Source organism: Marmota flaviventris, chromosome 5 (assembly GCF_047511675.1).
Source record: "Marmota flaviventris isolate mMarFla1 chromosome 5, mMarFla1.hap1, whole genome shotgun sequence".
Classification (NCBI taxonomy): domain Eukaryota; kingdom Metazoa; phylum Chordata; class Mammalia; order Rodentia; family Sciuridae; genus Marmota; species Marmota flaviventris.
This window is the reverse complement of record NC_092502.1, coordinates 69195534-69772249: the sequence shown is the minus strand read 5'-3', so window position 1 is coordinate 69772249 and position 576716 is coordinate 69195534. Positions and strand designations below refer to the sequence as shown.

General features: G+C 40.3%; 26 protein-coding genes, 1 long non-coding RNA gene and 3 pseudogenes across 53 annotated transcripts; 23 read left to right on the top strand and 7 right to left on the bottom strand.

Moving 5' to 3' along the window:
* The first annotated feature begins 21203 nt into the window (after positions 1-21203).
* LOC114082283 (protocadherin beta-5-like) lies at positions 21204-24161 on the top strand (annotated as a pseudogene).
* Positions 24162-37170: 13009 nt separating this feature from the next.
* On the top strand, positions 37171-39697 carry LOC114086573 (protocadherin beta-4). Its single transcript, XM_027927882.2, has one exon. It carries the CDS (start codon positions 37330-37332, stop codon positions 39670-39672), a length of 2343 nt encoding a protein of 780 aa, XP_027783683.2. The 5' UTR covers positions 37171-37329; the 3' UTR covers positions 39673-39697.
* Positions 39698-51038: 11341 nt separating this feature from the next.
* On the top strand, positions 51039-54675 carry LOC139705691 (protocadherin beta-5-like). Its single transcript, XM_071611856.1, has one exon. The coding sequence runs from the start codon at positions 51212-51214 to the stop codon at positions 53597-53599; it is 2388 nt and encodes a 795-aa protein (XP_071467957.1). The 5' UTR covers positions 51039-51211; the 3' UTR covers positions 53600-54675.
* Positions 54676-62743: 8068 nt separating this feature from the next.
* LOC114084200 (protocadherin beta-5-like) lies at positions 62744-65293 on the top strand. The gene has a single exon (XM_027925353.2). It carries the CDS (start codon positions 62906-62908, stop codon positions 65291-65293), a length of 2388 nt encoding a protein of 795 aa, XP_027781154.2. The 5' UTR covers positions 62744-62905.
* A 16550-nt stretch (positions 65294-81843) lies between these two features.
* Positions 81844-85289, top strand: LOC114086574 (protocadherin beta-6-like). The gene has a single exon (XM_027927884.3). It carries the CDS (start codon positions 82034-82036, stop codon positions 84362-84364), a length of 2331 nt encoding a protein of 776 aa, XP_027783685.2. The 5' UTR covers positions 81844-82033; the 3' UTR covers positions 84365-85289.
* A 1608-nt stretch (positions 85290-86897) lies between these two features.
* LOC114086572 (protocadherin beta-17-like) lies at positions 86898-89714 on the top strand. The gene has a single exon (XM_027927881.2). The coding sequence runs from the start codon at positions 87059-87061 to the stop codon at positions 89447-89449; it is 2391 nt and encodes a 796-aa protein (XP_027783682.1). The 5' UTR covers positions 86898-87058; the 3' UTR covers positions 89450-89714.
* Positions 89715-103300: 13586 nt separating this feature from the next.
* On the top strand, positions 103301-108601 carry Pcdhb7 (protocadherin beta 7). The gene has a single exon (XM_027927748.2). The coding sequence runs from the start codon at positions 103461-103463 to the stop codon at positions 105852-105854; it is 2394 nt and encodes a 797-aa protein (XP_027783549.1). The 5' UTR covers positions 103301-103460; the 3' UTR covers positions 105855-108601.
* Positions 108602-108869: 268 nt separating this feature from the next.
* On the top strand, positions 108870-112138 carry Pcdhb8 (protocadherin beta 8). The gene is given in 2 exon segments (XM_027927727.2): positions 108870-110013; positions 110479-112138. Coding segments are annotated over 2 exon segments (2412 nt in total). The 5' UTR covers positions 108870-109261.
* A 5354-nt stretch (positions 112139-117492) lies between these two features.
* On the top strand, positions 117493-121172 carry Pcdhb16 (protocadherin beta 16). The gene has a single exon (XM_027927750.2). It carries the CDS (start codon positions 117664-117666, stop codon positions 120055-120057), a length of 2394 nt encoding a protein of 797 aa, XP_027783551.1. The 5' UTR covers positions 117493-117663; the 3' UTR covers positions 120058-121172.
* An 868-nt stretch (positions 121173-122040) lies between these two features.
* Positions 122041-124647, top strand: LOC114086257 (protocadherin beta-10-like). The gene has a single exon (XM_027927493.2). The coding sequence runs from the start codon at positions 122269-122271 to the stop codon at positions 124645-124647; it is 2379 nt and encodes a 792-aa protein (XP_027783294.2). The 5' UTR covers positions 122041-122268.
* A 5119-nt stretch (positions 124648-129766) lies between these two features.
* On the top strand, positions 129767-133407 carry LOC114086488 (protocadherin beta-12-like). The gene has a single exon (XM_027927755.2). It carries the CDS (start codon positions 130124-130126, stop codon positions 132518-132520), a length of 2397 nt encoding a protein of 798 aa, XP_027783556.2. The 5' UTR covers positions 129767-130123; the 3' UTR covers positions 132521-133407.
* Positions 133408-136964: 3557 nt separating this feature from the next.
* LOC114086258 (protocadherin beta-14-like) lies at positions 136965-139639 on the top strand. The gene has a single exon (XM_027927494.2). It carries the CDS (start codon positions 137126-137128, stop codon positions 139505-139507), a length of 2382 nt encoding a protein of 793 aa, XP_027783295.2. The 5' UTR covers positions 136965-137125; the 3' UTR covers positions 139508-139639.
* A 9671-nt stretch (positions 139640-149310) lies between these two features.
* On the top strand, positions 149311-151662 carry LOC114086485 (protocadherin beta-18-like). Its single transcript, XM_027927751.2, has one exon. It carries the CDS (start codon positions 149311-149313, stop codon positions 151660-151662), a length of 2352 nt encoding a protein of 783 aa, XP_027783552.2.
* A 2556-nt stretch (positions 151663-154218) lies between these two features.
* Positions 154219-182362, top strand: LOC114086486 (protocadherin beta-15-like). 2 transcript variants are annotated; one of them, XM_027927752.2, is made up of 2 exons: positions 154219-156751; positions 182277-182362. In XM_027927752.2, the coding sequence occupies exons 1-2, from the start codon at positions 154378-154380 to the stop codon at positions 182312-182314; spliced, it is 2412 nt and encodes an 803-aa protein (XP_027783553.2). In that variant the 5' UTR covers positions 154219-154377; the 3' UTR covers positions 182315-182362. The 2 variants fall into 2 exon arrangements, with proteins under 2 accessions (XP_027783553.2, XP_071468405.1); XM_071612304.1 differs by lacking the exon at positions 182277-182362 and adding an exon at positions 167398-167712.
* Positions 182363-196464: 14102 nt separating this feature from the next.
* Positions 196465-197370, bottom strand: LOC114086259 (mitochondrial ornithine transporter 2-like). Its single transcript, XM_027927496.1, has one exon. It carries the CDS (start codon positions 197368-197370, stop codon positions 196465-196467), a length of 906 nt encoding a protein of 301 aa, XP_027783297.1.
* A 14618-nt stretch (positions 197371-211988) lies between these two features.
* Taf7 (TATA-box binding protein associated factor 7) lies at positions 211989-214297 on the bottom strand. 2 transcript variants are annotated; one of them, XM_071612303.1, is made up of 2 exons: positions 214280-214297; positions 211989-213584 (listed from the first exon to the last, which is right to left on the bottom strand). In XM_071612303.1, the coding sequence occupies exon 2, from the start codon at positions 213512-213514 to the stop codon at positions 212465-212467; it is 1050 nt and encodes a 349-aa protein (XP_071468404.1). In that variant the 5' UTR covers positions 213515-213584; positions 214280-214297; the 3' UTR covers positions 211989-212464. The 2 variants fall into 2 exon arrangements, with proteins under 2 accessions (XP_071468404.1, XP_027783572.1); XM_027927771.2 differs by lacking the exon at positions 214280-214297 and adding an exon at positions 213992-214269.
* Positions 214298-223008: 8711 nt separating this feature from the next.
* On the top strand, positions 223009-389746 carry LOC114086611 (protocadherin gamma-C3). 18 transcript variants are annotated; one of them, XM_071612296.1, is made up of 4 exons: positions 223009-225640; positions 372368-372426; positions 382696-382784; positions 387735-389746. In XM_071612296.1, exons 1-4 carry the CDS (start codon positions 223220-223222, stop codon positions 387959-387961), a joined length of 2796 nt encoding a protein of 931 aa, XP_071468397.1. In that variant the 5' UTR covers positions 223009-223219; the 3' UTR covers positions 387962-389746. The 18 variants fall into 18 exon arrangements, with proteins under 18 accessions (XP_071468397.1, XP_071468391.1, XP_071468393.1 ...); XM_071612290.1 differs by lacking the exon at positions 223009-225640 and adding an exon at positions 230033-232776; XM_071612292.1 differs by lacking the exon at positions 223009-225640 and adding an exon at positions 235496-238102.
* On the top strand, positions 255789-258278 carry LOC114086262 (protocadherin gamma-A5-like). Its single transcript, XM_027927499.2, has one exon. It carries the CDS (start codon positions 255834-255836, stop codon positions 258276-258278), a length of 2445 nt encoding a protein of 814 aa, XP_027783300.1. The 5' UTR covers positions 255789-255833.
* Positions 263100-265404, top strand: LOC114086264 (protocadherin gamma-A6-like; annotated as a pseudogene).
* LOC114086612 (protocadherin gamma-A7-like) lies at positions 268221-271139 on the top strand. Its single transcript, XM_071612723.1, has 2 exons — positions 268221-270698; positions 271051-271139. The coding sequence occupies exons 1-2, from the start codon at positions 268310-268312 to the stop codon at positions 271137-271139; spliced, it is 2478 nt and encodes an 825-aa protein (XP_071468824.1). The 5' UTR covers positions 268221-268309.
* On the top strand, positions 278598-283679 carry LOC114084230 (protocadherin gamma-A8-like). Its single transcript, XM_027925375.2, has 2 exons — positions 278598-281015; positions 283488-283679. The coding sequence occupies exons 1-2, from the start codon at positions 278598-278600 to the stop codon at positions 283677-283679; spliced, it is 2610 nt and encodes an 869-aa protein (XP_027781176.2).
* Positions 291259-293966, top strand: LOC114084232 (protocadherin gamma-A9-like). The gene has a single exon (XM_027925377.2). The coding sequence runs from the start codon at positions 291450-291452 to the stop codon at positions 293904-293906; it is 2457 nt and encodes an 818-aa protein (XP_027781178.2). The 5' UTR covers positions 291259-291449; the 3' UTR covers positions 293907-293966.
* LOC114086651 (U4 spliceosomal RNA) lies at positions 322482-322608 on the top strand (annotated as a pseudogene).
* On the top strand, positions 367107-369674 carry LOC139705813 (protocadherin gamma-C5). Its single transcript, XM_071612722.1, has one exon. It carries the CDS (start codon positions 367107-367109, stop codon positions 369672-369674), a length of 2568 nt encoding a protein of 855 aa, XP_071468823.1.
* Positions 389747-389839: 93 nt separating the features above from the next.
* Positions 389840-390520, bottom strand: LOC114086625 (uncharacterized). Its single transcript, XR_003581649.2, has 2 exons — positions 390403-390520; positions 389840-390202 (listed from the first exon to the last, which is right to left on the bottom strand). It is a non-coding gene; the product is annotated as an uncharacterized lncRNA (long non-coding RNA).
* Positions 390521-392206: 1686 nt separating this feature from the next.
* On the bottom strand, positions 392207-486385 carry Diaph1 (diaphanous related formin 1). 2 transcript variants are annotated; one of them, XM_027927920.2, is made up of 28 exons: positions 486153-486385; positions 460929-460955; positions 459470-459625; positions 459123-459224; positions 458420-458550; positions 458153-458239; positions 457285-457348; positions 456500-456639; positions 454498-454606; positions 453964-454074; positions 453674-453792; positions 452944-453060; positions 452086-452201; positions 451502-451566; positions 450357-450536; positions 448889-449632; positions 446308-446422; positions 445800-445808; positions 408610-408708; positions 405931-406025; positions 405493-405594; positions 404884-405123; positions 404636-404765; positions 403793-403917; positions 402709-402873; positions 402486-402621; positions 400584-400670; positions 392207-394195 (listed from the first exon to the last, which is right to left on the bottom strand). In XM_027927920.2, exons 1-28 carry the CDS (start codon positions 486267-486269, stop codon positions 394038-394040), a joined length of 3846 nt encoding a protein of 1281 aa, XP_027783721.1. In that variant the 5' UTR covers positions 486270-486385; the 3' UTR covers positions 392207-394037. The 2 variants fall into 2 exon arrangements, with proteins under 2 accessions (XP_027783721.1, XP_027783720.1); XM_027927919.2 differs by lacking the exon at positions 460929-460955 and having other exon boundaries at positions 486153-486347.
* A 1817-nt stretch (positions 486386-488202) lies between these two features.
* On the bottom strand, positions 488203-504120 carry Hdac3 (histone deacetylase 3). The gene is made up of 15 exons (XM_027927602.2): positions 504005-504120; positions 503816-503898; positions 502316-502458; positions 496293-496374; positions 496111-496167; positions 495938-495993; positions 495433-495566; positions 494983-495063; positions 494545-494618; positions 494320-494384; positions 493049-493138; positions 492861-492919; positions 492502-492581; positions 492035-492192; positions 488203-488840 (listed from the first exon to the last, which is right to left on the bottom strand). The coding sequence occupies exons 1-15, from the start codon at positions 504057-504059 to the stop codon at positions 488771-488773; spliced, it is 1287 nt and encodes a 428-aa protein (XP_027783403.1). The 5' UTR covers positions 504060-504120; the 3' UTR covers positions 488203-488770.
* A 71-nt stretch (positions 504121-504191) lies between these two features.
* Rell2 (RELT like 2) lies at positions 504192-508397 on the top strand. 3 transcript variants are annotated; one of them, XM_071612289.1, is made up of 7 exons: positions 504192-505037; positions 505474-505713; positions 506103-506168; positions 506260-506326; positions 506761-506946; positions 507217-507598; positions 507713-508397. In XM_071612289.1, the coding sequence occupies exons 2-7, from the start codon at positions 505530-505532 to the stop codon at positions 507743-507745; spliced, it is 918 nt and encodes a 305-aa protein (XP_071468390.1). In that variant the 5' UTR covers positions 504192-505037; positions 505474-505529; the 3' UTR covers positions 507746-508397. The 3 variants fall into 3 exon arrangements, with proteins under 3 accessions (XP_071468390.1, XP_034491793.2, XP_027783309.2); XM_034635902.2 differs by having other exon boundaries at positions 504192-505044; XM_027927508.3 differs by lacking the exon at positions 504192-505037 and having other exon boundaries at positions 505069-505713; positions 507713-507746; positions 507989-508397.
* Fchsd1 (FCH and double SH3 domains 1) lies at positions 506608-518498 on the bottom strand. 2 transcript variants are annotated; one of them, XM_027927506.3, is made up of 20 exons: positions 518394-518498; positions 518065-518162; positions 517463-517508; positions 517000-517067; positions 516525-516660; positions 516302-516438; positions 516127-516190; positions 515180-515308; positions 514444-514566; positions 514163-514258; positions 513654-513773; positions 513152-513256; positions 512842-513030; positions 511780-511908; positions 511618-511701; positions 511334-511451; positions 510977-511197; positions 510125-510212; positions 509032-509087; positions 506608-508890 (listed from the first exon to the last, which is right to left on the bottom strand). In XM_027927506.3, the coding sequence occupies exons 1-20, from the start codon at positions 518412-518414 to the stop codon at positions 508825-508827; spliced, it is 2094 nt and encodes a 697-aa protein (XP_027783307.1). In that variant the 5' UTR covers positions 518415-518498; the 3' UTR covers positions 506608-508824. The 2 variants fall into 2 exon arrangements, with proteins under 2 accessions (XP_027783307.1, XP_027783308.1); XM_027927507.3 differs by having other exon boundaries at positions 512842-513003.
* A 1672-nt stretch (positions 518499-520170) lies between these two features.
* Positions 520171-545341, bottom strand: Arap3 (ArfGAP with RhoGAP domain, ankyrin repeat and PH domain 3). 4 transcript variants are annotated; one of them, XM_071612285.1, is made up of 33 exons: positions 545259-545341; positions 543093-543633; positions 542922-542983; positions 542700-542811; positions 538381-538584; positions 538170-538239; positions 537815-537935; positions 537540-537724; positions 537351-537457; positions 536906-537105; positions 536726-536811; positions 536399-536581; positions 536103-536238; positions 535360-535476; positions 534782-534929; positions 534591-534693; positions 532096-532315; positions 531365-531428; positions 530957-531120; positions 528156-528368; positions 527808-527913; positions 526601-526748; positions 526234-526302; positions 525090-525164; positions 524877-524991; positions 523288-523416; positions 523063-523196; positions 522751-522833; positions 522618-522653; positions 522414-522477; positions 522169-522339; positions 521904-521942; positions 520171-521201 (listed from the first exon to the last, which is right to left on the bottom strand). In XM_071612285.1, exons 2-33 carry the CDS (start codon positions 543614-543616, stop codon positions 520716-520718), a joined length of 4674 nt encoding a protein of 1557 aa, XP_071468386.1. In that variant the 5' UTR covers positions 543617-543633; positions 545259-545341; the 3' UTR covers positions 520171-520715. The 4 variants fall into 4 exon arrangements, with proteins under 4 accessions (XP_071468386.1, XP_071468387.1, XP_071468389.1 ...); XM_071612286.1 differs by having other exon boundaries at positions 522169-522306; XM_071612288.1 differs by having other exon boundaries at positions 543093-543601; positions 545259-545320.
* Between the last annotated feature and the right edge of the window lie 31375 nt (positions 545342-576716).

Here is a 576716-nt window from a genome sequence, read left to right as displayed (position 1 = left end):
GGGCACAGGGAGCAAGAGCCTGCGAGACTGTGCCTCCAGGTCAGGTCTAGATTTGGGCTCCCGGCAGTGGAAGAGCCAGCTCCCCGGCCAGGAGGCGGGGAAGGGCCAGTCGCAGCCACCTCTTGGAAAATCCTTGCTGCGCTGTGACCAGCTCGCGCATATGGCATCCGCGTGCGGATTTACGCACCCTCCGGTAACGAAAAGTATTTAGTAATAGCCTTTTGTTGCAACTTTTTTCCTGATAATCCTTCTTCTTCTGAACTTTCTTTTTCTTTCTGACTAGAGTTCCAGGGCTCTTATCAACACATGCCCTAACTATTCTTGGTTCCACTGGGGTGCCTCCTTCCCTTAGTAATTTACTTCTCACCCCTTCCATATTTTCATCACAAAGACAATACAATACACTGAGACAAAACAAGACACAAACATACTGTATCAATCTTTTCCATTTTCTCAAAATGGCCATTTTTCCTCTCGCCCTATCTGCCTAGGGATGAGCAGATTTGCTCCCGTCCTATCTATGGACTGGCAGATTTTTTTTTTTTTTTTTGTCACTTACCCCCGAGTGTCCCGGGGCTCCCCGTAACGGGCCACCATCTGCCGCAGTCCGGCTGCAGCAAAATAACCCGGGGGGGGGGGGGGGTGACGAACAACTTGTGTACGTTGATATAGCAGGAGTAGGAGCCGTTTATTGTAGGACAGGAGCGGTATTTATACATTCCACACAGCTTATCTAATTAACATAAACTAGATACAGCAGTCAACCCAATCAGGAATCTCCACACTTAATGGCTCGCTGGTGTTACTTCACAAACCACTCCCTCTGGCATTTTGCAAGGCGCCATACAGACTTGTTTACAGATTCTAACAGCTGAGGAAGATGGGAGGAAAAGGAATTCTTATTCAATGATGATGGATCAGGAAGGGTACAGCTGCTTTGGAAGACAGTTTGGCATCTTCTTGCAAAGTTGATACTCTTACAATTTATGCAGCAATTGTGCTTCTTAGTATTTATCCAAAGGAATTGAAAACTTAGATCCACACAAAAACATGCAAGGTGAGGTTTATAGTAGCTATGTTCATAACTGTCAAAATCAAAATATCCATCAATAAGTGAATTGATAAGTAAACAGTGATACACTCAGACTTTATATATTATCATTCAATACCAAAATACATAAATAAATAGCCATCAAATCATTAAAAGGCATGGAGAAAATTTAAATGCATATTGCTATGTGAAATAGTCATTCTCTAATGACTCTATAATGTACTACTCTGACTACAAGACATTTTGGAAAGGGCAAAACTGTGGAGATAGTACAAATATCTGAGGTTTCCAGTGTATTCAGGTAAGGAAGAGATAGGTGGAGCACAGATTTTTGGCCAGTTAAACTACCCTGTAAAAGTGGATACATGTCATTTACATTTGTAAAAACTCATACAATGTACAGTACCAGAAATGAACCTTATTTTAAACTTAAGAGTTAGTGACAAAGATGTGTTGATGTAGGTCCATAAATTGTAAGACATGTACAACTCTAATAGGGGATGTTGATAATGGAGAAGGTTGTGCACTTGCGGGGACAGGGGTATATAGAAAATCTCTTTGTCTTTTGATTTAATTTTTTGTGGGTCTAAAACTGCTCTTTAAAACAGTCTATTGATTTTTAAATGGAGGATTTACCTCTCATAACAAACTATGATAAAGCTATGGTAATCAATAAAATATGGTATTGCAGAATAAAAAAAATTGAACCCTTGAGCCAACATGTGGTTACCTGATTTAAGACAATGATGTCATTTCAGAAATAATGAGAATCATCTTCACAATCAATGGTTCAAAGACATTTGAATATTTACATGAAAAATGACCCTAACATTATTCACTTGAAGTAATTTAAAATTGATTATAGCTTTCAACATGCAAAATATAGTTATTAGTTTTTCAAAATGTATAACAATATCTTTATGCCTTGGAGTATGAAAAAGATTCAACTAGTATACACAAGCTGTTAACTATAAATAAAATATATTGATAAATCAGACCAAATTAAAGATTTCTTAATCAATGTCACCATAATAAATTTTAAATACAAGCATGGAACCCAACTTCTACGTGTAACCATTAAATTCTCAAAAATTATAAAAAATACAAGCATAGAGTGGGAAGACATATTTGCAATTCACGTATTTGAAAAAGATATTTCCAGAATATAGAATTTCCAGTATAATAAGGAAACAGGCAAACGTCCCAAATAGAAAAATATACAAAAGACTTTTATAAGCTCTTCATGATAATATAAACTAATGGCCAATAAACTTGTGAAAATGTGTATGATTTAATGAATTACCAGGGAAATGCTAATTAAAATCATAATATGCTATTACCACACACTGAGTAGAGTGGCTGAAACTGAAGAGACAACATCAAATGTTGACAAGGATATGAAGAAACTGGAACTCCCAAACTTTGCTGGCATTACTATAACTACTTTTAAAAAAATATTTCACAATATTTGAAGATCTAAATATATGTGCATGCATTAATGCACAACAATCCAAATCCTATGAACATATTCAACATACATAGTGATAGAACAAAAAAATCTCAAAACTGGAAAAATCCCAATTTTCAGTCACTGTAGAACGTATAAACTACATGGTATATTCATACATCTGAAAAATATAAACCAATGTGTACAAAACACATTAGAACAACATGACACAGATCAATTTCACTTAATATAATGTTAATTGAAGAACATCGACAAAATGCTAATACTGTATAGCTTTATTTGTATGAAAATTAAAAAAAAAAGCTGAGATAGCTATGATAATAGAAGTCAAGATAGTGCTTGCCTTTTAGGAGGGAAGATAAAAAACAAACAAAGAAGGGGAATTCTTGGGTTTTGGTAGACTTTCAATTTTTAATCTGGAAAATTCTTAAAATAGTATATACACTTTGTTAAAATTCACTGACTTGAGATTCACTGTATGTACATATGTATGTGTGGTCAGATTCATCCTATCCCTCCATTTTACTCTTGCCACTACTCTACTGATCTTTCCTCTGTTTTGATGGAATACCCCCAATGCCTCAACCATTTTGCCACTAGCTTTCACATATCAGAGAAAACATTTAAATTTTGACTTTTTTGAACCACTTTGGGATTGAATTAGAGAAATTATTTTGCATGCTTTTGAGATTGTCAAAGTGTATTCTAATGTTATGTCTAACTTTAGAAAATAATTATTAAATACACACACACACACACACACACACACACACACACACACAGAAATGGCATTAAATCTAAATTCCTGCCTTTAACAAACAGTATTTCACTGAGTTGTACAGTTATGCTTTGTGACTTTTTCTGGTGGAATGTTATATTTCAAAATTAAAGTAATTTTTTTAAAATCGAAATTTTGCCAATATACATTATTATTAATTTCATAAAAATAATAAATTATAAACACAAAGTTCCTCATGTACTCAAATGAAGATAAAAAAGATAAAGATAATATATCAGTTTACTTTGTTCTTAAAGGTATTCTTTTACTGAAAATTAACTCAGGTGATATTCATTTACAACTTCTAATAACTTGGAGATAAAATAAGGAACGCTTTTGTGGCTTAAAAGGGTATGGATACACACCAGATTTAAAATTTGGAATGAAATGGCAAATATTATGTGCAATAGTAAGAAAGGACACCTGGTGGCGCTGCAGGCTAAGAGTGTGAATAATGGGCTCTGGATGCCCAAGGACGCATTTGAGCTGGTAATCACTCTGAAAGCTCCCTACAACAATGAGGCGTTTTAGGTGAGCTCCAGGAGACAAATCTTCAGAAAGGTCTTCATTCCAAGCTCATAAAAACAGAAACATTTGACCAAATCGTCTGAGTGGATTGCATACAGAGTAAAAGGAACTTCACCTTCTGGACCCGTCTGAACAATGGAGGCAGAGCTAGATAAAACGCCACGGAAAAGGCAAGTCATTTTTCTTGCTATGCTGTTGTTTCTGTGGGAGGCTGACTCTGAGGCAATTAGATATTCCATGCCAGAAGAAACAGAAAGCGGCTACTCTGTGGCCAACCTGGAAAAAGATCTGGGGCTCAGGGTGGGAGAGCTGGCCACTCGGGGTGCGCGAATCCATCACAAAGGCAGCAAACAGCTCTTGCAGCTTGATGTAAAAACCGGCAATTTGCTTCTACAGGAAAAACTAGACCGGGAGGTGCTGTGTGGGGCTACAGAACCCTGCATATTGCATTTCAAACTGTTACTAGAAAACCCAGTGCAGTTGTTTAAAGTTGATGTGCAACTGACAGATATAAATGACCATTCTCCAGAGTTCCTAGACAGGGAAATGATCCTTAGAATCCCAGAGAGTGCACAGCAAGGGACGATGTTTCCTTTGAAATCAGCTCACGATTTTGATATAGGTAGCAACAGTGTTCAGAACTACACAATCAGCCCCAACTCCTATTTTCATGTTGCTACTCACAATCGCGGAGATGGCAGAAAATACCCAGAACTGGTGTTGGACACAGCCCTGGACCGGGAGGAAGAGTCTGAGCTCAGTTTAACCCTTACAGCGCTGGATGGTGGGGCTCCACCCAGGTCTGGGACCATCACAGTTCGCATTGAGGTGGTGGACATCAATGATAATGCCCCCGAATTTTTACAGTCTTTGTATAAGGTACAAGTTCCTGAGAACAGTCCCATAAACTCGTTAGTTCTCATTGTCTCTGCTAGAGATTTAGATGCAGGAACACACGGGAGTGTAGCCTATTCTTTATTTCAAGGTGATGAAGTTTTTCAACCATTTGTAATACATGAAAAATCAGGAGAAATTCGTCTCCAAAGGGCATTGGATTTTGAAGCAACCCAACATTATATTGTAGAAATTGCAGCCACAGATGGTGGAGGCCTTGTGGGAAAATGCACAGTGGCCATAGAAGTGGTGGATGTGAATGACAATGCTCCTGAACTAACCATGTCCACACTCAGCAGCTCTATCCCAGAAAACTCCCCAGAGACTGTAGTTGCCATTTTCAGTGTTTCTGATCCAGACTCTGGGGACAATGGTAGGATGGTTTGCTCCATAGAAAACGATCTCCCCTTCCTCTTGAAGCCAACATTTGAGAACTTTTACACCTTGGTGACAGAGAGGCCACTGGACAGAGAAAGCAGAGCAGAGTACAACATCACCATCACAGTCATTGACTTGGGGACACCCAGTTTGAAAACCGAGCACAGCATAAACCTCCTCATCTCAGATGTTAATGACAATGCCCCTGCTTTCACACAAATGTCCTACAGGCTGTTGGTGCATGAGAACAACCAGCCAGCTCTGCACATAGGCAGTGTCAGGGCCACAGATAGAGACTCAGGCACCAATGCCCAGATCACTTACTCGCTGCTGCCCACCGAGGATCCACACCTGCCCCTCGCCTCGCTGGTCTCAATCAACGCAGACAATGGGCAGCTGTTCGCGCTGAGGGCGCTGGACTTCGAGGCCCTGCAGGCGTTCCAGTTCCATGTGGGCGCCACAGACCAAGGCTCACCCGCGCTCAGCAGCCAGGCGCTGGTGCGAGTTGTGGTGCTGGACGACAACGACAACTCGCCCTTCGTGCTGTACCCAATGCAGAATGCCTCTGCGCCCTGCACTGAGCTGGTGCCCAGGGCAGCAGAGCAGGGCTACCTGGTTACCAAGGTGGTGGCGGTGGATGGAGACTCAGGCCAGAACGCCTGGCTGTCGTACCAGCTGCTCAAGGCCACGGAGCCAGGGCTGTTTGGCGTGTGGGCGCACAATGGCGAGGTGCGCACCGCCAGGCTGCTGAGCGAGCGCGACGCGGCCAGGCACAGGCTGGTGGTGCTGGTCAAGGACAATGGCGAGCCTCCGCTGTCTGCCAGCGTCACGCTGCAAGTGCTGCTGGTGGATGGCTTCTCCCAGCCCTACCTGCCGCTCCCGGAAGTGGCTCCCGAGCGCGAGCAGGGGGACTCGCTCACTGTCTATTTGGTTATCGCCTTGGCCTCTGTGTCGTCGCTCTTCCTCTTTTCTGTGTTGGTGTTTGTGGTGGTGAGGCTGTGCAGGAGGCGCAGGGCGGTGCCGCTGGGTGTCTGCTCTGCGCCTGAGGGCCACTTTCCCGGCCACCTGGTGGACGTCAGTGGCACTGGGACACTGTCTCAGAGCTACCAGTATGAGGTGTGTCTGGGTGGAAACTCTGGGACTGGTGAGTTCAAATTCCTGAAGCCCATATTCCCTAACCTTTTGGTTCAGGATGCTGGGAGAGAAGTTAAGGAAAATTCCAGCTGCAGAAATAGCTTTGTATTCAACTAATTGTTGTATTTCATTCTCACTATTTTGACAACTTTCTATTGCAATTTATTTCTTTAGGAATTCTAGTGCTGTTAAAGTATTCTAACCACTATTCCAAACCTATGTATATTCCTGGTAGCTCTAAGTGTGTTCTTGTTATTGGTATTAGCATTTTTAGGCATATGAAGTATGTATTTTCCTCATAATTGATCTAATCTTAATGGTTAGTTTTCCCCAATTGTAAATTTAGCAAGTAGTCAAAAACTTCTTATTTTAATGAACTTAATAAATTTCATAAACTATTTAAAGGCTTGTATGAAATCTTGAATTTCCATGTATTTGTGGCACACATCTTTAACACATAATTTCATATTTCAATACCAGAGTGTTCACCTTTAACTAAATTTGTGGTTCACTGTACTATCAGACTAAGCCCACTGAGTAGCTGTGAGCATAAAACCTAGTCCTACTTGTTTTTCTCAAATTGAATGTCAACATTACCTTCATTAAAATATTTATACACAAAAAGTGTGGCCCTTTCCTGTTGTGAGCACCACATATGTAAGGCAATGATATGTATTTAGTTGGTACTTAACCTAAAATATTGTAAGTGTTCCATAAATACTAGGATTTAAAATTTTTAAATAATTGTCATTTATGATAAACTATAGGGAAACTGATATAATTTGCCATCCACTTCACTAAACTAAAAACTAAACTAAAACTGTTAAATCACTTTTTTACATAATCATATTCAAAGAATAATCTTGGAGCCTGAATTATGCCCCAAATCTCTCCAAAGAATTTCAGGACTCTTGAGGGCCTCATATATCTCCTTGTCCTTTTGCTTTATAAATAGATGATAAAGTGGAATTTGCTGTTTTTCTGCAGTTTCTCCCTGCTTTTCAAAAATCAGGAAAATTCTTCTGCATTTTGGCTGTCCTGTTTATTTCTTTTTGGCTGATCATAGATTTTGCACTTTGTAGATGTGAACAGTCTTTATCAACAACATAATAACTTCTTTTTGATGTTTAATTATCTTCAGTTTTATTCTTTAATATTATTTAAATTTAATTTTTCAATGACATCAAAGTTACATTTGTATGAACTAAGTATTATTTTGATCTTAGGTAGCTTGAACAGTAATGAATTTATCTGAATTATAATAGTTCTAAGCTGTTAAATAAGCCTAGTTAATTGATTGTGTGATTCCAAACGGGTTAAATGTATATGGATATAAGACAATTTCATAGGACTTCTGGCTTAAGATGAACAGTTAAAAAGCTTATTTTATAATGTAATATTTATTTATAAATCTCAAATATTATTTTACTGGATATTAAATCTTGTGCTTTTCCCTGAATTAATAATTTTTCTGAGGACATAATAAAAAAAAGAAAATTACTGACATTTAAATCATTCTTGAAACAAAGTTTTTAGCCATCACTTAATTGAAAAGTTGAAGTGAGGAAGAGTTAAATGTGAGACCAGAATTAAATACAAACAAATATACAAGATATAAATATGGTAATTAACATTATTGATTTCTCCCTTATTTATTATCACTTATTTAAATGAATATTTTTCTATGAAAAGTAATAAGTCTTGTTTAAGTTTTCACCAGTCTATCTCAAGATCATGAAAATTTAATTTCACTTTTCAAGAATCTAATTTGACTGGACAGATGATCATACAGAACCCATCTCATTCGTGTGTGCATTCATAAAGTTTGGATCATTCCTTACTAGCTAGTTGATAGCTCCAGAATGTAGAAAAGATCAACATTTTAAAATTTAGTTCCTGGGATTTTGTAGTGAAAATGATCCAGATAATATTCACAACATGCATACCAAATGAAAATACACCAATTTTACTGTTATCAAACCAGGATAGAGAATGGAGGCTAATATTCTGATAATGACACACATTTCAATATGCTTTTTCTCAAATGCCTGTATTACAAATGCATCTTTTATAATTATTTTGCTGTTGTCTGTAATGCATTTAACATGTGCTATTTGAAGGGCAGAAATTCTACTGAAGTCAATATGGCCCATATCACATTAAAGTCTCCTTTTATGATAAAAAGTTACAAAATATATTTTAAAAGTGTGAAGTTAAAACATGCATGTATTTACTGGGGTTCTACTTTCAGGTTACATGCATTATCTGGAAGCATAAAACAACCTTTAAAACTGGCCATAAGACAAAAATCATCTCTGTGGAGCAGCAGAAAATATATGATATAATAATACCTGAATGGGCTAAGATTTTTGAGAAGGAATATTACTGGGGAGAAGAACTAAATCCTACAGTCAATTTTCCCCAAAAGAAATTGGGTAAATCTGAAAACAACCAACAGTTTTTTGTTAGGAACAGAGTAACTTCAGTATCCTTTGGAAGACTGGAGGATTCAAGCTCAGAACTAGTTTCCCCTCAGAGCATTTGTCAAACTCAGAGCAGCTCAGTGAACACTAAAAACTTAAGTGGAAAATTCTTGAAAAGCAGAGTAAAGTTTTTCTTGCTTATACAAATATTAGAGTTTGGGATTTCATAGGAAGGAATCATAGAGGATATACTAAATTCTCCACTGAAAACTCTGTAGAGCTAGATATCAGGACTTCAGAGAATCTTGATTGATCCCAGTGCCTGTTTTGATTAAAATGGTTTGTTTATGTAGGGCTCTGTCAAGGTACCAGAAGAAAGAGTGAGCTTTTCCTGTAGGAAGATAATATCATCTTGATCCTGAACAATGTTTTACATAAATATCCAACATTCAGTAAAAAATTAGTAGATGCATAAGCATGTATATGTGCACAGGGAAACACATAAACACACAACTGGATGGTACAGATAAAACGAGCAAAAAACCTAATCCAGATATTTGAATTAATTGACATACATGTTAAAATAAGTATGGCTAATGTGCTGAAAATAAGGAACAATAGAGAAAATAGATATAAAGAGAATTTCATCAAACAATTGAAATTTAAAAATGGAAATTTGTTTTATAACTAAGAAATATCATACAAAACTAAATGATTTAATATCATAGACATAAGGGAATACAGTATCAGTGTATGCAGTTAGGCTGATATAAAAAAATAAAAATACTAATAGAAAAATAATGAAAAATATAGAAAAGCATATTAGTAACATGTGGAATATAATGAAAAACTCATACATATCATAATCCTAGGATAAGAGAGAGTAAGAGTGTGTAATAAGCAATATTTAAACAAAAAATGACAAGACTGATGAAAGTGTTTCCCCTTCAATATATTAATAGAAACCTAATTAGGATAAATAAAAACAAAGTACACTAGGCATATTGTAGGAAAGTTGCTCATGACAAAATGAAAAAGATTTTAAAGCAACTACACAAAAGCGACATATTACTTCTAAAAAAGCATAAGTAAAATGAAGAACTTTTTAACATAAATCAATGAAACCAACAGGCAAAGAATTAATGTTTTAAGGACCCTGAAGGAAAATTTTACCAAAACTAGAATTCTATTATCAGAAAACATAACCATCAAACAGGGTATTCTAACATGTTTTTATACAAACAAATAAAAACTGAATCAGTCATATCTACACTAAAAGAAATACTTTTAGTATAAATCATTAAACAAAAGGAAAGAGTCCTAAACAGATCACAGAATTACAGGAAGAAATAGAAAGAGACAGGAAGAGTAAATATAAATAAGTATTGATCTAATGTTACTCTAGGCAATTGTGGCAGTTCCGCAGCCCGGCTGGCTGGGCAAAATAACTGGGGGGTGATGAACAACTTGTGTAGATTGATACAGCAGGAGTGGGAGCCATTTATTGTAGGACCAGAGGGGTATTTATACATTCCACACAGCTTATCTAAATTAACATAAACTAGATACAGCAGTCAACCAATAAGGAATCTCCACACTTAATGGCTTGCTGGCGCCACCTCACAAACCACTCCCTCTGGCAAAATGCCAGGCGCCATCCTGACTTGTTTACAGACTCTAACATGGCAATTTCTTAAAGGATATGACATTTAAATATATGACATTTAAATTCATAATTGCAAGAACATCAAGGTACAGGTGTAGAGTAGAGATTTCTAAAGTTCCAAGGATTATCTCATGAAAGTAGAAATAGTGTAGATAACAGTTATATCTTATAATAAATAACAACCAAAAAGTAACTGAAGGTGCATAAAAAAATAATAATAAAATCTAAAAGAAGAACAAAACCTTAGAAGCAAATGGAAGCATAGTTAGATAAGTGTGGATTGAAAGATATAATAATAATTGATTTAAGTAATTTAATTAAACAATCAAAATATTCAGACTATATTTAAGAACAACTCAAACACATACTACCAAATAAATGTGTGTGAGAGAGAAAGAGAGAAAACAAAGATTGAAAGTTAAGAATGGGATAGTGTGTTTAGTACTCTAGCCAAAATATATTTAATATAGCTATATTCATATAAAACAAAGGAGACTTTAAGATTCTTCACTAGTGATGAAGACAGCTGTTTCATAATAATAAAAAGGCAAAGAAATATACCAGAAATAAGTGGAATCCAAGACTGAATATTTCTCTAACTACAAACCACAACCATATTGTGAGAGTTCATATACCTTTGTCCATTCCTAACAGAATAAGAAGACAACACAGACACATGAACACTGAAGTGCTGCACACAAACATCATATTCAAATACACTGACATACATAACACACTAAAACACACATTCTTCTTACATGCAATTAAAATATGAAAATTGTCTATATTCTAGATCATAAAACAAGCCTCTCTGCTTTCTGACTGCAGCAGAACAATGCAGAAATTAAAATATGACAAGAAACCCCCAATGCTTCAAAATTAAATAATAACATCCATGAGTCAAAGAAGAAATCACAACAGATATTTCCAAATAGTTTGAACTGGGTAAAAAATTATCAAGAACTGACATATAAAAACACAACTAGGAAATGTAAAGCCTTAAATGCACATATTAGAAAAGAAAGTCTAAAAATCAATAATGAAAGATTTGATCTCAAGAAGATAGAAAAAAACAGCAATTCAAATGTGAATAATGAAGATAGTTATACATACAAAATACACATAAGGAAAAGAATAAAATAGATGAGAAAATTGGTGAAATTTAAAGTGGGTTATTCATAGTTATTAGTAAAATTAAAGATCTTTAGATTAATCAAGTAAACCAATAAAAATACAAATTATCATTATTAGGAGTAAAAAAAGAAACATCATTAAAAATCCTACAGACATTTTGGAAATAAAAAGTAGATTTTGTGAACAACTTTTGCCAACATGGTGTATCTTTGTACACTATGATCATTTTTTTCTGTGACTCTAAATCTGTTCTTTAAAATAGTCTATTTTTTTTTAAAAAAGGAAGCCTTACTTTCAAATAATAAAACCCATGACAAAGCTATATTAACTAAGGCAATGTGGTACTGCAGGACAAACAAACAGAAAAAATTGAATACTTGAGCAGATCTGAAATAATCTAATTTATAAGAGGAATGAGGATTCTGAAATAATTTTGAATGTATTAACTTTTCAATAAATGGTATAAAGGTATGTAGAAAATTTTTGGCTCTAACCAGATTCATTTGAAAAAATAGTTTGATTACAGCTTTAGAAGAAAAACAGTAATTAATATTTCAAAATATATAAGAATAAGACCTTTGTGCTGGGAGCCATTAGCCAAGTAGGTATGACAATTTCCTTGCCAGCGTACCCCATGTTGCTGACATGTTGCAGCGACATTGAATGTAGGTGACCTTGCTCAAGGACCAAGGCAGATTAGGGTGTTCCCGGTTTTAAGATAATCGTGTTTAGGGCGTTCCCAGTTTAGGTTCCAGGTTTAAGGTTTAAGATTATTCCTCCTGGGAATAGGGCGTATCCTGCTGCCTGAGTTCCCCTTGAGTTCTCACGTGATTCAGACAGTATATTTTGGAGATAGAAGCCCAGTGGAGGTGGATTTGGGCAGAGAACGTGGATTTGGGTAGAGAACGTGGATTTCCCCAGAACGTGATTGTAGACGGCTGGTGTGAGTTTGGGAATAAAGAGTTGCTGTTTGAATCTACAAGCTGTGTGGTGGCTCGTGATTGTGTGCCCAGCCAGACTGCGGCATTTGTGCCCAGCCAGACTGCGGCATTTGGTGGCCCCTACGGGGAACTTCTGAAGCTTAGAGGTAAGTGAAATTTCTCGCTCTTGAGGAAGAGAGAAAGAATGGGTGACCAATTCAAAAAATAATGTGTTATTGTTTTGATTTATCTTGTTTTTGTTTCAAGCTGCCTATCCCTAGAAATTTCTCAGGCAAACTGGAAAAAATGGTTGACTAAAGGTTTGAAGTTTGTCGGCCCTGAGGAAGAGAAAATTGATACAATGATTTTTTATTCCGTTTTTGTTTCATTCAGTTTCGGTTTTGTTTTGTGCTATCTTATTGGGTTGCGTTATCTTTATAGTAGATTAGAAATTAGTAAAAAACAAACCGAAAAGATGTTAAGTAAATTGTTAGAGGTTCAGACCATGGAGAAAGACATTTTAGATCAAGCAAAAGAGAAGGTCTCTCGAGCTAGTCAGACAGAGGAAGAAAATTTAAAGGAAAAGGGGTTGTTAGGAAAAAGGCCACAACAGGAGGCTGTTACTAACTCCGTTTTATCACAAGAGGGCGTAATTCAACCAACAGCCCCACCGATGGAGACAGCTGAGTGGCCCTCAAACCCCGTAGTTGATAAATGGGATCCTGAGACAGGACCTCAAAGATTAGCATGCCCTGTACTTGAACAGGCAGGAGGGCAGCGAATTCACCGTGCATTAGATTTTAAAACAGTGAAGCAGTTAAAGGAGGCTGTAACAACCTATGGTCCCCAAGCTCCCTTCACGGTAAGCATGGTTGAGTCCATTACTAACTTGGACATGACGCCAGCAGATTGGGCTAGCATGTGTAAATCTGTACTAAATGGAGGACAATATTTGTTATGGAAGGTTGCCAATGAGGAATTTTGCACGGAGACAGCTAGGCGAAATGCAGCAGCCGGTTACCCTCAAAGAAATCTAGATATGTTGTTAGGAAAAGGACCTTATGAGGGTCAACGGCAACAAATTGAATATGATCCTGCTATATATGCACAAATTGCTGCAGACGCAGTTAGGGCATGGAAGACTTTACAAGGACATGGAGATTTACAAGGTCAGCTATCTAAGGTAATACAGAGAGCTAATGAACCTTACGCTGACTTTGTAGATAGGCTAATTCAAACGGCTGCCAAAATTTTGGGGGATACAGAACAAGCAATGCCATTAATAAAACAGCTGGCTTATGACCAAGCAAATCGTTGCTGCAGAGAGGTTATTAGACCATGGAGACATGAAGATTTAAACACATATATTAAATTATGTAGAGATATTAATGAACAAGGGCAAGTCTTGGCAGCTGCAGTACAACAGGCTTTAGATGCCAGGCCAAAAACATGCTATGATTGTGAACAAACAGGACATTTTAAAAGGAATTGCCCCATAGGAGGAGGGTTTAACAAAAGTAGGTATCAAAGGAATAGAATACCGGGTATTTGCCCACGATGCCGTAGAGGGAGACATTGGGCTAATGAATGCCGTTCTCAAACCACCATAGAAGGTACTCCCTTATCAAAAAACGGACAAAGACCAGGTATTTATCCAAGATATCATGGAGAAAGGCATCAGGCTCCATTGCCAAAAAAACGGACAGGGGGGCCCAATGCTCCGGGGCCCACAACCACAAATATACGGGGCAGTGGAGGATCCCAGCAACACCATCAGGGTAGTGCCCAGGACACATTGTCCATTAAATCCCTCATCAGACAAACCCGAGGGAGCGCAGGGTTGGACATCTGCGCCTCTGCCAGAGCAGTATTAACTCCAGAGATGGGAGTTCAAATCATTCCCACAGGAGTAAAAGGACCTCTTCCCCAAGGAACAGTAGGCTTATTACTGGGACGTAGTTCATCTACATTAAAAGGACTTATGATAAGTCCTGGGGTAATTGATCCCGATTATGTAGGTGAAATAAAAATTATAGCTAGTTCTCCAAGAGGTATATCAGTAATTTCACCTGGAGATAGAATAGCACAGTTGTTAATAATACCCAGCCTACATAATAAATTTCCTAGTCATAGTGTAGAAAGAGGTTCCAGGGGATTAGGCTCCACAGGTGTAGATTGGGCTATGTTGTCTTTAAATTTAGATTCTCGCCCAATGCTAAAACTAAATATTCAAGGTCATGAGTTTAATGGGCTACTGGACACAGGAGCTGACCTTAGCATCATATCTCGTCAAGAATGGCCAAAACATTGGCCATTACAACAAGCCACTCAAACGCTTCGAGGCCTAGGAGTGGCGACTAATCCCCATAGAAGTTCTATGATATTAGATTGGAAGGATCCTGAAGGATGTGAAGGAACTATACAGCCATATGTATTGGATCATCTTCCTATAAATTTATGGGGACGAGATGTCCTAGATCAATTAGGTTTGACGTTAACAAATAACATCAATCCTAATGTGCCCACTACTAGGGCTAGACAAGGCTTTAGGAAAGAAAAAAGATTAGGAAAACAAGGGCAAGGTATAGCAGCACCAGTACAAATAGATCAAGGAACAGACAGACATGGGTTGGATTTTCAGAAAGGGCCACTGAGACAATCAAAATTACTTGGAAATCAGAAAGACCAGTGTGGGTTCCTCAGTGGCCCCTGACTAAAGAAAAGACACAAGTAGCCCATGATCTGGTCAAACAACAATTAGCGGAAGGACATATACAACCTTCCATATCTCCCCATAATACTCCCATTTTTGTCATCAAAAAGAAATCTGGTAAATGGAGATTATTGCAAGATTTAAGAGCCATTAATAATGAGATGGTTATTATGGGACCTGCTCAATCAGGGATTCCTCAATTGTCTGCTTTGCCAAAAACCTGGCATGTTTTAGCTATAGATATTAAAGATTGTTTTTTTTTCAATTCCAATTCATCCCGAGGATAGTCCACATTTTGCATTTACTATCCCTGCATTAAATCATGAAGGTCCTGATCAGAGATATGAATGGAAAGTACTCCCTCAAGGGATGGCTAACAGTCCAACTATGTGTCAAATATATGTTAACAAAGCAATCCAGCCACTTAGAAATCAAAATCCTGAACTACAAATATTTCACTATATGGATGATGTATTATTGGCACATAAAGATAAAAACATATTGCTGGAATGTTATGCCACACTTACAAACTTATTAAAAAATTATAATCTAGAGATAGCAATAGATAAAGTACAATTAAATTTTCCAATTAATTATTTAGGAGTTCTATTATCCTCAACCATGGTCCGTCCACCAAAAATTCAAATACGAGTAGATCAACTCAAATCACTTAACGACTTTCAAAAGTTATTGGGAGACATAAATTGGATAAGGCCTTATCTAGGTATACCAACAGGAGAGTTGGGACCTTTATTTGATATTCTAAAAGGTCCATCAGATCCAAATTCACCCCGCATGTTAACTCCTAAAGCAAGAAAGGCATTAAAAATTATTGAAACATATATGGAAAATATGCATTTGGATAGAATTGATATAAGTTTGCCTTTATTATTTATTGTACTACCAACAAAAAGTATTCCTACAGGAGTATTTTGGCAAGAAGGTCCATTATTATGGATACATTTATCTTATTCTCCTAACACTATTCTTACTAGGTATCCTGAGGCTGTAGGACAATTAATACTCAAAGGAATAAAAGCAGCAAAGGGAGTGTTTGGAATTTCTCCCAATAAAATTATTACTCCATATACTATGGATCAAATTGATGAGTTAGCTAATGAGTTAAATACTTGGGCAATAATCATGTGTAAATCTAATGTTTCATTTGATAATCACTTACCATCTAATCCTTTGTTGTCTTTTTGGTCTAAGCATCCTGTAGTTTTTCCTAAAATGACAAGAAAAACACCTATCATGAATGCTCCAAATATTTTCACTGATGGGTCAAATAATGGTACAGCAGCAGTAGTTACCCCTGATCAAACTTTTACATTTTTAGTACCCAAACAATCAGCTCAAAAGGTAGAGCTTAATGCAGTTTTACAAGCTTTTTTGATGTTTAAAGATTCTGTATTTAATTTATTTTCTGATAGTCAGTATGTAGTTAATGCTATAGTATCTCTTGAAGATGCTGGTAGTATTTCCCCTTCTTCTACTGTTTTCTCTTTGTTTTCCACTATACAAAGTCTAATCTGGGACAGAAAAGATCCATTCTTCATAGGACATATTAGGGCACATACAGGATTGCCTGGAGCCCTTAGTTTAGGCAATGATTTAGCAGATAAAACTACACATGACATACATATTTTCTCTACATTTGAAGAAGCTACAAATTTTCATAAAAGGTTTCATGTTAATGCTAATACTTTACAAAAGCGTTTTAAAATAACTAAGGAACAAGCCAGACATATAATAAAACAATGTCAAAATTGTGTGACATTTTTACCACAAGTTAATCTTGGAGTCAATCCTAGAGGACTGATACCTAACCATATTTGGCAGATGGACGTCACACACTTGCCAGAATTTGGAAAATTAAAATATTTACACGTTACAGTTGATACTTCTTCTGGATTTTTGATGGGCTCCCTTCATGCCGGAGAAAAAACTAAAGATGTTATAGCTCATTGCTTACAAAATTTTGCCACTGTGGGCGTTCCTAAACAGTTAAAAACCGATAATGGTCCTGGCTATACCTCTACCTCTTTTAAACAATTTTGCTCATCATTTGGTATTACTCATATAACAGGAATCCCATACAATCCACAGGGACAAGGCATAGTTGAAAGAGCTCATCAAACTATTAAAACATACTTATTAAAGCAAAAAGAGGGAATTGGAAAGGGGAATATATCCCCCAAAGATAAACTTAAAATAACGCTTTTTACTCTAAACTTTTTAAATTTGGATTCATCAGGACTTAGTGCTGCAGAAAGACATATGTATCCAAAAAATGTACATAAGCCTAAAGTACTTTGGAAAGATATTCTAACAGGACAATGGAAAGGTCCTGACCCAGTGATTGTCTGGAGTCGGGGGTCTGTTTGTGTTTTTCCACAGGGAGAACAGCAGCCCATTTGGATTCCAGAGAGATTAACTAAAACAGTCTCTACAGATCGAAAAGAAGATGATTTGACTCAAATCCATAACAGCTGATATCCAGAACTCCAGCTTGGCCATTCTTACATCTGCGACAGTGATTAACCAGGATGCTTTTTTCAATAGCTATTTTATTATTGCATTTTTCCACATCATAAGGTTCTATTTTTATTTTTTGAGCTCATACAAACCTAGGTTAATGTTTTTCTGATCAGTTTTATTTTTTGACTGTGGAGTTTTTAAACATTGCAATGGAGATTTCACCTAAAGCTACAAGGCCTTTACTATTTTCTTATGTGTTGTACGTTTGTGTACACTCTTGTGTTTTGTGTTGTATGTCTGTATGTGCGTATGTCCATATTTCTTATATGAGGAGCGCTCATGAAAAAATGGATCCGAATTATTATTATTTTTTTTTATTCACGTGATTTAAATGGTTTAATTTAAATTAGGTAAACAGCTGTTAAGGATTGTTTTTAAAGGTGGTTAACAGATCTGTTTGTTTACTAGTTTAAATTAGGTAAAAGGCTGTTAAGGATTGTTTTTAAAGTAGGTTAACAGATCTGTTTGTTTACTTTCACCTTTCCTTTTCATTATATTTAATAATTCTTTTCAGGATAATGTCTTTTTAGCATCATTGCCAGAATTCCCATCTCCATCCCAGTGCCGGTGAAGACAGCTTCTATGATAGCTATCACAGTAAGCTGTATAAACTGATGCATCAATGAATATAACTCAACAAGTAATGCTCAATCAAGGAGTCAACTTACTTTGGGAGGAAACGGATTTTGGGAGGAAATGGACATATTGATAGATTCCTCTGCTTTGAACTGCTTGCAGAACTTGCCTGGACTATGTAACTATCGTTTGGTGCAGCGAATTGTGGTAATGCTGGCATATCTTTGCTGATGGTGTCACCAGTGATGCAATTTTTTCCCAAGGAGCCGTCAATTGGCTTGGTGTCGTGGCATTTCTGTATCCTCCTCCCTTCTGCTAGTGATGGTCTAAAATTTGGGGGCCAATGGCTTATGCTGGACCGGTAGTCAGTGACGGGTATGATCCAATTGCAGTGGTATCAACCTAAGACAGGAGGCTGACGCCTAAAGGTCAGTTTTCCGATGACGGGTAAGAACCATATGTTGAATTGGACAACCTACCAGGCACGGTCCATAAGCCACATTAACCTCACTCCCCCACTGGCACCAAGGCCAAATTTGGGGGCCAACAGAGGTGAGGCAAAGAACCTCACCCCCCCACTGGTGCATAGACCTATCCACAAGTATGGCTGTATGCTGGACCGGTAGTCAGTGACGGGTATGATTCAATTGCAGTGGTATCAACCTAAGATAGGAGGCTGACGCCTAAAGGTCAGTTTTCCGATGACGGGTAAGAACCATATGTTGAATTGGACAACCTACCAGGCACGGTCCTTAAGCCACATTGCTTGTTGTTTAATTAATCAGAAGGGGGGAGATGCTGGGAGCCATTAGCCAAGTAGGTATGACAATTTCCTTGCCAGCGTACCCCATGTTGCTGACATGTTGCAGCGACATTGAATGTAGGTGACCTTGCTCAAGGACCAAGGCAGATTAGGGTGTTCCCGGTTTTAAGATAATCGTGTTTAGGGCGTTCCCAGTTTAGGTTCCAGGTTTAAAGTTTAAGATTATTCCTCCTGGGAATAGGGCGTATCCTGCTGCCTGAGTTCCCCTTGAGTTCTCACGGGATTCAGACAGTATATTTTGGAGAGAGAAGCCCAGTGGAGGTGGATTTGGGCAGAGAATGTGGATTTCCCCAGAACGTGTTTGTAGAGTGCCGGTGTGAGTTCGGGAATAAAGAGTTGCTGTTTGAATCTACAAGCTGTGTGGTGGCTCGTGATTGTGTGCCCAGCCAGACTGCGGCATTTGTGCCCAGCCAGACTGCGGCACCTTTGTGTATGCAAAGATTTAAACAGAACACAAAAATGCTAACCAAAAGTGAAAAGTATTTATAAATTAAACTAAATTAGTTTTTTTGATCAAAGACACCATTGATAGAAATTAAAATATAAAACATAGATTGGGAGAAGATATATAATATATTTGTAATATATTATATAAAAGGTTCTACACCCAGAATATCAAAGACACTTCTACACACCACAAAAGGAAAGATGCTAATGACCCAATAAGAAAAATGACAAAAGTCTTGAACAAGTACTTTACAAGAATATATCCTAATATAAATAAATATGTGAGAACATAAATAATTTTGTTAATCACCAGAGAAATACAAATCAGAATTACAAAATGATATCACCACACACTCAATAGAGTGGTTAGAACTGAAATGACAACATCGAATGTTGACAAGGATGTGGAGCAACTGGAACTCTCATACTTTATTGGTACTGGAAAAACTACCTATGAAAAATGTTACACAGTATTTGCTAATACTAAATAGATGTGTGCGTATGATGCACAGCAATACAACTAATATAAATATATTCAGAATAGTTACATTTACATGATCATTATAAGACAAGAATGTTCATAACAATACTACTGAAAAAAAGGCTCAAAACTGGATGGATGTTCATGAACTGAAGAATGCATAAAAATCACGATTATATTTATACACAAAACTATTGTAAAGTAGTGAGAATGAAATAAATCATAATGATATGCCACCTATTAATTTTATAAACATACGTTGAATGAAAGAAGACAGACATGAGAGTTACGCACTATAACTCCATTTGTATGAGTACAAAAAGCAAAAAGGAAAAAAAAAACTATGACAGGAGAATTCAGGATAGAGCTTATGATATGGGGAAATTTACTAATTAGACAGTGGCAGGAGAGAACTTGCTGAGTTTGGGCAGCACTCTATTTTTAATATACATTCTATTTATAGGAATGGATCCAACTTTAAATTCAGCGTGGTACACTTATATTTGTGCCTTTTCTTCAAGTATATTATGCCTCAAAATTAAAGTAATTTTGTAAAACTTTAGAATTTTTATGTGTCCACTACAAATTATTTTTTATTATAATCTATGAACCAAGAAAGTATCTTCTTGTACTCAAAAGTTACTATTACAGAGAATATTAACATCATTCCATCTATGTTTGTTTATTTTTGGTACCAGAGATGGACCAGAGGGGCACATAACCACTGAACGGTATACCTAGTTTTATTTTTTATTTTGAGACAGGGTCTCCCTAAGTTCCCAAAGATGACTTTAAATATACAATGTTTCTCCTTCAGCCACCCTAGCCACGGGGATTGGAGGCATATGTTAGTTTAAAAAGTATTCTTGAACTGAGCATTCACTCAGAAAATGTTTATTTAGAACTTCTAATAACTTGAAGATACAACAAAGGGAGATTTGTGATTAAAAGGATATTGATACAAGGCAGTATTAGAATTTAGAATAAAATAGCAAATATCATACGCAATAGTAAATAAGGACGCCTGGTGGCGCTGCAGGATAAGAATGTGATATTGGGCACTTGGATGCCTCAGACGCCATTGAACCAGGAATCAGAACTCTGAAAGCTCCCTAAAATAAGGAGGCATTGTAGGTGAGCTCCAGAGGACAGATCTTCAGAGAAGGGATCATTCTAAGTGCATGTCAGACAGAAATATTTAACTCAAGATTATTTAACAAAGTCGTTTGAGTGGACTGTATACCGAGTTGAAGGAACTGCACCTTCTGGACGGATTTGAACAATGCAGACTGCTCCAGCAAAATCCCCGCAGAAAAGGCAAGTCATTTTCTTTGCTATGCTGTTGTTTTTGTGGGAGACTGACTCTGAGGCAATTAGATATTCCATGCCAGAAGAAACAGAAAGTGGCTACTCAGTGGCCAACCTGGCAAAAGATCTGGGGCTCAGGGTGGGGGAGCTGGCCACTCGGGGTGCGAGAATCCATCACAAAGGCAGCAATCAGCTCTTGCAGCTCGATGAAAAAACCAGCAATTTGCTTCTACAGGAAAAACTAGACCGGGAGGTGCTGTGTGGGGCGACAGAACCCTGTATATTGCATTTCCAACTGTTACTAGAAAACCCGGTGCAATTGTTTCAAATTGATGTGCAACTCACAGATGTAAATGACCATTCTCCAGAGTTCCTAGAAAGGGAAATGATCCTTAGAATCCCAGAGAGTGCCCAGCCAGGGACTGTATTTCCCTTGAAATCAGCTCAGGACTTGGACATGGGTAGCAATAGCGTTCAGAACTACACAATCAGCCCCAACTTCAATTTTCGTGTTGTTACTCATAGTCATGGGGATGGCAGAAAATACCCAGAGCTGGTGTTGGAGAAAGCCCTGGACCGGGAGGAAGATTCTGAGCTCAGTTTAACCCTCACAGCACTGGATGGTGGGGTGACACCCAGATCTGGGATCATGACAGTATACATTGAAGTAGTAGACATCAATGATAATGCTCCCAAATTTTTACAGTCCCTGTATGAGGTACAGGTTCCTGAGAACAGTCCCATAAACTCGTTAGTTCTTGTTGTTTCTGCTCAAGATTTAGATGCAGGAACATATGGGAGTGTATCATACACACTATTCCAAGGCAATGAAGTTTCTCAACCATTTGTAATAGACCAAATAACAGGAGAAATTAGTCTGCAAAGAGCATTGGATTTCGAGGCAACATTATAACGTGGAAATTGTAGCTACAGACAGTGGGGGCTTTTCAGGAAAATGCACAGTGGCCATAGAAGTGGTGGATGTGAATGACAATGCTCCTGAACTAACCATGTCCACACTCAGCAGCTCTATCCCAGAAAACTCCCCAGAGACTGTAGTTGCCATTTTCAGCGTTTCTGATCCAGACTCTGGGGACAATGGTAGGATGGTTTGCTCCATAGAAAACGATCTCCCCTTCCTCTTGAAGCCCACATTTAAGAACTTTTATACCTTGGTGACAGAGGGGCCACTAGACAGAGAGAGCAGAGCAGAGTACAACATCACCATCACAGTCACTGACATGGGAATACCCAGGTTGGAAACGGAGCACAGCATAACTGTCTTTGTCTCTGATGTCAACGACAACGCCCCTGCTTTCTCCCAAACGTCTTACAAGCTGTTAGTTCATGAGAACAACAGCCCTGCCCTGCACATAGGCAGTGTCAGCGCCACAGACAGAGACTCAGGCACCAATGCCCAGATCACTTACTCGCTGCTGCCCACCGAGGACCCACACCTGCCCCTCGCCTCGCTGGTCTCCATCAACGCAGACAATGGGCAGCTGTTCGCGCTGAGGGCGCTGGACTTCGAGGCCCTGCAGGCGTTCCAGTTCCACGTGGGCGCCACAGACCAAGGCTCGCCAGCACTCAGCAGCCAGGCGCTCGTGCGCATGGTGGTGCTGGACGACAATGACAACTCGCCCTTCGTGCTGTACCCAATGCAGAACGCCTCTGCGCCCTGCACGGAGCTGGTGCCCAGGGCGGCAGAGCAGGGCTACCTGGTCACCAAGGTGGTGGCGGTGGATGGAGACTCGGGCCAGAACGCCTGGCTGTCATACCAGCTGCTCAAGGCCACGGAGCCCGGGCTATTTGGCGTGTGGGCGCACAATGGCGAGGTGCGCACCGCCAGGCTGCTGAGCGAGCGCGACGCGGCCAGGCACAGGCTGGTGGTGCTGGTCAAGGACAATGGCGAGCCTCAGCTGTCTGCCAGCGTCACGCTGCACGTGCTGCTGGTGGATGGCTTCTCCCAGCCCTACCTGCCACTCCCGGAAGTGGCGCCCGAGCGCGGGCAGGGGAACTCGCTCACTGTCTACTTGGTTATCGCCTTGGCCTCTGTGTCGTCGCTCTTCCTCTTCTCTGTGCTGGTGTTCTTGGTGGTGAGGCTGTGCAGGAGGCGCCGGGCAGGGGAACTCGCTCACTGTCTACTTGGTTATCGCCTTGGCCTCTGTGTCGTCGCTCTTCCTCTTCTCTGTGCTGGTGTTCTTGGTGGTGAGGCTGTGCAGGAGGCGCCGGGCAGGGGAACTCGCTCACTGTCTACTTGGTTATCGCCTTGGCCTCTGTGTCGTCGCTCTTCCTCTTCTCTGTGCTGGTGTTCTTGGTGGTGAGGCTGTGCAGGAGGCGCAGGGCGGCGCCGCTGGGTGTCTGCTCTGTGCGTGAGGGCCACTTTCCTGGCCACCTGGTGGATGTCAGTGGCACTGGGACACTGTCTCAGAGCTACCAGTATGAGGTTTGTTTGACCAGCGACTCTGGGACTAGCGACTTCAAGTTCCTGAAGCCCATATTCCACAACGTATCTCCCAAGAGTGCAAGAGAAGCAACCCATTAAAGTGGCACCTTCAGGAATAGTTTTGTATTCCATTAATCTGATTATATTGCAGTGTTTTCTACCCCTTATCTATAATTTTCCTGGATTAAGAGTTACAGTGTGTCATGGAGGAAAAGTCCCCCTTGAAGTATAGCTTTGATTTCCCTTCATAGTGGAGTTGTTCGCTGGTGTTGTCCAACTTTGGAAAACTCACTTTTACTTTATTGCATTTATGCACTGTCATTACAAATTCATGCTAAGGGTTGTTTTTTTTCCTTAAATTTTTAGTCTTTTGTATATTTGTCATGGTAACTGGCTTAATAAGTTCAACTGGAACTTTTCCTTATATGGTACTCATTCTGTTTCATCCCACTCAAGGATTTTAGGTGTTAAATTGAAAAAAAAAATCACTTCATTTTATTCTTTTTGTTTCCAAATGAATGCATATGATTACAAGTCCAGTATGTGAGAAACCATAATAAAATGCAACAACATCTACTCTTATTTTGCAACCTTAAGCCTCCTTGGCAAACATTTTTTGGAAAAACTTTTTAAATTGATATATAGCATGCAGAAAGCAAAGTGAATGTAATATTCAGCTGTATGTATTTTCACATAGCAAATGTAATTGCCACGAGCAACTTGAGAAAATGAAACATTTGCATTGCACTCAACACAAATTTCTCCTTAAAATCACTGGGAACCCAAGTATAACTGACATATGTCCTCACCATAGCATAGTTTATTTTTGCCCCTTTTGAATTTTATAAATGTAATAATAGACTGTGAACTGCCTTGTGTATAGTTGCTTTTGCTCAATATTTTATGAAATTTATTCATTATTCTGCTTAACTTTTTCATTCTCATTGCTGTATTACTCATTACTTCACTGTATTAGTCTTTTCATTCTCATTGCTGTATTGCTCATTACTTCACTGTATTAATCTATCAACGTTTATTAAAATTCATTGAATATCATCTAGCCACATATATGGGTTGGTGCATGGGTTGACTGTTATGAATCACACTACTCTGAACATTCTTGCAATGTCTTTGGACTTTCCAGTTTTGTTGGACACTAAGGGATGGAATTACTGCTTATTTTGTAGGTACATATTTACTCTTAGTAGACATTTCCAAATAGTTTTCCAAAGTGATTTTGCCATTTACACTATCCACAACATCTAGATGTACCCAGTCATTCACATGCTATTGTCTGGTTTTTAAAATTTTATCCCATTAGAAAGCATTTTAAAAACTTCCAAAAAAACTCTTACAACATTTATCCTTAATATTAGTTAATATTTTTATAATTGTTTTGGGTTGAATTGAACTCCCATCCCTTCCAGTTTCATATGACATCAGAAATCCCACTACCTCAGAATATGATCTTGCTTAGAGATAGGGCCTATGAAGAGGGAATTACATTAGTATTAGGTGGTTTGTGTAGGCCCTAAACCAATAAAACTGGTGTCATTATAAAAGGAAATTAGGCATGGAGAAAAGACATACCAGATACATGCATACACAGAGATGATCGTGTAAAGTCACCAGAATAAGATCATCATCTATGAGAGAGACTTCAGAATTTAAAAATCCTGACAACACCTTGACCTGAGACTTATATTCTCCACAACTGTGAGAAAATATATACCTGTGATTTAAGCCACCCATCTGTGGTATGTGGTTATGGCAATCCTACAAACAACATTAGTAATTTATCATGCATTTTTTTCTTTGACAATTTACTGTTATGATTGCTGGGTACTGCATTCAAAAATAACTTCAATTGTATGATCTTCACATAGAATATACTGCTATTTCAGGTACTTCTCTTGTCAAATTGAAAAGTCCATTTATTATCCATTAACAATAGTTTCATTGATTTTTGTATGGATAAAATGCAGACATTCTTATTCTTTCTTTCCTATTTCCCTTACATTTTCCAACCTCCTTCAGTGAACCTCTGTCTTTAACCACATCTTGTCTATAGATATGTTTTAGAAACTGAAAATATGAATTTGAATTTTGCTTTTTGTGACAATATAAATTATAATTCCCTACAACCAAAAATCACCAGGAACACACTTTATCAAAATAAAGTTGGGGTTATTGACTCTTTGTAACAATGGAAACTGTAGAAAATAAGAAACTGTGGATCACCTTAGTAACAGGGTAACTTTTGTACTATTATAAAGGAGTTCTAGGATTTGAGTTTGTGATAGGAAATTTGGAGAGGGTTTAAGGAAGTAAGGGTTAGCTCTGGATTAGACGCTTTAAGAAAATGGGAAAGAAATGTATGATTAGCTATTTCACTAAATTCCATTGAGGAATTGAGGAGAACAAGCTGAAATGAAAGTATAATTGGTGAAAAAGCAACATTCACTCATATTTGCAAGGAAGTGGAGGTCTTTGGTCATTGTCCTGGTTTGAACAATATTCTTATTTTGGCTTGTGCTCAACCATGAAGTAATTTTATTTTCATCTTGCTTAATTGCTGAGAGCCATAGCGGAGTCCAAATGACACAAGGCATTTTTGCCAGAATGGAGTGGTTGAGAGGTGATGCCAGCAAGGGATCCAGATGATAATGGTTATATTAAGCTGTGTATATTAGACCCCTGCTGTCCAACTCGGCCTGCTACTTTGGAGATTCCCGGAGAGTTCCCATTGGTTGGGGAAGTGCAGGAGGAGGGATTTCCCCAGGCGGGATTTCCGGTTGGTGTGTAGTGTGTCCAGAGAGAAGGCAGCTCGTGGGTGGTGGCGTTTGGCGAGTGGGAGAATAAAGGAGTTCCTGTTTTGAACCTACAAGGCTGTGTGGTGGCTGGGTTATTTTTGCCCAGCCAGACTGTGGCACTTAATCAGAATCACCAAGGTCTTTTTTGATATTGGTGTTGGGTGAGATGGTTCATGTTCTGTAGGAGATCTTGACCTACCTGAGAGTGTCAGGACAGTCCCTGGTTATCAGTGGCTGATTCTCTCTCTCAAAATATTGTCCCTTATGCAGCCATAGTACTTGGGATAAGTAATATCATACCTGCTCCTTGGATCTACCATTGTGCTTCCTATGCCATTGAAAAAAGAATGTCCCTAAAATCAAGATCAAATAGATTCACCTTTTCAACTTCACACTTTTTCAAAATCCCAATCATGAATTCAGCTTCCCATATTTTCTACCTGGAGCCTTCTATCTTTTTGCTTCTACAATAATTAAATGTTCTCTGCATCTGTACCAAAGTGCTCTCTGGTTTTCATTCTCTCCTATTTGATTTCATTGTGTGATGGGACCCTCATCCCCTTCTTTCCTTTTTCATTCCCTCCCTTTGCTATAGTAAATCCTCAAATGACATCCCCAAAGAGTATGTATAGAAAAAAACTTAATATCTTACATGCCTGAAAATGTATTTAGTTTTCCCTAATACTCTACTGATGATTCAGTGAGATAAAAAATTCTTGCTCTGCAATTTAAAATAGTTTATGAAGTGATTATTAATCTAAAATTTTTAATAAATCTTACCAAATCTGATTGTTGATCCTTTTTGTTCTCTCTTCTTTTACACACATATCATATATAAAATATATAAATTATATGTATATGCAATATAATATGTGTAATTTCTGTCTCCTTCCTTCCCTCTCAAATTTTAGAATTTTCTCTATTAGGAGATTTGAGTTTCACAATAATATTATGTTCTTTTTCATTTATTTTTTCTGGACGCTTGATGTATTTATACATTCCGATAATTCACATATTTTCATTTTTGAGATATTTCTCTCTATTACTATTCCCTTACCAATTGTATCCCTAACTTTATCTTGTTATTTCTGAGATTTGAGCTTATCAGTTATGGAACATTTATAATTAATTCTCTATTATATTAGGGTTTTACTTTGTTGTGTTTTTTTATTTTATATTCTGACATCTCTTAATTTGAGTTCCTTCTAGTGTATTATTAATTTTGGTGTCATATTTAAATCCATAAGAACTTTGTTATTGAGACTTTTCCAAAGTATCATTTCACATTTTCCACAACTCACTTCATATCCTGAATTATCTGTTTGCTACAGAGTCCATTTTTCTTTCTACTTTTCCTTTTTCTTTCATTTATTTCTTGCTCTTTTTTGTTAAATATTTCTCTTTTTTCTTATGTCTTGCACACCCTGGTTGTCTGTTTATATGTAAAAAAAGGACTAGATAGAGTATTTGAAGCAGCTGCTGCTTTTTATATATTCTCTGCCTTTATATTACAGGGTGGTTTCCACTAAGACCTCTATCCTGAATAGAAATTCTGACAAGGTGCTCTGTGAGAGGCAGTGCAGGGCCAGGTTTATAGTGTCAGATGTGACTTTATAGTGGGCTGAGATGATTGGGAAGGGAGCTCTTTTTAGGAAGTGATCCTTGATATGCCCAAATGCAAAAGACTCTACTCTGAGATTCCAAAACCTCCACTAAATGTCTTAGTGTTCTCTAGAAGATTCCTTTGATTTCTTTAGAAATAAATGACCCTTAAGATTTTTGAGGAAAGGTCTTGAGGAGAAATAATTATTAAACTTTATAACCTATTATATATAATGTATACTATATACTTTCTTTGTATTTATTTACAAATTCATTATACATATCTCATTTAATCCTTCAAATAATGGTATAATTTTTAATTGTATATTTTTTAAGAGATGAACAAACTGGACTATACAGAAGTAAATCAATTTGACAAACATCATTGTCTTCACCAATTCAGGCTTCTATAATGAAGTGCCATAGGCTGAGTGGTTCATAAATAGCTGAAATTTATTTTTCACAGTTCTGAATTTTTTCACTATGAACAATGGTGATACAAGTACATCTAGTTAGTACTACTTGGGTCATATCAAGAATCAGTAAGATATCAAATATAATAGACAATAGATTCCCTAATACTAAGATGATATAGATGTTAGAATTATCTGAAGAAAGTTTTCAAAACAGATTTAATAAAGTGCTTTAACAAGCAATTATGAACATAGTTGAAATAAATGAAAAATAGAGTTTCAGCAAAGTCTGAGCGCAGGGTGCCAGCATGGTTGTATTCTGTTGAGGGCCCTCTTCCAGATTATACAATGCCAATTTCTCATTATACCCTCACATGCCAGAATAAGTGTGAGAGTGCTTTCCAGGATCCCTTTTATAAGGGCAATAATACCATTCCTTAGAGATCTATTCTCAACACCCAATTACTTCCAAAGGCTCTCTTTCCTAATACTATCACATTGGGAGTCAGGATTTCATCAGCCACCCAGCTAGTAAGAAGTAGAAGAATAATTCAAATCCAAGAAGACTGACTGCAGAGAAATTGTTTTATTCTTTGTTATTTAAAAACTTTTCCTATTTTGAAATCTGTTAAAAGTTCACAAAAGTGTATATAATTGTATATATTCATTTTGAAATAAATAATATTAAAATGATCAGCCATACATCTGTTTAACAATTAGAACAATGCTACTGAAAGTACCTCTTGGCCTCCATCTTAACATCTTTCATCCCTGTGGGGAAAAAAACTCATGTCTTGTATTATTAAATCAATTATTTGTTCTTCTTCAGAGCTGCAATATATATGCATAAGTTCTTCAGTAATATGCTAGTTAGTTTTGCCTGTGTTTGTAATTTATATGAATGGGATTCACGTAGTCTGGATCATGTGTGGGTTTGCTTTTTAAAAATCATAATATTAAACCAAAATCCATGTTGATGATGTTGTTTTGTTGTATTCCATTTTGTGAGTACATTTTTACTTTTAAATTCATTTTACTCTTGATTGACTTTTTAGTTGCTCTGAATTTTGTCACTGTGAAAAATGGTGATACAAGTACATCAAGGAAGGTACAATTTGGGTCATGTCAAGAATCAGTAAGATATCAAAGTGAATATAATAGACAATTAATAGATATCCTAATGCCAAGATGATAGAGATGTTAGAATTATCTGAAAAAAGTTTTCAGAACAGAGTTCAGGAAGTACTTCAACAACCAATTATGAACATGGTTGAAATAAATGAAAAATAGAGTTTCAGCAAAGAAATGTATGGTCTTACAAAAAATGGAAGATGGAAAGGAATACCAGTGGAAATTTTAGAAATTAAATATACAATAATTAAAACAAGAAACCTCAATGGATAGGCTCAAGAGGGAAATGGATAGGACAAAGAATGAATCAGTGAACTAAAAGAACAATGGAATTTTTAAAAAAGTTTTTAATATGTATTTTTAGTTCTTTTACTAAAATAAACTTTATTTTATTCGTTTATTTATATATGGTACTGAGATTCAAACCCAGTGCTTCACACATACTAGGCGAGTGCTCTACCAGGAGCCACAACCCCAGCCCATGGAATTTATCTAATCTGAATAACAAAGAGAAAAGAGACTGTAAAACAAGGAACAGTCTAAGCAACCTGTGGGACAATAACAAAAGAGGCAACATTTGTGTCATTGAAATTCTGAGAGAGTGAAATTGAAAAGAAATAATGACTGAAAACTTTCCAAATTTGCAAAAGACAAACTCAAGAGAATCAAAACTCCAAATAAATCGTACACAGGAAAATCCCAAAGAAATCCACACCAAGATACTTCAAATATCTGAACCCCCCACCCACCCAAAAAAAGCAAAGGAAATACCTTGAAAACAGTGAGAGAAAATTGTCTTCATAAATTCAGGCTTCTATAATGAAGTACCATAGACTAAGTGGTTTATAAATAGCTGAAATTATTTTTCAATAAATAGAAAAGAGAGAAGTCTCAAATTAATTTCCCAGAATTTTGCCAGTTCCAGCTTCCATCACAGAATTCAGTAAAAGAAGAAAAAAAATAATAAAGCCAAAGCACACAGAAGGAAGAAAATAATGAAGGTAATAGAAATCAAGGAAATTCAATGCAAAAATAATAGAGAATAATGAAACCAAGTACTGGATCTTTGAAAAATATCAATAAAATTGATAACACTCTAGCAACACTGATTGAAAAGTCTTACCCAACCATTTGAGTTTTTAGGTGTGATTTTGCATCAAAATCTTTATATCTTCAAACTTTTCTACAATATGTTATATCAGTTGAGAAGTTTATTTATGTAATTGCTTACATGTTATGTTTTTCCTGAATTGATGTGTTTTTCTTTGTATGTAACTCAATTAAAGTTGTTAAAGATTCGGTTCATCCCTAAAGTTTAGTTTTTCACTTTTGATAAACCTGAAGAATATTTTAAAGTTATAATACAATTAAAGGAAAACAAATATTTGAAGTAAACAATGGAAATCAATTTGATAAACTGCCGCAGTCCAGCTGCAGCAGAATAATCAGGGGGTGACGAATAACTTGTGTGCATTGATACAGCAGGAGTGGGAGCCGTTTATTGCAGGACAGGAGCAGTATTTATACATTCCACACAGCTTATCTAATTAACATAAACTAGATACATCAGTCAACCAATAAGGAATCTCCACACTTAATGGCTCGCTTTTGTTACTTCTCAAACCACTCCCTCTGGCATTTTGCCAGGCACCATCCAGACTTGTTTATGAACTCTAACATTCCCCTGGCAAAATGCCAGGTGTTATTTTGACTTGTTTACAGACTCTAACATTTCCCCCTTTTGTTTAATTTAAATAACGACCATAGTGGTTTTTACAGAAACACCATAAATAACCTGCTACAAACAGAAAGGGAGGATACAAAATGCCACAATACCAAGCCAATTGATGGCTCCATGCAAGAAGCCCTTGGAAAAATTATACCAGCAATGGCACCATTTGCAAAGATACCGAGTTTTTGTTGTAGATTATAGTTTGTTGTCTCAGTCCTGGTAAAGCAGTGTCTCAATAGATTAACTCACAGTCCAGGTAAATCACAGTCCAGGTAAGTTCTGCAGGCAGCTAGCTTAAATCACAGTCCAGGTAAGTTCTGCAGGCAGCTAGCTTAAATCACAGTCCAGGTAAGTTCTGCAGGCAGCTAGCTTAAATCACAGTCCAGGTAAGTTCTGCAGGCAGCTAGCTTAAGTTGTAGCAGCAGAAACAGCAATAGCTCCGAAGTCTCCTCCAGTTTTCAGCAACACTGGAAATTCTTCCACCTTGGTCTTTACCGGCACTGGGACGAAGGCAGGAACTCCGGATGGCTAAAGAAAATCCTGTAGCATTCTACTAAGAAAACAACCTTCTGAACAATTTAGTACATTATCTCAAGGGTTTTGTTTTACATTTGAAATAAGCATTAATAGTGCTCATTACTCATTAGCTTCCAGGTGTGGGAGAACCATTGTAGCTTAGTTATTGGCATTGAAAATGACCAAACATCAGGGACACCAGTAGCATCTTCTGCTGGCTGTAGTGCCTGGGCAGCCCCAGATGGCCCTGGGGAGTGTCCCAGACTCAAACTGCTACTGGGCACAGGGAGCAAGAGCCTGCGAGACTGTGCCTCCAGGTCAGGTCTAGATTTGGGCTCGCGGCAGTGGAAGAGCCAGCTCCCTGGCCAGGAGGCGGGGAAGGGCCAGTCGCCGCCTCCTCTTGGAAAATCCTTGCTATGCTGTGACCGGCTTGCACACTCGGCAGCCGTCTCTCCGCTTCACGCACCCTCCGGTAACGAAAAGTATTTAGTAGTAGCCTTTTGCAATTTCTTTCTTGATAATCCTTCCTCCTCTGAACTTTTTTCTTCTTTCTGACTAGAGGTCTTGGGCTTTTATCAACACATGCCCTAACTATTCTTGGTTCCACTGGGGTGCCTTCTTCCCTTAGTAATTTACTTCTCACCCCTTCCATATTTTCATCACAAAGACAATACAACATTTCAAGACAAAACAAGACACAAACATACTGTATCAATCTTCTCCATTTTCTCAAAATGGCCATTTTTCCTCTCGCCCTATCTGTCTAGGGACGAGCAGATTTGCTCCCGTCCTATCTATGGACGGCAGCTTTTTTTTTCGCCACTTACCCCGAGTGTCCCGGGGCTCCCCGTATGGGCCACCATCTGCAGCAACCCCCCGGTTATTTTGCTGCAGCCGGACTGTGGCAATAAACTATGCAATAATTTTAAGTTAACTAAGTGAAATTTAGTTTAACATACTTCACAATGTCTCATCAGTTAAAGTATTATTGCTGGACATTGGTAACAATCCAATTAAATTATTCTTTAAAATATCTATCATTTCAGTTTGGTATATATAAGAATAAAGAGCATGGGGCATGGTGATTTTTTTTAAATGTTGTCTTCCTTTCCATTTTGTATAAAGAGAAGACCAAGGTTTTGCCACACAATTATTCAAAATAAATGCAAATATGATTTAAGATTATTCCCACTGAAAGAAGAAAATGTTCTACATCTTGAAAGAAGTGTGAGTTACACAGATGGATTCATAGTAAAATGGTAGTTAAGGGGTAGGAATGTAGTTTAGAGTCAGAGTGCTTGGCTAGTTTGCTCAAGGCCTTGGGTTTTATCCTCTGTACTGCCAAATAAATAAATAGTGTATTTTAATTATGTAAACATTATCTCAAGGAAAGAACTATACAAAAAAATATTTGGAGTAGGCAGAGTGGAGGGAAAGTTATAGATGAAACAATGATGTGAAAGTTGATGCTGTATGCATGGGGGTTTATTCTTTACTTTGTATGTGTTGGACATTTTCCATAATCAAAAATTATTTTATTCACTGTGAGAACATGTATATGGAAGCAGAATCAATTCAATTCTATACAAGTAAATCAAATAAAAGCAAAATAGAGAAAAATCAAAGAAGTCTTTTAGGGATCTAATATAATTCACTTTCTATTACAAGAAAGTTTCTTGACATATCCAACTGATATCTTTGGGAGAACATTGAGATACTGTCTTCTTTGTGCCATAACTATAGTTGTTCTCAAAGATATTTCAGCAATTTATATTGAATTTGATACATGCTGTACTGTTGATTACATTTGCTTTAAAATGAGAAATAGAATCAACAAGTTATATTTTAGGATGCCTGTTGGTGCTGCAGTCAGAATGAATGAAGAACTCTGGAAGACAAAGATACCATATTAAGCTGCAATCAGAACTCAGAAATGCCATCCAGAAAGAAAGATACATTTATAAATAGCTCTGTTTCAGATGATAAGCCAAATCCATCCAAGATCTTCATGACTGTTGGTTTTTAGTTCATCTCTACTCTTTGCTGTTTATATCCTCCATTCTAGTAACATTTATGAAGTGAATCCTGGAGGCTAGTCACATTGATGTTCTACCTTCTGGTTGCATAGATATTATGTTTAATTATAAAAATGATATCAGCTGTTCCGAGTTTACATTTATTGTACATAGAGTTGAAATTTTTTTAATTCCCCATTCGCCTTATTTTTCTCTTTAATGTGTAGGCCTAACTTCACAATGAAGTAAGACTTTTGGTGAGGCCATTTATGAGTCATGAGATTTAAAGTATTTATTTATTTTACCATTAGTGTTACTAACCATCTTTTATGTTTCATATAGTTTGTTGGTGTTTCACGAATTTTTTGGAGTCACACTGCTCATCAGAGATAAGTTGGACTCCTTAAGAAACACACACACACACACACACACACATAATATCTATTTCACCAATTTATTTCTCTTCCTTTCAATGATTAGTTTATTTTTTTAGATTTTTTTAATATTTACTTTTTAGTTTTTGGCGTACACAACATCTTTGTTTGTAGGTGGTGCTGAGGATCGAACCCAGGCCCACACATGCCAGGTGACCGCGCTACCGCTTGAGCCACATCCCCAGTCCTCAATGCTTAGTTTTGTTAGAGTCTGTAAACAAGTCAGGATGGCGCCTGGCATTTTGCCAGAGAAATGTTAGAGTCTGTAAACAAGCCTGGATGGCGCCTGGCAAAATGCCAGAGGGAGTGGTTTGTGAAGTAACACCAGCGAGCCATTAAGTGTGGAGATTTCTTATTGGTTGACTGATGTATCTAGTTTATGCTAATTAGATAAGCTGTGCAAAATGTATAAATACCTCTGTTATCCTGCAATAAACAGCTTCCACTCCTGCTGTATCAATGTACACAAGTTGTTCGTCACCCCCCCCACCCCCCACCCCCGTTATTTTGCTGCAGCCGGACTGCGGCATAGTTTAATCTCTACTTCTCCTCTTTAGTAACAAACAACAGCCTACCAGGCAAGGTGGCACACATCTGTAATCCCAGCAGGCTCTGGAGGCTGAGGCAGGAAGATCTGAAATTCAAAGCCAGCCTCAACACTGGTGAATTGCCAAGCAACTCAGTGAGATTCTGTTTCAAAATAAAATACAAAATAGGGTTTGGGGGCTGGGGATGTGGCTCAAGCGGTAGCGCGCTGCCTGGCATGCGTGCGGCCCGGGTTCGATCCTCAGCACCACATACAAAGATGTTGTGTCCGCCGAAAACTAAAAAATAAATAAATAAATATTAAAAAAAAAATAGGGTTTGGGATGTGGCTCAGTGGTCAAGTGCCCCTGAGTTCAATCCCTCCTGTTCCCTCACCCCCCACCAAAAGAACAAAATAACCCATAAGTCATTATGAAATTTTAAAACACTTGCATTTTTCAAAAATAGACTATTCAAAACTCACAATTATGGATTTAGTATTTTGAACTTTAGAAATACTTGTATTTAAATTTCTTTTAATAGACCTTATCTTTTCTTTAATGGTGTTTAAAGTTCTTGCAATATGTTACCAGAAAAGTATTAAAATATACTACTTAAGTTTCTGAGTACTATTTCATTTCTCTTTGTGTATTTAAAATGCAGAAGAAAAACACTAAATATCATGCTTTAGTTATGGCAATCAATTATGTAAATAGTCACAAGAATCTTCCAGAATAGATAATTCACCGTGCCTGACTGGGATGATCATTCTTTATATCATCAACTTTTCTCTCATGAAGATAAAAAAAATTATAGATTTTTTTTCCTGATAAGTTTCACAGTCTGCAGGGAATTATCCATGACAAAATATGCTGGGCCATACTTCTAGCCTCCATTCTTCATTGTAGCTTTAAAGCCTTTATAGGAACTGATAATATTTTTTAAAAATTGTTGATACGTATTTTATCCAATATTTAAGACTACAGGTAATTCATTAGATATGCCATTGTTATTTTTCTTACCTCATTAATAATCTCAGTGTGAACACTGAGTATCCATTTGCCTTCTAAATTCTAAGGGGGATAAGCATCTCTCTTTGCTGATAACTGCCTCTGAAGGGAAAGAAAACATTTCAAATGTTGAAAACTTGGATATATTTCACCTATCATATTTATGTGTCTAAGGCAAGGTTAAAGTTTGGATCTACTGTAAATTATCTGAAAGTTCATTGTTCACATGAAAAAGGAATAATACAGGGGCTGGGGTTGTTGCTAAGTGGTAGAGTGCTTGCCTAGGATGTGTGAGGCACTGGATTTGATTCTCAGCACCACACATAAATAAATAAAGGTCCATCAACAACTAATAAAATATTTTTAAAAAGGAATAATGCAAGATGGGATTCTGATCAAAATGTTAGAACAAAATATGACTCAGACATGTAAGAGAATGGATCCTGAAACCATAACTCTGGCTTCAAACTTTGGTTCTGCTATTTGGACAGATTCTTTAAACTCTTAATTTCTTTATATATATGGTGTGACTGATAAAAATCCCAGAAGAAACAGGTCCTGTATCCCTTGGGTTTCAATTTCCATATCTATAAAACTGCTTTCAATATCTCTTTAGTTTAAAGTCTGTGGCTCTGATACTCATTGCGTTACTTCTAGATTGACTGTAGTTTTACACTGTAAATGCATTAATAAAACAAAACGAGATTAGTCATTATTTAACTGTATTATTATTTGCATATCAGTGTGGGAAAATAGAACCTATTCTTTGTAAAATAGTTCCATTTTGGACCAGGTGATACACATGATTGTAAACTTTTGCATTACCATAAAATCTTCAATTCCTAAAAATAAACATATATAACTACAATGAACTAAATTGAAATAAGTTTTAAATTTAATTTCAGGTAAGTTTTATAAGATCTTATCTCCCTTGGATAAATTATGCAGAAGAGAAATAAAGTTCCACTGATGAGGGTGCATGAGGAGATTGAGATATCTTCTTGCTTACACCATTATTCTAGTTCATGCATTAGAATAATAAATTACAAAATTTAAGCAATAACAACGTTTATTTTAAAAATCTATAGACTTTTAAAATGATTTTCATTTGGAAATATCCCAGATGAGCTTTGGTTTCAAAATATTGTGTTAATTCATAACTTAAGACGCAGGGTGGCGCTGCAGGCTAAGATTGTGAATGTAGGTCCCTTAAAACCTCCCATACACTTTTGTTTCAAGACCTTATAAAAGACACGCGAGAAGCTGTGCAAATAATACGGAGTTGCCAACGGATTGGGGCAGCAATATACAATTTAAGCTCAAAATCAACTTTGTGAGGGTTCCTCCAAACAGGAAAACAAGTGTTCCACGTCTCCAGTCTTCTTTGGGGTTTCCTGAAGTACTTGGATATAAGCAAACCGACTACAACATGGGGAAACTACAGAGAGTTCAACCGAGCAGGCAAGTGATAGCCTTTATTTTTATGATGTTTTTGTCTCAGATTCGCCCAGAGTCTCTTCGTTATTCTGTAGAGGAGGAAACAGAGAGCGGCTCCTTTGTAGCCCATCTGACAAAGGACCTGGGCCTGGGAACTGGGGACCTGGCAGCCAGGTCTGTTCGGGTTATGTCTGATGATTATAAGCAGCGTTTGCTGTTGGATCCTCAGACTGGCGATTTGCTTCTGAAGGAGAAAATAGACCGGGAGGAACTGTGTGGCCCTATTGAACGGTGTGTACTGCATTTCCAGGTGTTTCTTGAAATGCCAGTGCAATTTTTTCAGGGAGAATTATGGATCCAGGACATAAATGACCACTCTCCAGCATTCACTGATAGGGAAATGCTCTTGAAAATACCAGAAAACAGCCAGCCAGGGACTCTATTTCCATTGAAAGTAGCCCAGGATTTGGATGTGGGTAGCAATGGGCTTCAAAAATACACCATCAGTCCCAATTCTCATTTTCACGTCCTTACACGAAATTACAGTGAGGGCAAGAAATACCCAGACCTGGTACAAGACAAAGCCCTGGATAGAGAGGAGCAGCCTGAATTCAGCTTAACCCTCATGGCTCTGGACGGTGGCTCTCCACCTAGATCTGGAACAATCACAGTTCAAATCCTGATCATGGACGTCAATGACAATGCTCCCGAGTTTGTGCATACCCCATATGAGGTGCAGGTCCTGGAGAACAGCCCCTTAGATTCCCCAATCCTCAGCGTCTTAGCTAGGGATGCAGATGCTGGAAACTTTGGGAGTGTTTCCTATGGCTTGTTCCAACCATCTGATGAGATTAAACAAACTTTCTCAATAAATGAAGTCACAGGGGAAATCCGACTGAGGAAGAAATTGGATTTTGAAAAAACTAAATCTTATCATGTGGAAATTGAAGCTATAGATGGAGGAGGCCTTTCTGGAAAAGGCACTGTGTTCATAGAGGTGGTGGACGTGAATGACAATGCCCCAGAACTTACCATATCGTCACTCACCAGCTCCATCCCAGAAAATGCTCCTGAGACCATAGTCTCTATATTCCGTGTTGGAGACAGAGATTCTGGAGACAATGGAAAGATGACTTGCTCTATTCCAGATAATGTGCCCTTCATTCTAAAACCGACATTCAAGAACTTTTACACCCTGGTGACAGAGAGCCCGCTGGACAGAGAGAGCAGAGCAGAATACAACATCACCATCACAGTCACCGACATGGGGACACCCAGGCTAAAAACCGAGCACACCATAACCATCCTCGTCTCTGACATCAACGACAACGCCCCTGCCTTCTCCCAAACGTCATACACGCTATTGGTGCGAGAGAACAACAGCCCCGCCCTGCACATAGGCAGTGTCAGCGCCACAGACAGAGACTCAGGCACCAATGCCCAGATCACCTACTCGCTTCTGCCAACCCAGGACCCGCACCTGCCCCTCGCCTCCCTGGTCTCCATCAACGCAAACAATGGGCAGCTGTTCGCGCTGAGGGCGCTGGACTTCGAGGCCCTGCAATCATTCGAGTTCCGCGTGGATGCCACAGACCAAGGCTCTCCCGCGCTCAGCAGTCAGGCGCTGGTGCGAGTGGTGGTGCTGGACGACAATGACAACTCGCCCTTCGTGTTGTACCCAATGCAGAACGTCTCTGCGCCCTGCACGGAGCTGGTGCCCAGGGCGGCAGAGCAGGGCTACCTGGTCACCAAGGTGGTGGCGGTGGATGAAGACTCGGGCCAGAACGCCTGGCTGTCATACCAGCTGCTCAAGGCCACGGAGCCAGGGCTGTTTGGCGTGTGGGCGCACAATGGCGAGGTGCGCACCGCCAGGCTGCTGAGCGAGCGCGACGCGGCCAGGCACAGGCTGGTGGTGCTGGTCAAGGACAATGGCGAGCCTCCGCTGTCTGCCAGCGTCACGCTGCACGTGCTGCTGGTGGATGGCTTCTCCCAGCCCTACCTGCCGCTCCCAGAAGTGGCGCCCGAGCGCTCGCAGGGGGACTCGCTCACTGTCTACTTGGTCATCGCCTTGGCGTCGCTGTCATCGCTCTTCCTCTTCTCTGTGCTGGTGTTCGTGGTGGTGAGGCTGTGCAGGAGGCGCAGAGCGGGGGCGCCTGGTGTTTGTTCTGTACCTGAGGGCCACTTTCCTGGTCACCTGGTGGATATCAGTGGAACTGGGACACTGTCTCAGAGCTACCAGTATGAGGTGTGTCTGGCTGGAGACTCTGGGTCTGGTGAGTTCAAATTCCTGAAACCAATATTCCCCAATCTCTTGATTCAGGACAGTGGAAATTAAAGAAAGCCCCCACCTGCACTTATAGCTTTGTATTCACTTAATTGTTTTATTTTGTTCAATTAATCTCCCATTAATTTGGGCAAACAACCGATTGCAAGGTCTTTTTATTAAGAAATTGTGTTTCTTGAACATTGATAGCATTATCCCAACCATATCCTCCTGATAGTGCTTAATTTGTTCTTTGTTATTGGTAGTTAATGTAATTAGCATTTAAATTACAGAATGTATTGAATGTGTTTTCTCCCGAATTTGACTTTATCTTGGTGAATAATATTTCTCTAAGTAGAAATTACTCAATAGTACTCAAATTTTAGCAACGTTTAAAATTAGTTAATATTAAAGCTTTTATGAAGTCTTGAATTCCTATTACTTGTGGTGCCTGTCTTTACCATATAATTTCATCTTTTCAACTCCAGAGTGTTTGAAATTCTATTTTATTTCATTGGTGCTGGGGATGGATCCCAGAATTTCTTGCATGCTAAGCAAGTATGCATTCCACTGAACTTCAAATCCGCATGAATTTCTTTGTATTTACATTGGCTTTTCTGTTGAGTATACTACTTATGTAAGCTTTCTGAATACATGTAAGCTTAATATTTAGCATACTTTTTCTCCCAAATTGTATATAAACTTGAACTTTGTTAAAATATCAGTACCTTAAAATTGTGACCCATTTGTGACACCACCTGATAGATTATCTTAAATATTTGGTTACTGTATACTTAGTATATTATATGGGTTTATAAATATGAATATTAAATTTAAAAATAATTCTAATCCACAAATAATAAAGAGGAAATCTTATATAATTTCTTATTTGTTTCAATAAATAAAACTGTTAAGTGGCAGATGGTGTGACTCTGTGGTAGAGCATGCATGCATACATGCAAGGCCTGGTTTCAATTCCTAGCACCAAAGCAAAACCAAAAATTTTGTAGAAATTCTGTTAAATAACATCTTGCTAATGAGCTTTAAAAAATAATCTTAGAATCTGAAATAAACCCTAAACTTCTCCAAAGAATTTGGGACATCTGATTTTGCCCTTCCTTTTGGCCTACAAATACAAGTGTAAGTGTAGGATCCTTTTGTTTTTCATTGTGACCACTGTGCTACATTCACAGCCCTAATTGTAGTATCATGTGTTTTTCTGCAGCTTCGCCCCACTCTTTCAAAAGTGTTAGGAAATTTCTCCTGAATTTCAGGAATTCTATTGAATTCTGATTATCAGTTGATCTCAGATTTTTCACTTTACATTACTTTGTGGATATGGAAGGTATTTATCAACAAAATAATGCATTCTTTTCTGTGTTTGATTATCTTCTGTTTGTTTGTTAATGTAACCTTTAGTTATTTTGATTTAGTTTAACTTTCAATCCTACTGAAGTTGCATGATAATATGTATATCATTTAAAGTTACACATTCACTATGTATAAATATTATTACAAATTATTAAATTATTTACAATTTGATATTAATATTTATGGAACACTACTCATGCACTAGGTATGCAGTAACCAAAAATTAATATAATCTCTAACATATCACATATCAAAATAAATAATATTTTGTCTCTGAATACATTGGAACAGTAATTAATTTACCTGAATTATAATTGTTTTATATTGTGTTCAGTAAGCCAATAGGTGGATAATATGATTTCTAACTAGTAAATTCATATGAATAAAACTCTATGAAGACATCATTGAACTTTTAGCAGAATATGAACAATTGAAAAGGTTACTTTATAATGTAACACATTATAAAGATTTATTTTTAAATCTCAAATATAATTCTATTGAAGTTTAAAGTATACACATTTTTTCACTGAGTTATTCTTTTTTCCTAAGTATATATTGAAATAAACAAAGGTAAATTGCTATTTGTTATTCTTCAAATATAATTTTTTGCTTTCCTTCCTTTTAAAAATTTAAGTGAGGCAGAGACAAAAATAAGAAAACACAAATATGTAAGACACAAATATAGAAGTAAACACTAATGACTTTTCAATTTATTAGCTATTTAAATGAAATAGTTTTATATATGACAATAAAAAATCAAATTGAAGGCTTTACCAATATATTTCAATACACAAATATCCAAGTTCACTTTTTTTTTTTGTTTATCCTAGGCTAGTCTAATTTGTATAATCACCTAAATAGACTGAACAAATAAACACCCAGAACCCACTTTATCCCTGGAAAAAGCATGAATTATTCCTTACCAGCAAGGAGCCACTACAAGACTATAGAGCAGATCAAATTTTGAAATTCAATTATTGGAATTTAGCAATAAACATTGTAAAATTTCACAGTATGCATACCTTATAAAAATGTGTCAGTTGATTGTCATAGGAAAAAATAGGAAATGGAGGCAAAATATCTTGATAATAACACCCATTTAAACATTTTGCCTCACTCAAATATACACAACTTTTGTAATTCCTTTGTTGTTTATAGGCACAGCATGTAGTGAGTTCAATGCATTTTTTTCTGGGGGCAAAATTCTATTGAAGGCAATATAGCACATATCACTCAGATTCCTACTTTCTTTATAATCAAAAGTTGCAAAAAAGGAATTTTTTTAAAGTGTGAAGTTAAATCTCATTCATATTTTTGGTGGAATTCTGCTTCCAGGTTAGATGGATTGTCTGGCAGCAGAAAGCAACCATGAAAATTGGCTAAATATCAGAAATTATTTCTCTACAGGAACAGAAGGCAGATTATATGATAAGAAATAAATGGTTTAAGATTTCTGAGAATACTTAGGCATGAGAACTGAGTCCTACAGTCAGTTTTCCCCCAAGGAAATTTGCTAAGTCAGAAAACTAACAACAGACTCTTAAACAGGGACAGACTAACTTCTATAGCCTTTAGTAGACTGGAAAATTCAAGCTCAGGATCAGTTTCCCTGCTCAGGTCACTTGTCAAACTCAGGATAGCCCAGGGCAGAAGTCTGAAAACCCAAGTAGAAAATTCTTAGAAAGCAGAATGAAGTTTTCTTTACTATTCAAATATTAGAGTTTGGGATCTGGCATAGGAAGGGGCATAGAAAATATACCAATTTTTCAACTGAAAATTCTGTAGGCAAGGTGCTTATCAGGATGTCAAGGAACCTTGACTGTTTCAGTAAACACAATTTGACTAGTGAGGGTTCTATCAGGCTGACAGAGGAAAAGGTAAACTCATCCTAGGGAAATACAATATCACTTTTATCCTGGACATCTTTTTACATAAATATACAGAATTGAGTGAAAAGTAATAGACCACTTATGCACAAAACTGGATGTCTGAGTAAAACCAAGAGAAAAAACATAATACAAATGACCTCCAGATAATCCAGATAGTATAATTAATGTTAAAATAAGCATGAATAATATGTCAAAAATAAGGAACAGTAGAGAAAATAGACATAAAGAGATTTTGACCTGACAACTGAAATCTTAAAATGAACATTCTATAATGGCAAAATTATAGTGTCTGACATAAAACTATTGAAATAGTTTAATGCCATAGATATAGAAGACTACAGGAATAGTGGATTGCAAGATAGGTTAATATAAAATATCCAAATAGGAGCACAAAAAATAATGAAAAATAACATTAATGACATGTGAAACATAATGAAAAACTCTAACATACATATGATTATAATTCTAGAAGGATAAGAGATAATTGAGTGGTAATAAGCAATATTTGAACAGTTAATGACCAAGAATTTTCCAAAACTGTCTTTAACTGTTCAAGATATTCACAGCAACCCAATCAGGATGTAAATTTTTAAAAAGTCCAAAATTCAAAATAAAAAAATCAAGATCCAAATTAAAGAGAAAAAAATCTCAAAATCAATCACATAAAACATCACATATTATTTTTAAGAAGCATTAATAAAGTTAATGTTAAACATAAATCCCAAAACCAAAAGAAAAAAGAATGCCCTTTAAAGATAAGAAAATTATTAGCAGACTAGAATTCTATCACCAGCAAACATTTCTCTCAGCAATGAAGTTGTCAGACAAACAAAAACTGAGAGACTTAATCACAGTCACACCTGCACTAATGGAAATACTTCCAGTGGAATTCATTAGGCAGAAGGAAAACAGTCCTAAAGGGATCACAGAATTGCAGGAAGAAACAAAAAAGACAGGAAGGGTAAATAAAAATGAGTATTGATTTAATGTTGATTATAATGGGCAGTGTCAGTAGTTTCTTGAAGGATTTAAAATATGCATTAAATTTAAGTTCATAACAACAACAACAATGTGAGAGGTAGAGGCATAGATTTGGAGAATTCTAATGTTTTAATTAAAATTATGGAGTTACTAAGATCAATATTTTTATTAGATTCTTATAGATCAAAGATGCATGCTGAGATTTCTTGAATAATCACTTAAAGGATAACCAAAATAAAACTATTTTAAGGGAAATTTAATATAACAATGATTTGAATGCCAAAAGAAGAACAAAATTTCAGGAGTATGTAAAAAATAATTGGATGTTAATTATAGATGGGCAGATATCAGATATTACATTAATAATGCAATTGAGCCAACAATATTGTACACTAAATTAAAGAAAACTCAACTATTGCTATAAAAAATATATGGGCTTGTGAGAGAAAGAATACAGAAATTTGAAAGTTTAAAATTGGAATAAGATTATAATACAAATGATAGCATTTTAGTGTAGCTATATTCACAAAAGACAAAGGAGACTTTTAGGAAAGATACATTGCTAGCAATAAAGAGAGATGTTTTACCATCTCTCTTTCACACCAGAAATATGTGAGTTTTAAGACTGAATATTTCCCTCTAAGATAACTACAGAATAAAAGAAAATATCAAATTGATGAAATACAAATTAAAAGTAGATAAACCACAATCCTCTCAATTTCTGATAGAATAAGAAGACAAAGCACATATGCATGCATCCATGTATGTGCACACATACACACATGCAAGAATACTGAAGTTCTAAACAACACAAACATATTCAAATACATCAACATCCATAGCACACTCATGCATACATATTATTATTACTTGTATATAAAATGTGCAAATGGCCCATATTCTGGGTTGTAAAACAAGCCTCATATTTAAATAAAAGATTTTGAGATGACTCAGTATACTTTTTGACTGCAGCAAAATAATGCAGAAATTAAAATATGACAAGAAATCCCCAAATACTTCAAAATTAATAATAAAACCCATGAGTCAAGAAGAAATCACAACAGAAATTTTCAAGTAATTTCAACTATGTGAAATGTAAGAACTGACATATCTATTTCATTGAACTTCTATTCTCCCCACCCATCTTATTGTGTGTTAGCTTCCATCTCAGAGAAAACATTTGACCTTTGGTTTGAAGGGGGGGGATTGGTTTATTTCACTTAGCATGAAAGTCTCCAGATTCACCCAGTTACTGGCCAATGTCATAAAGTCATTCTTTGTTTCTGTGTAATACTCTGAGATATATATATATATATATATATATATATATATATATATATATATATATATCATAAAATTTCTTTATCCATTCATCTGTTGAAAATGCTGCTATAAACATTGATGTGGCTGCACCACTGAAGTAAGCTGATTTTGAATCTGATGTAACATTCCTATGTACATATATAAATATACCACAATGAATCTCACCATTGGGTACATCCACAATAATTAATTTTAAAAAAACTATGGGTAAATGGCAGAAAGATCATTATAGGGTAGGCAGCAGGGGTGGGCAGAGGGAATGGGAAGGAGAGGTACTGGGTTCTGAATTAGAACAAGATATATTCCACACTTGTATAATAATGTCAAAATGGATTGTACTGTTATGTATGTCTAAAAGGAACCAATAAAAATAATTTTGCAATGAAGAAGTGATATGTGAAATTTTAAAAAATGAACTGACATATCACAACAGAACTTGGGAATTTAAAACCTTAAATGCACACATTAGAAAAGCAAGACTACAAAAACCAATACAAGCTCTCATATGAAGAAGCTAGAAAAACAACAGCAAATCAAATGTGAACAGAGAATGGAGGTATACATAGAACACACCCAAGCAAACATATATAAAAGAAAATGGCAAATATTCAACAGTGAAAAATCTGCAAACCCGTAAGTGGGTTTCTTTGTAATTTTTAATAAAATTAAAAACTTTTAGATGAAGAAAGATAAAAGAGAAAACACCAACTGACAATATTAGAAATGAAAAAGAAAAATAATTACCAATCCTACAGATATCTTTTTAAAAAATTGAAAGATTCTATTATGAATAACTTCATGCCAATAAATTTGACAACTCATATAAAATATCCTTTAAAAACCCAGTTTTCCATAAATGAAGCAAGAAGAAATAGAAAATCTGATTAGTCAGATCTATTAAATAAATATTGTATTAAAACTTTTCACCTCAGAGTGATAGGTTCTTTCAAATAATTATGTAAAAATTAATACCAATTTATAAAAACTTAGAAAAGAGAAATTAAAGACATTTCTGAAATCATTTAAGCTCCAGCAAAATTTGAGTAGTTATGACACCCAAACCTGAATTTGACAGATAAGAAAGAAAAATAACAAACCAATTTCTTTTATAAACGTATATAGAATTTTATTTTAAATATTAAGCAAATAAACTTCAGAGATATATAAGAGGAAAACAATAAATTAAGAGAAAATGGAATGCAATGCAGCTTAATATTTGAAATTTGATCTGTTATTTACAGATAAAAGAGAAAATAAAATGATCATCTCAGTGGGTAAATCAAATGTCATTTGATATAATTCAGAACAGATTAATGGTAAAATTGTTAGCAAATGAAAATGGAAGGGAACTATCAAAGTTTCTTTTAAAACCTATAGTGCACATCATTAGTGATAAATTATTGGAAACTTTCCTCTGGAGATCAAAAATGAGAATAGGATTCCCAACCTTACTACTTCGATTCAATAAGATTTACTATTGGCCCTAATCAGTGGAATAAGACAAAAAAGGAACAACAATTGGAAGGGAAGAAATCCTCTTTTTTAAAAAAAGATAATTATTTCATAAAAGCATGAAGAATCTACAATTTATTAGCAATTATTAAATAAAGTTAGCAATGTCACAGGATACAAGGTCAGTATACAAATCTGAATTGCCTTTATATACACCAACAATAACAAAAACTAAAAGTTGAAATATACATTACAATAGTTTTATCAAATACCTGGAAAGAAATCTAATAGAATATTCATAATAATCTTACACTGAAAACCACAAAACATTATGAGATAATCCAACTAAAATGAGGAATATACAATGTTCACTAATTGAAAGACTCAATAATGGGAATGATGAGAATGTTAGTTCTTCTCCAAACAATCTATAGATATAATAAAATCCTCAACAAAATTTTACTTAATTTCTTTTTGAAAACTAACACACTGAATATAAAGTTTGTATAGAAATACAACAGTACATTAAAATTAAAGCGATCTAGAAGAAAAAGAATAAAACTAGAGATATCACACCAAAGGCATGGTCCATAGAAGAAATAAGTTGGACTTCAGTACAATTAAAATTTTCTGCTCTGCCAAAGAGTCTACAAATGAAATGAAAAGACAGGTCACATATTAGAAAAATATTTGAAAAAGGCATATTACTAAGGACTATTATCCAAAATATATGGATACATGTCATTAAAACTCAACATAAGAAAACCAACATTCTCATTTAAAACTGGACAAAATAACAAACAAATTTACCAAAGAAAATAGATAGATGGTAAATAAGCATGTGAAAACATGCTGTATATCATATGTCATCAGGGAAATGCAAATTAAAATAACATTGGGATACCACTGCAAAACCATTAGAATGTACAAACTCTAGCTCACTGACAAAACGAAAAGCTGAGGAAGATTGGAGCAAAAAGAATTATCATCACTGCAGATGGGAATGAGAAATGGTACAACTGGCTTTGGAAGACAGTTTGGCATCTTTTTCAAAGCTCAATATACTCTTTTTTTATTGACATTTTTATTAGTGCATACATAATACAACCATATATATAAGAATATTTTGAACATCGGAAGATGGTGGCAAAGGGAGTGCATTACCCCCGTGTACCGCGTCACTGTGCAGGAGAATGACGAGTTAGAACGGCTAAAAGCTATCTTGTTAGGAATTTCCAGCAAAATTGGGGTGCTCCAAAACCTAGAGGAAGGATTTCCATCGACCCAAAAGGGTCTACAAAGAAACTATTAGAGCTAATAAATGAATTCAGCAAAGTGGCAGGATATAAAATCAACACGCATAAATCAAAGGCATTCCTGTATATCAGCGACAAATCCTCTGAAATGGAAATGAGGACAACCACTCCATTCACAATATCTTCAAAAAAAATAAAATACTTGGGAATCAACCTAACAAAAGAGGTGAAAGACTTATACAATGAAAACTACAGAACCCTAAAGAGAGAAATAGAAGATCTTAGACGATGGAAAAATATACCCTGTTCATGGATAGGCAGAACTAACATCATCAATATACTCTTACTATTTGATGCAGCGGTCTTGCTCCTTAGTATATATTCAAAAGAGGTGAAAATTTAGAACCACACAAAAACTTGCAAGGTGATGTTTATAGTAGCTATATTCATAGCTGTCAAAATCAAGATGTCCAACAATAATCAAATGGATAAGTGAACTGTGGTACAGCCAGACATTGAATATTATCATTCAACACCAAAAGAAATAAGTAAATATCCATCAAACCATTAAAAGTCATGGAGAAAAATCTCAAATGACTATTTCTAAATGAAATAGTCAATCTCAAATGACTCTATAATGTACTACTCTGACTACATGACATTTTGGAAAAGGCAAAACTGTGGAAACAGTAAAAATGTCTGTGGTTTACAGTGAGTTCAGGTGAAGGAGACTAGGTGATTTTTAGGGCAGTGAATTTACCTTGTATGATACTCTGAAGGTGAATACATGTCATTACACACTTGTCAAAACTCATACAATGTACATTACAAGTAATTAACCTTAATTTAAACAATAGACTTAGTGATGATGATGTGTTAATGTAGGGACAGCAATTGTAAGACATGTACAACTCTAATAGGGGATGTTGATAATAGGAAAGGTTGTGGATGTGTGGGGACAGGGATATATGGAAAATCTCTTTGCCTTCTGATTTATTTTCTGTTAGTCTAAAACTTCTCTTTAAAACAGTCCATTGATTTTTAAATGGAGGATTTACCTCTTATATACAAAATTCAATGATGAGGCTATGGTAATCAATAGAATGTGGTATTGTAGGATAAACAGAGAGAAAAATAAAATACTTAAGCCAATGTGTGGTCACCTGATTTAAGACAATAATGTCATTTCAGAAATAATGGGAATCATCTTCCCCATGGTTCAAAGTCATTTGGATATTTCCATGAAAAATGATCCTAACATTACTCACTTAAAGTAATTTAAAGTTGATTATAGTTTTCAACTGGTAAAATATAGTTATTAGTTTTTCAAAACATATAAGAATATAATATGCTTTGGAGTATGCAAAAGATTTAACTAGTACACACAAACTGCCAACTATAATGAAATGTATTGATAAATCAGACCAAATTAAAGACTGCTTGATCAATGTCACCATAATAAATTTTAAATAAAAGCATAGAACTCAACTTCTATGTGTAACCATTAAGATCTCAAAAATTATAAAAAAGCAAGCATAGTGGGAAGACATATTTGCAATTAATGTATCTGAAAAAGATATTTCAACAATATAGAAGACAGTCTAATAAGGAAACAGGCAAATGTCCCAATTAGAAAAATATACAAAAGACTTCAACAAGCACTTCATAAAAAATGTAAATTAATAGCCAACAAATTTGTGAAAATGTGCATGTTTCATAAAGCACCAGGGAAATGCTAATTAAAATCACAATATGATATTATCACACACTTAGTAGAATGGTGAAAACTGAAAAGACAACATCAAATGTTGACAAGAATATGAAGAAACTGGAACTCCCAAATTTTGCTGGCATTATTACTACTTTTGAAAAATATTTTACAATATTTAAAAATCTAAATATATATGCATGCATTAATGCACAAAAATCCAAATCTTATGAGCATATTCAACATGTATTGTGGTAGAACCAAAAAAAAAATCTTAAAGCTAGAAAAGCCCCAATTTTCAGCCACTTCACAATGTATAAACTACCATGGTATATACATACAAAACCAATGCATACAAAAAACATTAGAATAACATGACACAGATCAGTTTTATTTAATAGAATATTAACTGAAACAAGGTTGACATAATAGTAATACTCTATATCTTCATTTGTTTAAAAGTTCAAGAAAGGCAGAGATAGCTATGATAATAGAAGTCAGGATGGTGCTTGCCTTTTGGGGGCAAGTAAAAACAAACAATGAAAGAAGAATTCTTGCATTTTGGTATTGCTTCAATTTTTAATCTAGAATCCTTTTATATTAGTGTATGCACTTTAAAATTAATTGACTTAAGATTCACTGTGATATATTCATGTATGTACATATGAAAGCTTGCTTAGATTCATTCTACTGTTATTTCCCCTATTTGGTCCCTCCATCTTTCCCTTGGAATACTCTATTAATCTTTCCTATATTTTGATGGAATTCTCCCAATACCCCAGCCATCTTGCCATTAGTTTCCACATATCAGAGAAAACATTCAAACTTTGACTTTCTGGGACAGCTCAGAAGTGAATTATACAAAAATATTTTTCATGCATTTGATTATATAAAAGCATATTCTAATGTTGTATATAACTTTAAAATGAGCATAAAGTACACACATATGAAGAAAGATGACATTTAGCAAAAATCTCTACCTTTAATAAAAAATGAGTATACACTGAGTTGTACACATATGATTTGTGATTTTTTTTACTTTTTATGATGGAATGTTACACTTAGAAATCAAACTAATTTTTGTAAAATTGAAATTTTGTAATTATACATTATCATTAATTTTATAAATACAATAAATCGTAAACCCACAATAAAGGTTTCTTCATAAATTCAGAAGAACATGAAGTCTAATATATCAATTTATTTGATTCGTACAGGGTTTTTTTTACTGAAAATTAAATTAGAAAACGTTTATTTAGAAATTCTAATAACTTGAAGATAGTGCTTTTGCGATCAAAAGGGTATTGATACACAGAAGGTTTAGAATTTGGAATGAAATGGCAAATATTATATGCAATAGTAAGTAAAGACACCTGGTGGCGCTGCAGGATAAGCAAGTGAATAATGGGCTCTAAATGCCAGGGACGCCATTGAGCTGGGAATCAGAACTCGGAGAGCTCCCCCAAAGAAGGAGGCATTTTAAGCCAGCTCCAGAAGACAGATCTTCAGACAAGGCACCATTCTAAGTGCATGTCAGACAGAAACATATAACTCAGGATTATTTAACCAAATTGTCTGAGTGGATTGTATACCGAGTTGAAGGAACTGCACCTTCTGGACGGATTTGAACAATGCAGACTGCTCTAGCAAAATCCCTGCAGAAAAGGCAAGTCATTTTTCTTGCTATGCTGTTGTTTTTGTGGGACGTTGATTCTGAGGCAATTAGATATTCCATGCCAGAAGAAACAGAAAGTGGCTACTCAGTGGCCAACCTGGCAAAAGATTTGGGGCTCAGGGTGGGGGAACTGGCAACTCGGGGTGCGAGAATCCATCACAAAGGCAGCAAACAGCTCTTGCAGCTCAATGTAAAAACCGGCAATTTGCTTCTACAGGAAAAACTAGACCGAGAGGTGCTGTGTGGGGCTACAGAACCCTGCATTTTGCATTTCCAGTTGTTACTCAAAAACCCGATGCAGTTGTTTCAAATTGATGTGCAACTCACAGATGTAAATGACCATTCTCCAGAGTTCCTAGACAGGGAAATGTTCCTTAGAATCCCAGAGAGTGCCCAGCCAGGGACTGTGTTTCCTTTGAAATCAGCTCAGGACTCGGACATGGGTAGCAATAGTGTTCAGAACTACACAATCAGCCCCAATTCCAATTTTCGTGTTGCTACTCACAATCGTGGAGATGGCAGAAAATACCCAGAGCTGGTGTTGGACAAAGCTCTGGACCGGGAGGAAGAGTCTGAGCTCAGTTTAATCCTCACAGCGCTGGATGGTGGGATGCCACCCAGGTCTGGGACTGTCACAGTTCACATTGAAGTAGTAGATATGAATGATAATGCCCCTGAATTTTTACAATCCCTGTATGAAGTACAGGTTCCTGAGAACAGTCCCATAAACTCGTTAGTTCTCATTGTATCTGCTCGAGATTTAGATGTAGGAACATATGGGCGTGTAAACTACTCTCTACTCGAAGGTGATGAAGTTTCTCAACCATTTGTAATAGACAAACTAACAGGAGAAATTCGTTTGCAAAGGGCATTGGATTTTGAGGCAACCCAACATTATATCATAGAAATTGCAGCCACAGATGGTGGAGGCCTTGTAGGGAAGTGCACAGTGGCCATAGAAGTGGTGGATGTGAATGACAATGCTCCTGAACTAACCATGTCCACACTCAGCAGCTCTATCCCAGAAAACTCCCTGGAGAGTATAGTTGCTATTTTCAGCGTTTCTGATCCAGACTCTGGGGACAATGGTAGGATGGTTTGCTCCATAGAAAACGATCTCCCCTTCCTCTTGAAGCCCACATTTAAGAACTTTTACTCCTTGGTGACAGAGAGGCCATTGGACAGAGAGAGCAGAGCCCAGTACAACATCACTATCACAGTCACTGACTTGGGGTCACCTAGGTTGAAAACTGAACACAACATAACTATCCTTGTCTCTGACATCAACGACAATGCACCTGCTTTCACACAAACCACCTACAGGCTGTTGGTGCGCGAGAACAACAGCCCTGCCCTGAAAATAGGCAGCATCAGTGCCACAGACAGAGACTCAGGCACCAATGCCCAGATCACCTACTCGCTGCTGCCAACCCAGGACCCGCACCTGCCCCTCGCCTCGCTGGTCTCCATCAACGCAGACAATGGGCAGCTGTTCGCGCTGAGGGCGCTGGACTTCGAGGCCCTGCAGGCATTCGAGTTCCGCGTGGGCGCCACAGACCAAGGCTCGCCCGCGCTCAGCAGCCAGGCGCTGGTGCGCGTGGTGGTGCTGGACGACAATGACAACTCGCCCTTCGTGCTGTACCCAATGCAGAACGCCTCTGCGCCCTGCACGGAGCTGGTGCCCAGGGCGGCAGAGCAGGGCTACCTGGTCACCAAGGTGGTGGCGGTGGATGGAGACTCGGGCCAGAACGCCTGGCTGTCATACCAGCTGCTCAAGGCCACGGAGCCAGGGCTGTTTGGCGTGTGGGTGCACAATGGCGAGGTGCGCACCTCCAGGCTGCTGAGTGAGCGCGACGCGGCCAGGCACAGGCTGGTGGTGCTGGTCAAGGACAATGGCGAGCCTCCGCTGTCTGCCAGCGTCACGCTGCACGTGCTGCTGGTGGATGGCTTCTCCCAGCCCTACCTGCCACTCCCGGAAGTGGCGCCCGAGCGCGCGCAGGAGGACTCGCTCACTGTCTACTTGGTCATCGCCTTGGCCTCTGTGTCATCTCTCTTCCTCTTCTCTGTGCTGGTGTTCGTGGTTGTGAGGCTGTGCAGGAGGCGCAGGGCGGCGCCTCTGGGTGTCTGCTCTATGCCTGAGGGCCACTTTCCTGGACACCTGGTGGACGTCAGCGGTACTGGGACACTGTCCCAGAGCTACCAGTATGAGGTATGTCTGGCTGGAGACTCTGGAACTGGCGAGTTCAAGTTCCTGAAGCCCATATTCCCCAACCTCTTGGTTCCGGAGGCTGGGAGAGAAGTTAAAGAGAATTCCAACTGCAGAAATAGCTTTGTATTCAGCTAATTGTTGTAATTCTTTTCACTAATTTTGGCGAACTTGCTATTGCAACTTCTTTCTCTTAAATAATTCTAACGATGTTAAAGCACTCATAACCACTGTTCCATTCCTATGCACATTCCTGATAGCTCTAAGTTTCTTCCTTTAATGGCATTACTCATAGCATTTATAATCATATCAAATATGTATTTTCTCCATATTCAATCTTCTCTTGATGTTCAGCTTTTAATAAATGTAAATTAAGCAAGTAAAAACTTCTTATTTTAGTGAACTTAATGAATTTCATGTCCCATTTAAAGGTTTGTATGGATTCTTGAATTTTCATGTATTTGTGGCACCCATTGTTAACTTATAAGTTTATCTTCCAATACCAGAGTGTTGGCCTTGAACTAAATTTATGATTGGCTCTATGTACTACTAGGTTAAATCCACTGATCAGCCAAGAGCATAAAATCTAGTCTACTTGTTTTTCTCAAGCTGTATGTTAACTTTTCATTTAATGAATGTATTCATATACAAAAGTGTGGCCTTTTTCTTGTTGTGAACATCTCATATGCAAGACAATGATATTTTACTTGGTTAGGACTTACCTAAAATATCGTTTAAGTGTTTCATAAATACGAAGATTTAATTTTTTTAAAAAAAATCTCATTTAAGATAAACTAAAGGGAGACTATCATATAATTTGTCATCCTCCTTTACTAAGTAAAACTGTTAAATCACTGCTTCACATAATCATATTCAAAGAATAATCTCAGAGCCTGAATTATATCCTAAATACCTCCAATAAATTCAGAACTCTTGAGGTCCTCATATATCTCCTTGTCTGTTAGAGTCTGTAAACAAGTCAAAAATAACACCTGGCATTTTGCCAGGGGAATGTTAGAGTTAGTAAACAAGTCTGGATGGTGCCTGGCAAAATGCCAGAGGGAGTGGTTTGAGAAGTAACAAAAGCTAGCCATTAAGTGTGGAGATTCCTTATTGGTTGACTGATGTATCTAGTTTATGCTAATTAGATAAGCTGTGTGGAATGTATAAATACTGCTCCTGTCCTGCAATAAATGGCTCCCACTCCTGCTGTATCAACGTACACAAGTTATTCGTCACCCCCCCCCCCGGTTATTTTGCAGCCAGCCGGCCTTCTACACTTGTCCTTTTGCTCTACAGTAGATGATCAAGTGTAATTTACTGTATATATATATATCCTTTGGTCTATCTGCAGCTTCTGCCCCCTTTTCAATAATCCAGAAACATCTTCTGCATTTTGGCAATTTTGTTTAGTCCTTACTGGCTGATCAAAGATTTTGCACTTTGTAGATGTGAACAGTTTTTACCAACATCATAATGACTTCTTTTGATGTTTAATTCTTCAGTTTTGTTCTTTAATGTTATTTAATTTTTTCAATGACATCAAAGTTGCATTTGTATGAAGTATTTTGTCCTGAGTAGCTTTAACAGTAATGAATTCGTTTGAATTATAATAGTTCTCAATTGTGTTCAATAACCCTAGTGAGTTGATCGTGTGATTCCTAACTAGTTAAATTTATATTAATAGAAGACAACTTCCTTGAACTTCTGGCATAATACAAGAAGTTTAAAGGTTTATTTTATAATCTGATATTTTTAAGTCTCAAGTATTATCTTAGTGGAGATTAAGTACCTGTGCTTTTTCTGAATTACTATTTTTTTCTGATGATATAATAAAAAAGGGAAATTATTGACATTTAAGTCATTTTTGAAACAAAGTTTTTAGCCATCATTCAATTGAAAAATTGAAGTGAGGCAGAGATAAAATGAGAACAGAATTAAACATGAACTTTAATACAAGACATAAATATGGTGGTTAAATTTAATGATTTCTCCTTTATTTATTATCATCTATTTAAAAGAATACCTTTTATGTGTGACAAAAAAAATAAGTCTGGTTGAAGTTTCAAGTTCACAAAAAATTCCAGTTCACTTTTCAGAAGTCTAATTTGTATAATCCCACCAAGGAGACTGGACAAATGATCATCCAGAACTCACTTTGTTCCTGCCTATATTCACAAAGTTTGGATCATTTGGGTACCACCAGAATGTAGAAAAGATCAACATTTTGAAATTCAGTCGCTAGGATTTAGTAGTGAACATGATCAAAATCATATTCACAACATGTACCATATGAAAATATATCAATTTTACTGTTATTGAACCAAGATAGAGAATGGAGGTGAATATCTTGATAATTACACCCATTTCAATATGTTTTTTTTTCAAATGCTTCTACTACGTAAGCATATTTTATAATTCCTTTGCTGTACTTGTTAGGCTTTTGTCTTTAGTGAGTTTGACAAGTGTTATTATGAGGTAAGAATTTCTACTGAAGTTAATGTTACCCCGTATCATTTTAAGATTCCCTCTTATGATAAAAAGTAAAAAAAAAAACTTTTAAAGTATGAGGTTAAAACATGCATACATTTACTGGGATTCTGTTTCCAAGTTAGATGTATTATCAGGAAGCATAAAACATCCATTAAAACTGGTTATAAGTAAAATAGCAATAGAAAACAGGTGATTTAATAAGACCTGAATGGGCTAAGATTTTTGAGAAGGAACATTCTTGTGGAGGAGAACTAAATCCTACAGTCATTTTTTCCCAAAGAAATTGGGTAAATATGAAAACAAACCACAACCTTTTGTTAGGAACAGAATAACTTCAGTAGCCTTTGGAAGACTATAGGATTCAAGCTCAGGACCAGTTCCCCCCTCAGGGCACTGGTCAAACTCAGAGCATCTCAGAGAATACTAAAAACTTAAGTGGAAATTTCTTGAAAAGCAGAGTAAGTTTTTTTCTTGAAATACAAAGATTAGAGTTTGAGATTTCCATAAGAAGGGACCATAGAGGATATACTAAATTCTCAACTGAAAGTTCTATAGGGCTAGATGTTTATCAAGACTTCAAAGAATCTTGATTGAGCCCAGTGCCTGTTTTGATTAAGATAGTTTGTTTAGATAGGGCTCTGTCAAGCTACCAGAAGAAAAAGTGAGGTCTTCTGAAGGAAATAAATATAATTTTGATTCTGGACAATATTTTACATAAATATTCAAAGTTCAGTAAAAAAAAATTAGTAGGAACATATGCATGTTTATGTACCCATTGAGACACACAAACACACAACTGGATGGTACACGTAAAATAGAGTAAAAACATAACCCTCCAAAAATGCAGGGATGGTCCAGATATTATAATTAATTGATAAACACACTAAAATAAGTATGGTTAATGAAAATAGATACAAAGAAAATTTCACCCAACTATTCAAATTTTAAAATGGACATTAAATCTGTAAATAAAAATATAATGCCTGATTTAAAACTAAATGGTTTAATGTCATTGACATTAAGGAGTACAGTATCATGCATGCAGTTAGGCCAATATAAAATATAGAAATAAAATTGAAAATATAGAAAAGAAAGTTAGTGGGATATAATGAAAAACTCAAACATTAATTTTGTAATCCTAGGATAAGAAAGAGTAATCTAAAAGAAGGGTGCTGGGATTGTGACTCAGTGGTAGAGCGCTTGCCTAGTACCAGTGGGACTTAGGGTTCCATCCTCAGCACCACATAAAAATAAAGGCATTGTATTGTGTCCATCTACATCTAAAAAAAATAATATTTTTAAAAAATAAATAAAAGAACAAAATCTTTAACGCAAATGGAAAAATAATTAGATTTAAGTGTGGATTGAAATATTAGATAATACATTAATTATAATTGTGTTAAGTAATTCAACTTAACAATAAAAATATTCTTACTACATTTAAAAAAAAAACTAAAATATATGCTGTCAAATATATGTATGTGAGAGACAAAGAGAGAAAGCAAAGATTGAAATTAAAACTGGGATGATGTGTTTAGTACAATAGCCAAAATAAATTTAATGTACTATATTCACATAAAATCAAGGAGATTTTTAAGGATAGATTCATTGTTATTGATAAAGACAGCTGTTTCATAAGAATAAAAAAAACTAGAAATATGTGGAGTTAAAGACTGAATATTTCTTTATAGGCTAACTACTAAAATATAAAAAGTGAAGATGGCAGAATACAAATACAAAATAGACAAACCACAATCATATTGGGAGACTTCACATAACCCTGTCCATTCCTAAGAGAATAAGGAGACCAAACACACACAAACATGAACGTGGAAGTGCTGAACAACACATACATCATATTCAAATACACTGACATATATAATACACTAAAACACTCTTTTTTCTTTCATATAATTATTAAACTGTCAATATTCCAGATCATAAAACAAGCCTCATTTTTAATAAAAGGAATTAAAATTATTCAACATGCATTTTGACTGCAGCAGAATAATGCAGAGATTAAAATATGACAGGACATCCCCAAATGTTTCAAAATTAAATGACAAAACCCATGAGTCAAAGAATAAATCACAACAGAAATTTCCGAATAGTTTGAAAATATCAAGAACTGACATATCAAAACACAACTTGGAAATGTAAAGCCTTAAATGCACATATTAGAAAAGAAAGATTAAAAATCAGTAATGGAATATTTGATCTCAAGAAGCTAGAAAAAGAAAAGCAACTCATAAATGATTAATGCAGGTAATTACACATAGAAAATACACAACCAGAAATGAATAAAATAGACAACAAAGATTAAACAGAGCAAATTGGTAAACCTGAAAGTATGTCCTTCATAATTATTAGCAAAATTAAAACTCTTTAGATTAATCAAGTAAACCAACAAAAATACCAATTACCATTGTTAGGAGTAAAAAAAAGAAACATCACTATCAATCCTACAGGCATTTTAAAAATAAAAAATAGATCTTGTTGTTAGAGTCTGTAAACAAGTCAAAATAACACTTGGCATTTTGCCAGGGGAATGTTAGAGTTCGTAAACAAGTCTGGATGGTGCCTGGCAAAATGCCAGAGGGAGTGGTTTGAGAAGTAACAAAAGCGAGCCATTAAGTGTAGAGATTCCTGATTGGTTGACTGATGTGTCTAGTTTATGCTAATTAGATAAGCTGTGTGGAATGTATAAATACTGCTCCTGTCCTGCAATAAACGGCTCCTACTCCTGCTGTATCAACGTACACAAGTTATTCGTCACCCCCCGGTTATTTTGCTGCAGCCAGCTGGACTGCGGCAGATGGTGGCCCGTACGGGGAGCCCCGGGACACTCGGGGGTAAGTGACGAAAAAAGCTGCCCGTCCATAGATAGGACGGGAGCAAATCTGCTCGTCCCTAGGCAGATAGGGCGAGAGGAAAAATGGTCATTTCAAGAAAATGGAGAAGATTGATACAGTATGTTTGTGTCTTGTTTTGTCTCAGTGTATTGTATTGTCTTTGTGATGAAAATATGGAAGGGGTGAGAAATAAATTACTAAGGGAAGAAGGCACCCCAGTGGAATCAAGAATAGTTAGGGCATATGTTGATAAAAGCCCAGGAACTCTAGTCAGAAAGAAAAAGAAAGTTCAGAAGAAGAAGGATTATCAGGAAAAAAGTTGCAGCAAAAGGCTATTACTAAATACTTTTCGTTACCGGAGGGTGCGTGAAGCGGAGAGGCGGCTGCCGAGTGTGCAAGCCAGTCACAGTGCAGCAAGGATTTTCCAAGAGGCGGCGGCAACTGGCTCTTCCCGGCCTCCTGGCCGGGGAGCTGGCTCTTCCACTGCTGCGAGCCCAAATCTAGACCTGACCTGGAGGCACAGTCTCGCAGGCTCTTGCTCCCTGTGCCCAGTAGCAGTTTGAGTCCGGGACACTCCCCAGGGCGATCTGGGGCTACCCGGATGCTACAGCCAGCAGAAGATGCTACCAGCGTCCCTGATGTTTGCTCATTTTCAATGCCAATAACTAAGCTACAATGGTTCTCCCATACCTGGAAGCTAATGAGTAATGCGCACTATTAATGCTTATTTCAAATGCAAAAAAACCTTGAGATAATGTGCTAAATTGTTCAGAAGGTTGTTTTCTTAGTAGAATGCTACAGGATTTTCTTTAGCCATCCGGAGTTCCTGCCTTCGTGCCAGTAAAGACCAAGGTGGAAGAATTTCTAGTGTTGCTGAAAACCGGACAAGACTTCGGCTGAGAACCGGACGAGACTTCGGATCAAGCTAGTTGCCTGCAGAATTTACCTGGACTGTGATTTAAGCTAGCTGCCTGCAGAACTTACCTGGACTGTGATTTACCTGGACTGTGAGTTAATCTATTGAGACACTGCTTTACCTGGACTGAGACAACAAACTGTAATCTATAACAAATTGTAACTCGGTATCTTTGCTAACAGTGTCATTGCTGGTATAATTTTTCCAAGGGCTTCTTGCATGGAGCCATCAATTGGCTTGGTATTGTGGCATTTTGTATCCTCCCTTTCTGTTTGTAGCAGGTTATTTATGGTGTTTCTGTAAAAACCACTATGGTTGTTATTTAAATTAAACAAAAGGGGGAAATGTTAGAGTCTGTAAACAAGTCAAAATAACACCTGGCATTTTGCCAGGGGAATGTTAGAGTTCGTAAACAAGTCTGGATGGTGCCTGGCAAAATGCCAGAGGGAGTGGTTTGAGAAGTAACAAAAGCGAGCCATTAAGTGTAGAGATTCCTGATTGGTTGACTGATGTATCTAGTTTATGCTAATTAGATAAGCTGTGTGGAATGTATAAATACTGCTCCTGTCCTGCAATAAACGGCTCCTACTCCTGCTGTATCAACGTACACAAGTTATTCGTCACCCCCCGGTTATTTTGCTGCAGCCAGCCGGACTGCGGCATCTTGTGAACAATTTTCTGCCAACATGGTATATCTCTGTACCCTATGATCATTTTTTATGTGCTCTAATTTTTTTAAAAAATAATGTTTTAAAAGTGGAAGCCTTAATTTTTAATAACAATGACAGAGCTATATTAACTACTGCAGTATGGTATTGCAGGATAAACAGAAAAATTAAATACTTGAGAAGACCTAAAATCACCTGACTTATGACAGTAATGAGGCTTCTGAAACAATGGGGAATGGATTATCTTTTCAATAGATGGTATAAAGGCATATGTAAAACTTTTGAGACTAACCAGATTCATTTGAAAAAATTAGTTTGATTATAGCTTTAGATGGGAAAAGTATAGTAATTAATATTTCAAAATATACCTTTGTGTATATGAAGATTTAAACAGAACAGAAAAATTCAAGCCAAAAGTGATAACTATGTAAAATTCAAACTAAATTAAAGAAGTTTTTGATCAAAGATACCATAATAGAAATTAAAATACAAAACACAGATCAAGAGGAAATATTTGTAATATATTATATTAAAAGGACCTATACCCAGAATATAAAAAAATACTTCTACAAACCAAGAAAGCAAACATATTAATGCCCCAATAACAAAAATGACATAAGACTTGAACAAGTACTCCACAAGAATGTGTCCAAATGGTGAATAAACATGTGAAGATGTAAATAATTTTGTTAATCACCAGAAAAATACAAATCAGAATTACAAAATGATATCACCATACACTCAATAAAGTGGTTAGAACTGAAATGACAACATCAAATGTTGACAAGGATATGGAGCAACTGGAACTCTCATACTTTATTGGTACTGAAAACATTACTTTTGAAAAATGTTTTACAGTATTTGCTAAAACTAAATATATATGTACATATATATACTAAATACATTGCAGTATTTGATAAAACTGTCAGGGTTTTGCTAGAGCAGTCTGCCTTATTCAAATCTGTCCAGAAGGTGCAGTTCCTTCAACTTGGTATAGAGTCCCACTCAGACGATTTGGTTAAATAATCATAAGTTAAATATTTCTGTCTGACATGCACTTAGAATGATCCCTTCTCTGAAGATCTGTCTACTGGAGCTCTCTTAAAATTCCTCCTCCTTTGGGGGAGGTCTCAGAGTTATGATTCCCAGAAATATATATATATATATATATATATATATATATATATATATATATATATATATATATATATATATATATAAAAAACAATATATATATATTCGCTAAAACTAAATACATATATATGTGTGTATATACATATATATGTGTGTGTGTGTATGTATACATATACATAGCAAAATGATTAATCTAAATATATTCAGTATAAAAACAGACATGGTCACCAAAAGGCAAGTTCAGGAAGGTTTGTAACAATACTACTTTAAAAAAGGGGATGCTCAACTAGAAAAACACTAATTATCGTGAACTGGAGAATGCATAAACAAATCATGATATGTTCATACATAAAACTATTAGAAAGCAATGAGAATAAAACACATCAGAATGACATGCCAGCTATAATTTTTATGAATATAATGTTGAAGGAAAGAAGACAGAAATAAGAAAGTAATGCTCTATAACTCCATATATGTCAAAGTACAAAAAGCAAAAAAAGAAAGAAAACAACAACAACAACAAAAAAAAAACTATGACAGTATAATTAGGAAAGAGCTTATGTTTTGGGGGAAATTTAGTATTCAGACAATGGAAGGAGACTCAGACTTCCTGACTTTGGGCAGCACTTTATTTTTAATCTACATTATATTTATATGAGTGGATCTACCTCCAATTTTTGATGTAATCAAATTATGAACCAACAAAGAGAGTTCCTTTTTGTATGCAAAAGGTACTTTTATGGAGAAGATTAATATCATATTCTTTGTTTATTTATTTATTTATGGTACAAGATATTGACCACAGGGGCACTTAACCACTGAGAGAAATCCCCAGCCCGTTTTATTTTTTATTTTGAGACATGGTCTCCCTACCTTGCCTGGCCTGGCTTTGATTATGCAATGATCCTGCTTCAGGCTCCCAAGTCCCAAGAACTGGAGGCATGCATTAGTTAAACAAGTATTTTTCCACTGAAAATTCACTCAGAAAAGGTTTACTTATAACTTCTAATAACTTGGAGATACAATTAAGGGTGCTTTTGTGATTAAAAGGGTATTGATACACAGCAGGTTTAGAATTTGGAATGAAATGGCAAATATTATATGCAATAGTAAGTAAGGACGCCTGGTGGCGCTGCAGGATAAGCAAGTGAATGATGGGCTCTGGATGCCAGGGACGCCATTGAGCTGGGAATCAGAACTCGGAGAGCTCCCCCAAAGAAGGAGGCATTTTAAGCGAGCTCCAGAAGACAGATCTTCAGACAAGGCATCGTTCTAAGTGCATGTCAGACAGAAATATTTAACTCAAGATTATTTAACCAAATCCTCTGAGTGGATTGTATACAGAGTTGAAGGAACTGCACCTTCTGGACGGATTTGAACAATGCAGACTGCTCTAGCAAAATCCCTGCAGAAAAGGCAAGTCATTTTTCTTGCTATGCTGTTGTTTTTGTGGGAGGTTGACTCTGAGACAATTAGATATTCCATGCCAGAAGAAACAGAAAGTGGCTACTCTGTGGCCAACCTGGCAAAAGATCTGGGGCTCAGGGTGGGGGAACTGGCAACTCGGGGTGCGAGAATCCATCACAAAGGCAGCAAACAGCTCTTGCAGCTCAATGTAAAAACCGGCAATTTGCTTCTACAGGAAAAACTAGACCGAGAGGTGCTGTGTGGGGCTACAGAACCCTGCATTTTGCATTTCCAGTTGTTACTCAAAAACCCGATGCAGTTGTTTCAAATTGATGTGCAACTCACAGATGTAAATGACCATTCTCCAGAGTTCCTAGACAGGGAAATGTTCCTTAGAATCCCAGAGAGCGCCCAGCCAGGGTCTGTGTTTCCTTTGAAATCAGCTCAGGACTTGGACATGGGTAGCAACAGTGTTCAGAACTACACAATCAGCCCCAACTCCAATTTTCGTGTTGCTACTCACAATCGGGAAGATGGCAGAAAATACCCAGAGCTGGTGTTGGAGAAAGCTCTGGACCGGGAAGAAGAGTCTGAGCTCAGTTTAACCCTCACAGCGCTGGATGGTGGGATGCCACCCAGGTCTGGGACTGTCACAGTTCACATTGAGGTGGTAGACATCAATGATAATGCCCCTGAATTTTTACAATCCCGGTATGAGGTACAGGTTCCTGAGAACAGTCCCATAAACTCATTAGTTCTTGTTGTCTCTGCTCAAGATTTAGATTCAGGAAATTATGGTAGTGTTGTCTACTCCTTATTTGAAGGTGATGAAGTTTCGCAACCATTTGTTATAGAAAAAATATCAGGAGAAATTCGTCTGCAAAGGGCAGTGGATTTTGAGGCAACCCAACATTATATCATAGAAATTGCAGCCACAGATGGAGGAGGCCTTTCAGGAGAATGCACTGTGGCCATAGAAGTGGTGGATGTGAATGACAATGCTCCTGAACTAACCATGTCCACACTCAGCAGCTCTATCCCAGAAAACTCCCTGGAGAGTATAGTTGCTATTTTCAGCGTTTCTGATCCAGACTCTGGGGACAATGGTAGGATGGTTTGCTCCATAGAAAACGATCTCCCCTTCCTCTTGAAGCCCACATTTAAGAACTTTTACTCCTTGGTGACAGAGAGGCCATTGGACAGAGAGAGCAGAGCCCAGTACAACATCACTATCACAGTCACTGACTTGGGGTCACCTAGGTTGAAAACTGAACACAACATAACTATCCTTGTCTCTGACATCAACGACAATGCACCTGCTTTCACACAAACCACCTACAGGCTGTTGGTGCGCGAGAACAACAGCCCTGCCCTGAAAATAGGCAGCATCAGTGCCACAGACAGAGACTCAGGCACCAATGCCCAGATCACCTACTCGCTGCTGCCAACCCAGGACCCGCACCTGCCCCTCGCCTCGCTGGTCTCCATCAACGCAGACAATGGGCAGCTGTTCGCGCTGAGGGCGCTGGACTTCGAGGCCCTGCAGGCATTCGAGTTCCGCGTGGGCGCCACAGACCAAGGCTCGCCCGCGCTCAGCAGCCAGGCGCTGGTGCGCGTGGTGGTGCTGGACGACAATGACAACTCGCCCTTCGTGCTGTACCCAATGCAGAACGCCTCTGCGCCCTGCACGGAGCTGGTGCCCAGGGCGGCAGAGCAGGGCTACCTGGTCACCAAGGTGGTGGCGGTGGATGGAGACTCGGGCCAGAACGCCTGGCTGTCATACCAGCTGCTCAAGGCCACGGAGCCAGGGCTGTTTGGCGTGTGGGCGCACAATGGCGAGGTGCGCACCGCCAGGCTGCTGAGCGAGCGCGACGCGGCCAGGCACAGGCTGGTGGTGCTGGTCAAGGACAATGGCGAGCCTCCGCTGTCTGCCAGCGTCACGCTGCACGTGCTGCTGGTGGATGGCTTCTCCCAGCCCTACCTGCCGCTCCCGGAAGCGCCGCCTGAGCGCTCGCAGGGGGACTCGCTCACTGTCTACTTGGTCATCGCTTTGGCCTCGGTGTCATCTCTCTTTCTCTTTTCTGTGCTGGTGTTTGTGGCAGTGAGGCTTTGCAGGAGGAGCAGGGCGGCGCCGCTGGGTGTCTGCTCTGGTCCTGAGGGCCAACTTTCTGGCCACCTAGTGGATGTCCGTGGTACTGGGACACTGTCTCAGAGCTACCAGTATGAAGTGTGTCTCTCTGGTGGCTCAGGAACAAATGAGTTCAAATTCCTTAAACCGATATTCCCCAAATTGCCGCCTCAGGGGCCTAATGAAGATACAGTAGAAAATGCTACTTTAGGGAATATCCTTCGATTTCCATAGAGATTTAATTATGGGACAGTTTTTGTCATTTTATCCTAACTCATCTAGATACAGAAATTGAGTTTGTTATGGAGAATAACTTACTTTTGGAGATATTTTTCATTTTCCTGTTGTAATGAATTTGCCCATTTAACTTTATCTTAATTTGGAGAATTACTTTATTGCACTCATTTGCTTTACTGCACTCATTTACATATTGTCATTCCAAACCTATGTATATTGCTTTTCCTGAGGTTTGTTCTTTTTTTTTTTTTTTTACTTTTGTTGTGATGTGTATATGCATTTTTGTTACATCTATATACCTGGTTAGAATTGCTGCTCATTTAGTAAGTAGTCATACACTTTTTAGTAGAAATTTCAAAATGATTTCCCAAATTAGTTGTATCAGTTTACAGTACTGTTAGCAGTGTCTAGATATACAGATTCCTTAACATTCTTGCCCAAACCTGATATTGCCTGTTTCTTTTTAAGTTTTGCCTCTTTTGGTAAGCACTTTAAAACCTTTTTAAAAGATCTTTCATATTTATGTATCACTAAGGAGTACATTCGTAACTGTTAGGGATTGAATAGTGCTCCCCCAGATTCAAATATTGAAGCCCTAACCCCCACTACCTTAGAACTGGACTGAATTTAAAGATGGAGCATTTAAAGTTGTTATTACATTTAAAGGAAGTGGTTTGTATCTGCTCCAAGTCAATATCATTGATGTGTTTCATAAGATTAGCCCATAAGGGAGTGGGGTGGGGATCATACACAGGCACACAGAGATGTTCCTGTGAAGATTCCTGAAGATGCACAGTCATCTACTAGGCAAGGAGAGAAGGGAATCAGAATGTCAACTCCTTAGACCTCTAGCCTCCAGAATTGGGAAGAAATGAATTCCTTTTGTTTTATCCTCCCATTTTGTGGTATTTGCAGCTCTAGTAAACTCATACATTTTTAGACAATCTTCTTAAATTATTGCTGAGTAGCTAGTACACTTACATTACATCAGTGGAGCCAGGCACAATGGTACATGTGTATAATCCAAGGTATTTGGGAGGCTGGGGTAGGAAGAGAGGCTGAAGGAGGAGGATTGCATGTTTGAGGCCACACATAGCAATTTAGTGATATCCTGCCTCAAAGTAAAATTTAAAAAGGTTTGAAGATATAGGTCAGTGGTAGAGTGTCAGAGTACGGCTGGCTGCAGCAAAATAACCGGGGGGTGACGAACAACTTGCGTAGATTGATACAGCAGGAGTAGGAGCGGTTTATTGCAGGACAGGAGCAGTATTTATACATTCCACACAGCTTATCTAATTAGCATAAACTAGATACATCAGTCAACCAATCAGGAATCTCCACACTTAATGGCTTGCTTTTGTTACTTCTCAAACCACTCCCTCTGGCATTTTGCCAAGCACCATCCAGACTTGTTTACAGACTCTAACATTCCCCTGGCAAAATTCCAGGTGTTATTTTGACTTGTTTACAGACTCTAACAGTAGAGCACCACTGGCATCCCCAGAACTACAAAACAACAACAAAAGAAAACACATCAATGGAAAAACTGTCCATTCTTCACATATAACTATGTTACTATTTTTGAGTACTCCTCTGGTCCAACAGAAACTTTCATCTACTTTTCCATTAATGGCCATTAAGTTTGTTTTTCTTTATGAATGAAATGAACACTATTCTTATTCTTCCTTTTGTATCTGTTTCTTCTGGCAGTTTTCAACTTTCCTCAGCTGGACCTCTCTTTACAATAATCAAATATGATATTTTTACATTCATATATGTTTCTTTACATTGTCATTGCAACCATATCTAAGAATTCCTTGTCATAGCTATAGACAGGTTTTAGAGCCTGAAAATATATGCTAAAATATACCTGTAAAGACAGTATAGATTATAAATGCCCTGCAATCAGAGATTACTGGGAACACTATAAAAGCAAAGTTGGATTTACTGATTATTTGCATTGCGGGAGATTGCGCACAATAAGAAGCCCTGAGTCACCGTAGTAAAAGGGTTACTTTCTTATTCCTTACAAAGGAGTTCTAGAATTTGGGATTGTGATAGGAAATTTGGGAGAGGGTTTAAGTATGGGTTAGATCTGGATTAGATGCTTTAAGAAAATGGAATGATTCTACAATTATATAGTGAATTTTATTAAGGAAGTGAGAACAAAGTGAAATGAAAGTATAATTGGTGAAGAAGCAGCATTCACTCACATTTGCAAGGAAGTGGGGGTCTTTGGTCATTGTTTTGGTTTGAATAATATTCTTATTTTGGTCTCTGCTCAACCATGAAGTAATTTTATTTTGATCTTGCTCAATCAGAATCACCAAGGTCTTTTCTGATGCTGGTGTTGGGTAAGATTGTTCATGTTCAATAAGGGATCTTGACCTACCTTAGAGGATCAGGACAGTTCCTGGTTACTAGTTGATGATTCTATCTCAAAATATTGTTCATTATACATCCATAGTACTTGGCGTAAGAACTCTCATTCCTTCTCCTTGGATCTACAGTTGTGCTTTCTATGCCATTGAAAACAGAGTGTTCCTAAAATCAAGATCAATTCACCATTTAAACTCCATGAGTTGACATGACCCCATCTTTGCAGTTTATCAAAATATCAATTATGAATTCAACTTCCTATATTTCCCCTTTTTGTTTTCATGGAAACTACTGATACTCTACTAATTTATTGAATTAAAAAATTGAATCTCACACATTATAAAGGCTCTTTTACATAAAGCAAACTTCTAATTAATAGATTTGGGGATCAGTCTGAATCCGACATACTAATGATGCAACCCATTTCATACCACTGCCTTGACATGGATTTCATACCCTCCCTCAAAATAATCTTGTAAAAAATTGCTTTCAAGCCCCTTTGAAATTGCAATAGTTCAGCAAAACCACAAATAAACAATTGCCTGTTGAGCTATTATTTCAAATATAGACTGAAAAGCCAACAGGCATTTTTGTGTGCATTTTAAAATAAACAAACCATAAGTTGAAATATCAAATCTACACAGCACTGTTCCCTCACAGAAGGCAAGAAACTGCCCATGCATCATGTCAGAGACTGTGAAAGTGGGCCTCCTTCAACGTGTGGCTGATGTGGAAGCAAGGGCTTTGGTACAGTGCAGACTGCTCCGGAAGGGTGGAGGGGTGTTGGGGCTACATTTGGAGATGATCTGGCTTAAGCCACTCTCTGGCCCGCTGCCCTGTCTGGGCTGTTGATGCTGCTGCTCCCACCACTGTCACTGCTCCAGGACTCTGTGTCCCAGGAATCCTGAAAGACAAGGTTTCAGCTACTCCTTTTGGGTGGTGGTAGTGGAGCAGATGGTTACCTTCTTCACTGTCATTCCTTCTCCTTTTCCTGGGGCAGAGGTGCTAGATCATGGTAGCTGGTGAAGGGGGAGTGACAGGAAGATCCCACAGAGGAGATCGTGCTGCATCAGTCACCATGGCCCCCTGGAGCCTTGGCTCCAGCCGCTGCTGGTGGATGCTGTGGGCCGTGAGTCCCCCTCAGGTGATCAGTGGGCACCCCTCAGTCGGACAGTACCACTGTTACTTCCGGCGTCTGCTCTGCCCACCCCCCCCCCACCCCGACCCCATGGAGCCCACTATCTTTTTGCTTCCATTAGAATTAAAAGGTCTCTGAGTCGGTATGGAACTGCCACCTTGTCTTCATTCTCTCCTATTTGATTTCATTGTGTGATAGGATCCTTATTCCCTTTTTTCCTTTTTCATTCCCTCCCTTTGCTACAGTACAACCTCAAATGTCATCCTAAAAGAGTATGTACAGAAAAATCTGTGTCTTTATGTGCCTGAAAATATATTTAGTTTTTCCTCATGCTTGATTGATGATTCCACAAGATAAAGAATTCTTGCTCTGAAATTTAAAATCATTTATCTATTGATTATTTTTTCTTTTGGGTTTTCTGACTTTACTTTTTTATTAATTTTTAAAATTTGTTCTAGGGACAGATTTGTGGCTCAGTATGTGTGAGGCACTGGGTTCCATTGCTGGCACCACATAAAAATAAAAACAAATAAAATAAAGGTTATTATGTCCACCTGCAATTAAATTTTTTTTAAAATTTTTTGTTCTAATTAGTTACACATGACGGAATGCATTTATGCACTTTGATATATTGTACATAAATGGAGTATAATTTTCATTTTTCTTATTTTACATGTTGTAGAATCACATGGTTATTCAGTCATATATGTACATAAAGTAATAATGTCTGTTTCATTCTACTCTCCTTCCTACCCCAAAACCACCTCCCCTCCCTTTACTCTCCTCTACCTAAAGTAACTCTATTCTTCCCTAGCCCCAGTTAGCCTTTGGCTTTTTGGGATTCTCTTATTTTGCTTAGCATGATATTCTTCAACTCCATATATTTACTGACAAATTCCATACTTTCTTTCTTCTTTGAAGATGAATATTATTCCATTGTGTGTATGTCTCTGTGTGTGTGTCTCTGTGTGTATATATGTGTGTGTGTGTGTGTGTGTGTGTATCACATTTTTTTATCCATTCATCTGTTGAAGGACACCTAGATTGGTTCCATGGTTTAGCTATTGTGAATTGAGCTCCTATAAACATTGATGTGGTTGCAGCACTGAAATATGCTCATTTTAAGTCCTTTGGGTATAAACCAAGGAGTGGAATAGCTGGGTCAAATAGTGGTTCCATTCCAAGTTTTCTGAGGCCTCTCATATCAATTTACATGATGATTGCACCAATTTGCATTCCCACCAGCAAGGTAATAAAACAGAGACCCTGTGCCAAATAGAAGAAAAAGTAGGCCAAAATCTTCACCATATCATTCTAGGATATGACTTCCTTAAAAAAACCCAAAAGTGCAAGAAGTAAAATCAAGAATCAATAAATGGAATAGATTCAAACTAAAAAGCTTCTTATCAGCAAAAGAAACAATCAATATTGTGGAGACCCTACAGATTGGGATAAAATCTTTTACCACATTCACCTCAGATAAAGCATTGATCTCTAGGTTATATAAAGAACTCAAAAAAACTTAACACCAAAAAAATCAATAAATGGGCTAAGAAACTGAACAGACACTTCATAGAAGAAAAAATACAGTTGATCCACAAATATAAGTAAAAAATGTTCAACATCTTTAGCAATTAGAGAAATGAAAATCAAAAAGACTCTAAGATTTCATCTCACTCCAGTAAGAATGTCACTTATCAAGAGTACAAGCAAGAGTAAATGTTGGCAGAGATGTGAGGAAAAAGGTACACTCATATCTATTGATTATTAATCCATATTTTTAAATGTTACCAAATCTTATTCTTAATACTTCTTACCCTCTCTCTTCTCACATACACAATACATGTAATATATAAATTATATATATATATATATATATATATATATATATATATATATATATATGTGTGTGTGTATGTATGTGTGTGTGTGTATACTATCTATTTATGGATCTACATATGTTTTTTTTCCTTCCCTCTCAGATTTTATAATTTCTCTCTTAGATGATTTAAATTTCATAATGTTATGATATTTTTCATTCATTTTTCTGGACATCTATTGTACTTATATATTCTAACAATTCATATATTTTCATCTCTGGGATTATTTACCTCTGCCATTATTCCCTTATTAATTGTATCCCTAACTTTATTCTGTTATTACTTTCTGAAAATTTAGCTTATCAGATATTGAACATTCTCAATTCTGTTTCTTTATGTGTCATATATTTCTGTTTCATTTACATCTTTGTCTTTTACTCTTCATTCTAACATCTCTCACTTTATTTTGGATAATTTTCAATGAACTATTAATTTTAGTGGAATATTTAAATTCCTAAGAATTTTACCTTGTTGTTTGATAGTGCTCTTTCCATAGTATCACTTGGGAGTTTTCAAGATTCACTTTATTTTGGAAATTATGTTCCCTACTGCATCTCCTTTTCTTCTGTCTCTTCTTTCTTTCTCACTCATTAAATATTTCTGATTTTCATATGTCTGGTGAGTCTTGGTCATCTGTATAAAGGACAGCATCTGCTGAAATAATCTCTCAGTTCTTTTTTTATATATAAACACATAAGAGATTATTTGAAGCAGTTGCTGTTTTTTAAATATATTTTCTGCCTTCCTGTTACAGGGTGATCTCTACCCAGACCTCTGTCCTGAGTAGAAATTCTGACAGGGTGCTCTGTGAGAGGCAGTACAGGGCCAGGTTTATAGTGTCAGATTACAGCTCACCTATAAAGTGGTCTGACACTATAAACCTGGCCAGTACAGGGCCAGGTTTATAGTGTCAGACCACTTTATGGGTGAGCTGTAATTAATGGGCAGGGAGCTATTTTCAATTAAGTGCCCCTTGAAATGCCCAAATGTAAAAGGCTCTAATCTGGAATCCTAAAATCTCCACTAAATATTTTAGTGTTCTCCAGAATATTCCTTTAGAAATAAATGAGACTTCAGATTTTTGAGGGAAGGTCTTGAGAGGATATGATAATTATTAAACAACATTATGTATTATATACAATGAATCATTATATAATTACTATGTATTTTGTTATTTATTAATTATTCAAACATTTACTAAATTCTTAAAATAATGCTACAATTGCTATTCCCATTTTAAAGAGAACAAACTGGGACACACAGAGATATAACAATTATGCCAAGACCCTTGTCTTCATCAATTTGGGTTGCTATAACAAAGTACAATAGACTGAGTAGCTTATAAATAACCACAAGTTATTCCTCACAGTTCTGAAATTTGGAAGTCTGAGCTCAGGGTGCCAGCATGGTCATGTTCTGGTAAGGGCTCTCTTGCAGGTTATGAACTGTTGACTTTGTATTGTATCCTTGCATGCCAAAACAGGTGTGAAAGCATCCTCTAAGGTCCCTTTTATAAGGGTACTAATTCCATTCCTACATGCTCTATACTCATAACTTTATTATCTCTCAAAGTTACCTTCCCTCCTAATTCTATAACATGTAGAGTTAGGATTTCAACAGCTGTATAGCCAGTAAATAGTACAATGAGAATTCAAATCTAGACATACAAACTCCAGAGAAATTGCTTTCTTGTTTTTTGCCTTTTGTTCTACTTTGAAATCTATTTAAATTTTTTAAAAGTCTATAAAGATGTATATACACAATTGAAAATAAATAATAGAAAAATGATCACCCATGTGTCTGGTTATCAGATTCTAATGAAGACCCTAGAAATCCCTGTTTGCTTCCCTCATAACGTCTTTCATCCCTATGAAAAACATCTCATATGCTAAATTTTTAAATTATTTATTCTACACAGTTGTAACAGATATCCATAAGTTCTGAAATAATAGACTGTTCAGTTGTCTATGCAATTTATATAAGTATGTTCATATAAATTGGATCATCTGTGGGCTTGCTTCAATCATTGTGGTATTGAACTTCAATCATTGTGGTATTGAATTCATTCATGTTCATGCTTTTTATTCACTTATATTGCTCTGTAGTATCCCACTGTATAAATACATGTTTGCCTTTTAATTCATTAAACTGTTGATTGACTTTCTGGTGCTCTGAATTTTGTTACCATGAACAATAATGATGTAAGCATTACTGGACATATCCTCTCATGCACTTGAACAATAGTTCTTTTTCAGCATATCCACATTAAGGAAGGAACTATCTGGGTCATGCCAAGAACCAGGAAGATATCAAGGTGAGTGTAACAGACAATTAATAGATACCCCAACACCAAGAAGACAGAGATGTTAGAATTATCTGGAGAAGATTTTAAAGTAGACATCATAAAGTGCTTCAACAAGCAATTTTAAACACAATTCAATGAGCAATTATGAAACAAATGAAAATAGGGTTTCAGCAAAGAAATATTAAGTCTGTGCAAAAAAATAGAAAATACAATCACAATCAAGTGGAGTTCATCCCAGGGATGCAAGGTTGGTTCAACATATGGAAATCAATAAATGTAATTCATCACATCAATTTAAGAACCATATTATCTCAACAGATGCAGAAAAAGCATTTGACAAAATACAGCACCCCTTCATGCTCGAAATACTAGGGATGACAGGAACATATCTCAACATTGTAAAAGCTATCTAGCTAAGCCCAGGGCCAACATCATTCTAAATGGAGAAAAATTGAAAGCATTCCTTCTAAAAACTGGAACAAGACAGGGATGCCCTCTGTCACTACTTACATTTAACACAGTCATTGAAACTCTGGCAGAGCAATTAGACAGATGAAAGAAATTAAAAGGATATAGATAGGAAAAGAAGAACTCAAACTATCACTATTTGCTGACAATTATGATACTATACTTAGAGGATCTTAAAATTTCCACTAGAAAACTTCTAGAACTAATAAATGAATTCAGCAAAATGTCAGGATAGAATATCAATATCCATAAATCAAATGCATTTCTGTACATCGGTAACGAATCCTCTGAAAGACAAACTAGGACCACTGCCTCATTTACAATAGCCTCAAAAAAAAATACTTGGGAATCAACGAAAGAGGTGAAAGATCTCTACAATGAAAACTATAGAAAACTAAAGAAAGAAATTAAAGAAGACCTTAGAAGATGGAACGGTCTCTCTTGTTCTTGGATAGGCAGAATTAATACTGTCAAAATGACCATACCACCAAAAGCACTACACATATTTAATGCAATTCCAATCAAGATCCCAATGACATTCCTCATAGAAATAGAAAAAGAAATCATGAAATTCATCTGTAAAAATAAGAGACCCAGAATAATCAAAGACCCAGAATAATCCTTAGCAAGAAGAGTGAAGCAGGAGACAACACAATATAAGATGTTAAACTATACGACAGAGCAATAGTAAAAAAAGTGACATGATATTGGCACCAAAATAGACTTGTAGGCCAATGGTACAGAATAGAGGACACAGAGACAAACCCACAAAAATGCAGTTATACTAGGCAAAGGTGCCAAAAAATATATTGGAGAAAAGATAGCCTCTTCAATAAATGGTGCTGGGAAAACTGGAAATCCACATGTAGCAAAATGAAATTAACCTCTATATCTCACCATGCACAAAACTCAACTCAAAGTGGATCAAGAACCTAGGAATTAGACCAGAGGCCCTGCACCTAATAGAAGAAAAAGTAGGCCCAAATCTTAATCGTTTGGATTAGGCCCCAACTTCCTTAACAAGACCCCCAAAGTACAAGAAATAAAATCAAGAATCAATAAATGGGATACTTTCAAACTGAAAATTTCTTCTCAGCAAAAGAAACAATCAGTGAGGTGAATGAATGTTAGAGTCTGTAAACAAGTCAAAAATAACACCTGGCATTTTGCCAGGGGAATGTTAGAGTTCATAAACAAGTCTGGATGGTGCCTGGCAAAATGCCAGAGGGAGTGGTTTGAGAAGTAACAAAGGCGAGCCATTAAGTGTGGAGATTCCTGATTGGTTGACTGATGTATTTAGTTTATGTTAATTAGATAAGCTGTGTGGAATGTATAAATACTGCTCCTGTCCTGCAATAAACGGCTCCCACTCCTGCTGTATCAACGTACACAAGTTATTCGTCACCCCCCCGATTATTCTGCTGCAGCCGGACTGCGGCAAATGGGAGCAATTTTTTACCACATGTACATCAGAGCACTAATCTCCAGGATATATAAAGAACTCAAAAAACTTAATGCTAACAAAGCAAATAACCCAATCAATAAATGGGCCAAGGAACTGAACAGACACTTCTCAGAAGAAAATATATGATCAATCAACAAATATGTGAAAAAAATGTTCAACATCTTTAGCAATTAGAGAAATACAAATCAAAAGTACTCTAAGGTTTCATCTCACTCTGGTCAAAATGGCAGTTATTAAGAATACAAGCAACAACAAGTGTTGATGAGGATGTGGGGGAAAAGGCACACTCTTATAATGCTGGTGGGACTGCAAATTGGTGCAACCAATCTGGAAAGCAGTATGGAGATTCCTTAGAAAACTTGAAATGGAACCATCATTTGACCCAGCTATCCCACTCCTTGGTCTATACCCAAAGGATTTAAAAACAGCATTTGACAGTGACACAACCACAACAATGTTGATAGAGTATAAATCACAATAGCTAAATTGTGGAACAAAACTAGATGTCCTTCAATAAATTAATGGATAAAGAAACTGTGGTATATATATGAAGTGGAATATTACCCAGCATTAAAAAAAGAACAAAATCATGGCATTTGGGGGTAAATGGATGGAGCTGGAGAATATCATGCTAAGTGAAGTAAGCCAATACCCCCCCAAAAAAACAAAGTCTGAATGTTTTCTCTGATAAGTGGATGCTGATCCAGAATGGGGGTTGGGGGGAACATGGGAGGAATGGAGGGACTTTGGATAGGGCAAGGAGGAGGGAGGGGAAGGAAGGGGGACATGGGGGTAGGAAAAATGGTGGAATTAGATGGACATCATTACACTAGGTACATATATGAAGACATGAATGGTGTGACTCTAATTTGTGTACAACCAGAGAAATGAAAAATTGTGATCCATTTGTGCACTACGAACTGAAATGCATTCTGCTGACATGTATAACAAATTAGAACAAATAAATTAATTAATTTTAAAAATAAATATAAAATACACAGAAATGCCAATCAAAATTTGGGCAGTAATTGATACAAAAAAATCAATGGAGAAGCTCAAGAGCAGAATGGAGGAGACAAGTAATGAATCAGTTAACTAGAATATGGGACTTTAGAAATGGTCTAATCTGAACAACAGAGAGAAAGTAGACTGTTTAAAAATGAACAGAGCCCCAGGATCTTGTGGAACAGTAACAAAAGATCTACCATTTGTGTCATTGGATTCTCAAGAGGAAAGGAGTAAGAGGATGAAGTTGAAATGAAATAACAGGGGCTGGGGTTGTAGTTCAGTATTAGAACAGTTACCTAGCAGGTGGAAGACCCTGAGTTTGAAACCTGCCATTAAAAGGAGGAGGAGGAGGAGGAGGAGGAGGAGGAGGAGGAGGAGGAGGAGGAGGAGGAGGAAGAGGAAGAGGAGGGGGAGGAGGAGGGAGGAGGAGGATGAGGAGGAGGGAGGAGGAAAAGAAAGACAATAAAAGGAAAGACACATGGCTGAAAAGTTCCCTTATTTGGCAAAATGACATAAACTCAGATAATATAAAAGCCAAACAAATCCCAAACAGGATAAACCTAGAGAAACTATACAAAAAAATATTACAGTCAAGTATTGAAAAATAAACACAGGGAAATATCTTAAAAAGATAAATGACACCTTACCAATAGGAACAATAACAATTTAGATATTTCTCATTGGAAACCATGAAGCACAGAAAGCTGCACAATGTTTCTCAGGTGATAGAAGAAATGAACTGTCAAGACAGGATCCCATATCCATTGAAAATGACCTTCAGGAAAAGAATCTGTTGCCAAAAACAAGGCTAAAATAATTCTTTAAACACAAAGGAAACAATTTTTAAAAGGAATCTTAAGAATGTTGGGAAAGAATTAAGAACACAGGAAATAAATACATGTGTAAATAATAGAGATTTTCCTTCAACTCTTGAGTTTTCTAAACTACCTTTGATGGTCAAGTCCAAAATTATAACACTCTTTGATGTGGTTATGAGTGTATGTACAGAAAATATATAAGACAATTATGTTATAAAGGGAAGAAGGTAAAGAGAGGTAAGTTCTTTACACTTTACTTGAGCTGGTAAAATGATGACACTAGCATATTCCAAGTTATTTATAAATAATATCTTGAGCAACCACCAAAAAAGCTATAGAGCGATACACTAATAAACAATGTAGATGCATCAAGATGGAATTGTGAAGAAATGTCCCAGTAATTTACAGGAAGTTAGGGGAAAGAACAGTAGTTTTGTGGCAGAGCTTTCACTTGTCATGTATAAGTTCCTGGTTTCAATATCCAGCACCATCACAACAACAAGCAAATAAACAAACAAACAAAAAGAAACAAAAGGAAAATAAGAAAGAACAACAGAAAACAAAAAAAAAACCACATTAAGGCTCTAACATATCAACAAGTACATTAAATGTAAATGGCTTAAATACATCAATTATAACAAAGATTTGGGGAGAGTGGGTTTAAGAAATCACAACTCAACTATATATTGTCTACAAAAAAATTCTATGCAGATTGAAAATTAAAATAAAAAAATCATGTTAACATTAATAAAAGTAAAGCAGGAGTGGCTATATTAAGTCAGATAAAGTAACATCAGAGACAGAGTGGAATGTTATAGGAGAAAGAAGAAACATAATAATCCTAAATGTGTACATACCAAACAACAGAGCTGCAAAACATGTGAAAAGACTGATAGACTGAAAGAGAAATAGATGAATTTTCAAGTTGGAGGCTTCAAGGATCCTCTCAACAATTGATAGATGAACTAAAGAGAAAAATCAGCAGAGTTACAGAAGAGTTCAACAATATCATGAACTATTGGCATCTCAGCTGTATTTACAGAACAACCCACCTAACAACTCAATACACACTGTTGTCAAACACTCACAGAACATACACAATGTTGACCACATCCTGGCCCATTTCAAACAAACCTCAACCACTTTAAAAATGAAATTAGACAGAGTGGGTTCTCTAACCATAATGGAATACAATTAAAAATAAAATAAAAGGAAAGTCTTCAAACACTTGGAAACTTAACAAGGCACTTGTAAATAATCTAAGAATCAAAGAGGATGTCTCAAGTGAAATTTAAAGAATGGAGTCCTAATTAGAAAAAGATATATTCCATGATTGTATAATTACATCAAATGAATTCTATTGTATAACTAAAAGAACCAATGAACAACAAAATAAAATACCTGTAGTAATTTTTTAAATAAATAAAAATACATTGTGTTAGCCAAGCAAGGTGATACATGCCTATAATCCCAGCAACTCAGGAGTCTGAGGCAGGAGGATTGCAAGTTTGAGGCCAGTCTCAGCAATTTAGTGAGACCCATCTCCAAATAAAAGGGCTGGAGATGTGGCTCAATAGTAGAGTGCCTCTGGGTTTAATTCCCAGTACAATAACAACAAACGTTGAATGGAATGGAAAACAAAAATACAACATATCAGTATTTGGGAGAGGATAATTTACAGCACACTAAGTAAATATGTTAAAAAAGATAGAAAGTCTAAATCAATTACTCAACACTTTGGTAGTTACAACTTCCATCTTAAGACTCTAGAAAGAAGATGAGAAAAATAAAATGAAGGCATGCCAAAGGAAGAAAATTATGATGATGATAGAAGCCAAGGAAATTAAAAGCAAAAATAATAGAGAAAATATATGAAACCAAGAACTAGTTCTTTAAAAAAATCAATAAAACTGACAAACCTCTAGCAACAATGATCAAAAATCTTCTTACTCCACCACATCAGATTTCACATATAATTTAGCATCAAATTTTTTATGTTTTCTAATTTTCCTTCAGTGTACCTCCTATTATTTGGGATATTTCTTACATGATTGTTTACATATCATCTTTTTCCTACCCCTGAATTATTGTGCTTTTCTTTTCATATAATGAAATTACAGAGAATTGTGAGAAGTCCATTTCATCCTTGAAGGGTAGTCTTTACCTTTCAATTTGGCAAACATGAAGAATTTCTGAAAGATATAATGGAATTATAGGAAAACAAATATTTGAGACACAAAAGGGAAATCAACTTGATAAGGTATGCAATGATATAAGTTAACTAAATGAAATTAAATATAGTGTACTTTGCAAGTTTTCATAAAAGAACTTTTTCAGGACATTGGTAATAATCCAGCTAAATTAACCTTTAGAACATCTTTAATTTCAGTTCTGCACACATGAGCATAAAGAGAATAGGGCATTGTGATTTTTTTTACATTGTCTACCATTCCATGTCACTTAAAGCAAAGATTGAGATCTTGCTATTCAGATATTAAAAGAAGTTGGAGAATATGATTAAAATTATTCACAATGAAAGCATAAATGTTCTATATCTTGAAAAAGGTGTGTATTACATGGATCAATTCATTTGTTACAATGGTACCATTAAGTTTGGTACCTTTCAATTTATGTAAACATTACCTCCAGAAAAGGACAATACAAAAAGTAAATGTGTAGTGGAGGTAGAAACTGAAGAGAAAGTTACAGATAAGATAAGACAATGTTGTGAAACTGAATGATGCGTTTGCTTTGTATATGTTGGAAATTTTCCATAATAAAAATATTTTAAATAATTCCTTGTGAGAACATGTTTATGAAAGCCAAGTCAATTCAAAGTCATTCAAGCAAATCAAATTAAAGCAAAAAGGATAAAATCAGAGACACATTCTCCTGTATATATCTAATGTAATCAATCCACTTTCTGTAAAAAGGCAACTTCTTGACATACTCAACTGATATCTTTTGGGAGGATGTTCAGATACTTTCTTCTTTCTCTCTGCCATGATTATCACTGTCCTCAAATATATTTCACTGATATAAATTGAGTTTAACACATACTGTACTGCTGATAAAGGTTGCTTTTAAATGAGAAATAATTCAACAAGAAGTATTGAGGATACCTGATGTGCTGCAATCATACAGAGTGAGTACAGGACTTTGGAAGACAAGATTGCTGGAATCAGAACTTCAGTCCCCACTCAGAAGGATGCATTTAGAAGTGAGCCATAAATTGCCTTGTTTCAGAAAATAAACTAAATCCATCTGAGATTGTCATTATTGTTGGTTTTGTCTCATCAATTCCTTTTTCTTGTTCATATCCTCAAGGGATAATCCATTCTCAGTAATATTTAGTGAGTGAGTCCTGGAGGTGAGTCACATTGATATTCTATATCCTTATGGCTTTATATATCTTATTTACCCATAAAATGACCTTAGCTTTTCAGACCATTTTATTTAGTTTTATTTGTTTTACCTGGCATTGAAGTATTTGGAAAATATCTTCATTTTTAGTTTTGCATCATCTTGGCTCTTCTGTGAAGTAAATTTTTCTTGACCTCAGTGGATTTCACCTCTAAATAAATATGAAATCCACCATAAATAAATTATGCTTGGCATATTTCATGTTCTTATATTTTCACTTTTTCCATGTTTTCAGGATATTTAGAAAAACGTTGCCAGTTGTGGTGGTGCATGCCTATACTCCCAGCAGCTAGGGTGATTGAGGCAAGAGGATCACAAGTTCAAGGCCAGTCCCAACCACTTAGTGAGATCCTAAGCAACCCTGTCTGGGGATGTGGCTCAGAGGTTAACTCCTGGATTCAATCCCCAGTATCAGAGAGAGGACAGAAGAGAGAAGAGAGGAAAGGAAAGAGGAGGGGAGAGATGAATGAGGAGAGAAGAGAGGAGATGGAATAATTTTTCAATTTATCCGAGCAGAAACTGGTGGGATAAAGTGAGCATAGTCACAATGTTCTGTCATTGAATTCCATGGTTTTCACTCAAATGTTAAAACACCTTTTCACATCAACTTATTTGACCTATATTTATAGGACCTGGATAAGAAAATATGACAAAGGTAGTTCTTGAATGTCTTCTTTTGCATTGTGATATATTCTTAGGAAAAGGACTTTTAATCATTGTAACCAATATGAGGAGAATTTGAGAAAATGTTAGATCAAAATACACAAGACTCTTCAAACTATGACCAATTCTATTAATACAAAATGAAGATTAACACTAAGAAGCTTCTGACAAATATAATTGATTGTTCCTAATTCCTTTTCTGAAACATTTAACTTACGTTGATGCTTCTGTCATAAGTAACTCTTGGTTTCAACTTTTCTTCTAACAGCCTAATTGTTTTCTTTACTGTGCACACATCACCACATTACAAAGTAAGTAGGTTGTTCATGCCGTTTGAGTCATATAATTTAGAAAAATCATTGTCAGTTTTACAATTAGTGTGTTAAACATCTTTTACAATTTGGATAGTTTGTTGATGAGTTTGTTGGGACAGGTAAATAATATACTTTATGGACTGGGCATGTGGTTCAGTGGTATAGCCCTTGTCCAGCATGCACAAAGCCCTAGGCTCAATCCTCAACATTGCCAAAAAAAAAAAAAAAAATTTTTTTTTTACACTGCTTATCAAAGATAAATTGTACTTCTAAAGAATCAAAGTTGATTATAGGAGTTTGTTACCTAAGAGAGTGATTCTTAAACATTAATATGCATAAGAATCACTTAATGAGAATCACATAGGGGAAAAGATTGAAGTGTAGATTGCCCTTAGCACCAGACAGTTTGATTGAAATATCTGGAGGGAGCCAAGGAATTGACTTTAAAAACAAAAATTTTAAAACACGCACACAAACAAGCCTTCCAAACAACTCCTTATGCCTGTGCTTCACACACTCCATTTGAGTAACACTGATTCAAACTAAGCTCAGATTTCAGAAGCATTGTTAACTTGAAAATACCTCATGAAGTTAATAACTTGACCGCGTGGTGGCGGTGCAGGCTAAGAGAATGAATAAAAGCTCCAAAGATTTGGTGGACTCCCACTTCACCCAGAAACCAAAGAAAGAAAATACAGAACACAATTACAGCTAGAGCTAAGATAGATGTAATCGGTAAGGGAGTCGTAGCTGGATAAGCTATAAGGAGGAATTAAAAATCTATATACAACAAAGACATTTCAAAGGGTCTGTGGTCGATCTGGAATTGGGAGCTGAAAAGGATTTCCCCCTCCGGAATTGGAACCAGACATAACAATGGAGATGGTGAAAACAAAAATACAGCACAAGAAAAGGCAAGTGGCTACCTTTATTATACTGATGCTTTTGTGGGAGGTGGGTTCAGAATCGGTTCAGTATTCCATAATGGAGGAGACAGAAAGTGGCACGTTTGTGGCTAACTTGACAAAGGACCTGGGATTTAAGGTGGGAGAGCTGGCAGATCGGAGCGCCCGTGTTGTTTTCAAAGGAGATAGACAACATTTGCAGCTTGACCCACAAACCCATGATTTGCTGCTAAATGAAAAACTGGACCGGGAGGAACTCTGTGGCTCCACTGAGCCCTGTGTGCTACCTTTTCAGGTGTTACTGGAAAACCCCTTGCAGTTTTTTCAGGCTACCTTGCGAGTCAGAGATATAAATGACCATGCTCCAGAGTTTCCAGCCAGAAAAATGCTCCTGAAAATATCAGAAATTACTATGCCAGGAAAGATATTTCCTTTGAAAATGGCGCAGGATTTAGACGTTGGCAGCAACAGCCTTCAAAGCTACTCCATCAGCTCCAACCCTCACTTCCACGTTCTTACCAGCAATCGCAGCGACGGCAAGAAATTCCCAGAGCTAGTGCTTGACAAAGCATTGGATCGCGAGGAGCAGTCCCAATTCAGACTAACCCTGACCGCCCTGGATGGTGGGTCTCCGCCCCTATCGGGAACTTCAGACATTCAAATCCTGGTTTTGGACATCAATGACAATGTCCCTGAGTTTACTCAGGACCTCTATGAGGCGCACATCTCTGAGAACAAACACCCTGGCTCGCTGGTAATTACCGTTTCAGCCAGGGATTTAGATGCGGGATCATTTGGGGAGGTATCTTACACCTTATTTCAAGATGATGACATTAACCAACCCTTCGAAATAAATGCAATAAGTGGAGAGATTCGACTGAGAAAAACTTTGGATTTTGAAGAATTTCAGTCTTATCATGTGGATATTGAGGCCACAGATGGTGGGGGCCTAACAGGAAAATGCTCTTTAATCGTTCAGGTCCTGGACGTGAATGACAATGCTCCTGAATTGACTGTGTCCTCACTTAACAGCCCTATAGCTGAAAACTTGCCAGGAATAATAGTGGCAGTTTTCAGTGTTTCTGATGCAGATTCTGGACCTAACCAAGAAGTTATTTGTTCCATAGACGACAATCTCCCCTTTCTTCTAAGACCTTCAGTGGAAAATTTCTATGCTCTGGTAACAGATGGAGCTCTGGACAGAGAGACCAAAGCCAAGTACAACATCACCATCACGGTCACAGACTTGGGGACACCCCGGTTGAAAACCGAGCACAGCATAACCATCCACGTCTCTGACGTCAACGACAACGCCCCTGCCTTCACGCAAACATCCTACACACTATTGGTGCGTGAGAACAACCAACCCGCCCTGAACATAGGCAGTGTCAGCGCCACAGACAGAGACTCAGGCACCAACGCCCAGATCACCTACTCGCTGCTGCCAACCCAGGACCCGCACCTGCCCCTCGCCTCGCTGGTTTCCATCAACGCAGACAATGGGCAGCTGTTCGCGCTGAGGGCGCTGGACTTCGAGGCCCTGCAGGCATTTGAGTTCCGCGTGGGCGCCACAGACCAAGGCTCGCCCGCGCTCAGCAGCCAGGCGCTGGTGCGAGTGGTGGTGCTGGACGACAATGACAACTCGCCCTTCGTGCTGTACCCAATGCAGAACGCCTCTGCGCCCTGCACCGAACTGGTTCCCAGGGCGGCAGAGCAGGGCTACCTGGTCACCAAGGTGGTGGCAGTGGACAGAGACTCAGGCCAAAACGCCTGGCTGTCATACCAGCTGCTCAAGGCCACGGAGCCCGGAGTGTTTGGCGTGTGGGCGCACAATGGCGAGGTGCGCACCGCCAGGCTGCTGAGCGAGCGCGACGCGGCCAGGCACAGGCTGGTGGTACTGGTCAAGGACAATGGTGAGCCTCCGCTGTCTGCCAGCGTCACGCTGCACGTGCTGCTGGTGGATGGCTTCTCCCAGCCCTACTTGCCGCTCCCGGAAGTGGCGCCTGAGCGCGCGCAGGGGGACTCGCTCACTGTCTACTTGGTCATCGCCTTGGCGTCGGTGTCATCGCTTTTCCTCTTCTCTGTGCTGGTGTTTGTGGCGGTGAGGCTTTGCAGGAGGCGCAGGGCGGCGCCGCTGGGTGTCTGCTCTGTGCCTGAGGGCCACTTTCCTGGCCACCTGGTGGACTTTAGTGGCACTGGGACCCTGTCCCAGAGCTACCAGTATGAGGTGTGTCTGGCTGGAGACTCTGGGTCTGGTGAGTTCAAATTCTTGAAGCCTATTATCCCCATCTTACCTCCTTAGGGAACTGGAGGGAAATTGAGGAAAGTCCCACCCTTCAGAATAGCCTCCTATTCTGTGAAATATTGTATTACTATACTAAACCCTACTTAATTAAGTTTAGAAATGTTCTTTTTTTTGTAGTTGTAGATAGACATAATGCTTTTATTTTATTATTTGTTTATTTTTATGTGGTGCTGAGGATGGAACCCAGTGCCTCACCAATGCTAAGCAAGTGCTCTGCCAGTGGGGTACAGCAGCAGCTCCTGGAAATGTTCTTTAACTTAAATTCATGTTATTGATTCATGTTTTGATTCTCCAATTCTTTTATTACTATTCATTATGCTGAAATTTTAGAATAAAAGTCAGATACCAGAGATGTACCATATTTTATCCATTATCCATGTGCTTCATCTTTTTTATTACTCTCACCTACTTTTTAATTAATTAATTTTAATTGAGTATATATGACATCAGAATGCATTTTGATTGTACACAATTGCAATACAACTTTTCATTTATCTGGTTGTATATGATGTAGCAACTCTCACCTACTTTTGACAACTGAAATAAAAAGTAATTTTTTAGTAATTAAGACATTTAAAATTACCTATCCTTTCAAAAAACTATATTCCAAAATCCTTACAATTCTATTTCTAAGAATTGGTTACAGTCATTTCTCTACTACTTTGGAGAACTATTTTTAAATTGTATTTGAAAGTATTTAATCTCCCAAAGGAAGTCTCATTTTGAGATAACTCCACCAGTGTGTATATAACTCTAAATGCTAAGACAGATAAATGTAAAAATAGCCATTCATACTTATATGCATATCAGTACACCATAATGATTAATACTTTCTTTGGATATAGACTTTGCTGAACTGTCAACACATAAAATTGCAATTTGTAAACCTCATATAAAATTATGATGGTCTTTTTTCTTAACACTAAGCTAATTATAAATGATTAATAAATATTGGATTAATGTTATTAAAATTTCAGTAATGATGGTTTAAAATTGATTAATGTTAATATCTTCTTTACAATAAACTACCCTTGCCAATGAGTGAAGTTATTAAATATTTCTTATGTTCTTATTTTTGTTTAACAGTTTCAAAGTTCAAAAGTACTGTTTTGTAAAATCCAAATTATATTTTTAAATTTCTCTGGTTTTCAAGCTTTTATATATGATACTAGCCAAGAACTAAGTACTGTGTTAGACTGATTATTAAGGAATATCAGACTTTCCTTTCTACTGCTGTGTAAGCATCTTTTATCTCTATTAGCCACAAAACCATTTACATTCACAGGTTAACCTAACATTTCCTCTTTTTGTATCAGTTATGTTTGTGATTTTTTAATGAAAATTCTCATTTCAACTTGCTACAAAAGGCAGACAATTCACATTAAATGACAAGTGAACTTTTATTTTTATACTTAATTGAAACGAAAGTAGGTCTCACTGTATTTTGTAACCAAATAAGTCCAATTTTTATAGATGATTGCAAATTGGCTTGAAGAGTGTTGATAACATTTATTATTTGAAATTTTCAGATACTTATCCTTTCCTCTGTCAAATAAAATTATTTTTTGTTGAGAAGATTTTCCTCTTTCACTATTCACACTCCAACCACATGGCATTAGTTGGAACTTTGTTCTTTTTCTTTCTTTTTAAATTTTATTTTAAATTTTTTCTTGTTTTATTGTGTTTTGTAATTTTTTATTTGTTCTTCTTAGATATACATGACAGTAGAGTATATTTTGTAGTTTTTCAATTCCCAGGACTCCATAGGCCAGAAAATGTAATCCAGAATAGACTCCTGTCTAGTGCAAAAGGTCAAAACACTTCCCCCAGAAAGTATATTTTTTTACTTTTTTGTCTTTATTGTCTTTTTCAAGTTTGTAGAAAAGACATTGCCTGAAGTCTGAGATTACACTGTTTCAAGTAAAACGAGTGGGTATTTTCTCTTTAGTTCACTGGGCATTACATCCAGTGGGTTTATGAAGGGAAAAAAGCCCAGAACCTATTTAAGCCTAGGACTGAGAAGAAAACACATTTTAATTTTTTTCATGAGTTATAGTTACTTTGCAATTTAGGAACAGAAATCAGATTTTAAAAATCATAATTTTGCCTAATTAAATGTACAAATTAATATCTGTAATAGAAATAAACTCCACAAGACAAAAAAAATTGTTTCATTTACTGTTGATCCTTAGAAGCTAAAAGATTGCCCGCACAGGTAAATATTTGTTAAATGAATTTGCCTCAGCAGAGTTTGTTTACTGGATTTTATCTTACTTAGGACTATATATTACTTTTGTTTTTATAACTATTGTTAGCTACTTGAATAATACTGCAAAAGGGTTCAGGAAAGGGGATTGTATAAACACTATGACCTACAATTTATGGTAGCTCTTGCTATGTATAAAAAATTATCTGAATTTGTAAAGCAGAACGCTTGGTGGCGCTGCAGGCTAAGAGAGTGAAAAACTGCAGTCAGTGACTCCTTGAAAACTGAACAGTTTCCGGCAGTTTAAAAAGGAACCGTGTTACATTTCTAGGGGTAGAATATTTCAAAGAAGCAGCTCCCCATATGTCAATCGTGTTTTTTTTTAAAAAAAGATTAACTTGACATTATTAAGTCTAGATAGCGGAGTTGGATACAAATCAATTATTGTGTATTAAAATACTGCATCTTTTGGACCTGAAGGAACAATGGAGTCTCCGCTCTCCAAAGCGCCTCAGAAAAGGCAAGTGACCATCTTTATTTTCTTGTTTCTACTGTGGGAGGTGGGCAGTGTAACCGTTAAGTATTCCATTCTAGAAGAAAGAGACAGCGGTTCTTTTGTGTCCAACCTAGAAAACGATCTAGGGCTGGGCATAGGGGAGCTAGCCAAGAGGGGCGCCCAGATTCTTTCCCAAGGGAACAGACAGCACTTAGAGCTTGAACAAAAGAGTGGGAATTTGCTCCTAAAAGAAAAATTGGATCGAGAGGAGTTGTGCGGGGACACAGATCCATGTATACTGCATTTCCAGGTGTTAGTGAAAAACCCGGTGCAGTTTATTCAAGGTGAACTACACCTCCAAGATGTAAATGACCATGCCCCAGAATTCTTGGGAAAGGAAATCCTCCTTAAAATCGCGGAAAGCAGCCAACCAGGGACTCTGTTTCCTTTGGAAATAGCTCAAGATTTGGACGTTGGTAGCAACACAGTTCAGAACTACATAATTAGCAGCAACTCCCATTTTCACCTTCTCACTCGCAATCACAGCGACGGCAGGAAATATCCCGAGCTGGTGCTGGAGAAAGCCCTGGACCGAGAGGAGCAACCCGAGTTCAGGTTAACCCTCACAGCTCTGGATGGTGGGTCTCCGCCCAGAAATGGAACTTGCCAGGTTCTCATCCTGGTTCTGGACATCAATGACAATGCCCCTGAATTTGCTCAAGGACTCTACCAGGTGCAGGTCCCAGAGAACAGCCCTGTAGGTTCCCTTGTCATAATCGTCACCGCTAGAGATTTAGATGCTGGGATCTATGGGGAGCTCACCTACTCATTTTTCCAATCACCAAATCAAGTCATTCAGGCCTTTGAAATAAATAAAGCCTCAGGAGAAATTAGATTAAAAAAACTGTTGGATTTTGAAGAAATTGACTCTTACCACATAGAAATTGAGGCCTCAGATGGTGGAGGTCTTTCAGGAAAATGCACTGTCGACATAGAAGTGATGGATGTAAATGACAACGCCCCTGAACTGGCTATGTCATTACTTATCAATGATATCCCAGAAAATTCCCCAGAAACTGTAGTTGCTATTTTCAGAATTTCAGATCCAGACTCTAAAGATAACGGAAAAATGATGTGTTCCATTCAAGACCATCTACCCTTTATTCTGAAACCCACAGTAGAAAACTTCTACACTTTGGTCACAGAAGGAGCGCTGGACAGAGAAACCAGAGCCCAGTACAACATCGTCATCACCGTCACCGACTTGGGGACACCCAGGCTGAAAACCGAGCACAATATAACTGTCCTCATCTCCGACGTCAACGACAACGCCCCTGCCTTCTCCCAAACGTCATACACGCTGTTGGTGCGTGAGAACAATCAACTCGCCCTGCACATAGGCAGCATCAGTGCCACAGACAGAGACTCAGGCACCAACGCCCAGATCACTTACTCACTGCTGCCAACCCAGGACCCGCACCTGCCCCTCGCCTCGCTGGTCTCCATCAACGCAGACAATGGGCAGCTGTTCGCGCTGAGGGCGCTGGACTTCGAGGCCCTGCAGGCATTCGAGTTCCGCGTGGGCGCCACAGACCAAGGCTCGCCCGCGCTCAGCAGCCAGGCGCTGGTGCGCGTGGTGGTGCTGGACGAAAATGACAACTCGCCTTTTGTGCTGTACCCAATGCAGAACGCCTCTGCGCCCTGCACCGAACTGGTACCCAGGGCAGCAGAGCAGGGCTACCTGGTCACCAAGGTGGTGGCGGTAGACAGAGACTCAGGCCAGAACGCCTGGCTGTCATACCAGCTGCTCAAGGCCACGGAGCCAGGGCTGTTTGGCGTGTGGGCACACAATGGCGAGGTGCGCACCGCCAGGCTGCTGAGCGAGCGCGACGCGGCCAGGCACAGGCTGGTGGTGCTGGTCAAGGACAATGGTGAGCCTCCGCTGTCTGCCAGCGTCACGCTGCACGTGCTGCTGGTGGATGGCTTCTCCCAGCCCTACCTGCCGCTCCCGGAAGTGGCGCCCGAGCGCGCGCAGGGGGACTCGCTCACTGTCTACTTGGTCATCGCCTTGGCGTCGGTGTCATCGCTCTTCCTCTTCTCTGTGCTGGTGTTTGTGGCGGTGAAGCTGTGCAGGAGGCGCAGGGCGGAGCCCTTGGGTGTCTGCTCTGTGCCTGAGGGCCACTTTCCTGGCCACCTGGTAGATGTCAGTGGCACCGGGACCCTGTCTCAGAATTATCGATATGAAGTTTACCTGGCGGGAAGCTCTGAGACTAGTGAGTTCCAAGTTCTTAAACCAATGCTCCCCAACTTACTGGGTGAAGGTGCTGATAAGAATACCGAAGAAAACCGTAACTTGAGGAATCATTTTGGGTTCAATTAGGAATGTGATTTTGACAATATGAGATAAATTATTATATTCACTAGTCTTGTAAATTCTTTACCCTTTCATTCACGTAAAGAAAGTACTAAAGTGTGGTAGTAATTATTGTATATATAAGAATTTCAACCTGTAGTACTATTTTTTCATTGTTTCCATTTCTTAGGTATCTCACATAATGCAAGTGGACACAATAGCAGAGAAATCAAGTGGTGTTTTTTCTTTTGGTCCTGTTTTTGTAAGTCACATATATTTTCAGGTTTAATTTTCAACTTATTCGTTGGTACCTTTTTATGATTAATATAATCATTCTCCAAACTTACTGATTACCCACAGGATTTATTTGTAATTAATGTCTCTTAGTTTTAAAAAAAATAGTTTTCATTTATGCAATAAATTTAAGTGACTTTATAAATTGTGTTTCTGTTGTTTTGTTTCAAAAACATAATTGTCTTTCTCAAAGAAACCAATATTTTAATCTGGATGGTGTTTACTTAAATTGAGTAGTTTCTTTCAAAATTGATATCATTCAGTTAGGTGATCTATTATTTTATGGGATTTAATATCTATTACGTGAAAAATTTTAAAACAGTGGTAGACTTGTGACTACTTTTTCATTATAAATGGGTTTAGTACTGAATGATTCTTATTTTTCAAATTATATTTACTCACATCATTCAAACATATACAATAAGTACAAAAATAAGATTAACATAATAATTCCGCTATCCAGAAGTAATTTAAGTAACATTATTCTAAAATATTCTATTTGGACTGAGAGTGTAGCTCAGTGGTAGCTCACACAATGAGCAGTCAAGAAGCCGAGTTCCATACCCAAGACCATATAAAAAGAGTATAAATAAAATATACCTCTAAATATATATAAGAGTGAATTGTTGGTGGAGATAATTTATAAAACTGATAATAAACTGATAGTTTCTAATTAAAATTATTACATAAAATGTAATAAAATGAGAAATTATAAAACTTTCTTAGGCTTAGACAAATAATATCTATGAGATTTGAAAACAAGATTATGATGCATATGAAGAACAGCAAATGTATCTCAGTGGTTATTCAATCCCCAGCTCTGCCCAAAAATTGCTGCTGTGGTGCATACTAAGAAATTAGCATCATTTAACTGTTTTGTTTAAAAATGAGAAAATAGTGCTGGGTATGTAGCTTAGTGATAGAGTACTTACTTAGCATATGTGAGACCTTGAGTTTGATCTCCAGCACTGCAAAAACAAGTACATAATAATAAAGTAAAAATGAGCAAATAAACACTTTTAAATCTCCTCTCTCCTCATCAGGCTTATACTTTGTGTGATATATACCTATATATTACCTTATCAATATTTGTAACATTTACAATATATTTGAAAAGATAACTTCTATAATCAGCCATTTTATATTTTTAATTGAAATTCATATAATGATACATTTTTAAATTTCATTTGACTGCCCAGAGGTAATCACTTTTGATATTTGTATCTGTTCTTCCCTATTTATTTTTTTTTAATAAGACATGGTTTGTTTTGTTGTTGGCTTTAAATTTTTGCAATGCTGGGGATAGAAACCCAGGGCTCACATATTCTGGATGAGTGCTCTACAACTGAACTACCTCTCCAGCCACTACTTCTGTATTTCTAAATAATATGTTTATTAACTGCTTTTTTCCATTTTCAGTTTTAGATATCCTTTACTTCCTTTCTTAAACAGCACACACATTCACACATACACATATACTTTTACATTTTCTCTACTCCATCCTCCAAATTAGAAATATAATTGCTTATATTGTGTTTAAATGATTAATACTGTGCAAATATTGATTACATCTGAGCCTCAAGAGGAAAAAAGAAAAGCCACTTTGTTTAGCCTTAAATTAATAGTTGCCTCCTTTTTCATCTTATTTACTTTTCTATCTACATAGTTTTAAGGTATTCCCATGCTTTCTAAAATCTAAAGCTCACAATTTGATATTTAGTCTCAAAAAGATATCTATTAGTTTCATTCTTTTCTCTTCAAGCCACTCTAGAGCAAAACAAACTCCTGTTCAACAGTATACTATTTGCTCTCTAGACCTATTGCATAGCAAGTAGTTTGTATTACCCTCATAATGGGAATCTTATCTTCCTTTTGCATTTGATTTCATTTTCTGGATTTTCTACTTCTCTCTTATTATTTTCTTTGGAGTTCCTAGAGAATATTTGCTATTAATGTATTGAGAGATTGAATATCTTAAAATTCTAGATGTCAAAAGATTCAGTGTGAAGATTTTATTGTGTGCAAAGTTATAGGTGGAATTATTTGCTGCTAGTACTTTGAAGGCATTCTTCCTCTGTCTTTTAATCTCCAGTGTCGAATATGCATTAATATTCTGACCATCCATGTTTTTCTGAGAACCACTGTTTTCCCTCTAGGTCTCTGGATCTCAGCCAGAGCAATTTTACCACCCAGAGACATTTGGCAATGTCTGGAAACATTTTGATATTCACAACTGTAGGACATTCTTCTCCTTGGTAGATATGCTGTTAAATATTCCACAATCCATGGGTCAGCTTCCCACAAAGAATTAACTGACCTCAAATGCAAGTAGTGTTGAGGCTGAGAAACTTTATATGAATTTACCTTCTTATATATAGCACCAGCATTCTAGAATTTCATTATTGTGTTATAGTGGAAAAAATTTTTGTCACTCATTGTGCTAGGTACTCAGTGAGACCTGTCAATCTTGAGATGTACTCTTCAAACTAGGACATGTTTAAGAATTTTGTGGGTTTGTTTTGTCATTTAAAAAATTATTTCTTCCACTCAATGTTCTTTGTTTTCTATAACTCCTTTTAATTTATAGTGAGCTCCTGGGTTGATATTTAATGTTTCTTCTTTCTTTTCCCCTTTGTTTAAAAAAAATAACAATTTATGTTGAACTATCCTTGTTTCATTTGATCTGGTGAATAATCTTTGTGTGTATGTGTGTGGATGTGTGGAGGGGTGATGGTAGGGATGAACCCAGGGCCAAATGCATGCTATACAAGTGCTCTCTCACTAAGCCACACCCCCAGTCAGTGAATAATCTTTTAAATGTGCTATTAGATCCAGTTTGGCAGTATTTTGCTAGATCCAGTCTGCCAGTATTTTGTTCATTAAGGATATTGCCTTGCAGTTTCCTACTTTTTGTGTATATATGGTGCTAGGGATCTAACCCAAGACCTTGTGCATTTGAGGCAAGCATTCTACTAACTGAACTATATCTCCAGCCCTAGTTTCTTATTTTTGCTGTGTCCTTGTCCAGTTTTGGTATCAGAGTATATGTTGGGAAGAATTCCTTTCTCTTCCATTTTTTTGTGATAATTTAAGAAATTAGGTGTTATGTATTCTTTTAATGTTTGGTGGAATTCAGTAGTGAAGATGTCTAGTTCTGGGCTTTTCTTTGATGGGAGACTTTTTATTACTGATTCAATCTTATTAGTTGTTATGAGACTCTTTGGATTTTCACTATTTTTTCATGATTCAATCTGGGTAATGTTTTTATGTCCAGGAATTTTTGCATTTCTTCTAGATGATCAAATTTATTAGCCTATAACAAAGGTTCTCTAATGAACCTTTGTATTTATTTCCATGGCATCAGTTGTAATGTTTCCTTTTTAATCTCTGATTGTACTTGAGTCATCTATTTTTCTTAATCTAGGTAAGGTTTGTCAGTTTTATTTATATTTTTGAAGAACCAGCTTTTTATTTCATTGATATTTGGCATTGGTTTTTTTTAGTCTCTATTTCTCCTTGGATCTTTTATTTATTTTATTTTATTATTTTTTGTGATACTAGGGATAAAACCCATGTTTGTAGAGCAAACCCAGTCCTTTTTTAACATTTTGAGACAGGGATTGTTTTCAAGCCTGGCCTCAAACTTACATCCTCCTGCCTCAGCCTCCCAAGTAGCTGGGATTACAGGTATGCATCACTCCACCCAGCTGAATTACCCTTTGATCTTTAATATTTCTTTGCTTATACTAATATTGGGTTGAGTTTGTGTTTTTCTAATTCCTTAAAAGGCAGCAACAGGTTGTTTATATAAGATTGTTCTGCTTTTTTCACATAGGCACTATTGCTATGAACTTCCCTCTAAGTATGGCTATTGCAGTACCCCATAGTCTTTGGTATGTTGTGTCTCTATTTTCATTGGTTTGAAATATTTTTTAAATTTCCTTCTTGATTTCGTCCTTGATCTGTTGATTTAACAGTAAGTTGTTTAATATTCATTTTTTCTTATAGTTGTTATTATCCTTCGTATTTATTTTCCTGGATTCTAGCAAATATTCTCACTTATTTTTGCATGCTTCTGACTGAATTTTAAACTTTTGGTATCAGTTTTACTTTCAAAAGCTATTTTTTGTTCAATGAATTTTGACAGAAGCCTTCTGGTTTTAAATTCTTTGGTGAGCTATAATTCATATACCATAACAATAACCCTTAAAAATAGAATCCATTGGATTTTTAGTATATGCAAAATGTTGTACAGTTATTACCACTAATTCCAGAACATTTTCACTTGTTACCCCCAAAATCCAGTACCCATTAGCAACCACTTTCATAACCTCCTTCCTCTAACCTCTAGGAACCATTAATCAATTTTCTATCTCTTTGGTGTTCTGGACATTTCATATAAATGGAATCACACAATATGTAACTATTTGTGTCTAGATTCCTTTGCTTAGCATAATGTTTTCAAGGTTCATCTATGAATTAGTATGTATCAGTACTTCTTTCCTTTTTGTGGTTGAATAATATTTCATTGTATGAACGTGCTACATTTTGTCCATTCTTCAGTGATAGACATTTATTTGGGTTTATGTCTATTCTTGGTTATTATTAATAATACTGCTATGTACATTCATGTGTAAGTTTTTGTGTGGACATATGTTTTCAATTCTCTTGAAATTGAAGATTAAAATATTCTGAAAATTAGAATTGCTAGGTCATATAGTGGCTATGCATAACTTTTGAGTTATCATCAAAACTGTTTTCCAAATTGACTGAAGTATTTTATATTTCTATCCACAGTATATGAGGGATCCAGTTTCTACACATCCTCTTGTTATTTTTCTTTCTAACTCTTGCTATCCTAAAAAGTAGGAAATAGCATTATTGTGGTTTGATTTGTAGTTCCCAAATAAATAATGATGTTGTGCATTTTTTCAAATACTTATTGGTCATTTAAGTATCTTATTTGGAAAAATGTCAACTCAGATCCTTTGCTGATTTTATCATTGAATTTTTATTTTTTAATTATTTTTAGTGCCTTTATTTTATTTGTTTATTTTTATGTGGTCCTGAGGATTGAACCCAGTGCCTCACGCATGCTAGGCAAGCGCTCTACCACTAAGCTACAGGCCAGCCCAAATTTTTATTTTTTACTGTTGAATTGTAATAATTCTTTAAATATTATGGAGTAGACTCATCAGATATATTATTTTTAGATATTTCTCCATTCTCTATCATTTTACTTTACTATTTTCCTTTGAATCACAAAAGCTTTTTTAAAAAACTTATGTAGCCCAAATTATCTTTTTGTTGTTATTGCTGTTACAGAATGCATGAGAATTACAGACTACCACACTTATTAAGCCAAATTGAAAGGGAAAAAAAGCCTTTTAATGAGCATGCCAGGGAAGCGGTTGGGAGGCTAATGTTTCAAAGAACTCCCAGCACCTGAATTTTGGAAGTACAGAATTTATGAAGGCAAAAACCAAAACCCACAAGGATAATTGATGTACATGTGCCCAGAAAAGAACTTGTTGAGACATATTTTGATTATATGAGAATTGTTTTGATTAGTCATTTTTGTTATATATTAGAGCTATAGTCAAGAACATGGGAAGGTCCTACTGAAGTGTCAACATAGGCAGCTGTCAGGAGGCTGAAAGAAAACATTTTAAGCAAGCATACAGTGAAGTCAGGTCAGAACAAAATGGTGTTACTTTTGTTCTATTTCATTTCAATTGTTGCTTGTACTTCAGTTGTTATTATCTAAGAAATCATTGCCTTATGCAAGATCAAGAAGGTTTACACTTTTTCTTCTAAGGGTTTTATGGTTTTAGCCCTCACCTTTAGGTCTTTAATCCATCTGTGGTCTTTTATTTTATTACAGAAAGTGGGCATTTTTTGTTCTCTCAAAGTTTTAAAAATATTTCTTCTAATACTAGCACTTTATTTTTCTTCTAAGTTATTTTTCATTCTGTTTTTTTGGTCTCAACCTTCATGATAGAGACTTTTTATTTCACTGCTTGACTGTGTTTTTATTGTTTTAATGGGGCAGTGAAAAGTGGATTAGACATTAAATGTTTACATGGGACAAGTGGAGTGGTGGTCCTCACCTTAAGGTATTGAAATGGAATATATTGTTTGGGGACTAAAAGTCAATATTTTAAGTCTTTTATCTTGGACCCAGGTTATTCTCCAGAGACATGTTTAATAAGGGTGGGCATGGGTGGGATGAAAGGTATTAAAAAGTTGATACCAAGCACTTTGAGAGTTTCTTGGTTTAGGGGATGTAGTACTAATCAGTAAGTAGAAAACGTTTAACCTTCTTCTCATGAAGATCTCAGCCTCATCCCCAGCTGATTCTGTGTCCCTTTATTCACAGACTTTTCTATTTAATCTTTAGAGATACTTAATATCTCATTCTCTGTCACTATGAGAAAAGGGAATGTACCTTGCTTCACTGACTAGTAAAGGAATTCTCAGATTTAAGTACTCCTTATACAGATTTTTCAATCAATGTAGTCTTTTAGCCTCTTCCTGGACTCTCAACTTGAATCATTACTTTGGCTGAATTTTTCTTCTTAAATTTTTCCCCTTCTCTTTTGAAAGCAGAAAATAGTAAAATGTGTCAGTTACCAATTGTTTATATTTTTTTCATTTTCCATAATTTTGGTGGTCTCCAATTCTTGTCTTTAAAAGTTCATATGGGGCTGGGAATATAGCTCAGTTGGTAGAGTGCTTGTCTCACATGCGCAAAGCCCTGGGTTCAAACCTCAGAACCACAAACAAAATAAAAAGTTCATTTATTTAAAAGCCTTTGCTTTCTATCACCTTAACGAGGCTTAAGGAGGGAATTGTAAGGGAAACTGGTATGCTCAAAATGGAATGAAATGCATATTATCCCAACTTCTCCTTACCTGACTCATTTATGGTTTTTAACCTATTTATTTGCTTTATTTCATCAGATGTAGTCCTTTAAATAAGAGTTTAGGCTAGCACAGAGGTGCACACCTGTAATTTCAGTGACTTGGGTGGCTAATGCAGGAAGATCACAAGTTCCAGACCAGGCTGGGCAACTTAGTGAAACAAGTAAATTAAAAAAAAATAATAAAATAAAGTAAATACAAAGGGCTGGAATAGTTCAGTGGTAGAAAACCCCTGGGTTCAATCCTCAGTATCTTCCCTCCAACGAATTTATAGTTGCTGCACTTTTTGAATTCTAAGTTTCCTAAAAAGTACAATTTAGCTAGGTATAAAATATTTCAGTTGACTTTCTTTTCCTCAAAAATTCATTGACATCAAGTATTATATTAGTCCTTCTGTCAGTTTCTCCATTCATTTGTAAGTTGGCTGAATTTCATCCTTAGTTTTTCCAAAAGGCACTCATGAGTACTAATGTAATGTTTTATTAATTCTTTCCTCTTTGCTGCATTGTTATCTTTGTACTTGAGCAACATATTGACTGGTGTGAAATTACAAAGCCAAAATTTCTTTCCCTCAGAACTTTTTATTTATTTATTTTTAATTGGGCACAATATCTTTATTTATTTATTTTTATGTGGTGCTGAGGATTGAACCCAGGGCCTAGGCGCATGTGCTAGGTAAGCGCTCTACCACTGAAGCCACAACCCCAGCCCTCCCTCAAAACTTTACAGACATATTGTATATTAAATGTTTCTCAGAGGAAATTTGAAGTCTGTTTTCTTCCACTTTGGGTAATTTGTCCTCTATTCTTGATCATTATCATTATTAGGTTACATCTTGATTATTTTATATATTTTCCCCTGGAATTGAGTGTGCCCTTTCAATCTGGTCCATGCAGATATTTTCAGGCATTTCATTTATTTATTTATATATGATAAATTTAATTGATTTAAAATTCTGTCAGATAGTTCCAATATCTGAAGTTTATGTGGGCCTATTTCTTCTGTATTTGTTTCTGCAGCTTCTCTTTCATGTTGTCTTTGTTTCTTTGTATGCCTCATGATTTTTTCTCTTTTTATTTATTTATTTTTCTTTTTAGACATGACAGTAGAGTATATTTTGGCACATTATACATACATGGAGTATAACTTATTCTAATTAGGATACCACTCTTGTGGTTGTACATAATGTGGAGTTTCACTGGTCATGTATTCATATATGAATATAGGAAAGTTATGTCTGATTCATTCTACTATCTTTTCTATTATAGATTGAATTTTCGATTGAATTATAGATTGCATTTTCCAACTTCTCTGACAGCCAGATCTCCCCTTCCCTTCATTCCCCTTTCCCCCTTCCCTTCATTTCCCTTTGTCTAGTCCAATGAACTTCTGTTCTTTGTTTCTCACTCTTCATTGTGTGTTAGCATCCACATATCAGAAAGAACATTTGGCTTTTGGTTTTAGGGGATGGGCTTATTTCACTTAGCATGATTTACTCACATGATTGATTTCCCTTAAAATGGATTTGTGGGGTGTCCACAAAGCTTGTCTATAATTCTAAAAAGGGTTTTCATTTGCTTCAGTTGGGATATTGGAAACATGTATAGGGGACCACCACAAATCAAGATTCATCACAAACCAAGCTTATAACTTGAAGTTTCTTGCAATTTGACCTATGCATGTTCAAAAAACAATATACAAAAGAATCAATCAATAGCTACAACTTCTGAGGCATATTTTATTTCCCATTCTAAATTCCTTGGAACTAGAGGGAGGGCAAATTTTGATCTGTTGATGTTTAGATTGTGTTTACATTATAATATAACCTTGTACAATCCCTTTATATGGGTAATACTTTCCTATAATATGGTTGCAAATATGAACCAAAGCCTTGGTTTATATTTCTTTAATTGCACATAACTTCAGATCCAAGCCAAATATGAATGTTTAAAATTTCCCAAGGAAAGTTGGTTGTTCTTATATATTACTTACTCCTCTGTTGTAGGTTTAACTGTGTTTTCTACTGTTTTTAGTATATTATTCTACTAGGTTTTTAGCCTTCTTTAAAAAGTTATGTCCACCACTTTTTTTCCACAGGAAGGTCATCTGAATTGTCTACACCATAATTTTCAGAAATAAAAAGCTCTTGGGCCAGGGTTGTGGCTCAGTGGTAGAGCACTTGCCTAACCCTTGGTCCCAGTGGGTAGTTGAGGATATAGGTCAGGTCTGAGTTAGTATGATATACACTCTAACTTTACCCAAATATACATTATTCCTTTATTATGTTAAAATGAGACCTCCCACATTTTAGCTTCCCAAGTAGATATGTGAATTATAGATTGCATTTTCCAACTTCTCTGACAGCCAGATGTGATCTTGCAACTAAGTTATATCGATGTAGTACTTCATGGGAGTATTTTTTAAATGAAGGAACATCTCTCTTCCTTTTATTTGTTGGTATGACTAGAGATATAATAGCTAAGAAATAAAATCCATGGACTAAGAAATAAAAGCCATGTTCTGAATACATCAAGTCAATGATAAAATAAGACTGGATCCCAGGTATCATGGAGTTCATTTCAGCTACCAGATTCCTTTTATATGAGAGATTAATAAAACTTCATTTTAAAAAGCCATTGTTATGGCAGAAAGATCAATGGAAGGAAGAGAGTAGGGGGTGGGGGGAAAGAAGTGTAAGGAGAAGTACTAGGGACTGAATTAGAACAAGATACATTCCATGCTTTTATAATTATATAAAAATGGATTCTACTGTCATGTATAACTAAAAAGAACAACAAAAATGGGTAGAATAGTGTATGAGACAACATAGGAAAATCTTAGAAGCAGGAAAGCAGGTGGATACCTTAGTAGACCTGACAACCCAACACCAACCCTGCAATGGGGTAAGGTGAGAACCAATCCTGTTTAGACTGCAGACAGTTTAGAGGTATCAGCTAGATACTCTGGAAATAATGGTAGGGTGCTTTGTAAGGAGAACTGTGTTAAAGCTGCCTGAGAAGCAGTTAAATCTTTAGCAGTTGGATCACATTTCTCCACTTCAGTCACTGAGTAGCCTATCTCCCTGGCCCTAACAAGTCTAGAGTTTAAACTGTGATGAGTGTGAAAAGGCAAGGTCCATTATAAAAAAGGTTCTACTGGCAAAACTGAGGACAGTGGTAGTGAAAAGTAAGTAACCATTAATTATAATTTTGAATGTTGATTGTTAAAAAGATATGACAGTCATTAGAACCAATTACAAATACTTAAGCTCCCTTTTCAGACACATGATAGAATTTCAATTCTATTTTTTTAAGTTATGTATGGCCATGTAATTTCCTTTCTGAGCTGAAATTTTCAGATACAGTGAATAGCTCAACACATTTTTTCCCACCACGGTGATGATGAGCAAAACCTAGATTCCTAACTGACTGCTGTAAGGAGGGCCCTGTGATGAAATGTACAGGATATATAGCATGAGAAAGAAATCAACATTCTATGAATTGGCCCATTCAGATTAGTGAGTTGTTTGATAATGAACCTAGCTTATCCTGATGTCAACTTCCAATCCCCTTTCCCCACTCAATCCTTTACCTTTTTCAATCCTTACTTTTTCCTTTTGGGTAAACTATGGGGGAAGAGCTAATCATATTATCAGGGTTTCCTCAGTCATCAGTGCTCCCAGTTGGCCTTGGAATGAAGATCAAAATGGACCAGCACTAACAACTTGCTCAGAGCTGTGTGTATTATACCTCTTAATCTCCTGAAATGAATTAAGAACAATCACTTGGGATTGGGATGTAGCTCAGTGGCAAAGCACTTGCCTTGTGTAGGTGGGTTTGATCCCCAGTTCCAAAAAAGAAAGGAAAACAAAAAAGACCCAAACCAAAAAAAGAAAGAAAGAAAAAAAAGAACAATAACTTGAGGTTTCCAGAAAGAAATATAATAATCAAAACAAAGCAAAGGAAAGAGTAACTGGAGGAAAATAGAAGTTTGCAAAAGAACAACAGAAGGAAAATTATTATTAACATCATCAGATAAAAGAAGACATTAATGCATTTAAGAAATAAGTACACGGAGAGCTCTTGGAAAACATGAATATAATAAATTAAAATATCAGTAGAAGAGCTTGAAAATAAAGTTTTAGAAAATATCCTAGGAAATACTGCAAAATTGACAAACAGAAAAGAAAAAGAAGAAGGAAATTAGAACCATATCAGAGGTCCAACATTTGAATCACAAGAATTCCAAAAGGAGAGAGGAAGAGAAAGAAATTATCAATGAAGTGATTTAAGAATATTTTTTAACAGATGGAGGAAATTATAAAGATATCTTGTTACATTTATGATCACAACAAAATATCATTCTTATATATCCTCTGTAAATTACAGGAAGATGTGTATCAAAATGAGAAAGTAAAGAAGAAGACAAAACAAAAAATAAAAGATGCAAAATAAGACAAGTGAAATCAATCTCCAGATGATATTGAAGGTTGATCCCAGGATGACAACTGTGTCTCAAGCATAATGAACATAACAGTAGTCCAGTCTGGACTTGTGTGACTCAAGAGATAGCCATTTTGAAGATATTATCAGTGAGCCCCTTGATATTGTATCATCATTTCCATCAGATGACCCTATTGGAAAATGTGATCTATTAACACCATAGATAAAATGGGAAAATATGAAAATATAAACCAGAATAAAAGGCAAAGAGTATTCCAAGAATGACAGCAAAGGGAAGTTCCAAGATAGAACCTGAAAATAAATAGTTCTGCTGTGGTTGTAGTAAGCAGCCTCTCAATTTAAAGAAAAATTGATGTCTCAGGAAAGATGGTAATCACCATTTTGAAAGGCAACTGAAATTATTGAAAGCATAATACGAAATGAAAAAGCAAGGCAATTATTAACTTCAAGAATAAATAAATAAAATATAATTAGTACATAACAAGGTTCCCAATGTCACGAGTGAAAAAAAAAGTATGAAAGGGTTAAAATGTAATCCGGTGTATTAGGGAATCAATTGGTGATCTGTAAAATCAATCAAGATACATCAGAATAGAGACTAATGGAAAAAAATACCTAAGGAATTTTAAATGGCTGCCTCTTTATTTGGGGTGGGAATCAGGAAAAATGAGAAGGGAAATGGCAGAGAACCACTGTATTTTATTATAAGCCTCTCAGCACTATTTGGTTTTGAACAAAAGTCATATGTTATTTTGAAATAAAATACATTTTAAAATATCAGTAAAATAAAGCTTTTTTAAGCCTCAAAAACAGGAGATAAAATACTAAATGTTGTTATAATAATAGAGATACAACTAAAGGTAAGTAATACAATAAAATTTGAAAACTAGAAAAAAATGTTTTTAAATAAAATACAAGTTACTTAAAAAATCACTCAAAACATGAACAGATTTATAACCAAAGGTGAAATGGAAAAAATGGTCATGGATCTACCATCAGCAAAGTCACCATTCCAACCAGTTTACAAGGAAAGCTGTAATTAAGCTTGTAGAAACAAATAATAATAATAATATGCTTATAAAAAACTAGTCTGCCATACAAAAGTAGATGGAAGACTTCCTAACCCATTCTATGAGACCAGAATGATAGTTCAATACCAAAAACCATAGAAGTTAAACACACACAACCATGTGGGGCAGAAAAATCCTAAAATCATGTTGACACATCAAATCTATCTGTGCATCAAAACTATAAGACATCATGGTTAAATTTCATCCATATCAATGACTCAAGAATAAAAAAAATTAAGTATAAAGAGAAAATTTAAACAAACATAAAATTACCTTAATTGTGAAAGAATAAAGAAAAGAAGATTGATGTTTTTTAAAAGTATTTTTCTCAAATTGAGATCAACCACCAGTAGTTAAAGATGCAATACTAAAAATATAACTGCAAGATTGACTTAACTTGCTACTACAATTTTAGAGTATTCACTGGATGTTGGAGATCTTGGCCATTGAAATTGTTTATGAATAATAAATTATAAATAATACTTAAGGTAAGTGAAGGTTGAAGGCTGTGCAGCATAAAGTGTTCTAGAAAATACCATGGGTGAAGAGTGAAGACCTTGAAAATGTAAGTATTATATAATGCACAAGAAACTGATAAAGATCTGTTATTCTGCTTGTGTAGACTTCCTCATTGCTAAGTGACTTACAAATAAACAAAATATCCTGAACCAATATTTCTTGGCTTCTTGATTAAGGCTTCATTTTCTTTCATATTCTTTACTATCAATTTTTGGGATAGGAGAAGATTTTCTTCAGATTTTTAAAAGATTTTGATAGGGAGCTAGAGTTTAATTTATTGTCCCTAGATTTAAGAAAACAAGAGGTTCATTTTTTTCTACGAATTCAGATTATCACAGGGGGAAATGAGAACAAGCTATTACTAGCATTACTGCAACCACTTGAAGAAAAGAGGTGACATGAAACAGCAAGGACACGAAAAACTCAGTCCTGTTGCAGAATGCCTTCAATCCGCCATCTTTTTTTTTTTCTTCTTCTTCCCCTATTCTTGAGAATAGGAATAACAAGCACAAAACGCAAGGTGGCGCTGCTGGCTAAAAAGAGAAGGGGGAAAAATATCCTCACAAAGAATGTTACAGATTCCCAGCGTAAAGGGAAGTCTGGCCAGAAGGGAAGAGGAAAGGAAATCGCGGAGATAAGCGTTAGGGAAAAGTGGGGATCTCTCTCCACGAGAAATGCCCTTATCCCACCATCTCTAAGGATTTAGTTCCTGCCCTTTCTGAGAGCTGCTTGAGGCCCAGAGGTTCTGTTTTTGAAAGATTGACAAATAATGGAGACCAGTGGGGAGCACGCTGTACAGAAAAGGCAAGTCCTGTTTTTCTGTTTATTTCTGGGAGTGTTTGGGGCTGGCGCGGAACCGCTTCGGTATTTTGTGGCGGAGGAAACTGAGAGAGGAACTTTTCTGGCCAATTTGGCCAATGACTTGGGGTTGAGGGTGGGAGAACTCTCAGACCGACGGTCTAGAATTGTTTCAGACCAGAATATGCGATTTTTGCTGCTCAATTCGCTTACTGGTGATTTACTTCTAAATGAGAAATTGGACCGGGAAGAACTATGCGGCCCCACAGAGCCCTGTGTGCTTCCTTTCCAGTTGTTATTGGAAAAGCCTTTTCAGATTTTCCGTGCTGAACTACAAGTCAGAGACATCAATGATCATTCTCCAGTCTTTCTGGACAAAGAGATTCTCTTGAAAATATCAGAAAGTACAAATCCAGGTGCAGCATTTCCTTTAGAAAGTGCACAGGATTCAGATGTTGGAACCAATAGCCTGAGTAATTACACCATCAGCCCTAATGCCTATTTCCACGTTAATGTCCATGTTGGTGGGGAGGGGAATCTTCTTCCTGAATTGATACTTGATCAAGCGCTGGATCGAGAGGAGATACCTGAGCTCAGTTTAACCCTCACGGCCTTGGATGGCGGCTCTCCGGGCCGATCCGGAACCACGCTATTACGCATCCTGGTGGTAGATGTCAACGACAATGCCCCTGAATTTGTGCAGTCGCTCTACAAAGTGCAGGTACCTGAGAACAGCAGGGTTGGCTCGCTGGTCGTCACTGTGTCAGCTAGAGATTTAGATACAGGAAGTAATGGGGAAATAGTCTATGCATTTTTTTATGCCACTGAAAGAATTCTCAAAACATTTCAAATCAATTCAACATCTGGGTATCTTTATCTTAAAGCCAGATTGAACTATGAAGCAATTCAAACTTATACATTAACTATTCAGGCCAAAGATGGTGGAGGACTTTCTGGAAATTGCACAGTGATTGTTGAGGTAACAGATATAAATGATAATCCACCAGAAATTCTCATATCATCACTTACTAGTCCAATTGCAGAAAACTCACCAGAGACCGTGGTTGCTGTTTTTAGGATTAGAGACAGAGATTCAGGGAACAATGGGAAAATGGTGTGCTCCATCCAGGATGATCTCCCCTTTGTCCTGAAGCCATCTGTAGAAAATTTCTATACATTGGTAACAGAGAGATCTTTGGATCGAGAGCAGAACACTGAATACAGCATCACAATCACTGTCACTGACTTGGGGACACCAAGGCTGAAAACTGAACACAACATTACTGTCCTTGTCTCTGACGTCAACGACAATTCCCCTGCCTTCACACAAACATCCTACACGCTGCTAGTGCATGAGAACAACCAGCCCGCCTTGCACATCGGAAGCATCAGAGCCACAGACAGAGACTCAGGCACCAACGCCCAGATCACCTACTCGCTGCTGCCAACCCAGGACCCGCACCTGCCCCTCACCTCGCTGGTCTCCATCAACGCAGACAATGGGCAGCTGTTCGCGCTGAGAGCACTGGACTTCGAGGCCCTGCAGGCATTTGAGTTCCACGTGGGCGCCACAGACCAAGGCTCGCCTGCACTCAGCAGCCAGGCGCTGGTGCGAGTGGTGGTGCTGGACGAAAATGACAACTCGCCCTTCGTGTTGTACCCAATGCAGAACGCCTCTGCGCTCTGCACCGAACTGGTACCCAGGGCAGCAGAGCAGGGCTACCTGGTCACCAAGGTGGTGGCGGTGGATGGAGACTCGGGCCAGAACGCCTGGCTGTCATACCAGCTGCTCAAGGCCACGGAGCCAGGGCTGTTTGGCGTGTGGGCGCACAATGGCGAGGTGCGCACCGCCAGGCTGCTGAGCGAGCGCGACGCGGCCAGGCACAGGCTGGTGGTGCTGGTCAAGGACAATGGCGAGCCTCCGCTGTCTGCCAGCGTCACGCTGCAAGTGCTGCTGGTGGATGGCTTCTCCCAGCCCTACCTGCCGCTTCCGGAAGTGGCACCCGAGCGCGCGCAGGGGGACTCGCTCACTGTCTACTTGGTCATCGCCCTGGCGTCGGTGTCGTCTCTCTTCCTCTTCTCTGTGCTGGTGTTCTCGGCGGTGAGGCTGTGCAGGAGGCGCAGGGCAGCGCCGCTGGGTGTCTGTTCTGTGCCTCAGGGACATTTTCCTGGCCACTTGGTGGATGTCAGTGGCACCGGGACACTGTCTCAGAGCTACCAGTATGAGGTGTGTCTGAAAGGAGGTTCAGGGACCAACAGTGAGTTCAAGTTCCTAAAACCAATTTTCCCCAATATACTATCCCAGAGCATAGGGAGGGAAGTGGAGGAAAATCCCTCATTTCAGAATAATTTGTGTTTCTCATAAAGAATGATATATAAGCCCTTCTGTCTGAGGATGTATTCCTAGTTTGAAACTTACCCTGGATACCTGTAAAGAAGTGACTTTGCAGTATTTCAAGAACTCTTAAAGTCAAAGAAGGATCCAGCTTAATTCCCAAGAACCATCCACAAGCATGAAATATATATGTGTCATGTTTTATTCCAAACAATTATGCTTAATGTGCAGTTGGAGAAGTTTAAGGGCAGTTAAATTTATTTAGAGTTATTTTAAATTGCTCTCCATTGTCTTCATTCTTTATTGCTAGTTTTCATAGTTGACTGGGATTCTGTACAAGTGTACCTACTATAAGTTTGGGGAGCAGAGATTGTAGAGTATTTTCTAAAGATTTTTTTCAAAGCACATATGGTCTAGCATACACTATCTTAACACAATTAATCGCCAATGAAACCTATGAGAGGAGGTATTTCAGAAGTGAGCAAATATATGGTCATAGTGACTCAGTAAGGTCACCAACTAGTAAATAGCAGAACTGAGAATCTCCTAGTTATTTTTGTTGGTATCATGGCACCAATAGTTTTCTTTCATTAGATAGTACTTGGCATGTTTCTAAACAATAAAAGAGGTTTTTTTTTTTTTATCACACTGCTGGGTGTAATGATATTACTACCTACTACAGGTTGCTGGGAGCCATTAGCCAAGTAGGTATGACAATTTCCTTGCCAGCGTACCCCATGTTGCAGTGACATTGAATGTAGGTGACCTTGTTCAAGGACCAAGGTGGATTAGGGCGTTCCCGGTTTAGGTTCCAGGTTTAAGGTTTAAGATTATTCCTGCTGGGAATAGGGCGTATCCTGCTGCCTGAGTTCCCCTTGAGTTCTCACGGGATTCAGACAGTATGTTTTGGAGATAGAAGCCCAGTGGAGGTGGATTTGGGCAGAGAACGTGGATTTCCCCAGAACGTGATTGTAGACGGCTGGTGTGAGTTCGGGAATAAAGAGTTGCTGTTTGAATCTACAAGCGGTGTGGTGGCTCGTGATTGTGTGCCCAGCCAGACTGCGGCATTTGTGCCCAGCCAGACTGTGGCAACCGGTCTGTAGTTTTATTATTTTAATAAACCAACAAGCCATCTTTTATGAAACAGTTATTCAACTATTACTATTAAAGATCTGATCTAACCAAATATCAAGTAAAACAAATTGAAAGATCAACTAGTGCTTTTTCCTGAACATATGTTTTTCATTCAACAGAAAAGATTAATGGTCCTGAGTAGGGATATTACATAATTTTGTTGCTTCATTAGCTTATTATTTTCCTCACATTACAGTGTTTCTTCTGCAGTATTTCATAGCTACATTCATAATACTTTTTCCCAATTTAATTTAAAATTTTATTTTTAAGAATTTCCTACTAATTTAATGCAGTGCTTAGTCAGAAAAAAATAATAAAATGAATAATGTAGTATCAAATAGTATCAAAGAGAAACATAAACTGTTAATAAATTTTAGAAATTATGGTGCATTAAGGAGAAGCTTTGTATTTAAAAATTATCCAGAACTGGAGGTGTAGATCCGGGATACAGCACTTAGCATGCTTGAGTGCTCTCAAAATATTATATATTATTGCCAAAAGTAGTATTAGTATCAATGTACAGTACTAGTGGGATATAGTCTACAGATAAAATACAGTAATAAAATCTTAAAATGTTTTCAATAACTTCTCAACAAACAAATAGCATGGAAATTGAAAAAGGGAAGTTTACACAGTAAAAGAACTTGAGAGACTTTACAGCCAAATACAATGTGTGTATCTTGCTTGATATTGACTGATTTTGAATACACTAGAGAAATTTGAATATATATGAATCTTAATTAATATTAACAATTCCTTAGGTATGATAATGACATTGTAGTTTAGGTTTAAGTTTTTACAGTGAGAAATGCATAACAAAGTATTTGTGGATGAAAATTCACTTTTCCTAGAATGTGAAAATGTTGGATTGATGGGATAAAATATTATGGAAACATATTGATAACTTTTGAAATTAGTGATCAGTACATGGAGGGTTATAATATTATTCTTTTATGGGGTTTGAGAGTTTTTTTAAATGACAAGGTTATTAGAAGTTGATTCTGTGAGAAAAGAAATAGAGGTAATCAAAAAAGACATTCTTCCAAGATATATATTTACTACTGCTGTCACGGATTGTACTGAATTTATGCCTCTATTTAGACAAGCTTTTCAGTGTTTCCTTGTTTCATATTTGACGTAACTTCTTTCTTATTAGAGTCTGTAAACAAGTCAAAATAACACCTGGCATTTTGCCAGGGGAATGTTAGAGTTCGTAAATAAGTCTGGATGGTGCCTGGCAAAATGCCAGAGGGAGTGGTTTGAGAAGTAACAAAAGCGAGCCATTAAGTGTGGAGATTCCTTATTGGTTGACTGATGTATCTAGTTTATGCTAATTAGATAAGCTGTGTGGAATGTATAAATACTGCTCCTGTCCTGCAATAAACGGCTCCCACTCCTGCTGTATCAACGTACACAAGTTATTTGTCACCCCCCCTGATTATTTTGCTGCAGCCAGACTGCGGCACTTTCTGAGATAGTCCTGCTTATATCTACCATGTGAATTTTTAGGTGTTTTCTAGTCACAACAATGGATTCATGCAGATTCAGCTAGCTAGTGGCATCAAATCACTATATGTTGTTTATTTATAAAGTTAACTTTTCTCTACATTAGTTTCCTCATCTGTAAGGTGGGAAATTCATAATAGCCCTATGTGATAGTTGTTATTACTATTTCACTTTACATGTGTGTAAACTGAGGCAAAGAAAGATTAAATAATTTGCCTAAGGAAGTTTCATATGTAGTAATTGTTTCCATAATTCACAGCAATAAAAATGTTTAATTATGAAAGTTTTCTATGTTATTCCAATGTATGTAGTTTTTCTGATTAGATTATTACAATAATATGTACCTTTTGCCCCAAATTCAATTAGAATTATTGAAAATCTCTGCTAATGTCATTTCCTGTGTGCTTCAGGTAATTTTCCACCCAAAATTGTACAGTGATAGTTGATGTGGTGTTGTAACCTTATATAGCCCACTGGTACATAGAGGCAATGTTAGGAATATTGCATCCATTTTCATTCCACAAATTGTAAGAACCTATAAGGACGCTTGGTGGCGCTGCAGGATAAGAAGGTACAAACCGGAACCATAGCTGCGACTCCAATACGGGAAAATTTACCAGCAGAGGCTAGAAACCCAACCCAAGCTTGAATGCCACAGAAAGGAGGACTGGATCCTCTGAAAAGGACTCAAAAAAGAACTGGAATATTTCTCAGATATCTTGCGGAATACCACAGCATCAGATACTCGGGACTTTACAGTTCAGCAGACAATCTTGCAGTGGGCTGTACCAAACACAATGGAGGCCAGCGGGAAACGCATCTGCAGACAAAAGCAAGTCATTTTCTTTTTCCTATTGGGCTTATTTCAGGAGGGAGCGGGAGAGCCTAGGCGCTATTCTGTAGTGGAGGAAACTGAAGGCAATTCCTTTGTAACCAATCTAGCAAAGGATTTGAGTCTGGGACAAAGGGAATTCTCCAGGAGGGGGGTTAGAATCCTCTCCAAAGGGAATAAGCTACATTTGCAGCTCAATCAGGAGACGGGGGAATTGTTACTAAATGAAAAACTGGACAGGGAGGAATTGTGTGGGCACACAGAGCCCTGTGTGCTTCGTTTCCAGTTGATGCTAGAGAGTCCTTTAGAATTTTTTCAAGCTGAGCTACAAATAATAGACATAAATGACCACTCTCCAGAGTTCCTGGACAAAGAAATGTTGCTGAAAGTATCAGAGAGCAGTCCTTCTGGAACTACATTTCCTCTGAAGAATGCTCAGGACATGGATGTAGGCCAAAATAATATTGAGAACTATGTGATCAGTCCCAATCCCTATTTTCGGGTCCTTACCCGAAAACGCAGCGATGGCAGGAAATATCCCGAGCTGGTGCTGGAGAAAGCGCTGGATCCACAGGAGGAACCTGAGCTCAAGTTAACTCTCACAGCACAGGATGGCGGCTCTCCTCCACGGTCTGGCACAGCTCAGATCCACGTTGAAGTTGTGGACTTCAATGATAATGCCCCGGAATTCCAGCAGCTCATCTATAGGGTGCCACAGTCTGGCTGGGCACAAATGCCGCAGTCTGGCTGGGCACACAATCACGAGCCACCACACAGCTTGTAGATTCAAACAGCAACTCTTTATTCCCGAACTCACACCAGCCGTCTACAAACACGTTCTGGGGAAATCCACGTTCTCTACCCAAATCCACGTTCTCTCCCAAATCCCCCTCCACTGGGCTTCTATCTCCAAAATATACTGTCTGAATCCTGTGAGAACTCAAGGGGAACTCAGGCAGCAGGATACGCCCTATTCCCAGCAGGAATAATCTTAAACCTTAAACCTGGAACCTAAACTGGGAACGCCCTAAACACGATTATCTTAAAACCGGGAACACCCTAATCTGCCTTGGTCCTTGAGCAAGGTCACCTACATTCAATGTCGCTGCAACATGTCAGCAACATGGGGTACGCTGGCAAGGAAATTGTCATACCTACTTGGCTAATGGCTCCCAGCAATAGGGTGCAGATTCCTGAAGACAGTCCAATAGGTTTCCTGATTGTCACGGTCTCTGCAACGGATGTAGACCTTGGAGTCAATGGAGAGGTCTCTTATTCACTGTTCCAGGCTTCAGATGAGATTAGCAAAACATTTGCAATCAATCCCTTGACGGGAGAAATTCGACTGAGAGAACAACTTGATTTTGAAAGAGTTCAGTCCTATGAAGTCAATATAGAAGCGAGAGATGCTGGAAGCTTTACTGGAAAATGCGTGGTTCTGATCCAAGTCACTGATGTGAATGACCATGCCCCAGAAGTTACCATGTCTGCATTTACTAGTCCCATATCTGAGAACTCTCCTGAGATGGTGGTTGCAGTTTTCAGTGTGTTAGATCTTGATTCAGGAGAAAATGGGAAAATAAGTTGTTCCATTCAGGAGGATCTACCCTTTTTCCTGAAATCTTCAGTGGAAAACTTTTATACCCTATTAACAGAGAGACCACTGGACAGAGAGAACACAGCCGAGTACAACATCACCATCACTGTCACAGATTTGGGGACACCAATATTGAAAACACACCTTAACATAACAGTGCAGGTATCAGACGTCAATGATAACTCGCCAATCTTCACGCAAGCATCTTACACCCTATTGGTGCAAGAGAACAACAGCCCCGCCCTGCACATAGGCAGTGTCAACGCCACAGACAGAGACTCAGGCACCAACGCCCAGATCACCTACTCGCTGCTGCCAACCCAGGACTCGCACCTGCCCCTCACCTTGATGGTCTCAATCAACGCAGACAATGGGCAGCTGTTCGCGCTGAGGGCGCTGGACTTTGAGGCCCTGCAGTCATTTGAGTTCCACGTGGGCGCCACAGACCAAGGTTCGCCTGCGCTCAGCAGCCAGGCGCTGGTGCGAGTGGTGGTGCTGGACTACAATGACAACCCACCCTTCGTGCTGTACCCAATGCAGAACGCCTCTGCGCCCTGCACGGAGCTGGTGCCCAGGGCGGCAGAGCAGGGCTACCTGGTCACCAAGGTGGTGGCGGTGGATGAAGACTCGGGCCAGAACGCCTGGCTGTCATACCAGCTGCTCAAGGCCACGGAGCCAGGGCTGTTTGGCGTGTGGGCGCACAATGGCGAGGTGCGCACCGCCAGGCTGCTGAGCGAGCGCGATGCGGCCAGGCACAGGATGGTGGTGCTGATCAAGGACAATGGCGAGCCTCAGCTGTCTGCCAGCGTCACGCTGCACGTGCTGCTGGTGGATGGCTTCTCCCAGCCCTACCTGCCGCTCCCGGAAGTGGCGCCCGAGCGCGCGCAGGGGGACTCGCTCACTGTCTACTTGGTCATCGCCTTGGCCTCTGTGTCATCGCTCTTCCTGTTCTCTGTGCTGGTGTTCGTGGCGGTGAGGCTGTGCAGGAGGAGCAGGGCGGCGCCGCTGGGTGTCTGCTCTGTGCCTGGGGGGCATTTTTCTGGCCACCTAGTGGACGTCCGTGGCACTGGGACTCTGTCCCAGAGCTACCAGTATGAGGTATGCTTGACAGGAGGCTCAGGGACCAGTGAATTCAAGTTTCTGAAGCCTATTTTACCTACTTTCCAAGACCATTCCCTTGGGTCAGAAATGTAACAAAACTCCAACTATAGAAATAACTTAGGTTTCAATATTCAGCTAAAATAATCTTTTAAAATATATGATATTTTAATTTTTGTGACAAATTCAAAGAGATGTTTTTTCTGTCAGACTATTAATTTGCCTATAGTAGTTATATTTTGACTGGATTAAAATACTGGTTTCTTGTTTTTTCTCCATGTGTGTAAAATGAGTGATCCTAAATTTTGCCTTTCAAACACTGCTGATGTCAATGGTCATACAAATCTTTGTTGTGAAAAAGTTTAGGAATAGGAAGGAAGTCTGGAAAATTAATTCTACAGTCAATTGCAATTCCTCAAGTATTTTCTTAGTTGTTAAACCATTAAATATCTACAGAGCAGTAATGCACTAACACTCTAATGTCTAATCAGGAAGGAAGATAATAACTGTAGAGTGAGGATATCTGGGTCATGCTTTATTTTCTCCACATAGTAATAATCTTCTTTGGTACTGTTTTTTTTCTTAAAGCATTATATAATTGTGCTTCTTTTATCACCATATGAGGTTTTTGGTGTGTGTGTGTGTGTGTGTGTGTGTGTGTGTGTGTGTGAGAGAGAGAGAGAGAGAGAGAGAGAGAGATATGCTGGGGATTGAACTTGTGCATTCAAGGCAAGCACTCTACCAACTGAGCCATATGCCAACTCCAAGCTTTTAATTGATTATTTTAAACTGATTTTCACTTAGCTTCATTGGTGTTAAAGGAAGGGATATACATGTTGCACCATAACTATCTTGTGAGATAAGTAGCATAATAGTGAAACTGGCTTTTCTTCTTTGAGAAACATTAACCATCTGTGACAGACAGTACATAGGCCAATGTTTATTCATCTTTGTTTTTTAGTATTAGACCCCAAGTTTAGGGCATTAGTATGCTTGGTCAAAAGAATATATCTTCAAAGACTTCTTGGTGGTTAGAATTGGACATATGACTGTGTTCTAGTTTAGATGCATGTACCATTATTCTGGGAAACTCCCAAGACTTTTTTGGTTCTGGGAATTGAACCTAGGGCCTTGCACTTGCTAGGCAAAGACTACCACTTAGTTCCATCCCCTAAACCCAAGAAGACCTTTTAGAGGGAAATAAATCATCGGGAAGGAGTCCCAATTTTTCCTTCTCCAACAGCTTTGTGGTGCTTGAAATATGTATGGGTCATACACAAACAGTCATGTTGGATCCTAATGGTAGAAACAATGGACTGAGAAAGTGTAGTGACTATTTAGTCATCATGTCATCCTACTTCTGAATTTTTTACTTAAGCGGTAAGGGAACATTTATCTTATTAGCCCACCACTATTTCAGTTTTTATGCTGCCTCCAGTAGAATCTAATTAACAGTAATACATACATAAAATGCACAAATCTTATCTATGCAGTTTGATGTAATTGATCTTTTGACACTTGTGTATTTCTTGATTTCTAATTTCACTAAAAGTAGTGTATCGTGCTCTATATTCATTATCTTTTTAATCTTTTCCCAAACCCTGAGGGAGCCAGCATATTATCCCCCTTTTTACATATGAGGAAATTGGAGATTTAGGAAGATTAAGTTACTTGCTCATGATTCTGAGTAATAAAGAGAAAAAAAATTGAAATATAAATTTATGTCTACCTGAATTTAATGCCTCAGTTCTTAACCAGTATGCTAACTGGGATCTTAACAATGATCTTAACTGGGATCATTGTTTTCCAAAGAAGTAAATTCCACTATTAGTCTTAATCTTATTCCATGAATTAAATTCCCATGTGAAAATAAAATTTTCACCCTTTAGTTTGTATATATTTCTACACCAGTGACCACACTGCTGTAGATAAATAAAATCAAAGTTGTTGGAGAAGTTCTGTTTTAAGTATGCTGGGTCATCTACCACAATTGATCTGAATCAGTCTGATTGTATCAGTGGTGTCCTTAGAATGTCACATTCATTATTGTAGAAATGAGTGCATTGAAAAAGAGTAGTTACCCTCTGGTTTCATTTCTTGAATTTCTTATGCTTTTTTCTTCAGTCTTCTTTTATCAGATGTAATATATTTATTTTTATTTTGTTTGGGAAGTTGAAACTTTCTTTATTAAATTTTCATAAGTCCCTTATCAAAATTAAATACACTATATTCATCTTGGCAAATGTTTGAAATATGTTTGAAAGCAGTTGCTATTACAGTACTAATTATAATCAAAACCTAATTTTAGAAAACTACAAGCAATATTATGGAGGTGTTTTCATCACTAAATAACTTAGAGAGGGGCTAGGGATGTGGCTCAAGTGGTAGCGCTCTTGCCTGGCATGCATGCAGCCCGGGGTCAATCCTCAGCACCACATACAAACAAAGATGTGTCCGCCAAAAATTAAGAAATAATATATTAAAATTCTCTCTCTCTCTCTCTCTCTTTAAAAAATAAAAAATAAAATAAATAAATAACTTAGAGATCTGGAAATTCAGTAGGAAAAATATGATGGGCTCCAGTTATTTTCTGTTAAGATTAACAATGTCTTTGGCAATTCCTCTTTAAATTATGCTGGAGGAAAAAACTATATATGGGTCATAAATGACTGTTCAGAAAGAATGATCCACCAGTGATGAAAGAGACACTCTTCAGCATTTGTTATGATAATACTATTCTTACAGAAATGATAACTTTTTGTTGATTCAACCACTGGGTGCATGTAAATCCATATTTGTGTTAATACATTAGTTTTCTATTGTTGCTGGGGAAAAAATCACAAAGTTAGTTACTTAAAACAATTAAACTGTGTTAGAGTCTGTAAACAAGTCAGGATGGCGCCTGGCAAATGTTAGAGTCTGTAAACAAGTCTGGATGGCGCCTGGCAAAATGCCAGAGGGAGTGGTTTGTGAGGTGGCGCCAGTGAGCCATTAAGTGTGGAGATTCCTTATTGGTTGACTGATGTTATCTAGTTTATGCTAATTAAGATAAGCTGTGCAAAATGTATAAATACCTCTGTTGTCCTACAATAAATGGCTTCCACTCCTGCTGTATCAACGTACACAAGTTGTTCTTCACCCCCTGGTTATTTTGCTGCAGCCAGACTGCGGCAAAACTGTATAATCTTACAGTTTGTAGACAAGAAGTCTGATATGGATCTTACTGAACTAAAATACTGAATCAATAGGGATGCATTGCATGCCAGTGGCTCTAGAGAGAACCCATTTCTTTTGTCTTTTCCATATTCTAGATACTACCTTTATTACTTGTCTCATGACCCCTTCATCCATCTTCAAAGCCAGCAACATTGCTACTCTAGCCATTCTTTACTGGATACATCTCCCTCTGACTGTAGCCAGGGAAGATCCTTCTTATCTAAATAATACAGGATGATCTTCTCTTCACAAGATCTTGAATTTAAACAGATATGCAAATAATTTTTCTGCCATGTAAGGTAACATATTTACATATTTGGGGACATCTTTGAGTAGCTATTATTCTGTCTACCACAGGTTGGTCACTTGGAAGAAAATTCTCCATTTTAACAGTACCACCACCTGTGGTCAAAGGAGGACACATGAAAGTCTTTATAGCAGAAAGTTAGGCCTCACTGATTTGATGCTTGAACTCAAAACAAGATAATTAACAAGGTTCTTAAATTCATGCACAAGAGCACTAAATTGATAAAGATCAAGAACTGTTTTTATAGTTGTGGGGCTCAAATCCAGGTCTCATGCATGCTGGCCAACTCTGCCACTGGGTATACCTCCATCCCACCATGAATTGCAATTCAATTCAAATTACAGAAATGGGAAACACAAACAAAAGAATCTAAATTTGATAAGGGTCTTATACCTAGAATTATAAAGGACACTTGTAATTCAATTATAAAACAAATAGCTGAATTCACAAAACAGGCAAAGATCTGAATAGACATTTTTTCTAAGGAAGATAACCAATGGCCAATAAATGAAAAGATGCTCAATATCATTAGTAATTAGGGACATATAAATCAAAATTACAGTGAGACACCATTTCATAAACACTGAGGTAGCTACATACAAAAACTCAGATAATAACAAGCATTGGGAGGATGTGGGAATATTGGTATCCTGATACACTGCTGAGGATATAGAATGATTCAGCCATTTAGGGGAAAAGTGTGGTAGGTCCTGAAACAATTAAGTATATAAATAGCATATGATCCAGCAATTTCACTATTAGCAAAATAAAATTACAGGTCCACCCAAAAACTGGTATATGAATGTTCACAATAGCTTTGTCAAAATAGCCAAAAGGGGACAACTCAAATGTCCCTCAGTGGATGAATAGATCATCAAAATCTGATCTATCTGAACAACACGGTATTATTCAGTTATAAAAGAAGTGTTGCTACATGCTAAAACTTGAATGAAACCTTGAAAGCATTATTCTGTGTGAAAGAAACCAGTCATAAAAGTCTGCATATTATATCATTTCCTTCATTTAAAAGTTTAAAACAGGGAACTCTATAAAAAAGTAGATTAATAAATGCTTGGGGTTGAAGCTAGGAGAAATGGGACAATAGTGGGATTATAGATAAAGGATAATGTTTCTTCTTAAGGTAATGGGAATATTCTAAAATTGAATGATTATGGAAGTACAACAATGTGAATACATTAAGAGCCACTGAATCATATGCTTTAAGTTGGTGAATTTGGGGTATTTGAGTTACATCTCAAAGATGTTTTTAAAAGAATAAGATAGAAATTGTTCTTGTTAAAATTTAAAAAAAAATAGAATTCCAAAGTGTGGCAGGGCCAACCATGAGGTTTGCCTATTTAGAAAATAATTTTCCATTAATTTGAAAATTGTAAAAATTCAGTTTTGAGGCTTAGGTGTTGGAAAGAAGTTACTTATTCTTTAATAAAGCATTGGTTAGGGGCTTGGATGTGTCTTTGTGGTAAAGGTCTTGCCTACCAGGCAAGAAGCCCTGGGGATTGCACCACATCAAAAAAGGTTAACTACACTCTTTAGAACCCCGCTGATTGTAATTTTTGCATTGTCCATTCATTTGTAATACTATAATAAGTACCCTGAAAAATATGTGTTGTTACTTTGGAAACACTTTGCTCCTACATGTATGTTCTTCTTAGTTTAGATGTAAATAGCAACATTTAATCATTAACAACAGCATAGTCAATATCAGTAATAGTGTGCTCTTTGTACTCCTTTCCATGAAACACCAGTGTTCTCTCTGTACATACAAAAGCCACTTGAAAATAAAACTCAAGTGTTTAATATCACATAGCCTATTCCTTCATTTTGGAAAATTTGGTCTCCAGTTCCATCAGAAAAAAAAAAAAATGTAAGACTAAGTGAACGCATGGTGGCGCTACAGGTCAAGAAAATGGAAAACGTGAACACTGGCTTCCGCAATTCCAGTTTGCCAGCCAGTTTCTTGCCGCCTAGAAGCAAAAGAAAAGCTTTCTCCGCCAGAGCAAAAGCGAGTGCGATATCTTTAAAAACTCTGTTTACCGCTTAATTCTGGCATTCTGGACTGCTGGACAGCGCTAACAAGACCCTGGGTACACGTGAATCTCCTGTGAACAAGAATTTCCAGGAAATAGCAATGGAGATTGAATGGCTGCCAAATCAGAGACAAAGGCAAGTCTTACTTTTCTTTGTTTTGCTGAGCTTGTCTGGGGCAGGCGCCGAGTTGGGACCATATGTGGTAGTGGAAGAAATGGAGAAAGGTTCCTTAGTGGCAAATCTAGTGAAAGACCTAGGGCTGGAGTTGGCAGAGATGTCCACCCGAGGGGCCCGGATCATTTCCCAAGGAAACAAAGAGTATTTGCAGCTCAAGTTTCAAACTGGGGATTTGCTCATAAATGAGAAATTAGATAGAGAGGAGCTATGTGGGCCCACTGAGCCTTGTATACTAAATTTCCAAGTGTTAATGGAAAAACCCTTAGAGATATTTCAGGCTGAACTGAAGGTGAAAGACATAAATGATCATTCTCCTGTATTCCCAGAAAGAGAAATACTTCTTAAAATACTGGAAAACAGCCCCCTAGGAAATGTGTTCCCTCTGAATAATGCTCTGGACTTGGACGTTGGAAGCAATAATGTTCAGAACTATCAAATCAGCCCCAACTCCCATTTCCGCGTTCTTACCTATGAACGCAGCAACGGCAAGAAATATCCTCAACTGGTTTTGGAAAAAGAGCTGGATCGAGAGGAAGAGCCTGAACTAAGATTAACCCTGACAGCTCTGGATGGCGGCTCTCCTCCGCTGTCTGGAACCACACAGGTCCTCATTGAAGTGGTGGACATCAACGATAATGCCCCTGAGTTTCAGCAGCCAATCTACAAGGTGCAAATTCCTGAGAACAGCCCGGTAGGTTCTCTGGTAGTCACTGTCTCCGCCACTGATTTAGACGGTGGTGTCTATGGGAAAATAATATATATGCTCTTTCAGGCTTCAGAAGATGTTAGCAAAACTTTGGAGCTAAATCCTATGACAGGAGAAATTCTACTTAGAAAACAAGTAGATTTTGAAACAGTCCCGTTTTATGAAGTGGACATCAAGGCTACAGACGGAGGAGGTCTTTGGGGGAAATGCACTCTTCTCCTACAGGTGGTGGATGTAAATGATAACCACCCCGCAGTGACCATGAATGCACTCACCAGTCCCATCCCGGAGAACTCCCCGGAGATGGTGGTTGCTGTTTTCAGAGTTTCAGATCCTGACTCTGGGAACAACGGAAAGACGATTTCCTCCATTCAGGAAGACATGCCCTTTCTTCTAAAACCTTCAGGCAAGAACTTTTACACCTTGAAAACAAAGAGAGCACTAGACAGAGAAGAAAGAGAGGAATATAACGTGACCATCACGGTTACAGATATGGGGACACCCACATTGAAAACACAGCTTAACATAACAGTGCAGGTATCAGACATCAACGACAACGCCCCTGCCTTCAGAGAAACCTCCTACACGCTGTTAGTGCGCGAGAACAACCAGCCCGCCCTGCACATAGGCAGTGTCAGCGCTACAGACAAAGACTCAGGCACCAATGCCCAGATCACCTACTCACTGCTGCCAAACCAGGACCCAAACCTGCCCCTCGCCTCGCTGGTCTCCATCAACGCAGACAATGGGCAGCTGTTCGCGCTGAGGGCGCTGGACTTCGAGGCCCTGCAGGCGTTCGAGTTCCACGTGGGCGCCACAGACCAAGGTTCGCCTGCGCTCAGCAGCCAGGCGCTGGTGCGAGTGGTGGTGCTGGACGACAATGACAACCCGCCCTTCGTGCTGTACCCAATGCAGAACGCCTCTGCGCCCTGCACGGAGCTGGTGCCCAGGGCGGCAGAGCAGGGCTACCTGGTCACCAAGGTGGTGGCAGTGGATGGAGACTCGGGCCAGAACGCCTGGCTGTCATACCAGCTGCTCAAGGCCACGGAGCCAGGGCTGTTTGGCGTGTGGGCGCACAATGGCGAGGTGCGCACCTCCAGGCTGCTGAGCGAGCGCGACGCGGCCAGGCACAGGCTGGTGGTGCTGGTCAAGGACAATGGCGAGCCTCCGCTGTCTGCCAGCGTCACGCTGCACGTGCTGCTGGTGGATGGCTTCTCCCAGCCCTACCTGCCGCTCCCGGAAGTGGCGCCAGAGCGCGCCCAGGGGGACTCGCTCACTGTCTATTTGGTCATTGCTTTGGCCTCTGTGTCATCGCTCTTCCTGTTCTCTGTGCTGGTGTTCGTGGCGGTGAGGCTGTGCAGGAGGAGCAGGGCGGCATCGCTAGGTGTGTGTTCTGTGCCTGAGGGCCACTTTCCGGGCCACCTGGTGGATGTCGCCAGCACTGGCACTCTGTCCCAGAGTTACCAACAAGAGGTGTGTCTGAAGGGAGGTTCTGCGACCAGGGAGTTTAAGTTCTTGAAGCCAGTTATCCCCATCCTCCCGCCCCAGTGCCCTGAGAAAGAAATAGAGGAAAATTCTTTCTTCCACAATACTTTTGGATTTAATTACTGATAGAAATCCATTCAATAAGGGAAAGACACTTACTCACCCACTCCCAGTGCTGGTGAATCACCCTGCTTAGGCCTCTAAAGTAGCCGAGATTACAAGCATATGCCAACATATCTTGTCATAAACTGTTTAATATTGTCTTTTTGGTTAAATTGTTTATGTCCATTATCATCAATTTTTTCAGTACTATTTATTTTTCAGTTTAATTCATTATCAGTTTACTACAGTTTTTTCTTTATGTTTACTCGATTGTTTCTCATAGACTTTTTTCCTCATAGACTATTAATGAGTTGGCTTTATCTTCAAAGCTGACAGCATTTTAAAATTTTCTTTCACCCCATGTGTTTTATTGATTTTATTATCAACATATATTTCATGTTGGTTCTCCCTTTTCTAGACTTCTGCTGCATGGGATATCATATATACTATTTGATATTTCTATTTTCCTTTCTAAATTGGTCTTCTTGTTGATTTGTAATCCTTGATTTTAATTATTACATCTTTCTTAAACTATGTTACTTTTTAAAATTCTGTTTTCCCTGTTGATGTATCTGTATTTAATAATAATATTTCTGTTACAAGTGGTATGATAAATATCTAACCAGCCTAACCTGAACATAAAAAGAAAAGTCATTGTAAAATATTGAGTGTGTAAATGCTCTTACGTTTGAAGCCATAAAGGCAAACTTTGGGCATTCTACAGCATCATATAGAAATATTTCATAATTTGTTGCTTTTAATTGTGTGTGAAAAAAATCAGGGATCCCTGTTAAGTTTTATTGGCTAGCAATCCATTTCCACTCAGTTGAAAAAAACAATAGAAACTATCAATTAGAGGTTCTCATAACGTGTCTTTTATATTCAGCAGAGTAGTGGGTTTTTGTTGTTTGCTTTTGTTTCTTGGTGATATCTAGCCTTTTCCTTATATATCTCCCTAGACTTACTAGACTTAATTTATATCACTTGCTTTTTGTAGGAAAATCATAACATGTAGAAGACTATCTTTCTAGATATTAGGCCTTTGAATAAAATTACTGTGAAGCAAATGGTATAATGTTATTTTTACTTTCCATAATGTTATGATATGTGTCAGTTGTGATCTTTACCTCCCTTTATTTAATGCACATAAAGTCTTACTGGATTTCAATTAAGAGGAACCTTAAAATAAAGGTTAGGCCATTCTTTAATTCTTCAAGGTATTTTAAATTTTATATAAGAAAAACAAAGACAAAAGGTATTAGAAATTGAAAAGCATGTGTAAGTGAATGAAAGAAGACAATTTTCAAATTGTAGGGGTTAGGTTTTGAAAGGTACTGAATATTGTTTCAGGTCCTATTCACTACAGTTTATCTATATGCATGCTTTATTACCAGAATTAGTGAGTGGCTTATTTGTCAACCATAGATTACTAAGATGTAGTTTCTGTCCTCAAGTAGCTCACATATTGAAGAAAGGACAGAGTGGCCTAAAATGAGAAGCAATACTATTTACAGGGTCATCATAGTTATATGCATAAGTCTTTATGGGAACACGGAAAAGGAACAGCCTAAATGCTTGGCTCTAATTACAGAGTGGTGATTCTGTTTAGGCATTGTAATGAGATTTTTGAAGGAGTTTTTTGAAAAACATATGAAATGGGCTTCTTTGCCAGTTTTTGGTGTTCCTGTGCCCAATGTCACTGGAAAAATAAAATTACTATTTTGATGGTTCCATGAGTAACCCAAAATATTCCATTTGGTTGCATAAGTGTTGTGTCACAATTGAAAGACCTAGTACAGGAGCAAAACCTATCAGTGAAGTGAACAAAATTACTGCTACAGCAGGAACTTTTTGTTTCCCAATTTTTTTAACTTCCCCATGGAACAATGAATAAACAATGTGAATGCATCTCTATACAAATATTATTTTTAAAAAATAGAAAATAAAAATTGAAAATTTGAAAAAAGCCACTAAATGAAATAATTTCTAAATAATACACAGGAAAAATGTTAAAATTTTGAGTGTTTTGGAAGCCACGCGGTGGCGCTGCAGGCTAAAGAGACAGAAATTTTGAACTGAGGTTGCTACTGAGGTCACTAACAAAAAAGGAAGATCCAGACAGATGGGCTGGGAAGAAAAAGACAAAAGAAATCTTAGCTCCCTGTTAGTACAAAGTGTAAGTCTGAGGCTTCCAACTGCTGTTTAGGCTGGGAGTTCTGCTTATTACTGGAATTGATGAAAGGAGAAGCTATGGAGACCAGAAGGTTGTGCTTCCCAAGACAAAGGCAAGTCTTATTTCTCTTTCTGTTTGGGGGAGTATCCTTGGCAGCTAATGGGTTTCCTGTGACAGAGGAAACTGAAAGAGGATCCTTTGTCCTCAATCTGGCAAAGGAGCTGGGAATAGGGGTGGAGGAGCTGGCTACACGGAGAACGAGGGTGGTTTCTGATGATAATAAACAACACTTGCTTCTGGATTCTCATACTGGAAATGTGCTCACAAATGAAAAACTGGACAGGGAGAAACTGTGTGGCTCCATAGAGCCCTGTATGCTGTATTTCCAAATTTTAATGGATAACCCCTTTCAGATTTACCGGGCTGAGTTGAAAATCAGAGATATAAATGATCACTCCCCAGTATTTCGGGAGAAAGAGATGGTCTTAAAAATACTAGAAAATACAGCAGAAGGGGCAACATTTCGTTTAGAAAGAGCACAAGATTCAGATAGAGGACTTAATGGTATCCAAAACTATACAATTGAACCCAATTCTTTTTTTCATATTACAATTAGTGACAGTGATGAGGGAACAATATATCCAGAGCTAGTGCTAGACAAAGCTCTTGACTGGGAAAAGCAGCCAGAGCTCAATTTAACACTCACAGCACTGGATGGTGGATCTCCACCCAGGTCAGGAACCACCACTATACGCATCCTTGTCCTGGATGTCAATGACAATGCTCCCAAATTTTCTCAGCTGATTTATGAGACCCAGGCTCCAGAAAATAGCCCCTTAGGGTCTCTTGTGGTTAAAGTCTCTGCAGAAGATGCAGATTCAGGAGTCAATGCAGAAGTAACCTATTCATTTTTTGATGCTGATGAAGATATTCAAACAATCTTTCAAATCAATCCTTTTTCTGGGGAAATCATTCTCAAAGCATTGCTTGACTATGAACTAGTAAAGTCTCACAAAATAAACATACAGGCAATTGATGGTGGGGGCCTTTCTGCAAGATGTATGGTTTTGGTCCAGGTATTAGACACCAATGACAATCCTCCTGAATTGATCATATCATCACTTTCCAACTACATCGATGAGAACTCTCCTGAAACAGTACTGGCAGTTTTTAGGGCTAAAGACAGAGATTCTGGAGAAAATGGAAAGACCGTTTGCTACATACAGGATAATTTGCCTTTCCGTCTGAAACCCTCTGTGGAAAATTTTTACATCCTAATGACAGAAGAAACACTAGACAGAGAGAGCAGAGCCGAGTACAACATCACCATCATGGTCACAGACTTGGGGACACCCAGGCTGAAAACCGAGCACAACATAACTGTCCTCGTCTCCGACGTCAACGACAACGCCCCTGCCTTCACACAAACGTCATACACGCTGTTGGTCCGAGAGAATAACCAACCCGCCCTGCAAATAGGCACTGTAAGCGCCACAGACAGAGACTCAGGCATCAACGCCCAGATCACCTACTCGCTTCTGCCAACCCAGGACCCGCACCTGCCCCTCACCTCGCTGGTCTCCATCAACGCAGACAATGGGCAGCTGTTCGCGCTGAGGGCGCTGGACTTCGAGGCCCTGCAGGCGTTCGAGTTCCACGTGGGCGCCACAGACCAAGGTTCGCCCCCGCTCAGCAGCCAGACGCTGGTGCGAGTGGTGGTGCCGGACAACAATGACAACTCGCCTTTTGTGCTGTACCCAATGCAGAACGCCTCTGCGCCCTGCACCGAGCTGGTACCCAGGGCAGCAGAGCAGGGCTACCTGGTCACCAAGGTGGTGGCAGTGGATGGAGACTCAGGCCAGAACGCCTGGCTGTCATACCAGCTGCTCAAGGCCACAGAGCCAGGGCTGTTTGGCGTGTGGGCGCACAATGGCGAGGTGCGCACCACCAGGCTGCTCAGCGAGCGCGACGCGGCCAGGCACAGGCTGGTGGTGCTGGTCAAGGACAATGGCGAGCCTCCGCTGTCTGCCAGCGTCACGCTGCACGTGCTGCTGGTGGATGGCTTCTCCCAGCCCTACCTGCCGCTCCCGGAAGTGGCGCCCGAGCGCGCGCAGGGGGACTCGCTCACTGTCTACTTGGTCATCGCCTTGGCCTCTGTGTCATCGCTCTTCCTCTTCTCTGTGCTGGTGTTCGTGGTTGTGCGACTGTGCAGGAGGCGCAGGGCGGCATCGCTAGGGGTCTGCTCTGTGCCTGAGGGCCACTTTCCTGGCCACCTGGTGGATGTCAGCGGCACTGGCACTCTGTCCCAGAGTTACCAGTATAAGGTGTGTCTGACGGGAGGTTCTTCTGGAACAAGCGAATTCAAGTTTTTGAAACCAATTTACCCTAACATTCACACCAATGGTCCTGAGCGGAATAGGGTAGAAAATCCTATCTTTTGAAACAGCTGTAAATTTAGTTTTCAGCAACACTTTTGTTTATATTGTGATGTATTTTTGAAATATTATAATCCCTAATAAGTTTAGTTTTCTATCAGTTATAATGCAATATAACAATTGATTTTCAACTATCAAGTACTATACATCTACCATTTTACAATGTTGTTTAATCTCTTTTGCATTAACAGTTTAATTTTAATTCATACCCATTTGTGAATAATACCTTTAAAGTTTTAATCCTTTACAATTTCATACATATTTATATTGTCATTTTTCTTTCTATAAAACTGAGGTTTTGGGTTTTCTCCTGCTTGTTTATTGTTTAATGTTGGTGATTGAACTTAGCACTTCAGAATGCTAAGCACTGTATTTCTGAGCTACACCCAATTCCCTCACCTGGTATATTTTAGAGCCTGCATGCCTCATAATACTAAACTACCCTTCTGTTGTATTTCCTTCATGTAAGAAGTCATATCTGCACTTCCAATCTTATTCTAATGTTCTATTTATTCATCTTAAAAATCATACCAACTTCTAAATCACATCATGTGAAAAAAATACTTTTTCTGTGTTCATTGCAAAATTAAACATCTTTTTGTGATTGATGTGGGACTCCCATAATTGTTTATTATTTTATTTCCTTTACATTTACTGTTCTAACTTAACCAATATTTTCTTACGTTCACTTTTGCTGATATTTAGAACATCATGTGTTATAATTCAAATAAAATGTAATAACCTGAATGAAAATGAATACAAATTTGAAAACGTGTGTATTTGGTAGAATGTCAGAAAGATATTAACTTTTCAGTTTATTTTGTAAGTTCATATTATTTTCAGGTTTAAAATCATGATGAATGAAAGGTTACAACAAAAAGTAATTTTTTATATCTCCAGACACCTTTTACACAGTGGCTTCTTCTAAAATTGATTTCAATGTTCTAAATAGTAGGTTTAGGCTGTCTTAATATTGTTTAAATTTTAATTATTTCTTACTAGAATAAATAAAGGATTTAACTTTTTTACTTCCCAACAATATAGACAAACACTGCACATTCCCTTTCCCCTATTCTTGTAATAGAATTTTCACATATTTTTAAAGGCTAAACTATCAGTTAAAGTCCACATTGTTAGTGTTGTATGATTGTATTTCCTTTCTTGAAAAATATTCTTCCGAGAGCACTTGCACTTGCATCATTTTCTATTAACTGCAATGAATATTTTACCCTATCCTTTACTTGAAAAGCTATTTTTCTCCTTAAAATATTCAAATATATCAGATACCTACCAATTACATTTATTTCCTGGAGGTATTTCATCTATATTTCTGCTTCCTTTACATTATTTGCTATATAAGCTAACACCCTAGTTATTTTTCCCCTTTAATATTTTCCTGTGTTGGTCCCCTGTTATAAAATCAGGTATATTTTTCTTTATTAGTTTATTCTCTTTTGGCTAACATATATCTCTCAATACCCTCATCAAAACAGATGCAGGAGAGTTTAAATAATTATTTAAGACCTTGCATTGTGAAGTCATCTTTTTTCCAGTTGATTGATAGTTTCACTGGGTATAAAATTCTAGACTGAAAATAATTTCCCCTCAGATTTCAAAAGCGTTCCTTCTATTGACTGCATGGAATTGTTCCAAAGACTGATTCCATTCTGATTTCTCTTTTTATGTGACCCCCCCTCCCTCCCTCCCTCCTTCCCTCCCTCCCTCCCTCCCCCCCCTCCCTCTTTCTTTTTTCTTTCTTTCTGATAGTATGAGGAAAACTTTACCCTCATATTCTGAAAATAACTTAGTACATATTTATTAATATGGTCACATGGGTGTACTCTATTAACATTTAGACATTTGGTTTCAGTTCTGAGAAATTTTTTGTTAAGTTTAAATACAATTTCTCTCCTGGGTTATCTACATTCTCACTGAATGTCATTGAATTATCAGACTTCCTTGTTGATTCAATAAGGCCCTATAAGCTCCTTTCTTATTTTCTCTCTTATTGTCTCTGGTTCTACATTTTAATTGAATGATTTAATCTTTTTAAGTTTTTCTTTTCATCTGACAAATATTTTTAAGAGTTCTTTCTGGTTCTGAGAGTTTTTGTTGTTGTTGTTTGTTTGTTTTGTATCAGAGATTGAACTCAGGTGCACTTGACCCCTGAGCCACATCCCCAGCCCTACTTTGTATTTTATTTAGAGACAGGGTCTCACTGAGTTGCTTAGTGCCTCACTTTTGTTGAAGCTGGCTTTGAACTCATGATCCTCCTGCCTCAACCTTCAGAGCCACTGGGATTACTGGCTTGCACCACCGCACCTGGATTGCATTTTTTTATAAATGTAATTGCTTCTCCCTTCTATAATTAATTTAATCCCTAAGATGTATTATTCAAAACATACATTATGCAGTATTGTTATTATGTGTCCATTTAATAATGAGAATGTATCAGGCAACACAAGAACTTGAGCTGGTAAGGACACTTAAGTCTGAATCTATTGTTTATCTTACAATAAAGAATGTATACTTTATACCATTGCTATTAAGTTTATTGCAAAAACAAAACAAAATGTACAAAAAAACCTTGAAAAACAGCACAAAGATTAAATGGGGAAATGTATGAAGCACTTAGACCAATGGGTAGCATGAAGTAAGTTCTAAATTCTAAAAAAAAATATTAGTTTTATTAGATTTTAATTCTTTGTGGATATTAGTCAGACAATCTCTTTTTATTATTTTTTTCATTGGGTTCTGGGGATGGAACCCAGGGCTTTGGGAATGCTAGCACTTAGCTACGTCCCCAGCCCAACTAATTGGACATTTTCAAAGGCATTATCATCTCTCTCTCTCTTTAACTTTTTTTGGGGGAAGGGTTTAAGCCAGAGTGCTTTACCACTGAGTATATCCTTAGCTCTTTTTAAAAAATTTGTGGCAGGATCTCACTAAATTGCTAAGGGGCTCCTTAACTTACTAAGGCTGGCCTTGACCTGTGATCCTCCTGTCTCAGCCTTCTGAGTCACTGGGATTACAGGTGTGCACCATCACACCCACTTTCTTATGTTCTGTTACATGGGTTTTCTCATTCCCTTTTTTGTAGAGGTGGTAGTGGTTTGGGCCTTTCTATTTCATGCTATATAGGCTTCTCCTCAAATGTCTTGTGTTACTTAGCTATCCTCTTATATTTAAGAAGGATGCTATTTTAAAATGCCAGCAATCAACACTTTGTGAGTGAATAAATCCTGTTGATGGCAGAGCATCAATCTAATATAACCATACAAGGACAGGGATGTTACCCTAGAAGACCACAAATATCAGTATGTTTAAGTATTTGGGCTTTTCATATTCTTGAGTTAGAATTCTAGAATATCCACTGTGTGGGAGTGGGAGTTATTTATATACCTTATGTCCTACAACCTCAGAGCATTGCCTGGGGGGGTAATATAAGTATCACCATTCAAAATGAAAAGTTTTCTTACTTGTTCCTTACACTTGCTTTTAATCCTGCCTATATCTCCAAGACTAAAAAAAGTCTCATTTAATTTCTCCATAGAATAAACTAGCCCTGAGATACTTTCCTGTCTCTGTAGGATGGTGAGAGGAACAGAGAATTCAACATTTCTATATATGTACTTTAATAACTTTTGTAGCTGCTAAGTAATTTCAGTCTTCTTATGCACTGATTCTGCTAAATCTTTACATGGGATTGTGTGGGACAATCTCACTATTTTTGTCTTTTCAATGCAGGAAAATCAGCCATTTCTTGGAACTTGTGAGTTACTCTGCTCTTCTGATTTCTGTCCTAAAAAATGTATGTTCACTTGTGTATTTTTAGCCTTTTTAAGTTGATTTTTAAGTTTTTGTCATCTTAGTAGGTTTTTAAAAAATATTCATTTTTTAGTTTTAGTTGGACACAATACCTTTATTTCAGTTGTTCATTTTTGTATGTGGTGCTGAGGATCGAACGCTGGACCTTGCCCATGGGAGGCAAGCGTTCTACCTCTGAGCCACAATACGAGCCCAGTAGATATTTTTAAAGAAAGGAGGATAGCTGCATAATCAATCTACCTACTTTTTAATTTGTAAACTTTTTATTACTAAAAATTGATGTATTTTTCCAACCATGCACAAAGCTTACATATTATAGAACATAATTTGAATTTATTTTTTTTAATTATATTGTGTTTAGGGCTTCTTAATATAATTTTGAGATTTCCTATAGTTGATACCATTAATGAACTTCTAGCATCTATTCCAAACTATCACCTTCATTATGTAGCAACCATGCACTTTGGCTAGGACTAAAATTACCTCAAGTTTAGAGGTGATTCCCGACAGAGTTAAACAAAGTAAGTACAAGCATAGGTCTTCAAATTCCAGAACTAAAAGCTCTATCTGTAATGTTGTCAATACCTCTTGAAACAATGACTTCTTCAGTAGCAGAAACACATACTTGATCTAATCAGAGTAAAGGTTAAGTTTTTGTTTTATTTGGAAAAGAGACTCTCTCCCACTTTCTCTGCCTGGGATGAAAAAGAAAGTAGTTAGCCATAGTTGTTGTGGAAATGAATCTTGGGAACCTAAAGGAAGTCAGTTTTAGAAGACTGCTTTAAATGAAACTAACATGTTTGCATTTGTGTAGCTATTAATTTTTTGTAAGATATGAGAAAGTGTAACTAAATTGTGGGTTTTATCATATGTCCTATCCCAACATCTTATTTAATTTTCTTCCAGTTCACAATTCATTCTATTAAAGAAATCTACAGAAATATTCTCTTGTACTATAGCAACTATATAAATATGTGCCATTTCATTGTTAATCCAATTTCATACTCCCTGAGAAGACTTAAATTACCATTGGATACTGTCTCTTTCCTTTAGTACCTTAGGCAGACCAAATAGTGATGGAATTTTGTTCAGCTTGACAGTGAGTTATATTACCCTCCTTGTTTCAGGTTCACAATCTTCCCAGAAAGATTACAAACTCTTGGGGATCAGGAATCACATCTTCTATTTCTGTTTTCCCAAACACTGAGCACATTAGGTTGTGTGAAGAGTGGGATACCTAGTAAATATTTTAAAACAAATGATAACATAATCAGAAATTATAAATGATGTAAAACAATTGTGAAAGAATATATTTGTAATCAAACAACGAATAGACATTTCTTTCCATGGGACATTCATGTGAATTTAATTTAGATAGCTTTCAAACTGTGAAAATCTGTGGAGACGCATGGTGGCGCTGCAGGATAATATCCGCACGGGGAAAAAAAATATATATTCCACTGGATGACATTGTGGACGCTTAATCAGTGCACAGGGAGAACAGGGAAGACAGAACAAGCCAACAAGGGGCAACCTAGAAGCCATTCAACCGGATTACAATATTCTTCCAAAGTGGACAAATCCAGAAACACGTTTCCCAGAACAGCAAAGTGGAGCTGAATCAATTCTGCAGGAAGCCTTCTGGCAAAGAGCTATGGAGAATGGAGGAGAAGATACTTTGCAGACAAGGCAAGTCCTACTTCTCTTTGTTTTGTTGGGAGTATCTCAGGCACACTCTGAGCCTGGGAGCTTTTCCGTGGCAGAGGAAATGCAAAGTGGAAGCTTTGTAGGCAATTTGGCAAAAGACCTAGGACTAGAGGTGGGTGAGCTGTCCTCCCGGGGAGCTCAGGTTGTCTCTAATGATAACAAACAGTCTTTGCAACTGGACATAAATACCGGGGATTTGCTTTTAAGCCAAATGTTAGACCGGGAGGAGCTCTGCGGCTCCACCGAGCCCTGTGTGCTGCATTTTCAGGTATTAATGAAAAACCCTTTGCAGTTTTTACGGATTGAGCTTCAAGTAAGAGATGTAAATGACCACTCTCCAATCTTCTTGGAAAAAGAAATGCTCCTAGAAATCCCAGAGAATAGTCCTGTTGGTGCTGTGTTCTTACTAGAAAGTGCAAATGATTTAGATGTAGGAATGAATACTGTACAAAGCTACACAATAAGCACCAACTCTCATTTCCACATTAAAATGAGAGTTAATCCAGACAACAGGAAGTACCCAGAGTTGGTTCTGGACAAGGCGCTGGATTATGAAGAGCAGCAGGAACTCAGTTTGATTCTCACTGCTCTGGATGGTGGGTCCCCACCCAGGTCTGGGACTGCCTTAGTTCGGGTGGTGGTTGTAGACATTAATGACAACTGCCCTGAGTTTCAGCAACCATTTTATGAGGTGAAGATTCCAGAGAATAGCATCCTTGGTTCACTGGTTATCACTGTCACGGCTTGGGATTTAGATTCTGGAATAAATGGGGAAATATCATATACCTTTTCTCATGCCTCAGAAGATATTCAAAAGACATTTAAAATTAACCGAAAGTCTGGAGAAATTAGTTTAACAGCATCTTTGGATTTTGAAACAATTGAATCATACTCAGTAATCATTCAAGCCACAGATGGGGGAGGACTTTTTGGAAAGTCTACAGTCAGAATACAAGTAATGGATGTGAATGACAATGTTCCTGAAATTGCTGTGTCATCAATTACCAGTCCAATCCCAGAAAATTCTCCTGAGACTGCAGTCATGGTTTTCAGTATCCGAGATAGAGACTCTGGAGAAAATGGAAGAACGATTTGTTCTATTCCAGAAGACCTCCCATTCCTACTGAAATCTTCATTTGAGAATTACTACACCCTAGAAACGGAGAAAACCCTAGACAGGGAAAGCAGAGCCCAGTATAATATCACCATCACGGTCACTGATTTTGGGACACCCAGGCTGAAAACCGAGCACAGCATAATAATCCTCGTCTCCGACGTCAATGACAACGCCCCTGCCTTCACACAAGTGTCCTACACCCTGTTGGTCCGCGAGAACAACCAGCCAGCCATGCACATAGGCAGTGTCAGCGCCACAGACAGAGACTCAGGCACCAATGCCCAGATCACCTACTCGCTTCTGCCAACCCAGGACCCGCACCTGCCCCTCACCTCGCTAGTCTCCATCAACGCAGACAATGGGCAGCTGTTCGCGCTGAGGGCGCTGGACTTCGAGGCCCTGCAGGCGTTCGAGTTCCACGTGGGCGCCACAGACCAAGGTTCGCCCCCGCTCAGCAGCCAGACGCTGGTGCGAGTGGTGGTGCTGGACAACAATGACAACTCGCCTTTTGTGCTGTACCCAATGCAGAACGCCTCTGCGCCCTGCACCGAGCTGGTACCCAGGGCAGCAGAGCAGGGCTACCTGGTCACCAAGGTGGTGGCAGTGGATGGAGACTCAGGCCAGAACGCCTGGCTGTCATACCAGCTGCTCAAGGCCACAGAGCCAGGGCTGTTTGGCGTGTGGGCGCACAATGGCGAGGTGCGCACCACCAGGCTGCTCAGCGAGCGCGACGCGGCCAGGCACAGGCTGGTGGTGCTGGTCAAGGACAATGGCGAGCCTCCGCTGTCTGCCAGCGTCACGCTGCACGTGCTGCTGGTGGATGGCTTCTCCCAGCCCTACCTGCCGCTCCCGGAAGTGGCGCCCGAGCGCGCGCAGGGGGACTCGCTCACTGTCTACTTGGTCATCGCCTTGGCCTCTGTGTCATCGCTCTTCCTCTTCTCTGTGCTGGTGTTCGTGGCGATGAGGCTGTGCAGGAGGCGCAGGGCGGCGCCGCTGGGTGTCTGCTCTGTGCCTGAGGGCCACTTTCCTGGCCACCTGGTAGATGTCAGCGGCACTGGCACTCTGTCCCAGAGTTACCACTATGAGGTGTGTCTTAGGGGAAGTACTGGAACAAATGAGTTCAAATTTCTAAAGCCAATTATCCCCAACCCTTCACCCCAGTGTTCTGGGAAAGAAACAGAGGAAACTCCTCCTTTCAACAGTAGCTTTGGGTTCAATATTCAGTGATCATAATCGATTTGATATTTCATATGCATTTTACTTTGTGGCACATGCGAATGTTTATTTCCCTCAATTTGCATGCACTTTAAATTGTAGTAATGTACTTTTTTATTGTGTTTTTCATCCTTGCTTTTATGCAAATGTTTATGTAGTCATAATTGGATTTATTCTCTAACCCAGGAGGTCTTAATTTTTAAATCTCTTTACATTAAAAAAAGTCACTTTTTGCCCATATCCTTCTCTCCAGTTAAAGTTTCACACACACTTATGTTTATGGTAAAATGAATCAGGTCACTTTGGAAGTAGTTCAAAAATTTCTTCATTAGACTCTTCTTTTTGTAGTTTTCTTGTGGTTTAATAATGGTTACTAGTCACAAATATCATGTTTCTTAAATTACAACATTTTAGTTAACATTTTAAAATCTTTATTACTATTAAAAACACTTTGAAAAATCATGTAGTATGATAGAAAATTTTAATCTAAAAATCTAGTTATAAGAGGCCAGAAGAGATGGAGATAGGGGTATAGCTAGCTCAGTGGTAAAGCCCTGGGTTTGATTCACCAAAATTTTTAAAGAGAAACAAAATCAAATAAGTAGGAGGAAGAGGAAAAGAAGGAAGAAGGCTTATTCATCCTGGAAAAGGATTGTGAAGGTACATCGATATTGTGGCCACTCATACAATCTTCAAATATGAAGCTATAATTTTCCAGATGTCTCACTAATGTTACAAAGCCAGGATTCAACCCAGTTGAATTCAGGAACCTGAGAATTTACAAGAGTATAAAGTGGGTTTCTGTGCTAATGTGTATTTTTCCCCTGTGTTCTCCTTAAGTTTAATGTACATATACTGAGTACTTATTTTCAGTTTCTTCCCCACCAATAGTAAAATTAGGTTGCATGTGTCATCAACATTGATATATTACAAATAAATGTTTTATAAACAATTCTTAGTCTTTCTGTTCCGTTGTTTTAAGCTTTCAGTGTGGTCATGAAATTGGCTTACTAAGGGGTAGCAATCCAGAGTTTGATAAGCACTTTTCTTAGAGATATAAAAGTGTGATACAGGGTTGGGGACGTAGCTCAGAGCTTGGCTAGGATGTATGGGGCCCTGAATTCCATTCCCAGCACTTCAAAAAAAGTGTGATACATGTGGAGCATTGAGAATTATTGAAAGATAACCCTTTGGGTTTAAATTTATTTTATTTATTTATTTTTGGTACAAGGGATTGAACCCAGGGATACTTAACCACTGAACCACACCCCCAGCTCTTTTTTATTTATTTTATTTTTAGATAGGGTCTGACCAAGTTGTTTAGGGCCTCAACAAATTGCTGAGGCTAGGCTTAAACTAGTGATCCTTCTATCTCAGCCTCCCAAACTGCTGGTTGGGTTTTAATTTTAAAATGGAAATTCAAAGCATTGTAAGAAGAAGTTTTGTCTTGTGTTTATTTAGGGATCAACTAACCATTCTTGCCTTTAATGATCTGACTAAAAAACAGTAAAGGGGGAATAGCCCCTATGTTTGGGTTTCCCAAGAATTCCAAAGACTGTGGAGGAATGAAAACATAGATTAGCAAAATGTGTGATCAAAGAGAATAAAAAGAGTCTGTGAAGATGTGTTTGTGTGTGAGAGAGCAAGCAATCACCCTCCTCTGGTTTTAAATTTCTTTTCTATACAGCCAATTCCCATGTTTACCATTTCTTTTCACTCTCATGCCTATATCCTTCATTCTGTTATTAAATTTCCCCTCACAAAAATCACTTGATGAAACTTCACACTAGATGAATATAATTGTCTCCTTTCCCCTCTCTTACACCTGGGCTGCTGCACTCTATAAGATAAAAATTGTCATACCATTGCCACTATAAATATATCATATCCAAGTCTAATTGGGCTTTTGAGACCAATAAATCCTTTTACAGTTTTGCTAATTAACTTTCTCTTAAAATCTACTTACTTTAGACTTTGCCTAATACCTTAAAGAAAAATAAACTCCATCAGATGGAAATTATCATTTCCTGTCCCCAAGTCTACACCTTTGACAACATCTGTACCAACACCATTGTCCTACTGAGTTCCCTCCCACCTAAATACAATCTCTTCCTATATTCACCTTCTAGGGGCCTCATATGGACTTGATCTTCTGTATCTTAATTTTCTCCCCCTCTACTTAATGTTACACATCATCATTTTAAATTCGTTCATTTTCTGGTCTTAAACTATTAAGTTAAATTTTCTAGTTTACCAAGATTTTTCTTCCACCCACAGCCTTTTATTTCCTTAAAGTTTTATCTACCCTCATTTTTGATTCCTCATTTCTCAAACTTTTCAACCAAGGGCAATCTTACCTTGCACTGCAACCACTTTACTGAAAATGCTATTGTAAACGCTACCACAGATTTATTTTAAGAGATGTGATTATGCAATAGCTTATAAAATTTATATGTCTCTCTTTCATGTGACATTTCCAATGTACATGATTAGATATATATGGCAGCTTTGCTCCTAACAGTCCTTCTGGAATCAAGTTTATTTCCAAGTAATTGTTCCAACATTCCCTTTGGGAATGTCATAACCTGCATGACTGTCACTACCATATATGTGTTCTTTAGCTAGCTTGGAGGGAAGAGGCACATCCAGATCTGGAAGTGAAAAGAAATTATGCTCACAATCCATATGTGAGAGAGTTCACTCGGCCATACCTAAATACAAGAGATTCTGGGACAGGTATCTAGTGGTCATGTGTACATTTCTATTACTACAGAAGAAATGAAGTACAGATTTTAGCAGAAATCCACAGTGATCACCGTCTTAAATCCAATAGGCAGTTTTAATATTTGCCTTTCTCTTGATTTTTCCAAAGCATTTACTACTGCTTACTCTTCCTCATTTTCTTGCTTTTATTTTCACGATTTGAACTCTGGGCCCTCCCTGTCAATTAAGATACTTCTTTTCTTCTCTCCTCTAAATTAAGGGATTTCTCAGAGTGCTGAGTGAAGCTCTTTTTTTCTTACTTGACAATTTTAACACTTGATACTTTGCTTGGTTATCCTAGAACTCTCCATATACAGTCATCCAGGTAACTGTGGGAGAATAGTTTTTTAATTCTATGGATATAAAAATCCACAAATACTGAAGTTTTGTATAAAATACAGCAGTATTTGCATATAACCTATTCACATACCTTTGTATACTTTAAATCATTGTTAGATTATTTATAATAATACAATATAAATGCTGTATAAACAGTTATTATACTATATTGTTTAGGGAATAATTCTGGGGTAGAAATCTGTACACAAATGAAATATTTGGTTTAGATTTTAATTATTTTGTCTTATTTTATTTTTGGGTGCTGAAATTCAACCCTGGATTGCACTGTGCATTTAAAGCACATGTCTTTCCACTGAGTTGCACCCCAATCCAAGATTTTAATTAATTTAACAGACACTTAACCAGCACATATGATTAATCTGTAAATGTTAACTCTTTATATCCCTATGATAATCCTAGGGCACTAATAAATAGTATTATTGACCTGTTTTACACATAAGAAAACAGAAAGTTGGCCCATGTTTGCATAGAGTGAGTGGCACAAGCAGAATTCTAATGCTGACACTTTGGTTCCAGAACCCCTATTTCTAACCATGGTCCTCTGCAGTTCCCATGGTACATAAATACATATCCCTTCTAGGTATTTCTATATTATAATTAACCTGTATCATTGTAACACATTTTAATTATTGCCAGTTTATAGCCTTTGAGCTCCATAGAAACAAAGGTTATCTTATTTGTACCATGATCTTACATGTTAAATATAAAAGTTCAGAATCTTATACTTCCATGTCTTGGGCATGTAATAAATTTTGTGTGATCTTTTTCCTGATATATATGAAAAAACTAATATGCTACTAACTATAATTGACTGAAATTAGCAAATAGTGACAAGAATTGCACACAGTGTATATTTGTAACTATTTAAGATGTTACCTGAATAAAAATATTATTTCTTCAGTTCAGGACATTTTAAGAGATTCATGTATCAAGCATTCAAAGCAGTGATAATTTAATGCAGAATATGAATCTCGTTTGGATTATGATTCAAACCAAAAACAAAAGACATTTTGGTGAGAACTGGGGAAAATCAGAGTCCAAGTATAAATTATATCAAAGAATTACTGCTAAATATTTTTATTGTGATAGTGATGTTGTAATAATATTTTAAAAGGTCTTTTCTGTTATAGATACTTAATGAAGTATTCAGAAGGAAAAATATGTGATATATGGGATTGGTTTTTGAATACTCCAGATGTATTCACAGATTTCTTTTTCAAAGAGGAAATTTTCTCAATGAAAATTTCTAGAGACACATGGTGGCGCTACAGGATAAGATGAAAACGGTACACAGCTAGCACTGTGGACTCCATTATTTAGGAGACAGAGACCATCGAACCCACTCAGAGGTATTGAAACAGCTTCACTTACAGAACTGCTGGAAGGCTATATATTTTCCAGGGGTATCCTATCGAAATATCAGTGCTTTGGCTTCCAAAATTAGGACTGAACTTAATATTATTCCACACACAAAAAAAGTTGCCTGAAGGAACCATGGGGATCAGAGGGGCATGCACTCTACGGAAAAGGCAAGTCCTGGTTTTCTTTGTTTTGCTGGGGTTGTCGTGGGCAGATACTGAATCCACACGCTATTTTGTGGCAGAGGAAACAGAAATTGGCTCTTTTGTGACTAATTTGGCAAGAGACCTACGGTTAGAGGTAGAGGAGATGTCCTCACGGGAGGCTCGGGTAGTGTCTGATGATAATGAAAAGCATTTGTACCTTGATTTGAGGACTGGAGATTTACTCTTAAATAAGAAACTGGATAGAGAAGAGCTGTGTGGCTCTACTGAGCCCTGTGTGCTGCATTTTCAAGTGGTATTAGAAAACCCCTTACAGTTTTTTCGGGCTGAACTGCATATCAGAGATATAAATGATCACTCCCCTACATTTCTGGACAAGGAAATACTGATTAAAATATCAGAAAGTGCTACTATTGGAACCACAATCTTAATAGAAAATGCTCAGGATTTGGATGTAGGAAGCAACAGTCTCCAAAACTACACAATTAGCCCAAATTCTCATTTCTACATTAAAATTCAAGACAATGAAGATGGAAAGATATATCCAGAACTGGTGCTAGATAGAGCATTAGACCATGAGGAGGCACCTGAGCTTACACTGACACTCACAGCACTGGATGGTGGATCTCCACCCAGGTCTGGGACAACTTTGGTTCTCATCAAAGTTTTGGACATCAATGATAATGCCCCTGAGTTTGTCCAGAATCTCTATGAAGTGCAGGTCCAGGAGGATACACCCATTGGCTCCTGGATTATCACCATCTCTGCTAAGGATTTAGATACAGGAAATTATGGGAAAATATGGTACACATTTTTCCATGCCTCAGAAGATATTCGTAAAACCTTTGAAATCAACTCAATATCTGGGGAAGTTAATTTGAGATCACAACTGGATTTTGAAATAATACAGTCCTATTCTATAAATATTCAGGCAACAGATGGTGGAGGTCTCTCTGAAAAATGCACGCTTCTAGTTAAAGTATTAGATATAAATGACAACCCACCAGAAATAACCATTTCATCAATTACAAAGACAATACCAGAGAATGCATCTGAGACCCTCGTGGCTCTTTTTAGTGTCCGAGATCAAGACTCTGGAGACAATGGAAGGATCCTTTGCTCTATTCAAGATGACCTCCCTTTTATCTTGAAACCCACCTTCAAAAACTTTTTCACTCTAGTTTCTGAAAAAGCACTGGACAGAGAGAGCAGAGCCAAGTACAACATCACCATCACGGTCACAGACTTGGGGACACCAAGGCTGAAAACTGAGTACAGCATAACCGTCCTCATCTCCGACGTCAATGACAATGCTCCTGCCTTCACACAAGTGTCCTACACCCTGATGGTCCGCGAGAACAACCAGCCAGCCATGCACATAGGCAGTGTCAGCGCCACAGACAGAGACTCAGGCACCAATGCCCAGATCACCTACTCGCTTTTGCCAACCCAGGACCCGCACCTGCCCCTTGCCTCGCTGGTCTCCATCAACGCAGACAATGGGCAGCTGTTCGCGCTGAGGGCGCTGGACTTCGAGGCCCTGCAGGCGTTTGAGTTCCGCGTGGGCGCCACAGACCAAGGCTCGCCGGCGCTCAGCAGCCAGACGCTGGTGCGAGTGATGGTGCTGGACGACAATGACAACCCGCCCTTCCTGCTGTACCCAATGCAGAACGCCTCTGCGCCCTGCACCGAACTGGTTCCCAGGGCGGCAGAGCAGGGCTACCTGGTCACCAAGGTGGTGGCAGTGGACAGAGACTCAGGCCAGAACGCCTGGCTGTCATACCAGCTGCTCAAGGCCACAGAGCCAGGGCTGTTTGGCGTGTGGGCGCACAATGGCGAGGTGCGCACCACCAGGCTGCTCAGCGAGCGCGACGCGGCCAGGCACAGGCTGGTGGTGCTGGTCAAGGACAATGGCGAGCCTCCGCTGTCTGCCAGCGTCACGCTGCACGTGCTGCTGGTGGATGGCTTCTCCCAGCCCTACCTGCCGCTCCCGGAAGTGGCGCCCGAGCGCGCGCAGGGGGACTCGCTCACTGTCTACTTGGTCATCGCCTTGGCGTCGGTGTCATCGCTCTTCTTGTTCTCTGTGCTGGTGTTCCTGGTGGTGAGGCTGTGCAGGAGGCACAGGGCGGCGCCACTGGGTGTGTATTCGGTGCCTGAGGGCCATTTTCCTGGCCACCTGGTGGATGTCAGTGGCACCGGGACACTGTCTCAAAGCTACCAGTATGAAGTGTGTCTGATGGGAGGTAATGGGATAAGTGAGTTTAGTTTCCTGAAGCCAAATATCCCCAATCCTGAAATACATGATATTGGCAGGAATGTGGGAGAAAAAGAGAACTTTGCGAATAGCTGTTAGAGTCTGTAAACAAGTCAAAATAACACCTGGCATTTTGCCAGGGGAATGTTAGAGTTTGTAAACAAGTCTGGATGGTGCCTGGCAAAATGCCAGAGGGAGTGGTTTGAGAAGTAACAAAAGCGAGCCATTAAGTGTAGAGATTCCATTGGTTGACTGCTGCATCTAGTTTATGCTAATTAGATAAGCTGTGTGGAATGTATAAATACTGCTCCTGTCCTGCAATAAAGGACTCCCACTCCTGCTGTATCAATCTACACAAGTTGTTCGTCACCCCCCCCCCAACCTCCCCCACCCCTGTTATTTTGCCCAGCCAGCCGGGCTGCGACAAATAGCTTTGGATTCAATGGTCAATTAAAAAAAAAAGATTATCTAGAAATTTTAATCTTTTGTTGTAGTAAGCAAACTTTAGATACTTTTATTTCTGCAAATATTTTAATTCCTAATTTGTAATAGATTTTAGGTTGCACTCTATTTGCATGCATTATTATTTATCATGCTCTTCTGAAGGTTACTTTAAAAAACTTTTTAGTCTCTATAATGATATTAAAATATAGTCTGCTCTTTGTAAAAAATATGTTATTTCAATCCTGATACTGGGACTTGATCTCAGGGTCACTGGACACTGAGCAACATCCCCAGCCCTATTTTGTATTTTATTTAGAAACATGATCTCATTGAGTTGCTTAGTGCCTTGCTTTTACTAAGGCTGGCTTTGAACTTGTGATCCTCCTGCCTCAGCCTCTCAAGCCACTGGGATTACAAGCACATGCCACAATGCGTTTTAATGAAGTTATTTTTAATTTGTTGTCATGGTGTATACTAAGTAATAAAACACTCTTAATCATTTGGAGATGTAAACTAAAATATTGATAGCAAATGTCATGGACTGTGAATGTACCTAAGTGGTATAATGCATATGTTCCTGAGGCCTTGGGCTTGATTCCCAGCTCCCACCCCCTGACAAAAGCGTAAATGTCACAATATGTGTAAATTGTTTCTGCACACCTTCAAGATACCAATAAAGCAAAAAAAACTAAAAAATGTTGAATATGAGTTGAAGGTATATTGAATTAATTCTACTGGTCTCTAAAATTTTCATCATAAATGGTAAAAAGATGTCTCTCTCCAAATTCAGTACTAGAGAACTTTTAAAATATATATTGTTTGTCAAGAACCCATTTTAGGCTTGGCTTCATGTTGTACAATTGTAATCTCAGCCACTACAGAGGCTGAGACAGGAAGATCACAATTTCAAGGGCAGCTTCTGCAATTTAGGGAAACCCTGTCTCATAAGAACTGGGGGTATAGGTCAATGATATAGTGCCCCAGGTTCAACTCCCAGTACCATGGGAGATTAATTTTAGATGAAGTGATCACATTAAATATTAATGATGTTTTAAGTAATTTTTCCTTTTTATTGTTGATGATGCTTTTGTGGAAGAGTATCTTAAAATATTCTGAACTTTCATATTGCTATCTTGTTTAAATACACCAAGTTTACTAGCTTAATATTGTGTTATTTTGTCATTACTAAAACATAAAATAGTTTGAAGTCTCACCCTGAATAAAATAATCTTAATCAGAATACTACAAGACAAAACTTCTGAAGAAATCAGAATGAAGATTTAAACTGTTAAAGATTACCTGGGTTTTCTTTCCTAATCATTATTAAGAGTAAATATAGAGGTTGGGCACATATCTTAGTGGTAGAGTGTTTGCATAGCAGGTGAGAGGCCCTGGGTTCAATTCCCAGCATGAAAAACAATGAAAAAGTAAATATCACTAATGCTGTGTGGCCTTTTCAGGTATCCACAAGAAGCAATAGATCTGTATTTATGATTTATAGATGCCTCATTGTTTTTACAAATTATAATGTCTCAAACCTGTAAGTGGGCAGCTCAATGAAGGATTATAGGTAGAAATGTTGATAACTAGAAAGTAGCATACATATAGTGCTAGTGTGCATATACATTTCTGTAACTGTGTTCATAAAATGAAGTATCATGAATTAAATGATGTAGTAAAATGGAATTTCACTTGCCATTGTGAAATAGGTGAAAGCTATGATTTCCTTAAGAATCTCATTCTCCCTCTGCTTCATGAAATTTCAATTGATTTTTAGTGTTTTTACAGGAATATATATTAGCTGTATAGATGTATGAAAGTTGTATGAATTTCATTTAACTTGGTATTTAAACAATAAAATTCTGAAAATGATTGGTACCTCCTAATCCCTCAGAGTCATAAGAATTAAAACTATGCTTATGAAAGCCACCTAGTAAGTCCAATAATAAACGCTGATGAAAGGAAGAAGCATTGAGGGGTTGGAGATATGGCTCAGGGGCAAAGTGCTTGCTTAGCACTAAAAGAATGGAAGAAGCCCAGTGTGGTGTCACTGGCCTGTTATCCCAGTGACTCAGAAGTCAGAGGCAGGAGAACCTAAATTTAGAGACCCGTCTTAGCAATTTAGAGAAGCCCTAAGCAACTTAGCAAGACCCTGTCTCAAAATAAAAAGTAAAAATCGTTGGGGAAAGAAGGAGAATTTAAGGAATGGAATAAGAAGTTAGGAAAAAGTGAAATGAAAAGAGAAGTAAGAAGTAAGTATCTTTACCCCCCCACCAATATCCACTTAAAAATGAATTTAAAAACCCAGGTATTAGTCTAACAAAGGAGAAAAACAGACTTTAATTTAAAAATGAATGGTATAAATGAAATAATTATCTGAATATTTGAAATGACAACAACCTGATAAGGATATCTGTTCTCCAAAAATGCTTATAAATTCAATGCAATTTTTTTAAAAATCCACAAAAAATAAGTAAGGATAAATTGTTCCGAATATTGATGTGGAAAAAGTGCATTCTTCTTGCATTAAGAACAAAGAATGTTTAAAAAGAAAATAGAAGAATGCCTTACTTTGTAGCTATTAGGATATGTGAAAAATATAAAATAAATAAATACATTTGAATGATTCAGGAACAGACTCAGAGATTACTAGATAGAATAAGATCCTTCTATATAAAAAATCTTGGTCATACTAGGGGAGGTGTCAAAATCACAAAGAAGGGGTGAGAAAATAGTTATTACTTAGCAAATGTTCTTGGGAAAACTGGATCACTATATAAAGAAACAAAATTCCTATCTCTTGTCATATGCAAATAAACTCCATATATATCCAAGAAGTGAATTTGAAATATTTTAATAGGAAAACTGAAATAAATAGAAGTAAAATATCTTCATAACCTTATAATTGGTTTAGATTTTTTACAAAGCTTTAAAGTAAAAACAATAAAAATGCAAATTAATATTACCATCTCAAAACTAAAGGATAGCACAAGCAAGCAGATGACAGGGAGGAGATATTTGCAATATTTCAACTGAGAAGGATTAATACTTAGGTTATTCAAATAAATCAGCAAAGTGCCAAAACTCAGAAGAGCCAATAGGATGTTTTAAAGAGGACAAGTGGGAGAGGAAATCTGAAAAGGAGGAAAATAAAATCAGAAAGTACTTGAAGTAATTCTTAACCTTGTTAATTCTTGAAACATGCATTAATGTAAGACATGGATTTAAATCTATTGTCAAGATGAAAATTTAATGATACAGTGTGTATTAATCAGAAATTACATGTAAAGACTACTTACAGAACTTCCTATTACATTTAGTGAAATTTAGCATGTACATTCCCTGATTCTATGTTAGAGTCTGTAAACAAGTCAAAATAACACCTGGCATTTTGCCAGGGGAATGTTAGAGTCTGTAAACAAGTCTGGATGGTTCCTGGCAAAATGCCAGAGGGAGTGGTTTGTGAAGTAACACCAGCGAGCCATTAAGTGTGGAGATTCCTTATTGGTTGACTGATGTATCTAGTTTATGCTAATTAGATAAGCTGTGTGGAATGTATAAATACTGCTCCTGTCCTGCAATAAACGGCTTCCACTCCTGCTGTATCAATCTACACAAGTTGCTCATCACCCCCCCCTGTTATTCTGCTGCAGCCGGACTGCGGCAATTCTACTTTGGGAAATATAAGCCAGAAAACTATTTTTCAGCTTTACAATGTGATATATATGAGTGTGCTCATCTTTTAGAAGCAAAGAATAGGAATCCATCCATATATGTATCCATCAGAAAAGCAATCCATAAATAAAATGTGGAACATGATTCTGAAGGATCATTATGCAGTAATCAAAAAGAGTGAGTTAAATGTACATAGAAGTATATAGACAAATCCCAGATGTTTTTAAAGAAAAAAAAAAGAATGGTGGGGGAATATACATTGTTGGTGAGACTGCAGGTTAATACTACTATTTTGGAAAGTAATATGTACATATTGATGTTTATAGCAGCACAGTTCACAATAGCCAATCCTAGGTGTCCCTTAATAGATGATTGGATAAAGAATATGAGTGTATGTACACAACGGCTGCATTTTAATCAGCCATAAAGAAGAATACAAGTATGTCATTTGTTGGCAAATGGATAGAACTCTATTACATCATGATAATAGAAATAAGCCAGACTCAAAAGGTCAAAGGTCAAATGCTTTCTTTTATATGTGGAATCTAGGAAAAAAATAGGAATTAAAAGTGGGCGGTTCTTATGAAAAATAGAACAGAGAACAGTGAAGTAGAGGAAGGATAACAATGAGGAAGGAGGAGGAATGGGAAAGGGGAGGAATAGCAGTTTGAAATTAACCAAAGTATGTCATGTGCATGTATGAATATATCACAATGAATTCCACTTTTATGTGTAACTATAATACACCAGTTAAAAATATAGAAAAGGACTGGGAATAGTACAATGATACAAATATATCCATATTGTATTCAATATCTTATATTGATAGACATTTACAAGTATAGAGAAGCGCATATTGGAAGAAGAGAAGAAAATGGATATAGGAAAGAATATATAAGGGATAATAAGGAGATATATATAGATATAGATATAGATATAGATGAATAATGTTAGAGTCTGTAAACAAGTCAAAAATAACACCTGGCATTTTGCCAGGGGAATGTTAGAGTTCGTAAACAAGTTTGGATGGTGCCTGGCAAAATGCCAGAGGGAGTGGTTTGAGAAGTAACAAAAACAAGCCATTAAGTGTGGAGATTCCTTATTGGTTGACTGATGTATCTAGTTTATGCTAATTAAGATAAGCTGTGCGGAATGTATAAATACCGCTCCTGTCCTGCAATAAACGGCTCCCACTCCTGCTGTATCAACGTACACAAGTTATTCGTCACCCCCCGGTTATTTTGCAGCCAGCCGGCCTTCTACAGAATGAATCACGTGGGGATAAGATACATGTATTTGAGGGAAGCAGGCTTACAGAAAGAAATGGAAACTAATAACAATGTAAATAATAGAATTTGTTTCTCCCAAGAGATAGTTTAACTTGATTGCATCCTTATACAGTGGATTTTGTATTGATCAGTTGAGGTTGATTAAAAATATGTATTATTTCTCTAGGCCTTCAAAAAAATCAATTGCTCATAAAGCTAAAAGTTTACTTGTAATTTTGAAATGTAATAATATCCCTGAGACTTTACCTTTTTGATATAATATTTTCACTGAAAACAATTAGCTATTAAGACACTAATATATTATCAAATGAATGTTAATGTTAAACCCCCAGAGAGACAAAAGAGCACAAAAATTACTTTTTCCCTGGGAACGTTTGGAATCCTGGAAAATTTAAAACCCCATTCCCATGGTTTATATGAGAAGGAAAATCAAAGCCTAACAAAGTGAGAAGTTTATAAAAGACACTCCCATTAATAAGCATGGATCCCTAATAGCTATACCTAGAAGGTCAGAGTAAGCTGGAAGTGGGTGAGCCTTTGTGTGAAATTTTGCCTTGAACTTTTTTTGAGCCTTAAACTTGATTTGAGACCATCAACAAGTAGTGCTCTAAGGTCTTGATAGACTCAAATACAGATCTTCTGTGAAAGAAGATTTATTCATCTTAAGCTTCAAGTTTCTAATCTTCTTAACTTGAACATAGTTAAAGACAACTACAAAAACAAGAAACAAGACACCATGAGTGAGAGCCATCAGATAAAAAAAGAACACAGACATAAACTTATAAGCACTTTAAATATTATAATTATCAAATAGTCTATAATACTTGACCATTTTAATTGAAATGAAAGTTAAATTTGAAGATGTGCAGAGATCAAGTAGTTCTAAAACATGACAGATTTGAACAGAATCAAATAGAACTGAAAAATACCAATCAAAATTTAAAATGGAATAAAATAATTAAAAGTTAGATATAACAAAATAATTAGTGATGTGAAAGATAGGTGACACTATAATCCATCCAACACGCATCTTAGAAAGTAAATAAAATGAAAAGAGACTAGAAATGTAGGACAGAATAAAAAGGTTTAACATATATTTAACCAGACCCCAGAGTTAGCGATGAGAAAGATTGTATCAGAACCAATATTTGAAGAAATAATGACTGGGAAATTTTCAGAATTGATGAATACATCAATAAACAAACCAACACACTTAAATAAACCTAACAGGATAAATTAAAAAGCTATCCATGCCTAGAAATATTATAGTAAAATTTCAGAAATCTTTCTTTAAAGAGCCATAAAAAAGGACATTTATCACTCAAACTAATGACAGACTGATGTCTATGCTCTAACAGTAGCAATGGAAATTAAAATGTGCTGAAATTAGTAAACTATACTACCTAAACTGACTTTGTGTGTAAGACATCAATAATGAAATCAAATCAACTTGACATAGTTGAGTTTTAAATTCGTCAAGACCATAGAAATTAGACAAATGAAAATTAGAACTACACTGAGATTCCATCTCACTCCAGTCAGAATGGCAGTTATCAAGAATACAAGCAACAATACATGTTGGGGAGGATGTGAGGAAAAAGTTCTGCAGATACATTGCTGGAGGGAAGGCAAATTGCTGCAACCACTATGGAAAGCAGTATGGAGATTCCTCAGAAAACTTGGAATGGAAGCACAATTTGACCCAGTTACCTCACTCCTTGGTATATACCCAGAGGACTTTAAATCAGCATACTATAGTGACACAGCCACATCAATATGTATAGCAGCTCAATTCATAATAGCTAAGCTATGCAAACAACCTAGGTACCAGTCAACAGAAGAATAAATAAAGAAATTGTATACAAACACAATGGAATATTACTCAGCCATAAAGAATGAAATTATGGCATTTGCTGGCAAATGGATGGAACTTATTTCACTTCTCACACTAAGTGAAATAAGCCAATCCCCCAGAAAACCAAAGGCCAAATGTTCTCTCTGATAGGTAGATATACTAACACACAATAAGCAGGGAAGGAAGAATAGAAGTTCATTGGATTAGACAAAGGGGAATGAAGGTAAAGGATGGGGGATGGGAATAGGAAAGACAGTAGAATGGACATAACTTTCCTGTGTTGATATATGAATACATGACCAGTGAAACTCCATATCATGTACAACTATAAGACTGGAATCCTATTTAAAATAAGTTATACTCCATGTATGTATGATATGTCAAAATATACTCTACTGTCATGTATATCTAAAAAGATTATTTTTTAAAAGACCATAGGAAAGAAGCATTATAAAGACATTTTATCTCTCAAATATAACATCTTACAATTTTCCTCTTTGCCCATCCCTTGCCACAATTCTGAATTGAAGAGCTGCCTTTTTTTTCAGTACTGGGGATTGAACTTAGCACTTCTCAAGCATGCTAGGCAAGTGTTCTACCACTGAGCTATGCTCAGTCTGAGCTGCATAATTTATGAAACCAAAATTTGTAATTTATTGCCCTTCTTGAAGGACCTCCTCAGTCACCATTTATACCAATAAGTCCCAAATTTGTCTCTGAACCTCCAACCTCTTTCCTTAACTTCGTTTATATGATGGAAAATCACTTAAATAACTATTGATTCTCTATGGACACCTCAAAGTCAACAGATTTCAAATTAATTTTTTTTCTTCAAACTAAAATTATCTTGTCCACCTCAATATGCCTATTCCCCTTCTCCTCTTTCTGTGTTTACTATTTCAGATAAATAATACTAACAACCACTCAGTTCTCTAAGCTTGAAAACAAAGTATATTTATTTTACTCCTTCCTATCTCACTTTTTGTACATGTAATCTAACACCACATCTCCCATTATTTCATCATTCTAATACAATTGCAGTGTTACATTTCTAGTTGAGACCAAAGTCACCTCTTACCTATATTATTGCAACCAATTCTAATCAGTCTTTATTCTTTTGATCAGTCTCAATCTCTTTCTGATTTTCTGTCAACTCCGAAACAAGATGAACTTTTTTTAAAAATTAACCTATGATTATGTCACTTTTCTGTTTGGAACCCTTTAAAACTCTTGCATTTGCACTTAGTGTTATCTCCAAATGCTTTAACATGCTTTACAGACTCTACTTATCTTTCTAATTTCAATTCTTGCCATTTTTTCATCTTGCTCTATGCCTCAGTCATATTGATCTTATCTCTCTTCTTCCAAAACACCTTTCTCATTTTGGATTTGCATACTCATGTTTTTAGTTTGACTGGAAATTTTTATCCCAAACCAAATTTTTGTTTGTATTACTACTACTCAGTTTTCATGTATCAATTTAGAATATACTTCTCCAGAAAAAAATCTTTTCAGTACTTCTAAATTTTGGTTAGAGTAGCATGAACTTTCCTTATCTGGCAGGCATTGTGCTCTATTTTAAATATATGATAATTTTTCTGTCTCTTTCATAGCAGAAACTGTGTCTGGTTACCATTCTATTCCTAACACTTATAGTTATGCCTAGCACAAAGTATATGCTCAATAATTATCTGCTGAATAAATTATGAATAGATAAATAAAATATTTAGAATTGTTTCTCTGGAAATGCAGGGTCTACAAAATGATGTTTTACAACTAAACTGGGGTCTTGTTTTTTTTTTTTTTTTTTTCAAATTTTAATGTTGCCGTGATGTGGATGCAGATTATCTTACTTTATTTACTGTTGAGCATTTGATTTTCTACCTTGCCAGGTTAAGTCTTCAATGGTATATCCTCAAGTGAATGGTACCATTTACCTGGCCTAAAATTCCCACCCTACCGCCAAACAACTACTCACATATGCTACGTTCACTTTCAAGTGCATAGCATCTTTCTTGCTGTCTTTCTGGAGTATTTGCTAATAACTAGAGAAAACCTCTAAATTCCTATTTCCAGTTTTCCTGAGAACCTCTTACTTGCTAAGTCAATTGCATGCAAGGGTCCTCTTAACTATCTTTATTGTCTTCACAAAGAGATCATAACTTAAATTTGATGAAGGGACTACATCTTAAATACGATTTTATATCTACCACTGTTCCAGCAAATTATGGTTTTATTGTGTAAATGACTCAGTGATAACAGGATCATATGTCATAAAGAACACAATTCTGATAGGAAAATATAATTTAAATTAAGAAACACATAGATAATATTTCATCTAGAACTTACTTGACTTTGTCTAAAACCTGAAAATCTGCAGAGTCACATGGTGGCGCTGCAGGATAAGATGCAGAAATTTTCGTAGGAGCAGATGCTCTGGTTTCCCTTAACCAGTGAAACTGAGAGTGCTGGAGAAAACAGGAGAAAGGCAGCTTTTCAAAGTAAGACAGGGCAACAACATCCTCTGGACAGGATTGCAAAATATAGATTGTCTAAAGTCCAGGATATAGGAGCAACTCCCAGAGCTGCTAGAGATTGAGTTGAAACGTTTCCACAGAAAGGAGTTCAACTAAGAAGCCATGGATCTGCAAGAGAGAATTGCTCAGCAGATAAGGCAAGTGCTGCTTTCCTTTGTTTTGCTGGGAGGGTCTTTGGTGTGTTCTGAGACCTGGAGATATTCTGTGGCAGAGGAAATGGAGATTGGCTCCTTCATAGCCAATGTAATAAAAGATATGGATTCCAGTGTGGAAGATCTGGCTGCACGGAGGGCCAGAGTCATCTTTGATGACTATAAACCTTACTTGAGGTTGGAACAGCAGACTGGAAACTTGGTCTTAAATGAGCAACTGGACCGGGAGGCACTTTGTGATATCACTACGCCCTGTATATTGCATTTCCAGGTGTTATTTGAAAATCCTTTGCAATTTTTTCGGGCTGAGCTTTTGATCAAAGACATAAATGATCACACTCCTATGTTCCTAGATGAACACATACTTCTAAAAATATCTGAAGGTACTACACCAGGAACTTCATTTCAAATGGATAGTGCTCAGGACTTAGATGTAGGAAGGAATGGTGTTCAAACCTATACAGTAAGCCCCAATCCTTACTTTCACCTTAACATACAAGAGAGTGTTGAGGGCAGAAAATACCCAGAGCTGGTAATTGACCAATCTCTGGATCGGGAAAATGAGCCTGAAATTATTTTAACTTTAACAGCCTTAGATGGAGGGTCCCCACCAAGGTCTGGAACTTCACTGATTCAAGTTGTTGTCCTTGATATCAATGATAATGCCCCAGAGTTTGAGAGACCAGTCTATGAGGTGCAGGTCCCAGAGAACAGCCCTGTGGGCTCCTTGATAATCACAGTGTCTGCTACAGATTTAGATGCAGGAATAAATGGAGAACTATCTTATTCATTTTCTCATATCTCTAGAGATGTGCGGAAAACATTTGAAATCCACCCAATTTCTGGTAACATCCATTTGAAAACAATTCTTGATTTTGAGATTATTCAGTCTTATACAATAAATATTCAGGCCATTGATGGTGGGGGTCTTTCTGGAAAATCAGTCATTATAGTTCAGGTTGTAGACGTGAATGACAACCCACCAGAAATAGCCATGACATCTCTTACTGGCCTCATACCAGAAAACTCTTCACCAGAGATGGTGGTCGCTGTTTTCAGTATCCGGGACAAAGACTCTGGGGACAATGGGAGGATGATTTGCTCAATTCAAGACAACCTCCCCTTTCTCTTGAAGCCTACTTTCAAGAATTTCTACACTCTGGTAACAGAGCACCCCCTGGACAGAGAGATAAGAATGGAATATAATCTCACCATCACGATCACTGATTTAGGAACACCCAGATTGAAAACCACACACAACATAACAGTAGTGGTCTCCGACGTCAACGACAACGCCCCTACCTTCTCCCAAACGTCCTATACTCTGTTGGTGAGAGAAAACAACAGCCCTGCCTTGCAAATAGGCAGTGTCAGAGCCACAGACAGAGACTCAGGCACCAACGCCCAGATCACCTACTCGCTTCTGCCAACCCAGGACCCGCACCTGCCCCTCGCCTCGCTGGTCTCCATCAATGTAGACAATGGGCAGCTGTTCGCGCTGAGGGCGCTGGACTTCGAGGCCCTGCAGGCGTTCGAGTTCCACGTGGGCGCCACAGACCAAGGCTCGCCCACGCTCAGCAGCCAGGCGCTGGTGCGAGTGGTGGTGCTGGACGACAATGACAACTCGCCCTTCGTGTTGTACCCAATGCAGAACGCCTCTGCGCCCTGCACCGAGCTGGTGCCCAGGGCGGCAGAGCAGGGCTACCTGGTCACCAAAGTGGTGGCGGTGGATGGAGACTCGGGCCAGAACGCCTGGCTGTCATACCAGCTGCTCAAGGCCACGGATCCCGGGCTGTTTGGCGTGTGGGCGCACAATGGCGAGGTGAGCACCGCCAGGCTGCTGAGCGAGCGCGACGCGGCCAGGCACAGGCTGGTGGTGCTGGTCAAGGACAATGGCGAGCCTCCGCTGTCTGCCAGCGTCACGCTGCACGTGCTGCTGGTGGATGGCTTCTCCCAGCCCTACCTGCCGCTCCCGGAAGTGGCACCCGAGCGCGCTCAAGGGGACTCGCTCACTGTCTACTTGGTCATCGCCTTGGCGTCGGTGTCGTCTCTCTTCCTCTTCTCTGTGCTGGTGTTCGTGGTGGTGAGGCTGTGCAGGAGGAGCAAGGCGGCGCCGCTGGGTGTGTATTCGGTGACTGAGGGCCACTTTCCTGGACACCTGATGGATGTCAGCAGCACTGGAACCCTGTCTCAGAGCTACCAGTATGAGGTTTGTCTAAAGGAAGGCTCAGGGACTAGCGACTTCAAGTTTCTGCAGTCTATTAATCACAATCATCAAGGGACTGTGAATGACACGGAGTAAAATTCTAGCTTTGCAAATTGTTTTGGATAATTAGTGACTGTTGGTTTTCAGATCATTCGGGATACAGGTTAATTTCTTTCTAAGTATAATAGATCTCCATTATATTTTGGGTTCATATAAAATTTTCTAATGTTTTTCATTGATTTTTCTAGTTAATAAGAAATTTTTCTCTAATGTAGTCTCATTATTTCCTTCTCTTTTATCATTTTTACTTGATGGTGACAACAAAATTTCAACTTTACTCATTACTGAAAAGTTGCAGATATCTCTTCTATCAATTTTTTTTAAAGTATTAGTTATTGAACCCATGGGTGCTTTAACATTGAGGGACATCCCCAGCACCTTTTTATTTTTTATTTTGTGACCAGATTTTTCTAATTTGCTTATGGCCTTGCTAAATTGCTGAAGCTGGCCTGGAACATGTGATCTTCCTGCCTCAGCCTCTGGAGCTGCTGGGCATGAGCCACTGTGCTCAGCTTATTTATCAGCATTTCAACATCAAATAGTACTGATTTGAATATGATGCCAGCCCCATTCTATTTCATGTTGTCTAGTAATTTTTTCTAAATTTGATGATTTGAAGACAAGCATAATATAATGAATGGTTAGTATTTCCTGTTTATCTGATAATATGCTTTCCTGTGTAGCATATTTAAATGGAGAAATATCTGTAAAAATGCATGATTTTATTTTATAGTAGGATTACATCAACTTAAAGTCTTTCCTTCTCTTTATATCAACTTTCAGAATATAATTATCAGATTTTCTCAAGCATTGCAAGTGATATTTTGTTTGGCTAAATATGTGAAAGAAATACAGAAAGTCAATCCTCTGAGAGACAAGAAGGAAGGAGATATCCAAAAAATAACTTTGGTGTAGATTTTCCTGTTGATGTTTCATTTCCTTCCAATAAGTTTTGTCTCCTGGGATTATTAAAAATAAATTTTCTGGGCTGGGAATATAGCTCAGTTGGTAGAGTATTTGCCTTGCATGTATGAGGTCCTGGGTTCAATCCCCTGCATCACAAAATAAAATAAAATAACTTTCTTTTAAGATAGCTAAGTGAGGCTTTTTTCTTGTTTAAAAGCATGTTTAGATATTCTTGCATATACTGGTGAATTAGAGCTTACTATTAATTTGAGATTTTATTATGACTTTTAAAAAGTATTTATCTTTTAGTTATAGATGGACACAATAACTTTATTTTAGTTTTATGTGGTGCTGAGGATCCATCCCAGTGCCTCACATATTGTGGGCAAGTGCTCTACCTCTGAGCCACAGCCCCAGCCCTTTATTATGGCTTTTTCTATTAACAATATCATTTTCCATCAAAAGGGTTGTACACTATTAGTAGTGTGGAAGAGTCATGTACAAGTTTTGCTAAAATATATAATTTGAGAAGAACTGAAGGATATTTCCAATGTACTTCCCAATTGTTTAATAGAAATTCTTAGAAAATTCTGATATATAAGATAGAGCTTTTGAATATCATTAGTATCATAATAGTGTTTGTGTGAAATGCTGTTGACAATGTAAAATGTGTATCTAAAAGAGATGTATACCTTATTTGTAAGATATTCATAACCTTATTGTCATATTATTTCTTTTTGCAGTGTATCTCTTGGGTTAGAAAGAGCCAAGGTATTTTATCATTCAATGAAAAGACATTTAATATCACTGTGAATTATTTCAAGTTATTTTAAATGCTTGATGTATCAAAAATAGATACTTGGGAATACTCTGTCTTATTTAATAGAGCTTATCTAACAACTGGGATCCCAGAAAAAGAAGAGATGTCTATAGTAGGGGAAGAATCCATCTATCAGAATTTTTAAATTAATTGTGATTTATCCACTGGTCCATTTGACAAATATTTATGGAGCATCTACCATGAGCCAGGGATTATTTGGGGGGGTGCAGAATGAACAAAACAAAGTTCTAGTATTCATGAATGACATAGGAAAGAAATAAATATGTACATCCATGCTATGAAAAATGATAAATGTTAGTAAGAAAAAACAGGGCAAGAGATGTAAAAGTACCTTCATATACATTTTCCTATGACTGAAAAATTTATTGGCCAGTATTATGGTTCTTACTGGCTGAGCTACATCAAGCATTTGAAAGTAAATCGAGGGCAAAGCATGTTGCTGATACTTTTTTAAAAATCACATGGCTATGTGTCCTTAATTTTACAAGATGAATGATCATTATGCCTTCTTTCACTTCTCAGTTTTCCTCAGAGCACTCCTATCCAGAATATTGGTTTAGAAGGGCAGGGGCATGTCTGGATTGTTTACTGATGTATTTTCAGAACCAGAGACACAGATATCAATAATACTTCTTTGAATGAAGAAATAAAAAATTATAATTGCATGATTTAGTTATTACATATTCTCCTCAATTTCCAAACTTCTAAAAGTTGGATAAAGACATTGTAGCAATTCATTTCCAAGCAAAAATAACGCATGGTGGCGCTGCAGGCTAATGCTTTAAAAGAAAGAAACGCCAATAAATGCTAGGAACTCTACTTCAGATCCCCAGTTAAAAAAGAAAAGCCCGTAAGCAGAGCCGGACCAGTAAGTCTCCAGAGAATGCTGCTTACCTACCTTTCCAGACAGGTTATCAACTAAAAGATCGACCAGTGTCTCAGTTCCATTGCTCCATAAGGTACTGCTGACCCCTGTTCTTGAAAAGGTGTGTGCAGAAGTAAAGATGGAGTCCGGAAGGGTGCGCAAACAAAGGCAAGTTCTGATTCTCTTTCTCTTATCCGGAGTGGCTCAGGCAGGCTGGGGACTCCGACGCTATTTTGTGATGGAGGAAACTGAGAGCGGCTCTTTTGTGGCTGACCTGGCTAAGGATCTAGAACTAGGAATGGGGGAGCTAGCTGCGCGGGGAGCCCGGGTGGCCTCTGAGGATAACGAACCACGTTTGCAGCTGGATCTGCAGACCGGGAAGTTGATATTAAATGAAAAATTAGACCGGGAGCAGCTTTGCGGCCCCACCGAGCCCTGTGTAATGCATTTCCAAGTGTTACTGAATAAACCTCTGGAGGTATTTCGAGCTGAGCTCCTGGTGGGAGACATAAATGATCATTCTCCTGAGTTTTCTGAAAGAGAAATGATCCTAAAAATCCTAGAGAATAGCCCTCCTGGTACTGTTTTTCCTCTGAAGAAAGCTCAGGACTTGGACGTGGGCAACAACAACGTTCAAAACTACAATATTGGTTCCAACTCTCATTTCCATATTTCCACAATCAAACGGGGAGATGGCCGGAAATACCCGGAGCTGGTGCTGGACAAAGAGCTAGATCACGAGGAGCAGTCTGAGTTCAGATTAACCCTGACAGCGCTGGATGGCGGCTCTCCACCACGATCTGGCACCACTCAGATTCGTGTCCTGGTCTTGGATGTCAATGACAATGCCCCTCAGTTTGAGCAGATACTCTATGAGGTGCAGGTCCCAGAGAACAGCCCTATAGGTTCCCTAGTTGTCAAGGTCTCTGCTAGGGATTTAGATGCTGGAGCAAATGGACAGATAACATACTCGCTTTTTTATAGTTCCCAAGAGATAGGAAAAACTTTTGAGCTAAATAGCCTTTCAGGAGAAATTCGACTAATTAAAATGCTAGATTTTGAAACCATATCTTCATACGAACTAGATATAGAGGCATCTGATGGGGGAGGACTTTCTGGGAAATGCTCTGTTTCTATCAAAGTGTTGGATGTTAATGACAACTCCCCAGAACTAACTATCTCATCATTTACCAGCCCTATTCCTGAAAATTCCCCTGAGACAGAAGTGGCTCTGTTTAGGACTCGGGACCGAGACTCTGGGGAAAATGGAAGGACGGTTTGCTCCATCCAAGATGATGTTCCATTCACGCTGAAACCTTCAGTCGAGAACTTCTACAGGCTGGTAACAGAAGGAGCTCTAGATAGAGAGACAAGAGCCCAGTATAATATCACTATTACTGTCACTGACTTGGGGACACCAAGGCTGAAAACCGAGCACAGCATAATAATCCTCGTCTCGGACGTTAACGACAATACCCCTGCTTTCACGCAAACGTCATACACGCTGTTGGTGCGTGAGAACAACCAGCCAGCCCTACACATAGGCAGTGTCAGCGCCACAGACAGAGACTCAGGCACCAACGCCCAGATCACCTACTCGCTGCTGCCAAACCAGGACCCGCACCTGCCGCTCGCCTCACTGGTCTCCATCAACGCGGACAATGGGCAGCTGTTCGCATTGAGGGCGTTGGACTTCGAGGCCCTGCAGTCATTCGAGTTCCGAGTGGGCGCCACAGACCAAGGTTCGCCCGCGCTCAGCAGCCAGGCGCTGGTGCGAGTGGTGGTGTTGGACGACAATGACAACTCGCCCTTCGTGCTGTACCCAATGCAGAATGCCTCTGCACCCTGCACGGAGCTGGTGCCCAGGGCGGCAGAGCAGGGCTACCTGGTCACCAAGGTGGTGGCAGTGGACAGAGACTCAGGCCAGAACGCCTGGCTGTCATACCAGCTGCTCAAGGCCACGGAGCCAGGGATGTTTGGCGTGTGGGCGCACAATGGCGAGGTGCACACTGCCAGGCTGCTGAGCGAGCGCGACGCGGCCAGGCACAGGCTGGTGGTGCTGGTCAAGGACAATGGCCAGCCTCCGCTGTCTGCCAGCATCACGCTGCACGTGCTGCTGGTGGATGGCTTCTCCCAGCCCTACCTGCCGCTCCCGGAAGTGGCGCCCGAGCGCGCTCAAGGGGACTCGCTCACTGTCTACTTGGTCATCGCCTTGGCGTCGGTGTCATCGCTCTTCCTCTTCTCTGTGGTGGTGTTCGTGGTGGTGAGGCTGTGCAGAAGGAGTGAGTCGGCGCCGCTGGGTGTGTATTCGGTGCCTGAGGGCCACTTTCCTGGCCACCTGGTGGATGTCAGCGGCACAGGGACCCTGTCTCAGAGCTACCAGTATGAGGTGTGCCTGAAAGGAGATTCTGAGAGTAACGAGTTCAGATTCTTGAAGCCTATATTCCCCAATATTCTGAGACAGGACTCTGGAAGAAAATTAGAGGATATTCCAACCCTCCAGAATAATTTAGGTATTTGAAATTTCTCTGCTGGTTACATTAATTGTGCCTCTTTTGCTTTTCATTTTCCTTTTAACTTCATAGTGATGTTTAATTCTACTTTTTTATTTTTTCTAGTAGTCTTTAGAATTGTTATTTTTTATTTTGTTGCCCTGTTTGCTTATAATTATTTTCGGATTTTTCTATTGTGAGTAAATAGTTTATATCAGGAAACTTTCTATTTCTGATTAAAGTTTTATTATTCCCAAAGGATCATATATGAATGTGAACCAGTTCTAATAATTCTAACTCAAAATTTAAAGGTACATTTCCCACTATATGATACTACATGAAAATGTATAATTCCTCTTTTATCATACTTTCTTTTAAAATCTGGAAGTCTTTTAGTTTTTATTATTTACACAGCTATAACTTTTCAATTACCCTATTTCTATTTGGAATGGTATTGGTTTATGTTCATTAATATCCATTTTCTTCCCAAGCTCCCTGTTTTTATTTGTATTGTCAAATAGGCAGCCATATGGATAATTTCAAATTACTTATTTCAATTTTACTCTTGCAATCACTAGACTTTCACTGTAAAATACATGTCAGTTTGTAAAACACAGCTGTATCACCCATTCTTTCTCATATAGATTAATGCAAAAAGGACATAGGCTCAACTCTAACTGAAGTTATGATCTTGATAAATTACTTAACAGGTGTATTTATATATAGATTGGCCATGTTTAAGGTGTTCTTATAAAGCAAACAGACTCTAGGATCAAGTGATGCATATTTTTGCAATTGTTCCCTACCGGGGCAGTATTAGAGCCCCGTATTATGAGAAGTCCCCTAAAAGCACATGTGTGAGAAATTGGAACAAGGTTCAGAGGTGGAATGATTAGTTTATGACAGTTGTAGCCTAAATAGTGGATTAAATTACTGATTTAGATTAGGTGGGTAGTAACTGTATGCAGGTAGGGTATAGCTGGAGAAGGTAGGTGCATGCCTTTGGGGTATATAAGAAGTCAGTCATTTATGAACTGAGGTCTCTTAAACTGTGTACCAAATAAACTTTCCTTCTTCTGTACTGTTCTTGTCAGGTTTTTTGATCACAGTGATGAATAAGCTGACTAAAACAGAAATTGGTACACAGAAGTGGGGTTGTTGCTCAGAATAACCTGACCATGTGGTTCAGAAGTCTTTGGATATGGTTTGTGGTGGGAGGAATTTTGAAAAGGCTATAGATGCAAGCTGGAGAAGCTTTAGAATGGATGATTAATGGATTATTCTGCTGGTAGCTCAGAAAACCAGAATGCTGATAGGACTTCTGGGCAGGAAATACTAGACTTATGAGGTTTCAATGGAGGAGAACTGAACTAACAATTGGAGTAGAAGCCATTCATGTTACATTCTGACAAAGAAATTGTCTATATTTTGTCCATGTCTTGAGGCTTTCTGTGAGGCTGAATTTAAAGGTGACATACTAGTTAATCTGGTGAAGGAAATTTCAAGGCAGCACAACATTAGGAGGTTGCATGGATATTGTTGGTGACATTTAGACAAACTTACTGTGATAATCAGGAGTAGAAAGCAGAGCAGAAAGATTTTAAAAACTTGTTTGGTCAAAAAAAGTTTGGCCATAAAAGTGTAAGTAAAACTGAGGCTAAGAAATTTGTGGTTGTTAAATACATTAGCAATACTAAAGAGATGTTAAGTACTTTACAAAGAAACCATAGGAAAGAAGATTTAGGGCATCTCTGGAATTGGCAAAACCACACCCATCTCCAGCTCAGGGTGTAAAAGTAAAAATTCCTTTGAGAAGAGACCATTGGGAACCCTGTCTGCATTGCGGGGGCTAGGAAGTTGTTTCACTATGCTTGGCCACCCATGCATTCAGAGGGTGCTGCATCCATGATCCTAGGAGATTTGGCTGCTGCTCAAGATGGTGGCAGCATCAACCATGTAATGCTGGTTCTGCAGGATTGCAGGATAATGGAGTAAGTGGTTTATAGAGGATACCACTGAGATTTCAAAGGAATAACTGGGTGTTTGGGCAAAGTGTAGCGGGGTCAGAGTCCCTGTGGCTGCTTCTAAAAAAAAGTAGTGAATGAAGATGTGATAAGGAAATCAAAACTACAGTGGAGATCCCTGAGATTAAGAGACACTAGTAACATGGAACATCTGCTAAAGAAAGCTGCAGGAATTGAGCAGAGACAAGCCAAGAAAGAGCCTGTGTGGGCTGTAACCAACAAGGCCAAAAGGGCAGAGCTGCACAAGGCCCTTGGAGAAAATGTCATAATGCCATATGCCACAGATGCTGGACATGGAACTTCAGAACTTATTTGCCCAGCTGGATTTCAGTCTTGCCTTGGACCCATCCTTTCTTTCTATGCCCTTGTGGACTAGAAATATTTACTCTGTGCATTATATATTGGATATATGTAACTTGCTTTTGATTTTTACAGGTGTTCATGCTAAGAATTTTCCTTGAGTCTCAGAGGAGACTTGGACTTGAAATTTTGGGTAATGCTGGAACTGTTAAGACTATGGGGACCTTAAAAATGGACTAAATATATTTTTCATTGAGAGATGGGCATGAGCTTTTAAGGATCAGGGATGAAATGTAATAGTTTAGATTTGGTGTGTCCCCCAAAAGCTCAAATGTGAGACAAAGCAAGAAGGTTCAGAGGTGAAATGGTTAGGTTATGAGAGTTATAACCTAATCAGTCAATTAATCCAACTAATGTGGATTGATTGGATTGATAGCTGTAGGCAGGTAGGTTGGGAGTGGAGGAGATAGGTCACTAGGGGCTTGCCTTTGGGGTTTATATTTTGTCCCTGGTGAGCAGAGCTTTCTCTGCTTTCTTGTTGTCATGCCCTGATCTGCTTTCCTCCACTATGCTCTTCTGCCATGATATTCTAACTCACCTTTGGCCCAGAACTATGAAGTTGGCTAGCTATAGACTGAAATCTCTAAATCCACGAGCCCCATATTAACTTCTCTAAGTTGTTCTTGTCAGGTCTTTTGGTTACTGTGATAAAAAAAATTTTTTCACTAGAACAGGCAAGAAAATTCTCAAACGAGTCCAGATTCTGGGCACTGAGGAGTTTCTAATGGTACAACATCTCAGTATCTACTTGCCTTTGGATGATTATATTTTTCTGGTTGATGAGGAATTCAGGAAAAAAATACATTGTATAATGAAAATGTGTTAACCAAACAAAATTTAATAAAGGATATGTTGATGAAGCAGTTGAATTATTTCAAGAAAACATTTGGAGAAATGATGGTATCCCCCAAACTTGTCTACATCCTAATTCCTTTTTCCTATGAATATTTCTAATTCCTGGTACCTGTGAATATTTTATGTTACATTGTCAAGTAGAATTAATGTGCAGACAGTATTAAGGTAGATGATCAACTAAACTTAAAATAGAAAGAATACCATAAATAATCTAGGTTTATCTGATTCAACCAATTGTTAGGCATGAAAAACAGAGTTGAATTGTCTATGAGATAAAGAAATTCCACCTAAGCAAAGGAGATTCATCTTCTGCCTCAGTGTTCCAACCTATAATTGCTAACTAACTGCCATACGGACTTTAGACTTGTCTAGCCAAACACATAGTTTGCTCAAATTGTTTCTCTGGTCAAATCTTGATTGGTACAGATTTTAGAACTTGGAATGGGGTGTTGCTATAATAAATAACTAAAAATATGAAAATGACTTTTGAATTGGGCAATGATAGAAAAAGCCTAGATTGCTTTGAGTGGACTATTAGTAGAAATGTTGTGTTAATAACTCTACTAATGAGGATTCAGATGGAATTGAGAATATGGTGGGAAACACATATTGCCTTATATAATATACAATTCATTTTAAGCAGATTTCAGGAATATGCATGGATGTTAAAATTACTGCTAGTAAGAGCTCAAAAATGAGGAAAATGTTACTGTAGACTAGAGGAAAGTGAATATCCTGGCAGGAAACTTAACTGACTTGTGACCTGCAGTTACATGGAAAGAAGAACTCATAAACAATGAACTTGGACAGTTAGCTGAGATTTCCAGACAAAATATTGACAGTGCAGCCTGATTTCTTTTTGCTGCTTATAGTAAAATATAAGAAAAATTATAAGAGGAATTAAGATAGTCAGGAATATAGATGGAACTATTTAGGAAAGAACTATGGAAAGAGTCTTTTACCTAATAAAGTTAATCCCTGTTACATATACAGGAGATACACAAGGCTTTTGTGAATGTTATACCAGCAGAGACCTTGCCAGCTTTGATTGACAGGGATTAGTATTCTCTATCTATTTTGAGAGAGACTTGTATGTTTTTCCCCAAACACAGCAAATAACATTGAGGAGAGCTCATTTTACTGTTGTAAAGTCATAGTTAAAATAATTCACATTCAGAAATCAAATCTGGGGAAAACTCTACAGCCTTTTTGCACTTGGAAACATAACAAAAAATAATTAGACTATTGTTTTCATTTCTGTATCAGCAGCCTGGAATTTACTGGAGAAGTTTTACCACAGGCTATGGGCACCCTCTGTGTAATGTGCTCTCAAACATAAATGAGCAGTTCAAGAACTAGGGATATTGATTGATTGGTTGGTTAATTGATTTATTGATTGATAGTGGTGCTGGGATATTGAATCCAGGACTTCAAACATTGCAGGCAATTGCTCTACCGCTGAGATATTTTTCCAACCCCCAAACTATTGTTATTTAAATGATTGTAAATGCTCAAATAGATAGCTCAGGAAATACTTCAACATTGTTTGGACATTATATTTGACATGAAGCAAATCCCAGATACTCAGAAAACTGAGACAGAGAATTGGAAATTCAAGGCCAGCCTGGGCAATTTAGTGAAACTCCATCTCAAATTTTCAATAAATGAAAAAAGGGCTGGGGTTACAGCTCAGTGGTAGAGCACCTTTAGATTAAGCTCCCAGTAAAAAAAAATGTTTTGACATGAAATAAAAAAGCATGGGTCTGGGGCTGTAGCTCAGTGGTAGAGCACTCATCTTGCACGAGTGAGGCCCTGAGCTCAATCCTCAGTACCACATAAATAAAACAAAGATATTGTGTCCAACTACAACTAAAAAATAAATATTAAAAAAAAACATGAAATCCTTGGACCAAGTTCTGTCTCTTTCTGATTATAAAGTTTTTTATCTGACAGTAGTTAAATTCTGACCTATCATGGGATATCAGAAATCCCTAATTTTGACAGACCCAAATAAGGGAGTTAAAAGATGTTCCTGAGCATAACTTCTTAAAAGGAAATTTTTACTTAACTAGTCTGCCCCCAAATATTTCTCCCCAATGTGTCTCTATCGCTTTCAAATTCCAGAGTCATGTTTGAAAACAATATGTTCTTCTGCACATCTTTTTCTGCTTTAAACACAACTTTTAGATTTTTATCTTTCATATTTACAGAAAATGTACTAACAAGAAATATCTCTTCCAAACTTAATACCTCTGTATTAAAGTCTAACTTTTCTTGTTTGCAATCGATAGAAACCCAGTTCAAACTAGCTCAAGGGGGGGGGGGGTAAACAGAATTTATTGAGAGGATATTTGAATACATAATGAACTTTGAGATATGCATAACAATCAAAACTGATTTAAAACAATTAGAAACAGAACTTGAAAAACTGTATTATATCTCCTGTTCTTTTATCTTTTATTCTATCTGCTGGTTATATTCTCTTTTACTGAAGGCCACCTTCTTCCACATGGGGAAAATGCCCTCCTATAATTCAAAGTTATTTTTATTACTATAAATTATCTCATGCCTTTTCTAGCCCCAAGTTCAAAAATCTTGGTGAACTTGCATGAACTCTAAATTTGGAGCAGGAAATTGGAGGCACGTTTGTGTGTTTGTGTGTGTGTTTGTGTGTGTGTGTGTATGTATGTATGTTTATTAATATGACTGCTCTCATTTGTTTCACATGCTTGTAATTGAGGTAGGAGATAGATGCCCTCCACAGAATAAAGAGAGGCAAATAAATATCTGTGGATGTCAGTATTCACCAACACCAGTCATTTGAAGATAAGAGAATCAGTTTTCTTTTGTAATTCTTGTATTATTTTGTGTGTCCACAAAATTGAAAGAACATTTATTTCACAATTAGAACAACAAATTAGCCCAAATACTTTGAACTGACAGGAATTTGTCTGTGAATTGGTATTCAATGACAATGATAATTCCATATTGATGCTGAATTTCTGTAAACTGCCTGCAGAGGCAAAGCAGACTACCTGGAGTGGTGGTCATTGATGGGGCTTCCTTATAGAATGGGATTAGTAAGGCCTGTAACATATATGTATCTCTTTCAAATCTCCCTTGGAACATTCATTTTTCCTTATACACTTGGCTTTCACATGCTTTTAGTGGATTTGTTTCCTCATGCACCTAGATGTTTCCCCTTAGTAATTTTTCAAAGGAAGAGGTACAATAGAAAAAAGACCCAAACAAGTGGATTTATTGTTTCTGTTTCTGCCTGCAGTGATTACTTTTGACAGATACTATATATATGGTAAATGTGTTATGATAAAAGGGTGTTAAAAATGTCTGGTGAGTTCTAGCACTTTCATAATTTGGTCACATACCTAGCCTCCCTTATGGGCTGAAAACAGCAAATACCATCTCCTCTAGGGATTATAACCAATTTTAAGATAATATTAATTTGAGTACCAAATCAGAGAAAGAAGTTTACTACTAGTACCTTTAGGTTTGGTCTTTTTCTTAATTTTTCCTAACAACATATTTGGATGAATCCTACACTTCTCATACACTGAAATCTTTTAAATTAAATCCGACCAGGCACACTAGTACATACCTATAGTAGTAGTGGCTCAGGAGGCAGGGGTAGGAGGATTACAAGTTCAAAGCCAGCCTCAGCAACTTAGGTAGCCCTAAGCAACTTTGCAAGATCCTGTCTCAAAATAAAAAATCTAAAACAATGGGATAAGTATGTTGTTTAGTGGTTAGGCATTCCAATACCAAAATATTGAAACAAACAAACAAATAAAATAGGCCCATAGATTCAAACATGTTTGTACTACTCCTTTCCTATCTTCACAAAAACTTTAGCTGGAAAGTGTAGAATTCAAATCCATCTCTAAATCATTATTACTTTTGTGTTTCTTACATTGATCTGGAATATCTTGAAAAGAGCATGATTCCAGTCACCAGAAGAATTAAAAAAAATAAATTTTATCATAATACATGAATGGTAATGCATTTAACAATGTTAGAACTCCACAGCTGCACTCAGAGCACTTGTTTGTTGTGTGTGTTTGAGTGTGTGCCTGTATGTGTGTACATGGTGGGGGTGAGGGAGACCAAAGGTGGCTTAGTAGGAAGTAAAGGTGCACTGCATGCAGAAATACAATTGTTTAGTTTTTTCTTCTTTTTCTAGCTTCTCTGGAATCTTAGATTGTTGATTAAAAGCCCCCTACTTTTCTGATATAAAAATTGTTTTTCCATAACTTTTCCACATAAAGAGATTTGTTTCTGTTAATCCCTGAATGAATGTTGGCACCTTTGCAAACTAAAGGAACTTTTCTTTGTGAATTTAATAATCCCAACATTATTGTATCTACAATTTTGGTGGCCCTTTGGCCTTAAAGGAGCAACCCAGAAGAGAAATTATAGAGCAGAAATAGCCCCTTTTTCCTCATTGAGATCAGGAAAAAGTAAAGTTGACAATAAGATCAACCAGGGCTGGGATTAAGGTGACATCAGTAAACCAATATATATAAGTGCAGTGTGGTTTCTCTCTTTGTTTTAAATTTCACTTTTTTGTTCCTTATGGAATTTTGCATTAATTTAGGTTTTTAAAGACTATTACATTAAGTGATATCTAGCTTGACTATTAAGTTTTTGAGTGATCCCTTAAAATTTGTATCTGAAACACTTGTCTTAAACTTGTTCTAGTAATTAGTTGATTTCAAGATGCAAGTTCTATGAGATATCTCCGAGGTACTGATGGAAGTCACAGGTGGAATTTAAACAGGAAAATTTGAAGCATGTTCCTTGATATTCTGAATATGGGATAGCAGGAGCAATGGTGAAGAATGTAAGGGTATAGAACAGAGTTGATGATCTGAAGTCTTGCAATCTAGGACTAGAACTACATGTGTATGGCCATGATTTACTAAATGAATTGTTCACATCTTTTTCTTCTGCATAGCATGCAGCAGTATGAAAAATTTTAGCTATCAGATAAATTCAGTGCACAAATGCATTGAGATTTTTTGCATCTATTTCATCCATTGATTTTGTATATCTATTTTATAAAGAATGTGTCTATGTTTTTTTTCTTTTAATGCCCTGGTCAAGCTTTAGTTTCAGGGATCTACAAGTCTCATAAAATGAGATGGCAATTGTTACTCTTCCCCTATTATATGAAAGATTTTTGTGTCCAGCATTTATTAATTTTCATTATGGATTGGATAGAATTTACTATTGAAGCCATCCATGAATGAACTTTATAGTGTGTGGGAAGATCTTGAATATCAAATTCAATTTTTTACATATGCTACAATTCCAATTTTCTATTTTCTTCTCTGTCAGTAACATGTTTTGCAAAATATTTCCATTCTATGATGTTGAATTTATTGGCAAGGAGTTACTTATAACTCATCCTGTCTATGCATTTAGGGTCTATAGTGATGCCCCTCTTTCATTCAAGATGTTGGTGATATGTTTTTCTTCTTTTGTCTTTATCACTACAGTGATAAAGTGAGAGTACTAATTTATTATTTGAAAACAAACCCTTAACTTTGTTCTTTGCCTGTTGACTTCAGATTTCCATTTCATTGATTTCTACTATTATATTTTACTTTCTTTTATCTTATTTGGGTTTAGTTTTTTCTTCTTTTTCTAGCTTCTCTGGAAGCTTAGATTGTTGAATATAAGCCCCCTACTTTTCGAAAATAAATTAAAATATATACAAATATAAACGAAAAGTGTCAATTTCTCTATATACATTACTTAAGCTGTGCTTCATGAATTTTCCTATGTTGTGCTTTCATTACTGTTCAGTTTATCTATAGATTGGTTTTCTTCATTGACCCAGAGGTCAAGTACAAGTACATTACTTAATTGCCAAATATGCAAGGATATTATTTTGACACCCAAAATAACTGTTTGTGTCTGAAAAAAACTATATGATTGAAATCCTTTGAAGTTTATTCATTATTTTTTTTTTAATGGACAAGTTTTCTTGGTGTGATTCCCAAGTATAGAAATGTGTGTTCTGTAACTATTGGGCATGGTGTTTTACAAATATCAATTAAATTAAGTTGATTGATATTGTTATACAAATCTTCTTTATTCTTTTTACTATATGTTCTATAATTACTAGAAAAAAGTGTCAAATTTTTCAACTGTTTTAAAATTTGTCTATCCTTTCATGTCTACCATATTTTCAACCTCATATATTTTGAAATTCTGATATTAGATGCACATATGAGTAGTATTAATTTATTTTCTGGGTTAATGAATACTCATAATTATGAAATGTGACTTTTAATCTCTAGTTACTCTGTGTCTGATATTAATAGTCATTCCATATTTGTTATGCTTAGGATTTCCAGGATATATGTTTCTTCATTATTGACTTTCAGCCTGTCTTTATACTTAAAGTACCGCTTTTGGTAAATGGAATAGGGTTGAATTTTGCTTTCTTATCCAATGTTGTTATTTTTTATTTCAAAGTGAAAAAGTCAGCCAGGCACAGTGGCACATGCCTGTAATCTGAGCAACTCTAGAGGCTGAGGCAGGAGGATCATGAGTTCAAAGCCAGCCTCAGCAATTGGGACACTGTCTCTAAATAAAATACAAAAAAGGACTGGGGACATTGTTCCGTGAATAAGTGCTTCTGGATTCAATTCCTGGTACCAAAAAAATATTGAAAAGTTGTTTTGATTTACATATAATTATTTGTTGTATCTACTTCATTTTTTATTCATACTCTGTTTTCATTCATTTGTTCCTAATTTCCTGTTTTCTTTTGGCTTTATTATGTGTGTTTTGGTATTTCATCTTATATCCTTAATTGACTTGTTAGTTATAACATTATCAGGGGTGTTTCTTCTAAGGATAACAAAACAGTCATTTCTTATCACACTTTACCTTAAATTAGTATTATGCTACTTCACTTAAAATCTGAAATGGTTCCAATTTTGTAATTCTCATCTTTATTTCTTTGGCACAGATCAGCACAAGATGTAGAAGAGATATTTGAGAATTCATGTGGAGAAAACTGCTTTGTATAAGCAAATTGGATAGTATCTCAAAAAGATCTTAATATTTATAGTATAAAAATATTTCAAAATGGGGAGAAACATAATTAATCAGTGTTGAATAGCCTGCAGCCCAATTCCAAATCTAAATTTACACTAGAGAACTCATGCTGGAGAGGAATTACATAAAATCAGAAAATGTGAGAAAGAATTCACTGATTGTTAAGTTATATATGGGATCACATGCTGGACACAAATCCTATCGATGTAAGAAATATAGGGTATCTTTCAAATGTCTCTTGTATCTTGGGTCTCATATAAAATTCACATTGGGGTAGAATACTCTGAGTCTGCAAAATGTAAGAAAGCCGATATTTTTTCTTCATTCATTTCTGTACAGGTAACAACTCATGGTGAAGATAAGCCTCATGAATATAAGAAATGTGAAGAATTCTTCCATTTTCTTTGATGCCTGTGAAAACTCCCAATGAACCTAAAAATTGTGGGAAAATCTTCATTGACCTTTATCCTTTAGGGCACATGTGAGAACTCATATTGGATTTATATTCTATGAATATAAAACATGAGAAAGTTTTTATACTTCACTTTCCTAATGTACACATTAGAACTACCATTGGAAAGAAGACATATGAATAAAACTAATGTGGGAAAGTCTTCAGCTATTCCTTGATATGAAAAAGAGCCCTATACATACAAGAAATGTAGGGACATCTACAGTTTCACTTCATCCTTTAATAAGTACATGAGTACTAAAACTGGAGAAAAATCCTCTGATTACAAAAAATGTGACAAATCCCTCATTTCTGCTTATACAAAGCTTATACTGCACATCGCCTTTTGAAGGGAACCACTGCAATTGTTAATTTTAGATGTCAGCTTGCCTGGATTAAGGGCTGTGTAGAAAGAGAGTAATCATTACTTCTCAGTATGTCTGTGAAGGTTTTTCTGGAAAAGTTTGATATTTGAATCAGTGGACTGAGTAAGGAAGATCCACACTCACCCAATAAGAATAGGCACCAGCCTTTTTTTTTGGGGGGGGGGGGGGGGAGGGGGGTAACCAATAGAAGAAAAAGGCACAAGAAAGGACCTCTGTGTCTTCTGAAGTTGGGAAGTCAGTATATTCTCCTACGCTGGAAGGTCAGAACTCCAGGTTCCTCAACCTTTAGACTCCCAGACTTTCCCAAATAGTATCTCATGTCATCAAGTCATTGGACTTGAACAAAGCTTTGCCACCAGCTTAGCTGATATTCCAGCTTGCAGATGGCCATTGTGGGACATCATGGCCTCCATAATTATGTGAGTTCATTCCTTTTCTCCCTCCATCTTTCTCTCTCATTTGTTTCTATATGTTTCTCTGGAGAAGCATGATTAATACATTCTTCAGTTGCTCCTCATTCCTCTTATAATGCATGAAGAGAAATTCTATTAATATAAGGAGTATAGGAAAATACCAACTTGTATCTTGTTCTTTCAAAGGCATTTGAAAATTCACATTAGAGAGAAGCCATAGAAATGTAAGAAATGTCATACAGTATAATTACTAACACTTCAGTGTGCATGTGAGAACACATACTGAAGAGAAAATATACAGATATAAAATTGTAGGTAAGACTTCAAGTCCTTCTCATTGCTTAGTCAGCAAGTGAGAACTCATACTGGGAGATAGACTAAAGAGCATGGAAAATCCTTTAGTTTTCACTCATATTTTCATAGGCATGTGAAAACACACAATGGAATGAACCCCAATAAATATAATCAATGTGGGAAAGCCTTCAAATGGCTTTCATATTTATGCATGAGGAAATTTATTCTGGAAGAGAAATATTTAAACTGAAAGTATAGAATTGTTTGCCATTCTTCAAGTAGACCCCTAGCTCATAGTTTATCATTTTTATTTGCTAATAAAAACCTCTACAGTAATGACCATTGCTCCCAGTACCCTTTCAGCTAAATCACACAACATTTGACATACATTATGGTTCACTAATATAAATGATTAATTTCAATTATGAAGTTCAATTGGATGTATGGCTAAATTAAAACTTATTTCAATTTGCAAATAAAAGTTTTTGAAATTACTTTTATTATTGTTTTTAATTAATTTCCATTATGCTCAATTCATGTGATCATATTATAATTGACTATGATACTTATTGGAGTTTTTCCTGGCCTACTATGGCCGAATTTATGTTTCCCTACTTCCCTTCTTCCTTGATAAGAAGAAGTGAGAGGAGCTAAGCAACTTGGAATTTTTCAGGTTATTGGAATTTACTAAGGAGAGATGTATCTTTAGCATTATCATAGCCAGTGTAGTATACAACTTACTGTGTTGGTAAATTGGTGTTGATAGAAATTTTGAAATGTGTAGTTATCAAAAAGGGCAGTTTCAATCTGACAGTCAAGTATCCTTTTGTATCCTGCTACAAGTTGGACACAACATTTCACACTTAAAAGAGAGAACTTGTAATCATGAGAATGAATAATGGTACCTCTGGCTTGTATTATATGAAGTTTAGAACTATATTTTCCAGAATCCTCTTTGTTTGGTCCAGGTTGCAGCTGGACCAAAAAGGAACCTCAGATTTGGAATGCAGAAATGAAGAAGAAATATATCTGCAAGACATACTGAATAGTTGCAAGAGTTAAGACAATGAAGTCTCTACACAACTATCAATAAGCAAATTGAAAATCAAACCTGAGTATTATACTATAAGACAAAGAGGAAATAATAACTTTTGTATTATATGCCCATGGCATTTTTTAAACAGATACAGCATTTTTTGTATCTTTATTTTATTTATTCATTTTTATGTGGTGTGGGAGATTGAACCTAGTGCCTCACACATGCTAGGCAAGTGCTGTACCACCGAGCCACAACCCCAGCCTTACTCATGGCATTTATGGACTGGCTTTAATCATACATTTGGTACATTTTTGCTGATAAAGTTCTTATAATGTGGCTACCAGAAAATCCTTTAAACTGGTGCCTGTGGTTTTTTGATCCAACCCATAATTTTGAAAGCATTCTTGGTTTCTTGCAAAAATAAGAGATCACAAAAGTACTATATTTATTTTGCTGATCCAGTTATTCATTGGACTATACTTACATAGTTCCCTGGTTTATTTTCATTAAATAAATAGATGTTAGAGAACAAAATCCTGGTACCAGATGCTACACATCAGACTAGTTTTATGATTCTTTAGATAAGTTCTAAAGAAATTTTTTAAACAAATGTAGTCAATATATATTTTAAAGTTGTGTGTTTGTATTAATCTTTCACCATGTTCTGATATATTATAATGTATATACTTAATAAAGAAATACCTCTTTCAAATTACAATTTAATTAACATTTTTCATTGAAAATGTTAATGAAAACTAACTTAATTATTCAACTAGTGGTTAAAAAATATATTAAAATTAAGCCCATGAAAAAACTGCTTAGCATAACTATATATTCCTGATGGAGCAGCAAATATTTAAAATTATCATTCATTTTTGTGATATCTTCTGAGTATACCTTGCAAATGATATAAAGTCAACAAGGAGACATAGAGGATATTGTTGATTACATAAAAATTAAAATTTTAGCCAGGTGCATTGGCACATGCCTGTAATCCCTGTGGCCCAGCAGGCTGAGACAGGAGGATCTAGAGTTCAAAGCCAGCCTCAGCAACAGTGAGAGGAGCTAAGCAACTCAGTGAGACCCTGTCTCTAAATAAACTACAAAATAAGGCTGGAGATGTGGCTCAGTGGTTGAGTGCCCTGAGTTCAATACCCAGTACCCCAAAAATATTTTTTAATTTTTGAAAAATAATTTAAAATTTGTCTTTATGTATACTTTAATGCAATCTTAAATTTAACTTTATTTTAAAGTTCTTAGAATTTTAGTTCACTATTCATATTTATGTAACATATATCTGCTATTAGCTCTTACTAGTTATCAGTGTTTAGGTAATGGAGGATAGAAGAAGTTAGCTGTACCAGACCATATTATAAGTGGAAAACATAAGTAATTTGTTGTCTAAAGTCGTGTTTAAGGATTTCATTAATCCATAACCAGTCCCACTCATAAGAACTTAGTACATTAGTTCTTGCTAGGCAAATCCTTTCATTATCTTACAACATATAAGAATGGATAATCTCGTCAGGCATGGTGGTACATGCCTGTAATCTCTGGCTTGGGAGGCTGAGGAAGGAGGATTGCAAGTTCAAAGCGAGCCCCAGAAGTTTAACAAGACCCTCAGCTACTTGGAAAATCCTGTCTCTAAATAAAATATTAAAAAGGGCTGAGGATTTGTCTCAGTGAAGTGCCCTTGGGTTCAATACCCAGTACCAAAACAAAATGGATAATCTAGTAATATTATTAGAATATTTTCATTGTGTGTTTGTATTAATCTTTCACCATAAATACCAGTTGAATTCAAGTTTATAGCCCCAAAAGAGTGAATAAATGCATGTATTAAGACACACCTTTAAATTAACCCAATTTTCCTCTAAACTTAGAAGTTGTTTTTTTCTGTGTGGATCCTTAAAATTGTCTTTATATTTTTGACTCTGTTTTCCTGTCATCTAAATATTTTCTTATTAATTTTAACACACCATGATGTACTGTGGTAAACTAAGTTCCTATTATTATATTTTTAAACATTAAAACATGTTTTAAGAATAACAGTATATTTTTTAAATTTTTTTCTTAGTTGTAGTTGGACACAATACCTTAATTTATTTATTTTATTTATTTTTTAGAAGTAGTTGGACACAATACCTTTATTTTACTTATTTTTATGTGATGCTGATGATTGAACAAAGCAACTGGCATGTGCGAAGCTAGTGTTCCACCACCGAGCCACAACCCCAGCCCTAAGAATAACAATATATATTAACTACAATATTTTTTGCTATTTTTCCACATGATTTTATGAGTGAAGAAAACCAAAGTTTTGCATAGGTGGAAGATAGATGAAAATTGCATGCTGACTGTATTCTTTTACATTTTGGGTTCAAATATTTAAATAGGGCTGAAGGTATATAGGTCTAGCCCACCTGTTATTATATATTTAAGCAGTACAATTACCTGGAAAAGAAAGATGTCTTAATTTTCCTTCAAGATGTCATTTGGGATGATAACTAGTATTTAGATATAAAACTTTTAAGGGTTAAGACTTTTTTTGGCAGCCTATGGATCCCTTTATAGAATGTTTTAAAGTAAATATCACAAAATGTATATGATTACAAAATAAATTACTTCAAAATATAATTGTCAAAACATTTCAAAACAAAATAATAATAATATGATAATAATATAATAATATGTGCTCCTTGGTAATACACTGAATAATATAATATGGGAATAATGAGTTAATTTTTGTTTCAAATATAGTTGCTTATCTTGAATAAAAATAATTAATTCTAGGAAGACATTGACTAAAATCTTTATACATTGCTTAGCAAGTAATTTTTTGACAGAGACTATGGAAATATCATAGAGGCCTCACAAAATAAAAGCAATCTGACTTCACTCTTTGGTGGTTGAATGACTACTGAGTGTAAAATTGCCCAATGGCTGATCAGTTGGGAATTTTCCCAAACGGCATTTAACCTGTAAAACTTTAGAAATTCTCTACTGTAAACCGAACAAGTCTTTGTGGCATCATAGAAAGGCAACAGGGGGAGAAAGAAGTGAGGTTTGGCAATAGAAGACTATCAGTAGGGGCTGGTGTTGTGGCTCAGTGGTAGAGCACTTGCCTAGAATGTGTGAGGCACTGAGTTTGATTCTGAATAGCACATATAAATAAAATAAAGGTATATTGATGATTAAAAAAAGAAAACTATCAATAGTCCATAAATGTAGCAGAAATAAAATTGAACTTTGAGGTAGGTCAAAGGCTGTAGGTAGGTTCAGTAACATCTGCTACAGTTCATCTCCTACCACTCAATCACTTGTGCCACATATTAAATCCACTCTATCATTGATGTTTCAAGGTAGCAAACAACCACAAAATTTGTTAAAGATTAAAATTAGATGGTTTTTGCTGGGAATGATGGTGCATACCTGTAATCCCAATGGCTCAGGGGGCTGAGGCAGGAGAACCATGAGTTCAAAGCCAGCCTCAGAAATTGCAAGGCACTAAGTAACTCTGTAAGCCCTGTCTCTAAATATAGAAAATAGGGCTGGGGATGTGGCTCAGTAGTTGGGTGCTCCTCAGTTCAATTCCCAGTACCAAAATAAATAAAGGGTTTTTCAAGACCTAGTGCTACTGCTACTCCCAATCTACTATTGTCTCCCTAATCTACTATGTAATTTAGAGTCCCCTTATTCATGGCAAGCACTTCTATTGATCTAGATTTCTTGTTTGATAATATGATGTCAACCTTCATTCATGAGAGTTCTGAGCTTCTGGCACCTTACTTTTATTAGATTATAGTTGCTGCAATTGCCTATGGACAGTTAGCAACATGCAGAAAAACACCAGGAGACAACCAGTCTCCTGAGTTCCAGATATGTTCCTCCCAGCCTTCAGATAAAACAATGACCCAGTTCCTCAAGGAAAAAAAAAGTCTACTCAGATTGTCAGGTAGCGAACAGATTGTCCACCTAAAATAAATACTTACTGAAGATAAGTCTCCAGCAAGCTAAGTAGCTACTATTGCTTACCACAGCAAAATGGTGAGCTAAAAACTTAGGATTCTTAAATTCTCAAGTCAGGACATAGTCTGAAGACTAAATACTTTTATGATTTCTCTAATAGATTATCTTTTATCCTGGAGATAACTATAGTACTGGCATAGATAAAAATAAGACACAAGTCTGCTTCTTAAGGCTAATAAATAATTGCAAACATTGACTTCATAACCACTGCATATTTTATGAAAACACTAAAGCACTGATTGAGAAATTATTAGAATTGGAATGGGGACAGCTAGGTGAATTCAGATATAACCTGCTACCCCCAAAGTAATTGGGCTTTTTCCTAGCAAAAAACAAACTATATTTTTCAATGAAACTCTCCTACCTTTCATAATGTTCAGAATGACCTCAACTGAGATAATTTCATTGCATAAGGTTGACAATTTCCTTTATGTCTGTCATCTACCAACTCTCATGGCCTCTAGACCTATAATTAGAGAAATATCCTCAGTTGTTCAAGGGGGCAGCAAAAGCAAGGCACTAAGCAACTAATCAAATCTATCCCAATTTAGAAGACATGCATACTAAAGTAATTGCAACTTAATGTCATAAAAATTTTAGGAATATGTTTAAGAATAAGTTGCTAGTCTACCAGATTAGAAAGGGAAGAACAAAGGTTTAGATTGGACTGAATCTGGTTGGATATATTTTCCAGGGATTATGAATTCAGTATTCAAGCTTTGACAACATTAATTCTAAAAGTTCTCTTAGTCAGCTGAGATAAACCTGCATCCAATGGCTGTGAAAATTAAATGAGATTAGCATGCTATTAATTATATTAACAGAGTCATAGGCCAGAGACCTGACTCTGAGGATCACCCCAAACCAGCCACTCACCCCAAAATCCACATGGAAAAGTAATGATGAAAATCAAGAAAGAAAATTTAACCATTATGTCCATGCTGGGTAGATGAGGAGATGAGTGTTTCCAACCCTGTCTTTGGAGGTGCTGACATGTGCTCCCAGATTGTATAGAGAGAATCAGAAATATGCACAGTCAAGCAGCCTGGAAAAATGGTGAAGGAGAAACACAAGGGACTCCTGTCCCAGAGACTGTGATTCTGCCCATTAGCAGGGATAGTGGATTTTTAAAGAGGTGATCTGAGAGGACACCCCATTTGGTCAGGGAATATCCATCACTGGGAAAAAGCTATTCTTGCTATAATAGTATCCATCAAACTAATATGCCTGGGGAGATTGGCAAAATAAATGACTGCACTCAGAAAAGAAAAAGAAACTAAGGCCAACTGGTGTTTGTAAGCAGTCTCTTCAAAGGAATCTTCAAGTAAGCCTAAAGAAAAGATGGAAAGGGCCTCCTTCACTACATATCAATATGCCTAGTATAAGAAAGAGGACAAAAAGGAGCCTCTGGGTACAACTGACAGTGGGGGACTCACTTAAAATTGATGGCATCATGATAATGGTGAGGCAGACAGGTCAGGCTCAAAAAGATCCTGTGCTCCAACCCCATGAATGCAACCTGGGGGTTTTTGCATATGCCAGATTGTCTTATCTCTCTCCTGGGATAAAATATTTTTGTGTAAATTACATGCACAGATAAAATTCATAAGGACTGTTTGAGAATATGAATTTAAGAAAGGATCCAAAACTAGGAAAGATAAAAAGACAGTTATAGATATAGAAATATATTTTAGTATGGAAATTAGAAGTTAAAAGAAGTGTTTCTGGATGAAAAAGTATTTTGTCTGACAAAGTAATATTTTGGGGCTAAAGTCCAAGATGAAAGAGGTCAAAACTAAGGATGTAAAGAAGTTGTGAATATCTAAGTAAGTCATAGAAGGTTTGTGGAAGGTAATTCTCAAAAGTTTGTGTTTGTGATTGAGTTGGCTATAATTAGCACAGTGAAAGTTAATTGAACATTAATATACTGATATGAATCAAAGTCTGAAACATTGATCTGCTCCTATCAAGATAATTTTCTTGTGTTTATTAGGTTGTATTACTTGGGGAAACTGTCTTTAAAAAATTGGGGATTAGGGCTCAGCGGTGGAGCACTCACCTAGCATGTGCAAGTCCCTAGGTTTGATCCTCAGCATCATATAAAAATAAATAAATAAAATAAAGGTATTGTGTTCAACTACAACTAAAAAATAAATATTTTTTAAAAATTGGGGATTATACCTCATTTAAAAAGTATTAAATAATTACTTTGTAGCTGGCTAAATAAGCAATAGTTACTTACATTATAACAATGTAATTGACACCTTAAATACATGTGACTATGTATATGTATGCATCTGAGAACTATATCTGTCTAAGCCTTGTCTAAGTGTTATATAAAAGTTTATAGAATGAAAGTTTATCAGCAAGATAAACAATAAGTGATCCCTTTTATACATTGTATCTGACATAGAAGGGCCACACTGTCATTTTAAGACCTGTCTTATATCTCTTTGCTTTTTGGGGGGAGGGTACCAGGGATTGAACTCAGGGGCACTCAACCACTGAGCCACATCCCCAGCCCTATTTTGTATTTTATTTAGAGACAGGATCTCACTGGGTTGTTTAGCACCTTGCCATTGCTGAGGCTGGCTTTGAACTCACCATCCTCCTTCTCAGCCTCCCAAGCCACTGGGATTACAGGCATGAACCACCATGCCAAGGCTTATCTGTTTGCTTTCACTAAGTCAATTTCTAATCATTAGCACTGTTTCCAAAATGTATACAAGATTGAAGGCTAACTTTGATTTTTGTTAATGCATGCAGATCTGTGATTATTATTTTCATACAATCTGGACTCCAAATTGTACTTTAAAAGTTGAACTTAATTAAATGTAAATCTTGGGAGAGCACTTTGCCAAGTTGGTGCTCTCCAAACAAAAATTATGTGTAACAAAAGTCTGAGATTTGTATAGAAATAACAAATTTGGTTGATATTTCTACATGTCAAATGATGTTTTTAATAGCTGGATAAAGTAACTTGTTGTCAATAAGTTATATATAAAATTTTCTGTTACTCTTCACACTAGAATTGGAATTTAAATGCATTTTTGGAAGACACTGAGAGCCTGATCTGTTTAAAGATTATATTGTAAAACATGAAAACATTCTGCCACTTTTTCCACAAAAAGGAAGTTAAAAGCTCTTTTAGGCTTTCTTTGATTCATGTTTCAGATATAATGTTGTATTATGTTATTTATGAAGAGCCCCACCTTACCGGAGATAAGGATCTGCCTCCCACCTTACTCCATGTAAGAATGGCTCCAAAATAGGATGAAATTCAGTTCATTTCAAATTGTATTCAAAAGACTGATTTTTGTTGTAATGATTACTGTACTGTGATCTCACACAGGGTATATAATGCATAACTAAGTAAAAGTTTCAAGATTATAAAAGAATTTTTCTTGGTTCATACCTATTACATGATATTGTTCTGTTATTTTGCATCTTCCTTGTAAACTTTAAAACTGTTGCCCATTGGTGTTTTGCATAGGTACTGCTTCAAAAAAAACCCAACTTGGGTTAATTTGAGATAATAAGCTATCACATAGTTAGTATAAAATGTTGACTTCCAATACTAATACTAATTAACCTCAATTAAATGAAAGGGGTAACTGTAAAATTATGGATATTGTTACTCCCTCTTTAAGCCTGGTGAAACTAGCTTGCTGGGTGTTTAAACCAAAAACTTGGATACAAAAGTCAAGGAAATAAAAGGGCCAAGGAAAAATCAGCCAAAATTTTGACCCTTGCTCTCTAAGATCAGCCACAACCTAAAGAATGATGGGACTCCTCTCTGGGCCCTGCAACACTGGTGAGTCACCTAGTCATAGAAAAGATCCTAGAGGACAGAAAGCCCTCTAGTGCACACTAGGCAAAGAGGAGGATCATTGGAGATGGAAATGTCCCTGATACTTCCAAGAGAAGCCACCTAAGATCAGCATTCTAGCAGATGGCACCACTTGTAGAAGAAAGCTAAAGGAGCCAAGAGATTTTGCACATATCCCCGAGAGTAATCTCTGAGGAATCTCAGAGATTCCTTAGATTTATCACCTGTTTGCATCAGCTGACTCTTATTAAGAGTAAGCAAGAACAAGATCAGTTTTGACCAACTTGGTCTTAAACACCTGGCAAGAGAGTATAGTCTTAGCACAATCCTACATGAACATTTAAAGGGAAAAACGGTGGTTTATTTGAGTGAAACTTAAGCTGTACCCTTGTCTATAAGTGTAAATAAAGTACAGGTGGAGGCTATAAAGGAAGTTTTCTTGTGTGAGAGTGCCTCATAATGATGATCACAAAAGGCTCTAGCATCACAAGTTCTTTCCTGAGTTAATTTGAGCCTGATCTCATAGATATACAAAACTTCCTAACTTTCTATATTGATAAACTTGGTTTGTTTTTCATGGATATGATTAAGAGCGTTCTCATGATTTCTAGAGACTGGTTGAAATACTAATTTCTTTTGTGCTTGTTTGCCACAGTCTGGCTGGGCACAATTCACGAGCCACTTGTCAAGCAGAAAAGAATTTTATTTTTAGAACACACACACTGCACCACACGAGCTCTTCAGGAATTCCCTCAGAGCTCAACTGCCACCACCGGCTTCCAGCGAGCCTCCCAACCCCCCCTCCTGCTCTTGAGGCCAATTGGCTGGGTCGCATGGGCGGAGCCAAAAGAGTCCCCCAATGAGCAGCTCCGTCATCTGAAAGGGTGGGGAAACAGCCCAATGAGCATCACCACAGAGGAGCCAATCAGCCGCAGCTGGAAGTTTGCTGGGGCCGCTTGGGCTGTGGCTCTCAACATCTCCCCCTCTCTGTTTAATTAAACAACAAGCATGTGGCTTAGGGACCATGCCTGCCTTAGGTTGTCCAATACTACACTTGTTAAGTGCAGGGCAAGCTGAAATAAATTGTCTGCAGGGCAGGCTGAATGAATATTAGCTTCAGGATAACCCAGACACTCAAAGCCCCCTCTGTCTGGTCCTTTATCACCTGTTTGCATCAAGTTTGACCACTCAACCTCACTCAAGGCTGAACACTCAACCCCACTCAAGGCTGAACACTTGACCCCCACCCATCTGGTGCAACAGAAACTCACATCTGACCCCTGCCCCATCTACCTGAAGGCAGAAGATGACACCCCTAGCAATATTGTATGATCCAATCATTGTACGCAAACAAGGCAGCTTACAGACCCAAAGACCCCATTCGATTTTGGCTATAAAAACTCCCTCCTTCCAGCCCCCCCCCCTCTTCTCCTCTTTCTCACTGCTGCAATAAAGATCTCTTGGTTGCTCTGAGTATCATGGTCACTTTCCTTTCAGTGCTAATTGTTTACAAAAAATAATGCTTTGCTGTCTTGTTTAGTTGGCTTAGTATGATCCCTGCCCTAAGTATGTGTTGTCCAGTCACCTGTTATCTGCCAAAGGCAGTTGTGAGGTCCCAGTGATATAATGCCTCACCAGAGGCCAAAAGCTCTGGGGCCACTCAATGATTTCTGGCACATTTAGAACCATAAGCCAAAACAAGCTTTGTCTTTTTATAAGTTAATTATTTCAGGGATTTTGTTATCATTGATGGAAAGATGACTAATTTCCCATTTCTGGAAATCATACAACAATTTCATTAAAAAGGTGCTTCACAAAAAGATGTTTTCCTCAACATATGCCCCCCATCCTCATTCTTCCAGTTTATAATCAGTAGAGAATAAATCTCTGTTCTGGGAGATATAACTTACACCCTGCAGGATATGTCTAGATATGACTAATATATTCTGGTGGGAATCAGGAAAACATGTGAGAGTGGATTTTGAGGTTAATGGACCAGGATACAGAATTTAAGGCTAGAGGTGGTAGAATTAAATAACATGGAAAACTCACCCATGACTTGGGTTTAAAGATTTTGGAAAAGATAAATTAAGTAGATTCTAACATTGTGGCTACAAAGACCAATAAATCTTTGAAGAGTAAACACAGTTTATGATCTACACAAATGTGGTAAAGAATGAAATGCCCTTGAACATTGTAGGGAGGAGAGCGTCAGAAGGCTCAGAGAGGTGAGGATATTATAATGGGTTTGCTGTGTATAACCTGAAACCCTAATAACAATATTCCCTAAGTAGGTCCAGAATACATGATTCTCACTGGTAAGGAATGCACAAATGAGAGGACTACTGACCTGCATCTTTGCAAAGCTCACTTGGTGACTGTCCTGCAAAGGCTAGGGCTCAGGATATGATAAGTGGCAAGGAAAATAGATCCCTGGCACAACTGAGGATGGTGAGATTTCAGAATAATGAAAGCCAGACTACTGCACATAACAATTCAATTAGTAACAAAGTAGATTTGCCTACTATAATAGGCATCAAGTACAGCATAGCAAGTAAGGTAACTTGACATACAAGGATCTGTGGTTAGGCCTAATAAAACCATGATATTCTTGGTTCCAGGAAGAAAGACAATAAAATAGACATTGTTTGGCTAGTTTAATTATATATTTGAGAACTGATGTACAGCTATTATAATGGACAATTGCAGTCCCTTACTCTGTTTTTAGATCACTGCACAAGAACCCATTGTTTGAAGGGAAAGCTACTCCCTTCCAGCAAGGGCAATGTCACTTCAGCTATAGACCCTAAATGTTCCTTCAATTTTTTTACTTAACAGGTATGCAGTCATTTGCCTAGGTAATTGCAGTTAAGAAAGTAAATTGTACATACTTCTCAAAAAATGTTAAAGAAAGTAACTGAGTCACCTCTGATCTAAGGTGACACAAAACACCACCATGGTCCTCCAGATAGAGTGGAGGCTTATTGAGATCAAGGAATGAATGGAATTTGTGCTCAAATCCATTTTATAAGGGTCCACAGACCTACCATGTGGCTATTTCTCACATTCCTGAATGTACAATTGGGATAGATATACTTACCAGCTGGAAGAACCCTGTGCAGAAAAGCAGCTAATGGTAGGAATAACATGGCTATCCTTAAATAGCAGCTCTGATTGAAATGTTGACTTTTGGCTCTTAAAAATTTAGGATTTTGAGAATGCACCCACCATCCCTTGCTGCCAGCCTTTTAGAATCTTAAATTCACAAATTCTAATTGCCTGAATATGACTCTAAGCTAAAATCTGGTACTGTCTTCTATAGTTTGTTTCAGTCTCAGAATGAGCTGTGCAAAAATAAAAGCAGGCATAGTCTCTAAAAATGGAACACTGACTCCATGACTACTGCAGAATTGTGATACCCTTTTGTGGGGCTTATACAGTGAAAACCATAATGGAATCTATGTGGGCCACCTGGGTTATTGATAAATGCCTATAGAAAGGGGCTTATTCTGTGATGGAGCCCTGAAATCAAGATGCTGATTTGTTTTATATTTCTGATATATAGAGAAATACAGAGATTGGTTGTATTCCTAACTTGTGATTATGTGTTAGTCAGCTTTATCACTGTGACAAAATACCTGAAATACCCAACTTCTAAAGAGGAAAGACATTTTGACTCATTGTTTCGGAGATTTTAGTCCACAGTCACTTGGCCCTGTCACTTTGGGACTTTGGAAAGCAATACCTCATGGTGGAACAGCATGGTGGAGAAAGCCCATTCATCTCATAGTGGCCAGAAAGCAAAGAGACAGGGGGTGGGGTGAGGGGGGAGGGAGGGAGAGAGAGAGAGAAAAGAGAGATTCCTAGGGTCACAATATCCCCTTCAAGGGCAGACTCACAATGACCTAACTCTTTCTGTTCTTTCCCACTTCTTAAAGGTTCCATCATCTCTCAATAATGCCATCATCTGGGGACTAAGATATCACCACATGAGCCATTGGGAGATATCTAAGATCCAAACCATAACATGATGGAAAACTGCATATTGGTGGAAGGCATATCACAGAGACTGTGACCCATCTATCCATTCTTGACAGATCAGACTCTAGACCTATTCTGGGGGTGTTCCACTGCTGTTGACTTGTTGCATTGAGATTTCTGGATTGAATGCAACTTGCAGCAATGGGCTGATAGTCTGATATTATTTCCCTCACCTGTTTCTGATATACAATCTTATTAAGGCAATGTGATTGTTAAATGCAGATGTCCAGGACTTAGGATGTAGCTCAGTGGTAGAGTGCTTGCCTAGCATGAGCAGAAACCTGGGTTCAATTCCTAGCACTGCAAAAAATAACTAAATAAATAAATAAATAAAATGCATTTGTCCCTAAAAAGAGACTGGCCTTCCTTAGGCTTTTAGATTGGTCACTGGAAAAATGGTTGTGACCAAAGGGATATGAGGTTGTGTTAATTCATTTTGGAAATCTTTGAAAATTCAGGATACAATTATGATCAATTTCTCAACATATTTCTTTCAGGTTAAGTTATATTAAAACAATGTTTTTCTTTGAACATACACTTATCTCTCTCATGTACAACCAACCCTTTCAGACAAAATCTCTGAGACTCAAATATACAATTATAGTTATTTATTATTGAAATTTATAAAGTTGTGATTGCTGAGTGAGAAAAACTGATTTTGTAACAATGGAGAAAACATCTAGCACCTGCAGAGGAGTAAGGAGTGGCTATGGTGTTAATGATCTCTGTTTTTCAGAATTGCTCCTGGAAGCTTTGCCCAATTCATGGAAATGATCTGTGCTGACATTACAAGCTGCAGCAATGCTCTGAACTCAAATGGACTGCTGAGTCTACACTCACACATGACTGTGAGAACTGACTCTGAGACAGCATAAGAACAATTTCAAATGTCACCTATACTCTCAAGGTGGATGAACTGATATTATAGACAAGAAAGACTTTGTGGAAGTGACTGTCTCAGGCAGTCCATCTCAAACCAGGGACTGAACTGTTATTCAGACTGAACTGAGAATCCTAGAGCGAGAGGATCCACAGTGGAAGACCACATTGGAGATCTTCTAATCTTACTTCCTAACTAATACATGTATCCTGCTTTGATTTTAGGGACAAATGCATTTTATTTATTTATAAATAACAAGAATTTACAAGTGAAATTTATTTTGCTCAGAATCCTCTATCCCTGGGAGAGAATGCTGAACTCAAAGAATTTACAAGTGCCCTTGCACTTGTAAATTCTTCATTTCTAGGGATACTATAAAAGCTCCCTGGGGTTGAATTTCTTATATGGGTACTCTGAGTATCATTATGTTGCCTCAACCCTATAGGGCATTTAAATTAGCTTCAATTCAATGGCTAGAGTTGTGCTGTATCTCAATTGATGCCTTAGCCCAGGTTTTTTTTTTTTTTTTAAAAAGGGTAATATAAAAATCTAAGGAGGAAGACACCTTAAGTCTTAAGATAGACCTGTATGGTTAATGGTAATTGTTTTAACTGGACAAATCTAGGATCTGTGGTGGACATTACTGAGGCCAATGTTGCAGGTTAGTCTTACCCTGATATTCAAGGTCCTACTGATAATAATTTTGTTGTAAAGACACCTTGGCCAAAGGATCAAATGAGAGAGCAGAAAAAAATAATATTGCAGGCCTAGGACTGTTTTACTTAGAAAGGCCTATTTGCATGGTTGGCCCTTGGCTGGCATTTGGAACTTGGATTTGGAGAATGTTTTGATCATATCATAACTGATAAGGGTAACTTACTATGCCTGAACTACATATTCAACATGGATTCTGCTGAACACCTACTTTCCTTCTTGGAGTCTGCAATTTTACTACATGCTAAGCACCTGTATGATCACTAATAAAAACCCTGGATTCCTAGGTTCTGGAAACCTTCCATGGCAGATAAAGATTCACATGTGTTTTTACAATTTGATACAGGGGGAATTAAGCATATCATGTATAACTCCAACAGAACAAGACTCCTGGAAGCTTATATATGATTTCTGCTGGATCATCAAATGCATTTTTCCCTGTGCTGATTTGTTCTTCACTGTTATAAATCATATCCATGAGTATGACTGTATAATAAATCCTGTGAGTCCTTTTAGTGAATCACCAAACCTTGTAATGGCCCTCTCATCTATGCTCTCAGCACCTGTGGCCTTTAATTGGGGAGATACCAGATGCAGGGCAATAGGGAGAAAAGATATATGTAGGGAGAAAAATCTGGGGCCTGGTGGGAAAGCCAAGACCTGGTTTTGACTGACCTGGCTTGACTGACCCCAGAGCTTGCTCAGCAAGTTTATTATATAGGTTTCATCATCAAAAGGTTAATTGTGGGAAAAATGAGACATTGGGGTCATCTTATTTTGCTCAGAATCCTCCACCCCTGGGAGAGAATGCTGAACTCAAAGCCTCAACTGATAGAGCCATGTGCCTTCAAATACAATCACCCCTGGCTGGCATTACCATGGCAACTAGGGCATTTTGATCTGTGCCTTTGCACAGGCAGCTCCCAGTGCAAATGCAGCCACAAGAGTTAGATAGGACTTGATTTAGATAGTCACTCTCCACAAAACCTGGAGGTGATCTTATGAACCTTTGATACCAGAACTCTTTATTTGTACCCTGATCTGAGGGGTAAGACACATTATAGTAGAAACCATAAAATTTCCCTCTGCCTAATCAAGACAGTAAATAGTAAGAAATCCTTTGTGTAACAGAAACTGTATATTCAAAATTGACTCTAAGCTGATCTAGAAGGAATTCCATGAACTGCATTCTAACAGGGATTTTAGAGATTAGCACTCTTAAAATTTAATGTATGTAGAGGTGATTGTCCCTACCAGATCGTAATTCTCTTGCCCACCCCTGAAAAAAAAATAGGTGGATCATAGTGATGACACAGGACTGCAATATACTTAACTGAGTGATAGCCCCAATTGCAGCTGCTATGCCAAATGTGCTATTTTTATAGAAACAGATAAATTTTACTTTGGTACTTGGTAGGTGGCTATTTTTCTAGGGAATGTGTTTGTTCATTGTCTGAAACACTATTCATGAGTAAAATTTAAAGCAGTTAATTTACTCATACCAGGATAGTGGAACTTATTCAATGTCTTGCTCCAGAGCTATGCTCTCTTGTTTTCTTTCATAACATATTTCACAACAACTTCAAAATTGAACACTGTAGCATATAATGACAGATCACTATATTGATGAGATTATGTTAATTGGATCTAGTGAGTAGCTGGTAGAAAGGACTTTATATGGCCTATTAGGATACATGAAAGTCAAACAGTAACAATTAGTCCCATGAATACTCTGGTGCCTATCACATTAGTAATACTTCTAGTGGTCTGGGACATGTCAAGAGATGCCATCTGAGATAAAATATAAGTTGTTGTTCCTTACATCTCTTGCCACTAGGAAAGAGGCACAGTATTTGGGGCTTATTTGAATTTTAGAGGCAGAATATACCATACCAGAAACTCAAAAATGCTATCAGGTTTGAGTAAGAACTAGAGTAAATAAAGAATATGCAACAGATGCAGATGATGGTACCAGCCAATTTGACGGGATCCCGCTAATCTCATGTCAACAGAAATGTCTCCAATGGATAAGGATGCTATGTGGAGTTTCTGGCACAACATAATAAGAAAGTTAAAGTATAAATCTTATAATATAGACCCATATCATCTACAAAATTAACCATCTGCATTTATAAACTGATCATGTTCCTGGGCCCTAGGTGAGACTATGGAACACCAGGGGATTATACCATCAGAGATGCCCATCATGGGCTTTACATCATCAGCTCCATTCAATCATAAGTTTAGGTAAGTATAAGAGAAATCCTTTGTGTAATAGAAACAGTATATTCAAGATTGACTCCAAGCTGATCTAGAAGGAATCCCATGAACTGGTGACACAGACTCCCATTTCACTGACCTCGATGGTACCGATGCATCTCCAAATTCACATCTACACTTTCACAGGAAGATTTTCTATGACCAAATGACAGGGGAGAAAAGATCTTTGCCCCAGTTCACAGATGATTGATATACATGTTGACTCAAACCAAAAATGTTTAACTGCCAAATCATAGGCCTACTGAAGGTTAATCCTAAAGGACAATGGTGAAGGGGAATCATCCAAGTAAGCAGAGATGTAAGCAGTGTACTTTGTAACCCACATTTTGCTGAGAGAGAATTTTTTTTTTATTCACGTGATTTAAATGGTTTAATTTAAATTAGGTAAACAGCTGTTAAGGATTATTTTTAAAGGTGGTTAACAGATCTGTTTGTTTACTTTCACCTTTCCTTTTCATTATATTTAATAATTCTGTTCAGGATAATGTAATGTTACATAATTTCTTTTTAGCATTCATTGCCAGAATTCCTATCTTCATCCCAGTGCCAGTGAAGACAAAGATAAAACCAAACTACAGCTTCTTTGATAGCTATCACAGTAAACTGTATAAACTGATGCATCAATGAATAATAACTCAACAAGAAATGCTCAATCAAGGAGTTGATTTACTTTGGGAGGAAATGGACATATTGATCGATTCCTCCACTTTGAACTGCTTGCAGAACTTGCCTGGACTATGTATCACTTGTATGCATTGTGAACTATCTGTTGGTGCAGCGAATTGTGGTAGTGCTGGCATATCTTTGCTGATGGTGTCACCGGTGATACAATTTTTCCAAAGGAGCCGTCAATTGGCTTGGTGTCGTAGCATTTCTGTATCCTCCTCCCTTCTACTAGTGATGGTCTAAAATTTGGGGGCCAACAGAGGTGAGGCAAAGAACCTCACCCCCCACTGGCACCAAGGCCAAATTTGGGGGCCAACAGAGGTGAGGCAAAGAACCTCACCAGCCCCACACACACTGGTGCATAGGCCTATCCACAAGTATGGCTGTATGCTGGACCGGTAGTCAGTGATGGGTATGATCCAATTGCAGTGGTACCAACCTAAGACAGGAGGCTGATGCCTAGAGGTCAGATCATCCGATGACGGGTAAGGACCATATGTTGAATTGGACAACCTAACAGGCACCGTCCCTAAGCCACATTGCTTGTTGTTTAATTAATCAGAAGGGGGAGATGCTGAGAGCCATAGCCAAGTAGGAATGACACATGGCAATTTCCTTGTCAGCCTACCCAATGTTGCTTAGAGGGAGGACTCTCCATTGTGGAAATGGGCTTGCCTTGGACCCAGGTCATTTGCAGTGACATTGCATGAATGTTTGAGAAAGGTGACCCTGCTCAAGGACCAGGGTGGATCTGGGTTTAGGGTGGATCTGGGTTTAGGGTGGATCCTGCTGGGAATAGGGAGGTTCCAGGTTTAGGGTGGATCCTGCTGGGAATAGGGCATATCCTGCTGCCTCAGGCGCCCGCTCCTTGAGTTCCTGTTGAGTTCTCCACGGGATTCAGAGAGTATTTGGTACGCAGAGCCCAGTGGAGGGTGAATTTTCCTCAGAATGTGCATGTAGAGTGCCGGTGAGAGTTCGGGAATAAAGAATTGCTGTTTGAATCTACAAGGCTGTGAGTGGCTCGTGATTTTGTGCCCAGCAAGACTGTGGCAACATTAATAAAAAGAGAAGCACCCTGCACTATGGCTATACATAGACAGCTAAGCAGGGGCACATGATTGGCTCATTGGTCCAGCACCTGAAAGAAACATAATTATTGTTAAAGGCAAGAAAATTGGGAAATAAATATATGGAAGGTTCAGAAAGTGTGAAAAAACAAAATCACAACTCACATCAATGCTCACAGAGAATTCTATCAAAGGACAGGTCTTCAGCAACTAGGTGGAGTGGATGATTCATTCCATCAATGTCAGTAAGTCTCTCTCTTCAACTGACTCATTGATAGGGCAAGGTTAGTCTGTGAGAAGAGAGGCCATGGGGGATGGAGATGGAGGCTTTGCATGGGCACAATAGCATGGACTCCTTCTTGCCAGTCCTGGTATGAAAGCCAGCAGAAGAAAGCTGACTCCACAATATTGGTCCTTGAGGAAACCAGACTGACACCAAATAGCAGGTTGATTACATCAGACCTCTCCCATTCTGAAGAGCAGTTATTCATCCTTACTAGTATAATATCTGCTTTAGAAGGTATTTTTTCTTCTCTTATTGTAATGCCTCTGTCAGAAATATCATCCAAAAACTTACAGAATTATAATCTATCACATGATATCCTATAAAACATTGCTTAAGACTGAGAGCTCCATTTGGGGGAAAAATATACAAATAATTAAATGAGACAACAGATACATGACCAAGAGATTCACAAATTTGCCATGTATACCATCACCTCCAGAAGTAACCAGCCTAATAACTTGATATGAGCTATCAAATGGGCATTAACTTCAGATATCATCTTGAAAGAGTCAGGGTGCTGTCCACTAAGATGTAGCATAGAAGCTGAACAAATAACTCTGCTCCAAGAAGCTAAATCCATGTGTCCATGAACTGAGTGATAGAATTAGCCCCTCTCACTAATGCTTTCACTGATCTGATTGCAACATTTTTGCTTCCCATTCACAAAATCATTAGGCTTTGATGCATTCCATTCAGATTTATCTGCTACCACCTGGTCACGTTGGTCTGTTCATATCAACTATGCAATCAGGCAATGAGAAGAACTGTTGAAATTATAGTGAAAATTTACTATGGAGGATATTGGGTTAATAATGACATAATTGGTACAAGCAAGAATATATCTGGAACTCAGAAGATTCACTAACCTATCTCTGGGTGTTTCCATTGTTGATGGTAAATGGGCAACTACAGTAACCACAGTCTGGAATGAACCACACAACTAAGGTCTTTAATCCCTCAGGGATGAATCTCTTCTCATTAAGCAAAAATATTGCACCTGGCAAAATTAGACATTCAAAATAGATGGTTCAGTTGGGAGATGATGACTATTGATTTTGGCCTCAGGTCCAGATGATGTAGTAATTACCATTGCTTATCTCACTAATCCTCTTAATATTAAGTCATTTCGGAAATTGTACTTGGTTGTACCATAAAAGGAATTTCATGGATTGGATTTATTCTTCTTTTGGTGGAAGATATTTTTCTCATACACACACACACACACACACACACACACACACACACACAAATGGAGGCACACATTGTAGTATGGAAGATTGACAAATGGAGAGCATGAACTGGGCCTTCAATGATGCAGTAAATATATTATATCAGATACCTCTTATACCCCATTTGAACCCACTTACCTATCTCATATGTCAGCCAGCTTCGTGTGGGCACTAACAAATTTCACTCAGGTGCAACCTGGGAACACTTTTTGCTTCATAACTGTGCTTCAAGTCTTTAGACACACCCAAAATTCCTTCTGTTGAAACTAATAGATGTCATGTAGCCCTGTTCAGCACCCACATGTGCACAATTATAGTTAAGTAGTTAATGACTGTGAACTAAAATTTTGATCAAAAGAAGGTGAAGACGAAAAATAAAAGTTTCCCTATCTCCCCTTTCCCAACTAACTTTCCTCAAATGGAATATACAGTCTTCTTGGAGAATTTGGATTAAAAAATCAGTTGTAATTGATAATAGCCAATCCAATATTAGATCCTCAAATTGACTCTTTCTCTTCCTGCTCCACTCTCCTGGTCCCTAACATGTTTTTTATAAATGTACTCCCTAATAAATTAGCAGCACATAAACTTTTTGCTTTATCCTTTGGGAGTGAAGTCAGCCTAAAACAGATTCATTTTCTATAATAAAAAGAGATATGTAACATATGAATAAAATAACTGTCATGATACACAAAAATTAATTTAAAAATGGTTATCTATAGAAGATGAAGTGTCTGGTATTGATGAAGAGATGGAAAATATGCCTGATGTTATAGATTAGAGAGGTCAAAAATAGACTTACATATATATGGAACATGAGAAAACTGTACAAATAGCAAGTCAGATTGTCTATTGCTGCTCAGGATACTATAACAAAATGCCACATACTGGATGGCTTGAACAACAAAAGTTTATTTTTCACAATTCCAAAAGCTGAAAATCCAAGATCAACATGCCAGTAGATTCAGGTCTTGGTCTTCCAGACTTGCAGAGGATGGCCTCCTCAGTAGCTGCATCATCCAGAAAGAAAAGGAAGCTCTGGTATCCCTTCATCTTTTTGTAAGGGCACTAATTTCTCATAGGGACTACACCCTTATGACTCATCTAAACCTGATTACATTCCAATGACCCCCATCTCCTAATGCCATCACATTGAAGTTGAAGGTGTCAACATATGAATAATGAGGGAGATATTTAGCCATACAGATCAATGGGGAAAAGAGGAAATGTTCAATTAAAGTGGTTATCATACAGAAAAAGATTTAACTGGATCACTACTTCACACCATCATTTATAAATAATTTCTAATAAGATTTAAATGTCCAAAAACAAATTTTAAAGCTCTTAATGGGAAAAGGGTAAATATATTTTAGACCTTGAGGTAAAAATATATGCCTTTAGAGACACTAACTACAGAATAAAGAATTGATAAATGTGACTGTATTAAAATTAAGAGCTTTGATTTATCAAAAGAAGAAAAAGATAAGGTTCAAACCAGGAAAAGATACAACACACACACACACACACACACATACACGCGCACACACACACGTGTGCGTGCTGAAAACAATTAGTATCAAGAATATAATGAGAATTCTAAGCCAATGTAAACAAAATAATAGAAAAGTGATAAAAATATGAATAGACATTTCAGAGAAGAAATGCATATCATCAATAAGAATTTGAAAAGATGTTCAACATTTTTTGCTGTAATCAGAAGAACAAATTAAAACCAGGACAATATACACAGTCATTTGGAAAAAAAAAATAAAAGCCTGATAATACCAGATATTGAAAAGGATGTAGATCCAAGAGATTCAAGGTTTATATATCACAAGTAAGAGTGATAATCAGGGTGCTGAGTGGTGGTGCATGTCTGTAATCCCAGTGGCGTGAGAGGCTGAGGAAGAGGATGAGTCATAAGGTAAAGCCAGCCTCAGAAACATAGCAGGCCTTAAGCAATTTAGCAAGACCCTGACTCAAAATAAAAAACCAAAAAGGAGTGGTGATGTGGCTCAGTGGCTAAGTGCCCCTGGTTTCAATCCCTGGTACCAAAAAAAAAGTGATAATCAGAGTAAGTACTCTGGAAAATAGTTGCTTGGTCATTATCTTTGATGTTCAGATTAAGTTTACCCCTAGATAAACACTGAGGAGCTCCAGAATTTCTACTCTTAGTTATACATATAACCAAAAGAAACTCTTGCACATTTACATCAGAAGACACACCTACTTAAGAATATATATTGACAGTATACACAGAGCAAAAATCCAAAAATAATAATGTAAATATCCATCAGCTGAATGAATAAATTGTCATATTCCATTCACAAGATGGAATACTTTACAGTGTTCAGAATAAATGAACTATAAAAGCACCACAAGATTATTGGATTTTTAACAGTAAAATATACATATACAATAGTTAAATATATACATATTTAACTATATAGATATATTCACAGAGAAATTATATTGGATAAGTAATAATTTTTAAAAGTCATATATTGATGAATGATGAGAATCTATCAAATAAATTCTATGAACCTGAGATCCAGCATGTTAAAAATCAAAAAGAGTAAATGTAAGTATAAAGCACACAGAATCACCGAAGAAGTATTCTTACAGAAATGCTTAACCTCAACCAAGCCTTAAAGACTTCTCTCACAAAAAATCCCAGAACCCAGGAGCCTTCCTATCTACTTTGGCTGCTTGAACTGAACAGAAACAACCCCAAGGTTTGGATGTTGATGGGGGCGTCTTGTCAAGGCATCTTGGCATGGTGGTGCCTGTAATCCCAGCTACAGGGGAGGCTGTGGCAGGAAGATTGCAAGTTCCAGACCAGTCTTGGCAATTTAGCAAAACCCTGTCTCAAAATAAATAGTAGAAAAGAACCATGCCAGTTCACTTTGACACCTAATGGCAAAGCAAACAGGAGAAGCCAACATAAAAATAAGAGAATAGAAAAATAATGACTGGTGTGTTCTAAAATTCTCTAGGGCACTTATCTTAAAGCAGCAACGGGCTCCCATGTAGCCAGACTTGGAACTGATGAATAAGCCTGCTGTACTGCCTCTTCCTGACTAAATGGGTACCTAAATCCAAGAAAGAACCCATTTGTGGTACTAAGATGGGAAAGGGGTTTTTGGATAATATCACTATGAAGCTACTTCAAGAATCCCTAGCACTGAAAAGATAAATACAACATTTCTCCAAAGGATAAAAGGTGCATTTCCCTTCAGCATGAAAGTGTCAATTGTAAATCAGTGGGCAGACACATATGGAGGGATGCTTCAGTTAATATCTGCTTAAAGTCCAGGTTGCTGAGAAGAACCCAGTGAAACTTCTCTAGGCTGGTGTCAAAATATTATATACACAACTATCTGGTTGTAGAAGAAAATACCTTTTCTGGGAACATTTTCACACAGAGAATAAGTATAGTTGATAAGAGACCAATTTCCTTTTTTTCTCTCCAGTACTGGGGATTGAATTCAGGGGCACTGTACAATAAGCTAGATTCCCAGTTCTTTTCTACTATTTATTTTGAGACAGGGTTTTGCTAAATTGCCAAGACTGGCCTGAAACTTGCAATCTTCCTGCCACAGCCTCCTCTGTAGCTGGGATTACAGGTACCACCATGCCAAGAAAGAAACCAATATTCTACAAAACTACTTACCTACCTGTGAAATTTTGCATTCCAGCAGTCAGACTAAAGTCAGTAATACAAAGCCTTTGAGACTGGTGTAGAAAACAGAGAACATCATCAGTACTGATGAGTTCCACCAACCTCAAAGAGATCAGGAAACAGTAAAATCATCTTTCACCTTTTAAAAATATGGACAAAGGGTCTCAATTTAAGTGCTGTCACTAGGAGGAAGCTGAAAATGCTGTAGACAGTGGAGGTCACAAAGCAAGGCAATAACTATGTAATAATCCCAACATTGAAATAATTTACCTTTTTTGGTACCAGGGATTGAACCAAGGAGGGCTTAACCATTGAGCCACATCCACATCCCTTTTTTATATTTTATCCAGAAACAAGGTCTTGCTGAGTTGCTTAGGGCCTCAATAAGTTGTTGAGGCTGGCTTTGAAACTTGTAATGCTCCTGCTTCAGCCTCCTGAGCCACTGGGATTACAGGTGTGAACCACTGCACTGGGATGAAATAATTTACTTTCTACAATGGTTCTCAGAGAATTCTTGTGGGCCACTCCACATAAGTCTGAAGAGATCAGAAAGACCAGAAAATTATTGGCTGAAAACAGGGATTTCAAAGTCAGGAGCTGATCAAGTTGAAAACACAGGTCCAGAACAGAGGGATAATTGATCAAAAATCTCCAGGGCTTGGGAATCTATCTTAATGGCAGAGCACTTTCCTAGCATGCATGCTCAAGGACCCTGAACTCAATTCCAATACCAAAATAAAATGAAATAAAAATTGCCAGTGACTATTTTATGTACATAAAAACGTCCTGGAAGTAATGATTACTCCTCCTTAGATGCCAGGGTCAGAAGAAAAAGAACATACTTTTCTTCCAATCATAGTACAAAAATAACTAAGGACTCCTTAATTTCAGAGCTTCAATTACTGATTTTACACACACAGACACACACACACACACACACACCACAGTTGGGATCCTACATTTTTTTCTTCTAAGTTTTATTCTAGAATATTACTCTTATAATTATAGAACAAGCATCTAAACCATCAGATTCTTGAGGTCAGAAAGTAGATATTGTTAGTGTCTAAATACCAAGAGCTCAATAGAGCATATTATAAATGTTCAGGGTTAAAAATTTTTATGTATATAATTGAATAACAGAAACTCAAATTTCTTAAACACACTATTTCAAGTTACCACATTTTGTTTAACATACAGATTTGGAATGATTCAAGTATTAAATCACAAATTAAGCAAGTAGAATGGGAAAAATTCTTTTCTTCACTCCCACTGACTCTTAATTCTTTTCATACTATTTCTATTGAAGGTATTTGATTAAATCTTTTGGGTTTGTTTGTTTGTTTTTTGGTACTGGGAATTGAACTTAGGGGCACTCAACCTCTCAGCCACATCCCTGGCCCTATTTTTTATTTTATTTAGAGACAGAGTCTAACTGAATTTCTTAGTGCCTCCTCACCATTGCTGAGGCTGGCTTTGAACTCAGGATCCTCCTTCTTCAGACTCCAAGCCACTGGGATTACAAGCATGTCCCACTGCACCCAGCCTGATTAAATTTTTTTTAGAGAGAGAGAGAGAGAGAAGAGAGGCTTGGATTTCAACAACTATTCTTTGGACATATGGTGTAAGAGAGAGACAATTTTTTAATATTTATTTTTCAGTTTTCGGTGGACACAACATCTTTATTTTATTTTATGTTGTGCTGAGGATCGAACCCAGTGCCCTGTGCATGCCAGGCAAGTGTGGTACCGCTTGAGCCACATCCCCAGCCCTGATTAAATCTTTTTTAGAGGCTATGAACTTTTGAAAATTTTTAAAAATTTTATCTATTTATTTATTTTTATGTGGTGTTGAGGATCAAACCCAGTGGCTCACAGATGCTAGGTAAGTGCTCTACCACTGAACCACAACCTCAGCCCTAGCTTAAATCTTTAATGGATGACATGTGAGAAGGTCAACTGGCACTGATCTAACTTAGACTAGCTCATGTGTGCCAGGAAGGGGCACTATGGACCCTGAAATTGGCTACTTCCTGCAGAAAAACAGTTCTGTTTTCTACCTTTAATCCAGACTGCTCAGGTAAAGCACCATTCAGTAGTTACTGAATTTTTAGGTAGGAAACATATAACTTAAATATATGAATAACTTAAAACATTCTGCCAACAATCATTGATGTACATAGTATGAACTATTATTGAGACAGCAAACTTCCTTTCAGCTTTATAGGTGATTAAGAAGATTAAGAACACTTGTTATTGTGAGAGACACTTGGTTTTGAAGCAGCACAAATTGATGAAACTTAGTTCAGTGGTGACAAGAATGACCTACTTACCCATATGTCCAGAGAATAGTTGTTGAAATCCAAGCCTGTGGGAATCAAATGAACTATGATTTTGAGGGTAGTTTGTACTCTTTTGGTGGAGGGTTATTAATTTCTTATGGGGGGTTGTCAGTGCATATGTACATACATATGGCATAATTTAATAAAATTTCTTTTCTTAGGTTTCATTGCTTTATATATTCACCCCATATACAGTCATTAAAAGGCAGTGACCTGGGGCTGGGGCTGTAGCTCAGTGGTAAAGTGCTTGCCTCAAAAGTGTGAAGCACTAGGTTCGATCCTTAGCACCACATAAAAATAAATAAAGATATTGTATGTTCATATACAACTAAATAAATATTTTTAAAAAGAAAATGGGTGCCTTGATTTAATAAAAAAAAAAAAAGGCAGTGACCTCAGTACCAAATTTAGATGGTTCTAACACTGACAGTATGGCAATGAGTTATGGGTCCCAAGGTAAACTTCAAGAATGGATCATCCCTGAAATTACTTACTATGGAATTAAAACACTAAGTTCTCTCTAGTTCTTCTTGAGAGGAGATAACTTCAACTGGGAGTACAGTCACTCTTAACACCAAGTGGGAAAAAAAATTTCTCTTGCTTTGGCATTTTCTGTTCCCTGGAAGAGGTTCTGGCTGGTGGAGGCAGAGATAACAGTGAATGACCCAAAATGAACCAACAATCTCTAAAATGGGTTAACAGAATACCCTGAATTCTACCCAGGCCAGGACTCAGAGACTGACCAGAAGCTAAGAACTGTTTTCATTTACATGAATCTTCGTCAAATAATAGAAGTACAGTCATGTCCTTCCTTATTCTAAATCCTGGTCTTTGGGAGGGGAGAAGGGAAGTGGATATAGAGGAAGGCCATGGTGCTTCACAAAGGCCTAGTATTCTAGGCCACACCTGACAATATCATCACATTGCAGAATGTAATCCCACTTTGAAAATGGATGACACTATTTTGGGAACTGAGGAGAAAATATAGATACCTACTCTGAAATTTTAACTGAAGAATGTGGAAGCCACACCAGTAAGCAGGTACATTGTCCACTTAAAAATCTAAATGGTTATTTTGCTTCTCAATTACCATATAATGACTTTCTTTTTAAAAAAATTTTTTAGTTGTAGTTGGACACAATACCTGTATTTTATTTGTTATTTACTTTTATGTGGTGCTGAGGATAAAATTCTGGGCCTTGCATGTGCTAGGCCCATATTCTACTGCGAAGCAACAACCCCAGCCCCAACATATAATGACTTTCTAAAAACTGCCTACTGTGGTGTATGTGTTAAGCATATTTTTTAAGAGTCCCTCCATTTTCAATGGATAAAACAATCATTTACATTCAAGAAACATGATCAAGTCTGGGTGTTCTAGGTGACATCTGAGACTAAATATGTAACCAACTTACATTTCACTCAAAACACATAATCATCCAAGCTGTATGTATACATAAACAGGTTTATGCAAACGTCCTGATGAAAGTATACTTAGTCTTTCAGATGAGGTACATAAAGCTAAGGGCTCAGCCTGTATATCCCACCAAGGGCAAGAGCAGCAACTTTTCTATTTTAATACAATTGTGAGCACAAATCATGTTGTTTAAAATAGAGATCCTTTCATAATACTTAAGATTTAGAGTAGAGAAAGAGAAGACAAAACCAAAATTCCCACACAGTCAAAAACAATTTCATGTCAGTCTTATAGTCTGGAAAAAACCTTAAGAAGAATGGCAGTTCCCAAACTCATATACTAGGATCCAGGTTCACCAAGACATTTCATTGTGCTTCGAAGTTGCTCATCATGGTTTTCCTGCTGTATTCATAGGCCAAAAATAGTGCACCATTGGAAGGGAATGCTCGAATCATGGTAGCTTTCAGTCCTGAATATAAGGCTAGTACTCCCTCGTTTCTCACGATATTTAACAAGGTTCCAATAAATCCTGCCTGTTTTCCATACATGGAAAGAACCTGAATTCTGGATTTAATACAATCCACTGGGAATACAACAAGCCAGAGGCAGATTCCAGCAACTCCACCACTTAACATCAAAGGGACAGGGCCTAGTTCATTCTTTGGTCTCCCTGATGCAAAAAAAGATCTGCTCAGTTCATACCCACTGAAGAAGAAGAAATAGCCTATTACTTCCTGAAGTAGAGTGCTTGAGAGACCATGGTATAAACCTAAGACACCATCCTTCTTAAGGATACTCTTCACGACAGACCAAATTGTGTTATGGCTTTTTACTATCTTTCCTGACAACTCCATTTCATACATGGTCTGCAGCCGGCACTTCACAAGCTCAGTGGGGCAAAGGACCAGGGCAGCAATCGCAGAGGCAAAGGAACCGGCAGTTGCAGTCTGCAGATCATTCAGTTCTGCCTGCTTGTCCAAGCCAACCATTTTTCGAACAAACTGTTGACTAAAGCCGTAGCACATGAAGAGGACAGAGCTCTGGGAGACTTGGGCCATCAGTGCTGGGCAGGTTCCCCTGTAGAAGCCCCGGATACCCACTTGGTTGTATGTCTTTCGGAAGCAGTCTCTGAGGCCCGTGTACAGGCCAGGGAATGTCTGCATCTTCACTTTCATTGTGTCAAAGGGCTGCCCAGTCAGTACACACGCTGTACCCCCTGCCGCCCCGGCTGTGAGGTCGATGGCAGCCTGGATGCTGGGGCTGGACTTCATGTTTGCCCACTCAACTGCGGGTCTTGGTGGAAGGCAACTCTCTGGAACACAGGACCCGGGGCCCACATCCGCCTGCGCCCAGGACCTGGGGTGGCTCCGCCGCCGGCCGCCGGCTCTCACACAGCCTAGGGGGTAGGCCGCTAAACCTCCCAAGTAACCCCTGGCCGGTGGCCTCGCGCTGCTCGCGAGCGCACAGGCAGGAGGCGGGGCCCTAGCAGGCACCAGCCTGCGCAGTGCGGGAAAACCTGCGCATAAAAGCTTTCCCAGGGCTGGTGTGAAGCTCCGGGAAGAGCACGTGCTGAATTTGCACAGGGGCCTGGGTTCAAACCTCAGCAACCTCCACACACACACACACACACACACACACACAAAAACACTTTGCTCTTTAGCCAGACTCCCCAGACTTTCTTACTACACACAGGGGGAAAAAATTAGAGATGCAATTTTAAGAAAAAGTTTTACAGTAAAGACCAACTATTTGGGGCTCCCGGTTACTATATGAAAATAAGTGGCTGTTTTTATTGGAAAACCCACAGTCAGCTGCTCCCAGCACTTCACTCTAGTGGGAGGGAGAGAGGCTGGGATGGAAATCTGTGTTCAGCAGATGCAATACTTTGGAGATAAAAACAAAATCTAAGGGGCATAAGGTTTGTGAAAATGATTCTCTTTTGTTTAGAAAGATTTCCTTGTGTGATTATCCATGGCTATCAATTATGATTTAAAGTGAGGCACCAAATGGCCCAAGGACAATTTGTCAACAGATAGTTTTCATTGTAGTAAATGGTGACCTGGCGCGGTGCACGCCTGTAATCCCAGCGACTGGGGAGGCTGAGGCAGGAGGATCAGTTCAAAGGCAGCCTTGGCAATGGTGAGGCGCTGAGATACTCAGTGAGACCCTGTCAGTAGTCTAACAAACAAAAATGGTAACCTGGCTTTTTCTTTGGAGAATGCCCAAATGTCAGTATTTGGAGTTCTTTTCTCTGGGACCATGTTTCTTCAGTGATAATCTTCCAACTCTGACCGTGTGGCGCAGGAGGAGAATTGGGGTGGGTAGACTATATTCCTAGATGTAACAGTGCTCCACTTTATGCTTCAAATATAGCCCTTGCTGCTCTGCCACTGCAACTGATTTTTAAAGTGGACATGTTTCTTTTTCTTCTCCTTCCAACCCCCCTAATCTCAGGGGAAACACATTACCTTCCTTCCCCATTCTAGGCAGATTTATCTGTCCTGGAGTGTACACCCACCATAGGAATGAACTAATCCAGAGTTGGTAATGATACCAGAAGATCTCAGAAATGATTATCTCCCAAATTAACAAGTGAATTACAACTACAACAGAGAATACATGGAATGTAGCCCTGAATCACCTCTTTAAAAGCCCCTTTTTCCTCCTGATGGGCAGTTTCACAGTCTTTGGGACAGGAGTCCCCTGTGTTTCTCCTTGGCTAGCAAAGCAATAAACCTTCTTTTTCCTTTTTCTCAAATATGTGTTCTGGTTATTGGATTGGCATCAGGGACAAGAAACCAGCTTTCAGCAACAAATTTGGCACCCTAGATGGGACCTGAGATTATTATACAATCTTGAAGTTGATTTTGTCTGTCAAGGGTCAAGTATATGAAAGAGATTCTGTATGTATAGGCATGCATGCAGTTGCATGATAAGGGGTCTGAACCATCAGGAATGAAGTTGAAGGTGCCAAAAGGCACTGCTTCTGGTGTGCTAGGATAGCAGGATACCAGAAGAAAGGGTTGAAAAGATTTAATATTTTAAACCCAGTGCTGGCTCTCCCAGCACCATTTCTCAGTCTGGCCTCAGGCAGCTGTAGATAATCTCATTGTGGGTCAAGGACACCAGGCCTAAACTGGAAAAAAATTCTGGAAATCTGCCTGGGCTGTAGAAAAATGGCCAAAGAGAACCTGGCCTCTGCTCTGCCTTCCAGCCCCTTTTGCCCCTGGTGGGTGGAGGCTAATGACCGCAAAGATGTGGCAGTAGATTCTAGCACAGTTTATGAGCTGGGCACAGGAATAGTCTCCCCTTTTAAGATCTGACAGGACACCTCATTTGGCCAGGGAATATCCATCACTGGGGAAAAGCCATTCTTGCTATAATAGTATTCCATCAAACTAATATGCCTGAGGAGATTGGCAAAATAAATAAATAACTGCACACAGAAAAGAAAAAAAAAAGGCCAACCTGTATTTTGTAGTTAGCCTCTGCAAAGGGGTCTTAAAGGAATCCTAAAGAAAAAAATGAAAAGGGCCTCCTACATTGCATATCAATATGCCTAGTATAAGAGAAAGGCCCAAAAGAAGCCTCTGGGTACAATTGACAGAGGGTGAGGAGACTCACTTAAAATTGATGGCATCATGATAATGGTGAGGCAGACAGGTCAGTCTCAAAAATATCCTGTGCTCCAACCCCATAAATGCAACCTGGGAATTTTTGAATATGCCAGATTGTCTGATCTCTCTCCTGGAATGAAATTTGCTGTGTAAATTACATGCACAGATAACATTCATAAGGACTATTTGAGAATATGAATTTAAGAAAGGATCCAAAACTAGAAAAGGTAAAAGATAGTTATAGATATGGAAATACATTTTAGTATGGAAATCAGAAGTTACAAGAAATGTGTCTGGATGAGAAAGTATTTTGTCTGGTAAAGCAATATTCTTGTGCTAAAGTCCCAGATAACAGAAAAAAACTAAAGGTGTAAAGTTGTGAATAAGTAAGTCCTAAAAGGTTTGTGGAAGGTAAATCTCAAAAGTTTGTGTTTGTGATTAAGTTAGCTATAATTAGCACAGTCAATTAAAATTATTTGATCTTTAATGTACTCATATGAAGCAAAGTCTGAAACATGGATCTGCTCCTATCTATCAAGTTATGTAAGTTTGTCAGCAAGATAACCAATAAGTGGCCTCTTTTATACATTGTATGTGACATAGAAGGGGCACACTGTCATTTGAAGACCTGTCTTATATCTGTTTACTTAGAGTAAGTCAATTTCTGATCATTAAAGTTGTTTCATAAATGTATAAGAGGTTTAAAAGGCTATCCTTTGATTTTTGCTTTAGTCCTGCTAACCCATGCAGACCTGTGATTTGTTACCATACACTCTGAATTCTAAATTGTACTTTAAAAGTTAAACTTAGGGGCTGGGGTTGTGGCTCCTGTGGTAGAGCGCTTGCCTCGCATGTGAGAAACCCTGGGTTCGATCCTCAGCACCACATAAAAATAAATAAACAAAATAAAGGTATTGTGTCCATGTATAACTAAAAAAAGTATTAAAAAAAAGTTAAACTTAGTTACATGTAAAGCTTAGGGGAGAACATTTTGCCAAGCTGATGTTCTCTAAGCTAAAATTATGTGTAGCAAAATTCTCAGATTTGTATAAAATTTTAAAAATTGTATTTATTCATATCAGTTGATGTTTTATAGCTGTATGAAGTAACCTGTTGTAAGTTATATACAATGTTATGTCACTCTTCACACTGGAATTGGAATTTAAATGCATTTTCAAAGATAATAAGAACCTGATTTGTTTAAAGGTGACATTGTAAAACATGAAAATATTCTGCTACCTTTTCCACAAAAGGGAAGTTAAAAGCTCTCTTAGCCTTTGTTTGATTCATTTTGAAATGCAATGTTGTATTGTGTTATTTGTGAAAAGCCCCACCTTACCTGAGATAAGGCTCTGTCTTCCACCTTATTCCATGTTAGAATGGCTCCAAAATAGACTAGACTTTAGTGCATTTAAATTTGTGTTCAAAAGATTGATTTTTGTTGTAAAGATTACTGTGATCTTAAACAGGGAATATAATGCATAACTAAGTAAAAGTTCAAGATTATAAAAGTAATTTTTCTTGGTTCATAGCTATTACACAACAGTTATAAATTTTATAACTGTTGTTGCCTGTTAGTATTTTGCAGATATACTGTTTCAAAAGCAAAACACAACCTGAGTTAATTTGAGATAATAAGCCATCACCTACAAAATAGATAGTATATAATGCTGACTTCCAGTACTAATACTAATCCCAATTAAATGAAAGGAGTAACTATAAAATTATGGATATTGAAGTTATAACCTGTTATTCCCTCTTCAAGACTGGTGAAACTGGCTTGCTAGGTGTTTAAAACCAAAAACTTGGAGACCAAAGGCAAGGAAGTAAAAGAGCCAAGGAAAAAGCAGCCAACATTTTGACCCTTGTTCTCTAAGATCAGCCAGGACCTAGAGAATGATGAGACCCCTCTCTGGGCCCTGCAACTCTGATGATCTACTCATCTGCTGATCAGGAAGACTGAGAGGACCTTAGAGAACAGGAAGCCAGTCAGTGCACATTCTGCAAAGAAGAGGGTCATTGGAGATGAAAATGTTGCTTCCAAGAGAAGCCACCTATGGTCAACCAGATACTGACCCATACTGGCAGGTGGCACCACTGGTAGAGGAGAGCTAAAGGAGCCAAGAAGTTTCACACATGTCCCCAAGAGTGATCTCTGAGGAATCTCAGCTGACTCTTAAATAGTAGATAGAAACAAGGTCAGTTTTGACCAACTTGGTCTTAAACACCTGGCAGGAAAGTATAGCCTTAGCATAGTCCTACATGAATATTTAAAGGGAAAAACAATGGTTTATTTAAGTGAAACTTAAGATGAACACTTGTGTCAGTCCTACCAAAGGTAGAGCTGGAGGCTATAAAGGAAGGGTTCTTGTGTGAGAGTGCCTCATAATGATGATCAAAAAGGATTCTAGAGTCACAAGTTTATCCTGAGTTAATTTGAGCCTGATCTCATAAACTTACAAATCTTCTTAACTTTCTATATTTATAAAGTTGACTGTTTTTCACTGATATGATTATGAGTTACTATCTTCATGGTTTTCAGAGACTGGCTGAAATACTAATTACTTTTGTGCTAAAGCTTATGAAAAAGTAATGCTTTGCTGTCTTGTTTGTTGTTATCAGGATCCCTGCTCTATGTATGACTTGTCCAGTCACCGCCCATCTGCCACTGTGGACCTCTGGATTACTCTGATGCTGAATGCCCTTGACTATCAACCCCTCACTTGACGGAGAATAAGGACTTTGAGTTACTATCCCCAACTTCACCCCCTTTCATCAAGAAGCAGTTTGGAGATGTCATCACCCATTTTTCCATAGAGATGGAATGTAGAAATTGACATGGGAAAATGTAACATTGGTCCACTTTATGCTTTGAATGTAGCCCTTGCTGCTCTGCCACTGCAACTGAATTTTTAAATGGACATGTTATTTCCCTTCCTCTCATCTCAGGGGAAACAGGGTTACCATTCTTCCCCATCCTAGACAGAATTCTGTCCTTGAGTACACACCCACCATAGAAATGAAGTACTCCAGACTTTGGGGATGGTACCAGAAGATCTCAGAAATGACTATCTCACAAATTAACAAGTGAATTACAACCCCAGCAGAGAACATGTGGAATGTAGCCTTTGAATCATCTCTTTAAAACCTTCTATTCCTGCTGATGGGCAGAATCACAACCTCTGGGATAGGAGTCCCCTATTTTCTCCTTTACTTGCAAAGCAATAAACCTTCTTTTTCCTTTTTCTCAAAACTGTCCTTGTTTTTGAACTGGCATTAGGGAAAAAGACAAAGCTTTCAGCAATATAGATATTGGTTTAATAACAAGGGAAGAAGGATAATATCCCTGCAGTAACCATATAGACTTTTACTTTATTCCTTTCTCAGATGCTTGTGCACCCGTCTTTATGTGTGCCTGTGTTTCCTGATTTTAGGCTTTCCTTGATTCAATTTTTTTCAGAAAATAAACTTTTCATCCTCTGTGGGATGGGGGGTAAATAGGGATCTTGGATCTCCTCAGCTCTGAGCATAAACTTCATTGAATCTCATGTTTCTGGCCTCACACCTTCAAAACTTCCCTGGAATCTTCTGCTTGAAAATATATTGTCTCTCACAGGTACTATATTAAATGGATTTTTCTGTAGTGCAACTTCTCTGATGTCTGAATTCATTTAACTTTTTTCTCTCTGTTTTGGCATTCTGAAAATGTGTTTACATCTCTCATTTGCTGTTATTTCATATCCTGTTCTCTTTGTCCTTGTGTTACTAAAATCTTGGTCCTTGTCCCCAATGCCAATCCAATAATGGGGATATGGTTTTGAGAAAAAAGAAAATGCATTGCTTTGCTAAAAAAGAAGAACTATGGGGGATTGATGCAGGTAACCTCATTTTTGATTGACCATGTATTTAAACCATAAAAAACATACAAAACATCTAAATAGTTATTAAGTACTGACTACATTCAAGGCACTGAGTTAGCCTCTGAATTATTGTAATAAGTACCAAAAAGTAGCAGAAAATTTCCCTTTAAAGCCTCCTGAAGAATAAAAGTAAAAAAAAAAAATACAAATGCCTGATGAAATAAACAACTATATATTCACTGAGTAATTTAGAAATATTTTTGGCTGCTAGCAGTATGCCTTAAAATAAAGGGAGATCATTATCATGTCTATAATAAACATAAGAAAGTCTCTAAACACCATTTTTTTCACTGTCTCTCTCTGATCAAGAACACACAGATGCTCCAAGTGATACCAATATCAAATATTACATCTTGACCTGAAAAACTGAAGTCCTTTCATCTATCCATCCATTTCACCTACTTTTTCTATTTAACTTAGCTTATTTTTAATAAACTTTACATACATGTAATACTTATGTATTTACATATAATTAATCACCCCCAAACTTAATGGCATTAAAAAACAATAAACATTTATATCACATAGTTCCTGTGGGTCCAAAATTCCAGAGCAGTTTCTCTTGAATGGGAGATTTGATTTCAGACCACTCTTATACTTCATCCCACTTCTAAGCAGCAAAATATCTGTCAGTTATCTCCTACCAAATAAGAAATTACTCAAAAAATGAAGTGATATAAAATAATAACCATTTAGAACTCACAGTTTCTGTGGGTTGGAAATTCAGATGAATAAAGAAAATGTGATATATATATATATATATATATATATATATATATATATATATATATAAACTCAGCAATAAAGAAGAATGAAATTATGGCATTTGTCAGTAAGTGAATGAAATTGGAGACTATCATGCTAAGTGAAATAAGGCAGACCCAGAAAGTCAAAGGTTCAATGTTTAGCTAGGTATTTCTCTTTTTTATTAGTTATTTTTAGTTGTACCTAGTATTAGGATTTATTTTTATGTAATTATAACAGCATGGAATATAATTTACTCTAATTCAGTCCCCTTCTACCCCTCCCCTTCTCTTTCCTCTGTTCCCTTCCTTTTACTGATTTTTCTGCTATTTACTTAATATTCTTTTTAAAATTAGTGCCTTGCAAATATATATCAAGGTGTGATTCACTGTGGTTTATTCATATATGTACATGAGAAAGTTAGGTTAGATTCTTCCACTATTCTTCCCTTTTCTTGTCCCTCCTCCCTGCCCATCAATCCCTTTCCTTTTCTGATCTGTCTCCATTTTGATGAAATTCTCCCACACCTTTTCTTTCCTTCTTTCCCCCTTTTTTCTCCTTATTTTGGATTAGTTTTCACAAAACAAACATTCAACCTTTGACTTTCTGGGTCTGCCTTATTTCACTTAGCATGATAGTCTCCAATTTCATTTACTTGCTGATAAATGCCATAATTTCATTCTTCTTTATTGTTGAGTATATATGTCACATTTTCTTTATTCATCTGTTAATGGGCACCTACGTTTGTTGCATGGCTTGACTACTGTGAATTGTGCTGCCATAAATATTGATGTGGTTGCATCCCTATAGTATGTTAATTTTAGATCATTGAAACTTATACCAAGGTGTGAGATATTAGGTAGGTATTTCTGAGTTGGGGTTCTTTCATGAGGTTCCAGTCAAGATGTAAAATGGGGTTGAAGCCATCTAAAGGCTTGACCAAGGCTGGACAATCTGATTACAAGATGGCTCACTTACATGACTGGAAAATCCTAGAGGTTAGCAAGAAGACCTCAGTCACCACTGAGGCCTCTCTATAGGGCCACTTGAGTATCCCCATGACATTATGGTTGATATCCCCTGGAATGAGTGATCATTAAGACAGTGAGACAAAAGTCACATGTTCATGACCTAGCCTTGCAAGTTAGACATCACTCTTCCTAAATCTTACTGGATACTCAGGACATTGATATTAAATCTAGGGGATTACACAAGGACCTTAATACAAGGAGGCAAGACTCAATAGAAGCCATCTTGGAGACTAGCAATCACAGTACCTATGAAGAATTAAAAGGAAACAAATAGATCTAAGAGAAGACTGGATAGAATGTGGGAAAAGAAAAATCTCCATGAGAAGGAGCTTTCAGCTCTTCAGTTCAAGATGTAATATTTAATATTGGTATTACTTGGAGCATCTGTGTGTTCTTGATCAGAGAGACCAGTGGAAAACACGGTATTAGGATTCAGGCTTCAATTGAATAAGGAGAATAGGCATTCAGGGGAAGCAATGTGGGAAACTGAAATAAATCCAGGAAATGCTACCCTCTCTACCAAAAATATATGATTCTGATTTTAAGAACATTCATGACAAGTTATTTTTTTCTGGTTAGGAATGGTTTCTTAGATGCTTAGGAAAAACCTTGTTAAGATAATATATTATAAAGAAGAATGAGACATGCACAGGGCCCAAGTGAACAAATATATGAAGAACAGGAAATACGCAAGAGAAGAGCATGTACATGGTAGAATAATAGATTGCAAAAGTGTGTATATTCCAAGTTAATACTGGACTGTTTTCCCCCACCTCTCTTTTTTCTTTTGTAGTACTGGAGATTAAACCAGGTTAAACCCAGGACCTTGTAAATGCTGAGCAAGCATTCTACCAGTGTGTTGAATCTCCCAGTCCTTGGTTTTGTTCTTCTCTCAAATTAGTACCTTACTTTGTGCTCTGAATTTAGTTGTTTATATACTGAGGAGAGAGAGACATCTAATGTTTCCCCTTTGGTTCTCCTTCAAGAGTAACACTATAGAGATATTGCTCATATCCTGGGAAAGGAAAAGAATAGGAGTTTTAAAATAAATATCCTACACCTGATAATTATGGGAGCTAAGACACAAGCTACAACAGGAAAAAGAAACTGAAGCAGAGATGTTAGGAAATGTGAAAGAAAAAAAAATGAAAATGGCTGAGTTGATACTGACCCTGCAGTGGTCTTATTCTGCTGAGCATTCTTTCTGGGATCCTATGTGCACCTGTAATGAAACAAGTCTTTCTTGTGAATAAAAATGAAGAAGTTCAGAATAGCACTCTCAGGACATGTCTCTTAAAGTAGAATATATTTAATTTGAAGGTTAGAGAGTGGGGTCATATGCTTCAAATGCATTGCTAGTTATAAAGTGATATATGGTAAGAAAAGGCAAGGCCTTTTAATTTTTGAGTAATTGTTCAAAACCTAAATAGAACACCATACAACTTATTTTACAGAACAGTTTCGAAAAGGAAGAGCAATACATTCACCATCTTCTTGTGATCTCCAGAGTTCAAACAGTGAAACTTTCAGATCAAAAGGAGACCATATACCCATAATTACAGGTAAATGTAAATGACAATATGTCCCAGTTAAATTAAGCAAATCTATATTGAAGAAAAATGTTACATTGGAACTATGTCCCAATAGCCAAGGTCAATGATCAGTATGAGGGCATTATTATTAGGAAAACAGTCTGTACCTCCATTGAATTGTCATACATAGTTATACAAATAATAGAGATCAAGTTCCATGATAAACATTTGACTAAATAGCTGAGCCTGGGAAGAATAGATCTCAGCATATGCTATAACATTACTCAAGGCAGTAGGGAATCTTAAGCTATTGAAAGCACTTTCCCCTGAATATCTTCCAGAGCATACCCACCAGAAAACAATGGCAAAGTAGTTTCCCACTTTTTAGTGAATACTATCACCCTCAACAAGATGAAACATCCAAATCACATACTTCTAGCAATTAAATTGAGTGGTCAGATAAAGTTAACAGAAAAAGTAAGGTTTGAGCTGAGGCCAATGGCAGAAAGTTATCCATCAAACTATCTGGAGACTGTTTCAATAAAAGGAACTCTAAATGCTAAAACTCTGGCAGGAAAGGGGTTGGAATATGAAACATAGAAGCCCATTGTGGTTGCTATGCAGTGCATGTTTCCACTTAGTCCATGTTTCCACTTAGAATTCTTACTGGAGGCATACATATGAATGAATATTTATTGCAGCATTCTGTGCATTAACAAACTAAAAAATAAATGACTTAAATAACTATCAATAGGGAGTGGATAACAGTAAGAAAAACTATATTGTGAAAAAGAGAATTATATATGTTGATAAGAATATATAACATATTAAGTTGCAGAATAATACTTATCACAATATGTTTGCATCACAAAAGTATATATATGTAATTAATTGTATACATGAAATAAAGGGATGGAATAATACATATCAAAATGTTAAAGAGTAGCTTATCTTAGAAAGTTGATATGAGAAGAATGTTACAGATTTTTTTTTATAGAATCTATTATTTAAAATTTTAAGAGTCTCATTTTAGTATTTTAAAAGAGTAATTTAAAAAAATGTTCTTCAAAACATCTGTTCATAAACACAGGAATACTGAAAACTGTAGTTCTACTGTATACCATACTGATTAAGCCAAGTAATTTGTGAGAAAAGTTAGTCTCTTACAGTAACTCAATATTTACTTGGTTCCCAGTCTTCAATTAAGTCATTCTCTTTTGAAGTTTTTATAACAGATAATTACTCATTATGGAGGATTTTTATTTAAATGCTAATGCAAAGCTGTTCAAAATAAACCAAATAAACGATATAGTTATGGTAGTAAGTTGAGCCAATGTATTTATACTACAGATATATTTGAAGGAAACTTCATTTCTGCTATAGTAATTTATAAGCTTATTTAGAAAATTACCTAAATTTGAAATCAATCAACCATATATAAATAGTAGTTTCTTCAACTGTTTAAGTCACTCTTTAACTCAAATAATTATTAAATACCTGTTATGGATCATCCCATAATGAATAGACAATAAAGTTTAAGTAAGTTCACTTACTATATTCCAGGCATTACTTTATTGTTCACTTAACATATTCCTGGTATTAAGTAAGTCCTCTATATGATAACAGTCAGTGACCCTACAGCCCTATGAGGTAGGTAATATTATCATCTCCATTTTAGACATAAGAAAATTGAGACAAATAGATTAAGTTGCCCAAGATCCACAACTAATAGATCACTGAGCTGGGATAATAATATGTAGGTACTACATCTCTTTTTAAAAAATATATTTTTTTTAGTTGTAGTTGACACAATACCTTTATTTTATCTGTTCATTTTTATGTGGTATTTTTGAACCCAAAGCCTCACATATGCTAGGCGAACACTCTACCACCGAGCCATAACCCCGGCCCTTAGGTACTACATCTCTTAACCTTAAGATTTTAATCTCTGTATTATACTTTAGTAAGTTAACTGTGACTAATAGGATACTTCAGAGAAAATAAAGCATTTCTTAAAAAAGAATGACTTTGCCATATGCTAGTAAAATGGATGTATCTGGAGACTATCATGCTAAGTGAAATAAGCAAAAAACCAAAAGTCAAATGTTTTCACTGATATGTGGAAACTAAACCACAATAAAGGGGAGAGGGTAAGAAATTCAGTAGATTAAAGGGAAATGAAAGGAAGGGAGAGGAATAGAAAAGAGTAGAATAAATCCAACAGTTTTGGGCTGGGGTTGTAGCTCAGTGACAGAGTGCTCGCCTAGCATGTGTAAGGAACTGGGTTCAATCCTTAGCACCACATTTAAAAAAAAAAAAAAAAAAACAAGGGACTGGGGATATAGCTCAGTTGGTACAGTGTTTGCCTCACATGCACAAGGCCCTGAGTTCAATCCCCAGTGCCACAAAAATAAGTAAATAAACAAATACAATAAAGGCATACTATAAAGCTAGAAAAGAAAATGTTTTAAATCTAACAATTTTCCTATGTACACGTATGAACATACCTATGTGAATTCCACCACCATGCCAACCCACAAAGGATCCTAATTAGAATAAGATATATTTCATGCTTGTATAATTTTATCAAAATGGATTCTAATGCCATGTCTAATTAAGAACCAATAAAAATAAAAGAATTATTGAAACAAAGATTTAAAAAATTAAAACATGTCTCTCAGTGAATATATACAGTATTGGGGGATATGAGCAACAGGTAATTTATATTTTACTATGAAAAGTGCATACTAGAGTACGCATGGGATTATAGTTACTAAATGTGAGAAACATCCACATCCATATCCAGTGTTGTGCAATGACTAAAAGTGGGAAGCACAGAGTACAGGCAAAGCCACAAGAGTCACTTAAACTAGATATGAGGTCAAGAAAAACTTGCTGTATGTGATAGTTGAGACTCAGAGTCTTCCAGGTAGAGTGAACCACCTTGTTAAAAGGCACTCAGGCCTAGGTAAGGAAGAGTAAAAACTCCTTGAAAAAATGTAAATAGGTGCAGGATGGATTAACAGTATAGTAAAGGCATGTGGTGAACTTAGGCTGAAGAGGTAAGTGGAAAATTCATAATCTTACACATTTTCTTAAGAGACATAAAACTTCAACCTGAGAGCAAAGATGTACCACCCAAGATTTCAGACATGGAAGTGACATGATTAAATGTTAGAAAGATCATTTGGGGCCAAGGATGTGCAATAGTGTAAGCCTGCAATCCCAGCTCCTCAGGAGGCTGAGACAGGAAGCTCATCAGTTGGAGGCCAGCCTGGGCATCAGCAAGATTCTGACTCAAAAATTTAAAAAGCTGGGGATGAGACATAGCTTCATAATTGAGTGCCTGCCTAACATGTGAGGTCCTGGGTTCAATCCCTAGTACTAGGGGGGAAAAAAAAAGCAGATGGTAAAATGTTTATACACACACACAGGAAGCTATTGTCATTTACTAGGCAAGAGACAAAATGGATTGAAATAAGACAATAGCAGTGTGATTGAATGCCTGAATGCTCTTTATAAATAGTGAGGGAAAGGCAGAAGTCAAACCTTATAGCCCAAATTTCTAGATTCAACAGTTGGGGTGGATGGTAGTGGCATTTATTTTCACTGAAATACAAGAAGGGCAAGTTTTCAGGAAAAGATGAGTTCTGTTTTGAAAATGTAGAGTTGCAGTACCTGAGTGATACTTTCATGTGATTCCAGTAAACAGCTGAATATACTAAATCTGAAGCTCAGAAGAGATCAGGCTTAGAAATGTGGATTTGAGAATCAGCAGTTAATAACTGAACAGTGAGATCAGTAGGCTATTCTGTTAATGTAACCAGCATCTTTTCAATTTTGATGAAACTCATCTGTCACTGAGTCATAGGAACTTTCTTGAGATCTTGATAATTATCTGATAAAAGATCCACTGGAAAGCCAAGTAAGGTAGTAAGGTTTCCTATGTTATCTTATTAAATAGTAGCAAATTACCTAGATGTACTATAATTGGAATTTGTCTCCTTCCACAGTAGCATATTAAGAAAACCTGCTTTTTATTATTTTCAAACAAGAAAAAATTCCAAAACCTAAATATTGAGGGAAATCTTATTTAAGCATCCATTCTATATTGAAGTCTTAAACTTGTGAAAAAAAATTTGGTAAAACAAAATGATCAGCTGTGAGAAAAATTACCCCTGTGAAAGTTCCAAATATCAGCAATTATGATTGTAGACTTGAAGTCTGTTTTTTTTTTTTTTTTTTTTTTTTTTTTTTTTGTAGTTCTGGAGATCAAGCACAGGGCCTTGTGCATGCATGTGAGGCAAACACTCTACTAACTGAGCTATATTCCCTTCCCTGGTTAAATTATTTTTAAAAACACCTCATCACTAATGGTTCCTGACAAACAGAAAATTTAAATGAGCCTAAACATACTTACTTCAACACATCCACTAAGGCTTTTTATATACCAATCTGTCAGAAATGTAACAATTCCACGTTTTATCACTGATTTTTTCCAATGTAGCTCTGAAGAAGAGGCTTTTGAGATTGGAAAATTTAAGTGAATATGAAAATTAAGAAAATTTGATTACCAGACCACTGTACTTACTTCTTTGTGGGCAATTTTGATGAAACAACAAGGATCCCTTTAGTTATCATATTAAATAATAGAAGGAATTAAATTGAAAAGAATTAGGAATAGAATCTTAGTCCCCAACAATGGAATTGTTCATTAGACTGTCATTGCTTTGTTTCCAGTATTATATGGAGATAAGTTTAAGGTTAGTGCTTTTTGAAAAGGGCAGAAACAATCCTTCATCTATAAAAATTAGGATAGTTTAGGAAGGCTATTTACCTATGTTCCCCATCTCCATATGTAACAGGTGTATTGGAACCTTATAAAGCAGATGGTGTTTCCAATTTCTTTGCCCCTACAACATTCCTTTTTCTGAAAACCCAACAGAACTGCTTCTTTACCTGCAAAATAGGATCACATTCTTCAGTCCTTAAACTCCTCCAAGAACCCACCTTGATTCCCACCACCCATAAAAGAACAAGATACATTATAACATGAAAATTAGTTGCTTTTATTTACTATTAGAAACAATTTTATGAAAATGACTTGCATCCCTTCATGTGGGGAATTGCTTTAAGAAGCTAAGAAAATAGGTAATGTATGAAAAACATATGTAAATAGCTGCCAACAGATCAATTTCTTCCTATTGATCTCAGATAGCAAAAGAGAAAATAACAGCTTCTGTAAAATAAACAGGAGCAAGTCCTGCAAATGAAACTATGATTAAAGCTAAATTGTTCAAATCACTGATTTTATGACTTTCCAAAAGCAACTGTCTATGCAATCTTACTTCCTAAAGAATAAACACATAGCAAAGTAGCTCTTAAAAAAAAAACTTCTGAGATAATTCAACATAACTTCTAACATTAGAGGGAATGGGAAGTACTGAAAAGTCTTAATATCCAAATGATGAAACCAAGACCTTCCAGTCTCAGGACTGAAATTAAGTATCAATACTCTTCATCACTTCTCTAAAAGTGATTCTAATTCTTCTTGCAAAGAACTAAGCTGCTCCTTTTCTCGGTCTTCCTTTTGTTTGAGTTCATCTAACACAGCCTGGAACCTGTTCTTGAGAGCCAGGTTTTCCACTTTCATGATGAGATCCTCTTGTCGTTTTGCTCTGTCCTGGGTCTCTTGGAGCTTGCCTTTCATATTATCAATCTGTTTCTGAATTCCCATAACCAGTTGATTGGTTCCTTCATTTTCTTGATGTTGTTCATCTGATTCATTTAGCTTATCCTGTAGCTGTCTCTCCAGATCTTCTTCAGTGTCAATGATGTTTATATCTTCTTCATCTTGATGTTGTGTCTCATCTTCATCTTCACTGCTGCTGCTGAGATCATTGAATATCTCTCGAAGCTCATCATGTTCCAATGAGTCATGGCCCTGTCTATGGCCAGACATTCCTGGAGAGGAGATATCAAGGCCTTGATTTTCTGTCTCTTTTGTTTCATCTTCAGCAATTATTTCCCAACGAGTACTGACAGCTTCAGCATCTGTACTCAGCAACCGCTTCACTTCTTTTTCCACATCTGGAGATTCAATATACTTCTTCTTTGCTGTCTTCCGGAACCTTCTCTTTCTGACATTTTTCAGTGGCAGAGTAATTCCATGGTTCCAGACAAACTTTTTCTCTTTGTCCTTATCTTTTTTCTTGTTTGCTTTGGGATCAGTAGTAGCAACTGGTTCTTCCACAGGAGGATACAGGTCACCATCAACTGTGGATACAAGCATCTGACAGATATCGGCTGTCTTGTAAAAGGTTTTCTTGTCAATGGTTTTCAAGCTTTCCATAACACATGGCAGATCTACCAATTTTGAGGCCAATGGAACCCGGTCCACTCTAACAATTCCATGACGGCCATCGGGGTGTAACTCAATTGTCAGTCTGTCCTTGAGGTTGACATGGCCAGACTGTACTGCTCTCCTCACTGTAGAGGCGTATTCTGGAGGTAGGCGTAAGATAAACTGGCTCTCTAGTTCATGAGGAGCGTCATCTTTGCTCTTACTCATCTTTACTTCTTTGTGGCTCACTTCTCCTCTAATAAACACTTGTTGCACTAAAAAGTTCCAGCTACTGCAACTGTTAAAAAGATCAGTGTGTTATGAACTGAAATCTTTAATTACAAGAGTTCTAAGTAGAAAAGCAGCTAAGCAGAATAGCAAGTAAGCGTCTAAGTCGACTTAATAAGCCACAAGTCTTCTCTCTAAGGTGATAAGAGCGCGGGATGTTATTGACACTTTGGCTTATTCACAAAGTTCTTAAGTCTATTAGATGCAATGCCAAGTTCCAACCTCTAGATGGCGCTGCCGGACAAAGCAGACAGAGCAAGCAAGACAGCAAGCAGAAAGCAAATGGTGGCTCCCGCGGAGTGGATTTTCGGCACAGAAAGCAAGGCCCAGCAAACAATCCCAATCCACAAACTCTCCCGGAATAAAAAATATTCAAAAAGCGGGGCGCAGTGAGCTTTCTTCGCCTCCGGTACTTACAATCCACTGCTGATTACACATTCAGCTTCTCTGCCCGGAGCCAAGCGAAAGAGGAAGCAGATGGGAGCAAAGCGCCAGCGGCTCTGAGCAGCAAAGCGTCCGGGAGCCAAGCGTCTCCTTTTCGATCTCTTTGTTCTTCCTGCTGCTTGGCAAAGTGATACGCTACAGATTAACGGTGAAAGGAGCTCTAACAAGCTGCGCGAAATCTCGCCTAAAGCCGCTGCTCTGAGCCGAAGGCTCAGCACTTCAGCAACCCCCGGTTAGCAGCGGCGGAGAAGGAAGCACTACCTCACGGCTCGTCGGGAGGCGGCTGATTGACAGCTCAGCCCAAGCGGAAGTATCTGCTGCCTCAGCGGGAGCAGGCGCAATGACGCTGTCCTGCGCAATGTCTTCTCTTCGGGAGAAAACTTAAGGGCGGAGAATGACTTCAGAAGAGGCTTGGGTTGGAAAATAAAAGATGTCTGTTCCAAGAAAGACAAATTTGCTCCCCGCTAAGTCAGCACTTTTACCGAATCGCTGTGGGGCGGGATAGCTTCTAGTCTTCCGGGTGATTACCGGAGATAGGGTATTCTTGCAGAAAGCATCTTTGCTACTGAAAACATCTCAGATCCTCCCTTGGGTGTATCCAATCTGGTGCAGCTACAAGAATTTGTAACTAACCACAAAATGGATTTTAAAGTGCCTGAACCAATGGAGTGATGAGGATTTGCTACCTACTGTATGATTCTATATGTCTGTATTTTCTTAATTTTGAAATTGCCTGGAGGGGAACTAAGCCTCTAGGTTTATTTCTATTTTGGAGGACTCCAAAGGACCAGAGGTGATTTTTCTTTTTAATGTGCTTGATTGAGCTATAAATGTAAACAGAGAAGTTAGTGTTCTTTGGGAAGCAGAGGTTTATTAAGGACAGAATTGTCTGATAGAAGGTCTGATTAAAGTGTTGTATATAATTGAAATATTATGCCTTGTCTCTCAAGTAATTTTAAGTTCCTTTGGGATATTTTTCACATTAGCTTTATGGTTTTGCTGTTTTCTGCTCTCTGTTCTATGGATGTCAGGTTTTCATCAACATGTATTTATAATACTTTGGTATAACTTTAACAGCTTCCACTTCTTTATATCCATTTTCACTTATTTTTTTAGGATATGTTTGTTAGAGCATCAAAGTCATTTACATTTTCTTCCCCAGCATGGTTAAAAAAGTAATTTCTATCCTCTAAAATATTAATAACAACTTCATCTAAATCAACATAACTCTTTTAAATGTGATTAAGATTTCCAAAATTCCCTATATTTTTTATTTATTTACTTTTCTTCCTTATACTAGATTCAAGCCTCCTTGGTAGTAAGCTTTTCTGTATTGCTCATTGTGTTCCAGTGCCTAGTATGATAATATAGGAGATACACAGACCAAATTTTTTTTTTTGCTAATAGAATGAAATATCTGATCCATCTAGAAAGAACATGAATATAATCTAAATCCTACAATGATTTGTGAGAGAGAAGAGGTTGAATGTCACCTTAAAATGAGATAGATCCACTTTTCTATAGATTTCCTCTCTAAGGATGGTGTCAATTGTTATGAGGAACTTGCCACCAGTTTGATTTTTATGTTGACTTTAAAGGAGAAATTATGACCTTTCAAGTAATTACATTATTTCTTTTTGTTCCATAAAGTGTTGAAGAATGTTTTCTGTCTGCTTCATCTAAAGTTTCCAGGATGATCTATGTCTTCTCTTTTGAAGATGAAACTTTTTCACTTGTGCTTAATTATGTCTGATTTTACTTATTCTATAGATATTAGAGTTTAACTTACTAACCTATGCATAGTGCTTTACTTAACTGTATAAAATGTGAAACTATGCTTATACATGAAAATACTCAAAAGTATTAAAAAAAAGTTTTTTTAGTTGTAGGTGGACACGATATCTTTATTTATCTATTTTTATGTGGTGCTGAGGATTGAACCCAGTGCCTCATGCATGCAAGGCAAGTGCTCTACCACTAAGCTACAACCCCAGCCCTAATCCAAATGTTGGATTTTCATTTCTTAGAGTTTTATTATGCTCATATATTTTTGTAACAGAAGGTAACTTGAAAATAAATTCTATGCAATTCTGATTGGCCAAATTTATGGCACATTTTAGTTAATTAATTTTTGAGATGGATGATTGTCTAAGATAATTAAAAGGATTAACTAAAGTTTTCCTAAAGTATCTGCCTCCTTCAATTCTGAAATATATTATCTGCTTTTGAGTTTTACACATTTTCTAAATGCTGTCTTTTGGGGAGTTATGTTTATGTTTACCCTAAAAGTAAAGCCTCTGCCATATTACTATCATCTTAAAATATAGTTGTTCTTTTCCCCAAAATCCATTAGAAATATAGAAACACTCTGAGTTTATGAAAGAATTACTCTACTGTGATTGTTCCATGAATATCTGTAAAACCAGTGAATGGAAGATTGGAGAGAGCAATAAATTCCCCAGTGCAGTAACAAGTCTTCCGAAGGCTTCTTTTGTATTATTAAGGAGTATGACAGGACACTGCTAATCCTGTTTGTTTGAAAATTCTCTTTAATAAACTTTCAAGTTCCTTAAAGAGCTTCTTTTTCTTTGGAGACGATGGGAGAAGTACTGCTTATATTTGGGGGGTAGAAAATTATGGAAGTTAAAAAATAGCAAACATCCCTCCAAAAAGCAAACTTCTCTATTGCTATATTACCATATATTTTAAAAGTAAAAAGCAGGTTAACAGTTCCTATATCAAGTAGATGCTTCTATTAAAAAATATATAAAAACTTAACCAATAGTGGTTTAAACAATACGAAAATCTATTGTCTCAAAAACCAAGTAGACTAGAGTATCCTGTCCAGTAAAAATCTAATGTGGGCTCCATATGTGAGCCACAGATGTAATTTTAAATTATTTAAGGGATGGGGGTGTGGTTCAGTGGTAGAATGCTTGCCTAGAATGCATGAGGCCCTGGATTTGAACCACTGCATCAAAATTTATTAATCAATTAATTGATTAGTAGCCACATTAGAGTGGCGAAAAGAAACAAGTGAAATTAATTTCAATAACTATATACCTAAAATACTAGTATAACATAATTTATATAAAAATTATTATTGATACATTTTACATTCTTGTATTTTACTAAATCTTCAAATCTAGTGTGCATTTTACACTTATAACAGTTTAAAGTAGCCATTTTTCATGTGCTCAATAACCACATGTAGCAGATGATGATCCTTGAAGAATAATTGCCTTGGGGCATGATACAATCATGACTAACACAAACTGTTTTTCTCTTCTAATTTTGAAGAATAAGTGTCTATTTACACTTTTTTAATTATCCTTTCAGTCTGCCCTCTTCTCCTTATAAATGTCCAAGAGTTGTGGTCACAAGAAACATGTTGGCAGTGACTGAAAAACTCCTTACTAGTCCATGACAAGAGTAGCCTTCCCTAAACCAAAGTCTTTTGATTGGATTGCACTGACTTGGTCATGGATCTATCTATGACTCAATAATGCCTACTGAGAAAATATGCTATGACTTTCTTAAAATTGTGAGGCGATTATATTTGGTAATATGGGAATGGAATCTACTGATAACTATTAGGCAGAGGTCAAGGATCCTGCTGAACATCCTGAAAGGCACAGAACAGTCCCCACACCACAACAAAGAATTAGCTGTCTCTAAATATTAGCAGAATTGCCAGGCACAGTGGTGTACACCTGTAATCCCAGTGGCTCTGGAGGCTGAGACAGGAGAATTGTGAGTTCAAAACCAGACTCAGCAACAGTAAGGCACTAAGCAACTCAGTGAGACCCTGTTTCTAATAAAATACAAAATAGGGCTAGGGATGTGGCTCAGTGGTTAAGTACCCCTGAGTTCAATCCCTAGTACCAAAAAGGAAAAAAAAAAGAGTTGAGAGATCCTACATTAAGCTTATTATTTAAGCCTGTATCCCTCAGTGAGGGATTCTTGGTTTATATTGATCAGAATCTACTACAGCTATGAATAGATTAAACTTCCCTTTAGGTATATGGAGGGTGGACACCAAAACTAAAAGGAAATATTAAAAGAAAGGAAAGGGCACTGACAAACCAATAATATCAATGAAATACAAAAAAAGGCTGGGGATGTGGCTCAGTGGTTAATTGCCCCTGAGTTCAATACCTGGTACCAAAAAAAGTATATACATATTGAAAACTATTAATAGGCATCAAATTTAAATTCTTATATCTAATTATATAATGCAATTACTGGTGATTTTAGTTTTATAAGTATTTTCTACCTTTTTATAGAGCAAATTTATTGTGTTGAACTTGTGGTAAACTTTTCTTTTAATAATGTACAATTCTTTTTCAATGAATAATTTCTCTAGTAACCTTTTTTTTTTTTTTTAAGAAGAAGCTTCAGTATTATATTGTCTTCTTCAAAAACAGAATATCAAGGTCTGGGGATGTATCTTAGTGACAGAGTGCCTGCCTAGCATGCATGAGGCCATAGTTTGATCCCCAGCACAAAGGGCAAAAAAGAGACAAGGGGAAAAATTCTGCAAGAATCTTAAGTTAACGTTTAATAAACTAAAACGTTTGGTTTAGATTCTGTGGAAAGACTTTTATTTTATTTTGTCCAACTTAAATCGTGATTTGCACCCTTTCATACTAAAGCAAATAAATTTGCACCCTTTCATACTGGTAATCTACAAGTCCCTAAAATTAAGCAAATAATGTTCCGGAAATAACATGTGGGACATTTCATTCTGGGCCTCTGGGTGCCGCTGTCGGCCAGCCAGTGGCTGGAGTGAAGCAAAACAATCCACGGGCGACTCTGACACAGCCGACTGTGTTTTGAGAAATATCTCAGGAGAAGAATGCAGTCCTCTCCCCAATAGTCTGTTCCAAATAGGTCCCAAACGTCAGGATATTTAATGACCCTGACCCTGAGTGAGCCGCTGCACCTCCACTTCCACCCCAGAGCGCCTTTGTAATCCGGAAACAGAGAGCAACCGCAGCGAGGGTATTCGGGTCTGAGCAGCACCGGGAACAAAAGAGGAAGAAGCCCTATCCATACACCGGCAGCTGGCAGCGCACAGGAAGCGCGATTTCCCTGCCTGCTGACTTTATACTGCCAAAAAACTTGGTGATATTCTTGGAAAGAAGTCTGTGATTTTAAATGTGGGGAATCTGCATCTCGGTGACCAGAAACTACTGGTAAGTGCTGATAATCCTCTTACCTACCAAAGAAAGCAGAGATCTACTTGAGAATGACAGGATGGATATAGCAGAAATGCCTAAGGAAGTGTCTAAGCCACTCGAATTTGAAAATCAAATTCACTGAAAATCAGATGAAAGTTTTTGATTCATACATAGTCATCCTGGATATAAATGATAATATAATGGCTTTTGGTACAAACATTTTGTTTTGGAAATTCTGGAAAACAGCTTAATTGATTCATTGTTTAAAGCCATCAGATTTGGATATTGGTAGTAACTTTAACTTTATTAGATTAGTTTCAACAACCATTCCTCCAACTCCCAGAACTAAAGGAGAGCACTCAAGCAATAAATATTCTGAATTGCTATTGAAGAAACCTTGGAGCAGAGAACCAGAGCTGCCACTTCTTAGTGGTGAGCATGGGACAGAACAGCTCTGAGCAAGAGAAAGCATTGGATGCAAATGTCAGACCTTGCATATTGGACCATGACATACAGGGTAGAGCCCAGCCTGCAGAACATACCCTTCACCACCTTGAATTCTTCAAGTGATCCTCCTTGATCTGATGACATCTTTAAGGTAGAGTTCTCCTACACTTTCTGCACAGTCTTGCAGAGCATACAGAATATACCTGCTGCTCCAAAATTACAGTAATGCTTGATTTTGAAAAAAAAAAATGACAGGAACAGCATGAGATAGAAAATTAAGAGTGGAAGAGCTCGGGAGCTATTTCAGAGTCCTAGTTGAAATGAAGATCCAGAACTATAATGCAATACAGGTGACTCTCAGCCAGGTGTCTAGTCCTATTAGAGATTAGAACTGTGATTGCCTAACCAGAACAACAGAACTGACCACCCTGCTTAAATGAAGAGGTAAAAATTTGTGTAGGGAGGAATGATCCCATTGGCAAAAAATTCACCTCCAAGAATTAGTATGTAATTATTTGTTACCTACTGATGGAATTCTAAGCTGGAAGAAGATTCTAATCTACAATGTCACTATCAGAGTCCCTCCCATGTCCCCCAAAATAAGCTATCCTTGTCCTCCAGCACAAGCCTCACCCTGCATGCTTTGAAAATGCTCTGGTTTTCTGAAGGCCTCCTTTTTGATCCAGGTGACCAGGAATACCCACAGAGACCTTTATCAAACAATTTAGCACTTCTGGCCAGGTCTTAGGGCTCTCCATACCTCCTATTTCTTCCTGACCAGTGATCTGGCATTGAGAGGCACTGTTGTCCTATGTTAGTGAGTGCAAAATGCAGTGGTGTTCATTGATACTAACTTTGAACTGATTCTGGGAGTAGTGATCAGGGTTTAACAGGCTCAGTGTCATCCTGAGCCTCCCTGTAATGGTGAATAACTTCTTTGAAAGTGCAAGGAGGATGCTATCAGGAGCTACAGCTAGATGAGGCCTTCTTTGACACTGCACTGCACACTACAGTCCTGGTTATCCAGTTACCAAAGTGGAGACCAACTGGGAACAAGAGTTGACTGTTCTACCACATATTTCAGGCCAGCTAACTTAGTTCTTCAACCTAGGGATTCACATTAGTTATGTGTGTATTATGCTGCTAATAGTAACAGAGACAGAGTTTTCTGGTCACCTCCCACAGTGACAAATCATCACACTGTGTCTGGTATTGGCCAACAGTTATCAGAAGTTGCTGCTAGAAACCGCTGCCAGACAGGCAGAGCTTAAGTCTTACCTTGCTCTTGGTACTCTTCTTCACAAGGACTCCGGATATCACCCTACACCAGCAACACTCCTGTAGCCCTGACAGTAGGGGATACTTTCAGCCTGGCCTCTAGTCCAAGATAGGATTTGGACTTGCCCCCAATTTAAAAGAAGAAGTTTGCTTCCCTTCCTACAATCTCTGTGTGGTTTCAAACATAAAATTTTTGTTCCTTAAAATTAATTCAAGCATCTTTCAACTAGATATTCTCTATAGTGTCAGCAAAAAAGAAGCCTTAAATGTTACATTGGATTCAAATGTATTCGTGTGAGTTTTAATATATTTATTTAGTACATCCTTTTGTAAATCATCACTGTTTGTCTTCTGTTGTTGAGTGTAGGGGGCACTTCAAGTTTAACTTTCTGGTTTTATGTGTATTTTGATTTGTCTCATTTGCTCACAATTCACTCAGAGAAAAGTTTTGTGTGCAATTAGTGTACGTTGTGTAAAGTTATGGGGGTACCTATTAAAGAGTTCCTTCCTTGCAATATTGAAGGAGGCTTATTGCATCTTCAAATTACTACTACCCTTGGGCTTCATATACTTGTTTTTTAAAAATTGAGAAACTGGGGCTGGGATTGTGGCCAGTGGTAGACCACTTGCCTAGCATGTGTGAGGCAATAGTTTGATTCCCAGCACCACATGTGAATAAATAAAATAAAGTCCACTGACAACCAAATAAATATTTTTTAAAAATGAGAAACTGCACAATTGGTTTAACAAGAACAAAAATTCTCTTAATGATTCCTGTGGCCTTTGATTATTTCTTTCCTCATATTCTGAATCTTTCTTAAAAATGATGTCTAAGTATTGGCTGCCAGTATCTGGCTCAAGTTGTTCTTGAAAATGTTCCTGAAAACTCTGGAGTGCAGAGAGCATATCATTTAATGGTTGGATAAAGATAAACAACTCACTCTAAGCCTGAGACATTTTAGATAGTAACCTTTTTCTAATACTGCAATGAGTAAAAGAAAGAAGCCATTTTCTTAATTAAAAAATACTGCTATTTAAGAAAACCAATTTCTTTGTAGAAAATATTGTGTGATTATTAGAGAATAACACTATCCTTATAGACTGCCTTAAAATAAAGATTGTGGCCTTTTTTCGTTTCACTTATGAAGAATATTGTCATACCTGTCTCTTAAATTTGAGTTCTAAATTATATATTCATGTAATGTTTGTAAATGAAATTCCAAGAGCCCAAGTTATCTTAGTCAAAATATATTAGCTTTGGATGAATTTAATTTTTTAAAAAACCCCACAATATATAGACACTTCCAAAAGAGAAGAAAAATATGGATCGAATTAAAACATCATCTTCAAAATCCCAAGGATTTTGTGAATATTCAAAGCACGATGGAAAAGAAACAGTGTGATCCAATTTTTGAAAGTTTAACTTACATTCTAAAAGCTTTTCTCCCTCCAATGTTTTTCATCCTTCAAAAAGAAATTGCTTTGTGTGACCTGACAAATTATCAAGTAGTCAAGATATACAACAGAGCCAGTTGCGGTGACTCAGGCGGGTAATCCCAGCCATCCGGGAGGCTGAGGCAGGAGGATCATGAGTTCAAAGCCAGCCTCAGTAAATGCCAGTCGCTAAGCAACCCAGTGAGACCCTGTCTCTAAATAAAATTCAAAATAGGGCTGGGGATGTGGTGCAGTGGTCCAGTGCCCCTGATCCCTCCTAGCAGAAAAAAACATATACAACAGAAAAGGTGGAGGGACAGTTTTCTCCTCTTTGTGGTATGAGAAAGTTCTTAACCCTTATTCCCTGAATGGCAAACAGAGAAAGCAGATAACTTGGCAATACTGGGATTCTCCCACATATTGCAATTGGGTCACCTTTACATACGTTTAAGTGAACATCGCTTCTCCTTTTCTTACATATATGGTAAATGATTAATTATTCCCTTTACAGTAAGCTAAGATTTAGGAAAACATATATCAGGTGAACGAAAAAGCTTTTCTAGGAGTGCAGTAACTGGTTAGAACTCTGGGCGTCGCTGTTCACCAATCTGGCAATACCAGCACTACACGCACGCCCAATTTAAAAAAAAAAAAAAAAAAAAAAAAAAAAAATTGTTCCTCTTTAGACCTTCATCACTTGCCACGAAATAAAAAAATGTCTATCTGAGGCTGCCCAAACCCTAATTCTGGATGACTCTGTGTTCGGAATTGTCTTGAAAATTGAGGTAATGTAGCCTCTGAAAAGCAGAGAAAGGATACCCTTTGATGCTAGACTGAGAAATTACGAATCCAGAGAGCAATGGCGATTCCGGCGAAGCTGACCCGCTGCAGCGGGATGGTGATGCTGTGCCTTTTTCTGGAGCTGCTGTTGGCAGCCAGTGCCAGGAATATCCTATACTCAGTGCCAGAAGAAACAGACAAAGGTTCCTTCGTGGGCAACATTGCCAAGGACCTGGGGCTGGAGCCCCAGGAGCTGGCGGAGCGCGGAGTCCGCATCGTCTCCAGAGGTAGGACGCAGCTTTTCTCTTTGAACCCGCGAAGCGGCAGCTTGGTCACCGCAGGCAGGATAGACCGGGAGGAGCTCTGTGCCCAGAGCGCACGGTGTCTGGTGAGTTTTAACATCCTTGTTGAGGATGAAATGAAACTTTTCCCTATTGAAGTAGAAATAATTGATATTAATGACAACACTCCACAATTCCAGTTTGAAGAACTGGAATTTAAAATGAATGAAATAACGACTCCAGGTACCAGGATCCCTCTTCCTTTTGGGAAAGACCTTGATGTGGGTATGAACTCACTCCAGAGCTACCAGCTCAGTTACAACCCTCATTTCTCCCTGGATGTGCAACATGGACCTGATGGGCCCCAACATCCAGAGATGGTGCTGCAGAGTCCGCTAGACAGAGAAGAAGAAGCTGTTCACCACCTTGTGCTCACTGCCTCTGATGGGGGCAGCCCAGTTCATTCAGGGACCGTCCGCATTCGTGTTCAGGTGGTGGATGTGAATGATAACCCTCCAGCCTTTACTCAGGCAGAATATCAAACGAGTGTCCCTGAAAATGTCCCACTAGGCACCCAGTTACTCATGGTAAATGCCACTGATCCAGATGAGGGAGCCAATGGAGAAGTAACATACTCCTTTCATAATATAGACCACAAAGTGGCCCAAGTATTTCAGTTGGATTCATACACAGGAGAAATATCAAATAAAGAACCACTGGATTTTGAAGAATACAAAATTTATCCAATGGAAATTCAAGCTCAGGATGGTGCTGGACTCATGGCCAGAGCTAAGGTGCTAATCAAAGTTTTGGATGTAAATGATAATGCCCCAGAAGTGAGTATCACTTCTGTTACCACTGCAGTCCCAGAAAATTTTCCTCCTGGGACCATAATTGCTCTTATCAATGTGCATGACCAGGACTCAGGAGAAAATGGTCATATCACATGCTCCATTCCTGAAAATCTACCTTTTAAATTGGAAAAGTTAGTTGATAATTATTACCGTTTAGTAACAGAAAGAACACTGGACAGAGAACTTACTTCTGAGTACAACATCACAGTAACAGCAACAGATCAGGGAAATCCAACTCTGTCTACCCAAACTCACGTTTTTCTCCTAGTGACAGACATCAATGACAATCCCCCGCTTTTCTATCAGGACTTCTATTCTATCTACATTCCTGAAAATAACCCCAGAGGGGCCTCTATCTTCTCAGTGAGAGCCCAGGATATCGACAGCAATGAAAATGCTCAAATCACTTACTCCCTGGTGGAGGACATCATTCAGGGAGCACCTTTGTCCTCCTACCTCTCCATCAACTCTGACACTGGGGTCATTTACACATTGCGATCTTTTGACTATGAACAGTTCCAGAACTTGCAACTGAGAGTGACAGCCCAAGATAGTGGGAACCCACCACTCAGCAGCAATGTGTCACTTAGCCTATTCATCCTGGACCAGAATGACAATACTCCAGAGATCCTGTACCCTGTCCTTCCTACGGATGGTTCCACTGGCGTAGAGCTGGCACCCCGCTCTGCAGAGCCTGGATACCTGGTGACCAAAGTGGTGGCAGTAGACAGAGATTCAGGTCAGAATGCATGGCTGTCCTATCGCCTGCTCAAGGCCAGTGAGCCAGGGCTTTTCTCAGTGGGGCTGCACACAGGTGAGGTGCGTACAGCAAGGGCCCTGCTAGACAGAGATGCTCTCAAGCAGAGTCTTGTGGTAGCTGTCCAGGACCATGGCCAGCCCCTTCTTTCAGCCACAGTCACACTCACCATAGCTGTGGCAGACAGCATCCCTGACATCCTGGCAGACCTGAGCAGCATCAGTACCATTGCCAACCCTGAAGACTCAGACCTCACGCTGTACCTGGTGGTGGCAGTGGCTACTGTCTCCTGTGTCTTTCTTGCCTTTGTCACTGTGCTGCTGGCACTCAGACTTCGGCACTGGCACTCAACACGTTTGCTCCAGGCAGCAGGCAGTGGGTTAGAAGGCATGCCTGCCTCACACTTTGTGGGCATAGAAGGAGTTCGTGCTTTCCTGCAGACCTATTCCCACGAGGTCTCCCTCACCACGGACTCCAGGAAGAGTCACCTGATCTTCCCTCAGCCCAACTATGCAGACACACTCATCAGTCAGGAGAGCTGTGAGAAAAAGGATTTTCTATCAGTACCGCAGTCTTTACTTGAAGATAAAAAGGAAATATTTTCTCAGGTAATCTTGTAGTAACTTTATAAACTATATAGATTTAAGTAATATTTTTTTTACTTACTTACTTTCACTTTTTACTACAGTTTTTTTTCTCATGTGCCCTAGTAGATTTCTATTACAATCATTGGAGAATCGTGATTAAACAGGATTACAATTTACATTCATTATTTATTATTATTTTCACATTGAAAAGACATCTGTAATCGTAGGTAGGAGATGGAGAAGAAGAGTAGGTGTATAGTGCTGCATGTTCTTTTGGAAAGAGCACCATACTAGGAAATCTAGCTTCTAACATTTTCTGGCTTGATTCTGGCCAAATTATTTCATTGTTTTGAGTTTATTGTCTTCTTATCTGAAAGAAATGGAGTTTATCTAGAAAAGGCTGGCCAATATTCAGAAGACTAATACTACTTTCTCATTTCCTTAAGTTATAAGCATCTGATAATTTATTTAAAGCAGATGTCATCTGTCAGGATGTTGTAGTATTTTATTTAGCAACATTTGAAAAGGTGAAGATTGTCTAAAGTAGTATTTTCAGTTATGTTAATTTAAAATTACAGAAATTGATATAAGCTGCAATTTTAAATTGTTGTTGAATATCTTGGTCCTTTGTTTAATCTTTTATTATGAGATATTTTATGAATGCTGAAGAATACATCAATTTAAGTAATTTCCAAAATGAGGGACAAAGTGAACCACAGAAAATTTATCTTGCAACTTGAGAACTTTTAAAGCCTCCTTATTGTACATTATGCCTGTAATGAAAATGACTAACAAAAATCAAGTATATATTCCATTTTAAGTTGTATTAACTCAACAGGAAGAAATACATTGTAAAGGAGTAAGCCCAAAAGAAGTGATAGGAATACATTTTGATGATATTTGCCATCCTGACTTGTTTACAGACTCTAACAATTTATCTGTATATCCACATTCATGGCAACATTATTCACAATAGCCAAAAGGTGGAAGCACTCCCAAGTGCCCACTGACGGATGGATAAACAAAATGTTATATATGTGTGTGTATACACACATTTACGTCATATACATATATACAAATATACATACATACATGTATAAATACAGATTAAAAAGGAAGGAAAAGGGGGAAATTTTGCCGTAATGAGACACGATGAACATTAGAGACATTGTACTAGGTGAAATACCAGTCATAGAAGGACAAATACTGTATTATTCCTCTTATATGAGGCTCCTACATTATTCAAATTCACAGAGACAAAAGTAGAATTATGGTTGCCAAGTGCTGGAGGGAGGGGAACAGGAGCTTGTGTTTAATACAGAGTTTCAGTTGGGGAGGATGAAACAGTTCTGGAGGTGAATAGTGGTGATAGTTACACAATAATGTAATATGATTGTATTTAATGTCACGAATCACAACTTAAAGTGATCAAAGTGGGAAATTTTGTTATATGTATTTTACTGCAAATTTTCAAGAAATCAAGTCCACTTAACCTGCTGGTAAGATGATGTTTTTTTAAAATCCACATGTAAAAGCTATGTGGAGAAGGAGAGGCCATGAGACTATAAAAACAGTCACCCAGATACCTCAGTATACCAGCTGAGCCCAGTCCTCAGATGATGCTATACAGTGACCACAAGCAAGCTAGCAAAAGAACTGAAACAACTCATCCCGTCCCAGATGGAAGATTATTGAACAAATGAATCCAAGTTGTATTAAGCCACTAAATTTTAGGAATGGTTTATTATACAGCAAAGATAACTGAAGCAATGTGCATGTGACTTGACCCAGGAATGGTTTCTAGTTGATATCCTTGGCCTAGGAAAAAATTTGTATATATGGAGAGATGTCTAGTTTTTGCCTGTTGGTGCAATAACAAAGAGGAAAAAGAGGGAAGGAAATCAAAAGAAAAGAAAGTATCATGAAATAAGTAATTTAATACCCTATTATAGATAAACAGGAATACATTTTTATGATTTTTCACATTAATGGGGTTTTATACAGCAAATAAAAAGAATGTAACATAAATAAATTTCAAAATGTAATGATGAGGAAAAAGTGACTCACAGAATAAATATGGCATGCTACTATTGAATTTCAAATAAGCAAAAATGTATGGATGCAAGTATATGTAGTTAAAGAATAAAAACATGGAGCTGGAGATATAGCTCAGAGGTAGAACACTTGATAAGGTCTTGGGATCAATCCCTAACACTGCAAAATATAAAATAAAAACATGGATGGGAATAATAAATGTGGTTCTGTATCCTGGATGTTGATTAGTTCTACAGAGGGAGAAATGTGGCTGTTACTAAAAAAGAGTACAAGAATACCTCATCTCTTCCCATGGTTTCATTTTTAAAATTTCAGGAAAGAATTATAAATGGTCAATGCCTTTTTAGAAATGGAGTATTTACCTTAGTCTCAAAGTATCTCTCTGTAAGAAAGTTATTAATTACAAAGGGAAACACAATAATTTTACAATAGGGAGAGCTGGAAGTTACAAGGAAGTTACCCTAGTGATCAAAGTTAATATTAACAGTATTGGGACAAATATATCATGTACCTCCTGATAAGATGCACTGAGAAGAATACAACATCATTCCTGTAGTATTTATGCTATAACCTGAATCTAATCAGGAAAAAGAATCAGATAAACCCTAATGAAAGACATTTTACAAAATGCTGACTAGTGTTCTTCAAAAGTATAAAGTCATGGAATATTTAAAAAGCCTGATAAACTGCCTCAGATTAAGTGCTACTAAAAAGACATAATTAAATGCAGTGTGTGGTCCTGGATTGGATCCTAAGCCAGACAATTTTTTATTTTGCTTTAAAATGTCATTATTATAACAACTAACAAAAATCTGATAATTTTTATCATATTTTGGTAATGGTAGAATGTTTTTAATTCTAAAAAACATACAAGGAAGTATTTTAAAATGAAGTATCATGTCTGAAACTTACTCTGATTCTGGGGTGGCAGGGGAGAACATGAAACCAAAATGTTAATATTTGGGGAAATGTGAGTGAAGACATGAAATCCATATCCTCAGATTTCATGTCTGTCGATTCAACCAATCATAGATTGAAAATATTTGAAAAAAAATTACATCTATATTGAACATGTACAGGCAATCTTGTCATTATTCCCTAAACAATAAAGTATAACAACTATTTATATAGCATTTACATCATATTAGGTATTATTTGTAATCTAGAGATGACTTAAAGTGTACAGAAGGATATACATGGAAATGCTATGCTATTTTATATACAAGACTTGAGTATCCTTAGATTTCAGTATCTACTAGAGCCCTGGAGCTAATCCTCCTCAGATATCAAGGGATAACTATACATGAGAATTCTTTGCGCTGTTTTTATAACTTTTCTATAAATCTGAAATTACTCAAAATAAGATTTGAAAACCAATCTCATTTACATATGGCAACATGTCAAGATTTGATAAAGTCAACTGGTATGCACATAAACTTTGACCATTGTATTTTCTGTACTAGTCTGTATTTTTTAAATTTTTCAAATATATTTTTGAAATAAACATATTATACAGGAGTACATAAAATGCAAAAGACACACATGTGTTGTATTTTATGCCCTTAGAAAAAATAAATATCAGGAAAAGGAATTAGCAACCTCAGACATCTTTGAATGATTGATTCCTAGGCTATGGTGAGAACCCCTTCCTGCTCAAGTTTTATCTAATTAACAAAGCTATCTTCAGTTTCCATAACATTCCATGCTGTCTCTGAGATTCTAGAACATTATTCAAACCTCTTTGTCTATCCAATTGCACTGTTTAGGATTCATCTCCAATCATGTCCTGGAAGTCTTTCTTGATCCCTAAATCTAGGCTGAATAGCCTACCTCTGTATCCCCCCATTGCCCACCTTATGTCATAGCCGTTATTATACTCTATGATAAGACCTTCTTTACTATTGTGTGTCCTCTCCAATCTTTCAAGTTTCCTGAGAACAGGTTCATTGTTTTCATCTCCAGCCTGGATCAAATAAAGTGTGAAGTACATATGCCAAATTAAGGGTCTGATGATTCAGTAAATACAGGTTTGGAACTTGAATCCTAAACCATCAAGCACAGAAATTCAAAACATATAACCTTAGAAGAAAATATAGCTAGTGTTTTTAAATGGATCTTTTTTTTTTTTTTTTTTGTCTCTGTACAAATAAGAGGTGGAAAATGTTTGAAACGAGAGCAACTGTAGAGTTAATTCCTTGAGCATTCAATAATACTCTAGCAACTACTATCAAGGTCACATACACTTAGACCACTGTTGTTAATTCTGAGAAGAAGAGTTCTAGCTTCAAAGATTTATTTCTAAAGTGTCTTAGGACTGTAATATTCTTTAAAGCAATTTTTAAAAAGTCACAGCCGAACATCAACAAGATATAACCGGGATTTGCCTGAGCGGGTGCAGAAACTGTCTAGGCCTCTGAGCGTCGCTGTTTACCACATAAGGAGTAAAAGGCAGGGAGAAGACCAACCCAACAATACCGCTTCCACAACATAAAGGGCTGGCATTTGGTCCGCAAGCTCCGGGATGGCGAAGAAACTCAGTCCGGCAGCCCGTTAGTTCTCACCACGGAGACCTGGGTCTTGTAGGTGCTGGTTGTCTCAGATCCTGGGAAATAAAGATCGGCGGAATTCCTCACTGGATGCTGGAAGTGGACTTAAAAGAAAACACCGCGGCTCTGCAAAGGGAAATGGCGTCTCTGCAAAGGTCACTGCACTACAGAAGTCTGGTCCTGCTGTGCCTTCTCTTGGCCGACCTTTGGGAGGCAGAAGCTGGGCAAATTCGCTATTCTGTGCCAGAGGAGATCGACAAAGGCTCCTTCGTGGGCAACATTGCCAAGGACTTGAGCTGGGAGCCCCTGGTACTGGCAGAGCGGGGAGTTCGCATCGTCTCCAGAGGTAGGACACAGCTCTTTGCTTTGGACCCACGAAGTGGGAGTTTGATCACTGCAGACAGAATAGACCGGGAGGAGCTCTGCGCTCAGAGCGAGCGGTGTTTGGTGAACTTTAACATACTACTGGAAGATAAATTGACTATATATTCAGTAGAGGTGGAAATAACAGATATTAATGATAATGCCCCTCGCTTTGGAGTAGAGGAACTGGAGCTAAAAATAAGTGAAATGAATGCACCAGGATTGCGTATTCCTCTTAAGAGTGCGCATGATGCGGATGTAGGGGAAAATACCCTGCAGAAGTATGAACTCAACTCAAATGACCATTTTTCTTTGGACGTGCGAAGTGGAACTGATGGGAACAAATACCCCGAGCTAGTGCTGGAGCGTGCTCTGGATCGTGAGAAAGAGGCAGTTCACCACTTAATTCTGGTCGCTTCAGACGGGGGTGACCCGGTCCTATCTGGCACCTGCCGCATCCGTGTCAAAGTCCTAGATGCAAACGATAATACTCCAGTTTTTACACAGCCAGAGTACCATGTAAGCGTTCCAGAGAATATGCCTGTAGGCACCCGGATACTCACAGTGACCGCCACTGATTTGGATGAGGGATATAATGCTCAAGTCACATATTTCCGAGAGAAACCTCCTGGAGAAACAGCAGCGATATTTGAGCTTAAGTCATCTGGAGATATAACAATCATAAAAAGTCTCGACTATGAGGATGCTAAGTTACATGAAATTGATATTGAAGCTCAGGATGGTCCAGGCCTTCTGACCAGAACAAAGGTTATTGTAACAGTTCTGGACGTTAATGACAATGCCCCAGAATTTTACATGACATCTGCTACTAGCTCAGTTCCTGAAGACTCTCCTCCAGGAACCATAATTGCACTTTTCAATGTACATGATAGAGACTCTGGACAGAATGCTTTTGTCACATGTTCACTCCCAGAGAAACTTCCTTTCAAGTTAGAAAGGTCAGTGGACAATTACCACCGACTGGTTACAACCACAACTCTTGACAGGGAACAGTTTTCCTTTTATAACATCACTTTAACTGCTAAAGATGGCGGGAACCCACCTCTATCCACAGATGCTCATGTTTTGCTGCAGGTGGCTGACATCAATGACAACCCGCCCACATTCCGCAGCAGGTCCTATTCTGCCTATATTTTGGAAAACAATCCCAGAGGCACCTCCATCTTTTCAGTGTTGGCTGATGACCCCGACAGTGATGACAATGCCCGTGTAACTTATTCTTTAGCAGAGGACACCTTTCAAGGAGCACCCCTGTCCTCTTACGTCTCTATCAACTCTGACACTGGGGTCCTTTATGCTCTTCGCTCCTTTGATTATGAGGAATTCCAAGATATGCAGCTGTGGGTGATAGCGCTGGACAGTGGTAACCCTCCACTCAGTAGCAATGTATCCTTGAACCTGTTCTTGGTGGACCAGAATGACAATGTGCCTGAGATCCTGTATCCTACCCTCCCAACTGATGGATCCACTGGTGTGGAGCTGGCACCCCGCTCTGCAGAGCCAGGATACCTGGTAACTAAGGTGGTGGCAGTAGACAGAGACTCAGGCCAGAATGCCTGGTTGTCATACCGCTTGCTGAAGGCCAGTGAGCCTGGGCTTTTCTCTGTAGGGCTGCACACTGGAGAGGTGCGCACCGCAAGGGCCCTGATAGATAGAGATGCACTCAAACAGAGTCTCGTGATGGCTGTTCAGGACCATGGCCAGCCCCCTCTCTCAGCCACAGTCACACTTACAATAGCTGTGGCAGACAGCATCCCCGAGGTCCTGGCAGACTTGGGCAGCATTGAAACACCTGCTGATCCAGATAATTCAGACATCACACTCTACCTGGTAGTGGCAGTAGCCGCTGTCTCCTGTGTTTTCCTGGCCTTTGTCATAGTGCTGTTGGCACTCAGGCTGCATCGCTGGCACTCTTCCCGCCAGCTTCAGACTGCTGGAGACAAGCTGGCAGGTGTGCCCACCTCGCACTTCATGGGTGTGGATGGAGTGCACGCTTTCCTGCAGACTTATTCCCATGAAGTCTCCCTCACCACAGACTCACGGCAGAGCCACCTGATCTTCCCTCAGCCCAACTATGCAGACACGCTCATCAGCCAAGAGAGCTGTGAGAAAAAGGATTTTCTATCAGCACCTCAATCTATACTTGATGAAAAAGGAGATAAAACATTTCAGGTAAACATATTTTCAGAACTTGCTTATTAGGTATTTTTCTTTAAAAAATTAGCCAATTATTGAGTTGTCTGCACTGTTACTATACCCATTTTATCCATATTTCCTTGAGGATGTATTTATTTTTTAGTAAATGAGTCCTGGAAAATTATTCCTAGGTAATTTTACGTGTTCACAGGCTGTAAGACAGAGTAGAAGCCAATCGAGTAATTGGTGAAAACCAGTCGTTAAGAGGTGATGGTGGTATTTAGGTAATCAAAAAAAAAACACTGCCTCAGAGAACTGGAATATCTGCTTTCTCCCACTTTTCTACCCCTGGACAAATCATCTGCATGAATTAAACAATTATTTCTGTCTTAAAAATGTGGAAGTTAGATTTCATTTTGACTCAATACTCTTCTTTAAAACAAGACTTTGGGCTCATATTTGAATTTTTGTATAAATAATGAACATCTTGGTTAGTTCTTTCTCACTTGGTCTTAATATTTTTCTTTTCATTTGTCAGTGAAGTTCTTTATTTTCCTAATTTGCATGTCCTTACCTATTAAAAATGGAAATTTAGAAATATAGTTTTATTTTCTTTTGGTACTACAGATTGAACTGTGGACTTCTTAGCATTCTCTCTATCACTAGGTACACACCAAGCCCAGAAATAAACATTCTTTATAGTGTTTCAGAAAGGCACATCATGGTAGCTCTGCTTGGTATAAGTCTCATGGACCTCTAAAGCAGCTATGTATTCCTTTAATAACTGGTTTATCATTTGCTCTATAATAAATTGGTAAAGTGACAATACACAGGTTTCCCTTTGCTAATACTTTTTGTCTCATATCTAGAAACCATGTTGCCTTTTATCTTTAAAAATAGTTTATATCTTCAATATAACTTTTCTTAAAGAAGGGATTCAGAGACTGCATAGTACAATTGCCCCTAAAGATCTTTGTACATCCATCTTCTCAAAGTTTCCTACTTATAGTAGCTGCTAAAGAATGTTCCAAATCCCTCACCCAATCCAAGATCCTCCCACAATTACATTTTTCTTCCACATTCTCCTTCCTATGTTGGATTTTAGTATGTGGGTAATATTTTAATAACAGAAGACAATGAACACACTAATATTCTCTGTGTTGGAATCATTTCTTATTTTGATCTGGAAGCAATAATGTACTAATTGAGTCTTGTATTTAATGGTATTTAAGATACTGTGGTTCCTTTTCATATTTAAGAGGATCTGTTAAGGGAAAGTTTGAGAAAATGTATGCCATTGTGCTTATTAATATTACACAAAATTATGTATGAGGTAAAATTGGAACATACTATGGAATAATATTAAAATATAGTTGCTTGTAAGTAAATAATAAATTATGAACAGAGGAAAATTAAAGGCACAGTTCCTGCCAGGCATTGTGTGCATACCTATACTCTTAGCTACTCAGGAGACTGAAGCAGGAGGATCGCAAATTCAAGAAGAAGTGAAACCCAAGCTCAAAATCAATAAATAGATAAAAATGGTTGGGAATATAGTCCAGTGATTGAATGCTTGCCTAGCTTGTGTGAGACCCTGAGTTCAATACCCAGTACTGCAAAAGAGAGAGAGAGAGAGAGAGAAGAAGAAGAAGAAGAGAGATCCTTTTAGCACATGCAGTGACTCCACAAGAACAAATGTCTATGGGGCTGGGGCTGTAGCTCAGTGGTGGTACACTTGCATAGCATGTGTGAGGCACTGGGTTCAATCCTTAGCACCGCATAAAAATAAACAAATAAAATAAAGGCATGCTGTCCATCTACAACTACAAAAAAATTTAAAAGAACAAATATCTAATGGATAGACATTCCATGTATCATGATTGAAATGACATACATGTTTTATTTGTACTGTGCATGAAGAGGAAAACATATAGGGAAAGGAATTCTAGAACATAAAATAAAAGTTGATATCTACCAGCTTCAGCTGTGGTTTTAAAAAAATCCTCATATTCTAGAGGTAGGCAAAGTGATGTTCTTTCAGTACCCTGAAGGGCTGTGATTTCTCTCTAACATCTAGACATTGCCATGCTATTCTCTCACATGAAGGCCTTTTCCCTGATCCACTCCTTTCATGTTTCCCAAGAAGGCCTTTGCTAACTTCCAAAGCCAGTTGGAGGCCATTTCATCCCCTTGACTTTCCCCATCATAGTAGTTATCTCAGTGCACTGTGATTTCCTGTTTGCTTTTACATCCTCATAAATTCTGTGATGGAAGTGCTTGTATCTATATTGTTCACCTTCAGTACCTCAACAACTATATTGTCAGACACCCCATTATGTGTTTGTGCAATGAAGAGGCTGAATCACAAATATTAAAACTAATATGCTGAGTTATTAACAAACTTCAAGAAATGTAATCTATAAATACGGCTCACGTTTATTGTGGTTCTTAAACTGAACATTTGGAATCAGTAACTCCACCAGGTTTGAAGCAAATAGGGTGGAGTTAAGGTTGATGCGTGGCTTCCAAAAGAAAGTCTCTTGAACCTTTAATACATATCAATTCAATTATATAGTCAACACCAGTCCCCTTCCCTCTGATAAAAGGATCTTCAAATACTGAGAACCAAAAATAATAACTTCGGTTTGTCTGAGAGTGTGCACTAAACGGTCAGGCCTCTGGGTGTCGCTGTTGACTACTCAAGAAGGAAAAAACGTAACTGGAGAGCTAGTCCACCATTTCCTGGATCCTAAAACGCAAAGAACCAGCAAATCCGACTCAGAAGATTCGGAACTCTACCAAGCTCATCCCATTAATCAACCATCTCTGTGGCCTATGAATTAAACCCATGGACTTAATTCCCTGAGGAAATAAGATTGGAGTCCATCGCGGGAAATTGGAACAGAATTCAGAGAAAAAAATATTCACCAAAAAGGAAATGACCAATTGCTTGAAATTTCGCGATGGCAGAGAACTGGCTTTGCTGTGCGTGCTCCTGTGGACTCTGTGTGGGACAGGATCTGGGCAGATCCGCTACACGGTGCTGGAGGAGCTGGAAAAGGGCTCTTTTGTGGGTAACATCGCCAAAGACCTGGGGTTGGAGCCCCGGGAGCTGGCGGAGCGCGGAGTCCGCATCGTCTCCCGAGGTAGGACGCAGCTTTTCTCTTTGAACCTGCGAAGCGGCAGCTTGGTCACAAAGGAAAGGATAGATCGGGAGGAGCTCTGCGCTCAGAGCGCACGCTGTGTGGTAAAATTTAATATCCTGATTGAGGATAAGTTGAAAATTTTTGAAGTAGAAGTAGAAATTAAAGATATTAATGATAATGCTCCTAACTTTCTAGCAGAGGAATTAGAAATAAAAATTGGTGAATTAACATTTCCTGGAACCCGATTTCCACTTAAAACTGCATTTGACCCAGATGTAGGCATGAATTCTTTACAGAACTACAAGCTCAGCCCCAATGACTACTTCTCTCTGGCTGTGAATAGCGTCCCTGATGGGACCAAATACCCAGAGTTGGTGCTGGAGCGGGTACTGGACCGTGAGAAAAAGGAAGTACACAAGCTTGAACTGTTTGCCTCTGATGGTGGTGACCCTGTCCACTCTGGCCATTTATGCATCCAAGTGATAGTTTTGGATGCGAATGACAACCCACCAGTGTTTACTCAGTCAGAGTATCATGTAAGTGTCCAGGAGAATGTGCCAGTGGGAACCCAGCTGATCACAGTGAATGCTACAGACCCTGATGAGGGATTCAATGCTCAAGTGTCCTATATTCTAGATAAAATGCCCGGAAAAATTGCTCAGGTTTTTTATCTCAACTCAGTGACTGGAGACATATCAATATTAAGAAGTCTGGACTATGAGGATACTACATTTTATGAAATTAAAATTGAAGCACAAGATGGACCAGGTCTTATTTCAAGAACCAAGATTCTAGTCACAGTTCTAGATGTGAATGACAATGCCCCAGAATTTACAATCACTTCCCTCACAGACTCAGTTCCAGAAGAGGCTACAGCTGGGAGAGAAATTGCTCTTATCAATGTCCATGACCGAGATTCTGGGCAGAATGGACAAGTCACAGTTTTTGTCCTGGGAAATCTGCCATTTAATTTAGAAAAATCAATAGACCAGTATTACCGCTTAGTGACAGCCAAATCTCTAGATCGTGAACAAGTGTCTGAATATAATATCACTCTGAGAGCCACAGATGAGGGAAATCCACCTCTGTCCACAGAAGTCCACCTCACTCTTCATGTGGCAGACATCAATGACAACCCACCTGTCTTCACTCATGCTTCCTTTTCTGCCTACATTCCCGAAAATAACCCTAGAGGAGCTTCCATCTTCTCTGTTACTGCTCAGGACCCAGACAGCGACAACAATGCCCGCATCACTTATTCATTGACTGGGGATACCCTCCAAGGGTCACCGTTGTCTTCCTATATCACCATCAACTCTAACACTGGTGTCCTGTATGCACTGCACTCCTTTGATTATGAAGAATTTAGAGATATGCAGCTACTGGTGACAGCCAGCGACAATGGGGATCCTCCACTAAGAAGCAATGTATCCTTGAACCTGTTTGTGCTGGACCAGAATGACAACATCCCTGAAATCCTGTACCCCACCCTCCCTACAGATAGCTCCACTGGTGTGGAGCTGACGCCCCGCTCTGCAGAGCCTGGATACCTGGTGACCAAAGTGGTGGCAGTGGACAGAGATTCGGGCCAGAACGCCTGGCTGTCCTATCGCCTGCTCAAGGCCAGTGAGCCAGGGCTCTTTGTGGTGGGGCTGCACACTGGAGAGGTACGTACAGCAAGAGCCCTACTGGATAGGGATGCTCTCAAGCAGAGTCTTGTAGTGATTGTGCAGGATCATGACCAGCCTTCTCTTTCAGGCACAGTCACACTCACCATAGTAGTGGCAGACAGCATCTCTGATGTCCTGGCAGACCTGGGCAGCATCAGGACCACCACCAGTCCTGATGATTCAGACCTTACATTCTACCTGGTGGTGGCAGTGGCTACCGTCTCCTGTGTCTTCCTTGCCTTTGTCATCATGCTGCTGGTGCTCAGACTTTGGCGCTGGCGCTCATCACACCTACTCCAGGCTTCAGGAGATGGGCTGGTGAGAATGCCTACTTCACACTTTGTGGGTGTGGATAGAGTGCATGCTTTACTGCAGACATATTCCCAAGAGGTCTCCCTCACCACAGACTCAAGGAAAAGTCAACTTATCTTCCCCCAACCCAACTATGCAGATACACTCATCAGCCGGGAGAGCTGTGAGAAAGGCGAGCCTCTCCTGGTATCCCAAGATTTGCTTGAAACCAAAGGAGACTCCAAGCTACTTGTGGTGAGTTAATTATGCCAACGTTTTAACACACATTTATTTGAGAAATAAATCAATGAGGTAGTAATTAGTTCTGTTGTCTAAATATTTGTCCTTTTCTTCTTCTGAGTCTATGGGATGGGTATGGGAGGATTATGACTAAGTAGGTCTAGGTGATTAGTTTTGGCTAATATTCTGTGAGTGGCAATACCATATGTCACTTCTTGGAGGAAGCTCTAATTGCCATTGTCAGAATATCCAGATCACTAAGCTACACTTTGAAACTTTAGCTGCAAGAACTAGGGGTGAAACTCAGTGGGAGAATGTTTGCCTAGTGTGGCCTAAGCCTTGGGTTCAATTCCCAGCACTGGAAGAAGAAAAGGAAAAGGAAAAGGAATGACAGAGGGAGGGAGGGAGGAAGGAAGGAAGGAAGGAAGGAAATGAAATGAAATTATGGCTGGTTCTTCTACCTGTGTCCTAATATTGATCTATATTGATCTGGTCCTTATACTTGTGATAAACAGGCCTTATGATAGGAATCAAATCCAGGGCTTTGGCTCTTCCAAAACACATACTCTAATACTTAATTAAACCCTTTTTTACATTTCGTATTATTATTTATTTATTTCCATTCTGAAGATTGAACCCCAGGACCTTTCACACACTAAGCAAATGCTCTACCACTGAGTACACATTATTGTTGCCTGGGCTGGCCTTGAACTTGAGATCCTCCTGCCTTAGCCTCCTGAGTAATAGCCACTTTTTACATTTTAAAATCACTGTGATCTGAAGTGTGTCATTGCTATCTACAAAACCTATCCTGACTCACACAAACAAATTAAAAATTTTATAAATACAAACAAGTTAAGATATGTATATATAAAACTTAAAATTATGTTTGACTTCTTCCAAACCATATCACACTCTTTTTCACCTCAAGTATTCAAGGATGTGTGTGTGTGTGTGTATATATATATATCGCGAGGGATTCATATTGATTCCAGGCTTTTGCTTGAAGGTAAAAAGTTTCACCTAATTTGAGGCCTAAATTGTTATGAGCCTCAGAATAATATTTTCCTCATTGAGAAGGGCTTTAAAAAACAAAGATATGTTTCAGTCTCTGCAAGAGACTTCCAGACCATCCATTTCAATAATGGATTAGGAGTGCTAATCATGCTGTACAACTCTGTTGAGCCAAAAATCATTGATGCATTTTGAAATTTATGAAATTTTTTCACTCATGTTATCATAAGTGGGTATTCAAAACTGGACCAAAATATATTTACTTAGATCTCAAAGGACAAATCTCTCCCTCAGCATATTAGGAAAAGCATATTAGGTGATTAGTTTGTGTGAGACAACAGAGCCTGAAGAAAATATCTTTAAGCAGAGAAAGGTATATTCTCACTCAGATATTCAAACACATCACAGAATTAACAAGTCACTAACCTTGGCATCTTTTTAGGGAACATCTTTATAGTAAGGATAAAAAATATTTAGTGGCTATTTCCAGGGGAAATTTATAGGCTCAAAGAGAATTTTCTACAAATTTCATATGAAGCATAGTGTATTCTCAGGTGTATCCTGAAAATACACTGAGCATATAAATTTCCTTACTTGTGTGTAGACAATGAAAAAGTCTCCGACACACTATTTTCAATAGAAAGGATTTTTTGAAGGACAGGCAAAATTCACTAGAAAGAAAAGGAGGAAAATATATTATAAAAGGAACAGATTATATAAAGGCATGAACTAGAGAAAACTTGTGTTAGGAAAGCAGATAATAGTCTATTTTGACTGGAGTATTAGATGAGCACTGCAAAATAGTAGAATAACTGTTTAGTTGGCATCTTAATCCATTGTTTGTTGCTGTAACAAAATAACTGAGACTGGGAAATTTATAAAAACAGATATTTGTTTAGTTGATGGTTCCAGAGTCTAGGATGTCCAAGAGAATGGTGCCATCATCTGCTTAGCATCTGATGAGAGCCTTCTTATAGGGTAATGACATGGCAGAGGTCATCAATTCACAGAGGTAGGTGCTTTTGTCATAAAGTCACTCATGTGATAACCTAATAATCCATTCATGACTCAATCACCACTCAGAGATCCAACCTCAAAATAAAATTAACATTTGGATTTGGGAATTACATTTCTAACACATAAAATTTGTGGAACACCTTCAAATTATAGCAGCATCTAAGTTGATAATGTATTTGAAATAAAGGGATTTGCTTCTCTGAATTATGCAAGACCAGGATAAATTCTAAAATAGAGTATCTAAGAATCTTCAGTATCTATCCAGGAATTACCAGTGATCAAGTCAAATCCATTTCATTCATTAATGGTGTAAACTGATGAGCCAAGAATTGCAGTTGCACATGCATTGATATATATGAAAATACTGGTCTCATAAAAACATATATGGCTTGGGCTGGGGATGTGGCTCAAGCAGTAGTGTGCTCACCTGGCATGCATGTGGCCCGGGTTCAATCCTCAGCACCACATACAAACAAAGATGTTGTGTCCGCTGAAAACTAAAAAATAAATAAATATTAAAAAAATTCTCTCTCTCTCTCTCTCTCTCTCTCTCTCTCTCTCTCTCTTTAAAAAAAGCATATATGGCTTATACAAGAATGATTATTGTAAAAGCATGTGTGTGCCCAAATATTAACTGGTCCCTTTAATAAAATATCAGGTTCTTGTCTACTTTACTAGGAATGTTATATTTTAAAAATAAAAACAATACATTAAAATAATTCTAGAACCTTTGAACCTTTACTCCTTTTTTTTTTTTTTCCAAAACCGAGTCTTTGAAAAAGTGTTACTAGACTAATGGAGTATATATGGAGAAATTAAGATACTAAATAAGAGAAGTTATTCCTATGAATTTGAAGAAAGGTAAGGATCATAGTCCACTAAAAATGTAGATTAAATCCTTTAACTTGTTTGGATACACCAGTCATGTCTGAGTTCATAAATACCATATAGTAAAATCACTGAAGATATTTTTACACCCAAAAACGGGGGGAGGGGAATGATTTATGCCTTTCAAAGCAAAAAAAGAAGACTGTAAAATGATGAAGACATTTGTGAGATTGTGAAAAACAAGAAAATTTAAAGGAAAATATGAATATTTAGTTTTTTCAAGCAAATTAAAAGACAAGGCATATAGAGGGGGAAATGTACTCTGAGGATAAATAGCTGGGCGATACGCAGTTATCCAAAATGACCTCCAGGCGCCGCTGTCGACCAAAGGGAAGATAACAGTTCTAATTTCTGCAGGAGAGTCAAGCCAGTGCTTTCCGTTTTATTCAGCGCATATCAGAAAGCAGTCGCCGCTCCAGTGCACTCTCAAGAGTCCAGTAAATGGTCTTACCTTCGAATCACGAAAGTCTAGGGTTCTGTCATTGCCTTTTAAAAATATATCCCAGAGAAACCTTGAAAAGAAGCTTCCTGGAGAGATCAAGAAATGCAGAGGAGTGCCAGAGAAACTGATACAATGCGAAGTCAGGTACTGTTTCCCTTCCTGCTGTGTTTGTTCTGCGGGGCCATCTCCCAGCCCATTCGATACTCAATTCCAGAGGAGCTGGCCAAGGGCTCTCGAGTGGGGAACCTCGCCAAGGATCTGGGGCTCAGTGTCCAGGAGTTGCCAGCTCGAAAACTGCGGGTTAGTGCAGAGGATTATTTCAGTGTTAGTGCAGAGAGTGGGGACTTGTTAGTGAGCGGCAGGATAGATAGAGAGAAGATTTGCGGGAGAAAATCTGAGTGTGCACTGGAATTCGAATCAGTCATTGAGAACCCAATGAATATTTTCCACGTGATTATTGATATCCAAGATATTAATGACAATGCACCATGTTTCATTGCAAAAGAGACTGAATTAGAAATTTGTGAGTCAGCATTACCAGGGGTAAAATTCCCTCTGGATTCTGCACAAGATGCAGATGTAGAAAGTAACTCACTGAAGATATACACTATCAGCCCCAATGAATACTTCTCTTTGTCGACAAAAGAAAGTCCAGATGAAAGTAAATATCCAGAATTGTTGCTGGAAAAACCTCTAGACAGGGAACATCAGAACTCCCATCGCTTAATCCTAACCGCCATCGATGGTGGGGAACCGCCTCTAAGCAGCACCACCCAGATTCGGATCAAAGTCACTGACGCCAACGATAATGCTCCGGTGTTCAGCCAGGACATATACAGAGTTAGTCTCAAAGAAAATGTGCCCCAGGGAACTTCTGTGCTGCGAGTGACGGCCACAGATCAGGACGAAGGCATTAATGCAGAGATCACCTATGCCTTCCTCAATGCTCCTACAAGTGCTAGCCTCATTTTCCATCTCAATCCAAATACGGGCGATATCACAACTAACGGTACATTGGACTTTGAAGAAAGAAATAGATACGTGTTGGGTGTGGAAGCCAAGGATGGAGGGGTGCACACAGCTCATTGTAATGTTCAGATTGAAGTTGTTGATGAAAATGACAATGCCCCAGAGGTGACATTTGTGTCCTTTTCTAACCAGATTCCAGAGGACTCAAACCTTGGAACCATAATAGCCCTCATTAGGGTGCGAGACCGGGATTCTGGGCAAAATGGTCTGGTGACCTGCTATATTCAGGAAGAGGTTCCCTTTAAATTAGAATCCACTTCCAAGAATTATTACAAGCTGGTAATTGACAGGGCCCTAAACCGGGAAGAGACCGCAGAGTACAATGTTACCATCACAGCCAACGACAGGGGCAAGCCATCCCTTTTCTCCACAGCAAGCGTCACCCTCTACATCGCGGACATCAATGACAATGCGCCGGTTTTCCAGCAGGCTTCCTACACGGTCCATATAGCTGAGAACAACCCACCTGGAGCCTCCATCGCTCAGGTCAGTGCCTACGACCCGGACTTGGGCACCAATGGCCAAGTCTCCTACTCCATCATGGCCAGCGACCTGGAGCCTCAGGTACTGTCGTCCTATGTGTCCGTGAGCGCACATAGTGGGGTGGTGTTCGCGCAGCGAGCCTTCGACCACGAGCAGCTACGAGTCTTCCAGCTGACGCTGCAAGCGCGCGACCATGGCTCACCAGCTCTCAGCGCCAACGTGAGCCTGCGCGTGTTGGTAGGAGACCGCAACGACAACGCGCCACGGGTGCTCTACCCCGCGCTCGCTCCCGATGGCTCAGCGCTCTTCGACACTGTGCCGCGCGCCGCGGAGCCCGGCTACCTGGTCACCAAGGTGGTGGCGGTGGACGCGGACTCGGGACACAATGCCTGGCTATCCTACCATGTACTGCAGGCCAGCGATCCCGGACTCTTCAGCCTGGGGCTGCGCACTGGAGAGGTGCGCACAGCGCGTGCCTTGGGCGACAGGGATTCGACTCGCCAGCGCCTACTAGTTGCTGTGCGTGATGGTGGACAGCCACCCCTTTCCGCCACCGCCACGCTGCACCTGATCTTCGCGGATAGCCTGCAAGAGGTCTTGCCAGACCTCAGCGATGACCCTCTGCCCACTGACCCCCAGTCTGAGCTGCAGTTTTACCTGGTGTTGGCCTTGGCCTTGATTTCTGTGCTGTTCCTTCTGGCGGTGATTCTAGCTATTGCTCTGCGCCTGAGACACTCCTTCAGTTCTGCTTCCTGGGGTTGTTTTCAGTCTGGTCTCAGCTCCAAGTCTGGACCTGTGGTTCCCTCCAACTACAGCGAGGGGACTATGCCCTATTCCTACAATCTATGCGTTGCCTCGCATTCTGCAAAGACAGAGTTTAATTTTCTTAACATAACACCGGAAGTGGCTCCTCCTCAGGATCTTCTATGTGATAACCCTTCTATAGCTGGTTGTGCCAATAATGAAGACCTTAAACTCTCCTATGATTCTTCTTTTTCCTCTCAGGTAAGTTTCCGTAAACCTGTCTACATTTTTATATACTGTATTTGCTTCTCCATTGTGCATAATTAATTTTGGCCAATTTTCATGGTTCTGGTGATGGTATCACAAGAGGAGATTGTCTGCAGAATATGAGGCATAGACGAAAAGATAGAGATGAGTTCTTTCATTGTGTAAAATTACCTGAGTACTAATTTTCAGTCTTTATTGTTGGCATTTCTCTGCGGTTGGCAACTCTTGCTAGGGAGCTGTTTCCTATATATCAACACCCTTAGTAATAACAGTGCACTTTCTTAGTTAATCTTTGAAACTATTCTTAAGTTTATGCTTAACCTTTATTAATAGGTCTACAGATCTTTCTGCCCGCATTAAAGTTTACCTTCATCTTCATCAACTACATTCTAGTTGTTTACCTTTTTGCTGAAACATTTGTTTAATGCAGCCTTCCAATAATTAAGCTTGTAATTAGCACTTGTATTATCACAAGTAGTAAACACTGTCATATTTTACATTTGAATCACTAACTTTGGATCAATATTATTCCCACTAACACTTTCACTCTAGGATATTTCATCATTTTCTTAACTATTCTTTGTTTTAATGCTGCTTATACTTTTATACTTTATTACTATTATAAGAAGGAATGTGAATGACATTTATTTATAAAGCATTTTCTCTATTCTTATTATTTATTTAATATAAATTTTTAAGAATTGAGTCAAATTTATAAGTATTTATAGATTTTTATGCATATAATCAAATTTATTTCCAAAACATCTCATTTTAATCTCCTACTTCTCATTAACTTAAGGACTGTGAAAAATACCTTTAATCTACTCACTCAAAGTCTGAAGATTTTAAGATTCTGTATAGTTAGTAGAATTTTGTGTCTCATTAAAATATAACAATTCTCTATTTTTCTGGTGCTGGGAATCAAACCCAGATCTTTATTCATTCTAGGCAAGTGCTCGACCATGGAGTACATTCCCAATGCTCCCAATTTGAGTCATTTTTATGTGCTAATTTTGAAGTGAGAAATAACCTCAAAGAATGGTGACATTTTATCTCAAGTTACTCAATAAAACTATAAAATATACAATAATAATTCATATGTAACTACTAAAATATTACCTTTGCTGGTTATTTTAAGATCAAGGCTATAAGAAACAGAAATGATGGTCAAATAATACCATTGGTAATGATAAAATAAGACTACTGGATGTCTTATACAAAAAAATCACTGAACTATTATCTTTACAATAAAGTTTAACTTTTCTTTTTACTCCTCTTGTTTTTTCTAACATCAGAGTTATTGACCCCTTATTTGAGGCTTTACTTTGCATGAGTAATTCATTCACAAAACACTGAAAAATATTTGTTGGGTGTTTACTCTATGCAAGTTGCTGTTCTGAAGGTTGAGGACACACTGTGAACAGGACAGTCACAAGCATACTTGTGGCCTAGAAGCTCCTGTATACAAAATTAACAAGCAAATTCTCTTTTAAAACATAGAATCAGGGGCTGGGGCTGTAGCTCAATGGTAGAGCACTTGCCTAGCACATGTGAGGCACTGGATTCAATTCTAACCACCTTATATAATTGGATAAATAAAATAAAGATCCATCGACAACTAAAAAAAATATTTTTTTAAAAAATCATAGAATCATTTTTGACCAGCCCCTTTGCACAGGAATAAGACTGTCTCTTGAACAACAGGAATTTTCTTGTAAAGGAATTGAAAAGTTGCCCCGATTTGAAAGGTTGAACTCAAGTGAGGAAACTTGGTTCCACATAGTTAGGGACTACAGCTGGATCTCCAAGTTCTGGGGCCACTGTCTTTTCATCTATAGCTTTCCTCCACTTTTCAAATCCACCCTTGTTCCTGGGAGAAATGAACATGTCCCTCACACAATACACTGTCCTGAAAATGGACTACAGGGATGAAGAATGCGAAAACTAAGAAGAGGTAAAAGCATTCTTTGCCCTCAAACTGAACACATTATTTCTCTAAGAAAATAAATAACTTTATAAATCTTATTGTAGAGGAAGCTTTGGGTTATTCCTGGATTTTCATTGCAAATTAAACAACCGGAATTTGGCTTTTATTCTCCCTGGGAGAAATAGGAATGGAAAAGGTGTATAAAAGTGGATACTTTTATCTGGAATAAATTGCAATAACAGGTTAGGACTCTGAGTGTCGCTGTTCACCAATCGGGGGGGGAAAGACAGAATTTAATTGGAACAAGATTTCCGCAGTACAAAGAACTGGTTCTGGGGCTGTAGGGTAGCTTCAGACTGGACCCTCCAGAACTCCAGCATCCAAGGTGGAAGTACATTATCTTAGAACCAACAGATCGTAGGACTGTCAGGCCTCCAAGAGAGAATACCCAAGCCGGGGCAATTCCGCAGCGGGGCTGTAATGGCGGCTAACCTTTATCCACCAGACTCCAGCGGACTGATTTGTATCTGCATTCTCCTGGGGGCCCTGTGGCAAATACCGGCGGAACAGATCCGCTACTCGGTGCCTGAGGAGCTGGAGAAAGGCTCTGCGGTGGGGCACATTGCCAAGGACCTGGGGCTGGAGCCTCGGAAGCTCACGGAGCGCGGAGTCCGCGTCGTCTCCAGAGGTAAAACTCAGCTCTTTGCTCTGAACCCGAGAAGCGGCAGCTTGGTCACCGCTGGCAGGATAGACCGGGAGCAGCTCTGTGACAGATCTCCAAAGTGTATGGCAAACCTGGAAATTTTCCTAGAGGACAAAGCAAAGATTTTTGGAATAGAAGTGGAAATAATCGATGTTAATGATAACTCGCCCACCTTTGGAACAGAGCAGAGGGAAATAAAAGTTGCTGAAAATGAAAATCCTGGAGCACGATTTCCTCTGCCTGAGGCTTTTGATCCGGATGTGGGGGTAAATTCCTTGCAAGGTTACCAGCTCAGCTCGAATGTTCACTTCTCTCTGGATGTGCAAAGTGGGGCAGATGGAATTAAGTACCCGGAGTTGGTGCTGGAGCAGGCCCTAGATCGCGAGGAAGAGGCGGTTCTCCACCTCGTTCTTACTGCCTTTGACGGAGGTGACCCAATTCGCTCTGGTACTACCAGTATTCATGTAATACTTTTGGACAGCAATGATAATGCTCCTGTATTCACTCAACCGGAGTACCACATAAGTGTTCAGGAGAACTTGCCTGTGGGCACCCGCCTACTCACCATAAAAGCCACTGATCCTGATGAAGGAACCAACGGGGAAGTGACTTATTCTTTCCGAAACGTAAGAGACAAAATATCCGAGCTATTTCAGTTGAATTCTCTGACAGGGGACATAATAATATTGGGGGATCTAGATTATGAGGACTCTGGATTTTATGACATAGATGTAGAAGCTCATGATGGACCTGGTCTCCGAGCCAGAAGTAAGGTACTGGTGACCGTTTTGGACGTAAATGACAATGCTCCAGAAGTCACGGTTACCTCTCTCACCAGCTCAATCCAAGAAACCTCTTCTCCAGGTACAGTAATTGCAGTTTTCAATGTGCATGATGGTGACTCAGGAGAGAATGGATTTGTCACTTGTTCTATTCTGGATAATCTGCCATTCAGGCTTGAAAAGACCTATGGAAATTACTATCAACTCTTGATACATAGAACTCTGGACAGGGAAGAAGTTTCAGAATATAACATTACGATAACTGCCACTGACCAGGGAAGTCCTCCTCTGTCTACAGAGACTCATATCTCACTGCAGGTGATGGACATCAATGATAATCCACCCACCTTCACACATGCATCCTATTCTGCCTACATTCTGGAAAACAACCCCAGAGGAGCATCCATCTTATCCATGACAGCCCAGGACCCTGACAGTGGTGAGAATGCCCATGTCACCTACTCTCTGACAGAGGACACCATCCAGGAGAAAACTTTGTCCTCCTATGTCTCCATCAACTCCAACACTGGTGTCCTGTATGCACTGTGCTCCTTTGATTATGAGCAGCTCCAACACTTGAAGCTACTGGTGACAGCCAGGGACAGTGGGAACCCTCCACTCAGCAGCAATGTATCTCTGAGCCTGTTTGTGCTGGATCAGAATGACAACATTCCTGAAATCCTGTATCCTGCCCTCCCCACTGATGGTTCTACTGGTGTGGAGCTGGCTCCCCGTTCAGCAGAGCCTGGATATCTGGTGACCAAAGTGGTGGCAGTGGACAGAGACTCAGGACAGAATGCCTGGCTGTCCTACCGCTTGCTCAAGGCCAGTGAACCAGGGCTCTTCTCAGTGGGGCTGCATACTGGTGAGGTGCGCACAGCACGGGCCCTGCTGGATAGAGATGTGCTGAAGCAGAGTCTTGTGGTGACTGTCCAGGACCATGGCCAGCCCCCTCTGTCAGCCTCTGTCACACTCACCATAGCTGTGGCTGACAGCATCCCTGATGTCCTGGCAGATCTGGGCAGCATCAGGACTACCGACCCTGATGGTTCAGACCTCACCCTCTACTTGGTGGTGGCAGTGGCTGCTGTCTCCTGTGTCTTCCTTGTCTTTGTCATTTTGCTGTTGGCACTCAGGCTACGACGCTGGCACATGAATCGCCTACTTCATGCTGCAAGTAGCAGGTTTGGTGAAGTGTCTGTACCACAATTTGTAGGCATGGATGGGATGCAGGCATTCCTTCAGACCTATTCCCATGAGGTCTCCCTCACTGCAGACTCCAGGAAGAGCCACCTGATATTCCCTCAGCCCAACTATGCAGACACGCTCATCAGCCAGGAGAGTTGTGAGAAAAATGAGCCTCTTCTAGTTCCACAGGATTTAGGTGAAACTAAAGGAGACCCCAATCTTCTTCAGGTGAGTCAATCCTATAATCCATCCTAACACACTGAAACATAGGCACAGAGTTTTGTAAATGTCTCCAATTATGTTAAGATATGTAATATACTAAATAAAGGCACCTCTTTATTAATATTTTGTTATTTTAAAGGGGAGAAATAATAATGTAAATAACATTTACTAAACAAAGGAACTATTCATTCATTTCTTTCTTTCTTTTCTTTTTGGAAATGGTGAGGATTGAATCCAGGTCCTTGGGTATGCTAGGCAAGCACTACATTACCAAGCTACCTCCCCAGCTGTGATCATTTATTATGTATTCTCTTTAGTCTTCATTCAGTAGGAATGATTTAATTTTATACCTATAAACCACTTATTTATTTGTTTGTTTATTTACTTATTTGGTACTAGGAATTGAACTCAGGGGCAATTAACCACTGAGTCACATTCCCCAGCCCTTTTTTGTATTTTATTTAGAGGCAGGTTCTCACTAAGTAGCTTAGGGCTTTGCACACTTGCTTGAGGCTGGCTTTGAACTCTAGATCCTCCTGCCTCAGCCTCCCAAGGCGCTACGATTACAGGTGTGCACCACCACGCCCATCTCCACTCACTCTTTTAAATGCTGCTTTCTCATATGCATTACTAAAAGGATAGATAAGACTTGTGAAATAGAAGTCGATTCTATAAATTTATATTTATAACATTCTTTCTCATGATGCTAATGTTGAATGTGGACTGCATATTTTTAAAATTTCCTCTTTTTGCATTCTACCATGCTTTGCTTAAAGCTTACTTTTCTTTCTTTTTTCATTTTAATCAGACAGTGGCAATTTATAAATAATGGGGGAAATGCTTAACTTTTAGAAATAATTTTAACAGTGATATTGTCTCAATGGAATGGTATATTTCATATTTTGCTGTTACCTGATCTGAGATGAAGCAGAAATGACTTTGTGTGATTCCTTTGGTGCACTTCCATGATTAACAAAAATATTGCCCATTCTATTTCACTCATATTTAAGTAGAGTGCAGGAGAAATTTGTTTGTTTGTTTGTTTGTTTGTTTTTGTGTGTGTGTGTGTGTGTGTGTGGTGCTGGGTATGAACCCAGGGCCTTGGGCATGCTAGGCAAGTGCTCAATTACTAAGCTACACTGCCAGCCCTGTAGGAGTTAATTTTTAACATCTTCTAAATTACTTATCATAGCACCAGTGTTGAGTCCCACCTTGATTTCTAAGGAAAGCATAACTTTTTGAAGTCTTTCCCCAACCCCATCAGTTAAACCTCTTACAAAGGCTGTGTGACTTGGATTCTGAATTGTATTATTTATGCTGCTTAGTAAATTGACTTCATCCCTATCTATCCTTATTCCTACAAACTATTCTCAAATAGTTCTATCACTATGTGGCACTGGAATGGACTGATATAGGATAAAATTTTTTGTGTGTAACTGATATACAAAACTTTTGTTCCTTTTGCTTTCATATAGTTCTGTGGGTTAGTTCACAATTCATGAATGCCTATGCCTGAGCAATTTAGGACTTTTTGATATCTGGAAGTTGTAGCAAGTCTGTGGATTATGGCTTATCCCAATTTGAGAAGGAGTGTTGTAATTTCTATGTAGTTTTGTATTCATGGGAAGCTGTGGTACAATAAAATAAGTTGTAATGAGATATTCGACAATTAGCTGGCTTGGAGAGAAGAAAGAGGAAATATGTGAATATTTCACGTATAATTTGATAATGATCAATTTATCTAAAACTGGATCAAATATATTCAGATGTTGGCATTAAGAATATGTTCCAGGGCTGGGGTTGTGGCTCAGTGGTAGAGTACTTGCCTAGTACTCCTGAGGCACTAGGTTTGGTCCCCAGCACCCACTTAAAAAAAAACCTAAATAAACAAAATTAAGTTATTGTGTCAATATTCAATTAAAAATATTTTTAAATATGTTTCAGAATCAAACTGATACATATTTCAATGCCTGTGAAAGCCATAGATAATTTATAACCTAATATCAATGGAAAATATGTTTTTGTTTGAATAGGCACTATGTTCCTCTTAGAAAATAATAATTCTGATTTTAAAATTCTTGTATATTTATACAGTGGACAACTAGATAGCTATAAAGATAAATGAGAAGCCTCTGTGTACTTGTATGAGATGATCCTCAAGATATGATGAGTCCCCCATACTAAACATATTTAAATATATAAATATAAATAGCTATATATATAAACAAGGTGAAAATTATGGTATGTTGTATGCTCATATTTGTGTAAAAGGAGGGATAACATTTATTAAAATCTGCACTATGTGGAACATGTCTCTGAAGGATACACATGACACATTATACTTATTTCACTTGAGAGAAAATGTTACACAATACAGGGATCGGAGTAAGAACATATGCAATATGTACCTTCAGAATTTGGAACAATATAATAAATTGTCTATTTAAATACAAATAAATACTCCATAATTTTAAAAAAGAAAAGGGAAAAAACTTCAAACGTTTACAAGCCATTAGTGCAGTTCCCCGGGAAAACCTCTGGGCGTCGCTGCAAGTCAAAAGAAGAGAAAGATCGTATAGGAAGACGCGTTTGGGAGACTCAGAGGGTAACTTCCTGCTCAAACCAAACACATAGAAGAGGAGAGTACAAATTCGGATACAGAAAACAAAAGCAGGAAAAGTGACCATCCAAGCCATCCAAGGGAGGGCTTGTTCCTCCTACCTCAAAGAATCAGGGCGGCGGACGGAGACGCACGATGACGCCAAGCGCCCGGAGGAGCAGGCTGGCGCTGTTGCTTCAGGTACTGTTGCCTTTCTTGCTGTCTTTGTTCTGCCGGGCTCTCCCAGACCAAATCCACTACTCGATTCCGGAAGAGCTGGATAAGAACACAGTGGTAGGAAACCTCGCCAAGGATCTGGGGCTCAGTGTCCAGGATTTGCCAGCCCGGAAACTGAGGATTAGCGCAGAAAAGGAATATTTCACTTTAAACCCACTGAGTGGGGACTTAACTGTGCGTGACAGAATAGACCGAGAGCAAATTTGCGGGAAGCAGCCTCAGTGTATTCTGGATTTCGATACTGTCGCTGAAAACCCATTTAATATTTATCACGTAGCAGTCATTGTGCAGGATATAAATGACAACCCTCCATTATTCAAACAGAGTAAAATTGACTTAAAAATTGGAGAATCCACCAAACCAGGTACAACATTTCCATTAGACCCAGCTCTGGACTCAGATACTGGTCCTAATTCACTGCAAAGATACCACCTTAATGACAATGAATACTTTGATCTCGCAGAAAAACAGGCTCCAGATGGACGTAAATATCCTGAGTTGATTTTGAAACAGTCTCTGGACAGAGAAGAGCACAATTTTCATCAGCTGGTTCTCACAGCTGTGGATGGAGGGAAACCACCTCAAAGTGGTACCACCCAGATCCGAATTCAAGTCACTGATGCCAACGATAACCCTCCAGTGTTCAGCCAGGATGTATACAGGGTCACCCTGCGGGAGAATGTCCCCCCAGGCTTCTCAGTGCTTCGAGTGATGGCCACTGACCAGGATGAGGGTGTCAATGCAGAGGTCACCTATTCCTTTCATAATGTGGATGAACAAGTGGAACATTTTTTCAACTTAGACAAAAGAACAGGAGAAATCACAACAAAGGATAATTTGGATTTTGAAATTGCTAACAGTTACACTCTGAGTATAGAAGCAAAAGATCCTGGAGATCTAGCATCCCATTGCAGTATCCAAGTTGAAATTCTCGATGAGAATGATTGTGCACCTGAAGTGATTGTGACTTCAGTCTTTGCTCCCCTGCCAGAAGATTCACCACCAGGAACAGTGATTGCCTTGATAAAAACGAGAGACAGAGACTCAGGAGACAATGGAGAAGTTTACTGTGAAATTCGGGGACATTCAGAGTTTATATTGAAATCTTCCTTGAAGAACTACTACAAGCTAATGACAGACCGGGTTCTAGACCGGGAGGAGATCCCAGAATACAACATCACCATCACAGCCACCGACAGGGGCAAGCCACCTCTCTCCTCCACGATAAAGATCACCCTGCACATCTCAGATGTCAATGATAATGCGCCAGTTTTCCAACAGAGCTCCTACGTGGCCCATGTGGCTGAGAACAATCCACCTGGAGCCTCCATCGCTCAGGTCAGTGCCTATGATCCGGACTTGGGCCCCAATGGTCAAGTCTCCTACTCCATCATGGCCAGCGACCTGGAGCCTCAGGTACTGTCGTCTTATGTGTCCGTGAGCGCACATAGTGGGGTGGTGTTCGCGCAGCGAGCCTTCGACCACGAGCAGCTACGAGTCTTCCAGCTGACGCTGCAAGCGCGCGACCATGGCTCACCAGCTCTCAGCGCCAACGTGAGCCTGCGCGTGTTGGTAGGAGACCGCAACGACAACGCGCCACGGGTGCTCTACCCCGCGCTCGCTCCCGATGGCTCAGCGCTCTTCGACACTGTGCCGCGCGCCGCGGAGCCCGGCTACCTGGTCACCAAGGTGGTGGCGGTGGACGCGGACTCGGGACACAATGCCTGGCTATCCTACCATGTGCTGCAGGCCAGCGATCCCGGACTCTTCAGCCTGGGGCTGCGCACTGGAGAGGTGCGCACAGCGCGTGCTTTGGGCGACAGGGATTCGACTCGCCAGCGCCTACTAGTTGCTGTGCGTGATGGTGGACAGCCACCCCTTTCCGCCACTGCCACGCTGCATCTGATCTTCGCGGATAGCCTGCAAGAGGTCTTGCCAGACCTCAGCGATGACCCTCTGCCCACTGACCCCCAGACTGAGCTGCAGTTTTACCTGGTGTTGGCCTTGGCCTTGATTTCTGTGCTGTTCCTTCTGGCGGTGATTCTAGCTATTGCTCTGCGCCTGAGACACTCCTTCAGTTCTGCTGCCTGGGGTTGCTTTGAACCAGGTTTGAGCTTCAAGTCTGGGCCTGGGGTTCTCCCCAATCACAGTGAAGGAACATTGCCCTACTCTTACAATGTGTGTGTTGCCTCACAATCAGCTAAAACAGAGTTTAATTTTCTCAATGTGACACCAGAAATGGCTCCTCCTGAGGATCTACTCTGTGAAGATGCCTCTTGGGTACCATGTACAAATCATGACAACACTAATGTTCCCTTTTCCTCAGATACTACTTTAAAGGTGAGCTTTGATTCATTTACTTTCACTTGGGGCCTTCGTATTTCTTTTAAAAACATGTAACTGGGATGAGACACTTTGTTGCATGTTTTATTGTCTTGTGAGTCATATTTGGTCAATGTTCTTCCTTAATTATCTTAATCTTTTCTAACTAAACATTAAATATTGGTTTTCTATCTGAAGTAGGAAGTTTATTTGTCTGTAATTACAAGTGTTTACCACAAGAGATACTCTTTTTCTTCCTGTCTTTGTATTCCTTTCATCTAAAGGTTGATTACTATTGGGAATTTAAGCAATTGCTTTTACCTTCATGGTAAAGTTTAGCTTTATTTTCTCTTGAATTTATAGCACTTAAGACGTAAGAGATTACTCAACTTAATAGTTTATGGAAATGGTGGGGGAGCTACCCAGGTCATGGCTTGCTAACAACAGAAAATGCACAAAACATTGTTCCATTGATTTGAAATCAACACTATTTAAATGTCTTAGCAAGCTGAGTGTCCTGGTATCTCAGATTTTTTTTTTCAGTGCTAGGGATCAAACCCAGGGCCAATATATTAGGCAAATGCTCCATCACTGAGCTACATCACTAAACCCCAGATGAATTCTTAAAGGATGAACAGTGTTCAAAGGCTGAAGTATCTATTATTAAGAGTGATTTTAATAAATGTGAGAAATCATCCTCTTTCCTGCATATTAATAAATTGTTCCTGAGAAAAATTATACATGGAAGAAAATTCTGAAACCTATGTTTATGTCATCTTCTACCAAATACTACTTCAAACTTTATGACTTTTAATTTTAACATTATAGATGTAGAACATCTCATTTAAAAAATTTTTCTATCAAGGTGCCATTAAGTAAAAAATGCTTTTCTCAACTTGACAGACTCTTTGAAAGCCAAAAAATATCTATTTTCCCAACCATAATTTTTTTATATGTTATCATGCAAAAGTAATAACACTAAATATCTGTCTCAACACGAAAACACCTCTGCGCAGTAAATATCTAGGTACACTTTTCTATATGAATGATAAAGTAAAGCCCTGTACTCCACAGTCATTATATTGATTTCTACCAAAAGCTTATCACTATACAATGTCTCGCTATGCATATTTGAATAATGTAATAGGAAAATATAATTAATGCACAGTTAATCCAGCATAAACTCAATGTAGCTGCCATATTCTTAGATTAAAAAATCTATAAATTTTCTCAAAGACTTCACAAGTAACAGAGGCCTATACTTTTCTGCATATGACACTTAATAGAATTTTCAAATCAGTAGGCCTCTTTGAGAAGGCCTCCCGGGTTTGTTTTCTTGGCATTCTTACGTACAAATATGAAGGTTTTCCTAAGTGTATCCCAATAAAAAATTTTAAATTGGCAAAGGTAAGAATTTAGGTATTTTAATTAAAGAAACTCAAGTGGTAAATAAATGATAGAGGTTCAATGGTACATAAAATAAAACTTCTAAGAAAGTAAAAAAGAATATAATAATTGGTCTCAGCGGTTTGTGAAACTGTTTCAGATTTGAAACTTGATTAAATATAAACAATGTCAACAATACATTAAGGATATGCAAAATTATTGGAAATAAAAATATAACTAAAGTCATGGGAAATAAAAATAGAATTGGTGTAGTAACTGATTAGGACTCTGAGCGTCGCTGTTCACCAAAGTGGGAAAGAATCTGTCACAGAAGCAACTGGACTCTCAGCTTCTTCCATACTAAACACGACTAGGCAAGCTTCTGGGAACTGCCGCCCGTCCCAATTCCGCCAAAGAATATGCTCTCCTCGATTTTAAAGAAATAAGGAAACAGCAGGCTGAACCAGGACTAACAGAATTGAGGGAAGAGAAAGCAATGGCGAATCTACTGAGGCGCTGGGGCTGCGGAGACCTGCTTTTGTCCTTCATGCTTCTGGGAACGCTGTGCCAGCCAGGGTCCGGGCAGATCCGCTACTCGGTGCCAGAGGAATTAGAGAAAGGCTCCTTCGTGGGCAATATCGCCGAGGACCTGGGTCTACAACCTCACGAGCTGGTGGAGCACGGAGTCCGCATCGTCTCCAGAGGTAGGACGCAGCTTTTCTCTCTGAACCCGCGAAGCGGCAGCTTGGTCACAGGGGAAAGGATAGATCGGGAGGAGCTCTGCGCTCAGAGCGCGCGGTGTCTGGTGAACTTTAACATCTTGGTTGAGAATAAAATGAAAATTTATGGAGTAGAAGTGGAAATAGTTGATATTAATGATAACTTTCCTAGATTCCGGGAGGAGGAACTAAAAGTAAAAGTTAATGAAAACGCAGCTGTGGGAACTCGCTTAGTGCTTCCCTTCGCACGAGATGCGGATGTGGGTGTGAACTCCCTCCAGAGTTACCAGCTGAGCACCAATCTTCACTTCTCCCTGGACGTGAAGAGCGGAACTGACGGGCAAAATTACCCTGAGTTAGTGTTGGAAAGGCCCCTGGACCGCGAGAAAGAGGCGATTCACGAACTCCTTCTCACAGCCTTGGATGGCGGAGACCCAGTACTCTCTAGCACCACGTGGATCCGCGTGACAGTCCTGGACGCAAATGATAACGCGCCCCTCTTCACCCAATCCGAATATAGAGTGAGTGTTCCAGAGAGCATACCTGTGGGAACTCAGCTACTGACTCTGACCGCCACAGATGCAGATGAGGGAATAAATGGGAAAGTGACCTACTCTTTTCGCAATGAAGAAGACAAAATTTCGGAGACGTTCCAACTTGATTCCACTCTGGGGGAAATCTCAACTATTCAATCCCTGGACTATGAAGAATCCAGATTCTACCTCATGGAAGTGGTAGCTCAAGATGGAGGTGCTCTTCTTGCTAGTGCTAAGGTGCTGATCACAGTACAAGATGTGAATGACAATGCCCCAGAAGTGATACTCACTACTTTTAGCAGTTCTGTTTCTGAAGACTGTCTTCCTGGGACCATAATCGCACTGTTTAGCATACATGATGTTGATTCTGGGGAGAATGGTGAGACTTCATGTTCTATTCCGAAGAACTTGCCTTTCAAATTAGTAAGGTCAGTTGATAATTACTATCACCTATTAACAACAAGAACTCTGGACAGAGAAGAGACTTCAGATTATAATATCACAGTAACTGTTACCGACCATGGCACCCCACCCCTGTCTACAGAAAATCAAATTTCCCTGAAAGTAGCAGACATCAATGACAACCCACCTACCTTCTCTCAGGCCTCCTACTCTACTTCAATCCCAGAGAACAACCCCAGAGGAGTTTCTATCTTCTCTGTGACAGCCCATGACCCTGACAGTGGTGATAATGCTAGGATCACTTACTCCCTGGCAGAATATACATTACAGGGAGTGCCTCTATCCTCCTATGTCTCCATGAACTCAGAAACTGGTGTCCTGTATGCACTACGTTCCTTTGACTATGAGCAGTTAAGAGACTTGCAGCTACTGGTGAAAGCCAGTGACAGTGGGAACCCTCCACTCAGCAGCAACGTGTCACTGAACTTATTTGTGCTGGATCAGAATGACAACATCCCTGAGATCCTGTACCCCACCATTCCTACTGATGGTTCCACTGGTGTAGAGCTGGCACCCCGCTCTGCAGAGCCTGGATACCTGGTGACCAAGGTGGTGGCAGTGGACAGAGACTCAGGACAGAATGCCTGGCTGTCCTACCGCCTGCTCAAGGCCAGCGAACCAGGGCTCTTCTCAGTGGGGCTGCACAATGGTGAGGTGCGCACAGCACGGACGCTACTGGATAGAGATGCTCTCAAGCAGAGCCTCCTGGTGATTGTTCAGGACCATGGCCAGCCCCCTCTCTCGGCCACTGTCACACTCACAGTGGCCATGGCTGACAGTATCCCTGATGTTCTGGCCAATCTGGGTAGCATCAAGCCCCCTTCCTACTCTGATGATTCAGAGCTTACACTCTACCTTGTGGTAGCAGTGGCTGCAGTCTCTTGTGTCTTCCTGGCCTTTGTCATTGTGATGCTGGCGCTTAGACTAAGACGCTGGCACTCATCACGCCTGCTCCAGGTTTCCAGAGGCAGGTTGGCAGGCATGCCCACCTCCCACATTGTGGGCATGGATGGGGTGCAGGCTTTCCTGCAGACCTATTCCCATGAGATCTCCCTCACTGCAGACTCCAGGAAGAGCCACCTGATCTTTCCCCAACCCAACTACGCAGACACTCTCATTAGTGAACAGAGTTGTGAGAAAAGTGAACCTCTTCTGGTGTCTGATAAGGCAAATGCAAACAAAGAAGAACCAGGAGTTGCTCAGGTTAGTTCTTTCTTACAGTAAGAATGCCTGGAGCATTTTCTTCCTTTGTTTTCTCAATGATTTTTCTGCCACATTCAAAATCAGCTAATTATGTAGTGAATCCTTATTTGCTTTATTGCAGATTAACTTTATTTTAATTGATAATTGATGTTTTTTCCATTTATTTTCAAATTGCTTTGGACTTATTATTTTTTCTCAATCTGTGCTTATTTTGGAAAATCTGATTAACAGTAGACTTAAGTGAAGTGCCGATCTTAAAATAAAGTGGTAAATATAATACTTTACTCAGAGATTTTGTTAGTTCAGAACAGCTATTCTGTTGATAGTAGAGTTGTTCTATGAATTCAAGTAGTTAGACATATTGTACTCTTTTGAATATTTGCCTAGACACTATTAGTGAACATGTTTTGGAAAGATATCTATAGGATTTGTATTTTAGTATATTTGAAGTTTACATAAGGAAATGGCTTACAGTACTTGCATAAATCAGTGGACAAGTACAGAAACCTTCTGCACAATATCAGAAATGTAGGATTAATTTATAGTGATGATCATGTCTGTAGCATTCTGAAATCAGAAAAGTTTTGGTTAACCCATGTAATTATTGGATATGCACATTTGTTGAGAGAAAAAACCGGTGAGAAGAAACTTTAGAATTGTAATTCATTCTGTGATATGGGTTACAGTCTCAAGAAAGAGATTCTGCTACATTCAACAAGTGTAAATATATCATACACTTGGCATCACTCGTTACAGGTAGTCACTTAACAGAATCAATATCTGCTAAAATGATTGTATTTCTGTATTGGAGGATAATTCTGCTTTATTACAAGAGTCTAAGGTTTGTATTTGAAAATCAATGCAACATAAGAATGGCTTGAAATTATAAAGTTAATTTCTGAGGACTGTGTTTACTTTAAATTAATAGATTTTTCTTAGTTAAAATGCTAGTCTGAGTTTCAAATTCATGAATTCGGGTCATGGAAGGGAAGAACTACTTAATTTGATTGATTTTCTGCCTCTTTGCTGAAAATGATTTTCAGATACTTTTTACTAAAAGATTTTAAATCGTTCAAATTTTATACATTTGACACTTTGAACATCAGTGGCAAATTATTAATAAATGGGAGGAAATGGCAGTTGAATATTATTAGGGGAATATAGACTATGTTACTCAGTCATGTGACTTATTGACACATTTAGAAAAACAGAACCACTTGATTTTTATTTTTAAATATTTATTTAGATGACATCCAATTATATATATGTATACACACACACACACACACACACACACACACACACACACACACATATATATATATATATATATATATATATATGGAAAATCCTAACCTCAATGTAAAATATGCAAAATCACTTAATAGTTAATGCATCCAAAAAATTACAGAAGAATCAGTATGATAGATGCTGACCTCACTTGCTCCTATATGGAAAATCACTTTTCCATTACTGTTTAAAGAAAAAGTTATAGGTTTGGGTATGTATCCTGAGATAACTTTTGTATGCAATGGACAAACATCTTTTAAACCTCTCTAAACTACCAATAGACTTGCATTTTAAATGCTTGCTGCACACACTGTCAGTATATGTATTATACTACTTTCAAATATTTGAATCTTTAGTTTTATTTGTGCTCTGAAGAGATAAATTTCCTGTACTAATGTTCATAGAATGGTGGAAAGTCATTTTGCTTGGCTGTTTTGAAGCAGTCTTGATTCAGTATATATTTTTAGTGGTTTGGGGATCAAATGCAAAGTCTTGCTCCTGCTAGGCAAGAACTCATTCTACCACTGAGTTACACTCCTAACTCCTCATTAATTTTTTTATGTTTGTATAAAGATGCCAGTGAATGGTTATGCAATGAGCAGTTTAACATGCTTTAAAGTTTTTCCCTTGTAAGCTGACTTCATATTGCTGCACACCTTCCAAGTTTTAGAGTAACAGTATAATATGTAGATTAGAGACACTTTCTTTATGAAGTCCTTCTAGTTTTGAAATGGAGTTAAAACTGTAAGACACCTGTCACAACACAGAAATTAACATTCTTATTGACAAAGGAAGAATGTTAATGAAAAATGTTGAGATCATCATACAATAACCTTGAAGTATGAGGACTCATACTTCATCTCCCAAAATCCAAATAATTCTCCATCGTTAAGCTACTTGGAAAGAAACAGTACAATTGAGGACAGTTATAATGTAGTATTGAAAAACATCACTTGTGAAAGAGTTTTTCAATCATACTCTTTTAATTAAAAGTAGACACGTGAACACTAGGAAAAGAGACTCTTGCTTCTTAATCTATTCCTACTTTATAAAAATAATCAGCCTCTTGCTTACCTATCAGTTCTTTTGGGGGTAAAATAATAAAGGAAATATTTTTCAGAAAGTGAAATATAGTACAAAACTAAGAGCTCTGAAGTTTATTCCTTGAAATAATAAAACACATCAAGTTAATACTTCAAGAATTTTTATACTACATTTTCTGCAGTCACCAACACTTTCTTTTATGTGCTTTTCTATTTGCTATTTTATTGAGTTCTCAGTTCTACTAAGAATAGGGAATATGTTATTGTGTCCATTTTATAAATATGGAAGCTAAAAATATGATGATGGTAATAATAACTTGAACAAGTTTATCTCTGTTTTCTGATGAGTAAAACATCTTTCATTTGGGTGGATGAAGTTCAAGTTCAGAGAAATGACAGCCAGATTAAATATTTAAAATATTCAAGTGTAGTCTCTCATCAACTGCCTGCCATGAAGATACCCATCAGAGAACCATCACAAAGACAAAGCAAGTGGTCATTCATCTAAATTCTTGGGATCCTTTAGTGATCTCCTCTCCTAGGAATTAGAAGAGAATGGATGGGAAACCACTCCAGTCCAAGGTGCCTGGCAAGACCAAGGCAAATGCCATTTCTCTTCCTGTTGTCTTTGTACAGCCAGGAGCTTTCAGAGCAGATTCACTACTTTATTCCTGAAGAGCTTTCCAGGAGCTTGCTGGTGGAGAACCTTGCAAAAGATCTGGGGTTGGCATGGTGGAGTACCTACTCAGAACTTGAGGATTAATGCAGAAAAGAAATTCTTTACCATGAACACAGAGAATGGGGACTTACTTGTGAGGATGATATAGACTAAGCAGATTTGAGGCAAGAATTCAACATGTGTTCTGGAATTTGAAATGGTTGCTGAAAAGCCTTTGAACTTTTTTCATATAACTGTGCTGATCAAGGACATCAATGACAACCCACTGACCTTTAGCAGAAATATCACTGAGGTGGAAATTAGCAAACTGGCAATAACAGGAGCTACATTTTCCCTGGAATCTGTACAAGATGCTGATGCAGGTGTCAAGTCCTTGTAGCAGTTAGTACTGCTACAAAGTAGTCCTCAGCCCTGATCTCCACTTTTCTGTAATTCAAAAGAAGAACCCATATGGTAGTAGTTACCCAGAGCTGGTGCTGAAAGCACCCCTCGACAGATGAAAGCTGTTCTTCCACCACCTGGTCCTCATGGCTATAGACAGAGGAGAGCCCTCCAGAAGCAGCACCACCCAGATCAGGGTAATTGTTGCAGATGCAAATGATAATCCCCCAGCGTTTACTCAGGATATGTACAGGATCAGGGTTCAAGAGAACCTACCTGCTGGATCCTCCTTGCTAAGTGTTGGCCACTGATCCAGATGATAGTGACAATACCAAGATCACCTACTCCTTTATCAATGTTGGTAAAGTCGTGAGAAAACTGTTGTAAGTTGGATGATAAAATAGGAGAACTCACCACTGCTGGAGGATTGGACTTTGAAGACAGAGCTACATACTTTGGTAGAAACAAAAGATGGTGAAAGTCACAGTGCACAGAATAAGATACAAATAGATATTTTGGATAAAAACAATGCTCTGGAGATTACCCTGGCTTCTGAATCCCAACATATAGAAAAGGATGCTGAGCTGGGGACTACTGTTGCTCTGATCAAGATATGTGATCTAGATTCTGGATTTAATGGGGGAAATCCTGTGCAACTTAAAAGGGAAATTTTCATTTAAAATAGTTTAAGATAAAAACGTACACATGGGTTGGTGACAGATAGTGCCCTGGACAGGGAGGAAATCCCAGAGTACAATGTTATTATTATAGCCACCTACAAAGGCAACTCACTCCCCTCCTCAGGCACAAGTTTTACCCTGTACATCACTGACATCAACAATAACATCACAATTTTCTACCAGGCCTCCTATGTAGTCTATATAGCAGAAAACAACCCTCCTGGAGCCCCCATTGCTTAAATTAGCACCTTCGACACAGACCTGGAGCCCAATGGCCAAGTCCCCTACTCTGTTATGGCCAACGACCTGGAGCCTCAAGCATTATAATGCTGCATGCAGGAAGCCTTCTACCAGGAGCAGCTTCGTTCCTTTGAGCTGACTCTGCAGGCCTGTGCGTGTTGATATGCGACCACAATGACAATGTTTCACAGGTGCGCTAATCCGTGCTAGCGCCCAATGACACTGTTCCTTGAGCCATGGAGCCCGGCTACCTGGTCATCAAGGTAGTGGTGGTGGACACTGATTGAGGACACAATGCCTGGCTATCCTATCATGTGTTGCAGGCCACACCTGCAAGTTTAAATTGCAAATTACATCATCCAACCACAAAACAGATCAGACACCATAAGTATGCAGAAATTCCATCCAGAAATGATTCGCTACTGGACTCCGCTCATTTAAGGACCTTGATCTCTGTTTCTGAGGAATGCAAAGTGATCTGTCGCTGTTTTTCCTACTCATATTCCCAAAGAAGTTCATAAAGCTAGTTATGGCAGCTCTGCGGAGGTGCCAGCATCTGTGGTGGCTGTTTGGAGCCAGAACTGCACAGATCCACTACTCTATTCCTGAGGAGCTAGAGAAGGGTTCCTTCATCAGCAACATCATCAAGGACTTGGAACTGGAGCCCCAAGAGCTCATGGAGAGCGGAGTCTTCATCGTCTCCAGGAGTAGGATGCAGCCTTTCTCTCTGAACCCGCGAAGCCACAGCTTGGTCACCGCAGGCAGGATAGACCAGGATGAGCTCTGCACTCAGCGCGTGTGGTGTCTAATAAATTTTAACATTCTTATCAAAGATAAGAATGTTATCTTTATCCAGTGGAAGTGGAAATAGTGGACATTAATGACAATGCTCCCCAATCTTTAAGGGAAGAATTGGAAGTGAAAATTTCTTGAAAACGCAATTCCGTCTTCTCGCTTTTGACTAATGGAGGTCTATCCTGATATGAGAATAACTCACTTCAGAACTTCAAGCAGTAACAGATTCTTTTCAGTGGATGTGTAAAACCAAGCTCATGGGCCCAAGTACCCAGAGCTGGTGCTGGAGTGTGCCCTGGACTGCTAGAGAGAAGCCATTCACCACCTGAATCTTACTGCCATGGATGGTGGTAACCCTGTCTGTTCAGGTATGGCACGAATTGTGTTAACTGTCCTAGATGGGAATGACAATGCTCCAGTGTTTACTCAGCCCATCTACCACATGAGTGTTCCTGAATATCTGCCTGTGTTGTCCGTAAATGCCACAGACCAGGATGAAGGAATCCATGCCCAAATTGCATATTCCTTTGTGAAGATCACAGAGAGGATCACACAAATTTTCTGCTTGAATGTTTTAACTGAAGAAATTTCAACTTCTGCAACTCTAGACTATGAGGACTCTAGCTTTTATGAGCTGGATGTTGAAGCCCGGGATCAGTCAGGTCTTCAAGACTGAGCAAAAGTCTTAATTACCATCTTGGATGTGAATGATAATGTACCAAAAGTGGTTGTTATGTCTGGAAGCAGAACAGTCACTGAAAAAGTACCTCCAGGAACAGTAATTACTCTTTTTCAAGTGTATGATCGAGATTCTAGACTGAATGGCTTGGTAACATGTTCCATTTTGACTTGGAAAAATCAGTAGATGATTATTATGGATTAGTGACAAGTGCAGTTCTAGACTAGGAACAGGTGTCCTTGTACAACATCACTGTGATAGCTACAGACAAAGGAATACTGCCTCTGTCTACAGAAAAGCTCATTTCTTTACATGTGGTAGAGACTAATGACACTCACCCATTTTCTCCCATTCATCCTACTCTATGTCACTGAGATGCTTCCAGTCCCAGAGGTGCTTCCACCTTCTCTGTGAATGCACTGGACCCTGACAGTGAAGAGAATGCCCAAGTTGCTTACTCCCTACCTGAGGATATACTCCAGGGGACACCTCTGTCTTCCTACCTCTCCATCAACTCCAATACTGGTGTCGTGTATGCACTGTGCTCCTCTGACTATGAACAGTCTAGAGACATCCAGGTACTGGTGATAGCCAGTAACAATGGGAACCCGTCACTCAGTAGCAATGCATCACTGAGCCTGCTGGTGCTGGATCAGAATGACAATGTGCCTGAGATCTTGTACCCTCCCCTCCCCACTGACAGTTCCACTGGGGTGGAGCTGGCTCCCTGCTCCGCAAAGCCTGGTTATCTAGTGGTGGCAGTGGACAGAGATTCAGGTCAGAATTCCTGGCTGTCCTGCTGCCTGCTCAAGGCCAGTGACCCAGGGCTATTCTCAGTGGAACTACACACAGGTGAGGTGCGAACAGCAAGGTCCCAGCTAGACAGAGAGTCACTCAAGCAGAGTCATATGGTGGAAATCCAGGACCACAGCCAGCCCCCTCTTTCAGCCACAGTCACACTCATGGTGGTGGTGGCCAACAGCATCCCTGATGTTCTGGCTGATTTGAGCCATTTCAATCCCCCGCATGACTTTGATGCCTCAGACCTCACACTCTATCTAGTGTGGCAGTGGCTACTGTTTCCTGCGTTTTCTTTGCCTTTATTATGGTGTTGCTGGTGCTTAGACTGCAAAGCTGGCACAAATCAAGCTTTCTGAAATCTGCAAATGGGGGTTTGCCAAGTGTGCCCTCCCCACACTTTGTGGGTATGAATGGGATGCAGGCTTTCCTGCAGACATATTCCGATGAGGTCTTGCTCACCTTGAATTCAAGAAGCCACGTCATCTTCCCCCAGCCCAACTATGCTCACATCCTTGTCAGCCAGGAGGGTTGTGAGAAAAATGAGCTTCTTTTGATATAGGAAGATTCAGGGTTTTGCAAAGAGGAAGACTCCCTTGTTCAGATGAGGTTATATTTTTTTTATTTAAAAAAAAAACAGAAAATTTTAAAATTCTTTGATCCATGCTAAGTTTTCGTAGTCTTTTGCAGCAAACTATGTAATTCTGATTTTTTATATAAATCAACCTCTTTTTAATCTTGTTTTTTTTAATTTGACTTTAAAAACAATTTAGTTTATTTTTTAACCTTTCTTTTATATGAAAGCTTTGATTTTGTACATCTCATATCTTAGACATTTGTGAAATCCTTTCTTTTTCTAATATTAAAAAAACTGAATTACTGCCTCTGTTAAATAAGACTAAGATCTTAGTAGCCAGGAGCAGTGGAGCACACCTATAATTCTAGTAACTCAGGAGGCTGAGGCAGGAAGATCACAAGTTCGAGACCAGCCTCAGCAACTTAGCAAAGGTCTAAGCAACTTAGTGAGACCCTGTCACAAAATAAAAGATAAAAAGGGCTGGGGATGTATCTCAGTGGTAAAGTGTCCCAGGTTCAATTCCCAGTATCCCCCCCAAAAAAGGTCTTTGTATTTCCTCAATGTTACTAAATAATTGTAAATAAACATTGGGGGTCTGAGAGTATAGTATATAGATTAGCCTACCTTGCACAAAGCCTTGGGTCCAAATTCTACCACTGAAACACACACACACACACACACACACACACACACACAGAGACACTACACGTTGAATTGATCTTCTAAATAAGATGATAAAAGTAATACATCTTTTTATAAATCAATAGTGATATTTGCATTTCTGCAATTATTATACAATTGTTTATTTCAAGTTTCCAATTGTATATGGCTAACCAAGAGATTACATATATTTTCAAATCTGATTTGTTTAGACATTTGTGATATGATCCCTTGATGTGTTTTATCAAAATTTAAGAGTAAAGCTGGCCAGGTGTGGTGGCCTACACCTGTAATCCCAGTGGCTTGAGAGGTTGAATCAGGAGGATCATGAGTTCAAAGCCAGCCTCAGCAACTTAAAGAGGCAATTATAAGACCCTGTCTCTAAATAAAATATTAAAAAGGGCTGGGGATGTTGCTCAGTGGTTAAACCCATCAGAGTTCAATCCCTGGTGCAAAAAAAAAATATATTAAGAGTAAATTATAATTTTAAACAAATGGAATCTTGGGCATTAGTCATGTGATTCAGATGGTCTCATACAAATATGATTATTTATTTTTTTACACTTTGAGAATATGAATGGTGTTTTACTGTATCACCAGTTTTGGGTGATTTTACTGCATCTTGAATATCTGTCATTATAGGTAAAGCTAGCTAACTGGGTTTCATGGATAGTAGACTGGTTTATTTTATTCTTTTACCTGAGTTACCTGTTATCATTTTATTTAAACAAAACATTTCACTAATCAAAAAAAAAATAGATCCTACTCTCACAATAGTCATTTATTCATGTAGTCAGTCAGTCATGATACATATATAAAGTGACCACTTGATAAATGCTCGGGAATCATGAAATTTGCTAAGTAAGACTCTTTGAACTACCAAATAAATCACCAATACTAAGGCTGTCAGAGATTTTGAGCATATATTGAATTTTCAAGCATAGGGGGATGTGTCTATCAAATTATTGATCACTTTTATCATCTGTGAAAAACATTCCAGTCTGATCAAACTTATGTTGAGATGATATATTTTTTTAAAGTAAGGAAGTAAAACTCAGTAGGAATCATGAGAAAATACAACTTTGCCTGGCAATAAACTAATCAGAATTCTAACTAAATAAATGGTTCTTCAATAGAAAAAAATCTCATAAAAGAAAGAAGATAATTAATTCAATATCTGGAAAATCAAGTAGACTTTCCATTGAAATTTTATTTATTTTTTTTTAAATATTTATTTATTTATTTATTTTAGTTTTAGGCAGACACAACATCTTTGTTTGTATGTGGTGCTGAGGATCGAACCCGGGCCGCACGCACGCCAGGCGAGCGCGCTACCACTTGAGCCACATCCCCAGCCCCTCCATTGAAATTTTAAATGCAAGTTAAAAAAAAGCAAATGTCAGAATGCTTCTCAATAGCTATCTATAACGTACTGACTTTAAAACTATAAAATTATTTTGATTTGATCTATTGAGCTTATGTTACATTTTATTAAACATATTTTGATTGTCTAGGATTGTCTAGTAGAGATCTTTAATATTTAATTTTATGTTGTGGAATACTTTAGAAAACTTGAATACTGGAGATAATGAAGTCATTTTTAGGAAATATATATATATATATATATATATATATATATATACACACATTTATAGGTATATATGAATATGCACACATATATCAAACGTTTACTTTTTTAGCTGCAATGACTGATTTTTCTCTACGATCCATAAAGTGTGAGTGCCTAAAAAGTAACTTCAAAGTTGCAACACAAAAGAGTCAAAAAATTATATGAGATTAATAAATACCCATCCATAAACATTATTGCATTAATCAGTGTCTTAAAATGAATTTTTAAAGTATATCAGAGATATTAGGAGTGAAGAAACAATAGGGATATTTTTGAGGGGTGAAACTATTTTCTGTAAAACCAGTTTATTTTGCTTCAATATGATGCAATAACTTAGTAAGGACTCTGAGCGCCGCTGTTCACCAACCAGGGGAAAAATGGTGTGATGGAATCCGACAGGAACCACCGAGTTTACAGCACATACAAAAAAAATCCGGCAGTTTCAGACAAGCCCTCTTTCAAGCTGCGCCATAGTCAAGCCTCTGTACAGCTGAGTTCTGGGTCTCCCTTCCGAATACAGAGGAGTCCACTCAGAAACATCTGCATTCAGCAGGACATCCCGACTCTGCTCAGGGTCTAAGCAAGATCAGCAGGACGACAATGGCGGCTCGGCAGAGGGGCGAGAACTACAAAGGATTCGTCCTCCTTTCCATACTCCTGGGGACATGGTGGGAAGCCTGGGCAGGACAAATTCTCTACTCCGTGACAGAAGAGACAAATGAAGGGTCTTTTGTGGGTCATATAGCAAAGGACCTGGGTCTGGAACCCCAGGAGCTGGCGGGGCTCGGAGTCCGCATCGTCTCCAAAGGTAGGAGGCAGCTTTTCTCTTTTAACCCGCGAAGCGGCAGCTTGGTCACCGCAGGCAGGATAGACCGGGAGGAGCTCTGCGCCCAGAGCGCGCGGTGTCTGGTGAGTTTTAACATCCTTGTTGAGGATGAAATGAAACTTTACCCTATAGAAGTGGAAATATTTGATGTTAATGACAATGCTCCTAGATTCTTGATGGAAGAAATAAACGTAAAAATAATGGAGAATACAGTTCCTGGGATGCGGTTTCCGCTAAATGAGGCTGGAGATCCAGATGTGGGCACGAACTCCCTCCAGAAATACCAGCTCAGCCCCAATCGCCACTTCTCCCTGGTTGTGCAAAATGGAGACGATGGAAATAAATACCCAGAATTGGTGCTGGAGCAGGTGCTGGACAGAGAGGAAGAAATGACTCACCACCTGGTCCTCACAGCCTATGATGGTGGAGACCCACCCTTATCTGGCATCCTGAATATCCAAGTGACAGTAGTGGATGTGAATGATCACACACCAGTCTTCTCTCTACCCCAGTACCAAGTGGCTGTACCTGAGAATGTACCAGTGGGCACAAGACTTCTCACAGTAAATGCAATCGACCCAGATGAGGGAGTCAACGGGGAAGTGACATATTCTTTTCGAAAAATAACTCCAAAACTTCTACAAATATTCCATCTGAACTCCCTTACAGGAGAATTATCAACTTTAGAAAGCCTGGATTATGAAGAATCTAGCTTCTATGAAATTGAAGTTCAGGCTCAGGATGGTCCTGGTAGTCTGACAAAAGCTAAAGTATTAATCACAATTTTAGATGTAAATGACAATGCTCCCGAAGTGACTTTCATGTCCATAAGCAACTCAATCCCTGAGGACACACCTCCTGGGACAGTAATTGCTCTTTTCTACCTCCAAGACAGAGATTCTGGAAAGAATGGAGAGGTGACTTGCACTCTTCCAGAAAATCTGCCTTTTAAGTTAGAAATATCAATTGATAATTATTATAGATTGGTCACAGCAGAAAACCTGGACCGGGAAAAACTCTCTTTGTACAACATCACACTGAAAGCCATAGATGGTGGGACTCCTCCTCTGTCCACAGAAACACATATCTCCATACATGTGGCAGACACCAATGACAACCCACCTACATTCTCTCACTCCTCTTACTCCATCTACATCCCTGAGAATAACCCCAGAGGTGCCTCCATCTTCTCAGTGACTGCACATGACCCTGATAGCGACAAGAATGCCCAGATCACTTATTCCTTGGATGAGGACGCCACCCAGGAGACATCAGTGTCCTCCTACATCTCCATCAACTCTGACACTGGTGTCCTGTATGCACTTCAATCCTTTGACTATGAGCAGTTTCGCAACCTACAACTGAGAGTGACTGCACATGACAGTGGGGACCCACCTCTCAGCAGCAAGGTTTCATTGAACCTGTTTGTCCTGGACCAGAATGACAATGTGCCGGAGATTCTGTATCCCACTCTCCCCACAGATTGGTCCACTGGGGTGGAGTTGGCTCCCCGCTCTGCAGAGCCTGGTTATCTAGTGACCAAGGTGGTGGCAGTGGACAAAGATTCAGGCCAGAATGCTTGGCTGTCCTACCGCCTGCTCAAGGCCAGTGATCCAGGGCTTTTCTCTGTGGGGCTGCATACTGGTGAGGTACGCACAGCACGTGCCCTTCTGGACAGAGACACACTCAGACAGAGCCTGGTTGTGGCTGTCCAGGACCATGGCCAACCACCTCTCTCAGCCACTGTCACATTCACTGTGGCTGTGGCTGACAGCATACCAGATGTCCTGTCCGAATTTGGCAGCAATGGGACGCTTATGGACCCTAGTGATTCAGATCTTACACTCTACTTGGTGGTGGCAGTGGCCACTGTCTCCTGTGTTTTCCTTGTCTTTGTTATTGTGCTGCTTTTACTCAGACTGCAGCGCTGGCACAAGTCACGCTTGCTCCAGGGCACAGGTGGTGGGTTGGAGGATTTGCCTGCCTCACACTTCGTGGGCATGGATGGGGTGCGCACTTTCCTGCAGACCTATTCCCATGAGATCTCCCTCACATCAGATTCTCGGAAGAGCCACATTATCTTTCCCCAGCCCAATTACGTGGACACACTCATCAGCCAGGAAAGCTGTGAGAAAAATGATTCTTTGTTAACATCCATAGATTTTCATGAATGTCAGAGTGAAGTACCAAGGAATCAGGTGAGTTCAGTTCTTCCTTTATCTTTATTTCCATGACCATTATGTTTTCCAAGAAATGTTCCTATTATTTGTAAAACAAGTATTTTGAAGATAAGGGTTAAGAAAGCTTGAAGGAGGTAAAAAGTTTACTGGTTTATTTAATTGTTGATAATTTAATATAGAACACAAAGGTTATGGTACCTAATTTGAAAGGTAGTGAAAGCCTTTTGTACAAGATTATTAATAAGTAAGCTGTTGTATTTTTACCTTTCACTTATTTTCCACTTGGTTTTCTTGCAAGCATATTTAATTTTTTTCAGTGCTGGGAATTAAACTTGCCTCGCTCATGTTAGGCAAGTGCTGCACTACTGAGTTACATCCCCAGCCCCACCACTTGTTTTTCTTTTTTCTTTTCTTGTTTCTTTAGTAATACAAATTTGTTTATTGGTTCTTTGTAGTTATACCTGAAAGCAGATCCATTTTTATATGATTATGCAAGCATGGAATATATTGTATTCTAGTTAGAATCCAATTTGTATGGATGTCCATGATGGTGGGATCCACTGTGTTGTTTTCATGTATGTACATGGGAAAATAATGTCAGACTCATTCTACTGTATTTCCTTTTCCTATCCCCCTCCATGCCTTCTGTCTCCCACTGTGTAATCTACTGAACTTCTGTTCATCCCCTCACTCCTGTATTGTTGTGGATTAGCTTCTACATATCAGAGAAAACATTCAACCTTTGGGTTTTTTTGGAGATTGGCTTATTTTACTTAGCATTATAGTTTCCAGATCCATTGATTTTCTGGCAAATGTCATAAATCATCTTTCTTTATGGCTGAATAATAATTCATTGTGCATACATACCACAATTTATTCATTCATCTGTTGAAGGGCACCTAGGTTGATTCCATAGCTTAGCTATTATGAATTGAGTCGCTATAAACATTGATGTGATTACATCACTGTAGTATGCTGATTTTAAATCCTTTGAATATATATATATATATATATATATATATATATATATATATATATATATATATATATATATACAGGAGTGGGATAACTGGGTCAAATGGTGGTTCCATTCCATGTTTTCTGAGGAATCTCTATACTGTTTTCCAGAGTGGTTGCACCAATATGCAGTACCACCAGCTTCTTAACTCATGTGTTTTATAAAAGAGAATGAATTATTGAGTCTTTCTCTGTGTGCTAGGTTAGGAAGAGCAAAACATACTTCAGCTGCCTTCTCAGGATTCTCTTTATGATTTGAGTCTCTAAAAGGTTATTAAGGATTTTCCAGTCTGAAACTTTTTTCTGTGTTCTTCTTCCACTTCCATGTACCTTAGCTTGGTGGCCTTAAAAATTGTGATGGCTTCCTTATCTATTTTAAAGTATCTAAGAAAGCTGGGATGCTACTAGAAAGTGAGATTGACACTTAAAGAATAAAATGTGTCAACTTTCATTAACATCTGTATAAAAGACACAGTGTCTAATGCCATACTAAAGGTCATTGGACAAAACCAATAAAATGTCAAACAAAATATTTCAATTTGTAACTGGCATTTATGAAATGGCACTTGCATGCTTTAACATAGAATTCCAAGGTACCATTTTAGTGGTATATCCATGTGGAGTATTCTGAAGGCTCCGCAAGTGGGAGATTGGAGAAGCTGGCTCTACAAAACAACCATCTCTTGCACTCAAACTCTAGAACAGTAGTCATTTTCATTTATTGGGTATGCTGAAAATTTCAACTAGAAACAACCCAATCTGGGACTACTTCGATATTCTTTTGTATAGCGTTTTCATGAAGTTTAATACTTCAGATGATGATTATCTGTAAGAGGTGGATAATAAGATAATCTCAATTCCTGGGATCTTTCCAGTGTTAATTTAAAGGATATTTTTCCAGTGTTGTATTTGGTAGCATTTTCCATATAAGAAATAGTGCAATGGCATGAGAGATATTTCACTCATTCTGCAGGGTTCAGATGTGTTTACAAAAGAACACTACTGATACTGTGTGAGAAAATATCATCTGGCAGAAATATGATTATCATGCCAGATAAAGAAAATTTCCTGATCAAAATTAGATAGATGTTTAAAATTATTTTTACATAAAGGGGAGAAATTATCACTAAATTCACAGAGCCATTGCAAGCAAACTTTCCAAGGATCTAGAAATTCTGAGATCATCATCAGGTATAAAATAAGTTCGGGGTGGAGACCAGTGTTAGAGTACAAAAGACCTCAGTGATTTCATGTTGCAAGGCAAAATATTATTTCTAAGGTCTGCGGATGTATCTTAGTGGTGAGGGCTTGCCTAGCACACATGAGGCCCTGGGTCAATTCCTGGTGTCACAAAAATATGTATATATTATTTCTTTGGTGAATTTGAATATTGACATTATATTTTGTGACCTAGAGAATGATTGCATAATAGGAAAGGAATAGACTAACATTCAGACAACCTCATTTCTTTTCCTGAGATAGTGGGAATGAGAATCAGGTAATATTTCTGAAAGGAAATCACTGAAACTCTTTTAGATAAAGAGATGTATTTGGAGATAAGTACGAATTGCATCTTCTTTAAAACAAATCTCAGCATTATTAATGTTCTTTGGAGAAAAAAAACACCAAATTAACCATCTTGAAGAAAGTAGAAAAGTGGGTTGAAACCTTAGGAGCAAAAAAGGGGGACATTATCCACTATATTACAAATGGCTAAGTGTGTAAAACAACTGTACTCTATGATGGCTTATGCCAAGTTTGTTGCAGTCATCTTTGTATCACTAAATACATATTTGAATATTGTGGAATGTAGGAGCCACAGAAAAATATTTATGTACTAAATATACGTGATTTTCCTAAAAGCCTGAAAAGATGAGATAAAGCGTTCTGAAATTATGGTTTAAAACATTATTAAATATATACACGAACCTACATAGTTTCAGTTGGACACAGTGGTCCTACACAATGGTTAAACTGAAACAGTACAGGCTGCAGTTTCGTCCTGTGGACTCTGGGCGCCGCTGTTGTCCAAAGAGGAGCTTGGAGCTCACCATCTCCTCGCGCAACCGCAGCGCGCTTTCCAGAGCAACTCTGTATGACTCTTCAATGCCAGCCATTACACCGCTACTTCCTACGGAAAAGAAGAGTATTTTTTTCTGGACTGGATCTGGAACTAAGTCCTCTCGGAGCTCCGAATATCTGCAATACGGAGATCATTCGTACTCCAGAGTCTCCTGACTGGTGAGCAAGCAGAGGGGAGCAAGAGGGATGGGGAGCGGCGCTGCGGAGAGGGGCCAGACTCACAGGCGGCCAGTGCTCCTTCCCTTCCTACTGTCTTTGTTCTGCCGGGCGCTCTCTGAGCAGATCCGCTACAGGATTCCCGAAGAAATGCCCATGGGTTCGGTAGTGGGGAACCTCGCCAAGGACCTAGGGTTCCGTGTCCTGGAGTTACCGACTCGAAAACTGCGTATCAGTTCAGAGAAGTCTTACTTCACTGTGAGCTCAGAGACAGGGGAACTGCTTGTGAGCGGCAGGCTAGACAGGGAGCAGATATGCGGGAGGCAGCCAGTTTGTGCTCTGGATTTTGAGGCTGTTGCTGAAAATCCACTGAACTTTTACCACGTGAGCGTGGAGATTGAGGACATTAATGACCACGCGCCAAAATTTGCGCATGTTTTCTTTGATCTGCAAATAAGTGAGTCTGCTCAGCCAGGCACACGATTTATATTAGGATCGGCCCACGATGCAGACATAGGTACCAATGCACTACAGAATTACCAACTTAGTCCCAATGAATATTTCTCACTCTTGAGTAAAGAGAAATCAGATGGCAGTAAATACCCGGAGATGGTATTGAAGACACCTTTAGACCGGGAAAAGCAGAAATCCTACCGCTTGACATTGACTGCTTTGGACCTAGGGGAGCCACCTCTCAGCAGCACTGCACAGATACAAGTCCTAGTGACTGATGCCAATGATAACCCTCCAGTGTTCAGCCAAGAGATATATAGGGTGAGCCTCCCAGAAAACGTATGTCCAGGAACCACTGTGCTTCAGGTGACTGCTACCGACCAGGATGAAGGTGTCAATGCCGAAATCACTTTCTCTTTCAGCGAAGCTGGCCTGAGACCTGAGTTTGACCTGAATTCTAATACTGGAGAGATTATTGTTCTAAATACATTAGATTTTGAAGAGATCAAAGAGTATTCTTTTGTTTTGGAAGCAAAGGATGGTGGAGGAATGATTGCACAATGTACAGTGGAGATAGAAGTCCTAGATGAAAATGACAATGTCCCAGAAGTGATATTCCAATCGCTACCCAACCTAATTATGGAGGACTCTGAGCTAGGTACACTCGTTGCTTTGCTGAAAATCCGTGACAAGGATTCTGGTCACAATGGAGAAGTTATTTGTAAATTAGAAGGTGATACTCCATTTAAAATACTCACTTCGTCAAGAAATACATATAAGTTAGTGACGGAAAGGGTTCTAGACCGCGAGAAGAACCCAGAGTACAACGTAACCATCACAGCCACTGACCGGGGTAAGCCGCCTCTCTCTTCCAGCTCAAGTGTCACCCTGCACATTGGTGATGTAAACGACAACGCTCCAGTTTTCCAACAGGCCTCCTACGTAGTCTACGTAGCAGAAAACAACCCTCCTGGAGCCTCCATCGCTCAAGTCAGCGCCTCCGACCCAGATCTGGGGCCCAACGGCCAAGTCTCCTACTCCATCGCAGCCAGCGACCTGGAGCCTCGGGCATTGTTATCCTACGTGTCTGTGAGCGAACAGAGCGGCGTGGTGTTCGCACAGCGAGCCTTCGACCACGAGCAGCTGCGTTCTTTTGAGCTGATTCTGCAGGCTAGTGACCATGGTTCGCCCGCGCTCAGCGCCAACGTGAGCCTGCGCGTGTTGGTAGGCGACCGCAATGACAACGCGCCGCGGGTGCTCTACCCCGCGCTGGCGCCCGATGGCTCAGCGCTCTTCGACACTGTGCCGCGCGCCGCGGAGCCCGGCTACCTGGTCACCAAGGTGGTGGCGGTGGACGCTGACTCTGGACACAATGCCTGGTTGTCCTACCACGTGCTGCAGGCCAGCGACCCCGGACTCTTCAGCCTGGGGCTACGCACTGGCGAGGTGCGCACTGCTCGCGCCTTGGGCGAAAGGGACACAGCCCGCCAGCGCCTGGTGGTCGCTGTGCGTGATGGTGGCCAGCCGCCTCTTTCGGCCACCGCCACGCTGCATCTGGTCTTCGCGGACAGCCTGCAGGAGGTACTGCCAGACCTCAGTGACCGCCCTGTACCCCCTGACCCCCAGGCGGAGCTACAGTTCTATCTGGTGGTGGCCTTGGCCTTGATCTCAGTGCTCTTCCTCCTGGCAGTGATTTTGGCTATTGCCCTGCGCCTGAGGCACTCCTCCAGCAATGAGGCTTGGGGCTGCTTTCAACCTGGAATGTGCACCAAGTCTGGGCCTGTGGTTCAGCCCAACTACAGTGAGGGAACTCTGCCTTATTCCTATAATCTCTGCGTTGCACATACGGGAAAAACAGAGTTTAATTTCCTACAGAGTAGTGATCCACTGAGTTCAGCACAAGATATACTCTGCAGTGAGTCACCAGGAACTTTGTTTCCACTTTGTAATTCCAGTGAGTCAACCTCTCATCAGGTAAGTTTCCATTGATCATGACCTAGTATTCATTTTCTACCCAATTCTCCATGTTCACAGGAAAATACACAATTTTCTATCTTGTGAGAAAGTTGTAGTGAGAGGCAGGGGTGAACTAAATAAGACAACATTTGCCTAACATTCAGGCCTTTAATTCAATCTCTAGTACAGCCAAAAAATAAATAAATAAAAAGTGTGGTCAGTTAAAAAGCTTTCATTCAGTTCTTCAAAGGATGAGTGAAGCAGGAGTAATTATATAGCTTATAGGTGTGTCTTACCAAGCTCGGGTTTACAAAGCAGTCAATGTGTGGTTTAACTACCAAGTGAAAACCTTAGACAAGTATTAACTTATTAACTCTCCCCTAAGAAGTTAATAGGATTTATCCATAAGTTTTTCTTCCTGTAAGTTAAAATTGTATACAATGAATACATTTTTAACTTGAAAATGCTATAATATAAAAATAGTCATTTTAAAAAATCCTTAAAGCAAAAGATTTTCATCCAAAACTAGATTTTTATTCAATATTTTATCTATGGTTTCCTTTCCTATGGCATCTGCTGTTTTATTTCTTATGTTTACTTTCTTCTGGAATAAGGAGTCAATCTGGGCTTTTATTCCAAGGACCCCTTTTATGTAGTGTGTATGTGGTGTGTGTGTGTGTGTGTGTGTGTGTGTGTGTGTAACCATTTACTTAGCAGAAGATTCATTATGCTTATCAAAAGTTTGAAAGCAGATTTTTCTTACCTGCGGCATAGGGTTTTCAGGGCCAGTCTGCATTGAAGCCCATTTAGTAGTTTCCATCAAAGAAAAGGCAAACAATGCTTTGCCTCTGTTATTCCTCTCTTATACACTTCTAATACATAATGCTAAACTGTCTTTTTCAGCCCTAAACTAACTTGCCCAATGATCTTCTAATCATTCTAGTACATTTTGAATAGGAGTAGCTTTGAATGCTTCAAATTTTTAGACAGTGTGCCAATCTAATGTAAACATTAAAATATATAGGAATGATCATAGTGCATTGTCTCAACTATTTGTTAGGTATTCTTTAGCAACTGCATTATTTAATAGCTACTTTTAAAAATACTGAAGGAAAGAGAATTTTTGTAGTAGCAATTATTGTTTGACTTCTTAGTGATAATTACGTGTTTCTTACTTTCTATTGTTGTTTTTATAAAACAAGCTAAAACCAACTTTGGAATATTTGTCTACCTTAAAAATTAGTCTGCTTTAAAATACAATCATCTCTCTTTGGTTAAAGAGATGGAATGGAGATTTGCTTTTGGTTGTATATTCATTTGTACTTTTCAAGTATTTCCTATTCAATTAAAATATAAAGATTAAAGATTAAAAATAAATATTTTATATGAAACAGTAAGACAATATAATCTCTGATAAAATATGAATTGCAAAAGGATTTCCTGATAAAGTCTCACAATGTTAATTTGAAAACAAGTATCAATGTGTAATCAAAATAGCATTTAGAAAGAAAACTTAAAAGCAACAACTCTCTAGGAAGCTAGAATAATGATTAATTTTATACCAAATAAAACAACTTCTGAATCAATCTTCAATAGGTCTGTTTGAGTCTAAAAATTAAGTCATCAGTGAACAACTGAAGTTGTCACTTATTGGATAACATATATTGAAGAAACTTACAGTAAAGCTTAAGACACAATGTGAACAATTGTTGTATTTCTTTTAAGAGGAGCAAATATATTCCACGAAAGTGAGTAATTTAATATAAGGCTATTCCAAAAATCAATCATTTAATGCTTTCTAAAACCTTCACCCCCACTTTCTCCTACCTCTTTGACAATCTCTTTTAAAATATGCATTTAGAGACAAATTAACTAAATTCAAAACAAAGTATAAAAAGCAACTAGTATTTTTTTCCCCTCACTATTACATATCTAAGTAATCTGTATCTAAGTGCAGTAACTGCTTAGGACTCCAAGCGCCGCTGTTCACTTACTGGGAGAGAATTGTAACCGGAAGGCCATCTGATGTTCCGTGCTCACACATCACAAAGACTGGCAGCTCCCAAAACCAACTGCTGGGCTGCAGAGAAATTCAGTCCTAAATTTAGGGCTTCCCTAAATTTTCTGTAACATTAAGATCTCCACGACTTCCCCAAAAAGGTAAACAAGACACATATGCCCCGGGAATATTCTGAAAGGATCCTGTAGCGAAAGAACAATGGCGATTCCAAAGAATCACCAAGGACGTGGCGAGCTGGTCCTGCTGTGCACACTCCTGGCGATATTGTGGGAGCTCGGGACAGCACTGATTAGCTACTCAGTTCCAGAAGAGGTGGACAAAGGCACCTTGGTGGGCAACATCTCCAAGGACCTGAGACTGGAACCCTGGGAACTGGCAGATCGCGGAGTCCGAATTGTCTCCAGAGGTAGGACGCAGCTTTTCTCTCTGAATCCACAAAGCGGCAGCCTAATCACTGCGGGCAGAATAGACCGGGAGGAGCTCTGCGCCCAGAGCGCACGGTGTCTTGTAAATATTAACATCCTCGTTGAGGATGGAGGAGAACTCTTTGGGGTAGAAATAGAAATAACTGATATTAACGATAATAACCCAAAATTCCATGTTGACGATCTGGAAGTAAAAATTAATGAAATCGCTGCTCCTGGAGCTCGGTACCCACTCCCAGAAGCCATTGACCCGGATGTGGGCGTGAACTCCCTGCAGAGCTACCAGCTCAGCCCCAGTCACCACTTCTCCCTGGACGTGCAAACGCGAGACGATGGAACCTTAAACCCGGAGCTGGTGCTGGAGCACACTCTGGACCGAGAGGAAGAGGCTGTTCACCACCTGGTCCTCACCGCCTCGGATGGCGGCGACCCACGTCGCTCTAGCACAGTGCGCATCCAGGTGACAGTGCTGGATACAAACGACAATGCCCCAGTGTTTGCTCAACCGATTTACAGAGCCAAAGTCCTTGAGAACGTGCCACCAGGCACCCTATTGCTTACAGTAAGAGCTAGCGACCCGGATGAGGGAGCCAACGGAAAAGTGGCATATAAATTCCGGAAAATCAATGAAAAACAATCTCCCATATTCCAGCTTAATGAAAATACTGGGGAGATATTTGTAGCAAAAAGTCTAGATTATGAAGAATGTTCATTTTATGAAATGGAAATACAGGCTGAAGATGTGGGAGCACTTCTCGGGAGGACCAAAGTGCTAATTATGGTGGAGGATGTAAATGATAATAGACCCGAAGTGATCATCACGTCTTTGTTTAACCCAGTATTGGAAAATTCTCTTCCTGGTACGGTAATTGCCTTCTTGAATGTGCATGACCAAGACTCTGGAAAGAATGGGCAAGTTGTTTGTTACACACATGATAATTTACCTTTTAAATTAGAAAAGTCAATAGATAATTATTATAGATTGGTTACGTGGAAATATTTGGACCGAGAAAAAGAGTCTACTTACAATATCACAGTGACAGCATCAGACCTAGGATCCCCACCTCTGTCTACTGAAACTTATATCACCCTGACTGTGGCAGACACCAACGACAATGCACCCATTTTCCCTCATGCCTCCTACTCAGCTTATATTCCAGAGAACAATCTGAAAGGAGCCTCTATTTTCTCATTGACTGCACATGACCCTGACAGCCAGGAAAATGCACAGGTCACTTATTCTGTGACTGAAGACACCATCCAGGGAGCACCCTTGTCCTCCTATGTCTCCATCAACTCCAACACTGGTGTCCTGTATGCATTGCGCTCCTTTGATTATGAGCAGATCCAAGACTTGCAGTTACTGGTAATTGCCAGTGACAGTGGAGACCCATCACTTAGCAGCAATGTGTCACTAAGCCTATATGTGCTAGACCAGAATGACAACGTGCCTGAGATCCTGTACCCAACCCTCCCCACTGATGGCTCCACTGGTGTGGAGCTGGCTCCCCGCTCAGCAGAGCCTGGATATCTGGTGACCAAAGTGGTGGCAGTGGACAGAGACTCAGGACAGAATGCCTGGCTGTCCTACCGCCTGCTCAAGGCCAGTGAGCCAGGACTCTTCTCAGTGGGGCTGCACACTGGTGAGGTGCGCACAGCAAGAGTCCTGCTGGATAGAGATGCATTCAAGCAGAGTCTCATAGTAACTGTCCAGGACCATGGCCAGCCTCCCCTCTCAGCCACAGTCACACTTACTGTGGCAGTGGCCAACAGCATCCCTGAAGTCTTGGCAGACTTGAGCAGCATCAGGACGCCTGGGGTCTCAGATGATTCAGACCTCACACTCCACCTGGTGGTGGCAGTGGCTGTTGTCTCCTGTGTCTTCCTTGCTTTTGTCATTGTGCTGCTGGCACTCAGACTTCAGCGTTGGCAAAAGTCTCGAATGCTCCAGGCCTCTGGAGGTGGACTGACAGGTGTGCACCCCTCACAATTTGTGGGCATTGATGGGACACAAGCTTTTCTTCACACCTATTCCCACAAGGTCTCCCTCACTGCAGGCTCTCAAACAAGCCATGTTATCTTTCCTCAGCCTAACTATGCAGATATGCTCATTAGCCAAGAGAGCTATGAGAAAAATGATTCTTTGTTAACATCCATAGATTTTCATGAGTGTAAAGATGAAGTTGCTCAGGTGAGTTCAGTTCTTTTTTTACTTTTATATTTCAAAAGAATTTTATTTTATCTAAATGTATGCATTTTGAGATGTTTTGAAGATGGTTGAAGGTAATTTTTAAGGCATGCCACCAAGTTTGGGGTATGTGGTGATATTACAAAATTGAACTCTGAGGCTTGGATATGGATTAGTGGTAGAGTATTTGTCTAGCCTCTATGAGGCCTCAGGTTCTTCATTCCCAACATCACACACACACACACACACACACACACACACACACACAATTGAACTTGAATGTCATAGGTTGTTTCATTTGCTTTCAATTGTTCAACCTTCATTTGCTTTCAATTGTTCAATCTTTTTATTCCTTTCACTATATTACTCCTATTATCACTCATTCAGTTAAGAATTAGTTAGCCACCTACACACAGTTAATATATTCTAAGATATATTATATATAATGATTGTCTTTAGCCTATACCTAGACTCTTGAATATTTATTCACTTTAAATATCTTTTGAACTCTGATTCTGCATCTGGGCCCATCAAAGCTTTACTACTTCTTACTGTATTTAAAACATAAACACATCTGACAGGGTAGATCTTGGTGGGAGGTAAGACTGATTCATAAATGTTAAGTGTTTGGTAATAGTCACCCTTTCCTGAGTCTATACCAATGGAAATATGGAATCTAAAGCCTGGGATGAGCCTTTTCCAAAAGTGAAAGAACTAAAAGTGAAAGCATCAAAATCAAATCTGAAATAAAACATTCCTTTAAACTATAGAGAGTGGATTTTGTAAAATATAGAAGAACATATTTCAATAGAGTTCCAAAGAGCTTTTTAGGTTGTATTTCCATATAAAATGATGGAAATTTTTAAAAATTTTAAAAACAAAAGTTTCTTGTACACAAATTAAAAATGATTCCATCTGGACTAAACATCTTCTATATTCCTTCTTATAGCATCCAAAAAAAAAAAAAAAACACCTATGCCCTGATTTGATCAAAAGATGTAGATGTGATGAATCTTTTTTTTTTTTTTTTTTGAAGTGCTGGAGATTAAACCAGATCCTTGTACATGCTACAAAAGAGCTCTACATCCCCAGCCCAAGATAAATCTTTTGTTATTGTTATTTAAAAAGCTATTTTCCTATGGTTATGCAGCGTTCCATCCTGTGTCACATATATATCAAGGTGGGAGTTAACTTCCTACTCTCTGTAGCATCTGGGTCCACAGTGATTTCATGAGACAACTATATTACTGACATTTTGCAATTTAATAGAGGGTAAGGAAAGTTGTCCTTATAGAAAAAAAAACCTTTGCTTTCCTTAAAGATGTTGTTTTAAAACATTGAACAAAGGGAGTAAAAGGTTAGAAAAATGTCACTAATTTCAGTAAATTTATGTAAATAAACTTACCATGAATTAAATTTCTCCAATTCTGAAATAATTACTTTAGTATAATGCAGGTACATAGATAGGGAAATAATGCAGTCTGTTAGAATATCCCTTTGTGACTTTATAATGCAGAATAGTTCCCTCAGTAAATTTTAATAATGAATTAATGGCCCATCCAAGTGGTGCATGCCTGCAATCCCAGTTGCTCAGGAGGCTGAGGCAAAAGGCCTGCAAGTTTGAGGCCAGCCTCGGCAAATTAGTAAGACTTTGTCTCAAAATAAAAAATAAAAATAGGGGTGGGGTCGTGGCTCAGAGGTAGAGTGCTCACCTAGCATGTGTGAGGAACTGGGTTTGATCCTTAGCATCACATAAAAATAAAATAGAGATTGTGTCCACCTATAATTAAAAAATAAATGTTTAAAAAATAAAAATAGCTGGATGTAGCTCAGTGATAGAGGATCCCTGAGTTTAATCTCTAGTGCCCCCAAAACAAATGAATCACAACTTTGCAAAATTAGTTTTCAAAAGTATTGCTATTCCTGAATATATATATATATATATATATATATATATATATATATATATATATATATATTATGAAACAGTACCAATTGCCTAAAATGGAGAATCATGGGAATCGATGCAAGAAGAAAAAAAATAGTTTCAACATATTATAGCTACAAAAGAAAAATGAATTTGTAAAATCAGTAGACTTTAAAGTCTGAGGGCAAGATCCCTGCCTTATTCATTATTGTATTGTAACTCACAAGGGCAATACTTGGCTTTAGATAAGAATTCAATATATGTGGAATGATCTAAGAATGGAGATATACAATGTGCTGCTTCCAACCATTTGAAAACAAGAGGAAAGATACTTGAAAGAGGGCTTTACAATATGTGGTAAATATATTGACATAAATGGCTGGGGTTGTGGCTCAGTGGTAGAGCGCCTGCCTAGCACGTGTGGGTTAGATCCTCGGCACCACATAAAAATAAATAAACAAAATAAAAATATTATATGTGTGTATACGTATATATACATAAAAAATGGCTTATTTAGACAGACTACTGGTTAAACTGAAACAGCACAGGCTGCAGTTTCACCCTGTGGACTCTGGGCGCCGCTGTTGTCCAAAGAGGAGAGCTTGGAGCTCACCATCTCCTCGCGCAACCGCAGCGCGCTTTCCAGAGCAGCTCTATGTGACTCTTCAGTGCCAGCCATTACACCGCTACTTCCCACGGAAAAAGAAGAGTATTTTTTTCTGGACTGGATCTGGAACTAAGTCCTTTCGGAGCTCCGAATATCTGCAATACGGAGATCATTCGTACTCCAGAGTCTCCTGACTGGTGAGCAAGCAGAGGGGAGCAAGAGGGATGGGGAGCGGCGCTGCGGAGAGGGGCCAGACTCACAGGCGGCCAGTGCTCCTTCCCTTCCTACTGTCTTTGTTCTGCCGGGCGCTCTCTGAGCAGATCCGCTACAGGATTCCCGAGGAAATGCCCATGGGCTCGGTAGTGGGAAACCTCGCCAAGGACCTAGGGTTCCGTGTCCTGGAGTTACCGACTCGAAAACTGCGTATCAGTTCAGAGAAGTCTTACTTCACTGTGAGCTCAGAGACAGGGGAACTGCTTGTGAGCGGCAGGCTAGACAGGGAGCAGATATGCGGGAGGCAGCCAGTTTGTGCTCTGGATTTTGAGGCTGTTGCTGAAAATCCATTGAACTTTTACCACGTGAGTGTGGAGATCGAGGACATTAATGATCACGCGCCAAAATTTGCGCATGTTTTCTTTGATCTGCAAATAAGTGAGTCTGCTCAGCCAGGCACACGATTTATATTAGAAGTAGCAGAAGATGCAGATATTGCATTAAACTCTCTACAGAATTATAAACTCTCTCCAAGTCCTAATTTCTCACTGATAAATAAAGAGAAACAAGATGGTAGTAAATACCCGGAAATGATATTGGAGAAAACCTTAGACCGGGAACAACAGAGTTTCCATCGTTTAATCCTGACTGCCTTGGACGGTGGAAATCCACCCCTAAGTGGCACCACTGAACTACGGATTCAGGTCACTGATGCCAATGACAATCCCCCTGTATTCAACCAAGAAGTGTACAGAGTCAGCCTTCGGGAAAATGTGCCTCCAGGCACCGCTGTACTGCAAGTGTCAGCCATCGACCAGGATGAGGGAATCAACTCAGAAATTACTTATTCTTTCTACAGAACTGGGCAAGTCTTTAGTATAAATTCAAAGAGTGGGGAAATTACGACTCAAAAGGTACTGGATTTTGAAGACACTAAAGAATATTCTCTCTTAGTAGAAGGGCGGGATGGTGGAGGACTGGTCTCACAATGTACTGTTGAAATTAACATTCAAGATGAAAATGACAATAGCCCAGAAGTTACATTTCATTCTCTGCTTGAAATGATTTTAGAAAATGCAGTACCTGGAACACTAATTGCTTTGATCAAAATCCATGACCAAGATTCTGGGGAAAATGGGGAGGTTAATTGTCGATTAGAAGGTGAAGTCCCATTTAAAATAATCTCTTCATCTAAAAATTCTTATAAGTTGGTAACGGACAGGAACTTGGACCGAGAGCTGACCCCGGAGTACAATGTCACCATCACTGCCATTGACAGGGGCAAACCGCCCCTTTCCTCCAGCATATTGGTCACTTTAAACATTGGAGACGTCAATGATAATGCTCCAATTTTCCACCAGGCCTCCTATGTAGTCTATGTAGCAGAAAACAACCCTCCTGGAGCCTCCATCGCTCAAGTCAGCGCCTCCGACCCAGACCTGGGGCCCAACGGCCAAGTCTCCTACTCCATCGCGGCCAGCGACCTGGAGCCTCGGGCACTGTTATCCTACGTGTCTGTGAGCGAACAGAGCGGCGTGATGTTCGCACAGCGAGCCTTCGACCACGAGCAGCTTCGATCCTTTGAGCTGATTCTGCAGGCTAGTGACCATGGTTCGCCCGCGCTCAGCGCCAACGTGAGCCTGCGCGTGTTGGTAGGCGACCGCAACGACAACGCGCCGCGGGTGCTCTACCCCGCGCTGGCGCCCGATGGCTCAGCGCTCTTCGACACTGTGCCGCGCGCCGCGGAGCCCGGCTACCTGGTCACCAAGGTGGTGGCGGTGGACGCTGACTCTGGACACAATGCCTGGTTGTCCTACCACGTGCTGCAGGCCAGCGACCCCGGACTCTTCAGCCTGGGGCTACGCACTGGCGAGGTGCGCACTGCTCGCGCCTTGGGCGAAAGGGACACAGCCCGCCAGCGCCTGGTGGTCGCTGTGCGTGATGGTGGCCAGCCGCCTCTTTCGGCCACCGCCACGCTGCATCTGGTCTTCGCGGACAGCCTGCAGGAGGCACTGCCAGACCTCAGTGACCGCCCTGTGCCCCCTGACCCGCAGGCGGAGCTACAGTTCTACCTGGTGGTGGCCTTGGCCTTGATCTCAGTGCTCTTCCTCCTGGCAGTGATTTTGGCTATTGCCCTGCGCCTGAGGCACTCCTCCAGCAATGAGGCTTGGGGCTGCTTTCAACCTGGAATGTGCGCCAAGCCTGGACCTGTGATTCAGCCCAACTACAGTGAGGGAACTCTGCCTTATTCCTATAATCTCTGCGTTGCACATACGGGAAAGACAGAGTTTAATTTCCTACAAAGTAATGATCCACTGAGTTCAGGACAAAACATACTCTGTAGTGAGTCACCAGGAACTTTGTTTCCACTTTGTAATTCCAGTGAGTCAACTTGCCATCCTGAAGCTCTAGCACCGGTGAGTTCCATTTAAGTTTTTAAAACTTTTCATCATCCATCCATTTTCTGTATTAACATGGAAATACTGTATATTTTCAGATCTATTGAGTTGTCTTTGGAAGTTATAATTTCTGCTCCTCAAAGAAATTGTGAAGAATTGAATTATGGGTGGTTGAGTTATGAGTGCTTATAAAATATAATACAGATTCCAGGGAATATTAAAAGGTTACAGGATTTACAAAGTATGAGAGTGAGCTCTTAATAATTTGGCAAAAAGATTGGACATAGTTTCTCACTTCTGTCAAAGCTAATAATGTTTACCCATTGATTGTCATCCTTTAGCATATATTTAAATATTATGTAAATATGAAATTTAGAGTAGAAAATCATTTAATTCATTCTTTTTTTCTAAATTTTTTTAGTTGTAGATGGACACAACATCTTTATTTTATTTATTTATTTATTTGTTTGTTTATTTATTTATGTGGTGCTGGGGATCAAACCCAGTGCCTCATGCCTGCGAGGCAATTGCTGTACCTCTGAGCCACAACCACAGACCCTAATTCATTCTTTAAAGACACAGCTAATGATATCTTCCTTTGCCAAGTTTACTGAAAGATTCCATTCCTTTGTATTGTTTATTTCTCATGTCTAGTTCCTTTATATTTATGGTTCTTTGACTTCACATTAAATGCATGAAAAATGCTACATGTGTTTGTGTGTATGAAAGAGACTCACTTAAATCATAAGCTCCAAGTCATTAAATTCTTTCAGATTTTGTTGGATGCAAAATCCTAAGGAAAAAAAAATGTACTTCCTTGTTAGAGTACTTGCCTAGCATACATGAGGCCCTGGGTTTGATTCCCAGCACCACAAAAAGAAAAAGAAAAAAAAGTGTAATGTCTAGATGGAGGATGGAAATGGAAACTGGCTCTATCCTATGTGTTCGTTTGAATCTTCCAAATGCCATATCTGTATATGTATCATGTATTCACATAGAAAGCTAAACTTTTTTGAAATAGAAGAAAAGTTTGAATAATCGCAAAAATGTGGATCTTAAAAACCACAGTCCTGGGGCTGGGGATATGGCTCAAGCAGTAGCACGTTCGCCTGACATGCCTGCGGCTGGGGTTCGATCCTCAGCACCACATACAAAGATGTGCCCGCCGAAAACCTAAAAAATAAATATTTAAAAACACAATCCTATTAAACTTTAGCAATATTAGGGAAAAAATCTATAATTATTGCCTAGTGAAAATTATTTTTATGCTGGGTATGGTTTTTCATACCTGTGATCACAGGTAATCAGCAAGCTGAGCCATAGAATCACAAATACAAGGTCAACCTTAGCAACTTAGCACTATCTTGTCTCAAAATAACAAATAACCAGGGTAAATAAATGATTTGATATGAAAAAAATAAAAGGGGCTGGAGATGTAGCTCAGTGGTAAAAGCATCTCTGGGTTCAATCCTCAGTACCACCCCCCCCCCAAAAAAATGTTTTCATGACACAAGTTTTAGAAGAAGCTTTTCTTCAGGAACTTTACCATCAACCTAAATTAACTTTATAAAATAATTTCAATGTGATTAATCAGTTCATATATATTCATTCAATATAATGATATGATATACATCTATAAATAGATAACACAAGTTTAAAATTAAGAAAAATATGAATATATGAATGCCACAGTCTGGCTGGGCACAAATCACGAGCCACCACACAGCTTGTAGATTCAAACAGCAACTCTTTATTCCCGAACTCACACCAGCCGTCTACAATCACGTTCTGGGGAAATCCACGTTCTCTGCCCAAATCCACGTTCTCTGCCCAAATCCACCTCCACTGGGCTTCTATCTCCAAAATATACTGTCTGAATCCCGTGAGAACTCAAGGGGAACTCAGGCAGCAGGATACGCCCTATTCCCAGTAGGAATAATCTTAAACCTTAAACCTGGAACCTAAACTGGGAACGCCCTAAACACGATTATCTTAAAACCGGGAACACCCTAATCTGCCTTGGTCCTTGAGCAAGGTCACCTACATTCAATGTCACTGCAACATGTCAGCAACATGGGGTACGCTGGCAAGGAAATTGTCATACCTACTTGGCTAATGGCTCCCAGCATCTCCCCCCTTCTGATTAATTAAACAACAAGCAATGTGGCTTAAGGACCGTGCCTGGTAGGTTGTCCAATTCAACATATGGTTCTTACCCGTCATCGGAAAACTGACCTTTAGGCGTCAGCCTCCTGTCTTAGGTTGATACCACTGCAATTGGATCATACCTGTCACTGACTACCAGTCCAGCATAAGCCATTGGCCCCCAAATTTTAGACCATCACTAGCAGAAGGGAGGAGGATACAGAAATGCCACGACACCAAGCCAATTGACGGCTCCTTGGGAAAAAATTGCATCACTGGTGACACCATCAGCAAAGATATGTCAGCACTACCACAATTAACATGGGGTGCGCTGGCAAGGAAATAAAAATTGCATCACTAGTGACACCATCAGCAAAGATATGCCAGCATTACCACAATTCGCTGCACCAAACGATAGTTACATAGTCCAGGCAAGTTCTGCAAGCAGTTCAAAGCAGAGGAATCTATCAATATGTCCATTTCCTCCCAAAATCCGTTTCCTCCCAAAGTAAGTTGACTCTTTGATTGAGCATTACTTGTTGAGTTCTTCACCGGCACTGGGATGGAGATAGGAATTCTGGCAATGATGCTAAAGAGACATTATCCTGAAAAGAATTATTAAATATAATGAAAAGGAAAGGTGAAAGTAAACAAACAGATCTGTTAACCTACTTTAAAAACAATCCTTAACAGCCTTTTACCTAATTTAAACTAGTAAACAAACAGATCTGTTAACCACCTTTAAAAACAATCCTTAACAGCTGTTTACCTAATTTAAATTAAACCATTTAAATCACGTGAATAAAAATAATAATAATTCGGATCCATTTTTTCATGAGCGATCCTCATATAAGAAATATGGACATACGCACATACAGACATACAACACAAAACACAAGAGTGTACACAAACGTACAACACATAAGAAAATAGTAAAGGCCTTGTAGCTTTACCTAGGTGAAATCTCCATTGCAATGTTTAAAAACTCCACAGTCAAAAAATAAAACTGATCAGAAAAACATTAACCTAGGTTTGTATGAGCTCAAAAAATAAAAATAGAACCTTATGATGTGGAAAAAATGCAATAATAAAATAGCTATTGAAAAAAGCATCCTGGTTAATCACTGTCGCAGATGTAAGAATGGCCAAGCTGGAGTTCTGGATATCAGCTGTTATGGATTTGAGTCAAATCATCTTCTTTTCGATCTGTAGAGACTGGTTTAGTTAATCTCTCTGGAATCCAAATGGGCTGCTGTTCTCCCTGTGGAAAAACACAAACAGACCCCCGACTCCAGACAATCACTGGGTCAGGACCTTTCCATTGTCCTGTTAGAATATCTTTCCAAAGTACTTTAGGCTTATGTACATTTTTTGGATACATATGTCTTTCTGCAGCACTAAGTCCTGATGAATCCAAATTTAAAAAGTTTAGAGTAAAAAGCGTTATTTTAAGTTTATCTTTGGGGGATATATACCCCCTTCCAATTCCCTCTTTTTGCTTTAATAAGTATGTTTTAATAGTTTGATGAGCTCTTTCAACTATGCCTTGTCCCTGTGGATTGTATGGGATTCCTGTTATATGAGTAATACCAAATGATGAGCAAAATTGTTTAAAAGAGGTAGAGGTATAGCCAGGACCATTATCGGTTTTTAACTGTTTAGGAACGCCCACAGTGGCAAAATTTTGTAAGCAATGAGCTATAACATCTTTAGTTTTTTCTCCGGCATGAAGGGAGCCCATCAAAAATCCAGAAGAAGTATCAACTGTAACGTGTAAATATTTTAATTTTCCAAATTCTGGCAAGTGTGTGACGTCCATCTGCCAAATATGGTTAGGTATCAGTCCTCTAGGATTGACTCCAAGATTAACTTGTGGTAAAAATGTCACACAATTTTGACATTGTTTTATTATATGTCTGGCTGGTTCCTTAGTTATTTTAAAACGCTTTTGTAAAGTATTAGCATTAACATGAAACCTTTTATGAAAATTTGTAGCTTCTTCAAATGTAGAGAAAATATGTATGTCATGTGTAGTTTTATCTGCTAAATCATTGCCTAAACTAAGGGCTCCAGGCAATCCTGTATGTGCCCTAATGTGTCCTATGAAGAATGGATCTTTTCTGTCCCAGATTAGACTTTGTATAGTGGAAAACAAAGAGAAAACAGTAGAAGAAGGGGAAATCCTACCAGCATCTTCAAGAGATACTATAGCATTAACTACATACTGACTATCAGAAAATAAATTAAATACAGAATCTTTAAACATCAAAAAAGCTTGTAAAACTGCATTAAGCTCTACCTTTTGAGCTGATTGTTTCGGTACTAAAAATGTAAAAGTTCGATCTGGGGTAACTACTGCTGCTGTACCATTATTAGACCCATCAGTGAATATGCTCCCAGCATATGAACATATTTCCAAAGAGAACTACATATCATTACTTCTGCAGACTAACAGATATATAGAAAATAAATTAAGAATCATAAAAAATAAACTACAAGAATTTACATATCTATATTGTGTGTAGAATTCTACCAAAAACAAAGAAAGTTAGGTTGATACTAATATTTTTAAAAAGCTGGTGATTTTATACTTAATGAAATTTCATTCCATTTAATTTACAACTCAAATAACACAAATGGTAATGCTTTTCAAATGTGAATGCTAGAAACAATTTCAAAAGTCCAAAATCAAATGAGAAAAGAGAATTCTTAGACTATGATCAAATTTTGCATAGCTCGCGGTGCCCGGGGGCACACGCCTGCAGTCCTAGATACTCTGGAAGCTAAGGCAGCAGCATCGCATGAGCCTAAAAGGAATTCAAGACCAGTCTGAGCAATACGGCAAGAACATATCTCAAAAATAAAGGAATATTTTAAAGTTGAATATCTCGGTGTAGTAACGAGTTAGGACTCTGAGCGCCGCTGTTCGCCAACTTTGGAAACTCGGCTCCTTTCAGATCTTTACACAAAGCCCGCCTATCCCACAAACTGGCTCCCGAGCTGCAAGGAAACTCAATCTCTTATTTCGGGGCACTCCGGCATTCTCCTGAGGAAAAAGATCACCAGACGGTGGAGGAGGAAGAGAAGAATCTAATGCGTCAGTGTACACGGTAAGCATTCTGAGAGAATTCAGTAGCAAGGCAACAATGGCAGCTCCAACCAAACGCCAGCCTTGCAGAAGACTGGTCCTGCTGTGCGTGCTCCTGAGGACGCTGTGGGAGGCCAGGGCCAGTCAAATCCGCTACTCGGTGCCCGAGGAAAGAGAAAAGGGCTATAATGTGGGGAATATCTCCAAGGACTTGGGACTGGAAACCCGGGAGCTGGCAGATCGCGGAGTCCGAATTGTCTCCAGAGGTAGGACGCAGCTTTTCTCTTTGAATCCACAAAGCGGCAGCTTAATCACTGCGGGCAGGATAGACCGGGAGGAGCTCTGCGCCCAGAGCGCACGGTGTCTGGTGCACTTTAAAGTCTTGGTTGAGGACAGCGTAAAACTTTACGGAATAGAAATAGAAGTGCGTGATATCAACGACAATGCACCAAAATTTGAGGCTGAAAATCTGGAAGTAAAAATTAATGAAATCGCTGCTCCTGGAGCTCGGTACCCACTCCCAGAAGCCATTGACCCGGATGTGGGCGTGAACTCCCTGCAGAGCTACCAGCTCAGCCCCAGTCACCACTTCTCCCTGGACGTGCAAACGCGAGACGATGGAACCTTAAACCCGGAGCTGGTGCTGGAGCACACTCTGGACCGAGAGGAAGAGGCTGTTCACCACCTGGTCCTCACCGCCTCGGATGGCGGCGACCCACGTCGCTCTAGCACAGTGCGCATCCAGGTGACAGTGCTGGATACAAACGACAATGCCCCAGTGTTTGCTCAACCGATTTACAGAGCCAAAGTCCTTGAGAACGTGCCACCAGGCACACTATTGCTTACAGTAAGAGCTAGCGACCCGGATGAGGGAGCCAACGGAAAAGTGACATATAAATTCCGGAAAATCAATGAAAAACAATCTCCCATATTCCAGCTTAATGAAAATACTGGGGAAATATTTGTAGCAAAAAGTCTAGATTATGAAGAATGTTCATTTTATGAAATGGAAATACAGGCTGAAGATGGTGGTGGATTGAAAGGACGAACCAAAGTGCTAATTATGGTGGAAGATGTAAATGACAATAGACCCGAAGTGACCATTACATCTCTATTTAGTCCAGTGAGGGAAGATGCTCTTCAGGGAACAGTTATCGTTCTTTTCAATGCACATGACCAAGATTCTGGGAAGAATGGTCAGGTTTTCTGTTCCATCCAGGAGAATCTGCCTTTTAAATTAGAAAATTCAATAGAAGATTATTACAGGTTGTTGACAGCCCAAATTCTTGATAGAGAAAAAGCCTCTGAGTATAACATCACAGTGACAGCCACAGACAGAGGAATGCCACCCCTATCTACGGAAATTCACATCACCCTGTATGTGACTGATATCAACGACAATCCACCTGCCTTTTCTCAAGCCTCCTATTCTATCTACCTCCCGGAAAACAACCTCAGAGGCACCTCCATCTTCTCAGTAACTGCCCAAGACCCTGATAACAATGAAAATGCTAGGGTTACATACTCCTTGGTGGAGGATACCATCCAGGGAGCTCCTCTCTCTTCCTATGTATCCATTAACTCTGAAACTGGTGTGTTGTATGCACTGAGATCATTTGACTATGAGCAGTTTCGAAATCTTCAAATACAGGTAAGGGCAAGTGACAACGGGAACCCACCACTCAGCAGTAACGCATCACTGAGCCTTTTTGTGCTGGACCAGAATGATAATACCCCTGAGATCCTGTACCCCACCCTCCCCACTGATGGTTCCACTGGGGTAGAGCTGGCACCCCGCTCTGCAGAGCCTGGATACCTTGTGACCAAGGTGGTAGCAGTGGACAGAGACTCAGGACAGAATGCTTGGCTGTCTTACCACCTGCTCAAAGCTAGTGAGGCAGGGCTCTTCTCTGTGGGGCTGCACACAGGTGAGGTGCGTACAGCAAGGGCTCTTCTGGATAGAGATGCTATAAAGCAGAGCCTTGTGGTGGCTGTGCAGGACCATGGCCAGCCACCTCTCTCAGCCACTGTCACATTCACTGTGGCTGTGGCTGAGAGTATCCCCAATATCCTGGCTGACCTGGGCAGCATGGAGATCCCTGCAGATTCCAGAGATTCTGACCTCACGCTCTACCTGGTCGTGGCAGTGGCTGCTGTCTCCTGCCTCTTCCTCACCTTTGTCCTTATTCTGCTGGGGCTCAAGTTTCGGCGATGGCATTCCTTGCATCTGCTACAGGCTGAAAATGGTGGGTTGACTGGTCTGCCCACCTCACACTTTGTGGGCGTGGAGGGGGTGCAGGCTTTCCTGCAGACCTGTTCCCAGGAGTTTTCTCTTACAGCTGACTCTAGAAAGAGCCACATTATCTTTCCCCAACCCAACTATGCAGACATGCTCATCAGCCAGGAGAGCTGTGAGAAAAAGGAGACTTTGGGCCATTCACTTGATTCCAAGTTTCCTATAGAAGACACTCCTTTGGTTCCCGTGAGTTGGATTTTTTTTCTTTACTGTCTGTAACTACTTTCTCATTATCTGTTCTTATTTGAGGTAGCACAGATTGATATTAATGTTTCTCACCCTTTATATTTTCACTGAGCATGATTTTACCCAAACATATAAAGGAGGCATTAATTGGTTGCATCATTGATGTAATTTTCACTTTTTCAAAATAATTAACCTAGTATCAAAGAAACCGTTCTTCATGGGGCAGCTGTCATTGTCCTGCACAGGTGTTGGCTATTGAGGTGATGTTGCTTGATTGTTTATAATAGTTCACTACTAATTCTCTAGCTGGATTTCTCTTCCTGAAATTTATTAAGTATTTTTATCTCCAGTGTCCCCATTGTGAAAACCTTATCCCTAAAACCATTTCTACTGTGATACTATGTTGTAAGGGTAAATTAATAAGAAAGCAAATGCCTTTTTCTTAGAGGAAACAGCTGAAATCCCAGGTTCACTGCTTCCACTCTTCTTTTTCTATGATGGGAAACCACCCCCATTGAGCTGTTGTTTTTTAGATCATAAGTGTGTAGAGAATGTATTTAAAGATATTTTCTGAGGAAGGTCCAAACTTCTTTTATTTATTTCCAAACCAAAACAAAGCATTTTTTTATTCCTTTAATGATGAAAATCGTGTCATCCTCTATTCTATATACTCAAATAATTTTTAATGCTACAGTGTCAAATTATGAAGAGTAGTTTGACACTCTTCTTTTCTATAGTATATTCTTGCTCAAGAGAAGTTTCTAAAACTGAACAGAGTGAAATGATCAAGTAAAAGGAATTAAAATGTATTCTTCCGCTCTATCTAACTTCTGTCTTAATTCTCCAAACTTTAAGACTAGAAGTGAACCTGAATAGGGGATATAAGTTAGAAAAATATTTCAGAAAATGCTAGGGAGATTCTAGAAATATTTTACTGGGTTTTAGCTATAAGGAAAATAACATTATTTAGTATAATTTTAAACATAATGTCAACTTTCAAGTAGTAAATCACATTCAGGAGACTATTTGAAAATGAGCTTTGAAATGGACTCAAGATTCTATTCTAAATATGATCCGTAAATACATAGATAACTGCTACTATTTCTATGGAATTAGAGAACCATTTTTGTCTCTGTAATGAATTTTTCAAATTTCTATTGTTTCCTAAGAAGAAAGTAACTAATATGCTAGAAATCCATAACAACATACAGACATTTTAATTATTTCACTTTTTTTCTTCACCTACTAAAGAAAAGTAAAACATCATTCAGGTCATATTTTTAACCATGGAATAGGAAAATCATCCCCTTAACTTTCTATCTGATAGGCCACAAAGCAACTCTTAGCTAATAAAAAAAGATATTGACATAATTCCTTGCATCTTATCACATCATAATGGAATGAAATTAGAAATCAACACAACAAAATCCTACAGAAACTATATAAACCCATGGAAATTGAATAATACACTTTTGAATGATGAATGAATGATAGAAGAAATCAAGTGAGAAATTAAATTTCTATCTGGGGGTAGCCTTGATACCAAGTGCTCATCAATATTTTAAAATGTGTGTTGACAGGTGTGGTGGTACAGGCCTGTAATCCTACGATTTAGGAGTCTGAGGCAGAAAGATCACAAATTCAAGACCAGCCTCAGCAACTTAGTGAGATGTATCTCAAAATAAAAAACAAAAGGGGCTGGGATGTAGCTCTGTGGTAGAGCACCCCTGGATTCAATCCTTGTTATAAAAAATAAAGAAATAAAATGCATATTTACTTGGAAAAATACAATAACAGATATTAATATATATCATGGTAGGTAACTACTCATCTGTGCTACAAATATGTCACCTGCCTTGTAAAACAGAAGATAAGGCTCACCAGATAGAAAATGCTGAATTCTAGTTTTCTTAAACTAGACTAGTTACTTAAACTAGACTAGTTTTGTTGAAGTAGACTAGTTTTCTTGCACTAGATTAATTTCCTTATGATTTATTTCCATCTATAATTTAGTAACAGCTTGTAGAACATAATAGGCGGAAAGATAACAATTCGCAAATATAATGCCTCATCTAGAAGAAATGACGTCTAGAAGAAATGCTAATTGAAATGACGTTTGGGATTTACTTTAGAGTAATTGGGGAGTGAAGTATATATTTACAAAAGATTGGCCTCAATGTTAATCTTTGTTGAAACTGGATGATAGGTATATATGAAAGTCCACAATATAATACATAATACTACCTGTTGTATAAGTTTGAAAGTATTCGGAATAAATTGATTTAAAACACTAAATATGTAAGTATACAATGTAATACCGAGGTGAGACTAAATTTTGCGGCTAATATATAGCTGAATTTTCAAAAAGAAACATTTTGGAAATAAAGAATTCAAAAGAAGACAGTCTGAAGTTCCAAATGCAGCCTCTGGGCGCCGCTGTCGGCCAGTGCAGAGCAAGCTCCAACGCCCGGGATCCCTCAGTCTCTTGCCTGGGATTTCCTGCGCAGCCACCAACACACAGAAGCAACCCCTCTCACTCCTGGAGAATACACGCACAGATTCCCATCCCCGAAACTGGGCTCCGCCTGTCCTGGACCGAATCCTCTTCCAGCGTGGTCGATAACTTTCTCTCCCAACTGCGAAGTGGGGGATCCAGTGAAAAAACACCCGAGCAAGCGAGTGAGTGATGGGAGGGAGCTGCGCGCAGAGGCGACGCGCCGGCCGCGGGCAGGTACTGTTTCCCTGGCTGTTGCCTTTGTTCTGTTCGGCGTTCGGAGAGCCAATCCGCTATTCCATTCCCGAGGAGCTGGCCAAGGGCTCGGTGGTGGGGAACCTCGCCAAGGATCTGGGGCTCAGTGTCCTGGATGTGTCAGCTCGGAAGCTGCGAGTTAGCGCAGAGAAGCTGCACTTCAATGTAGACGCGCAGAGTGGGGACTTGCTTGTGAAGGACCGAATAGACCGGGAGCAGATATGCAAAGAGAGGAGAAGATGTGAGCTGCAGTTGGAAGCTGTGGTGGAAAATCCTTTAAATATTTTCCATGTCGTTGTGATGATTGAGGATATTAATGACCATGCTCCTCAATTCGATAAAAAGAAAATAGACTTAGAAATTTCTGAGTCTGTATCCACTGGTGCACGGATATCCCTTGACCCTGCCACTGACCCCGATATAAACTTTAACTCAATTAAAGATTATCAGATAAACCCTAATCCTTATTTCTCATTAATAGTTAGAGTTAATTCTGATGGTGGCAAATATCCAGAATTATCCCTGGAGAAACTCCTAGACAGGGAAGAGCAGAGGTCACATCGCTTGATATTGACTGCCTTGGATGGAGGAGACCCGCCACGAAGTGCCACCGCTCAAATAGAAATCTTTGTAAAGGACACTAATGATAATCCCCCAGTATTCAGCAAAGATGAATATAGAATCAGTCTTAGTGAAAATCTGCCCCCAGGGTCTCCCGTGTTGCAAGTGACAGCCACTGATGCGGATGAAGGGGTAAATGCAGAAATAAACTACCACTTCCGGAGCACCGCCCAGAGCACAAGACACATGTTCTCATTGGATGAGAAAACAGGTATGATTAAGAATAACCAATCACTGGATTTTGAAGATGTAGAAAGATACACCATGGAAGTGGAAGCAAAGGACATTGGTGGCCTTTCTACCCAGTGTAAAGTAATCATAGAAATCCTAGATGAAAACGACAACAGTCCAGAAATTATCATCACTTCTCTGTCTGATCAGATTTTGGAGGATTCTCCTCCAGGAATGGTTATTGCCCTTTTCAAAACACGGGACCGGGATATTGGAAGAAATGGAGAAGTCACATGTGATATAGAAAGAGACCTTCCTTTCAAGATCGATTCTTCTTCTAATAACTATTACAAGCTGGTGACTGATGGAGTCCTAGATCGAGAGCAGGACCCAGAATACAATATCACCATCATCGCCACCGATGGGGGCAAGCCGCCCCTTTCTTCAAGTGTAAATATCACCCTGCACATCATTGACGTCAACGACAACGTTCCGGTTTTCCAGCAGGCGTCTTACGTGGTTCACGTGGCTGAGAACAACCCGCCAGGAGCCTCAATAGCTCAAGTCAGGGCCTCAGATCCCGACTTAGGTCCCAACGGCCAAGTCTCCTACTCCATCGCAGCCAGCGACCTGGAGCCTCGGGCATTGTTATCCTACGTGTCTGTGAGCGAACAGAGCGGCGTGGTGTTCGCGCAGCGAGCCTTCGACCACGAGCAGCTGCGTTCCTTTGAGCTGATTCTGCAGGCTAGTGACCATGGTTCGCCCGCGCTCAGCGCCAACGTGAGCCTGCGCGTGTTGGTAGGCGACCGCAACGACAACGCGCCGCGGGTGCTCTACCCCGCGCTGGCGCCCGATGGCTCAGCGCTCTTCGACACTGTGCCGCGCGCCGCGGAGCCCGGCTACCTGATCACCAAGGTGGTGGCGGTGGACGCTGACTCTGGACACAATGCCTGGTTATCCTACCACGTGCTGCAGGCCGGCGATCCCGGACTCTTCAGCCTGGGGCTGCGCACTGGCGAGGTGCGCACTGCTCGCGCCTTGGGCGACAAGGACGCGGCCCGCCAGCGCCTGGTGGTCGCTGTGCGTGATGGTGGCCAGCCGCCTCTTTCGGCCACCGCCACGCTGCATCTGGTCTTCGCGGACAGCCTGCAGGAGGCACTGCCAGACCTCAGTGACCGCCCTGTGCCCCCTGACCCCCAGGCGGAGCTACAGTTCTACCTGGTGGTGGCCTTGGCCTTGATCTCAGTGCTCTTCCTTCTGGCTGTGATTCTGGCCATCGCCCTGCGCCTGCGATCTTCTTTCAGTCCAACTGAGTGGGGTTGTTTTCAGCAAGGTCTCTGCTCCAAGTCCGAACCTAGAGTTCCCTTCAACTACAGCGAAGGAACTTTGCCTTATTCCTACAATCTGTGTGTTGCGCATATGGGAACGACAGAGTTTAATTTCCTAAAAAGTACTGCACCCTTGCATTCCACCCAAGATGTAGATGGCGGTAATTCCCCTGGGGCCTTAATTCCAGTTCCTATTGAGGATAATTTGACTTCACATCCTGAGACTCTAACACCGGTGAGTTTCACATTTGTGTCTTTAATATCGTAGTTTTTCATTTTCACATCTAGGATCATATTTGAAAAATCTCTAGCTTATATCATCTTATCGTCTCTGTTTACCTTTTGACAATTATATCTTTTAAGACTTATTTGGTTTATAAGTCCCTCTATCATATATATATCTCCCCATACTGGAGATAATCTCGTAGAACTCTGATTAGCAAACAGAAGCAGTACTCTTGGCTTGTAACCAAATAAATAACCCATCTACACAAATTTGCTACTATTTTTTTTAAATAGTGACAGCTAACATTTTTTTTTAAAGAGAGAGGGAGAGAGAGAGAATTTTTTAATATTTATTTTTTAGTTTTCGGCGGACACAACATCTTTGTTTGCATGTGGTGCTGAGGATCGAACCCGGGCCGCACGCATGCCAGGCGAGCGCGCTACCGCTTGAGCCACATCCCCAGCCCCGAATTTGCTACTATTTAAAAGTAAATTTTTCCATATTCTGTAATGTTTCAATGCTTGAAAATATTCAGGTATACATCAAATTTTAGAACAGGTGTTGTTTTTCTGGAACCATTTATTGCAAATAATCTTGTAGGTGACTATTGATGTCTCTCTTCATTTATTCTAATATTTTTCCAACTGTAAGCATCTGAGGGACAATAGCCAGCAGATAACTGAACTCTCTAAAATTATATGCAAAGTTATAAATGTCTTCATTTTTCTTGGGAGGACATTCAAAGCTTTGTTCATATTTCCAAGATTTCTATGGCCCCCCAAAACTTAATACTATCATAGAGGGATATTTCTCTTCTACTTTTGGTCCTGCTGTATTTCTTCCATAATTATGGCCTTTAACTTTTCTTGGAGCCCAAATTGTACTCTTTCTCAATCTCTTTTTTCTTACATTGCAAAATAAAGAAATTTCCAAGGAAGAGCTGGGCATGATGAGGAATGCTTGAAATCCTAGCCAATCAGGAGGATCACAAATCTGAGGTCAGCCTGGGCAACTTAAAATTGATGATGATGATGATAATAATAATAATAATGGGCTGGGAATGTAGCTCAGGGGTGAAGTTCCCTTCAGTTCAATCCCCAATACTGAAAAAGAATGAGAAGGAAAAAAGAAGGAAAAGAAAAAGAATACATAGAAAGAAGTTTCTAAGAAAGCAAATGAAATGCTATTATTACCTTTTGGTCTCAGTCTCTGTCTCTGAATTAAGAACTTTGAGGGGGGGGGGAGACAAAATCTATTCTGAAGAGGTCCATACTTGGGGATGTAGTAACAAATAACATAAATATCTTTAAGCAACTTGTTTTCTGTATGAAAGAAGTGAGTCACTAAGTTCTTCACATTTGAGGAAAAAAACTGCTGCTGGGTTTGGGGGCATGCACAATTGAAAATATATGAACCACTTTCTTTGGGGTTCCATATGAACTGCCTAAGAGAAGAAATTATTTATACTAACACCAATGCCATTATGAAACGGATCATTTAGGGTAAATATTTATTTGTTAAAAACCTACACAGAGGGCTGGGATTGTGACTCAGTGCTAAAGTGCATGTGTGAGGCACTGGGCTCGATACTGAGCACCACATATAAACAAATGAATAAAATAAAGGTTCATCAACATCTAAAAAATAAAAATAAATAAATAAATAAAAATTTAAAAATCCTATATCAGAGCTGGGCATGTTGACTCACGTCTGTAACTCCAGTGATTCGGGAGGCTTATGTAAAAGGATTGCAAGTTTAAAGAGAGTCTGAGCAACTTAGGAAGACCCTGTCTCAAAATAAAATAAAGAGGACTGGAGGTATGGCTCAGTGGTTGAGACTCTCTGAGTTAAATCGAGAGAGAGAGAGAGAGAGAGAGAGAGAGAGAGAGAGAGAGAGAAGAAGAAGAAGAAGAAGAAGAGGAGGAGGAGGAGGAGGAGGAGGAGGAGGAGGAGGAGGAGGAAGGAAGAAGAAGAAGAAGAAGAAGAAGAAGAAGAAGAAGAAGAAGAAGAAGAAGAAGAAGAAGAAGAAGAAGAAGAAGAAGGGAAGAAAGAGAAACAAGGAGAATTTTTGGCAACCTCACACAGTCTTAAGCTAAACAAATTAACTAAATCTAAAATTTAAAAAATAACTTTCAAAGTCAATTATCTCACAAGAAGTATAATAGTCTTTATATGCATGTGTACTAAACATAATTGAACCATTTAAGTCACAACTTCAAGTAAAATTGTAAGATTTTTCTGAATGTAACTGATTTCATAAGACATTAAAAAGCATTATTTACATTTTGAAGTGGGTATATACCTTACATTTTTTAAAGTGGGATAATGTGTTGCAACTATATATTAGCCAAACATCGTATAATATGCTATAGTATTTTCATTCCACTTTATCTCACCCCCATTAAGAAACCTGTAAATAGAGATTGATTAAAGATATAAGCGGAGCAGAAATAGAGCACTTGTCTAGTATGTATATCCTGTGTTCGAGTCCATGGGCGGGGTGGGGGGCAGCGGGAAATGATACCAACAGAAAAACCAAAGAATAAAAGAATCAATATATCCAACAGAGATACAGTAGCGTTTGCTAATATGTACACTAGTGGGTGCAGTAAATTCTTAGGACTCTGAGCGCCGCTGTTCACCTACTTGGAGAGAATCACAGCAAGCACTCAGTCGGTATTCTCACATCTCCAACTGCACAAAGCCCCACAATTCCTACAAACTGGCTCCTGGGCTGCAACAGAAACTCACTCCGGAATTTAAGGTGCGCAGGCTACAGAGAATCCCTGCCGTCACAGAAAGAACAAGGAACCAGTTGAAATATACAGAGGGTCCCGGGAGGACTTAAGGAGAATTTCGTAACCAGACAACAATGGCTGCTGTGAGGAAGCTCTCCGACCACACCAAGCTGGTCCTCCTCTGCCTTTACCTGCAGATGCCCTGGGAGTCCGGAGCCCGGCAGATCCGCTATTCCGTTCCTGAGGAGTTAGAGAAAGGCTCTTTCGTGGGTAACATCTCCAAGGACCTGGGACTGGAGCCCCGGGAGCTAGCGGAGCGCGGAGTCCGCATCGTCTCCAGAGGTAGGACGCAGCTTTTCTCTTTGAACCCGCGAAGCGGCAGCTTGGTCACCGCAGGCAGGATAGACCGGGAGGAGCTCTGTGCCCAGAGCGCACGGTGTTTGGTGAATTTTAACATCCTTTTGGAAGATAGGGTGAAACTTTTCGGGATAGAAATAGAAGTAACGGATATCAATGATAATGCCCCAAAATTCCAAGCAGAAAATCTGGACGTAAAGATTAATGAAAACGTCGCTCCAGGAATGCGTTTTCCTCTCCCGGAAGCTATTGATCCGGATGTGGGCGTGAACTCACTGCAGAGTTACCAGCTCAACCCCAATAAGCATTTCTCACTAGGAGTTCAGAGTCGTGCCAATGGCGTCAAGTACCCAGAGCTGGTGCTGGAGCACGCCCTAGATCGAGAAGAAGAGGCCATTCACCATATGGTTCTCACTGCTTCTGACGGAGGTAACCCTCTCAGATCAGGCACTGTCCTCGTCACTGTGACTGTATTTGATGCAAATGACAACGCACCGGTATTCACTTTGCCAGAGTATCGATTAAATGTTCCAGAGAATTTGCCTGTAGGCACTCAGTTGCTAAGGGTCACCGCCACTGACAAGGATGAAGGAGCCAATGGAGAAGTAACCTATTCCTTTCGAAAATTACCTGACATACAATTGTCGAAATTCCAACTAAACAAAAATACTGGGGAAATTAAAATATCTGAAATTTTAGATTATGAAGAAACAAGCTTCTATGAAATAGAAGTACAGGCAGAAGATGGAGGAGCATATATTGCAACTGCAAAAGTGTTGATTACCATAGAAGATATAAATGACAACAGTCCAGAGGTGACCATCACATCTCTGTTTAGTCCAGTGACTGAAGATTCACCTCTAGGAACTGTCATAGCCCTTTTAAACGTGCATGATTTAGATTCTGGGCAGAATGGAGAGGTAACCTGTTCCATCTCAAGTAATCTACCATTTAAGTTAGAAAAGTCTATTGACAGTTATTACAGATTGGTGACACACCGAGCCCTTGACAGGGAACAGGTATCCTTTTACAACATCACAGTAACAGCCACAGATGGTGGGAGTCCACCTCTGTCAACTGAAACTCACTTTACCCTGCAAGTGGCAGATATCAACGACAACCCACCAACCTTCTCTCACATTTCCTACTTTACCTATATCCCAGAGAACAACCCTAGGGGTGCCTCCATCTTTTCAGTGACAGCCCTTGATCCAGACAGCAAAGAGAATGCCCAGGTCATTTACTCTCTGACTGAAGACACCATCCAAGGGGCACCACTATCCTCCTTTGTATCTATTAATTCAGACACTGGCATCCTGTATGCACTACAATCCTTTGACTATGAGCAATTTCGTGAGCTGAAGATGCAAGTGATTGCCAGTGACAGTGGGAACCCACCACTCAGCAGCAATGTGTCTCTGAGCCTATTCGTGCTGGACATGAATGACAATACTCCTGAGATCCTGTACCCTACCCTTCCCACTGATGGCTCCACTGGTGTAGAGCTGGCACCCCGCTCTGCAGAGCCTGGATACCTAGTGACCAAAGTGGTGGCAGTGGACAGAGACTCAGGACAGAATGCCTGGCTGTCCTACCGCCTGCTCAAGGCCAGTGAGCCAGGGCTTTTTGTGGTGGGGCTGCATACTGGTGAGGTGCGCACAGCAAGGGCCCTGCTAGACAGAGATGCTCTCAAGCAGAGCCTTGTGGTGGTTGTGCAGGACCATGGCCAGCCACCACTCTCATCCACCATCACCCTCACTGTGGCTGTAGCTGACAGCATTCCAGATGTTTTGGCTGACTTAAGCAGCCTTGAACCCCCACATGACCATGATGCTTCAGGCCTTACTCTCTACCTGGTGGTGGCCTTAGCTGCTGTCTCCTGTCTTTTTCTCACCTTCATCATCCTGCTGCTGGCACTCAGACTTTGGCGTTGGCACAAGTCTCACCTGCTCCAGACGGCAGGTGGAGGGTTAGCAGGTGTGCATACCTCTCACTTTGTGGATGTGGATGGGGTGCGCACTTTCCTGCAGACCTATTCCCATGAGGTCTCCCTGACTGCAGACTCACGGAAGAGCCACATTATCTTTCCCCAGCCCAACTATGCAGACACGCTTATCAGCCAGGAGAGCTGTGAGAAAAAGGATCCTTTGTCTTTGTTAGATGATTCAAAGTTTCCTATAGAAGATACTCCTTTGGTTCCAGTGAGTTCTATTTTTACTTTTGCTTTCCTTTAAGCAATTATGATTGGTTTTACCTTTAGGTTTTCAGTACAGTGATGTAAAATTTAAATCTTTATTTTTAATTACTTTTCTCTCAGATTCAGTGACACTGGTCTCTTGCTAAAACATTAAAAGTAGAATTTGATGAGTAAGACTCATCAGCAAAGACTCAAAGTGTCATAAGTTTGTTATGATTAGCTTTGCAGGAACTTAAATTTTATAGTGTTGTTGAGTATAATACTGAACATTTCTAAGACAGACTTCTATACAAAATGCTTTTCAATTTGTGTGTTTTCCTCAGTGGACAGAAGCTGAAAACCTGGCTCTTTAGACAACTCAAGCTCTTGATTTGTATGCAGGTCTGGTAAAAATAGGTAAATGTCAGAAACAAATGCATTACCCTAACTGGAAACACAAGCCAAGCCCAAGGTTATTCAGCATTGTTCTTCTCAGGGAGAAGGACAATGTGCCTTTGCAATTATGTTTTCCAAACTATACTTGTAGTAACAGTTATAGTTGAATACAGTCCTTAAAGATTTAAAGTTTTCTTAATATTCAGTTAAAATTCATAACAATGTGTGTTTAGGTTTTTCCAACTAAAATCAAACCTGTTAAGACTTTGGCATCTTTTTGCATTTGATTCTCTAATTTCATGTTGCTGTGTGGAAGATATACCTCTTAATTTGACTCTCCTTACTCAAGAGGGATTCTAAAGAGTCTATAGTGGGTTAAATAGAGAAGATTTGTGGTTCTATTCTCTTTTCTTTTTAAAATTAGACATCCCAATCATTAAGGGTAAAACTAAATATGGTTTGAGGAGAGATAAATTTGTACATGTTCCCAAGAACAGGAGTAAAAGCTATGTTGACAAGGGTATTTCATTAACAAGGTAGGACTTGTTAATGTAGAGGAAGTTAAACATACCTGAAACTCTGAAACAAATTCAGAGTCAAAATAAGAGTAAAGAAAGAAATGTCATTTTTTTTCAGGATACCAGAAAATAAGCAAAGAAGTACACAAAATTCTTCCAAACAAATGATCAGTGGATGAATTAATTAGCACATTTAAATCAGTGATATAAACTGGGTGTGATAATACATGCCTCTAATCCCAGTGACTCCGGAGATTGAGGGATAAAGATCACAAGTTCAAGGCCAGCCTCAGCAATTTAGTGAGACCCTAAGCAACTTAGTATCTATCTCAAAAATAAATAAATGAATAGGACTGGGATGTAGCTCAGGGTATAGCACTCCTGGTTTCAACCCCAACTATAAAACAAAACAAAGATAATGATGTATTTTGTTTACTCTCTTTAATTACTAATACTCTGCTAACTTGATGTCATAAAAATCAGAATGTTCTAAAATGTCTCAACTATTTATGAGACCATGACTTTTTTGTGTCAATCAGCATTTGGTTAATTATAGGTCTGTGGGAAGCTGAGCACACTCTCTAGGGTAATAATTATTAACTGTGAAATCATTGAAACTATTAAGTTTCTGTCCATGGGAGTCAAATTACTATGCATCCATCTAAGTAATTCTACCATTTTGAAAAAATACAGGTTGAAAATACATTTTTGACATTGTATCTATTATAAGCAAAATTTTTTAATATAATTATTTTTAAAGCAATACAGAATATCCTAGATGATTGCCAATGGTTACATTCTAATATCTAAATGTGGAAGGAAGGGTTATTAGTTTCTGACTGAATAAAGGCTAGGATTAAAGACAAAAACTTTTTGCTTATCTTCAGTACTTCCCATTTTATCGGTAATTATTCTTAAAAAGAGCAACAGTGATTATCTCTGAATGGTGGAATTCAGTGGCAATGGCCCATGGGATAGAAGACCTATAGACCTCCTATAGACCTTCACTCTATATTCCTTTAAAACTCAAAATAAATTTTAATACATAAAGAGACATGTGCTTATGATGACGTAAAAAGTCTTTGTGGTGAAAATTGATTCACCAAGGAATGAGATTCAAATATTTTGGTTATAAACTTTGAAAAATCGAAGATTCCCTAATAGAAAAGCCAGGCTGCAGTTCCACACGTAGCCTCTGGGCGCCGCTGTCGGCCAGTGCAGAGCAAGCTCCAACGCCCGGGATCCCTCAGTCTCTTGCCTGGGATTTCCTGCGCAGCCACCAACACACAGAAGGAAACCCTCTCACTCCTGGAGAATACACGCACAGATTCCCATCCCCGAAACTGGGCTCCGCCTGTCCTGGACCGAATACTCTTCCAGCGTGGTAGATAACTTTCTCTCCCAGCTGTGAAGTGGGGGATCCAGTGAAAAAACACCCGAGCAAGCGAGTGAGTGATGGGAGAGAGCTGCGCGCAGAGGCGACGCGCCGGCCGCGGGCAGGTACTGTTTCCCTGGCTGTTGCCTTTGTTCTATTCGGCACTCGGAGAGCCGATCCGCTACTCCATTCCCGAGGAGCTGGCCAAGGGCTCGGTGGTGGGGAACCTCGCCAAGGATCTGGGGCTCAGTGTCCTGGATGTGTCAGCTCGGAAGCTGCGAGTTAGCGCAGAGAAGCTGCACTTCAATGTAGACGCGCAGAGTGGGGACTTGCTTGTGAAGGACCGAATAGACAGAGAGCAGATATGCAAAGAGAGGAGAAGATGTGAGCTGCAGTTGGAAGCTGTGGTGGAAAATCCTTTAAATATTTTTCATGTCGTTGTGATGATTGAGGATATTAATGACCAAGCTCCTCAATTCCTAAAAGATGAAATAATCTTAGAAATAAGTGAATCCATCAGCCCGGGAATGGGAACAATTCTTGAGTCTGCAAAAGATCCTGATATTGGTATGAATTCACTGAGCAAATATCAACTGGGTCCGAATGAGTATTTCTCATTAGTGGTGAAAGATAATCCTGATGGCGACAAATATCCAGAATTGTTATTGCAGAAGACCCTGGACCGAGAAACACAAAGCACTCACCACCTGGTGCTGACAGCCTTAGACGGTGGGAACCCACCCCTAAGTGGTACTATTCAGATTAGAATCATAGTGGTAGATGCCAATGATAACCCTCCTGTGTTTAGCCAGGACGTTTATAGGGTCAGCCTCCGGGAAGACGTGCCTCCAGGCACCTCAGTTCTAAGGGTGATGGCCACTGATCGGGATGAGGGCATCAATGCAGAGTTCACCTACTCTTTCCTTGGAGTGGCTGACAAAGCCCAACGTGTGTTCTATCTGGATTCCAGTACTGGAAACATTATAACTCACCAGCCCTTGGATTTTGAAGAAGTAGAAAGATACACAATGAATGTAGAAGTAAAGGACCGTGGATCTCTCTCTACACAATGTAAAATAATCATAGAGGTTCTAGATGAAAATGACAACAGCCCAGAAATAATAATCACTTCTTTATCTGATCAGATTTTGGAGAATTCCCCTCGTGGAATGGTTGTGGCCCTCTTCAAAACACGGGACCGAGATTCGGGGGAAAACGCAGAAGTCACTTGTAGTTTAAGTAGAAACGGTCCATTTAAGATACGTTCTTCTTCCAACAATTACTACAAGTTAGTAACAGATGGGGCCCTGGACCGGGAGCATACCCCAGCATACAACCTTACCATCACAGCCACTGACAAAGGCAAACCACCCCTCTCGTCCGACATAACCTTCACCCTGCACATCACTGATGTGAATGACAACGCTCCCATTTTCCAAAAGTCCACCTACCTGGTCCATGTACCAGAAAACAACCAGCCCGGGGCCTCCATAACCCAGGTGGGAGCGTGGGATCCAGATCTGGGACCGAATGGCCAAGTCTCCTACTCTATTATTGCCAGCGACCTGGAACCCAAAACATTGTCGTCCTATGTGTCGGTGAACGTGCAGAGCGGCGTGGTGTTCGCGCAGCGCTCCTTTGACCACGAGCAGCTGAGAGCCTTCGAGCTGACGATACAGGCGCGAGACCAGGGCTTGCCGGCTCTCAGCACCAACGTGAGTCTGCGCGTGTTGGTGGAAGACCGCAATGACAACGCTCCCCGAGTATTGTACCCGGCGCTGGGGCCCGACGGTTCCGCGCTGTTCGATACGGTTCCTCGAGCCGCACAGCCCGATTACTTGGTCACCAAAGTGGTGGCGGTTGACGCTGACGCAGGTCACAATGCTTGGCTCTCTTACCATTTATTGCAGGCGACGGATCCCGGGCTTTTCAGCCTGGGACTACGCACGGGCGAGGTGCGCACTGTGCGTCCCCTGAACGACAAAGATGCTTCCCGCCACCGCCTGCTAGTCGCTGTGCGTGATGGTGGACAGCCGCCCCTCTCAGCGACCGCCACGCTGCTCTTAATCTTCGCTGATAGCCTACAGGAGGCTTTGCCGGACATCGCAGACCACCCTATTCCCTCTGATCCTCAGGCAGAGCTGCAGTTTTACCTGGTTGTGGCTTTGGCCTTGATCTCGGTGCTCTTCTTTCTCGCAGTGATTCTGGCTATTTCTTTGCGTTTGAGGCAGTATTCCAACCCTGTAGCCAGAGGCTGCTTTGGATCAGTTTTCTGCTCAAAGTCTGGACCCGTGCTGCCCCCTAATTACAGCGATGGAACGTTGCCCTATGCCTGTAATATGCGTGGGCACGGGGATCAAACTAACCCGGAATTTAATTTTCTTACTTCTGTTAATAATTTTCCTGCGGTACAAGATATTCTCAACAAAGATAGCTCTTCAGTGTTATTGGCTAGCATTTTACCTCCTGGTGTTGAAGCAGAGAAGAACACGCTTGACCAGGTATTTAAAATGACGCTTTTTATATTTCAATATGCCAGTGTAACACAATATAGTACTATTTCATGATTTTAGATAATATTTTGGTGAAGGTCTTAAGATAAATCTAGGTCAAACCTTTGGGTATTACCGTTAGAAAAAAAAAAGTTTTCAATGCTTCAAAATCCTCCTACCATACAAAGGTATTTTATAGTAAAATTATTGAGGGTTGGGGGTGTTGCTCCCTATGTTCCATTCCCAACACTCCCCACATATAAACAAGAAATCTCAGAGGAAATATTCATGAAAGTACCTTTTAGTTAAGGATATGAAATAGTTATATTTTATCATGGTATTTTAAATATCAACCCTAATGCTGTTTAAATTTTATCAAAAGTTTTTATTTTTATTATACTCACAAAAATGGTAAGAATTAGTCATTCATTCTACTTGATAATTTTGTGGGGACCATGCTATCTCCACGTCCACAAATGCCTGCTCCCTTCAGTCAGTAAAATTAATTAGAACGAAGTTTTCAGTCCCGGTAGTATTTGAAATTTTTAAAAATTGAACAAGTTCTTTTAATAATCATTACTTTCATAAGTGCTTTTGGTAAACATTTAGCATCTCATTACATAACTATTTTTGCGGTTTTAAGCTTCATAAATACGTATGATTCACAGAGGTAAGTGTTAACAATTTCTTCTGGAACCGGCACATCAGTTTTTCTTAGTGGTTGCAATAATAAAAGTGGGCTCTAGGCGCCGCTGTTCACCAATCAGGGAACGGGAGGCTGCGAGCTATTGAGCCCCTTCCCCGACCTCTACTACACAAAGCAGAATAAGATGGATACTCACAGATCCTGATGCTGGAAACTTAAAAGCACTTTCCTTCGCTTTCTAATATATTTTGGATGCGGACGGCCTGGGACCTCGTGGAAAGACAGGTAAGCTGATTCAGATCAAACCCGCTCTAGACACTACGGATTATCGGCTCGATCCCGGCCATGGCGAATCCGCCCCAGAGCCTGGAACGCAGCGCGCTGGTGCTGCTGTGTATTTTCCTGGGGACGCTGCGGGAATCTGGAGCCGGACACATCCGATACTCTGTGCTAGAAGAGGTGGACAAAGGCTTCTTCGTGGGCAACATCTCCAAGGACCTAGGGTTGGAGCCCCGGGAGCTGACCGACCGCGGAGTCCGCATCGTCTCCCGGGGGAAGACGCAGCTTTTCGCTCTGAATCCGCGAGGTGGCAGCTTGATCACCGCGGGTAGGATAGACCGGGAGGAGCTCTGTGAAACGGTTTCCTCCTGCTTTTTAAATATGGAGATTCTTGTGGAGGACACCCTGAAGATTTATGGAGTGGAGGTAGAAATAATGGATGTTAATGATAATGCTCCCAGCTTTCGGGAAGAGGAAATAGAGATAAAAGTCAGTGAGCACGCAGCTCCTGGATCGAGATTTCCTTTACCTAACGCTAGGGATCCAGATGTGGGAGTGAACTCTCTCCAGAGCTACCAACTCAGCCCTAATAGTTACTTTTCCTTGCAAATGAGAGGCGGAACTGATGGGGCCAAGAATCCGGAACTAGTGCTGGAGCGAGGTCTGGACCGGGAGAAAGAGGCGGCTCACCTCCTCCTCCTCACAGCCTTAGATGGAGGCGATCCCATACGCAAGGGCTCAGTTCCCATTCGAGTGGTGGTCCTGGATGTAAATGACCACATCCCAAAGTTTACTCAGTCTGTGTATAGAGTGAGTGTTCCTGAAAACCTCAGCTCTGGAACTCGAGTGCTCGTGGTAAATGCAACGGATCCAGATGAGGGTCTCAACGGGGAAGTGATGTATTCGTTCCAGAATACAGAAAGCAAAGCTTCTGAAATATTCCAGTTGAATTCTCAAACTGGCGAAGTTCTAGTACAAGGGCCTCTGGATTTTGAAAAATATAGGTTCTATGAGATGGAAATTCAAGGCCAAGATGGTGGCGGTCTCTTGACCACTGCTAAGATGTTCGTTACAGTTTGGGATGTGAATGATAATGCTCCAGAAATAACTATCACCTCTTCTATTGATTCGGTGTTGGAAAATTCGCCTCCAGGAACGGTAATTGCTCTTCTAAATGTGCAAGATCGAGATTCTGGAGAAAATGGTCAGATCTCCTGTTTCATTCCTAACAATCTCCCTTTTAAGTTAGAAAAAACTTATGGAAATTATTACAAGTTAATAACAAACAGCGAGCTGGACAGAGAGCAAGTCCAGAGCTATAACATAACATTGACAGCCAAAGACCAAGGAAGTCCATCCCTATCCACAGAAATTCACCTCTTACTCAATGTGGGAGACAAGAACGATAACCCTCCAGTCTTCACTCACTCTTCTTACTCTACCTATGTTTCTGAAAACAATCCTAGAGGATCCTCCATTTTCTCAGTGACCGCTCTTGACCCAGATAGCAAAGAGAATGCCCAGGTCACTTATTCTCTCACAGAAGACATGATCCAAGGAGCACCTCAGTCCTCCTATGTATCTATCAACTCGGATACTGGGGTACTGTATGCATTGCACTCTTTTGACTATGAGCAGTTCCAAAACCTACAACTGAGAGTGACTGCATGTGATAGCGGGGACCCACCACTCAGCAGCAATGTGTCAGTGAATCTGTTCATACTGGACCAGAATGACAACATTCCTGAGATCTTGTATCCCATCCTCCCCACTGATGGTTCCACTGGGGTGGAGTTAGCACCCCGATCTGCAGAGCCTGGATACCTGGTGACCAAAGTGGTGGCAGTGGACAGAGACTCAGGACAGAATGCCTGGCTGTCCTACCGCCTGCTCAAAACCAGCGAGCCTGGGCTCTTCACTGTGGGGCTGCACACAGGTGAGGTGCGCACTGCCCGGAACCTACTGGACAAAGATGCGCTCAAGCAGAGCCTCGTGGTGGCCGTCCAGGACCATGGTCAACCTCCCCTCTCAGCCACTGTGACACTCACAGTGGCAGTGGCTGACAGCATCCCAGAAGTCCTGGCCGACTTGGGCAGTCTGGAGTCTTCCACCAACCCAGATGAATCAGGCCTCACACTCTACCTAGTTGTGGCCATCACAGCAGTCTCCTGTATCTTCCTCATCTTTGTCATTGTGCTGCTGGCACTCAGACTGAGGCACTGGCATTCCTCACGTTTGCTCCAGGGAGCAGGCAGCGGGTTAGGGGGCACGCCCGCCTCTCACTTTGTGGGTGTTGAGGGGGTGCATGCCTTCCTACAGACCTATTCCCATGAGGTGTCCCTCACCGCTGACTCTCGGAAGAGCCACTTGATCTTCCCGCAGCCCAACTATGCAGACACGCTCATCAGCCAGGAGAGCTGTGAGAAAAGCGAGCCTCTCTTGATAGCTGAAGACTCAGCTACCGTTTTAGGCAAATATGACCCAACAAACAATCAGGTGAGATTTATTCTACCCAATTGTTAATGCGTTGGTACAAGGGTTTTAAGGGGATTTTTTTCAGAGCCTATTAAGAAAACTGGGTTTAGGGCAGGTGAAAGTTCATACACATTTAGAATATTCATGAGTTCTTGTACTTCACCTTTCATCAGATTTTCCATCATTTTGCACAAAGACTTTGTGGAAGTCATTTTTTTTAGTACTGGCATATTTTCTTTTTATTTTAAAGGTCTAATTCATCTTGGCTTACTTTGTAGATAAGTTGAATTTTAGTATTATTTTTCTATCATCATTGTCTGTGGCTATCAATGTAAACTGATTAATTCAAATTAAGGATTCACAGTTTTTATTTATTTTTACAGTCTTCTAATTTGACTGTGTCTCCATTGATTACAGTTATATTCTATCATTATTTGCTATTACTTCTAATGTCAAAGTTAACCATATTGATTCAATAGCTTGTTTCTTCTGTTCTATTCATATGCACACTTATACATGTAACCATTTTTCTAAGCATAAAGCAATTCTATTTTGCTTTTTGATGATTGATAATATATTTAGATTGTATAGACTGTTTCAACTTTGCCTCATTGCTTCATCCTATCAAGATAGATTTGAGTAGGTTTTAATTATTGAACTTGTTTGGGAGAGGAAATGTAGAACTTTTTTTCCCTTAAGTTCCAGATATCTTTTTTATTACTATGATGAAGTCAATAGATTGTTCTCAAGAAATAATCAAATCATTGAACTGGTATTATTTCCTTTTGTTCTTTACTGTCTGTGTAGAAGACTTTTTAATGTAGAAAGTTCACATATGATAAAATTTTGATCCAGTGCTTCTCAAAAAGTTATTTTCAAATCTGTTAAAAGATTTATTTTCAGATTTATTTATATAGAATAGTTTCTGAGTTATGTAAGAGATTGAGTAGGTATTTAGACTTTTATAAGAGATTGATTTAGGGGTTAAGCTCTGTGGTTTAGCTCAGCAGTAGAGCATGTATTTGGCATGCCCAAGGCCCTGGATTCAGTCCCAGAACACACAAAGAGACTGATTTAACTGGTATTCTTCTGGGTATTTTTTGTTCCTTTTCAAACTATCTAGGAAGTATGGGTTCTTGCTTTCTTTCCTTCATAAATTCATTTTGTATTCTATATAATTATACTCAATTACTGTTTGAGAAACAACTTTTTATTGACACTTTGATAGTTATTTAATGATATATATGTTATCTAAAGCAATGCCTAGAAAAACCAAGTATGAAAATGGAGACTTACTTAGGGTATCTGATCACAGGAATCATTTTCATCATCAGTTAAATTCAGTATTCTCACATAATTTCTAAATATTTGTACATTAATGTTCCCTTTCAAGTTTATGTTTACATTTAGGAGTTGGCCTTAATGTAATTAACTGTTAGTTGAGTACCTAGTGTTCGGGGAAGGGATCAATTGTAGAAAGGGAATTCTTCTGACAGATGCCTAAATTAGTCTTGAAGTCAAGAAAAATGCTGGAGTGTTGTGAGTATCTCAGTCGTTCATTCATTTGGAGAAAATATTTTGCCTCATTCTCTTCCAACATGTGCATTTCCTCTGATTAGAAAAAGACCAACTGTTAACCTCTTATTACTATATGAGCCTATATCTCTACTGTATAAGCCCATCTCCAAGAAACCTTCTTTGATAATAAACACTGGAAAATAAACACATCCAAAATTCAGCAAGTTCCCTATATATCAATCTAATTTATCTGTTGGAATACCAAATCCCATTAAATTTGCAAAGGCTTCTGACTGCTGTTTTCTAAATAGACTCTGAGTGTCGCTGTTGGCCAATTTGCTGCAAGAGCTGGATCCTGAGATCCACCCAGAGTGGTATTCTGCGTAGTCACAGAAGCCAGGGTGAAAGGAGAGTGGCCGGGACTTGTGTTTTCTTTTAGGCAAGAATCCGTTGAGATTGGGATACACTCAAACTAGGAGCATTGGGTTTTCTCTGCAGTGGAAATAAATATTTTAAAAGCAAATTGTGAAGCATCTTATCTTAACATCGAGGCTGCAACAACACGAAGAATGGAATATAGGGCGAAGAAAAGGAGCAGGACCCTCTATCGGCAAGTACTCTTTCCTTTCCTGCTGCCTTTGTTCTGCGCAGCTCTTGGGAAGCAAATCCACTATTCTATTCCAGAAGAAATGGCCAGGGGCTCGGTGGTGGGGAACCTGGCTGAGGACCTGGGGCTGAATTTTCAGGATTTACTGACCCGCAACCTTAGAATTGGCGCAGAGGAAAAATACTTTACTATAAACACTGAGAATGGGAATATACTTGTGAGTGAAAGAATAGATCGGGAGTTGCTCTGCTCCCAGAATTCCCTGTGTGTTGTGCCCTTAGAGATTGTAGCAGAAAATCCTCTAAATGTTTTTCACATAAACGTGATGATAGAGGATATAAATGATAATCCACCCAACTTCCCCCAGAGCAGCATTGTTCTACAAATCAATGAACTTGCAATTCTGGGGACCCGGTTTGGCCTGGAATCTGCTATAGATGCAGATGTAGGACCTCACTCTCTCCAGGATTACCAGCTCAGCTCTAACGAACATTTCTCTTTGATGGTGAAGGGCAAGTTGGAAGACAAAATTGCCCCTGAATTAGTGTTGGAAAAGCCCCTGGATCGGGAACAACAGAGCTCCCATCTCCTGGTCCTGACAGCAGTGGATGGGGGAGACCCAGTCCTGACTGGCACAACTCAAATTCAAATCAAGGTCATTGATGCCAATGATAACCCACCAGTGTTCAACCAGGATATGTACAAAGTCAGCCTTAAAGAGAACATGCCCCCAGGCACCTCTGTGCTGAAGGTGACAGCCACCGACCAAGATGAGGGCATCAATGCAGAGATCACCTACTCCTTCAAATCGCTAGGACATAATATTGGAAATAAGTTTATGCTAGACCATCAAAATGGAGAAATTATATCCAAAGACCCTATAGACTTTGAAATCAGTAGCCATTATACCATAAGCATAGAAGCCAAGGACGGTGGAGGCATGGCCACAGAATGTAAAATTATACTAGAAATTCTAGATGAGAATGACAATGCTCCAGATGTGGTTTTTACGTCAGTGTCCAGTTCCATAACCGAGGACACAAAGCCAGGCACCGTGATTGCTCTGTTCAAAACACATGACAAAGATTCAGGAGAAAATGGGGAAGTCACATGCCTCATGAAAGAAAAACTTCCTTTTAGAATTGAATCTTCCGCCAATAATTACTACAAACTTGTAACAGATGGGACCCTGGACCGGGAGAAGACCCCAGAATACAATGTCACCATCACTGCTACCGACAAGGGCAAACCGCCCCTTTCCTCCAGCACAAGTATCACCCTACACATTGGCGACGTCAACGACAATGCTCCAGTTTTTCAGCAGGCCTCCTACATGGTGCACGTGGCTGAAAACAACCCTCCAGGATCTTCCATCGCTCAAGTCAGTGCCTCCGACCCAGATTTGGGGTCCAATGGCCAAGTCTCCTACTCCATCGCGGCCAGCGATCTGGAGCCTCGGGCATTGTTATCCTACGTGTCTGTGAGCGAACGGAGCGGCGTGGTGTTCGCACAGCGAGCCTTCGACCACGAGCAGCTACGTTCCTTTGAACTGACGCTTCAGGCTCATGACCACGGCTCGCCCGCGCTCAGCGCCAACGTGAGCCTGCGCGTGTTGGTAGGCGACCGCAATGACAACGCGCCGCGGGTGCTCTACCCCGCGCTCGCTCCCGACGGCTCTGCGCTCTTCGACACTGTGCCGCGTGCCGCGGAGCCGGGCTACCTGGTCACCAAGGTGGTGGCGGTGGACGCTGACTCTGGACACAATGCCTGGTTGTCCTACCACGTGCTGCAGGCCAGCGATCCCGGACTCTTCAGCCTGGGGCTGCGCACCGGCGAGGTGCGCACAGCTCGCGCCTTGAGCGACAAGGACGCGACTCGCCAGCGCCTGGTGGTCGCTGTGCGTGATGGTGGACAGCCACCTCTTTCGGCAACAGCCACTCTTCTCCTGGTCTTTGCTGACAGCCTGCAGGAGGCACTGCCAGACCTCAGTGACCGCCCTGTGCCCTCAGACCCCCAAGATGAGTTGCAGTTTTACCTGGTGGTGGCCTTGGGCTTGATCTCAGTGCTCTTCCTCCTGGCAGTGATTCTGGCTATTGCCTTGCGCCTGGGTCACTCCTCCAGTTCTGCTTCCTGGGGTTGCTTTCACTATGATCTCTGTTCTCAGACTAGGCCAAGCGTTTCTCTCAACTACAATGAGGGAACTTGGCCTTATTCATACAATATGTACGTTGCTTCGGATTCCCGCAAAACAGAGTTTAATTTTCTCACTATGACGCCAGAAATGTTCCCCCAACAAGATCTTTCTAATGAAGCTTCTTTGGCAGTAAGTGTCACTGTGGAGAATAACAAGATAAAATTTGACTCTGTTGCTCCTACTCACGTGAGTTTCAATGAGTCCTTTATTTGTATGTGGTTTGGTTTAATTTTCAAACCAATATTTTGGCAAGAAAATCTTAAGCAGGTAATTGCTTCAAGTTTGTTTGCTCACTCTCAATATTGTAGATTAGTTAACCTTCCAGCATTTTGGAATATTTTATTCACACACACCAAAAAATAACCAAAACAAAACAAACTCTGTAAGAAGTAAGCATTATGATGCTACTGTCATGTAAATATTTTAAATTGAACTATAATTATTGTTCTTTCCTGTTTTTGTTTGTTTGGTACTGGTAATTTAACCCAGGGTGCTACATCCTTGATCCTTTTTAAAATTTTGAGACAGGGTCTCCCTAAATTGCTTAGGACTTAGCTAAGTTGCTGAGCTTTGCCACAAAAATGCCATTTTCCTCCTTCAGCATCCCAAGTCACTGAAATTATAGGCATGTGCCACTGTAGGTGTTTCTTGAGCGATCAATATCTTGAGGATATAAGGCTTTTTCTTTATTAACTATAAATTGAGAGGAAACACATAAGGTTTTTTTTACAGAAATAAAGACAGTAATAATTGATAGTAATATTCAGGTATATCAAAATATTATTTGATAATAATATTCAGATATATATACATATTTACTAGGGGTTCTTGGAATTTCACTAACTAGTCAGTTTTATGTCTGATCTTCCTTTACAGGTAACTCTAAATTCCCTCCCAACATTTACTTATTTAAAATTCCTGAGGATTGAACCTAGGGCCTCACACATACTGGACAAGGGCTCTACCACTGAGCTACATCCCCAGCCCTCCAATTTTTAAGATATTATTTTGTGACTACCAAGGACTGGATTGTAGTTCAGTTGTAGAGTGCCTGAGGCCCAGGGTTCAATCCTAGTACCTTTCCAAAAGCGCTTTTCCTCAGAATGTAAATATTTACATTCATGAAAACATAGTAGCCAGTTATTTCTTAGGAGGATTTTTTTTTCCTGTATTTTGATGTGTTTCCAAATGTAATACTGGTAATTCTCAATAACTGGAAGTAGGTCAGTTACCCAGTAAAAGGTAAGTTTATAACATTCTTTGGATTACTAATTTTCTTTTAATAAGATTTTCTGAACACAAAACATTCTTTTGAAATATAATGTATTATTTTAAAATTTTTATTAGTTATCGATTAACCTTTATTTATTTATTTGTTTATATGTGCTGCTGAGAATCAAACCCAGTGCCTCACACATGGTAGGCAAGGGCTCTACCACTGAGCCACAACCCCAGCCCCTATAATGTATTATTAGAATTGTAGAGTATTAGCTTTATTTCCAGTTAGTGCAAGTTGAAACACTTCCATTTAATTCTGAAAGCGTTGATACATGTTCACCTGACTTCTTCCAGGTATGTTTCTGATAATGTGTTCAATTTCTCATTATTAATTTTCCCTACAATCATGAAAATTTGATTTTAAGTGTTATATGCCAAACTGTTAAAGTAGTGCTTCCATTTAGGCACACCAAATAATCTACTGAAAAAAAAATGCCCCACATTATCGCTGAATCTGAAAGTTTAAATTATTTTATTACAAAAACTATCAAAACAGGAAGTTCCTAGGGAGCCTCCTCCCATAATAGATGTGTTGAGGGGTGTGGATCTCAAAGCAAGTGCATTAAAATCATGAGATTAAAATTACTTTTATGGAAACTTCAAAGTCTCTTAAAAGTGATTGGAAAAAATGGAAAACAGCTACAGAAAACAATCTTAAAGTGGTTCTATATGGAAAATGTTAAGGAAATTAAAATAACCTCGCTAAAGTTTCTACTTAAAGAAATACTATTGGTTTAGTAGGCTCCATTCCTATCCTTATTTGACGAACAGTAGATGGAGCTATTTGAGGTATAAAAATGAAAAATCCTTTCCCGGGAATCCAAGATTGTGCAGTAATTGGTTAGGACTCTGAGCGCCGCTGTTCACCAATCAGGGAGAGAAAAGCAGAGATCCTGTTCGCCTTGCATGCGCCAAAAACACAAGCACAGATAGATTGAAACAGACCATCTTTGTGAAGAAACTGAACGCAGGAGCTCGCACCACCCGCTCGCCTCAACTATCCGGCGACAGGAGAGCTGATCCTGACTTCGGTGTCAAGGGTAGAATTAGAAATAATCCTAGAGGAAAGTGACACAATGATTTCTGCAAGACTTCACCCAGAAGGCAAGGGGCTGGTCCTGCTGGGAGTTCTCCTAGGGATCCTTTGGGAAGCCGGATGCACCCTGATACGCTATTCAATTCCTGAAGAGCTGGAGAAAGGCTCTAAGGTGGGCGACATCTCCAAGGACCTGGGACTGGAGCCCCGGGAGCTAGCAGAGGGAGGAATCCGCATCGTCTCTGGAGGTAGCACTCAACTTTTCGCTTTGAACCCGCGAAGCGGCAGCTTGCTCACGGCAGGCAGGATAGACCGCGAAGAACTTTGTATGGGAGCCATCAAATGTCAATTAAATCTAGAGATTCTCATAGAGGATAAAGTGAAAATATACGGGGTGGAAGTAGAAGTAAGGGACATTAACGATAACGCTCCCTACTTCCGTGAAAGTGAATTAGAAATAAAAATGAGTGAAAACGCAGCCACTGGAATGCGCTTCCCCCTTCCCCACGCTTGGGATCCAGATGTCGGGAAGAACTCTCTGCAGAGCTACAAGCTCAGTCCGAATCCTCACTTCTCCCTGGAGGTGCAAAACGGAGCAGACGGTAACAAGTATCCGGAATTGGTGCTGGAACACGCCCTAGATCGAGAAGAAAAGGCCACACACCACCTGGTCCTCACGGCTTTGGACGGGGGCGATCCGGTCCGCACCAGCACCGCGAACATCCTCGTGATAGTTGTTGATGCAAACGACAATGCACCAGAGTTTGCTCAGTCCGAGTATCACGTGAGTGTTCCGGAGAATGTGGCCGTGGGCACTCAGCTGCTTCTAGTAAATGCCACTGACCGGGACGAAGGAGCCAATGGGAAAGTGATGTATTCCTTCCGGTACGTGGACGATAAGGCGTCCCAAGTTTTCAAACTAGATAGTAATTTAGGGACGATATCAACAATAGGGGAGTTGAACTATGAGGAATCAGGTGTCTACGAGATGGAAGTGCAAGCAATGGATAATGCAGGATATTCAGCACGAACCAAGGTCCTGATCACAGTTCTGGACGTAAATGACAACGCCCCTGAAATAATCATCACCTCTCTCACCAACTCAATTCCGGAAAACTCTCCCAGAGGGACATTAATTGCCCTTCTAAAAGTAAATGACCAAGACTCTGGGGAAAATGGACAAGTAGTCTGTTTTATCCAAGGGAATTTGCCCTTTAAATTAGAAAAATCCTACGGAAATTACTATAGTTTGGTCACAGACACAGTTTTAGACCGGGAACAGGTTGCTAGCTACAACATCACGGTGACTGCCACTGACAGGGGAAGTCTGCCCCTATCAACTAAAACTCATATCTCCTTGAAGGTAACAGATACAAACGATAACTCGCCAGTCTTCCTTCAGGCCTCCTACTCTGCCTATCTCCCAGAGAATAACCCTAGAGGCGCCTCCATCATCTCCGTGACTGCACACGACCCCGACTGTGATGAGAACGCCCAGGTCACTTATTCCTTGGCTGAGGACAACCTCCAAGGGGCACCCGTGTCCTCCTATGTCTCCATTAACTCAGACACCGGCGTTCTGTACGCATTGCACTCCTTCGACTATGAACAATTCCAAGAGCTACAGCTGCAAGTAATGGCACGTGATAGTGGGAAACCTCCATTCAGCAGCAACGTGTCTTTGAGCCTCTTCATTCTGGACCAGAATGACAACACTCCTGAGATCCTGTATCCTGCCCTCCCCACTGATGGCTCCACTGGGGTAGAGCTGGCACCCCGATCTGCAGAGCCCGGATACCTAGTGACTAAGGTAGTAGCAGTGGACAAGGACTCAGGCCAGAATGCTTGGCTGTCTTACCGCCTGCTGAAGGCCAGCGAGCCAGGGCTTTTCTCCGTTGGGCTACACACTGGTGAGGTGCGCACTACAAGGACACTGCTGGATAGAGATGCCCTCAAGCAGAGCCTGGTGGTGGCTGTGCAGGACCACGGCCGGCCCCCTCTCTCGGCCACTGTAACGCTCACAGTTGTGGTGGCCGACAGCATCCCCGACGTCCTCGCAGATCTGGGCACTCTAGTGTCTCCTGCCAACTCTGAAACCTCAGGCCTCACGCTTTACCTGGTGGTGGCTGTGGCTGCAGTGTCCTGTGTCTTCCTGGCCTTTGTTATTGTGTTGCTGGCGCTCAGGCTGAGGCGATGGCACTCCTTGCGCCAGCTCCAGGCTGCGGGAAATGGATTGGCTGGCGTACCCGCCTCTCACTTTGTGGGCGTGGACGGGGTGCGCGCTTTTCTGCAGACCTATTCGCATGAGGTCTCCCTCACTGCCGACTCTCGGAAAAGCCATTTGATCTTTCCGCAGCCCAACTACGCAGACACACTCATCAGTCAGGAGAGCTGTGAGAAAAGTGAGCCTCTTTTGCTGGCAGGTGATTTGGTCTTCTCCAAAGACAATCATGCATTAATTCAGGTGAGTCCATATCATATATTCTCTGAGTTTGGATCAAAATACCTCTTAGTATAGCTGATTCATGTGTATTTAGAATTGATAAAGCAGATGCCAGTAAATTTACGTGCACTTCGCACACGCCCACAACCCAGTTGTTCTGTTTCCTCATGCCTTGTTTATAAATATATATGTATGTGTATATAAGAATATACAAACATATATAATATGTATTTAAACGTTTATATAAACAATATGACAATATTATTAATGTACTATTATGTACTATGTTGCCGCAGTCCGGCTGCAGCCGGACTGCGGCACTATATAAACAAATTATAAAGTATTTAGTTAATATTCTATATAGTTTTCTAGTTTATCAACTATAATACTCTTCCTGCTTATAATATTTTTCCTATTAGCTACGTAGCAGCTTTGTGTCAAACATTTAAAGTCAATTTATCGGTTAAGAACATAGATTCTTGCTGGGCTTGGTAGCACTTGACTGTAAACCCATCTACTAGGGAGGCTGAGGCAGGAGGATCTTGAATTCAACAACAGCTTCTACAACATAGCTAGACCTTGTGTAAAATTTTTAAAAAGGGTTGGGAATGTATATAGCTCAGTGGTAGAATTCCCCCCTACATTCAATCCCCAACACCAGAAAGAAAAAGTTTTATATATGTATATATTTTTGTGGTGCTGGACCAGATCATGCTAAGCTCCCTATCACCGAGCTATATCCCCAGCCCCAATAGAATGGCTTTAAAATATGTGTGTGTGTGTGTGTGTGTGTGTGTGTATTTTAGTTGTGGATGGGCATAGTACATTTTTATGTGGTTCTGAGGATCAAACCAATGCCTCACACATGCCAGTCGAGAGCTCTACTACTGAGCCACAACCCCAGCCCTAGAATACCCTTTAACTAAACTTGGGATTGCTAACATTTATAAAGTACACTTAGTTTCTTTTAAAGGACATTAATTCAAGCTTTGCACAGTGGCAGTATCATAACCAATGAGGTTTATCTGATGTGTGGTTATTGCTAGTTAATGAACATTAATTTCTGGTTATCAGAGATATATACATTTATACTTTCTTGGTGTCTTAAGTCATTTCATGTTTTTATTCATTAAATTTCCAAATATGGCAGGTTTATTTCTTATACATTGGAAGTTTTCTCAAATATACAATGTAATTGTCATGAGGAAGAACTGTGAAGATATTTTTACCTCTATTATACATTTCATTATACATAAAAAATACTGTAATAAAGTCACACATTTCTTTTGCTCATTTTACCTGCAACAATCATATTAATGATGACTTTGTGAAGTATTCAGAATTAACAAAATGGCACAGTGATAACTTGAACTATCTTTGCCATCTACTCAGCTGAAAATTTCTTTGAAGAAATTTAGAAAAAAAATTTTTTGGTCCCAGCTACTTGGGAGGCTGAGGCAGGAGGATCTCAATTTCCAAGCAAGCTGGAGAAACTTAGTTAAACCCTCTCTGAAAATAAAAATTAAAAAAAGGTCTGGGGATGTGGGAGAGCACTTACCTAGCATATGCATGGCCCTGCATTTGATGCCCAGCACCACAAAAAATAATAAAATATTTTATTAATAACAAATTATTAATAATAATATAAATATTTAATAATAAAATAATAATAAAAATAAATGTGTTTGGGGCACATTTTTGGTATGATGGGAACTTTGCAGAAATCCCCTTTCTTTCTACATTAAAATTTCTATAACTTTTTATAACATGGAGAGTTTTCTTGAAAGTGCACAGATTCTGTTTCCTGAAAACCTTATGATTAGTGTAGAATATTTAACAGAAATTGGAAGCAAAGATATATTACTCTTGAGAAAGCAAGAAGGGAATACAAAAAGGTTTCTCGTCTTTTAAAGGAGTAGGGAACCAAAACATCCAAATTAACTTTTTTTTCTTTTTATTTGTTACCTGTCTACTTTAAAAATACAGTAGTCAATACCTAGGTTTATAAAAGATAAAGAAAGGTAATCAAATGGCTCTAAAATGACGCAGTTTCTTCTACCAAGAGCACATATCTCTTTATGCTTCTTAATAACCAAGAATAACATCAACAACAAAATAGAAGTAATATAGATTGTGTGGTTCCACTTGTGTGCTTTAAAAACAGGAAGCATTTGAGCTTATATAAAAATAGAAAATTTGCTTTTAGTTCCCATAGAAGTTACTAAGTATAATGTTCTATGACTAACACTAAGAGAAATAGATAGCAGTGCATGCACTCTTGCAGAAACTATCAAAATGTTTATCACATGGCAGTTCACATATGATGGGCAACTCAAAATGAAAGCTGTAATTAAAAAACAAAAATTATTTAAGAATCTAGCTAATAAGTTATAATTATGCTGATATCTGTTCACCTAACTTGATTTAAGGACAAATCAGTAAGAGTTAGGACATGAATATTTATGACTCTTAGACCATCTTAAAAATCAGTTTGAGTGGGAAAGTCTTCATTAAGCAGTTGTTTATTAATGAATGATAAACAGTGTCATGAGTTTTTGGATGTAGTATCATAGAAGACAGAGTTTTGCAAATAGGTAACTTCTTCACCTTTGAGAAGTTATTTCATCTCTTTGAGCTTCAGTAAAACAGGGATAATAATTCCTAATTTAAAAAATTGTGATTAGGATTAGGGGTAATATATAAATAATCTTATTCATAACTTGTAGTTAATAAACTGTAGCCATTTTTTATGGTTGACAGAAAAATTCATGCTTTCAATGCCAGCATACTTGCCATTCTATTGGGAAAAGTCATAATGAATTATGTGCTTCTCCCAGTAATACAATGGGACAACTGGAGGCTGAATACAAAAGTTTTCTAAAATTTTTTGTGAAGCTGACTTAAAAATCTTAAGTTCCTAGGCATTTTCATCTGAGGCATTTGTGAATCTTAATTTTTTGTCTGAATAGTGTGATCTAAACAAAGGTCCTATCAAACTTCTTATTGTAAAAAAGCAGTTTACAAGACCAACCTTGGCAACTTAGTGAGACAATGTCTCAAAAATTAAAACACACACACAAACAATTTAAAAGAAGAGGGAAAGGCCAGCCATGGTGACACTAACCTGTAATCCTGGGAACCCAGGCTGAAGAAGGAGGAACACAAATTTGAGGCTAGACTCAGTGACTTAGTGAAACACTAAGCAACTTAGTGAGAACCTATCTCAAATTAAAAATATAAAAAGAGCTAGGGATGTGGTTCAGTGGTAAAGCACCTTGGGTTCAATTCCAGTATACCCCCTACCCCCTGCTGCCTCCCCTCAAAACCAAACAACAACAACAACACACCAAAAAAAAAAAAAGAAAGAAACAAGAGCTGGGGATATAAATATAGCTCAGTGGAAGAGTACCCAGGGTTTAATCCCCAGTAGTGGGGAAACAAAAATCAGTTTAACTGGAAAACAGATCACCAAAACCTAAAGTTTGAAGTTATTTAGTTTTGGATGTACAAGACACAATCTTAATTTTAGATCATTTAGGATGGTTGTTGATAATTGATAACTAAAATATTTGTTGATTGCTTTCCAAGACTGGAGTAATGGGTTTCGATGTTTACGTTTCTTCTGGTTCCAATAATGAAAGTATATCAAGGACTTTGCTTGTCTTCCTATGTGCTCTGGCAAGGGGTACTCATTCACTAGATTTAATAAGTTAATTGATGTATTTGGCTGTGACTTAAAAGTCTAGGCTCTGCAGGATATTGAAATGTAATCTGTCAGCAAACATTCTTCTACTAATTTCATCCTAAAAGAAATATTGAGGGCTGGGATTGTGGCTCAGTGGTAGAGCGCTCGCCTAGCACGGGCGGGACCCAGGTTTGATCCTCAGCACCACATAAAAATAAAGGCATTGTGTTGTGTCCATCTACACCTAAAAAATAAATATTAAAAAAAGAAATTTTGAATTAGCAACAGCCTAATAACCTTGCTGAAATTATACACTTCATAGATCATTTTTCAATAATGTGGAAATCAAATGATATAATGAGACAATTGTATGCAATTTTGTGAGTGTTAATATTGTTAAATTGTGTATAGTTTCTCAGTAATATGTAACAGTTTAACTCTGATCTGGAATTGGTGATTCTGGTGGGAAATCTACTTTTTCCTCATATAGTTGTGAAGAGATGTTGATCAAGCTTAAAGAGTCTATATCTTAGGAAAGAGATTCTCTAGTGTTACACTTTGAGTTCATCTTTGGGAACTATACCTAATGGGGGACATGGCTTTACCATGGCATGCATTTAGAAACCATAATTGAAAATCCTTTAAATGTTTTTCATTTTAACGTAGAGAATCAGGATGTGAATGATAATGCCTTACAGTTTAGCAGGAATATTATTAAGTTAAATATCTCTGAGTTGACCCAACCATGAGCAAGATTTACTATATAATCTTTGGAAGACCCTAAGGTATCAAGCAATTCCTTTCAAAATTCCTACCTTAGCAGCAATTCTATATTTATCTTCAAAGTAAAAGAGACCAACAGTGGAAAGAAATGTTATCTTAGACAAGCCACTAAACCAGGAAAACCATAGTACCCATCTCTTAGTGCCAACAGCTTTAGATAGTGGGGACCTTCCATAAATGGCAACACTCAGATCCTGGTAGTCAGTGCCAATGACAACCCCCTGTGTTCAACGAAGACAGGTAATGGATGGTCCTTCAGAAGACATGTCCTTGGGCACCTCCATGCTGAGAGTAAGAAGCATCAACCAGGATGTGGGAACTAATACAGAGATCATTTAGGCCTTTGCAGCCCAGAGTACCAATTTCCAATTTGGCCTTGAAAACAAGAGTGGAGAAACAAAAAATTTAAGTACATTGGACTTTGGAGAGATTAAAAAATATTCTTCAGTTTTGGAGGCAAGGAGAGAAGACTGGTGGCTCAATCAATGTACTGTTGAGACAGAAATTCTAGAAGATAATGACAGTATCCCAGAGGTGACTTTTACTTCTAATTCCACAATGCTTCCAGAAGATTCTGTATCCCAGACAGTAATCTCTCTGTTTAAAACACAAAATCCAGATTTGGGAGAAAATAGGGTGGACATATGTCTGATACAAGAAAATAAATTCACCATTCAGAATTTAATCTTCCTCCAAGATGTAACAGATGGTACCCTTGATCAGGATCAGACTCCACAGTACAATGTCACTCACAACCACTGACAAGAGCAAGCTGCCCCTTTCTTCCAGCACAGGCATTGCTCTATACATCATCAACAAGAGGGCCACTGTATCCAACTAAGCCCCGAATATTTTCCAACTAAGCCCCGTATATTTTACACTTGGCTGAGCACAACCCTCCTCAGAGCTTCCATCGCTCAAATCAGTGCCTCTGATCCTGACTCGGGCACCAAAGGCCATGTTTCCAATTCCTCCCTGGCCAATGACCCGGCACCTTGGGCACTATGGGCCTATATGTCTGTGAGCCAACAGAGCGGGGTGGTGTTTAGGCAGCTAGCCTTCAATCACAAGCAGTTACGCTCTTTTGAGCTGACCTGTAGGTTAAGACCAAGGCTCACCAGCGCTGAACTTGCATCTGTTAGTAGGCAACTACTGCCACAAAGCTCCACTGGTACTGTACCCTACACTGGCACGCGACAGCTCAGTGCTCTTTGACACTGTGCCTCAAGCTGTGGAGCCCAGGTACCTGGTCTCCAAGCCTGGGGTTCAGAGCCGGCAAGTTGATCATGATGCCACTGTCTATAGATCTAGTCACCATCTAGACAGTGGACAGCCAGTGCCCTCTTGACACCAACATGCTTCTCACAGTCTTCGCTAACAGCCTGTAGGAAGCATTGCCACACCTCAACAATCTTCCTGCCGAGTTACACTCTGACTCCAAAATTAATTTTTTTTTCTGGTGATTACCGTAGCTTTAGTTTCTTTTTCTTTTTTAAATTCTTCCTCAGGGGCATTATTTGTGTTGGTTTTGAAGTGTTGAAGACCCCAAAATGGTCCTGTCTTGGATTCCTTCCCCACAGGACTTACGGGACTGTAGCTTTTTTATTCCATATTCCTGCCAGGTGTGTGCTGCTCCTACTATTCCAGAGATAGTAGATTTCCTTTCTGGAAGCTCTGATCCTCATGACTCAATAGCATCCTCACTGCAGGAAACCTTTGAGGGAAGGGATGATTCTGATTGGGCCAGAATCCACCCTTCAATGTGCAGAATTCTTGATGAAATAAGTTCAGTCACAGGTAGGTTTTCCACCACCATGAAATCTTTTCAGCTAACACAGGAAAGAACATTTCTATCAGCAAAACAAAAAGCCCCCAAATGAGAAATATTTGGCATAATTGAGCTTTAGGGACAATGGTATGGATGACAGGAATGTCAGATGGGCTACAGAATTTTGGGCCTTGTAAGTAGGTAACATGTTGTGATTATATATTTTATATTTGTTTGATTATAATTTCACCTTCATATTCAAATTGTGTTTATACAAAAATAGGAGGCAGGAGGCAAGTCTTACTCAGAATCATTGTTTATCACTTCTTATCCAACACATGGATTTTTCATTTTCTATTTGAGAAAATTCCTCTCATGACAAAAAGACATTTTGACTAATAATGTTAGCCAATTATTTCAATAAATCTAAGAAAAACACTCACGGAAGTTGCTAGACCCAATTTAAAAGTATTGTTCCACAGAAGAACTTCTTGTGACTGAGTGTCCCAGGCTTCTTTTCATGCTGAATCTTGCTTTTCAAAATAAATTATAAACGTTACTAGAAGCTGGACAGAATTTTTTTCTCCCCACTACATCTATTCCATCATTCCCTGTGATACAAAGGGATTCTCTCCCTATGAGGCTTGGGAAATTAGACCAATTTAAATGGTTTAAGTGAGCTTGGGCTAGCACAGAATGCTGGACATGGACTGGTCCTAGTAATCAGGTGATTGTATGAGTTTTCTGGATAACATTGACCTAAACTGGCAGTTTTACAAAATCCTCCAAAATTATAGAATAACATCTGCAAATAAAATTCCCCATTATATAAGCACTTAATTGTTGGTACATTGAAAGCTTGCAATATAAATTATAACAGGAAAAAAAGGAAAATAAAATACTCATATTTGGAAAGCCAAATTGGATATAGTAGGTAACATGAAATGTTGTGAAAGGAGTTGAAATGAGTGAAAGGAGAAATAGTGGTAGGTAGGAAGATGCTTATGTCTGGTTACTCACAGTAGGTTTCTTTATTGTCTTGGATTTTGTGGGCTTTGTTGGTTTTATTATAAAATGATGCCTGGGTTTTGGTCTCTAAAAGGAATTTAGCAAATTACATGATTTTATATCTTCAGCCTGAATCTAGGTGCTTACCCAAAGGGTCTGCTAAACCTTTAAAAGCAAGAAAAGTCAACATGCATCTCAACAAATATGTGTCACTTGCATTCACTGGATTTAGCTTGTGTATTACCTGTTGTAGCAGTATATTAAGAGAGATAGTGACTATCTGGTGAGCAAAGGGCATTTATTTAACAGCTATTGACTCTTCTTTCTGTTTACCTTATTTAAAATGAATTTTCCTTGTAGTATAAAGTAGCAATTTGGTGGGGTGGTGATTAAGGATCTTTTCCATATTTTTCAGTGGTATTTGTTGAGAATATTTTCCTTTTCCATCAATTGCTTTGAAACTCTTGTTGAAAATTATTTCATCAATATATTTACACATATTATCTGTTTTTCTATTATTTTTCAAATACTATGCTTTCTTAATTATTGTAGCTTTATAGTAGCTTTTGAAAAATCAGGTAGGCAAGTCCTCCAACCATTTTATCTTTGCCAATATTGTTTTGACCATTCTTGGTCCTTTGTCTTTCAAATTAAAATCATTTTGTCAGTTTCTAGGAGAATAAACTTGGCAGCATTGAATCTATATCTCTTATTTGGGAAGCAGGGGATCATAATACATAATATTGAGATTTCCCAATCCATGAACATAGTATATTTTTCCATTTAATTGTATGTTTTAAAATTTCTCTCAGCTATGGTTTTAGCTTTTAGTGCAGAGGCCTTTTTAAAAATATTTTTTAACCAATGCATAAAATTGTTTATATTAATATGGTGCTATGTGTTTTTAGATACATAGACTGTGCAATATTTAAATCAGGTTAGAGATATGTATCCTTCAAATATTTATCGTTTATAACAAAAACTTTCAAAATCATCTCTTCTAGCTTTTAGAAATATATTGTACATTGCTGTTATCTATATTCACCCAACTATGTAAGAGTACAACAGAATTTCTTGCTCCTGTCTAACTTTAACTTAGTACCCATTGATCAATCTTTCCCTACCCCACTCTCATTCTTTCCAGCTTCTGGTAACCATCATTCTAGTCTCAACTCCTATGAGTTGACCAACTTTTTTAGATTCCAGATACAAGTTAGATGATGCAGATGATGCCTAGCTTGTTTCACTTAACATAATTATTCCCAGTTCCATCTATCTTGTCACAAGTGACAGGATTTCATCTGTTCTATCACTGAATAGTACTTCATTGTGTGTGTGTGTGTGTATGTGTTACATTTTCTTTATCCATTCATTAGTGAATGGACACTTAGATTGCTTCCATTTCTTGACTATAGTGAAAGTTGAAAAAGGGTCTTAAATGTCTTTTATTAAATTACCCCTATATCTTTGATGTTTTAATGTTACTGTAAATATTATTGTTTTATATATTATTTTCTGATTGTTCATTGCTAGTTTACAGAAAAAAAAATTTTCATATATTCCAAGTTTTCAAAAATGAGAGGTGCAGAGTGTTCTATTCCCACACTACTACAATCCACAAGAAATTAATTAAAAATAACTATGGGCAAATGTTAGAAAGATCAGTACAGTAAATAATAATAATAATAGTATGAGAGTGGTATAGCCTAACCCACCTCTGTAAGTTTAGGCTTCCAACTTCTGCAGTTGATAGGTTGGGAAAGCCACCCAGAAGTAGTAAACATTGAGGAATGACCAAGTCTGATAGAGGGTGGTTCATTCATTCACTTATATAATAAACATTACTGACCGACTGTCACCTGGAAGGCACTGTTTTAGATGACAAGGATACAGCAATGAACAGGCAGACATGATCCCTGCCTTATTTGGCCCCATTATAATATATGGTCTTTGAAGGCCTGGTAACTGTTATCAAGGGGAAATACAGTAGCACTAAGAGAGCTTATAATGAGCCTAGTCTGGTGGTCAGGGGAGGCTTCTTTCAGTAATAATCTGAAGGTCGAATAGAAGTTAGCCAGTAGATAAGGAGAATTAAAGAAAAGAAATTGTCAGATAGAGGGAATAGCATGTATCAAGGTCCTAAAAACAGGAAAAGTATGACTCAAGCATTTAAAAAGGGGTAAGGAGGCTGGAAATGGAAAATATATAGATGAGACTAGCAAGGTAGACAGAACCTTGCAAACCACATTAAAGATCTGAATTTTATCCTAAATACCATTATATTTAGGAGTTGTTTTGTTGTTGTTTTGTTTTTATTTGGTTTTGGTTTTGATTTTGATTTTTGTGCCAGGAATTGAACCCAGAGGTGCTTTACTTCTCAGCCACATTCTCAGCCCCAACACCTGCCCTTTACATTTTTTATTTTGAGGCAGAGTTTTGCTAAATTGCTTATGGCCTCACTAAGTTGCTGAGGCTGGCCTCAAACTTGTGATCCTTCTGCCTCAGCCTTCCAACCCTCTGGAATTACAGGCGTGCACCACCATGCCCAGATCTCAAGAGGTTTTAAAGAAGACAATAACAGAATATGGTTTGAATTTTAAAGATGACTCCAGCTGCTATATGGAAAAATGATTTTGAGGGTTACCAATGGAAATAGGATGACTTAACCAGAGACTATGACAATGTCACTGCCAAGAAATAGTGCTGACTTGGATTAAAGGGGAGGCACTGGATAGAGAAATAGGTGGATATATTGAAGGTATATTTAGAAAATACATTCAGTAAGACTTAATTTTGGAATAAGTGAAATGTAAACTTCATGATGGTAGGGACTATTTTATTATTATATTATTCAGCGTCAGCAAGATCACTGCTGTCAAGATCCTTAATAAAATTGTTGATGACTCAATAAAGACAATGGATGAGTGATGTCCAGTTTTCCAAATTAATAAACAAAGGGATAAATGTACAATTTGGCGAGATATGGAAGATTAGAGAAGGGTGGATTTAAGATAAATCAAAAGTCAAGTTGTAGGCATGTCCAGTTTGAGATTCTGAGAAACATCCAAGTGTAGATGTTAACTGTGTGGTTGGACATATAATCACATTCCATTAATACCTGATTCCTTCCATTGTGGTAATCTATTCAGAATATATATGCATATGTGTATGTATGTATACATATACATATGTGTGTATATAGAGAAAAGAGAGGTTTTAAAAACATTTATTTTTATTATTTCATAAATTTGCTGGATCAGGAATCTGGGAGTGGCTTTGCTGAGTACCTCTACTTCAAAGTCTTTCACAAAGCACTATGATTAAGATGTCAGCCAGAGATGTTGTCTTGGCTGCAGAAGGATCTACTTCTAATCTCTCTTACAGAGTTATTGGCAAAATCCAGTTCCTGTGGGTTGTTGATTGAAGGAGGACCCCAGTTTCTTTTTTTTAATTGATTTTATTTTTTAAACACATGACAGCAGAATGCATTACAATTCTTATTACACAAATAGAGCACAATTTTTCATGTCTCTGTTTGTATATAAAGTATGTTCACACCAATTCATGTCTTCATACATGTACTTTGGATAATGATGTCCATCACATTACACCATTGTTGCTAACCTCCTGCCCCCCCCATCCCCTCCCACCCCTCTGCCCTATCTAGAGTTCCTCTATTCCTCCCATGCTCCCTCTCCCTACCCGACTATGAGTCAGACTCCTTATATCAGAGAAAACATTCAGCATTTGTTTTTTTGGGGATTGGCTAACTTCACTTAGCATTATCTTCTCCAACTCCATCCATTTAACCTGCAAATTCCATGTTTTTATTCTCTTTTATTGCTAAGTAATATTCCATGGTGTATATATGCTACATTTTTAAAATCCATTCATCTACTGAAGGGTATCTAGGTTGGTTCCACAGTTTAGCTATTGTGAATTGTGCTGCCGTGAACATTGATGTGGCTGTGTCCCTGTAGTATGCTGTGTTTTAAATCATTTGGGTATAGACCGAGGAGAGGAATAGCTGGGTCAAATGGTGGTTCCATTCCCAGTTTTCCAAGGAATCTCCATACTGCTTTCCTTATTGGCTGCACCAATTTGCAGTCCCATCAGCAAGACCCCAGTTTCTTATTGGCATTTAGCTAGAGGTCTACCTTAGTTTCTTGCCATGTTTACCTCTCACTAGGGCAGATCAAAACATGACAGCTGGCTTCCGTCAGAGTGAGTAAAGGAAAGATCCAGAGAGGGGAAATATGAGGGAAGTCACAACATTTTATAAACTTAATTTTGAACACAAAATGCCATAACTTTTCCTATATCCAGTTCATTCGAAGCAAAGTCACTAGGTTAGCCCACTCAAGGAGATAGGATTTTCTAAATCTATTAGTAATATTTTTCTTTATTTATTAGTTGGCTTTATAATATAAGGAAGAGCCTTTCCTTCTCTTTCATTTATTCATGTATGGCTTATGTGTTCATGTGTTCTTTCAGTAAGCTAAATTTTATTACAGACATTTACATTTTTATTTTTATTGTTTTTTTTAGTTATACATGACAGTAGAATCCATTATGACCTAATTATACAAGCATGGAATATATCTTGTTCTAATTTGGACCCCATTCTTGTGAGTATACATAAGAGTGAGATTCACTTAGGTATTTTCATATATGTACCTAGGAAAATTATGTTAGAGTCATTCTTTTGTCTTTTCTACACCTATCTTCCCTCCCTGTCCTTTGTTCCCCTTTGTCTAATCTACTGAACTTCTTTTATTCCCTACCCTCCTTTACTGATGTTTAGCTTCCAAGTATAAGTGAAAACATTTGACCTTTGGTTTGGGGGATTGGCTTATTTCACTTAGCATGATAGTCTCCAAATCTATCCATTTACTGGCAAATGTCATAAAGTCATTCTTCTTTATGGCCAAGTAATATTCCATTGTGTATATATATCACAAATTTTTTATCTACTCATCTGAACCATTTACAATTTTTAATCTCAAATTTTGCCCATCATGATGGGTAAACATCAGGCTAGTTCCTCTGTCCTTTTGCAATACTCATTCATTTTCTTAATTCCTTTCTTGCTTTCTGATGTAAGAAGATATTCTAGACTAATCTTAAACTTTCTCTACTCTAGTCCTGAAAAGAACCATTTATTCCCAAAGCCCTGCTTTTTTCTAGTAGGAAGTAATATTTAGAAAATAAGAACTAGGTGCTATGTGTGTTCACTGCTAATGATTTGTCACTGTTTCTAGGTCTTTTCAGCAGACAGAGCTAGCTAGGAAACACACAAAAAATACAACCATATCTATATCTGCACATATCCCCTTGAAATCATGAGCTCATATTGATACCTACAATTCAGGTTCTTCTTAGCCTTCCCCCTTTTCATTTTTGTATTTTCCAAAATTATGAATATTTTTACTATTTTGCTCAATACTAAAGTACACAAAAAGTAATTTCAGAATTGCTATACTGATACCAATGAGGAAAACCTGCTGGATATGGTGGCACATACTTATAATCCCAGAGGCTCTGGAGGTTGAGGCAGGAGAATTGAAGTTTCAAAGCCAGTCTTAGCAACTTAGTGATGCTGTAAGCAACCCAACAAGACCCTATCTCTAAATAAAATATAAAAAGGGCTGGGGATGTGGTTCAATGGTTAAGAACCCTTAGGTTCAATCCCTAGTAGCTCCTCCCCCCTCCCCCCCAAAAAACCCCAAGGACAACAATGTTAAAGATATGATGTAATGGTTGCTTTAAACTGAGGATATATATGGTCAGAGTATTGTGTTGAAAACTAACTTGTCGTATAGCTGTGAAAGTTTATTTGTTTCTGTTATATGGCATTTTAGGGTTTTTCCACATTCCTTGTTGGTTAATATTTTTGAATATTAAGTTAACAGTCAAAACTATTTTTAAAGTATTCAGAAAATTATCACTCTTCCTTTATCCTTTCTTCCTCATAAGTACCACACCTTATAGATAATCAGTTTCCTTAGTTTTTGGTTTAATCCTCTGTATTTCTTTTTGGAAAAAAAAAAAAAAGCACATGTTTTCTTATTTCCCCTTTATTATGCAAAGGTAACAATCTGGCTTTGAATGGTTCCAATATAAACAAATTTCAGTTACCACAGTTTAAATAGCATCAGTCTCCTAAAAATAATTTAAATTTTAATTACCATGATATATTAACTCTGAGAAATTGAATAAAATACAAACTTTGTTTTCTAGTCTTTCAGTTCATATGTCACTTTGCAAATAACAGGTGAGCACAATGATCAGTGAAAAATTACATGACCTTTTTCAAAGTCTGTCAATGATTGGTCACTGGGCATCTGCTATTTTAGTCATGCACAGGTAGCAAAGCATGTAGTTGTGATGCCTCCTTGTCTCACAGCAACAAACCACATGACATTTTAGAAAAATATATAGAGGGCTGGGGATGTGGCTCAGGCGGTAGCGTGCTTGCCTGGCATGTGTGCAGCCCGGGTTCGATCCTCAGCACCACATACAGACAAAGATGTTGTGTCCGCCAAATACTAAAAAATAAATATTAAAAAAATTCTCTCTCTAAAAAAAAAAAAGAAAGAAAGAAAGAAAAATATAGAGAGAGAATTGGCCCGCAAAGATAAAAGTGTAAGCCAGGCATGGTGGCACATGCCTGTAATACCAGCAACTTGGGAAGTTGAGGCAATAGGATTTCAAGTTCAGTGCCAGCCTCAGCAACTTAGCAAGACCCTGTCTCAAAATAAAAAAAATAAAAAAGGCTGGATGTGTAACTCAGTAACAAAGTGCCCCTGGGTCCAATTCCTAACACTAAAAGAAAAAAAAAATACAGCAAAAGAATAAAATCAATAATACTATCAGTGAAATTTGCATTGAATGCAAATGGAGTTATAGAAGAAACAGCACACCACAGGAATGTTGACACTGCTGTCTTTAAGAATCTGCAGCCAAAAAAGCTTAGTGAAGGTGAACGGGAATGAGAAAAGCAATTGTGTGACAAAAAGGCTGAAGATGTTCCAAAGAAAGTGACACCAGAAAAAAAATACATTAAGGGGACCCTCAAGAGATTATTTCACAACAATAAAAGCTCAAAGGATAAAGAAAATGCTGGAAGTTAATCCAAACTCAGAAGTAATATGGCAATTTGCAAAGACATAGAAAGGATTATTGCTCTATAAGTTATAGGATGAGAAATCAAAGACTTCTTAAATTCTTCTTGGTATGATTTTTGCAAAGAAATAGAATGCTTTAATTCTAAATGGTCCTAATTTTTAAAATCATGTCATATTAAATCAATATTAGATTTATTGTTCTTCCACATAAATGTACAACCAACACTAAGAGAGTTTTTAATGTTGACACACAAAAAATTTTATATTTTTTAAATATTTATTTTTTTAGTTATAGGTGGACACAATGTCTTTATTTTACTTTATGTGGTGCTGATGGTCGAACCCAGTGCCTCACGCATGTCAGACGAGTGCTCTACCTCTGAGCCACAACCCCAGCCTGACACAAAAAGTTTTAAGGTCAGAAAGCAATAAAATTTTTTTTTCCATTCATTACTAAGATTACTTTACGTGTCCTGCTTGCAATTGTTAATTTTTGTTTGTTTGCTTGTTTCCTTGAGATGAGTTCTCACTCTATTGCCTAGGCTGGTCTCAAACCTCCTGGGCTCAAGTCATCCTCCCACATCAGCTCCCAAATATCATTATCCGGATTGCAGGTGTATACCACCATACCTGACTATTACATGGGTATTTTTTAATATCCTGCACTACTTGCAAAATGAGACCTGCCATTACCCATTTGTATTTTTGAAACTTATTGGCTTTATTGAAGTAGAATACATTAAAATTTACCTTTTGAAATTATACAGCTCAAGGAACATTGACAAATGTTTACATCTGTGTACCACCATCAAAATCAAAATCTAGAACATTTCTATAACCTTCAAAATATTCCTCATAGCCCTTTGTAATTGATTCCCCATATTTCCAGCTCCAGGCAATGACTGATCTACTTCCTGTCACTACAAATTAGTTTTGCCTCTTCCAGAATTCATCTAAATGAAATCCTATAACATGTGCTCTTTTGTATTCACCATCTTTTGCTCAACAAGTTTTTAAAATTCATCTGTGTTGTTGCATATATCAGCAGCTTTTTCCTTTTGGTTTATGAGCAGTATTGCACTGTGTGGAAGTGTCTCAATATGTTTATCCGTTCAATTTTTTATCAATGTTTGAGTCGTTACCAATTTGGTGCTATTGTGAATTAAGGTGATATGAATAATCTTGAACAAGTCCTTTTGTGGACATATGCTTTTTTATTTCTCTTGGTAAATACTTAAAAGCAGAATTGAGCTGGGGATGGCATATATGATACTAGAAACTCAGTTTAATTTGTAAGAAGCTATAAAATTATTTCAAATTGGCACTATAATTTTACATTCCTATTGACAATGTACAAAGAATTTCACTTATATCCTATTGTCAAAAATTTACATTTTATCTATCTTAGTGGGTGTGTAGTACTATTTTATCATGATTTACATTTTTTTAATTGAATCAAGATATTGAGTATCTTTTCATGTCTTTACTGGTTATGTGTATATTTTCTTGAAGTAACTGCTCAAATCTTTTCCTCATCTTTAACTTAGTTGATTGCCTAATCTTAGTAACTCAAGAGGTTAAGGCAGGAGGATGACAAGTTTGAGAACAACCTCAGTAACTTAGCCAGACTTTAATTCAAAATAAAAAATTAAAAGGCATAGAATTGCATCTCAGTGGTGGAGCACGTCTAGTTTCAATCCTTAGTAATATGTACTTGTATGTATGTGTGTGTGTTATGTATGTATATATATAAATTCTGGATATGAATTCTTTGTCCCATGTGTATTTTATGGATATCCCAGATTATGACATGGCTTTTCATTTTCTTAGTAGTCTTTGGAAGAGGAGAATATGTAATTTTGATAAAGCCTAACTAATTCATTTTTTTCTATTATACTCTGTCTTTCACCCTCCCCCCTTCTTTCTTTCTCTTTCTTTTGGTGTTGGGGGTCAAACCCAGGACCTCACACATGCTAGCTAAGCACTCCACCACTGACTACATCCCCAGCCCCTTATAGTTTATGTGTTATTTAGCTTTCTGTCACTGTGGCAAAATACCATTATCTTGATTACTGTAGTGTTGTAATAAAGTCTTATAATCAAGTAGTATATGCTCTCCAACTTTGTTTTCATTTTTAAAATTGTTTTTACCATTCCATATTCCTTAATTTTCATATATTTTGGTATCATTCTGACACCTTCTTTACAAACAAAAAGGACTTCTGGGTATTAATTAGAGTTGCACTGAATCTATAGCTTTAGTTTGGGGAAAAAAATAGCATCATTGAATTTTCAGTCCATGAACATGGTATAGCTCTTTATTTAAGTATAATTTAATTTATCTTAGCAATGTTTTTCTTTTTAGTTTACAGACCTTTGTATTTTGATAAATTATTGCCTAGTATTAAATGCTTTCTGTTATTCTAAGTGTACATTTAAATTTTTTTTTTCAATTGATTATTGTTAACATATAGAAATTTAATTAACTTTTTGGACTAACCTTGGATCCTGTGTCCTTAATAAATTGACTTTTAGTTCTAGTAGCTTTTTGTAGAATTCTTAGGATTTTCTGCATACACAAACATGTATACTGCAAATAAATACAGTTTATTTCTTCCTATCAGCCTGTTCTTTCTTTTTCTTGCCCTATTGAATTAGTTAGGACTTCCAGGAAATTTTGAATTGAAATAGTAAGAGTGAATATCTTTACCTTGTTTCTGATTTTTTCTGGGGAAAGTATTCAGTTTTCCACCATTAAATTTTTATAGGTGGATTGGGGGTGTAGCTCAGTGGTAGAGCACTTACCTAGCATTCACAAGGCCCTACATTCAGTACACAGTACCACAGGTGTGCGCACACACACACACACACACACACCAGCCAGGCCTGGTGGTACATGCTTGTAATCCCAGCTACTTAGGAGGCTGAGCAAGGAGGATCACAAGTTCAAGGCAACCCTCAGCAACTTAACAAGACTCTTGTCTCAAAATAAAAAAGAAGAGATTTGGGGATATAGCTCAGTGGTAGAGTGCCCATAGGTTCAATCCCCAGTACCACCGTAAACAGCAACAAAAACCCATAGAGGCCTTTTAGCAGACTGAGGAAGTTGATTTCTATTTTGTTGAAAAATTTTTAATAATGAATAAGTGTTCAATTTTATCAAATGCTTTTTCACATCTTCTCTATTTTACTTTGTTAATATAGTAAATTTTACAAATTGATTTTTAAATGTTTAATTAACCTTGCATTTTTTGAATATACTTGATTTTGTCATAAATCCTAGTCCTTCCTTTTTTTATTACTGGATTTCTTATGTTCATATTATGTAAAGGATTTTTACATATATGTTTCTGAAGGATATTGGAACATTGATCTGTAGTGTATTCTTTTTTTCTTTTTACATTTTCACTTTTTTGGGAAGTTATTGGGGATCAAATCCAGAACCTCATGCTTATCATACATACTAGGCAAGGGCTGTACCACTAAACTATAGCCAATCCTGTAATTTACTTCTCTTATAATTTCTTTGGTTTATTAGGTAGAAACTTTGATTTCACTGACTTTTTGCTATTTCTTGCCCATTTTAAAATTAATTTCCATTATCCTCTTAATTATTTCCTTCCTTTACCTACTTTGTTTTTAATTTACTCTTTTCCCTAGCTTCTTAAGGTTGTATGTTAGATTGTTAACTTTATACCCCTAAGTAAATAAACTTAGCTCTGAGCTCTACCTATATTCAGCTAATTTTTTGGATGTTATGATTCCATTGTAATTCAGTTAAATATTGGGTAATGCTCCTTGCAATTTCTTTGATCCATAGTTTTTTGAATTGTGTTGTTTGATTTCCAAATATTTGAAAATTACCCAAATATATTATTGTTATCTACATATACTTTAATTTTATTGTGACCCAAGAATATGCATTGTGTGGTTTTATTCTTTTAAATTCATTTTATGGCATAGAATATGGTCAATCTTGATTAATGTTTCCTATATATTTGAAAACTATGTATTCTGCTCTTAACAGTAGAATATAATTTTCAGCTAGATCAAGTCAGATAAAGTTCTTCAGTAGTATTGTATAGCCTTTCTGTATCTTTACTGACTCTCTACTTGTTCTATCAATCATCAAGAGAGGAGAGTTGAAATCTTTAACTACAAATATGGATTTTTCTTTCTTCTTCTGGTTCTCTCAGTTTATGTTTTATATAATGTGTTATATATGAAGGTGTATTATTAATACATACAATTTTTGTTTTTAAAGGGAATTTATTTTATTAGTGTATTATAGTTAAATATAATATTGGTGTTCGTATTGACATGAAAGCATGGAATATATTTTTTTCCAATTTATTCCCCAGTACTTTTCCTTTTCCTCCCCTTCTCTCATGCCCTGTTCTTTTCTCTCTACTATTCTTCCTTCTATTTACTTATAGTTTTTATTAGTATAAATTTTTACCTATTTATAGATACACATAAAGGTGAAATTCACTGTGGCATATTCATATATGTACATAGGATAGTTTGATCAATTTAATTCCACCATTCCTCCCATTTCCCATTCTTTCTCTCTCCCCCCCAATCCCCTTCCTCTATTCCACTGATCTCTCTTCTTATTTCATGCCGATTTCCCCTCCTTTCCCCCCTTATTTTGCTCTTACTTCTGCATATGAGAGAAAACATTTGACCCTTGAGTTTCTGAGTCTGGCTTATTTCACTTAACATGTTCTCCAGTTCCATCATTTACCGGAAAATGCCATAATTTCATTCTTCTTAGTGGCCAAGTCAAACTCCATTATGTATACATACTGCATATTCTTAATTCATTCATCTGTTGATGGGCTCCTAGGCTGTTTCCATAACTTGGGCTGTTGTGAATTGTGCTGCTATAAACATTGATGTGGCTGTATAAATATAGTATGCTGATTTTAAAAAGTCTCTTATTTTAAAGTCACAATATACTCTCAGAAATTTTCAAAAATAATGTAGAGAGGTTTTGGGTATTAATCGCTTAGCTTCCCCCAATAATAATTGCAGTACAATATCAAATCAAAGAAATTGACATTGCTAGAATCTATAGGCTATATTCATATTTCAATAGTTTTTAATATGTGCTTATTTGTGTGTTTATATAATAATTCTATGAAAATTTACCACATATACATATTTTTATAACTGGTACCACAATTAATTATAGGACTGTTCTATCACCAGAAGGAACTTTTTTATCCTACCCTTTCTCCTAATCTCTGGAAATCATTAATCTGTTCATAATCTCTATAATTTTGTAATGTTATATAAATGATGTAACAAGTATGTAACATTTTGAGACTGCATTTTTTTCACTCAGTATAATGCCCTTAACATCTTTCAAAGTTTCTCTAGATACCAAGAATCTGCTCCTTTTCATTACTGAATAATATTTTATTACTAATCATTCACCTCTTGGAAGATGTTTGAGTAAGGCTGCTATGAACATTGTATACAAGTTTTTGTGGCATAAGTCTTGATTTCTGTGGCATATACATCCAGGAGTGTAATTGCTGTATCATATGACAATGTATGGTTAGCTTTATAGAGACTATCAAACTATTTTCCAAAGGACCCATTTTTCTTTTTTTTTTATTAGTTACACATGACAGTACAATGATCTTGACAATTCATACATTTGAATCAAATGGGGTATAATTTCTCATTTTTCTGATTGTACAGGTTGCAGAATCACTTTGGTCATACAGTCACCTATATGCAAAAGGCAATAATAATGTCTATTTTATTCTGATGCCCTTCCTATCCCCCCTTCCCCTCCCATTTTTCATTTCCATCAGTAGTGTGCAAGAGATCCATTTTCTGCACATTTCACCAGCATTTGGTATTGTCACTATTTTTTATCTTAGCTTTAAAAATAGATGTATGACATCTCACTGTGGTTTTAATTTGCATATTTACAGTGACTAGTGATGTTGAATATGTTTTCTTAGATTTTTTTTGTCATCCATATATCTTTTTCAGTGATAAGTCTGCTTTCTTTCTTTGGCCCACTTTCTAATTGGAATTTTGTGTGTTGGGTGGGGGGCGGTCCTTGGGTTTGAACCCAAGTCCTCAAGCATGCTAGGAAAGTATCTACTACTGAGCTACATCCCCAGCCATCTAATCAGAATTTTCAAATTGTTATAACTGTTGAGTTTAGGTAGTTCTTTGTATATTTTATTTTAGATATTAGTCCTTTGTCAGACGTGGTTTGGAAATACTTTTTTCTAGTCTATGGTTTACCTTTTCCATCTTAACCAGGACTTTTTCAGAGCAAAAATTTTAAATTTCAATAGAAGTTTAATGAATTTTTTTCTCTTGTGAATTTATTTCTCTATATATCATGCTTTTTAATGAATGTCAACATTCTGACTGTGTGTGTGTGTGTGTGTGTGTGTGTGTGTTTTGCTGGGGATTGAACCCAGGGCCTTGTGCATGCAAGGCAAGCACTATATGAACTGAGCCATATCCCCAGCCTGATAAATTGGCCTTTTTATCATTTTACCTTTATCCCTGATAGTATATCTTATCTTAAGGCCTACCTTATTCTGATATTAACACTGCCACCTCAGCTTTCTTATAATTAGTTTTTGCAAGAATTATCTTTTTTCACCCTTTATACATGAAGTACATTTTTCTATAGATAGTTGGATGTTGCCTTTAGATTTATTTTGAAAATATCAGATTTTTAATTGTTACATGCAGACCATTTCCATGTAATGTAATATTGATATGATTGGGATTATTGTCTGTCATCTTGCATTTCATTTCCTCCTTATCCCATCCGTTGTTTAGTCCTTTTTTCCATCTTTCCCTGCCTTCTTTCAAATTAGTTGAGTATGATTTAGTATTTTATTCTGTCTGCTAATAGTTGATAAGAAGTCCTTTTTAATTCTGTGAGTGATTGTTCTAGGGTTTATGGTTTATGGTATGTAATCTTTAACTTATCACCATCTACTTTAAATAATAGTTTATTCCTTAACATATAATGTGAATACCTTATAACAATTTTTTTAAAATTTTTATTGTTGGTTGTTCAAAACATTACATAGTTCTTGACATATCATATTTCACACTTTGATTCAAGTGGGTTATGAACTCCCATTTTTACCCCTAACAATTTAATTACCTTTTCTTCCTCTGGTATTTTGTGCTACGGTCACACACTTTACTTCTACAAATATTAGAAGCCTATAATATGCTATTATTTTGGCTTTAAATCACAATTATATTTTAAAGAAATTAAAAGTGAAGTCATTTTTGTTGTTGTTGTTCTGGGAATTAGACCCAGTGTGGTTTACCACTGAGCCACATCCCCAATCCCCTTTGGAAAAAAAATTTTTTTTTTGAGACAGGGTCTTTCTAAGTTACTGAAGCCAGCCTTGAACATGAGATCCTCTGTCTTAGCCTACAGATCTCTAGAATTACAGGCATGCACCACTGCACCCAGCAAAATGAACAGTCTTAACATTTAGCCTACATTTTTACCATTTCTTTCACTAATTTCTTGATATTGATCCAAGTTTGCATCTAGTATCCTTTCTTTTCAGACTAAAGAATTTCCTTTAATGTTTCTTTCTTTTTTTTTTCTTTTTGGTACCAGGGATTGAACTCAAGGGCGCTTGACCACTGAGCCACATCCCAACCCTATTTTGTATTTTATTTAGAGACAGGGTGTCACTGAATTGCTTAGCACCTCATTGTTGCTTAGGCTGGATTGGAATTTGCAATCCTCCTGCCTCAGCCTCCCGAGCCCCAGGGATTACAGATGTATGCCACTGCAGCCCTTTAATATTTCTTATATTGATGGTTTTCTGGTTGCAATGTTCTCAGATTTTTGTTTGTCAAAAAAAAAAATCTTTGGGGCTGAGGCTATGGCTCAGTGGTAGAGTGCTTGCCTAGCACACATGAGGCACTGGGTTCAAACCTCAGCACCACATTAAAAAAAATGAAATAAAGATATTATGTCCACCTACAACTAAAAAGTAAATATAAAAAATCTTAATTTCACCTTAATTTGTTTAATTTTTTGTTGACAAGTAAAAGTTGTATACATTTCACTTATGATTTCATTTATGATACAACCTGATTTTGATGTGTGTATACATTGTAGAATGGCTAATCAAGCTATTTAATATATATATTACATACTTTTTCTGTTTGTGGTGAAAACTCCTAAAATTATTTCACTTTCATTTCATAAAGGATAATTTTGCTCAATATAGACTTCTAGGAAGACCTTTTTTTCTTATAATACTTTAATTATGTTGTCTTTTCTCTTCTGCCTTATTTTCTTTCTGATTAGAAATCTGCCATCTTATCTTCTTTCTCTGTATTTGATATTTTTTCCCCTTTGGCTACTTCTAAATTTTTCTCTGTCAATGATTTTCAATAATTTGGTTGTGATGTACCTTGGTGTATTTTTCTTCATTGAGTATTTTGCTTCTTTGGGCTTATAATTTTCTTCAAATTTATGAAATTTAAAGCTATATTTATTCGAAATTTCAGATACACATACTCCTCCCCTGCAAGTATAGGACTCCAAAATCACTTGTTAAACTGCTTGATATTTCCCCTCAGGTCTCTGAGCTTCTGTTCTTGTCTGCCCTCACCCCCAATCATTTTTATCCATGTGTTTCAGTTTGGATGATTCCATTGCTATGTGGTCAAATTTAGTGATCTCTTCAGTATCTAGTATGCTGCTAATCTTATCCAATGGTGTTTTCACTTCACTTCACATACTTGATTTTTTTCACTTTTAGGAGTTCCCTTTAATTCTTTCATTTCTCTCCAGGGGCTCTCCTCATTATCATCATATTTTCCTTTACATCTTCAAACACATTTATAATATCTCTTTTGAAGTACTTGTCTTTGGGGCTTGAGGTGTAGCTTAGTGGTAGAGCATGTGTTGGCACTTGCAAGACCCTGGCTTCAATCCCCAGCACAAAAATAAAAATAAAGTCCTTGCCTGCTTATTTTCTCACCTCTCCCATTTCTAGGTATAATTTTCTTTCTGGTTTGGGGTCACAATTTTCGATTGTTTGTATTATAATGTTTTTATTGGACGACAGACATTATTTGTTTGTTTAGTACTGGGATTGTACTGTACAATGGGCACTGTACCACTGAGCTACATCCCCAGTCCTCTTTATTTTTTTATTTTGAGACAAAGTTTTGCTGAGATGCCCAGGTTGGCCTCAAACTTGCAATTCTCCTGTCTCATTCCTCCTGAGTAGCTGGGATTACAGTCATGCACCACTGTACGCTGCACAAGGTTTATTCTTAAACTACACTAAGACACATCTATAGTAACTTTTTCTGAAGGGTACACTACTGCTAAATTTTTACCTTTTTTATTGCTCTGAGTATTCAGCACGGTCTCTTTATTCTGGCTGAGTGAAATTCAAATGGTCCCAGTCCCATGTTATCTCCAAGAATTCTTCAATGTATAGCTCTCTGGAGTTTGTTGTTTGCCCAGCTTTGAAGGAATGCCCATCTATGAATGCTCAGATTATTATTCAGCCAAAGACTCAAGGAGATCTCATCCAGATTTCTGGAGTTATTTGTGTAGCTTCATTTTCTCAGTATTCTTCTGTTCACAGATTCTGACTGCTTTAGTCTCTTCAAACTCGAATCTGTATCCATCAACTCGACTAAACCTGTTGTTTTTCTTTAAATTCCTCTTTTCTGTCTCATGGTCTGAAAGTTGCTTCAAGGCAAAAAACTGGATATTCTAGTTTAGAGATCTTCATTTACTTTCTTTCTCTCTTGTGTTGTAGTCCTGTACTGACTTTTGAGCCAATGACTAGAAGTATTTTTTCACGTATTTTGATCAGTTTCCTAATTGTTTACAGTGGTATAGCTAGTTCTACAAGGTTAAAAGAAAAAAATTATATATCCTGAAAGTTATTGTTATGGTTTAGATATCAGATGTCCCCCTAAAGCTCATGTGTGAGACAATACAAGAAACTTTAAAGGTAAAATGATTGGGTTATGAGAGGCTTAACCAAGTCAGTGCATTAATCCCCTGATAGGAATTAACTGGGTGGTAACAGAAAGAGACTATAGACTAAAGATAAAATATATAACCCAAAGGCACACACCTCCCATGACCCACATCCTCCATCCATACACTACCTGCCTACAGTCTCTCTCTGCTTCCTGGTGTCATGGCCTGGGCCACTTTCCTCCACCACACTCCTCTGCCATGATGTTCTACCACACCTTGGACCCAGACCAATGGAGCCAACCACTGAGGACCGAGACCTCAGAAACTGTGAGCACCAAATAAACTTTTCCTCCTCTAAAATTGTTCTTATCAGGTGTTTCAGTCGCAGCAGCAAAAAAGCTGACTAAAATAATCATTCTATATCAATATACAGGAATCTTCATTTTTTAAAATAGCTTCATAAAATTCCATTCATCACACACATATGACAATCTGTGATATAACCAGTCTGCATATAATCAGTCTATAATTTGTCATTTAGGCAGTGTCTGGTATTTTTGCAGTTACAAATAATGTTTCAATGAATAACCCAGTGTATATGTGTTTTTGTCATTTTTGAGGCACATATTCAGAATAAAATCCTAATAATGTGATTATAGGGTATATAGGGATATGGCATTTTGATAGATCTATTTCCTTCAATATAGGCTCTACCATTTTGCATTCCTACAAACAAATGAGAATGCCTATTATCTCATAGTCTCATCTATGTGGTGTGTTGTCAAACATTTAAAAACTTTTTGCCAATCTGATTAGTAAAAAAAGAAATCTCAACATAATTTTAATTAGAATCTCTCATGAGGTTGGTTAGGTTTTTATATGTTTAAGAACATACATATACATATATATATATGCTCTTAAATATATAAAAACCTATATGCTCTTAAGCCTATTTAACCTCATGAGAGATTCTAATATCTTATTGGTAGATTATATGTACTAGTGGGATTCATCATGCCATATTTGTAATGCACATAACATAACTTGGTCAATCTCATTACACAGTACCTTCCTTCTATTAGGTTTTTAAGTGTTTTGTCCTAAAATTATAAAATATTGCTTATATATTAGGGATATTATCTCTTTCCAAGATATATAAGTTGCAAATATTTTCTCCTATGTCATTGCCTTTTGATTATGCTTATGCCATTTTTTATGATGCAAAATTTTCCTCCTTTTTTTAATATTTATTTTTTAGTTGTAGTTGGACACAATACCCTTATTTCACTTATTTTTTTTTAATGTGGTGCTGAGGATCGAACCCAGGGCCTTGCACGTGCGAGGTGAGAGCTCGCCCACTGAGCCACAACCCCAGCCCTCTCCTTTATTTTTATATGATCAAAAAATTGATCTTTTCTGGTATTTTAGTTAGGTTTTGAGTCAGAGTTAGAAAGCCTTTCCCCACATTTAGGTTATAAGAACATTCATCACTGTTTTCATCTAGTACTTATATGACTTTTTGGTTTTTACATTTAAATTCCCAATCTATTTAAAGTTTATTCCTGCATGGGCTGAGGTTTGGATCTAAGTTTATTTTTTCTAAATGGCTATCCATTATCTCAACACTATTTATTAAAAGCTTCATCTTTGTCCCAGTGACATGAGATAGCATCTTTATCATGTACTAAAATTCTATAATGCCAGAAAATTTTAATGATCAGAAAGTTACATTTTTTCTTCTTCAAATTATAAGTATATAATGAATTACTTAATTTTAAAAAATAAATAACTTAAACATACAAGGCTACTCATTTGGTGAGAAAATAATAATTTAGATAACAATGTAATAGCAACATGCTGGGACAAAATTAAAGCTAGCAAATTCTATCTCTTTGAGAAGAATTTAGGTCTCTTGGAAGATTTTCATGTGGACAAATTTAGTAATAATTTTGCAGTAGTTTCCTGATACATTTAAGCTTTGTGATGTAATAAACAGTAAGAGAGTAATGTGATCAAGACTAGAAAATGGCACATGGGAAAAATTATAAACATCTTTTTTCTTAAGTTTTTTACCTCTAAAATCATTGTTGCTCCAAAATATTTTGATGTGATGATTTCTTATTATTCAAAGATTAGATAGGATGGAGAGCTTATAAAACAACTTTTTTTTTTCAGTATTGGGAATTGACCCAGGGCCGTGCACATGCTAGGCAAGTACTATCACTGAACCACACCTCTAGCCCTTAAAACTTATTCTTAAAATTCACAGGTCATCTGTTCAAATCAAAGAATTAAAGTGTGAAAAAATATCCATGTAAACTTCAGATAAATATTTAAGGCTAAACCAGATTCTTCACCAAATCCCTGAATCTCCCACCTAAGTATATATTTGTTTGCTAATAAGATTATCTTTATATTCCATTTTTCCTCAGATGATTCCTTCATTTATCCTTAGAATGCTCTTCAAATAGATAAACCAAATTGAAAGATTACTCGATGATATTTAGGATTTTAAAGAGTATTATGTGTAATTTTTCTTGAGTTCAATGTTGAATAGGATTTTCTGATATTACTGATCCTATGGGAATAATATCAGGTAATTAGGCAATTACTCAGTGTTAAAAATTAATATCAGGTAATATTTATTGAGGGTTTCCCCTGTTCCAGGCAGGGCCATCTTCATGGGCATGTGACCTGTGCAGTTACACAGGCTCCACACCTGGGGACCCATGCTTGGAAATCACCTGCTCTTGGGTTAATGCTCTACTGTAGCATCTTGAAATTCTTAGTACTTTTTAACAAAAACAAACAAACAAACAAAACTCTCTATTTTTATTCTGCATTAGCCCCACAAATCATATAGCTAGTCTGAGTGCCAAGCACTATTTTTAGCAATAAAAATAAATAATTTAATGTAGACTTTTTAAAAGAAGCCTCACGTTTCTACATGTGTGAAATGGATCTTAGAGAGCAAAAGAGGAAGTAAGAATATCAAAGAGAAAGCTCTCACAATGTTTAAGGTGGCTTTGACTCAAGTGGTGGCAGTAGACAGGGAACATAATTGATGGTTTCAAAATATATTTTGGAGGTAGTAAGCATTGACATGGATTGGTGATGAATTGGACATGGGGTTGCAGATGTTTAAAATGATTTCTGAATTTCTGATTGGACTAGAGGATGAGGAAGTTTAGAGAAAACAGATTTTAGGGAATAGTCAAAAGCTGGATTTGACATTATGGTAAATGAAAGAAACTAGATAGAAAAGATTAAATATTTTAGATCTCTCTCTCTTTCTCTCCCTCTCTCCCTCTCTCTCCCTCCCTCCCTCCAACCCCCTCTTTCTTTCTCTTTATTTCTTTCTAACCTGGGGCTCAAACCCAGGGGGCCTTTGCTTTTCCTAGGTAAGTGATCTACCACTGAGCTACATCCCCAACTCCACTTCTTTTTCTAATAAAAGGTATATTTACCTAGAACCATTCAGAATGTCAAGAAAACAGCTACAGCTTTTTTTTCCCCTTCAATTACAGAGGGGTGTTCAGTTAGCAAAACAATTATTCATATAAACTACATCAGAGATAACTAAAGATGGAAGAACTACCATCCCCATATTTAATTAATTTTTGCTGTGTACCAACAAGACCCTGCTTTAAATACCCATGACCATTTACAACCCCCATATTATATCAGGCAAAGTTTATGATAATTGGAAATACCATCAGGACAGGGCAATCAAAAGACACATTCAGCCAAATGTGGTGGCATATCCCTATAATCCCAAATACTTAGGGGGCTGAGGCCAGCCTCAGCAAGTTAGCAATACCCCATCTATGAATGAATGAATGAATAAACAAACAAACAAATGTCTGGGGATATAGTTCGTGGTAGGGCACCCTTGGGTTCAATCCCTAACACACACACCACACACACACACATAACACATTCAGTAGTGTATTAACTGTACAAAGTAAACATTGCAGAGTTTAAAAACAAATGTTAGCCTCACATTTCACATTTCAAAATTTTTCTCTAAAAGGAGTAAGTTGTGTACAGGGGGCTTAAATGCTTTGTAGATAAGCAAAAAAGTATGATAGAACTAACTTTCATCATCATCTTTCTCTCCTCATCTTCCTTCTCTTAACTTTTTTTTTAAAGTTTTTAGCCTTTATGATCCCCTTTTGTGCAGTATTAGGCTTTTATTTAGCCTGGTATTAAACAATATCCTTTCCACATTTTTCCTTCAACTTAAAGACCTTCTTTTCATAAAGCTGTTCGTCCTCTATCTGCAGCAGTGTTATTCCATATCTTTCCCAGTTTCTTTGCAATATCTTTAATGGACAGGTCAGGATATTCCTCTTTGATTTTGGGGTGATACTCAGAAAAAATAAGAAGGCTGAAGCTTATGGGGTATATTGGAAACATTGAACTTCTTCCCCCTCCTTTTAATAGGGAACTAGATTTTCATTTCTCTTTTATACAGGTCTTGTCTACCTTTGCCCTGTCTTCAACATTTCCTTTCTCTTTAGCAGATGTGGTCTTCCACCTAAACATTTTTTAGAAAGTCTGAGAAGTTGACCTAAGCATCTGGGTGCTTCTTGTGCTCTCTCAGCAAGTTTGCACAAAGAACGCATGTGAGGACACTTTGCCTCTCAGCTTCTCAGGATCTCCTATGCCTATGTGTAGTTATTTTTCCTCAGTGAGGTACAGAGTTGCTTAGTGCCTCTCTGACTCTCACTTGCCCCAGAGCCATCTCTATAGAGTTCAATGTACTGCAATGGCTGTCTGTAATTCCTCTTTAATAAAATTTCTATAAAAGACAAAGCCATGGGGCTGGGAATATAATTCAATTCTACAGTACTTGCTTTGCATGCATGAGGCTTTGATTTAATCCCCAGTGTGCACATGTGTGCACACAAACACACACATACACACACACAGACACACAAAGTGCCTACTGGGCTAAATAACAGGGATACAAGTTGTCACAAAATGCCATAGTCCCTGTACTGGAGTTTGTTTGTTTGTGGAAAAGTCAGGCATTATTCTTAAACAAAAAAAAATTATATAATTTTAAATTTACTATGTTCAATGTGAAAAAAAAAAAGGTGTGAGAGAGTTCAACAAAGGATCCTGGTTTTAACTGAGGCCTACTAGAAGACTTCTATTGGGAAATAACATTTGAACTGACCTGAAAATTTTTTTAAATTAGCAAAGCAGAGGAAAAAAGGTGAAAGAATCTTTCCTGGGAGAAGAACAGTCCATCAGAAGGCTTCCTTAGGTTATGATCATACTGAAAGAAGTGAAATGGAATATGGGGAGGGAAAAGACATGGAAATTTGGATACTATGCAGAGGATTTTTTTTTTTTTTCAGAAAATCTCATGTTGTTCAACATCAGCAGGCAGAAGGAACAGGAAAATAAATAAAAGTGAGGTTATCACAGAAAAGCTAACTTATTACATTAATTAGGTTTTATGAGAGATTATACATCATATATATTTTTTTTTGAGAGAGAGAGAGGTTTTTTTAATATTTATTTTTCAGTTTTCGGCGGACAAACATCTTTGTATGTGGTGCTGAGGATCAAACCTGGGCCGCACGCATGCCAGGCAAGTGTGCTACCTCTTGAGCCACATCCCCAGCCCCTATACATCATATATTAATGGTCTCATCAATAATGATTCCCATCTATAATCAACATTTCAAAAAATGGAAGTTTGGGGGCTGGGGTTGTGGCTCAGTGGTAGAGCACTAGCCTTGCACATGTGAGGTACTGGGTTCAATCCTCAGCACCACATAAAAATAAGTAAAGATATTGTGTCCATCTACAACTAAAATTTTTTTTAAATGTAAGTTTTATACAAATATATATATAAACAATATGTTGCTTATTCTTTAATTTCTAAATCATACTCATTCACACACTGATTGCCTGAAATATAAATAAACATTATTTTTATGATAAGGCAGAATATCTACATTATCTCAACTATACAAAAAGAAAAACAGGTCCAAAATAGGGTTAAGGGACTTCCTTAGTTAAAACTGCAAAACTAAGTACATTGGGCTGGAGATATAGCTCAGTTGGTAGAGTACCTGCCTCACATGTACAAAGCCCTGGGTTCAAACCCCAGCATCACAAAAAAAAAAAAAAGAAAAGAAAATGAGTATATTTATAAATATATATTTAAATCCCTGCATTTCCATTCCACTTTTCTTTTTGGAGGGATCGTGGGAGCTAAATTTTATATAGATAATATCTGCTCTTATATTTCCATTCATATTAAAGACATCACTACCCTGTCACTCAAGCCAAACCTCCTCTCCTTTACCAGCCCCCCACCTCTAATCATCAACTGTTAACAAGACATCTTCCTAAATTTCTCTGGAATGGATCTCTTCCTTAGTTTCCTTTTGCAAGTCCATTTCTTCATGAGTCTGTTATGTGAGATTTTAATTGCTCTGTCACAGTTTTCTCTTCTTCAGTCAGTGGTGACAGCTCCAGATCTGTTGCTTTTGTAGTTCTTGTATCATGGTCATAGACTTATTCAAAGTAGCATAAATGCAGCTCTTAGACTCTTTCTGCTCAACAGCAACTTGTTTAAAACGTGCATATAAAGATTGATAGCAGAGACTTCATCGCTGACAATTCCTTTAGCACAGTAACTGGATTTTTCTAGCCTGCTGAATCAGGATGATTTGTCTTGATTTCATATTCCAGCCTATACTGAATGTAATCCAGATCAGAGTCAGCTTTCTGGAACCCAAAACTTGTATACTTCAATGCTCACGGCCATTTCATTCATAACAGTCAAAACATGGAGACCGAAAGTCCAAAATCGTCAGTTCGAGCTTATCGACCTCCGCCTCCATGTTGAAAAGTTCAAGGATTTGGTATTTTATTTCAAGACCAGTACAACCTACTGAAGAGCAGCTGGAAGATTATAGGATCCAATTAAAATTTTAGAACATTCACCTTAGCTACTGTGGAGAATAAGTTCCAGAAGTTTCTACTGGTTTATGAAGAGGTCTTACAAAAATTATGGGCCTTATTATCAATGGGAAAACTGCTTAAATTTTTAAAGCTGTTTTTCACAAGGTACAATGTGCATGCCTTTTAATCCCAGCAACTTGGTAGGTTGAGGCAGGAGGATTACAAGTTTGAAACCAGCCTTAGTAACTTAGTGAGATCCTGTCTCAAAATAAAAAAGGGCTGGGATGTGGCTTAGTGGTTAAGTGCCCCTGGCACTATTTATTTACAGATATCTGTCTTTAAATAAAAAATAGCAATTTTTCAAAATCCAGATTGTGAATTAATTAATGGTAAATGGAAGAAAAAGAGATTGATAAATTAGTATAACCCACTGAATAACTCACTAGATTAGTGCGTCTCAAACTTTAAGGTTTTCAAATCACCTAGGTATTTTGTCAAAATGTAAATTCTGCCTCAGTAGGTCTAGAAAGAATATTTCCTCATTTCTAAAAAATTCTCGAAACCTATGCCATTGGTTCTCAAACTGAGAGTAACACATGACTGGGTTATATTTAAAATTTTTATTGGTTCTTTTTAGTTATACCTGACAGTAGAATCCATTTTGACATAATTATACAAACATGGAATATATCTTGTTCTAATTCAGATTCCATGAAATTCTGATATATTCTGTCTTCTAATGCCTATCAGGCTTCGGAGTGGTCTGACCAATTGTGAACTTACGCATTTGAAATTTGGGGTTTTAGCTGGGCACAGTGGCATAGGCCTATAATTCTGGCAACTCAGGAAGCTAAAGCAGGGGGATTGTGAGTTTGAGGCCAGCCTCAGCAATTTGTCAAGACACAGCAATTTTGTGATACCATGTCCAAAATAAAGAAATAAAATTAAAAAAGGACTGGGGTGGGGATGTAGCTCAATGGTAAAACATCCCTGGGTACAATCCCCAGTACCAAAAAAGGGGGGGGGGCGTGGAGAAGGGTACTTAAGAGATAAATTGAAGTGTTGAGGACATGGGGAAACAGATCACATGGCTTCTCATCAGAAAATATATAAACTTACTACCTATCTGTATATCTAACCTATCTGCCTACTTCTTATTCAAGATTCAGTTACTCTTCGGAAAGCACTATATGCAATCAAGTGATGCCCAAGACAAGTATATAGGAAAAGTATGTGGCTCTAAAACTTTACATTGAGCATCTAGTGGGGTGCTTTGCATCATGAATTGAGGTTAATTCTGTACTAGGCACTTGACCTGTCTTATTAATTTAATAGGATAGGAATCCAGGAACCCTTAGAGTTTTGTTTCTTATCCAAGGCATACAGTTCAACTCTGACTTATTTCATAATTGATTCTCTTATTCATTATCCTGAGAATTGCTATTTTGTTTGGTAACTACAACCCTAAATGTAGAAAATTCAGGGCTCTTTATTCTGTGGCTAAAGCCTTTAGTTTTCTCTAAACAGTTTGTGGAACTTTGCTGTCATTATCTCAACCATTTTATAAAGGTCCTAGATGGTGTACAAACCTAGCTTTTTCTTTCCCACCCCCCCCTCTGTTTCTGTGTGTGTGTGTGTGTGTGTGTGTGTGTGAATATTCACTAGCAATATAACTTCTCCTCGTGGCATAGGAACCCAAGATCTCAAGAAAAGAGTTGATCAAGAGAAATGTTTGAGAGATTGTATTCTAACCAATTGAGATTATGCTCCTTGGCAAAGACAGGGTAGGGAAATTTCACGTTGCTTTCTAGTTAAGAAATGAAAGCTGAATGATGACATCCAGTTTTAAAAGAAATAAAATCTGAATTTTATTTTAAAATTTTATAAGGCAGTGAAACCAAACAGCATTTCTGCTCCTCTTGATTTGCTCTATGAGGAAGTTACAGGGAACTCTACAGTTCATTTAAAAAGAAAACTGATTTTATTTTTCTTGTTTGGTGCTGGGGCTCCAACCAAGGGGCCTCATTCATGAGAGGCAAGCACTCTACCACTGAGCTGTACCCCCAGCCTATAAAACTGATTAACATCTCCACAGAAATACTAAATTCCTTTTACAAGTAGGGTCCAGCTATTTATCTGTCCTCTAACCAAGTTTGTTGGCGTCTTTACCCACACAAAGTTGTGTAGATTGTGGTTTGGTTTGATCTCTCTTCTTGTGATCAAAGAAAGAGATAAAAACGTGTTTAGTAGGTTCTGATTTGGCTTGGAGACTCGCAGAAGAGCTAGCTTCACCGTCGCGTGGTTGGCTTTCCAGGCTGTGGTAGGACTTCCCTCAGTACCGATAATACAAGGCGCTCTGGCCGGAAACTCTGGAAGGCCGCCAAAGAAAAGTGAAGTTCCTGGCGCTAGCGCGAGTCTTGCTCCGAGAGCCCCGCGCTAGCGCATTCTTCGTGCAGTTATTGGCTGGGACTCTGTGTGCCGCTGTCGGCCAATGAAGTCGCTGGAGATCTGGCCCCGGCCCGTCCCCTTTCTGCGCCCCGGGATGAGGCAGAGGCTGTACAGCCGGCGAGCAAATCAGCGGCACCCAGAAAGCCATGTCCGACTCCGCGCCTAGCGCCCAAGCGCTAACCCGCTGAAAGTTTCTCAGCGAAATCGCCGGGACGATCTGGAACCCGCTGAGAGGAACTGCTTTTGAGTGAGATGGTCCCAGAGGCCTGGAGGAGCGGACTGGTAAGCACCGGGAGAGTGGTAGGAGTTTTGCTTCTGCTCGGTGCCTTGAACAAGGCTTCCACCATCATTCACTATGAGATCCTGGAGGAAAGAGAAAAGGGTTTCACTGTGGGTAACGTGGTCGCAGACCTTGGTTTGGATCTGGGCAGTCTGTCAGCCCGCAGGCTCCGGGTGGTGTCCGGAGCAAGCCGTAGGTTCTTTGAGGTGAACTGGGAGACCGGAGAGATGTTCGTGAACGACCGTCTGGATCGGGAGGAGCTATGTGGGACACTGCCCTCCTGCACTGTAACTCTGGAGTTGGTGGTGGAGAGCCCTCTGGAGCTGTTCAGCGCGGAAGTGGTGATCCAGGACATCAACGACAACAATCCCGCTTTCCCTACCGGGGAAATGAAATTGGAGATTAGCGAGGCTATGGCGCCAGGGACGCGCTTTCCGCTCGAGAGCGCGCACGATCCCGATGTAGGAAGCAACTCTTTACAAACCTATGAACTGAGCCACAACGAATACTTTGCGCTTCGCGTGCAGACGCGGGAGGACGGAACCAAGTATGCTGAACTGGTGCTGGAGCACTCCCTGGACCGAGAACGAGAGCCAAGCCTCCAGTTGGTGCTGACAGCGTTGGATGGAGGAACCCCAGCTCGCTCCACTAGCCTTCCTATTCGCATCACCGTGCTGGATGCGAATGACAATGCGCCTGCCTTCAATCAGTCCTTGTACAGGGCGCGCGTCCCGGAGGATGCACCCCCTGGCACTCGCGTTGCTCAAGTTCTTGCAACGGATCTGGATGAAGGCCTCAACGGTGAAATCGTTTACTCCTTCGGCAGCCACAACCGCGCTGGCGTGCGGGAACTATTTGCCTTAGACCTTGTAACTGGGGTACTAACAATTAAGGGTCGACTGGACTTCGAAGACACAAAACTCCACGAGATTTACATCCAGGCCAAAGACAAGGGCGCCAATCCCGAAGGAGCACATTGCAAAGTATTGGTAGAGGTTGTGGACGTGAATGACAATGCTCCAGAGATCACAGTCACTTCCGTGTACAGCCCAGTCCCTGAGGATGCCCCCCTGGGGACTGTCATAGCTTTGCTCAGTGTAACTGATCTGGACGCTGGTGAGAACGGGCTGGTGACTTGCGAGGTTCCACCAGGTCTTCCCTTCAGTCTTACTTCTTCCCTCAAGAATTATTTCACTTTAAAAACCAGTGCAGTCCTGGATCGGGAGACAGCGCCAGAATACAACCTCAGCATCACCGCTCGGGATGCGGGATCACCTTCTCTCTCAGCTCTGTCGACAGTGCGGGTTCAAGTGTCCGACGTCAACGACAACCCTCCACAATCTTCCCAATCTTCCTACGACGTTTATGTTGAAGAAAATAATCTTCCTGGGGTTCCAATACTAAACCTAAGCGTCTGGGACCCCGACGCCCCACAGAATGCTCGCCTTTCCTTCTTTCTCTTTGAGCAAGGCGCTGAAACCGGGCTAGTGGGTCATTATTTCACGATAAATCGTGACAGTGGCGTCTTGTCATCTTTAGTGCCCCTGGATTACGAAGATAGGCGGGAGTTTGAATTAACAGCTCATATCAGTGACGGGGGCACCCCGGTCCTGACCACCAACATCAGTGTGAACATCTTTGTTACTGATCGCAATGACAACGCCCCCCAGGTCCTCTACCCGCGGCCTGGCCAGAATTCGGTGGAGATGTTGTCTCGAGGTACCGCTGCAGGCCACGTGGTCTCGCGGGTGGTAGGCTGGGATGCGGATGCAGGGCACAATGCCTGGCTCTCCTACAGCCTCTTGGGAGCCTCCAACCAGAGCCTTTTTGCTGTGGGACTTCACACAGGTCAAGTCAGTACTGCTCGCCCAGTCCAGGACACGGATTCGTCCAGGCAGACCCTCACGGTCTTGATCACAGACAATGGAGAGCCATCGCTATCCACTACCGCTACCCTGACGGTGTCCGTAACCGAGGAATCTCCAGAAGCCAGGGCCGAGTTCCCCTCCGGCTCTGCTCCCCGGGAGCAGAATAAAAACCTCACCTTTTACCTACTTCTTTCTCTAATCTTGGTCTCTGTGGGGTTCGTAGTCACAGTGTTGGGAGTTATCATATTCAAAGTTTACAAGTGGAAGCAGTCTCGGGACCTATACCGAGCCCCAGTGAGCTCCCTGTACCGAACACCAGGGACCTCTTTGCACGCGGACGCCGTGCGGGGAGGTCTGATGCCACCGCACCTTTACCATCAGGTGTACCTCACCACTGACTCGCGCCGCAGCGACCCACTGCTGAAGAAACCTGGGGCTGCCAGCCCGCTGGCCAGCCGCCAGAACACTCTACGAAGTTGCGATCCCGTGTTCTATAGGCAGGTGTTGGGGGCAGAGAGCGCCCCTCCTGGACAGGTAAGGGCTAGCAGGTCATGCCTGAAATGTTTTGTTTTGTTTTTGTTTCCTGCACCATGTTTGGGAAGGTTTGGATTGGGGCTGTTTTAAACGATGAAGACGCTTTTCTCATTATGTGTACACACTTTCATCTGGTCCTTCCTAGATCAAACTTAGTGCCTTTGGGAGGAAGTCAGCCATTAGAATGTGATTTGTAGTTCCATTTCAGGGTGAAGTTATTTGCCTCCTCTGTGGACCAAATTTACACCCTCAACCCTCAATTACCATCACAACTAAGCAATCTTGCTATTATGCACCTGAGCTATAATCTAAGATCTCAGCACTCCGAATTTAGCTTGGCATCATTTGTTTTGGGAAACACCTGCTGGATACCTCTAACCAGTGGCAGCTGATAGGAATACAATATACCTCATTCGTCCTTTTCAAATGATGGCTATATCTGCATCAAAACTAAAGTTTCTTTGATAACTTTCATTTGCCAACACAGATCCTCTATCTCATTCTCAGATAATTATCTATGAATGAAATAAAATTCTAGGTATCCTTTAAATTCATTTTAAGCATGCTACTGGAAATAATGGGTGTGTTATTTGCCACATAATTTTATGTTATAACAGTAACGCATGAGCACTGTAGGGAATATAGAAAATACAAAAAGAGTAAAATTTAAAAGTAACTATAATCCCCAAACCCAAAGATAATCACTGCTAATTATAAAAGTAATGATTTATTTTGGAAAAAAATCCAGGCAAAAGAAAGAATATAGAGTACAAATGTGCCTCTACTGTTATTCCTACCCCCTCTAGCATTATTTTTCTTAAGTATACATATAATGTGAGAGGTAGATGAACTCATTTCCTTAGAAGGATAAAGCATTCATTCATTCATGCTGGCATGCTGATGACTACAGGGCCTTTGCCTTGGAGAGAAACCTACACAAACTCTCAATTGTGGGAGAACCTCTGTTATTTTGTCATTAAGTGCATTATTTTGTTACTAAGTATAATATTACTATCAAATCTTGAATTTGGCAGTTAGACAAGGCTTTTACCATAGGAGTCCTTGACCAAGTTACTTACTCTCCCCTTTAAGCCTCTTTCTCATGTGCAAAAAATAACATGGGTTTTATAGGACTAAAGCATGATGCACTGTATGTAAAGTGTTTAGCACAGTGCCTGGCATGTCACAGCTATTAAAAAATTACTAGTTATTTCTATTACTACTTTTATTCTTCACCCACTCAAAATTCTTAAACATACTTTTGACATGAGCAAAATGAGGAGAGCCTAAAATAACAAAGTAGAATCATATATGGAAAGGCTAAGAAAGGATGAAAGCCAGATAGAAGCACCTGCTGCTCTTCTGGTCATCCTAAAAACAACTGGCATTTTCCCTAAAACAGTGTTCTCAAACTTGGGTGCACCTTAGGATCAAATAGGGATCTTGTAAAAATTCTAAATCCCAGGTCACATCTCAGACACAATTTCTGGGGGTGGGGCACAGACATTAGTACCTTTTTAGTATTTTCAGGTGATTCTAATGTATGAACACTGAAAACCACTGCCCTAGAATCTGCCAGTTCATCATTTGCATATTTATGAAGCAAAATGTCATTCTGGCATTCACAGAAACAGGAAGCAGCTATATTGAGTTAGTTCCAACTTAAAAAAAATACTCTAATGACATTTCCCAACTTTTGATTATTATATAGGATAGCTCTAGAAGAGCACTATAGGAAAGATATAAGATGATATTTCAGTTATCTAAATAGAAAAATCTCCCTAAGCCACTAGTACCTGGGCCATTGGGTTTCTTTTGGGTGTGACAAAAATTTTTCAGCATCAGATAGTGTTAATGATTGCATCAACTTGCTGTAGTTGAATATACTAAAAACCATCAAATTGGACACTTTAAAATGTGAACTGTATGGTATGTCAACTATATCTCAAAAAACCTGTTTTAAAAAAGTGTACAGGTGGGGCTGGGAAAGTAACTCAGTGCCTAGCATACAGGAGGCCCTGGCTTTGATTTGCAGCACTACAAAAACAAACAAACAAACACAGAAAAACAGAATCTGGAGATGGCAGTATCAAATATCTGGCATAAAAATTTGAGTATGTTGTATTAAAGTGTTGTGATGCTCCAATTCTAGTAAAACAGGCTGGGCTTTTTTAAATGTGAAATTGCAAGTATAGTACTATACTAATTGTTTAGCTTCAGACAAGTCTCTTGAGCTCTCAACTACATTTTTATCATCTATAAAGATAATACTTACTTAACAAATATTTAATAAATATTCGTTGAGTTGATAAATGCTAATATTCACCATTTTATTATCACCCCTGTGTGTTAGACTCTGTAAAAGATCAAAGGACACTGTCTGCCCTTATGGTATACAGAATACCACAGGAGACAAACAAGATAAAAGGAAAGAAAATGGGTTCTGAATTACAGAAGAAGCAGTGGCCTCAAAGAGGAAGAAATACCTAAGTCAGCCTGAGAAATCAGGAAAACTTTATAGAGGCAGTCATGATGCTTGAGCCAAGAACTGAAAGATGAGTAGTAGCTTATCAAATAGTAAAGGGGAAATGGGTCAGGAAGGAGCCTTTGCAGGAAATTCCATGTGTGAGATAAGGGTATTTTACTATTGTTGGACTATAAAGCACGTGTGTAAAACAGTCTTTGCAGGCCATGAAGTGAAGCAAGTAGGCAGGAATACCTGAATTACCTTTTAACTGTGCCAAGGGGTTTTCATTTTATTCACTATAGATGATAGTCAATTTGAACTGATACACACACACACACACACACACACACACACACGATGTCATCAGGATCTTCTGTTTGCTTGCTTTAGAGAGATTATTCTGGTAGTCATAAGTGAAATACATTGGAGACATTGGGAAGAGAGACAAAGGCTATTGCAGTACTTGAGAGGATTGATAAATGCTTGAACCAGCACAGTGGCAGGGCAGACTACACTAAAATGACTCCAATAAAATCATCAGAACTTGTTGACTGACATGATATAGGAAGAGAGGGATGGGAATGAGCCAAGAATGACCTCCCCCCCCCCCCACCCCCTACACAGAAACTCCTTGAATTCTAAGGTAGCTGGGTGAATGATGATGCCACTTACTGAGATAGTGAATTCTGGCATAAACACTTTGGTAGACCAAGATGTTTTACATCTCCATAATTCCCATGGGAAGAGACTTAAGGGGTGAGTGTGTGTGTGTGTGTGTGTGTGTGTGTGTGTGTGTCAGGGCTTGTTTTATTTTGTTTTTATATAAGAATACAGATGCCAGATCCCTTTCTTTGTAACTAGAATGTCAATTGCTGGCCTCACCATAGTAAAAAAATATGTATGTATTCCTGAAAATCAAAGGTTTGGGGGAAATGAGGGGATTGTAAGAACACCGTTTTTTTTGTTTTGTTTTTTTTTTTTTTTGTTGGTGTTTTTTTTTTTTTGTTGTTGTTGTTTTTTTCCTGGTTTTGGCTGCCTGTAGTAACCTAGTTAAGAATTTGGATGAATTAACATATATCATGTCCAGATCAAGTTGCATTTTTCTCTGTGCTCTGATGCGTTTGCCACTCAGATTACAGTCTGGAGGTACCTACAGTTTAAAATTTATTGTGTTTTTGCTCTTGTGCAAAGGTAGTAGCCAGGCTGCTAGGAGGTCTGGATGACAGAGGGGGTGGGGTGAGATCAAGTCTCCAGCTACAAGAGATCCCCTGGGGCTAAGTGAAAAGCTTGCTCTTTTGAAATGGTCTCTGTTGGTAATTAACAACATATCAAGAACACCATTGGTGTCAAATAAAGAGGATTTGTAGGCACAATGCTGTTGGTGGCTGATCCCAATTATTCAAGAAAGCTGTTGAATTTGTGAACATTAGCATTCTGCCAGGTAATGAGATCTAGTCCTTTATACCTCCCAGACTCTGCTGATTCTTACAGTTTTGGGAAGTCTCCCTCTCCTGGCTTCCACCACCCTGTTCCCATACTGTCCTTGAAATCAATGAATGGTAATTTAGTGTATTACTAGCAAATGTCTGAATAAGAGTGGTTTGTTTTCTGCCGCACCTCCTGTTACAATCAAAACGTGTGCTGCATAAATTTAATTGGCCACATTAATGTGTAAGCCTTTTTTGCAAAGGGATGGATATGGTTCTGAATAATCTGCAGAGGGGCAGAGTTTTGAGTATATGGCAGTGCTTTTAATTAGCTGTTGTTCTAACACAATCAGATTGGGACAGAAGCTACTCATTTAGGATATTGGTTGATGACAACACTGGCTTGAATAAAGTGACCAATCTCAAATGGCTACTTGCTCAGTGGGCTGCAGGTTGCTAGGGCTCAGGCTGTCGCTGTTTTCCCCGCCGAAAAGGGGCGGGGTGAGTAGGTTGTTGGGGAGGGGGAATACGTATATGTTGTTTGCTTCTCCAAAGAGGTAATGATCCATGAAAGAAATACCTTTGAGCAGGAGGAAGGTGAAAAGATAAGTTGGGGGTTATTTTATTATTTTGTGGGGTTTGGTTGTTTTTTTTTTTTTCTGTTTTTTTTTTTTTTTTTCTTCCAATGCTGCGACGCATTAACCCTGCTGCTATTAGGATGTTCTCTGCTCAGCCTATTGGCTGAGCCCAGGAGCCGCTGTCTGCCAATCCGGTGTTGAAAGGCAGACAAATCTACCCCGCCACCAGCAAAAACGGCGCGTAACCCTTGCAGTGCCGGCCAAGCCGCGCCAGAACTGGCGCGGGGGAAAGGGAGATAGGTGTCTCCAGCTGCTGTGGATGTTTGGGGCGGGTCGGCTTCTTCTGCTTCCCAGGACCAAGTAGAGAATTAGCGGGTGGCAGCAATGCTCTGCAAGGTGAGAAGCTGGGTAGAACTCGGGTGGGGGGCTACCCTTTTGTTCCTCTTTTGCCACCTGGGTTACGTTTGTGGGCAGATCCGCTACCCGGTCCCAGAGGAGTCACAGGAAGGGACTTTTGTAGGGAATGTCGCCCAAGATTTCCTGCTGGATACAGAGAGTCTGTCAGCTCGCAGGCTGCAGGTCGCTGGAGAGGTGAACCAAAGACACTTCCGTGTGGATTTGGACAGCGGAGCCCTGCTAATCAAGAATCCAATAGATCGAGAGGCACTGTGTGGGCTCAGTGCCAGTTGTATCGTGCCCCTGGAGTTTGTAACCGAAGGGCCTTTGGAAATGTACCGAGCAGAGGTAGAGATCGTAGATGTGAATGATCACGCCCCCCGATTTCCGCGGCAGCAGCTGGACTTGGAAATCGGGGAGGCAGCTCCTCCAGGACAACGTTTCCCTTTGGAAAAGGCTCAGGATGCAGATGTGGGGAGCAATTCCATTAGCAGCTATAGACTGAGCTCCAATGAACACTTTGCACTTGATGTCAAGAAACGCAGCGACGGCAGCCTCGTCCCGGAGCTGCTCCTGGAGAAGCCTTTGGATCGGGAGAAGCAATCGGACTACCGCCTGGTGCTGACTGCTGTAGACGGAGGGAACCCCCCAAGATCTGGCACCGCGGAGCTCCGGGTCTCTGTGCTGGACGTAAATGACAACGCCCCAGCCTTCCAGCAATCCAGCTACAGAATTAGTGTCTTGGAGAGCGCGCCAGCCGGCATGGTGCTCATCCAGCTCAATGCCTCTGACCCGGACCTGGGTCCTAGTGGTAACGTCACATTTTCTTTCAGTGGCCACACCCCTGATCGTGTGAGAAACCTCTTTGACCTGCATCCCACCACTGGAAAGCTTACCCTTCAGGGGCCCCTAGACTTCGAGAGTGAGAATTACTATGAATTTGATGTGCGGGCTCGTGATGGGGGTTCTCCAGCCATGGAACAACATTGCAGCCTTCGGGTGGATCTCCTGGATGTAAATGACAATGCCCCCCACATCACAGTGACTTCAGAGCTGGGAACTCTCCCAGAAAGTGCAGAACCTGGCACTGTAGTGGCACTCATCAGTGTGCAGGACCCCGACTCGGGTTCAAATGGAGATGTGAGCCTTCGAATCCCTGACCACTTGCCATTTGCCCTCAAGTCTGCCTTCAGGAACCAGTTCTCCCTTGTGACTGCTGGGTCCTTGGACCGAGAGGCTAAATCCAGTTATGACATCATGGTCACTGCTTCTGATGCTGGGAACCCTCCTCTGAGTACCCACAGGACTATTTTCCTTAATATTTCTGATGTGAATGATAACCCACCCTCCTTCTTCCAAAGATCACATGAGGTGTTTGTTCCTGAGAATAATCGCCCAGGGGACCTGCTTTGCTCTCTTGCAGCCTCGGACCCAGACTCTGGTTTGAATGCACTTATCTCTTACTCTCTCTTAGAGCCCAGAAATCGAGATGTGTCAGCTTCCTCCTTCATCTCTCTGAACCCCCAAACAGGAGCTGTTCATGCTACTCGATCATTTGACTATGAGCAAACACAGACACTGCAGTTTGAGGTGCAGGCCCGGGACAGGGGCAACCCACCTCTTAGCAGCACTGTGACAGTCCGTCTATTTGTTCTGGACCTCAATGACAATGCCCCAGCTGTTCTCCGCCCAAGGGCCAGGCCTGGTTCCTTATGTCCTCAAGCACTGCCTCCATCAGTTGGTGCTGGCCACCTAGTCACCAAGGTGACTGCCGTGGACTTGGATTCAGGTTACAATGCTTGGGTTTCCTATCAGCTCCTAGAGGCCCCAGATCCCAGCCTGTTTGCAGTCTCTCGATATGCTGGGGAGGTCAGGACAGCTGTTCCCATCCCCGCTGATCTCCCACCACAGAAGCTTGTCATTGTGGTGAAGGACAGTGGTAGCCCACCACTTTCTACCTCTGTTACTCTCCTCGTGTCCTTAGAGGAAGACACTCATCCAATTGTTCCTGATCTTCGAGAATCTTCAGCTCCAAGGGAAGGAGAATCCCGTCTGACTTTATACTTGGCTGTATCCCTAGTGGCAATTTGCTTTGTCTCCTTTGGTTCATTCGTGGCACTACTCTCTAAATGTCTGCGTGGGGCTGCTTGTGGAGTAACATGCTTTCCTGCTGGCACCTGTGCATGTCTCACCAGATCTCGAAGGAGGGAGGGGCTTCCTCCTTCCAATGGGATCCTCCGAATCCAGCTAGGGTCAGATGATCCTATCAAGTTTGTTGATGTGGGAGGCCACTCTCATGGCTGTACACCCTTGGCTTCTGCACCCACTCGGAGTGATAGCTTCATGATGGTGAAGTCACCCAGTGCACCTATGGCAGGAGAGCCTGTTCGCCCAAGCTGTCCACCCTCTGATCTTCTCTATGGGCTAGAGGTGAGACCTTTTCAGGCTCAGCCAATGCTTGAGGGTTGTTCTGATTCAGGCTTATGATTGGGCCATGTTCCAGAGAGTACTGGCCTCCCTGTAAGAGCCCAGAGTGATTTCACCATTTTTGTGAGTAGTAACTATGTGGTAGATTCTGAGCTTTTTTTTTTTTTAAAGTGTTTTGTGAATTAACCAGGTGGTTGACACAGGTTAACACTGGGGATAGATTTTGTCTATATCTAAAAGTAAGGAGTGAAAGTAATTGGTGATCAAGAACTATGCTATTGTGAAGCATGCTGACAGAACTTAGGAGCATAGATGGCTATGGTGCACAAGGGTGGGATGCACTAGGCAATTACCTGAACCCAGGGCTGCTTTCTCTACTCTTCCTAAATCAGGGGGGGCCAGGTTCTGGAGAAACTTAACTCTAGGTTACCATTTTCCAATGGACTGAGAGGGTGACTAAAATCTTTGCCCATAGTCTCTAGGATCCTTAACCCACTGTGAAGGGTACTCTCTGAAGCATAGCAGAGAGCAAAAAAAAGAAGAGAGATCCAAGGGAGCAGAGAGGTGCACATCAAAGATCTTTTGGGCCAAATGTGGTGGCATATTCCTGTAATTCCAACAATTCCAGCAAGGTGGGAGGCTAAGGCAGGAGGATCTCAAGTTTGAGGCCAGACTTAGTGAAATCCTTTCTCAAAATAAAAAGGGTTGGAGATGTAGCTCAGTGATAAAGCATCCCTGGTTTCAATCCCCAGTGCTCTCCCCAGAAAAGATCTTTTGATCCAGATGTTTAGGATTCCCAGTCCCTAATGGGATTTGAACTAGGTACAATGCAGTATATTAGAAACAGAGAGATATTCATTGTGTCTTTGGGGGGAAAAAAGCGGTAAGTGAAATGACAATGTCAGAAAACTGGTTTACAGTTGAGGAACTCAGAGACAGCAACTCTGGAAGCCTTTAGAGTTCTCCTGAATTCCGTGAAACCATAAAGCCTAGAAAGAGGTTATGCTTGTCCTCTGTCAACTCTTAGTAACTTAGATCAGTCCCAGAAATAATCCTTTACCCACAAACGGTGACAATCTTTCTACATTCTGAGACTGGGATCTCAGATAAACTGAGTTCTGTAGCCATCAACTGACATGGAGATTTTCCTCAAAGCATTGCTAAAGAGTCAAGATAAGACTTTACAGTGTCTTAGCAAATTTTTTCTCTTGCCCCTAGCAGCATTCAGTAGGATGGGAGAAGGGGAGTGGGAGAGAGATGGGAGAGGGGTGGGGGAACAAATGTTGTTTGCCTTTCCCAGAAAGTGAATTTTGTTGGTTCCAGTGAAGTAGTGTGGAAGCTTTTGAAGTCATGAAGGAAGTTGCTGGGATAGAACACTAGGAGTTTTGTACCACTTTGTCTTCCCTGTTGAGCACCATCTGAGCTGTCAAACTTTGCTGCCAAGGGGGCTGAATCAACCTGCAGCACGAAAATGAGTAGGGAGGTAGGAGGCTTCTGTGACACAGATTTGCATTGCCCGTTCCCAAGGTTTCCAGAACTGAGGAGACTGCATAATTGGTTGAGAGCAGACAGACTTTTTGACCAATCAAACTCAGAGACAAGGTGGGGGATCTGCTCTTCCTGCCCGCCTCTCCTCCTCCAGCTCCCCAGCTCCACTTACATTTAACTCCCCTTCCCCCCCACCCACCCCCGCCATTTGGTGACTAAGAACTGCTGCAGGCAGGCAAACCTCAGAGCAGTTTTTAAGAGGCTGGAAGGAGACATAAGAGATTTCTTCTGCTGCATTCCAAGCCCTTGGTCTACCTTGGAGACAGGACAGCACAGAGTTGTTCTTCAGGAAGGGACTTCTGGGTCATGGGGCCCAAGACACCCCCACAGCTCCCTGGGAAATGGCAAGTGCTGTGCATGTTGTCCTTGTGCTGCTGGGGCTGGGTGTCTGGACAGCTTCGTTACTCAGTGGTGGAAGAGTCTGAGCCGGGGACGCTGGTAGGGAATGTTGCTCAAGATCTGGGCTTAAAGGTGACAGATCTGTTGAGCCGCCGACTGCGGCTGGGCTCTGAGGAGAATGTACGCTATTTTTCCCTGAGCTTGATGAGTGGTGCTCTAGCAGTGAATCAAAAGATTGACCGAGAGAACCTGTGTGGAGCCAGCACCAGCTGCCTGTTGCCAGTGCAGGTGGTGACTGAACACCCGCTGGAGCTCATCCGTGTAGAGGTAGAGATCCTGGATCTCAATGACAACTCTCCAAGCTTTGCCACTTCTGAGCGAGAGATGCGTATCTCAGAATCAGCTGCACCTGGAGCACGATTCCCACTGGATAGTGCCCAAGATCCGGATGTAGGCACCAATACTGTGAGCTTTTACACTCTAAGCCCCAGCAGCCACTTTTCTCTGAATGTGAAGACCCTAAAAGATGGGAAGCTCTTCCCAGAGCTGGTGCTAGAGCAGCAACTAGATCGTGAAACTCAGGCAAGACATCAGCTGGTGCTCACTGCTGTGGATGGGGGTACCCCAGCTCACTCAGGGACCAGCCTCATCTCCATCATTGTGCTGGACATCAATGATAATGCTCCAACCTTCCAGTCCTCAGTTCTACGTGTGGGACTTCCAGAGAATGCACCCAAGGGGACCCTGCTGCTCCGCCTCAATGCTACTGATCCAGATGAGGGCACCAATGGCCAACTAGACTATTCTTTTGGAGATCATACTTCTGAGGCAGTGCGGAATCTCTTTGGCCTGGACCCTAGTAGTGGAGCAATCCATGTATTGGGTTCAGTAGACTTTGAGGAGTCAAGTTTCTATGAAATTCATGCAAGAGCCCGTGACCAGGGACAGCCAGCCATGGAGGGTCACTGTGTCATTCAAGTAGATGTGGGGGACACCAATGACAATGCCCCTGAGGTTCTGTTGGCCTCTTTGGTCAACCCTGTCCCAGAGAGCACACCAGTGGGCACAGTAGTGGGGTTGTTTAATGTGCGGGACCGAGACTCAGGAAGAAATGGTGAAGTAAGTCTGGATATCTCTCCAGACCTCCCATTTCAGATCAAGCCTTCTGAGAACCACTACTCATTGCTAACCAGCCAGCCCTTGGACCGGGAGGCCACATCACACTATACCATTGAGCTACTGGCTAGCGATGCTGGCTCACCTCCTCTGCACACACGTCTCACCATCAGGATCAACATTTCAGATGTTAATGACAACGCACCCCAGTTCAACCAGCAGCTCTATACTGCTTACATCCCAGAAAATAAGCCTCCCGGCTCCCTTCTCTGCACTGTGGCTGCCTCAGATCCAGACACTGGGGATAATGCCCGTCTCACCTACTCCATTGTAGGGAGTCAGATTCAGGGAGCCCCATCCTCCTCCTTTGTGTATGTCAACCCTGATGATGGACGAGTCTTTGCCCAGCGAACTTTTGACTATGAATTGCTGCAGATGCTGCAGATTGTGGTGGGGGTTCGAGACTCTGGCTCTCCCCCACTGCATGCCAACACATCTCTACATGTGTTTGTCCTTGACCAGAATGATAATGCCCCAGCTGTGCTGCACCCAAAGCCAGGCAGGGAATTCTCAGCCCCCCAGCGTCTCCCTCGCTCTGCTCCTCCTGGCTCCTTGGTCACCAAGGTGACAGCTGTGGATGCTGATGCAGGCCACAATGCATGGCTTTCTTATTCCCTGTTGCCACAGTCCACAGCCCCAGGATTGTTCCTGGTGTCTGCACATACTGGTGAGGTGCGCACAGCTAGGTCCTTACTAGAGGATGACCCTGATACTCAACAGGTGGTGGTCCTCGTGAGGGACAATGGTGACCCTTCACTTTCCTCTACAGCCACAGTGCTACTGGTTCTGGAGGATGAAGACCCTGAGGAAATGCCCAAATCCAGTGATTTCCTCACACACCCTCCTGAACGTTCAGACCTTACTCTTTACCTCATTGTAGCTCTAGCAACCATCAGTCTCTTATCCTTAGTAACCTTCACCTTTATGTCAGTTAAGTGCCTTCGGGGACAGGCAAATGGGGATGGTGGTGGGGGTGGGTGCTGCAGGCATCAGGACTCACCCTCCCGGGAATTTTATAAGCAGTCTAGTCCCAACCTGCAGGTAAGCTCAGATGGCACACTTAAGTACATGGAGGTGACACTGCGGCCCACAGACTCACAGAGCCATTGCTACAGGACGTGCTTTTCACCAGCCTCTGATGGCAGTGACTTCACTTTCCTCAGGCCGCTCAGCGTTCAGCAACCCTCAGCTCTGGCGCTGGAGCCTGATGCCTTTCGTTCCCACTCTAATACGATGCGGGAGAGGAGCCAGGTGAGGGCTCAGCGCCACCCGGGGGCGACTCCTGGGGGAGGCATTGGAGAAGCCTGCGGTCCACATAAGGGACTGAACTTGCATCCACACCTCTTGGGCTGGCTCAGCTGCTCGTTGTACTCCACCCGATTCTTGGGATCCTTTGGACTCATTGCGTGATGGGGCTCCAAGCATTGGGAGGTGATGGTGATTATGGACGAGGGAAGGTGGGACCACTAACTCCTGCCACCACACTTAGAAAAGGGTGGGGCTCCGCCGAGTTTCTGGTGAATTTCTAGCAGTTTCCACAAGTGTGGGGGATCTCGGGTGGAGGCTGTGATAGATTCACCCTACCAGCCTCCTAAGCTTCAGTTCCCCGCACGCTGCCCGGGTCTTTTAGGCTTCCTCTTCCGTTTTCTACCTGTTCCCATGATCTATGGCTTCACTGTAATCTTCAACCTTCCTTATCCTGGCTCCACCCAACCACATCTGGACTGAGGTGCGCTAGTAGGGTTCACCTGTGTCCTCCCTACGCCAGCTCAAACACCCATGCACCAGCTTTCACCCCCCGCGGCTCTCTGCCAGGTTCACACCAGTTGTCTGTGGCCCACCCACAGCCCCTTGCCTGTGGTCTCTGGTAAAAGTCCCGGGTCGCTGCTGCCCAGGACCAGGCAAGTACTCGGGAGCATCTTCCCAGTTGCACCTGGCGGGGAGGGGGAGCCAGTCACCTCAGGGTGACCTGAGCTTTACTGAAGTTCGTGGAGCGCAGGCGGGTTGGGGGCATGACTCTGTGACCCTCTGGCCAGCTGGTCCTGCAGGACCCAGGGCTCCATATTGAAAGTGGCAGCCCCTGAAGCCTTGAGCAGAGGGAGTAGAACTTTATAAGATATAACCCAGGACCCCTGTGACACCAGTCGGGCCCCTTTCTCCTGAGGAGAGTGGGAACTTGGAGCACCCCAGCTCTTGATGCTTAGAAACAGGCTTTTGGCTCTTCCTGCCCACGATGTGCTGATGTGCTCAGCCATCTAGGGTCAGGGACTTGGGGGTGGCCAAAATATCTGAGATTCAAGTCCTTTCTCCTCTGGCAGATGGAAAGCCGTAGCTTCCACCAGATGCCAGGGGTACCCCTCATATGTGAGGAAACTATAATAGTGAAAAACACAAATTTTCATAATCCCAGAAGGTTTTTATTCAAAATATATCTAATCACCACCCTGAATCAGGATTATAGTTTGAAAACAACACTTTAGATGCTTCTGATAGCTGATTGAGAGAAGCTAACTACCCGCCTTATTGGAGAACTAGGATATTCATTTGCTCTTCTCTCCACTGTTGCTGGATAGTTTCTAGCCTCATCTTGTAACTGAGTTTCATGGAAGTCATGTGACTTGCTCAAATTCAGAGCAAGTGATAGTCTAACCCAGGTCTAACTCCAGAGTGTGCTTTGATTGGTTTGGCACTTGAAACTTATGATGCTGAACAAAAGACAGTTGGCATCTACTGGGATGGGGCAAGGGTGTTATTTTCCTTTTAGTGTCTTACATGAGGAGGAAAGACTTTGGGCTTCCTCATCCTCAGTAGTCCTCACTGAACAAATGGGACCCGCCATCCTCCTATTTCATCCAGCTCCCTATCCTCCCATCATGATCCCTGCAACTCCATGTAGATTCTGCTGTGCTTAAGAATACATTGGCTAAGGGCTGGACATCTTCAAGGAAGCCCCAGAATGGTGCTCATGGCTCCTGATATACTGAGGATATTAGATTTCTAGATTCTGCTCACATCACTGTCGCCTATGAGACTTGAGTGTGAATCACTGGCAGTTCTAGGTCTCCCCAGTGTAATCTGAGATGCTCACACTCTCTGCTTCTGGGAACCAGAGTGAGAATTAATTACCCTGTCCCAGAGAGCACAGTAGTGGGCACGGTAATGTCCTCCCAGAACCAGTGAGGACATGGCTCTAGGAGTGCTCCATGAATGGTGGAATGAATAACATACTCCTGGAAGGACTGGGAGAGACTTAGGTGTTAAGTGGCTGACAGAAGAACCCACACCTTCAGCCAGGTGGGAGATGGCTACAGATCAACCCCCTGGGAGCCCTGCAGATTTAGTTGGCATTGCTTAGAAGCTGTGGGAGCTTGATCTCTCTGGGCTCCATCCCAGTCATTTTCTCTATTCCAGACAGAGAAGCCTTGTTCTCTTCTCAGTCACAGGCCATTGTCTGGCATGGAGTTCTGAGGGCGAGAGGTGTCCCAGGGCTTGGATCCCTAGCAAAGGCCCTGTCTGGCATGACTCCTAAATTAATAATGTATTTAGCTGTGGGAAGAGATCCTTGAGAGCCAAGGGCCTGGACGAGGTGTCGCCCTAAATGTGTCGCTGCACAACTTGGCACGAAAAGGGTTACCCAGAGCCGCAGCCATCTTGCTGCGGAGGATGCTTTGTTCCCAGCTGAAGGGCTGGATAACTTCATTCTAGGGCTGGTGGGATTCTAATCTAAAAGCCTCTTTTGCCCCTTTTAGGAGCCTTCTCTGCACTGCTCCCTCCAGTACCACAGAAGATACTTTCAGTCCTTGAATTTTGGCCCCAAAGTCCTGAGTCTGGAGACAGGGAAAAAGGAAGGCTTAAAAAAAAAAAAAAATCAAAGCTTCCTCACTGTGACAGATAAAAATGTCATTTCATCTCTGGTACCTCAGACCTCTGAGAGGGACCTGGGGTGTTTTTGTGGTCTTTGGAAATGTGTCAACCCCTCCCCCATCTTACCCCATTTCCTTCTCTTACCCACTCCCCTCCTCTTCCAGCTCATCCCCAGAGGCTCTGGTGACATTCTGACAGCTCATGGGTACTCAGCTTCTTTCCCTCTGTTTTCTCCACAGCAAGCCCCACCCAACACGGACTGGCGTTTCTCTCAGGCCCAGAGACCCGGCACCAGCGGGTAGGTGACTGATTCTCCAGCCCACCCTCTTCTCTGCGGCATTTTTCTCAGTGATGACGTGGGAGGAGATGGGGGAGGGCTTGGCATTTGCTACAAATGGTGTCTTTCCTCCTTCCGAGATCTCAGCAGCAAGGTTTTGATGTATTGGGGGCTGGTACACAGACCCGGAAGGGAGAGGCACCTGCCCTATTTTGGAAGCTGAATGCACACCCACTCCTCCCTTCTCCCCATCACATGCATATGTTCCAATCTCCTGAGGGATCCATGGGACCAAAGGATGGTTTTAAACTGGCCTGTGGATGGAAGGGAGGTGTTTTATGCCTGTCTATCACCTGCATTCCTCTTCTCTGAGTTGAGCTGGGCTCCATCCTGATCTGGAGTTTAGGCAGAGAAACATGGGTCAAGAGGAGGGGCAGGAGGAGGCTGTCAGCACTTAGAACCTCCTCCAGAGCCTGCTAGAAAGAGTGGTGGCAGGGGGAGGGAAAGTAGAGGCAGCACAGTTGGAGATGGGACTGAGGAGGGAAAGCCACCCTAGGGCGAGCCCGGGCAGGTCTCCCTCATCCAGGTTCTCTTCCAGCTGCACCCTGGGTTCCACTCATTGTGCCCTCTTTGCCTGGGAGAATTTTGTGTCTGCCTCCTCTTAAGTCTGTGTCTCTGTCACTGTCTCTTATTTCTGTGTCCTCCCCTCAGTCTCTAACTCGGTTCCAATCTTAGCTTTCCCTTTCCTGGTCTTTATCTCGGGTTCTGTCTTTACTGCTATGTCTCAGACCCTATCATATGTGTCTGCTTGCACCGATTGATTTTTACCTCGCACTGTGTGCCTGCCATGTTGGGATGTTCAACAAATGCAGAAGGAAAGAATAAATGTGACTCCTTCCTTAAGTTCAGTCTCTATTTCTCCTTTCTGTCTCTGCCTTCCTAAACTTGTCCTTGACCTCTTTTCTGTGTCTCCATCTCCCACAATTGCCTAGTGACCTTGTGACCTTGTGCTCTTTTATCAGCACTCTCCTTGTTCCTGTCCCTCGTGATTTCCACTTTATTCTCTGTTCTGTGTCCGTGCCCACCCCCCCAACTTCTCTTCTCTTCTTCCTCTCTGCTTCCGGGTTGCTTTCTCTGCTACATTTTCTTTATCTTTCTCTGTCTCTCTTTCTTCCTGTCCCTCTGTCTCTGCCTCATTTCTTTATGCTTGTGGGCAAGCCAGCACACTCCGGCACCCCCTCTCCCTGCCCCTCACACACAAGAGCTTTTGATCCCTGCTCCCCACTAGTCACCCTCCCATCCAGTCTGCTCCAGCTGCTCATTTCAATCAGGTCTGAATTCCTGCTGAGACAGGAACCCCCTGTGGGTTGGGGGTGGGGACTTCAGCAGAAAGACCTTCTTGTGGTCTGTGGGGAGTGGGGATGGGCTCTGGGCCAGACCTCCCTAGTAGAAGCCAGGAGCTATGAGGAATCTGTCCAAAGAACCCTGGAGATGAGGCTGGGGCTTGGGCTGCCTCCCCAGCCCATGTTTTCCCAGAAGCTAAGATGCTGAGCTTCTGTGCTTCCATTCTCCCCCTCTCCTCACCAACTAAGCCCTCACTTCCAGAAGAACACAGGAGGCCTTGGCATGCAACACAGATTTCAATTCCTGGGCATGCACAGTCCTGTCACTAGCACCAGGAATGCAAAGCACTTCCCAGAGGGCCCCCTGAATGGTGGCAAACTAGAAGATTTGCCCTGCCCTTGTCCTTCCCTTGACCCCAGTGATTTCCCTTCTCCCCACTTGCCTAGCCAGCCTCCTCATATTCATTCAACAAATATCAATTGAGCATTTACTCTGACTCAGGCCCTGTGCTAACACTGGACTCTAAGAGTGAACAAGAAGACATTATCCTTGAACTCATAAATGTTCAGGCCAGCAGAAGAGAGAAAATTGACAACAAATCACACTAAAAAAAAAAAAAGAAAAAAAAATCTAGTTACAAACTGGGCACAGGGCACATGCCTGTAATCCCAATGACTCCAGAGGCTGAGAAGGAGTTCAAGACCAGCCTCAGCAATTTAGCAAGGTCCTAAGGAACTTAGCAAGACCTTGTCTCAAATTTAAAAAAAAGTAAAATGAAACTAGATTTTAAAAAAGGCTGGGGATGGGGCTCCATTGTTAAGCACTCCTGGGTTCAATCTCCAGTACCCTTCCCACCCAAAAAATCTAGTTACAAATCATAGGACTTTATAGAAAAAAACTGGGTAATGTCAGTATAATCAGGAAAGAGGATCAGGGAAGGCTTTTAGGAAGAGATGATGTTTGAGATATGGTAATGAGAAGTACTGGGCAATTTGTGTTTTCTTCTACCCACACTGGCCCTGAACCAAAAGTCACTGATGGACCTAGAAGCCTCTCATATACCCTCTGGGTTGAGCACCTTGCCTCTGCTTCAAGTCCTTTCTCATCATGAAGCTTAGTGGCCTGGGATCTATGGGGGAAGCTCTTGGGGAGATGGAGAAGAAGGCTTAGGAGCTCTCCCTTCCTGAGTCAACTTGCTGATGTGGAGACTAACATTTCTGATTCAGCTCCAAAGTGAACAATCTAACTGTGGTTTCAGCCCTCCACTGCTTCTCTGCCCCAACCCCTTCCTACTTTCTTGCCCATTGCTCTTCAGCCCATCTGGTCAGGCACACCAGGTTCAGAACAGGGCCAATGTCGAGTTCTTCAATAAACCTGATTCAAGTTCAAGCCACCACTAGGTCACAATGTCTAGGCAAAAGTGGACTCTCATTCTGAAGTCCTTGCCTGCTAGGTGCTCCTCCTCCCCACTATGATCCCTTCTCAGATCAACCTTTGGCTTCTGATCCCAACAGCTGTTGTCCCAAGCTTTGAGACCAGCAAACCATCTCTCTCTTCCAAGCCATAATCTCAGCTGTTCTCAAACTCTGCAAGGCAGAGAAAGTCCTTATTTGGCTTCCACTGCCCTCCACTCTGTTTTCTTCTGATGGTTCCACACTACCATTTCCCAACTCTGAATCCCCTTCCATTCCTCCTCCTCTGAGACACATGTTTTCTGCTTTCTCTCAGATTGAGCAGTCAGCAAACAAATACCAGACTATTTTTTTTCTCATTAAAAAAATGCTCATTGTAGGAACATGAGAAATAGAAAAAAAATCTAAAGAGAAACCACCCATAATTTTATAACCTAGAGAGAACCACTACTAACTTTATTTTTTGGTACAGTAATAGGGATAGAACTCAGAGCCTCACATACATGCTAGGAAAATTCTTTACCACTGAACTACAACTGCAATCCTTTTTTTTTTTTTGTATCAGGGATTGAATCAAAAGATGCTTGACCACTGAGCCATCCCTAGCCCTTTTTATTTATTTATTTATTTTGACTCAGAGTCTTACTAGATTGCTTACAGCCTCATTAAGTGGTGGAGGCTGGCTTCAAATGTTTGATTCTCCAAGCCACTGGAATTACAGGCATGTGCCACCATGCCTGGCCCTACCTTTTTATAACAAGGAAAATTTTAAATACATACAAAAGTGGAAAGATGGTGTGATGAACCTCTATGAAACTGCTCTTGAGTTCTAATTAATGCCCTATCTTGCATCAAGTACCTACTTTGGATAACCTTGAAGCAGATCTTAATATAATTTAATCTGTGTCTTCACTATCTTTAGTAGATGATTTGTGTCTGTGTGTATGTGTATGTGTGTGTGTGTGTGTGTGTGTGTTGCCCAGGATTGAACCCAGGGGCACTTAACCTCTGAGCCACATCCCTAGCCCTTTTTAATATTTTATCTAGAGACAGGGACTCACTGAGTTGCTTAGGGCCTCGCTAACTTGCTGAGGCTGGCTTTGAACTCGTGATCCTCCTGCCTCAGCCTCCTGAACCGCTGGGATTATAGGCATGCTCCTCCATGCCCAGCCTATTTTTAAGATCACATTTGTATTTGGTTGAATGTCATTTATGTCTCCTAAACCCTTTCAATGCGAAAGTTTCTCCTCTATCTTTCTTTCTTTCTTTTTTTTATTGATTTTTTTAAAAAATGACAGCAGAATGCATTACAATTCTTATTACACATATACAGCACAAATTTTCATATCTATGGTAGTATATATCTTTTTTTAATGATAAGTTGGTCATTCAACCATTGACATTTTCATATGTACCTCTCTGAAGGTTTTTATTTGTGCAGTCAAAAATCATAAATATATAATTCACCTAAATATATTTTTCACAATGTATTTTGTACTTCTGCTTCAGGGCCAGTGTATGGCCTGGACGGGGGGGTGGGTAGAAGAAAACACAAATTGCCCAGTACTTCTCATAGCCATATCTCAAACGTCACCTCTTCCTAGAAGCCTCCCCTGATCCTCTTTCCTGATTATACTGATATTACCCATTTTTTTCTAGAAAGTCCTATGATCACAAACTTGTTGACACTTAGAGAATATTAAGAACTTTCATTCCGAATCAGCTGGCATATTTCCTACTTTTTTTTTTTTTTTTTTTTTTTTTTTTGGTACTGGGACTGAATCCAGGTCTCTCAAGAGCCTTGCAACTTGAGGCTGGCCTCAAACTTGCATCCTTCTGCCTCAGCCTCCTGAGTTGCTAGGATTACCAGCATGAACCCAGCTTTTCTTACTGTTTTTTAAAATAGTAATTAGGGGCCGAGCACAGTAATCCCAGCAGCTTGGGAAGCTGAGGCGGGAGGATCATGAGTTCAAAGCCAGCCTCAGTAATTTAGGAAGGCCCTAAGCAACTTAGTGTAGACTCTGTCTCTAAATAAAATATAAAAAAGGGCTAGAGCTGGGTGCAGTGGTGCATGCCTATCCCAGTGGCCCAGGTGGCTGAGAGTTCAAAGCCAGCCTCAGCAAAGGCAAGGCACTAAGCAACTCAATGAGACCCTGTCCCTAAATAAAATATAAAATAGGGCTGGGGATATGGCTCAGTGGCTGAATGCTACTGAGTTTAATCCCCAGTACCAAAAAAAAAAAAAAAAAAAAAAAGGGCTAGGGGTCTGGGTCAATGCTTAAGTGCCCCTGATTCAATCCCTAGTACCAAAAAAAAAAAAAAGTAATTAAGTCATTCTGTGTACCACTATTATAGCCTTTTTTCTTCTTTGTAATATATCAGGAGAATTTCCCCATGTCCATAAAAATTCTGCAAAGTGATTTAATCATTGCATAATAGCCCCTCATATGGACATGTATGTGTATTTTCAGATGCTATGTTAAAAAAAAATACACATGCATTTACATTTTAAAAAAATATTGTTCTTTTTAGTTGTAGATAGACACAGTACCTTTATTTATTTATTTAATTTATTTGTATGTGGTGCTGAGGATTGAACCCAGTGCTTCTTGTGTGCTAGGCAAGTGCTCTACCACTGAGCCACAACCCCAGTCCTGCATTTAGATTTAAACACAGTTAAATCCAGACTATTTGTCAGGGTGACTTTCCCAGATTTCTCACTTTTTTTGAGCATGATGCAGGAAGTATTTTATTATAGTCCAGCCTATGAGATACTCCCTCATATCCCTCCCCCAGCATACCAGAATACAAACTCCTTAGGGCAAAAACTGTATCTAATCTTTTACCTCAAAATTCTAGGACTGTCACAGACCTTGGCACATAGCAGGTGATTAGAAAATGATCAATCAAATGTAGTTATTCTTCTCCATTTTTTATTTTTAACTTTTCCCCAAATTCTTAAAGAGACCCCTACATCTGCTGCTAGGGCTCCAGGGCTTCCTTGTTTTGAAGCCTGGTTTGTTGTTATATATAAGATCACAGCTTTACACTCATATTAGGTCTACTTTTATTTTTTTTAATGACAATTTGATCATTCAACCATTGACATTTTCATATGTACCTCTCTGAAGGTTTTTATTTGTTCAGTCAAAAAGCATGAATATATAATTCACCTAAGTATATTTTTCTGGGTTCTAGCTGTGTGATTTGGAAAGGACGTGAACCCTGATTTCTTCTGCCAAGAAACAGGGATAATCATAACTCTTATCTGCTGAGGGGTTCTGAGGATGAACTAGATAATAAATACATAATCTAGTTGGCCCAGTACTCAGAAAACAGAGCTCTCATTAAATGACTAAAAAAGAAGTCTTTCCCTCTCTGCTCATCTCTTGTCCAGCATCAGACATCTGGTGGCTGCCACCTGTTTGGCTTCTAGCCTTCAACCAGTTCCCAAGAAACTTCCTTATGATCCAGCCCACCATGGTTCCAGGCCACCCTTCTACTCATCTTTATTCCCTCAACACCATGGACTGTCCTCCTAACCTGTGGTGTCTGACCCCTGCCATCTCCTCTAAGCCAGACTCTCCTCCCTGCTGCCTTCCTTCCCTGCTCTCTCCAATTAATGCCCATTATAGGTCCCTTCACTTGGGTTCCCTGCCTGAGAGCTCAGTCAAGCTAGAAGTGAGGACTGCTAGATTTGCATGGAGACAGGTGGCTGAGACCTCATCTCTGGGCTCCTGTCCTTCCAGGAGAAACTCCATACTTGCTACTTTCAAAAGTGATTTTTAAATATATAAATCCCACTGAGCAGTGGGGCACCCCTGTAATCCCAGTGTCTCCGGAGGCTAAGGCAGGAGGACCACAAGTTCAAAACCAGCCTCAGTAACTTAGTGAGGCCCTAAGCAAGATAGCAAGACCCTGTCTCAAAAACAGAAAAAAGGGCTGGGGATGTGACTCAGTGGTTGAATGCCTCTGGATTCAATCCCTGGTACCAAATAAATAAATAAATACATAAATCCTATATCATGGCAAATCCCCTTTTAAATACCTTAGCAGCTTCCCAGAGTTTTGAGGATGAGACCAAAATCTTTAGTGTCCACTCTGCCACCTTGGACTGATACCCCTGTGGTAGCCACAGTGACTCTTTCATAGTCCTTTGAATTCATCAAGCTCCTTTCACCAAGCTCCTCAGAGGTTTAGGAAGGGTTACTCTCTCTGCCTGGAAAGTTCTATCTCTCAACACTACACCTCTCCTAAGGTGAGTTATTTTTACCCTTCAACTTGTTAATTTTGAAATGTCTCAAACCTATCAAAAAGCTGAAGGAATGGTATGATGAATATCTGAATACCCTTACTCTTTTTACCTAGATTAATCAACTGTTAAAATTTTGCACCTTTATTTTATCTTTCTACATGCAGACACGCATACACATGCATTATTTTTTCTGAACCATATAAAAGTTGAAGGCATCATGACATTTGATACTTCAGTATATATCTCCTAGAACTCCTATATAAGCCACAAAGAAATTATCACAATTGAGGAATTTAACATTAATACAATAATACACAGTCTACTAGCAGATTTTCATAAATATTTCCAATATGTCCTTTTTGCAGGGGGGGCCAGAGACTGAACTCAGGAGCACTCAACCACTGAGCCACATCCCCAGCCCTATTTTGTGTTTTTATTTAGAGACTTATTGAGTGGCTTATTAGCACCTCATGTTGCTGAAGCTGGCTTTGAACTCGTGATTCTCCTGTCTCAGCTTCCTGAGCCGCTGGGATTATAGGTGTGCACCACTGCACCCAACTCCAATATGTCCTTTTATTCTATCTTTTCTTTAAAATGCAGGATTCGTTCAAGGAGCATGAATTGCATTTGGTTGCCATGTCCTTCTCTTTTAATCTAGAATAACCTCCCCCCTTCTTTTGTTTCTTCTTCCTTGCCCCTCCCCCCCTTCCTTTCTGGTACTAGGGATGGAACCCAGAGGCATTTTGTCAATGACCCACATTCCCACCTCCCTACTTTTTCCTTAATTTTGAGATGCCGTCTTGCTGGGCTGCTTAGACTGGCCTTCCATTTATGATTGCCCGGCCTCAGCCTCCCAAGCCACTGGGATTACATAGGTAGTTTTAAAAAATCCAGCCAATTGTCTTTTAAAATGCCCCACAATCTGGATTTGCTGGTTGTTTTCTCGTGGTCAGATTCAGGTTAAGCAGTGTTGGTAGGGTATTCATGGGTGATGTTCTGCTCCCTACAGCATCACGCTGGGCATCCTTTGATGTCAGTTTGTCCCATTATCAGTGATGCTAAGTTTGTCCACTTGGTGAAAGCCATGTCCCCAGATCGTTCCATTATAAAGATACTTTTATGTATTTTTATTTTTTGAGATGGTCTCTCTGTTGCCCAGGCTAGCTTTGAACTCTTGGGCTCAAACAATCCTCCTGTCCCAGACTACAGAGTAGCTGGGACTACAGGAGGGTACCACTGTGCTCTGCTTTATAAAGATATTTTCAAATATTTGTGATTAAAAAGTAATCTGTGGATGGTACTTTGAGATGTGCAGCAGCCCTTCACCCAATTTTAATATTTTAGTGTTTCCTGATGATCCTTGCCTGAATCTGTTTTTATATCAGCAATTACCAAGTGGTGCTTTTCAATCATTCCTTCTACAAGTCACCTGGATAATTTGTTCAGATTTAAATTTGGAATCTTTTCTTTGGAGAAGCCTAAAATAACTGAGCTCCCTCACCCTGACTAGGTCAGGATTCTCCTTAAATATTCTGGTAGCCCCCTGTTCTTTGCCTCCATTGCACCTGCCATGATTACAATTAAATTATTTTTTGATCATTTAATATCAACCTCTCAATGTGTACCATGAGCACCATAAAGAGGTTCTATTTCTTTCATGCTCACGCCTACCACATGAGCACCTAGCCCAGTGTCTGGAACATCCATAATAGTTGTTGAATAAATACTTGTTGAGACAAATAAAATAAATATTGTTGAGTAAGTGGGCACAGAATTCAACTCTTCCCACTCTGGAAAGGGAGGAATGAGATTCCTGCTTTGCCCTCCACTCTAACCTTTTGTTATGATGGCTTAGAACTGACATACAGCAGCTATGTGCTCTGTCTGAGCCTTACACGGAGTTTACCTACTTGGGGATGGGGAGTCCCAGATCAGGAGAAATTATAAGCAGGGACAGAACTTGCAAACATTGTAAAGTTCTTGGTGGTGCTCACCCCACCATGAGCATCAACACCCCCCTCCCGCTACACGTTCACTTTCATAGATTTAAGGTCTGCCCTGAAGCCCTTCCCATAAGGAACCTTCTTTTTACCTCAAAGGAATCTATCCCTATGAGGTCCCCTGACTTCTTTACTATTTATTCATTCAGGCAACAACTATTTATTGAGGAGCTTCTCTGTGCCAGATGCTGCCAATAGTTACCTAACAGGCAGACTGCATGTGTATGCTAGGCTGCTTCCCCATCCCACCACCCCCACAAATTGAGATAATTTGATCCTTGAAAATAAATATATTTTTTAAAAAAGATGGAAATTATCACTGTGGGAGAAATCTAAATTATGTTGTAATTCTTTAGGGTTCTTTTATAGTTAATATTTTTAAAAATTATGGATGTTCATGTTTTTTCAATATCCAGAGCCTCTAGGAGTCCTAATTAGGTCCAAATGCCAGGCTTCATGTTCTGTGTTTCAGTAAGAAGCAGGCAGACACAGTCCCCACCTTGCTGAGGTCACTGTGGTAGAGTGCACCTCTGTCTAGGTGCAATAGGGTGACTGTGCTACCTCAGAGCAGGCTCTGGCCCAACTAGGGTTTAGGGATTCCCCTCAGGTACATTTTATTCATGTTACCAAGGCAAAGGCTGAGAGCTGTCACTCTAGGAATTAGCGTCTGCCCATGGATTTGCAGCAAGTGGGAACCTGAGGAACAGGGAAGTTCCAGAGAAAAGGTTTGATGATAGAGTGTTAGAGAATAGAGCAGGAGGTGGGTGTTCTTGTGAAATATAAGAGACAAGTTCTTATATGCCCTTGGATTTTATTCTGAGAACTTAGGAAGTCATTGAAGAACCTTATTTGAGTTTTCAGAATGTTTCTCTCCCTGCTCCAGGATCTCCTGAGGCCTTCTGCATCTCCCCTAGGTTTTCTTGGATTCCTACCCCTTTCTGAGCTCTGGGACATCCTCTCCCATTCCCTCTGTCTCTGTCCTCCCAAGAGGGTCTGGTGTTCCTTGCTCTGACAGTAAACAGTGTCATTTCATGAAGGATGAGAGGGGATGCAGTTTATTAGTTACATCTGCGACAATAGATAAGCTGGTTTAGGTGACTGACTTGTGGGGATCTGGCTTCTGAAGGAATGGACAAGCACTTCCTACCTCACTCAAAGGAGCAGGTCTTGGGCATGGATTGGGGATAGGATACTACATTTGGGAACCCTGGGAACAGGCCAGGAGGGGCATGAATGGGGCAGGCTGGGGACACTGCTCACCATCCCACTTTCTCCCCAGCTCCCAAAATGGTGATGAAACTGGCACCTGGCCCAACAACCAATTTGACACAGAGATGCTGCAAGCCATGATCTTGGCCTCCGCCAGCGGTAAGTGGTGCCAATGTGTATGGTGGGTTGGGAAATGTGGGGCTTGGAGGTGACTCCCACAGCCACCATGGATGGAGACTGGATATCATCCTGTGTGGTTTTTCCAGGTCTTGCAGCTGGTCAGAAAGAACCTGATTCCAGGCTAAAGAACAGCAGAGGGGTTGGGGGTTCTGGGTGCCTGGAGTAAACAAGTCATAACCATCCATTGAGGAGATGTGGGCCTAACTCTGGACGGGGATAGCCTAGGTCAAGTCCTAGCTCTGCCACACACGATCCTTGTGACTTTGATCAGTTTGCTTGATCTGTCTGAATTTCAGTTTCCTCAGCCAAGAAAAATTGGGACAGTAATTCCAAAGGGTTATTGTGAAGATTAAAATGTAGAGGACTGGACCTGGCATATGCAAACCCTCCATCAGTGACAGTGGGTGTGGATATTCCCAGCAGAGAGAAAAAGACTCCTTTTTTCTTGCTGCCCCCACCTTTAGACCAGGACTAGGATTTTCCCACAAAGCTAACAAAGAGCCTCACATGTAATAGGGACTCAGTCAATGGTGGCTGTCCCTGAAAAACCACAAGGGTCCTGAGCAAGGGAAGTAGAATAATATCATTAGTTCTTAAGAGCACAGACTTTGGAAGCAGGTCAGTTTGGATTCAAACCCTGGTGCCACCACTTAGCTGTGAGTCCTTGGGTAAATCCTTCTGGGCCTCAGTTTCACTTATTTTGAAATGGGCAAAATATTAATAATTGTGGTGTTGTGAGGGCCAAATGTAAGGGAGGCCCTCAGCACAGGATTGGCAGAGTCCTTAGAATACATAGTGGTTACCATTGATTAAATATTAACTTTAGGTGGCCCATTATAGGGAAAAAAGCAGTATTAGAGGAATGCCTATTACTAATGGCTAGCTTCTGTAGCAGCAAATGTGGGCCTACGAGGGTTAAGGCACTGGCTTATGTCCTGCCTTCCAGCACATCTGGAGGATAGGTGGGCAGAGAACCAGGAGAAACCATAATATCTCTACCATGGTCCAGGGCACATACTAAACTCAAAGTGCCTCATGTCAATTAATCGCCTGACCAGCCCTTCAAGGCAGACCTAATGATTTACATTTGACAGAGGAGGGGTGTGAGATGTTACTCTTCTGGGGGTGGGGGGGAGCGGGGCCTCCTGTTTTGAGCTGCACAGTTATGATCACAGCTATGATTCTAACCCAGCTCTACTCCCAAACTCATTCTCTTTCTATGACAGTGACTTTGACTTTCTGCCTTTAGATCCAGCCTCAGTTTCTTTTAGCTGGTTATGTCTAGAGGCTGAACTCCTCCTTATGCCCTGCATTATTCTCCCAGATTAGAGTTGTAAAATAAAAGATGTCCAGTTAAGGGGCTGGGATTGTGGCTCAGCAGTAGAGCGCTCGCCTAGCACATGTAAGACCCTGGGTTCGATCCTCAGTACCACATAAAAATAAATAAATAAAGGTATTGTGTCCAACTACAACTAAAACATAATTTTTTTTTACCTTTATTTTGTTTATTTATTTTTATGTGGTGCTGAGGACCGAACCCAGGGTGTCACACGTGCTAGGCGAGCGCTCTACTGCTGAGCCACAACCCCAGCCCCAAAATAAATATTTTTAAAAATAAAGATGGCCAGTTAAATTTGAATTTCAGGTGAACAACAAGTGCTATTTTAGCATAAGTTTATCTCAAATGTTGCATCAGATGGACTACTAAAAAAATTACTCATTGTTTATCTGAAATTCAAGTATAACTGGACACCCTGTATTTTTGTTCTCTGGCAACCCTACTCTAGATGTCTGTGAGGTTAAGTAGGGTCGGGCCTGTGGCTGATGAAAGGACTAGGAAGGAAGAGGTGGTAGGGGCTGCCAGCCCCCTGGGGTAGAGCTTTCCCTGGTCTGATGGGCCTTAATCCTAGAGAGGCCAGCTGTTGAGTATGAAAGAGGCAGGCAGCTCTGGGGAGATGCCAAGTCCAGCCCCTGAGGGAAGTAAACTGGTCTATTTAGCTGTTGTGGCCTTGAGCCCTAAGGCCAGAGAGTTGGCTTTTTAGCCTAAATCCAGATGTTAAAAACAGAAATGGAAACAGTATTTATGGCCCAAAACCCTCCCAGAAGTTCTCCCTGGAGCAGGGCCATAGCAGCGCACGCTCCCCTGTCAGGACTCCACCTCTCTAAGCCACATAGGTCCTGACCCAAGGCTGCCCGTGGGCCCTGGGGAATGGACCTAGGAGGGAGGTGGCAGAGTCAAGCGCTCTCACTTTCACACCCACTTCTTGGCCCCAGAACCAGAGAGGTTCCTGGAGCCCAGCCCAGCCAGGCTTGTGGGGCTGCTGAGGGTCAGTGAGAGAGAGAAAGAGAGAGAGAGAGACAGACAGACAGAGAGGAGTGGGGGGATCCTTGGGGGATGTGTGTTCCAAAGGAGGCTACAGTTGACAGCTTCACCAGCTCAGGTGCAGCTTCCTCAGGCCTCTGTGGCTACTGTGAGTCTTTGCCTCAGCCCTGGGCTGGGTGGGGTCAGAGGATGGTAACTGGGCAGTGGTGGGGCTAGCACAGGAGAGAAGTCAGCATCAGTCACCCCGTCTCCTCAGGCCAAGTTCTTTCTTGCTGCTTTTGTAAGTCTCTGTCTTCTTAGACTAAGAGAAAATCCTGGTCCTTGCCCAGTGTGGGTCTGGGAGTTGGGGGAAGGCTGTAGAGAGTGAGTTTAGGAGAACTGATTATATAGAAGGTAAAAGTTGGCAATGCAACATCTTCCCCTCAGATTTATAGATGAGCATACAGGCAGAGCTGACTAGACAGAACTCCATGTTGGTCTCTGTCTCATACATGTTGGATTCCCCATCTCCTTTCCCTACAAGGTGGGCAGGAGCGTGCTCTGTCATTTTCACCATTCTGGATACTTCTCAGAGATCTTGGGTGCACACAGAGTCTGTGAAGTGCCTTTTCTCTTTCTGTTCTGCCTCCTTTATCCCTGTTTCTCTGCATTTCTTCGTCTTTTTCTTCTGTGGACAGTGCAGATGAAACACTCTCTCTTTTTGCTCTCTGGCACCTCCTGGGTCTCCCCTTCCTTCTATCCCTAAATCACGCTGGAATCTTGGTTCTTTGAAGCCGGATCTGGGCCCTTCCCCCGCTTCCATTCCAGGCTGGAGGAGGTTAGAAGTGGCTGGGGGCTGGCGGCTGGAGGGGAGGGGGCAGGCGTCTGGGGACTCAGTTCCCTCCTGGAATTAATTAGGGAAAACAGGGAAATGTCAGCCCAATGAAAGGGCTGGGGGAGGGGGCTGGTGGGGAAGGAGAGAAGGAAGCCGGCAGCTGCTCTTTCCCACCCAGCCATGTCCCTGCCCCCAGAAGGCCCTCAGCTCCAGGGATTTGGAACTTGAAATGGAGGCTGCAGAAACCCAGTCCTGGGCCTGGAGGGCAGAAAGACAGAGACTCATCTCTGTTCTTCCTCCTCTTATGCCTGCCCCCTCTCCCCGGCATTGAAAAATATTTCCTGTTTCTCAATCCCTGGTTGGTATCCGAGGATTACTCAGCCTCTCCGGCTTTAGTCACTCTCTCAGGCTTCCAGGGTCTAGGGTGGGGGCCGAGGGAGGTTGAGAGGCAAGTTCTCCGGGCAGCCCGGCTGGGCATTCCTGGGGTTTTAACTCTTTCTCTGCCATAGAGGATTCGGAGTCTTCCAGCAGTGAGCCCAAAGCCCTGTTTCCCTTCAGCACCCTCCACCCAGCCAGAGAGAGTAATAGTGTAGATGGGTGAAACAATGATGATGGTATGACAACAGCAGTGACTAACATTTATTAAGCACTTATCCTGGGCATTGGATGAAGCACTATCTCATTTAATCCTCATAAAAACCCTATGATAGTTATTAATGTGCTTTAACCTTAAAGTACCTACAAGTCACCTGGAGATCCTGTTACCATGCAGATTCTGAGATGCTGAGCTAGGGACATCAGTTTCTTCTTTTGTGCAGCAAACAATTGGGCTGGCTGCACTTCCAGATGTCATTTAGCTTAGACATTTTGAGCCTCTATCTAACTTTGCTATACTAAGGTGGTCCCCCAAGTCATCATCTTCTCAGTCTCCTAGTGCATGATTCATCCCTATCTTCTCCTCTCACCTCCTTTGCCCTCAGAGCAGGGATAAGATCCTAGCTGGTGGCAGTGGTGGAGGGAGTAGCTGTACCCTGCAGCATATGCTTAGATACACTTAGACCAAGTTTCGGGGTCAGGTATTGGGCTTCTCTCAGCCTTGGTTCAACCCTCACCTGTAAAATGAGGATAATCCCATATATCTCATTAGGTGTTGGGTTGAGGCTGCATGTGAAACATGGAACAAAGCGCTTGACACAGAGTAGGCCGTCAAATGCTTCCAAGACGTGAATGTTTGGAAGAGTTCCTCCTCCCAATAATAGAACTTCTGATTCACTACTCTGTGCTGGGCATGGTTGGAGAAGAAAAGGATTATGTGCCAACCATGGTCTAATGTGGAAGCTAGATGTTCCCTGGAGAAGGGCTAGCTAGGGCAAGGATTTGGGAGCCAAGGGTCTTAGCCCTGAGGGAACTACTATCTAACATATTCTGAGCACTGGCCAAGCACCAGGCACCATTCTAGGTACTTTATGTATATTTTCTAGTTTTAGATTTCATCCAAACCAGAACAGGTGGATACTATTACTACCCCCATTTTGCAGATCAGAAAATTGAAGCAACACAGGGAATTTAGATCGATTTATCCAGGATCACAGTAAGAAAAATAGTTGGGAATCAAACCTAGGCTTTCTCACGCTTAACCTGTACCTTCAACTCCTTGTGGATCCAGACTATGTGGTGTATTCCCAGTGTTCATCATGGTAAGCTCCAGGGTATTTTTGAAGGCATTGAGTAACTGCTTGTAGGACGAGAGTCACTGCCCTCATCTGATGATCTGATCTTCTTCTCTCTGCAGAAGCTGCTGATGGGAGCTCCACCCTGGGAGGAGGCGCTGGCACCATGGGCTTGAGTGCCCGCTATGGACCCCAGTTCACCCTGCAGCATGTGCCCGACTACCGCCAGAACGTCTACATCCCTGGCAGCAATGCCACACTCACCAATGCACCTGGCAAGAGGGATGGCAAGACCCCAGCAGGTGGCAATGGAAACAAGAAGAAGTCGGGCAAGAAGGAGAAGAAGTAACGTGGAGGCCAGGCCTAGAGCCTTATAGGACAGCCTCCTTCCCCAACCAACCCAGCTTCTCCTTACCTGTACCCAGATCTCAGAATTTCAGGGCTCACCCCCAGGATACTGGTAGGGGATAAGGCCATGCTCCCCTTGGGAAACAGAAACAAGTGCCCAGTAAATACCCCCTCTCTCTGCCCCCAAGGGGTTGAATATGCAAAGGGAGTTCTGCTGGGAACCCCCATCCAATCAATTTGCTGTACCCATGGGGGTAATGGGGTTAGTGTAGACACCAAGAACCATTGTCACACACCCTTTCTTACAGCTGGACTCCTCCATCTTCCAAATCAGTCAGGCCCATCCATCCCCTGCTTCCCTCCACCCTACCTCATCCTGCTCCTACAAAGTTCCTCTCTTGAGTAAGGTGGTTGGGGTATTGAGGTACCACATGATCTAAGAAGGGTCATAGTTCTGTAGAGTTGGGAAGGCATCATGACCTCTTGGTCTCTCCTTCAGTTCTCAATCTTCCCCCAAAGCATGGTATTGTGAGAGTCCTTTCACCTCTCTAGATCCTAAGACCAATGTTCAAGTTTTGGGGGTCACCATACTGTCAGCATCCCTGTGGTACTGATGATGCTTGCCAGATTTAGGGAAGGCATTTTGCTACCAAGCCTCTTCCCGAGGCCCTGGGGACCAGTCTTTTGTTTTGTTTTTCATTGTTTGATGTTCCCACTGCATGCTGATTTTTCCCCACCCCTCCTCAAACAAGAGACTCCATTGCATGTTCTGAGACAGTAGGGGGTGGTAAGCTAAAGAAGGGAAGTTTGTGTATATGGATGGGGAGAGGATGGACAAAGCTTAGTCCATCAGTTTACAGGGTCTTAAAGGAGGCTCTGTATGTCCCCAGAGTACTGGCCAGATCTCCAAATTCCAGCCATAAACCAAGCACCAGGTTGGACCCTTAGGCCCCCGCATATAGGGTTCAGCCCGGGGCAGGCGGCTTTGGGCTGAGCTATCAGGACCAATGAATTTAAATGGGCATTTCAGTTTAAGGAAGCTCTGATTGGGTTTAGGAGTAGGTCCCCTGGAGAGGTCGGAGGGGCCTCTGTGGGTGCTGGGTACTCCAGAGGAGCCACTGTGGAACCCTGATAGGAAGGGAAGCCCAGCAAGGCCATTCTTAGTTCCTGGGTTGGGAGGCTAAGAACTACAGAGAAACCAAGTAGATAGGCGGGGCTTTTCTACAGGGTCCCTGTACTACTCAAAACGTAGGTCCTTCATCTTGCCAGGTGCCATTTCTTCTCTGTGAAGGCCACTGTCCAGGCCCTCAGCCCACCCCTTAGTGGCCAGAGCCTGGTTAAAGTCCCCCAGTGCCTCCTTGAGCAAAGACCTTCCTCTGCCCACCCACTTCTGCCCCGCGGTCCGGTTCATCCAGCCCGGCTGCAAGAGAACCCCACCCCAGCCCTTAAAAGTAGTGTAGAGCCCCCTCCCTCGGCTGGTGTAGAATAGCCAATAGTGTATGTAGTGCGGTGTGCTTTTACGTGATGGCGAGTGGGCAGCGGGCGGTGGGCTGCGCGCAGCCGTCTGTCCTTGAATCTGCCTGCGGCGGCCCGTGCTGTGTTTTGTGCTGTGTCCACGCGCTGCGGCGACCCCCTCCCCCGTACTGACTCCTTCTATAAGCGCTTCTCTTTCGCATAGTCACGTAGCTCCTACCCACCCTCTTCCTGTATCTCACGCAAGTTTTATACTCTAATATTTATATGGCTTTTTTTCTTCGAAAAAATAATAAAAAGGTTTCTTCTGAAAGAGTGAACGTTTCTGTTTAAGAGACGGAGCTCCTGGCACGCGTGAAGTGATGAGCTGAGAGGTGTAAAGCTGGAAGAGCGGAATTGGGAGACGAGTGTTTGCATCTTGTTTATTTTGTTTTCTCATAGAGGGTCTAAATCTGTTTCTGAAGAGAGGGAGTGTGGGAGTGGGAGTGTGTGTGTTGCATCCCGAGTCGGTGTTGGGCTGTCCAATATGGCTGTGCATGCTTGGGTACCGTCGTGTCTGCCTGCGATGGACTGTCGTTGTGCTTGTAGATCTGTCTGCCGTGGTGTGTGTGGACTTGGGGATCCGTCGTGGGGGTGGGGAGTCTGAGTGCGTGTGCAGTTGGCTGTATGCTGGCGGCTGCCTCCGCTAGGTTAGGTTCTAAGCGCCAGTCTCCAGGCAGAAGAGGCGAACCGGCGCGGGCGGGGGAGGGTTGGCGCCGGGCAAACAGCTCTGGGAGGGCGCGGGGGACGTTAGCTTAGTTCGCCCGCCCCTTCCCCGCCAAAATTAACTCTTTCTCGCACTCCCTCTACCCCTGCTGCCTAGAGGTTTTGGGAACACCGCGGAGTGGGAGGAAATGCGGAGGGCGGGGGCGGAGATTGTTCCCTGCGGTATTTTCCCACCTGGAACTTGCTTTCCCTCTCACCTCTTACCAGCAAAGACAGACAAATTGGAGGACGCATCCTTTTCTCGAGGGGGTCAAGGGGGCTAAAAAGGCGAGCAAGAAATGAGATGGCCCGAAAATCCAGCTTGCCCTCCCTCTTTGCTCTCGGCGTTTCTCCATTCACTCTCGCCCTCCCATCTCCCCACCCCTTCCGCCAGCCTCCTCCCAGCACAGCGAATTCCGAGGTTGCCGCAGCCTCAGAAGCTGCAGGAAAGAGGGGGAGGGGGAACCCGGAGGGGCGTTAGGACAGAATCATAGACCACTAGGATTATGTGGAGGGTCAGCGAGTCCTACCCAACCGCTGAGCCCGAGGGCTGTCTTTGGGCTTCCTCCGCGCGGAATGAGGGTGGTGATGGTGTGTGTGTGTGTGGGGGGGGGGGGGGGGCGCTAGTTCTATCACCTCCTGGTCTGTTGTCATGGAAACCAAGCCTTCCAACGAAGCATCTGGGGGCAACTTTCTTGCGTGGGAGGAAGGGTGGTGTGCACTGTTGTTGAGATAGGATAAGTGTTTTGTTTCTCAGAGCCAGGCTGCAGAGGGGCGGGGTGCCGGGCGCCTGGGTTCTATTCCAGGCAGGGCAGCAGACGGGTAGAGCACGAGAGCAGCTGTGGTTGGTCCCTAATTGGCATGTGGGAATTTAAAGCTCTGAGCCAGAAACACGTGGCCTCTTGGGGAGGGGAAGGGAGGAAGCCCGCTGCCCACCTCTACACCTCGGCCATATGTGGGAGGCAACTGCCCAGGCCTTGGAGCTATTTAAAAGGTTTTTATTTCTAGTTCCAGGGGCTGCCCAACATGGTTTGTGGTCCTCTCCAGGCCCCTCCCTGTCTATCTCAGGACTGCTCCTGGCGGGTAAGGTTTCTTTGTGGGGGTCTCTGAAGTGCTCCAGCAAGTATGGCTCTGAGTTGCAAGTCATCTGTAGCTTGACCTCTGTAGCTTGAGTACATTGATAATGTACTCAAAGTCTTCCTGAGGTTGGGGCCACCAGAGTTTGGTCTGCCCACTGTTCAGTTTTGGTCTGCCTCTGCTTGGGCAGGCTCCTGGTTTCCAGCCCACCCTAAGTCTCTCTACTCTTGAATGTGGTCACCAAAAGAACAGATGTTGGGAATGGGAAAAATGGGAGTCAGAGGATTTGCTCAGCACAAAGAGGCACAGGTCCTGCTGTGAAATTGTGTGACATCGGAGGCATGGGGAAGTGGGGAGCTGGAAGTCAGTTCAAGAAAAGGTGTCCAAGCCACACTGCAGCAATGTGGTACAGCCAGGGGGCTTAAGTCACCTCATTAAAAAAATTTTTCTTTTTTTTTTTTTAGTTGTAGACAGGGACACAATCTCTTTATTTAATTTTAGGTGGTGCTGAGGATCCAACCCAGTGCCTCACCAGTACTAGGCAAGTGCTCTCTACCACTGAGTCCCAACCCCTGCATCACCTCCTTATTTTTTTATGGAAAGTAAATGGCCCTGAGGTGAGCTCTGGCTGGGCAGAAAACATCATGTGTTAATCATTTCTAGCCCTGTGTTCAAGCATAGTGTCTGGCACCTTTAGCTTTCTGACTGACTTGTCAACCAGGGTTGTGAATTGGGTTTAAGTGTTGTCGTGTTATACTTAAAGAGAGAGAAACTACTCAAAGTTTATTTTCTTATGATAGGGTTGTTGGAATAAAATAGGCTAAAGCTTGGAGAGAGTATTACTTTTTTTTCTTGGCAGTCCACTGTTCTTGGGCACCTTGATAGAAGAATAGAGGAGCCTGGACTGAAAAGAAAAATAGCTTAGAAATTCACAAAGGAGGCTGAAAGGCGGTGTTGTTTCAATGCTTTATTAACAGTTGGAAACAAACCCATCAAACTGGAGGTGATGACATCCCAGAAGCCCAAGAGGCAAGAGAACAGGTTTGCATTTTGTATACTCCTCTTTTTTAAAAATTTTTCTTATTAAATTCATCTTAGCAAAAGTAGATTAAAAAAGAAAGGGTCAGATCAAAACCCTAGATGTCAGCCAGCAAGAGGAAGAAGGTGACTCAGGGGAGCAACAGGACCCCTGCACCAGTCTTCCCTGAAATAGCCCAGAAGAGTTGCCTTTGCCCCTTTGGACGCAAGCTCTAGCAACCAAAACCCCCCTTCCTGGCCACAAAGCCCCCTCAAATTTCCTTAGCTCCCCACTCTCTAACTATAATTCTGGGCCAATCTCTAAAAGTACCATTCTCTCTCCCTAGCTGGGATGGGCTCAAAGTGGCACAAGGGAGACAGAAGTGTCACCCTAAGCCAGAGAATCTGAGCTTCCTGAGGTTGGGGCCACCAAATAGTTTGGTCTGCCCACTGTTCAGAAGGGAGCACAGGGTGTATGTGCAAGCAACCCCTGTGCCAGATTCCCAGTGCCCAGTTAGCATTTGTACATTTGGCTTGATAATCTATTAAATTCATAGAAACTGTAACCTCAGAGCTCCTGTTATTCTTGGGCCTGGCCCAGCCCAATCAGAAGCTCCTCCTGCCCCAGAAGTGCTGCAGGATGGTGGTGGTGGTGGTGGGAGTTCTACCTAAGTCTCAAAGTCCAAAAGGCTTGAGAACTGAGGCCAAGGTCCAGGGGCATGTTCAGGATTATGGCCTGTAAGGAGAGCCCTAGAACTCTGAACCTACCATCAAACCTTATTACATTATGGAGGGGACAGGGGAAGGAAGTTATATTTTCTTTAAAAAATTTTTTTTTTTCGTACAAAAATAGATCCTTTGCAAAACAATTTCTCAGCCAGGAGGCTCCACCTCCCATTTCCTTGGAGATAGGGGGTGAGGTGTTGGGATGGTCACACTATAGCCCATACCCCAAATGAGATGCATCAAAACTCTGCAGAAGCAATGATTGGGGGGGGGGGGGCACCCTGGCTCAGTAGCCTGGAGGCTGATACAGAGGGTCTAGGGAGGCAAAGGCAAAAGGCATGGCAATGGGCTGGGGGATGGACCCGGTACAGTTACTATGCCATAGCTACCTGTCCACAGGCTCAGGCCTGGACCACAGTGGAACAAGTAGGGTGGTACAGATCCTTTTTATTTTGGGGAGCCTTTTCCAGGAAGAGGGGTAAGGGTGGGATTTGCTCCGGCCTTCTTAGAAGCAGCTCCCAATGCCACAGCACTAGTAATAAATAACAACAGCTAGGAGGGGAAGAGAAGAGCATAGGTGACAGCAATGAAGGGAAGGATCTAGCCCAGAGGTTCATAAGCTCCATGCTGTTCTCAGGGCCAGAGAAACCACAAAAGAAAAGCACAAATTCAGCAAGTCTGACCTACGAACATACCCAATAGAAAGTTGGGCTGAGAAAGCAGGCTGCACTTTGTCTAAGACAAGGCCCTCTTGAGTAACAGAGGAAACAGGGTTAAGGCAGCAAACGGGTCCCCTGCTTTGGTAATACAATAGCCAGGGCTGGCTGAGTTGGTCTCAGGCCTCTTCCACACGACCCTTTCCTCTGGTCTCCAGGCAGCTGAAGATGTGATGTTCAGAGAGCAGCAGGCCAGAGAAAGATGGGGTCAGGGTAGTGGAAGTGGTTGCCCCAGAGGAATATCCCCTAGACCCTTTAGGCACATGCTGCAGGGCGAGACAATCCAGGCTCCATTTAGGAGCTGCCATGGCCCAGGGATCCAGTTTAACTTGCACGGCCAACCAACTCCTTGGCTTCCTCAAGGATTGTGGGGACTCCTTCGCTGGTCTTGGGCACCTTGATAGGAACCGCAGTCATGGCATCATCCTTGGTCAGCTCTGAAGCTAGCAGAGATGTGACTGCACACCCAGCCTTCCTGTTGGCTGCAAGAGAAGATATGAGAGATGCTGTCTATGGAAGGCCTTGTTTTGAATCTCTTTCACATTCTATAGTAGACATTCAGCCAGAAGCCATGCAAATATGGTTGCCTTTTCTGGTTCACAAAGACCATTACCTTTGAAGAAGGAGGGGCAGAGATCCAGCCCATGGGATATATTTTTGGGTGGCAAAAATATAAGAGAGTGCGTATCTTACCCTTGCTTCCTTCCTTGTGTGATAACAGTACTAAGGTTTGAACAGGGCTAAAGGGAAGGAACTGGTTTTAAGTATTGGCATGTCATACTTAAAGAGAGATAATGTACTCAAAGTTTATTTTCTCAGGGTTGTTGAAATTAAAGAGGCTAAAGCTTGGTATAGAGTATTATTATTATTATTATTTTATTGGCAGTCCACAGAAAGCTCCTAGGCAAAAATACATTACAGTCAGCCCCAGGAGGGCTGTTCCTCATAGGAGGCAGTCTGCTGAAGGCTGCTGGGGGGCTCTTACAAAAAACAGTAGCAGCCACTAAGTGGCATCACATGTATACCATACTCCCATGTGTTTCTCCAATAACCAATGCCAAATGCCTGGCTCTTTCCCACCTCTTCAAGGGCCCTACAAGACAGGTAAAGAATATGAGTGTGTATGCTGGTAGGGGAGGGATAAAAGGCATGTGAGAAAAGATAGGGCTGGGATCAAGGATGGCCAAGATGGGACCCCAATGAAGAAATCTCTGCCTAAAGGATTATGAAGTTCCAGTTGTCATCCCAGGAGAAGAACCAGTCAATCAATGTGATTCTGTCAACGTTTGGGACCTGTACCCAACACTCTAATATTTGTTATTAGACTTATGACCCCAGCATCTTCAACAGGAAGGCAGCTCCTTGGGATTATGTCTATCTCAAGATGTTTTGCTTCTTCCCATGCCCTAGAAGCAGCACACAGAGACTGCAAATACATAAAGTAGCTTAGCTAGCTTAAGGTGAAAGAAGCCAGATACAAAAGGCCATATATATCAGTCCATTCCTATGAACTGTCTAGTCCATGCAAATCCAAAACATGGAAAGTGGATTAGTGTTTGCCAAGGGATAGGGAGGGGAGAATCAGAATAAAGAGATGATAAAATGTTTGAGATCACTATTTAACCTGACGTGAACATTACATAGTATGTCTACATGAATCAAAACATCCAGATACCCCCTAAATACATGTAATGTAATTTTTATGTATTAATAAAAAATGACTGTTAATGGGTATAGGATTTTTTGGAGATGATGAAGAACACGTTCTGGAATTAGCAGTGATAATTTTAAAACCTTGTGATTATATTAAAATCCAGTGAAGGCGAATTTTAGTTATGTGAATTATAGCTTAATTAAATTAAGGGGAAAAAAATAAAGAATACGACTTTTTGGGGACCCAGGAAAGTGGAGTAGAGAAAGCAGTGCCTAAGCCTTAAAGAAGCAGGAGTGGATGAAAAGGCTGAGTGCTCCTAAATGAGAGCTGCAGGACTGGCACAGCTGTGGACATGAGCAGGAAGAACAGTTCAGAGGAGCCAGGGAACAAAATGCCTCCTCTGGAGCAGCAAAAAGCTTTAGGTAGGCAGAAGCCAAATGAAATCAGAGAGCCCAAAGTCTTCACTGTGTTGAAGCCTGTCAGCCTCACTGCAGAGCCATGACCCAGAGCCACTGTCTTCCTGCCTGCAGAGGCTACCCACAGGTCAGGCAGGGAGCACACAGCATGCCCACAGATTACCAACTTATAGGTCTCCTCCTCCTCCTCCTCCTCCTCCTCCTCCTCCTCCCAGGAACATAAGGGGTCATCTACCAAGAGGAGAAAGAATAGTGAAGCCCCTGACTGATAGCCATAAGGGCTTATCTTGTTGCAGATCAGAGATATGAGACCTAAACTCTGGAGGTTTTACCAAGCACTCACTTGAATTATGAATACAAACTGTAGTGTTAACATCTGACAGGTGAGTAAAAGGAGCCCACTTGATTCTATGGCTCTATTCTGTGCATGCTTCTCCCACTTTCCTTCTCAGTCTCTCCTCCTCAGGAAAATCTTCCTCAGACTGGCTTAGTTTTCACTCTTACCTGAAGTACTCGCTTCTCTAGGATCCCACTTCTCATATCCAGAAAGGTGATGGTTCTGAGATCGCTATATTGCTCTTTGAATTCAATCTCTAGCAGTACTGCAACTATGTGTGTGTTTCTCTCTCTCCAGTATATGCCCAGTGTGACTTCAGTGTATGTCTAGTTTGTGAGTTGAAATAATTTCTGCTTCTAGAACCTGGGAAAAAGAACACTGGCTTTTGGGGATACCTGACCTGTGCAAGACAAAGTTAGAGTTCCAGTGTGGCAAGTCTGAAGCTGCTGCTTTAATTGGCTTCTTCCTTTAAACTAAGAAGACACTTGTACCTAATAACAGTGTTTTAGGATTTTTCTAGACTCTGGGAATTTCTAATGTATTTTATAAGAACCAGGAAGAGATGGTGGGTAGGGAGAAGAGCAAATTTTCCTTTTAAATTTTGAGGTTGGAGATGGGAAAGCTCTTGTTGAAACTGGCAACAGAATCAACAGAACCTAGGCATTCTGGTTTCCACTGCCACCATTACACTAAATAGTTAGAACAATCAAGAAAAAATGACCTCTCCCTTTCTTTTCTTTTTTTTTTTAATAGTTGAGTTGGACATAATACCTTTATTTTATTTATTTATTTTTATGTGGTGCTGAGGATCAAACCCAGCACCTGGCATGTGCTAGGTGAGTGCTCTGAGCCACAAGCCCAGCCCTCTCCCCTTCTTTTCCAAACTTAAGTACTTGTTAAGACTGAAAGGTAAGGCTGGGGTTGTGGCTCAGTGGTAGAGTGCTTGCCTAGCATGCTTGAGGACCGAGTTAAATCCTCAGCACCATATAAATGTAAAACAAAGACATTGTGTCCACTTCAAACTAAAAAATAAATATTTTAAAAAAAAGGCTAAAAAGTAGCCACAGAACCAGGTCACCATTTTGACTTGATGGGATGTGGCAGGATGATTAACTCATAAGAGAATGGTCTTGCAGACTGTGGGGCAAAGGAATAATCTTAAGATACTTGTCAAAGCTTTCTTAGGTTGGATTCCTAGAAGTTAGGGGTGAACTAGGATAAAAACATCAGCAAAATTAACCATATGGCACTAGAAGTATAGCTGAACTAGAAAAATGCTAATGACTTGGAAAAAGACCTTTATAAAACATAGGCTCAAAACTACTACTGAAGAGGAAGTGCTCTTGTTAATAAGCTTCCTTAGGGAAGAGGAAACTAGGACAGATGGAGCAACCATTACCATCCTAAATAACTCATTACTGTCTAAAACTCTAATTATACTTCCTGTCCTATTTTTACAAAAGATGGGAAAGAATAGTGGTGGTTCAGGAACACTCTTACCAACCTTCTCTAGTCAGGTAGTCATCAGAAAAGCTCCTGAAGAAATCTCATCATGTCCAGAACTCTTCTTACTAGAGACCATTTGAAATAGCATTTCTAGCCCATACAGAGGGGTCATGGTCATCTCCTGTCCATGCATGCAGGCTTAGTGGAAACAGCCCTGGACTTGGAATCACAAAAGGGAGCTATGGATCTAGGTGGGCTCTATCTTTAGATAGCTATGCATATCTGGGCCCTAATTCCTTTCACCTATGAGCAGGTTAGATAATAACCATGAAGACTCTTCAGAATTTTCCCAGCACTAAGGTTCTATTGGTATAGGTGAAGCCTATAGGGAAGCTGGGAAATGGGAGAGGGAATGAAAAGGAGAGAGAAATGAATTTATTTCTTCCCTGACTTACATCTCAGTGAGCAAATGGCCTGTGTATAAGAGATTACAATTCGGCCGTGGAAATAAACTTGAGTCATTAAGGCCAAAAGCTGACTCAATCATGAGCCTAAAATAGCTGTAATACAATCACATGGATTCTTCCCCTTGACACTCAAGCCATTGTTCTCCCACAACCCGCAGATCATAGCAGTTTACATGTTGCTTTTAATGAACCAGTCCTATGATAGTAACTCTCCTCTCCCAACTCCTCAATGGGTCTTTGTTTCTGGACACTTCATCATGTCTCCAGAGACCGGAAGAATTCAACATTCCTTTAAATTCTAGGGAAAAGGCCAGTGTCTTTGAATAGGGACAGCTGCCTCACTGGGAAAGGACTCTGATGCAGATATGCTTGACAGTGCTGGTTTTTTTTTTTTTTGGTTTTTGGCTCTTAGCAATTTCACTCCGAGCATAAGTCTCCTATTCCCTCTTTCTCTGGGAGATGGTACTTTGACTAATTCAGGTCCTCTGCTGAAATGTTAGGTTCTGACAAAGTCTCTGCTTCCTCTGCCTATTGAGTCCCAACTTCCCACTTGGAAAGAAGTAGAGAATGGGACCTCCCCAGCAGAGGGAAGCCACTGATGTCTGGCTGCTTGTGTATAGGAAGCATCTGGGATTCTAGTATAGTTCTACAGGAAGACCTTTAAAAGGGAATTCCCCAACAAAATCTGATACAGACAGGCACTTGGCTGAGAGGGTTGAGGAAGACATGTAAATGAGAAGCAAGGTATTTCTATTAGGCCTAATGCTTAATGTAAAGTCATATCACCTTATACAGTGGTAGGAATGGTCTCGTACAAAAGTACTACCAGCTGTACTCTCTACCCAAATGCCTATTCATAAGACTAAATGTTCTTAGAAGCCCAGAGTTCTAAGCCCTTCATATCTATTTTTCCTCCCAGTTAGAGAGGCTTTACTCAAGAGAATGCCATAAAATAGATAAGATGTAACTAATGACTCTTCTGTTTAGGGAAGGTTTTAAAGTCATACAGAAGAGCCGTCCAAGAGAATTTCCCTTCCAGTCTGGGTAGAAACAGGCAGCTGGCTATCACATATAAAACTCATAGTAATCTAAGACATTCAGGCCAGGAAAATGACTTTATGTGTGCTGGTATGTTCTGTACCCTTGATCCTTATGTCATTTTTTCAGGCTGTGACAGGTACTATAGGCCTATAGACATCAGCATATTAATAGCTAAGCACTGGCCAAAGTTAGCCACATAACTCTGTAAAAAAGTGAAGCTCCTGGGGCTAGGGCTCAGAGGTAGAGCACTCTCCTAGCATGCATGAGGCGCTGGGTTCAATCCTCAGCACCACATAAAGTAAAATAAGGACATTGTGTCCACCTATAACTAAAAAAAAAAAAAAAAAAAAAAAGTTTCCCTTATTAAAAAAAAAAAAAAAAGTGCAGCTCCTATCAAATGGGCCTACAAAGTACACCAGTGAACAGAGAACACACCTTTCATCCCTCAGAAGTACAAATCTTTGATGATGCATTTTCTGTAACTCTTGATTCTTTTTCAACCTGACAAAGAAGTCATCACTCCCAGCCCCAGAGGGACTTCACTAGACATAAAGGTGCAGATCAACCTCACATGAGGGGCAGCCTTGGCCATACTTTCTTTTGAACTAGTCTCTTGAGAGTGGGGGTATAACTCAGTGGTAGAGCATTTGCCTAGCATGCATGAGGCCCTGGGCACCACACACCAAAAAAAGTTTCTTAGTTATTCAGTGACCCTCACAGGAAACTTATCCATTATTCCTTCACCAGAATAATGACTGAATCATTTGTCCTTTCATCTCTATATTATTTTTATAGGATCTGGTTCAGTCTAATTTAAATCTTTTACATGTGAGAGGAGGTTGCATGAATGTGGGGAAGGCAAGGATAGCAGACTCTAACTGCACCCAAGGAAAAGGCAGTTCCTAGACACAGGGTAATCTTTTAGTTGGGTAGTCCTCTACAGTCTTACAAATGAGGACAATGATGCCTCACTTTCCCACTCTAGGATATTATACTTCCTATATTAGTTCTTTTTCTGTCTTCTTCTTATGAAGTGTGAGTTATTTTTTTCTTTATATTTTAATCCATATCAAATGTAGTTTTGTATTTAGGTAAAAAAAAAAAAATTTTTTTTTGCAGTGCTAGGAACTAAACCCATGGCCTGCACATGCTAGGCAAACACTCTTCCATTTAGCTGTAACCCAGCCCATAGGGTCAATTATTTTCATATTCACAAATTCTCACTCAAATCCCTGTGTCCTGAAGCATGGTGCCCTTGTTCCAAATTTCTGCTTTAAGAATGGGAGAAATGCAAGAATAGTCAAATGTAATTGATTTGCTGTCAGTCTCTCTGATATCAGTATTTCTAATGTGGGAGTAAGAGCACTAGATAATCCACTCTCAATGCTGGGATGTTGGGAAATCCCTAAACTTATACAGCACCACATCTGCTCTTTAGCCCAAGACTAGCAGGACCTTGAACATAAAGGCCTCACCCGCTTCAGGATGGGTTCCATTTTGTTTACTTACCCTGACGGGGTCCTCTCTTCCGTCGGAATGCTGCACCTGATTGCAGAGCTTCTAGAAGACTATCCATCACACCTGTCTCATCACCCTCTGTCATGAACAAAGATACAGTTGTAAAACTCTTCAGCCAGAGCAATATGGCAAATGACAAGTTCCACATGAAATGTATGGCTATTGCTTGGAATCCCCTCTTTTGTAGTGGCTAAAAGTTCACAACAGACAAGGAAGGCTCCACCTCAACACTCACAGGCCTGTGTTTACTTGTGTCTGTTTAAAAATGGCAAAACAAAAGATTTCATTGCCTGCTATTTATTCATTGCAAACCCTGGAATATTTCCCTGCAGTGCCATTCTCCCCACCTAATCAGGACTAGCACACAGAATTATCAAATTGCCCAACTTCAAGAGCAGGGTAAGTACAGAGACAGCAATAGTGAAATTAATAGACAATTATATCACCCCAGCTCTACCCTAAAGTGTTTCACTCCAATTTATACAAACATCTCATCTCACAGAGAGACTGGTTCAGGTCTCAAAGCAAGGCTAAATGAAGAGAGACCACTGATCAAGAGCATATTTCATTTAAGTACTGCCTCCAGTGGCTATTTCTTCCTGAAGCCAGCCCTGCATCTAAGAGGAGTGGATTGGTTGGAAAACAAAGAGTTAATGTAGAATCCTTGTTCCAGCCAGGCTCGGTTTCCATGGCAACAGCTCAGGATAGTGAAATCTAAAACTGAAATCCCAAGGAGTGGGGTTAGCTGCCAGCTCCAAGACTAGGGCTCACTGCTCCCAGCGCCATCTGCTGTCTGAACATCAGCAGTGCAGATGACCTACATTCCAACCTCATTTGTTTGACCCAGGTTTTAGGAACAGGGCAAGGTCCACTACGCCACCTGTTGGTCCAGAGCAACTCTCATCCTGTCACCTAGACTCAACCTTCCCCCACTTTGTCCTAACCAGTTCCTAGGAGGAAAAACCTTGGAGGTTCAGGGAGAATGGGAAAAAAGGTGAAGGATACTCAGGTGGCCTATAATAGCATTTACTGGAGCAGTTTGTGGCTTATATATATATATCCGAGGTAAGGACAAGGGAATTGCTTTCCAGAAAAATATAAAGGAAAATCTCTAACAGTAGTCTTTATCACCTGTGCTCAGTAAAGCACTCGGATTCTTCAGACTTGGCAGACCTGAGGACCACTTCATTTCCAGAATGCTCATGGCCCCTCAGGTTCAGCTTAGTGCCATGAACAACATATGCTGTATTTCTGCTGCCCATGGGGGAAGGGAGTAGGGAATCCACGGCAGGAAAGAAGCAGAGACAGGAAACAGAGGGCCAGTAATTGAGACCATATGTTTCAACAAAGACATGGTTCTGGTCGTGAAATAGAGATTCTGCTGCAGAAAGAAAAGGGTAGCCAGATTCCCGCCCCCTTCCAGAAGTTCAATCCATTTATGATATCATAGCAACACAATACTTAGTAAAATAAGCAGAAAGGGAGGACAGCCACAATTAGAAAAGTGTAGGGAGACTCAGGAAAATATTTTTTTGGGAAAAAAAAAACAACAAAAGATTAAGTGGAGGGAATGAGAACAAGCCAGAGGAAGCTTTGGCTGAGCAGAAGGAATGAGTATGTGTAACAGCAATACTAAAATCCCTGGGGAGATGAGACATAATGCAAGAACCAGCAAAGGAGAGGCAAGAGATTTTCACATAGAGAACTGGAATGTACACATAACTGAACTGGGTTTAAAGTTTAGCATTAGGAACTAGGAGGAAGAAGGTTACCAAAATCATTTGCTATAAGTTAAGCTCAGACCTGAACTATTCTCATCTGCCTCTAGAGTCTAAATAGAGAAACCTACTAAATGTTGTTCTCTCAATCCATCAGCCCTTCTGTGCTTCTTACCTGCATTCATGTCTATGAGTTGCTCTCTCTTCTGCTGCTTCTCTAGCCGCTCTTTCTCTGCCTTCTCTTTGGCTAGTTTTGCTCGTCGCATCTTTTCTTCTGTCTCCCGTCGTTTTTGGTTCTCCTTTACTGCTTGCTGCAGGACAGGGGGATTCAAACATATGTATACCCACCACCAACCAACATGAAACCTGTGTAAAGTCAGCATGTAGTCCTTGCTCACCACAAACATATTTCTGAAGTTGTGCAGATCCATGAAGAATTCTTCCACAGACAACTTTTTGGGGTCAAAGATGAAATAGTCGCCTAGCTCCTTATAGAGGGTCTCCATGTTAGAGTGCATCATCCGCAGCTTGTTATATTGTTCCTGTGCATCCTTTACAAAGCTGTGCAGCCAAGGAGTAAAGGATCAAGACCAATAAGCAGACTCACTCCTCTAGCCCAGAGAATTACTAGAAGATGCATACTGGCATGCATAAGGATGTTCAACACAGCACTATTTATGACAGCGAAAAACCAGAAACAACTAAATATCCAAACAGAAGAATGGTAAATCATAAACTTCGGTACACCTAGAGAATAGGAGGTGATAATTTAAAAAGAGACTGTTTTGCATATACTACGTGGAAACACAGCAAATATTAAGCACAAAAACCAATGCAACAGAGATTTGTTTAAAATAAATTCATGAGGTGAAAATCAGAAAGAAGTTCTGTAGCAATGATTTGCTTTCAGTTCCACAATAAAAATACTTCAAGAGCTATGTACTTAACCAAAAAAAAAAAATTTTGAACCCAGCGGTGATTAACCACTGAGCCACATCCCTAACCCTTTTTATTTTGAGAGAGTGTTTCGCTTAGTACCACAGGTCCTTAATAAGTTGCTGAGGCTGGCTTTTCTTTCTTTTCTTTTTTTGGTACTGGGGATTGAACTCAGGGGCACTCAACCACTGAGCCACATCCCCAGCCCTATTTTGTATTTTTATTTAGAGACAGGATCTCACTGAGTTGCTTAGTGCCTCACTGTTGCTGAGGCTGGTTTTGAACCCATGATCCTCTTGACTCAGCCTCCCAAGCCACTGGGATTACAGGCATGCACCACTGTGCTGGGCCTGAGAACTTGTGGTCCTCCTGCCTCCACCTCCTGAGCCTCTGGAACTATAGCCATGCACCACCATGCCAGGCTGGAAAAAATTGTTTTTAAGAAAAATTGAATGCAGCCACATTTATCCTGTTGTCCCCTTGGGGAAGTGGTCCCCCCCCCACCCCCTTCCTAGGGAGCAACTTTTTTCTTTCAGGAAAGGATATAGTCATTTTTTCAACAAACTTATCTTTTTCATCTGTGGCAGCTGGAAAATTCTGAACATCACGTTCCACATCAGAAATCTGTTTCTTCATCTGATCTAGGTTCTTTTGCAAGTTTTCAGCAGAAACTACAGGAAACAAAAAGACAGCAAGAGCTTGTTGGCAATTTCAGCCTCAAGACCTCTTAGCTTTCACCTTTCCTACTGACACATTCTGGTACTTAATTATTTTTCTTCTCTATGTATTCTCCTCTAGTTATTTCACACATTTACTTTTCCTTTTTGCATCTAGACCACAATTATTTGATAATTGGTTTTCCAGCCTCCACAAGGTGTATGGTACTAAGATCAGAAGGCAGACTTCATTTGATTTTTAAAAAAATCCACAAAATCCTCTGAGATCTAGGTTTCATTTATTTTAGAAAACCGGGTTTGGGAGGAGGGAGACATATGTAAAAATATAGAAGCAGGGCAGAATTCTGTCCCATTTCTACTGAATGCTTTACCTACTCCCAGGAGAGTGAAGCATGAGGTTTGTTAATCCAGTCTGCTTTCTGAATGACAACAAATATGGACCTAGACTGAAAACACCTGCCTCTCCTGTTGTTTTGGTGTTTCTGTTTTCCCAGAAAGGGAAAGAGCTCTTCCATTTTTACACATGGAGACCTCTCTTCAGCCTTATGCTCCTCCCTTGTGGCTTAGACACTGTGTCTAAACCTTCCCCCATTCACATTTAAAATAGTCTACACTGAAAATGATCTAAAATCTACACTGTGTCTTATTTTTCTCCCCCAGAAGACTGCTGGGGCTTGGAACCACCTTTTGGCTTTGCTCCAATCTGTCTCACCTCGGCTGGCTTTCTCCACATGAGCAAGCTCATCTGGGAACTTGAGGACATCAGGATAGTCATTCTCACACAACTCAGCCAAGAAGTGCAACAATGTCATCTTTTGATCTGTGGATTTTGTGTCTCGAAGCTAGGGGTGAGAGGAGAAATCATTAGTATTGACTTGCCCAAGACTATTTCAGGCGACACTGGGCTCCACAGAGGCCTGTAGCCCTCCCTCTGTTGTCCTGCTCTAACCCATGACTTACCTTGCAGAGGAAGCTGATGTTGAAGCCAAAAGCTCCAGCATTCCTGGAGCCAGCATTCATATAGTTTCCAACAAGGAGGGTTATCTCCAGGAGGCTAGAGAAGCTCTCACTCTTGCGTAATTCCTCACATGCGGCAGTGACAGAAACAATCTCTGGCTTAATATTCTCCACTTGCTCACTGAATTGCAGCTTGAAGAGAATGGCATTGAGGCGAGGCCGCAGGCGGGGCACTGTGCCCATCTAGTGGGAAAGACAAGCAATTTCTTTTTTTTTAAATTTATTTATTTTTTTAGTTTTAGGTGGACACAATGTCTTTATTTTTAAGTGGTGCTGAGAATCGAACCCAGAGCCTCACACATGCTAGGTGAGCGCGCTACCACTTGAGCCACATCCCCAGCCCAAGCAATTTCATTATAGCTAATATAAACAGAGAAGTCAGAAAAAGAGGCAAAGCCTCCTCTGGGAAGATGAATTCCAGAATAGAGAGATGAGAGAATGAAAGATAGGCTCAAAATAGTCAATAGCTAAGAGCAAGGGTCTAGGCTATTCTCTAGATCAGAGGGGAATAAGGGAATGGGAAAAAAACAGAATGCCCCAGGCCTTACTCACCACCACACCAAACTGCTCTGACTCTGCCAGATCATCATATTCATCCTTCAGTTCAGATAGCATTTTTAACTGCTCTGGTTCTGGCATTTGCTTAATGAGGTTCTGAAAGAGAGAAAAGGATATCTCTTTGTAAGGGGAATCAGTTGACAACTTAAGTCTAAATGATTTACTCTTTTGTCAGTCCCAGACTCTGCCCAAGGACCACTACAAAAGGAAACACGGGGCTGTAGGAGGTTGGGAGCAGCCAGCAAAATGGCAGGACTTCTGATAAATATGCCAAAATAACTTGACCACCAAAAAAATGGCAGCTTTTCCAAAGCTAGCATTTAAAGTCTATGATGCTAGAGGATGAGCTTCCTCAGCTAAGGAGGGAAGAGGTGAGGCTGATGTCCAGTTATGCAGAAGAGCCAGCTCCTATAAGACAACCTTGCTCCTTACCTGGATCATAGATTCCGTAAGAACAGCCTCATTCACCTCCAGGATGACATTCTTAATCTCTTGATAGGGCATGCGGAAGGAACCCAAAAAGATTGCTGCCAGAAAATGAGATAAGACATGTTCTCAGTCTCCTCTCCCTTCTAACCCATTCTGCTGTATAATCTCCCCAAGAAGGCTCTTTGAAAGTCACTCTGCCCTTACAGTTAAAACCCAGCTCCAGAGTTCAGTGTCTAAAGCATTCTCTCATCATTCTCCACATTTATGTCACACACCAGCCATGATGCACCACATTCTATAAACATTATGATTTTTCCTGCCTTTGCTCACACAGGAAGTCTTTTGATCTATTTTATATACATACATCAAAGTACTTCACCCCACTCTATTTTAGTGGACTCCCAGGACTCCATCTTCAAAACTGTCATTGCCATGACCTGCTCTGATTGTTAAACTGTCCCTCTTTCTAACAAACAAATGCTTCCCTTCTAGTATGCTCACTTTCTAATCTCTGACTCTTCAAACTTACCAGGAGCACATTCTAACCTTCTGACAACTGATCCATTTTCTGAGTGTGTCAGTTCCAATCTGCCTTCTCTATTTGACCGAGACCTTATAGTATAGCATATCACTTCACTACTGTCTACAATTACTCCCATTACTGCTGCTTCTACTATTCTCTTGCTGCCTGCATTCTTGCAGAGTCTAGTTAATCCAGCTATCTCCTTTCTCTTTTAGGCTGATGCAGATAAAAGTCCATGCATTTGCAGGGGCACCAGTGACAGCTGGAGCTTCAGTGCTGCTTAGCAATCCCTTTCTGTATGTCCTTACCTCCCCATGTTCCCATTCCTTTTGGCAGTTCCTCCAAAATATACCCATTCTCCTAACAGTCCCACCACTTCCCCATTTGTTCTAAGACCTTACTTTTCTTGCTAAGAAAAACTGAAGACGTTGGCCAAATTCCTTGCCCAGCCTTTTCATGGCACTTAAAAACTGAACATTGGGGTAGGCATGATGGTGCACACCTGAAACCACAGCTACTCAGGAGGTTGAAGGCAGGAAGATTGAAAGTTCAAGGCCATTATGGTAATTTAGCAAGACTCTTGTTTCAAAATAAAAAAGGATAGGAATGTAGCTCAGTGGCAGAGCATCCTGGATTTAATCCCTAGTACTGCAAAAAAGAAAGAAGATGGGGGACTCTCAGTTAACAGCCAGACTAGAAAAGGCTTTGGAAAGCACTATTTTGGAATCACCTACAAGAAAACTGTGACAACACTTCTGTAAAGTTATTAGCATATGCTCATATACATGCATGTATACACATATATACACATACCCCAGGTATGCATCCTTTCCTCAAGCTTCCACAAAAGAGGTGGCCCTAAGGTCCTTGTCCTTTAGCACATATACATAGTCAAGTCTCTCCTATCTTGCAGGGAAAAAAAAAATCTTTCCTGACCCAGTGTTCCTCTCTACCAAATTCTCTTTCACTTTATAGCATTCTGAAAATATAACTGTCTTTTCTTTTACAGTCACAAATTTTACTTATTCTGTCTTCACAAAGCAAATGAAAAGATAACACTGAAACTGTACTCTATGTAAGATTCTACCCTGCCATCTCTCACTACATCCACTAGCCATGCTCCTCCCCCACAAAGAGAATCTGTTCTTGATGAATCTGCTTATTTCGGTAAATGATAACACTTTTCATAGAGTGATCTAAACTCAAAAAACACCATCTTTATCCCCTCTGTCAACCATTGAGTTCCATTAATTCTGTCTTGTTACTATCTTGTGACTTCTTTTTGATTTTCACTATCTTAGTTTCAGGCCCTGATCACCTCTTACCTAGTTTAAAGCAATAACATAACTTATCTCTCTGCCCAGTCTTTTCCTACCCAGCAATTCAGCCTTAAAAAAAAAAAAAAAAAAAAGAAAGAAAGAAAAAAAAAATTACCGCCTAAAGGCCTTCCTAAAAATTACAGTTTTAACATTCTATTTCTTGTTTAAAAACTCTTACTTTCACAGCTCCATAGCTTTACTCAGGTAGACTCAACTACTTGCAGTTCTTGAACTCAATGTTCTCTCATGCCAATGTGCCTTCACATAGGCTAATCCCTCTCCTGAAACAAGCCATTCCTCACCCTTCTTAACAGTTCTTTCAAATCAATTTAAGTAATACTTCCTTGAGAGGTACTACTTCAAGATTTCTGCCCACCAGTACTCCCCCAACTTGGATATCCCCTTTCCTAGTTCTCTCATAAGCACTTTAGCATTCTTCTATGACAACATTTATTAATCTATGCTATTGTTATTATTTGCCTTTCTATCTTTACAAGACTGTGTTTTATGGAATATACAACCTTTTATCTCTGGAACACATGCTTAGTATATGCCTAATAGATTGCCCATCACATAGAAACAAGAGAGACTGAGGTTCAAATCTCAGACCCTCAGAGTTCTTATTAGCTCTATAATGACATAAAACCATATATTTATCAATCTTGTAGTGGTGCCAATGGGATTCAAGTGGCGCCAATGGGAAATCCACTATGCAATGCCTGACACACAGCAGGAACTCCAGAAATGGGTATATCATATTGAGAGAACTTAAACTCAAGAGAATTAAGTTCTTAGAAGAATTCCTTCACATTTCAAATAGTTGGGATCACAGTTACTCACAGAGATTCTGGGCCGTCTTTGAATCCAACACCTTTAACTCTTTTACTTTTTTCTTTTGTACAGATTTCTTTTCTTCTCCACCTTCCTGATCCTTTTTGGCTAGTGAGGGAAAGATAAGAAAAACATGGTTTAGGACAAGCCACTTCTGTTCCTTACTGAACTACTACCACCTAGCCTGGAATGGTCCTTTGCCTGGTCTCCATGATAATGGTCTCCCCACTGTATTCCTTTAAGGCTAACTTTCTCTTTAGCCACTCTGCTATTAATGACTGCCCCCTATTATAATGAATATTTCATTTTTCCAACAATTACCAATAATGCTTTCCTACCTACATCCTATCCACATGCAGGGATCAGCAAACTTTCTATAAATAGCAAAATAGTAAATATCTTAGGTTTTACAGGCTATGTGGCCTGTTCTCATTTCTCAGCTCTGCAACTGTAGCATGAAAGCACCCATAGACAATATATAAATGAATGAGCAAGGCTGTGTTCCCATAAAAATATTCACAAAAATAGCAGTTTCATAACCCCCATACTAGAGTCTTCCACTATGTTATTATCCTTTTGTGTCTATTAAAAATTCTCTTTATCTTTCAAACTTCATCTTGAACATGACTTGCCCTGGGGATGAGGGGGGGAGAAAACAGAAACTATTCTGAACAGAGAGATATAATTATAAAATATTTTGACCTACAAGTTTTTAGAAAGCCATATGGGAATAGCTTTGAAAGCAGAGTCAAGAAACAGACAAAGCTACTTGGTTCTGAGCAGAGGAATGGGGAGAACTTGAGCATGAGTATGAGGAATTCTTCTGAACACAAACCCTCTTACACCATTTGAATTTTTGACCATATGAAAAGTATTATATTACTGGTACAAATAAGCAAGAAATAAAAATAAAAAGTTATGGACAAATGGTACCCCAAAAGCCCTATTTAAAAAAAAAAAATTCATTCATTTGACCCAGGAATCCCAATTTGAGAAAGGAAAATTCCAAATACATAAAGATTGGTTATGTAAATAAATGATTATTGAGTAAGAAAATGAAAAAAAATACAGAAAAATAATGACATAAAAAGCTGGTTTAAGGTAACAACAACAGGGCTGGGGTTGTGGCTCACACATGTGAGGCACTAGGTTCGATCCTCAGCACCACATAAAAATAAACAAACAAAATAAAAATTTAAAAAATGTGTGTATGTGTGTGTGTGTGTGTGTGTGTGTATATATATATATAACAACAACAACAATAAGCCAGGTCTGATGTCACAGGCCTATAATCCCTGTGGTTCAGGAGGATGAGGCAGGCAAGAGGATCACAAGTTCAAAGCCAGTCTCAGCCATTTAGTGAGACCCTAAGCAACTTAATGAGACCATTTCAAAATAAAACAATTTAAAAGGGGCTAGGGATGTGGCTCAGTAGTAAAGTGCCTCTGGGTTCAACCCCTGGTACCAAACTGAATAAATAAATAAGTCAGATAAAAATCCAGAAAGACTGACAAAGATAAAAAGAGAGAAGGCTTACATACTACTATTAGAGATGAAAAGGGGAATATTATTACAGGTTCTGCGGCCATTAAAAGGCTAAGGGAACACCACAAACATTTTTGCATTTATAAATTGGACAATGAACAACAATTTGTTAATTTTTGTTTAATGACCCAATACTACCCAAACTCAACCAATGTGGAATAGTCAACTTGAATACTCCTAAAATCATGGATACTCCTAAAAACTATTTTTAAAACTAAATCTATAATTTAAAATCATCTTAAAAGAAAATCTTCTGGCCTAGAACATTTCAATGGAGAATTACATCAAACATTAAACAAAAATTAACAATAATTTAATAATCTCTCAGAAAACAGAAGAGGTGTGAGGCAATACTTTCCACTTCAATTTTTTGAGGCAAGTATTACTTTGATACCAAATTAGATAAGTACAATGAAACAACGATGATGAAAAGGAAAAGACTTGTACAGCATCAGTATTCCTCATGAATACAGACATATTATATGATTTTCAAATATTTTCTCCAATTTTGTAGATGGTCTTCTTTCTTACTTGATGACATCCTTTGGAGAACAAAGCTTTTCATTTTGATGAAGTTCAAGTTCTTTTATTGTTTGTGCTTTTTATGTAAAAAAATTCCAAATTCAAGGTCATGAAGATTTAACCCTGTTTTCTTCTCAGTGTTATAATTTTAGCTCATGCATTGATTCATCTCAAATTTAATTTTTGTATATGGTGCGAATTGAGATCCGATTTAATCTTTTTACACACCATCCATCTATATGGAACACATTTGATGGAAAAAACTATTCTTTCCCCATTGGCATCTGGTCATATATAAGGAGTTTATAATTTCACCAATTCTAGAGGCTGAGGCAGAAGGACTGCAAGATCAAGGCCAGCCTGGACTCTGTCTCAAAATAAAAATACAAAGGGCTGGAGATGTCATTCAGTGGTAAAGTATCCCCTAGGTTCAATCCCCAGTATCACATACAAAGGTGGGGGCTTATATTTGCCCCTCAATTCAATTGCATTGACCTATGTGTTTATATTTATGCCACAGTGTCTTGGTTATAACTGCTTTGTAATAAGTTTTAACACAAGGAAACATGAGTCATGCTATTTTGCTTTTTCTTTTACAGAAAAAGAATAAAAAGCAAATTATATGGTCCTTTTGGCTGCTCTGAATTCACTTATAATTCCATGTGAATTTTAGAATCAGCAAGCCAATTTCATTAAGAAAATCAGCTGGGATTCTCATAGGAACTGCAAATGAATCTGTAGATCACTTGCTATCTAAACAATGTTAATTCTTCTCCTCTACAAACATGGGATGTTTTTTCCCATTTACTTAGTTCATTAATTTTTATCAGCAGTGGGCTATGTAGTTTACAGAGTGTTTTATTTGTAATTCTTTTGTTATTGTGAATGGATTCTAAAAATTCATTTCATTACAGGTTTGGTGGTGCACACCTATAATCCCAGCAGGTTGGGAGGCTGAGGCAGGAGGATCTCAAGTATAAAGCTAGTATCAGCAATTTGGCAAGGTCCTAAGCAACTTAGTGAGACCCTGTCTTAAAATAAAAAGGACTGTGGACGTGGCTCAGTGGTTAAGTGCTCCTGGGTTCAATCCCTGGGGCCAAAAAAAAAAAAAAAAAAAAAAAAAAAAAAAAAATATATATATATATATATATATATATATATATATATATATATATAAATACAAATGACTGACCTCTTTGTATTGATCTTGTAACCTGCAACTATGCTAATTACTACAATTAGTGGAATTTTAATGGATTCTTTGATAATCTATATACTAGATCATATCATCTGTGATACTAACTATCCACAGCCCTTGCCTTTTTCTTAATAGTCTTGATACTTCTTATTTATTTTCTTGGCTAACTGCCCTGGCTATAACTTCCAATACAACATTTAATAGAAGAAGTAAGAAGAGAATTTTGTCTTATTTCTAACATTATAAAGGACAAAGTATTGGATCTTTCATCCATTAAATATGATTTAAACTGGGGGTTTCTTCAATGCCCTTTGTGAGGCTAAAGCAGTTCATTACCCTTCCTAGTACGTTAGGTGCTTCTTGTCATGAAACAGTGTTGGGTTTTGTATAGTGCTTTTTGTGTCTAATGAAATGACCATATAATTTGCTTTTTATTCTAGTGATATGATGAATTTCATTAATTAATTATCAGATGTTAAATTATCTTTGCGCCAGATGTGGTTATGCACACCTGTAATCCCAGTGCCTCAGAAGGCTGAGGTAGGAAGATCCCAAGTTCAAGGCAGTGTCAGCAACTGAGCGAGGCCCTAAGCAACTCAGTAAGACCCTGTCTCAAAATAAAAATTTAAAAAAGTCTAGGGATGTAGCTCAGTGGTTAAGTACTCCTGGATTCAATTCCCAGAACCAGGAAAAAAAAAAAAAATCTTTGCATCCCCGAGATAAGTTCCACTTCGTTATGGTAAATAAGTCTTTTTACATGATGCTGAATTCAGTTTGCTGATTTTTTCCATCCATACTCATAAAAGATCTTGCTCTGTAGTCTTGTTTTCTTACAACACAATGTCTGATTTTGGCATTAGGATAGCAATAGCATCAAAAAATGAGATAAGAGGTGTTCTTTTCTGTTTCTTGGAAGATTTTATACAGCATTAGCATTAATTCTTTAAATGTTATGTAGAATTCAGCAATAAAGACATGTGGGTCAGGGCTTTTGTTTGGGGGTAATTTGGGATTCATCATTCAATTTCTTTACATGTTAAAGGTATATTCAGATTGTCTATTTCTTCAGTCTTGGTACTTTGTATGTTTCTTGGAATTTTCCATTTCATCTGAGTTATCAAATATGTTGGCATATAAGTGCTGATAGTTTTCCTTTATTAATTTTTTTAAGGTTGGTAGTAATGTTCACTCATTTTTGTTTCTAATAATTTGTCTTGGTCAATCTGGCTAAAATTTTGTTAATCATTTTCAAATAAGTTTTAAGTTTGATTTTCTCTATTGGGTTTTCTATTCTGTACTTAAATTTATACCCCAATCTTTGTCATTTTCTTCCTTTTGCTTGCTTTATTTTTAATTTGCTCTTCTCTTTCTACTGTCTTAAGATTGAAGGTTAAGATTATAGATTTGAGATGATTCTTCTTTCTTAATATAAGCACATTGAGCTACAAATTACCCTGCATTTCACAAGGCTTTGTGTGCTGTGCCTTCATTTTCATGCATCTTTAAGTAATTTTTGATTTCCCGATTTTTTCTGATTTTCTTGACTCATTGGTTATTAAGATGTATATTGTTTAATTTTCACATATTTATGTGTTTCCCATTTTTCTGTATGGATTTCTACTTCTACTATGGTCAGACACCATATTTTCTATTAGTTATATCTTTGAATTTATTGAGGTTGATTTTATGGTCTAACAAGGAAAATACATACTTTAAAAGAATGTACACTATGTTGTTGTTGGGTACAGTGTTCCACAGATGGCTATTACGTCTAGCAGGTTATAAAGTTCAAGTTTTCTGTTTCCTTGTTCTTATTCTGTCTAGTTCTTCTAACAAATACTGATGATGGGGGTTGTTAGAATTCTGTCCCCTTCAAATTTATGTGTTGAAATTGTAACATTCAGTACCATAGAAAAATGACTGTATTTGAAGATAGGATCTTTGAAGAATTAAGTTAAAGTAAGACCATTAGAGTGGGTCCTAATTCAATAAGATTGGTGTCCTTATAAAAGAAAATGAGGATGGATACAAACAAAGGGAAGACCTAGTGAAGACACAGGAAGAAGGTGGTTATCTACAAAACAAGGAGAGACTCTTCTTCAGAAGAAATCAACTCTGCTGACACTCTGATCTTGCACTTCTAGCCTTGAGAACTATAAAAAAATTAATTTTTATTGTTCAAGTCACCCAGTCTGTGGTACTTACTTATAGCAGCCCTGATGCCTTCAGCATTTATTTTTGAACTATTGCTGTCTTCATTACTGTCAGCTTTGCTATTTGACTATATGTGACGTGGCCACATATACACTCAGGTGTATATGTTTATAATTGTTACACCTGCCTGATTCTTAATCATTACAAAATGTTCTCCTGACATGAATGGCATTTTTGGTTTGAAGTCTTGCTTTGTTCAATATTAGTCACTTCAGTTTTGTTGGTGGTTGTTGTCTGCATGGTATCTTTTCTCATCCTTTTACTTTTAATCTATTTGCTTCACTGAATCCTAAATTGTGTCTCCCATAACAACACATAACTGTTGATGCCCTTCAATAGATGAATGGATAAAAAAAAAAATGTGGCATTTATACACAATGGAGTATTATTCAGCACTAAAAAATGACAAAATAATGACATTTGCAGGGAAATGGATGGCACTAGAGCCGATTATGCGAAGTGAAGCTAGCCAATCCCTAAAAAACAAATGCCAAATGTCTTCTTTGATATAAGGAGAGCAACTAAGAACAGAGTAGGGAGGAAGAGAATGAGAAGAAGATTAACATAAAACAGGGACAAGAGGTGGGAGGGAAAGGGAGAGAGAAGGGAAATTGCATGGAAATGGAAGGAGACCCTCATCATTATACAAAATTACATATAAGAGGAAGTGAGGGGAAAGGGGGAAAAAAGGGAGAGAAATGAATTACAGTAGATGGGATAGAGAGAGAAGATGGGAGGGAAGGGGAGGGGAGGGGGATAGTAGAGGATAGGAAAGATAGCAGAATACAACAGTCACTAGAGTATGGCAGTATGTAAAAATGTGGATGTATAACCGATGTGATTCTGCAATCTGTATACGGGGTAAAAATGGGAGGAGTTCATAACCCACTTGAATCAAATGTATGAAATATGATATGTCAAGAGCTATGTAATGTTTTGAACAACTAATAATAATAATAAAAAAGAATACATCTTAATCTTTAGGGCAAGTAGTGTGGCCTAAAGGAGTTTCTTCTTCAAGTTTCCCTTTGACATGACTCTGATAGCCTTTGAGTATTTCTTGCTAGCAATGTAAAAAATAGCCCATGCTGAATGCAAATTGGTGCAATTCTGGAAAGCAGTATGGAGATTCCTCAGAAAACTTGGAATGGGACCACCATTTGATCCAGTTATCCCACTCCTCAGCATATACCCAAAGGACTTAAAATCAGCATAGTATAGTGATGTGGCCACATCAATGGTTACAGCAGCTCAATTCATAATTGCTAAGCTATGGAATCAATCCAGGTACCCTTCAACAGATGAATGGATAAATAAAATGTGGTACATATACACAACGGAATAGTATTCAGCAATAAACAAGAATGAAATTATGGCATTTATCCTATCACACTAAGTGAAATAAGCCAATCCCAAGAAACCAAAGGCTGAATGTTCTGATATGCAGATGTTAATATACAATAAGAGAGGGAGGAGAATAGAAAGAAGTTCATTGGATTAGACAAAGGGGAATAAAGGGAAGGGTGCAGAGATGGAAACAGGAAAGACAGTAGAATAAATTGCACATGACCTTCTTATGTTCATATACAAATACACAACCAGTATAACTCCACATCATGTACAACCACAAGAATGGAAAATTATACTCCATGCATGTATGTCAAAATACATTCTACTCTCAACATATCTAAAAAGAATAAAAAAAAATTTTTAAATAGTCCACGTCCATGCTCATTTTTCTTTCTAAGTTCTGATTTCTTTCTGTGGAGTATGATATTTATAAACCAAGAAAATTCTGAAAAAGACATGATAGCTGTACTATGACCTAATAAAAGATACACATTCATCAAATATAAGTTGGCAGAAATTATATGACATACATTAATTTATGAACCATTAGTACAGGAAAAAAATGCTGCCAATTAATCTCTGACATCAACTGTTAAGAAACACCATGATTTCAGGACGTTTAAAAAAAATCATAACGGCAGTTGAAAAAAATTCAAAACATATTCATGATAAAAACTCTTGCCAAATTTTTTTAAGGAGAACTTCCTCAACTTGATAAAGTCCATCTATGAAAAATGTATAATAAACTTCATAATTAATGTTTAAATATAGAATGATTAAACCATAGAACCAGGAATAAGGAAAAGATGTTTGTTCTCACCACTCTCTAAATGATATTTCTTTGTATATATTAGAATAACTAGAAATAGAAGTAAAAAGAACCATAACGATGACACCATAAAGAAATAAGCAGTTAAACTATATAAACAAGATTTACATGCAAAACACTAATGAAAAATTCACAATCTAAATAAGTCTTCAATAAATATGCAACACTGAAATTGGTATATTTTCCCAAATTCATCTATAGGTTCAACACATCCTTTCATCCTATTAAACAAAGAATTGCTATATGACCTAGCAAATCCACTCCTAGGAATATAAAACAGGTATTCAAATACACATACATGCATGTTCATAGCAGCATTATTCACAATGGCTAAAAGTTAGAAACTGTCTATCAATGAATGCATAAGCAAAGTGTATTTATAATGGAATATTATTCTGTTATTAAAAAGGAATAAATTACTGATACAATGCTACAATGTGGATGAACCTCAAAAATATCATGCTAAGCAAAGAAGCCAGATATAAATGTCATATGTTGTATGACTCCACTTAAATGAAATATCCAGACAACAATAGATAGGTACTTGTCAAGGGAGAGAAGAATGGTGAGTAACTGCTTAATAGATCTAGGATTTCCTTTGCGGGTGATGAAATACAGAGAATTAGAGAGATGTGGTGGTTATATAACACTATGAATATACTAAAATGCCATTGTATGATTGACTTTAAAATGGTTCATTTTATGCTATGTAAATTCCACTTCAATAAATAAAGTGGTGATTGTTTAAAGTGTTTAAAAACACTAATTAAAGTGGTGATATTTGAATATGAGTTGCATGTTATATAACAATATTATGTCAATAATAAATTTCTTAAGTGTGATAAATATACTATGGTTATAGAAGAGAATGCATTGTACTGAAGAGATACTTCAGGGCACTTGGGGTACTTTATCTCAAACAATTTAGTTAAAAAAAAAAAGAAAAATGTTTATCACAGCATTACTAATAGCAGCCAAAATGTAGAAACAACTCAAATGTCCATTGATTGATGAACAAAAAAACAAAATGAAATATCTATACAATGGACTATCATTCAGTCATAAGTAGGAATGAAGTGCAAACATATGCAACAACATGGATGAATTTACAAACATCATTGTTAGAGTCTGTAAACAAGTCAAAATAACACCTGGCATTTTGCCAGGGGAATGTTAATAAGAGTTCATAAACAAGTCTGGATGATACCTGGCAAAATGCCAGAGGGAGTGGTTTGAGAAGTAACAAAAGCGAGCCATTAAGTGTGGAGATTCCTTATTGGTTGACTGATGTATCTAGTTTATGCTAATTAGATAAGCTGTGTGGAATGTATAAATACTGCTCCTGTCCTGCAATAAACGGCTTCCACTCCTGCTATATCAACGTAAACAAGTTGTTCATCACCCCCCGGTTATTTTGCTGCAGCCGGACTGCGGCACATCATGACTCCTAAATGAAGTCAGCACAAGGGCACACATTATATGATTATATTGATAATAATGGAATGTCTAGGATAGGCAAATCCATGAAAACAGAAAGTAGATTAATAGTTGCCAAATTGTGGAGAACAAGTGGAGAGATGCTAATAGATTCAGAGTTTCTTTGGTGTATGATGAAACTATTCTGGAATTAGTGACAGTGGTTATAAAGTAACTGCCATTATCTAATAGATTTTTTAAAAGGGACAGGGATTGTAAAACAAAACAAAACATAAAAGAATTTTTTTTGAGACAGAGCCTCACTATGTTGCCAAGGCTCGACTTCAACTCCTGGGCTCAAGTGATTCTTTCACCTCTGCCTCTCAACTAGCTGGGACAGGCACATACCACCACACATAGTTGGGATTGTATTCTTTCATATACACATACATTTATATATAAAATGAACGAAAGATCTAAATAGAAAATAAAACCATTAAACTTCTAGAAGAAAACAGAAACATTCACAACGTTGAGGTAGATAACAATTTCTTAAGACAAAAAAGGACAAATCATGTAATAGGCAGAATCATAAGCTAGTCTCCCACTTTCTTTTCCCGTAGGATGCATGATCCTATATAGTCCTTTCCTTTGAGAGTGGGTAGGCCTGACCTACTGGGGAAGCCCTTTAAATGAGGGTTTGGAGAAAAGAGACAAGAGGAGTCAAAGAGGTTCAGATACTCTATTGTAGCAATGTTGTTGTGGAGGAGGCTATTTCGGAGGAGATGGTGGGTAGCCTCTAGGAGTTGAGAGTAAACCTTGTTGATGGCTAGCAAAAAAAAAGTGCGACCATATATTCTACAATTAACAAGGAACTGACTCAATCAAAAGAAGAGGAACACTGAATTTCAGAAAGCAATGATACTCATCTAGAACCCTGATGTGATCCTGAACAGAGGATCCAGATAACTCAAACACCAGACTCACTGAAAATTATAAAATAATAAATTTATGCTGTCTATATCATTAAGTTTGAGGTAAATTTTCATTCAGTAATACAAAATAATACAAAACATTAAAAAATCATCAGGTGCAGTGGTGCACACCTGTAATCCCAGCAACTCAGGAGTCTGAAGCAAGAGGATTGTGAGTTCAAGGTCAGCCTGGGCAAATTAGTGAAGCTCTAAGCAACTTAGTGAGATCCTGTTTCAAGATTTTAAAAAAAGGGGGCAGGGGTAGTGTGTAGCTCTGTGGTAGTGTGCCCCTGGGTTCAATCCCCAGTATAAAAAAATAAATAAATAAAATATTTTCAAATTGATAAAGTAGATTTGACAAAAATTAAAAACCTGTTCTATGTATCAAACTATTAAGAAATAAAGACAATCCATAGACTGGGAGAAAATATATGCAAAACACTTACCTAATAAAGAACTAATATCTAGAACATAAAAAAATATTACTCAATCATAAGAAAACAACCTGATTTTAAAACATGGGCAGAGAAGATTTGGACATATACTTCACTTGCTAAAGAAGATATATAGGTGGCAAATAAGCACAGAAAATGCTTACCATTAAGCCATTAGGAATACATACTAGGAATTAAAACTAAAATGCCTAACCCATAAAAACCACAAAACAAAACCTATGATACTAAAAGCTAGTAAAAATGCAAAGCACCTGCAACTCTCATACATTGTTGGTGGCCAATTTAAAAAAGTTTGGCAGTTTCTTATACAATTAAACACACTTACTGTATCAGATGACCCAACAATTCTATCCTTAGTTATTTGCTCAAGAAAAATGAAAAACACATGTCTAGACAAAACCCTATATGCAAATGAGCTATAGAATGCAATCTAAATCTAGATATAATCCTGTTTATCAACCAGGGAATGGATATAATGGACTACTAAATTTAGCAACATAAATGAACATGAATGTAACCACTTGGATATATCTCAAAGACATTCTAGAAATGACAAAACTATGGGGATAGACTGCATATCAGTAGTTTGCCATAGCCTAGAAATGAGGAGAAGAGACTGACAGATGACCTCACAGAGCTTCTTTGGAATGATGAAAATGTTCTCTGTCTTGATTGTGGCAATTATAAGGCAAATACATGTCCAAGTTCATAGAACTGTACACATTACTATATAGAAATGATACCTCAGTAAATTTGACTGAATAAGCTGTCAATAAAATACAATAGTATAAAACTGTACTAATTATAACAGAGTGATGCTGTGAAAACACATTAACTGAATAAGAAAATAGAAGGAACTTCAGAAATAGATATGATGAATGTAGTATGCTAAAGTAGCAACTCAGGGGCTGGTGTTGTAGCTCAGTGGTAAAGCACTCACATACCATCATGAGGCAAATGTTCAATCCTTAGTACCAAATAAAAATAAAATAAAGATATAGTGTCCAACTAAAAAATAAATATTTAAAAAAAGCAGCAACCCAGATTACTAAAAAAAAGAATGATCTAATTCAGGGATTAGTGAATTTTTTTGTTTTTTTGGGTACTGGGGATTGAACCCAGGAATACTCTATCACTAAGCCACATCCCCAGCTCAGCCTCCCAAGTGGTTGGGTGGGGGTGGAGGGATATAAACGTACGTGTGTGTGTGTGTGTGTGTGTGTGTGTGTGTGTTCTCTTCCAGTACTAGGATTGAATCCAGACTTTTGCATGCAAGGCAAATCACTGAGCTACATCCCCAGACTTTGGCAAACTTTTTTAAATGACCAAATGGTTATTATATAGTATCTATTCAACTCTGCTGGTATAACATGAAAGTATTTCATCACAGTGACGAACCAAATGGGCATGGTTCTGTTCCAATAAAATTTAATCAAAACAGATTGGCTAAAATTTGCTAACTCCTGGTCTCATCAAGACAACTAGCTATACATTTTCAAAGAAAACAGATCCTAACTTTATGCTATCCACAAAAATAAATTCCAGGTATATTAAACATCTAAATATAAAAACAGAATTATCATGGAGTATAACTTATTCTAATTAGGATTCCATTCTTGTACACTCTACTGTCATGTATAACTAAAAAGAACAAATTAAAAAATAAATATACAACATAATTTTGAATAAATAAAAACTTTCCTAAGAATAACATAAAATCAAGATAGTATAAATTACTGGAAGCAGTGGCACATGTCTATAATCCCAGCAACCTGGAAGTCTGAGGCAGGAGGATCACAAGTTCCAGCTGCAATTTAGTGAGACCCTGCCTCAAAATAAATACAATAAAAAGGGATGGCTGGGGGCATGGAGTAATTAATGATGGTGGAATGTGATGATCATTACTATCCAAAGTACATGTATGAAGACACGAATTGGTGTGAATATACTATGTATACAATCGGAGATAGGAAAAACTGTGCTCTCTATATATGTAATAAGAATTGTAATGCATTCTGCTGTCATATATAAATTTAAAAATACATTTAAAAGAAAAAATATGGAAATGTAAAATAAAACACAAGAGGAAAACAAGGAAGAAAAAAATAAAATAAAAAGGGCTGGGATATAGTTCAGCAGTATGGTATAGGGGCCTTGGTTCAATTTCTAGTACTGACAAAAAAAAAAGAAAAAAGTATAAAAGACTAGAATACTAATTTAATTATGTAAAATTTTAAATTTTTCAATGTAGTGAAAATTATTGTATAAAATGAAAAATAAATGAGAGAACTTCTATTTCCAATGAGGCCAAATCTCCATGGGGGAAAAAAAAAAAAAAAACAACTTAAAATGCTAATGTAGTGTTTAGAAAGCCACCCTGAACACATGAAACAGTTGATGAGATGGTGATAAACTCCCACCAAGTGGTAAGCAAAACAGTGGAGCACTATTATAATATCAGTCTGATTACTCTGTGGGCAAGGGTGGACTGGAGTTAAGGTCCAGTTTCTGCCCAGTGGACAGATTCTTATGAAACCTTCACCTTAGGTTATAAAAACAAAAGGCTACATCCTCAGAGTAAAGTTGAACATATCAGCCTTCTACAACTTTTAATATTGGAAATGAAATTAAAAGCTCAATGGATGTGTTTAAATAAAATAAATTAATTAATTAAATAAATAAAATGAAGGTATCCTGTCCAACTACAAAATATTTATTAACAACAAAAAGAGATACAAGTAGTCAATAAATTGGAAGAGGATAAAAATATCAAACTAAAGTGTTGAGATAAAGAAAAATGGAGATAACAAAGAATGTAAGGACACATGAGACACAGTGAAAAGGTCCAACATATAAATATGGAGGCCATATTTATAAAGAAAGTAGTTGTGCATTTTCCAAAAGTGATCAAAAACTTCAACACTCAGAACAAAACTAACGAGTAATCCAAGGACAAATGCAAGGAAAACCACCCCAATGACACATCATCATAGTAAAACTGCTAACAGTGAGAGTTAAAATAAATTCTCAAAGTAGCAGGGGTGGAAAATATTATCTTCAAATGAACAATGACCAACAGTGGCATACTTAAAAAAAAAAAGACAAAAAAATACTTCTTTCAAAAAAAGATGAAATAAAAATATATTCAGTCAAAAACCAGACAATTTATTATCAGCAGATATGAACTGAAATAAATGTTGATAAGAATACTTAGCCAGGCAGAAGAAAACCTGTCCCAAAAGAAATTCAGAAATGCAGACAAGAAGGAAAAACATTAGAAAAATGTTTTTTAAGTGAATATTGCTACTACAAATAGTAAAAATGTTTGTGGGATTTAAAACCTATGTAGAATCGAAAGGTATGACATTAATAACTCAAAAGCAAAGCATGCAGTCAGTTGAAATGTTGTAAAGTTCTAGTATTATTTGGAAAATTGTAAAAATTATAATTTGTGTAAGAGTACAGTAAATCCTTAGCATGCTAAGGTACCCACCAGAAGCATAGTAAAAGGATGTATAACAATAGGAGAAATTAAAAATAAATAAAAAGTTTTAAATAATTAAAAAGGAGACAAGAATGGAAAAAAGGGACATAAATCCAGAAAGCCAAAATCAAACAGAAAACAAATACTAACATAGAATAGATTAATTCAAATGGATTAAATAAATTACCATGAAGATTTGATTACTAAACATACCAGAGCCATACCTTAAAGACACAAATATTGAGGGTAAAATAATGGCAGAACATAGACCAGTCAAAAGAAACACTAACTAAAAATAAAAGCAAGCTGCTATCCCTATACTAATATCAGACAGAAATGTTGTCTCTAATAATTGTCATGAATACACATTGAAACAATAAGGATTAATCTATAAGGAAGAAAAACTGTAAATCTAAATGGATTCCATAATTTAGTTTCAATTTATATAAAGACTGACTAAATTAAAGGGGTGGAGGAGGCAAATCCATGACTATAATGGAAGAATTAGCACTTTTTGCAAGTAACTAATAAAGCAAGCAGCAAAAACATGGAAAAGAGAAATTCTGGACATATCTGACGAACTTAGGATCTAATATATTATAATAACATACCTAACAATAACAAATTATGTCTTTTAAAATATAAATATAGCACACTTCCCAAAGTTTCCTGTATACTGGATAAAAGCAAGCCTCAACAAATTGCAAAAGATAGAAGAAACCATTCCAAGTATGTTGTCTGACCACAGAAATATTAAGCTGGAATTCAGTAAAGAGAGAACTGAAAAATCTCCAACTAACAACATTGAACGAAAATATGCAAATAACTACAGTACCAAACCTAGACATGGGATATTTTAACTATATTTCTCAGTAACAAAATAACCAAATAAAAAGTAAGGATACTGAAAATGTAACACAACACAATCAACAGAGAGGAACTGATGGATACATATAGAACACTTCACATAAATGTAATACACATGGATCTTTCAATGCACATACAACATTTATAATATTTAACAATATGCTGAGACATAAAACAAAACTTATCCATTTCGAAAGCGCTATGACCACAGTGCAATCAGCTGGAAATTAATGAGAAATAAGAAAAATCCTAAAAAACTACAAGAATAGTAATTCCTCAAACATGTCAACATCCTCATTCCTGGAACCTGTGAATAACAAACTTACATAGCAAAAACAATTTTGTGGGTATGAATAAATTAAGACTCTCGAGATATAATTATTTTGGATTATCTAGGTAGGTTCAATATTATCAAAATGACTCTTAGGAAGATAGAAGGTTCGGAGTCAGAGAGATATGACAGAAGAAGAGGTCAGACACAAAAAGATCTAAAGATGCTATGCTTTAAAGATGGAAGAAGGGGCAATAAGCCAAGGAAAGCTGGGAGCTTCTAGAAGCTGAAAAAGGAAAGGAAACAATCTCTTCCAAAGTCCCCAGAAGGAACACAGTACTGTCAACACCTTGATTTCAGGACTTAAGTCCTCCAAAACTGAAAGAAAATAAATTCCTCTAGAATTGAAAGACAATAAAAAGAAACTAAAATTGTGGTAATTTATTATAACAGCAATAGGAAACATATACTCCATATATATGGAAATTAAACACTTGTAAGTAACCCACAGAAAACATATCATAATGGAAATAAAAAGATGTATTGAACTAAGTGACAATAAAAAATGCTTCCTGTTATAGTTGAATTGTGTCCTCCCAAAATTCATGATAAAGTCCTAACTCAACCCCCAAGCCACAAAATGTAATTGTACTTGTAGATAGGGTCTTTGAGTTCAAATTGACCCTTAAGGTGGTCTCTAATCCAATCTAACTAGCAGTGTTACATAAAGAAGAAATTTGGAAACACCGAAATGAACACACAGAAGAAAAAAGCATGTGATGACATAGTGGCCATCTATAAGTAAAGGAGAAAGCTTTCAGAAGAAAATAAACCTATTAACATCTTGAACTTCTAGAACTGTGAGAAATCTAACTTAGTTAAACACCACCACCCTCCTGTCGAGGCTACTGTGTTATAGCAGCCCTAGAAAATTAATATGCTTCCTATCGAAACTTATATCCCTTAAATATACCTAAAATATAATTTAAACAGAAACTTAGCTTCAAATGCATGTATGAGGAGGGGAGAAAAAGACTGAAAACTAAGGAGTGAAGCATTTATTTCAAGAAATAAGAATAAGAACAATAAAATACAATTAAAGAAATTTGTATTATTATTATTGATCCCAGGGGTGCTTAACAACTGAAATCATCACATCCCCAGCCCTCTATTTTTCATTTTCAAGATAGGGTCTCATTAACTTGCTTAGGATATCACTAAATTGCTAAGGCTGGCTTTAAGCTTATAATCCTTCTGCCTCAAGCCTCTCAAGTTGCTGGGATGACAGGTATATGCCACCACACCCAGCTACTACAAATAAGGAAAATTTTAAAATACAGATAAGAACAGAAATGAGTTAAATTTATAGCAGAAAAGACTGACAAAACCAGAAGTTATTTTCCTTCCCTTTTCTTTGAGACTATAAATTCAACAAACCTCTAGTCAGACTGATGAATATTTAAAAATGAAAAGAGGATCAAAGAAAAGGCATGAACATATCACAATGATGCCTATAATTTATAGTTATAATTTACCAATAAAAAAATGAGACAGGTGACAGAGAGATTAGGCACAGTAACAAAAACAGGACTAAACTAAGTATGCTACAGGCATTAAGACGAATATTTCCCCAGTGGCTTGGGAAGCTGAGACAGGAGGATCGTGAGTTCAAAGTAAGTCTTAGCAAAAGCAAGATGCTAAGCAACTCAGTGAGACTCATCTCCAAGAAAAAAAATACAAAATAGGGCTGGGGATGTGACTCCGTTTTTGAGTGCCCCAAAGTTCAATCCCCCAGTACCAAAAAAAAAAAGATGAATAATTTCATATAAAATATAGATGAAAATTCAAATAAAATGGACACATTTCTAGAAAAATACTTTAAAAACTGAGTGAAAACTTAATATGAGAAAACCAGAATATTCCTATAACCATAAAAGAAATTAATGTTCATAAATTCCCTAGTAGGGGATGGGGTTGTGGCCTAATGGTAGAGCACTTGCCTAGCATGCATGAAGCAATGAGTTTGATCCCCAGCACCACATAAAAAAAACTAAATAAACAAAATAAAAGTATTATGTTCATCTACAACTAAAAATATTTTTTAAAAATTCCCTAATAGACCCTGATGACTTTACCAGCTAATTATTTCAAACACTTAAGTAATAAATATTTTCCCCAATATCATGCAAAAATTCTCCCACAGAAAAAGTATTTCCCATCTCATTTTGTGAGGCTGGCATAACTTTAATTCCAAAATGTGAAAGAATTTTATTAAAAAAAAATTAGATATTTTCATTGATCAACACAGGCCAAAAAAAAAAAAAAAAAAAAAAATTCCTAAAGAAAAAGCAAACTGAATTATGCCATGCAAAATAAGAATAATAGATAATACCAAGTTGAATTTATTTTAGGAGTACAAGATCTGTGTACCAGATATTAATAAGTGTGCTTTATCATAATCACAGATTGAAGGAGAAAAATTATATAAACATCTTGACGGTACAAAAAAAGCATTTGGGGGGCTGGGGTTGTGGCTCAGAGTTAGAGTGCTCTGGATTTGATCCTTAGCACCACATAAAAAAATAAAGATATTGTGTACACCTATAACTAAAAAATAAATATTTAAAAAAAAAGCATTTGAGGGGCTGGGGATGTAGCTCAAATGGTAGTGCGCTTGCCTGGCATGCGTGAGACACTGGGTTCGATTCTCAGCACCACATAAAAATAAAATAAAGATTAAAAAAAAAAAAGTTTTTGACAAAATTCAATATCCATTCACAATAAATACTTAGCAAACTGGGAAAAGAAAGAAACTTCCTTAATTTGACAAACAGTATCTACCAAAAGCTGAAGACAAAAATCGAACTTAATGGTAAAATGCTAAAAACTTCCCTCATAGATTACAAGCAAGAGAAGGAGATTCATTATAATCAATTCCATTCAGCAACGTTGTCTGTAGGTCTTAGCCAGTACAGTAAAGCAAGAAGAAACAAAAGTTCTGAATATTAGGAAGAAATAACACTAATTACATAAAGATGACTGTCAATATAGAAAAATCTAAAAGCATGTATTGTTAAGTTATAAGCAAACAAAATTTAATTTTAAAAAAGTCATATAAAGTTGGGGGTATGATATAGCTCAGTGGTAGAGTGCTTGTCTTGCATATTCAAAGGCCTGGGTCCTATCCCTAGAATGCCCAACCCCCAAAAAAATAATTAATAAAGTTAAGATATCCATGGAGAAACTATAAAACTTACTGAAAAACATTTAAAAATAGAGAATGTAGACAGATAGGGTAATAGATGAAAAGACTCAATGTCATTTTTCCCAGATTGATTTATTGAGTCAACAGAATTAAGATACCAAGACATTTCATTTTTTTAAGTTGACAAGCTGATTCTAAGATTTAAATGAAAAAAGAAAGGACCAAGAGGAGTGAGGACATTGTCAAAGAACCAACAAAAGATTGGGTATATCAATACAAAATATAAAACTGATAACTAAGAGCATGCAGTACTGGAATATAGAGAGACAAAATGATTCAAATAGAGTATAGTCTAGAAAACAAATCCAAGCATAAATCAGCACTTAATATAACAAATGAGTATGTCAGATGTATAGGAAAAGGACAGACTTACCAATAAGTATGGACATCCATATGGAAAAAAATGTATTCATATGCAAGTAAATCCTTTACATGTCAATTAAAAATCTTAATACAAGAGGCAAAACTATAGGATTAATAATATTGATGACTAAAGGATTTCTTAATATAATATGCATTAACCATAAAAAGGAAAGGCTGAAGAACCCAAATTCTTTACTTCTATCTATCGACATACTAATAAAAACAGAGAAATAAAACATACTAATAAAAACAGAGAAAAGAGAAGCCACAGAGTCAAGAGGGTATTTGTGATACATATAACTGACAAAGGATTAATATTTTAGACTATTTAAGGAATTCCATTTGTTTGGAATATCACAGCTTTGTAACCCTAATGAAATAATAGATCTATGCAATCTGTGCACTGAGAATCAACAGTTGTCCCCAGAAGGGACAACTAGATATGATGTGCTTTCCAAATAGGAACCTAATACCTATTAAAAAGATGTCTTAGAAAAAACAAATACACGAATGGAACCTGACTCTGATCAAGCCTTTAGATTCAATTATCAATTTACAGCAAACATAAGGAACAGAAATACACAAAACTACACTATGAGGATACAAGTGCAAAATCCAGATTATGGAAAAAGCTCATAGGGTAAATGATAACGTTTTAACAACAAAAGGATTTAAAACAGAAGAGGAGGAACCTATAAATTAAGGGAGACATGAAAAAATATTTAGGCAAGTTGGGCATGGTGACCAGTGCCTACTCTCAGCTATTCCAAAAGGCCGAGACAGGAGGATCACTTTAGCCCAAGTTTGAAGTCAGCCTGGGCAATGTGGCAAGATCCTTCTCAAAAAAAAAAAAATTAATTAATTAATTAAAAATAAATAAATAAAACCACAGGCAAACTACACTATGATGTTCAGAAATGTACACTTGGGTGACAAAACTCTAATGAAAAATGACAAATTGATTATCATGACAATCAAAATAATCGCTGTTCTTGTAAAAGGGAGCACATGAAGGTTTCCTAGTGGCTTTCTAGAAAGTTCCTACCTTCTGACGTTTGATTATTAGAGTTTCCCACCTTATGATAATTCATTAGGCTATATATTTGTTTCATGCAGCTTTCTATATTTTTGATATACTTAACAGAAAGAAGATTAAAACATTAAAAGACCTAAAAAATTAGATGATAATTGAAGGAGAGAAAAGGGAAGGTAGTATAACACCCCACTTTCATAGCAGGGCAGCCACAGATAAAATCTTCAATTTATAAATCAGGAAAAAGAGAAAACATATCACTTAAAGTATTAATATAGAATAGATGATGGTTGTTGATGAAACTGGTTACACATGTGGTGAGCCGTTCCTATAGACCGTGGCCGCCATTAGAAGATGGCGCCGGCTTCCACTGTGGCCTGTGATAAACAACTCCTTTTATTGAGAATTGGCGTGCAATCCCTTACCACCCTATGAGAAAGATCCACGTGGCAGCTTGGGATTGGTATGCGGGAGGCTTTATTAGGCTGTGCTTGGGCGCTCGGCGGGGGTGGGGGGGGGGGGGGTCGCTAGAAGATGATACTTGAATCAAGGCCTGAATCAACTGCTGAAAGAAGAATCCTGTGTCGTATTTTTCCCTTGCCGGCGAGGGGTTGCGACATACACACACGTTTTTTTTTTTTTCTTTGTACACAGGACAGAAATACACAAATGATAGCCACACACCCCCATCCGTACCCTCACCCGCACCCACACCCACACCCACACCAGTAGTGTTCCAGGTTAAGAGATGATGAAGGTATGGCGTAAGGTTATGGCAGGGCTGGAGATAAACAGAAATAGATGGATTTGAGAATTATATAATATAAACAACCAAGTAGGCTGGATATAAATGAATATAAAATTCTAATTAGGAGATTTGCTTTTCAAAGTGGTGTGAGTTAGCAATTCTGAAGGTATTTAATGGGTATTGCCAGAGCAAGCAAACAGGAAAATATACTAGATATTCTGTTGTAATATACTGTAGATAGGAGCCAGATGGAAATTAGGATACTGGGGTAGGGAGGATAGGGGACTAGCTATAATTCAAAGTGGGTGAGAGAGGAATCTAGGTCTTAGCAACATTCTTTTTCTTGATCTGAGTATTGATTACGTGGATGTACATTTCTTCAATTTTTTATTTGTACTGGGGACTGAACTCAGGCCTCATGCATGCTAGGCAAGTATTCTACCACTCAACTATATTCCCAGCCCCTTCATTTTTAATTTTTGAAAATCCATTGACCTACATATATGGATTTATATACTTCAACATGAAATAAAGAATAAAACCCCAGGATACATATACATTATAACCATGTAAAACCAGGTAAATGCTATATATACAGCCCAGGCAAAGACTACAAAGGAATATGGACAGAATAAAATTGTTTAATTTGTTAATGTAGTGCAATAATGTCACTATGTGTAAATTTTTTTAAAAAATATTATTTTAGTTGTAGATAGACACAATATCTTTATTTTATTTATTTATGTGGTGCTCAGGATCAAACCCAGTGCCTCACACTTGCTAGGCAAACGCTCTACCACTAAGCCACAGCCTGAGCCCACTATGTGTAAACTTTTAAAACTTTCACCCACCAGGAAACTGAGAGAAAGAGAAGAAAAGCATGGCTTGGGTATTCCCTGTATTTTCATATCCTTAGATAGCTAGCTCTGGTTTAGCTTCAACAATGAGTTGGGAGGGACTCTTGCTGACAACCAGCAGTAAAGACAGTCACATGTAGAACCCATAGGATGCTCCCATTTGCAGCCTTCCCAGTCCTGTTACAGGAATGCAGTGCTAATTCAGCATGTAAATATTTCAGCATTTAATGTAAAACCCTGTCAAGGCTTAAAATGTCCAGCCCCATTTCCACCAGGACAATGGAACAAAGGCCTCATATGTCATGCCTTACACTAAAAATGATATTAAGAGCTCAGTAATTTCAACTTATAGAATGTATGAAACTCACAGGAGACAAAAAACAGAGGTGGGTACCAACAAGAGCTCAGCAAAAAAGGGAAAAGGAGAATCTTATTTGGGAAGACTAATTCTTCTAAGAGAAGCAGAAAAGAGACCCTGATCACCTAGCTGACTCTTTGATTAAAACGTGGCAAAACAATGTCTATGTTGATAGCTGCTACAACCCTGACTTTTTTTTTTTTTTTTTCAGTAGATTCTAAGCTTTGCTAGTGGGAACTACAGCTTCCAAACTAGGCAAGGAGTCAATCTAAGCTTCAAAGACCAGACTTTACAAATGACCTTCCAGCTGTGCCAAGGTGTCAGGCCCTGCAACCTCCTTTCTGTAACCTGTGCTCTCCCCTAGAACAAGGGAATACCATCTCCTATGGATGCTGAAGGTCAATCTCTTTGACCCATTTCAGAAGGGGAGAAACAGCATCAAGCAAAAGGCATAGTCTCATCATGTGCCTCTAAGTCAGTCTCAGAGATCTCCATGGAGGACACATGGAGGAGTGGGGATGTAGTCCTGAAGTCATGAAAGAAATTTTACCACATGCTATTCAACACTAACAGAACATTACTATATTCTTTCTTTCTATAAAATAGCCCACAAAGTGCTGTTAACTTACTTGGTCTAATCAGGGAGAAAACCTGCCACTTAAGTAAAAAAGTTATTTTGGAGAAAAAGTTGAAGATAAATTACCCTACAAATGCAGCTATTAATCAGTGGGTAAACACATTATCTCAAAGCTTAAACAGTTCCCTTTAAGCCCTAGGAAAGGGCATGGTCCATGTCTATGACCATGCACTCTAGAGAAAACAGTCTGAAAATTTTTAAGACTTATGGTAAACTGGACCTGGTGGTGCATGCCTGTAATCCAATCAATTTGGGAGACTGAGGCTCAAGGATCCCAAGTTCAAGGCCAATGTCAATAACTCAGTAAGGCCCTAAGCAACTTAAGTCTCCCCCCCCCCCCCCCAAAAAAAAGCATGGGATGTAGTTCAGTGGGAAAGTGCCCCTGGGTTCAATCCCTAGTTAAAAAAAAATAAATAAATAAGACTCTAGGTAAACAGGTTATCATGTCAGGAGCAGAGCAGCATTCCTTTAAATCCTCTCCAGTAGCCTTAAGGAAAAATCCTAAAGTAACAGATTTTGCTCTAGAAAAAAGCAAGCTTACCTCTCTCCCAGTCCCATCCTGACAAAGCCCCTCCTTTTCCTTAAGAAATTAACTGTTTAAATAAATTACAAGAAACAAGACAGTGCAAGCTGAAAAGGGAACCTATAAAGGCATCAACCAATATTAACAGCTCAATGTTATTTGGCTCTGATTCAAAAGAAAAAATTGATAAAAACTACTATAAAATTATTTGGTAAATTCAACACTAATTACATATCCAATGACCAATGATGTTAAAGAATTATTTACATGTGATAACAGTAATGTAATCATCTTTTTAAAAAGTGCTTTTTTTGACAATTTCTGAACTACTTAAAGGACTAAATGATCTAATCAACTAATATATAATTACTTAGAAGTGGCAAGAAGGACATCGGTGCGGGTATGTAAAACAACACTGGCCATTAGTTTGATAAGCTCAGTGATGGACACACAGATGTTCACATGGTTCTCTTTACGTACAGATGTGTATGTGGATGCATTACATGCATATGCATTTTAAAAAACATTTTGAAAAACCACCCAAAACATTTCCTTGAAGTCATCAGGGCACTGGATTCTTCCCAGAAAACTGAGTGAAAAGGGTTCCTTTCTTTTTGGGAGGAGGGGGTGTTTTTTCTTCGCTGATTCTATCATTAAAAATATAACTCTAAACAAGGTAGCAAAAATACCTAAATCTAGACTTAAGAGTCTAGATATTAGCTGTCTCAAAAGCCAGCACTCTGCCATTGTTAACAGGCAACCAGGAGGCAAACACTGCTTCACTCTTTGCTCAGCTGGCAGGGACTTGCAGCATCGATTGCTCAGGATGCAGGCAGCCTGCAGTAAGGCACGTCCCTGGTGAGACACTGCTGAGTAAAGGAGTCTGTCTGTAGCTGCACCTCAGCCTGCCTCACTCCCTCCCCCAGTCAAACCCCTCCTTTGCCCAACTCTTTTTTTTCCTGCGTCACAAACACAAAATGGAGTTAGCTGGGAGCAAAAACAATCTGTTTAAAATGGCTGAATGCAGTAGGGAGTGCCATAGTAAAAAGTGAAGGGAAAGGGCACCCCCTGCTGTCCAACACAGGGACCCCATTTTTCTCACTATTTTTGTCAGAAGAATCAACCCTAAGAGTCCTGGTCAATTTTGTCATCTTTGATACCTATGTTGAACTCTAGATTTCAAGGTTTAGAAACTGAGGTACAAAAAGGGAAAATAATTTCCAGTCTCTGAAAACAGAGTAAAAAATCTCAGTTACTACTTGGTTATGATTAGTAATGGTGTTTGTAAGAGCACCGAACGGAAGGGAGGTCCTTCCATAGTGCACTGGCCCCCTAACTTCAGCAATGAGCTAATGGTCCGCAGAGTCCCACAGCTATAGTCATCACTTCCCCAGGAATTCCTGTTGCAGGCTTCTCTCCGTGAAGACCACAAACAGGAAATGAAGGAGTAGGAGTTGCCTGACATCCTGGAAACTAGGTTCCTAAGAAGTACAGGTGAGAGGAAGTAGGACAGAGAAAGGCTTTTAGAAAAATAACATTGAGAACATAAACTGGCTATAGAACTAGTTATAACCACAAGGCCAGAAGACTCAGGCTGAGCTACAAAGCAACTCCACCCAACTTTATTTCTCACTCATTCACTCAGGTTGGTAACACTACTTGCTCTGCCCACCAGCCTACAGGGAACACCTTTCATAATATTATTGCTACACTTCCTTTGAGTAAGCCAAATACCTTAGAGTATGACTAAAAGAGAAAGGTGGGAAAAAGTGGAAACATCTTGAAAAACCTATGGATCTGACTCCACTAATTAAATATGCTGTTCATCCAACATCTCTAAAGTGAAATCACTGTTGTACATATAACACATGAGCACACAATCACCATAGGAAGTTTTAAAAAGTCAGGTGTGAAGGCTGAAACAGGAGGATCATGGGTTCAAAGCCAGCCTCAGCAGCAAATTAGCTGAGACCCTGTCTCTAAATAAATAACAAAATAGGCCTGTGGATGTGGCTCAGTAGTTGAGTGCCCCTGAGTTCAATCCCTGGTACCAAAAAAGAAAAAAAGTCAGGTGTGGCTGAGGATATACTCAGTGACAGAATGTTTGTAAAGCATGTGCAAGGTCCTGGGTTCAATCCCCAGTATCACAAAATGTTTTTTGTTTTTTTTTAATTAAAAAAATCGATAGACTCTAGCACAGTTACAGTTTTCTCTAAAGAAATAGGGTCTGTGAAGAAACTTGATTTCCCACGCATTTTTGAAAAATTAATATACTTGGACAGGCGTTATAGTGCGTGCCTATAATCTCAGCTACTTGGGAGGCTAAGGCAGGAGGATTGCAAGTTCAAGACCAGCCTCAGAAACTTAGAGGACACTGTCTCACTGTCTCAAAATAAAAAGGGCTGCGAATATGTAGCTCAGTGCTATAGTGCCTCTGAGTTCAATCTGCAGAACCAAATTAAAAAAAAAAAAAAGAAGAAGAAAGAAAAAAAAATTAAGATACTTAATAATATCCTTAGGAAATAACAGTAAACTTTCTGTGAGAGTAACAACTGTGGGATCACCAAGTTCACTTCAATATATATACAAACTCTGATTCTGGGAAGAAGAGAAATCAAGAGGGTCCTATGTGAGCTAATAAACAGCATGCTAACCGAACAGCAGTTATCCCTGCCCAAAAGTAACCATATTTCTATCACTGCTCTCTTGGCCCAAATAAATACCCACTTGCTAAATTCTGTAGAACTACATCATCATGGACATGCAAACTGTAAGGAGGGATGGGAAAAAATAAACCTGAAGGAAAAGAACAAAGCCAGACAGAATCCCAAAGCTATAAGAATCAGGTGCTAAGAACTGGGAAGAAGGGGAAGTCTGAAGGAGTAGCAGAAAAACAGTGTTAGAATTCTATCTGGGAACTTGACAAAACTTTTGGTGGTTCAGATAATAGTCATTGAGTTTCTCACAGATACTTTCCCAGCACACCCAGGACGGTGACTCAATTAAGGAGAGTTAAGAGGAGATTTGCTTCTGAGATTTGAGTAAGTAAGGATGTGAAAGACAAGTACTGCCCCAAGCAAGAACCCAGCAAAGGTGTGTCAGCAAAAGAATAGGACAGGTTTACATAAAGAACAATGAACTAGGTCTGGGGAAAAGCATCAAAAATAAGGGACTAGGAACAAAAGCTCTTTTCCTTTTGGGGGGGGGGTCCTATTAAGAGAAAAATCAAACATCCAAAAAAGAGAATAAGATAATAAATTCCCATGTACCCATTATTTAGCTTCAATAATTAACAATTTATGGTCAATTCTGTTTCACCTAAGCCCCTACCCAAACATCATATTCCACCTATAATTACTTTAGCATGCATCTCTCTATAAGATAATGATTTTTAGAATTAAATACCATTATCACATCAATTTTCAGCAGTCTGAAATGTCAAATGTTTTATACAGTTAATGTGAATCAATATCTAAATAAGGTTCATATGTAGCACTGGTTAACATTTTAAAATTCTCCCTTGATCTGTATGTTGTCCTCCATCATATTTTTTCCCTTGAAGTGTATCTGCTAAAGAAATCAGGACACTGATCATCAGTGAAAAGGAGCACTACTGGTAAAGTGGCATGACACAGCTCACAGAAGCAGGCTTCTCCAAACATGGTGCCTTCTTGCCACACCCTAGATTCTGAGCCCCACAGATTTGGACTTAAGGGGTGTTGTTTATTTGCTATGAGAGATTAACAAGTAAAGGACATATTAATTCTGCCCTTCATATTTCTTAAATAAAAAACTAATACTATAAAGTATTACAGAAACATTTTAAGCATGAATAAAACAGAATGAGGAAGGCAAAGTACTCTTGTGGTTTTTTTTTTTAAGGTTCTGCAGAGTAATTTTAATCTTTGCTGTCTCATCCATGCCTATCTAAATACTGAGTAAATTGCAGATTTCTAAGCCATTCTCTAGACAAAGGAGTCCAGAAATACCCTCCATTTTATTCAAGGTCAGGGAAGGGAAGTAATAAGGTAAAAGCAAAACAAAGAGAACAGATGGAATAAACACCCAGCCCCCAGTCAGTCTGCAGAGGCAGCTGCTGGTTTTTGTCATACTGCCGTTGTTTTTTTTTTTTTTTCCCCCTTCTTTGTTCCCGAGGTGGAAGCCAGGAAAGGGTGGGGAAAGGGGGGAGGATGGGTGGGGATGAGGGCAGCATCGTCATCACAGTTACTGAAAGTCACCTGATTTTCTCCTCCAATCCCTAGTCTCTGACCTCACAATCTGGAATCTGAGCCAAAATAGCTCAACTGCGCTCACTCCGTGGCTAAAAAGAAGAATGCAAGCAGGACAGGAAAATGGGGACATTGTTTTTGGAAGGATTTTTGCAGTTTTACTTGCCAAACATACACACACACACACACACACACACACACACACACACACCCCTCTAATCTGATAGATACAAAATCACTAACTTTTAGGAAAGAATTGGTGTTACTGTAGAATCAGTTCCTTCCCATCTTGCAGAAATGGGGCTACAATCTCCTTTTCTTAATTAACTGGGGCTCCTTTGCCCATGGGAGCTTAAAGATAAATGTAAAGTTTTTATATTGAAATTTGATTTTTTTCAAAGAGAAATTATTACAGAAGGCTTGGATGACAGAGAGTGAAGTAGAGGATACTGTTACCTGCTCTGTCAAATTGGTTCCTAATACTGTGCACTGTAGACAATAATATATTAACTCCAAGTACTTCTAGAAACCCCTTCTCCAAGCATCTGGACACCAGCAAATTTCCTTTTGAATTCTTTTGCCATTCTCATTATTAATATAATCATCTTATAGAAAAATAGAAGGAAAAATATACCTCTAACAAAATCTATAGTTTTCTAGTATATGTTCTTCTACTCTTACCACTCCTGCAATTTTTTTCCTATAAAACACAACTGGAATGAGTGTTTAAAATTTGCTTCCTGGTTCCTTACCCTCAAACATCAATCGTAACAGTAATTTTTCTATTTAGACACACCAGCTATGGTCAAGAGTTCTAAAACTGGGCCAGCTACAGGACATTAAATTCTAGAGCAATTAATCTCCGGAATAAAAACAGATGGAAACAAGACAAAAATATGGTATACCATCCCTTTCCTTTGAAGACTATAGTCCTTAAGGAGGAGTGCTCCTATACAGTGATACAAAGCTCTGCTATAGTTCTACAGTATGATACTAGGAGCTAGGTCTGGAAGGTCCCTTTGCAAAACTTTTTAGTTTCTCTTCTCCAAACCATAATGGCTATAAGGCTCTAGTATGAATTATCATACATTTATAGAGTTGGCATGGCATGAGTAACTGTTTAGTCCATCATTACATAAGAATTTGCAAAAAAAAAAACACAAAAGGACATGTATGCAAGCTAAGATGAAGTCAAAGTGATTGGATTAATGTGCCTACTATTTTTTAAAAAATTATTTTGTTACCATATTTTTGTTGTTGTATTTATTATAAAACTAATGCATGCTTTTTGAAAACAGATTTTTTTTTTTTTTTTTTTTTTTTTAATGAGAAAGATCTCTCCACGAAGAACTTCAGGATATAGAAGCAAAGTATAGAACAGTGTAGATAGCATGTTACCTTTCGGTAAAGACAGGGAGGACAAGAATCTGTATCAGTATTTGCTTATAATTGAATCACATTTTTAAAATCCTGAAAGGATAATCAAGAAACTTGATTAAGAATGGTGACCTCCAGAGGGTGGGTGAGGGAGAATGATGGAATAGATAAAGAGTAAGGTGGGAATGAGACATTTTTATACTGACTACTGAAATACCTGTGTTACCTTCACAGAAAAACAGATTAAAGAGAAGCAAAAATAAAAGAGAGAGAGAAAACATTCCATGGTGGAAACAACCTTAATACTCCTTGCTGGGAGACCTGTTCAGCATCAGCAAAAGTCACTTCAGATCCAACAATTCCTCAAGAGTGGAAGGTTAAGGAATACTCAGAACAGTTCACTCTCCTTGGGGAGGCAGCTCTGGACTCCAGCAGGTATCAAGAGAGCACTGGATCATTCTTCTACTCATCCAAAGCCTAGTTCTGCTCTAACACTTTCTGGAGAACCCCCTTCCTCCTCTTAAATACTTCTCTGATCTCCAACTCCAGGTCTTCATGGCAAGAGAACAATGAAACTTGAGTAAGAGTTGTTTGCAGAGCTGTGGCTCTGTCCAGTCTGATTTCAACCTCCTCATGTTTCTCACAACTCCATCTTTGTTTTACAAGCCAAAATCTAATGTGTCACTCTGCCTGCCATCTATCCTCTCCAGTATAGTCAATCTCTAAATATCCAGTGGATATTTCATTGATTCCAAATATCTTCTTCAAAACATTATTCTAAGATGGCTTTTAAGATCTGGCTGGGAAGTTAGTGAGAAAAGAATTCTGTAAAAACAAGTACCTCTGACAGTTCTCCAGAATGCTAGCAGTTAATAGAAAATGTTACATTGTTTCCTAATTGATCTCAAATGACCTTTATAAGAATAAGGATAGGGCTGGGGCTATATAGCTCAATGATAGAATTCTTGCCTGACAAATGCAAGGCTCAGAGTTCAACCCCCAGCACCAGTCACTTCCCCCCCAAAAAGGATAGCACATATCTACTCTGATAAAGACATAGAAATGCTATTAAGAGAAAAAGTAGAAAGCAATCTGTAGCCTATGGCAAAGAGTCAGAAAACAGAAAAAGAGGTAATTAAACGAAGGATCAAGGCATATTTGCTTATCTACAGCAAAATTACATGGGGTGCTTGTATTCTTTGGAAGGTGGAGTCCAGAAATTTATATTTCTAACTTGTTCCTCATGTAATCCTTATGCACAGTAAAGACTGGGAATTACTAGTACAAACAGACATTCAAGTTAATGCAATACTGATCCTAGATGGTTTCAATATCTAAAAGGATATTTTGTCAGAAACTAAATCTGCAATCTGCAGATCATGGGAGATAGCACCCTGGGTTTAAAAAATAAAGTTTCAGTTTCTGTATATCTATAATATACAATGCAGGTACAAACCAAACTGTGGCTGGTTAGAAAGAGGCTCTAAATGGCATTATCTTGAGAGAGTGAGGAGCTAACAAATTACGATATACAATCAGTGGGTAAGTTCAATTATGTGTTTGATATAGCTTGTCAGCAAAAACTGTAACAGATATGGTATTATGAATGTGTTATAATAAGATCACAAACACATAAATAATGAACTACCAAGGTGGTAAAATACTACCCTTTATTTAAGCACTCTGAAAGTCAGGCTATGATTTCATGAAGCTATCAGATTAAAAAAAAATATTCTCCAGCCTCAGGGCCCCCAAAAGAACACTAATATTGTACCCATAAAAAAATACTAGCTGCAAAAAAAAACACAAAAAGTCAACCAAAAAACCTAATTGCACCATAACAAAATTTCTTTGTAAAAATAATAGCTTCCCGCTTTAATTTTACTGTTTATCAGTCCTCCAAATAATTTTCCTGGCAGGTAGAGGGCAGTGTCCTAAACAGTTGTACTTGAAACTAATAGACAGTGCCTCTCTCTAACGTGACTGCATCATTACCCAACGTAACAATGACACATCTAAAATAGAAAAGCTCCATGTGCCATCTGGTGGCGAAAAGGAAAAGAACACACTGCTGCAGATAAATATATCAGATTCCTCCAGTTTAGAAGGAATTAAAGTTTAATTATCTTTATCTGATGACACCTTTCCTTAAATCTCCACTAGTAAGTCTCTAGTGGAAACTACATCAACAGCCATCAAGCAAATGTTTTAAAGTTTTGCCCTAGTGTAAATCTAGATCCCCAAAACACTGCCTGTAAGAAAGCAGCAGCAACTATTGCCTGACCCTCAGTGCACATAGAATGAAAATCTGACCAAAACAAACAAAATAAGAGCCCAGAAAGTTGTAAAAATGAATTTGAGATGGTGAAAAATAATACCAAAGGTAGCTACTGCAAAGAAAAAGGAAAGGGGGTAGGGGGGACCAGTAACAGCATGAGTTCAGAATTGAAAAGTTCTATCCTTAAGTTCCCTTATCTCATTTATAGATGAGGAAAAGTCAATGTATCAAGAAAACCCTTTGATGCAATCATATTAGTGATGAGACTGAAACAAGATATCATTTTCCCTGATCAGACACTTTGATAAATAATTTCTTATTTCTGGTGGAAGTGTAAATTGGTATAATCCTATATCCAGTGATCAGGGTCCAGAAACTTTACTTTTAAGAAATTACTGTGCACAAACAAAAGTATGCAAAGAAATATGTTTCCTGCAGCATTGCTTATAATTCAAAAAATTGAAAACTTACATTCTCAATGAGGGAGTAGTCATTTAATTTGTATTATTCAGAGAGTGGAATATAACTATCCATCACAAATAATGAAGAAGACAAAATAAAACTTCAAAAAAAGAAATGAAGGGCTGGGACGTAGTTTAGCAGTACAGCACTTGCCTAGCATACACTTTTTTAAAATAAAGTGTACATACCCTCACATTTCTGTAATTTTATATTTTAACTAACTTGATTCATAAATTTTCCAGTAACATTCTGGTTAAAAATTTCCCATATTTTCTCATTTGAACTAAATCTTAACTACTTTTTAGAATGATGTATGCATATAAAATGTATAGTTAACCACAGTCACTTTGGGGAGAGGATAGTTTTTTTTTTAAATATTTTCAGTATATTCAATACATTAATTAAAATAAAGATATCATGTTAGTCCAGGAACTGCCTTTAGATAGGATGGCAGTTACAGGAAAGACAACAGAGAAATAGGAAAAAGATCTAAAAGTCTCTAGAAGTGCCTCTTCTGATTGCTTCAGTTTTCCCAGTAAAGTACAAATAAAACATTCTCAACTGAGAATAAGGATGAGGGAGATGCTGGGTCTTTGAGGAGAGAAGGTGTTAAGTAATCATTTAAAAGAATGAAGAATTGAATGGATTAGAAATGCTTATATGACTGCCTGGCAATCGAAATTATCAAGGTCCAAGCAACCTCACAAACGGGGCAGAGGAGATCCAGGAGAAAGAATAGACAATGAATTAGGGGGAAAAAAAAAAAAGAAGAGCATTTGATATTCTGGAAGAAAGCATATCAAGGAAGACCAGTTGTGTGGTTTTCTCCAGTCACATTCACAGCTTTATAACTACAGGTGTGTATGATGAAATAAAAGAGAAATAATGGAAGAAAATGCCAGGGGAATGATTATTATAATGATTAACCATGGATTTTTAGGTGAGAAGAGAGAAGTCATCAAGGAGGTGAAGAAGAGATTATAAGTGTCATGGGGCTAAATAATTTTGTGGGTCAAGATACTACAAGAGAACAAGATAAAAATGTAGAACAGGTATGTATAATATGAAATTGAGACTGTAGAAGCGCTGCAGTTATTGGTAATGACTTGGTTCAAGTCTGAATCCTGAACCAAGATAGTTATGAAAGAGCAACAGACAGTCAGGTAAACCTACCTGTTGTTGCCAACAGTTTTCACTTCTGAGACAATAGCACAAACCTTAGGATCTGGAAACAGTCAAATGCTAACTAGAATATTTGTTCTTTTTAATGAAATTCTCAACTTTTTTTGGCCAAGATCTTACGTTTTAGCCAGAGTTTTTCTTCCTAAATTACTGTCATCAAACACTTAGAGAACTGTTTCTCATGCTCACAGTTCCCAAAATGTATTTCATGCTCCATATTGTCCATTTTACACCTACTAAGAGAGGACCTTTGAATCTTATGAGTTAAAAAGGTTTTAAAAGGAAGGAATACTTCCTCTTATGAAAAACAATCTCTATACTTAGGCCATTAGTTATCACTCACCCTGTTATGGTTCAAAAGAAAAAGAGAAAGAAGGAAAGCAGAAAGAAAATTTATCTTGTACATTCAAATAATGACCTGCCCGAGGTTATAACAATGATGAAAATGCTCCCTTGGAGAAGATGAAAATAAAATTTAACTACTAGATATGTTTCCAAGGAATTCAAAAGTAAAGTCAACAAGTCCGTCATATCAGATTCCTTGCTGTCACAGGAAAGTGATAAAGTGAGAATGACTAAGTTTTATGGTGCTGTCTATCAAATCTGAATTTACTATATTCCCCAGAAGGGAATAAATTAAATAAGTAACTAAATTCCTGACTTATAGAAGTTAAAGAGTTCAGAAATACAAGACTAATTCTCAAGAGAAAAATAATGTGTAAGAGAACTTGTTATAAATTCTAGGACCAGTTCTGTCTCTTAACTCTTCTTTTAGTAAGAAACCTTATTGAAGCTGTGTCTGGAGGCACCTTTGACCACAGGAGGTAGATATACAGAGTGAGGTAGTTGTTTCTTCAATATCCACTCTTAGAAAAGCCAGTAGGTATATGGGAGATTTTAGGTACCAATAAAACATATGGGGGATTAACAGGCATATTTTAAAAATAGCAGAAAATTGTGTTTAGCAAGCAAGTGAGGAAATAATGCAATTACGATGAAAACAAGTGTCTCAATAACTTCCCCATTAACACTGGCAGCTATACACTGGGCTGAAATTACCTAAGCAGTGCTTCTACTGTACTAGATACGCATGTTTTACTTTCTTCAAGTTTTAGGCTAGTTTTGCTAGAGCTGAATACACTATAAGTAGAATATACTCTTCTCTTCTATAACCCTAACTATCCAGGATCTGGTTTACTTGCCCTAATTTATTTTGTTTCCTTTTTTCTACTCTTAAGTCATTGCCAATTCAAGGACATCTGTGCTTACAGGAATTAAGTGGCTGGTGAAAGCTTTTGCAGCTCTTGTCTGGATCTAGCCTTTCAAAGGCTCCTAGGACAAGTACATACACTTCTGGAAAGCAGAACCCTAGGAAAAATCTTTGGAGTCAGTCTAGAGTCTGAACCCTGGCTCTGGCACTTACTATATGGTCTTGAAAAATACGTTTAACCCATGTCTCTGCTACTTCATCTGAAAGCTGAAATATCTGCAGTGTAATAATGAGAGTTAACCTATCATTATTTTTTCATCAATGTTAAAACTGCAAATGAGAGACTTGGTAACTGACACTGGTTTCAATATTAAAACTAAACTGGGGCCTGGGGTGCAGTGCAATAGTAGGGGGAATGCTTAGCTCGGGCAAGGCCTTGGGTTTCATCTTCAGCACCACCAAAAATTAAAATGAAATTAAAAAAAAAAAAAGAAGAAGAAAAAGAAAAGGAAGAGAAAAGAAACCTAAACTAGTTCAGTATTTAAGAATGACTTTTAAAATGAATGAAGTAAAAGGTTTTTTTCTGAAATACTTATACTAGAGACACATAAAGTAATGAAAGCAAAGTAAACCTTGTTGTCACATTAAGGAGCTCTGATTCCTTTAAGTCTTTACTTTGCAAGTTTTGAGAACCTGAAATTTCTTTCCTGGCAAACATTTAAACTCTAAGAAGCCCAAAGTCTTTTTTTCTAAAATGTTATTTTTCGGCAAATTGTAAGGAAGGGAGTAACCTGGGAATCATCTGTGTTTGCATGCCTTAGCACCAAAACTCAAGAAAACAGGGGAAATTAGTTATCACAATCACAACAAGTATGATATGAGGCTCTAGATCCACATGCAGCACCTCCATATTCCACTTTACACCCATGCATAAATCAAAGCACCCATTTTGTCCTCAAGAGGGACATTAAAACAAAACCTAACATTCAAATACTTCTTCCATCATTACAGACTTATGAAGTAAATAAAAGGAAAAGTAGAGAAACATAGAAGAAAAAGATAGATAACATGGAGTCAATAAAAGACTGAAAATCCAAAGAAATAATTTTTTAAAAGGGGAAGAAATGATTAAGAACATTCATAGCTACATGGCTGATAAAAAGAAGAAATGTTTTACTGCATTCAAGTATTGCAAATAACTGTTAAGTGGGCAAACAATAAGCACTAATGACAGAAAAAAAATCTATTCCAGAATTTTTTAAAATGATTAAAATTTATCATTTATGGAAAACTGCTCAAGATTTAGTAATTTTCAAGAACACCTTCTCAAATGCTTCCTACTGAAAAGACTGGGAAATTAAAACAGTATGCCAGAGTAACACCTGAAAGTTGTAACTTCAATTAAAGAGATTTATAAAGACCAGCTAGAAATTTCCTTCATCAAAATAGTAGCAATTCATTAATGGTAATTATTATTACATGAAAAATTGATACCACTACTAAACTAAACTAAGTGGACTAATTTATACTTATTCTTTAAAAAAGAATGAATGATAAAGAATGCTGGGTGAGGTGGTGCATGACTATTACCCAATGCCTCAGGAGGTTGAGACAGGAGGATTGCAAGTTCAAAGCCAGCCTTAGCAAAAAGCAAGGCACTAAGAACTCAGTGAGACCCTGTCTCTAAATAAAATACAAAATAGGGTTGGGGATGTGGCTCAGTAGTCATGTGCCTCTGAATTCAATACCCAGTAACTGACCCCCACCACCCCTGTCAAAAAAAAAAAAAAAACAAAGAATGGATGATAAGATAGAAATTTCTAAAAATACTTTTTTTCTTTTTAAAGCCAAAGCTGCTAGGAAATTTCAATGAATAGAAAGTATTTTCCTAGGCAGAAGCTGGAGGCTAATGGAGTACTAAAGAGTTTGGGTTATGTTTTTGAAAATAACAAAAGATGAGAGGTCTTGTTTGTTCAAATACATATCAATTCATAATGAAATTAATGTCAAAGATGACCAATAAACTGCAGAAACCCCAATTAAAATCAATAAGAATACAAACGTACAAAATAAAAGAAAGATGGAGACAAAAAAGGGGTCCAGTTATTGTGTATTTGCAGTGGCTCTCAGAGCACAGAGCCCAAGTACAAGAAAGGGATAAATTCTAAACACCAACACAAGGATAAAAAAATCATTTGATTTTGACTTTTACTGTCAACTACTCTTTGTTAATAAATTAGAGCAGTATAAGTGGTCACCACCATGTTTTTTTAACTAAGAGCGTAGAAGTAATTTCCTAAGGCTAGACTTTGGCACGGAAGGTGATAAATGTCAGAAGAAATGGCCACTTTGCCTTGAATGATAGGAAAAAGGATAGGCTTGAACATTGTGATCTTTCACTTCTAGACAGAAACACACATATAACTGGGAGTGACCAAAGGTGCCTAGCACTCTGTTAGATTCCTTATTAGAACAAAGTGCAACCTGGTTCCTAACTATAAATAATAATTGTTTTTAAAAATGCTACTTACTGGGATAGAAGGAAACAGGGAAAAGAAATATGCCAAAGTTGCTCTTAATTTTCATCACTAGTGTCATGATTAACCTTCAAGTAAATAATAATGCTAACTGATGAGGGAAATACAAAATTATTAGTCTGTAATTGTGATACATGACAAAATCTTTCAAATATTGGGTCTCTCAGGAAATGAGAAGTGTCCCATCACAAAGCAGAACAAAATCACAAGAATTAGAAAGTGAAGATAACAAAGTGGATCAGTTCTTCTAAAATGAAAGAAGGAATCTGAGGCAAGAGGATCACAAGTTCAAAGCCAACCTCAGTCACTCAGCAATGCCTTGAGTAACTTAGCGAGACCCTGTCTCAAAAAAATAAAAGGGTTGGAGATGTGGCTCAGTGGTTAACCACTGGGTTCAATCCCTGGTACCAAAAAATAAATAAAAATAGAGGGAAGACATGAAGGTAAAAACCATGGGCTGTAAGTCAATGGGAAAGCTGTCTATATATGCTACAGAATAGAGGCTATACACATCTACCTGTCTCATAAGGCTTCACTGCAGTTTAAATGGGGTAGTAAAAGTGTTAAAGCACGTTGAAAACTGTAAAATGCAACATATATGTAAGGTAATGGTGATAATACTTACTTAAACTGTCCCTCACCTTCCAAAGAAAGAACGGTATGTGAGAGCTTTAACTTAAAAAACTTTTTTCCATAGAGTCAACACCATAGCTACTGGTATTTTGGAACTCTAGGGGAAAAAAAAAAATCTAGCAAAAAAGAAATTAAGTCTTAATCTTTGATATCAGTTTTTGTAGTTATAGATGGACAGCAAGACTTTATTTTATTTGTTTATTTTTATGTGGTGCTGAGGTTCGAATCCAGTGCCTCACACATGCTAGGCAAGCACTCTTCCACTGAGCTACAGTCCCAGCCCTGGTATCAGTTTTTTAAAGAGAAAAATCTGTTACATTTGTTTCATCTTTTCTCTCTAATATTCAAGAGACCCAAATAAAAGGCTCTTCTGTATTCTTACCTTTGGAAGCTACAGGAGCGAACGGTGAAGAAGGAGTAAGCATCAGATATTGGAAAAAAAATAGAAAGAGATTACACATTGTGTTTTATTATCATAGACTATTGCTCAGCCACCCAACCTGTTAAAACTCTTGCCAATCCTTACTTGATTAAGTACTCAAGTATGAAAATGGCACCATAAGGCAGTACAACAGTTCATTCAAGAGTACCATCAAAACAGGCCCAAACTGAGCTTCTGAAAGCTTAATCTTATATTCCCACAAGTTATACTGACACAGAATGCCTACACGCAACAGGTTTCTTTCCCCAATCCAGTAAACACATAATACAAACACATCTTATTTTGTTCTGATTAGGAAAACCCATCTCTCTTCTACCCAACACTCTCTTTCCCCTCTAACCCAGGGAAGGGAAGAGAATGAGGAATCTAGGAAGAGAATGGGAAATTTAACTTAAGTGACACCTAAGCACTATACTAGACCTTGACATTAAAGAGGAAGGTTACTCACTCTTGGTCTGGGCAGAGAAGGTAAGAGTAAGTTTGGCGAAAAGTTCATTGTTCTCAAAGCGGTCCTCCTTCACCTTTGTCCAGAAGCAGTCCTGGGAAAGGTCCTCAGCCACAAACTGTGGGGATACAGGCAGGGAGGGGTTAAAGAGTTACTAATCTGAGGCCTAAACTTTCCATCCTAGAAAACTAATGAAGATGCAAAAGAAGCATCTGGCCGGTTATCAACAACCTTTTACTCCAATAAGACTAACCTAAAACACAGATAACAGCTGTAATCTGTGGTGGGATCAGATGATGTTTCCAGTTTGTTCACTGTTGATTATTCAAGAACTAGATTCGGTTATGCTACTCCTCCTCCTTCTTATCCCAAATCTTCAAGTTCAGAAGTACTCTATATTTTTATAATCCATTTGCCTAACTTCATTTTAACTTAGTTTCTGGGAGAAAAAGGCTAACTTAAAAATCACAGGAATCTCAAACACATTATGAGCCATGTTTGCATGGTCTGTGTATAACTCTTTTCTTGGGAGTGGGAGTGAAACAGCACAATTTCAGTCATTTGCAGACTGGTGAAATTACTAGTGTCTACTGTCCAACTGTCACGGTACTCATATCCTCAAAGAAAAGGCAAAACAAAAAAAAATTGTTTTTAGCTTAAGAATAAGTTTAGTTAGGATAAATTCAGAGTACAAAGCTCACAGAGCTTTCCAGGATAATGTCTGAAATATAGGACATGTTGAATAAACATAAGCAGAAGTGGAACTTGAAGGTGGATAAATGAGAGCCATGAGGAAGGGAAGCCTACCCATGCACAAAATACAAAGCAGGAAATTGAAATGATTTTGGTACTGGGGATTGAACCTAGGGGCCCTTTACCGAGGAGCTACATCCCTAGCCCTTATAATTTATTTTGAGACAGGATTTTTCTAAATTGCTGAGGTTGCCCTTGAATTTGCCATTCTCTATTCTCCTGCCTCATCCTTCCAAGCTGCTGAGATTATAAGTATTGTAAGGGTAAAAGAAATTGAAGTTAAAGCATAAAAGTTAAAGGGTAAAAGACCGGGTGTTGTAAAGTTTCTAAGCTGCAAGGTCTGAGTTAAAATGTAAAGGATTAGGTATTGTTAGGTTTCTATGCTACCTGCAAAACCTGAAATTTCTGTAGCTGTTAAGACAATGCTTGGAACTGCCCAGTAAATATTTCCCCTGACTACTTGGTTGTTTAATACCTGAAGGGCTCTGTGTAACTGGTTTAGGGCCTAAATGACTACGTGACCAATCAGTCTGAATGTGTACTCTCCTTAGGAATGACCTATCACTCCAGCCTGACCTGTTCCCGCCAATGAATGAACTAATCATGTTTAGGAGTTGTTCAATTTTCCCGCGCCTCATGATGATTTGTTCTGATGTATACAAAGCCCTCCGCCCTCCCCAAAAAGTGTACTTAAGCAGTGCTCAGCCCCTGCTCGGGGCTCTGGGCTGCTTTCCCTTCTTGAGTGGGCACGGAGCCCCAGCATGCTGGTTCAATAAATCCCCTTCTGCCAATTGCATGAGTGGTCACTTGGTGGTCTCTTTCTCCGACGTTTCGCGGGACCCTTACAGTATGTACCACTACACCCAGCCCTGAAGTGATTTCTTAAGATCAGATGAATTGGATATGGTGGCTGTAAGGAGCACCTGCCATAGACATGCTGGAACTCACTAAGTTGCTGGCCATAAGGAACAGCAGCCATTGAACTGCTTAGTCATGTCTGCTTGCAATTGATAAAGAGCTTTAAGGGGCACTAGCCATAGGCATGCTTAGCAATGACTGGTTATAATTGATAGGGAGTATAGCTCTATGCACATGCACAAAGAACATACTCAGTTGTAATTACATCACCTCACTGGACATAACCAATGGACATTGATTTTCAGTGGGTGTAACCAATCACCAAAGTACACCACCAATTTAGAACTGTATTTAAATGGCTTATCCTGTCACATTGAAGAATTTTGCTCCTGGGACATTGCCTTGCAGTCTGTGCCTGAAATGACTCCACTATTCCCCAATGTCCAGCCCCTGGCTGGAGAGAAGCATGATACAAGGACAACATCTGCTCTTTGGCTAAGAGAAGTTGTGTGGTTTCAGAGGTATTTTGGAGCTCGTGGTTGCCCTAGGATTGTGTGATTTGCTTATAGTATTTAATTAGTTTGCACTGAATGCTAGATGGGGTGCTCCAGCACACCCAACACTGTTTACATTAACTGTTTATATTTGATGATTGGTGTGATCGAATACATGCTTGCATTTAAAGACAATCTGCCTCTGAGTAATTATTAATAGCGCCGCTTGCCACAAAGTGGCACACACCTGTGATCCCAGCAACTTGGGAGGCTGAGATAGGAGAATCACAAGTTCAAGGCAAGCTTCAGTAACTCAATGGGGCACTAAGGAACTCAGTGAGACCCTGTATCAACATAAAAAATATAAAAAAGGGCTAGGGATGTGGCTCAGTGGTTAAGTGCCTTGGGTTCAATCCCTGATATCAAAAAAATTTAAAAATTTTAAAAAATTTACGGATGAAATGAATAGAAACTCTCACCTTAGACCAGTTAGGCCTCCGGAGCTGCACCTCTGGCTTATAAATCTTTTTGGGAGTTAATCCAAATGGCAGAACTGGGGCTGCTGGTACCCCAAATCCAAAGGGGGGAGGCGGAGGCAAACCCATTCCAGGTGGAGGTGGAGGAATGCCAGGGCCACCAGGAAATGGAGGTGGTGGAGGGATTCCAGGACCACCAGGAAGAGGAGGAGGGGGAGGTGGCATTCCTGGTCCTCCAGGCAAGGGAGGAGGTGGGGGGATGCAAGCACCCCCAGGTAAGGGAGGTGGTGGAGGGATGCTAGTACTTCCAGGCAAGGGAGGTGGTGGGGGAATGCCAGCACCTCCAGGCAAGGGAGGTGGAGGGGGGATGCCAGCACCTCCAGGCAAGGGAGGTGGAGGGGGGATGCCAGCACCTCCAGGCAAAGGAGGGGGAGGAGGGATGCCAGTACCTGCAGGCAAAGGAGGGGGTGGAGGGATGCAAACAACTCCAGGCAAAGGAGGAGCAGGTGGAGGTGGAGGAGGAAAAATGGTAGCACCTCCAGGAAGAGGAGGTGGGGGTGGTATACTAACCCCTCCTGATAAAGGAGGGGCTGGAGGTGGAATAACCGTGCCAGAGTCACCAGGTAGAGGAGGGGCAGGAGGAACAGTGGCACTACTAGGAACAGAAGGAGCTATAGCAACAACTGAGGCAGAGAGAGAAGCCATTTCTTTCTTGGCATCTTCCAGTTCTTTTGACAGCTTGGCAACCTACAGAAACAACACTTATAAGAATACTTGTCACCCCATTTCAGGGACTGGGGGGGGGGGAACCTAAGAAACTACTTAATCCAAATTTCTCATTTTACATATGGAAGGACTGGGAGGAGTTCAACAGTCTACATGATTTGCCTAAAGTTACACAGCCATTTAGTGACAAAGCCAAACCCAGAACTCAAGTCATGTTCTTAGCTGAGTATGCTTTGTAGTAAAAAACACAACTTCAACTCTTAGTTTAACTCTGATTATAAAATGCAGAGGTCAAGCAAATAAAATATTATATTCTAGTTATATCCAAGGTGCTATAAGGCAATTATAGAACTACATAAGTGATCAAATAATCAGATATTACAGATCACTTAAATATTTATAAAACTACAGTGAGGATAACTCTGTCCACTGATGATTAAAATAAGGGAAAACTAACAAAGAGTTTAATTTTTACTCCTAAAAATTTATTAGAAGTCTATTACCTTTATTTATGGGTAGAATTGTGTAAATCATTTTATTCTTGGTTTTTCTATGTTTTCTAAATGTTTTGTTGTATATATTATTTACTACCCAAACAAAACTAAAAGCAGTAAATGATTTTTAAGATATGCACCATTTAACTACATTATCTATTAGCTGCCACCTCCCTAGGAGTGAGATGACTGGCTCCTGTCCCAAGACGTGAGCTGATAGCAGTAACAGTCCTTCTTTGCTCAGAAGTTACCTCTCCTGTGAGCTGGGACACCTCTGCTTCAAGGTCTTGTTTCTCTATAGCAATTTGTTGCTTTTCAGAATCGAGTGCATCCTTTTCTCCCTGAAGATCCTGAAGTTTCTGCTCGAAGTCACTTTCCATCTTTTTCATTTCTACTTGTAGCTCATGTCGGGCTGTTAACTCTGAGTCCAGCTAATGAAGAAAGCAATTAGGTTCGCAATTAGGCTCCCCAAAAACTCTTCATCCAATTAAGAAGCCCATGTGTTATTCCCCATAAATTGGTATTTTGTGCCAGTACTTGCTCTGCAGAGTTCACTAACCCTATATATCAGGCAATGTATGGGGGGAAAAAGCACTATAATTTTGACCTTAAAGTCAAGGATAAAAGACAGGAGAACTAAAGATCCTTTAATAGTCTTCCTACTTTCACAGTTTAACAAAACAAAACCCTGGGCTGGGGTTGTGGCTCAGTGGTAAAGCGATCGCGATCGCCTTGCTTGTGTGAGGCCCTGGGTTCGATCCTCAGCACCAAATAAAAATAAATAAAATAAAGGTATTGTGTCCAACTACAACTAAAAAATGAATATAAAAAAAAAAAGATTGTATTTAGAAAAAACACAAAACAAAACCTTTAAGATTTGAAAGAACTTTAACCAACCTACTAGCAAGGGGTCTCCTGGATTCCATAGTCACTAGAATATAAAAATCTATCAACTATAATAGGAGTCCTTAACAATCAAAGAGAAAAAGAGAACTCAAACATATTCCAGTTCCTATTATTCTAGGGATAAGAGACCTGAGATGCCAAACAAATCTGAAAGTGCCATCACTATTATTCCAGAGTATCATCTATCGTTCCTGTCCTTCAAGGGCTGTGCAAGCTCACCTTCAGCTCCTCGTGTTCACATCCATTAACCCTTTCTCCAATGACTAACCTATACTGAAAAGATGTAACCTAAAGACTATTAGATGCTGAGTATTTTCAAATATGAACAAAAATTGTCTTGCATGTTAGAAAAATAATAACCCTCATTTAAAGAAAGATATACTTTAAAGAGGATAAAAACAATTTGGAGGTGGGGGCATAAAGCTAGAGATCAAACTCAGGACGTTATGAGTGCTAGGCAGGTAGTCTACCACTGATCCCACAAACGCACCTTTTTTTCCAGCTCTGTAGCTTTGGCTTCAGATTTCTCCACTTTTGTTTTATCAATCATTTGATCTGGGGGGGAAAAAGTCAGTAAATGAAGTTCCCAGTTCTCTTGGTTTCCTTCTCATTCCTAAGCCTTTTAATACACCAAAGAGCAGTCTTCTGTCCATTTGGTTATCTGTTATTATCCTTACTGTTCGGCACTAGACCAAGAAATAGGACTTTTAGATAAGTTCAACCTATAATTTCTCAATGCAAAGCAAGGCTAACATGCTGGGTGGCATGAAGAATGCCTGAATTATATTTATGAAACTCTGAAACCGGCAAGTATCACAGATGATAGGTGAAGTCCCTACAAAAAAGTGATGTATGAGAAAGGGCAGGATGTTAGATTTATTGTAGAAATATGTTAAACATAAGGACTGTACATTCCTAACAAAGATGTTGGTTATGACCTAAGAAAGGACAAAAATGGAAATATCTGGGGAACAGAAAGATTTCTTCTCTGAAATTATCATTGACAGAAAGATGCAAAATGAAAAGTAAAAGCAATGGATGCTTTAAGGAACTGGATAGAAGAGTATACTTAACCAATCAATCCCTCAATATCAATCTGGAGGTGCCGGCATTTGAAATCAGGATCAGCTCCATTCTTATGAAGAACTATCTGGGAGATACATTCTTCAATCAACTTATAGTATTGTGGTCTACAGAAGAATCAGAACAGACAGAGTTATCAAATGGAAGTCAAAGGATAATTTTCAGAAGTATTCAGGATCAAGAAAAGTAAACTGACAATAGAAAGACTTAAGGATACGTGTTCTAAAAAAGAACTTTTCGTAAAGTTAATGGAAGCACCTCTGCCGTGCTATAAGAAATCCCCCTTCTTTCATGTCAGCTCCCACCCTTCCTATTCCAGATAATCAACTTCTTATGGGGAGGGGATGTAGCTCAGTGGCAGAGTATGTGTTTAGTGTAAAAGTCCTGGAGTCAACCTCTAGCACTGTGGGGGGAAAAAGTTCTTTCCATCTGCCTCCAAGTGCCAATACTTTCCCATTTAAATGTTCAGGCTTGATCCCTCTCTATAATGAACAGTGCTACTGTTGAATTTCCACTTCCAGGTAACAAGAAAGATTTTAAATTACAAACTCCCTTTGTTATTCTCCCCCTATTTACTCCCTTCCAAAAGGAAGGGTATTTTATTTATTTTTTATTGTTTATTTTTCTTCTTTGGTGGGAAAGGTATTTCAATTTATATACTCTGGCCTTTTCCACAGGGATGCCTTTCAGTTGGGTTAAAGGGGTTACTGATGGCTTCATCTGTGACTAATAAACCAGAATCCAGTCTTTCTCTTCTTTTTCCTTTTACAGGACAGTCTTTGAATTTTAGGATTCTGCCCTTTCCATTTAAGCTCATATTCAAAACTTCCCATAGGCACACCATCTTACCTGGCCTCATAGTCATTTCGGACCAACAGCAGGTGCTGAAGAATGGACAGGAAGTGTGGCTCTGCCTTTGAGTCCTTCACTGTGTTTAATAAAATCTGGAAGACTTCGCTAAAGTCAGTGGAAAAGGAACAGGCTAAGGAAAGCAAAAATTTAGAAACTGTATTTGACAGATGGCTTGCTCAGTTTTGGGAGAAACAAAGGAAAAGTAACAAGATGCCACTTCTACTTTAATAATGGCTGTTCCTCCCATTAATATTACCAGAAACTTTAAGTTCCTTTGGTTAAGGATAGTACTTTAAAGGGACTGAGAATTCCTAGTATTTGGCTTAAAGATCAAGCAGTAGACAGAAAAACTAAAAATACAACCACCTCAAAGTCCCTTGTGGCACATACTAATAGTTAACCAAATTAATCCTTCAGCCCAAACATATCTAAAGTCAGCTCTACATCTCAGTGGGCTAAGCTACCATGTTCTAGGAAGTTTAAAGTGATTTTGATGGCTGTCCATGTTGAACAACGCTCAGACCACCTTTATTGACTTCCCTAGTCTATAATGAAGTAAATAAACCCAATAGTAATAAAAAGACACATGCCTTATTTACTGAGAAGACACATCAGCCTCATGCCTTGTACTGAATCATCTCCCAGATCATTCCATATGAGGGTCTGTAACTGAATGCAATGAATGTTTCATCTGTCCCAAGACTCTGTCCAGTGAACAAAAGGATATTCCATCTCCATGCGAATGTCATCTAGCCGTCCCTTCAGATCATAGGAATCTTCTTCCCCTTGTTCATCAAACACATTTAGTTGCACTCTCATATCATCATTTTCAATCTCTCGAAGGTCCTGTCAATAACAAAAGTAGAAGTGAGGGAATCCAAAAGTGTCTCATGTGGCTAGAAACCAACACCTTTCAACTTGGTTTTTAAGTTTAAAACCAGTAATCCTGGGAATGACTGAGGCTGTAAGAGCAGGAAGGAACCAGCCCAGACTTTCTAATGAAGTGTTGTCTCTTACCTGCAACACTTGATGCAGCCCTAATCGCATCAGTTCACTTCTAATGTGAACTCGGAAGTCAAGTTCTTCAGCTGGAGTGATGAGAGCATTGATCAGCTGTAGGCATCCCACCTAAAAAAAAAAAAAAAAAAATTCAGTAGCTATGTCAATGGTAACTATTACAGCTCAAGACTCCATCCTCTTTAAATGCACTCCAGGACTCCCAAATAAAACCCAGAAGGTGTTGTACAAAAACTATGGGAACAACCTTTCTACTACAGCAGAAACCTAGTTTGAACACAGGCCTTGAGACCTCAGAAATATAAATGATTCCAAGGATATGACAGTATATGTTATTGGAGAACCTTGGTTTTACTAATGTACAAATAGATATCTTGCTTTTTTTCAATCTCACAATGAGGAAAGTTCTTTCTTTGACTTCTTAGAGAAAAGGTTGCATCATTTTCCCTTCAGAACAATTTTTCAAATGTAAAATATATTGTTGGGAAATACTCCACATAATTCTAATCTTGGGCTTAGTTTCAAGGGGTATACCTTGAGTGCAATGGAGGTCCCACTTTTTAATCCATCCAACAGCGGCTGGAAACGTTCCACCTCATCCATCTCAGCTCTTTCTGTCATTGCCTCCAAAACCCTTTCATTCCTGCTCAAGAAAAAGGAAAGGGAGGGTCCTGCCAGGTGCTCTAACACGTTATGGGTAAATAACACAGGGCACAGACCAGTTAGAAAGCATCATTAATGCTTTAAATTTCTCCAATTAATCTCTTGTCACTCCTAGAACAGGAGTCAGAATCTGCTAAAAACTATAAGCCATTTCTTCAGAAAAATCTATTTCCTAAAATCCAATCCTAGACTCCTATCCATGAATACCAAATTAAAGACCCATATTATGAGTTATAAATTGGTTCAACTTTTTGAGAGGCATTTAATAGTACTATTCAAAGTCTAATGCACACAATGTTTAGCCTACTTCTAAAGGTAAGTTACAACCTATTAGATGTAAACATGAAAACATAAGGATATTTCTTATAGCATAATTTTTAATAGCAAAATTCTTATCTCCTAGACCAACAACCAGAACCTGATTTAGTCCACCTAAAAGTCTAACAATGGGAGTGTTATTAAATAAATTATGGGACATACATGATATGCTAAATGGCCATTAAAGATAATAAGGTAAATCTATAAATACTGACAAAGAAGGATGTCCAAGATCTACTGTTAAATAAATAAAAAGAAACAAGCTGAAAAGAATGATTTAACTTTTGTTAAACCTGTCCTCAAAAAAAAAAAAAAAAAAAATCTATTCTATACATGCAGTTGGTTTTAAAGACATAAACCATCACTCCTCACCTCTTTTGGGGTGGGAGAAGATGATTCAAAATCAAGAAAATGTAATATGCTTGTGCTTTGAAAAACCATTAACAGTGTAATTTCTGTAGAATAGGACTTGGTGGTTGAATGAGGATGTTAAATTTTACTTTATATATTTCTTCATTTGAATTTTTAAGATAATATTGTGCTAATTCTGAATTAACAAAATAGTACATAAAACAGAACAAAACAAAAATGTCCTGGACAAAACAGACATTAATGCAGAGGCAACAGATACCCTGATGACCAATGGCACACTCAGGATAGGAATCTTTCCTAAATACAGATGGACAGAAATGCTTGAACTTATGTTTCAGATTTCAGATTTTTTCAGACTTTGAAATATTTAAGTATATACGAGAGTTATCTTAGGAATGAGATAGATAGAAGTCTAAACACAAAATTTATTTATGCTTCATATATACCTTATACACACAGATGAAGTTAATTTCATAATAATACTTTCAATAATTTTGTGCACAAAATAAAGTTTTATGGTATGAGATTTTCTACTTGGGGATGTAATGATGGTACTCGAAAAAGTTTCAGTTTGGAGCATTTTGGGTATTCAGATTAGGAATGTGCGATCTATATTAAAATTCTTAGCACAGTGGTACATGCCTATAATCCCAGCTACTTAGGAGGCTGAGGTAGGAGGATTACAAATTCAAGGCCAACCTGAGCAATATTAGTAAGGCCTTTTCTCAAAATAAAAAATTTAAAGGGTTGGGGATGTAACGTGTGATATAACACTGCTGGATTTAATCTCTAGTACTGGGAAAAAAGATTCTCAGTGTTTACTTCTGATAAGAAATATGGTCTTGCTGAGTGCAGTGGGGTACACGTATAATCCCAGTGGCTCAGGAGACTGAGGCAGGAGGAATGCAAGTTCAAAGCCAGATTCAGCAACTCAGTGAGGCCCTAAGCAACTCAGTGAGACCCTGTCTCAAAGTAAAAAAAGTTAAAAAGGGCTAGGGATGTGGCTCAGTGGTTGAGAGCCTCTGGGTTCAACCCCTGGTACCAAAATAAACAAACAAACAAAAGAAATATAGTCTTAGCTAGTATTTAAGATCAAGAGAATATCTAAACAACTCAATTTTCCTCTACACTAAACAGATGATAAAAATGCGAATGGACAAAAGAAGTAACTCTAATCACATACATGTCCTCTGGTTGTGGTAGAATACAAAGAGCAGAAAGCAGTTTAGCTGCATCAATCATCATGTTGGGAACAGCGGGATCCATGGCTCTGACCAGCAGTAAAATTCCTTCTTCTGTCTCCAACATGGTTTTGATTCCAAACTGGTAGGACAAAAACAGAGAAGGAGATTTAAAGATAACAGCATCAGTTAGGCAAGATAGCACATGCCTGTAATCCTACCTGTAATCCCAGAACTCAGGAGACTACTTTACCACTGAGCTATATCCCCATTCTTGAGTTTCTCAAACAACAGAAATTTATTGTCTCACAGTTCTGGCTAGAAGTCCGAGATCAGATGTTAGCAGGGTTTGTTTCTTTGAAGACTGAGGGAAAATGTTTCATGCCTTCTCTTGTAGTTTCTGGTAGCTTATTGGAATCTTTGACTTTTGCTAAGTTGCTTAGGGCCTTGCTAAGTTACTAAGGCTGGCTTTGAACTTGCAATCCTTCAGCCTCAGCCTCCTGAGATGCTGGGATTACAGGTGTGTGCCACTATACCTTTATAATGGTGTGCCACCATTCTTTATAATATCCCAATTCAAGAGAATAATTATAGATTACATTCTGAAACAAATTAGAGCTGGGAAAAAAGGTCCATGGAAAATATGTACATGTGGCAATGAATAACAGATTCAGTACTAAAAGGGACAACCTCATTTTTCTACTTCCACTTTGGGGTTTGCCAAGAGAAAAGAACAAATGGAGGTCCAGATGAGGACTGGAAGAAGAAGGGGAAAAAAAAATTTTACCTTGTTGTTCATAAAAGCTTTCAAACAGCGAATGATCTCATGTTGGTTTCTGCTATCGTAGCTCCTGTATGTAGAAGACATAATCAGTGAAGTCTCTTTATTCTACATCCCTTTCCCAATTGACTTTTTAACCTTGCAAACAAGGATCTTAGGAATATCTCCAACTAATAGCCAAGTAAAGTCCAGCACATAGCACTTAGCCCAGAAACATTGACAAAAGTAAGTAGATGAAGAGGGATCCCCATCATAAAAGACCTTTGGCTGTAATACAAGAATTTATTATTACATTATAACTTACCCTTTAACTCTTTCTAGGCTTCTAAGTGCTAAATTCTATCAGGATAACATCCTGATGCTTGCCCCACTACTTAAAAGATTTCAGATCTGAGAAGGTACATGTAGGAGGTCCTGGCCCTGTATTATTTTTGTCTCAGAAAGAGTCTAGGAGGTAAAGAGGTCACTTTGGCTCAGTCTGGTTTCCAAGGTAGCCTAACACAGTCCAAGTTATTCCCAAATTATTCCAATCACGAAGACTGTTGTAAAGGTAGTCCCAAGCTGATCAAGTATATTTTAAGACACCATATGGGATATGACCCAGACTAGATCACTCTGGAGAAAATCAGATCCTACTTCCAGACTGAAAAAGGGGGAGATAAGTAATCTTAAGTGTATATATCACACTCATCATGAAATTCCAAGTTCCTCATCCTTTGCCTATAATTATAATCATCATTCATCCACTGGTCACCCCACAACAAAAACCATTCTCAGCTAACAGTATATGCTCCTAGTCTATACATTTAACTGTTATTATTCTATAACCCTATAACCCTCCACCTTGAAGATGCAAAGACCTGGAATTTCTTACCCAGCAGTCTCCTCTTTCTCATCGTGAAGTCGTTTGAGGATGTCTAATAAAGAAGTCAGACCTTCAGCACCAAATGTTTGTACCCAACTATAAAAAAAAGACAGGGACAATGCAATATCAAATCAATAAATATTACTTCTTATTTATGATCAACTCTTTATTCCCAATTCAGATCATCCTTATATTTCCCGACTCCTTTGATCTTCAATCACACCAGTAAACTCTACTGTTGGGTTCCTACTCCTGTTAACTCCTCAGAACCCTCACCTGACAGGGTTGTTGTTGAGAGAGACACGAAGGGATTCCAGGCAGCTAAGCAGAGGCATATCCCGCAAGCCTGATCTCAACTCCTGAATGTACATCATGGCAGATCTAGAGCTCTCCTTTTGGCTCATGCCCTGGATAGGAGGCATACAGAGAAATTAAGCACTGGACATAGTCATAAACTGGGGGCTAATATTAGTCAATACAGTTTAAATAACATGAGGGGCAGAAATCTATCAGACCACAAATTATGTGAGACTCAGAATTGTTCATCCCATTTCTTATACTTCATGAAAGTTTATATCATGCAAAAAGTATTTAAGAATGGTAACTCAGCCTGAATGTGTGGCACAAACTACAGGAGGCTGAAGCAGAAGGATTTCAAGTGCAAGGCCAGCCAGAACAATTTGGCAAGATCCTGGCTTAAAATAAAATTTTGAAAAAAGGCTGGGAGAATGTAGATCTGAGTGGTAGAGTGCTTGCTAGCATTTGCAAGGCCCTGGGTTCAATCCCCACTACTGAAGGAGGGAAAAAAAAGAGTGGTAACTCAAATGAGAGTGTAAAAAAAAAAAAAAAAAGAGTAGGCTTATGTAATGGAATAAAACACAATTGACACAGACATAAAATGTTATATAAAATTAACAAAATAAACAGGTCCAAACTAAGGGCAGTCTCCCATGTCATGGGTACCTGCCCCAAGACTCACAGCCTTGGAAGTGTGCAAGTACTGGGACACCATCTCCCTCTTGATGACAATGTCCTTCTCTCTCAAAGGTTGCTGTTTTTCCTCATTCAGGTTCATATCCAGCTAGTAGAGGAAGAAAAAAAGAAAAATATAATTGCCTTAAATTCATTACAAGTTTTTAAGTGTTTAATGCTTACTACACTTAGTGATGAGTTCAGTACAATAAATGATTATTGAATAAATATGCTTTTGGGATTCCTAGACATTTAAGCTATTATGACTGATAAAAAAGCAAAAACAAACAAAACCCCCACCATGCTCATACATACATTTTTAGGAAAAATACCATTTTGAGGTGGGAAACTTACCAGCATCTGTTCAAAGAGAACTAGAACTTGCTCATCAGAAATATCCTGCAAGGACTGTGCTGTTGGGTCATCCCCATAAGAGGCAGAAGAATTTCTATGAGCAGAATTGGGTTTTTCCTTCTCCTTCTTAATTCTCATGCTGGTAAATCTCTCCAGCTGAGAAACAGAAAAAAGTATTATTAGTGCTCCATTTTCATTTATACAACAAACTACACACCAAATAACCAATCCTTTCATCTCTTTCACATGCATGGTTCCTTTGGTTCATGAATAGTTCAATACTCTTCTAACATGAAAAGAAGATATCAATTTTCCTCCTAATTTATCATACTGACTCTATTCTCATCTCTATCCAGAGATAAGAGGACTACAGCATAAAGATTTCAAGTTTCTCTATAAAAGGCAGGTTTGATCTTGATTTCCCCAGCTATTCACCCCACCTTAGGCATCTCAAATTTAATAAGGGGAATTGACCAAAAAAAACAAAAACAAAAACAAAACAAAAAACAACCTGCCACAATTAAAAGTTCTCATATTTCTAGAGTTTAAACACATTTCATCCACTACTTATTCATTTTTCACATACTCTATATCACAATTCATAGTGTTCTGCCATTTCTAAGACCTCTAGCAGCACAAAACTAAAAGTACCCCATGTATAAAACTATCTCAATAAAGTGCTCTTTGTTTCCTAATAATAAATGTGGCCAGGTCTCCAGAAAATTTCTCCCTGTGAGAGGTGAGTATGATGAGCTGGAGATATGGCTCTGGTTAGCATTTGCTTAGCATGCCCAAAGCCCTGGGTTTGATCCCTAACAGCACCAAAAAAAAAAAAAAAAAAGAAGAAGAAGAGGAGGTAAAATATGACCATAGATTTTAAGATATTAAGTCATACAGGATAAATAAGTAAATGCCTTAAAGGCAGGAATCTCTTCTTCTTTTTCACATTCCAAGGAACTTGGGTTTAAGGCAACTAAAGTTCAATATACGTTCTTCAAAATCCCCTTTGCATGACATCTAGTCAGGAAAAAATACACTGTCCTTTCAAGGTATATATGCCATCTCTCTGCCACACAAATGCTAACAAACTATTCCTCAGACCTCAAGTACAGATGTTCAAATTTAGAAGAGTAACCAATAAGCTGCATTTATCAGCTCAACCCATTTGAAAGTAACAGTAACCATCTGCAAGCATTGCGGAATTTCAAGTGATATGAGTGGCATCTAAACTGCAAATCAGCTTAGAGTTTAAAGACTATGCCTAACTTTGGAAGTTAATCAATATGCCAAGGAAATGCATGCAATGGGCCAAACATAGGGCAAAGGGTTAGGAAAAAGCCTTACGGTGCTCTGAAATTAGCTCCCACATTACCATTATAAGTTAAAGAAAGTCAGATTTATGGAAACCAGTAAATATTATAGTATAAGAACATGCACATGCCAAACAAAATTTCCTTACCTCATCTGCCATGAGCCGCTTCAAAGTCTAGGAAATAGGAAAGAGGAGGAATAAGAGAAAAGAGATCAGTGAAATGCCAAGACACTTCCCAAACACCAGATGGGTTGGGGGAAAAAGGGAAGAAAAATAAACTGAAAGACTCTAAGCTACTTTCCACAACCTAAAAAATTTCTGCCAATGTATTTAGCACAGTCCCTTAGGTCAGTAGTAGAAAGAATTTGAAGAACACTAACATATGACTCTTAAAAAAAGTAAGATGGAGAACTGAACATACTCTAAATTCAATGACTAATAATTATGAAATGTGCCCAAAGTCATTAGTAAACAAGGAAATGCAACTTATAATCACAATGAGGTATCATTTTACCCTCTCAAGACTGCCAAAAACTTTCATGTCTATCTCGCTGTACAGCAACAGAGGATCTTACATATTGTGGGTGTTAATGTAAACTTCTGGGGCCACTCAGGAAAACCAAATAGTGTTATCTAGTAAGGTGAAATATGCACATAAATTACAACTCAACATATCAATTTCTACATATATACTATGTTGAAAAGTGCATGTAAAAATAGGAGGAAATGTGTTCATAGTCATACTATAAAATGTCTAAAACAACAATACAAATGGCCATGAAGGGTAGAATGGACAAATAAACTAGTATATTGATACAATGAAAACAATTATGCAAAGTGAATGAACTTGTAACTACTCAAATATACTACTGAATCATTATTTCATTTACTTGAACCCTACAAACAAGTAAAACTACATTATATTATTTAGGATGTAAAATTAGAAAAGGAATGATTACCACAAGTGTCAAAACAGTGGTTACTTAGGGTGAGTAGAAGAGCTGTGATTGGGGAAAGGACAAAGTGGCTTCTGAGTACTTACAATGTTCTATTTCTTAACAGGAAATACAAGGGTGGGTAGATGGGTGTTATAGTTTGAATCTATAAATGTCCCCAAAAGAGCTCATAGGTTAGGCAATGTACAATGTTCAGAGGTAAAAGCATTGGATTATAAGAGCTGTAGCCTCATCAGTGAATTAATCCATTTGATAGATTAATAATTCGAACTACTGGGTGGTAACTGTAAAACAAGTGGGACATGACTGGAGGAACTAGCTCACTGGTGGTACAGCCTTGAGTATATGTGGCCCTGGCCCTACCTTTTCTCTGCTTCCAAGAGCAGACAACCCTCAGCCACACCCTTCCACCATGATGCAATGGCTTCATCTAGGGCCCAGAGCAATGGAGTCAGCTGACCAGCTGATCATAGACTGAACATCTCAAACTGTGAACTCCTCTAATTGAATAGGTAGTTTTCCTTAGGTTTCCACAGTCATATATACTTGCCTATCTTGTAGCACTAGTCGTAGATTATAATTGTCATTTTTAAAATTTTTGCCTCCTTTATACCCTTACAGATTATGTTCCTTAAGGGCAGAGCCTGAGATTTAGTCATTATTATTGCCTATGAAAAAATACTGTAAACTAAAGCTACTTCCTTAAATTGTCAATCCCTAGAGAAGTCCTCAAAGTCTGTTCTACCTATTAATTGTATCAATGAAGAAACAGATACTGAGACAGGTGGAATAAATCATTAAAGCCACACAATTAGAGGCTGAGCTGGGTATTGAACTTAGGTCTCCAGTTTCCAAAACCCCAAAATCTTTGCATTCCCCAAATTCTTCGGTTTCTATTTCATGATCACCAACTCTTGCCTTTAGTTAAGAAAAATAAACACTCATTTTCATAAGAAGATACACCATTTCTCTTGCTTTCCTGGGGCATCATTAGAAATATTTGATCCTTAAAAAAATATTATCCATATTTTAGTGCTCAATTTGGAGTGAGGATCACAAAAGTGAATGACTCAGAATAAAAGCTGCATTTTCTGAACTAGTCCAACAGAGGGCAGCAACAACCAACAAAGTGAAGCACAGTATAGGCAAAATTCTGTTTCAGAACCCAAAAAAAAAGCCCCAGGAACAAGCCCAATTATTTGAAATGAAAACCTGCTGCTAAAGTATATTGAGGGCACATGGTTTACTTATTTTATACTATGTGTTTTTCCTCAAAGATTCTGTATATACTGTGTTTGGAAACAGCTTTGTTTAGTTTTTTTAAATTGTATCATTTGTTGTTTGGCAGAAGTTCCTAGATCATGAGAAGTAAAGAAATTAAAAGTACTGTACTCCAGGAAGAAAATACCACTGAGGCTATATTTGTGCCCTGTGCTTCAGACATCCAAACTTTTTTATAATTTCTAATCATCCTTCCTCTAAATGCTTCTACTTTCACCACTCTCCTTGTTGGCTGTCAATTTTTTTCTGCTGCCAAAACCAAACTCTTGTAATGCCTCACTTCCTGTCCCTCCTATGGAGTCCTCCACTAAATACTATCACTAAAACCTTTAACTACAAATATAGACACTGAAGGAAGCATAAATACTGAATTAATTTTTAAAACATCAAAATTAGCTCATGACTACAGATAAATAAGAACCTTTAGGTAAAAGATGGCATTAAACCAAAGTATCTAATTTCTCCTCTTCTTAAAACCCCACTAAATCTACAGGAAAGGGATTTTCAGAAAGAAAGAAATAACAGGGGAAAGAGCCTACAAGGTTGGAAAGAACAAAAGAAATTTCAGCCAGTTTTGAAGCTGGGGCATTAAAAGAAATGGCAATATTCTACCCAAAGAAACAGAAAGAAAGAAAGTCCTGAACCAGAAGTAGGAAAGGGAAAAAAAATCAACCCAAATTACACTTAAGGACCTTCAAAGTGCAGGAATTAGTGGTGCCAAATACCTGTGGAAATGATGGGGGGTGGGGATTGGAAGACCAGTAATAAGATTAAGAAAGTTGCTGAAGAAGTGGTTAGATTCTTTGAGCACTCAGGAGACGGAGGCAGGAAGATCCCAAGTTCCAGGATGGCCTCAGCAACTTAGTGAGGCCCTGCTTCAAAATAAAAAATAAAAAGGACTAGGGATGTAGCTCAGTGGTAAAGTGCCCCTGGGTTCAATCCATAGTACCAAAAAAAAAAAAAAAAAAAAAATTGATCCCTAGATCCACCCCCAACCCAATTCCCCAACCCAGCTCCACCATGCCACTGGCAAATTACTTTATCTTCCAACAGAAGTATGGAAATTTATTCTTAGAAAAGGGTGAAACAAAGGGTCTTTGGATTCAGGGATGGCAGGCACATTGTGGGCAATGATCCTACATACACAAAAAAAGACCAAATAAGCCTACATCTACTATATACTGACATTCAGCACTTCCCACCTCGGGTCTCTCAGAACCCTGCAAAAAAGTCTTGAACCCTGAAACAGAATACTAAATCTTCTCTAGGGAATCAAAAAACAACCTAAAGCTACTGATGTAGTCTAAGTAGACTTTTGCAGACCTCCACTGTCCAATATGGCAGTCACTAGGCACAGGAATCTTAGGAGCACTTCTAACGTGGCTAGTGCAAATGAGAAAGAAATTATACTTTTAATATATTTAAATTTAAAAATCTAATTTAAATTAAAAATTATCTCTATTGTTAAACTTACATATGAATAGAACACTTTGGATATCCCATCTCATCACTTTTTTTCAACTATCCTTACTAACGAATAAAGAAAAGGAAATAAAAGGAATACAGATTGAGAAGAATATAAAACTGTTTGCAGATGATCTGATCATCTATATAAAAAATCTGAAGGATCCAACAAGAAGTATTCCTGGAACTAATAAGATTCCTAGGGCTGGGGTTCTAGCTCAGTGGTAGAGCAATTGCCTAGCATGTGTGAGGCACTGGGTTTGATCCTCAGCACCACATAAAAATAAATAAATAAAATAGAGATATTCTGTTCATCTACAACTAAAAATATTTTTTAAAAAATAAATAATATCAAGTATGCAAGGTTAATATATGAAAGTCAATCCCTGTTTTTAATATGAAATTAAAACCATTTACACTGGCATCCCCTAAAATGATAAATACAGGTATAATCTAACAAAGTATGTACAAGATGTAAAACTACAAAACTCTGATGAATAAAGTCAATGAACTAGATAAATGAAGAGAGATTCCACATTCATGGACAGAAACATCAAATGTGTCACAATGTTGATTTTTCCCAAATTGATATACAGATTATAAATGTAATCCCAACCATAGCAAGTGGATACCAACAAACTGATTACAAAGTTTAGAAAGGTACAAGATCCAGAATAGTCAATATAATATTGAAGGAGAAGAACAAAATTGGAACACTGACCCTACATAACTTTAAGACTTAGTATAAAGCTACAGTAATCAAGACAGTATGATTAAGCAGGGCGCAGTGCATGCCTGTAATCCCAGCAGCTCAGGAGGCGGAGGCAGGAAGATCATGGGTTCAAAGCCAGCCTCAGCAACAGCGAGGAGGCTAAGGAACTCAGTAAGACCCTGTCTCTAAATAAAAAATACAAAATAGGGCTGGGGATGTGGCTCAGTGGTCTGGAGTCTTTGAGTTCAATCCCCAGTACCTCTTCCACCAAAATAAGTATGATTGGCAAAAACAAATCTCAACAACTAGCAAATCAAAGGAACAGAATAAAGAGTCCAGAAAATAGGCCCACACATAATCAACTAACCTTTGACAAAGAAGCAAAGTCAATATAAAGAAGCAAAGGTAAGGGGCTGGGGTTATGGCTCAGCGGTAGAATGCTCACTTAGCATCCTTGAGACACTGAGTTCGATCCTCAGCACCATGTAAATGTAAAATAAAGATATTGTGTCCACTTAAAACTAAAAAACTAAAATTAAAAAAAAAAAAAAAAAGAAGCAGCAGCAGCAGCAAAGGTAGTCTTTCATTTTTCCTTTTTTTTTTTTTTTTGGTACTAGGCTTGAACCCCAGGAGTTCAATCCCAGGAGGTATTTTACCACTGATCTACATCCCCAGTCCTTTTTAATTTTTTAAAAAATATTTTTTAGTTATAGATGGACACAATATCTTTATTTTATTTTTATGTGGTGCTGAGGATCAAACCCAGTGCCTCATGCATGGAAGGCGAGTGCTCATCCCCTGAGCCACAACCCAGCCCAGTCCTTTTTAATTTTGAAACAGGGTCTCCCTAAGTTGCCGAGACTAACAAGATGATGTTAAGTTGGTTTTTGCTAAAGCTACTGGGATATCTGCCTCTTTGAGGGGAAAAATTAAAAAATAGTGTTCTGCAAAAGACAATGTTAATAGAATGAGAAGACAAGCCATTAGACTGGGGGAAAATATTCACAAAACACACATCTGATAATGAACTATTATCCAAAATATACAAAGAATTTAAAACTCAACAATAAGAGAACAACCCGATTAGAAAAGAGGGTCAACTACCTTACAGACACCTCACCAAAGATATACAAAGAACAAAAAATGAGCATGAAAAGATGTTTCACTTCATATGCCATAAGGGAAATTCAGATCAAAACAATTAGATACCTCACAAATCTATTACAATGGCCAAAATTCAGGATACTAATTAACACCAAAAGCTGGTTAAGATGTGGAAAAAGAATTCTCACTTATTGTTAAAGGAAATGCAAAATTGTAGAAGTGCTTTGGAAGACAGTTTGGCAACTTCTTATAAAACTAAACATATTCTACTATACTACCCAGCAATCAAGCTCCTTGGTATTTATTTATCCAAAAGAGTTAAAACATTCTACACAGAAAAACTGCACAAATACTTGTAACAGTAGTTTTATATATTCGTAATCGCCCAAACTTAGAAGTAACCAAGATTTCCTAAGAAGATGAATCAATAAATAAACTGTGGTACACTGTCTTTTGACAATGGGGTGTTATTTAGTACTAAACAGAAATGCACTATTAAGCCATAAAATGACATTTAAGGAATTTTAAATGCAAATTACTAAGTAAAAGCAGCCGACATGAAAAAACTATAAACTGTATGATCCCAACTGTATGACATTCTGGGAAAGGCAAACTATGGAAACAGTATAAAGTGGTTGCAAGGGTAAGGAAAGAAGGATGAATGCAAAAAGTACCGAGAACTTTTAAGGCAGTGAAAATACTCTATATAATAAAATAACATATTTATTCAAACCCATAGAATGTATAATACCGGGCTGGGATTGTAGCTCAGAGGATGACTGCACTATGCAAAGCAGAGAGCAACCTGCTAAAATGACAATACCTTTTATTTTATTTTTATGTGGTACTGAGGATCAAACCCAGTGCCTCACACATGCTAGGCAAGGACTCTACCCCTGAGCCATAACCTCAGCCTGTCGTAACATTTTTTTTTCTTTTTTCTTTTTTTATTTTTTATTGTTGGTTGTTCAAAACATTACATAGTTCTTGATATATCATATTTCACACTTTGATTCAAGTGGGTTATGAACTCCCATTTTTACCCCGTATACAAATTGCAGAATCACATCAGTTACACATCCATTGATTTACATATTGCCATACTAGTGTCTGTTGTATTCTGCTGCCTTTCCTATCCTCTACTATCCCCCCTCCCCTCGTAACAATTTTTAGAATAATCTTTCACTATGTGCAATTAATTATTTGTAAAAGCACAGCATTTTTCTACAGAATTTTTTATTTAACAGACTTAGATCAGTAGATAAATGTCTAAAGGTGACTAGGTGGTATAAGTAAAGAGCTTTACAGAATTGCATTTATTAAGGAGTTTCATCTTTTTTAAAAGATTCTCAGTTTTATCAAATCTCATTTAAATCAACACAAACTACTCAAAGGTACTCTGCCACAAAAGTAACAGTTTGCATATAAATACACTTGTAATATAAATACACTTGGCAGGATACTGCTGTACACTAAATCAACATAAAAATGAAAAGCTATCACTTCACTCTCCATCCAGACAATAATTCAGGTTCTGATTCAATTACCACATCCTAATGTAATGTGTGGTAAGATAAATCTTTTGGTTACCATCTATAGGAAATTAAATACTTTCTAGACAATTTATAGTTTGTAAGAAACAGAAACAACAAAAAGTCAAAGGACCCCAAGGTATGTGAGAACTAATTAAATTCACTGAGTTTAATTATTATTTTAATTATTTAATAATTATTAAAATTATTGTTTTAATAATTGATCACATCCTGATCAATTATTAAAATAATAAATGTAAATGAACTTCAATGGTGATATGTATTAAAACTTTGGTTTTTAAAAAATGGGCCAATGGGACAAAACTTGGCAGTCTTCTGGACAGAGGTTCTCTGCTTGCCTAGTAACTGAAGTGTACCTACTGTGAACTCAAGGCTATAAGAAACTTCCTCTAAGGAACTGATTCACCTCTACTTGAATTTCCAAGATCTTTAACTTTTCACTCTAAAAATAAATAAATAAATAAATAGATTTCTTAAAAGGCACAGGGCTAAAGATGTGGCTCAGTGGTGTAGCACCTGCCTAGCATAGCCTTACCTTTGATGCCCAACACTGGTGGGGAAGGGGAAGGACCAGAAAAAGAACAGTCTCTTGGCACAGGATGTTCACTGTAGCCAAGTAAAAGGTAATTATGTAGTGTTCTTAGCAGCAGGGAGGTTAGCAGGGATCTAATAAGAGAATATGGATAAATATTACTCTGAACAGAGTATATTACATAGCAAAAAGTGTTTCCAACTTTATCACTGAGCATCAGAAGTACAGGTAATGATGGCCAGTAATTCCACGAACCATGTAGCTAGCAAAGGGGAAATATAAGCCCACAACTGCAAGCCTACATCTCAGTACTTTATAAATATCTAGTTCAGGATAACATATCAGAATATTCCAATTATAGCTGAGTTCTTGGCTGAATGGATTACCAAGACAGTTGAACACCACTTGGGAAGTGAAAATGGCCAAATTATATTGTTATATTGAGTATTTTGTACACTTAACGAATGTTTAACAACAAATCCCATCAGTATGTACAACTATAATGCACCAAAAAAAAAAAAAAAAAAAGTGGGAAGCCAGGAATGGTGGAGCATGCCTGTAATCCCAGTGACTCGGGAGGCTGGAGCAGGAAGACTGCAAGTTCAAAGCCAGCTTGAGCAACTTAGTGAAGTCCTAAGCAACTTAGCAAGATCCTGTCTTGAAATAAAAAAATAAAAAAAGACTGAGGGATGTAGCTCACTGGTAAAGCACCTTTGAGTTCAATCCCTGGTACAAAAAACTAAAACAAACAAAATAGAAACATCAAACAAAAAATAAAATGGGAAAAAATTCTGAATTAAATAAACACATTTAAAATGGGGGGAAAAAAAGACTAATGCCTTTCTCTAGGAATGAAACCACCCTGGTCTCAGCCCACAAGGCATATTTAAGAGTTCTTGAAGAAAATATTCAATTATGGGACAGCATGACTCCTATAGGAGTCTCCAAATCCTTTGAAAATTAATAAGCCCTCAAGAAAGAACAAAACCTACCAATGAATAAAATGGGAAGTGTCACTGCAGTCAACAACAGATTCCTTTCAAATCCTAATACCTCTACCCAGGAAAGACAAGTAAAGCATCTGTTATCCAGAATCATACAGAAAAGAGATCTGGGTCCAGCTTTGATTCATTTATTTTACCATAGGACTGATATTCAGTTCCTTAATATAATGAGGCAATTGGGGTTGCAACATGGACTTGTATTCAATTACCAATGAGTCCTAATCTAGTTTTGCCACAAAATGGACCACATTTCCACTGAAGGACAGTAAAACAAGGTAAGCTGTTTTTAGTCTACCACATTTTCAATCTTCCTTCCTTTAGGAATACATAATCTCATAAGACTACTAAGAATAATAAATAATAAAATAGATATAAAGCACTTTGTTTTTCAAAGCACTTTGTAAAAGTTAAATAACATATGGTGGAACCACTAAAACTGGCTCATCTACCTCTTCAATTCGCACTCCTTACACAAAAGTCAATTAGAACCGGAGAGAAGAAAATAATGGATAACTTTAGTTCAGATAAAAGCTTTCCCTTCCATTTTCTTAGAATGCCCTAAGACGAATAGCAAATGAATCAATATCTTATCTCATCTACCATTTACAGAGAAACCAGGTTCTGATATCACTACTTATTGGTGCCTACAGTCTAAACAGAGGTTGTATAGAGTTGGAGTACTCACCTCAAAAGTAAAGGAAAAAAAATGGCACCTCAAGAAAAACAAAGGCAAAAAATGACCAGAAATTGAAAAATGTGGACTAAAAAGATAGAAAAACAAAATGTGTTTAAGGGGGAAAAGTCAAAAAATTACCTAGCAATTGCCAGAATTGGAAAGAACCTAGACTCATGTTCTCCATGACCACTGAGGAAAAAGTGCTAAAGGAGAAGGTAAGACTCAAGCAGTTCATCCACAAGGTTCCACACTGCCTCAGCAGCCAAACAGCTAAACTCAGCACTAAAGAGTAAAACTTTTTAGTTTCACAAAACCTACATGTATTTCATAAACATGTAATTTTCATGTCAGCTATGCTTTGATAAAGCTAAGAAGGATGAATAGATAATAAATTAATTAGAATTCATACAAGAAGCAACAAAGGGAACATAATCAGACATAACAAGATCTTTCATTCCTCATTACGACTTCTTTCTAAAAGATCCTAGGCAGTAGCCCATGTCAATCACAAACTGAAATAATTTGCTTATAAATTCAAAGCAACAAACTCAATTTCCTTCACAATTGTCAAAAACTGTTGGTTTACAATAAACCTCATTTTCCAAATCATAATTAAAATGAAGGGAAACTATCTTAATATTAGCAGTTGATTCTCTAAGGGGCCCAAATTATTCCTCTAGTGGTCCAAGAGGGCAAAATCTCTGAGGAAAAGGAAAAAGTAACTTCTTGCCTACAGCTCAGTTCATCTTAAGGCCCTAGATTGGCTAGACTGTATCCTGGAAAGTTGGTAGCCAACACACAAAAAGGAAAGGGGGCCAGGCGTGGTGGTGCATGCCTGTAATCCCAGCAGCTAGGGAGGCTGAGGCAGGAAGATCACGAGTTCAAAGCCAGCCTCAGCAATTTAGCGAGGTCCTAAGCAACTCAATGAGACTTTGTCTTTAAATAAAATATAAAAAGGGGCTAGGGATGTGGCTCAGTGATTAAGCACCCCTGAGTTTAATCCCTGGTTTAAAAAAAAAAAAAAAAAGCCACTCCAGTTTCACTATTCCACTATAGGGGAACAGGTGGAAACCATACCAGAGACACTGCATGTCTCCTACAGGTCTACAGTGCCTGCCCTTCATACTATAAGGCACTAATGGATTAAGAAAACAAGTTGTCAACGAAGAAAGTGCTCAGAGTCTCGAAAATCCTAATTTCCTATCAAGTGTCAAACAGACATACCAATCTTCTTTGCTTCTAGGTAGGAGGTAAAAGCCTGTACATGTATTCTGTCATTTGGTGAAAGGACAGTAAGCAAAACTTCCTTCCTTTTAAATATCCTAAGTTTCTGATAAAGACTTTTTTGAGTACTTACACAGAAAATAAAATAACATTCACCTATTTTTCCAAACTTTCAACATATATCTTCAACTCTGAATACCGTGCTTGTTCACTGCCTGAGCTTGGAGAAGATTGTGATTGCTCCTTTAAAAAAAGGGGTGTTGTCCATTCATTTAGAAACAGTCAGTGACTCAGGAATGCTGTTTCCCAATCACCGTAGCAACTGTCTTCTCCTCCCATGTTATGATGTGAGTAGCAGGACATCTATTCTTCCTCATGGGTGGGCACGTGTGTGACACACCCAAAGCTTAGCAGACAGGAAGTTTCTGTAGTTGCTATCACTTCTACAAGCAGGCAACAAGTATAAGGGTAGTCTGTATTAAATTCCATTTCCAAACTCCTTTCATTTCTAAATGATGCTTTTGCCTCTTTATTTCCTATCCACACACCATTCCTGATACCTAGGAATAATCATAGCCTACTGATAACACCTTAACTGATAAAGCAACATAGTAGTATATTGCTACTCAAAAAGCCAGAACTGATCTTATGAAATTACAGTAAATATTTTCTGGCCTTGTACAAATCCAGGAAAAGATTTTATTATGAGAACATCTTAGTGGGGAGAGAGGAGGTAGAGTACATAGATGAAATAAAATTTCATTACTCCTCTTCATCAGAAATATAAGCCACAGTTAACATCTTATCCTTCTAATGCTTCCAGTAATCATACTATGTTGAAGTGTAATATTCTAACACAAACACATACAGAATTTCATACCATAGTACTTAGGCTCCAGGTATCAAGTTTGGTTTTTTGGGTTCTATTTAAACTAACTCCAATTTCTGGGGGAAGAGAGAGATAGAGAGATAGATTGTTTTTATATATTTTAACATTTTCTTTTTTTAAAAAAGGTATCATTTTATGATACAATATACAATTCCATTTCAAATAAAAATAGAAATTTTCAGTTTAGAAAAGTGGAAAGTGTTTATGACACTAAAAGCAGAAGACAAGTGTAACCTATAATAGCAATTGTAAAATAATGACCAGAATATTCAAATACTATGTGAAATAAAAATGAGAAACAGAAATTTGGAGTTCTTAAATATTTTTTTGAAAATATATGTATGACTAGGCACAATGGCATACTCCTGTAATCCCAGTGACCTGAGAAGTTGAAACAAAAGGATCACAAGTTCAAAGCTAGCCTCAGCAACTTAGCAAGGCCCCATCTCACAATAAAAAAATAAAAGAGGCCAGGTGTAGTGGCACATGCCTGAAATCCCAGCAGCTCAGGAGACTGAGGCAGGAGGAGCCTAAGTTCAAAGCCAGCCTCAGAAATTTGGCAAGGCCCTAAGCAACTTAGTGAAAATCCTGTTTTAAAAATATAAAGAAAGAAAGCTGGAGATGTAGCTCAGTGGTTAAGTGCCCCTGAGTTCAAATCCTAGTATCAAAAATAATAACAACAATAATAATAATAATAATAAAGGGCTGAGAATGTAGCTCAGTGGTAAAGCACCCCAAGTTCAATACCACAAAAAAAGTAAAAGGGAAATGTAGTGCATCTTTTCATATAAAAACACAAAAAAATCATCTAAAAGCAAAACATCATCTAATTCCTATACTCAAATTCCCACCAGTATTTACTCTTTTCCAGTAGTACTTCTTTTAAGAAATACTCTAACAGGACAGAGTTACAAAATTTAGGAGTAACAATGCAATGTAGGGCAGAATATTAAATAGTGGAGTCTAAAACCTAGCTCAACTCTGAGCAATGCAATACCTCTTAATACCGCTAGGCCTTTGTAAGGAGGTTGGATCAGATCATTTCCAGGGGCTCTTCAGACCCCTTAAAGACTGTACTTAGTTACTTCTGCTCTTTTTGAGGGCAGAACTAGTGCCTACTGCTTGCCTGATAATACATATCCTGCAGTGGCTTTTCACCACTTCTTCTTGTGGTTTCAATCACAGGAAACAGACGTCACCCACGGGCCTACAAGTAAGTAACGAACAAGCCCTGGCAGATGCAATGAGCTGCCAGCTAAGACCAACTCCCATCTTTTTAAAATACAAGAATCAAGAAATCACTAGAGACCTCTATGCCTGGGCAACCTTGACACATATATCTTTCAAAAACATTAACAAAATTTAAAATATTTCTATAAGCTGCATGAAGATAAAATAATTTTAGAATAATCTAAAACCATCTGCCTCAATGGCCAAATTCAAGAGTTGAGGGAATGCTACGGCTTAGAGGGTGTGTGGGTTTAAGGAAAAAAAATAGTGCACCAGCTACCACCACCATTTTTTTGTGGAGATTCACACATATCCTGAGGACTTGAGATTCATTCTTCTCTTCTTTATTTAATATTTTATGTAAATCTTTCTATGCCCATGAAAGATTACAATACTAATATATTCAAATAACATGGAGATTTAGTGATTACGCACTTTAAATGTATGTTAATAATCTCTAGAGCACTAGGTCAAATACTGTCCTGTTTATAATAGTAAAAGTTGGCAGCCTTGCACTATATAAAATAATGCAGAGATTTTTAATCCTACAGACTTGTTTCTTCATTAAGAAATTTAATTTAACTTCATTAAGTCAAAACTAACATACTATCTCTAGACATGAATAATAATTTTTTCTCACAAAGATCTTTTATGGTCAGGGTAGTAATAATACTAATTCTCTCTGCCCCATAGTTACCTTGGTTAGAGGGGACTGATATTTTCAAGACTGTCAATCCCCTAAATTAGACCACGTAAATGAAGAGCCCTGAAAATAATCTCAAGATTCCTAAGGCTAACAGTGAAACTAAAGTACACAAATGAATACTGCTGACATAAGCTAAACACTACCATTGCTCTCAAGAACCTTATAAGCTAGAAGGAGGTAAGGCCCCCAAACAAGATATAAATATATATATTTTTTATTCAGAAATGTCTAAAGAAGCCAAGCATGAGAGCACACACCTGTAATCGCAGTTAATGAGGCAGCTAAGGCACAAGGATTATAAATTTAAGGATAGCCTGGGCAATTTAGCAAGACTTTACCTTAAAATTTAAAAAATGAAATAAAAAATTTTTTAAAACTCTGGGGATGTAGCTCAGTGGTAGAACACCTCTGAGTTCCATTCCCAGTACCTCCCTGCCCACCAAAAAAGTCTTCTTAAATAAGCATGCAACCAAAAGCTAAACTACACTGTATTGGAGAAATGTTTAGAAGAAAAAATAAGGACCAAAGACAGGCTCAGATTGTTTCTACCACTTACCCACCTGTGACCACAATTTGGTTTTATATCTTTGATATTTTTACAATCTAGCTCTCTAAAAATCTGAAAAGATAAATGTATCAAAATTCATAAAGACTGGAAATCAAACAAGCTTAACTCCATGTCTTGGTAGCAGAAATGATTTGCTAGAACACTGACATTAACACTAATCTATTCATGTTCTTAGATAATCCTGGTTTACTTACTGTGACCATCACACATCACATGTCCCAACACTGATATCAATATGCATTACAAGCTACAAAGTGCTAGTTTTCTGTCCTTTTTTCTACAGGATTTTATAGAAAGGGAACCTAAAACCCCTTGCCCGGGATACAATAATCTCTTGAAGTCCCATTAATCCTTATGATTGCTGTAATCAGGCCATTCCTCTTCAGTACCACCAAACATTCAAAACTCAGTTTCAGTTCACACTTTTCCCTACCTCACCTCACAAAAGCCTTCTCTCTCTACTCTGCGGATCATATCCCCCAACTTCTATTAAGCTATCTGAAACTTCAAACAATTATATTTGGGTCATTCATAGAATTGGGGTATTAGCTCAGGCCTTGGAGAAGATTCATGATAATCTCTAATTTTACAAAAAAAGGAAAACAAAAGTGACTTGCCCAGAGTTCATATAAGGTTAATTAGTAGCAAAGTCACAACTAAGCAGTAATATATGGAAAGAATACTGCACAGAGAGTGGGAGATAAAGAGTTTAGTTCTAGTCTAGCTATAAATTTGAACAGATCACTTTGGAGGCTTACATTTCTTCTTCTTCTTCTTCTAAACATTTTTTTTAGTTATACATGGACACAATATCTTTATTTTATTATTTTCATGTGGTGCTGAGGATTGAACTCAGTGCCTGACATGTTCGAGGCAAGTGCTATGCCACTGAGCCACAACCCCAGCCCTAACATTTCTTTTTTTTTTTAAATATTTTTTAAATTTATTTTTTAGTTTTAAGTGAACATCATATCTTTATTTTATTTTTATGTGGTGCTGAGAAACAAACCCAATGCCCATGAGTGCTAGGCAAGCACTCTACACTGAGCCACAACTCCAGCCCCCTAACATTTCTTAATCTATAAACAGGTTAAATTAAATAATTTTAGGTTTCTTGCCAGGTTTAGTGGTACATGAAGCATGTACCACTATATACCAGAGAGGAGGAGGCAAAAGAGTTGTAAATTTGAAGTCAGCCTTGACACCTTAGCAAAAACTTGTCTCAAAATAAAAAATATAAAAGAGCTGGGGGTGTAACTCAGTAATAGAAGCACCTGAGCATTCAATCCCCAGTACCATATGCACACAAAAAAAGAGAGATGGATGGAAAGGAAACAAATATTCGGATTCTTTATACCTCTAACATTCTAAGATTCTGAATTTCAGGTCTTCTTTTAACTCAATAATATTTCCAAAAAACTTCCTCACTTCTCTGAATTTCTTCAGCATTTAAAGTCTATTCTCACAGCTTTCTGGATTTTTTTTTTTTTTTTTTAAACAGGGTCTCTGTTGCCTAGGCTGGTTTTAGAACTCATGGGGCTCAAATGATCCTCCTCTCTCAACCTCCTGAGTAGCTGGGATTATAGAGCATACCACCACACCCAGTTCTCTTAGAACTTACTGGTATAAAGAGGGCTGAGATTACGATTTCTTAAAAAGAACCTGATGCAATAACCACATGACTTCTTGATTAGCCTTTGGATCCAGGGTAGATCAGGCAGGCAAACAAACAAACAAAAACCTCTCTTCTTTCTTCCTCACTACTAGTCATACAGAAAATTCTAGTTTCAGGTACTTAGATTTCTGTGGTAGTGCCTTAATTATTAACCACAGGCAAGTAATTGCCAAGTCTAAGGAACAAACTTCAGCTGTTTCCAGACTCAGAAGAGACCCTGAAGTTACTAATCATTTGCAATTCTTACAGTCAAGTTTCAGGGCCTCTTTTCTTTAAGGGCTGGGGTTGTAACTCAGTGGTGGAGCACTTGCCTAGCACATGTGAGGCACTGTGTTCGATCCTCATCACCGCATAAAAATAAATAAATAAAGGATATTATGTCCACCTACAACTAATAAAATAAAAAATAAAAGAGATATCTTTAAGAATACCAAATGCCAAATAAAAAAATATAAAGGGACTAACTATAGTGACAACCTTAGCAATAAAACTCCTAAAAAGTGATGCTGCTGAAGTTGTTCTACTTACAAAGGAGATAAGACTACATTTAAAAAATAATAATTCTTATAACTGCGTAATAATTCCTGAACTAGGGTTAAGATAGGTTTTGCATGTACTGTAACAGCTACTTTTTAATGCTTAAGAAAGGTTTAATTAAGATCTTCTACTAGCTTCAAAGTCTAAATTACTAAATATGAAAAGCACTTAGGCATTTAGCCAATGCACTTTGTACATTTAAACCTAGTACTCCTTTCCCACCAACTGAACTCTATAGTTTTAGGAGTCTATAGATAACCAAGGACTCAAAAGGAACAGCACCAAAATTTTCTAAGAAATTTCTAGCAGTGAATATTCTTTTTTATATTACAGGCACAAAAAGAGGACACATGTCAACTGTCACTACAATGTAGTGCATAAACTTGGGATTTTGTTTTGTTTTCTGTAGTGGGGATTGAACCCAGGGCCCTTTACCACTGAGCTACATCCCCACCCTTTTAATTTTGTAGTTTGAGACGGGTCTTGCTAATTTGCCCAGGCTGGCCTCCAACTTACAATCCTGCACCAGCTTTCTGAGTTTCTGGGATTATAGGCATGTGCCACCAAACTGGCACAATATAGGATTTTTGGTACTGGGGACTGAACCCAGGGGCAATCAACCAATGAACCACATCCCCAGCCCTTTTTTATATTTTATTTAGAGAGGGCCTCCTTAAATTGCCGAGGCTGGCTTTAAACTTGCAATCCTCCTGCTTCAACCTCCTGAGCTGCTGGAATTACACGCATGAGACACCGCACCCAGTAATATATGGATTTTTTAATAGCTAGACCTAGTTTGAATTCTAGCTCTGTCACTAATTCTACATCCTCAAGCAGGTTACTTGATCTCATTAAATACTAGTTTAACCACCTATAAAATGAAAATGATAATAATATCTATTTTATGAGGTCAATGTAGAGATTTATAAAATACCAAATCTAAAGCTCTTTAGCACAATACTAGAAATATGATAAGCATGCAATAAACGTGCTTTTAACAACTGCTGTTGTTATTGTTACTCCTTATCCTTCCAGTCTGCAAAGAATTAATCATCATCTTTTTTTTAGTTGTTGAATAACTTTTATTTTTACTTATTTACATTTGGTACTGAGAATTAAACCTAGTGCCTCACACATACTATGCAAGTGCTCTACCACTGAGCCACAACCCCAGCACAGAATTAATCTTCTTTATATATAAAGAAGCTGAATACTCAGTTATTTATACATCAGAAGACTGATATTATACAACCTATAGCACAATAAATATAGGAAAATAAAAGATTATTATTATGTAATATTAAAAAAATGTCTTCTCTGATATAAGGGGGGTGACTCATAATGGGGTTGGGAGGGAGAGCAAGGGATTACCTCTAGATAGGGAACAGGGGTGGGAGGGAAAGGGAGGGAGAAGGGGAATAGCATGGATGGTGAAATACATGTATGAAGATGTGAATTTGGTGTCAACATAACTTATAATCAGAGATATGATAATTTATTGTATAATGGTGTATTAAGAATTGTAATGCAAAATAAATCAATCAATCAAAAAAAAAAAAAAAAAAAAAAGCAAGCCAGGATAAATGGAATCCCAAAGGTCCCAGATCCTAAAAGTATTGGAAATGTTGTTTTGCCTATAGGTAAAATTTTACACCCCAAAGCAAACATAGAGAATATAACTCACAATTCAACAGTGGAAAAGAGGTAAATTTAAGGAATAAATTATAAAACCTCTAGAAGAAAACAGAAAAATCTCAGTGACTGTGGATTTTTTGGAATATGAAATAATAAATTAAAAGCAAAAATGAAAAAGATCAGATGTCAACAAAATGAAATATTTTCGTGCTTTCAAAATATATTGTTAAGAAAATGAAGTGGAAGACCACAAGAGTAATAAAATGTATTTGCAAAATATACATATATACCAAAGACCTGTATTTAATAAAAAAAAATTTAGAGGACAAATCTTGAATAGAGTCTTCAAGAAAAACATACAAAGAACAAATACGGACATGAAAAGATGTTCAATAACATTAGGGACTTGCAAGTTAAAGTCACAGAGATACCAACACATACCCACTAGAATAGCTAAAACTTAAAACTGATCATACAAGAGCTGGCAAGGAACTCTTATACATTGCTACTGGAAATGTAAAGAAAAACAACTTATCTGGAAAACAATTTGGCAATTTCTTAAAAAAATTAAACATAGATCTAACATATGAACCAGTCATTTCACTCACTGATATTTACCAAAATGAAATTAAGACATGTCCAAACAAAAACTTGCCCATGAATGTTCATTAGAAAAAAGAAAGTATAAAAAAACTGTAAAAAACCCCAAATGTCCATCAATAGGTAAATAAATAAACTATGATAAATCCATGACAAAATATTACTACTCAGAAATAAAAAGGAATGAGAATATATATAATCCAGGACACCATAAATTCTTATCTGTATTTGCTACCCTAATAAAATGCCCAAAGGACTAATACTGCCTAAGGACTAGTTATATAACTACCAAGGATGGAATTTTTCAATTTTCCATCTAAGTATGCCTTATTTTGGGGAGGGGGCTCAAAATCAAGGCCTGCACATACTAAGCAAGTGCCAGCCCCCATGTTTTTATTGTAATTCAATTCCATTTGCTTATTTTCTTTTGTTTCTCTGTTCCATCCCTCTTAAGTCTCTCCCTCCCCTAGTACTACAGATTGAATCCAGATGTGCTTTACTACTGAGCTACATCTTCAGCCCTTTGTATTTTTAAGTTTTGAAACAGGGACTCATTAAGTTGGTGCCTCAAAAATGCAATCCTCCTGCCTCAGCCTCATTAAATTGCTAGGATTACAGGTATGCACCACTGTGCCTCTGGCTTCTGTGCCTTTTGAAGGAAAGGAATTTAAACAATATTTAAAGGGAAAATTGACTCTCCCTAATTGTTACAGAGCCAAGCAATAAAGAACTGGTTTCTTCAATTTTCCCTCAGTCTCAAAGCTTTTAGTGTACCTGTTCCTCTTATAAAATCATTTCCTACTACACCAGCTGTTCTTCAATCCTAAAATTTACTAAAAGAAACACAGAATCTAAACTTTCTGCTTCTCTACATCCATGTATTTATCTGATTTCTACATCTTAGCCCCTTGATATTTCCAACCTACAAATGCAAAAAGTGCTACATTGGTGTTTGTTTGGGTTTGATGACATGAAGGTCCCCTCCAATTCTACAGTTTAAGGTTCCATTCATAACTGTAAAACTGAGTGGAAGAAAGAATCTCAAAGTTGAGAGAACAATGATTCACCTAGTTATCCTTCAATCAGTGGTAAAATGCATTAAAATATCAGCCTAAATATTCATCTTTTCCTTCAGTAATTTTTTAATTTCTTAAGAAGGGTTCGCTAATTTTAACAACTGAGACAAGAAAATATAGTTAAATATGTTCAATGATTAAAATATTCTTTTGTGGGCTGGGATTATGGCTCAGTGGCAGAGGGCTTGCCTCACACAGGTGAGGTACTGGATTCAATCCTTAGCACCACATAAAAATAAATAAATGAAATAACAATATTGTATCCATCTACAACTAAAAAAAAAAAAATTATTTTGCCACGCATACTACTGCACACCAGAAACTTGGGAGGCTGAGGCAGAAGGATCACAAGTTCAAGACTAGCCTGGGGCAACTTAGTGAAACCCCACCTGAAAATAAAAAATAAAAGGTCTGGAGATATAGTTCAGTGGTAAAAAGCCCCTGGGTTCAACCCCCAGTACTCCCACAATATGTGTGTGTATGTGTGTGTGTGTGTGTGTGTGTATTCTTTACTTTTCAATTTTAGCTTCAGAAATTTTAGTGTCAACAGCTTCTGACTGCCCCTGATTCCATGGGGTTGGTTGTGCTTAAACCAGCCCATACATCAGGAGGCAAAGAATAAAAACAGAGAGAGATGACAGGCATCTGGGAAGAGGAGAGTGTGTGGTTTTGGTTCAACCCACCCCAACTAAGGGCAAATACCCAATGCCACTTTGCTGATGGCAAGAGGTATATTCTTTCTTACTGTTTTCAAACATAAATGATTGAAAATAGAAGGCTCAAAACACACACACACACACAAAGTAATACAAAGTACATTTCAAAATTGGAATGATTTTTGTAGTCATTAATGATTTCTGCTATTGAAACATAAAATGCATATAAAAACCCTATTTCTTTATAATGTCTTGTATTTCTTGCTAATATAATGCCTTGTAGTTTTTAATAAACATGATTTCAACCTTTTCCTCTAATTCATATGTGGCATAAAATCTTACCTTTTAGGCCTCTACTACATTCCTATAAGAATATAATATTCCCTAAGAATAACTTAACAATCTATTTACAAAAAACACTGAGGGCCCTCAGGGATAATAAAAGGTTATTTTATCATACAGGACATAAAATTTATCTATTCTGATCCAGATGCTCATCAAAGTTAAAGCATTCCTCATTTATTACTATTTTCTTAGCTTTTATAACACACACTACTAGCAGAAATTTTCAAAAAATTTTCATAAAATTTTCAGCTATTTTGTTTGGTTTTTGTGGTACTGGGAATTTGAACAAAGGGCCTTACATATGAAAGGCAAGTAATCTACCACTGAGCTACCATCCAATTTTATTTTATTTTGAGACACAGTCTACTTAATTTGCCCAGTTAGCCTCAAATTTGCAATCCTGGGGCTGGGGTGAGGGCTCAGCAATAGAGCACTTGCTTAGCACATGTGAGGTTCTGGGTTCAATCATCAGCACCGCATATAAACAAATAAATAAAGTATTGTATCCAACTACAACTAAAAAATAAATATTAAAAAACAAATTGCAATCCTGTCTGGGTCTCCCAAGTCATTAGGATTATAGACATGTACTACCAAACCAAACTTTCAGTTCTTTTTAAAAAAATACTCCAATATTTACCTATTCTCTCAATTGTAGGACAGTCTTACATCCTGTGAGAGAGCATTTCTTTTGTGAAAAGTACACGTAGGGCTGGGATGTGGCTCAGCGGTAGAGAGCTTGCTTAGCACGTGCGAGGCCCCAGGTTCGATCCTCAGCACCACATAAAAAATAAATAAATAAAATAAAGATATCGTATCCAACTACAACTAAAAAAAAAAAGTACATGTAACAATACCAGGTGGACCTGTGTGTGGACTGTCTTTAAAGACAAGGCAGAAGGAAGCTGGGGATGGTGGCACAAATTTGTAATCACAGCAGCTTGTGAAACTAAGGCAGGAGGATCAGGAGTTCAAAGTCAGCCTCAGCAATGGCAAGGTGCCAAGCAACTCAGTGAGACCCTGTCTCTAAATAAAATACAAAACAGAGAATAGGGCTAGGATGTGGCTCAGTAGTTGAATGCTCCTGAGTTCAATCTCCAGTATCCAAAAAAAAAAAAAAAAAAAAAGTTAAAGAAAAAGACAAGGAAGGAGGAATAGCTGAAATTTTCAAGGTTATCATTTTATCATCTCAAACATCTCAGTAACATTCCCATAGGCTTCCCTCTTTCCAAACTAACTCTTTCCTGTGTTCAGCATCTTTCAAAAAACATTACTTGTACAAAGCTCTCTGCATTATTCTAGGTTTTCTGTCACTTTCTGGATAAAAGGTTTTAAGAACAGGAATCTGCATGACAATTCCACTTCATCATTCTCTGCATTTTCTATTATCTTGTTAAAATTCTGCCCAGCATCCTTCACCTTTAACTGCTCTCACTTTGGCCATAGGTCTACACTTATCACTTTGCTTTCAGAAGAGTGTGAAACTGCCAAGTAATAATTCAACACAGGCATCCAAAATTAAACAAGATTCTTATATTATCTATTCTCTCTAATTCCCATTCTTAAATTCATGTTTTACAAAGTTATACTCTTAGTTGAATCAAGAAGCAATATTATCTCTTAGAATCTATCAAGTTCTTGCTGGGCATGGTAGCACATGCCTGTAATCCCAGCAATTCAAGAAGCTAAGGGAGGAGGATTGCAAGTTTGAAGCCAGCCTCAGCAATTTAGTGAGACCCTCAGCAACTTTAGCCAGCTCCTGTCTCATAATAAAAAATAAAAAGGCTGGGGATGTAGTCCCTGGGTTTAATTCCCAGTATCAAAAATAAAAAGCATCTATCAATTTCTCAATTATAAAGGATGAACTCTATTAAATGCAGGAATATTCTACAGCCTTCTAACATTTTGGTTGTACTTACTATTTTTAAATATATTCAGTAATCAATCTATTTGACACCCATCCATCAGTGCTAAAAAGTCAAAAACACTCTTTACTTAGAATTTTTATTTTCCTTTACCTGAACGAATTTTGAAACAAACTAATATAATACTAAAGAAGGGATATGCTGCCAGGAATGGTAATGCACAAGCCTGTAATCCCAGCAGCTCAGGAGGCTGAGGTAGGAGGATCACAAATTCAAAGCCATCTTCAGCAACTTGGCGAGGCCCTAAGCAACTCAGCGAGACCCTACATCTAAAATAAAATGTTAAGAAAAAGGGCTGGGGATATGGCTCCAGTGGTTAAGCACCCCCGAGTTTAATCTCCAGTATAAAAAAAAAAAAAAAGGATATGCTCATGGTCCCGGAGAAAAGAGACTTAGAAAGAACCAAAAGAGGAGTATGTAAGCTCTGTGTTCTCATCAGTTGATCTGTACTTAGAACCTAGAGCCCAGAAAGGTATGTAGCAACGACTAAAGGGATTCCTACCCCTTAAATGCAAATAACATTCAAGCACACTTGGTTCAAAATGATGCACTTTTATCAAGTACTTTTTTTTTGGTGGGGCGGGGTATTAAGGATCAAACCCAGGGCCATGCACATTTTAGTCAAGTGCTCTGCCACTGAGCTACACCCCCAGTCTTTAAAGTACATTCTTAATAGAGTTCCAGAGGACACACACTTTAGAAAAGGTGAAGTAGGCGAAAGAGCTTTGAGTTTGGTTTTAGCCTGTAGTTCAAGAAAACTAATCCCTGGGTAACAAAAGCACACTGGCAATCTCACCCACTCCACCCACCCACATATACATACACAGACACAAGGAGAAGTAGATTGCAATGTTCCTCCTCATCTCTCATTTCCAGAGTTCTCATAAAAAGAGCAATGAAGAAAGAGAGAATATACTGATGCCATCAGATACATTATATTTGGCAATTAAGGGGTTAAGCTACACTACTTTTCTGGAAACCTTCCAATTCCCTATCTACAAATGCAATTCTCCTTACTACCTGTAATACCTAGCTTTTAAAATATGGCAGGATAAGAGTTAAGAGCAACACTTCAGAAGGAAAAAGAGAACTTGGTTCAGCTCCACCCTCTTGAAAGCAAATATCAACAACTGCGAGCCAAATCCACTCAGCATATGCCACAGTCCATGAACATACAAAAAAAACAGGTGAAAAGAAGCTGAGTTTCCTCAGGTTTCTCACCTTACAACATCACTTTAAGTAGACTTCACAAATTTGTGAAACACATTTGTATCAGATAAAACAAAAAGCACATTCAAAATTCTACAAGATTTGAGAAACTAACAAGTCATGGAAGTCACTACAAATCAACAGAAATAGCTAAAATTTGGGTGAAGAAGGTCAAATAGTACCCATGGAAACAAAACAAAAACAAAAAGATACAAAAATAGAAGGAATATAGGCCCTAGAACTTAAGTTCTACGAAAAAACCCTCCCCAATTAGAGGAGCAATTCTTGTCCCCAAAAAATATAGGGAAAAGTTTGCTTTAGTCACCAAAGGGAAAGGAGGTGTCATTTACTATTAACCCTGTATTTCTGGGAAGAAAGGTATTCACCAGATAAAAACAAGCAGTTACTGACAGCCTGGAGGTCACTGTAAAGGATAGTATAGGAGCACCTGGTCTTGCTAGAAATAGGTGGGAAGAAATGAGTCATTATTTTAATTTTGTTTAGTACACTCAGCATCCCAACCCTCTAGGTCACAAAACATTTTCTTCCTGTTTCCATCACTTTATTAGTTTTCTTTCCAAACTTGTGAAGTTGGACTAGAATACTGGGGGAGCGGGCCTAAGAGAAAGCAAGAGGTAAAAATGATAAGTCCTTTGGTTGGTAGAAAAAGACAATAGGGTTGGGGCATTAAGTACCTGGAAGAAAAGACTAAGTAAATAACTAGCAAATGATTAATATCTAGACTCCCTCTCTTGGACAATGTTCAGTATCTTTCAAAGCTTTCATAGTAAAAAAACAGACAAGTAGCTCCCTGGAGGAGGCAGTAAGAAATTAGAATTTAGGATGGACAAAGGTAATAAAATAATGATAGGGCTACATGAATAGCAATATTCCCTCAGACTCAGATTGGAAGTAATTGACACCTGAGGAAAGCTACACTACAGTTAGGAAATGGGATGGCAGTAGCCTTGGGGCACAAAACGTGACAGAAGAGGAGTTGAGGAGATGGTTATCATAGGAAATGTATAAAAAGCAGCAATTCGATTACTCACAAACTTCTTGGGCTTGAAATCTAATTTCCTCCCCGCGGGGGAGGTTTATCACCATTCTGGGTTAAGAAGGGCATAATCCTGAGAAGTTCTAACCCCGTGAAAAGTGATAAGCAACAGGGCAGAGACAGGTTCTCTGAATAGAGAAATACTGGAAAGCCAATTATCGTCATGCCCCAATGACCACACGACCTGGGCAGGAACTCATTCCTGTAATCGCAAGGACAAATGTCCAAGGAAGGAGGAGAGGTAGGGCCCAAGTCAGGTAACATTCTTGAGGGGAAGGATTATCAGGTGACACCGGGCTGAAGGCCCTGAGGGGGACGAGATGGGACGAAAGTTAGCAGGTGAACGGGATCAATCATGGGAAAGGAAGTGACCTTTAGGAGAAGGAAATAAGATAACACCAAAAAAGGGGGTAAGGGCGAGAAGAGAAAATGGACCCAGAGAGGGGACCAAAAAGAGAAGGTATGTTTGGGTTCTAGGGGCAGACGAAAGAAAGTGGAGCCGCTGGGGGCTGAGAGCGTGAGGGCCGAGGAGTAAGGGAAGCCCCGAGGTTGCCGGGGCAAGAGCCAGGTGGGGCGCCGGAGCTTCCAAAGTCCCGGAGGGGGAGGATGCCAGGCTGTGGAGCCAAGGACCAAGCAGAACGAGGAAAGGAGGTGCGGGGGCGGACCCCTGGCGACCGACCGGAGCCCCTGGGGTCTCTGGAGTCCAGAGGGCGGCTATCAGGCCGGGCTGAGGGACCTGGGTGGGAGGGACACTCACGAATTTCTTGGATTTGCCGCCGTCGCCGCCCGTCGCAGGCAGCTCATCCGGGCTCCGGCCCTTCTTCTTGTCCCGGGTCCCGCGTCCGGGCCCCAGGGGCCCGCCGGACGGCTCCATGTCCTGATTCGCGCTCACCAGTGACCCTGTACCTACGCCGCTCCCGCCCGGCTGCTCCACGCCAGTCGCCGCCGCCGCCCAGCAGCTCCTCAGCCGGCCGCCGCGCCCCGCCTCATTAGCATGCCGAGCTGCGCGCGCCTCATGAATATACAACGGTGACGCCTCGCTCCCGCCCCCCTGCCCCACTTCCGCCCGGACCCGCAGCCCCTACCAATGGGGGCAGGGAGGGGGGTGAGGGAAGCCGCGGAAGCGCGCTACCTGCCCGGCGGGCCTAACCATTTGGACCCACGTGGGGGGGGCGGGGTGTTAGCGAGTGGGCGGTGCAGCTCTGGCGCCTGCAACTGGGAGCACCGCCCTCTGGCGGTTGGAGCGGCTCAGGCCTCTTCGCTCCCACGCAGCGCCCACGTGGCCGTAAAAACCTAGACCCTTCACACATCCCGGACCAGAGTATTATCTGAACAAAAAAATCACGTAACCGTTAGGCTGGCAGAAAATTTGGTGCTGGGCGCTCTAGGATAACGCAGTTTTCAATGTGTTCAGTAAACATGGAGCAAGCATATGGAAAAAAAAAAAAAATTTAAACCAAAAGCTACCATTTATTGAAGGCCATGTACCAAAAACAAGGCGTGGTCCGCTCAATGCTGGACTCCTAACTAGATTAGTTCTGGAGTTAGAATTTCCCAGTTATGAATCCCAGGTAGGGATTATGTTTCTAATGTGTACAAACTAATTATCACCAATAGCCTAAGCAGTAATAATGGTTACCACTTAGCTAAATGCACGTTCCTTGCCAGGCACTATGCAAAATATTACAAACCTTTTCTTACTGAACACTCACAATCTCATGTGAAAAGTTCCATTGGTCTCACCGTTTTACAGATAAGAAATTTGGATTGGGGGGAGTTAAAATAACTTGATTAAGCACACATAATTGGCAAAAAAATTTAAGCCCAGATTAATCTGTCAAGCCCTGTGTTTAACCAGGATTCCCCACTGGCATAAATCAAACATTCCTTAAAGAATGATGTTCTCCAACAGTATGTTCTTTGCCCTTAGCATGATTTTCTCCCTCAGCAATTTCATCCATTCTCCAACTACATCTGTCTTTGTGTGTGAAAAGTACATGGCACCCTGTGGGCCCTCAAAGTATGGAGTGAATATTCTTGACCACAGCAGACAAAAGATTTTAAGTGCACATTCATGGAGGGCAGTGACTTACTAGGGTCCCCAATGCTTAGAGTATGCCCTGGTAATACCAGAGACTCTGCTAAGCAGGTTGCTCCTCAATCTAGCCTTCATCTCCCTTGTGCTCTAGACCTAATTGCCTGGTAGAAAGTTGCACAGAGCTGTCCAGACCATACTTCAAACTCAGTTTGTCCAAAACAGTTTAAAAACTACTTTCTAAGCTAACATGGTGGGCAACAGACTGAAAGGACTGAGGGAGTGACCCATCTACCACTTCTCTTTCTTGTACCACTGTCAATGTGTGCTAAATTTACCACATTTCTTACTGACTGTAAACTCCTCCAGAGAAGGGTCTATGTTTGCAGCATTTACAATATCTAGTAATGTTTTTCACAAAGACAGTTAATGAGCAACTTTTTAATATTTAGCACTGTATTAAGACTTACTATGTTTCATCTCAGTTTATCTTCACCAACAAGCATGAGCAGGCCAATCACCCACGTTAACAAACCTGAAGTCACCTTCTTTGCCATCTCAAGCTAGTTATCTGCCCAAGTTTGTCTAACTCTCCACCAAAATGTTCTATTAACTCCCTATATACAAGTAAAATAATCCATGTAGAATATACACACAGGACCTAACATAGGGTACTGAATAAATGTTAACTATGATTTTTATTATATGCATCATTACCCCATTTCCCTTTCCCTTCATACATAGTTAGCAAGAATTAATATTCCCAGAAAGGTACAAAAAATACCAACTTGGTTTATTGGATTAAAAACAGTGGTAAAATGGACATAAAACCAAAAGTTAGACAGGACATGTTCATATCCTCCCCTACACAAAACCATACTTCCCATTGTCTATAGTTAAGATGTTAGGGAGCCAGAGCCCCCACCACCCAAAACCCTCACCCTTTGCTTGTCCTGGAAGTAAGGCCTGCAGTAGAACCCAAAGGAGAAGGATATTAGAGACAACCTCAGTCCTCTCTACCCCTTCATCCCTGAGTCTCTGGGTTGGAGGGAAGCAGGGAAGGAATAAGGGGCCAGAAGGGTTGGGGACTGGCTACTAGGGTCTACTGCCTAGAATGTCCCAAAGCCAGCTATACTTCCCTATCTCATCCCTAATAAGTACCATTGTCAGGCTGTGGGAGAGAAAGGAAAAGGGGATAGATGGTTCTAGAACCACATGTGATCTCCAAACCCTTCCTCAGAGTTAGCCTCAGGTTCCCAGACTAGGGAAGCACACCTTTTCCCTTCCCACCAACAAGGCATGAAAAAGAATTCCTTGAGACATAGCATTCCAAGACGCTCTTAAATTTCCACGTCGCTTTCCTTGTCATTATCGTGGTCTCCATCATAGAATTCATTGGGTGCCTCTGGCCTGCAAAGCAAGGGCAGACAGATCAGAACCCTGCTCTACAACTTTCCAGCACCTTCTCCAGAGCCATTCCTCAAGGTCTCTGGGAATTCCTCTCCTCCTTTTGGTAGAGAATGATTGCTATGAATTCATCCACTCACATATTCAATAAACATTTATGGAGAATACTCTGTGCCAGGCATGTGTCAGAGGCTTATAGCAGATAATTAGCCAGACCAGGCTTTCATCCATCATGAAAAAGCTTACCTAATAAATGAGACCAAAGATTTAGTAAATAATATAATTTCAGATGGTGGAGACATTATGGAAAAAAAAAAGAAAAAAGAAAGAAAGTAACATGACTGTGAGTGATAAGAGGAAAATGGTAAATTCCAGACAGGATTTTTAGGGAAAATAATTTTAAGAATGAAAGCCTGAAGTTTGGGAAGCCAAGCAAACATCTCAGGAAAACTGTTCCAAGCCTCATAAGGTAGAAAAAAACTGGTATATTTTAATATAACAAGGAGGCCATGATGGCTGGGCGTTGTATCATGAAGGAGAGTAGTTACAGATAAGATCACGGATGGAAGTCAGGATCAGCACACAGGGCCTTTTTAAGCCAGAAGTAGAGGACTGACTTAAACCTACACTGAGAGAAGGGATGTGAAAGAAACACAGGGCCCAGTAAATACTCAATACTGATTTCTTTCTTTTTCAAAAACTACTCTCTGAGAGAAAACTGAGTCATCAAAGAGTAGCTGAGGGAATAAGTCAGGTAAGGCTCTATCTACTTGAGCCACAGGTCAGTTATCTCACCACAAGGATAAAAGTTGTGGGGTCACAAGCTTAGATTTGTATCTTAACTAGCTTTATGACCCCAGGAACATTATTTAACCTCTCTGAGGCTTAGACTCCTCCTCAGGTAATCTGAGGATAAGAGCTACTCTTAGCATTGTCCGATGGCACCAGAACAATGACATGATATGTATGTTGTACTATAAAACACCTAGTATTGAGTCTGGTGCTTGGCAAAGCCACAGAAGTGGCAACTCTTATTATTACTACTCTGCAAGTCATATGCAAGTTGGAGCTATAGGATCAACGAAGAACCAGAACTCAGTGGGTGGTCTGACAGGGAGGTAGGGCTTAGGAACAGGAAGAAAGGCCTGAGGCTTCTGCTGACTGTTGAAAGGGTGTGGTATAATGTGCAGACTAGACCCAGATGTCAGTCTGTTACTATTGATGAAAAAGCCAAACTTTGACAAAAGGAAGAACTTAAAAACAGGTTTTGCCAAACCAAATCAGACACTGAAAATCAATTTCCAGAAGTCAAGCTTTAGAAACCTAGAAAAACTGAGAAGGAGATGACTCAAAAGCTCTGAGGCCAGATGTTTAGATATTTCCCAACCCAGGCCAGGCAATAAGGGGGCTTTCATAGAGGAGGGAAGATGGACAGGTCCTAAGGGTTAGAGTAGTAAAGCCCATGTCCAAAGGACAGAGACGCTGGCTGGAACTCTGATTATGAGTTGTAAATGTGAGAAGCAGACTCTAGAAGGGTCTGAGAAGCTCACCAGACTGCAGCAGAGCAAGCTTCAACTTCTAACACTGAACAGGAGCAGGACTGGGTATCCTGCAAATGTCCAGCTGTGGTTGGTTATTCCTCAATATTGTAAAGAAATCTGTTCTCCACAAGTGCATCTGGTTTTGCACTTCTGGGTTCTCGTTTTTTCCCTTCATTTTTCAGAAAAGTTTGTTTTGATATTTTAAAAACAATTTCTAGGGGGCTGGGGATGTGGCTCAAGCGGTAGCGCGCTCGTCTGGCATGCGTGCGGCCCGGGTTCGATCCTCAGCACCACATACAAACAAAGATGTTGTGTCCGCTGAAAACTAAAAATTAAATATTAAAAAAAAAAAACAATTTCTATCCTCACCGTCCCCTATTCATTCTATCTATAAATATTTCAGTATGTATCTCAGAAAGACAAAAGCTTTTTTTGAAAAAAACAGAACCACTATTCTCAAACCTGAAAAAAAAATGAACAGAAATCAAACAACATTAAAGAGCAATATGCAGGCAGTGACCTGTCCAGCCAACCCACAAGGAAAGACTAAAATGCTGGCAAGAATGTAAATTGCTAAAGACTTTTTGGAGGGCTGGGGATACAGCTCAGTTGGTAAAGTGTTTGCCTCACATGCACAAGGCCCTAGGTTCAATCCCCAGTACCACACATACACAAAAAAAGACTTTTTGGAAGGCAATGTGACAGCAAATACAAATGATTTTTCTGCATTCAACCTTTGACCTAATAACAACAATTCTAGGAATCTAACTCATTTAAACAAGCATGCAAATATGTATACATAAGGGGACTCATTGCCACCCTCTTTATTACCATAATAGCAAAAAAAGGGGGGGGTTATGTAAATTAATGTAACTGTCCATCAATGGTAGTTAGTTAAATTAGGTTATATCCACACAATGGAATATTATGCAGCTGATAAAATACAGAAACAGATCCATATCACTAACACAAAGATACGATATCTTATTTTAAAAAAAGACAAGTTTAAGTTGTAGAGCCACATGTACAGAATGTTTCCATTTAGACTAACAAAAATCAAAACCCCCACAAATAGCAAACTCTATGAATGAATATATGTTCATAGTATATATGCATTAGAAATACACTTGCAATTTACAGAAAAAAAGGTCTACCTAAAAAGATATAAATCAAACTATTAATGATAGTTACTTCTGTGGAATGGGTCTGGGATTATGTGAATGTAAACGTAACCTACTTTGATGTTGTTTATAATTGGGGGGGAGGGTGCTGGGGATTGAACTCAGGAGCACTCAACCACTTAGCCACATCCCCAGCCATATTTTGTATTTTATTTAGAGACAGGGTCTCACTGAGTTGCTAAGCACCTCACTCTTGCCGAGGCTGGCTTTGAACTCACAATTCTCCTGCCTCAGCCTCCCCAGCTGCTGAGATTATGCACCCAGCTAGATGCTATTTATAATTTTTACAATAAATATGTTACTTTGTCACTGAAAACTGCAAACAAAAAAATAAAAAAAAAGAGTAGGGGAATTGTACTGACTTAAAGGCAGTAAACCAGAGACAAGAAAGCCAGTGTCTTTCAATTTACTTTTCTCTTGTAAGCCTCCCCTGCAAGCCTGCTGGAATGTCCCACTCTCAAGTCCCTGCCCAGACCTGCTGTAGTTCTCCTCAGGACCCCTCTCCTCTGCGTCAGCCTCATCAGTCCTGTCATATGTCAGGAGATCAGCAGGCACATCATGAATCTGGACACTAGGTGCATGGTTCAGCATCTTCAGGTTTTCAAAGATTGTCTGGCGGATCTGGTCCAGATACTGATTGAAGAGGAGGAATAGAAAGTGAGTGGCTCCTAGTGACTCCCAGAGCATCCACCCTTCTAGCGACCTTCTGCTCCTAATGTCCTGGTTTTCATCTCAGTAGTATTTCTATTTCAGATCTCCCAACTGATACCTGTCCCTTCCCACCAACCCTGACTACCTCTACACTATCCTAGGCTGTCTCCTAGCTGGTAGCAGGGATAGTGACAGCTTAGAACTCCCCCATCTTTGATTTCTCCCACTTCCTACATCCTAGACTTCTCCTGGGCTCCCCTATCTTGTGCATGGCTTCTCCGAGTGGCTGACCTGGCGTGAGTTCTGATTCTCAATGCGGGTGCTGACGTCTGGATGGAGTGTGAAGTCAGGGGCAAAGTACTCGAAGTATTCTTGGGGAGGGAGGTGGGGAGGAGAGGGGATGAGAAGAGGGGATTAGCCAGAAAACATGGTTCAGACCAAGACACGCAGGTCCCAAGACTTTCCAGTCCCTCCCTTCCCATCCAGACCCCTACAAAATAGCTGCCCAGTCTTTTCCTTGTTCTTGGCCCAGAGATTTCATCTGCCGAGCTTTGAGAATGTAAAATTTCCTGTCTGCTTTCAAATCGGATCATTCTTAGGGCTGGTGAAAAGAGCCTTCCTGTTATGGAGGTGTTGTGGGTGGTTCTTACCACTATAGGGAAGCTCCTCACTAATGGCTTCTTCTACCAGCAGTGATGTCTCATATGTCCTGAAACCAACCAGCAGAGTGAGGTAAGCTGACTAAGTAGGCTGAAAGGCCCACCTGGCCATATCCCATTGTGGGAGTCCCTAGCTTACCCCACAATGCAAGAACAGGAAAGTCAGGGAGGGTACTCACCAGCAGCGGGCAACATTTCGGACAGTATAGCCTCCACCACCCAACACCAGTAGAGGGATATTAAAGCTCTTGACATATTCAACACATTCCCTGTTAAAAGGAACCAGAAGAATGGGTGGAGCCAAGGTCTACACCTCTAGATATTACTTGGAAAGGGCAACAGGGAATTGTAAGTGTTCTTTAGTTTGGTCTGGGTAGTGGAATTCATTAAGTTATACTGTTGGAATTTGTGTACTATATTTTGTGTCTCAGTGAAAATTTTAAAATAAAGTGCACCCTCAAAAATAAGGAAATAAAATACTTCTGTCCTGCTCAACACTCTCCTTGGCATCCTACCTGTTAATCAACTATACTTATCAATATACTAGCCAGTATGTCAGTTCTGGCCTTCAGAATATAACCCTAACCCCCTACAACTCTCTGTCACCACCTCCTCCACTTCAGTTTGGGCACCCAATCTCTGGCCTAGACAATGCCAGTAACTTCCTAACTGGTCTTTCCACTACCAATCTTGTCCCATCACTCTACCCCAAAACTCAGCACAGTCACTTTAAAATACATTGGATTATGTAACTTCCCTGCTTAAATATCCTTCAACAGTTGCCCTCCATCACTGGACCACCTTCAAACTCCTTACCAGAGTCCAGAGGCCCTGTACAATCTCACCATGGCCAATTTCTAGGACCTCAACTCGATCTACCTCCAGCTTGGTCCCTGTGTTCTGGCCTCACTCGTTTTATTTCGTTTCCTTCACCACATCAGTTCTTCCCAGCCTCAGAGTCTTTTGTAGGCATAACTCACTGCCTGGGACAGGCTTCTCTCTGCTTCTCTTGTGGCTCACTCGGTCTTAGCCTCCAGCTCTCTGCTCCCATTTTACCTCCACAGAAAACCCTTTCCAAATCATGCCAAAGGAGATTCCCTACTGTTACCCTCTGTCCCAGCTTTCTATTTTTTTCCTCTATAGGATTTATAGCAATCTACTTATTTTTTGTTTGCTTCCTACTCTAAACTGTAAACTCTGTGCACTTTATCATTCCATCCCCATCATCTAATACAATGCCTGGAACACAATCAGTCCTTAATAAAAACCTACTGTGAATGAATGACCATCTAGAAGATCCTATTTAAGGTGACATTTCCTGGTTCAAGTACAACTTATAGATTACTTTTGATTCGCAGAAGAAATAGGCCCATCTTTAACTACTCCTATTCCATTTAGTAAAGCCCAAAGCCACTTGTAAAACCTGGGGGAGAAGAAGGGCAAGTCTCACCCATGCCCTCGGATACTGAGGTTGAAGCAGCCCAATCGATCACAGCCCAGAGAGTCAGCTCCACACTGCAAAAGCAAAATGCCAGGCAGCTGCAGTGACACAACTGATCAGAACATCACAGATATCTTCCACATCCCTTCCCTCACCAACCTAGGGACCTTCCTCTTTCCCGCTCTCTTCCCTCAAGCCCAGGTGAGCCCTCCTAGCAGGCACTGACAGCATTACCTGGAGCACAATGCAGGTGGGTTGGTAGAAGTCCACCACCTGGTTGATGACCGGCTGGAAAAGGTGCTTGTAACCTGGGAGAGGGCCAAAGATGGGCACCTGGCACCCCAAGGGGATGGGGAGACAGGGAACAAAAGGAAAAAGGGGGTTGAGAGAGCATGTAGCCCAGGAAAGGGGCAAGCCAAAGAACCAAACCATTGGTTCTAAACTCAGGAGTACCAGACTGCTATGAGTGACTGATGAAAGCTAATGACCCTTATCATTAAGTGTGCATACATATGATATTTTGCATACAATTTCCAGGGGTTCTTGGTCCCTTTGAAGGCCATTCATCCTTAAGGATACCTGGCCCAATAGCAGACAACACCAGGCAGAAGAGATTAATTAAAAGAGAGAAAGAAGGGGCAGAGTACACAGGGAGAAGACACCAGTACTTACTCTGATCATCAATGCCATCCCGCAAGGGCACATTGAGACAATAGTAGCGGCCACTCTCTGCTCCAACTTCATACATGTCACCTATAGGGAAGTGGGTAGTGGGAGCCATGCATGGGAAGCACTTGCAACTTAGAAGCTCTGTCAATGAATCTCCACCAGACTCCCTAGATCCACTGTTTCTTGCAGTTTGTAAGTCATTCAATGATTTTTTTTTTTTTTAAATAACTACCATGAGCCAAGCTGCATACTAGGCACATCGGATACAGCAATAAATAGAATAATGAAATCCTACCAAGCTTATACTCTTCCTCACAATGAAAAAGGAGACAGTAAACAAATATTTTTTAAAAACACACACACATTAAATATAAATAGCAATGAGTGCTCTAGTAATCAGTCATGCTAAAGAACTAACAGATGTAAAGGGAACAGTAATTCATGTTCTTGTACCTGTACCAGGGAAGAAGTAATTTCCGTATTTGTGGAAAGACACCGTCATGACCCTGTCAGTGAGGTAGAAGGCTTCCTGAACGCCATCTCCATGGTGGATGTCAATATCAATATAGAGCACACGAGGGTGGTACCTGGGGTAAGGGCAAAGCCAGGGTCTGAGGTAGAGGTGAACCCCAATCCATTCCTCCCAAACATAGGGTCTGGAATTATTTAAAGTCTGCCAAGTCACCTGAAACCTAATACCACCAGTTTTCTAAGGGTAACCCTGGGGATCCAGCCTGGAGGCTGGAGGCAGGGACAGGAGAGGGGTGTGCAGAAAAGGCTGAAATTTGAGCAGGCAGCAGGCAATCTGCAGCAGAGCAGAGGAAGACGCAGCCTAAGAAAAGCATCAAGAACTTGGGAGAAGCTAGTGGTGAAGGAGAGAGATCAGGGTCAGGGTCAGGGCTGTCTGAGGGACCTCCTTGGTTGAGATCCTCTTAAGTGCCCCTCCTGGGCTACTTACTTGAGCAGCTCCAGGATGCCGATTACAATGTCGTTGACATAGCAAAAGCCAGAGGCCTATAGCAAGACAGTGGTCTTTTAAATAGAGAAACAATCCCTCCGTTTGCCCCCCACTGTCATCCTGACTGCCTACCCTAGGGTAGCCACTGTCTTCCCCATCACATCCTCACTCACCTCAAACTTCTTGGCATGGTGCAGACCACCAGCCCAGTTAATGGCAATATCGCAGATCTGAAAGACAAACACCCAACTCACAGTCCTCTTCTGCCCACCCCTGAAGCTGGGAGCCCAGGGTCAGGGTAAAGCACTGAGTCTACAGACTCATAGGAAAGAAACAAGAACTGGGAATACATCACCTTGTTGTTCAGCTGGGTTGCTCCTTGGAGGGATGCACCTGTGTAACGGGAGCAGAACTCAAAGAGCCCGGGAAACACTGGGCTGCAGGGAATAGGAGTGGGTTAGAACACTTGTGCCTCTGTCCTGCCCTGCGCCTTGTTACACTCCCTCCTTACCCCAGACTCCTCCAATCGCCATTTTCTGATAGCCCTCTCGCCCCTTCCTAAACACCTGCTTATCTGCAAATGCATTCAACAAATGCCAAGCCCTGTGTAAAGCACAAGATGGGAAAGAAAGAAGCTTTTAAATGTTAGGGAGTTTGTACCCTAGCTGGGAGAGAAGCAAATAGCTTCTAGGTTATTTTTGTGTGTGTGTGTGCCAGGAATTGAACCCAGGGTTGCTTAACCATTGAACCACATCCCCAGCCCTTTTTTAATTTTTATTTTGAGACAGGGTCTTGATAAGTTGCTGAGGGCCTCACTAATTGCTGAGGATGACTTTAAACTTGCGATCCTCCTGCCTTGCCCTCCTTGGTTCCTGGGATTATAGGCGTGCATGACCATGCCCAGCTCAGCATCTAGGTTCTTAAGTATAAAGGAAAAAGGAAATAAGTTGCCAGGTGCAGTGGTGCATGCCTGTAATCACAGCAGCTCAGGAAGATGAGACAGGAGGATGGCAAATTCAAAGCCAGTCTTAGCAATGCTGAGGCACTAAGCAACTAAGTGAGACCCTGTCTCTAAATAAAATACAAAATAAGGTTGGGGATGTGGCTCAGTGGTTGAGTGCTCCTGAGTTCAATCCCCAGTACCCCAAAATAAAAAGGAAATAAATTGAGATAAAACATGAATTCTATTTTTTTTCTTAAAAGTCTTCTATAGGTACCACACTCTAACATAATGTTCAATAGTAGCCTTGACAGTCACACATTTTAAAGAAAGAATTATATTCCTATATACACAAAATACTACTAATAATAAGATAAACCATGGAAAGTTTTTAGCACGTTTTATGGCACTATAAGCCACATGTTAGCTAAAATGATCGCTATCTTCATTCTTCATATAAAGAAAAGGATTGAACCCAAACACAAAAGGCTACATACCATGACTCATTTATATAACATTCTGGAAAAGGCAAAATAGGATAGAGTCAGATCAGTGGTGCCTGGAGCTGAGGTGGAGAGAAGGCATTGATGATAAAAGGGTATGAAGGATCTTTGTGGGGTAAGCGAAATATCCTGAATCTTGAGACATTCTAAACTCTCAAGATGTTACACACAAAAAAAGGTGAATTTTACTGTATGTAAATTATACCTTCATTAACCATCACTTAAAAAAAATAAAATAAAGAAATGCCTTTAAAAAAACCCTAGTTTGGAGAATCACAGCCCTTGGGACAGGAGTCCCCTGTGTTTCTCCTTTGCTGGCAAGGCAATAAACGCTTTTTCTTTTCTTAAAATAAATAAATAAATAAAATAAAGATTTAAAAAAATCCCTAGTTTGGATTTTTTAAGGTCAGTGGTGGAGACTGATCCTAGCATGTATAACACTATAGGTTTCATGCCCAGCACCAAAAAAAAAAACCCTAGTTTTAGGTATCCAAGAAAATAGTACAACTGCCACATTTAACCATGTGAAAAATAGAATTTAGGGAGTTTTATAATTTCTCAAGGGTTTGGAAATAATTAGTGTTTGATACTTAAACAACTACCAAATAAAAAAGCAATGAAATTATTAGCTTCAGGAAAAACAAATTGTATACGAAAATAAATTAACTATTACTATTTGGTTCTAAAACAAATGAATAGTAGTTATGATAAAGTAAACAGAATAGTGACTGATTGAAAATTATGATATAGCTACATTATGAACCTGGGAGAAGCCAGTATGATGGTATGAGAAGACAGAATGCTCATATCCATACGAACAGCTTATAGACGATGTCTAAAAACTGATAAAGGAAGAAATATTGACAAGAAGTAATATAGTAGGGGAGTATAATTATAAGCCCAGATTTATAAGCCAGACAGCTAGTAATGTTGGGCAAATTGTTTAGCCTTTCTGTGTCTCAATGTCCTTATTCTTAAAAAGGAGATAATAATAAACCCTACCATATACTTGTTGAAACTAAATAGCTACAAAGCATTTAAAATAGTACCTAGTGTATTAAGTATTACCTAAATATTACAGATCAGTAGCAGTAAATTTATTATATCATTTAGAAATCCAAAGATAAGCACCAGAAAAAATATGCTAGCTGAAAGTGGCTGCTACTGAGGACAGAGATTAATGCACAGGAGGAATAGGTCTGGGATTGCTTTTTTTAAAAATCCCATTAAAAACCTCATAAAGGGGCTGGGGTTGTGGCTCAGTGGTAGGGTGCTCACCTAGCATGCATGAGGCACTGGGTTCGATCCTTTGCGCCACATAAATGTAAAATAAAGATATTGTGTCCACTTAAAACTTAAGAATATTAAAAAAAAAAATCCTCATAGAGGCCTAGGGTTGTCAGCAGTACAGCACTCACCTAGCACATAAAAGGCACTGTATTTGATCCTCAGCACCACATAAAAATAAATAAATAAAATAAAGGTATCGTGTCCAACCAGAACTAAAAAAAAACTCATAAAAGTGGGTGTGGTGATGCAAATCTGTAATCCCAGAGGCTCAGGAGGTAGGGCAGAAGGATCACAAATTCAAAACCAGACTCAGCAACTTAGCAAGACCCTGTCTCTAAATAAAATATAAAAAAGGCTTGGGGATGTGGCTCAGTAGCTCAGTGATTAAGCACCCCTAGGTTTAATCCCCAGACCAAACAATAACAACAAAAAAGAACCTGTACTGGCTGGGTGTGGTGGTGTGTACCTGTAATCTGTGACTCAGGAGGCTGAGGCAGGAAGATCACAAATTCAAGCCCAACTTTGGCAATTTAGCAAGATTTTCAGCAACTTAGCAAGACCCCATTTCAGTAAATAAATAAATAATTGAGTGTGTAGCTCAGTAGTAAAGCATCCCTGGGCTTAAGTCCCAGTACACGTGTACACACACACACACACACACACACACACACACACACACAAAAGCCTTGTAAATAAATTTGGCTATTTATATTAGATTAGATTACTTTTTAAACCATCACAAATTAATTAAAGGAAAATAAAAAGGAGCAGGACATGGTGGTGTGTGCTTATAATTCCAGTGACTTGGGAGGATGAGACAGCAGGATCACCAATTCAAGGTCAGCCTGGGCAATTTAGCAAGACCCTATCTCAAAGTAAAAAATACAAAGGGCTGGGAGTTTAGCTTGGTGGTAGAGTACCCCTGGGTTCAATTTCCAGAACCACACACATAAAAAAAAAGAAGGAAAATTCCTGATTCTCCTCTGAAACATAGACAAACATAGATATAGTTTAAATTTGACAGAACAACTGAAAATAGCCAAATGGCCCAGAGTAGATGCCCTAACTATGCAAAGAGCATATACAGGTTTCCTGCTGTAGCCTAAAGTCTGATTCCACATTCCCAGATCTAGAAAATGAACTCGGGAATAGCAGCAGGAACAACAACAACAACAAAAAAAAAGAGCTGGGTATGATGGCACAAGCCTATAATCCCAGTGACATAGGAGGCTGATGCAGGAGGATCTCAAGTTCAAGGCCAGCCTCAACAACTTACAGAGGCCCTAAGTAACTCAGTGAGACCTTGTCTCAAAACAAAAAGTTAAAAAGGCTGGGTAGAAATATTACTGTTCTCTATATGGAAAGCAAAATCATTTAAAACTATAATAAAATCATTTAAAACTATAATAAAAAAAATTGCTGCCACCAAAAAGGGGGGGCAAGGGGGCAAGGGGGGGGTGCTGGGGACGTTGCTCAGCAGTAAAGTTGAGTACCAAAAATACCATAGAACCAAAAAAAACAAAAACAAACAAACAACAACAACAACAACAAAACTAAGAAACTTCCCAAGACAGCATATGACAAAACTAATTAAGCAGGCAGTATGTTCAGGACAGAGCTCTGTGGGCTGGTATGAAGATGTTGTGAAGGCTGAGAAGGCCTTGAAAAAGTTGAACAGGACATCCAAGGACATTCCAGGAAGGGATCCCATGCAGCTGAGTGTGGGAATAAGATTGGGAAGGTGTTCAATGCCAGCAAAAGGAACTGGCCTCTATCTGGCAGCCTGGACTGCATCTGTCAATAGGATCTTTCATAGAAATAGATTAGTGGTTCAAAAATCTGGACTCTTAGATTGTGGATGCAGCACCACAAAACAAAAACAAAAACAAATCTGGGCTCTAGATCTGAATCCTGCCACCACCACTGACCAATTACGTGAAATGTGGTAAGTTACCTAAATTTCCCCAAATCTCCATTTATCTATGTGAAACATCAGGAAAAGGCCTATTTATTATATCTCCAGGTTGGCATGAGAATTAGAGGATACACTAGGAACCCTCAGCATAATACTAGCAAAATAAGTACTTAATAAATGGTAGCCATTGTAGGAAGCTCTATAGGATCAACAATCTGTAAAACCTATTTATCAAGAAATAAATTCAAGGGGGAGAAGGAAAAGCCACAGACTAAAAGTCTCAAGTCCCATCAATCAAACACAATGCATGGCCCTTGTTTAGATCCTGATATTAATAAACTGTATAAAAATATATGAGATGAGACAATATTTGAATACTGATTGTATATTTGATTATATTGAGGAATTACTATTCATCTTTAGGTATGATTTAGATTTTTTTTAAGTTTCATTTAGAGATAAATAATCTAACACAAGGGGGTACAGATGAAATAAGACTGGCCACTTGCTTATAAGAGCTGAAGCTGGATATGCTGGGCACAGTGGTGCACACCTATAATCCCAGAGGCTCAGGAAGCTGAGGCAGAAGGACTACAAGTTCAAAGCTAACACTGGCAATTTAGCAAGGCCCTAAATAATTTAGTGAGACTCTGTCTCAAAATAAAAAATAAAAATGGCTGGGGATGTGGCTCAGTGGTTGAGTGCCCCTGGGTTCAATTCCCAGTACCAAAAAATTAAAAAAAAAGAGTTGAAGAGGGGTATGGATACATGATGTGATAGATACATGTTCTACTCTACTTTCAGAAATGTTTGAAATTTCCCTTTAAAAAGTTTAAATAGAATTGAGTACATGGTAGCTGTTTTGGTTATTATTTTTCATGGACATATATTAGAGTGTGAGCAAGGATCATGGCTTACTTTCCACCCCCTTCTCCACAGCATCTAACCCTGAGTCATCTACATGCGTTACAAGCTTAATGTAAACCTGGTCATGTCAAATCACTCCCTTGCCTTTTAAGACATTTTAATGACTTTCCTCTATTCTAAGAACAAAAACTTCAATTCATAACAGGGCTGTTCAAAAGGCCTCATTTATCTCTTTAGCCTCTAATCAGATTACTTTCCTTTTCATATTCTGTCCGTGGGCTTTTTCTTTCTTTCTTTCTTCCGTTTTTTAATACTGGGGATTGAATACAGAGGCACTTTACCACTGAGCCACATCTCCAGCCAGAGTCTAATTAATTAGTGCCTCCCTAAGTTGCTGAGACTGGCCTCAAAGTTGGGATCCTCCTGTCTCAGCCTCCCAAGTCACTAGGATTACAGGTGTAAGCCACCATGCCCAGCTGCACTTGGGCTTTTTCTGTTCCTTAAATGAGTCATACTTTGTTCTACCACAGACATGTTGTCTCTATTACCCAATACATCCCTTCCCTCAGCTGCCAAACACCTTTCCCCTAATTCCTCTTTTTTTTTCAGATCTAATTTAATATTCAGATGAATATTAAAATTTTGCTGCTATTGTTCATCATTGCATCCCTCACACTTAGTACAGGGCCTGGCCTCAAGTAAATCACCAATAAATATTTACTGAATAAACAAATGAGCGAATGATGATTCCCTGACAAGTAGGTCCCCCCCTCATATCTTCCCAGTCCTATTACAAAACTTCATTGAAGGGCCTCACACCAAAGTGCTTGACATCCCCAAATCCAAGTGTTCCCCTCCCTCACCAGTCATCGCCCACGTTGAAGGCATTAAGGCTCTTGGTGAAGCCCTGCATGTTGGTGGGGCTGACTCTCTGCAGAAAATCAATGTAGTCCTCAGAGTGGAAGCGGCACATGTCATGCTGGGAGGCTTGGTATGGCTTGAAGACCTTGGGATGGAGAAACAAGATGAACCTAGCAGGATCATCCCCACTGATGAGGCTGAGACCCGCCACACTGAGCCCACCCCTGGAGATTGCCCAAAACCACATACAACAATCCCAATCCTTGTTATTCTACGAGATAAAGGTCAGTGAAGAAAAGAAGCTCCTGTTAATGGTCTTGATAATGACCCATGTAAACCACTTCTCCTTTCCACCTCCAGCCCAGCCTCTCCTACCTTCTCAACCTTGAACCCTGATTCACCTGCCCTGATCCCTGGATTTCCTATTCCTGGTTCTCTCCATACTCATCTCCCCTTGACTCTGATTCTGCCCTTTAGGTTCTTCATTCTGAAATCAGATATAAGGGATATATAACAATCTTCTAGTTAAAATCCAAGGTGCCAAACCAAAGATTTATCGTCCTTGGGGGGGTGGGGGTGTTCATGAACCTCTTTGAAATTTGGGCAAGAAGAAAGAGCTTTTTTTTTTCTCCTAGAAAATGCATGCAGGGACACAGAGGCACATAATCTCAAGGGATTCAGAGATTATTGCACTAACAATACCTCAGTCTTTCTACAACCAATCCACTTGTCTGTGCCTCAGAAAAAGCAGAGATCACTCATATTGTTGGTTCATTACCCTCAAAATACATAAGGGTGAGATCTGTTATTATCTCATTTCACAGCTGCAAATTCCAAACTGGAGATGAATAGTATGCATACATATGGGAGATGGAGGATTGGGCAATGATTAAGCCTAACTATGCAGAGATACTATGTAGAGGTACTCTAGGTTGAAAAAGGAATACAGAAGGCATCTCCTGTTCTCCACACATATACACATAATTTACCCAAAAGGCTGCAGAGCTGTCCCTAGAGTTCTAGCTCCTAGCAAGTAGTGAGAGGTGGGAGGAGATATATACAAAGATCCAGACACACCCATCCCTGAGGCCACAACACTAACCACACCCTAAAAGGCAGCGGGGACCGGGAGTGTAGCTCATAGGTAGAAAGCTTGCTTATTATGCCTAAGGCCCTGATTGGATCTCCCAGAACTGCAAAAATAAATACATAGTACATAAAATAAATTCAGAGAGAAACACATCTGTCTTCAAGAGGGCCTCACACCACCCTAACCCTACACCAAGGGCTGGTGTGCCTAATGTCAAAGGGTGACTAGCCTAAGGTGAAAATGTAACTCCCATTAACTCAGAGAACGCCCACCCACAAACTCTGCAAACAGAGAGTGCTCCAGGCGACTTCTAACTGCCCCCTACCCTAGGGGCGGGTGCACCTGGTACATTCGGTCCAATCCACTTATCCCTAAGACCACAGCTCGCTCCCAACCCGCCAGGTGGACTCACGATCATCTTCTTATAGAGACCATAGTGCAGGACCAGGCTATGAGTCAATGCCAGGCGATGCGGCTTCATAGGGTGCCCAGCTCCTGGGGGTGGGGAAAAGAGAGTTGGTCAGTTCTCATCCCTGAAGCTACAGCTCTTGCCTCGAAACCTCTGCGTCCAAGCCCCTAGCGCACAAACCCGTTCCCTCACCGTAGTGGAAGTTGCCCACATCAGGGTCGTAGAAATAGGCCACGGTCTTGGCCATAGCGCCGGCGGGACCAGGCCCAGCGCCTCCGCCGCCCGCCGGACGCCAGCCCCGCCCCCGGCTCGTGCGTACTGCGCAAGCACGTAGCCTGCCTCTGCGGAACAGGGAAGGTTAGGCCCCGCCTCTCTGAGACTGTGCCCAGATCACGCCCCTGCGGGAGTTCTGCCCCTGGATTAGCTTCTTAGTTCCAGATTCTGGGGCGTGAGCTACCCGGCTTGGGCTGGGGACCGTGGCATCGGTTCTAGGATGCGAGAGCCATTTCTTTCTGGGCGGGGGGTGATATCTTCTGGAAGCCGAACCATCCCGTCCAACCACTTGCCCCAAACGGGAAACAGGCCGTGGTCACCTGTCTAGGAAGCTCCGAAGATCTGGCCACGGTGTCCCTCTCAGAAAGACAATTTTCCCCAGCCCGCTGGAAAGATTCCTGGCTATCACTCGTCTGGGGTAACTGAGGACAGGAGCTACGCCAGGCGTGCCGGATAGAGCAGTGGAGAGCACCCCCGCCTGACCTCCTGTCCCCTACGCGGACCCAGACTCGGCGCCGCACATTCCCCCCATGGTGGGGGGGAACGGCGCAGTCACGCGCGCATCTCTCTCGCGCTCACAAGCGCGCAAGGCTCACGCTCTGCGCCCCGCACACCTGCGCTCCGCCCCTTGGTCCCGGGCGGGCAAGGAGAGAAGGATTTGGGAACCCAGGGTGGCGGCGGAGGCGCCTCCCTTCTCCATTCCCCAGGGCTGGAGTGGTCCGGAGCCTGCCGCGGCTCCCAACCAGTCCGCATTCCCCCTCCATCCTTCCCTCCCCCCGCCTGCCGCGGCACCGGTATCCGCAGCCACAGCCCGGAGCCGGTGAGGCGGTGTAGGGGGGAGGGGGAGGAATCAAGGGATGAACGCCGGGAGGGCGACGGGGGCCCCGAGCCGGACTAGGACGCCCCTGGAGCGGGAACCCGAGCCGGAGTCGGAGCCAGAACAAAACCACCGGTACCGGGTGGGCCAGATGGTCAGGGTGGGAGGAACCTAAAGGGAGAGGAGGGATCTGAGAAACCCGGGAGAGGAGGGGGCTGCAGGAGGCCTGGCTCAGGCCAACGCGGAGGAGGTGCGGACGCTGACTCAGGCGCATTATCTGCGCCCGCTGCCTAAGAATTTTGTCCCATCTCGATCTGCAGTGTCCTTGGGAGGGACGGAACCTCGGGGCCAGATAAAAAGGGGGACGCTCTGGGCGTCGGAGAAGTGGGACTCCAGTTGTGTCAGAGGGCTTGCACAGCCACGGTCTGGCCTGCAACCTCAGGAGGTCTTGACTTACTAGCACCTTTGGCCCGGACAGCTCCCTGTGGTTGGGTAAGGGGTGGGGCCGGGCCTGGAGGCATGTCTGTTTCAGATCTTGAGGACCCCATTTGTAACCCTCCCTCATCCCCAGCTGCAGCCCCCTAAACTCAGGAGGCGTCCTGGCCCGCGCTCGCCCCCCAGGGCCTCATGTCGGAACCACAGCCTGACCTGGAGCCGCCCCAACATGGGCTGTACATGCTCTTCCTGCTTGTGCTGGTCTTCTTCCTCATGGGCCTAGTAGGCTTCATGATCTGCCACGTGCTCAAGAAGAAAGGCTACCGGTGCCGCACGTCTAGGGGCTCGGAGCCTGACGATGCCCAGCTCCAGCCACGTGAGTGAGGAGCCTGGAAACCTGGCTCAGTCACCTTTCTCCCTTACCCTTCTCCCCACACCTCTTTCTGCCTTTCTGGCTGAAAGACCCAGGCCAAATCCTGATCAAGCCTGCAGGAAGCCTAGTGATGCATTCTTGAATCAGCAAGTAGAGTGACACCACCCTGAAAGCAATGCTGGAGAAAGCATGGGCAGGAAGGGCTCACTAATGGTAGTATTAGGCTCCTATTTCCTCCCCCCATCTTTTCTGGCCCCTGAAATAATAAAGTCCAGCCATCATGGCAAATAGGTAAATGGATGTCTTGAGAATCAGCCATGGGGGCCATCAGGTCATGTTCCCCCAAAGCTGACTCATTTTCCATTTCCTTGCCAACCTCTTTCATCCTTCAGCTGAGGATGATGACGTGAATGAGGACACGGTAGAGAGGATTGTTCGCTGCATCATCCAAAATGAAGGTGGGTGTAGGCTGACCCAATGCTCCTTCCCACCCCGACTCTTGCCCTGACCTCCCCCTCCACTGACTCCCTCTTTTCCTTCTCCCCTCAGCCAATGCTGAGGCCTTGAAGGAGATGCTGGGGGACAGTGAAGGAGAAGGGACAGTGCAGCTCTCCAGGTGAGCTGGAAACAAGGGCCAGCATGACTTAGCTTGCCTTGGAGAGTACCCTCTCCTCCAGCACAGTCTTCTCCCAGTATCATTGTGTTTGGGTTTGGGGGAGGGAAAGCTTGCTAACTTATGGAAAAAAAAAAATTATAGAAATTCCAAGTCCTTCAAACCATGTTTTCCATCTAGATATCACAAGCCTAACAACATTCACATCTAGGGCCACTCTTTTGATTTAAGCATTGCCCTCTTTTTAGCAAACAGGGCCACAAGGAAAAACACATAGTCACTCATAACTTAATATTAAATTTATTAGAAAAAATAATGTTAGGACCTGGGAAAAGTGGGGTTTGGGGAGTATGAAAAGCATGCTGAAAGAACCAGAGGAAATGGGACAAGAAGGGGAATAGAAATATCATTTTTGCTCTCCTCCCCCTACTGTCCAGCGTGGATGCCACCTCCAGCATACAGGATGGAGCTCCCTCCCATCACCACACAGTGCATCTGGGCTCCGCAGCCCCTTGCATCCACTGCAGCCGCAACAAGAGGCCCCCACTTGTTCGTCAGGGAAGGTCCAAGGAAGGAAAAAGCCGCCCCCGACCTGGAGAGACCACTGTGTTCTCTGTGGGCAGGTGGGGACAGAGTGCCCCAGGGAAAGGGAGGTTGAGGTGGGGGCCCCAATGATCAGGTACCTGACCCCAAGTTGCCCTAGCTCTTTCCTGCTGGATTTGGAGCTGCAGCAGGGTTCAGGCTGCATGGTGTGTCCCACAATCTGAGAAGATCTCTTCCACCCTAGGCCAAAGGGAAGTGGCCATAAAACCTAGAATGTCTGTGGTCAGAGGAGAATGCCAGGCAGCCTCTTGAGTTGTGGTCCTAAGCCTCAGTATTCTCTCCCCTCCTAGGTTCCGGGTGACACACATTGAGAAGCGTTATGGGCTGCATGAGCATCATGATGGTTCCCCCACGGACAGAAGCTGGGGCTCTGGTGGGGGGCAGGACCCAGGAGGTGGTCAGGGGTCTGGTGGAAGGCTACCCAGGACAGGGATGCCTGTCATTGAGAGGCTGCCCCCTGAGGAGCCACAACCCCAGTCATTAGCCAGGCCCCCAGTGCAGAATGGAGGACTCAAGGACAATAGCCTAGTGCCTTGTGCACTTGAGGGGAACTCTGGGGCCTCTGCAGAACCAACACTGGGGGCCAGAGGGAGGATCCTGAGCCCAAGTCCAAGGCTGCCCAGTCAAGAGGCAAATGGACAGCAAAGCAAACCAGACACCTCAGATCACCAGGTATGAAGACACATCCAGGGCTGCACTGGGCTCAGTTTTATTGCCCCTTACTCTGGAGAGCAATGATATGAATCACCTCCTGTTCCCATTGTTGATGTCTCCCCTTTCTCTCAGGTGTCTCCACCACAGGGAGCAGGGGGTATGTGAGGTGAGTTTGAACCCCAAATTAGATAATCTTGTCCTCCCACCCCTTACCTAAATTACTTAGCCCAACATCTCCTGAAACTCCAGGGTGAGCTCTAGGCTAAGCCTGTGCTTGCTACAAATTCTTTGGCTGGTGGTGGGGAGTGGGTATGTGCTCCAGAGAACAGGGAAGGATGGGCTGCCCCTGGGGAAAAGCTAGGACACAGCTTAAACAGGAAGCAACTCTTCCCCTTCCTCTTCTCCAAGCCTCATTCTTCATTGTGCTGATGGACCACCAGCTGGCAGGGTCAGGGAGTAGGAGGGCATGAAGGCCCTCCCCTTCACTGGACAGCACTGCTCCCAGTTGAGGGACCAGCTCTACTTTCACCTGGAGTTGCACGGTCTCAGGCTGAGGGAACTTGGGAACAAGTCCCTCCACTTGTGGACCCTCGGTTTCCTTCCCTTCCCCTACCTGCCGACAGGCTGCCTAGCCTGCCTTCCCCAACACCTCGCTCCATATTGATAGAGCGTGGCAGCTGGGACCAGGTTCCTGCCTTTGGGGGGGCCCGAAAGCAATAGCACCTTAGGCTCCCTGCCCTCTTGGCAAAAGAGGTCCAGGCCCTGGCTTGGCCTTCGTGCCCTTTATTCACTGTCAATAAATCCGCTCAGACCATTACAGCTGCTTCGCATACTGGCTCCTTCTGACTCCCAAGGCTAGCTCCTGTCCCGACTCCAACCCAAGTGACCCTGGCATCCAAAGTGGGGTGGGCTACAGAGCCAGGGTGGATATGAGATGGACCAGAGCCGGTCAGGACTTCGGGAATGAGATTTAGCCCCGAGATTTCAGGGTATTTCACCACCGTAGAGATAGGGCAATGGCAGACAAAGGGGTACTTACAGCCCTAAAGATGGCAGGAGGACAATTGGAGAAATGGATTCTTGCCCCAAAAATGGGGAGAGGGGAAGTTTCTAACCCTGAAGATGAAAGTAGATGTGGGAAAAATTCCAGCTTTTGGCTGTGTGGCTGTGGATCATTGAGGGGTGGTCTCTGATATCATGGAGATAGGGCAGCATCATCGCTTGGGGGCAGTGATACCCCAGCTTCAAGTGAGGGAATCTGGATGGCCAGGATCTGGAGCTTTAGCCGGCGGGGGAGGTGGTGGACGCATCTGTGGGAAATGCACAGTTAGTTCTTCTCCAGAGTCCTCTCTCAGTAGTTTCCCTGTCCATTCCCTCAGCCTAGTAGACAACACAAGACCAGCTGGAATGAACCCTGTGCACACAGTCCCCTCCAAGGCAGGGCCCCTTACCGGCCTGAGTCGAGGTGCCATCAAGTCTAAGGGTCCAGAGCTGTCCAGAGCTTTATCTGGAAACAAGAACCATAGTCAGTCTTCAGGTTTTGTTCAATGCTACATTTCTAGCACTTAGGATAATAGCACTCTATAAGTATTTGCTGAATTAATAAATAGTCACCAACCTGAGCTGTAAAATCCATCAGTTCATTTATTCTCAACAAATATTTATTTGGCAGCTGCTATATAATCATCTCTGGTCAAGGTACCAAAGAATGGAAGGTGGGATACACAGCTCTGCCCACCTCCCAGTGCTCTTAGATACCCAGTCATGAAACATGAACAAACACAATGAATGTCTAAGTGTTAAGTAATTCAACGTGAACTAAAGGTATTAGAGATGGCAGTGATTTCCGGGGATCAGGGACAGTGGCTATGAAGGAAGTGTTAAGTTCCAGAAGGTTTTAGAAAAGGTGAGCATTCCAAGAGGCAAAAGGAAGGGGTTGGGGTGGAGACCAGAGGTGTGCTCAATGGTAGAGTGCTTGCCTAGCATTCACAAGTGCCTGGGATTAATCCCCAACACTACAAAAAATAAAAAAGAATGTCAAGAGGAAAAAGGATGACAGCAAAGTTAGGTATTTTCAGGGTTCAAGACAACTAAGAACAAAGGCATTTTTGGAAGAACACAGAGAATATGGCTTATTTTTTAAAATAATAATAATGATAAAATCGCTACTATTTATATGTTTATTATGTGCCAAGCACAATGCTGTATACTCTACAGGCATCTTTTCTAACTCTTAAATAAAGTAGTACCTGTCTCTTCACTTTTTAAAGCACATCAACCAAGTGCCATACAAGTTAAACCTCCCATCTCAAGTTATACACTAGGAAGTGACAGCAAGGTTTGAACTAGGCCAGCCTGGCTCCAAAGCCCATGCTCTTCTCCCCGTCACTTATTTGGCAGCTGCTATATGATCATCTCTGGTCAAGGTACCAAAGAATGGAAGGTGGGTGCACTGAAGGCACACAGGAGTGGAGTATGAACAGAGTCCAAGATTCCTCCTTTTCATTTCTTATTCTCCCAGAGCTTTCAATTTCCTTTACTTACCTCCAGGCAGGACAGGTGCAGAGGGTCCATCCAAGGCAGAGGTGGGTGCAGGTGGGGAGAAACTGGGAGGAGAAGGGGATGGCAGTGTCTGGAGGTAGGGTGGGCATGAGTTATTCCTTGCATGTGAGAAGGCTTCACCAATTATTCCTCTCATCCCACTTTCAATTCCTGTCCTCTCACTTTCCAATACAGAAAATGGCCAAATGCTTGTATTTAGGTAGGGGTTATAACTGATGTCTATTTCAACAGTCAATATGTACTGAACACTTACTATGTCTATGTGTTCTGCTAGCACTGCACATACCTTAATTCATTCTATCCTCACCACCCCATGAGGTAGGCATTTTTATGACTCATGTTAGAAGTGAGATTCGGATTGGGCCATCTGTCAAAAGTTCATGGAGTTAGTGGCATAGTGCTGGCTAGAACCCAAGTCTCTTGACTCCCAATCATATTCTTCTTTGCTGTCTTATGGCAATATTTAAGCATCTCCAGTGTGCCATGGTGCTAAGGGCTTTACATTTATTATCTCTAGTCATGATAGTGAGCCTGCTAAAGCAGGTATTATTATCTCCATTTTAAACATGCAGAAACTAGCTCAGAGAGGTTAAGTCACTGTCCAAGGTCATGTAATAGAAAATTTGAACTCAGGTCTATCCACCACTAAAGTTCTCCAAACTCCTATGAGAAGTGATTTCCCTTTTCTCTGTCTGCTCAGGAGAGATGGGAAGGCCCAAACTACCATAGGAGGTAAAACTGGGAAGAAGCTGAGGCATTAATATGAATATGGGGCCTTCTTAGAGTGAGGATCTACCCAGAGGTAGCTGGGAGCCAAGGAGACTGAATTCTCACCTGTTCAGGATCACAGAGTTCAGGTGGCCCTGGAGGACCAAGCAGCTCCTCCACCAGCAGGGAGGGAAAGACTCCAACATGGCCCCCAAATTCTCCCCTCCAGAAGCCATCATCTACTCCATCTTGGGCCCGGGGTAACAGGCGGATGAGTGCCCCTTCTGGGAAGCTCAGCTCCTCTTCACTCTGTCCCGTGTAGCTATATAGTGCGCGGGCGAGGAATGCTGTAGAAGCCCAGGAGAGATAGTAAGAGAAGGAAATGGGTGGCAGTACCCTAGGACCATGACATCCTAGGACCATAACCACCCAATAATTCATATTCATACCCCGGACCCCAGGCCCAGATTTTGTCTTTCTTACCTGTGGGCTCTACACCCAAGGGAATATCACTGTCACGGCCACTCACGGGAAGGGAGAGATCCGGGAAGTTGAGATACCGCTCAGGGACAAAGCCCACCTCACCATGCTGGTTCCGAGCCTGCTCACCCAGCAATGTGAACAAGTATCAGATTTGTTTCGGCAGTCCATGGCCCTGGCTGTCCTCTACTTATGTTTCTAGCTTGCCTGGGTAGATACTTGTAAACCAAAGAGAGGTCCTCCCACTGCCCCCAACCCATGATCAGAACCCAGGGTCCCATACGTACCTTGACCCATTCATCAGCATCTCCCTCCTCTATGACCTCCAGCCACTCACCCTCCGTGATGGTCAGCTCATCCTCATGCCCTGCCTAAGCCCCACAAGGAAGGATTCAGGATTTAGCTGTCCTTTATGGTTACCCATATGAAGTCCCCACTCCCATTCATACCTGATAGCCAAACACCACATGTGCAGGGCAGGGGAAAGGCCTGGTGGCTAGGGCCGGTGGGGCAGGCTCCTCAAAGAGCTCCCCTGCCTCCTCGCATTCATCAAAGTCAGAAAGTTCAGCATCCTCAGCCTGGAGAGGGGCAGAGGACAGACATCATTATGGGGCCCTCTTCTCCATCCTACCTCAAAAGGACACCAGGGGTCCTCCTCCAAGATAGTACCCCTGAACCAATCATCATAGCTCACAACCAAAATCACACAGAGCCGGATGATACTAAATAATAGCAGAGCTAAAGCAACTAAGTGCTTAAAAGTATACCCAGTACATGTTAACTATCTCATGTATATCCTTTCACTTAATCTTCATAATTTGCATAACCATTAACCTCTTTTTATTTTTAAAGAAAATGAGGCTCAGAAAAGTCATTTTCTAAGATTATACAGCTAGGGAGTGGAGTGGCTGATACCCAAACCATTTATAGAATACTTCCAGAAGTATTTTTTTTTAATGAGGGGTTTTTTAAAATATTTTTTTAGTTGTCAGTGTACCTTTATTTTATTTATATGTGGTGCTGAGAATCGAACCCAGTGCCTCACACATGCTAGGCAAGTGCTCTACCACTGTGCTATAACCCCAGCCCAAACCTGAGTTTTTTGTTTTGTTTTGTTTTGGTAGTGGGATTGAACCCAGGGGTACTTTACCACTGAGTTATATCCCCAGCCCTTTTTATTTTTTGAGATAGGTTTTCACTGTGTTACTGAGGCTGTCCTTAAACTTGTGATCCTCCTGCCTCAGCCTCCTGAGTAGCTGGGATTACAGATGTGTGCTGCTGTGCCTGGCTAGAACCTGAGTTCTTAACCATCATTTTATCCTCATAATAAATGTTTATTGAGGATTCTCTATGCCAAAAATCATGCAAAGACTTATATAAATGGTCTCATTTAAGCTGCACAATGGCCCTCTGAGTTAAGTGCCATTGTCATCCCATTTTAGAGGGCCTGCCTTCCAGTGGGGAACTTTACCCTCCTGGGTATGTGCAGCTAGGATTGGGGAGGAGCTCACCATTGGGGAGAGGTCTCTCTGGGACAGCCGAGCCTCACTGAGCCGTCGCTCCTGCTCCACCTCATCCTGGGCCTGGGTCATGGCTGGCTTCAGCCAGTGCTGCACATCCAGGCCAGCCCCCTGCAGCAGGGCCAGCCGGGCAGCCCCCTTCACCTGGCTCACCTGGCACGAAGTGGAAGAGAGTAGAGCCTGGCCAATTATGTCTACCTTCTGCCACCTTACCTCCCCCTCCCCATCAGAAAGAGGAATGGAGGGGGTGTTGCTGAGGAGATAGAATCTTAGTGGCTCTAAGCCTAGGGCTATGCCTCACCTGTGCCCGACGGATGCTGTCCCTTACTTCCTGTAGTCGCTGTTCTATGCCTGGGGCCTCACGCTCTGGAGCCTGCTGCCGCCTCTGCTCCAGTCGCTGCAGTACCTGGTGGGGAAGAGAGAAGTGGGTGGTGATGCTGTGGGCCATAACTTACTCTGGGCCTGGTTCCTTGCTAGTTTCATTATTCGCATTGTTTCATTTAATCTTCCCTGGAGGTGGGTGCTAGTTTTGGCCCCACTGTAGTGATGAGGAAACTGAAATCCAGAGAGGTGAAGTCATTCATTCCCTTACCCAGGATTACAAAACTCAGAAGCAACAGAAGGGAATTTGAACCCAGGTCAGCCTCGCTCTAAACACTGCTCTTAATTACTGAGTTATATTGTTATGTTAAAGTGCCCTTCCTTCCCATCCTGTCTGCAGTCCCATGACAACCCCAGTGTCTCTAGGATCCCCATCTTTAGCAATTCATGCTCACCCACAACATCTGCAACCCCCACCTCACCCAATGCCCATGGTGTTGGATCTTGTAGTCTCGGGCAGCTCGGCTTGTCCAGCGCTGGATCTCTTTCTCTAGGCCACAGTCCCCAGCCATACCTCCTGTTCCCCTCTCTAGGGCACACACCTGAATGGGACAGGGGTGATGTGAGGAATACCTGAGATCATCCTTCTCTCCAGTTTCCTCTTTTTACCTCTCTTTATCTTGAACTCGAAGGAAATGGACAAAGGTGAGGGCACACATCTGTGTCTGTGAACACTGGTATGCATTTGTATAGACAGAAACACACAGAGTCCCAGGAACGAGATCCAAGTTGAGGGATATGTAGAAGAAAAAGGAAGTGAAGTGACTGAATGGTGAAATGGAATGTGTTTTTATGTCCTGGCGAAAGGGAGGTGATCTGGTATTCTGAGTTAATAGTTGCTGAGTTAGTACCAGGACAAGAATAATGAGACAGGAGGCCTAAACCAGTCTCATTATATTTGGCTTGGTTTCAACCCGAAGGGAAGTCTCACCTGATCAGCCCCTGCTGGCTGAAATTGTTGAGGCGGGGTAGGGGAAAAGACTCCAGGCTCCTGAAGAAACAGCTTCACATCCTGCTCCCAGTTTACCTGGGGGTGGGAAAAGACATGGTGGCCCACTCACTGGCCCCCTCTTCAATTCTGTCCCCAGCACCTCTTAGAAGGAGAAGGTCAAAGTGAGAAGAAAAGGGACAGATATTCAATAGGAAGGTCTGTACTGAGAGAGAAGAATTAAAAGGACCTCTAAGGGAGCTCTCACAGCTCCTAACCCTCACCTGGGAGGTGGCCTGCCCTGCAAGGCGGGCATGCTCCAAGACCATCTCTGCAGCTTCCAGCTCAGTACAGCTCAGTAAGTTCAGAGGGTCCCTCAAGTGTTCTGACAACTCGCTGACCAGGGCCTGGAGAGAACCCCAAGATACTTTTCCCTCAGACCTCTACTACAGAGCAAAAGCTCACTGTCCAGGTTTGGGTGGAGGGTGGACATGAGGGATGGGAAAGAGAGGAGTAAGACATTATTTCTGCTTCTAATTATAGGCTCTCGTGTATGTATACTACTTACCAATTTATTTATTTTTTTGTGGTGTTAGGGATTAAATCCTGAACAATTGTATCCACCCTCTGCCTTCTCACTTCCTCCTCCCCATCAGAAAGAGGAGTAGAGGGGATGTTGTCTGAGAAGACAGGATGTCAGTGGCTATGCTAGGCCAGTACCCTACCACTGAGCTATACCCACAGCTCCACTTAAGAGTTTAAAAACCACTTTCACATCCATTCTCTTCCTTGAACCTCATTAGTGTCACAAGGTGGGCAGAACTAGGGTTAACCTTGATGAGAATATGAGGTTCAAAGAAGTTAAGTATCCTATGTGATATGCAGCCAGAAGCCAAGTATGTGTCTTCTACCCTCTTTAAGCAGGCTAGGTTCTTGGCACCAGCCAGCCTCATGGGGAGTGGAAGCACAGGGATCCTCCCTACTTGCTGAGGGATAGGGGTGATCTGGGTAAGGACTGGCCTTGAGCAGAGCTGGCAGTTCCTCCTGGTAGTAGTGGTCAAGGTGGGCATTGGTGGCCACCAAGTTGAGCAGGTACTCATTGCGGGCTGCTCTCAGCTGCTGGGAGTACTGGACTGATTGGGCCGACAGCTAGGAGGGGAAAATTTGTGTCAACAGAGAGCCCTGGATCCAAGGCCAACCTAAAATCCAGATCCAGAATGAATTCTTACATTATTGAAGATATACTGTTTGCCTGGTACTATACTAAAAATTTCACATACAACTCCTGCTCAAAATCCGTAATGGTTTCTACATACATCTAAAATAAAATCCAAACTTCCCTATAGTGATCTACTATAGAGTAATAGACCAACATGAGTTGGCCCTGTAACCTCTCTGACCTCTTTTTAACTGCTGTCCCCTTACAGGGCTCCAGGCACACTGGTCTTCTCTCAGTTCCTTGAGCACACATCAGGACCTTTCCATTCACCATTCCCTCTCTCTGGAATGTTCTCCCTCTAGATCTTTCATGGCTGGCCCCTTCTTGACACTCGGGCCACTTGTTCAAAGAGGACTTCTCTCTAAATCTCACCCATTTTTTACCCTTCATCAGAGCAACTTGTTTTATTTCCATCTTCATCTGATTATTTGTTTATATACTATGTCTCCCTCGACCAGGCTGTGAGGGCAGGAACTCCATGATCATGTTCCTCACTGTATCCCTAGAGAGTAGAACAGTGCCTAGTGCACAGAAGTCCTCAATAAACACATATTAAAGGAGTCAAAAAGAAGGGATTATTCCCATTGTGCAGATGAAGAAAATAAGGCTCAGAGAAATAAGTAAGTTAATCTTGGTCAACCACCTAAGAAGTAGAGGAGCCTGGATCTCACCAGGCTCTTATGCTTATGATACTGGATTCCATACCACTAGGTCCCTCTGCCCCCACTCAGGTCCTCATCCCCCAGACCTTAGAACTTAGTTTCTGGAGACTGGTCCGAGAGTGGAAGATCCCATGGTCACTTCGGTTCAGCCTGCGCAAGTATGGAACAGAAATAGGTATCAGACCCAGCTTTGATGCCTTGATTCTACCCCATACCTCCCCATACCCCAACTTTTGGCCTACTAACTGTTCATGAGCCCACCTGGCCTGGACATCAGCTGCTTTCTCCTGTGCCAAAGCCCATACACGCTCCCGTTGCCCATACAGCTTCCGACTTCGGCTCAGTTCCCGGACAGACTGCAGCACCTCTGCCTGCGCCCTCTGCAGACTCTCTGTTCCCTAGTGGCATGGACACAGAAAATCTTGACCCAGACTACCTCCAATGCCGAGCCAGCTCTTCCTTCACCCCATCCACTGAGCCATACCTTCCTAAGCACCTGCTCCTTGGCACTCCGCCCTGTGCCCCCCGCTAGGTCACGGTATCGATCAGACGCCTGGAGCCGGGTTTGGCCCCCAGCCACGGTGGCATCCAGCAAGCAGCGCCAGGCACCAAACACTGTCCTGCCCCTCCCCAGAGAAGGTCTGTGTTGAAGAGGGGAGCACTCCACAGCTTCATCAGACCCCCCACCAACACCATGAGAGTCAGAGTATTTTCCTTCCCCCATTTGTCTGGGAGCCCATCAATCGATCAGCCCATTAGCTCAGTCACAGGATCACTCCTGCCCTCCGCCCCCACCCACAGTGTCCTTGCTGGGTCAGCTCCTCTCCTGCTGCTGTGTCAGCTCTACCTGCAGCTCACGTGCCCTCCCCCCTCACTAGGCCTTCATCCCCACAGGTCTCTAAGGCTAAGCTCCCCATCACTTTTTGGTCCCTGCAGCCTTCCCCCTCCATTAGACCCACCTGCTGTCCATGTCCCCACTGCGTTGCCCTTCCCTCTTCAGGAATGGCCCAGCCAGTTTCTGGAGTGCCTGGTGAGAAAGCCATCACAGGCGCAGTTTTTTCGAAGACCCACCCCAACTGGGAGAATACAGAACCAGAGTATAATAATACCATTCTTGGATACACAATATGTGTCACTTGTTTTGCCAACTGCCTTACATTTATTACCTTATTTAATCCTTACAACAACCCTACCCAAAGGTAAGGTATTATTGTTATTCCCATTTTACAGAGAAGAAAACTGAGACCAAGAAATGTAAAATAACTTGTCCAAGGTCACACAACTAGTAAGTAGCACATCGGAGATTTGATACAAGTCTTCCTGACTCTAGGCATTTCTTCTTGAGCACAGTAAGGGAGGGACATTGCTGGTGGTGTAAAGGAGGCTAAAACAAGAGGGAAAGTCCAAGGAAGAGTCCCATACCTGCCCATACTCCCGTTCAATGGCTGCCCTCTGCTTGCTGTAAGATCTGTGGAGATTGGGGGTGGGGAAAAGGGGATTGTTTCCTCCTGTTTTACCACCCTCAATCCTCTCCTCTGCCTGAGCAAGAGAAAAAGGGGAGCCATCCCATAGTGTGGCTAGACCCAGAGGGAATAAGACGGAAGAGAGAGAGTCCTTGAGATCACCTCGGGCAGCTGCAACACAGGCAGCCTCATTGCTCAGAGCCCCAGGATCTTCCCACCCCTGGAGAACCATCTGTGGGCTTGGAGATGAGGACTGACAAGGGCCTGGGTATGGTGTTTGCCAGCTTTCCAACAGGTCTGGAAGAGGGAGGGGATTCTGCCCTAAGCTTGATTGTAGGCCATGGGTAGAGTGAGTGATGTGGTGTCAAAGGGTTTGAAGGAGGGTCCCTGTTTATCTCTTGTATCTGGAGAGGCAGGCCTAGGTTGAGGGCCCTGAATAGGTAGGTTGGAGAGCTCTTAGTCCCCGCCCCTCTCCCCGACCCAGCAAAAGTATGTTGGGGGAGGAGAGGTACGCGCTGTAGCAAAGGTAGGGTTAAGTAAAAAAGAGGGGTCAGGGGCTACCTGATGTCCTCCAGCAGATCGGCCTCCTTCTGCTGCCGGGTCTGAAGGATGCTCAGTTGCTCCAGAAAGCGAAGCTTCACCTCCTGGGCGGGCTTAACCTGTAGGATTAAGGGGAAGTTGAAGACCCCAGGCGTGGGGACCTAAAAAACACTTCGCACAGGGAGCGGCGAGGGGGCGGGGCCGGGGAGGGGCTGAGCTGTTTCCTTGGTTACTTCTGGGCTGGGTTCTGACCCCTTCCCACTCCGGTCTTCTACCTGGGGTCAGTTATCCCCGGGACTCCCTCCGCTCCCCCAGACCGCCAGAAGTCCCCATTCCCGGGCCAATCTCACTTTTCGGGGCGGCGGCTGCATCTCTACTCTGGTTAGGACAGCCAGCGACTCGACTCCGGAACTCGACAAAGACCCGCCCACGGCGAGGCCCCGCCCCAGATCTGGCCCAGCTCCGCCCTCGCTCCGCCTACGCCTTGTCCGGCTGCGCGCAGGGCACGGAAGCTCGTGGGGGCCGCGGAGTCGCTGAACCTCTGTTGTTGCTGCGAATACTCCGGAAGGGTCCGGGCCGCGGGGCTGACGCTGCGTCCGCTGGGCTGTAGGGAGAACCCCGGGTTTCTGAGTCAAGACGCCTGGGTTTTATTTCAAGTGTAGCCACTGATTCAGCCTGTAATTATTTCTAGTCATTCATTTACATACGCATATCACCAGTCCCCGTGGTAAGGGTGAGGAATGGCGAGGAACTCAATAGGTGACCAGGGAAACTGAGTCATTGACACCTGAGCGAAGATATGTCTGACAAGGGAGACAGGGCTGGTCCCAGACCTTTTCCTAATTCCCGCTAAACTGGAAAAGCCAGCGAGAGCAGGGTGAGAAAGATGCCTGGAGTCAAGAAGGAAACAGACCCAAAGGAAAAGGCTAGTACATCCTGGGCCCCACTGGATACCGACAGATACTAGCGAAGGGACGTGAGTTTGGGAGATGCACGTGGGGCCTTATGGTCCAGAAAGCCCTTGTCACCTTTAGGGTCTTCCTTCTCCAGACTCTGCCCAAGATCTACCAGCCCTAGCACTGCTTTTTGAGGATCCTTATCCCCTTTCTTCATTCTCCTCACACCTAAGCCCCCTTGGCCCACGTCCTGGTCCCCACTCCACTGATATGGCTCAAAACTTCAGACTCACATATCCAGCTGTCACTAACACTTTCACTAGTATCAAAAAGGTACCACAATTTTTTTTAAATGCCCCTTCAACCTGATCCTTCCCCATGTAATTGTATTCAGTGGTGCCACACTCCTTCCAGTTAGGAAAGTAAAAAACTGGGAGTCAGTGTGCTCTTTCTCCTACCCCCACATCCATCAGCAAGTCCTATAATTTCTATTTAAAAACAAAAACAAAAAATCCCACAGTCCTATTGATCCACATCCCTCCAAGACCACCATCCTACTCCATTTTCTGGACTAATATCTGGACTCCTTGCTTACAAGCTTTCTCATATAACCCACTGTTCATACAGCAGCCAGTGGTTGACTTTTTTTTTTTTTTTTCTAAAGTGGAGAGAGAAAATCTCATCCTTTTCTTGCTTAATTCACAGTTGCTTCAAAACAAAATCCAAATGCCTGAAATCCAAATAGAATCCATGGCCTACAAAGCTATAATGATTGGGCCCCTGCTCATTTTTCCCACTTCCGCTGGCGTTCTCTTCCTGCTACCCACTCACTGTCCTCCAGCATCCTTGCTGTCCTTCACACCAGGTCATGTCTCTGCTCACTGAAAGTGCTGTTTGCCCTTTCCAAAGCTCCTTCTTGCAGCACTCTACTTATCTGGCCTCTTACCATTGTTTCAGCTCCTCACAGAGGCCTTCATTCCCCATCCACTCAGTGCAAAGGCTACCTTCACACTCTCTCTCAAGGTCTTCATTTGGTTTATTTTCTTCACAGAACTAAACTTACTTGTCCACATATTTGTTTGTGCACTTTCTGTTTTCCCTCTACAGTGGAGGCTTCATAAGAGCAGGGACCCTATTTGTTTTGTCCATACTATATTCCCAGAACTGGAACCAATTAGGTGCTCAATACATAGTTGTTGAATGAATGAATAAAAGATCATTCTTTCAGCCATTTGGTTCCAAGATTTATTAATAGTGACCCATCCTTTCTTGGCTCCCCTTTGCCCCAGCTCCCAACCCCAATCAATTTCCCCACTCCAGGGCTTCAGAGTAGTCCCAGAATGTAGGAAGTGGAATAGAATAGACTTGGACATCATCCAGGCCTCTGGCTTCCAAACCTGTTTTTTTTTTTTTTTCTTTAATCCAGTAAAGCCATTCTTTTATCCCAAATCTCTCACAGAACCTCTACCTATCAAATATATAAAGCAGGAGCTACCCTTGTTGAGGAAAAATACATGGAGCTTACAGCTCCAAAAAACAGTTTGTTGTTCACTGCTCTCCTTGTTTCAGTAACTTCATGGTACAGATAAACAGGCTGAGGCCAAGGATGGGGCCTTGATCTTCCCTGAGACACACGTTCTCTAGGGCCCTCCATTCCAGTGCACTGGGTTCTAGAGTCTTTCCATTCAGAGTAGAGAAAGTTCCCAGAAGTATCTACCAAGGTAAGAGCCTAGGTCCTCCACTGGGTACCTATCCCCTCAGATGCTTTTCTGAGGATCATGTGAGGGGCTGGCTGGAGGGTGAACTGGAAGTGCAGGAGGACTGGGTGGGGAAGCTGGATATCTGTATTGCAAGGCTAGTGGGGCTGAGTGATTGGGGACTGGATGATTGGGAAGTGCTTCCTGGGCATGCAGTGGTCTCTCCCTTCCTCAGGATGAGGCTGCTGAGCTCCTGAAGCAGCTGCTCCTCCAGGGATCCCCGTGCCTGGGGACTGTTCTTGGATGGGGGCCCTGGAGGGGGATCCGGTGGCCTCTCCTCTTGGCCCAGGGTGCTTGTCTTGGAAAGAAGGGGTTGATCAAAGGACTTCTGGCTGGTGAAGGGGATCTCTGGCTTGGCTGTCCACTCCCGTGTGGTAGAGAAAGAAGTAGAAGTATCCTTAGTGAGCTCAGGGAAGTCCCCTACCTCTTCGTACACTGGCTCCTCATACACAGGCTCCTCTAGCTCTTCTTGCTCTTCCACAGACCCTGTGGATGACTTCATCGGCTGTATGGGAATGGAGCAGCAGGGAGAAGGCACAGAGTTAGAGTTACTAGATGTGTGTGTGTGTTACTGGGAATTGAATTCAGGACCTTGAGTGTACTAGACAGGTGCTCTACCACTGAGCCACACCCCCAACCCTTTTTATTTTTATTTTGAGACATGGTCTTCCTAAGTTTCCCAGGCTAGCCTTGAACTTGTGATCCTCTTGTCTCAGCCTCCTGGGTGGTTGGGATCACAGGCATGAGCCACCACACTCAGCTGTGTTGTTGGATTATTAATCAGTAACATTATTGAGCCCTTGGGGCCAGATGTTGCTAAATACTTGATATTTATGATTTCAGAACAACCTTGTGCAGTGGCTTACACAGCAGAAGAGTGAACTGAGCTGTAGAGGGGTTAAGTTGCCCAGAATCACACAGTGAAGAAATGCTAGAGGCGGGGCTTGAATTCAGGTCTGTCTCTAAAGTGCATTCACTTAACCACTCTCCTTCTAGTTCTCAGATTCTATGACTACCTTCTCCTTTCCTCATGACATCTTACCATCCCTCATTTTCCTCGTTCATGCTGGCTTGCTGGCTCTCTGCCACACCCACACACACCCTGATAATCTGCATCCGATCAGACACATAAAACACCCAGGGGTTCCAGTAACACAGAGAAACACAGGGCTGGCAGGCACATAGCTGGAGCAGGCACAGTACTCACAAAGAACATGGACAGGGTCCTCCGGTTGTGTAGTCGCCTCTGGGCACAGGTGGGGGGGTGAGGGGAGGGAGAGACACAGAGACACAGTGAGGCCTGGCAACAGGAGGTGGAAGTGGGGAGTAGGGGCACAGAGAAGGTAGAGTAGATGGTCACAGTGAACAGAGAGGGGCACTGGACTGGCAGGCACACCCCTTTTCCTGCGGTGTGACAAGGGTAAGGGCAGGGATCAGGTGGGGGTTAGGCAGGATGGAGGAGGCAGTCTCACCAGAGTCTGATTGGCAGAGAGGAGGGTGGCACCACTGTCATCCCCACGGATGGGCAGCAAGGGCATAGTGCCAAACTTCTGACGGGCAAGGTCAGAAGAGGAACGGCGTCGTAAGACCACTGGCTGCTGGTCATCATGCTGGTGAGAGGATGAGCAGTTGACACTGGTGGACTTGGGAGGTATTGCGAGGTATTAGGGGGTCCAGGGGACACAGAACCAGCCCTCAGCCTTTTCCTTCCCCTCACCTGGGCTTTAAGGATGCTTGTGGTCCAATCCCACATTTCATCCTCATCAGTGCAGGCCAAGTAACTGTGGGTGATTAGAGTGGATTTTAGAAGAGAGAAAGATTCATAGCTGTAGGTTTGGAGGAATGGTGGAAGGAAAGGAGGAGGAAAGGGGACAGGATGCAGGGCTGGGCCAGAGGAGAAGCCAGGCCAGGAGGTACTCACAGGTGCATCTTCTCCAGTATCAATGTGAAGCCCCACCTGGGAGGCAAAGGAGACCAGTGATTGGGTGACCATTAAAGCCAGCGGGGTGATGGCAGTAAGGCCTTAGAAGTGTGGGCTGGGGAAGAAAACTCACAGTGTTGGAGGCTTTAACTTCTTACGGATTCCCAGGTAGACCTTGGCACCTTCTAGAGGCCATTCCCGTTCTGGTTTAGAGCTCTGAGAATATGAACAGAGTGAGTAAAGTTGAGACATGAGGAGAAGGTCATGATTAGTGAGGTCAAGAGGTCATGGAAACATTGGGGCATATGATCACAGGGTCAGAGAAGTCATTGGGGAAGCAAAAGAGTCTGGTGAGAATATGGGCTGAAGAATTAGAGAATTAGTATAGTTTCGGCTCCGGCTACATGGCCACTCAGCATCCCACCCCTCTAGTCCCAGGCCTCACCTTCTTCTCCTTGAGCAGTAGCAAGTAGCGTCCACGCAGCAGAAAGAACCTTTCCTGGAAGCGACTTCCCAGTAAACGGGGTGGCTCCTCACGACAACGCAACAGCCCCACCCGGGGGGTCTCACGCCGGACACCTGGGCACAGATGGGCTATGCTGAGTGGACAGTTCTGGGGAAGAGACCTAGAGAATGCTGGGCTTAGGAAGAGTTGAGGAAGGAGGCTCACCCGTGAAGAGGCAGCCAGCCTGGGCCAGGGGAACTTTTCTTAGGAGCAGGGAGGCTGAGCAGGGTTCTGGGAGCTGGCACCATTGCAGGGCCTGCTCTAGGACCTTTTCCTTGGGGTGCAGTGGCCTCTCTGAAGGAGCATAGGGGGGACAGGTATTAATCGGAATATCCATCCAAAGCCTAGAACCCTCAACTCATCTCCCACCAGTCATTCATTCATTCACCTATTCAACTATTCAGCCACAGACATGGGTTTTAGCCTCAATACCTTGCCAGGCACTGTGCTGGCCCTGGGATACATTTGTGAGCATGCTACACATGCCTGCCCTCACAAAGCCACAGCCTAGTAATAAACAAGTAGGCAAGCCAAATAATTGCAGAACAAAAAAAAAAAATGCTTTGAAAGAAACAATAAGCTGAGGGAGGGTTAACAGGGCAGCAATGGAGATAAGGTAGTCAGACAAGGCCTTTCAGGAGTTGCATTTGAAAATGAGCGAGCTAAAGGATTGGGAAGAGCAAACCATGCTAAGACCATGTCGTAAGAACAAGGGCCCTCAGTCAGGAAATATATATTTGGGGAACTAAACAGCAAAGAGGACAGATAAGAGGATGGTAATGTGAGATGAAGTCTGGTAAATAAGCAGGGGACAGACATTCAGGGCTGTGGGTCATGATAGGGACTTTGAATTTTATTCAAGTTCAGTGAGAAACCATTGGAAGGTTTCATCAGGAGAATGACATAATCTGATTTATGCTTGAATTGCTCATTTGGCTGCTGTGCAGAAAATGGATTGTAGGTAAGAATGGAACCCTGTCTAACTACTCCCTTTCTGGGGCCATACATTTTAGTGATTATATTGGGAGGGAGAAAAATAATGGTGATTACAACTAGGATGGTGGAGATGGAGAGAAGTGACTGATTCAAATGGAATCTACAGGACTATTTGGTGGGCTGCATGTGAAGATGAAGGAAAGGGAAGAGTCTCAGAGGATTCCTGGGTTTCTGGCCTTAATAACTGGGTGAACTGTGGTGCTACTTACTAAGTTGGGAAAAAAACAACCAGAAAATAGCTTGAACTTTTTGTTAGGGGAGGGAGCTATGAATCTAGTTCAGTATTAGACAATTTAAATTTGATATGCTTGCAAGAAGTGGAAGTGTCAAGTAGGCCATTGGATATGTGAGTCGGGGGTCAGAAGAGAGGTCTGGGCCAGAGATAAAAATCAGCTTATTAATGGCAAGTAAAGCCATGGGAGTTTATCCAAAGAGAGACGTAGAAAGAAAAGAAGAAAGAGCCCAGGGTCCAGCTTTGTGTCCTTCTAACACTTGTAGTCTAGGCAAAAGGGGGAAGAGAAGTCTCCTTTGAGGTAGAAGGGAAACCAAGAGCTTATGGAGTTCACTAAAGCAAGAGACAAGTACTGAGAAAGAGGGAGTGGGTCAACTGTGTTAAATGTCTTCTCACAGAGTGAGCAGATGAGTACAGTGTCTGTTGTATTTGGTAACACAGAAGTCATTAATGACCTTAACCACATGATCACACATGCCCGCACCCACACACACACACACACACACACACACGCAGTCATACTCACCAAGCTCTCCATGCTCGAGAATCTCAAATGTCACCCACAAGTCTGTCCCTGCTGCTGTCCCTCGCATCTCCAGTACCTGATTAGTCAGCTCCTCAGCAGTCAGTGTTGGGGACACCTAGGATCCAGGCAAGAACAGAGAAACCATGCTGATCAAGCTGTTGCCCTTGCTTACCACCATCCTCTCATCTCCCACCCATTCCCTTCAGGACTGACCTTCAGGGTGACACAGTTGTCTGGGAGCTGCTGCTCTATATAAACCTCCATGATGAGGTCTCCTGCCTGGGACAGCTGAGGGGAGGGGTAAAGGAAAACACGATAGGTCAGGAGGAGGCGAGAGGGTGCAAAAACACCAAAGTCAGAAAATTCCTCATGTTGCCTCATATTCACCTCCTCCCACAGAGGTCCCTCAACCCTAACACCCAGTGTTGCTCGGGCCCGTAAAAGAAGTGGGAAATCTGGGTGCAGTGGCCCGCACCTGCAATCCTAGCAGCTTAGGAGGCTGAGTTAGGAGGATCACAAGTTCAAAGCTAGCCTCAGCAACTTAGCAAGGCCCTAAGCAACTCAGTGAAACCCTATCTCTAAACAAAATACAAAAAGATAAAATAAAAGGCTGGGGATGTGGCTTAGTGGTTAAGAGCTTCTGGATTTCATCCCAGGTCCCCCAACCCTCCCCCAAAAAGAGTAGGGAAGCCACATTTTTAGCTGTATACAGTGCTACTGAAGGCAATGTTGCACAGTGATTGAGAGGAATCAGACTGCCTGCATTCCAGCTCTGCTGCTCACTACAGTGTGACCTTGAACAAGTACCAAGTACCTCTATGAGACTCAATTCTTTTTTTTTTTAATCTATCTGCAATATTGGGGATTGAACCCAGTGCACCCTCCTTCTCAGCCTTCTGAGAGACTGGGATTACAGGCATGTGCCACCACACCTATTGTTGTGCATGAGTTCTTTACTTGGAAGAATGAGACTACCTACTTCATAGAGTTGTGTGATGCTACAATGAAATTAAAAGTACTTGGAATATAAAAATTCTTAACTGTTGTTTACTATGTATTTATTATTCTCACTGCTTAGTCTGACTTTTTGACTTTATGAACTCTTCCTTGGATCTACATTTAGAAGTAAGGTACTGCTGCTACCATTCCACCAAGAATCCTCATGGTGCGATAAGTGGAGCAAACCCTAAGCAAATCTACTGTCCAAAGTACTCCCCTCTTTGGGTTTTCCAAAGAAACTGAGGGCCTGTATGCAGAAGAACAGGCTAAAAGGAAACTTCCTCAACTGGGTAGGTCACCTTCCTATCTTGATGTCCCCTTCTGCCCCACTTAGTTGTCGAAGGTCAGGGCAAGTTACCTGCACATCCTTCCAGGTGGTGATAAGACTGACCTCCAAGTCAATCTGAGCTACCTGGTCAGAATCAATCTGTAAAAGAACCAAAACTTTAGTGTGGGGGATGCTGGGAAAGGAGAAAAGCAAGACAAACCCCAAAGCCAAGGGGGACCTGAATAAGAGGGTTGAAGGCCTAAGGAGCCAAGAACCATTGGGGTGGGGATGTTGAGAATATTATGGGAGAAAGAGGTGCAGAGCTCTGGGAGGTGATTCACAAGGCGGAGGGGCACCAGAAGGCTGGGATAGGGTTTGTTGAGGTGGGCAGGATGGAGTCTCTGGTCCTGACATAGCAAGGGAGAAAGCTTGTAGGACAGGGATCAGGAAGCCTTACATCAAAGACAGAGATGTAGCCATCGATGAGCTCCTGCAGCACCCGCACCTCGTGTTCACCCCGCCCATCTGTCTGGAACACACTAGGTGCAAACAGCAGGGCCAGGTTCCGCGTGCACATCTGGTTTAGAGCTGCACACTTCTGCACCCTGCAGAGGAGTGCCAGGGTCATGAGGAACACAGCTCGTGCACCCCTTCACCAATTCATCTATTCATTGGGCAAACATTGAGCCCTATTCTATGCTAGACCTTGGCCTAAGCTCTTGAGACATAGCAGTTACTGGCTTCAAGGAGCTCACAGTCTGGGGAGAGACAGTTAAAGCATGGATGATTGAACCCAGGGCACTTTACTACTGAATTATATCCCTAGTCCTTTTTATTTTGAGACAGGTCTTGCTAAGTTGCCAAGGCTGACCTCAAATATGTGATCCTCCTGCCTCAGCCTCCTGAATTGCTGGGATTACAGAAGTGTGCCACTGTACCTGGCAACAAACACTTTATGTAAAGAGCAGACAGTACATATTTTAGGCTCTTAAGCCATAAGTCTCTGTTGTAACTCCTCAACTCTGCTGTTGTAGTGCAAAGAGAGCCATAGAAAATATATAAATGAATGGGTGTGGTTTTATGCTTAACATACAAAACTTTATTTAGAAAGTCAGGCAATGGGCTGGATTTTGGCAATGGACCTGTAGTTGGCCAATCTATTCAATGCTGAATAACCCTCAGTACAACATAGCCAGGGATTCACCCCACAACAGATGGTAAAGGTAGATCTATATCTTATTCATCTCTGTAATTTTTATATCTATATGATTTTGATTAATAAAACAAAATAATATTAATTGCTATCCATTTCTAAAAGCTTACTAGATGCCAAAAACTATACTAAGAATTTCACATGAACTATCTCATTTAACTCTCACATAGCCTATGAGATGGATACTAGTCATTAAATCATCTTCTTTACAGAAATGAGGAAACTGAAGCTCAGAGAAAACAAATAATTCACCCAAAGTCACACAACTAGAAGGATGGGAGCCAGATAAAGCCTACGTCTGCCTGACCCCAAATTCATTCTTTGAACCTTAATGCTCCAACACCTTCCCTTAACAACTGTTTGTCAAATGAGTTAATAAATGAAATTGCAGAGTTGGGTTGAGGTTACAAAGGTCAGGGAGGGATCCTGCAGAAGGCCTGGCCATACTGACCGATAGAGATGTCCAATGAGGGTGGCCAGTGTGCGGCGGTTGACCCGAGGCAAACAGCCAATCACTTCTTTGTATTTCTCCAAGCGCTGATTCTTCTGAGGCAGTTCTGGGGATGGAATGGAGGAGGGTTGGAGAGGATTTAGGAAGAGAGATTAGAGGCTGGAGTGTAGGGAGATTTTATGGAGACAAACCCAAACGACCTCCCCTGAGCCAAATCTTCTGGATGACCCTCCAGTGGGGGAGTGTTGTGGGGCCGGCTGCCCCATCCCACCAGAGAGTCTCAAGGATTCTGATGGGGGAGGTTGGAGATCCTGGTGGAGTCTTTGTTCTTAGGGATCTTGGTAGTACCAGCAGCTTCCCTCCAGCGAGGCAGCAATCGAGCAGAGGTCACAGGGTCATCAAGCTCACGAAAGAATCGTTTGAGTGTGTCCGTGACATCCTCCACAAAATGTTCCCCTGGTCGGAGCTTCACTGACCGGGCATCCCTCCGGAACTCGGCCAGGAGGCGCAGGCTGCGGGCCCGAGCGCCCCCCTTCCTATATACACCTTCCAGCCTGAGCCCTGAAAACAGTCAGCAGATTCGTCATATGCAAAGACATGCCACCACCCACCCAGCATCCCATCTGTGCCCCACTACATGTTATGAGATTGTTGGGGGGGGTCAAGGAGGAGGAAATCTGTGCATCTGTGGTCTGGATTCTCAGCTTCCTACTGGAGTCTTTATCCTCAGAAAATCCTTCCCTGACCTTGGCAATCAGGCTCATCCCCATCACTCTCTTTCTCTCACCACTTTTATTTTTAAATAGTACTCTGAAATCACATTATAGTTAATCTGCATTATCCTTAGATTCTGTATTTGAGCATTTCTCTCCTCACTAAAATTCATTTGTAACCCTAAAATCAGTAAGTTGCCCCTCTGTATCCATGGAGGATTGATTCCAGCATCCCCCACAAAATCCACAGATGCTTGGGCTGGGGATATAGCTCAGTTGGTCAAGTGCTTGCCTCACATAAACAAGGCCCTGATTCAATCTCCAGCACTACACAAAAAAAATCTACGAATGCTCAAGTCTTCTATATAAAATGGTGTAGTATTTGCATATAATTTATATACATCAACCTGTATACATGAAATCATCTCTAGATTACTTATAACACTTAATATGAAAATGCTATGTAAATAATTGTTATGCTATCTATCTTACAGAAAAATGACAAGAAAAAAAAGTTTACACATTCAGTACAGACTCAGTTTGTTTTCCCCAATTATTTTATCTTTAGTCGGTTGTGTACATTGATGCAGAATCCACAGATACGGAGGGTCATCCATACTTCTGGTGTTTTTGTGGTCATTTATGAATGCATACCAAGTGGAAATTCAAACCCTGTCAATGCACATGTTCCTAGCTAAGGTCTCAGACTATAAACAAACGTTCTTTTCATGGTTTATTCAGAGTCACATTTTTCACATTTTTCGTGCTTTTTGTTAGTGATTTCATTGTTAAAATGGCCCCAAGTATAATGCTGAAATGCTGTCTAGTGTTTCAAAGAAAGAATGCTGTGATGTGCCTTACAGGAAACATTCATGTGTATTAGATAAACTTCATTCAGGTATGAGTTATGCTGCTGTCGGCCTCAAGTTCAGTGTTAATAAATCAACCAGATGTATTAAATAAGGTATCTTTAAACAAAAAAACACATAGAACAAGGTTTCAATTGATTGGTTGATGAAAATGTTGAGACCAGAAGTTCAGAGGAACCTAAACCTATACCTCCCTTGGGGCAATAATTCAGTACTACACTAATTAAGTGTTTGCAGTGGCCTTATAGAACATAACTGCAAATGAGAACTGATTATACTTGTTTACTTTCTTTCTTTTTGGTAATGGGGATTGAACCTAGGGGTGCTTTACCACTGAGCCCCATCCCCAGTCCATTTTTTTTTTTTTTGAGACAGGGTCTCACTAAGTTGCTGAAATTCTTGCTAAGATGTGAGAGTGGTCTTGAAACTTAGAATCCTCCCACTGCAGCCTCCTGAATTGCTGTGGCTATAGGCATGCTCCACCACACCTGATATATTTGTTTTCTTATTACTTGTCTGTCCTACTAGTCTAGGAACTTGCTAGGGTCTTCCCTGTCCACTGCCATATCCCCATCGTGTGGCACATTACAGCTCAACAAACACTATGGAAAGAACACAGTGGTACAAGAACCTTGAAGGGGAGGGTGTGACCACACACCTTCTCTGAGGTCTTCTCACAGTGACTCAGACTGAATTCCTTCTTTGAATAAAAGGAGGCTGAGAAGAGGATGGGGGTCTAGCCAGATTGCATCGGGGAAGCCACTGAACTCCTACTCCTACTGCCCAGGTATGGAGAATGTCATCAGCCACTGACTATCCATTGTTCGTGACTGGTAAGTACAACTCTTTTTAGAATCATAGAGATGCCTTCTCTTTTTCTTGTTTTCCTTTACTGCCCTTTCTTATATTTTATTTATCTTATTTTTTGATGCTGGGGATTGAACCCAGGGCTTTGTACCTTCCTTACTTTTCTTGAAATTTTCTTCTCAAAATTCCTCTCTCCTAAAGAGATAGGAGAGATAGATTCTATTTGATCCTTGCTTCAGCTGGAGAACAAAATAGAGGCCCAAAACTCACAAAGAGTTCCGGAGAGCACTAGGTATAGCTGGCATTTTTTGCCTAGAAAATCTTTCACCCAGGATAATTCTGCTGAGACCTTCAGGGATTTTGCTGCCTGCACAGCTTGGCACAGCCTCGTGGCTGCCCCCCTCTGTTCCCCATGGCTCTACATTCTCGGTCCCATTTCCAGGGCTGCTCTTACCCCCCTGCCCACGCCCCACCTCGGAACACTTACTACCTGCCAGGCCCTGCATTCCATGCTTGATGCGCATCATCCCACTGTCATACTATCCTGGAAAAGCAGGGCAGCTACTTCCATCTTACAGATGAGGGAACTAAGACTCAGAAAAGCAAAGCAGCCAGCCAAGAGTCATGCGGCCCATTGGTGCCAGGTTGCAATATTTGGAGGCAAAGCTCTTTCAGGTGATCCCCAACTCTGTGGCTGTTCTCTGCCTACCGCGCCCACCCCCCCCCCCCACTGGCTCAGGTTCAACCAGTGCCCATTTACCATGCTGGGTGACAAAACTGATGCAGGCATCCACAATGATGGGAATGTCACCCCGGCTCATCTGCTGCTCCTGCAGCCCTGTGCCACCCCCGCCAGCAGCGCCCCCAATGGCTGCATTCCATGCTGAGAAGTCCAGCCGGCCTTCCCCCTGCAGATAGAGGGTCCTGAGACCCAAGAAGTCTGAGTTAGAGCCAGCTCTAGAGTCCTCTGACTGAGAGGCTCAGAAGCACAGGGACCTGACTTCCCAGATACCAGCAGAGGGCAGCAACACTCAACCTAGATGGTCCCTGAACTGGGGAAGCAACTCTGAAGAAGCTGGCAGAGGTCCAGTAGGCTACGCTGGAGACAGTGGGCTGGGCTCCAGAGAGTCAAGCAGGGGACACAATCAAAGGCAGGCGGAACATTTACCTTCCTGTCTCCACCAGGACCAAATGCTCCTTTTTGTCTGGGGTATCCGCTGCAGAGACCACACCTACAAGGAGAATCATTGTCATCATAGTTTTCAGCATAGTGATAATTATTAAGTATTTCAGATATATAGGCACCAGGCTAGGAACCTTACAAACTATACTCCACTAAATCCTATGAGATACATACTATATTGTCATGCTACAGGTGTTATATTACAGCTCAGAGCAGTTAAGCAATTTGCCTCAAATTACTTGCTATAAAATGGTAAAGCTGAGCTCAAATCTAGGTCTCCAAAGCCTAAAATATTGTCTTACTCTGTTCCTACTTTAGAAGGAAGGACAGCAGTGAGGGTACTCAGTTCCCTCTCCCAGTTCCCAACCAGCAAGTGATTCCAAATAATAACAACAACACTTCTTGAGTACTTGTAAGTTGCCTCCAATCAGACTCTGTGATAAGTGCTTACATGCATTGCCTCATTGGAACCCTCTGAGGAAGGCCTTATTATTGTGCCCATTTTAAAGATGAGAAAATAAAATCATGGAGAAGTTAGGTAACTTGTCCACTGGTACATAGTGGTAAGGTAGAGTCTAAATCTGGGCAGTTTCCCTTCAGAGCTTATGCCTAAAGTTATGACATTCTATTGTTTCCCATAGGATCCCAAAATTAAAAATGTCCACTCCCACCTACCTCCAAAGCCACCCTTCAGCCCTGTTCCCATCCCTGCTCACTTATCTCCTGCAGCCGCCGTAAATGCACCATGTCCTCAGGGGCTGGGGGACCAGGGCCTGGTGCTGGACACAGGAAGAGGTGGTCACCACGAAGGAGGCCGAACCCTGACAGCCAGAGGCCAGAGGCCAGGGCTGTATGGGAGGGGGACCGCAGCCACAGGCGGCCCAGCCGCAGCAATCCTGGGCCCAGTAGCTGGTGACAGCTCAGCGGGGAGAACCACTGCAGAGGTAGGAAGACAGGAGAGAAGAGGGTGGGGGAGAGAAACAGAGTGAGCAGGTGAGAAAAGCAGAGAAAGAATGAAGAGAAAGCAGAAGGAAACATGGTGGGAGAGAGTACAGGAGAGAGCCAAGGAGGAGACAAGAGATAGATAGGAAAGAAATTCAGCTTAACTTGCTGCAGCCTACAGAGAGAAGATGCCTATGTGGCAGCCTTATGGCCTTAACTGGGGTGTGGGGGTAAGAACGAATAGGTGGCCAAAATGTTCCGAGTGAAGGATCGTGATACCCTGGGAAATCCCACCACCTTAGGGTGCTAGGGAGAGACTTCATGGAGGAAGTTTGAGGTCCACCTCAAAGCAATGCTTCTCATACTACCTTTGGTAAAGGATCAGGGGGTTTCTTTTCCTTTCCTTTCTTTCTAGTTCCAATTCGTCACTATCCAATACCTTTGTTAAAAACAACAAAAATGAATTGCTAAAAAGCTGAAATTTGGGCTGGGGGTGTAGCTCAGTGGTAGAGTGCTCACCTGGCATGTGGGAGGCACTGGGTTCGATCCTCAGCACCACATAAAAATAAAATAAAGGCATTGTGTCCATCTACAACTGAAAAAAATGTTTTTTAAAAAAGATGAAATTAAAAAAAAAACAAGGACGTACAAGCCCTTTAAACTTAAAACTTGTATAGTAAGATTCAACATACAAAATTACTCTGCCAAACTGCTATAAGAGATTTGAAATGCTTTCTTTCAAGTTCTGTGCATATCCTGTCATGAACTGAAACAAACAGGGGACTTGCATGTGACACAGTCCTCACACCACTGCCTTAAAGGATGAGCTTGGGCTAGAACATGGGTCCGTGGTAAAGCACTTGTCTAGTACTGAGTTCCATCCCCAACCACAAAAAAAAAAAAAAAAAAAAAAAAGAAAGATAGACTTGGTAAATACAGGTGATATAAGAGGTGACCAACCTGGCTAGGAGGGTCATGGCAGAGCCCTGAAAGGCTGTGGAGACAGTTTGTTAGTGTGAGTTAAAGGACAGGGAGAGCAGGGGTCAGAAGCTAAGGTGAAAATTTCCTACTGAGAAGTGTCAACCACTGCAGAGGTGACCTAAGAAGGTCAGAAGGCAGCCCCTGGACTCTGGACATGAGGAGTGACCTTCAGGGTAGCAGTTGGGAGAGTCTGCAGGGAGGAACACAACTGTGAGGGATTAAGGAGGAATTGCAGGCTGCATACAACTTTCTGAGAAGTTGTCAGGAAGGGAAGGAGGGCGCCGGGGTGAAAAGTTGAAGGTGGGGCAGAGCTTAAGGAAAAGCTGTTTTAGGACGGGAGAGATTGTCGTCATCATCATCATCATCATCACCACCACCATTATTATTATTTCAACACCCACATATGGAGAGCTTGCTATGTGTGGGCCTCACATGTCACTTAATCCTCATCCCCAGGGGGTAAGTCTTTTACACCCACTCCACAGACAAGGAAAAGCTCCCAAGGCTGAGAGTTGTAGAACTCCAATCCCAGGATGTCTGACTCTGACTCTAGGGCCTGAATTTTTAATTCCAGGAACAGGGTCTGGGATGGAGATACTGCCTTGTCTAGAAATGGAGACCCTGAGCCTGGCAGTAGCACACACCTGTAATCCCAGCAGCTCGAGAGGCTGAGGCTGGAGGATCATGAGTTCAAAGCCAGCCTCATCAATTTAGTGAGGCCCTAAGCAACTTAGTGAGACACTGTCTCTAAATAAAACATAAAAAGGGCTGGGGATGTAGCTTAGTGGTTAAGCACCCCTGGGTTCAATTCCCGCAGAGAAGCTGAAACATGTGAAAGTAGCTTTGCCACTGAGCTGTTGGAGACCCGGGAGAAGGGGAACAAAGGGTGGGCATCAGGAGTCCAGTGGCAGCTTAACTGTGAGCAGAGGCTATGGCACAGTGAAGTCTGGGGCATGAACTCTGGACTCAGAGTCTTGAAGTTTTTTCCTGTGCTCAGCTGCTTCCTAGCTCTGTAATTTTGACCAAGTGACTTCATAACCTCTAAGATGTAGTTTCTTTAGGTGTAAAATATTAATAGTGCTTCCCTCTGAGGGCTGCTGTGGATATTAAATGAGATATCAAATGGACAGGGTTTAACACAGGGCCTGGCACAGTATAAGTGCTCATTCAACTTCAGCTGTTTATTAGTGGAAGTGGTTAGAGCGGCTATAGGAATACAAGCGGACAGGATGGGGGAAGGGCGGGGATGAAGGAATGATGAGTGTGGGAGGGGTCTCCGTTACCTCACCTTGCCCACTGCACTGGTCCAGGCCTCCAGACTGTCAGCTCCATCTGTACCAAAATGCTGGATCCTCCCCCCCGTGAGGATGAGCTCAAAGGAAAAGGGGAACCTGCAGAGATGATGAGGTCAGGGTGGAGAATGGGGGCCAAGGAATGGCTATCAGGCTGGAGACTGGGAAGAGCACAGGAAGCTATTACCTCTCAAGGTCACCGGGGTCAGTAGGTGGGGGATTGATACCCAGACATATAACATCCTGGGGCTGGATAAGGCTGAGGGGTTCAGGACTGCTTTCAGATGCAAACATTTCCAAAGCTGCTCCCAGCACACACCACAGGCGGGAAGGAGCTAAGTGGGAGAGAAATGGTCAAGGGGACAGCAGACCTCTGCCCCCACTGTCAATAGTTTCCATTTACCAGATATTTATACTCTGCCAAGGTTTCTGTCTATGTATGATTCTACATAATCTTCACAATAATCTTATAAGGTATTTTATTCAGTCCTGTTTGCAGATGGGGAAACTAAGGTTCAGTTTGAATCGCTTCTCCAAGTCACATAGGTAGGAAGTACCAGGGCTGGGATTTGACCCAGACAGTCAGAACTCAGAGCAGAGGCTCTTAACTATCACCCAGAGCTACCACCTGGCATGGGGTGTCTTTCAGCTCCAGCACCCCAGCCCACTCCACCTCCCCATCCCAGCTCTGTCTTCCCTTTCCTTCTCAGGTACGCTCATGCCTATCCCACTTTCTGTGCCTGTCATCTCCCATCCTCATCTCACCATCACGGCCCCTGCGAGAAGGAGGAGGCCCAGGCTTGTTGCTGATGGGGCCACAGTACAGGAAGCTGCTATAGGTGGCAGGCACCACCACCTCATTGTATACACCAGGGCAGGGGTCTGCAAGAAGAAAGGGTGATCAGGTCAGGCTAGTGCAATGCAATGGCCTGACCCTCCTTGGGGAAAGGATCCAACGAGAGAAGACCACAAGACCCAACTCCACTGGCAGCATGGCCAAGTGGAGCCAAAGAGGGCTGGATTCTTCACTGCCCAGATTGAAGAAGGTGGCAGAGAGTAAGGAGACAGGGAGGCCTCTAGCCCAATGCCATGTCCACCAGCCAGTCAACCAGGCAGTCAGTTCCTGGGTGGGGACCTCAGAGCATGGGCCATTCTGTATCTTGACCCATTTGGCCTGACCAATGGAGATCAGCATCACTAAGCTGACCACTCCTTTAGTGATCACTGTCCCCAGGGAGATGAGACCTGATCTATGGGTTGACCCTGTCAGGAGGGGACTGGCACTAGTACCTGGCACATCCCAACCCACCAGGGAGCATGACCTCAGGTCTCATCAGACATCTCAAGAGCCCAGGAAACAGGACCTGGAGGGTCTGAGAGGTTGGGAAACTGCCATTGTGATTGATTGGATGATGGGGTGATTGGGGTCTCCTGAAGAACCACATCACAGGTTGGGGCTGAGAATTCCTAGGGAGAGAAAAAGGAGGTACTAGGGGTAGGGTGATCACCTGGGGGTAGAAGGCCAGACAAGCCGCCATCAAGGGCTGAGGGGGACCAGGGCTCCTCCCCATCAGGGGCCTCAACGCAGAGGAGCTGAGTCATGTTCTTCAGCAGATTGGGTCCTGCCACAGCTGAACACAGTGCCTACAGGAGGAAAACACCTCTGTCAGCCCCAAACCCAACCTGAGAGCCCCAGAGACAGTCCTCTGATCACCAAAAAACAGTCTCCACCACCCAAGTCAGAACAATCCAACTCAGACACTACTTCCTCTGCCTTCCATCATCCCCAACCTGTCCCTCCTACCTGCAGAAGCTGGCTATGGTCTGGATACTGAGGGTGAGGCTTTCGGAAGAGACCTAGCCGGTACTTTCGGGAAATGAACTCTCCCCGAGGGCCAGGGGCTGAATCTGGATGCAACCCCTCACCTGGGGGTAATGTCCCTGCCCAGAAGCGGTTGGCACGATCATTTCCCAGAACAATGAACAACTGTAAGATGACAACAGGCAAAGGCAAGTGACCAGAACTCAAGAGTTCTCAGATATCCCATGCCTGTCCCCAAACTGGGTCCAAGTGTTTTCTTTTGGATGCTCTCGTTCCATGCCTCCCCACTTCTCCCTTCACAGACCTCACCTGCACAATCTCATTACTCCACACACTTGTGTCCAGCTTCAGGCTTTGTACCTTGGAGATCCCGGACCCCAGGGCCCGGTGCTGGCCTGTTAAGGTGTGGGGGGCATGTGGCTTGGGTACCTGCGTCCAGCCCCAGCTCTCCTCCCTCTCCCCATCTGGGCTGGAGGCTGCAGCCCTCACCTGCACATTGCTTGCAGATGACCACCCCCAGGTTGACAGCAGCCCAGTCGGGGCGGGACGCCCTGCAGTCTGCACAATGCCGGTTTGCCCGATTTGACCAGATCTTCTCAGCCACCTCGTAGTCAGACAGGGTCTCGGTTACTGCTTCCTGCAGAGCGGCCGCCCAGCTCTGCCGAGCCCCCCCAGACTCGGCTGTGAAGCTGAGGGGTGGACAGCCAGTCCGTGGGCATGGACCTCCCCCCATGTCCCATCCCAGTGGCCATTCCTGTAGGAGCTGCCACAGGCCACATCTGGGCCAGCCCAGACCCTCCTGATGTCTTGATCTTGCCCACTTGACTCCATCAGTACATATCCACTAGTGTTCTATAGAGGCCCCCAGTCCTCTGTACCCTTGTGCCTCCCCATAAAAGTCCCCTAGCCTGCCTCCCACCAGTTCAGGCCCCACCTGAAGCAGCGGTGGGGTGTGAGCAGATCAAAGCTTCGACTCTTAGTTTCCCGGACACTGCATCCTTGTAGTTCAATGAAGCAGATCCCAATGCCCAGAGAGAAGGACTGGTAGAGCCAGAGGGTGGGCACTGTGAGTGGCCAGACCAAGTCGGGCCAGGCTCCTGAGCACCCATACAGCCCTCTTTACCTGCTCACTCTTGTACAATGCCAGCTCTCCAGGGCTCAAGGCAGCAAACACCTTGGCCTTGTATCCACGAAGCTCTAGCATGCCAGTGCGGAGGGGTCGGGGTGGGTGAGGGGGCCTGGGGTGGCCCAAGAGGCGCTGCTCCTTCAGACAGGATTGCAGTGTAGAGCACCACATGTCCCGCTGAGCTGGTGGGGGAACAGGGAAGCAGATCAATGGGTGTTATGCTCATATAGCCTCCCCCTTCCCATCCGGGCCCAGCAGACCCTGGCCCTCACCCTCACTCTCTGTGCGGAACACAAACACTCTCTGTCCAGTGATGACCTGGAACTTGTTGTCCTTGCTGCTGCGAGTCATCTCAATGGCAGTCAGAGGGATCACACCCTTGGGAAAAGGGTCCTGGAGAGAAAGCCAATGATTCATGGGGACAGGAACTGAACCATGTATACTGACCCCTAGGCCCAGTGCTGACCACTCAATCCATAAGCAATGGTTATAGCTGCTAAGCCGCTACCTTAATGGCTGTCATCAGGCAGATGGTGACCATCTCCCCACAATGAGCTTTCAACCCTGAACCTCGCGGCTCCCTTCTCCCTCTCTTTAGTCTCCTTAATAGCACCTCCGGTCCCCCACCTTGTCACTGCCAAAGTACATCAGACTTCTCCCGTTGAACTGCACAAAGCGTCTCTGGAAGACATAGTTTCTAAAAAAAGAATGAGAGGCCAAGATCAGTGAGTGTTTGGGGATACATGGGGTGGGGGATTACAGAATTTGGCAGCACTTGGGACTTGCTCCCCCCACCTCCCTATTTCCCTTCTCCTCCTTCCCTTCCCAGCAGCCCCACCCCTGAGGCGAGAGCTTGTCTAGCCAGCCACTGAGCAGGGGTGTGGGGCGGTCTGAAGTGGAGGAAAAGCTGGCGTAGGGTGAAATGAGGTCATCATTGGTCTCCTCTGTGTCCAGGGTGGGTAGTGAGAGGGCAGAATCCCCAGGTAGCTCAAGGCTGGCATAGCCAGCATCTTCCCGTGCCTCCAGATCCTGTCTGCTGAGCCTTGTGGGGGCCAGAAGAGAGAAGGACACACGTTAGACTCGTGGATACCCTCCTTCTAAGTTCTCCATCCCTACCCATAGCACCTAGTAGAATACCTTGCAGGTACTAGATCTATTTTTCAAACAGGGGATAGGGAAGCTAGGAACCTAAAAAATTAGCATGGAGTTTCTTCCCTAAGCACACTTGGAATTTTTACTAAGAAAATTTTAGTTATTCTCCTCTGCATTAGTATTACTGGGGTGAAAAACTGGGGAAAGACTGATAGATGGCTTCCTACCATGGAGGTCCATAGCTAATGCACATGTCCTATTGGTTCTTTCTTAAAATGTTCCTGACTTTCTCTTCCTAAACAAGGATCCACCAACTCTCACTGGGGTGATGTAAATTGCCTATTTGGTCACCTGCTTTCATTCTTGCCTTCACTCCCACAATCCATTCTCCTACAGCCACTAGTTCTCGTTTAAAAATTATAAATGAGGTCATTTCACTCCCTACATTAAACCCTTCAATAATGTCCCATTTGCACTTAGGCTAAACCTAAATTCTTTGCCACAGGCAGCAAGGACTTACACAAGTCTGCTCCCTGACCTCATCTTGCACTGCCCTTGCATGTGCTGCTCCCTCTGCCTAGAACACACTTCCTTCCATGCTTCCATAAAGCTTCTTTTCTTCATCCTTCAGGTCTTTTTTTTTTTTAACCTCATATGCTCAGAAAGGCCTTCCTTAACCACCCAAGAGAAGTCCTTTATTATTCCAGTGGTTCTCAACCTCAATAGCACAAAGTCACTTGGTAATCTTAAAAATATCTGTATGGGCTTCATAACAGACATTTAAATTTGAATCTCGGGGGTGGGGCCCTGGCATTTGCAATTTTAAAAGTTCCCCAGGCTATGAAATAGCTAGGGTCAAGAACCACTATCTGTTTCCTATTCTGAGAAACTGAAGCAATCATATGAGAATCCCTCCAGACTCCCAGTCCACATTTACCCAATGTCATGCATTTATTCCTTTGGTGACTATCACAAGTGCCCCATCTAGAGCCAGACCCTCCTCTGTGCACGTGATCCTACTCCTCCCACCTACACAGACATGGCTCCAGACTCCCTCTCCGCATGGCTTGTTTCTCCTCTACCAGATCATTCTTATTCACTTATACACAACATTCCAGCCTACGAAAAACCCTTTGCCTAACTCCACTTCCACTACTCACAGTTGTTCCAGCTCTCTGCTCTTCTTTGCAGAAAAACTCAACAAGGTTGTCTACACGTTTTTAACTCTTCTGCTTCCATTCTGTCTCTCTCTTTTAAATATTTTTAGGTGAAGATGGATATAATACCTTTATTTTATTTATTTATCTTAGGTGGTGCTGAGGATTGAACCCAGAGCCTCACATGTGCTAGGTAAACACTCTACCACTGAGTTACAACCCCATCCTTCCATTCTCTTTTAAACCCACTCTGATCAGGCTTTTCACCTCCACCACTCCAAGACTGCCCTCGAGGAGGTCTGCAATGACCAACACATGGCCAACTCCAGAGGTCAGTCCTCCATAATATCTTAGCAGCAGACTTCTCAGGAGTATATGACACAGTTGGCCTCTCTTCCTCCTAGGGCACTTTCTTCACTTGGCTCCTATGACACCATATTCTCCTTTTCTTTCTCCTTCACTAACCATTTCTTTTCTGTCTGTTTTGCTGATTCCTCTCTCAGACCTCTTGATATGGAGGCGGGGCACCAGGGCTCTGTTCTTGGTCTGCCTCTGTGCATACCCACCCATACACACCCATCCAAATGCTGAGAACTCCCAAATTAAAATCCCCAGCTCATATCTCTCTCCCAACCTCTATATTTGTATACCCAATGATCTATTTGTCATCTCTTCTTTGATATATAACACACACCTCAAATTTAACATGTCCAAAATGACTCCTGTCTACTCCCCTCCTTCCATCTGCTTTAAGTACATTCTTCCTTGTCTCAGACCATGGCAACTCCGTGAACTTTTATTTGCTCAGAACAATGCTAACCAACAGAATGTGACCTAATATGTAATTTTAAAATTTCTAGTGGCAACATAAAAAAAAATTTAAAGAAACAGGTATTGTTTTAGTAGTATATTTTATTTAATCCAATATATCCAAAACAGTAACATTTTAGAATGCAATCAAAATAAAAATGACTAAGATCACTTATATCTTTATCTGTTATATTTACTGTATTTTTCTTTTCTTTTCCTTTTTGTTCTAAGTCTTTGAAATCTGGAGAGTGTTTCATACTTACAATACTTCACAATACTGACAAGCCACATTTCAAATGCTCAGTGATCATGTGTGGTTAGTGGTCACCAACAGGACAGCACAGACTCAGACTGAAGCCTTCAAAGTCATTCTTGACTACTATTTCCTTTTCAGAGCCCAAGTAAATTTGACAGTTTGCCCTGAAAATATAGCCACTTCTTATCATCTCTATTACCATCGCTACTCTGAGATCTCTCACCCACCTAACTGCAATAACCCCCTAACTGGTCTCTCTGCTGCTTTTGCCCTCTACATATCATTCCCAACACATCACCCAGAGGGATCCTTTTAAAATGTAAGCCAAAATGCTGAGGGTGTAGCTCAATGGTAGAGTCCTTGCCTAGCATGCTTGAGCACCTGGGTTTAATCCCCAGTGCCGCAAAACAATAAAATAAAATGTAAGTCAGAACCTCTCCAATAGCTTCCCATTTCACTTAGAGTAAAAGTGAAAGTCCCTACAAGGTCCTACCCTGTGGGGCCCCTTTACCTCTCTAACATCTCATCTCACTCTTCCTAGCCTGGCCCATCAGCCCCAGGCATGCTGACAGCCTCACCCAGGCACATGCACTACTTGAATCGTCTATCCTGCTTGGGACACTCTTCCCCCAGAAATCTTTTTTTTTTTTTTTTTTTTTTTTTTAGTTTTATGTGGACACAACATCTTTATTTTATTTTTATGTGGTGCTGAGGAGCAAACCCAGTGCCTCATGCATACTAGGCGAGCACTCTCCCACTGAGCCACAACCCCAGCCCCTCCCCCCTCCCCGAAATCTTTATGGCTAACTCCTCAGCTCCTTCGAGCTTTTGCTCAAATGTCTTCTCCCTGCCACTACCCCAGAACTAGGGATTGAACCAGGAATGTGCTACCACTGAGCTACATCCCCGGCCCCTTTTTATTTTTTTATGTTGAGACAGACTTTCACTAAGTTGCCCAGGTAGAACTCAAATTTGTGATCCTCCTGCCTCAGCTTCCAGAGTCACTGTTGTTAGAGGCCCAGTTTATGTCTTCTTGACACTCCATTTTTTTTTTTTTTTTTTTTGTACTGGGGATTGAACTTAGAAATACTTTACTCCTGAGACACATCCTTAGCATCTTGCTAAGTTGCTTAGGGTCATGCTAAACTGTTGAGGCTGGCCTCAGACCTTCGATCTTCCTGCCTCAACCTCCTGAATCCCTCCTGGGATTACAGATGGGTGTCACCATATCCACCTTCAATGACCCTTTTTTTTTTTTAGTTGTTGATGAACCATTATTTTGTTTATTTATTTATATGTAGTACTGAGGATCAAACCCAGTGCCTCACACATACTAGGCAAGCATTCTGCCACTGAGCCACAACCCCAGCCCCTCCTTCAATGACTCTTAATGAAACACTGAAGTCTCCTCACATTGCTCCTCAGTCCTCTTACCCTGCTCTATTTTTTTTTTCACGGCACTTACACCATTTAATATACTACATAACTTACATTTATTAATTGACTATTTCCAGGACAAGGACAGGGATTTCTGTGTACATTGATCTATCCCAAGTGTCTACATCTAGCATGTAATAACAGTTGTACAACAAACATTTTCTGAATAAAAGAAGAAAAAGTGCTTCTTCTAATTTTTAATGATGTATCTATTTGCCTACTTCTTTTATTTCTTGTTTACCCCATTGATTCATAAGGTCTGCTAAGTTCATCCTGTATCTTGACTACCTGCCTGGCACACAGTGGACACTCAATACACATTTGATGAATAAATGGACACATGACCACTGCTAGTTCAACTGCTCCTCAAGCTTCCCCTATCCTCCCACTGTTCTGAGTACTCACCTGTGTTCAGGCCTGTCCTGACAGACACCTCTGCCCTCTCTTCTGTCGGAAGCACCTGGGACCCCCACAGGCTGGACACCATAGTACAGACAACCAGGATCCATAATGTGCACTGATGGGGTGAGGAGAAGGGTAAAGAGAGGGGAGAAGAGATCAGGTGGGAGTATCTGAGGTCCAGAGGGGCATTACCCCTCTCCCCTGAGCCCAGGAAAACCCACCTACCTGTGCCTGTTGTGGGCCTGAGGGCAGGGATGGGGGCAGCTGTCTGAGAGCTGTCTGGAGTCCTGAGGAGAAAGGCCTGTTGCTTATCAAGGGACTGAGGAGGAAGGACCATCTTCATGCCCTGCTCCCCTTCTCTCAGCATCAGATTCCTAGGTAGCCAACTCCACTTACATGTCCTGAGCTGTCTGTGCACTGCCTCTTACATCCAGGCCAAAGTAGATGGCATTGGGCATCATCTCCATGGTATTCAGAGTTGAAGGCTGCTCAGAGGAGCAGGTAGGGAGAGGAGGAGAATTTGGGTTGGACTCTGAGATTTTAGACCTTTCTGGTCCCCAAAAAGGTGGACTCAGTCCAGGTCTCTGGGTGGTAGCAGGGCCACTGAGCCCACTAAACACTGTCCTGGGCTTAGGCACGGGTTTTGGGGGTTGGGTTTGGGGGGCTGGGCTAGAGGATGGCTCCATGATACTATCCAATTTGGGATCCAGAGAGCTCTCTGCAGTGCCCGCCTGCAGTAGGCGCAGGATTCGTTTCCGGTGCCCTGTGGCGCTGATGCCCAACTGCCTCAGCTCCTCGTGGCCCAGGCCTTGGGCTGCACCCGCTGTAGCAAGGCCATGCTGCCGGAACGTGTCTGCATACTGCTCCAGATGCACCGTGGCCAACCACACAGCGATGTCCAGGTCCTGAGGGGCAGCCATGGGGGCTCAGGCCATTGCTGGGGGGAGGGGGAGGGTGAAGGGAGGGCTCAGGCTGAGATTCCCCCCACCCCGGCCCCAAAGCCTGAGGCCTAGACAGGGGGTACCAGCTTCTAGTCTTCCTCAAAAGAAAAATGCCCAAAGGCCTGCAATCTGGAGGCAGAGCCACCACAGAACATTAGAGTCCCTCCACATATAGTGGAGGAACGTGAGGTCCAGCAAAGGAAAAGGTCTTGCCCCAGGTTCACAGGAAGCAGTATTAGTGTAGCCCCCTCCCACCCAAGTGCCTGCCCCTGATCCCAGGCCTAGGTCACACCTCTGCCCCTGTTCCTATAGATTCAGCTGAGTAAGCAAGGGAACAAGAGGGGGTGGGGAAATTAGTGTAGCCAGATCTAGCTGTGGAATAATGTGGGGAGAGAAACAGGCTAGGTACAGGGAAGGAGGTGCAGTCCCCACTCCCACTGGTTTCCAGAGCCTGAGGTTTGGGCTCAACATCCTAATCCTGGTGGTTCCCAGTTCCTCCTCCCCTTCCACCTATTGTCTCTTTTCAGACTTCCTTCCTGTCCCTTTAGCCTGGCCGCCTCCACATCCTGACTGCCTTGGTCAGGCTGCCCAGAGGGCCCTAACCAGTCCCAGTGTGTGGGATCCCAGCCTGGGCAGAGGCCACTTAGGGAATAGGGGTGAGTGGAGAAACAGGCTAGAGATGAGAAACCAAAGGCCAGTGGGTAGTCCAGGGCCTTCTTCATTCTCCACCCATCCAGGGCATGTTCACATGTGTGTGCGCAGACACCCTGCCTGCAGGAACTCAGCAGTGTGAAATGACCCCCTCCACACCCTTTTCTCCAAGCCTCTTTTTCTGAGCCTGCCTTTCCTCTTCCCATATCACTGGGCTCAGATCTCTAAAGCTCTGTCCCACAGGAGCAGCCCAACCCTAACCCTGGTCTATTCCCTGAATCTCTGATTCTGTCTCCCCTAAATTTTACCTTTGTCTTGTCCCTGTCCCCAATCACTCCATCTCCACCTCTGCCTCTAAATCTATCTTTGTCCCTCCCCTTGTCCCACTTCTTTTTGCTCTCTGTCATCAAACTTGTCTTTGCCACGGTCTTCAATTCTAACCAGGTCTTATTGCATCTCTGGCCTCTGACCCTGGGTTTCTGTCTCCGCCTTTGCCTGCACAGCTTTCTCCCTGTCCCTTTTCTAATCAGATCCTAACTAGGACTCCCCCTCCATCCCAGCATCAGTTCTGGCCTCCCTCTGCCTCCCTCCAGCCTGCCGGGCCCTATCCCCAAACCAGGGCTAGGTTGCTGAACTTCTGGCCCTGAGTCAGGGCCCAGTTTCCCGGTGACTCAAGCCGGGCGAAGGCACGGGTCTGGGAGCCAGGAGGTGCAGGCTGGACAGAGGTGGCGGGGGCGGACCGGGCAGCGCCAGGCAGCGCTGGCTACGCCGAGGGAGGGGGCAAGAAGGGAGGGGGCAGAGGCCTAGAAACCAGAGGGAGGGGCAGGTCGTGGCGGGGAAGGGGAGAGGGAGGGGAGAGAAGAGGGGGAGGCCGCCGGCGCGGAGGGGCCCTGGGAGCCCACGACGGTCCTGGAGGAGGTGATGGGGTGGAGTCTGGGAAGTAGGGACCCGGGGTCGTGGGGGACCTCACCTCACTGCGCGGCCGCCGTCCGCTCCCCGGTGCCCGCCGCGCTGTCCGAGGCGCCGGGTCCCTCCGCGCCCGCCCCGCCTCCCCCAGCCCTCCCCCGACGGGCCGGCTCCGCCCCGCCCCGCCGGTTCCCTTTGCCGGGCCCCCGCCACTCCTTGTGCAAGCGCGGCCCTTCAGATGGTTTGGGCTCCTTACCCAACCGCCGCAGATATCTCCGGGTCTGACCCGCGCTGCCCTCTCGCAGAACAAGAAAGTGACCAGAACACGGTTGGGGGACCGAGACAGCCTTAGGGAGAGGGACAGAGAAAGAAAGAGCGCTGCGGAGGGCGTCTTTGCTTCTTCAGCCCTAACGAAGGGAAGAAGAGATCTTGCTGCTACTCTTCGGGGCACCTCTCCCGTACCCACCAGGGTGGCTGGACCCTGGCACCCAATTAAATGGGGACAGAGACTATGTATCCCCAAGTCACGGATAGGCATTAGCCTTCCTCTGGAGCCCAGCGATTTGGCTTGGGCAAACTGGACCGGAGGCCCAGAAGAGGAGTCCAAAGGGCTTCGTTGCCCCCAAGAACCCAGCCTAGGGTTTTTTCCTGAAGGATAAGGTTAACCAGGCAGCATCCCCACTTCTAAACCAAAGTTTGGGGTTGCCTTTGTGGGTAAAGCTGGCTTCCTTCAACGGAGACCAAGCAATCAGCCTGACTCTCCCACGTGAAAATGCTTGCAGGGGTCGGGAGCTGAGGAGAAATTCTTCTTCTCCCCTCTCTCATTTCATTTCCTTTTGTGGGAGCTCCAACCCTGCAGCATGTCCCCCAGAGCCTGAGGCACTTCCCTCTCAGAGTAGGGCCAGTATTGAGCTTTGTGTGGTGTTGGTGGGGGGTGGTGTGCTGGCCGGCTGTGTTTTCCTGTTTGTATGAGAGGAAGTTGGCTGTGAGTCAGCAGACACAGGAACTGTTAGTAGCTGGGGGAGACCCCTGCCTGGGGGGAAGACCAAGGGAGAGTGGGGGAAATGGGTCCCACCTATCCTGGCTGCCCTAGTCCAGAGAAGAACTGTCATCTTCAGCCTCCTCCAGCCCCACTTCCCCAGAGCCTTTGAGAAAGAGAATAATAGTAATAATTAATAATTAAAATAGCCATAATAATAACTACCAATTATCGAGAGCTGCCTCTGTCCCAGGCCCTGTGCAAATATTGCTCTGCAAACTTCAATTAATCATCACAATACTCCTATAAGAGAGACTTTCATCACCTCCATTTTACAGATAAGGAGACAGGGAATATTAAGTAACTTACTCAGGGCCCTGCATCTAGAATCTGGCCAACTCTTCAAATTACCTACAATTCTAGACAGAACTCCTGAAGCAAGTGCCTAGGGAGGACCACTCTGTCCTTTTTTCCACACAGACTTTTGACTATAAGGAGTGAAATTAATCAAGGCTCCAACTGTTTCCCTTTGATATCCATCAGCTTCTGCTAGACCAGCTTCCAAATGAGCTACACTGAGCCAATGATAGAGCTCAGTAGAGATCTTAAGGCAGGACCATTCCTGGAAGATAGGGGATTCCTCTGACTGCTAACTTTGGTTCAAGAATTTCCTGATGGCCTTACAAAACAGTTCCTTAAAGGCATGGTTGTTTCGGATGCTTCCTCCCAACCTTCCTTCCTTTCCTCTCTTCCTCATACCTCTCCCAACTCCAGGCTAGGATTAGCTCAGTGGTAGAATGCTTGGACCAATCCCTGGGTTTGATCCCCAGTACCACAAAAACAAAAACCAATTGTCCCAACTCCAAGCCCCCTTCCTCTCTCATAGGCATTACCCCTAATCAAGTCCTAGCACATTTCATCATGCTTTGGTGGCTTCTTGTTAGAGGATTTGGACTAACTCAGGAAAAGAAGAGAATAACAAAAGAATGCACAGGGCTAGCAGAGATGGGGTACTAGCTTCCTGGTCAGATGTAGGGAGTTCTAAACCTTTTTGTTCAATGTTCTCCTTTGGCAATTGGGTAAAACATGTGGATCCTGTCTTACGATAAAGGTTTAAAATGCATAAAATAAGCTGGCTGTGGTGACACACTCCTGTAATCCCAGCAGTTCAGCAGGCTGAAGCAGGAGGATCGAAAGTTCAAAGCCAGACTTAGCAATTTAGTGAGGCCCAAAGCAACTTACTGAGAACCTTTCTCTAACTAAAATATAAAAAGGTCTGGGGATGTGGTTAAGCGCCCCTGGGTTCAATTCCTGATACAAAAAAAAAAAAAAAAAAGAATAAGTAAATAGGGCTGGGGTTGTGGCTCTGCGGTAGAGCGCTCGCCTTGCACGTGTGAGACCCTGGGTTCAATCGTCAGCACACATAAAAATATATGAATAAAATAAAGGTACTGGTACCAAAATTAATTAATTAATTAACTCATCAAATGCATAAGATGAAACATACAGGACTATAAAGGAAATCAATTGTATTTCAGCAAAGTTATAAAACTTTTAATGTGCTATCGTAATACTTTTTTTTTTTTTTTACTAATGCTTTAAATAATATCTAGTGTTAGGTTGATGTCTCATATAATTTTCAAGAAGTGATGAGCATAAATGATATTTCAAAAGATCTATAATACTATACTAGGATATGAAAATATGTGTATATAGTTATGGCTAATATGACTATTGTCATAATTGAAGGAAATACTAAACTTCAGCTAGAGATTGGTGAAAATTATATACTTTTTTTTCCCATCAAAGTTCACTGACTCAAAGTTAAGGACATCAGGGTCAGAGGGTCATGGCAAAGCCACAGACAGGGAGGTCTGGCTTCCTCCCTCAGACCCCATTTCCTTTCTTTGGCTCAATGATGTGGAGTGGGTGGAGGCTTCTGGTCCTTGGGTTCTATCTTCCTTTTCTTTCTCTGGCTCCCTTTTTCATTCTCTCTCTTTTCTTTCTCTGTATCTCTACTTCTCTCTCTCTCTTTCTATTTCTCTCTCTCTCTCTCCCCTCCTCTTTTTTTCTCCTGTCCTCCAGTTAGTACATTTCTATCTTTCTTCAATCTAAATCTCTTTGTAGTTTTCTCTGTGTGTCTATCTTTTGTCTGTCTGTCTGTGCTTCCCTCCGCTTCCCCATGTTTCCTCTCTATGTCCCCATAATCTATCACTGAGGGGATAGGGCAGATTCAAGAGGAATCCTGTAGGCTGCACACAGCTGGGCAAAGAGAACACTTTGATTCTAGGGCTATTAGGAGCTGAAGAGGGAATGTCCTTAGGCTTCAATCTCCAGCCGAGGAGGTGCAGGTCTTTTCTTCCCCATTTCCATTTTTTTTTTTTTTAATTCAGTCTTTGTAAGTGCAGAAGAGGTCAAGATAGAAACAAATGAAAGCAAAGTCAGCAGGTAGAGGCATCCCAGATTTCAGAGGCAACAACTAAAGCCCCTGTGCATCTAAATGTGGGTACAGTGGAGTCTTCCTCCCTCCTCCCGCAGAGCAGGGGTCCAGGTAGGCCCTGCCCGCCTCCAGTCCTCTGAGCGAGTACAGCCCATGTTTCATGTGAGGCACAAGGACTTGAGCCTGACACAGAACAGGGCTGCTGGAGATGTCAGCCCTGGCTCCTTCTGCCCCTAGATGGGCAGAAGGCAGGACAGTGGGCTTAAGGAAGGGAGTGTGAATTCTGGGGTTTGACCTTGTCCCTAAATACTAAGCAATGGAGAGACCCTCTTTGCAGGGGTGTAAGTCTTCAAGATGAGGGGGTTGGGGGGCAAGGGCTGTTGGTCTGAGAAATTGAACAGTGGGGTGGTCACAGAATGTCCTGGAAGAGCTGAAGCCATCCTAGAGAAGCAGAAGGAATGGTAATACGAGAGGTGAAGGAGGTCACAGGGAAGAAAAGTGAGACTGGTGGGTGGGTGGATAATCCCTTGGAGGAATAGCTTCCCTGGGAAGCGATCTTGGGTCTCAGATCCTCTTATATCACTGTCCAAGATCACCAATGTTATCCTTACAGCAAGATCAGTAATGCCAGATTGAGCAAGAGGATAATCCAGAGATAGCTGCAGCTGATAATCTGGGCTGAGCTGCTCTTCCTTTTGGGGTATCTTCTGTGGGTTTCTCAGAAATTAATAGACAAAGGGTATGAGGAAGGGGTCACTGCAAACTGTAACCCTAGAACCCTATAGACCTAGTTCATTTTAGCTGGAAAGACTGCATTATCCACCATTACCATTGGATCTACCTGGTCAAATATAACTGCCCAGCATGTTCAAGGCCCTGGGTTCAATCCCCAGAACCACAAGTCAAAAATAAAAACCAAACATAAGGCACAGAGCCCACATAGGCCAGCATATGCATGGAGTCATAACTTAAAAACAAGGCACAAGGGCTGAGGCTGTAGCACAGGAGCAGAGTGCTTGGCTCGCATGTGTGAGGCACTGGTTCGTTCCTCAGCACCATTTAAAAAATAAATTAATAAACAAACAAAAATATTGTGTGTCCCTCTATAACTAAAAAAATATTAAAAACAACAAGGCACAAGACTCAGCAAAACTGAGGTGCTAAGCAACTCAGTGAGACCCTGTCTCTAAACAAAATACAAAATAGGGCTGGGGATGTGGCTTAGAGGCTGAGTGTCTCTGAGTTCAATCCCCAATACCCATCTTCCCCACCAAAAAAAAAAAAAAAAAAACATGGCACAGTGCAGAAACCAGAAAGAATGAACAGGTTCTCCAAAGTTTCATCTCTCAAAAGATCTTAGAACCTACAGCAACACTTCTATTCTATGTTGCTCACAAACATCAGCTGTTTGGCACTTCTCATCCCTCAAAAGTTATTTCCCCAAAGTTCTGCCCAGTCTTTCTCCCATGCTTTTTATGCAGTTGATTTAGCCTCTTGAGCATTCTGTAGGCAGGGAGAAGGAATATGATATTAGTAAATCTTAAATCTTAATCTTAACACATAGAACAAAAGAAATACCTGTGAGCAGAGAAGGGAGCAGAACTGGTGCAAGAGAATTCTTGAATACCTCCTTCCATTTCTCTCTTTGCTCCTTCCCAAACAGTAGACTACAAAAATCACTTTGGAAGCCACTTTGTTCATAAAAGGGGGATAGTATGTAGTAATTAATAGCAAAGTCTCTACAGTAAAACTCTAACTCCACCTTTTTTTTAATATTTATTTTTTAGGTGTAGATGGACACAACACAATTCCTTTATTTTTATGTGGTGCTGAGGATCGAACCTGGATCCTGCCCATGCTAGGCGAGCACTCTACCGCTGAGCCACAATCCCAGACCCCTAACTCCACCTTGATAGGCTATAACCTGAGCAGGTCACTTAGCCCTTTGTGCCTCAGTTTTCTATTCTGCAAAAATATAAATGTTGACAGGATTGTTGTAAAAATTAATCCACAGAAATATATGGGTAATATGTGGAAGGGACCTGATACACAGTAAGTGCTCCATAAGAGTTTCCTGTTCGGGCTGGGGTTGTGGCTCAGAGGTGGAGCGTTCACCTAGCATGTGTGGGGCGCTGGGTTTGATCCTCAGCACCACATAAAGTAAAATGGAGACATGCGTCCACCTATAACTAAAAAATAAATAATTAAAAAAAGAGTTTCCTGTTCTCCAGCTTGCCAGCTATCCCCTCACCCTGGTATATCCTATTACCTGTTTTATTGATTTTATTTATTTATTTTTAGCTGAACATGGACACAATACCTTGTTTTTTTAATTATTTATTTACTTTTTTTTTTTTAATGTGGTACTGAAGATTGAACCCAGGGCCTCATGTGTGCAAGGCAAGTGCTCTACCACAACCCCAGCCCCTTAATTTTTTATTGTAATACTGGAGATTGAATCCAGGGCTACTCTATCACCCAGCTATATCCCCAGTCATTCTTTTTTATTTTGAGACAGGGTCTTGCTAAGTTGCAGAAGCTGTCCTCAAACTTGCCATCCTCCTGCCTCAGCCTCCAGAGTTGCTGGGATTACAAGCGTACCACTGCCACTGGCTTCCTATTATCTGTTTTAATCAATCAGTCTATGACATCTTACTCCCAATTAGACCATACTGTATACCTTATTGTATTTCTACCATCTCCCAAGATTCCTGGTTGTCAACATGTTAGTTCCACCTCTTTTGTTACTTCTTATCCATTTCCTATCACTCCCATAACTCCTGATCACCTCCATTGTTGGCAGTGGCCTCCAGGTTTTACTCCTTCCCCTGCCTTCCCCTTCTGGATGGTAGAACCATCACCCTCATTTGGTCCTAATGAGGTGGGCCAGTGGGGAGGAGAGGGCTCTGAGTATGTTTATTTCTTGCAAGATGGAGCATCCCATTCAATCATTTCATTTCTCTCTCCCTATCCCCCTCTCTTTTGTACCAGGGATTGAACCCAGGGGCACTTAAACACTGAGCCACATCCCCAGCCCTTTTTTTTTTTTTTTTTAAATTTTGAGACAAGTTCAAGTTCTTGTTAAGTTGTTTAGGGCCTTGATAAGTTGCTGAGTCTGGCTTTGAATTTGTGATCCTCCTGCTCCAGCCTCCAGAGTTACAGGTATGCCCCAGGGTGCCTGACTCATTTTTCTCATATTTTTTTGAGCATAGTATTCTGGGTCAACCATGGCTCAAGGGTTTAGAGACACAACAAAGTGCACAACAGACTATGAAAAGAATAATCTTCTAGGGAAGGGAGACATTATCAAAAGAACCCCTAAGGGGCTGCGGTTGTGACTCAGGGGTAGAGTGCTCACCCAGCACCACATAAAAAATAAATAAATAAAATAAAGTTTTTTTTTTTTTTTTTTAAAGAACCCCTAAATAAATGTATAATTACAAACAGATGCATCTTGAAAGGGACGTTCTACAATAGAGGCAACTGACCTGACCTGGGGATCTGCGAAGGTTTCTCCAAAAATCTCTGCTTGAATTGAGGTCAGAGAGATGGGAAGAAGGAGGGCTGGGTGGGACAGTGGTCTAGGCAGGGGAACCCTGAGGGCAAAGGCCCTGAGGTAGGAGCAAGTCTGGTGAGTGAGAGAGGGCAAAGAGACAGAGAAAGTGGGATCAGCCGAGAGTGAAGGACCTCAGGGGCCAAGCCATGCAGGCTCCTGTGGTTCTTGGTTGGGATTTGATCACCATCTCATGAGCCATAGGGAGCTGGGAAGAGTTTGAGCATGGGGTGATAGATTCAGGTTGGAATTTTAAGGGAATGGCCACCTAGAGACTAGCTACATCAGCACAGTCCTCTGCCATTTCCCCCAGGTTCCACAGCTACCCTCCACCCAGGCCCTCCCATGGCCCTCACATATTTGTGAGGATGAGGTCATCATGGGAGAGGGAGGAAGTTCCAGGGCTCTAAGCCTCCTTTATCCAGTAGGCTGGGGCAGGCCTGGGGAGGGGGAAAGCGGGGAACAAATACAAAATGCCTCCCATTGCCCCCCCACACACACCTTTGGTGTGAGCTGTATTTATAAGAAGACATTTTTTATGCAATTTTACTGCAAGATACTTTATGAAGTACTATAACTACCACTAAACTCCTTGGGCCCTTGGGCAAATCATGCCCTCTTAGGGACTCGGTTTCTTTAAGCAAAAAGTTAATGGACAGTGTTGTCCAATAGAATTTTCTACAATAATTGACTTGCTCCATGTCTGTGCTGTCTGGTAGCCGGTAGCCACATGTGGCCATTGAGACTTTGAAATGTGGCTGGTAGCCAGGCACAGTGGAACACGCCTGTAATCCCAGCAACTTGAGAGACTGAGGCAGGAGGATTACAATTTTGAAGTCAGCCTCATCAGTTTAGAGAGATCCTCAAGCAATTTAGCAAGACCTTGTCTCAAAATGAAAATTAAAAATAAAAAGAGCGGGATGTAGCTCAGTGGTAAAGTGTTCCTAGGTTCAAGTAAAAAACAAACAAACAAAGAGCAAATGAATGAACAAGGGAGGGAAGGAAGGAAGAAAAAAGGGAGAGAAAGAAATGTGCCTGGTGAGCCATAAGAGCTGAATTTCTAATTTTATTGCAATTAAACAGCCACATGTGGCTACTGGCTACCATGCTGGATAACTCCGGCACGTCTTAAACTTTTTTGAGAATCTGATGAAGATACAGACCCCTCCCTAGAAAAAATATCCTGCATGCAACTTTGTCAATGGTGGTCCCCTCCAGTCCCATTTCTGTATCCAGGGCAGGCAGCGCAAACTGCAGACTCCACGGAGCTCAGGTCCCTCATCTCCCCTTACCTCTTTCTGCCTTAAAAATGCATAAGTGGGGCTTTTCCTGGAGGAAGGAATGACAGGGATTACCCCAGGAACTAGAAGACCACAGTTTGAAGCAGTGTACCCCCTGAAAGCCTGGTTCATCCCCACATATCCAGAGAAAGGCAAGGGGAGTGAAAGCTGGGGTGAATGCAGGGGCAATAGTAGGGACATTTGGTCTCTTTGCTCAGTTTCCTGCCCTACCTCCCTGTAAACTACCAAAATGCTGCACAAAACTTGACTGGAGCGAGAGGCAGTGCTCTGGAGATAGGACTGTGCTGTGGACCTGCAGTGTTTATGAACCTGACATTGGGAGTAACCAGGTTGTGGGAAACTGTCTTAGTCTGTTTGTGCTGCTATGACTAAATACCTCAGACTAGGTAATTTATAGAATCTAGAAATGTATTTTGTACACCAAAATAGACCTGTAGACCAATGGTACAGAATAGAGAACACAGAGACTAACCCACATAACTACAGTTATATTAGATAAAGGTGCCAAAAGCGTACATTGGAGAAAAGATAGCCTCTTCGACAAATGGTGCTGGGAAAACTGGAAATCCACATGTAACAAAATGAAATTTCACCATGCACAAAACTCAACTCAAAGTGGATCAAGGACCTAGGAATTAAAACAGAGACCTTGCTCCTAATGAAGAAAAAAGTAGGCCCAAATCTCCATCATGTCGGATTAGGCCCCAGCTTCTTTAATAAGACTCCTATTGCCACAGTCTGGCTGGGCACAAATGCCGCAGTCTGGCTGGGCACACAATCACGAGCCACCACACAGCTTGTAGATTCAAACAGCAACTCTTTATTCCCGAACTCACACCAGCCGTCTACAAACACGTTCTGGGGAAATCCACGTTCTCTGCCCAAATCCACGTTCTCTGCCCAAATTCACGTCCACTGGGCTTCTATCTCCAAAATATACTGTCTGAATCCCGTGAGAACTCAAGGGGAACTCAGGCAGCAGGATACGCCCTATTCCCAGGAGGAATAATCTTAAACCTTAAACCTGGAACCTAAACTGGGAACGCCCTAAACAGGATTATCTTAAACCGGGAACACCCTAATCTGCCTTGGTCCTTGAGCAAGGTCACCTACATTCAATGTCGTTGCAACATGTCAGCAACATGGGGTACGCTGGCAAGGAAATTGTCATACCTACTTGGCTAATGGCTCCCAGCATCTCCCCCCTTCTGATTAATTAAACAACAAGCAATGTGGCTTAAGGACCGTGCCTGGTAGGTTGTCCAATTCAACATATGGTTCTTACCCGTCATCGGAAAACTGACCTTTAGGCGTCAGCCTCCTGTCTTAGGTTGATACCACTGCAATTGAATCATACCCGTCACTGACTACCGGTCCAGCATACAGCCATACTTGTGGATAGGTCTATGCACCAGTGGGGGGGTGAGGTTCTTTGCCTCACCTCTGTTGGCCCCCAAATTTGGCCTTGGTGCCAGTGGGGGAGTGAGGTTAATGTGGCTTATGGACTGTGCCTGGTAGGTTGTCCAATTCAACATATGGTTCTTACCCGTCATTGGAAAACTGACCTTTAGGCGTCAGCCTCCTGTCTTAGGTTGATACCACTGCAATTGGATCATACCCGTCACTGACTACCAGTCCAGCATAAGCCATTGGCCCCCAAATTTTAGACCATCACTAGCAGAAGGGAGGAGGATACAGAAATGCCACGACACCAAGCCAATTGACGGCTCCTTGGGAAAAAATTGCATCACTGGTGACACCATCAGCAAAGACATGTCAGCACTACCACAATTAACATGGGGTGCGCTGGCAAGGAAATAAAAATTGCATCACTAGTGACACCATCAGCAAAGATATGCCAGCATTACCACAATTCGCTGCACCAAACGATAGTTACATAGTCCAGGCAAGTTCTGCAAGCAGTCCAAAGCGGAATCTATCAATATGTCCATTTCCTCCCAAAGTAAGTTTCCTCCCAAAGTAAGTTAACTCCTTGATTGAGCATTACTTGTTGAGTTATATTCATTGATGCATCAGTTTATACAGTTTACTGTGATAGCTATCATAGAAGCTGTAGTCTGGTTGTATCTTTGTCTTCACCGGCACAGGGATGAGATAGGAATTCTGGCAATGATGCTAAAGAGACATTATCCTTGTAGAAATTGTTTTAGTTAATCTCTCTGGAATCCAAATCGGCTGCTGTTCTCCCTGTGGAAACACACAAACAAAACCCCGACTCCAGATAATCACTGGGTCAGGACCTTTCCATTGTCCTGTTAGAATATCTTTCCAAAGTACCTTAGGCTTATGTACATTTTTTGGATACATATGTCTTTCCGCAGCACTAAGTCCTTATGAATCCAAATTTAAAAAGTTTAGAGTAAAAAGCGTTATTTTAAGTTTATCTTTGGGGGATATATACCCCTTTTCAATTCCCTCTTTTTTGTTTTAATAAGTACATGTCTGTATCTAATAGTTGTCTTAGCCTTTTGCATTTTCTATCTGAAATACCTTTACTATCTTCTAGTTTTTTTTTTTTTTTAAGGTTTGTATATTTACCCTTAGTTGCTTATTTTCCTCCTAGTTTTTTTTTTCTTCCTATTTTGTGGGTTTAAAATTTTTGTCTTCCTACATCTTTTTTATCTTTCTACATCTTCTTTATCTTTTTTCTTTTTAACTTTCTATACTTCTGTCTTTAAAGTTTTTCACTTTAAATTTTTAATCTTCTTTATCTAAATATCTTTTATCCTATTATCTTCCCATTTTTTTAAAGTAATGCCTTTAAGATTAAGCTTCTTTCCTTCATCATGAAGGCATTTTAACCACCTTTAATTTAACCTTTTAAAGCCTTTTAATTATCATCTATACTGTACTTTTAAGTGTACTTTTTCACCACCTACAACTTCACTCTTTTAAACGAGGCTTAGATTCTGTTTAAATCGCTTCAATGTTAGTTTACATGGCTGCCCTTCAACCAAAGGCTTTTTTTTTTTTAAACTCCATTGAGAAGGTTTGTCTCAATCTGCCATGTACAAATACCTTTTTCTTCTTTCTTCCTTTCTCAAGCTTTTAAAGTAAGTCTAGTTTCCTCAAAATCTTTTTAAATGGCATTTTACAACTTTTTACTTTACCACACAGAGATTATCTCATCTAGAAACATTTCTTTTTCCTTTAACCTTTTATAATAAAATATATTTCCACATCTTGAATCTTTTTCTATCTCTTTTTTAACCGTTAACCCTTTTTATAAATTCACATTTTGAAACAACTCTTATAAAATTTCTGATTTAGAAAAATTACTCCACCTTAATAAGATGAAAGACTTTCATGTTTTTTTATGATACTATAATACTATAATTGAAACCCAACTGAAACTTCTTATACTCTTTGTATATAAATTACACATGATAGAATCTTAACACTTAGTAACCTTGTTTCAGCAAAGACACAGACCAAAGCAATATTAAACATTTTTCCATTTACCAATTTATGAAAACACACATAATGTTTAAATATATTACCTTATGGGACTTAATAAGTAAAGAGTACTTGATTTTATATTTAGTGGTTGATATTTTAACACTTTAGCATTGTAAATTAATCAAATATCTGTAAAAACCAAGATCTTAGACAAGTGTAGTAAACAGAACTAGCCATCTCTTTCTTGAAGAAAAATCCTTCTACAGGATACCATGATGGTCCCATTGATATACTTAATAACTCGTCTTTAAAAAGCCATGGGCTACATTTTTGTATTGTATCAACATATGTCCTAACTGTTCTTGGTCTTACTGGGGTGCCTCTTTCCTCTAACAATTTTTCTTCCTCGGAGGCGAACAACTTCAAACCTTGAGTCAACCATTTCCCCCAGTTTGCCTGAGAAAGTTCTAGGAACAGGCAACTTGAAATAAAAACAAAATAAATCAAAACGATAACACATTGTTTTTTGAAATGTTCACCCATTCTTTCTCTCTTCCTCAAGGGTGAGAAATTTCACTTACCTCCAAGCTTCAGAAGTTCCCCGTACGAGCCGCCAAATGCCACAGCCAGACTGCGGCATTTGTGCCCAGCCAGACTGTGGCATCCTATAGTACAAGAATTAAAACTAAGAATCAATAAATGGGATGGATTCAAACTAAAAAAGCTTCTTCTCAGCAAAAGAAACAATCAGTAAGGTGAATAGAGAGCCTACAGAATGGGAGCAAATCTTTACCACAAGCATATCGGATAGAGCACTAATCTCTAGGATATATAAAGCACTCAAAAACCTTAACACCCAAACAAACAAAAAACAACAAATAACCCGATCAATAAATGGTCTAAGGAACTGAACAGACACTTCTCAGAAGAGGATATACAATCCATCAACAAACATATGAAAAAATGTTCAACATCTCTAGCAGTTAGAGAAATGCAAATCAAAACTGCTCTAAGATTTCATCTTACTCCAGTCAGAATGGCAGCTATCAAGAATACAAACAACAATAAGTGTGATGAGGATGTAGGGAAAAAGGCACATTCATACATTGCTGGTGGGATTGCAAATTGGTGCAGCCAATCTGGAAAGTTTTTCCTTGGAAAACTTGGAATGGAACCACCCTTTGACCCAGCTATCCCACTCCTCAGTTTATACCCAAAGGATTTAAAAACAGCATACTACAGGGACACAGCCATATCAATGTTTATAGCAGCACAATTTACAATAGCTAAATTGTGGAACCAACCCAGATGCCCTTCAGTAGATGAATGGATAGGGAAACTTTGGTATATATACACAATGGAAAATTACTCAACATTAAAAGAGAATAAAATCATGGCATTTGCAGGTAAATGGGTGGAATTGGAGAATATAATTCTAAGTGAAGTCAGCCAATCCCAAAAAGCCAAATGCTGAATGTTTTCTTTGATATGAGGATGCTGACTCATAATGGCAATGGGGGGTGGGGGAAGTGGGGGTGAACATTGGAGAAATGGAGGAACGGAGGAACTTTAGATAAGGCAAAGGGGAGGAAGGGGAAGGGAGGGGACAAAGGGGTAGGAATGACTGGGTGAAATGAATGAGTTAGACATGATTACCCTAAGTACATGTATAAAGACACGAATGGTGTGAAAATACTTGTGTACAATCAGTGACTTGAAAAATTGTGCTCTGTATGTGTCATATGAAATGAATTGCATTCTGCCATCGTGTATAACAAATTAGAATAAATAATTTAATAATAATTAAAAAAAGAAGAAATGTATTTTGAATAGTTTTGAATGTTAGGAACTTCACGATCAAGTCCTTTTCAGGTTGAATATCCAGTGAAGGGCTTCTCTCTGCTTCCAAGAAGGTGTCTTGTTGCTGCATCCTTTGGAAGGGACAAACACTGTGGCCTCATGAAGGAAGGGATGGGAGCAAAGTCCCACCCTAAGCCCTTATAAAAGGCACTAGTCCATTTCTAGTCACATCGTTAAGGCCCCACTTCCTAATACCATTGCACTGGAAATTAAGTTTCGACATGAGTTTTGGAGAAGTCCAAATATTCAGAAACCTAGGCTAAGAGAGGGTCCCTCAGCTCGAGCCTCTCTGGGTCTCCTACCCTAGAGAAGAGGGCTTCACTGCTGTGCTGTTCAGGACCTTCTGCCTGGTGCTCTTCTGCCCCAGCACCATCCACTCACTCATATGTTGTCACTGTCCAAAGCATCTGAGAGTAAGACGCTGGCTCAAGCAGGGTTGCAGAGACCCAAGGGGCTCAGAACCCACTACCAGCTTTGACTGGATGATGGTGTCCATTCAAGGGGAGGAGGGAATATTGTCCTCCATTTTCATTTCCATTATTCAAACACTCCCTCCCAGGAAACTGTCTGCTCAGACCCATGTGCTGGAAACCCCTTTCTTTTGGACCTAACTTCCTACCCTCTGGTTTCCTCACTTTCTGCCCCTGCCTGCCCCTTCCCCCTGCCCATCTATCAGAATGCACCCCCTTCTCCTCCATTGGAAAGCAGCTGGTTGGTTCCTGCTCACTCGGGTCTTTCTTTCTTTGACTTCAGCAGAGATACTGGAGTGGTCAAATTCAGGTTCCCACAGTGACCAGCGTGGGAAACGGGGGTGGGGGTGGGGGGACGGCCCCTCAGGGCAAATTCAGGTGGAAACTTAAGGAGCTGAGGGTGAGGAGGAAGAAAATAGGATAAAGGAAGAAGCCAGACAGGTGGTGCCATGCCCTACTGTCCTGACCTCGGCTTCAGAGATCCCCCCCTTAGGGAGACTCAGCTCAGCACTGGGTGGGACTTCTTTGGGAGGCACAGAGGAGATACACCTTGGGGTGGTCCACAGCTCCCGTCCCCATAGTCTCTCATGGATCAAATTCACCCCACAGAGTGAACATCCCATGCTCCTGGGTTCTGTTGCCCGGTCCTGTTGGAAATCAGATCCCCTCCTTATCCATGTGACACTTCAGCTAAGTCTGAGAGTGGAGGAGCAGTCTCGGAGAGAGCAAAGAAGTAGTCAAAGGTTTGAGATGAAAGGTTTGTGTCAATGCAGCCCACCTCTCATGTCACTCTGAGACCCCCTCATGTCTCCTACTGTATTTGACTTGTACACCATAATTTGCCCCCAACCCCTGCTATTTTTCTGTGAGAACAAGAATGTCCTCTTTCTTTAAGAGAGGAGTTATAATCCACCGTAAACAGGTCCCCTCAAGGTTGTGCCGGATGTAATCTCAGGGAAGATAAAGGCAAGAGGGTGGTGAATCAAGGCACAGTCCCCATTGCTTTTTCTTGTCCTGGGTCCTTCATTGATGTTATCCTCCTCGTTCCCTTACCCTCAGCCAGCCCTCTGCAGAACTGGGCTGCTTGTCCCATGAGGTTACACACACTTTTATTCCTGAGACATCTGGTCTCTTTGCTGCCCTGCCCTTTCAGCATGGTCATCGTTGAGATACTCTGTCCTCAACTACTACTGGATGGAGGTTCTAAGATGTGCTACTGTGAATCGCCTGGCTGGGTCCAGACACAGTCCTCCCATCTTCATTGTATCAGTATGCATTGCATCTTCAGCAGGGCCGACAGGAGCAGGGACCCTGGCCAGTACAGTAATGACCTTCTTTGCCTGCCGATCCATTGGCATGAGGAGTTTAAGGTGGCCAGATGGCACTTCCAGCTTCCAGTTTAGAGTTCCCTTGGTATAAAGTCTACCTTCCTGGAAACTAGGATTTCTAACTGGCAGTGCCTGAAGTGTTGGGGACAAGAAGCAGGTATTCCACAAATGTGAGTGTGACATGGGCCACCTCCACTTCCACATTTGACTTTGGGACCTGCAGTTTCTCTATATAGGGAACACTGTTTAACATAAATACCAGAACCCGTAGGGACCATGCTTTGCCAGCGTCTTCACGGCACTCAAAGGCTGCCCTTGTGTTCTTCCAGGCTGGAGCTTCTGAGCAATGAGGCACAACAAGGTTAGAGTGAGGAGTCTGCTGATCAGCACCCCATTATTACCTCACTCCACACATGAAAATTAACTCCAAATGGATCAAAGACCTAAAGATAAGCGTTGAAACTATTAAAGTTTTATATGACACCATTATTGTACCTTCTTTGGTAGAAGCACAGTGGACAAAGTAGATGATCCCAAGTGTGGAGAAAACAGATTCCATTAAGGACAAATCACTGTCCCCTTCAGGATGAAAGGAAGGGGCTTAGTATAATTGACTTGTCACCAGTTGGATGGTCTTTGGAGGAAGGGAACCACACTGAGGGCTCAGCACTGGTCTTGACTATTGGAAGGTTGAGCACTTGGAGTGGGAGAGCTAACTGAGCCCAGGGGAGAGGAGCCCCTGCTATTGAGACGCATAGCCTCCATGCCTGGCACCATGACCACCCTCTTCAAAAGCTATGGTGCAGGTATTGGGGGTGGACAAGGAGAGAGATTCACTCACCAGATTACAGACCCAGAGGTTTGTCCACTTAGTGCCCACTCCCAGAAATCCATCCATCTACCTCTTTCCTGGACTACTTTGTCACTGACCTTTGGTTTCTATCCTTCAGTGTCCTGATTAACCGAGCAAGCCATTCATTATTCCCCAGGAGTCAAGGAATAGCCATACCCTTTGAGACAACACTGATTCCCAAGTTCATTGCTCCAGCTTTGCAAGCTGGGACTCCCTTCTTCACAGTCCTTTAGGACTCTTCTGAGTAGCAACTGTCAGCTTCCAGCTCTCACCAGAATATCACACTGACCATCTACGAACCAGGTCTGAACCCCTCTTATATCAGATGGTCACAGGAAATCAGAGAACCTACAAGGTTTGTGACCTAATATGGCTCTTTATTCCTATCTGCCAGTGACTCAGTGACTTCCTTTTTATTCTTTTTTTTTTTTTTTTTGGTATTGGGGATTGAACCCAGGGGCGCTAAACCACTGAGCCAGATCCTCAGTTCTTTTTTATACTTTATTATGAGAACAGGTTCTCACCAAGTTGCTCAGGACCTTGCTAAGTTGCTTTGAACTCATGAATCTCTTGCCTCAGCCTTCCAAGCTTCTGGGATTACAGGCACGCGCCACTATGCCTGGCACTCTTCCTCTTTATTTCTGACTCACTGGAAGGCAGCCCTTCACCTCTAGCCTCTCATCTCTTTTCACACCATTGCCAGGCCAGAGGAAGTCACTGACCTTTGGTTTCTGTCCTTCAGTGTCCTTCTGGGGTGCTGCCTTCCCCAAGGCCTACAGTACTGACCACAGGAACAACACCTCCTGCTGATTCAGTGCTCCTCCTATGCTAGGCACTGGCTAGTAAACTGGGCCAGGATTAGGATGAAGAGAGTAAGAAGCCTGGGGTACCCATTTCAAGGAGGTCTCAAGGTCAAACAAATCCCAAGTCCTTAAATTTTGTGCCTTGAATATCTCACTGATTTTATTTAGTAACTTACTGACCCTGCCAGTAAGCTTGTAACTTGTATTATCTCCTTTCATTCTCACCCCTTCTTATCACCCCCATTTATGCATGAGAAAACTTGTCAAGGTCACACTTTGGGGACTGGCACAGCCCTTTTTTATGATTCTTCACCATTAGGCTATATTAGCCCATTCACCATACCCTGGCCCGTGAGCAACTTTCTGCCCATGATCTTATGGAAAATTGCAAGTCCCTATGCCAGTTCAGATTGCAGGCTGTTGATTCAGATTCCACCATGTACCTGCTGGGCGCAGGCGAATCGGACACGTGTTTTTGCTCAGGCAGCCGCAGGATTGGGCTCCGGCCAGAGCTGGTGGGAAGAGAGAGCGTTTCCGCATATGTCCACGAGATGGCGCGCCAATACCGAGCCACTGACCTCCGACGGCCGAGTGGGCGGCCCTCCAGCGGCTAGAGGCAGTTCGAGGTTCTCAGCGTTGCCCGCTGGCCTGGTCCCCAACTCTCCTCTGCTCTCCCGGATTTCAGTACCCTCAGTACCTTTCCTTGCTGTTCTCAGGAAATGGACTGGGCGAGGAGGATCTCCAGGGGACTTGAGAGAGATTCTTCCTTCTCTCCCCTAGACACTATCAGCGATGCCCAGTGCCACCCAGGGCCACGACAGTACTGCCTCTCCCCTCATTTCCTTCCCGAATTCCCCAGGCCCTCCCTGTCACTCCCACCCTCTCAGCTTCTGCTAGTGTTCCGAGGCAGGGACCATTAAGGCCGATTCCACAGATTTGGTGATGCAAATACATGCAAATATATGCAAATCGCCATGTAAAGGAGGCTTGCCACTGTGGTTCTAAGTGGCTGTCACAGCTTCTGACACCTGTTCTGAGACAGCTGCCCTGCCCCCTCTTGCTCACACGTCTATTTGCTAACCCCCACCCCCCCACTTCTCCAAGACTCTGGCTTCTGGCACCCTTTCCTTCCGGAACCCTGGCTGACTTCTGGTTATCAACGACCCCTTGGGTCTTCTCTTTAAACTCCTTAGATGGGGGCAAGGAGGGAGGCACAGCTTATTGCACACAGACTTTGGCATTTGATAATTTCACCATTTCCTGGCTGTGTGACCTTGGAAAAGAAGTTTAACTTCTCTGAGTCTCAGTTTTCATCCTTAGTAGCATGAGATTAAATGATAATACCTCATAAGGCTATTGTAAAGATTTCTTGCTATAATGCATGTAAAGTGCTTAGCACAGAGCCCTTGAACATAAGAAGCAAGTGGCTGTTGATGTTATGATTATCATTGACCTTTGTTGGTCATCTTGTGCTGAAGGCTTGGGCTTGAGACAGGCATGTGCACATGTGGACTCATCCTTGGGCATGCATATGCATGCATGCACACACATGCACACAGGCACACACACACACACACACACACAGCTGACAGCCTTGCGCACTGGCGGGCGCGGCGCACGCGCGGGTACACACATTCAGAAACACACACAGGAGGAGGCTGTGGGAGGTGGAATCTGAGTCATCAAGACCAGAGCTGTGGGTGGTGCTTTTGTCCTGATTTCCGGGGCTCAGAGCTCCATTTCGATCAAGGAAACATACAGACGATGGCACAACTAACCTGCCACCAGAAGGGCCAGTTGAGAGGGCCTCTTTCTTGCACTGGTCCCTTCCTCAGGCCCTCTGACCCCAGACCCAATACAGCTCTGTGTCATCTGGACTTCTTCCTCTGCCCCAGCCCCCCTCCACTGAAACCCAGCAGGTGGGGCAAGGCAGCCGGGGGCCTTGATGTCAGAGCAGGCGCTGGATGACATCATAAGATGACATCATAAAATGGGGGTGTGAGGGAGACAGCCGAGGGTGGGAATTAAGAGCTCTGCAATGAGAAGGAGGCAGACCCAGGTTCAAGTCCTGACTGCTCCTGTGTACTTTTTGCAGTTGCCTTAACCTCTCTGGCCTCATTTTCTTCGGCAACAGAAGGAAGTCAGTCTACCTAACTCTGGGGGTTTGGTGACTTTTCAGTAAGTTAGCACACTTTACAGTAAGTAAACTGGCACTTGGTTCAGTGCTGTGGGTTTTGGGTGATCTGATTGAAGGTGAAAACACATCCTTGGGTAGCCAACCCCCAGCAGTTTCACCTTCCCTAAGTTGCCTCTCCCCCGACACCAGCAAAGCCTGGGGAAAGAAGAGGGGACAGTGCTACTCCATCCTTGGGGTTTTGGTGCCACCTCCTGCTTTGATGTGTGCTTGGATATCAAGAGGCACAAGCATTGCCCGGCTTTTTTTCTCTGATTGAGAGATAAGATTGGTTGGAGTCACAACCTTGCCTGGAAGGAAGGAAGGATTCTGCTGTTTACTGTGCACCTATCATGTGCCAAGTGCTCTGCTGGGAGCTGCCCCACATGCATAGGAGCAACTCCAGCATAGAAGACCAGATATGGAGGGACTTGCTCTAGGATGCATGGTCAGAAAATAGACTGGGATTCTTTTTTGTTTGTTTTAATATTTATTTTTTAGTTTTAGGTGGACACAATATCTTTATTTTACATTTATGTGGTGCTGAGGATCGAACCCAGTGCCTCGAGCATGCTAGGCGAGTACTCTACCACTGAGCCACAACCCCTGCCCTAGACTGGGATTCTGATGGAGTCTCACTCCATGTTCTTTACCTCACCACAAGCATCAGTGGATTTGATTGATTCATATGGGTTCCATGGACATGGTGGAGCCCATGACATCAGGACATAGCATCAGTTCCCTAGGTATGTGGCCCCTGCCCTGAACGCTGCCCAAGATGGCTCTAGCTTTAGAGGGGCACCTTTCTCAGGTCAGTCTCTTGCAGCAATGGTAGAGCTGGTATGAGCTGGTTAGTCTACCAGAAGTGTCCCCAGGTGTGTGTACTTGGCTCTCAGCCAGGATCTGTGACATCAGGGAAGGAACACAGGTGCATGGAGGTGGGGGATGGGGTAGGGGCAGCCTAGACACCTGCTAAAAGCTCAGTCCAGTGCCAGTGGGTGGGAGGGTAGGTGGGGAGCGGTAAGTAGCAGATGGACAGGGGCAGGGTGGGGGCAGGAATGCTGAGATGGCTCAGCAGCCCAAGGTGACTCGAGAACCTGTGGGGAAGAGGAAAGTATAAAGGAGAACAGGAAGGGGGAAAGAGAGCTACAGCAGAGGAGAAACTGAGGTAGCCAAGGGAAAGGACAGCGAGGTTGGGGTGGTTGACTGAGGTGTGCAGGATCTGGGGACAGATGGCACGCTAAAGGCAAAACCTGGCCTTCAGATTCCTCAGCTGCAAACAGAAAACAATCAGTGCATATTCCTAGACTCTCTGGTCATCCTCTACTGAACCTAAACTTCATCCAAGTAACCAGCCACAAGCACTCTAGTCACCAGTGCACCGGGGAAGGGCTCCAGAGGTCAGTTTCCTCCAGTTGGACCACCCCAAGCAATGACCACCTTTTCTTCCAAGCCTAGATCTATTGGCCTGTCTGTCTTGCTCATGGGCTGAACACCTTGCACATAGTAGGTGCTCCGAGAATATCCATTGAAAAGATGAACAGTACATGTCAGATGGCTGGCACATTGTTCAATAATTGCACCATAGCTGATTTCCTGTCAGCAAATATTTCTAGTGCATCCACCCTGTGCTAAGCAAACAAGGTCCAATCCCTACCCTCATGATCTCACAGATCAGTGGGTGAAGAGTTTAAAGTGGCAATGAGTATTACTAAGGTGACTTCAGGGACAGTCTCAAACCAAGCCCCATTGGAAAAGGTGGCCCATGCTTGGAGGAAAACAATGTGTGGCTAGGCTGGGCTGAGGAGCTGGCCTCTGGAGCCTTCTGCAGCCTTCCTGGCCCCAACAGTGATTAAGGTCCTTGTGGCTCGTTACTCGGCAGCCAGGCCGGAAGAGAAAGCCAGTAATTAACAAGCTGGCGCTCACACAACCACATGTCAGCACGCCCAAGCGCCGGGATAGCTGTCTGTCAGTCGTAGCTGCTGGTGGAATTTTTTAGACAGCTGGGCTCAAGCCGGGAAATGAATATAAGTTACATTTCTATGCATCGTTGTTCGTGGTGGTAAAAAAAATTAATCAGTGACATAGCTGTGACACATACTCATTTAAGAGTCTACAGAGAAATGTTCATTTGTCAGAGGCAGCAAAGAAGAGATTATGTGTCAGCTGGGGAGGGGTGAAATATTTATACAATGGCTAATAAACACCGGTGTGGAAGGGGGTCAATTGATTGTGTCAGTGGCCACATGACAAATACACCATTGAGCGGTCATGGGCACTACCCCTGTGCCCGGGGGCTCCATTCTGATGACAAATACAAAACGTGTTACTGTTAGTGCTCCCCACCGACCACCGGCACAGCCCTCTTTGTAGGCTCGGCGACCGCAGATTGCTGGAAAGCAGAACTCCCTTGGAAGCTGCCTACCCCCAACTTCATTAAGTTGAACTTGAAGTTGGTAAATTACTCCCCAAATGCCAAAATAGCTGCAAAAAAAAAAAACATTTCCTTGTGTGTGCTGTTTTTAAAATTTCATGTTTCTGAATTTCAAAAGGCCAGGAAAATTATTGGCCTTGCTCTCTGCCTCCACCAAGACCCTGTCACCAGCATGTACAATGCAGACCTCCCCCTGCCCCAAGCATTGCATGCTCCTGTGGTGCTCAGGAGCGACATGAGGCTCTTGGGTCCTTATCCAGCCAGTCGCTGATTTGACCTTCTTCCCTGTTGTCTCAGCAGAGGCTAAGTCCCAATTTGTTCCCACTTCTGGCAAGGACACTTCAGTATCCGGATGCCCACCTGCCATTGCCTATAGGGACAGTAGTCTCCTTGGGATATCTGTCATCCCAGGGCAGGAGGACTCTGTCTCTCACCTCTGTGCATATCTTGTCAAACTTTTCAGAAGGAGAACATTTGATCAGCACCAGGCACTTCTAGTTGTTGAGTCTGGGTCATGGCTGGGCACCGTGTCAAGTGCTCTGTGTGCATTATTTCATTTTATCTTCACACAAACCTTGAAGTGGATCTAATTATCATTCAGTATAGGTGAGAAAATGAGAAAATCAAAACCCAGAGAAGTAGCATGTTTAAGTCCATATTGCATAGATGCAAGTGGGATTTGAACCTGTTAGAATTCTGGTCCTGGTTCACTTATCTGGCCTGTTGTTGCTGTGGTTAACACCTGCAAATCTCTCTCTCTCTCTCTCTCTCTCTCTCTCTCTCTCTCTCTCTTCCCCCACCCCTCTGGTACTGGGGATGGAATCCAGGGTGCTTTACACTGAGCTACACTCCCAGTACTTTTTTTTTTTTTTTGAGACAGAGTCTTGCTAAGTTGCTGAGGCTGGCCTGGAACTTGTGATTCTTGAACCTCTACCTCCCAAGTTCCTGGGATTCCAGGCTTGTGCCACCTGCCCCAGCTACACCTTGAAAATTTTAATTCCCAAGCTTAATTCAGATTCTGAGAGATTCATTCAAAACCTAGAAAACTACAAATTTCAATGGCATGGGCTCTCTCCCAGACTATGCCCAGAGCCTTCCCTCCAGAAATAACTTGGCTGATTCTTTCACCTTAACTAGGGCAGGTAGAGCTGCTTTGGGACCCTGGATTGCCACCCCCACTCCAATTGTTACCCCTCCAGAAGTTGAGGGAGGCCCCTTCCACTCCCCTGCACCTGCTGGAGCCGGCTGCTGGTTGCTGTAATACTCCTATCATTTCTGTGACATCCAACATCCGTCATTTGATTTGGGATGAGATGACACTCTGAGAAAATAGTTGCAGATGAAATTTCACACGTCTCTGTGAATGTGGAGATTACAGATAAGCACACGTTGCAACTTGTTTTTGCTTTTTAAAATGAGATTCCTCCCTTATGAAGTCGTACTCCACCTTAGATTTCCCACTGTGAGGCTGTTCATAACATTAATGACGGTGATAATAATACAGGTTGTGTTCATTGAGTGATTATTATATGCTAAGTGCTTAGTGTATCTTGGTTAATCCTCACAACAACCCTATTTTACAGATGAGAAAATGAAGAACCAGAGAGAAAAAGTAATTTTCCATGAATGCCTTACTAGTTGGAGTTGGGGTTTGAACCCAGGGGTCCCAGCCGCAGAGCCCTGGATTTTACCCATTAAGGCCTGTATTCGACCCTATTGCACAGTAGTGAATCCACCCATCCCAGACTCTGGTATCAGCCCTCTCAAACCGTGCTAGCTCCCTAGCTGGTCTTGTTCTCTTGCCTCTGGACCTTTGTAGATCTATTTCCTCTGCTTGAAATGCTCTTCCTTCTGTCCGTTCTCAAATGGCCATCTTGCAGGGGACTGCTGAGGGGAGGCTTGGACTGCCACATCTCACCCCATCCACACTCCCCCAAGCCTTGGGAGGCTCCCCCACGCCCTGCCAAGGGTGCCTGGAAGACTGTCCTCCCTGCATCCCCACACCTTCAGGGCTGGGCTCCAAGGGTTTAGCACCAGAGGTGACTAGAAATATCCTGCATTAGAATGGGCAGGGCTGGGGATGTGGCTCAAGCGGTAGCGCGCTCACCTGGCATGCGTGCGGCCCGGGTTCGATCCTCAGCACCACATACAAACAATGATGTTGTGTCCGCCAAAAACTGAAAAATAAATATTAAAAAAAATTCTCTCTCTCTCTCTCTCTATAAAAAAAAAAAAAAAGAATGGGCAGTGTCCTCAGTGCTATGCCCTCTCCCTCTCCCGGCCTCCATAGCATCCCAGCGCACTTCTCTGGCACATTCTCCCCCACCCCAATGCTGAACAAGCCTTATCTCTCCTCTTTCCTCCTTCTTGCTGCCTAGCTCCAGCCACACTGCCTCACTTACAGGGTCCCTGGACAGGCCCTGTCCCCTCGTGCCTGCTCCTTTAGCTTGGAACACTCTTCCCACTTCCTTCTCTGCTGTCTGTGCCCTACTCACCCTTCAGTATTCATCTTGGGCACACCTTCTAGGGAGACATCCTAGATTTCCCCAGCCTGGGCTAAGTACTCCAGAGCAGGAGATGAGCCACTCTACATTGTAGTGTTCTTACTGCTAGGCACCGGGCAAGGCCTCATATATATTTGTCAAATGAGGGGGTGAACACATGGTGACCTGGGAATGCAGAGAGCTACAGAAAGAGACTTGCCCAATGATCCTGAACTCCAAGGAAGAAGTTCTGGAGGTTTATTCTGAGTAGGGTCCTCAGTTAAGCCAGGAAGAGCCTGGCAGTAAGGATTAAAGTCTGAGTTTGTTCAGAGACTAGAACTGAATCCTGATTCTGAACAAATGGTGTGACTCCAAGCAAGTTTCTTAACTTCTCTGATCTTGGATACCTCACCTGTAAAATGAGGCCAATAATATTGCCAGTGTTATATAGTTATGTGGGGAAGTTAAATAGATCATTCAAGTCATATAAATATGCTCAATAACTATTTGTCATAGTAGAGAGAATGGAATGGGCAGAAGAGCTGGGAGGGTTTGCACTATGTAGACTGCTCCAGCCTCAGCCTCTGGTTCTTGGGCAAGGGGACAATTAAAATCAGGAACCTGCTTCCAGGGTCCAGCTCTAGCCCCCACAGGCTGTGTGACCTCAGACAAGATTCTTTCCTCTGTAAGTCTTGGTTTTCTCCTCTTCAAAATAAGGACACTAATTCCCTTCCCAGAACTACCCAATAGGATTATTGTAGGAGATCATATGAGATAATATATATGAAAATGCCTTGAAATGTGCTCAGGGCTGTATAAATACAAGGGATTATGGTTATCTACAGGCAGTTTGTAGGGGCTTAATGATTAGCATTCACAGGCACTGCAGCTTGGTGCAGCTCTGCAAATGTACCCTTGGCAGTTCCTCAGCTGACAGGGCCCCATGGAGAAACTGAGGCTTGATTGCCAGTTTGCCTCCAGGGGCCCTTGGCATTGGAGGGTGGGGTGGGAAGGTGGCCCCGAGATAGTGCAGAACTGGTGGTTCCACCCAGGCCTGGTTCCCAGTTTTGGACCTCCAATCACCCTGACAGAGATGGGAGTTCGCAGGAAGGGAGGCAGACACCCCTCGGCTTCAGGTATAAAGTGCTTCGTATGCTGCCAGAGAGGCTCTTCTGGGTTTGCTCCTGGCGGTTCCTCAGGCTGGAGAAGCTGGAGACGGGCACCAGCCAGCAATGACTCGGCATTTGCTAGGCCTGGCTGGCTGGAGGTGCAGAGGGGCGCCCAGCCTCCCTGCTTGCAGACTAGAGCTATGTTCTTTGGAGGTGGGAAGAAAGCCAGGCCTACCCTCCGTGCCAGAGCAGGGACAATCTGGGCTCTTCTCTTCATCAGGGAGGGGCAACCAAGCCTGAAAGTGCCTGGGGTGTGGCCTGGGAGCGGGTGATTAGGAAGGAAGGACAGAGAAAGAAAAGGGGTGGTGGAGGAGTGAAGGGCTGATCCTAAGACACTGGAAGTCATTCACCAGAAGATGGGGATGGAGGGTCAGTGGGAAGAGCTCAAAGAGGAGACAAGTGCTGCCGTCCAGTTACTTACTCATTCAGGATCTTTCTGGAACGCCTACTACATCAGGAGTACTTCAGATAGAGCTGTAAAGCTGGGCATGGTAGCACATGCCTGTAATCTGGGCTACTCAAGGAGGCTGAGGCTGGAGGATTCTAAGTTGGAGGCCAGCCTCAGCAAATTATTGAGGTCCTAAACAACTTAATGAGACCCTGTCTCAAAAGAAAAAATAAAAAGGGCTGGGGATGTTGCTCATTGAAACCAGGTAAGCCCCTGGTTTCAATCTCTAGTACCAAAAAAAATAAAAATAAAAATAAAAAAAAAAGAAGAAGAAGCAAAAAGAAAAGAAAAAGCAGTAAAAAACAAGGACTGCCTCCGCCCTTGTTGAATTTAGAGTCTGGAAAAGGAGACAGACACAAATGTGTATACTTCAAGGGGAATTCAGTATGCTTTAGAAGGGGAAATAAGAGGCTCTACCAGCCTCAGCAGTGAGAAGGAATCAACTAGTGTGGAGTTAGTTCCATTCAACAAATATTTATTGATCATCTACTATTGATGAAACAATAGAGAAAGTTCCTGTCTTCAAAGGGGTAGAGTTCATAAAAGAAACTGTATGGCACATACAAAGGTAGAGGCAAGGCTGGGCACATGCATGTAATCCCAGTGGCTCAGGAGGCTGAGGCAGGAGGATTTCATGTTCAAAGCCAGCCTCAGTAACTTAGCTAGGCCCTGAGTAACTTAGTGAGACCTTGTCTCTAAATAAAAAATAAAAAGGGCTGGGGAATGTGGCTCAGTGGTTAAATGCCCCTGGGTGCAATTCCTGGTACCAAAAAAAAAAAAAAAAAAAAGGCAAGAGTAGCCAAGGCAGGATTGGAAGATAAGTTAGTCCCAGGGTATTTAGGGTTTGCTCCAGGGCAATGAATGATGTTCAGATTGGCATGCCTGAAAGGCCACTCAAATATCCATTGGTACCACGGCAGATGAAAAGTCCTGCATGGAAGCCTCTGTCCCCCACTCTCCATTATTGGGCTGGTCACAAGGCAGGGGAGGGTGTATCTAAGCTGCATGTCTGAACAGCTATCTGAGACTGAGTGTGTCTGTCACTGACCAAATGGGGGAGGGACTGGCTTCACATGTCTACCTGACGCCTCCTCATACCTTTATTAGCGTCACTGAGCTGGCCAGGAATCAACAACAATAGTTCTTCACGTGGGCCTGGCACCTCTGTCCATTTAAGTTTCACAAGAGATCTCTCCAGGAAGCAGAGCCAGGCCTCCTACTCCCATGTTACAGATAATGTTATTAATAACCGCTGACAATAAGAAGTGTCTGCTGTGTGGGGGCTCCATGCATAGACCACTTCATTCAATACACCAGGCAGTCACCCCTATTTTACACATGAGAAGGGATCCAGTAATCACCCAGGGGGCACACAGCTTATAAATAACTGGGACCAGTCCCCTCTCTCCTGACTGCCCATCCCTGTCCTAGGCCATCTGGGCCTCGCCTTCCTCCTTTCATCTCTCCCTTTGGAGCTGCAAAGCTGCCCAGACAGACAGTAACCTTTTCCGGCTGAAACAGTCCCATCTCCTGAGCTCAAATTGTAAACTTTGCCCTTCATACCTAAAACCCTACACTTTGATTGCAGACTAGCCTTAAGGGCAGTGCCCATGAAATCCTGAGCATCTGACACCTGAATGCTGCAGGCCCCTATCCACAGAAAGCTCTGGTGCTCCCCTAAATTTTTCCAGAACAGGGACCCCTCCCTGCCTTTATCTCAGAGCCTCACTTGGTCAGACTGGCCAGGGGAGGCAGGATCAATGTACAGAGAACTCGCTAATAATCCCAGCACAGGCAGCTCGGCTGCTGTATAAAGACAGATTAAAAACTCATCGAGTTGAGATGTGGAAATAATTCAACCAGTTGGCTACAGTGGGAAAGCCTGGCGCTGCAGGTGCATATGAGGGGCTGTCAGTGATGGTAGCAGCTCTGGCCTTGGGAATGGGCACCCCCTCCCCATTTTAGTTCCACCCCTGAAGCCACCTTCCTTTGTTGCCTGCCTTGAAGCCAAGGCTGACAAATCCTGGTCCCCCAGGGAGCAGTGAGGGGGAGGCAAACTGGGGGAAGCCGAGAGAGCACAGTTGCTCCCTAGCTCCACACCCTGGTTTTTTTCTCCCGCAGCACTGAAATTATTTTGCTCATTTATTTGTTTACTTGCACGCTGTCTCCTCACCTAGACTATAAGCCCCGCGAGGCCAGAAACCTGTCCATCTGTGTACTGCAGTATCACCAGTCCCAGCATACAGTAGGGACTTCTTAATTGTTGAGTGAATGGATGCATAGATTGGAAACCTGGCTCTTGTCAAGTCTAGCTGCATGACCTCACTGGGCCTCCGTTCTCTCAGCTGTAAAATGGGCAGGGTAGCATGCCCCAAAGGAGATCTCAGCCCAGCGCCTGGCTCCTAGGAAGCGCTTATTAGAGATTCTGTTAAAACTCATTTCAGAAGAAAATGGAAACCGTGTCTAACGCACGAGGCGCCATCAGGGGGCGCCCTTGTGCAAGGCGCTGGGCGTGCAGCGCCTTCCGCAGGCTCCCGAGTGAGCGCATCCAAGGCCACCCCCACTCCCCCGCCCCCACTTTTGAGGGTTACCTCCTCCCCTCTTCATCCCGTTCACACGCCTACCCCCACTCCAGCGCGTGTCCCCGCTCCAGGGACTGTCTCCGCAGCCCTGTGCCCCCATCCCCCCCCCCCCCGCCCGGCCCAGACTCCTTCCGCCCACGCGGCCCCATATGCTGGGAAGAGCTTCCCACTCCCCATCTGTCAAGCCACTTCCTTGCCCCCATTCCCTGCTCCGCTGCCGTCCCCTCCTCCAGGAAGCCGGTCCTGATTGAGGGGAGGGATGAGCCAACATTGCTGGACAGCAGTCCCCCACCCCCACTTTTCCAAGCGGCGGGCTCAGGGGAAATGCCCACTGCCCTGTGCAGAGGACCCCCAGCACCGAGCTCAGCCTCCAGCCAGGATTTTCGATCAGAGGCGAGAACTCAGTGCGATTCAGATCCGTGGGGAAACCCTGCAAAGGCGGGGAGTAGGAAGGCCTGGAAGGATCCCCGGGTGTCAGGCCCGGCTGCCAGGCATCGCCTACGGTTCCGAAGGCCCAGTCACACGCAGGTGCCCGAGATCCGGAGGTCATATCTCAGGGGCAGTCAGTTAAGGGACCCGGCGGGCAAACGCGAGCCAGTGCGGGAGCCGCTGTCACGAGGGGCGGGGGACGCAGGGCCTGGGGAGCCTGGTGCGGAGGAACACAATCTGCTTTTCTCGCCTGAAGGACCCGTTTCATTTCGCAGATTGATTATTGCTGCATGTATGGATGTGTGTGTGCGTGTGCGTGAGTGTGTGCGTGCGTGCGTGCGTGTCTGTGTGTTTGGGCATTGTTAGTTTTTTTAAAAAAATGTACCTTGCTTGTCTAATGAATGTTTGATTGCACCTACATCCGGAGGCTGTTTTAATGAAAGGTGAAGGCTCCTAGAGAGAAATAAATAAATAAAGGATCGTTCCCCATCCCTCCACACCTCCTTCTCCCCTTCATCCACAGCTGTCTCCCGAAGCCTATGCCCTCACGGAAGAATTCTGTTCCTGTTTGAATGTTCCCATGTAAATGATGCTGATCTCCCGGGGAAATCACACCCTTCAATCGGTCAATCTCAGGGCTTTTATTAAGGGTGTGAAGGGGAAGTGAATGAGGAGAGGGAGCTCTAGGGAAGAGAGGAGAAGAGTGAGGAGTGAAGAGCTCTTCCTCTCCTGCCTACAGGCTGGACTGCGGCTTTGCTCACTTGTTGAGCGCCCGCCCATTCTGTGCCAGACTTTGAGCTGAGAGCTGTGCCTACAGAGAAAACAGGTGCAGGTTAACATCAATGTCAGGTTCAATTCATCCACTGTTTGTTCAGCACTCCAGGACCATATTCTGACCCTTGGGAATTTACTGAACTCCAGAAAGCCTCAGTTTCCTCATCTGTGAAATGGAGATAATTATATTCGTGTCATGGATGTGTTGGGAGAATTAAATGAGATAATGCATGTATGTAAAGTGCTTAAACAATAAAGTAAGCACTCAGTGAATGCTAGCTGCAAGTGTCTACTATGTAAGGAGTAGGGTAGGGTGACAAAAAAGGCCAAGCGGTGGAGCACAGACCTAGGAATTTAGTGGGGGGTGGATAGAAGCTGCATTCCTCTTAGAAGTAGAATGCCTGTGTTTCTGTCCCATTCATCAGTCAAAAGATCATTTAGTGGCTACATGCACTGTTTTTCAGCATGTGGATATAGCTGTGAAGCAATAGATGTGGTCTCCATGCACAGAGAGCACCTGTCTGATGAAGGAGACCCGGGTCCATACAGACGTCCCCCCAGGTGGGTAGAACTGACACAGAGCAGGCACAGCAGCAATGGGAGCACAGAGTAGGGGCATTCCCACCTGGATTCACACAGAAAGGCAATTTAGCCAAATCTATGGATAAGAGGCTGAAGGGTGCATGAGGGATGGGAAGAAAAATGTTCTAGACCTATGGAATTGCTTATTTCTGGGCACAGAGGATCATGGAACTAAAATTTCAGTCTCCCATGGTGGTTAGAGAAACAGCTTTGGTCAGAAGCCTGGGTTCAAATCCTCTCCTCGGTCTGCTACTTAATTGCTCTGTGACCTGGGTCAAGTGCTTTAACCTCTTTGTGCTTCAGTTTTCTCTTCTGTTACAAAGGTATGTTAATAATAAGGGGTTAAAAATAGGATCCATTTCATTGGATTGTTGTGGAGAATGAATGGGGAAGCATTGGTAAAGTGCTAAGCCCAGGACTGACTGTTAAATAGTATTATTGTTCAATGTTACTTGAGATTGGACCAGGTGTGGAGAGGGTGAGAGGAGAAGGTTCCTATCATGAAGGACTTTATAATCCATGGGAAGAGGTTAGACAGAACTACTGGGGAAGAGTGGAGTGACAAGATCAACTCTGTCTCATTCCTGGTGTCATTCCCGCTCCTCTCTTTCACACCCCACCGGCAGGTCATCAGCAAGCACGTCAGCTCCTCCTTCATAACTCATCCAGCGTCTGATCGCTTCTTACCACTTCTGCAGCTACCACTTTGGTCCAAGCCATCACCATCTCTCCCCTGCATTGCTGCAATGGCCTGCTAACTGGTCTCCCTGATTTTATCCTTGTCTCCATATGGTTGATTCTTTATGAGCAGGTAGATGGATCCTGTTAAAATGCAAGATAGATCGATCATGTCACTCCTCTGCTCGAACCCTCCATATGTCATTCAGTCAAAGCCAAAGTGTTTATGATGGCCTACAACCCCTGCAAGTTGTGATGACCTTTCACCAATCTCTTCCTCTTTTCTTACTCCTCTAAGTCTTGCTGGTTTCTGTGCATTTCCTCAAATGGAACCTCGCCAAGCATGATCCCACCTCAGGATTTTGCACTTGCTGTACTGTCTGCATGGAACAGCTCTGGGCATCCACAGGGCTCACTCTTTCAGACATCTGCTCATCCCTCCCAGTCCTACTGAATAATAACAAGCACATCTCCTTCCCAGGTGCTCCCTGTTTCCCTTCTCTGCTCTCCCTAGGTCCCTCCTCTGCTTTGTTTATTTCCATAGCACTTATCACTATCAAATACTGTACATTTACTTGATTACGTATCATGGTCCCTCACCTCCGCCTTGGAATACAAACTCAGTGAGGACCATGGTTTTATTTGGCTCATTGCTGTACCTCCTACTTCTAGAGCAGTACTTGACACTGAGTAGACTCAATAACTATTTGTTGAATAAATGAATGAATTATGAATGCGTGAGAGAAAGACCACTCTGATGTAG

What these genes read in the sequence shown, in the direction of transcription:
- LOC114086573 (XM_027927882.2), top strand. Translation starts at nt 37,330, where the DNA reads ATGGGGAAACTACAGAGAGTTCAACCGAGCAGGCAAGTGATAGCCTTT.
- LOC114084230 (XM_027925375.2), top strand. Translation starts at nt 278,598, where the DNA reads ATGGCGATTCCAAAGAATCACCAAGGACGTGGCGAGCTGGTCCTGCTG. An exon ending in GTAAAGATGAAGTTGCTCAG is followed by an intron (nt 281,016 to 283,487) that starts GTGAGTTCAGTT and finishes GAAACAGCACAG; the next exon opens with GCTGCAGTTTCACCCTGTGG.
- Diaph1 (XM_027927920.2), bottom strand. Translation starts at nt 486,269, where the DNA reads ATGGAGCCGTCCGGCGGGCCCCTGGGGCCCGGACGCGGGACCCGGGAC. An exon ending in AGCGGCTCATGGCAGATGAG is followed by an intron (nt 459,626 to 460,928) that starts GTAAGGAAATTT and finishes TCTGTTTCTCAG; the next exon opens with CTGGAGAGATTTACCAGCAT. An exon ending in CGAAATGACTATGAGGCCAG is followed by an intron (nt 452,202 to 452,943) that starts GTAAGATGGTGT and finishes ATTCTTCTGTAG; the next exon opens with ACCACAATACTATAAGTTGA.
- LOC139705813 (XM_071612722.1), top strand. Translation starts at nt 367,107, where the DNA reads ATGTTGTCCTTGTGCTGCTGGGGCTGGGTGTCTGGACAGCTTCGTTAC.
- Fchsd1 (XM_027927506.3), bottom strand. Translation starts at nt 518,414, where the DNA reads ATGCAGCCGCCGCCCCGAAAA. An exon ending in TCCAACACCATGGGCATTGG is followed by an intron (nt 513,257 to 513,653) that starts GTGAGGTGGGGG and finishes CTTCCCCACCAG; the next exon opens with GTACTGCAGCGACTGGAGCA. An exon ending in TGCACCTGTCCTGCCTGGAG is followed by an intron (nt 509,088 to 510,124) that starts GTAAGTAAAGGA and finishes TCTTGTTTCCAG; the next exon opens with ATAAAGCTCTGGACAGCTCT.
- LOC114084232 (XM_027925377.2), top strand. Translation starts at nt 291,450, where the DNA reads ATGGCAGCTCCAACCAAACGCCAGCCTTGCAGAAGACTGGTCCTGCTG.
- LOC114086574 (XM_027927884.3), top strand. Translation starts at nt 82,034, where the DNA reads ATGGAGATGGTGAAAACAAAAATACAGCACAAGAAAAGGCAAGTGGCT.
- LOC114086257 (XM_027927493.2), top strand. Translation starts at nt 122,269, where the DNA reads ATGAAAGGAGAAGCTATGGAGACCAGAAGGTTGTGCTTCCCAAGACAA.
- Hdac3 (XM_027927602.2), bottom strand. Translation starts at nt 504,059, where the DNA reads ATGGCCAAGACCGTGGCCTATTTCTACGACCCTGATGTGGGCAACTTC. An exon ending in CGAAATGTTGCCCGCTGCTG is followed by an intron (nt 492,920 to 493,048) that starts GTGAGTACCCTC and finishes GGTTGGTTTCAG; the next exon opens with GACATATGAGACATCACTGC. An exon ending in AGAATCAGAACTCACGCCAG is followed by an intron (nt 492,193 to 492,501) that starts GTCAGCCACTCG and finishes CTCTTCAATCAG; the next exon opens with TATCTGGACCAGATCCGCCA.
- LOC114086488 (XM_027927755.2), top strand. Translation starts at nt 130,124, where the DNA reads ATGGAGAATGGAGGAGAAGATACTTTGCAGACAAGGCAAGTCCTACTT.
- LOC114086612 (XM_071612723.1), top strand. Translation starts at nt 268,310, where the DNA reads ATGGCGGCTCGGCAGAGGGGCGAGAACTACAAAGGATTCGTCCTCCTT. An exon ending in TTTGTTAACATCCATAGATT is followed by an intron (nt 270,699 to 271,050) that starts TTCATGAATGTC and finishes GAATTAAACTTG; the next exon opens with CCTCGCTCATGTTAGGCAAG.
- LOC114086486 (XM_027927752.2), top strand. Translation starts at nt 154,378, where the DNA reads ATGGAGTCCGGAAGGGTGCGCAAACAAAGGCAAGTTCTGATTCTCTTT. An exon ending in AACCCTCCAGAATAATTTAG is followed by an intron (nt 156,752 to 182,276) that starts GTATTTGAAATT and finishes TCTGTTTTTCAG; the next exon opens with AATTGCTCCTGGAAGCTTTG.
- LOC114086258 (XM_027927494.2), top strand. Translation starts at nt 137,126, where the DNA reads ATGGGGATCAGAGGGGCATGCACTCTACGGAAAAGGCAAGTCCTGGTT.
- LOC114084200 (XM_027925353.2), top strand. Translation starts at nt 62,906, where the DNA reads ATGCAGACTGCTCTAGCAAAATCCCTGCAGAAAAGGCAAGTCATTTTT.
- LOC114086259 (XM_027927496.1), bottom strand. Translation starts at nt 197,370, where the DNA reads ATGAAGTCCAGCCCCAGCATCCAGGCTGCCATCGACCTCACAGCCGGG.
- LOC114086572 (XM_027927881.2), top strand. Translation starts at nt 87,059, where the DNA reads ATGGAGTCTCCGCTCTCCAAAGCGCCTCAGAAAAGGCAAGTGACCATC.
- Arap3 (XM_071612285.1), bottom strand. Translation starts at nt 543,616, where the DNA reads ATGGCTGCCCCTCAGGACCTGGACATCGCTGTGTGGTTGGCCACGGTG. An exon ending in TGTACTTTGGCAGTGACAAG is followed by an intron (nt 537,936 to 538,169) that starts GTGGGGGACCGG and finishes CTTTCTCTCCAG; the next exon opens with GACCCTTTTCCCAAGGGTGT. An exon ending in ACACCCCACCGCTGCTTCAG is followed by an intron (nt 537,106 to 537,350) that starts GTGGGGCCTGAA and finishes TCCACCCCTCAG; the next exon opens with CTTCACAGCCGAGTCTGGGG.
- LOC114086485 (XM_027927751.2), top strand. Translation starts at nt 149,311, where the DNA reads ATGGATCTGCAAGAGAGAATTGCTCAGCAGATAAGGCAAGTGCTGCTT.
- Taf7 (XM_071612303.1), bottom strand. Translation starts at nt 213,514, where the DNA reads ATGAGTAAGAGCAAAGATGACGCTCCTCATGAACTAGAGAGCCAGTTT.
- LOC139705691 (XM_071611856.1), top strand. Translation starts at nt 51,212, where the DNA reads ATGCAGACTGCTCTAGCAAAATCCCTGCAGAAAAGGCAAGTCATTTTT.
- LOC114086611 (XM_071612290.1), top strand. Translation starts at nt 230,311, where the DNA reads ATGCTGGAAGTGGACTTAAAAGAAAACACCGCGGCTCTGCAAAGGGAA. An exon ending in CAGAGACCCGGCACCAGCGG is followed by an intron (nt 372,427 to 382,695) that starts GTAGGTGACTGA and finishes CTTTCTCCCCAG; the next exon opens with CTCCCAAAATGGTGATGAAA. An exon ending in GATCTTGGCCTCCGCCAGCG is followed by an intron (nt 382,785 to 387,734) that starts GTAAGTGGTGCC and finishes TTCTCTCTGCAG; the next exon opens with AAGCTGCTGATGGGAGCTCC.
- Pcdhb16 (XM_027927750.2), top strand. Translation starts at nt 117,664, where the DNA reads ATGGAGATTGAATGGCTGCCAAATCAGAGACAAAGGCAAGTCTTACTT.
- LOC114086262 (XM_027927499.2), top strand. Translation starts at nt 255,834, where the DNA reads ATGGCGAATCTACTGAGGCGCTGGGGCTGCGGAGACCTGCTTTTGTCC.
- Rell2 (XM_071612289.1), top strand. Translation starts at nt 505,530, where the DNA reads ATGTCGGAACCACAGCCTGACCTGGAGCCGCCCCAACATGGGCTGTAC. An exon ending in CTGCATCATCCAAAATGAAG is followed by an intron (nt 506,169 to 506,259) that starts GTGGGTGTAGGC and finishes TTCTCCCCTCAG; the next exon opens with CCAATGCTGAGGCCTTGAAG. An exon ending in ACTGTGTTCTCTGTGGGCAG is followed by an intron (nt 506,947 to 507,216) that starts GTGGGGACAGAG and finishes CTCCCCTCCTAG; the next exon opens with GTTCCGGGTGACACACATTG.
- Pcdhb7 (XM_027927748.2), top strand. Translation starts at nt 103,461, where the DNA reads ATGGAGACCAGTGGGGAGCACGCTGTACAGAAAAGGCAAGTCCTGTTT.